Below are 576,716 nucleotides of genomic sequence, written 5' to 3' on the forward strand. Positions count from 1 at the left end.
TTAACTTCCATGAATTTATGTAGTTCTCTTTTAAACCCTGTTATAGTTCTAGCCTTCAAAACCTCCTCAGGCAAGGAGTTCCACAGGTTGACTGTGCACTGAGTGAAGAAGAACTTCCTTTTATTTGTTTTAAACCTGCTGCCCATTCATTTCATTTGGTGGCCCCTAGTTCTTATATTATGGGAACAAGTAAATAACTTTTCCTTATTCATTTTCTCCACAGCACTCATGATTTTATATACCTCTATCATATCCCCCTTAGTCTCCTCTTTTCCAACTTATAATTGTGCCTGGTGAATTATTTGGTTTCAAAACATATTAACATAAACCAGTATCTGTATAAATGATGAAGTATGGCTATACACCTGTGTTTGCGTGGAGCCTCACTGATGTCAGTGGGTCTCAGCGGAGACACAGAAGTCCACCAAATCAGAACAAGTTGTGAGACAACTCTTTACATCAGTGCCTAGACAACAGCAGAAAGAGAAGGGTTCTCTAATTCACTGAGACTGCAAGGCAGTGGCCCCAAACTGTGGGGGACGCCCCTTAGGGAGGCACAAAGGAACGTTCAGGGGGCGTGGCAGGGCTCGGGCCAGCCCCCATGGGGATTGGGGAGGGAGTACTACCCAGCCCTGCCCTGCTCACAGCTCTGCTCCGGCCCTTGCTTCAGCTGTGCCTCTGGCTCCTGGCCGTGCCTCCAGCCTCGGCTCCACACCCGGCCATGGCCTGGCCATGTCTCCGCTCTCAGCCCTTGCCCTACCTGAGCCCCTGACTCCAGCCTTGGATCCCAGCCATGGATCCCAGCCATGGCTCTGCTCCTGCCCCCACTCCCACACCCAGCTCCGTTCTCAGTCCCAGCCTCGGCTCCGTTTCCGGCCCTGCCCAGCTCCCAGACCCAGAACCACGCCCAGCTGTGGCCACAGCCCCAGCCCCCTTAACCCTGTCTGTGTCTCCCGCCACGGGAGCTGCGGCTTTGCTCTTGGACTTGGCTTCCAGGGGGATGTGGACAAAGGTAAAGGGGGCGCAACCCTGAAAAGTTTGGGGACCACTGCTATAAGGTATATAAGCATACAGAGATCTATGTTTCTTTTAGTACATGTCTAATTTCCATTTACAGTAATTGGGGCTCATGAATGCCTATGGAAAAATTGACACCATATATAATTATCTATTAAACATATTCTGGCATCTTTTTATATTACATAAAGAAAGTGTTTACCTTTTTTATACTACTTTCCCCTTGTCAACCAGGCTTAATAATAAATGAATCATGTTCGCTTTTAATCAAAGGTTTACTATCTTCAGATGTAAATAACTATTGTTGGCTGCCACTGGCATTACTTCTGATTTTTAAGCCAGTTTAGTAATTTATACATTTGAGTGCATGAGCTGTTTGTGACTTTCATATAATTTAATAATAACCATTATTTACCTGTCCAAGATTTTAAGCGTTAAATAATATTTTAATGCAAGAAGATAATTTGATGATTTAAAATCATCAGTGTCTAAGGCATATTCCGATGAGTGTAGGGTTTAGGGTTGAGGTGGGCAAACTACGGCTGGTGGGACCGTCCTGCTCAGCCCCTGAGCTCCTGGCCCAGGAGGCTCACTCCTGGCCCCTCCCCCGCAGCCATGCTGCTGCGTGGCGCAATACTCTGGGCGGCTAGGCTGCAGAGACCGGCCTGACACAGTGCTCTATGCTGTGCGGCACGGTGCAGCTGTCTTTCCTGGTGCAGCCGCGCTGTCAGCCACTGGTGCTCCAGGCAGCGCAGTCAGGGAGCAGGGTGAGGGGGTTGGATAGAGGGCAGGGGAGTTTGGGGGCGTGGATAGGGGTTGGGGTGGTCAGAGGGCGGGGAACGGGGGTTGAATGGGGGCAGGGATCTCAGGGGGGCAGTCAGGAAGGAGGGGGGGTTGAATGGGGTGGTGGGGGGAAGTTAGGAGCAGGGGGCAGTTAAGGGCAAGGGGTTTGGGGGCAGTAAGGGAGAAGGGGTGGTTGGATGGGGCAGGGGTCCTGGGGAGCAGTTAGGAAGGAGGGGGGATGGATGGGGCAGCGGGGGGGTCTGGGGGTGGTCAGAGGACGGAGAGCGGGGTGGTGGATGGGGCAGGGGTCCCCGGGGGGCCGTCAGGGAACAGGGGGGTTGGATGGGGCAGGAGGGGCGGTCAGGGGGCGAGAAGCAGGGGAGTTGGATGGGGGTAGGGGCGGGCCATGCCTGGCTGTTTGGGGAGGCACAGCCTCTCCTAACTGGCCCTCCATACAATTTCAGAAACGTGATGCGGCCCTCAGGCCAAGAAGTTTGCCTGCCCCTGGTTTAGGAGGACAAATTCGGTGAGATACAAATGTATGCTGAATCGCTTTCCAGAATTGGCAGTTTCTGGTGGAAAAACTATTTACTCAAAAAATTCCTGACCTGCACTACCCATAAACCAACAAGTCAAATAAAAAACCTGAAATTGATTATTCTTTGAAAATGCATGATTTTTAGTCAATCTAATGATTTTTAAGGCCCTGACTCATGTTTTTTGAATAGTTGCATCTGGCAATATTGAATTCCACACAAATGATTTATTTATATTGTTGTGCCAGCTGCTACACAATAAGGACCTTGGCTGGGGGCTTTTGATCAGTGCCACAATAAAATAAAATAATAAAAAGTAAATAATAAACATAAATAATATTTTTAGAAATTGCATATTCTCCATCTATGAGTGTGTTGCCTTTCAGGCTTATGATGAAAAAAGGGGTTAACAGCTCTGTGACTGAGGCATTCTGGGAGCTGTAGTGCTTAGCAAGAATCCTGGGAGTGGTAGTTCTTTTTCAGCCTTTCTCTTCCTCTCTGTAATGGCTGCATGTTATAAGGTAGTGTCTCCGTCTGTTCTTCTCTGGGCAAGTTTATTTTAAAATTCTGTGCTACCATTTTTTGTTGGTAAAATACCCCTCGAGGAGGGCCCTTGGTTCCGAAGGTATCATCACCTCTAGCAGTGCTGGGATGTTAGCCCTGGGAAGAGAGCTGCTGTATGGAAGGTGGCATGGAGAATAAAGAGCAAAGGGGTTAACTGGAAAATTAACTGTAACTGCATCTGGGATTTCATAACTGCATAGTGATTTTAACTTAACAAATATATTTTTCAGCTTTACAAATATCATATATTCCTATAATGATGAAGGGGTGGAAGGGAGTAGCTAGCTGGCTGAATTCCTGCTGAACTGATCACTTTAATGCTGATGAGATTTAATTGTATTGTTAGTTGTGTGTTAGGGCACCTAAAGCCTTGGATAGGTGTGTTTTAAATTGTTGTTATTCAAGTTGAAATAAATGAACCTTAACTGAAACCATCAAGTTAAAACTATTTTTAAGAATTACATTTTTCTGTTACTAATAGTGCCTTTAATTATTAAAACTGAAAGACATTTTAAAAATTAATTTACTTATTGCTTTGTTTTTTATTAGCTCTCTGATTGACTAGTATATATTCACTGTCCAATCTCAATTTTTTCACCATCAGTTTCATTTTCTGGTTCTGATGCACTACCTACAAGCCTGCAGTGTTTTGATTGCAAACATTGCAGGAGAATGCTTAATTGAAATTTTTTAAAAATTAATAGAAACAAATGTTTTGGCCATAAGTTTTGTAAAAGTTTGGTTTCAAAATACTTACATTTTGGGACAAATTTAATCTGACAACATCTATTTAAGAGAAAGATAATTATTTGTGTGTAATTATTTCTAGGCAATGCACCTGCCCAGTTTGTCTGAACCACACAGTAGTTTAAGTATCATGAAATAACCGTTTTTGTTTGTTTTTAATTTCCGAAGAGCTCAGGTGAGGCTGTATTAAAAACAATTATTGAATACTTCTGCTTTTCAGAACATCAGGTACTCTGACTCTCTTAGTGGTGTTTCATATTGTTTTTATAATGCGGTTAATTGAGTCAACATAGAAAATTGTGGACCAAATTGACCTGGCATAAGCAGCTGAAACTCTATTGACATCAATGAATCGCATCTTTTTAAGTGAAGTCTAAATTTGGGGCTGTGCAATTAAGTCCAGGGCTGTAGATGACTGACCTGATTGTGCATTGTTCCAACAGAAGCATGTCAAGATATGGGCAAGGAAAAAGATGTGTAGAACAACCCCTTGGGGCTATCAGCAGCCAAGTGTCAATTAGAGCAGCCCTCAGGTTGCTATAATTTGTACCAGGGGCTAGGCGCGACCTAGCCAGCTTGTGAATAGTGGGAGGTGCAAAGGAATTCTTCCTGATTCCGTCAATGCCTGTGACACTTGACAGTTAGGTCAACAATTTGAAATACTCCGCTTCTTGCCATGATAGGCTCGCTGACACAGTGGATGGAATTAGAGAGTTAAAGTGGTGTGTTAATAAAAGGCCTGAAGGTGAACAAAAAATATCTGCTACTGACCTGAAAGAAACCATGATATCAAGAAATTAAAACTGGCATACTGTGACATATATGGCATATACCTACTTGCCCACATCTGTGTCTAAGGTGTTAAAAGAAAATGACCCTGAATTTTATTTAATTGTAAAAATATTTCTGTCTCCATGAGTTTAAAAAATAGAAGATGAGACAAAGAACTCCCACTGAGATTAATATAAATAACATGGAATTTATTTAAAACAAATCTCTTGGTCTTCTGTAACTGTCTTGAGAATTTTGACTGTTGCGGGGGAAGGTTCCTTCCCTCATTCTCTGAGCCTTGCACTTTATATCAATCACACCTCTGAGAAGTAGGTGTAAAATGTTACCGTAGCAGAATAATAGCATTTTTCACAGATGTAAATATTGACGCAAGGTGCTAAAGAATCAGGCCTTCAGAAATAAATACGAGGACTTTATCCTTCATGGTTATTCTGTAGTGAGATGGTGACTATTTCTTCTTCCTACTTTCTTGAGACAAGGTGGGAGAGGGAGTTCCTTGTTTGCTCTCCAAACCCTGTCACTTCAGGTAGTGCAATTCTTCAGATTTCTTTCTCTGAAAAGTCCTAGCATGTGGTTATCTGAGAGGGGATCTCTTCCCCTATAATCCACTGCAGTGGTTAAAATTATCTGGGATGCTCTTTATGTTGGTTTCCAGGCAGTGTCTCCTACTTCCTCCACAAACTCCAAACCTCTCCTTGTTGTGGAAGAGATGCAGAGGAAACTCTGCAGGGAACTTCATGGAATTTCCACTTGACTTAATCCATTCCTACATAGTATTTTGTTTTCTTTCTGCAAGAAACCCTAAAACTTTTTCAAACAAGTTAGTAGAAGCTTGAGTTTTCCCCTCCTAAAATGGAATTACCTGCATCTTTTGAAACAGGTCACCCAAAAACACATACACTTTTTACTTTAATTGTGTTGCAGTTCAGGATCAAGACACTTAAAAATAATGACCTCTCTTGAACCAATGCCTTGAAAAAAAGTTTTGTTAGTTGAATGAATGGCGGATTGCCAACCAAAATTAGGTGGCCTGTTTCCCCTCAAATTGACACAGGAAGGAGGAGAAAATATGGACAAAGACAAAAGGACTCGCAGTATTGGCAGAGGCGGTAGGAACCCTTAGTTCCATAACGAATCCTTTCTTGTGTCACAGTCTCACTGAAGTCAATAGGACTACTTGTCAGAGTAAGGACTATTCATGTGAATATGGAATGCAGGTTTAGGCACCTTGATAGGCCACAACATTAGGACTTCCTGTTACAAACTGGAAAAGATTCTGTGATGTGAAATGTACAAACTGGTGAAGAAATAAAGACCTTTCCCTGAACAATGGCCATAATTTCCAAAAGGAATAAGTACTATGTTACTGTTCTTGCATCACGGTAGAATAGTTCAGACAAATTAGTTGTACTTAAGACTGCTTTTTTTTTATTTATTGAAATTATTGTAAGACTTTTTTTTAACTGAAATTATTTTAATTAATTAAATTATTTGTAAATTTAATTTGGAAATATATGCACAATAGGCTATGTAGCATTGTTGCAATGACACCAATCCTGCAAACACTGATGCATGTCAGTAGTCTTGCCAATTAACCTGTTGCAAGATCAGGACCAGTGTTACTAATACACTCATGGCCATGCTCTGCTCTCAGTTACACTAGTGTAAGATTTTCTACACTAGAAAAGATTTGCTGGTATAGATATACTGGCAGAGCTATGCCAGCAACCTCCCCAACTGTAGATGCAGCTTATACCAGCAAGAAAGTTCTTTTGCCAGTATAATAGCTTAAACCAGTTCCCCAAATCAAATAAACTATACTGGCAAACTGACTCTTTTGCCAGCATAACTGTGTCTATGCTTCGGCTTTTGCCGGCATAGCTATGTTAATTGGGATGTGACTTTCTTCACACTGCTAACCAACATAGCTATGCCAGTAAAAGTTTCTAGTGTGGTCCAGACCTAAATCTGGGATGGTTCCATCTAAGGTGGAATGGCATTACTACATTTATATTGATGCAACTAAGAGCAGGATTAGACCCCTATTTAGCATTTTAAAATACATTTTTTTTTAAAAGCCAATGAAAAAGTGGCCCATATTGTATCTGCTTTAAATTTCAGGTGGTGAACAGTAAAAGCTGAGATGAAACCTCACGGTGGCGTTGGGCTTTTTAGAAGTCTGCTTGCTAATTGTTTTCATCGCTATCACCATCACTGCTCTCCTCTTGTTAAAAGGATAGGTCACATGATGGAACTATCTATCTTTAGGCGCAATTATTTATTAAAAATAGTTAAACCTACTCTGTCACTTAATGATTGGTCAAGGAGATATCACCAGGATTTTAGAGCACTGTGGAAGCATGAAGCTGTGGAAAAATATCTAGAGACCTTAAACAGAGAATACCAGCGGGTTGGCCAGTTGTTAAATAGTGGCTCAATGAATGAGTATGATCGAAGCACTCTGAGCAGAAGACATAATCATTTATCCACCCTTGTAGCTGCATTTCAAGAAATACAAGAGGCAGAAAGAGAAGTTCAAGAGATAGAATCCATGTGTACAAGTAAGTAAAATGCATCTGTTTACGCAAAGCAGCTTTTTTTATGATGCAATATGCCTTATTACCCAGAATTTGAAACAAGTCACTCAGGGAGCAGTACACTAGGCACATACATTTTCCTGAGGGTCCTCCGTGTCCCTATTAAAGCCTTCTAGATCCTCCCATTTCGTTTTGCTTTAGCCCCACCACACCTACTCTTGAGGCCTCAGAGTGACCAATTTTGCAGAGCAGGCCAGTGTCATGTACATTACACATTCAAAGTCACGTGAATGCTGTCTTTAGCTGAAATATTCTAGAAAGCTTTGTTTTTAAGACTACTGTAGCCCTTGTTTCATAGGGCTAATGACAGTTTTCTTCCTAGGGACATATTTTAGGTAAGGCTAATTTATTTGGGCTGGGGGGGGTGATTTATACTACATCAGACTTGACATCGTAATTTAAATTTGGATTTTGGTGTTTGGTTCATTGATATCTATTAAATTATGGGCTTTGCACATCTCTTCGAGATGCTCAATCCCAAACCCTGAATTGTCAGGCTTCAGTTTAACCTTATGTGAAATACTAGTTCCTTGAAGATATTTGAGAACTCTCATGTGGAGTGAAATAAACAAATAGTTATCCCACAATCAAAACTATGCCCAGTGGTTTTCAACATATTGACTCATGATGTGGAAGATGTGGGTGGCGGGGGAGAAAGCAAGGTAGCAGAAATTGCTGATGATACCATTATTAATATTAGGACTAGGAAGAAATGCAAAGAATGGAACTTACACATTTGGTAATTGTGCAACACTGGCAAGTGAAATTTCGAGTATGTGGTGTAAGGTAATGCACACACTAAATAAGGAAAGTAGCCACTGAGAGTACTACATACACTAATGGGTAGTAAATTAGTAGCAAGAGACAACAGAACGTAGAGCAGGGAGAACTTCGAATGGCAGCCAAAAGCCAGTGTAAGGGATGCAGTGTCTACACAGACACTACATCGCCCTAACTACACCGACATAAGCCCTGCACCTCTCGTGGAGGTGGAGTTATTATGTCAGTGTAATAGGGCACTTACATTGGCGGGAGCAAGGCTGTAGCGTGTACACTGACATAATTAGGTTGAGGTAAAATCCTTAAGTCGACCTAATTTTGTAGTGTAGACTAGGCCTTAGTGGTGCCGCTAGATCAAGGACGAGATAAATTGGTAGAAAAGCTTCGACTGCCACTGCCCTTGCTTTTCCTCTTCCTTTGGTAAAATAGAGGATGTTTGTCTCCAGGGTTGTTGATCCACCATAAATTTACTTTTAAAAACAAACACACAGATAAAAATCCTGATGTATTGGGACCCCACTCATTCTCAGTAAGGGGATAGTTCAGGATCCCTGCCCATTCAGTCCATAGTCTCACTGTTGAGGCTGCCAACAAGTTTGCCAATTACTGTAAATAGTTATTAGTTTTAGTAGGAATTAGATTATCAGTTTGTTTCATATGTGCCAGTGAAGAGCTGTGGCATAGGGAATGACTTTTAGCTGCTACTGACTTTGGCTAGGTTTGAACTGGAGATATAGAGGTAAAATCCTGTGTTCCCCATTTCTAGTCTCCCGAGCCATCCAGGGCTCCTGAAGATCTGAACATTTAATTAGTAATGTACATCATCTTATGCTTCTGTCGTTATTTGGTATTTCATGCTGAGAATAAGCAATTCCCTGCAATGGAAACGATTATCTATTGTAATAGGTGTAATTTGGCATTTGTATTACAATTTGCTCTAAACTAAATAGATTGGTTAACATTTATTTCTATCATTGGAATTTAGAGCTAGACAGCAGAGTTGAGAAACAGATGCTAGAACTTGCCTTGGAAGAGAAGGAAATCATTAACCAAAAAATCAACACATTTTGCAAAAAGGTGAGCTAGAGGTGAAGGTACAGAGTCTTTAAGATGAACATCTCTTGACATCTTCATTTACAAGTCTTCATACAGCCACGCAATTTTATTGTACCAGACAAGATTTTTTTAACAACAGACTATAACACTTGTCGTTAATGAAACGGGTCTAGCTTCTGTTTTCTCATTGGAAAAGACCTGGAAATGTTTACTGTTAGAAAGTCTCACTACTGCCAAATGCACCTTAGAAGCTCTTTCTTTTAGACACTTTTTGTATGTGTGCTTGTTTGTTTGCTGTCATTGAAAAGTCTGTAACACAGTGAACTACTATGCTACGAAGACATGGCATGGGGTTCCGCCAGTTGTTCATGGCAGCAGAGAGGGTGCAGAGATGTCTTGAAAGGCTTTATCCTCATGGAACTTTCAATCCTTTATCATTTTCTTCAGTTGAATGAGACCAGTGTGTGAAAATAATTGTAGTAAGAGAAGCTGAAAGAAATCCAGTGGAAGGCTTTATGTTGTGAATCAAGTGTTTGTATTTTAGAAAATTAAGATAATCTGATTATATGAAATAGAATCTTTGGAAAAATAAGGTCAGTGTCAGTGTAAACTGACTTTCCTGGCTAGTATCATTATATTCACAAAGGAGGCTGCAGTGGTTGATTTGGTGGTCTCATGCTTGGCATTGTGGAGTTAAATTTTTAATTAGCCTCCATTAACACACCAAAATTTCAAAGTCTGGGGTTTGTGCATGTTCAGACTGATGCAACCATGAGAGCTGGCTGTAAATTTGATCGGGAAGGGAAATACTGATATTTTTTTTTCTTTCTTTTCAGCTTTTCCAGAATATAGTGCCAAGGGAGAAACATGATGAAAGTGATGTTATATTAGAGGTGACATCGGGCAGAACCACTGGAGGTCAGCAAAGTCATCACAAGTAAAGGTTACTCCAAACCTCCATCCAGGTTTACAAGGCTTCATTAAATTAGGCTTGAATAAAGACTGGGAGTGGATGAGTCATTACACAAACTAAAAACTATTTCCCCTTACCAATTTTTCCCCTACTGTTACTCACACCTTCTTGTCAATTGTTTGAAATGGGCCATCCTGATTATCACTACAAAAGTTTTTTTTTTTTCCTCCTGCTGATAATAGCCCACATTAATTGATGAGTCTTGTTAGACTTGCTATGGCAACACCCATTTTTTCATGTTCTCTGTGTGTATATATATCTTCCTACTGTATTTTCTACTGCATGCATCCGATGAAGTGGGTTTTAGCCCATGAAAGCTTATGCCCTAATAAATTCCTTAGTCTCTAAGGTGCCACAAGTACTCCTCGTTCTTTCTGCTGATACAGACTAACATGGCTACCACGCTAAAGGCTTCAATTGTTTCTCTTACATTTTAATAATGTAAAATGGCACTTTGTAGAGATGAGCATTAATTTATCTGCATAAAGCACTATCTCCAACGACAATGATCTTTACAGTTACTGCTAATGCTAAAAATTGGTAATTTTGAGGGAAGAGTCTATAAACTTATATTTCATGTTGTGCTGTCTAAATATTTAATTTTGTAGGTGACATTTGCCAACAGTTCACCAAAGAAATGTTTGAGATGTACCAGAATTATGCAGATTACAAATGTTGGATCTTTGACATTCTGAACTACACACCAGCTGAGATTGGTATGATAATGTTCTGTTCTTTCTGCCAACAAGACTAAGTTAAAGCCGTGTCTTTGGACTGTACCTCTTATGCAATATTTGTCTTTCAAGGTGGATTGCATCATGCAGCTGCTCATATTTCGGGAGATTGTGTCTACAGGTATTTAAAATATGAGGGAGGGACTCACAGAGTTCAGCGAATTCCTGAGACTGGCCTCTCGTCAAGAATGCAGCGTATTCACACTGGGACAATGTCAGTTGTTGTCCTACCTCAGCCAGAGGAGGTAAACTAACCTTTAATCAGAATAAAATTGAAGTGTCTTCCTGGCTTTTCTTTTTGGCATTTGAGTGTGTTATATTTAAAACAACAAACCCCAAAGGCTAAGCCAAGTTACTGCTATTATTTTATGGGTGCCAACTTATATTGTCAAGTCCAGACAAAGGATACACAAGCTTTTCTTCTGTGCCAGGCTGTAACTCTTGGCTCAGCACCTGGCTAAATGATTCCCTACCAACTTTACTGGATCCTCAAAAGCAACTTTTTAGAAATCCACTACTGCCTGAGATACAGTGCAATTCAAGGGCATAAGGATACAGACCAGTCAGCTTAACTTCAGTACCCAGAAAGATAATGGAGCAAATAACCAACCAATAATTTTGCAAACACTTAGAAGATAATAAGGTGATAAGTAACAGTCAGCATGGATTTGTCAAGAACAAACCAACCTAAGAGCTTTTTTTCAGAGGGTAACAAGCCTTATGGATGGGGGGAAATGGTAGATGTGGTATATCTTGACTTTAATAAGGCTTTTGCTACTCATATGACCTTCTCATAAACAAACTAGGGAGATACAGCTTATATGGAGTTACTATACCGTGGTGCATAACTGGGTGGAAAACCATTCCCCGAGAGTAGTTATCAGTGTTTCACAGTCAAGCTGGAAGGCATATCGAGTGGGGTCCCACAGGGATTGGTCCTGGGCCCAGTTTTGATCAATATCTTCTTCCATTATTTAGATAATGGCATAGAGAGTACACTTATAAAGTTTGCAGGTGATGTCAAGCTGGGAGGGATTGCAAATGCTTTGGAGGTTAGGATTAAAATTCAAAATGGTCTGGACAAACTGGAGAAATGTCTGAAGTAAACAGGATGGAATTCAATAAGGACAAATGCAAAGTACTCCACTTAGGAAGAAACAATCAATTGCACACATACAAAATAGGAAATGCTGCCTAGGAAGGAGTACTGCGGAAAGGGATCTGGTGGTCATAGTGGATCACAAGGTAAATAGGAGTGAACAGTGTAACGTTGCAAAAAAAGCAACATTATTCTGGGATGTATTAGCAGGAGTGTTGTAAGCAAGATACGAGAAGTAATTCTTCCACTCTACTCCGCTGATTAGACCTCAACTGGAGTATTGTCTTCAATTCTGTGAGCCACATTTCAGGAAAGATGTGGACAAATTGGAGAAAGTCCAGATGATAGCAACAAAAATGATTAAAGATGACCTATGAGGAAAGACTGAAAAAATTGGGTTTGTGAGGGGGGACATAACGGTTTTCAAGTACATAAAAGGTTGTTACAAGGAAGGGCAAAAAATTGTTCTTGTTCACCTCTGAGGATAGGACAAGCAGCAATGGGCTTAAATTGTAGCAAGGGAGGTTTAGTTTGGACATTAGGAAAAACTTTCTAACTGTCAGGGTAGTTGAGCCTTGGAATAAATTGCCTAGGGAGGTTGTGAAATATTTGGCATTGGAAGTTTTTAAGAACAGGTTAGACAAATACCTGTCAGGTATCGTCTAGTACATCATCCTGCCTTGAGTGCAGGAGACTGGTCTAGATGGCATCTTGAGGTCCATTCCAATCTTACACTTCTATGATTCTATGGAAGTTAATGTTGTTAAGCTCTCCAGCTCCTGGCATTCACAAAACTGACTCACTAGGAGTAAAACCAATTCTAAATTAAATAATGTATTGAGGCTTGGGAGTACATCTAGACAAAAGTTTGGTATGACACAATCAACCTTTCGGAATATTCTTTTTTCTTTTCAATCACATATCTTATTTTTGGTACTTTCCTCTGCTTAGATACACTCTAAATCTAGGTATCACCTTCAGCTCAGCCCTTTACCACACATCTAAATTGTGTCTGAATTTTGCCACTCATTTCTGTACATTTCCAAGAGCCAGCCTTTCTTCTCAGTCCATTCAGCTGAAGCTGATCCAGGCCTTCGTTGTCTCGCATCTCCATGGCTGCAAACTCCCTTTTGGTCTTGTTTCACTTAGATCCATTAAAAACATTGCAGCAAAAATCATCTAGGCTTGTAACTTTGACCAAGTCACTTCCCTCTTTGGATCCCTCCATTCGCTCCCCCTTATTCACCATATCAAGTATGAACTACTTGTCTTAGCTTTTAAGGCCCTTCGTGGCCTATCTCTAACCCTGTCCTGTCATAGACCTCAGCCAAAATCTTCAAACCTGGTGCTTAAAATTAAACTTGTACCTAAGCTGTAACTTTCAAAAATGTCAAGACAGTTTAGTAACCTAAGAACCATTAACTTGATAGAGTTTGTACATGTTTGTAGAGTGCCTTGAACAATGGAGTCCATGGGCTCCAGGCAGGCCCACTGACGGAGTGGGGGCAAAGGGGGCAATTGCCCAGGGGCTGGGGCAATAAAAAAGGGCCCCAGGGGCTGCTGCTGCGGGAGCTGGGAGCCCCGGGCCCTTTTAAATTGCCTGGGCTCCAGGGCTCTTAGGCGCGTGCTCCCGAGTCCCAGCACCCACCACGGGCTGCAGAACAGGGGAGGCAGGGACGGCTCAGGGGAAGGAGCTGGGCATAGGACCGCTGGGGGGCAGACTTGAGATTGGACTCAGGATCCAGCAGCCGCTGGTCCAACATCTGTAGCAAAGGCACTGGCAGCACCCCACTGGGCACTGGTCGGGCTTTGTCTGGGGTCCGCCAGGGAGGAGAAGGGCAGGGTGGGTCTGGGAAACGGGATGGGAGGGTGTTTTAGTGACAGCGCTAGGCTGGTGGTGGGGGTGGTGTTTAAGGCTATTTTGATTTGGGCTGGTGGCTGTTCTTTCGGGTTATGTGGCTGATCTCATTTGGGGATTATCACTGGTATTTGGGAGTGATGGGATGATTGGAGATGGGGCTGGTAGTTGGGGGTGAGGATGTGTTGCTGTTAGGACTCTTGTAGAGTCTCACCAGAGGATTTATTTATGTTCACTAATAATAATCCTGGTGGATACTCCATCACTGACCATTTTAAAATCAAGATCTAAAAGATCTGCTGTGGGAATTATTTTGGGGAAATTCCGTGGCCTCTGTTATGCAGGAGATCAGACTCACTAGATGATCACAATGGTCTCTTCTGGCCTTGCAATCTATGAATAAGAGTGTAACGCTCCAAAAAGAGTTTCAACTGGTGAATGAGTAATATGTCAAAGAGAGACATACAAGCATTGGGAGATTATTGTGAGAATTTTCATACTTCCACAGCTTTAGGTTTATAAAGCCCATTAGTGCACAGTAGGTAAATTTAATCATTATTTAGGTCACTGGTTAATGGTGGGACCCTCCCTCTCCCATATAGTACTACTCTGTTTGTTTCAGACAGACTTTTAGTTGAGATTTTCCTTCATGTGCTGGGTAGGAAATTGGCAGAGGGATGAGGATTAGCTGGAACACAATGCCACGATGAATTTGGCTCAGGGAGATTAAATGACTTGCCTAAGGAAACCCAATGAATCAGTGGCACAGACAGAGATAACCCAGTGTCCTGCTCTAACCTTTAAGGCAATATTATATTAAGTATTCCCTAAATTTAGGCATAAAGGGCCTCATTTTTAAAGAAACCTCAGTTTGGCCTCCTTTGCAGATTGTTGCATAGGCATGCAGTGCCCATGAGAGGGGGATTCTCTGGCTGCTTGTGGGCTGGTTCTGGTTCAGGGAAGGGGGGAATAGAATGCCACCTTGGGTAAATCACTTAATCTCTCTGGGCCTCAATTTCCTATCTGTAAAATGGTGCTAGCAATCCTGCCTTTGTTTGTCTTGTCTGTTTAGACTGTAGTCGCTGTAGGGCAGGGAACTGTCTCCATGAGTGTGTACAGCACCCTGCACAATAGAGCCCTGATCTCAGTTGGGACCCAGAGGTGCTACTGTAATACAAATGCATAAATAATAACAGCTGTAATGGTTTCCCACTTGGATCTGAGTTATGGCATTTGCATGCTCAAGTACCTTTGGATACGTTCCTAGTTTTTGGACCGGTTCTCTGGAAACACCTTTTAAAAAAAAAAAAAAAAAGGCAGATCTAGGCTGGTTACTAGAGCATCAGGTTACCCCTGGCCTGGGGAAGGAAGGGGAGAGGGAATTCTTCAGTGTTGAGACATTGCACTGCAAGTTCCAGACGCAACGCCTTCAGGTAGTGACACAATTACAAAAACTGCAGTTTATTCTGCCTCATCCTCCCAAAGGCCAATGAGAAGAAACTGCTTTGGTGATATAATGGGGAAGGGGCTGGGTGGTATCTGAGAAACAAACAAATTCTGAAGCAGCTCTGGAGCTTGCAGCAGTCCCAGGTGGATGAGAAAGGCAGCTGGATGGATACCCATGGGGAAGAGCTGAAAGTTAGAATCTCTGTGGTTGGTAAATGTGTATTAGAGAAAATGATCCACAGAAACACAGACAGTAGGAGACTGGAAAGAAGCGAAGGTTCCCCTGGGCCCCACTGTAGGAGAGGCTGTGCCCATCCTTTCTAGGGGGCCTGTTGACTGTTCTGCCCTGGGGCCCAGAATTGCTGTCGAAGGGCCTGCCTCTAGGTGTGGCCACCACACAGATAATAAATAGTAACCTTTCTCTGTTCTTCAGCAGTTTTAGGATCTTAGCCTGCAAACACTTACACATGTGCTTAAATCAATGGGACTACACGGGGAATTTAAATTAGGCACATTCATAAGTGTTTGTAGGATTGGGGCCTTTTGGTGTAGCACAGATCCACACTGGTGTGTAAGTGTGGGAAAGAAGTCAAAAGTAGTCTCTTGTACTACATCTGCTTCTGAGTCTCCCTGCCAATTGTTGTGGTTTTACAATAACATTTTCCTATTCTTTAAAGATTTTTCTCTCCCCTGTTGCTATGTGAAAGCTTTTGCACAAATAGGGGAACTGACCGATTACACAGGGGAAACCGTGAAATTGACTACACACAAATAATTATCAAAGGCACAGAGTAAACAAACTGAAAAGAACAGAAATGTTGTTTGTTTACTAATTTCTTTCAGTTACAGTCACCTAGGTGTTACTGGTAACAATGGGAGGCAAGCAAATTTTGGACAGAAGTGGTGTTTTTAAACTGATAGTATCTCTTTAAAATGGTTATAAGCAGATGGTAACTTAATTTTCTTTGACTCTAGGTAGATGTTAAAGTGTATCCTAAGGATTTGCGTATCGATACTTTTAGGGCCAAAGGTGCAGGAGGGCAACATGTTAACACAACGGACAGTGCTGTGAGAATAGTTCATATTCCCACTGGTAAGTGTCTTGGATTTTGTATTTTTAAACCTTTGCCTTTTAGTGCATAGATGCACATAACCTAGATCCCAAAATCAAAGGCTCTGATCCTGCATGCTGCGTCACTTTAGGCACTAGGGTCTGTCTGCACGGAACAGCTGGCAGGACTGCAGCCAGTACAGAGAAAATCAGGTGGCCCTTCTCATTTTTTGCAGGGGAGTGTGTTTGTTTATGTCAAAAATTGCATGGTCAATTTTATCTTTACAATGTGACAAACTTAATAAATGGACCACATTTTGGGGTGAGACAGGAACATCGTGGAAGACGTAAATAACTTCTGTAAACTGAGGACCCTTAACCCTCATTAAAGTTAATGACAATTGAGGGTACAGTTTGCAGCATCAGGTCCTATGTAAACAAAGGACTGAGATAAGTACCTCCTTATGTAAAGTGCTTTGAGATCTGTTGATGAAAAGTGCTATATAATTATTATATAACTGTATACACCTCTACCCCAATATAACGCTGTCCTCGGGAGCCAAAAAATCTTACCGCGTTATAGGTGAAACCGTGTTGTATTGAACTTGCTTTGATCCACCGGAGCACGCAGCCCTGCCCCCTCCCCCCAGAGCATGGCTTTACCATGTTATATCCGAATTTGTGTTATATCAGGTTGCGTATATCGGGGTAGAGGTGTATATATGTACAAACACACACACACAATGTAACCCTATATTATTATTTTAAACATCCTAATGTAGAAAGGGCAAATTATATTTGAACACGTTAGCGCCATGGTTCTCAAACTTTTGTACTGGTGACCCCTTTCAACTAACAAGCCTCAGTGCGACCCCCACTCCCCCCTTATAAAGTAAAAACACTTTTTAATATATTTAACACCATTATAAATGCTGGATGTAAAGCAGGGTTTGGGGTGGAGGCTGACAGCTCGCGACCCCCTACGTAATAACCTCGTGACCTCCTGAGGCAGAGGTGGGCAAACTACGGCCCGTGGGCCACATCTGGCCCACAGGACTGTCCTGCCCAGTCCTTGAGCTCCTGGCTGGGGAGACTAGCCCCCGGCCCCTCCCCGCTGTCCCCCCTTAGCCACGCCACTGCGCGGGCAGCACTCTGGGTGGCGGGGCTGTGAGCTCCTGCCAAGCAGAGCGGCAGCGTGTCTACCTCTGGCTGGGCGGCGTGGCTGCCAGACATGCTGCTCTGAGTGGCAGGGTAAGGGGGCCGGGGCGTTGGATAAGGGGCGGGGTGTCCTGGGGGACAGTCAGGGGACAGGGAGCAAGAGGCGGTTGGATGATTCTGTAGGGGAGGTGGTCAGGGGACAGGGAATATGGGGGGTTGGATAGGCGTGGGGTCCCGGGGGGCCTGTCAGGTGGCGGGGGTGTGGATAGGGGTCAGCAGATGGGAGCAGGGGGGTTGGATAGGGGTGGGGTCCCAGGGCCCGGTTAGGGGCATGGGGTCCCGGGAAGGGGCAGTTAGGGGACAAGGAGCAGGGGGGATTGGATGGGTCAGGGGTTCTGAGGGGGGCAGTAAGGGGGCGGGAAGTGGGAGGGGGTGGATATGGGGTGGGGGTCAGGCTGTTTGGGGAGGCACAGCCTTCCCTACCCAGCCCTCCATACAGTTTTGCAACCCCAATGTGGCCCTGGGGCCAAAAAGTTTGCTCACCTCTGCCCTGAGGGGTCCCGACCCCCAGTTTGAGAACCCCTGCGTTAGCTGGTTTAGATGAACCCTGGACTCCCAGATGCAGCACCATAATTAAAAGTGACCCAATGAACCTCAATAAAAAACCCCTCAAGTTCACCTCTACCAGCTGTGTTAAAACTTGTCCCATTTACACTACAGTTCTAAAATATACTAAACTAAAATGTTTTAAAAAAACACCTTTTATCCTAGTATGAACAGGCCCTTAGAGTAAGAGCAGGAGGTCTGAAAGGTTTCATTTGACTAATGTTTTAGGATTAATCCTGTTTGTTGTTTGTTATAATGGGTCTTTTTCAGTGTTCTTTTGAATTCTACACAGGATTAACAGTAGAGTGTCAGCAGGAGCGATCTCAGCAAATGAACAAGGAACTAGCTTTGCGGACACTGAGAGCTAGGTTGTATCAGCAAATCATTGAGAAAGACTTCAGCAAAAGGCAGAATGCTAGAAAACTGCAGGTGAGAACAGGTTTTCCTTATTGAAACTTGGAGATGACATTATGCCATAGCTTTGAGCTTTCAGGATTAGCAACAATAATTTCCCCCTTTTTTTGTGTGTGTGGGCAGTAGGGGAGGTGCGTACAGACGGATGTAGGTAAAAAGGACAGCATGTGCTTGTAAATGTATATAAGAATCAGGCACTTAATTACCACCAAGGCCAGTTTACACTGGTTTGGCAATGTACGGGGGGCCTTAATGTGGATATAATTAACCAAATTTAACTTCATAACTGCATGTAACTTACACCCACTTTAACGCTCTTTTACACTAACAAGCGATTAAAGGAGCTTTTGTGTAAATGAGAATCTGGTCCAGTGAGTTTTGGTAGTCACATTCTGAAATACAATAATTGCTAGGATCCTGCAGAGTGGAGGGAAAAATAACAACGTTCTTGATACCAAAAATCTTGCCACTTTAGAGCCATACGATAATTTATTATGTCTTTGGAAGTTTAGCCAAACTATTGAGAAAGAAATAATTTAGACTGATTAACTTTTAAGTAACTGAAGTTAGTTTAAGTTAACCTTACAGATGAAGTTAAGTTGTAAGGTTCCCCCCCCTCCACCCGGCTGTACACTACCGTTCTTCTCTCTTGCTCTGAGCATCTTGCTCTTTACAACATGAACTTCAGTGGGCAGAAGCAATTAAAAAAAAAGAAAAAAGCTTCAGTACTTACAAGCTTCCAAGTGAGTTATTTAACCACTAATTGCAGATTGAATTTAAATTAACTCAGTCACTACAGCTGATGAAACCTTTATCTCTTGTTTGGAATTTAGGCTGAGATTTTTCAAAGCTACCTAAGGGATTTGGATGTGCACTTCCGATTAAAATTAATGGGAATTGGACATCCAAAGTGAAACTCCCACCCTTAATGTTTCACAATGCATTAAATCAATTTCTTGTTTGGAAATATAAACGTGGCTGCAAGTGAGATTTTCAAAATCTCCTAGGTGAGTTAGGCACCTAATTTCTGTTGATTTTAAATGGAAGTTGTGCACCTATTTCCCTATGCACTTTTCAATATCTCACCCTCCATTTTAAAAAAATAAACAAACTACTTGAAATTCAGTTTTGAAACTTTCAGATTTGTTTGTAACTCCATCTTGTCACCACTAGAAGACACCCTATATCACAAATACTCTGTTTATTCCTTTGCTTGTGTTCATTTTTCTGAGCCATACTCTAGTATGGCTCCTTCACCATCCCTCTGTTATAGGGAGTACATTTTGAGTTTGCTGATTACGTAATTAGAAGTGCCACTTTAATTATCATTAGTGGGAACTGCAGCCCTACAGATTCATCTGGCTAGGACTGTGAGAGTCCCAAGCAAAGTTACTTGCCTTGTAAAGATAGTAGCCATTCAGAATGGGAGACTTAAACTGAGCTGGCACCAGCTGGTGGCTTCTCACTTTTAAAATGGGAAGCTATTTTCACAGTCTTGTGATACTGAAGAACAGCTCTACACCATTCTTCTCAAATTGCCCCCAAATGCATCTTTGAGCTGAAATCAACTGTGGAACATTTCAGCTGAAAAAATGTTTATTCAGAAAGTTTGAGTGTTCTTTAGAAATGGATGGTTATAATGGAAACTGCTCGACTAGTTCAACCATCGCTTTCTTTGCCAGCAAGTTATAAGTAATTATATTTTCTTTAGTGACCGAGGGCCAGAATTTGAAAGGTATTTAGGCACTTAAAGATGCAGATAAGTGGGATTTTAAAAAGTTTGTTTAGGTGATGAGGCACCTATTAGAATTTTCAGGATTCCTAAGCACCTAAATACCTTTCAAATTCTGGCCCTCCAGGCCTATCAAGTGCCCATCAAAGTCAATGGATGCTAAGTGAAGCCCACTGCTTTAAACACTTATGCACGTGAGCAACTATGCAAGGTATATGAGGCTATTTACATGTGAAATTACTCACCTGCATAAATTTTGGCTTCTTAAACTGTTTAACAACTCCTGTTATCACTACAGAGCCAATGCAGAAATAGGGAGGAGGGATGTCATAAACCTTGGCAAAATTTATATTTATACAGTAGACCAAAATGTGTAAGAGGCAGTTATCAGATTAATAATCTGTGTGTTTTAAGTACTGTATTCGCAAAAAGAAAGGGAGGACTTGGGGCACCTTAGAGACTAACCCATTTATTTGAGCATAAGCTTTTGTGAGCTACAGCTCACTTCATCGGATGCATTCAGTACTGTATGTATCTACAGAACAAGTTGATCTATTTCAATCTAGTTTAAGGGTGCTCATGTGCTGCTTTTGAGGGTTTTTGTTATTAAAACTCAAAAAAATAATAGAAGTTGTTGTTGTACAGATAGGGACAAGAGCCCAGTCAGAGAGAATTCGTACCTATAACTTCACCCAGGACAGAGTCACTGACCACAGGATCTCATATGATGTCCGCAATATCAAGGTAGTTATGTTATGATAATACATGTAAAATCTGTTCAAGAGAGACAGTGTGTGTGTACCTATATACATTCTTATTATATCACTAGCCAGAGTTAATCTTGTGAAAGTAATTACTAAATTTGTCAGGAAGCTAAGAGTGGACAAAAATTGTGAAGTACCATTAAATGCCACTAACTACTGAACATCATTATAGGTTGGGAAAGCCTATATCTTTCTTTCCATCCTTTGTGATATATTATTAAAGGTGAGATACAAAAGAAAATCACTAGCCCCATTCTTTTGTTTTTTGTTTCTCTATTGTATAAAGAAGGCCTGATAAAGCACACAGTACTCACCTGAGACATTTAGTGAGTCCTTCACCAAACCAGGGAGGACTAGACTTGACATTCTTGATATATGTAACGTAAAAAAGCAAGAAGTTGTTTGTTTAAAAATTGAAAAACAAATGGACTGCTCCAACCTACAACTTCCAGTCTGTCTTTATATGGTATAGAGGCAAAAACCACACCCTTTAAAACTTTTTGTTTTGTTTTTCTTTGCAGGTCACCTTTAAAGGAAACAGAAAAGTTTCTTTTTAAGGTTATCTGACATTATATTTCTTGGTAAAATTCTATATATGGTTATATTTTTTTCACTTGAATGTGCCAAACAAATACATGATATGCTAGTATTCTGTGTGAGTTCAATTTATGGGTAGATTTTGGAATAGTTTTAGCTTTTGGGCTAGTCTGTGTTGGATTGATTTTTAACTCTTAGGATGGGTTTCAAGATTGAGTTTGTTCTATGATTTGGATTTACATTTTAGGATTAGATTTAAATTTTATTGCTCAGGTTTAAGATTTAATATTATTGCAGTCACAGAGCAAATAGCATGTACTTAATTGTGCCAAACAATGAGCTAGACCCCTTAGAGAACACAGATCCCTGCCCTTGAATATTTACAATATGTTAAGATGTGACATACAAGTGAGGATCATTACAAAAATAACAGTGTGGGGGAGAATTAGACAAGGTTCAATAAATAAGATCTCATGACAATTTAGATTATTTACTTGTTCATCTTATTTTTTAGGATCCTGTTCTGATACCTTTACTCACATTGAATAGTCCCGTACTCCAGAAATTGTCCAATTGAAGTCAATGGAAATTTTTGTGAGTAAGGTGCAACTCAGCATGAGTAAAAGTACCAGAATTTGGTCATTATTCATTACAATATCCTACATCCCATCCATTCTTGCTAGATTAATTAACTTCTTTTAGGCAATGGGGTTTGACAGATACAAGATGTTGCCAGTATTTCCTTTTGTTATTGCCAAGAAGATGCTTTGTAACCGTACGCTGTTCTTCAGCAGCATGCCTTCGACTGACTCATTTACACCACCCAAAACTGATGTCACACCAGGGGAGTAATGCAAAATTGATGGGTTGATGCATAAAGATCAGGATTCATGCAAATATTATTCCAGGAATTTTTCTTGATTGATCAGCATTCAAAAAATGCTGGTCTGTACTAATCATTAATGCTTCTCTCTTTCATTTTATAGGAATTTCTCTGTGGTGAGGGGGCACTGGATGAGCTAATCAACAGGTTGTTGGAATCTGCAGAGATGGAAGCCCTAATTGAACATTTAGAAAACTTTAAATCTTTAGAAGGAGGAGGCTAATATAGGTCTTGTACTAAATACAACACCAGTCCTTGTAATTCTGTAGAACAATAAAATGGAAGTATTTGTTAGATGGCAGATGTTGATAAAATCTGTCTTTCTTTCCCATATTCTGTGGTCAAATATGAAGTTGTATTTTTTTTTTAAATGGTGCAACCTGGCTTTTGAAAATATTCACATATCAGCTTTGTTTTTGTTATTTTTGTGTAGAATTTAGTACTAGTGAAAGGTGCCAGCCTAAGAGCAAACTGAAATCTTCAGTTTATCCACAGAACAGGGCAGGATCCTCTGGGAGGCTAATATGATGGGGAAAGTAGTTCAGGAGTGCTGGTTGTATTTTAAGAAGCCTTAATGAGGGCGCAGGAACAAACCATCCCGATGTGCAGAAAGTATAGCAAATATGGCAGGCGAGCAGCTTGGCTTAACAGAGAAATCTTCGGTGGGCTTAAACACAAAAAGGAAGCTTACAAGAAGTGGAAACTTGGAAAGATGACTAGGGAGGAGTATAAAAATATTGTTCGAGCATGCAAGGGTGTAATCAGGAAGGCCAAAGCACAACTGGGGTTGCAGCTAGCAAGGGATGTGAAGGGTAACAAGAAGGATTTCTACAGGTATGTTAGCAACAAGAAGGTGGTCAGGGAAAGTTGGGGACCCTTACTGAATGGGGGAGGCAACCTAATGACAAATTATGTGAAAAAAGCTGAAGCACTCAATGCTTTTTTTGCCGCGGTCTTCACAGACAAGGTCAGCTCCCAAACTGCTGCTCTGGGCAGCACAGTATGGGGAGGAGGTGAGCAGCTCTCACTGGTGAAAGAACAGGTTAAGGACTATTTAGAAAAGCTGGACATGCACAAGTCCATGGGGCCAGATCTAATGCATCCGAGGGTACTGAGGGAGTTGGCTGATGTGATTGCAGAGCTATTGGCCATTATCTGTGAAAACTCATGGTGATCGGGGGAGGCCCCGGATGATTGGAAAAAGGCAAGTATAGTGCCCATCTTTAAAAAAGGAAAGAAGGTGAATCCGGGGAACTACAAACTGGTCAGCCTCACCTCAGTCCCTGGAAAAATCATGGAGCTGGTCCTCAAGGAATCAATTCTGAAGCACTTAGAGGACAGGAAAGTGATCAGGAACAGTTAGCATGGATTCACCAAGGGCAAGTCATGCCTGACTAATCTAATTGCCTTCTATGATGAGATAACTGGCTCTGTGGATGAAGGGAAAGCAGTGGACGTGTTGTTCCTTGACTTTAGCAAAGCTTTTGACACAGTCTCCCACAGAATTCTTGCCAGCAAGTTAAAGAAGTATGGGCTGGATGAATGGACTATAAAGTGGATAGAAAGCTGGCTAGATCATTGGTCTCAATGGGTAGTGATCAATGGCTCAATGTCTAGTTGGTAGCCAGTATCACGTGGAGTGCCCCAGGGGTCTGTCCTGGGGCCGGTTTTGTTCAATATCTTCATTAATGATCTGGATGATGGGAAGGATTGCACCCTCAGCAAGTTCACGGATGACACTAAGCTGGGGGGAGAGGGAGATAAACTGGAGGGTAGGGACAGGGTCTGGAGTGACCTAGACAAATTGGAGGATTGGACTAAAAGAAATCTGATGAGGTTCAACAAGGACAAGTACAGAGTCCTGCACTTAGGATGGAAGAATCCCATGCACAGGTTACAGGGGACCAACTGGCTAAGTGGCAGTTCTGCAGAAAAGGACCTGGGGATTACAGTGGATGAGAAGCTGGATATGAGTCAACAGTGTTTTGCCAAGAAGGATAACGGCATATTTGGCTGCATTAGTTGGAGCATTGCCAGCAGATGGAGGGAAGTGATTATTCCCCTCTATTCAACACTGGTGAGGCCACATCTGGAGTACTGCGCCAATATTGGGCCCCTCGCTACAGAAGGGATGTGGACAAATTTGGAGGGAGTCCAGTGGAGGGCAACAAAAATGATTAGGGAGCTGGGGCACATGACTTACAAGGAGAGGCTGAGGGAACTGGGCTTAAGGACTAGATAACCTCCTGAAGTGTCTTCCAACCCTAATCTTCTATGCTAGGCAATGCAGGTTTCCTCTCAGGGTGTCTCGAACCTTGATGAAGAAGGAGTCAGAGTGCAGGTTCGTTTCTATGCCTGTTCAGTCCTGGGCCCCTTTGCTCTGTAATTCCATTTGTGGAGGTGGCTTTGCAATCTAGAAGTGTCCCAAGAGAATAGGGCTGAGACCACCACCAACTTCCAGTCACTACTGACTGGGGTTAAACCAGTAATAAACAGCTCATCTACGCATGCCATGACAGCCAGCCTCCCAGGCCGACTGACAGATTTGGGCTTGCAGTAGTGCTCTACAGATAGCTTTGTAGACAAGGCTTTGAAGTCGCAGCTTGGCCTGGAGCTCAGGCTCTGAAGCGCACCCTCCTCCCTCGGCTTCTGACCTGAGCTCCAGCCCAAGCTGCAACTTCAAAGCACTGACTACACAGCTATTTTTAGAGCGCTAGAGAGAGCCCTGGAAGCCTGAGTCTGTAAACCTGGCATGGGAGGCTCACTCCCGTGGGCTGTGTAGACCTATACCCGAAGGCTCTGATCCAGCCCGTTCCCCTAAATTCATTCTATAGTAAATTCAATACTTCTTAACATGGGCCCAGATCATCCCCTCTCAAATTAAACCCCCTGGCAGGAGCTGTAGGAATGGAAACCTCTGCAAGCTCTCCCCGCCTCCTAAGATATCCACACATCATCCCATCAAGGGGTGGGGCAGGGCACTCACTCTGCCCCCCCCAAAATACCCAAAACCTGGAAGATTGCTAGGAAGCCATGGAAGGCCAAGGCTACCAGTGTGGCAGACCTTGTCTCTGACCATCAGTTGGGCCCTCTTCCTCGGTATTTTGGCGATGTGGCTTTCTACACAATTCATAACCTATCTGGAAACAGTATTCAAAGAGAATAAAGGAAAATCCAACAAATTCACAAATAATTTGATCAGCTCTAGTATGTGTGTGTCAGCTCAGGTGGGAATAAGAGGTTTTAAAAAAAATAACACAAATTACTTCACCAATTAATTACACAGCTTCAGCAACATACAAGGTTTTCTTAGAAGGTGGGTATTTCATCATATTACATTCCAGTTCCAGAATTAATTAGTTAAACCTTATAAAGTACTCAAAGATGATAAGCTCTATCAGAGTGCTAAAAAACAATAACCCGAAGCCTCACTTCTAGTGTGTACATGCACGAGAGATTTACTCCGCAGTGTTTCAACTGCAGCACCTTAGGGATACTTGCGACTAAGTTGGTTAATTTTCTTAAGCCCTTCCTTGTTGTTGATCGTTTTGTGCACGGTGATGAGAAAAGGGAAAGCAGAAGGGAGTTCCACTCTGCTGCTTAACTTCTGATGTCCCCAGTGCAGGCACTGAAGTTTATCAGCCAGGTCCTTTCTTCCAGCCTGCTCCAGGGCATCCTGAAGGATCTTTGTCTTGTTAAGTTTATTCCATGATCGTTCATACCTGCATTTGTCACATCAAACATTACAGCATCGTGATCAGTCAATATAAGATATACGTCATCCCCATTTGTACTTGAAGTGCACCAACTGCTATGCCAGGTTTCAGAGTAGCAGCCGTGTTCGTCCGTATTTGCAAAAAGAAAAGGAGGACTTGTGGCACCTTAGAGACTAACAAATTTATTTGAGCATAAGCATGAGCATCCGATGAAGTGAGCTGTAGCTCACGAAAGCTTATGCTCAAATAAATTTGTTAGTCTCTAAGGTGCCACAAGTCCTCCTTTTCTAACTGCTATGCCATATTTTATAAAAATGTATTTATTTACCGCCCCTCAACAGAAAAGATACTGTTTGAGGCCTTATTTTCCTTCTAACATCTACTGCCATCCTAGGATTGCAATGGAGATAAGAGCAGGGACACTGTAGCAGAAAGTAGTCTAAGCTCCTGGGTCTGCACTTCCAGTAAGAAAATCAACACTGGTGGAGCTATACCCGTTGTGAATTACTGGTCCTAATTTCCCATGGCCAACATTTGCAAAACTGGGTACCCTAAATTTAAGGTCTTTGGTCCACATTTAAGTACTTAAAACAGGGCGTGATTGTCCATAGTGCTGAGCAACCAGCAACTCCCATTGACTTTAACAGAAGCTGCTGGATGCTCAGCACTTGCAAAAATCATCACTACCAAGAAATAGTCCTCAGATGGATGTTATTCTAAACCTACTTATGGGAGTGGTATTAATGACAAACCACAATGTTAAAAGGGAAAGAAAAGTGCCTTTTATAATGGGAGGAAATACACCCCAGAGAGAATACAGTTGCTCATTGTATCCCTGTAGAACAAAGCAGGTACAGATTAAACCAAAGTACTATACTGTACAGTAATCCTTATTGCCTTATAGTTTGAAGTTTGCCTGTAAAATAAAAATTGTAACAAACAAATCAAATACCTGCTTTACCTCTCACTTTCTTCCATACTCATGACTGTGTATAATCCCGACCTGGTACTTTGGTATAACAATGGTAATCATTATTAGGCAATACTTTTTCAGAGATTCCAAGTCCAGAAGGGACCATTGTGATCATGACCTTCTGTATAACACAGGCCACAGAACTCTCCCCCCAAAATTTTTAGAGCTTCTTTTTAGAAAAACATCCAACCTTGATTTGAAAATTGTTAGTGATAGAAAATCCACCATGACCTCTGGTAAATTGTTCCAATGGTCAGTTACTCTCACTGTCAAAATTTATGCCTGATTTCCAGTCTGAATTTGTCTAGCCTCAACTTCCAGCCATTGGACTGTGTTATAACTCACTCTGTTGAAGAGGCCATTATTAAATATTTGTTTCTCATATAGATACTTCTGGACTGCAATCAAGTCACTCCTTAACCATCTCTTTGTTAAGCTAAATAGATTGAGCTCTTTGGGTATGTTTACACTGCAATAAAACACCCATGGCTAGCCCAGGTCAGTTGACAAAGGCTCTCAAGGTTTGGGCTGTGGAGCTATAAAACTGCAGCACAGAAGTTTGGGTGGGCTGGATCTTGGGCTCTGCAGGGTCCCAGAGCTTGGGCTCCAGCCCAAGCCCAAACAGCTGACACGGGCCAGCCATGGGTGTTTTATCCAGAGTAGACATACTCTTGGATTCTATCATAAGGCATGTTTTCTAATCCTTTACTCATTCTTGTGGCTCTTCTCCAAACCCTCTTCAATTTATCAACACCTATCTTGAATTGTGGCATGAACTGGGGACAGTATTCCAGCACCACTCGCACCATTAACAGATACAGAGATAAAATAACCTATCTACTCTTACTGGAGATTCCCATTTATGCATCACATGATCGCAGTAGCTTTTTCGGCCACCGTATGACATTCAGAGCTCATGTTCAGCTCATTATCCTCCATGACCCCCAAATTTTTTTTCAGAGTCACTGTTCCCCAAGACAGAGTCCCCCATTCTGTATGTATGGCCTACATTCTTTGTTCCTAGATGTATTCATTTACATTTAGCCATATTAAAATGCATATTGTTTGCCCCCCAACTTACCAAGTGATTCAGATCACTTTAAAACAGTGACTTGTCCTCTTCATTATTTACCACTCCCCCAATTTTTGTGCCATCTGCAAACTTTATCAGTTATGATATTATGTTTTCTTCCAGGTCATGGACAAAAATATTAATAGCATAGGGCCAAGAACCAAACCCTGCAGAACCACACTGAAAACAGAACCCCTTGATGATGATTCCTTGTTTAGAGTTACATTTTGAGACTTATTAGTTTTTAATCCATTTAATGTGTGCCATGGTAATTTTATATCATTCTAGTTTTTTAATCAAAATGCCATGTGTTACTAAGTCAACCACATTACCGAAGTCTGAGTATATTTCATCAATACTATTAACTTTATCAACCAAACTTGTAATCTCACCAAAAAAAAGTATCAAGTTTTTGACAGGATCTATTTTCCATAAACCCATATTGCATTAATTACATTACCCTCCTCTAATTCTTTATTAATTGAGTCCCATATCAGTCGCACCACTATCTTGCCTGGGGCTGATATCAGGCTAATAGTCCTATAATTATCTTCCCACTTTCACTCCTGTTGATTCACAGATCTTCACTCTCTCTTGTGAATCTAAAAGCAAAATACCTATTTCTGAAGTCTCTGGTTCTGGTCTTTGGGTTATTCAGTCTGCTGTTGTATTTCAGTCCCAGTGAAATGCACCATAACAAAGCTAATCAAATTCTAAATATCCATCCAAAACTTCTATTTGTTCACTTTTTATTTCCTATCCCTCTCTTTTCCTTTCTGCCTCTTTCTCTTTCCGCCACTCTTCTCTCCTAGATATCTGAAAGTTAGTACGATGATGCACTGCTATGGTGAACATACTAGACCAGATTAAGTGCCACTGAGACAGAGACCTATGTTGGGTTTATAGTCAGCTGTGTGTTCTCTTCCCCAGCTAGAAGCTCTGTTGGCTGTTGTGCAGATGGGGACTATAGACCTGTCTTGTCACCATCTTTTCTTACCTGTTTTGGAGCAGGTGGGGTTGTGTCTAGTTATGGGCAGTAGCAGGGAGCAGTTCTTGCACCCAGGATTTCAGAGACTGCCTGGGGGAAGGAATTGTTGGTGCAACAGGAGACACTTGCAGCCTCAAGCAAGGGCCAGACACAAACTGCCTCATTTGAGATTGTTTGAATTAACATACAATATAAAAGGGGTCATAGCACTCAATATTACAGAGGGATCCAGGAAGGTGGCCTTAGCAATAAGGATTATTTCAGTGATTGCAAAAATCTAATATATTGAAAATATCCACCAAATTGCTTTGTGTGGCTAGTTGATTGGACAGGGATTAGAGGTCATCTCAACAGTTTGCTTAATATCTGATTCATCCATGGGTGTGTAAGAATACAAAGCTAGCGATATTGTATTTGTACATGGTTATGCTTTAACCTCTTTTGGGCAGGCACCCTGTTATTTGTCTGGCACAGTTTACCTCCTATTCAGCAATAAGCACATTTAGGTTGCTACAGAAACAATAATAAAGGTGGAGAAATGAATAATAAATAACTTTAAAGAGAGGAATTTGTTCATGCTGCACACAACTCAACTGTCTCATCTGTACGCTGAGAACATTTCTATCTCCTCTTGGACATGCCGAAGTTTTGCTGCTACAATTCTAACAAACTTTAATGAATATTTTGACATTGTGTCTGTATCAAAGTATGAACTCCACTTTGTATTATGTATTGAACATATCTATACTTTTTGGTGGGCAGCCTATTTACTGCATACCATACAGCTGCCCTACCTGGAAAAGGTAGTGGATGCCTCATTGAAGAACTATCACTGAGAAGCTATCAAGGCTGCTGTCTAAGGTGACTGAATTTTATTATATCAACTACTGGTCCTACCCAGGGTTCAAGTTTTTTCTACACAGGCGGGGCAAGCATGACTGGGGGAGGGAGCTGGATCTTCCCCGTGGAACATATGGCACAGGAGCGACTTACTTAAGAGCAATGTTCGCTCTGTGCTGGAGGACTGACCATTGCCACATGTAAGAAGGACGTGAAGGAGAAAGAATGCAGGAGGAACTCTACCCAGCCTCAAACACTGCTGACAAACCTGGGACTCACAGATGCTGTAAGATCAAACCGGGGGAGGGTGTGTTTCGGCAGTTATCTTGTTTTCAAAAATCTGTAAGTCTTGAGTAGGTTAAGTGTAAAGTGACTCTGATTAAGAAATTCCTTTGCTAAGTCTGTGTTTCTAGCGTTCTTGCCAATCTGTCCCAGCAAATGGATTAAAATAGAAGCTCAGAGTGACCACAGCATAGGTGGGATTCTGGGGGAGCATGTGTGGGTAGGGGACTGAGAGGTCTGACGCTGGTTTCAGGATTTAGGGCAGCTGGGCGTCAGTCTGCCACATGCTGAAGAAGGGTGCCAGATGAGATCTGAACCTGAGTGTGTGCTCTTTAGTCCCAGAACTAGAAACAGTGACGAGACTCTACCCAGACAGAGTTAGCTTGGAAGCACATGGGACCCAACAAGTGGGTTTACTTGCAACAGACTGCTGACCATACAGAAGAATAGTGGGTCAGGTTGTGACAAGTATCATATAAACATTTCTTTTGAATGAGATAAAAAAAATAGGAATAAGCTAAAAGTAGCCCCATAGGTCAGGGCTATCTTAACTGTAGGATGTGGATGAAAGTATAAAATGATTAATACAAACTATTTATTTGAAAGAATGAGGGACTTTGCACTCCTCTCTCAGCTTGAGCTACTTACCAGCATTCCAGCATTTTCTGTGCTTGAGTCTTCTTCTCTGAGCTAGCTGAGTGAAACTGGGTTATTTCTGCTCTGCTGAATCCCAGCTCATTAGCAACAATTGTCCACTCAAAACCCAGCTGCTTACCCAGTTCTTGTACTGATTTCAGGTTAATCACAGCATCCTAGTAGTCAAACAAATTCACATTGTTTAACGTATTGAACGCAAAACTAAAAATTGAGGAAAACTAGCTAGTGGGTAGTACTGCTGAAAATGATTTGGGGGGTATATGAGTCAACAATGTGATGCAGTTGGGAAAAAAGCCAATATCATTCTAGCGTATATTAACAGGAGTGTCATATGGAAGACATGTGAGGTAACTGTCCCACTCTACTTGGCAGTGGTGAGGCCTCAGCTGGAGTACTGTGTCCAATTCTGAGTGCCACACTTTAAAAAAGATGTGGACATTCTGGAGACAGTCTGGAGGAGAGGAACAAAAACTATAAAAGGTTTAGGAAACCTGATCTATAAGGGAAGGTTAATGAAACTGGGCAGGTTTAGTCTTGAGAAAAGAAGACTGAGGGGGGACCTAATAACAGTCTTCAAATATATTAAAGGCTATTATAAAGAGGATGGTGATCAATTGTTTTTCATGTCCACTGAAAACGGGCAAGAAATAATCAAATTTGCAGCAAGGGAGATTTAGGTTAAACATTAGAAAAAACTTTCCAACTGTCAGGGTAGTTAAGTACTGGAATAGGCCTCCAAAAGGGGCTGTGGAATCTCCATCATTGGAGGTTTTCAAGAACAATGCGATGGACTAGATGGTCTCGATATCCTTTCCTGCATTACATTTCTATGATCCTATGACATATACGTATTGAAGTAAAGAATGGATCATCTTTTTGTTATGTGTATGGTGCCTAGCACAGTGGGGTCCTGGTCCGTGACTAGTGTTCCTATGTGTAACCACACAAATAACAGTAATAAAAAGCCTGGAGGGATTTATATACACATAATATATCGGCAAATAGATGTGCACAAATACTACATATTTGGTGGTGGTACATATTTGATAAAAGGTGGAATCATGCAGTAAAATGCATTTACAATGCAGCTTTGGATATGTCTACACTGGAGCTGGAGGCATAATTTTGGCTTCTTTGAAACACTTCCGGAGAATATGCCATGCGACAAAAACAAAGAAATAAAACCACCCCTTTATCTGAAGATTAAGTGTACATTTTGTTTACCTCTTGGGCTTTATTTGGCATTTTTAATGTAGATTCCACTTGAACATCTGGCAAAACTTCTTTACTTTCTATGTAGCAGCTATCATTGGGATGGCAATAAGAAAGATAAGTATTTTCAACTAGATATAATGCAATAGTATTTTTCACAGAAATTATATTTCACAAATTACTTTCCAAAAGTATCAATACTAATAGTTCTTACATGCCTATGGCATTTACTGTTTAAACAGCATCAGCTCCTCTAACTGCCCTGGAAAAGCCAAGAGATGCAAATGAGCAGTAGATTATACTCCACAGGTCCTGTCACAGAGGGGTGTCAATTCTTCTGGGCTCTCTTTATTGCTGTTGAAATCCAGGTCTGTCCTGAACTGTGATGGGGAAAATCAAGGGGAATGCATTGTGGAGGAGGCCGTGATGTCAAAACCTAAGGGTGCCTTCATGCAGGCTACTGGCCCATCTGATGGCTCAGGGATACTTCTCAGGTGAAAGCTGATCAGCTGTTCACCCCATCAGATCTGGGCAGGAAATAAGAGACGGCAGAGTCCTTTTCTTGTGCCCACGTTTCCTGACCTTGCTGTTCCACCACCTCTTTACAGCTCTAATGGAACACTGTGATTTTCCGAGCCAGGTCCCCCAACATTTCATTGATACTAAATGCTTGAGATGATACATGAAAATTAAAACCAAAACAAACGCTGCTGTCCACATACTTATGCATGTGCAAATTAGAGCCCAGTACGAAATCAACGTGAACATGTAATACGACTATACATTCGTTTTTATGCACATTCCCTATTTTTGGTTGTGTGCGAACAGGCACTTTCCCACACTGCTCTGCGCGCTATATGGAGTCCAAACTGACCTTTCCTGGGGTTTGGCTTTACTGACAGAAATCAATTAACAATAAGATCACAGAAAATCCTGCTTAAGCTGTCTCCCCTCAGCCCACTCCCTGGAACCTCTGTTCCACAGAGTCACTCCCATTTCCTTTGTATCTATGTTGGAATAATGAGGCATACGCCTCAATGACTCAGCTTTCTCAGCAGGGTCAACACATGCTAACAGGTTGAGGATGTTTTAGGCAAATGCTGCCAGTTTATTACTGTGTGCATATCGGGAGCATAGTTTTGAAAATGTAGCTCCTCGTACACAGCTTTTCTCTGTGGTTTACACCCCAGCAGGCAGAGGCAGAACACTTCTTTCAGTAGGCTGAGAATTCATAAAGGGAATCTTTCATGAGGATACGTTGTCCAGAGCCTCTGGCTGCTGTGTCGGGTATTCCCATGTCCATATTTTAATGAAACATGAATTTTAATCATTCTGATCCTATTTCCTTCTTCCCCTGACTTCTAGAACAGGACAATATTCCTTTTGTAGCCTAGCAACATATTCCTAAATGAATCAGCAGGAATCGCTGTAAGATGTGCTAAAGTCTATGACTTCTCATGTGTCTAAGTATGACAGTACTTTCACAGCATTGCTAAATTATATATACATTTCTGATGTGCATGGGTTAAACATAAGTTTAGGAAGAAATACTAGAAAAACCAGTAAGCATAACAGAGTGACGGGCAAGACAGTGGAAATACAGATTTTTTTTCTAGACCAGTATAAAAATATCACTCTTAATAAAAATTCAGCCTTCATTTAGTCACTTGTAAAATATATCAGCAAAGTTCTCAGTGATCCTGCAGCTATGAATGAATTCAGTCACTTGGAAAACCAACAAGTTATTCTTATTAACCATATTACAAAAATGAAGCTTGTTTCTTTGACTTAAGTCTCTGTTAATCAGTGTCTTTAGTATTTTTAGGATTATGAATGTTTCCTGAAGTAGAAATAAATACAGTTAATTCCCAGAAATAGCCTCCCCCCTCCCCAATCATGATAAACCAAATTTCATAACCAGCAAAACTGTTCGCTTGGCCATTACCTTATTTTTTCTGTCCTCCTTATGCAGCTGAACAGTGGCTCTGCTTTCTGGAAAAGAAATTCCCAAACAAGTTTACAACAGGATTTTCTTGTTCAAAGAAACTTGATAAAAATATTTGCTTGTATTACCCACCTTTTTAAAAATCTTAACCTTAATGTTTCTAAGTTGTTTCTCACCCAGATCAATAACTGTGAAGACCACTTTATGATAATCTGTTAAATGAAAAACAGCCTTTCCGATATATACTTTGGATGTTGCTAAGTAGTAACTACAACAAACCCCAACTGCATTCTGTTAAAAATTTAAAAATTAACAATTTTAACCCAAGGTCATTTGTTACTTGTGACTGTTGCACTGGGTAAAGCAATTTCTATTAATTGCTGAACGCACTACTGGAAGACGCTCAGATACTATGGTGATGAACATGGTATAAGAACTTAGATAGAACAGAATTTCATATAAACAGTTCTGTAGTAACACACTTCTTTTAGTTTATATTTACCATTATCCTCAGATTTAATGGAAGATGTGTGTCTAAATCTCTTATGCTGCCTTAAAAATCTTTAACAATATGAATAAGAGTATCAGCAATTGCTTACCTCTTAATCTTTATTCAGCATTTTCAGGTCTGCTCCACTTCAGCAGCTGGCAATTTCTGTACTTGGAATGGAGGAGTTATAAAATGAGAATGGTCAGTTGGCCTGGCAAATAATGAATTTTAAAAAAAACAAACACGTAATTTCTAACAGTTCTATTGTTCCCCACTGTGTATCCATTTAAACACTTGACTGCAAATAAACTGTAAAGCTGGCATGTATAATTTTGGCACATACAAAAAACATTATTATAGAGACTATTTCTACACTGACAAGTACAAATTTGATACCGGTTTGATTTGATACAAGTTTCATACCATTTTCTGGAAATTGTGATTGGCAACTACATGTGTCAACTCCAATTTGTTGAGGTTACTACTTTATTTACAATACAATATTACTTTATTTTGTACAGCAACTTTCATACAAACTATATCCCAAAATGTTTTACACAGCTAGGTTATATAATCACAGAAAGAAATAATACAATTCAAACATTGAAGAGCAGGTAGAGGGAAAGAGGAATTATGAGGTAGATACAAGGGAGCAGACAAAGAGTTTGAGATAGAAACACAGGAAGGCAGATGGCAGGAGCTATAAAGGTGAAGGCTCTTTACCAACTGTAATGAGACTGTGTGAAAGGACACAGGGGCAGTGAGTCTAATGGAAGAAATGGGTATGGGAGCAGATGTGCTAAGACAGACCAAGTCCATGTCAGGTTTTAAACATAAGGAGTCACATTGTGGGGTAAATCCATAGTAACGCCTTTGATTTTAGTGAACTTCAAAGATTAACTGCAATTAAGTTATTCTGGATTTATACCAGCGTAACTAACTGAGTTAAATTTGTCTCAAGGAGGGAAAATTGTGAACTGGATCAAAGAGTACCTTGAAATCAATCCTGAAATGACTAGAAAGTTGTTTGTAAATACATGTAATTTGGTTGTGCTTCTTGTATTCATGAGGCAGGCCTGGCAGGAGCATACTGCATCTGCTGGAGTCTGAAGAGCTGGGAACTAACACAGTCAAGCTGAGAGGAAATGAAGGCATCAGTGGGTATTTTCCAGTAGTAAGGGTTAGGGTAAAGATGTACATTGGTATTGTGGCATATTTGGTGGTGCATATATTTGCACAAATGGGAGACACTGGAGAAGACAGTTCTAGGTCAAGGGTGACACCGATTATTTGAATAATGGTAGCAAAGGGCAGGTGCTTAGTTGAAAGAGGAAATAAAGGAGATTCTCCCTTTCTTAGAAGCCAAATAATATTAAAATGTGGTCCCTCAAAATTACTTTTACAGAATAAAACGGAGACTTGTAGACTCATGGGGTTAGTGAGAATTTAAAAAATTAAAATTAATTAAAATTTTAAAAAATTTTAATCAGTTTGAATCTAACTCAGGTTGCGACCAGAGGTAGATTTGACCAAACCCCTAAATCTGAACAGTATAATTGGATTTGAGTTTGCAGGGCCATAATGTGTCAAATACAAACAGTGAACACAACTACTGCTCAAAATGGAAAAGTGTGGATTTCAAACAAATTGAGGTGTTCAGACCTCAGGGTGTAGACTCAAACTCCTGTCAGGTAGTCGCAAAGTGAAAAGTCGGTGGTCTCAGTGCAGTTCCTGGCAGACAGGTTTCCACATAAAGCCAAACCACAAATAAATAGTGTTATGTTAACATCTAAAGACCCCAACCAAGATCAGGCCCTATTGTGCTAGGCACTGTATAAATATATAGTAAGAGACAGTCCTAGTCCGAAAAGCTTATTGTCTAACTAGACTAAGCAGACAAAAGGTGGAAAGGGAAATAAAAATATAGTAGTGAATGGTCTTTCTTAAGGTCACAGAGCCAGACAGTAGCAAAACCTGGGTCTGAAATCAGATCTCCTGAGTCCCATTCCAGTGCTGTGGATATTGGATCACAGCACCTTTCTCTTTCTACAATAATCATTGCTGCACAATAGTGCTAATAGAGTGCATGACTCTGTACAAACCAAGGAAGATATGGTTCCTGCCCCAAGGAGCTTACAATCTAGGCAGATAAACAATACAATTCAGATACAAAATGTACTGGGAGATGAGAAAACTGACTGATCAGAAAACACCGCAGGTTTCTTTTTAAACATAAAACATTTCTTTGACAAATTAACATTAATAGGACTTGCTAAAGAAGTGCAATTTAAAAAAGGATTAGAACATACAGAGCATAACTAGTTACCATAAAATCCCCTCGGGTGCTGAGTGCCAAAGGCATGAGAGTTTGGGAAGAGAGGTGATCAGCGCATATGTAGTAAATATGCCCTGGAGTATCAGTATCCCTAGCTAATTCTTAGATGAGGTAAAACTTCTGTATGTGATCAGAAAATATTTAGTTTAGGTATGCAACAGGAAATAGCTGCCAAAATGCTGGAGCATGGTCCAAAGGCAACAATGCCTATTTAAATATGAAGCTTCTCATGCTTCGCCAGAAGCTGGGAATGGGCGACAGGGGATGGATCACTTTCTGATTTCCTGTTCTGTTAATTTCCTTTGGGGCACCTGGCATTGGTCACTGTCGGAAGACAGGATACTGGGTTATATGGACCTTTGGTCTGACCCAGTATGGCCATTCTGATGTTCTTAGAGCCCAGATTACACTTTAAAAAGACACAATACCGACAATAATTATGAATGTGCTTTTTGGGAAGGAACTTAAATGATGCATTTCAGATGAAGTAGAAAGTAAGTTTTAGAAACCACACTTACTATCATACAAATGTGCCTAATGAAAGTGGCCATACTGATCCTAATCCAACTTTACCGTGACTCTCACCTCATGTTGGCTTAGTTTGTAAATTTTACTTCTCATGGAACAATTTGTGAATTTTTAATAAGTTATGGGGTAGAGGCTTTTCAACTTGTCTTCTTTAGTAGCCATTACATACAAAATCAGAAGAACCACCAGGCAGAAAAGAGACTGTCAGTGGTGAATAAAGAAAACCTCTGATCCTTTTTCACACTAAAAAAAACAAGTGTTTGGATTTTTTAAAAGATTTATCTATTAAACTCAGCATATTGAAATGTCTTTGATTTTTGGTTGCCTTTTTTCAGGAGCAAGGAACAAAAGTTCTAACCATTTTAACTTCTCATTTTAAGATTTTTTTGTTTAAACAACATACAGCTATAGTTAGACATTTTCTACATAATCACACCAATTCAGGTGTTCTAGGCCACTACCTCCATAGTACTTTTCCTTATTGGTCATGTGAGCGATGAATAAATGTAACCATTACTTGACCTATGACCACAAGACCATTCAGAGCATCCTGAAAAGTTGCTCCTATGTGGGCTGGTCTCTGAGTGGACACTAAACAGCTCCTTGAAATTTCTCACAGCGTGGCAGGTACCACAATAAACAAACACAAGCAGCACACAAGGGGCTGAATCTGTAATCATTTAATTCCTCTCTGCATCCACAGAAAATATCACAGAGCTCAAAAAAAAAAAATCACACTCCCTATTGTAATTTACAGTCAAGGTCCCCAATCCTGCACTCTTTGGGTTTGTCTACACATCCCTGCCGTACAGACTTGTTTGAAAGAGGCTAAGTTAACGTGAGCTGGGTATCTCCTAATTCATGCCAGCAGAATTCACACAGGGAAGTGACAGCACAACACGCTACTGCATGCTGCAATTCATACCCCCTGTAGGCTGAACTGCAGGGCCACAAAGACATTGCCATTCCTCAAGTAAAATGCCCATTGAATCAATGGGTGTTTTGCCAGAGTAAAGAAATGCAGGGGGCAAGAACTTATAAAGTACATCACATTGTATCTGGGCCCAGAAATACTTCATAGCTTGTACGCTTGCTCTATAATTGTCTGAGACTCTCTCTAGTGAGGTACTCATGATTTTAAAAGTGGCATCACTACACATTATGAACCCACAGTAACTCTTCATTAGAAAGTCCATGAGCACCCAGTGGATCACAGCCAACAATCTGGGAAGCACGATGTATAGCCATCTTCTTTTGCAGTCTGTGGACCTTTGAAGATGCTAAACACAGACCACGCTATCATCTGAAAAAATAGAAATCAACTCCATTTGTGAATTTTAGAACACTAACCTTAAGAAAGTGTTTAATCATTTACGTCATGGACTCCAAGCTGCAGCTTTCTGTGACAGTCCTGCAATCAATTATGTCCATCATCCTTCTGTTTTACTCTCCCAACATACGTCCACATGTTGGGATCACTATATACTTGGTCCCTTCCGGATTCTATGATCAGTAATCTGGCACTGTGTAGCTAGGCAGTGCACTCATCTGAACAATTCACACAAGCAACAGCCACTAAAATAGTGTCGTGCATTGGAGCATGACTCCAACTTTGAAGGACTTGTTCATGAAACTAGTGTGTGACCATTCCTGACTTGCAAGGAAACAGACAAAGAAAACATGGAGAGAAGAAAGAAAATAAATGTTCCTCCAAGTAACTGGAGAAAAAATCATGGACACACAAATATATAGTAAAAAACACAATGGGGAAGATACCATAGAAAGAGGTGTGACACAGAGATGGGACTTACCATGGTATCATGAAAAACAGATTAATCAGAACAAGGTTTGACTCTCTGTATACTTGCAATATATTTATCATGTATGTACTTGCTTTCCATGAATCCAAGTTAGAAAACTTGACTGAGATTTTCAAAAGTTTTTAAACTCGCTTTTGAAATAAATGGCATCTGTGTGGCTCACTCCCCTACCCTTCTTTTGAAAATCTCAAGCTATGCTTGCAGTGGGTTGCACTTGCATCACCTTCAATTTTGTAACCATTAAATCAAAGCATATTTGCTGGAAGGCCACTCTGCTTATACCATATTGGGTCTTAATTCTACTTTCTAGTACATGGGTACTAGTGGACTGCCACTTATCCACTCCTTGTGTTCACTCACATGCTCTGTACCATATTTCTCCAAGTTATGCATGAATGTATTCCTATATATCTAGGAGAGGAATCAAAATCTTATATATTATATTGTATTTTAAGTAGCACACACTGAGCAAATTGAATTCAGATAACAGGGTTAAATAAAAAATAAATGCATTTACACCACTGCATAAATTGTGCAATTATCCGTTCAGAAAACAAAATATAATCATATTAACATAAAAATAAAAAATTTATTACAATCCATGGTCAATACATTTTTGAATACCATAAATTCTTAATTTCTAACCAACATTTTCTCAAAAAAAGCTTGTTTAAAATAGTAACTTTTGACCCTCGCTAGTTTAAACAGCATCTACAATGCTTTGTTAAATTATTACTGATCAGTTGGTCTTTGTCGTAAATTTCTTGATTTTCCATTTTCAAATTTTCTCTTTTTGAAGATCGGCACCTCTTCTGTCAGGTCTCCAAGGGAGGTGACTGTTTTTTCTTTAAATATCATTTTTGCATCCTCTGGAACCTGGAGCACTGGCAGAGGGAGATAGTCACTCTCTGTACTGGGAAGCTCTAAGTCCACTTTTTCACTAGGAGAGGAGATAAAAAAAATAATGGCTAGATGACAGAACAAGAATGGCACCACAGATGGCAGACAGCACTTTTATTTTCATAGCGGCCTGACAAAATTGTTAGGAAATTTTATAATCTTGGCACAAGTTTACTTGCCCATCCTCATCATGACCATGATAATCTGGCATTAAAATAAATATTGTATTTTCCCTGGGTGAGCTGGCAAATAGCAAACTAAAGCCCCAATCCTGCAAACACTCAAGCATGTAAGTATTTTGCTCATGTAATTCCTAGAACAGTCAACATTGTTATTCATGTTGAAAGTTAAGCAGGTGCTTAAGTGTTTGCAGGATCAACATCAAAGGGCACAATCTTTTGGTACATGATTAGGGAGTTTTGCCAATGTACACAGGATCAGGTCACATGAGCTTGACTTTGAACAGTGGACAAGCAGCTACACCCACCATTGAAGTCAACCAGAGCTGCAGGTAACCAGCAGTCCTCAGGATAAGACCTTAAACCTAACAACTAAGAAATATAAAGGTTTGAGTTGCAATCATCAGCTGCCACTGTTTCTGTATTGTTCCACACAGTTCCAGCTTTCCCCACTAAACTGCAAGCCCTTGGAGACAAAAAAACTGTAATTAGTTTGGTACAGCTTTCCTGCTGCACAGCCTCAAAGATGTTATATCCATAATAAATAAGGCTACAATTTAGTCCCAGGTATTTTTAGTAAGAGTCATGGACAGGTCATGGGCAATAAACAAAAAACCACAGCCCGTGACCTGTCCATGACTTGTGCTATATACCCCTGACTAAATCTTAGCTAGCGGGTGAGGAGGGGGGTGCTTCTCTGGTAGGTAGGGGTGGGCCGCTGCTCTAGGGAGATGGGGGGATGCTGCTCTGGTGATGGGGGACTGGGGGCCAGCAGCACCAACTGCTGGGGGCCACCGAGCAGCTGCTGCTTTGGCTGCCCCCAGGGCCTCCCACCTGCCACTGCTTCTGTTGTCCCTGGGGCCAGCTGCCTGGGGCCGCCCAAGCAGCAGTCAGTGCTGCTGGCTCTGGGGGCCACTCCAGCAGTGCCGGTGCAGCTGGCTACGGAGCCGCTCCAGCACCAGCAGGTGTGGCTGTCCCCAGGACCACCTGAGCAGCTGGCCCCCAGGCCACTGCAGAAGTCACAGAGAATGCATGCATAAATAAATGTCATTACACTAAAAAAAAAAAAAAAAAAAAAAAAAAATCAGAAGAGTCACTTTATTCCATGGGCTCTGTCATAACAGGATTAAAAAGAACCCAGTAGTCTTGACTCCCAGTTGCCTTGCTCTAAGTACCAAATTCCCATATGTTTGAGGATGACACAAGCAATTTGTAGCAACTAGTAAATCTGTTTACTACTAATATTGAAAGATATTTTTGTACTAATAATAAGTGACTATTTTTACTCTAGTAAAATGCACTATTTTAATTCATTTATAAAAAGATCATATGGGAAACTCAAACAACAACAGCTATCTGAAAAGCTCAAGCTCCATTTCTAGCTGCCTGTGGAGAAGCAACATGGGAAGGCTCGACCATGTCCTCCAATACATGAGTCCACATGGTCATGTTTTAGCTAATGAATGTGTAAGCAAGCAGAATAACTGATTTTACTAGTTATGTAGCAATCCGTGTAGCAGGATTTAACCTATAATTTACAGAGAGAGAGAGAGACAGAGAGTTCAACAAGCATCATCTGCTTCTCTTATCAAATATTACTCAATTTTAGGAAATATATACACAGAGCCAAATTTTTAAAGGTGAAAAAATTGTATGCATGCCAATTTGCATTCACACCCAGAATGCGACCTACAAAACTACACTTAAAAATCTGGCCCATGGCATCTGAATGCTAAATCCATTGAAAACCACCATCACCAGCAATTTGGTAAATTTACCCTGTGATTATAATGAACTTCAGCATTAAAAAAGAATGAAAATTACTTTTTAAATACTCACCATGGGTAAAATCCTTAAATCTTTACTCAGGCTCAACTCCCATTGACTTGAGTGTTAATATTGCCCGAGTGAGGAATTCAGGTTTTGGCCCTATAGATAGGGCTCTGGAACAGCAAGGTGACAGACATCTGATAAATACTTATGGTAAATGGGCACTTACTATGGGTCTTCCTTTTCTGTAACTTCCTCCCAGTTACCATAAGGGTTTGTCTTTTTAGATACATTGTGGGAGGTAGCTTGTGGAACTGACGGGGCCTCATCCTGAGCAACATCAGTTTCTTGTTTAACTTCCTGCCACTCTCCATAAGGGCTTATCTTTTTAACTTTTGGGGGTTTCTCTTCCTCTGTTTCGTCATCGCTGTCTCTTTTCATCTAAGGAGGAAAACACCCCACTTTCAGCAAAAATGCCGAAATGAAACAACAGAATATTGCTCTTTCACACATCTATTATTTATACTTCTCAACCAAGGAAAACCAAAAGCAATAAAGAAACAATATTTTAGTAGAATTTTAATATTTTTTGCCACAAGCGTCTTACTTCATTCAGAAAGAGACAGTCATTCAATACACACACAAGAAAAACAATCATTAGAACAAGCTATAGTTAAAAGTTCCCATCTCACACAGCTGAAAATGAGTGGAGTACCACATAGAAATTTGTTTTGTAAATGTGTATCATATATATATATATATATGCTTTTAATTTTTTTTTTAATTAAATGTTCTTTGCATACTTTCTTATGGATAACATTTGGTAGAACTTTGACTAGTTTTGCACACAGTGGGGAAGAAAATTGGAATAATACCATAAAGCATTTGTATCTGGGTATTTTCACATTTTAAATGAAAACAGTATCTTGGGAAGCCCAAGTTGCTGTTTCTGGACTCAAAATAAAAGGCACTGGAAAAATTTTATCTACCCACACCTAAAATTACAGCCCTCATTGTGAACTTTAGTATGAAGACATAACATCTAGTTTTGACACTACCTTTATCCTACTGTTGGTCTTGACAGACAATTAATGGGAAAGCCTGTAAGTGTCAAATTTTCAGACAACAGCCATGATCTTGTAGTGTCCCACTGTAAGCAGATACCTTTGAAGAATATGGGCCAAAAATTATAGCCCTATATTGAAGTCAATATCAATCTGAGGATCATCTACTTGGGAGGCCAATGCCCTTCCTTGGAAACCATGAGCACCTCTAGCTACATCCAAGTCACCTACATTGAAGAGTCTACCTTCCATGGTGTAACAGGGCTGCTGATGTGCCAATAGATGACCAGTTATTTATTTTGCTTTTCAAGCACTATGAAGTGCTAATTCTTACCAACGTCAATAAGGTTTAACCTAACTACAATAAATATAGACACCCAAAAAGATGAAATCACTTTATTCCGGAACATTAATATTGTACATAAAGTAAATCTGATGGGGAAAAAAACCAAACAACTTACCTTTAAGTGTGTTTTTGGCTTTTGTACCTCACTTTTATTACCACCCATCTCAGCATCTGATTCAGATCTCTTTGAATCTGCTGTGGTATGTTCTTCAGGATGATTGTCATCTTTATTGCTCTCATACGAAGGTGAAACAAAACCATCAGGCTTCTTCCACGTTGATACTGTTCAACATATTTGGACAGTCACATTATTCATGTTTTAATTCTGACCTTACACGAGCTCCACTTTGACAACATTAGCCTTAAGCAGTACCATATGCTCGATGTGAAAAATGCAGTAAAGAATTTAGCATATGCCCTTCCACTTTTCTTTTTTTCTCGTGTTTTCTTTCTAGACTTCTCAAAATTACTTTTTCAATGTTTTATTTTTAAACACAAGTTTCATGACAGTTCCACTCAACTTATGACAAGACTTGCTGTATACTGTCCTCTACTATGCATTTGTTCTTTTCCTTAAAGTAGAAATACTTCAATTAAACCTGTCCAACCTACTATACATTATTTACTTTTCATAACATTATTTCTCCTTTCAGATTGGATAATTTAACTATAACAACCCTAATAATGGGTTAGGATTCTTTGGCATGTAACTGTGAACATAATGAACACAGCTATAACACACTGTTCCCCAATACAAAAATACCTTTGACCATGCATTCGCCATCTCTTGCATTCATTACTGTAACATAGTCAGATATGGTGTCCCAGCCCTCCCCACAGATTTTAAAGCCAGCATCCCTATCTGCAGACTGAAAGTCTGTTGGTTTCCTCAGTGCTAGCTGACTCAATAGAATACAGTAGAACTAAGGCTCTTTAATTAAACAGCAGTGTTTACATATCCAAACCTGGTTTATTGGAAGTCCCTCAAACAGCTGAGGGACATGACCTTATTTTCAATTAAACAATGATGTTCCAGTAAACTTCTTGACTGAGGTGGTGTGATGGATGTATCCATCATATTGAAAATCCCAATGTCATCACTTAATTGCTTTAAATGCACTGCTTTTAATAAAATGTTCCACTATTAAGTTAAAAACCAAGTAATTTCCAGCATTCATTTGAAGAGTTGGCAATTAGCTGAAGAGTTTGCATAGACAGATTCTATTTGACTAGCCAAATCAGTTTTATAACATTGGAAAGCACACTGACTCTCAAAAAATTATTTGAAAGGAACACTCAAATTAATAAAAACTATCATACTTTTGACATTTTCATATTTTAGACATATTAATTAAAAACAGTTAACAAATGCACTTCTAAGATTTATTATCTTCAAAGAGCAAAAGCTTTCTTATTTAGATGTGTTGTAATGACATCTGGTGGCCTTCAAAGCTCTTAACAACAAAACAGAGCTTTTGTTGACAATGTCCCTTCTTTAGAACACAGGGTTAACTAAGAGGACATGTACTCCAAGAGAGTTAAATTGCACTGAAAATTAAAATCACAAATATTTGTCTGATGGTCACAGTGAATGGTAACTCAAAATCCGACAGGTATAAAATAAGACCAAGCAAAATAGTTACAAAGAAGTTGTTCAAGGTTACACATCTATGTAGAACTGTCAAAAGCAACAAAACACAAATGATAAAATACAAACTGGAATTTAAAAGAGAACACTGACAAATGACCTGCAAACAAACCTACAAAACCCCCAAACCAAAACCCATCTTTTTGCATATTTATGTCACATAAAGGCTTGGGAAGAGTTATTTTTCTGCTTCCTTAGAAATATCAAGACTGCCAAGTCTGATTTTCCCTGTTTTTTCTGGAGAACGTCAGTAGTCTCAGATGTTGTCTTTTCTATGCTCTGAAGATTTAAGTGAAGGGCAGGTTCTTTAATCATTTGGAAAGAATTTATTTCTCCAAAATGTTGATTAGTTATCACAGTTAAATAGGTGTTAACAACAAACAAATAAAAAGTGAAGAGTTTTTACAAGAAATGGACTAAAATCACTAAAATCACTTTCCTTAACTTTCATTCTTTTGGCATTATTTCACTAGTTCTCCATCCTAGAATTTTTTCAAGCCTAGACTAGTGCTGAATTTCTAATATGAAGGAAAAACAACAACAAAAGAAGAAACAAAGCCATCCTTTCAAATCTTCTTAATACATCATAATGAATGAAAAGAAGGATGCAGCTCCATTTTTTTTGCAGGTGAAGAAGGGTTTTTAAGTTAGATTGCTTAAACCTCTTTATTTCCACGTATTTAACTCAAAATTCTGACATGCAAGGAAAAAAGTTCTCTGTTAAAGATTCAAACTAGCATAGGCGCAGACTCCGTGGGTGCTCCAGGGCTGGAGCACTCACAGAGAAAAAATGGTGGCTTCTGAGCACGCACCGGCAGCCCCCTGATCAGCTCCCCCCCCGCCGCAGACTGCCTCCTGCCTGCAGGCCCCATGGATCAGTGTCTCCCCCTCCCCCAGTGCCTCCCACCTGCCACGAACAGCTGTTTCGCGGTATGCAGGCAGGAGGCTCTGGGAGGAAGAGTGAGAACACGGCACGCTTGGGTGGAGCAGGGGTGAGAAAAGGTGGGGCAGGGGTCGGGCTTTGGAAGAAGGGATGGAATTTAGGCGGAGTCTGGGGCAGAGCCGGGGCTTGAGCACCCCCTGGCACTTTGGAAATTTGGCACCTGTGCAAACTAGCGCTGTCAATTAATCACAGTTAACGCCTGTGGTTAATTGAAAGCAAAATTCACGAGTTAATTTTTTTAACGTGTTAATCACATGCCTGTTGGCGGGGCAGAAGGCATCAGCAGCGGGGAGGGCGGGGGTGCTGAAGCCTCCGCCCGCAGCTCCATGGGCAGTGGAGGGGCTGAAGCAGCTCTAGCCTGCAGCTTCCCCGGCAGCAAGGGGGCTGGAGCCCTACGCCCCGAACCCTGAGAACAGCTGAAGTTCCAAGCCCCGAACTGGGCTGAAGCCCTGCGCCATGCCCCGAGAAGGGCTGAAGCTCTGAGACCTGTGGGAGTAGAAACCCTGAGCCCTGAGCCCCAAGGGGAGCTAAAGCCCTGAGCTGGGCTGAAGCCCAGAGCCCACAGCCCTAACCATATATTTGAAAGTATAGAAAACCCCAAAAATTTAAATAAATGGTATTTTAATATTGTTTAACAGTGTAATTAAAACTGTGATTGGTGTATTGTGGCACTAAGGAATTAGAGAGTTTTCAGAAGATGGGGTGTTTTTTGATTAGGCCCTGTTGCGAAGTGATGACTCACCAGCACGGCACCTCCTGCTGGTCATCCAGGGAATTAGCTCTTTTCCAGCATACGGAGCGCCCTCCGTAGGCCGGTGTCTCGTCTGCCGCTGGCCCCGTGTCCCTCCTGGACCCCGGTGCCCTTTGCTCTAGACTTCTGCCCACCACAGTACCCCACACTCTGGGTCTCCCCAGGGTCTTGCCTCAGTGGCTACTGCCAGTCATCATCTAGCCCCCACTCACTGGGGCAGACTGCAGTCTGTCATGGCCACTCATCATTGGCAAGGAGCTGTCTCTGCCTATTCCCAGGCTGTACCTCTGCAGACCCAGTACCTTTGTAGGCCTTCACCAAGGCTTGCAGCCTGGAGGTTTACCAGGCTGAAGCTCCCCAGATCTCTTTGCCCTTTTCCCCAGCACTGCTCTGCTTCAGATACCTTGCTCCCAGGCAGCTAGCCCTTCCCACTCCAGGACTAAAGTAAGACTCCTTCAGCTCCTGGCCCCCAGCCCTCTTATCAGGGCCAGCTGACCCTTAATTGAGCTGGCCACACCTGTGGTCAGCTACTCACTCAGGTGCTTTCACTCCTTTTCTGAGCTACAGCCCTCTCCAAGGCTGCTTTCAACCCCTGTCCTCCAGGAGTGGGGCAGCCGCCCCACTACCGGCCCCTTGCCCTCTTGGTAGTATTCCCCTTTTGGGATAGGGTATTGGCTGTCCCATTTCTGATTCCCGGGTGATAGGTGATAATGAAATCGATCTGAGAGAAAGATAATGCCCACCTGAGCTATCTTTGGTTCAAGGCTTGAGCCTTCCACAGATATTCAAGGTTCTTAAGGTCAGAAAAGACTTGTACTGGGTGTCGGGCTCCCTCGAGGTGATGGTGCCAGTATTCCAAGACTAATTTAATTGTGAGTAGTTCCTTAACTATTATCTTATAATTCCATTCTTCAGGGGTGAGTTTTCAGGAGTAGTTAGTACAGGGGTGCAACACGTGCTGTGAGCCTCTGAGACAGTATGGCCCTGATGGTTACATTGGAGGCATGGCTTCCACTATGAATGCCTGGGCTGAGTCTGGGTGTGCAAGTAGCAGAGAAGTGGTGAAAGCAGCCTTGAGCTGTTTGAAAGCATGGCAAGCTTCACGTGTCCAAACAAATTTGATGGCCTTGCAGAGTAGGTTGGTTATGGGGGCTATTTACCTTCAGAAACCTGTAATGAACAGTTGGCAAAATTTGCAAAGCCCAGAAGAACTGTAACTCCCGGAGAGAATAGGGCACTGCCCAATTGCGGATGTCCTTTACCTTTTGGGGGTCCATCTTGACTCCTTCTGGGGAAATGATTCTGTGGAGGGCTGGTCAAAGGTACATTTTTCCAATGTCACAAAAAGGCCAGGCTTCTGCAGTCTTTTCAGGATGGAATGAATGTGCTAACAAATCTGCTCAGGGTTATCTGAAAACACAAGTATGTCATTGAGATGGATGATTACATACTGGTCCAGGATGTCTCAAAATACGTTGTTCATGAAGTGTTGAAAGGTTGCAGGAGCATCTGTCAGCCTGAATGGCATTACTAAATATTTGAAGTACCCATAGCAGGGTCTGAAAGGCAATCTTCCATTAAACTCCTGCCCTGATGCACACTAGGTTGTAAGCACCCCAGAAGTCCAGTTTGGTGAAAATTCTGGCAGACCACACATGACCTAGTAACTCTGATATTAAGGGCAGGGAATACTAGTTTTGGACCACCTCCTGGTTTAGGGCCCAATAGTCTACAGAAAGGCTTAGCATTCCGTCTTTTTTCTTAATGAAAAGGACCGAAGCCCTTGCTGGGAAGGTGAAGTGCTGGATGAAGCCGTTGGCCAGGTTTTCCTGGAAGCACACACAAAAGGCTGCCAGTTCTAGTTTGGACGTCACATAAATATGTCCATAAGGGACCTTTGCCCCAGGCTGCAGGTCTATGGGGCAGTTGTTGTCCTGGTGCACAGGTAGCGTGTCTGCATTTTTCTTTTCAAAAATATCTGCATAATCCCAATACTCTTCAGAGAGATGGGAATTCAGGCTTGGAAGTCACTCCTGGTTAGCCGCCACCATCTTGCATTCCCCCACAGGTGCTGTCGTTTCCAATTGGCTACAGGAAATGGGGACTGGAGGCTTGAAGCCAGCTGCACGCAGGCAGACTCTTCCGCAGTATTCCCAGGGAAAGCTGACCCTTTTTTCTCGCCAGGAGATGCAAGAGTCGTGCTGCTCCAACCAGGTGATGCCAAGAATTAGGAGGCAGTGCAGAGATGAAAGGTTGCAGAGTTGAAAGGTTCACACTGAACTGTAGCACTTCCCAATGGGCCAGGATTACTGCCTCTAGGGGTTCTGTTTTCTGCGTTACTGGTCCTGGGGACAGGATGGATCCATCTATTGCCTCTACAAGGACTGATGTAGGCTTTAAACAGAGAGGGATTTGTAGTGTTCAAGCAGCTTTATCGTCTACGATGTTACTGGTAGCCCTGGAGTCAATCAGGGCCCACTAAGGGGGAATCACTTTGGCCGCATTCATGGTATGTAACTTTACTCATACTTGGAAGTGTGGGGAGGACTTGCATGTCCTGGATCAAGTTTCTCTTGAGGACTGGGGAGCAGTTCCAGAGCCCTGATGGTGCCCAGGCCGCATCTTCCCAACCATAGGGCCTGGGCTTGCTCATTTCCCAATCCCTTGTTGGTTGAGGTCCATAATGGACAAGAGGCAATGGCATGTCCTCATGCTTCGCAATAAATGCATAGGTTTCTGTGTGGTCATTGTTTCTTTTCTTCCAGGGTCAAGCATCGGTGACCTAGATCAACCTGCATCAGTTCACAGTTGGACCCTGGGGTTTCTGGTGTGGGGTGTGAACAAAGTGGCGGCAGAGTACACCTCCTGTCTTCCTTTCTCTCACACAGTTGGTTGCTGATGCAGAGAAAGAGGTCAATAAAAGCATCCAAGTGGGTTGGGGTCTCAACTTAGGTTAGCTTATCCTTTACCTCCTCACCTAGGCTACACCAAAAAGGCTGAATTTGGGCTGCCTCATTCTACTCAATGTCAGCCATGAGGTGACGGAATGGGGCAGCATACGAGGCAGTTGACCCTTGCTCTTGCTGGAGCCTTCATAGTGTGGCTTCTACTGGGCGAGTCTGACAAGGGTCATCAAAACATGCAGAAAATGCTCGCAGGAAGGTGTTCCTGTCTGTTAGCACCCGGCCGTCCTGTTCCAGCACCGGGGAAGCCCAATCCAGTGCTTTTCCAGCAAGCAAACTGATCACTAGTCCCACCCTGGCCTGACCGGTGGAAAAAAAGAGAGGAAATTGGTTCAGGAACCCCCTGAACTTCTGGCGGTTTCCATCAAAACATTTGGGTACTGGTACCGCAGGACCCTGTTCAGAGGGCAGTGACCCAACCCAAGCCTGGAGCACAGACCTCTGTATCTATGCTGCATTATCTTTCCACTCTATCCTTCCCTCTGGACTTGGGGATTGCCTTTTAAGGTGGAGTTTTAAGAACAGCTTAATGGCTCAGGAGTCCCTGGCAATATGGCTTGATTGTAGTTATATTGCCTGGGAGCACAAAGGGACCCCACAGTTGGGACAAAAGCAGAGAATCTGCACATGGCCAGTCCTATCCTACTATGGGTCACAAAGATCAGTAGGGTTTAGAGACAGAACAGTTGCCTGTTCTGAGGGGGTGTGCAGAAAGCTGCATTATATTATGCAAGAAAAGAGTTTAAGAAAAACTCTTAGAGGATCTCTGCAATATCTCTCCCACTGGCATTTCTGTAGGAGGAAACAATCCAGGCTATTGTTATTTGATCCTACACTCATGTCAGATAATTATACATGTATGATCAATAATAAAATAACTGGTCAAATATAAAATTCAATCCACTACTGAAGTAATGGGGAAATTGGTTCACCTTCACTGGCTGGATTATTTTCAAATCTAAATCTTACTCTATAATTTCCCAAGTTGTATATATTCTATTTTAGGAAATTTAAGCTTGCTAGAGAGAGTATATAAAGTGTATCAGTGAAGATAGCCCACTCTCATTCCCCCCTTATTTTTTTCTTAACCGCTAACTCTCCTCTGGCTCTTTCCCCTCAGAGTACAAACATGCTTCAGTCTCTTCTATCTTAAAAAAAACCATAATTGACCAGACTTGCCTCTCCAACTAATGCCCCATCTCCGTTCTTTAATCTCTAAGCTCATTAATAGGGCCCTACCAAATTCACGGTCCATTTTGGTCAATTTCATGGTCACAGGATTTTAAAAATCGGAAATTTTGATTAATTTCTGACCCAAAGAGGAGTTATGGAGGGGTCACAAGGTTATTGTAGGGGGAGTTGTGGTACTGCTCCCCTTAGTTCTGCACTGCTGCCTGCAGAGCTGGACCCGCAGTCAGCAGCCGCCGCTCTCCAACTGCCCAGCTCTGAAGGCAGCAGTGCAGAAGTAAGGGTGGTATGGTATGGGTATTGCCACCCTTACTTCTGAGAGGCTGCTGGCAGGGCGCTGCCTTCGTAGCTGGGCATCCAGCCAAGGAGCTGCTGTTCTTCAGCCGCCCAGCTCTAAAGGCAGCGTAGAAGTAAGGGTGGCAATACCACAACCCCCCTGCAACTCTCTTTTGGGTCAGGATCCCCAATTTGAGAAACGCTGGTCTCCTCCCTGAAATCTGTACAGTATAGGGTAAAAGCATACAAAAGATCAGATTTCACAGGGGAAGACCAGATTTCACAGTCTGTGATGCGTTTCTCATGCCAAATTCTCATGTGAATTTGGTAGAGCCCTACTCACTGAACATGTTATCTGCAATCACTGTCTCAAGCTTCTCTTCTCCAATTCCATCCTCGACCCTGACCAATCTGGCTTCCACTCCTTGACCTTTTGCTCTCGCCTCTTCCTAGCCAAATCTCAGAACCATACTCCATCCTCATCCTCCTTGACCTCTCAGCCACCTTTAACACAGTTTACCATGATCATCTTCTTGAAACCTTGTTCTCCGTTGGCTTCCATGACTCTGTCCTCTCCTGGTTTTCCTCCTACCTCTCTAATAATTCTTTTAGTGTGCTCTTTGGAGGAGCCTCCTCATCTGCCCTCCAACTGTCTGTGGGGGTTCCAAAGGCTCTGTCTTTGCTTTCCTTCTCTTCTCTATCTATACCTTATCTCTCGGTAATCTCATCCATACACACAAGTTCAGTACCATCTCTGTGTGGAAGATTCACAGATCCACCTCTCTACTCCAGATCTGTCCCTTTTGTCCAGACTAATATCGCAGCCAATCTCTCTGACATCTACTGGTGGAGGTTTAGCCCAGGCTCAGCATGTCTAAAATAGAGCTCTTAATCTTCACCTGCAAGCTCTTCCCCCGACTCCTTTCTCAATCATTGTGGACAACATCAACATCCTACCTGTCACTTAGGCCCATAACCTAGGCATCATCTTCAGCTGGGACCTCTCTCTAGGTCCTCACACGAGGGCTACGTCTAAGATTCTTTCTGCATAACATCGCTAAAATATGGCCTTTCCTATCCTTCCACACAGCTAACGCACTTGGCCTGGCTCTCATGATCTTGTGTCTCATCAATTGCTCCATCATTATCTTTTCTGGCCTTGACAAACACAATCTTGCCTCACTGATATCTATTCAGAATGCTGCTGCAAAGATCATTTCCCTAGCCTGTTGCTTTGACCATGTCACCCCTCTCTTTTCATCCCTCTATTGTCTTCTCCTTCTCTATCAAATCAAACATTAGCTACTTGTCTTCACTTCTGAGACCCTTCACAACTTATCCCCGCCCTTCCTATCATTTCTCGTTCAGTATCAAATGATTGACTCTTTCCTCCGATCGGCTGAAGATGCCAGCAGCCATTGCCCACTTGTTACATTTTCAAAATAAGCACCAGCATGCTTTCTCCCATGCTTGGGAGAATCTCCCCGCAAAAACCACAGAATTAAATCCCCTTTCAAACTCTTTTGCCAGGAAGCCTGCAAAAAAATTGACAACTAGGTTGCTGGCATCCTGAGACAACAGCCTATCATACTGACCAATACTGTCTCAGTGTATCCTTATACTCCACCATCGGTTTGTCTGTATCCATCTGTTGTCTCTTGTCCTACACTTAGATTGTAAGCTCTTGGGACAGGGACTGTTTTTTGTACAGCATCTAGCACAATGAGGTACTGGGACTCCTAGGCACTACTATAATATTAATAATAACAAACAACAACAACAGCAGCACTAAAGTTACAGCAAAAAAAAACACACAAAAAAACCACAAGCGCTTGTTCCTCTTTGGTTTCCAAACAAAGATTTTTTAAAATAACATTATGTATATGGACTACCCATACTTCACAGTTACAAACTGAATGTGTAGACGTATATGAAATTATTATGTTTCCATGCCATCAGGATGGTGAAGAAACCATTCATCTGTATGCAACAGTTTGTCTGTAGGCCAGCAAAACTAGGAGTGGTTTAACAAAGCATACAGCATCAGATGATTCTCAGCTGAGGGAAACACTCAGTTAAACAACAGGCATAATTTAGCCATTACTACATTTTCAAAAGATTCAAACGTTTGAAATAGTTCTAACAAAGTTTTACTACAAAAAAACAAAACAAAACAAACCATCTCTTTCCAGACAGAGCTTAATTGTGAAAACGATGTTGCTTACCTCCTGTTTCTATATTATAATAGTAGGTCTGACCATCTTCACTGACTCCTTCCACCCATGCTCCTGTCTAATGAAAACACACAGAAATTGAATTAGTGGAATGAATTTTAATGACTAACCAAATAATTGCTGACAAACTATAAAGATATTCAGCCCTCCAGTACTTTCCTGTCATGGTAATTATGATGTTTTTAGGGCCTGCTCTAACTCATATTAAAGTTTTTGGAAAAATTCCCCATTGACTCTGCTGGGAGTTAGGTAGGGACCTTATAACTTAAAGTAATACTCGTGCAAGAATGCACACAGACACTCTACAGGTACACATATTTCACACATATATACAAATAGTTAGTTTTTAAAAAGCGGCTGCTCAGTAGCAATCACTGTAGTTAAGGTTGCCAAACAGTTGAAATTACAACTTAACCCATTATTATTTTCACATGCTTGTGGCTTTCCAAAACATTCACTGCTTGAGTTGACATTTTCCATAGTTGGTTTCTGACCTAAAGTTAACAGAAAAGTTCTCAGAAAGTCTGAGAAAAATCCATCCAGCAGATTTAAAGTTTTGTGAGGGTTGGAGAAAAACAACTTGAAGAAACCCTACTCCAAACTGAAAACAAAACTAAGCCAACACTTGTCTTCCTTCCTTCCAACACAGGGCTTAGCAACAATGGCTGAAGACTGAAACTTGACATGGACATAGTCCTCACTGAGGACTAAGGCATTTGCTTATTTGGAAAATATATTAATTTTCACACTAGATTAATAACAAAGTCATGACTGTTTAAGAAGTGCATACTGGACATGAACCTTTGAAATTTCCCTTAAGCTGCACACTGATCTAGCCCACAATGTTATTTTTACATTAATGTATATGGGATTATAATTAATCACATATGCAATAGTCTTGACTTCATGCAATGCTAGACTGCATTTTTTTTAAAAGTCAAGAAAATAAAAAATTAAGATTCTCTTCGTAACATTTTTGCACAAACTATATAGCAGGGGTCGGCAACCATCGGCACGCAGCCCATCAGGGTAATCCACTGGTGGGCCGCAAGACATTTTGTTTACGTTGACCGTCCGCAGGCACGGCTCCCCGCAGCTCCTAATGGCCGCAGTTGGCCATTCCCGGCCACTGGGAGCTGCGGGAAGCAGCCAGGAACCCTGCCGATCCCTGCTATATAGAAATCTTCGTTTATATGCTGGTGAAATGAAATCAGTTGATTCAGAGAAGAAAAACAGCCCCTAGTGAACACGCTTCCTCAAGGTTTTATTCTTGTGGTTTTACAGTACATTAGTTTAAATAAGAGGAAACAAAAGAAAAATTGCTTTGCATAACTAGAAAGAAGACAACAAAAAACAGCCTGTGGCATAACTTGGCCCCTTCTATTACAGCACAGATCTATTAAAGCTATGCAATGCATTCTACCCATGATCCAGCAGAGCACTTAAGCGGATGCTTAACTTTAAGCATGTTATGACCCAAGAACCCCTTAAGGCCAACTGTCAAGATATTCTCTCTGTACGTCTATCAGCATTTATATTACGCTTACCACTGTAGTAGCTAAACTTCAGTATACAACACTGGTTTATTACGCCACCCGGTATGTTTATGTGAGGTCTAAGCAGAAAGTTAACTTTCTGAAGTTTAGCTACTACAGTGGTAAGAGTTATATAAATGCTGATGGACATACAGAGAGACAAAGTAGGTGAGGTAATATCTTTTATTGGACCAACTTCTGTTGGTGAAAGAGAGACAAGCTTTCGAGCTACACAGAGCTCTTCTTTCTTCAGGAAGTTAACTTTCTGCTGCCTGTAAAGCAAGGAGAATCTCTGAACCTAATTACACCTCTACCCTGATATAAAGCGACCCGATATAACATGAATTTGGATATAACATGGTTAAGCAGAGCTCTGGGGGGCGGGGCTACGCGCTCCGGCAGATCAGTGCGTCAGCGTGTCTGGCTCCGACACGCTGCTCTGAGTGGCGTGTTAAGGGCGCCGGGCCGGGGCCGAGGGGTTGAATAAGGGGCAGAGGGTCTCGGGGGGCGGTCAGGGGACAGGGCGGGTTGGATGGTTCGGAGGTTCTGGGAGCAGGGCAGTCAGGAGATGGGGGCATTAGATAGGGTGTGGGAGTCCCGGGGGCCTGTCAGGGGGCGGTGGTGTGGAAAGGGGTCAGGGCAGTCAGGGGATAGGGAGCAGGGGGGTTGGGTAGGGGGTGGAGTCCTGGGGGTGATTAGGGACTGGGGGGCCTCTGGAGGGGGCGGATAGGGGACAAAGAGCAGGGGGGCTTAGAACGGGGGTGGGGTCTTGGGAGGGGTGGTTGGGGCGGGGGGGTCTCTGGAGGGGGTAGTCAGGGGACAAGGAGTGGGGGGTTTGGATGGGTTGGGAGTTCTGAGGAGTCAGTCAGGGGGCGGGAAGTGACTATTAATAATGGAAATGCTCGAGGCCAAAGCAAGTTCAATATAATACAGTTTCACCTATAATGCGCTAAGATTTTTTGGCTCCCAAGGACCGCATTATATCAGGGTAGAGGTGTAGTAATCCAGCATACATACACCATGGGGAAGGCACCATTGCTTTTAGTATTTCCTACTTCTTTTGCTTATGTTTGCAATCTTAACACATATTATTTATTATTAGTTTTTCCATTTAATTTCCTCAGTGTAGTTTAAACAAGAAAATAACAACTCTGCAGCGTTTTGCACAACTCCATAAACTGCAACACTACATTAGATATGCTAAAACCTTAACCCTAAAATCAGGGAGCTGAATTAAAAACACAACTTTGCAACTGTATAGCTGCAAGAAACACAAATATGCAGCACTATGGAGTTCCACAAATACTGCACGACATAGCTGCATAGCATTTACTGCAATTAATGTTTCAAAAAACGAATAGAAGTTATTTAATGTGCATAAAAGAAACAAGCAAAATTTTAAATTGCTTAGGGCTGGAATTGCTCAGGCAAACTTAATTCTGGCATTTCTTAACTTTTGAGTACTTGACTTTGCAACATTAACATTCTTTTAACATAGTTTTTAGGTGCATGTGTGTATATATATATGTACATATACACACATATACATATACATATACATACACACACACACACTGCATGTATATCCTCCAAATAATGTTTCCTAAAGGAGAACTAGCCACATGCAAAAAGTTTAAAACATTAGCCATTTCCAAGCAAAGGAATCTTATGAATTATTTTAAAATATGAACACATATTTTTTTTCCTGTGTTGATTAATTTTCAAAAGGCGGAACAGGATTTGCTTGATTTTTTCCAGAAAGATTCAGCTTTTTTTGGCTGAAACAAAGCATCAAAAGTTTGACTCCAAAAGAATAATTTTTAAAAAGTTATCTGCAACTGAAAACAGGAATTGGTAATGAAAGTTGAGTTTTAACCTTAACCGTAGGTTTCACAGCTCTATTCAAGCTACAATATATTTTTCTAAGATCCACAATATATAGGTTGTTTGAATTCAATATTGTGAATAATACATGAGAGATAAGCCAAGTAGGCAGCAAAAAGTTTTGTAAAGAAAGCCATAAGAACAAAGAAGTAGTACAAATAACATTTGATTACCGTTCGTGAGTTTCGAGAGTTGTCTTGAAATCCTTCAGGTTTCTCCCACTGTGATTCTTTAAACAGAAACATATTTCATTTATTATTTATAAAACCATTTCAATGTTTACTATCAATCATTATGACAAATAGTCGACTAGAACATATTGCAGATGTGTATGCATACGCATGCATGAGTAATATATGTATTACTCATCTAAAAAGAAATCACACTGGGTCAGATTGTGATCCCCTTACTCCTCTGAACAGTAACCCAAGAGTAGTCCCACTGAAGTAACTGAGACTAAATGTGGAGTAAGAATATGATAATCTGGCCTACTATGACTTGTAAATTTCTATTGCATTATAGCTGATATATAATTATAGTACATTTTAAATATCTTCTTATAGGACAATCAGCCAGGAGAGACTGAGAAACACAAGATTTTTACGGTTTCGAAATTAGGAAGGACTGAGAATTACACCAATGTCAGTGCCTGCAAGAAACGGTGTGTAATATACCCATCTAATCATAATATAGGACCCTTCAGTGCTCCACAGCAAACACATTCATTAAGGCCCTATCAACACAGTGTGTTCCTGACCCCAAATAAGGTGATCAGTTTAATCCTGTGCAGGTAAACAAGAAACCCAGTAATCGTAGTCTAATCTCATTATCCTTGAGATACTATTGGTACTCAAATAATTACTCATTTTATACCTGAGTCCTGATAAAGTGGATTCTGATTGCCTTTCTTTGGGTTGGGGGTGGAAATGGGATTGCCCTTTTGTGCATTTAAATATAAACTTTGTAGGGTGTCAAGAACTTTTAGGAATGTCCATGAGTTCTCCTGTTATTTATTGATTAATAAAATATCAACAGGGCCCATCTTAAGCTCTGGGCACTCTCACATAATTATAAAAGTCATGAATTTATAATAATATGTGGACTCTATATAATTGTCCACACACTAAGAATTAATCTAATAACACAGATAACGGAAGGCTAGCAAAGTGTACGGCGCCCTGCTTTGGTTAGAGGGAATAATTAGATCAATATTTGTTCCTTGCTATTATTTACCTCCGGTTACAGTATTGTAGTAATACATGTAACCCTCAGGGGAAAGTCCCTGCACCCATTCCTTTGTTTCATCTGATGGTGCTTCTGAGGTGTCTTTTCTCTTTTTTTTCTTTTCCTTCTTTTCTTTCTTTTCCTCCTGTTTACTTTGTGTTGAACTGGGACCTATAGAATCTTAAAGAAAATAACACCCATTTTTTCAGTGTTATAATCAGAATTTACTTATTGGGCATTCCTCATATAGGCAACAGCAAATATCAACTTAGTCCAAAGTAGTTTCTTCTTTCATGATATACTAAATACCAAAAGCTTTTCAGTGTAAGGCTATACTATTACGAATCAGTCTAAGAATCACCAGGAGAAACAACAAGCTGAAAAATCTAAATTCAAGGATTACCTCAGGGCTATTGAGCATGGAGTCAACAGAAGCTAGAAACCGGAGGAGACAGTCTCCATGGAGGGTTCAAACTAACAGGACTAAATTACAAAAAATGGTAGTTTACCCTCATGCTAACAGACCAAAAGCACCTGCTCAGCTTTAAAATGGGAGGAGATTAAAAGAAGAAAAAAGGACTCAGTTAAGTGATAGGTGAAAGCTCAACTATTAGCTATGCACTTGTCTCCATTGGGAAAATTGGGACCCATAATTAATGACTGGTGCAGCTCCACCAGTAAATGTAATAATAGAAACTGTACAGTAGATAATGCTTAGGCACTTTTTCTACCATGATGTTTAACCTCAACTCCCACCTGAACTGTCCTGAGAGTTAGAAGACATGATGATAAAAACCCTGCTTACACAACTTAACAGCTTCCACTATTGCTAACACTGTGGTAAATTATATGTCCCATTTTTGCCAATGTAAACACAATCCTGGAGTTTCTACAAAACTAATACAAAAAGAAAGTCCTGTTCAATATTCTCTTTACTGCTGCCTTTAAGCCTTTTCTGGCAGCTATAGGAACTACCTGACTTAACTCCAAGCCTTTTCAGATCCTCTTGATATGCTTTCAGTGCAGCTTCCTCCATTGCTGCAAATTCCTTTGACATTTTTTCTTCTTCTTTTGCCTTTTCCATACTTTTCTTTTTAATCTACAATTTTTTTTAGAAAAAAGGGGAGGGAGGGGAGAAGAAATAGACGAAAGTCATAAATAAAAGGGAAAAAGTTAAATGTTTAGAGAAAAAAGGAAAAATTCAATTTACCTCACTAATTTTCTTTGCCACATTTTCCTTATGGTTCTTTCCCCTTTCATGAAATTCAATGCTCTTAAAGAGGAAAAAAGTAAATTAAAATACAGTGAAAAAATAATTTGCAGGAAATTTATTTCCTTTGGTAAACTACAAATATATACCCAGACAAGAAGAAAAACTTAGCTGGACTTAAAACTGAATGTACTTAACAATAACATAGGTAAAAATTGTTATGGAAAAATCCAACCATTAGAAACTTAGGAAATACAAAGTAAAGTTTAACATAAAAGAAACCCAGCAGTAGAAAGAATGGAAATGCAGTTATATTCTGAAAAATGGCATGGTGAAGTTTTATATTGACTGGATCTCAATGACATCAGATGGTTTGTATGCGGTTTTAGTTTAAAAAAAATGTATTAAACAAATTAAAGAGCAGGCAGCCCTGTGTAGATGGGGGTTTTTGCATGGTCCATGGTTCTCGAGCTTCCTTCTATGCCCCCAGGATTCATATCTCAATTTCCACTCCCCTTTACCTTCCAAGTCTATAGGACTTATCATAGACCTTACTGGATCAGTAGGAACTTATGGGCCTCATGAAGATCATATTAAGATCTACTGAGCTCTTCCAGACTTTAAAAACTCTGCAGTTAAGCAAATCTGAGACTGGGAGCAGAAATCCAGGTATGTAACCTAGGAGATCAAGCAGACTGGGAGTAGGATGTGGATAATTTAGGAAGACAATTGGAGAGCCTTTAAACCAAAAAGGCTGCCAGATAGAGTAGGGAAAACAGAAGCCTGAAGAGCTTAGGAGTCCTGCAGGAGCACTGAGGGAGGTGTGGTGGGAAAGTGGTGGGGAGTTTAGGAGCTCTTAGAGTTGTAGGAATCACCTCCTAATCCAGGTGCTAGTGCACTTGCCAACAAACAAGGCTCAAAAGTACTTCTGGAGGCCTGGCGTACCAACATGGCAAATGGTGCGTCCTCAAAGTGACAATTTGGTCTTAAGTGCTTAGAGCACCAACTTTAGAAGGCCTGCAGGAAGGAGGCAACGCTACTGTGCGCTTGTGGATCCTATTGACATTCTAAGGTCCACAGCAGGTCCTGTAGACCAGTGTTTCTCAAACTGTTGTACTGGTGACCCCTTTCACATAGCAAACCTCTGTGTGCGACACCCCCCCCATAAATTAAAAACACTTTTGTTTATATATTTAACACCATTATAAATGCTGGAGGGAAAGCGGGGTTTGGGTTGGAGGCTGGCAGCTCGCGACTCCCATGTAATAACCTGGCGACCCCCCTGAGGGGTCCCAACCCCCAGTTTGAGAACCCCTGCTGTTGACATTAGAAGATCTGCACAGAGGCTTAGCTTCAAGACAATGATGGGCATGGTATTTACCTGGGTGGTTTTTACTAGGTAAAATCATAGTTTTACTGCACCAGAAAAAACTAGTTAGTTCCAATTCAAGACATTTTCTGTTTTAAAAACTGTTTCATTAATGCATACCACATCACATTTCACTTTAGTTACATATTCAAATTATCAAATTAAATAAGGAAGTAGATTTGGAGCTTAATTTAGGGTTGTAAAAATAAAAAGTAGAACTGCAGTAGGCGCAATACTAATATCTGTAATATAATTCTGAACTTTGGAATGTCTGTATACATATTGGTTCAGTATTTTCTCAAGGAAATTATACATGTCAACTCATATTTCAGTTTTCAGTATTATATACATATTATATATACTGCAAAGCTATTATCATATTGCGAAATATTTTTCAGTAATTTTCATTAGTATTTTCTAATAATTATTTTATTTTTCCGGTATTTACCAGTGTCCTGTCCAGGCTAGTGTTTCCCAGGAAATGGCCAACCTTGCTTCAAGGTGGAGCAAAATTCAAATTATGGAGCCTGAGAAAATGGAACTTGATTCTTCAGACCTTTTACACATGGATGAGGAATGCAGAATCAAGTCCTAGGGCTCCAGTCTTGCATTGAGGTCCATGGAAGTACAAGAGATTTTTAATGCAGGATCCAGGTCTTAATTTGCAAGTCTTTTTTCCCCTAGTTTTATAGCTAACATGGCTTACAAAGGCATATTTAAAACAAACAAATAAACACTAGGTAAACATTAGTTTACATGTCAGTAAGCAATACTGAAAAAAATATTCAAATATAACATTTAATATATTATATATACAATTCAAATTCTAGTACTTCAGAATCCGTAATATCACACTAACTAGACCAACATACAGGCTTGTTGTCTGCTATCCAGCACTTGCAGTAACCACAAAATTTCTTTGGCTGGGATTTCCAGTAATCAGCCCTAAACATAAACAAACAAATAAATAAATTAGAAAAAAATTTAGGTAGATTTATGCACAATCAGAAACAAAATAACCAAAGCAAAAAGTTCTGAAACAGAGAGCATTAGAAACCAAGTCCAGCCTTACCATGGTGCTTGGTTGTGCTGTCAAGGTTTTCTTCTGCACAAGTTTTTGTGGACAGGTTAGAGAGGCTATTCTAGGTCCAAAACAAGATTTATTAATGAGTTCGACTGCAGTGTTTGATAAAATAGATCAGGCTGTTACCTGTGGCTTTGCAAAAATTTCTACAGACCCAAAGCCTTCACTTACAACAGAAATTATGTTTTTGGTGCTTTTGTAGTCAGCTAACCTTCCAAATTATTAACAGCTGCAGTAGTTAGGCTTATTGAATATATAATACTGGGGAATGCACAATTCATAATATCTGCAATAAAAATATACACTTTGATAGTTTTCAAACTATCAACATAACATAAATACATACCTTGGCTATACAACACAATGAATTTAAATAAAAAATGTAGTGCTATACTATTTTGGGGAAAGGGAAAGGTATATTTTTGGATAACTCAAAACTGTGCAAAGGATTCTGGAACAGATCTGGAATAGACTCTAGGTTATGTCCCAAAATGTATTGGGCCAAAGACTGGAAAATTTGAAATAGGCAATTAGAGAGCAGGTCCACAGCACCTCTTGGACCTTCTCTCTTAGTTGAGAAGTTGTTCCTAAGCCATCTCTAACTTTTTTAACAAATGGAAAGTGAATCCCCATGGTAATCCCTGGTTAACTTTTGAGAGGTACAGAACATCAGGGTTGGAAGGGACCTCAGGAGGTCATCTAGTACAACCCCCTGCTCAAAACAGGACCAATCCCCAATTTTTGCCCCAGATCCCTAAATGGCCCCCTCAAGGATTGAACTCACAACCCTGGGTTTAGCAGGCCAATACTCAAACCACTGAGCTATCCCTTCCCCCGCAAAGCCCTTTGCACAGGTAGAGGAACAGTTTCACTTTTAAGGCTGTATTCTTTGAAGTGAACAAGTATTAATAGCACTGTTAAAGGATTACACATCCATAAAACTTCAAGTAGTATATCATGTGGGACTCTCTATCTTCTAAAAAAGAAAATACATAAAAATCCAAAAAAGTGCTAAAGTCACCAAAAGTCAAGAAATGAAAGAGGTGAGATTCCTAAGCTGTTAACTCTGCTACATTACATGTATGTATATTTTATTCTTGTTTTCCTTAATAAATGCATCATTTAGTAGGTTACCGGACATGACTCCATTCTGCCATTACATCCCGTAGGAGTCAATGGGGCTCTGCACAGGCACTGGAGTCTGAGCTAGCAAATTTAAGGGTGGGATTTACAGCTGAAATCTTGGCTTCGCTGAAGTCAAACACAAAATTCCTATTGTCCTCAATAGAGCCAAGATTTCACCCCATGTTGTTAAATGTATAACAAACATAAAGGATGTGGCTGTGCAATGCTGCAGACTTTAATACTATTTCATTTCATGTGTGATTTTAACTGTGAAAACTATGGCCCTAACTCTCCGAAGACTTATACACATGCTCAATTTCATGCACTGAGTAGTCCCACTAGGGGACTACTAAAAGGGGCAGATTCCCTGATCCACCAAGCTAATTTCATGCCGCTTAAAGCAAACTGAGACTGTCACCAGAGAGTATCCCCCATGTAAGGAGAATCTCCACCATCTTAAAGATGGTGGAGCAGTGGAACACGGGAACCCTTCCCGCATTTGGAATAACAGCAAGAAGGGGTGTGTCAGAGTCCTGCGAGTGACACGGCAGGGATGCTGAAGTGGGGCTCCAGTATGATCAACTCTCCACTGGCAAAAGGTTGTTTAAGCCTGATCTACTGTGATTATTTTCATCGATATACTACACTGATACATGCACTAGTATGGATGCAGTTATATTGGTGAAGAGCACCTTTACACAGATATAACTGTGTCCACACTAGTGGGATCATGCCACTGTAACTATACTGGGATAGTTAAAGCAGTACAAATTTCTAGTGTAGACTAGGCCTAAGGAACCTCATGTCAGTGGAATAAGTTAAGGCTGGCCCCAGCTTGCACTTGAGCCAGGCACCAGAACCAGGGAACTATGAGCAGCTCCCTGAGAACCACGCCTCTCCACTGTACCTGAGCTATGCTCGGTACAAGCCCATGGTGGATAAAGTTAAGCACATGCTTAGCTGTTTGTGGGATTGGGGCATAAATTTGTTAAGCACTGTGCACATTTGCCAAGTGTTAAGTTGTTTACATGAAGGCAAGTTTATTCTCTTTTTAAAACATGCCACATTAAAAAATTATCATATATCAAAGATAATTGGATATATGTTAAAATAATACTTGAAACAGAAATGGTCAATATGGTAAGAGAAAGATGTAAATCAGGCAGATCTGTTCTGGGATAAGCTCCCACAGTTCTTTGATATAACAGATGGACTAGCATGACAAACATGTGAAGACTTAGCTTTCTCACTGCCAAATGAAAGTACGCATTGCTAAACTGCTGATAGCATACTGAGTTTTCCAGGCCCCAAATCCTTGGGTTCTCACCAAAAAAAGTGTTGGTGGCCTCAGAGTGTGGCCACCAACTCTTGCTGGTGGCCGCTCTGACCATTTTCCCTAAAATACTTAATTAACTTTAGGAAAATCAAATAAATATGCACATATTCATGTCCAAATCATTGTAATTTATTTATGTAGGGTTTTTTGCACACTCAAGAATAAAAATAACATGCAGTTATCTCCTTACTGGATCTAAACAGAACAGAAACACAAATAAGGTGCTTTGCACATTCTCACATTCTTGTCTTTTTTCTTATTGTTTCTTTTGCTTTTTTGGGTGGGGGGTTGCTTTTCTTTTTTTAAAACTTGCTTGCTAGTAAGTCTGCTGTGGAATGTGATATTAACAAACATATAAATATCACTTTTCACAGCAGACTCACTCAGTCCCAGCAAGCCCAGGGACAAATTAAGCCCTGGATGGGGAAGTGGTTACGGAGGCAGCAAGGTGATGGGGCACTGGGGGAGGCAGCATGGGCCAGGGATGATTGGGGAGGGTGAGCTCGGGGACAGAACCCATCACCACACAGCCCGGGAATGGAACCCAAAGCCCTTTGTACAGGGGATGGGGCTCAGGGATGGAGCCCAAAGCCCCATGGGTGGAACCTTCCACCCACCACCCCAGGGCTGAAGCCCAACCCCACCACCCCTGGGAAGGTGGGGAACACACACTGGCTGTCCGCTCCTCCAGCTTTTCTGTCTCCAGAGGTGGCCAGGACCCAACCACTGCTGGCAGCCCCAGGGAAGTGGTCGCTGCTTTGCCCCTCCCCTCACCACCACCCAGGAGTCTTTGGCCACAAGAAAAGCCCCTTTTGGCCGCATGCAGTCATGGTGGCCGCATTTGAAAAACACTGCTTTAAACAATTCAACAGAGTGGGATATGTCTGCACCAAACTGTATACTCCATTTTGTCACGTAACTTCCATTTTGTATTATAAGCGTCATTCTTTGCTATGTGCTAAACAGGCTTGATCTTGCCCAAGGCAAGTCTATTATTATGAATTCCTGACAGCCACTCTGCACAGGAAAGGTGTTTGATGCCTTGTTGAAGAACTATAACTGAGAAGCCAACATAGAGCTACCTAGGGCCATGAACTGTCTCTCAATTGCCCAGCCCCAATGAACAATGTTTTTTGTACATGGCTTGTAGATCTGCACTTTCTCCAGCTGGGCACATGACATGAGAGACTGTATTTGGGGGGGTGGCATTTCTCAGAGGTGGGCTCAACCCCAGGAAGCGGGATGTGCAGGATAGAAAAGACAGGAGGGGGGTCTCTGGCCAGCCGGAAACACTGAGTAACCTCAGACTCATAGAAGGGGTAAGAGTAAGACCAAACCAGCGGAGGGTTTGTCTCAGAACTTTTGTTATTTAGCAGAGATCTATAACTCTCTGTGTCTTTTAAGATTAAAGTGACTGTGGTTAAGAAATTCCTTTGCTAAACCTGTGTTCCTTACTTTCCTGTCACGTCACCTCCGAAGGGGCTGAACTAGAAGCCCGAGTGACCCCAGCCAAGATGGAACTCCGTGTAAGTGACTGGATAGAGCCAAGAGAGGTAAGAGGCACTGCTTTCAGAGTCTGCTGTGGTTGGACGGTACATAAGATAGTTTGTGATCATGTAATTAAAAGCTGTATCATAATGCACACATAAAATGGCGAGTTAAAGTTGCACAAGCAATCATTATTTCAGCATTTCCTAACTTTTGAGCACTTGACTTTGTAATCTTAATGTTCTTTTATTATTTTGGGGGGGATTATACAGTGTCAAATTACTGCTTTGCAATCCTGTTTAAAGACAAGTTTCTTGCCCCAAATGCCTGTACAATCTAAGGCTCCAATTCTTCAAAGATTTATGCACGTGTTTATCTTTAAGCATGTGAGTACTTCTATTGAACTGAATAGTTATTCTGGAATAGCTCCCCATGTGGACACTCTATTTAGAAAAAAAGTTATTTTAATTGCATAATAATCAGTGTGCTTCTGAAGTGAAGTAATTACTCTGCAATTAAAATCACTTTTCTTCTGGAATAGAGTGTCCACATGGGGAGCTATTGCAGAATAAACTATTAGCTATATCAGGGGCCAGCAACCTTTCAGAAGTGGCGTGCTGAGTCTTCATTTATTCACTCTAATTTAAGGTTTCGCGTGCCAGTAATACATTTTAATGTTTTTAGAAGGTCTCTTTCTATAAGTCTATAATATATAACTAAACTATTGTATGTAAAGTAAATAAAGTTTTTTAAATGTTTAAGAAGCTTCATTTAAAATTAAATTAAAATGCAGAGCCCCCCGGACCAGTGGCCAGGATCCGGGCAGTGTGAGTGCCACTGAAAATCAGCTTGTGGGCTGCCTTTGGCACGCGTGCCATAGGTTGCCTACCCCTGAGCTATATAGATATTCCTATATATATATATATAGCTATTCTGGTCAATTTCTCTGCATAGACAAGCCCTAAGTTTTTGCAGGATTGGGAGAGGAAGCCAGTAGAGGCTTGCAAGTGTCTGCTTCAGGTTGGATTGGGTATAAAAAGAACTTGACACTCTTGAGCTCAGGTCAGGGTGAATTTGGACCACCAGGGGGCTAGGTTTGTACTAGGATGGAGGGAGCAAGGAAAGGATCTGGCTCTCTGTCCTCAGAGCCCAGTGGAGGTGGTGGCAGCGGGCTGGAGGAGTCAGCAGTGGGACAGCGGGCTGGCTGTGCTGAGAATGGGCCTTTGTCTTCCTGAAAAGGAAGTGCAGCAGCACCAGGATACAGAGAAAGCTTGGAGCAGGCAGGTAACCCCCACTGCCCTGCCCTGCAGGGGGTAAGAGTGGAACACCCACACACACATACTGCAGCATGGCAGGCACAGCATGATGCAGACCCAGCTGACTGGGCATGTGGGCTTGATACCTCCCCACTGCCTGCCCACAGAAAGCCCTGTAGGGAGAGGTGCTGGGCTTCCTAGAGCCGCTGCCTGGTGGCCAATCTCCCTGGAGGGGCACATCTAGGACAGGCCATCCCAGTCCTGCAAGAAGGAGCCCTGGTGGAGTCTGAAATGTCTGTGCCCAGCAGTGGCATTGATGGAGCCTCCTGCAGGGTACAGCAGAGTGTAGGACTACAGACAGGACAGGGGGTGCAGGGCTCCCAGGCCTAGAGTTTGGCACAGTTGCTGTGGGGAGCCGTGGGCTGGAGTGAGGGCAGAGAGTGAAGTAGAGGCTTGCAATCCAGCCAAGACCCGACGGGACCACCCAACTACAAGGTTCGGGTTGGGTCGGGTATAAAAACAACTTGATGAGCCCAGATTTGGACTGGCTGTGGTCTAGTCAAGATTGGATTGGGCTTTAAAATTAGGGCTGACCAGACCTCTAGAAGCCAGCAGGGAACAAGTTCTCCTGGTACTGTGAACAGAGGTTCAGGTCAATGGCCACAACTGCCCGCCCCCAGGGAAGGCTTTCACAGCATCTTCACTCAATAACTGCTCCTCAAAATGGCAGAAGAAGCATAGTCTTGGGACCTGCAAGCAAGGACATGGGGTGAAAAATCACTGAGTCAATGGAAACATTGACACTGACTTCCAGGGGGTCAGGATTTCACCTATTGTGTACTAGTCTCACCTTGAAATCCTTCTCTCATTTCAATGCAAATAGATGTATGTATCCTGAATTTACAGCTGAGGTGAGAACACAGGCTTACCTGCTCAGGATGCTAAAACTAGGAGGCACCAATGGAGCTTTATGTGATATCTATCCCAACTTGCCTCATTTCTTTAACAGAAATAATTCTAAATTCACAGTGCTATTTGACTAAAGATTACCCAGCCTTTTCCCTGGGAAAAGACATGAACACTGTATCACTTACTAAAAACCTGAAGACAGTCCTACAACTGGATATCCCTTGATTTAAAAGAGAGGGGGGCTGATGGTCGAGCCTTTTCCATATACAACAGCTTAGGAACAAGCTCCCAGTTCCCACCCCTGTCCAAAATGACCCTGGATCTGTTGGCCTTCAGGCATGCTGCAAGATGCATCAATTTCTGTGGGCTGTGGCAGAGGGTGGGATTTGATTATGGTTATAACTGCATAGGAAAGGGGAGTTTTGTGTTTTGCTGCAGGCTGATTGGGATAAGATACTATTTAATTTTATTTCTTAGCTGTAATTTGTTTCCATTCAACATTCCCCCCGCCCCTTTTTTTATTACTATATAATTCCAAAGAAATAAAATAACACAGGCTCCTACCCTGCAAGACAATTTCCATAGGCTGATGCATGTGCCCATACAATGGGTCTGGACTGGTGCAGGGTCTATCTGTGTGGATTAGGGCCTTGGATTGTAAATTATTAAAAAAAATCAGTTTTTCTATTTTGTAAAGCAATATAAACATCTACAGCAGTACATAAGATGAAATTCACAACTGAATCAGTGCGGTCGTATCCTTGTACACACACGTGGAGCTCCACTGAAGTCACTAGATCTCTGTGGGAGTACAGGGATTCCACTGAGTAACAGGATCTGGCCTGCTTCTCAAACAAAAAATAAACCAGTGCACAATGGTTGGGGAACTGTGCAATAACAATGGTAGCAATAATTAGTTAGGGCTTGTCTGCACTAAAGCTGTAAGTTGACCTACGTTATGCTACTTCAGTTACGTTATGTAATGGAAGTCAACACAACTTAGGTCCACTTACAGAGGTGTCTAAACGGTGCTGTGTCGATGGGAGATGCTTCTCAGGGAGCTGGAGTACACAAGTCAATGGAGAGTACTCTGCCATCAACTTAGCAGGTCTTCACTAGACCAGCTAAATCGACACCGCTGCATCGATTGCAGCAGTGTCAATTTAGCCATAGGTATAGACATGCCATTAATCACAGTTGTAGCTAGCATGGTTGATACTAATGAAGACAGGGCCCAGGTTACAACCTACACCATCTAATACTCATTTCCTGCGATACGCAATTGAATTAAATTTAAGTACCTTTGGAGTCCATTACATTAAATGCAAAGATTATGAATTATTGCGGGTCTCTGTGATCAAAGGACTGAACTATCGGATTGGATTGGCTGAACTGTGTGTGAACCTTACCTTTTGAAGCTATACCCTGAGGAAAAAAACACTGTATGCTGATTACCCGTTCATCAAGACTGTAGGTGAAAGGCCCAACCTGTATAAAGACATAGGCTGATTTACCCAGTCTGTGCGTGCGAAGGATTGACTCCTTCCTGCCTGAGCACTTGTGTATCTGGGGTAGAGTGATTTTGGTAAGCTTATTAGCATGCATGTAGGTTATTTTATTGTTTTTAATATGTTTTCTCTGTAATGCTATCACTTTAAGAATAAATGAGCTTGTTTAGAATGAGATGTGTGGTAATTTATAACTAGGCAATTACACTTTTAATAGCCTCTGAGCAAAGCACAGATTCTGACCTGTTTAGCCATTCAGGTTTGCTGGGAATAACACAGTGTTAGCAGGGAACCATGCAGCTTGCAAAAACTCCAATTTCAAGGGAGAGAGATGCAAGTTTCTGCGCGAGTGAAGTGATGACTGAGGAGCTGGAAGCCAAGCATGGCTTCGCTTGCTGGACCATGGAGCAGGAATACAGGTTTAGTTGCTCTGAACTGTGGCAACCTTATCATACAGTAACAGGGAAGGAAAAAAACTCTAAACCAAGTACTGGTCTGTTTCAGGTTGCGTGAACAATTAATTTGTGAAATCCTAACAGGTTGTGGAAACCATACAAAAGCATTGCTACTGCCGACTGAAATAAATAGCACTGCATTTAAGTATATTTAGCAAATAATGCAAATTGCAGAAACATAAAGGAAGGAGATTAAAGGGACACTAGAACAAATCTTATTCACCTGATGTACGATGACTATTTAACTCATTATTGTGAAGTCGATTAAGGCCAAAACTTAAATACTGTAAGACAAAATGTAACAGCTAAAATTAAATATTACTGTTTCCAATCATTTAAAAGAGTATTAAAATTATGTATCTATATTGATTTCTTCAACACCAACTCTATCTAGAGCCACAGGCACTCAAGGAGTCCTGTTTTAGGGAATGAAATGTAAACGCTCCTCTGCAGCGTTTACCACCCAAAGATTGCAGCACTTTGCAGCACAAAAAAGTGAAGTTCAAGAGAAACAGAAAGTGAAGCTGCCCAGGTTGCTTCCCACAGACTAAGACCAGAGTCACAGACACAAAACAAACAGCACCAAGTGGGGGAGACGTGAATCAAGTTTGTCAAATCCTCGTCGGTCATCACCGTGGGTGTTATTAGTGGCACAGGTGAGGGATTTATTTGGAAACACTGACGGTTTTAGGCAGCCAGGGTGCTCTGCTACCCCGGGGTAAGGAGGGGGCTGCACCGTGGAGATCCCTGCTGGGAGCGAGCTGCTCCCCAGGGGGGCACGTGCACCGCCGGGAAACCCCCAGCAGCGCGTACGCTGGGGCCGGCAGCCCCCTACCCTGCATTACGGGGTTGCTGGCTGCGGCACGGGGAGGAGGATCCGTTCCACGCACACGGCGGGGGGGGGGGGGGAGAGGCTCCCTGCTCTCCCCCACGCACGCACACACACACACACACACGGGCAGGGGGGGGTTGGGATGGCCCCTCACAGACACTCACATCGCCGCCGCCCTGCTCCGGCTGCCGCCGCCCTGCTCCCAGCCCCGCGCGCCGGGCCCCTTCGAACGGCCCGAGCTGCTGCACTCAGCAGAGGCACAGTCTGGCCCGTCACACGGCCTGGAGCTACGGGCGCCGAGAAGGCTCAAGCCGCGCTCCCCGCCCCCCCCCCAAGAGTCAGTCATCAGCGCTCTGCGGGGAGGCGCTGAGCAAGGGAGCCACGGCGACTCGGTGAGTGACTCGCACGCGCTACAGGTTGCTCCTGACGCCCCTTCCCCTCGTGCCAACACTCCCTGCGCACCTGGGGGGAGGCGCGGGGCCCGCCTCGTCGGAACTACAGGGCGGGGGGCGCTGCCCCCCAGGGGCTGGCCGGGCGGGGGCCGGGAGCTGCGCTCGCCCCGTGACGCGGGGAGTCCCGCTGCGGGGCGGGGAATCCCCCCCCGGGACTCGGCCCGCGGCGCGGGGGTGGGGTGGGGCGAATGACACTGGGGACACGGACGGGAGCGCCTGGCTCCGGCTCGTCCCGGCTGTACGCGAGGCGCCCGCAGCCCGGCCGGGGCGCGGCGCGGCGCAGCGACCCACGCGGCTGCGCCAACTTTCCGTGGAGTTTGAGCCTCGTGCAGTCGGTAACTGATACTGCTTGTCGCCCCCCCCCCCCGCCCCGGTGCCTTCTCTCCGGCCCCCTCCGCACCGGGCTGCCCCTGACCCCGCAGCTCCCCTGTGCTGCCTTTCACCTGATCCCCTCGCTCCCTGTCACCAGACCCCGCTCTGTGTGTGCTCCCCACATCCCGCACCAGGAACCCCCCCTTTCCCCGTTCTTCCCCTCTCACCGGCTCCCCCCACGCTCCCACTCGGCAGACCTCGCTCCCCGTACTGCCCCGCACCGCTGCTCCTCCCCTGGGCTTCACCTCCCCAGATCCTGTCCTCCGGCTCTCTCGCTCTTCACCAGACCCCCCACTGCACACTTCCCTTCATCAGAACCTGAGCTCCCCCCCCCCCATCACCAGACCCAACCCCCTCGGCTCCCCCATGCGCCTGCTCACCAGAACCGCTCACTCGACCCCCTGGGTCGTTCTGCCCCCCCTCACCAGACCCTCTGTGACCCCACCCCGGGGCTCTGCCACCCCCACCCGATCCTCTGTGCCCCTTCCCCCGTGACTGTCCCCTCCCCCAATCCTCTGTGCCCTCCCCCGGGGCACTCTCCTCCCCCATCACCTGATCTGTGCCCCCCCACCCCAGGCTCTCCCTTACCTCTCACGGATTCTCTCTGCCACCCCCCCCGACTCTCCCTTCCCCCTCACTCGATCCTCTGTGCCCCCCGCCCGGGACTCTCCCCGCCAATCCTCTCCCCCTATGTTGCCCCTTACCAGGATCACTTTCTCTAACCCCCCATGGCAGCTGTCCTGGTTCAGGCAGGCTTTCTGAACTGGCATTGGTGTTAGAGGGACTGGGGGAGTTTCAGGTAGCTGCTCTGCCTGTGTGGTGTGTGCAGCTCTGCAGAGTTACATACACTCGCACCTGTGCACTCAACACTATTTGGTCTTGTCCTGTAATGAAGGGCTCCGGGCTGGGCTCAGAGAAATACAAGGTGTGCATGCGCCATGTGATTGCTAGTGTGTGTGTACGTACTCACTGCAGCAGCAGCTTGTTGCTGCCTCTTTCTAAATGCAGCTACATGTCAGCCCCAGATTGGCTGTTTCTGCATCTGGAGGTGATGATGTTTATCACTTAGCTATGACTCTTAGGCACTAAGTTGGCTGGAAATCATCTTAAACATGGAGCAGACAATCATCATTATTTGTATATTGGAGAAGTAGCTCAGAGTAAGTTTAAAGGTCTTAACACTCCCCTCCTTGTGGCCCCCATACTATTGGAACCTGGTCCCCGGAGTTTATTGGTTTTCTTTCTTTCTACACAATCCAAGTGTTTGCATAAGGGGGGTAATCACAACTGACAGCTTTTGCTATAGTCATCCAGGGGAGGAGGAAGAAGTCTGATGACTCATTTCAGACTTTCATTGAATACAGAGGCCATTATTGTTTGTTACCCAAAAAAAAGAAAAGAAAAAAAAAGTGAATTGTAAATGGAACAAAAACGTTATCTTACATTCACAACAAAAATAGAAAACAAAGATAGCAACAAACTTTTTTACTCTTAGGCTTCCTAAAGAACGTACTACAAAAAGAAAGTAATTTTGCTTTTTTTCTGAAGGAGGCTGTGTGGTCCGAATGTCATAGCTAACTGCAGTAGTTATACATCTGTCAGCGTTTCCATTATAAGCCCCCATTTTTGTGTACTTTACAACTTAGTTATCAGATGTTCACTGGCTTGAAACTTGGTCTACATACTCTCCTTTGGAAATAGTTGTTAAAATAAACCATTAAATGAATCTGCTAAGATGACTTAATGAGAATGTGGTGGAAAAAGCATACTGGTTTTATTATACTTCCTTTGTATTCCTCTAAACTTAAAACTTATATTTACAAAGGAATATTGTTGACTATTAGACCAACATTTCTTTTAATATTTTCCTTAAAGTGAAATAGTCAAAAGACTAATGTCTAAAAGTTTCTCCTTTGTATGTAAAATAATTGATCTTCATAACTATTATGCATTCAGCTTTAGAAATCCCAAATTGAATTCCACCATAACCTCTCTGAAGAAGCTGTTACGGTATTGCTATGAATTAGTATTAAGAAACTTGGCTAAATCTTTGCATGTTCAGTGAAATGATGCAAAGTCTTACAGAGCTATAGACCTCCTGCAGAGTGTTAAGTGCAAACAGCGCAGCGTGTTAAAATCCATAGTAGCACAAACCAGAAGCCAAAGTGAAGATATTAAAACGGGGAGCAAGCTAAGTGATATATGTACCGAAGCCCAGTGGGATGGTTTTATTGTTCCTTTTAACTGCTGTTTTTTGTTTCCAGACATGTAATAGGCATAATATTTTTGATGCTTAATTTGTGTGTATGTATGTGTTTTGGCTCAGTGAAACATGACTGGTTTCAGAATAGCAGCCGTGTTAGCCTGTATCTGCAAACATAACTTATGCTCAAATAAATTTGTTAGTCTCTAAGGTGCCACAAGTACTCCTTTTCTTTTTTTGAAACATGACTGCCACCCAATGGACAAATTTCAATACTATACAAACATTTATTTTTATTTACATTGAAACATTAATGCAGTTTAATAACAATTTAATTTGGTTTAGAGAATTTTTAACATGTAGAATAAGTCAATTCAGAACTGTTTTTATTTAATTATAAGAGTTTTTAGTTTGCACTATTTAGTTCACAGGTTTCAGAGTAACAGCCATGTTAGTCTGTATTCGCAAAAAGAAAAGGAGTACTTGTGGCACCTTAGAGACTAACCAATTTATTTGAGCATAAGCTTTCGTGAGCTACAGCTCACTTCATCGGATGCATACTGTGGAAAGTATAGAAGATCTTTTTATACACACAAAGCATGAAGAAATGGGTGTTCACCACTACAAAAGGTTTTCTCTCCCCCCACCCCACTTTTATTTAGTTCACAGTATTTAATTTACTAGTGAGGAGAACATTAAAGTGGACCCTCTGAAATAAATAAAAGCAGTGGTTTACATGTTCCTGATCTGTCTCAAGATGCCTTAACAATTGCTGAGAACTGATTTATAGAGGAGCTGCAGAAAATTGCTTCCCAAAGTTGTGAGTTCTAGAAACCCATACCTTCCAAGCTCATAAACTGTTAATAAATTATACTGTTAGGGTAGACTCACCATATTGTGTGTCTCAGAAACCTATTAATCCTGCAGTGAAGTGCGTGCCTAAAACAATTGTGCCATAGAGCCAGCATAGACTAAGTACCACAAAAGCTGGCAGAGCTGCTTCATAAGTCTGTCTAATGGTCTTTGGCATAAGTTTTTTCCACATTTGGGCCAAGATATATATATATATTTTTAAAAGTTATGCATCAAAAGTGAACTGATTTTTCAAAAGTGCTGAGTACTCAAAAGGTCCTATAGATGTCAGAGGGAGATGTTGGGTGCTCAGCACTTCTGAAAATCTGGCTGCTTATTTAGAATCCTAAATATGAACACAGGAGCCTAACTTTAGGCAGCCATTTAAAAAAAAAAAAATCTTTCTTGAGGTCTTTTTATTTTGTATCAGGTAGGTAAACCAGACTGTAGTTGAGCAGGGACTGTATTGCTTTCTTATCAGCAGCCTTGGGGCTGCACCTAAACTGCATAAACTGGAACAGACTTCCAGCTGGCTGTCTGCTCAGATCAAATTAAAGCATTGGGCACAAAGACTTGTAGTCTCCTTGAGAATGCTTCCATATTAAAGGTGAACGTTTCATATGGCTTGGGAGCTGCACTTGAGTCATAGATATTTATGAAATCATGTTTATAGTTCCATACTTTCTTCATTTTTTTACTAAAAAAAAAAAAAAGAGGAGTACTTAGTCGCTACGGTGCCACAAGTACTCCTTTTCTTTTTGCGGATACAGAGTAACATGGCTGCTACTCTGAAACCTGTCATTTTTTTACTGTAACACAAATCTATTTCTATACCATAGTTGAGCAAAAAAAAAAATTAAAGTTAAGGAAGGACACTCCATCCTTAAATCATTCTTTTGTGCCTATTGTGTTGTAGTATAAATAGTAAGTGATATGTATGCCCTGAGCTGATGCCTCTGATATCTTGCACCATTTCTCCAGTTAACGGCTTTACCTTTGGACTTCTTGGTTCACACTTTTAATACAGTACTAGTTTTTAACATGTGGATTTTTAAATAAGTGGTATTTCAGTAGACAGTGAAGTTACCAGTTGCTTTCCCATTTCCCCCCTCATTTAGAGAGCACTGGAGAAGTCAAATTAGGTGATGATAAACAAGATAGATCTTTACAATGAAACAGACTATCTCTAAACTGGGAATGCTTTACCAGTATGGGAATGCCAGTGTGCTGTACTGGCAAAGTTTCCCTAGTGTGGACATAGCTAAACTGGCAAAGATGCTTTGTTCCAATACAATAAAATCACCAGCTATGAACAAAACAAACTGCATCTGTAAAAGCAGTTTTGCTGTTATAACTGCGCTGGGGGTACCAGATAGGGATCCCACCTCCTAATACCCTTGACCAATATAGCCATGCTGGCAGAAGTTCAGCTCTGATCCTGCAGACGTACATATGTACACTTCCATTGAAAGCGTGTAAGTAGTCTCACTGTTAAGTATTTGCAAGATTTGGGGCTTCACTCATGTTAGCAGCCCTGTCAACTCCCGGGTGTGTAGGGGCTATCCCAGTGAGTAAAAGTTTGTAGGATTCAGCCCATATGGCCTAATTCTATATACAATGAAATGGATGATACTGTGCTATCCATTGGGTAAGGATCTAGCACATTATAAAAATTAAGGTTGTCAGAAATTTTCAGTGTAACAGGAGCTTTAAACCTCTGTTTTGTAAAAATCTCATTTGACATGGCAAAAAGTGAAACAGAAAATAAACTTTGAGTACTATTTGAATCTTTTATGGTGATTTGGTGAAAATTGGGTTGATATTGACAGGATTATAAGAGTTTCAACGTGATCCCTGTTTTGAAATTTTTCCATGCATTGCAGTTTTGCCAACTGTTGTGATTTTTATCATGAGTCTCACAATATTTGGTGTGTTCTTGTGATGTCCCAGCTCAGAGACTTGAACACAGGAACTTTTTTTTTTTTTTTGAAAACAAGGAAGTTTCTAGCCCTTATCATTGCCGACAAAAGCTTGAAAACATGAACCTAAAGGCTCAAAACCCAAGAAGGCAAAGAAGAACCCTAACTTAATTATTTTTTAATCTCATGTTTTTTTAATGTTGTAACTCATGATTTTTGAGCACTTGCGGTTGGCAATATCAGTTTCATAGGTTTATTTGGGACACCCTTTGCAAGAAATCTCAAAAACTTGAGACTAACTCTCCCATAACTTAGGAGAAAGTTGAACTGGGAAACAGGAGATGAGTTCAAATTTCATGTCTATTTAGGCTATGTCTACACTAGCACTGTTGTCGGTGAAACTTTTGTTGATCAGGGGTGTGGAAAAAAGCACACTCCTGACTGACATAAGTTTCACCTAGAAAAGCACTCGTGTGGATAGTGCTATGTCAGCAGGAGATGCTCTCCTGCCAACATAGCTACTGCTGCTCAGTGTGGGTTGTTTAATTATGCCAATGGGAGAGCTCTCTCCTGCCTGCATAGAGTGGCTACACCAGAGATCTTTCAGTGGCGCAGCTGCAGTGACACAGCTGTGCCACTGTAAGGTCTGTAGTGTGGACATAGCTTGAGTGTGGTTTATATTCCCATGCACCGCCTCCCACTTATTAGGGACCAATGCCATGAATCCCAACCTGAGAAGGTAGTTAAGTATGAGTTGCTAACTCATTTTACAAGTTAGTTAACAGAGCTTTCTGGGGGAATCATGTGATTCTCCCACTCTCAGGCCAGTTCCTGGGTGGCAGTCCTTTGGTACTAACTGTGATTGCCTCAGCAGCTCTGATTTAGGCTTTCTGATTTAGACATTTTTGAATGAACTCCAAAATATTTTTATTTACTTATAGTTATTGTTGGGTTTTTCATTCTTCTCTTTGGAGCCTGGACATTGACTATATCTTGACCAAGACATTTGGACTTTGACAAAAAATAATTGATTACCCTTGTCTTCGACCATGCAGTTATGTTCCCTCTGGGGCACTGACAGTGGTAATCAGTGACCAAATAGTCTCATTAAAACCATGTATCATTTATTTCAAATAAAAGCATTTGAGAAAACAGAACTTGAAACAATAAAAAAACAGTGTATGCATGTCTAGGTTACCAGGTGTTTAACCATATTCTACATGGGGACCATAGTAGGCCTAGCTCCCTACAGTCTCTTCCACAGAGCCTGTTTTTCTGTCTGTTGCCCTTTCAGAACTCACTGATGCTCCCTGGACAGCCCCTGGCAACTCATTCCACTTTGTAGGAATCATAACACTTTTTAACTGTTTGTAGCCTTTTAATCTAGTAATCCCATCTTTGGCAAAACAAAGTTTGCAACTTGGTGGAGACAGGCTCCTTAAAGTTAACAGCTGCCCCCATTGTCTTCCAAATATGTGCTTAGGACTACTTGTGTTGCTTCCCTGTTTTCTCTCCCACAGCCCCCCATTAAGATAGATTCAATGCATTTATAGAGGAAAGTTTTACAATCCAAATATACAATAACTTCCCTGCATTGACCAAGTTGCATACAATGTTCAAACAGTTGTTAGACCTTAGTGTCACAGTTCAGGACAACTGCAGCTGTTTCCCGTCAGTGGCTCAGTAAGGATGCCCACTCTTAAGTTTCTGGCTCCCTCGTCGTTGCCTCTCTTGCGTGAAGTCTCTCATCTCTCTCCCTTCTGTCCAGGGTGTTTCCAGGCTAAACAGTTCCCTGCTTTAATTGTGTTGTTTGCAGTCAAAGACAGTCTTCTTGAGCAGACCTGCTTTGCTTCTCTTCTCAGACAGTACACAGTGTAATTGCTACAGTTATAAGTTACCACACAGTTCTTTCTAAGCAAGCATATTTTAATCTTAAGGTAAAAGTACTACAGAGTGAATGTTTAAAAGCAGTAAAATACATGCGTGCTTATAGTCTTGACAGAGATCAGCCCCCCCTCCAGTCTCCACAAGGGCTCTGATTGGTGGTAGTTGTTCCAACTGTTAGTCTTTCAAACCCTTCCCTAAGGATTGTGAACCAGAGGTCTGGTCCATTTGTGGGATCAGAACAAAAGCCCTGAGCCTGTTTAGGACCAGGCTATTTATCTAAAAATCCTTTTTTGTCTATTGGCCCCTGGAGAATCCAGACTGGGTCTTTGAATTGTCCTCCCATCACAAGCGATCTGCAGACAAAAGGTCTTCCTCCCTCCCCCACCCCCAGCAAAGCTTCAAAGGCTGAATTGTAGGTAGGGGCTTGTAATCTCTTCCTACCCAGTATTTTCTAAGAATTCTACTTCACACACATTGTCCCAAAAGATCAACTGTCTTCTATATTGATCAGCATAGTTTTTGAAGGTCATGTTATCTTCCAGAGATTGCATTAATCCTTCTTCCTCCTAGAGAAGTTCCATACAATCTCCCAATAGTACACAAACATTCACATTTTCAATACAATGGACCTCAAAGGTATTAAATGTAATTCAATAAGGTTTAACTTAATTCCATAAGGTTTGCTGAGAATCTTGTCATATCTGTCACACTGTGTTCATAACATTACGTAGCAGCCTCAAGTCTCTCTCACAGAGTCACTGCAGGCTTAGTCAGGAAGGGCCTAGTCCAGCGCGGTAGGCCCAAATCTTAACTTCTTAGCCATGCTTCCTTTCATATTGAGCATGCTTCGGTTAGATCAGTGGTTCTTAACCAGGGATAATAGAAGTCTTCCAAGGGTTCTGGAACATCAACTTATCTAGATATTTGCCTGGTTTTACAATAGGCTACATAAAAAGCAGTAGTAAAATCAGTACAAACTAAAATTTCACACAGACAATTATTTGTTTTGTACTGCTCTACATACTATATCAGCGGTTCTCAAACTGTGGGCAAGTTCGTTTTAAGGGGTCGCCAGGGCCAGTGTTGGGCTTTCAGGGGCCCAGGGCAGAAAGTCCAAGCCCTGCTGCGTGGGGCTGAAACCAAATCCCGAGTTTTTAAGTGAGGTGAAACTTGGGGTATGCAAGACAAATTAGACTCCTGAAAGGGGTCCAGTAGTCTGGAAAAGTTGAGAGCTGGATTAGATGAGCTCTGACCACTAAATAACACACTTCTCCCAAAATCAGGGACATAACTGTCTCCTGTATGTGACTGCTATCCAGTTAAGTTAAGTCTCATCTATTGGTGAACTAAATAGAGACTTGCAAATACTCCTATACCTCAAGTAATAGAGATCGGATCTGGGGGTCTGAAGGGCCATTGTTTAAATCTTTGTCATTGACCCATGTAAACGGATGTTATGGTTGTGAGTGACACATCTTATTTTTGACATTTTCGTTTTTAAAACAAATTACACAATGAGAGGACATCTTGTAACACACAACAATTATTATAATCTATATATTATAACATGACACTAAAATACAGGAGTTAAACATTTCAGTCATTTGTCATCTCACCCTCTCTCCTTCCTGATCCATGGAACCTACTCACTGATACATGAAAACCGTGGTTTTTTTTAAAAAAAAAACAAAAAAAACAAGGAAATAAACACACAGATTTCAATTAGTGACCATAAAAGTTGCATCAGGACACACCAATTTAAAACCTGAAAAGCACAGAAATAACAGGTTACGGGAAAAGTCTCTTGCCTTCCATTTCACATTGCCTACTCACTATCAATAATACACTAGAATCATAGAACAACAGAGTTGGAAGGGACCTCTGGAGGCCATCTAGTCCAACCCCCTGCCCAGAGCAGGACCAATCCCAATTAAATCATCCCAGCCAGGGCTTTGTGAAACCTGACCTTAAAAACTTCTAAGGAAGGGGATTCCACCACCTCCCTAGGTAACGCATTCCAGTGTTTCACCACCCTCCTAGTGAAAAAGTTTTTCCTAATATCCCACCTAAACCTCCCTCACTGCAACTTGAGACCATTACTCCTTGTCCTGTCATCTGCTATCACTGAGAATAGTCTAGATCCATCCTCTTCGGATCCACCTTTCAGGTAGTTAAAAACAGCTCTCAAATCCCCCCTCATTCTTCTCTTCCGTAGACTAAACAATCCCAGTTCCCTCAGCCTCTCCTCATAAGTCATGTGTTCCAGACCCCTAATCATTTTTGTTGCCCTTCGCTGGACTCTTTCCAATTTCTCCACATCCTTCTTGTAGTGTGGAGCCCAAAACTGGACACAATACTCCAGATGAGGCCTCACCAATGTCGAATAGAGGGGAACAATCACATCCCTCGATCTGCTGGCAGTGCCCCTACTTATACATCCCAAAAGGCCATTGGCCTTCTTGGCAACAAGGGCACACTACTGACTCGTATCCAGCTTCTTGTCCACTGTCACCCCTTGGTCCTTCTCTGCAGAACTGCTGCCTAGCCATTTGGTCCCTAGTCTGTAGCGGTGCATTGGATTCTTCCGTCCTAAGTGCAGGACTCTGCACTTGTCCTTGTTGAACCCCATCAGATTTCTTTCGGCCCAATCCTCCAATTTGTCTAGGTCCCTCTGTATCCTATCCCTACCCTTCAGCATATCTACCTCTCCTCCCAGTTTAGTGTCATCCACAAACTTGCTGAGGGTGCAATCCACACCATCCTCCAGATCATTAATGAAGATATTGAACAAAACCGGCCCCAGGACCGACCCTTGGGGCACTCCGCTAGATACTGGCTGCCAACTAGACATGGAGCCATTGATCACTACCCCCCGTTGAGCCCGACAATCTAGCCAACTTTCTACCCACCTTGTAGTGCATCCATCCAGCCCATACTTCTTTAACTTGCTGACAAGAATACTGCGGGAGACCGTGTCAAAAGCTTTGCTAAAGTCGAAGAATAACACATCCACTGCTTTCCCTTCATCCACAGAACCAGTTATCTCATCATAGAAGGCAATTAGATTAGTCAGGCATGACTTGCCCTTGGTGAATCCATGCTGACTGTTCCTGATCACTTTCCTCTCCTCTAAGTGCTTCAGAATTGATTCCTTGAGGACCTGCTCCATGATTTTTCCAGGGACTGAGGTGAGGCTGACTGGCCGGTAGTTCCCAGGATCCTCCTCCTTCCCTTTCTTAAAGATTGGCTCTACATTAGCCTTTTTCCAGTCTTCCAGGACTTCCCCCGATGGCCATGAGTTTTCAAAGATAATGGCCAATGGCTCTGCAATCACATCCGTCAATTCCTTTAGCACTCTTGGATGCAACGCGTCCGGCCCCATGGACTTGTGCACGTCCAGTTTTTCTAAATAGTCCTGAACCACTTCTTCCTTCATAGAGGGCTGGCCACCTCCTCCCCATGCTGTGCTGCCCAGTGCAGTAGTCTGGGAGTTGACCTTGTTCGTGAAGACAGAGGCAAAAAAAGCATTGAGTACACTAGCTTTTTCCACATCCTCCGTCACTAGGTTGCCTCCCTCATTCAGTAAGGGGCCCACACTTTCCTTGACTTTCTTCCTGATGCTAACATACCTGAAGAAACCCTTCTTGTTACTCTTAACATCCCTCGCTAGCTGTAACTCCAGGTGTGATTTAGCCTTCCTGATTTCATTCCTACATGCCCGAGCAATATTTATATACTCATCCCTGGTCATTTGTCCAATCTTCCACTTCTTGTAAGCACCTTTTTTGTGTTTAAGATCAGCAAGGATTTCACTGTTAAGCCAAGCTGTCTACAACACTACAACACCCCATACAATTTTCAGTTTCCCCCTGTAGGGGGATCAGCTGTCTCCCAGGCTCCCTCCCCTTCAGGGGTGACTGCAGTGTACTACTAACAATTTCTCCCTTCAAGGCTCTCCATTACGTTCCCATTGAAAGCTCTACATGTATGGGGTCGTGTGGAGTACAGACACTGCACGCTCAGCACAGGTATAAATAGGAGTGCAGACTTGAAACCCTTGGCTCTGAACCCTGGCTACAGACTTGGACTTGATCCCTCATGCTTGACCACCTATGGCTCTAACCACTGGACATGACTGCCCACACCCTGGTTCTTGACAGAGACAAGGCCTGAGGCTCTGTCTTCAGAAGCATCTCTTCCACAGCTATTTGTCAGACCCAGCAACTTATGCCCCCCTGTCACTTCCTGCTGCTTCTATAGTGAAACCACCGTATCCAATCCAGCTGTGGCTCCTTCCTATTCAGGGTTGGCTAATGCTAGACTAGGGGTAGTCAATAGGTGGACCATGGGCCAAATCCAGACCACCAGATGCTTTTGAACAGACCCTGAAATCTTTTTATTTACTTATCGTTATTGTTTATTGCGGTGTGAAAAATGTTTTTCTGGAGTCTGGACCTTGACCAAGAAATTTGGACCTTGACAAAAAATAATTGACTACCTCTGCCATAGGCCCTCCAGCCCCTATGGGCAAGCCACTATGTTACACCTCTCCAACAGATAGTGAAAAGCAATATGTACCTCAACTTCATCAGACTTGTACTCTAGCGCAAAACCTTCACAGTAACCTCAGATGCTCTTGTCATCAACAGACTGGCATATCTGACTTGTCATACATTCCATACATATTCTGCCTGAATGTTGCTAAGGTTTTACACTAGAGTCAGTTCATTAAACCAAAAATTTATAGCCCTTATGATTGCTAACTGATGTCACGCAGTTTTAGCCTAAGACAACGGTTCATAGAGGTGTAAAATGACCCCCATTATCTTAATGGACTATCAAATCCTAAGGCTAATGGTGACATTTTAAGAGCCAGATTTTCAGATAACCCAGACACACAATGCATCCCTAATTTGAGCACCTAATAGCTCAATTTTGACTTCCCATTAACATCAGGGCCACTTCTTTAACGTGATCCACAGAATAAATGTAGCCATGGACCGTACTTGAAAATGTAATCCGGCCCATTCCACGGAATGAGTTTGCTATTGCTGATTTATTTATATTCGAATGTGGCAACTCCTTCCCCCCTGCCGTAAGTATGCTGGTTACATCCACATGTGCAGTTTAAACGCGGCAAAGTTCCAGAAAGGTTCTGTTGTAGATTTTGTTTTGTACATACACATAGAGACTCTTCCTCCTCCCTCCTCTCCCCTCCCCTTCCCCCCCATGTTCTTGCATTAAGCAATTAGAATGCCTGAAGTACATGGCTGTGCACCAGCATCTAAGTGAAGTTTAGCAAGCTGCTTCTTTCAGCAAACCCTACTTTTTTCTTTTAATGTCATTACTGGAACTGCAGTTGTGAAATTTTTGCTTGACCTTGTTTAATGACTTGTTTATGAATAGTGTATTCAAGCTGGAAACTGAACACATTGGGTCCCAATAGAAGAAAGTTGTTCACATGGTATCTGCTGCAGCAGCTTCTGTTTCAACATCTGTCGCTGCCCTGGGAGAAGCTGTTGCCTTGATATCCTCACTAGCTTGTGCCACTAAGCATGCATGGGATATGTTAGGGGGCCCCTTGGGCTCATCAGAAGGATGACAGGTGTGATGGGTTAGGTCACAGAAACCCCCTTGGAGGCTGCCACTTCATGTGCCAAGACTACTTCTGCTTCTGCTTTCCTGCACTGTCAGCTTAGGACTTCAGTGCCCTGCCTGGTTTGAGCCGGACCCACTAGCCTGCTGCAAACCCAGACCCAGGTCTGAACTATGTCCCCTAACAGCTGTAGGCTTAACTGAAAGCAGCTTACAGAAGTGTTCCTGTCTTCCAACACTCAGATGCCCAACTCCAAACCCTAAATAAATCCGTTTTACCCTGTATAAAGCTTATACAGGGTAAACTGATAAATTGTTCACCCTCTATAACACTGACAGAGAGATGTGCACAGCTGTTCTCACCCCCCCCCCACCCCCCAGGTATTAATACATACTCTGGGTTAATTAATAAGTAAAAGGTGATTTTATTAAATACAGAAAGTAAGATCTAAGTGATTCCAAGTAGTAACAGACAGAACAAAGTGAATTACCAATCAAGATAAAATAAAACACACAAGTCTATGTCTAGTACGGTAATAAAACTGAATACAGCTAAAAACCTCACCAGTTCCAGTAAGCTTTCTTTTACAGACTAATCTTCTTCTAGTCTGGGTCCAGCAATCACTCTCACCCCCTGTAGTTACTGTCCTTTTTTCTGGTTTCTTTCAGGTATCTTTAGTGGTGGAGAGGCTCTCTCTTTAGCTAGCTGAAGTCAAAATGGAGGGGTCTCCCAGAGGTTTAAATAGACTTTCTCTTGTGGGTAGAGACCCCCTCCTCTCTCCTATGCAAAGCCCAGCTACAAAATGGAGTTTTGGACTCATCTGGGCAAGTCACCATGTCCATGCTTGACTGAGTTCCTTACCAGCCAAGCCACATTCCTGGGAAAGCCCAGGTGTGGATTGGCATCTCCAAGTTCATTGTTGGCTTATAGGCTTCTTGATTAGGCACTTATTGAGAATAGTCTTTTCTCAGGAAGCTGACCAACTGCTTCATGAAAACCCACTTAGAATCAGACAAGTATACAGCCAATATTCATACCTGTGAATACAAAAATGATATATGCATACAAATAGGATTAATAGATTCAATAGATCATAACCTTTACAGAGATATGTTACATGGTATACGTAGCATAAAACATATTCTAGTTATGTCATATATACATTCATAAGTATATTTTCATAAAGCTTTATGGGGGGCACCGTCACAACACGAAAGCCTGATTTTCTACCTCAAAATACAGAACTGCTGGCACAGAAAGTTGTAGAATTCTACATCCTGATGTGGATCATGGAAGATCTCCTGCAGAGAAGATATGGGTATTGAATGGGATCCCGAACTCTGTTCTTTCCTTTTTCCTTTTTGTAAGAGATGCTGTATAAGAGAGGTTGGGGAAATTCAGACAGAAATTGAGAGATTTCTGGGTGTTAGTCAAGAGAATGGAGAGGGTAAAACTTGTTTTGAAAGGAATTGGAGGAGTCTGTCTCATACATTTAAGCAGGCTTTTTTAAGCTGTGGAAGAAGAAAGGGTATTTATGTTATTTGCTGATGCAGGAATTGCAATTATGTAAAATACATGATAGTGAATACTGCTGTCACATAGCAGGAAGTACAGCAATACTTCCAGCTAGAAATCAGATACAGAATAGCATACACAAGGATCTGGATGACCTTACTGAAGTAATAGAAATGGGATGAAAATTAATAGTGCGAGGTCATGCAGTTAGGGACTAACATCAATTTTTGCTGTAAGCTGGGGGTATCAATTGGAAGTGGCTGAGGAGGCGAAAGACATGGGTGTATTGGTCGATCACAGGATGACTGAGCTGCCAAACTTGCTCCAGGGGGAATTCTGCGACACTGTGCATGAGAAGAATTTGTGCCCCCGCAGATTTATTTGCTTCCCCACAGAAAAAATGACTTTCTGATGGGAAGCAAAGGGAAGCCACAAGTGGTCATGTGACTCTCCCCCGCAGTATGTATCGGGTGCCCAGGGCAGCCAGCAGAGAGGTAAATCACTGTGTGGCAGGGAACAGGACTGCTAGTAGCAAGTATTTCTAATGGCCAGAGAAAGGAAACTGAGTGGAGAGGGCTCCAAGTTACTGCAGAGAATTCTTTCCTAGGTGTCTGGCTGGTGTGTCTTGACAACATGCTCAGGGACTAACTGATCACCAGATTTGGGGTCGGGAAGGAATTTTCCCTCAGGTCAGATTGACAGAGACCCTGGAAGTTTTTCGCCTTCCTCTGCACCATGGGGCATGGATCACTTGCATGTTTAAATTAGTGTAAATGTTGGATTCTCTGTAACTTGAAGTCTTTAGCTCATGACTTGAGAACTTCAGTAACTCAGCCAGAGGTTACGGAGTGGGAGGGTGAGGTACTGTGGCTTGCAGTGTGCAGGCAGGCAGACTAGATGCTCTTGATGACCCCTCCTGGCTTTAAAATTTATGAGTCTGGTTAGCATTTATGTACCACCATTTATTAATCCAACATGAAATGAAAACAATATGCTATAGAAAGCAGAATAGATACTAGAAGGAGAGCACAGCCCAAAGCAGTTTCAGAAGGACTTTGATTTTTGTGGGCAGTGACTTGTTTAAGCATTAAAATGTGTAAATCATAGTTACCAAATACAGATGACTGTGTAAACATGTGCATCAAAATCATTTTTCTCAAAGCTATTTTATTTAGTTTCCCCAAATCAAAGAGCATTCCTTGCGTCCATGCAACCGTTTGGAGTGAATATAAATGACATCAGGAAACTCAGCTCCAACACCTTGGCACCACTCTTGGAGCTCCTCCCTTCCCTCCTCTTTTTCCTTTACTGTCCATGAACACAATACAAATGAGGCAGCTGCCAGATTCCAGAAAAAAGTACAGTGCTCAAACGCTTTTGGCAATAATTATTCCAAACAAGTACATACCTCAGAAAGGTTTCAGAGTAACAGCCGTGTTAGTCTGTACTCAGAAAAATTACTTTAGTCAAATAATATAGTCCTTCTATCAGACGCCCTGTATAGTGCTTTCCCTGGTTTGTTTTTTGTGCACGTATATGCTAGGACCATCTGCAAGCCACACATAACCACCAGGGCTAATGGCTAGTGTTTGATTGATATGGCTCCAAAGAAACAGGAAATCTCCTTTCCCCAAGTTAAGCGTTGTTAGACTAAGTGTTGGAGACACAATTACAGTAAGAGGCAGGAACTTTCCATTGTGAACACTGTGTTACAGGAGTGGCCATACAGGAGATTTCACTGGATTGGTGGATTTGCACGTGAGTGCTTAGGTATGGTGGAGCCTGGACAGAGAATGGATTCTTAGCTTGAGTAAGAAGTGTGGAATGTAGCATTAACACATCTCCAACCTCAAATTTGCTTCAGCATTTACTTCTTTATACCAATCTATGTAGCCACTTGGGAATATAGGAAAGAAGATGTTGTTCCTCCATTCGTAGACCTGGATGATATTTTGAATCCAGGACCCAGGATTATAAATGCAGAAAGAGCTGTATGTGTACTGATATTCAGCAGCTCTGTAGCAATATAAACAATTGCATGAAGAATCATCTATGTGTTGTTTTATATTCAAGTAATTCACTACTCTTAATAATAATTTGTTGCTAAAAGAAAAGGAGTACTTGTGGCACTTTAGAGACTAACCAATTTATTTGAGCATAAGATACATCCGATGAAGTGAGCTGTAGCTCACGAAAGCTTATGCTCAAATAAATTGGTTGGAGTACTTGTGGCACCTTAGAGACTAACCAATTTATTTATTATTATAGACTCCTTTTCTTTTTGCGAATACAGACTAACACAGCTGTTACTCTGAAATTTGTTGCTAGTAACTTAACAACAGTCTTTATTAGATACATAGTTAACATATATAAAGAGCATCTCTCAGTCTAACCCAAAACAAAACAGCTTCCTCCCACTGTCAGCTCCCAGATTCCGAAGGTTATATTCATTCTCTTAAAGCCACAGTAACACCACAAAAAGAAAAGGAGTACTTGTGGCACCTTAGAGACTAACAAATTTATTTGAGTGTAGGTCTCAGAGCATCAGTTTACTCATCTTGAACATCCTCTTGACTTTCTTTCTATTATTAAAGCTTTTTTTTTTTTTACATTACTAGTATATTTTCACTAATAGTGAATTGGCTTTTCAGTTCTGACCATAAATAGATCTCACATGGGGTGGAGAAAGCCATAAATGCATTCTTCTGTCTTTGGTAGGGACTTTGCTTTGTTTAGACTTGCCAGGATATATCAGTGCATGCTAAATAAACCATTTTTATTTTCTTATTACTAAGTTTGGATTTTCCTTGCTACTGATATACAGTACTTTTCAGGGATTGTTTATGTCCTCTGTGGTGAACATCATGTTAAGTAAATTATTGAAAATATATGACAAATATAACCCACATTCTCATTTCACCTCTGGGAGTAGTTTCTCTGGCATTCTGAAAATGAGGGCCGATAGCTAAACAGTAGCAAAGTTTATATAGGCTGTTGCCTGCTTAAGAGGTCTCAGCGTATTTCTCCTGTGAAAGAACCCTTAAATTAACCTATTCTAGAATAAGCGTTCACTCTGTAATCTGAGTTGTGGGCTTCATCTTGCAGTCCTTATATCCCTTTGAAATCCATGGAAATCTCTCTCTTCCATCAGGACTGCGAGACCAGACCCATAATTTGGAGTTTCTCTATTGTCATTCTTATATATTCACTTACATATTAATTGAATTACTGTAGCACCTAAGACCAGTAGTCGTGGGCCAGAACCCTGTTGTGCTAAGTGCTGTACAAACCTCTTCTATATTAGTTGTTAATGTACACATAGGGTTAGTGCAGGAATGGAAGTTGCTTCTTGTTTTTTTGGGGGGAAAAAGCCAGCTACACAGCTGATAGACTGTATTATTAATGTTTGTTTGCTCACACACCTGAATGTACAAAAAGTATTTTCTAGGTTTTAAGTCGGTGAATCAATCATGTTTGGGTCGAGTGGTACTTCATTTTATTCTTCTGAGTTCTCTAACCCTCTAAAGGTAATGCTCACACATTCTCCCTTAGGGTATCAGAATGGTATCCTGATGCTTGGCAAAGTAAAGTGTCATTTGAAAATATAAAGTTCATTTAAGTTCTAGGTGTAGGAAAAGAATGTTTGGCAGAACAAAACGCTATCACAAATCACTTTCAACTTCAGTTTTCTTTTTTCCATCACATAAATGTTCAGGCATAAGAAAATATGTAATATCAAGAGTGTTTACAGGTACTGGAACAAAAATGTCTATTTGCAGGAAGTTAAAGGAGCATGTCACTGAAAGCTTTGAATGTAATTTGGTATTGCTAAAATTGATCTTCATTCACATATATTTGAATCATTGTGCATATTTTTTCCTTTGGGTTTTGAATAAGGGGCACATAATTCAGTTTATCTGTTGACTATAGATTGCTAAAGATGGACAGTTATTCAGACCCAAAGAAGCGGTCTGTGTAAGCTCAAAAGCAGGTCTTTTTCACCGACAGAATTTGGTCCAATAAAAGATATTACCTCATCCACCTTGTTTCTCCATTATTCAGTAATGTATTATGGGCATGTCTGGCTTAAAGAGAGAAAATATATGACTTTATTCTTCTCTCTAGAAGACTATTTTAGTACTTAGAGTTTCATCTCCTACATATAGACATACTGCCATTTCAAGATCAAGTGGGAAGCGTTGGTGGGGCTGGGAGAGGGGAAATTTAGCAACTTATTGTGTTAAAGAAATCCGGAGGAGTGAAGTGAAAGGGAGGCTTCCATGGGTACGCTACTTGTCTCCTTCTTTTGTCCCTTTATTTCTCACTTGGCCTTTGTTTTCTAAAACATATTTTTCAGAGGGATTTTTTGTTTGTTTTTCATTTGTTTACACCAAAGATGTGTACAGACAGAAATCGCAAGCAATTGGTTCATCATTCTGGGACAACTCTTATTAATGGCGATGTCCCATTGCTTCTTCCAGGAAATGTAACTTTACTTCTTATTAGCTTGAGGAACATCAAAAATGAAGATGTATGGATTATTACCAAGCATGCAGATGCTGATTCAAACAGCTTCAAACTGAAAAAGCACTTTGCTTTCTCTCTGTGTAGAGCCATAGCAATATCAAACTGCTTAAGCCTCAGTGTTCTGATCAGTATCTTGTTTGTTTGGTGCATCTGATGGATGAAAAATATTCATTGTGGCACAGTGTATGGAGTCAGGAAATACTAAAAAAAGGAGAAATAAAAATGGGGAAAAGAAACTAGAACAGGGAAGAAGGAGATAGAAATGGAGGAAGATTTGAGAGAGATAAATATTGTTAACACAGACTAAGAAAAATGGGCTCTGCAAGTCTAGCAGATATGTGAAATGAAAAAGCGATTGACAGGTAAAACTAGATACCAGAACAGACACAAAATGTAAAACAAAGTGGGAGCTGGTTCTGTTCTGAGTGGGAGGGGAGGAATACCTGTCCTCTAGAGGCAGCAAAATTCTAGATTGGCATGTTCTGCAGTCAACTCGGGTGGTTTTCTCCCTGTGACTGGGGAAAGGGAATATTGCTTCATTCTCTGTAAAAATACATCGGCTTATTTAAACCCCCAAATAACTTTTCCGCCTCAGTATGTCCCACTGCAGGCTCATATTTATTTTGCTGTCTAGTATCATTCCAAGATCTCTCTTGGCATGACTGCATTCCGGGTACCTCTTTAACAAAATATCTGTGTTTCAGATTATTTTTTCTACGTGTTAGCTTCCATTTTTCTAGGCTTTCAGATTTCTACCATCCCTTTGTATATTTACCATATTCTTTGATGACGATCAAGATATTTTAGTGTCTTTGAAAAGCCGTTGATTTGCAGAAATAACAGTATCTAAGATAAACTACAGATGCTGACTATACTCCCAAAAGTGTCTTGTTAACATTTTCCCCTACAGCATGCACACTAGTGGGTGTGTATCATCACATGTTCTGTATGCCTTTAATAGGCTGAATATACATAAAATACCTGTTTGTATATTTGTGACTTGGGTCTGTTTCGACGAGCATGAAAGTGCAAACAAACACAAGCTGTAATTTTTTTGTAAAATTTCCCTAATGTAGTGGCTATTTTGATTTTTAAAAAATGAATAAATTGACAGGATTGGAATAGGCTGAAATTAATTTTCCCTCAAGTACCCTAGAAAATTTTATCTTGAGGATGGATTAATAAAGTAAAAATTACTATTTATTTTAATAAAAGTACAAACATTTGATTGGCTGAGCATTTTTATTGGAAAACCTAAATTTTTGGATAAGTTTCCCCCCCCCACCCCACAACCTTTTTCTAGCCTGTACTAAACTTCCTTTAAGGACAAGCTATTCCATAATTGCGTATTATGATGTTTCTTGTACTTTTATTTGAAGCATCTTCTACTGATTACAGTTGGAAACAGAAGACTAGACCATTGATCTGATCAAGTAAGGCTGTTCCTCTACAAAATCAGTAGGGCTTCACACAGGCACATGTCCACCTGCATGAATTTGATTACAAGATCTTGACATGCATGTTCAGCCTCAGAATAGGAGGGCAACAACACCCAAACATATCTTTGTCTCATCAGTGTTTTAAAGACTTATACTTGCCTTCCTTCTCTGCTATTTTCCTCCTCCTCTATTTAGCATTTAACTTTTTTTTTTTTTAAACGTTCCTTCTGCCCATCTCTCTGTCGCCTTCAGTTCTTCTTTCCAGCCATTTTCCTTTTCCTTACCTCTTAGGTGAAATCCTGCCCCTACTGAAGTCAATGGGAATTTTGCCCCAGGCTTCCATGGTGGCCAGGATTTCACCCTTACAGCTTGATCCTGCACGCCTTACTTATGTAATATTCACTGATGTCAAGAGGAGTTTTGCATGAATACTAAATTTTAGAATCCACTTCACAGTCTTTATCCTCTCTCCATTACTGTCCCTTATACCTCTTGTTTTCTTTAAATAAAAGTTTGTAAAAAACAGTCTTGGCCAGTAGTCCATTTCAGCTGGCCTGCAAGAAGAAGCCTTCTACGTACCAAGATTGTTTGCATTTTGAATGTTATAGGACCTGGCTTTTCTGGTGGAGATATTTTTGGAGATGCTAATTCATATACGGGGAAAGGACAAGCAGAACCTTGGCATAAGGTAGGATGAACATTGTGGGCCAGTAGTGGGTTGCTATTACAGAATTTGGCTGTACTTTGGTAAGAGAAGCTCCAGGTTCCCATTGTTGGTTGGGACTGTTTGGTTCTAATAGTGCTGTAGTTAAATTGAACCATTGTGAAAATGTTAATTTCCATCTTCTTTGCTCCATATTTTATTTATTGGAGATGTAATCAAGCATCTGGCTTGTATTTTTACTCTTAAGGTAAAAACAGTCTAATTTCTTTATTTCTATAATGACTCGTCTGTCTCCATCAGTATGCTGTTGGCTTCATTCATTTTCTGGTACTGTGGTCCCATGTTGTACATGGCTGCATATTGTGCATCTTATTGTTGGAAAATCTTGATTTCTGGAGTCAAAAGGTTAACTAACTTCCATTTGTGTTTGCGTCTCAATTGACTATTCTGTGCTTACTTATCTGTCTTTAAACCGATCTACTTTCTAATTACCACACTTACATTATTCTGATTATGCTCTTATTCAAAATTGTTTTTGTTTCACTCTCCTTTGCCTCCTGTTCTAGTAACAGTTGGTTGTATTTGTACAAAATAATGTTTTTTCACTCTATTTCATCAGGAAAAAGGAAGGGAGTTTTTATTTATTTACATTTCTAATATACAAAAAGGCACCTAGCAGTTACTCTAGGAACCTGTCAAATGTTTTGTAAGTTATGTCAGGCTAAGGCCTTGTCTACACTGCCACTTTACAGCGCTGCAGCTTTCTCGCTCAGGAGTGTGAAAAAACACACCCCTGAGTGCTGCAAGTTTCAGCACTGTAAATTGGCAGTGTAGACAGTGCACCAGCGCTGGTAGCTACTTCCCTCGTGGCGGTGGGTTTTTTTTAGAGCGCTGGGAGAGCAGACCCCAGCAAAACTGAACCTCACCCACAAATATCAGCTCCCGAAAAGCTGAAGTACAGTAGAATTACAAATACCAGAGATACGAACTGACCAGTCAACCACACACTGCACTTCGAACCGGAAGTACACAATAAGGCAGCAGCAGAGACCAAAAAAAAAGGCAAATATAGTACAATACTGTGTTAAATGTAAATTACTACTACTAAAAAAAAGGGGGGGGAAGCAGCATTTTTCTTCTTCATAGTAAAGTTTCAAAGCTGTATTAAGTCAGTGTTCAATTATAAACTTTTGAAAGAACAACCATAACATTTTGTTCAGAGTAATGAACAAGCTCGTATCTCTGAGGTTCTCCTTTAAATCGGTTTTGCAGCATCTTCTAAACATCAAAAAACCCTGGGTTAATTTGGATTTAGGGGATCCAAAGCTGAGGGCCTTTCATGGAGAATGCTCTGCTACAGGGGTTCTCAGACTTCATTGCACCACAACCCCCTTTTGACAACAAAAATTACTACACGGCCCCAGGAGGGGGGACCAAAGCCTGAGCCTGCCCGAGCCCCGCCTCCCTGGGGTGTGGGGTAGAGCGAAAGTGCTTCATCCCCAGATGAGGGGCCTGTAACCTGAGCCACACTGCCCAGAGGTGAAACTGAAGCCTTTGACTTCAGCCCTGCACCCCAGCCAGTTTAATGCCAGCCCTGGTGACTCTATTAAAATGGGGTTGCAACCCACTTTGGAGTCCTGACCTACAGTTTGAGAACTGCTGCTCTACTGTCAACCTCTGTTAAATGAAAGATTTTAGCACAAGTGCTTTCACTGATTCTAAGTGTGGCAATATTTCTCTGGGAGAAAGGCAGTCTTGTTGAAGTGGGTGTCATAGTAGGGGGAGGAGGTAGAAAAGGAGGAAGACTGGCTAAAATTAAAAAGAAAAAGATATGGGGCCAGGAAGGAGGTGGCCATCTTACATTCTCTAGTATCAGTACAAATTCCAAAGAATATAGTAAAACTAGGGTGTAGTAAGACCTATGTCAAAAGTAGCTGCTCAGTCTTTTGCTTTCATGTTGTTTCTGTTAGCCTTAACCTTTAGTTTATCTGCTTAGGTTGCAAGCTCTTCAACTGTGTACTCTTAGGGCTCCAAAACTCTCTTTGTGCTTTATACTTTCTGTAAATAAAAACACTGCTTGCAAAAAGGGTTGCATTCTTATCCTTTGGAGTGAGTGTGTATCAAAATTGGCTGCAGTGGTTTATATTTTTTCAGTTTGTACATACTCTGGCTGTGGAATTTTTGTTGTTTTGTTGTTCAGAATGTGTGTTCATGTGAAGCAATCTTGGTTAAATGTTGGCCACATTGCTTGCATTTTGATACACAATCTCCACACCTGTGGGCATGAGTCCTGCTATTCACTTCATGCTGTGAAGATGTGCAATACTGTACTCTCATGCAGCTTTGAAAAAGCACTTAGAAGGACGTGTCCATGGATGGGTAGAGGGGCTAAGATCAGTTTTCAAGGAGGTTGAGAGAAGAGAATTTGTCCTACCCTGTGGGCATTGCTGAGAGGCAGGGTCTAACAGCTGAAACCAACTGGGATCTCTTAGGAAAGAAAGCAGTCTGCAGAGAACAATTAAGGATCAGAGATAAAAGGAAATAGAGAATGGTTGCTGGAGGTTTTTGGGTGTATCCTGGAACAGAGCAGACATGTAACTGGTGAGATAGGACAGATGAATGAAAACAAGAAGCTATGTTTGTTTTGCTTACTGTTCTGAGAAAGGGGGGAATTATTTATCTGAAATTCTCATTTCCCCCTTCCACAGAAAGGGAGAGTGTTTACTGGATACTGTATCAAGAAAAGGAATTGACCCACTGTTACTCTTGTCTAAAGAGGCTTGACAGGAAAAGATTTCTTTGACCATAGATGATGGTGATGGTGTACCTGTGCTGGGCATATGAAACTGGCTACATATCTGAGGTGCTCAACGCCAAAGAGGAAAGTTGAAAATAAAACTTCAGGAAATAAAAACCTTTTGGTTAGCAGCAGAGTAAAAATTCTCTAGAGGAAGTGGTACCACCCTGGGGTGAGAGCACCTTCACCCACCCTGGATAGCTTGAGGGGGTGACATCTATGTTCTGGGGAGTTATTTCTCACTTAGCCAGAGGGACAGTTGCCACAGCACAGAGGCCTCTGAAGCTGAAGGACTCTTCAAGGATGGATAAACTTGGAGGAGAACAGGGAACAGGACTAAATGTCTATTCTGTAATAGTCAAACTTGTAGTACATACTAATGTGATCTATTAATGAATGTGTATGGAGTGGCTGGAATAAAGCACTAGCAGTGCTTAGTACTATTATATGCATCATGTAGCTCACAAAAGCTTATGCTCAAATAAATGGGTTAGTCTCTAAGGTGCCACAAGTCCTCCTTTTCTTTTTGCGAATACAGACTAACACGGCTGCTACTCTGAAATCTATAAAATGAGTGAGTTCAGTCAATGGGAAGTGGGAGAAAAATCACATGTGCAAAATTATGCCTACCTTAATATTCTTTCTCACTCTTAACATCTGCTTCATGATATTGTTCACCCTGCCCCCAGAGAAGTCTTCCATTGCAATAAAAATTATACTCTTGGACAGCTTTAGGCAAACAAATTGAGGGTGGTTGCTTCCTCCACAATCTTAGGATTGCATGTGTCAAGATATCTTTTAGGGTATGCCTCTTTTGCTTCATTCTTATGGGCAGATAACATAGTAGAGGTGAAGAATCTATTTCATAGACTGTATCACAGAACTGGAATCTTGTACGTACTAATCTTCCTGTTTTCCATAACACAAGAGATGCATTTGCAAATGTCCAACTTGAACTACAGCTGATAGGTCAAAATTTTGTCATTCAAGCCTACAGTATCCTTAACTTCAACCCCCAAACTCCCTACTTTCTCTTTTATTTTCCCCCTAATCTTTATTTTATTCCCCCATCCCATCTCTGACCTCTTCTTCACCATTTCTATTATAAGGATACTAATACAGAAAGAAAACAAATGAAAATAGCCTGAATTAATGCTCCTCAATGGACTAATTAATTTAGCTTATACTTGTACCGGTGTTTCCTTATACTGAAAACATTCTAAATATTTCCTATGCTGTTTAAGCAAGCATTACATGTGACAAGCTAACTTTCTACAGATGCGGTTTGTTCATGGTCTGTTCTCAAACGGAATTGCAATATGTGCATTATGAAAGTTTTTCTCTCTATTGTAGACCAGTTTACTTTTCCACATGCTTTTTCTTTCTTGTTCCTCTTTTTATATTGTGCTTATATCTACTGTCAGTAATCAAAGCAGTTGTAAGACCAATTACCATGTATACTCGTTCATAAGCTGAATATTTTTGGTAAAAAAGTGATGCATCAAAGAGCGGGGGTCGGCTTATAAACGGGTCTACACCGAAATGTGATGATTTTAAACTCCTATGAAATCATTGAATTGAATATCTAATACATTGTCATTTTGTTTACCTGGAGCATCTGCAGGCATGGAGCCCCTCAGTTCTCTGTGGCCGCGGTTCACCTTTCCCAGCCAATGGGAGCTGCGGGAAGTGGTGCGCCACTTCCCGCAGCTCCCATTGGCTGGGAATGGCAAACCACAGCCACTGGGAGCTGAGGGGCTCCGTGCCTGTGAACGCTCCAGGTAAACAAAATGTCCCTACCCACCAGCGGCTTACCCTGACGGGCCAGGAGCCAAAGTTTGCCAACCCTGAAATATAGGGTCAACTTATGAAAAGGGTCATACAGTTTTTACTATTTTTACCTATCCATCTTGGTGGGTCAGCTTATAAACGAATAGGCTAATGAACGAGTATATATGGTATAAGTACACTTCTCTCTCTCCCTTTGTGTTTACATCGTGAATAGTACAGGAAGATTTTTGTATCAATTCATTGCTCTCTCAGAAACATCTAAACATATTTATTAAAACTGCCTTCAGTGTTGTAAAAAATTATGTTTTTAACTGGATTTCCTTTCATTCTAAGCATTATACTTACTTATTCATATATACAATAGATGCTAATGATCATTCTCTGGTCTGGTCTACACTACAGAGAAATGTGAAATAATAGCAGCTATAAAATTGACAAAAATGTCTATTTGACTGCTGGTAGGCTCCCTGCTGTGAAATTGAGCCCCAAGCCTGGCTCACAGCTGGTGCTATCAGCCCTGGGGGGAGGTGTCCAGCTGTGAGCCCTGCACAGCTGTCGGTACCCCACAATGCTCCCCTTCAGTCGGTTTAAATGCTCATGATGAAGACACGCACCACCGACAGAAGGAGGGTAGTGTGAACACCAACAGCTGATTTAATTACTGCGGTGGCTGTAGGTTGACCTAACTTAAGTCGACCTAATTTTGTAGCGTAGACAAGCCCTCTAAAACAAGTGTCAATATAAATCATTGCTGTTATTGTGTATCAGCACCTATCTCCTGCAATGTGGCCTACTTTCTGGAGTGTTGGATCTTCCACATCCTGGCCTGTCTAAATAAAAAAGGACTAAGCTGCAAAAGGCTTTTTTTTTTTTTTTTTTCCAACTTTGGATCCAGACTTTCTTAGTTGTGGTCGAGTCTTACTGTTCTCCCTTAGGAGAGAGTTTGACAGGGAACATTCTGATCCTTTCCCCCTTCCCCCACCCCCTTTTAAAAGGCCTAATAGTAATATTAACATTGCCATGCAGTAACTTCAGTGCATATCTGTATGTTTGTCTCAGACTGTACCAAATATTTCTTCCATGAATAATCGCATTCCTTGCATATGAACTTTGACAAACATAAGCTTCATTCTTGATTTGATTTTTATACTGACAAATCTAATTGTGAAGAATTCTTCTGTGGACACTTGATTTTGATTGCAGGAAGTGTTTATTATTTGTTAATGTCTTTCAACATCCAAAAATGTACTGGACACCTTGTGGTACCGATGTGTGCAACGTAAAATGGAAGCAACTTAATTGGGACAGATTGATTGCAATACAGTACGTTCTGGTTAAGCAACAATTCTGTTTTAAACAAAATGTATCCAAATATTACTTAATGTAATCACCTGTATATGTAACATGGTTTCATTTTGTACACTTCTTTAGTAATGCTTTCGCTTGACTTGTTTTCCTTCATTTTTCTAGTGATTATAAAATTATAAAATACCAGTATTTTAAAAATTAATAAGACATTTCTAAATATTTCCAGGTTGCAATTGTGTGAGACAGGCAGAGTGTGAATGCTGAGAGCCATGAGTGAACTTTAACTGCCATGTTAATAACTCTAACTATAATTGACAAGGCATGAATACTGAATATCGTTCCAGCAAAGCATCTTGAGCAAATATGAATGTATATTTATGTATAGGATATAAAGCAACAGAACATTTGTTTGATCTCATAGAAAATTTGCTCCCTAAAACTTGTCCTGCTAGAGACTATCCTCATATCAGTGTTGTGTTTAAAGGGTTACCATCTAACTCGCATCTTTCTAAAAAATTTTACTACTATTGTCACAATGTAGGATTTTTCACTTTCATTCTGTTTACAAGGTACACTTGACAGTACTCTGTGAAAAGTCAGGTTCACTTCCACACTTATTTCCCCTATGATTTATATGGGCCTTTTGCACTACAGGGAAAAGAACACTTAAAAATATGGGCAGGGCATCTAGTAGTTTTAACTAGTCTTTTAAACTGACATTACAACTTTATTGGATCCCTTTAAAAGGCAACAAACATAACAAAATCCACTTACTGTGTATTGGATCACAGTTGCAAAGATAATGAAGTAGGACACAGAACATACAAGTAAAGCACATTTTGTATCGTTTTCAGTGCAGGCTGCTCCTCTTATCCTTACCACCTGAGAATTCAGCACAAAAATGTACCATTACTGTAGAGCCTCACTAATTTCCCAGAATGCCTAATAATTCTAACAAAAATATCAGGTCACTTTGTACCATTTATCAGCAAATATGTAATAGTGATGTCTCCTGTTAATAAAGCATCAATACTATACTACCATGTAATGGTAGTATAGTATTAACTAGAATAATGCATTTATTAATTCAATTACAGTAGTACCTAAAATGAGAGGGAAAGCAAATTACCTGTTTGTCTTCTTATATTGTAAGCTTCTTCAGACGAGAAGTAGGGGAAGGATATAAAATACAAGTAACGTGGTCAAGGTGGTGATTACCTATCTCTTGATATTGAATTCTTATTTTTTAGATATCTATCTTTATTTGTTCCTCAACCTTCCCATTAGTTGACTAACCTCTTGCAGAGTGTCATGGTTGAAGCTGGCCTAGAGGAAAGATTTGAGTGTGCAAGGGGGTGTGGTCTTGCAGATCAGGTTAGTGTTTCATGTGTGAGGAGCACCAGGAAGCATTACATTAAAACTAAAGGTTTCAGAATAGCAGCCGTGTTAGTCTGTATTCGCAAAAAGAAAAGGAGTACTTGTGGCACCTTAGAGACTAACCAATTTATTTGAACATAAGCTTTCGTGAGCTACAGCTCACTTCATCGGATGCATACTGTGGAAAGTGTAGAAGATCTTTTTATACACACAAAGCATGAAAAAATGGGTGTTTACCACTGCAAAAGGTTTTCTCTCCCCCCACCCTACTCTCCTGCTGGTAATAGCTTATCTAAAGTGGGGGGAGAAATCCAAACTTGGGGGGGGGGAGAAAACCTGGATTTGTGCTGGAAATGGCCCACCTTGATTATCATACACATTGTAAGGAGAGTGATCACTTTAGATAAGCTATTACCAGCAGGAGAGTGAGGTGGGGGGAGAGAAAACCCTTTGTAGTGGTAAACACCCATTTTTTCATGCTTTGTGTGTATAAAAAGATCTTCTACACTTTCCACAGTATGCATCCAATGAAGTGAGCTGTAGCTCACAAAAGCTTATGCTCAGATAAATTGGTTAGTCTCTAAGGTGCCACAAGTACTCCTTTTCTTTCTGAACTAGTCAGGGTCTTTGCTCTCAGCTTCTCAAGCTTGGACCTTGCTGCCCAAAATAAGTTTGAGAACAGGGGTGAAAGTAATGTTAAATTCTTACCGGTATGAGGGCCCAGCTGAGGGTCAGCCTCCCGCAGCCAGCCCATCCGTGCTGCCTGGTCCGTGCCGCTCGGAGCTCCAGCGGCTATTTAAGCCGTGAGCCCTGGGCCCTTTTAAATCGCGAGCCCTGGGGCAGCTGCCCCTTTTGCCCCCCACTGTCGGCAGCCCGGGCAGGCGCAAACGGGGCAATGACGTTAAAGCGCTGCCGGCAGGGCCACCGACAGGAGGGAAGGGGCAGCGACATTAAAGGAGGCTTCAAGGAGGGTCCTTTGCCGCTGTGGTGCTTTAACATTGGCTGAGTACAGGCCAGTACTGGCTCCTTACTGGTACACTGTACTGGCCCGTACCAGCCCTCTTTCACCCCTGTTTGAGGGAGACAGGGAAGTAAAATCTTTTATTGGACCAACTTCTGTTGGTGAAAGGGATAATCTTGGGAAATCATTGTGTCATAGCTAAATACAAGGTGGAACAGATTAAGGCTAAGGAGTTAACACATGTTGAAAGAGGCCATTCAAGGTGAAGTGGGCAGTTAACACCGCTGCAGTCATAGGACAAAGGAGAGCTAGTGGGTTACAGATTGTTGTAATGAGACATAAAACCACTGTGTATATTGAGTCCATGGTTTTTAGCATCTAGCAAAGTTAGGAATTTAAACTCCCAGGCTCATCTTTTGAAAGCCTTGTGCTGGTTTTCTTTGAGGACAAGAACTGAGAGGTCAGGTGTAGAATGATAGCTTTGTGAGAAGTTACGGATGCAGACTAACACACTCTGAAACCTGTCATTTGTGAGAAGTGTTCATCCACAGATGATATAGTTTTGTCTTTTATCATTTTTTCTAGGTGAGTTTATTCAAGAACTTAGTGATTGTTTGGTTTCACCCATACAGTTCTTGGGGCATTTGATGCAGTCGATGAGATATAACACATGTTGTGATAGACATGTATAGTACCAATGGATCTTGAAAGGGGTCTTGGGGGAGGCGGGGGGAGATGGGAGGGTGTAATGATCATCATAGCAGTAGCAACATACCTGCAAGTTTTGCATCTGTTGTTATGGCGGGGTCTGGTGCCACTTTCCCAGACCTGACAAAGAGCTCTGTGCAGCTTGAAAGCTTGTTTTTCACCAACAGAAGTTGATCAAGTAAAAGATACTACCTCACCCACCTTGTCTCTCTCATATATCCTGAGACCAACACCGGTACAACAACAATGCAAACAAAAGAGTTTTGTGAGCTCTGTAGGGGGTTGGAGATAGATCGTCAAAGCAAAAGGCCCTTGTATTGTCTCCGAAGTGCTGATGGATGGGTAGGTATCTGGAGTCATTGTCCTTTTTCCTGCATGTTTTTTTCACAATCTGCTACTGAACTAAACCAACATAGTCCTACAGTAAATGCCCCAGCTACCAGGTCCCAATACATTATTCATAAATTATTGCAGAGTAGCCCCACTTCCACCACACTGAGCACTTTGAAAATCCCACTTGTTTCTTTAAAGCAATTTCATGGGATATGAATGCTTAGGGATACTTTTCAGAGAATTGGGAATTGTACAACTAAAACCACATCCGCAACTTAGGGAAAAATATCCTTTAATTTAGGGTTTCTCAGCTAATGGGTTGGGATCCAGAATTGGGTCACCAGAACGTTTCAAAGGGTCGCATGGCACCTCCTCCTGTGGTTCCTGTCCTGCAGGGCTGGTTGGGCACGCATCCTTGCTCCTGGCACTGCAACCTCTGGGGTCTCAGCGCCACTCAGGTTTGGCCCAGATGTCATGATCACGGGAGTTTGGGTAGGCCAAATTTGAGTGAGTGGCACTGCAACCCCATGAGCCAGGACACAAGTCCATTCACACAAATTTGGTTCAATCAGGGAAGCGGGGCCAAACCTGAGCGGCGCTGCAACCCTGGAGGTTGCAACGCACAGAGCCAAGCCCCACAGCACAGAAGCTTCAGGAGCTGCCACTGTGGGGTGAGTGCTGGGCAGGACCCAACCTCCCAGGGGAGCAGAACCTGAGCAAAACCATCTCAGGGCCTCCAACCCTACACTAATTACTGGGTAGTGACAGGCCATGAATATTTACAAATAGCTCCTGAGGCCAAAAAGGTTGAAAACCACTGCTTTAATGTGTCTTCCCTTTTTCCTCCTCCCCCCATAGGCATATAGTTTATGTTGTCTTAAAATATTCCCTAACATAAAGTGGCATTGACTTACTTGGAAATTGAATTTTACAAATACTGCTATATTTTAGTTTGGGAATTTGGTTTGAGATTTTCATGTGTGGGTTCCTAAAATTAAGCAGCCTTGTTTTCAGAAATGCTGAGGAACCATATCATCCATTAAAGTAAATGGATTTGTCTGCACTGGTGAAACTTTACTGAAACAATTAACACTGCTTCAGCTGAACTGCTGTTAAAATTGGTGAGAAGCATGGAGTACAGTTAGAAACATTTTTGCCGCAGTTTTGATTTTAAACTTTTTTTAGAAGGTTTTACTAAAATGGTAATGAAAACAGTTCCAGCCTCTGGAGTCTTGTCTACCCTATGGCTTTCCCCAGTTTTAACATAGTTCAACTGAATCAGTGGGAATATTTTGGTAAAGCTGCTGAGTGTTGACAAGACAATGGGAATTTAGTACTTGGCACTCTTTGAAAATTAGGACATTTATTTAGGTATGTAATTTTAGGATTGCACATTCAAAAATTTTTGGCCTTGGTGTGCATATGTGTACATGAGAGCAAATCAGCTGTAATATGACTTTGAAAAATGAAGTGTAAATCCTTTAGCTCCAATCAAGAGAGATTTTCCCAAAATGTTCTGTACTGTGCAAGGCTGTACAAAGTAATGATTAGGACTATATGGGAGGCTGATCTATGAAAGTCAACTGCAAAGCAAATCCTTGTGCAGAAGAAGTTTTAGAAATACACAAAACCAACTTGAATGTATAGACAGGATGAACTTTTCTCTCTAGTTTAGTCCTCAGTTGTCAATTTATGTCAGTTTAAACATCTGCCTCACCCCACCACCACTACTTACAGACATACAATTAATTTGTAAGGGCTATAAGTTGCTTAACTGTAGACTTGTGAAATAACTTTTTTGCATTGTTTTCTAAACGGAAACACTCTTACTCATCTTCTAAAGAAGGGGTCGGCAACCTTTCAGAAGTGGTGTGCCGAGTCTTCATTTATTCACTTTAATTTAAGGTTTCACATGCCGGTAATACATTTTAATGTTTTTTTTAGAAGGTCTCTCTCTATATAAGTCTATATATTATATAACTAAACTATTGTTGTATTGTAAAATAAACAAGGTTTTCAAAATGTTTAAGAAGCTTCATTTAAAATTAAATTAAAATGTTGATCTTATGCCGCTGGCCCGCTTAGCCCGCTGCTGGTCTGGGATTCCATTCACCTAGGTCGGCAGTAGGCTGAGCAGGGCCTGCGGCTAGGACCCCGGCTGGCAAGGGGCTGGCAGCAGGAACCCCAGACCGGCAGCAGGCTGAGCCGCTCAGCCTGCTGCCGCTCAGGGGTTCCATCCCGCCGGCTCCTGCCAGCCGGGATCCCGGCTGCCAGACCCGCTCAGCCCACTGCCGGTCTGGGGTCCCGGCCCTGCCCACATACAGTGGGTACCTACCTTCTCCCTGGTTCTGGCCATTCTCTTCCTCTCTCTCTCTCTCTCTCTGCACTGAGCTGAGGGTGGGAGTGCACTGAGCACAGGACTGGGGGTTGGGGTGTAGGGTCTGGCCAGGAGCTAGAATGAGGGAGGGGGAAGGAGGTTTGGGTGTGGAGCACTTACCTGGGCAGCTCCCATTTGGTGGGAGGGGTGCAGGTGGGAATCTGGGGGGGGGGGCAGAGATGCAGGAGCTCCCGTTTGGTGCTCAGGGTGGGGGTGTGGGGGGTGCATGGGGTGTGGGGGGTGCAAGAGTCAGGGCAGAGGGCTGGGGGCATATGAGGGGGTGCAGGTGTCAGGCATAGGGTGTGGGGGGCCTGGGTATGTATGGGGGTGCCAGAGTCAGGGCTGGGGTCGTGTTGGGGGGGTGAAGGAGTCAAGCAGAGGGCTGGGGGTGTATGGGGGGGGTACAGGGCTCAGGGAAGGGGCCTTGGGGGTGTGCGGGGCTGCAGGGCTCAGGGCAGAGGGCTGGGGGTGTGGGCTGGGGTCGTTGGGTGCTCACAGCAGGGGGCTGGAGGGGATATGCCCCGCTTCCCCAAGGCCTTGCCCCCGCTTCCTCTCTACCCCCTTCCTTGCAAGGGCTGGCAGGGAAGGAGGGTCGAAGAGGAGGAGGGGGAGGAGGGGCAGGAACCCAGCACACTGTGGGAAGAGGCAGGGGAGCCGGCAGGACCAAACTTCTGTCCCCTCCGCTCCCCGCCCCCTCCCGCGGGGGCAGAAGAGTGGGCCGGGCTGGATTTTTAATGGCACACTGCTGCCTGCCAGGACCCCAGCAGGCAGCAGCGTGCCATTAAAAATGGGCTCGCGTGCTGTCTTTGGCAGAACCCCAAATTCCATGATCTATGTATTAGATCCTGTTGTACTAAAATCTTTGGAAGTGAGGGGAAGAAGAGGCTCTATAAATACTTGAAACTACCTTAAAAGTAAGAGTGGGGTGTGGTCTAAGTACAGGATTATGTGCTAGGATACTATGATGATGAGATCTATAGAAGAATCTAGATGCATAGGATGTCCTGAGTTCTAATTTAGGCTCTGACATGGATTTTGTGGCTTACAACTTGTGGTCACTTACAATTTGTGTCTCCATTTTCCCATCTGTAAAAAATGGGATAATTATTTAACTGACATGAATGTTCAGGATCAGATAGTTAATACATGTAAAGCACTTCAAAAGGACCATCTTTTTATTTTGTGTTTTTACAGTACTTAGCACATTGGGCTCCTGGTCCATGACTGGGGCTCCTAGGTGCTACCCTTATACAAACAAATAATAGTGTTTTAGCAGTTTTAAATATTATTTTTTATTAAGTACAGAAAAGAAGGATGGGCCAGTGGTTAAGGTACTAGCCTAGGTCTTGGGAGAGCTGGGTTCAAGTCCCTGATCCATCACAGACATCTGGTGTGACCTTGGGCAAGTCATTTAATTTCTCTGTGCCTTGTGTAAAATAGGGATAATAGAACTTCCCTACCTTACGGCAGTGTTATGACGTGCTCAGATACTACAGTAATGGGAGCCATGTAAGTACCATAGATTTTTGAGACCAGGGCAGGCAGCAGTTATCCCAGGGATGGGCAAACTTTTTGGCCCAAGGGCCACATTGGGGAAAAGAAATTGTATGGTGGGCCATGAATGCTCACAAAATTTGACTTTGGGTATGGGAGGGGGGTGAAGGCTCTGACTGGGGGTGCGGGCTCTGGGGTATGAGAGGTTTGGGGTGCAGGAGGGTGCTCCGTGCTGGGATCAAGGGGTTTGGAGAGCGGTAGGGCGATCAGGGCTGGGGCAGGGGGTTGGAGCATGGGAAGAGGCTCAGGGGGTGCAGCCTCCGAGCGGCGCTTACCTCAAGCGGCTCCCGGAAGCAGTGGCACGTCCCTTCTCCAGCTCCTAAGTGTGGAGAGGCCCGCAACCCTCAGAGTGGGGCCGAGCTGCGGGGTGCGGCCCCTGACCTGGCGCCCTGGCTGGAGCACCAGAGCAGGGCCAAGCTGCGTGGTGCGGCCTCCGATACGGCTCTCCAGCAGGAGCTTGCGGGCTGGCTTAAAATGGCTCACGGGCCGGATCTGGCCTGTGGGCCATAGTTTGCCCATATCTGAGTTAACCTGTCCATTGGACGGGCTTCATGCCCTTGGTTGGTTGTATTTTTTATTTTATTTTTTTCAGTACTAAATATTGGGGTTTCAGCCTCTAATTGATGGGAAAAGCAAATACAAATATATGGCATTTTCCCTAGTGATGGCAAGAAAAGGTCCATATCCCAGCTAAGGAAGAACCTTTCCCTCTGGGTTTTATGCCTTCTGAGGGACTCTGAAACAATTATCAAGTGCCTGGTGATCATACACAGCAATTGGATTAGGCACAGCCAAGGATTTAATTTGAAAGAGGTGAGGATCATTGTGTAATGTAACAGTCCAGAGATGCCAAAGAGGGGAGCTGCTTTACAATTATATTTAAATGGCAGAACCCAGGAGCTTCTTCCTGTTGCATCCTGTCCCAGGACCAGTTTTTATAGTTATCAGTCTGTCATGAGTGGACCCAGTCTGCTAGGGTTCCACACAGGGTTCTCTCTAATTTTTCCCACCCATGTGCGGAATGAATTTTGTTATGTGCACCAATATGGTGGAGATGTGTGATTCGGAGTGTGGGACGGGGCTCAGGGCTGGGGCAGAGGGTTGGAGTGGGGAGGGGTGAGGGCTCTGGCTGGGGGTGCGGGCTCTGGGGTGGGGATGGGGATGAGGGGTTTGGGGTGCAGTAGGGCTCTCTGGGGCTACAGTGGGGAGAAAGGACTCTCCTCCTCCCCCCTCCCTCCAGCTCTCTCTCCCTGCAGCAGCACCAGGGCTGGGAGGGAGAGGTGTCTCTTGCCCGGCTGCGGCAGGTCCAGGCTGGGCGAGGGGCGCCTGTCCCCAAGCCAGGTCGGGGGAGGGGCACCACACCAGGTCAAGGGCTTGGGGAGAGGCATCTCTCCCTGCTGCAGCCCTGAGCTCCGGTGCGGCGCTTAATAGGCAGCCGTGCAGCTTAGAGGGAACTAGGTTCCATGTGCTTCTAAGATAACTGGGTCTGGGCAGAGAGTAGTGTCAGGTATTTACAAGATCTATGTTAAGCTCCAGTCTTTAAGCAGTCCCTTGGGAGGATGTGTTCAGTGTGACAGAGCCCCACTTGGCCTCTCCATGTAGCAAAGTGTCCTAAATGCCTCCTAGTCTGAGCCTTGGGTTCCAGAACTCATGTTATTCATAGTGAAATCTGTCCTGTGAGTCCCACTGTTGTGGACTTCTGTACAGAGACTTGTACTCCTTTCAGGGATCAATGCACTTCAGCAAGTATCTGAAGTCATTCCATGTAGCCCTTGCAAATCCAAGTAGGCTTTAGTAGTTGATTGGAATACAGCATCAAGAAGTCCCTAAATTACCATAGAGAAGCAGAGGTTAAGACATAGCCCACATTGGCTAAAGCCAGGGCTGTTATAAGTAAGGGTCCGTGTTTTTCATGGAGGTCTTGGAAGTCATGGATTCCAGGACTTTCCGTGATCTCCAGGACTTCTGCAGTGGCTGGTGTATCTGGCCCAGGAGCTGCCTGAGCAGCTCAGGCAGAACCCTGGGCCAGACGCACCAGGAGTTGGCGGGGGCTCGGGGCTAGGTATTGGGGTGCGGGGTGGTGCTTATCTGGAGGGGGGGACTCCCCTCCCTCAGCTCCTAGCTCCATGTGCTGCCTCTGCTGGCAGGCACGGCCCCCGCAGCTCTCAATGCCAATGGTAGGTGCAGAACTGGGGCTTGGGAACTGGGGCTTGAGCGGAGACAGCACGTGGAGCTCAGGAGCTGGTAGGGAGCCTGCCCCAGCACTGCCAACCCTCCCCCCCAGCATTCGTGGTGCACCCCCCCGGAGTATGTGTGGCGTCCCACCCCAGACATGCCCCCCGAGCATCCACAGCGCCCCCACTACAAGCACCTGCGGCGCCCCCCCGGACCGTCTCCCCCCCCACCCCCCCAAGTTTTAGTCAGTGGTATATAATAAAAGTCATGAATAGGTCATAGGCCATCTCTTTTTGTTTATTTTTTCCCGTGACCTATATCCGTGACTTTTACTAAAAATACCTGTGACTAAAACGTAGTCTTAGTCATGAGCCATGGTTCTGTAAAATCCATCTTCATTTCCTTTCGCTGTCTCAAGTTATGTCTACATGGTTCCACTGTTCAGACAATGGGTGTGTGAACTGCAGTGCACACAAGCATGCTTTAGCTCCCTCATGTGAACACTGCTGGCGCAAACTGAAAGGTACTTCATTCGCATCAGCATAGAGCTGTTTGAAAGACTACTTTAACACAAACTCCCTACCATTTAGTTTGTGCCACCAGCATCCACAGAGAGGAGTTATGGCACAGCCCATCAGTGCATGCTGCAGCTCGAACCCGCCATAGTTGAAATGTGGGGCCGTGTAGATGAGCCCTATTGTAAGAGCCTGTGGAACTAGAACCTGGTTTGCAGTGGGGTTCTGGGTTGCTGGGTTTCTGCTGGAGGACCCTGTGAAGCTAGACGCTGCAGGAAGTACTGCCCAGCAGCACCTGACTAGTGCCCACCCCTCCCCCCCCACAGCCCACTGATTGGTTCATGCTGGTATATAAACTAGGAAGTCTTTATAGGGAGCTGTCTGAGCAATGATGCAGAGTGTCTGCTTGCTTCGGCTCCAGACCTTGCTTTGCTGTGGACCCTAGACTCTGTCTTCTGACCCCAGTTCATCCCTGAGTTTTCTACTTGCCTTGTGTCTGTAACCTGGTGCCTGACTCTGACTCCCTGGCATCCTGACCCGGCTTGAACTCCACCCCGCTACTTCTCTCCTGACATCAACTTGGTATCTGACCAGTGTACATAGACCACCCACAGCCTGGCCCTGTCACCCCTGTTCCTTTTTGTCTTAGGCCGTGCCTACATTAGCGAGCTTACAGTGGCACAGCTGTACTGATGTAGCTGTGCTAGTGTAATATCATTCGTGTAACTGCTCTATGCCAATGGGAGAGAGCTTTCCTGTTAACATAATAAAACCACCTCCAGGAACAGTGGTAGCTATGTTGGCAGGAGAAGCTTTCCCGCCAACATAGCACTGTGCACACTATCACATATGCTCGCAAAACTTACGTCACTCAGGGTTTTTTTCCTCTTTTTTCTGCATGATATAAGTTTTGCCGACATAAGTGGTAGTGTAGATATAGCCTACGTCTTAGGTTGGAGACCGGTGTCTCTGTGAGCCCAATTGTAATCACCACCTCCTGTCACCTCCGCCCATTTTCTCATCCTGTGAAGCTATCCTGAGTTCACATGTTTAGCTTGCTGGGAGCCTGTCCTTGATGAGTGTCAGTTGCCCAGTCCTTGGGATTTCCAATGTCTTTGTAGGGTCTTCCACTCATGTCTTCTGCTTATACCAACATGATAAGATAGAGTTATAAAGATAGTTCATAAAAATAGGAGAGACAGTTCCTACTTCCATCACAACTAGTCACTGTTTCTAGCTCTGGATGTATAGGGCTCTCTCTCCCAGACTGACCTCTTGTCCAACACCCTTCCTTAAAACACGGAACTCTGTATTCCAGTCACCCTAGATTCTAAAACCATTGCTTCAAATCTCCTGAGCTGTCCCCCCAAGTCACTGAAAGATGATCCTTCGGAGTCTCACCTAGCCTGTAGGTTTTAGTTTAACCCTTCAGCGACAATGTGTCTGGAAAGCAAAGAATACTGGCTTAACAAATGATAGCTAACCACAACCACTTTACTCTTAAAAACTTTGGGAGTTACAGAGCCTTGTACAATAACAAAAGTCCTGAGACACACCCTTCCCTAGTCTGATCTCACCCCTTCTGTGAGTCCAAGGTTTGTCAGCATTTCAGGTTTGGCAATGGTTGCTTAGAGCAGCATCCTCTCTGACTCTCTCTCTCTTTGCCCTGTGCATCCCCTGACTCCTGCAATGCTCCAGGCTCCTCCCCTGAATCATCCTCTCCCCCACCCTGTGTCAAAAGTCCATCGTTCCAGATTGGTCAGTTCTTGACAGACAATCAGTCAATGGCTGTAGATCGGGGTAGTCAATTATTTTTTCTCAAGGTCCAAATTTCTTGGTCAAGGTCCAGACTCCAGAGAAAATGATGATAATAATAATTAATAAATGATAATAAGTCCATTCAGAAGTGTCTGGCAGTCTGAATTTGGCCCATAGTCTGCCTACTCTAGATTCATGGTTTCTCAGAGATTGTGCTTCAGTGAGGTCTCATGTATCTGGCCTTGACAGGTACTGCCTGCAATTCAATACAGTACACTAAGCTGCCTTGTGCAATTATAGACAAAATGTTCAGTACATAGTAATAATTATACCTTGCTCTTATATAGAGCTTTTCACAAGTGTATTTTAACATCCTTTACAAAGCTGGTCATTATCCCCATTTTGATGGAGAAACTGAGGCACAGAGCAGTGAAATGATTTACCCAAGGTCACCCATCAGGCCAGTGGTAGAGCTGGAACTGGACCCCAGGTCTGCTGAGTGTCAGTCCAGTGCTCTAGCAATAGCATACACTGCCTTTCTAATACAAAATAGAGTTCACAATTTGATATAGAAATATACCAGTCTGTCACATCCTCATCTGAACAACTGCAAAAGCTAATTATTATCGAATTGAGCCCAAAATTATCATTAGTAATTGGGAAGAAAACGAATGCAGCAGTAATGGTGAATATGCATCTGCTTAACCTCACATGAAATACGAATGCATTTTATATATGCTTTTTAAAAAACATGGCCAACACAACTAAATTAGAGGCACTGAGAAAATTGGGCATAGTTTATGATCATGGTTGACTGCAAAGTCATTTCTGACCATAGTTGAATAACAATAAGAGAGAGGGTTTGTCCGATAAAATATATTTATATATACAGATATGTTACAGTTACTGTAATAAATGTTAAATTCCCTGTTAGGATTGCATATGGTTTAAAATTGATTCTCCTCCATGATGTCTTGGAGCAAAACTTTTCTTTGGAAGGGAAAATGATGTAACTTCAGTTGCAGAATTAACTATCCACCTCATAGAAAAAAGACTTAAAATGCCATGTAGATTCTCTGTATATCCAAAATACTGAAATCTAATTTATAGGACAATATTTCTAAAAGAAACAGACCCAGGTGCATCGGAGTCAAATTTATCAGGGTTTTCACTCTGCACAGGAGTCTGCAGTGCAGGAACAAAATGCATTTTCTGGTTATCTGGGCACATGAAGGGTAGTATTAGAATTATGTGGATGAAGTGAGAGAGAATACAATATACCTCCCCCAGGAGCTGGATAATATGCCCTGACTAAAATGACATCATAATGTTACCCCTACTGTGGCCTTTTTCAGCTAAGAAATGAAAATGAATGTATAGTTTGGTATGGAACTAGAGGGAAATGACTTTGGTGACCTTTACTTGGTGAGTGGTAAACCAACTACTGTTGATCAGCTTGTTGTTTCACATCCTTTCCTAATGTAGGCTGGAAAATACCTTGATAAAATATAGCTGATAAAATCATCTGGATAATTGCACTAGTAATTGTAAATTGAGAGCCAACTTCAGCCCAGTCTTGCATCCGCTGTGATCCCACTGAAATCATAGGGGTGCAAGTAAAAATAAAACTTTAATCTTAATTATTAAATATAACTATAACTAGTAATCAAGTGGAGATAGTAACTTCCATAAAAATAATCCATTTTGTTTAGTGGCTATTTGTTCAACTATTCTTTAATTGCCTGTCGATGTTGTTTAATTACTACTAGCTATAATTGTATTTGGACTGTTTCCATTCAGCTACTGAATTAAGTTTAAAGAATAACAAATTTATCTCAGCATAAGCTTTCGTGAGCTACAGCTTGCTTCATCAGATGCATGCAGTGGAAAATACAGTGGGGAGATTTATATACACAGAGAACATGAAACAATGGGTGTTACCATACACACTGTAATGAGAGTGATTTGGTAAGGTGAGCTATTACAGCAGGAGAGCGGGGAGAACCCTTTTGTAGTGATAATCAAGGTGGGCCATTTCCAGCAGTTGACAGGAACGTGTGAGGAACAGTAGGGGGGGAAATAAACATGGGGAAATAGTTTTACTTTGTGTAATGACACATCCACTCCCAGTCTTTCTTCAAGCCGAAGTTAATTGTTTCCAGTTTGCAAATTAATTCCAATTCAGCAGTATCTAGCTGGAGTCTGTTTTTGCAGTTTTTTTGTTGAAGAATTGCCACTTTTAGGTCTGTAATCGAGTGACCAAAGAGATTGAAGTGTTCTCCGACTGGTTTTTGAATGTTATAATTCTTGACATCTGATTTGTGTCCATTTATTCTTTTACGTAGAGACTGTCCAGTTTGGCCAATGTACATGGCAGAGGGGCATTGCTGGCGCATGGTGGCATATATCACATTGGTAGATGCTGCCAACATGTGACAGCAATCATAGAATCCTAGAATATCAGGGTTGGAAGGGACCTCAGGAGGTCATCTAGTCCAACCCCCTGCTCAAAGCAGGACCAATCCCCAACTAAATTATCCCAGCCAGGGCTTTGTCAAGCCTGTCCTTAAAAACTTCTAAGGAAGGAGATTCCACCATCTCCCTAAGTAACGCATTCCAGTGTTTCACCACCCTCCTAGTGAAAAGTTTTTCCTAATATCCCACCTAAACCTCCCTCACTGCAACTTGAGACCATTACTCCTCATTCTGTCATCTGCTACCACTGAGAACAGTCTAGATCCATCCTCTTTGGAACCCCCTTTCAGGTAGTTGAAAGCACCGATCAAATCCTCCCTCATTCTTCTCTTCCGCAGACTAAACAATCCCAGTTCCCTCAGCCTCTCCTCAGAAGTCATGTGTTCCAGTCCGCTAATCATTTTTGTTGCCCTCCACTGGATGTTTTCCAATTTTTCCACATCCTTCTTGTAGTGTGGGGACGAAAACTGGACACAGTACTCCAGTAGAGGCCTCACCAATGTCGAATAGAGGGGAACGATTACGTCCCTCGATCTGCTGGCAGTGCCCCTATTTATACAGCCCAAAATGCCATTGGTCTTCTTGGCAACAAGGGCACACTGTTGACTCATATCCAGCTTCTCATCCATTGTAAACCCTAGGTCCTTTTCTGCAGAACTGCTGCCGAGCCATTCCATCCCTAGTCTGTAGCGGTGCATGGGATTCTTCCATCCTAAGTGCAGGACTCTGCACTTGTCCTTGTTGAACCTCATCAGATTTCCTTTGGCCCAATCCTCTAATTTGTCTAGGTCCCTGTGCATCCTATCCCTACCCTTCAGCATATCTACCTCTCCTCCCAGTTTAGTGTCATCTGCAAACTTGCTGAGGGTGCAATCCATACCATCATCCAGATCATTAATGAAGATATTGAACAAAACTGGCCCCAGGACCGACCCTTGGGGCACTCCACTTGATAGCGGCTGCCAACTAGACATGGAGCCATTGATCACTACCCGTTGAGCCCGACAATCTAGCCAACTTTCTATCCACCTTATAGTCCATTCATCCAGCCCATACTTCTTTAACTTGCTGGCAAGAATACTGTGGGAGACCGTGTCAAAAGCTTTGCTAAAGTCAAGGAACAACACGTCCACCTCTTTCCCCTCGTCCACAGAGCCAGTTATCTCATCATAGAAGGTAGTTAGATTAGTCAGGCATGACTTTCCCTTGGTGAATCCATGCTGACTGTTCCCGATCACTTTCCTCTCCTCTAAGTGCTTCAGAATTGATTCCTTGAGGTCCTGCTCCATGATTTTTCCAGGGACTGAGGTGAGGCTGACTGGCCTGCAGTTCCCAGGATCCTCCTCCTTCCCTTTTTTAAAGATGGGCAGTACATTAGACTTTTTCCAATCGTCCGGGACCTCCCCCGATGGCCATGAGTTTTTAAAGATAATGGCCAATGGCTCTTGAATCACATCCGCCAACTCCTTTAGCGCTCTTGGACACAGCGCATCCGGCCCCATGGACTTGTGCTCGTCCAGCTTTTCTAAATAGTCCCGAACCACTTCTTTCTCCACAGAGGACTGGTCATCTCTTCCCCATGCTGTGCTACCCAGTGCAGTAGTCTGGGAGCTGACCTTGTTCGTGAAGACAGAGGCAAAAAAAGCATTGAGTACATTAGCTTTTTCCACATCCTCCGTCACTAGGTTGCCTCCCTCATTCAGTAAGGGGCTCACACTTTCCTTGACTTTCTTCCTGATGCTAACATACCTGAAGAAACCCTTCTTGTTACTCTTAACATCTCTTGCTAGCTGCAACTCCAAGTGTGATTTGGCCTTCCTGTTTTCACTCCTGCATGCGAGAGCAATATTTTTATACTCTTCCCTGGTCATTTGTCCAATCTTCCACTTCTTGCAAGCTTCTTTTCTGTGTTGAAGATCAGCAAGGATTTCACTGTTAAGCCAAGCTGGTCGCCTGCCATATTTACTATTCTTTCTACACATCGGGATGGTTTGTCCCTGTAACCTCAATCAGGATTCTTTAAAATACAGCCAGCTCTCCTGGACTCCTTTCCCCCTCATGTTATTTTCCCAGGGGATCCTGCCCATCGGTTCCCTGAGGTTGTCGAAGTCTGCTTTTCTGAAGTCCAGGGTCCATATTCTGCTGCTCTCCTTTCTTCCTTGTGTCAGGATCCTGAACTCGACCATCTCATAGTCACTGACTTCCAGGTTCCCATCCACTTTTGCTTCCCCTACTAATTCTTTCCGGTTTGTGAGCAGCAGGTCAAAAAGAGCTCTGCCCCTAGTTGGTTCCTCCAGCACTTGCACCACGAAATTGTCCCCTACAATTTCCAATAACTTCCTGGATTGTCTGTGCACCGCTGTATTGCTCTCCCAGCAGATATCAGCAATGCCCCTCTGCCATGTACATTGGCCAAACTGGACAGTCTCTACGTAAAAGAATAAATGGACACAAATCAGACGTCAAGAATTATAACATTCAAAAACCAGTCGGAGAACACTTCAATCTCTTTGGTCACTCAATTACACACCTAAAAGTGGCAAAAAAACTTCAAAAACAGACTCCAACGAGAGATTGCTGAATTGGAATTAATTTGCAAACTGGATACAATTAACTTCGGCTTGAAGAAAGACTGGGAGTGGATGTGTCATTACACAAAGTAAAACTATTTCCCCATGTTTATTTCCCCCCCTACTGTTCCTCACACGTTCTTGTCAACTGCTGGAAATGGCCCACCTTGATTATCACTACAAAAGGTTCCTCTTCTCCCCCCCCCCCCCCCGCTCTCCTGCTGGTAATAGCTCACCTTACCTAATCACTCTTGTTACAGTGTGTATGATAACACCCACTGTTTCATGTTCTCTGTGTATTTAAATCTCCCCACTGTATTTTCCACTGCATGCATCCGATGAAGTGAGCTGTAGCTCACGAAAGCTTATGCTTTTTTACAAATAAATTTGTTAGTCTCTAAGGTGCCACAAGTACTCCTTTTCTTTTTGCAGATAGAGACTAACACGGCTGCTACTCTGAAACCTGAATTAAGTTTAAGTTTCTCATCCTTGTTGTATTGTGCAAGCATTAAAGACATCTGCCTACTTTTCTGCTCTTGTCTTCTGTTGTGCCTGTGGTCTTTGTGCCTTTCCTGTGCCTTTCTGTATGCTTGCAATGATCTCCATATCCAGTGCACTGGACTCCATCCCTCTTGAATTGATTCTTTATCCTCAAAGGTACAAATTCTAGTCCACTATCAAGCCTACACTAACATCTTCCCAATTAAAAAAAACAACCCTTGCTTCCCTATTTTTTTGTTCTGATTAAAATTTTGTCAGTCCTTTGTGTCTGTGTGTTTATATAATCATAGCCCCCGTCACAAAGTTCTCTACAGTGTCCTTATCTGTGTCTTGTACAGCTCTAAGAAAACCCACACTGTTCAACAAAGAGTAGATAGTAATATTTAGTTGTCAAGGCTGATTCCCAACTCTGGCACTTCGAGTGCAGAAGGTAGGAGCCCACAGGGATTTTAAAAGTTAATACTTGGCACTCCAGGCTTGTATTAAACCCCCAAGGTTACAGCTTTTCTCTGACCTTGGCTTGGTAAATGCTGCCACCACCCAAGTGAAAAACTGCCTCTTTCAAATCCTGGAATAACTCACTTGGGAAGTTTTCCCTGAGGCCCCTTGGCTTTTCCACCCCTCCCTCGGGGAAGCTGAGAAGAAAACAAACAAAAGGGAAACCCAGCTGTTGACATCAGCTAATTGAAAAACATATGCACAGACCTTTTAAGACACAAAATCCAATCAGGTTCTTAAAAAGGGTAAATTTTATTAAAAACAAAAAGAAAGAAAATACATCTGGAACTTAGACTTTTGCTAAATCTTAAAAAAAAAAAAAAATTCCAAAAATTAAGCACCCAAAATAGCTTTCTTGGGGGTTCAGCTTAAAGGTTACAAGCAAACAAGAGCATCTGGGATTAGCACAGAGCAATCCACAAGCCTTACAGAAAAGAAAATAAGTAACCCTAATGCATCTATCTAAACATTCCCTGTCCCAATGAATTCTTCTAGGTATGGATGATGAATTTTCATACCTGGTTCAAACTTTACACAGCATTTCAGCTTCCCCCATCTCTACAGCCCAGATAACACAACAGAGAGACAAAGGGAAAGGTTTTTTTCCCATTTTAAAAAGTTCTAGCCTTCCCATTGGCTCTTTTAGTCAGGTGTTTACCTGGGGGACTTTTTAACCCTTTACAGGTAGTGCAAGCAGCCACCAAGAGAGACTTTATAGCTAACTGGCTGGCTGGGTGTCCATAAAAGGGAGCTTCCCCTTACCCCCCCCCCCCTGTCATTTATCACATTAGTTTAATCACATAAATAGCACATTGAAAATTGAGAATTTCAAAGGCCATATTTTTTCCTTTGGTATACATATATGTTCCAGTTGACTTCAGTAGGAATTACACATGTATATGATAGGGCAGATTTTGGTCCTAAGAATTTAAATATTTCTCCCATTGTTTAGGGCAGGTGGTACAACTTTGAAAATAACTTCTGAGGGCCAAATGATATTTTATTTCAACTAGAAAAATAGGAGAAAACTATCAAAGTTCAGGCAACTTCACCTGAATTCCCCTCTCCCGGGTCCACCATTGGCACCCAGTCTTAGGCTTCTGTCTCCTCAGCCATCACTTTTCTTGGGCAGAGACACACGGCTCCCTCCTGACTGGGATATTTCCAGGCTGCACAGTTCCCTCCCTCCACTGAGTTCCCCAGCAAGTCAGACTGCCTAAACAGGCCTGCCTTGAGTTCCCCTCAGAGAATATAAACAGTGTAATTGCCCACTGTTAAAAGTTACCACATAGTCCTTTATAAGCAAGCACATTTATTCTTAGGGTAAAAGCATTACAGAGAAAACATATTAATAACAATAAAAGAATCTACATCCCTACTTATAAACTTATCAGAGATCACCCCCAATTCCAACAAGAGCTCTGGTAGGATTCAGTCCTTCAAACTCCGTCAAGGTGTTTTTCTGTCTTCACAAATTCTTAACAGCTCTTACTTTAGAACAAGAACACCCATTAATCTGTGAGTCATTCTTTTATACAGTTTTGGTCTAAAGGTCCCCTCCTCAGGTTGAAACTTAAAAAGGCTGAGTTCTTGCATAACCAGAAGAGGTATATTTGAATACATGTCCCCCTGGGAAACCCATCTCACTTTGTCCCATAAATTCATTCTTGTCTGGCAGAATAACACTTCCTAGGGCTACATGCCATTCCACAATAATACATAAACTTTACATTTTTTAATAAAATGCACTGCAAAGCTACTTATACTTAATTCATTCGGATTTTTCAAGGATATTGCAGGAAATTGCCATATCTGTCACTAGAACATAGTAAGATGTAATTGTATATTTTATGTATCCCCAACTATTGTCTTCTAAAGAGTAGAATGTTAGATAATGCAATCTGAAGACAGAATCATTTTTGAATTTTTTATTAATATTTTAGTGTTTTAAATTCTTTATAATGTTACATTAAAATGTTTTACATTAAAAGGCTAATTAGTTTATTGTCTCTTTGCACATACAAAGATTAGGTTTAATTCAGTCAAGAAGTAGCACAGAAAGACATATCTAATATCACTATGTAAATTGTTCCAACCCTTCTTTGTCCATTGTTTTCCAAACATAACAAGCTTTAATGCACCTGTTTGATTTTTTTTTTTTTTTTTTAAACAACTTCAATCGACAGCACCGGTGACTTTTCTATTCTCTGCTGTTAGGGAAAAAGCATGAAACATTATTTGTTTGTTTCGTTAGCATTTGACAAATTAAGTGCTTTCTTACAAAGTGAATGCCTTTCAGTTGCTTTCTAAAATGTGGTTTTAAACAACCAGTAGTGCATGTTGCACTAACTCTGCATTCTAGTTTGTTGCAAAGATTATTTGGCCTTTGCTCTTGCTAGCTAAGGTGGGGCTGGGTGATTCAGGTTGTTCTCTTTTCCCTTCTTACCTGCAGATTTGCATGTTTGACCTAGCAGAGTAATTGGGCCCACAGCAACATGGGCGTGCCTCCCTGAGAAACACTTAGTTTCATGTATGACTCATAAGCTGAAGCACAGACACTACTTCCCCAATCTACAGTAGCCATTTTAACTGCATAAAACTGCTGGATTTGTTTTTTACTTTCTGGCTCTTGGGACTATGCAAACACCTTAAAACAAATTAAGGTAACGTTTCTGTCTTGCTGTGGTACAGTATCTAAATAGGAGTGATAATTCTAATAGCACAGTAGGTGTACCTGTTGAAGAAACATGGCTGTATGTTCTTTACCTCTGTTAATGTATGAACTCAGTCACATGCTTGATTGCACTTAACTACCAGGGGAAAACAAAGAATGTCAGTTCTTGTAGGTTTTGGCCTTGAGGGCAAAGCATCTTTTAAAATCTAAAAATCTTTTGTATACCAGAAATTCCTCAGACGTATCATGAGAGTAAGACTGAAAAAAAGAAAACTTGCTGTTATAGTTTACTAAATAGTCAGTTCTGTTGCACTTCACGTAAAAATGATTATTTAATATTTAAGTGCCGTGTAAAGTAGTTTTTTGCTGTGTGTTTTTCAAAATGTTAAGTGGACTATATTGTTTCTATGTTCCTGAAAACAATACACCTGAAGTAAGCCTTAAAAATTGACAATGTTTTAAATGTTGTTGCATTTCAGCTGTATGCTTATTCTTAAAATGTGTTAATATTTAATGCTTCAGATGTGCTGCTGGTTTCACTGCTTTAAACATGGCTCAGTTGATTGTAGGATATATTAGTCTTTTCTAGAGCTGGGTACACGTTTCTGATGATGTGTTTGTCATGTAGTAGAGAATTTCTGAAGGATATTCGGGCAAAGTATTAGTTAATAGCACTCTGGTTGCATTTGCTTTGTTATACTTGCTAAGGTTTGATTCTGAGCTGCTGTAAATATGGTGGATTTGTAATTCAAAGAATTGATGGCCTGAGAGTCTGTTTCTACTGAAATATCCTGTAAAAAGCCACTGTCACACTGTGTAATTTAAAATGGAACAAGAGTTTAACTGCTTTCATGGAATAAAAAATGGATATATAGTCATCCTCATACTTCTGGTCCTCAGAGTTTAGGATTTTGTATGTGACAATGAGAAAGACATAGTGTAAAAGGGACTAGGTTTAGTGCCATTTGCACAAGAAAGGTTGTGGGGAAATATGCAGTGTTCAAAGGCTGTTTTTAAATGTTCAGTGGGGAAAAATACACTTGCTACTAAAATAAGTGTAACTCACGATGACCTGTGTGTGTGGGCGCGCGCGAGCGCACATGCACACACACACACTTTGAATTGGTGTTAAGTATGTTCCTGGTCCTGTAGTTCCTATTTGAACACAATTAACTTTGATTTCAGTTGGAATCTTGTCTGAATGAGGACAGTAGCCTTCAACTCTGTATTTTAATTTTTCAATTAAAAACAAAACTCTCTTAAAAATAAAATTGAATTTCTTCTAAATTGAAAATCTCACACACTAGGAGAATGAAATTATTTGTAATATTGTACATAGGGGATACTTTTCAGTGTAATTTACTGTTCACTATAGTATAATACCTACCTCACAAGGGTGTTGTAGAGTCTTGCTTAATATAGTAATAATCTACAGTGGAGGGAGGGAGGGAGGGAGGGAAGAAATTATTAGGCTAATAGTGCACACTTCGGGTGCAACAGCCTTTTGCTTTTAGCCATCTGTAGTGTTTGCCAATAGCTACCTTGTGTATCCTGGCATGTCGTCGTCGTCTTCTTCTTATTTGTTATTATTATTGTCTCTTAATTTTAGGTTTCATTTTTAACACATTTTAAATCCCAGGTTTTTCAAGAAGGTATGCAATGTATCCTTCCCCTGAGAAAAATTATCTTTAGTAGAAGCATAAGATAAGTAATAGGGAACAGATTGAAAACACAATTTTGAATGTGTTGTGGAAGATTTTTGTTTGTTTAAAAATATTTATGATTTGCTGGACTATTTGAATTCCTTTTCTCTCCTCCTACTTTCCCATGAGCATTGATGTCCTTTTAGCTATAGTTTTGGTCTGTGGTAGCCACCTTAAACTCACTGTCTAGTGTTAAACTTGAACTAACAGAGGAGACCCCTGGTTTCTCTCCATTCCCTCCCCTCCTTTACTTTTCTTGCGAGGTAGCTAAAGGTTTTTAAAGAGTTAATCTTATAAAGTTGACTTAGCAGTCCCAAAACAGCTCCCAAATTGCTGGATGCTTCTGTAGTGCTGTTGTAGGGCTGGAGAGTAAGCGGCTGTTGCTAGTTCTTTTTCATGCCCCTCTTTAAGGAGAAATCTCTCTTTGTCCTACAGCAAAGCTCTTGTGTGTCCAGGCTCGTGGATACCATGGCGAGGCTGTGGTACAGGAACCTAAAGAGAGCAGAACCAGATGCTATAACTAAACTAGAATGAGTTGAGTAACTGGTTTAGGACTCCCAGTTGCTCCTTTTAAAGGTTAACGTCAAAGACCTCCCACTGAGAAGCAGCGAAATAGCTGGACCGGAAGAGAAAAGGTGGTGGTTATAGGCTCTGACTGATTTTTCCAGCCGAAGTGTAGGTGTGGTATGATATGTGTCTCAAAAAAAGTAAAGGTGATTTTTCTATACATCCATTAGTCCTGATCAGTGCAGTGCTCTCTCTCGACATATTTTTTTATTGCCAAGGTCCCAATTCTGATTGCTGGGAGTTTGATGCGTGTCAGTGACAACATCCTGTAGGCCAACCAGCCAGTCAGGAACACAAGACTTTGGACAATGTGCCTGCAGCCATACTTTGCAAACATTTTGCACTTCTAGAGCTCCTTTTCATCTGAGGTTCTCCAAGTATTATTTTCTTCTCTGTTGTTAGTTTTGGTGAGTCCCCACACTTGTCACTGATACAAGATAGAGGGAGAAATAAATGTGTATGTTATGTAGTTGGTCAGGTACTGTAATTGCCTCTGATGTCTGTGGAAACTGTTAGTTCAGTGGTGCATTACTCTTCTCAAGCTTCTTGGGATGAAGAATTACCTGGCTTCACTTCTGTCTGGAATAGCTGAATTTGTATGTGGGGAGATACAGTAGAGCCAAATCAGGTGAACTGATCCAAATGCCTTTGAAAGTGTTTGTTTGTATCAAAAATGTGGGATTTCCCTTTATACCAGAGGGAAGACTTTGATCTCCAAAGTAGCTTTCACTTTTTGATCGTTAAGTAAAGGTTTATAGGCTTTCATTTGGCAACTTTCACTGATAATTTTAATACTGTACTTTCTACTTGAACTTTGTTGGATATGAGAAAAGCACAGACTTCCTTTCTGAGAGGTGATTAAATATAGGGGAGGGGGAATAGATGTACAGTCTTGTTTGTGATCCACTCTGTAAGCAGCATGACTTTCCTAAAAGTAAACTTACACTTTACTCATTACATTTATGCTTTTGATACCATTGATACACTTTAGAGCTAACTCACTTTGTTAAATCTGACTGTGTCTGGGGAGGGACATTTAAATATTTGTTCTTAAGAGACTATATGCACTGAAATTTGAAGTCTTTTACTTATCAGTAGTCTGCAGCTGTAGTGTGAAATCCTCTAGATACTCCCACTCTCCTGACATAAAGGGACTCATCTGTTCAAATAATCTATTCCTCAATATCATTCTGTCTAAGGGCCTGTCCTAAGGCAAAGCTACCAACTGTGCTCAATCTTTGTGCTGATGGGATACCATGAGATAAGGACTAAAGTTTATGCATTCTTACCCTGATGTTTGTTAGGATTTAACTACCCAATAACTAACTTTAGTGATGATAGGAATTGTATCACTAACTCTCGGTACATTTAATTGAGAATTTGCCCTTAAAGAGATCAGCCATCTCATGTCATACTGGATTAGAACTCTAATCTGAAAAGTGCATTCATTTTGGTAGCCTCAAAATGAGACTTCGAAGTCCTCAAGTTTTTATGTGAAATTCTTCCTTACATTGGACAAATATAAGTTGTTCTCTTCACTTGTCAGGAATAGAAATGCCAAACCTATAGGTTGACAATTTGGAAGGAATGTTTTCGGATGGCTTGAATAGTATTTTCTCTGTGTTTTCTGTATTTCGAGATTTAAGTCTAAATTACTTTTAAAAACCTTGTTTAACCAGGAGTCAGCTTGGCATCTGATCTTAATTAGCAGGCGTAATTTTTTTGCATCCTTCATCCCTTTACCTGTTTTGTACCTGTTCAGCAGGTGAACTAACTGCTGTCATGACTTACTCTTCTCCTGTTTGTCTAATTTACCTAATGATAAGTAGTGAGATGACTACTAAGTTGTGTTGGTTCTCCCTTCGGATGGGGAGAAAGGAGTGAGAGCTTGAGTGATTCAAACTGCTCTTGACAGTTTCAAGGAAATTGGTAAGGATGTTACATGTATTTTGTGGTTTATACATATTATTTCATCACTAAAAGTTTTCTCTCTAGATCTCCCCTATGTTCTTAATTGGCTGCTTGGCAGATAAATAGTAATATAACTGAAAGAGATTAAAGGAAAAATAATTTTCGCTCTTTTTAAAAAATTGTTAACTTTGTGATTTGAAAACACTTTGTCTATGTCTGTTTCACTGTTGTTCCGGTGCCTACTTATCTTTTTGTTTGTGTGGATCTTTCACACTGCAACAAGGGAAAGAAATGTTTAAAAACATAGTAAAACGGGACTGTGAAAACACAATTACTGCTTGTGCTAACCAGGGATGGTGTATATCAGAAAATGCTGATCGTGTCGTTTTAAATTTTCTATTAAGTTTTCCCTACTTGTGGACATTATGTGTGGAAGAATTGATGCTCTGGAGTTAACATCTCTAATCTTTCAAATATGTGCTAGCATGATTTATTGTAATCTGGGTGCAGCAGGCCATCTTTCCAACACAAAGTGGCTCCTCTTTAAAAAGTAAGCTTGAAAATAGTGCCTTTGAAGTAATTAGGAGTCGTGCATATGTATTTAAGGGGAAAATACAGCCTAAAGCTTTTAGAGGAGCCTGTTCTCTTGTCCAGTGCCATGCTACCTGTGTATTTGCTGTTCATGAAAAGATTTTCTACATTGCTCCTATGAACCTTATGCCTATAACTATAATGATTCAAACTTAAAGTATAGGCGGTTTAACTGTTGAGAGACACAGGGTGGATGAGAGTAGCAGCTGTGTTAGTCTGTATTCACATAAAGAAAAGGAGTACTTGTGGCACCTTAGAGACTAACCAATTTATTTGAGCATAAGCTTTCGTGAGCTACAGCTCACTTCATCTTTTATTGAACCAATTTCTGTTGGTGAAAGAGAAGCTTTTGAGATACACTGAGCTCTTTCCTATGTTGCTCAGCAGAAGTTTGGTCCAATAAAAGGCAGTACCTCACCCACCTCGTCTCTCTTTTATCCTGGGATTAACACGGCTACAATACCGCAAACAACTATGTGGTATCATCCATTTAGAGATATAGTGTGGCCAATAATGTTCAATGTTGATGTGATTAGCTAGAAAGAGAAAAATAGTTAATTTTGCCAAAATTTGCAAGCTGTCCTGTGGAAAGAATGGTCAGTTAATACAAATTGTAAGAATTCATGCTATGGATTCTTAGAGGCCTTGAACCAACACAAAAATAAAAGGAGTACTTGTGGCACCTTAGAGACTAACCAATTTATTTGAGCATAAGCTTTCGTGAGCTACAGCTCACTTCATCGAATGCATACTGTGGAAACTGCAGAAGACATTATATACACAGAGACCATGAAACAATACCTCCTCCCACCCCACTCTCCTGCTGGTAATAGCTTAAGTAAAGTGATCACTCTCCTTACAATGTGTATGATAATCAAGTTGGGCCATTTCCAGCACAAATCCAGGTTTTCTCACCCTCCGCCTCCCCCCCTCCACAAACTCAGGAGTGAGTTTGTGTGTGGGGAGGGGGGCGGAGGGTGAGAAAACCTGGATTTGTGCTGGAAATGGCCCAACTTGATTATCATACACATTATAAGGAGAGTGATCACTTTACTTAAGCTATTACCAGCAGGAGAGTGGGGTGGGAGGAGGTATTGTTTCATGGTCTCTGTGTATATAATGTCTTCTGCAGTTTCCACAGTATGCATTCGATGAAGTGAGCTGTAGCTCACGAAAGCTTATGCTCAAATAAATTGGTTAGTCTCTAAGGTGCCACAAGTACTCCTTTTCTTTTTGCGAATACAGACTAACACGGCTGTTACTCTGAAACCAACACAAAAATGAATTCTGAGAACCTATGCAGGATCTTGTATGATGCAGTTTGGAGTGCAGCACTTTCCAACTCATGTTATTGACTAAATGAATGCTATTCTTTTTTTTCTTTAAATGTACATTTTTTTCAAAAGGAGAAAATAAGGAACTATAGAACCATAGAAGTTTCTGTATCATGTGTGTGGTGTTGGGGGTTTTTTCCTGCCTGTTTGGACTTACAGTACAAACGAAAATGAAACACTTTTGTATTGAGAGGCAACTCCATGGCACTATTTGTTTGACTATAAGAGAATGCTTATGGAGTTCTCACTAATTCTAAACTATGTCTATCCAAAAAGTGTATTTATTCTGGTTACCAGCCAAAGCCAACATTGAAATAATTATGTTTTTAAAAATCCAGACACCAAGAAGTGAAATTTTAGTTTGTCTAACATAGCCATAATTTAGGAAGCAGCTACTTAATAACACGTTTAAAATGTAAAACCCTTCATAGAACATTCTAGCTAGCAAGAAAAATCCTTATTGTTATAATTTCCCCTAAATATTTACTTCTAGAAGATGTGTGTATGCTACTGTAACTGTCTTCCTCTAAAATCAAGTGTTTATATATTGGATTAAATACAAGCCAAGTGGACCTTTAATATTATGCTCTGATTAGCTTGTATTTAATATAATTATAGCAATAATGGGTTGGAATTAATTTCTCTTATACTTGCCAATGTTAAGGCTGGCAGCCAAATGACACAATAAGAGTCCAAACTTGTAAGTGCTCAGATAAAATAGGGGAATCTTGAGGTTTGCAGGAGAGATTTAGTAATATAAGGTTGTGTGATGACAGAGACTATTTGTTTAACAATGTATTGCTTATATGAATTCTGATGCCTGCTTGTATCTCAGTACTCTAGGCATCCAACATTTGGCCTACATCCAGCAGTACTGGAAAGTCTTTGTTTTAATTAGCACTGCCAAGAATCCCTATAGTGTGCACAAGACTATGCCGTCATTATGTTAATATGGTCATGTTAGAAAATACGTGTATCCATGGGAGGAGAAAATACTAAGGTAATAACTAAATTGTTATTATTTGTATTATCGTAGTGCCTAGAAGCCCCAGTCATGCACCAGCGCCCCATTATATGAGGCGCTGTACAAACACCGAATGAAAAGACAGTCCCTGTCTGATTAGGGAATAGCCATTTCACTTTTTGAGAACTGTCCATGGAATCATCACTATGGATAGGATCCCGTGCTGGTGAAACTACTGCACTGGTTCTATATATATTGTACTAGATTTCAATAAAATATGAATGGAAGTCTTCATGAGTCAGGAAATGTGCAGACTCCTTTTTTGTTGCTGCAAACAAGTATCTGTAGAATATTTGGGACTCAGAAACAGAGAAGTGAATTAAATCCTATATGCATTGTACTGAGACGTTTGCCAGCTTGCTTGCAGTGTATTCTTCTAAGGTCTAACATAGCCTAGAATATATACAGAACTCAGATTATAATATCTATCCAAAAGAAATTTGGCATTTGTATTTATGGACTGGAGGGGTAATAACACTAGATCCAGGTTTCAGAGTAACAGCCGTGTTAGTCTGTATTCGCAAAAAGAAAAGGAGTACTTGTGGCACCTTAGAGACTAACCAATTTATTTGAGCATGAGCTTTCGTGAGCTACAGCTCACTTCATCGGATGCATGCCGTGGAAACTGCAGCAGACTTTATTTATACACAGAGAATATGAAAAAATACCTCCTCCCACCCCACTGTCCTGCTGGTAATAGCTTATCTAAAGTGATCATCAGGTGGGCCATTTCCAGCACAAATCCAGGTTGGAAATGGCCCACCTGATGATCACTTTAGATAAGCTATTACCAGCAGGACAGTGGGGTGGGAGGAGGTATTTTTTCATATTCTCTGTGTATAAATAAAGTCTGCTGCAGTTTCCACGGCATGCATCCGATGAAGTGAGCTGTAGCTCACGAAAGCTCATGCTCAAATAAATTGGTTAGTCTCTAAGGTGCCACAAGTACTCCTTTTCTTTTTAGATCCAGGTTCTATCTAGACTGTTCCACACATCTTTTTATCTGAATCCCGCTGTTAAATTCTCATGCTGTCCCAGCTGCAGGTCTCCCTATGGTCTGGTCTAAAAGCAGGCCTTGTCTACACTACAAAAGTTTCGCTCACATAGCTAGAGCGGCAGACTTTTCCAGTATTGATGCAATTTGCACTGGCATAAAAGTGCCTTTTCTTGGTATAGCTTACACCAGTTCCCCAAGAAACATAAACTATACCGGCAAAAACACTTTTAAGCCAGCAGAAGTGCATCTACACTAGGCCTTATACTTGCATAGCTATATCGCTAAGGTGTGGTGTGTCTTTTGTTTTTGGGGGTTTTTAACTGACATAATTATGATGGAATAAGCCTTAAATTTAGACTAGGCCTGTTTGCACCAATTTAACTAAAGGCGTGATATAAACTGATTTAATTAAACTGTTAGAGCTTTGTACATGGCCACTCTTACATCTGTTTAGATCACAGGTTCTTAACCTTTTTTTGAATCATACCCCCAATATTTTTTCTACACCCTTTTACAACACGGGACTTTTCAATGTAATCTAGATGGAACTGGGACCATTAATAGTCTGATTACAATAAGGACTGGTTTAAATAAACATGATAACAGAAAACTTGGGAAGGTAATGGGTTTTTTGGGTGGGGAAGCAGGTGCAAACAAAGTCCTAAAAGTGCAGAAACAAAAATAATAATTTCTTTTTTTGAGGAGTATGGGAAGGAGACATAAGGACAAGATATGGGTTGCTATCACTTTTTAAAATGTTTACTTTTTGCTACAATAAAAATATACTAGCTATTCCCATCTGCTAATGCAGGGTATTCAAATGAACTGATGACCTTCGAGCTCAATCTGAAGAGACAAATGAGTGAAGCAGACTTTAGGGGACATTAAGCCTCTTAAAATTTCTTCTAACTGAGAAGAAAGGTAGAGGAACTCTAAAGAATGTTTTATTGTTCATAAGATGAAAAATATAAGAACTAAAAAGAATTTTAAAAGTTGATTGCTAGCGATTGCCTGCACAAATTCTGTGATAAAATATTAAGTCATTGCACTGTACTGCCTCTTACTGCAAACAGAATAGTTAGTTATTGTGATCTGCTTGTTAAGTAAACATTGTAAAAAAAAACAAAAAAAACCAACCCCAAACAAAAAAACCCCCTCCCTGGTTATCTAGAAAATGCCTTGTTCAGGATGTTTGTTAAAGGAACACTGTAGGGTTAAAAATCATAATCCTTACCTATTAAAACAGATTAAAATACACCAAATCCATTAATGCAGTTTATTTCGTGCCCTACATTGTTCATTTGAACAATGGACACAGACTAAGTCAGTTTTCACTTTTGTTTCTGGTTTTACATGGAATTTCATACACTAGTATAGTGCTGCAATGTGTAGGTTTCCCTGCTGAGGCACTAAGGTGCATTTTTTCTAAAATGCCCTGATAAAATTATTCAGGTATGTTGGTAGGCTTGGATACACCAAATAAGTTGATTTGTTTTGTAGAAAAAAGCTGCTGCGTGGAGACCACTCAGTCCTGCTTGTCTTCACTTTCAAGGCTCTTCATGGCCAATTCCTGCCCTGCCTATCATCTCTCACTTGCTATTGAGCGGTTGATACTTGCCTCTGATTGGCCAGTCATGCCAGTCTCCATTGCCCCCTTATTAAATTTTCAGATAAGCACCTTTGTTCTTTCTCCTGTGCTGCCCCTCACACTTGGGAGAAGCTTCCCATAAACATCCACAAAACTACCTCGATATCTACCTTCAGGATACTCCTTTGCCTTGATGCCTACAAAGAATGTGATAACAGCGAGGGTGCTGGTGTGCAGAGGCCACTGCCTATCATGCTGACCAATATTGTCTCATTGTTTCCTTGTACTCCCCTTTCTATCTGTATCCATCTGTTGTTTCTTGTCTTATACTTAGAGTGTAAACTCCTTGGAACAGGGACAATCGTTTTGTTTTATGTTTATACAGCACCTAGCACAATGGGTCCCTGATAGCAAATAACAACAACAACAATAATAGTTTTAACCAGATCAGTTGAGTGATACAGACTGGCTACTAAAAATATAACGGCGCATCACTGTAGTGACACAGTAATTAGTTTCAGGGATAAATCTTCAGTTTTAATAGAATTTAAAGATCAGAGTGAATGGTTTTTTTTATTTTAAATCAGTAACAGTCTCAGTAGAATATCATGACATTTCATTTTTAATTTTTGGGAAAATATTCATCTTTAGAAAGATGCCAAATTCTTGATTGTATCAAAAAATCTCATTTATTCACAGCTTTATTTCTGTGTCAAGTTAAATATTTTGCTTGTTCTAGTTTGATTGCCTAATTTTGTAACATACAAGTGTACTAGAAACTATTATGCTTGTAAACATTCCTTTTTGTATCATGTGGCAGTCAGGAAATCTTAGTAATACATTGTGAAAATATGTAGTTATGATCTGAAAGCTTTTGCTGTAATAAAATGTTCACTCTGTAAGTGGAACAGAGTTGAACTTCCAGGGTTAAAAAGAATATCTGAGTCCCATGTAAACCAATTCTGGCTCAATGTCAACATCTCTGCCATCCCAGTTTTCCTCGGAAAACGTTGAATGCTGCCAATGTATGTTGCAAGAGATATGACCAATGTGACTTACAAAGTAAGAGGCAAAACTATAAAATGTTGTTGCCTGTGTAATATTGTTGTAGGAATCTGAGATGGAAAAAACGTTTTCAGTCATCTTCTACCTCTCTGCCAATTCAGCAAAATTTAGTAAGCTTTCAGAGCATGCTGCATGGCTTTTTTAATAAACGTTGTTTTGTATTTTTTTGATTTGTTTTAATGTTACGAGTTAGTTGAGTGTGAAGGGTGTGTTCCTGAACCATGTTTCTTTGATACTGTACAGTGACTAGCTACTTTTCTCATAGGTGCTGAGACGCTGTAGAGATGAGCCTGTGCTTAAGTTCCTCCGCTGGCTCCCAGTCAATTTTCTATGCCATTTGAAGGCCTTGCTCCTAATTTTCAAAGCCCTGGATTTTTATCTATGAAACACCATGACAGCTGTGCTTCTCTGGGTCAATGCAAATTGCAAAGCCCAGGACTAAGCATGTAAGAACTGGGGACAAAGCATTATCTGTTATGGAGATCTGGCTGCAGAACAATTTTGAGAGGTGATCAGACAAATCCAGAGTCTGGCCATCTTTAGGAAACATTGCAAAAACTTTCTTCTTGAAGAAAGCCTTTACACCAAAGACTTTAAGTCCAAAAGAGTGATAATTTAGTCTGACCTCCTGCACAATGCAGACCACAGAAGCTCACCCACGCTTTCCTGTAATAGACCCACAACCTCTGTCTGAGTTACTGAATCCTCAAATCATGATTTAAAGACTTCAAGTTACGGAGAATCTGCCATTTATTCTTGTTAAACCAGCAAGTGACCCGAGTCCAGTGCTGTGGAGGAAGTGACACTCACAAGTTGAACACCCTTTTTATTCCCAACCGCCTTTCAATCAGCAACCCCTCTTGCCTCCCTTCTCTCCCAAAAAAACTCCCTTTATGGGGTGAAAACTCTGCTTGGGGTAGAAGTGCCAGAGACACCATGAAGTACACCAGGCACTTTGCTGTTGCTATTGATTTTACATGGACGGAGCTCAGATGCTACAGTGAGGGCAGCAGTGTAAAACTCTAAGATAGATGCCATTTATTATTTCCAGTAGCTTTGTTCTGTTTAATTTAAAGCAATTAAATAATGTAACTTCCAATACTTTCCTGGAGACTGTTAGTGAACCTTCCAGATATCCAGCCTAAAATTTGTTTCCCTCTCTTTTGTATCATTAAATCAAGACAACTGGCCACTGACAGAAGTAGGATAATCGAGAAGATCCTGTATGGCATTTCTTATACACCCCTAGTTGCACTTCTTAGGACCACCTTAAACAATTTCTCTCCGTTCCTCCTCTTTCCTTAAAAACAATGTGGTCAACTTTTTTAGGTTGCTGGCTGACTAAGAAAATGAAACTTTCTGATGGCCTAGATTTTGGCGGGGAGTCTGGAAGCAAGTGGATGACTTTACCTCACAGAGATCTTCAGGTATAACATACTAGGGGGATCAAAGGGGCTTTTTGAATATATAGTCATTAGAACCTGAGGACCCTGGTTACAGCTGTAACAGAGTTGTGCCTCTTTTTTTAATGAAAATTTGCTTTGTCTGTCCCCTGATCCTTTGCTTGCCAACTCTATAGTAGTTCTTACTGTGCCTTTTTTTTTCCCCCCGTAGTGAACTAAATACACCTTCATTATTTTATGGTGGAATCCTAGAAACTACAGTTAAAAAAACCTGTTCGGTCATCTAATCTAATCCCATGCCAGTAGAAAATTGTTACATTCAGCATATATTTTTAATGTTTTAATGTCTGGACGACTACTGAAAGTTCTGAGCAATGTGGCTTCCACCATTGGCTGCTGTATATTTAAGGTTAACCTCTGTTTCTCTCTGTTTATCTGATACGGAGTGTTTGACATACTAGGATGCTCTGCTGTCTAGTAGCTGCTTTACAGAAGGCCACACACTAAAACTTACGTAGTACTGATGTGTGTAGTACTGGGATACAGTTGAAGAGTTGATATGATCACAGTTTTAATATTATGGTTTGTGATCCTCATGAAACCATGTTCCAATAAACTTGGACTAGTTATGTCATATCAAATTGACTATATTTCTGTGTGGGAATAACTTTTTGCCCTCCTTTTTTGAAAAAAATATTTGTCCTAAGTTTTAGGAGAAATTCATCTCGCTATGTATGCTGCTACTTGTATCTTTGCCTGTCACACTTAAGGACCAGTGGATTATTTTATGACAAGTAAAAAAGAAAGATGTAGCTGTGAAGGCAGGAAACACTTGTCATTCAGACTCCATATCTTTGTTTCTGCTTCCTGTCAGTTAAACCACTAGCAGAGGAACAGATGTACTAAGAGATGACTCTACTCTAGTTTCCGTCACGGACAGCAATTGTGTAACAAGCAGCCTCCTGAAGCAAATTTTATTAAATATATTTGGTTTCCATTTATCAGTCTGTCCTTATATTTTTAGACATCTAAGATTAAAGATCAGAATTTGGCCAGTAATTGGAGAGAGAGGAACGATTGCAGAATAACTGTAAAACAGTAATTTCAGGAGTTGTCAGTAAAGTAATAACAGAACTAAAGTATGATATTTATTTGCTCTACTGTATTAACACAGTAGTTCTTTTAAATCTAGACAGAAACTTGTGATGAGTTAGCAAGTAAGCTGTTCCTAGAGGATATTAAAAAATATGCAAAGGGCTATTTCCATTTGAGGGTAACTTGAAATCTCAGGATCTGTGAATTTTCGTCTATGTTAAAGAATTGCAGTGTTGCCAAATCTTGTGATTTTCATCTCCAGGTCCAGTGATATTTGATGAGGTGTTTTCTTAAAGCCCAGCTCTTGTGTTCAGTTGCTTCTATGAGAATCTCAGCTTCAATTTAAAAAAAAAAAAAAAAAAGCTCTCATGGTAGTGGAGAAAAGTTGGAAAATCATAACATAAATACATCCTAAAGGCTCAAAAACCAGCAGACAAATAAAAAGCACCTAAAACTTACTATTTTTAATAAGACTCATGATTTTTAAGCAAATCTCATATTTTGAGGGCCTGATTTATGATTTTTGAACACTGCAGTTGGCTGGAATTGTTAATTTACATATATTATTATTGCATGGTTTATCAAAATTGTAGCTTGGATATTGAGTATGATCTCCACTTCTCTATGTATTAACTATGCATTAATAAAACAAGTTATTCTGTCTTTAATTGGAGTAGTCCCTTATGCAAATTTACTTAAATTATTTGAGTGGTAGGATTTCATGCTGGAAGGGGTACTTCCAATAATTTTTTTTAAGTGATGTTCATTTGGAGCTATTTTATTCAAGACACTGTTTCATCCTGTCTGGATATGTGAATTGTGGTTTAAGATGCTGTAAAATAGTCTGAAATTTCTTGAGGACAACCTCTCATGCTGAATAAAAGATAATAATTAGCAGGTTCAAACTGGGGAAACTATGGATTCTACATCCACAAGTACTCCTTTTCTTTTTACATCCTCCTAGTCATTCGAAACTATTTGGATGAACCTGGATTAGCACACCTGAAGGAGAGTTCTGTGTAAGGTTGATTGTTGTCTCTCACCAGCAAAAGCTGTCCTGTAAAAGATATTACTTCACCTACCGTCTCTAATATTCTAGGACCAACACTGCTACAACAACACTGCATACATGGATTAATCTGTCAGTTGATTTTGCTACTCCCCCCCGCCCCAGTGCAGACAGTGTGAATCCCCTAAAGATCTTTTAGCAGTTCAGAATTGGCTAATCAACTATGTTAGATGCTCCTTTTGCTTGGGTGATCAACAGGTTATCTGTACCATCCATAAACTCTTATCAGAAAAGGTTATAAAGCCTTTGCCTCTACTCCCTCCCACTTCACCCCAGAAAATTAATTTCAAACTTATATTGTGGCTGTGATCTTATTAAACCACAATCTGTTGGAAACTGATGCTTTGAATATTCAGATCAAATCTTAAGTCTAAAAGAGATGGAAAAGTGATGTATGTTTGTTTGAACTAGATTAGAATTAAAAATATCCTCCCAGTTTTTTTTACAATTTGGACTGGGAAAAATGTTAAGGTTGCAATTCACCTTCCAGTTTAAACTCCAGTTTTCACTTGTCATCCCATTCTGACTGTGTGTGAGCTGACTCTCTTGCTGAGAGAAGCATGGGTGTGATAGATCTAGTGGGACTGTTGACCTAGACACAGTACTAATTTAATCTCTGCTTTTTGATGTAGTTTAAAGGCTCGCCCAACCATGGAGGAGAGAGACTAGTAGTAGCCCTCTGGTGTTTCTCCCTGCCTCCCAATCTCTTGAGGACTCAGTGTTCACGACCACAACCCAGACAGGCAGAACTTTCCTCTCTCAATACAATAGCTTGTATGTTTAAGGTTGTGTATGAATTTTTGTGAGCACATAATCCTAACTTAACTAAGTGTGATCAGCTCCATTGAAGGTTGTGGAAAAATAATACCTGAATGGGCCAAATTGGCATGGGAAAACCCCTAGTTAGAAAATTCCTTCTTGAAGTAGGAAGTAGCTAAAGCGATTCTCATGTGTTCCAAACTCATCCTTATCTGGGCTTTATAATGTATCTGTCACTAAGGGCTTCTCTGTTTAGAGGTATGGGTGAGTTTATGCTTGATGGCTGCATTTCTAAGGACTAACTCTTGGCCCATGATTGTATTGTTGTTGTTTGTATTCTCATACCGCTAAGGCATGGGGAAAAAGCGATGCTTTTGTGACTATGGGGCAATGGGGATTTCATCTAAATGAGTTGTACTTGCAGAGATTGCTAATGCCTGAGAGTCAGGTGTGACAGGTTCAGTCACAGAGACCCCCTTGGGACGGTCACCTGACGTGCTGGAATTACCTCTAAGCCCGTTTTCCCTGCCAGCTTGGGACTCCAGAACCCTGCCTTGTTGAGCGAGACACGCTAGCCTGCTGCGACACCAACCCAGGTCTGGTCCACGCACCCAAAGCTGCAGACTTTAACCAAAAACTGCTCAGCAGGTCACCTATCTCTAGCATCCAGACACCCAGTTCCCAATGGGATCCAAACCCCAAATAAATCCATTTTACTCTGTCTAAAGCTTATACAGGGTAAACTCATAAATTGTCTGTCCTCTATAACACTGATAGAGATATATGCACAGCTGTTTGCTCCCCCAGGTATTAATCACTTACTCTGGGTTTACTAATAAACAACACTGATTTTATTAGGGATAAAAAGTAGGATTTAAGTTGTTTCAAGTAATAACAGACAGAACAAAGTAAGTTACTAAGCAAACTAAAGCAAAAATACACAAGTCTAAGCCTAGTACATTAAAAAACTGATACAGGTAATATCTCACCCTCAGAGATGTTCCAATAAGCTTCTTTCACAGACTCCTTCCTAGTCTGGGCCCAATCCTTTCCCCGGTACAGTCCTTGTTAGTTCCAGCTCAGGTGGTAAGCAGGGGTTTTCTGGCAGCCCCCTTTGTTCTCTTCCAGCTTTGGCACAAGGGGGAATCTTTTGTCTCTCTGGATGCCCACCCATCCTTCTAAATGGAAAAGCACCAGGTTTAAGAAGAGCCAGAAGAGTTCCCAGAAGTTACCTACTACAGGACAGGCCTAACAAAGAAAAACAGACTATGCTGACAGGTTTAAGATGGATTCCTTCCACCATTCTTCCTGGGCTGGCTTACACAAACATAGGAAGGCTTGAAAGTAAACAGAGCCATTTACAACCAATTATCCTAGTCAATGGGAGCCATCAAGATTCTAAACCATCATCAATGGCCCACACTTTGCATAATTACAGTAGGACCTCAGAGTTATACTTTATATTTCTAGCTTCAGATACGAGAATGGTACATACATTCAAATAGAAAGCAAAAAGAAAAGGAGTACTTGTGGCACCTTAGAGACTAACCAATTTATTTGAGCATGAGCTTTCGTGAGCTACAGCTCACTTCATCGGATGCATACCGTGGAAACTGCAGCAGACTTTATATACACACAGAGAATATGAAACAATACCTCCTCCCACCCCACTGTCCTACTGGTAATAGCTTATCTAAAGTGATTATCAAGTTGGGCCATTTCCAGCACAAATCCAGGTTTTCTCACCTTCTACCCCCCCACACACAAATTCACTCTCCCGCTGGTGATTGCCCATCCAAAGTGACAACTCTCTACACAATGTGCATGATAATCAAGCTGGGCCATTTCCTGCACAATCCAGGTTCTCTCACCCCCTCACCCCCCTCTCAAAAACCACACACACAAACTCACTATCCTGCTGGTAATAGCTCATCCAAAGTGACCACTCTCCCTGCAATGTGCATGATAATCAAGGTGGGCCATTTCCAGCACAAACCCAGGTTTTCTCACCCCCCCCCACCCCCATACACACACAAACTCACTCTCCTGCTGGTAATAGCTCATCCAAACTGACCACTCTCCAAGTTTAAATCCAAGTTAAACCAGAACATCTGGGGGGGGCGGGGTAGGAAAAAACAAGGGGAAATAGGCTACCTTGCATAATGACTTAGCCACTCCCAGTCTCTATTTAAGCCCAAATTAATAGTATCCAATTTGCAAATGAATTCCAATTCAGCAGTTTCTCGCTGGAGTCTGGATTTGAAGTTTTTTTGTTTTAAGGTAGCGACCTTCATGTCTGTGATTGCGTGACCAGAGATTGCCTACAGATAGCCCTGCAACCTGAAGCAAATACTTACCAACAACCACATACCACACAACAGAACCACTAACCCAGGAACTTATCCTTGCAACAAAGCCCGTTGCCAACTGTGCCCACATATCTATTCAGGGGACACCATCACAGGGCCTAATAACATCAGCCACACTATCAGAGGCTCGTTCACCTGCACATCCACCAATGTGATATATGCCATCATGTGCCAGCAATGCCCCTCTGCCATTTACATTGGTCAAACTGGACAGTCTCTACGTAAAAGAATAAATGGACACAAATCAGATGTCAAGAATTATAACATTCATACACCAGTCGGAGAACACTTCAATCTCTCTGGTCACGCAGGACAGTGGGGTAGGAGGAGGTATTGTTTCATATTCTCTGTGTGTATATAAAGTCTGCTGCAGTTTCCACGGTATGCATCCGATGAAGTGAGCTGTAGCTCACGAAAGCTCATGCTCAAATAAATTGGTTAGTCTCTAAGGTGCCACAAGTACTCCTTTTCTTTTTGCGAATACAGACTAACACGGCTGTCACTCTGAAACCTGTCAATAGAAAGAACACACTCAGTAGATTATAAGCTTTGTAATAATACCTTACAAGAGACCTTTTGCATGAAGCATATTCCAGTTACATCATATTTACACTCATAAGCATATTTCCATAAAACATTATGGAGTGCAGCGTCACACTAGGAGTAAGCCCATTGGTGAGAGAGGCAAAATGAGGACCACCAATCGCTGGGATCCCTAACATATTGATTATATTTAAATCATTATAATTATTTATTTACTCTAGGTCTCACTGTGTGCTTGGTGCTTCCCCAAGGACTCAAGAAGGATGGTCTCTGCTCCAAGGAGCTAATGGTCATTGCCATTGGGGAAGGGGTCTCTGAGTTGCATTCCTTCTCCTATCATCCTGAAAAAAAAATTCTATAATATCAGAATATTCTGGAAGGATTTAATGCATTATTCATAGCCAAGCCCATTAAATTAGTTCAGCTCAAATTCTCCATCTTTGACTTTCTCTGTGGCCTATCTCTTAGCTGAAAGGTGATCACTCTGCACAAACCTGCTTCTGCTATATCTAGCATTCTTATTTACTGGAAATTGCAGATGCTTGTCCTGTCCATATGTCAAGTGATTCATCCCTGACCCTCACAAGTTAGAGTGACCTGCAAATTTAACCTTGTAAAGAATGCTTTAATAAACCTCAATTTTAGCCATACGTTCAGAGTGGCACTACTTATCTCCACAAATCTCAGAGCCAGGAGTTTTGTCAATGGGATTTTACTCAATATTGTATCTTTCACTCCACTTATGTCTCCGTTGCCCCACAGTTCGGACTGCAGGGTGTGAATAGCAGTATGCACCACAGAGGTGCACTGTAGCTCCCTCATGTGGACAATGGGGTGCAAACTTAAAGGGTTCCTAGTTCAAATTAATGTAGCTCTGTTTGAAGAGGACTAAGTTAACATGAACTAGGAACCTTTTACTTTGTGCCTGCAGCTCCCACAGGGGGGAGTTAAAGCTCAGCACTTGGGTGCACACTGCTGTTCACACCCTGTAGTCCAAACTGTGAGGCTGTGTAGACAAGCCCTCAGATAGAGTAGTGCTTCACCAAGACTTGGCCTTCATCCTCAAATTGTCGTCCACTGTTCAGAAGGTTACACTTTCATTCCACTTCCCTGGCACTCTTCATCTGGAGGGATAGTTATGGCACACAGTGGATGTGCAAGGAGTTCTCTGAATTTACCTCAAAAAGACAAAAGCTTTCAGGAGGTCTATGGATTAGACCAAAACTCTTCATTGCTAGGAGGCTAAAATTCTGTGTCAGGGAATCTTATAAATCTAAAGGTTTCAGCCTTCCTAAATCAGTTTCAAACAAGCTTCAAACTGGGAAAGAAGACTTGTTTCCTGAGTAGACTTGTAAACCAGCTACTTGGGCTGCAGTTCATACATTTCCCCAGACATCACAAAATGAGACATACAGACGCTACTTTCACTATATTTTATTGCTTATTCATATATCTCATGAGTCTAAATATTTGCTTAGTTATAACAACTTTATTGGTCCCTGACTTATATTTCACTATGGGTTTTTTAGAGCATTTAGAAAAATCGTCTATTTTAAACAAGAAGATAGTCTTAACCTTAATTGTGGTTGAACTAATATTCCCCCACAGTACAGCTCTAGAAGCACTCTCAAGTCTTATCTAAACTAGTATTTAAAGGTATGATGTTAGATTGCGTTACCTACGTTTAAACTATTAACATCTTAAACTGTAGTCAAGGCATGTTAAGCATGTGCTAAACTGCTTGGATTGACCTGGGTAATTTGATCTAATATCACACCCCAGTTTCTAGACAAGGAATAAAATTCTCAAAAGCACTGAAGTCCCATTGACTCACAGACTTGGAGCCTATGGGTATTACTACGCTGCAGCAGCACTGCTACCGCATTGCAACTGTGCCACTGTAGTGGTGTTATGTAGATCGTTGATGGGCTTGGCTTAACTTGCGAGTTAGAGCGCATTAAAGCAGCCCCGGGCGCCTGTCCACACTGGCAAGGTACGTAGAGCACTCTGATTCCATGGCTAGAGCGCTCCTGGTACTCCACCTCGGCAAGAAGATTAACGCTTGTTGCGCCTTGGCTGAAACGTCAGTGTGAACGAGGTGTTGCATTACTGCACTCTGATCAGCCTCCGGAAATGTCCCATAATCTCCTTAAGTCAAGTGGCCACTCTTCTCATTGTTTTGAACTCGCTGTAGGAATATGGATATGCCCTTTGAAAGCGCCGTTTCTGACAGCCGGCATGCTTATCTGCTCCAAGACAAAGCAACCATTACTGTGGAATGCTGTGTGTGTGTGAGAGAGAGAGGCGGGAGGGGAGGGAGGGGTCTGCTGTCTGAACTTACAAGACAACATGTTGACATGCTCTCAACCCCCCAAAAAAACACACGCTCTCTCCCCCCACATACACACAACACACTCCCTGTCACACTCCACCCACCCACCTCCATTTGAAAAGCACGTTGCAGCCACTTGCATGCTGGGATAGCTACCACAATGCACTGCTCTCTGTGGCCATGCTAGTGTGCTTGTAGCTGTCAGTGTGGACAGATTGCAGCGCTTTCCCTACTGCGCTCTACGAAGGCTGGTTTAACTCAAAGCGCTCTACATGTGCAAGTGTAGCTATGCCCTTAGCTGCATGTACAGTGGGAGTTAGGTCAACCTGACTGTATTGCACAAGGTATGAAATTTTTCAGAGCCCTGAGCTAACTTTTAGGTGTAGATCAGGCCTAAGTCCCATTGACTTTCAAAGAGACTTCAGCCTGTTTTACGCTTAAAAAATTTTAATAGAATAACTATGTTGATTTAAAATTGCACCCTTGACCAACATAGCTATGCTGGTTAAAGCCATAGTGTAGATTCAGGTATACTGATATAAGGTGCTTTATACCGTGCAGCCTTATTTTGTTTCACCAAAATGAAATAATCTATACCTGCATAACTGTATTGAGAGACGAGGGGGTGTTGCCTCTTTCGCTATGCTGGCATAGTTAAAGTGACATGACTTTTAAGACAGGCCTTAGCTGCCTAAGTCACTTTTGAAAATTTTACTTAAAGTTTAAATCTGCACAGCAGAGGGAAAAACACCTATAGTGGGAACAGTGAACCTGACTATTCAAAGGAGAAGCATATGGTTTCTTTTAACCAAAAATGTATCTCTTTCACTTAGGGATTCCTGAGAATGTTTTACTCCAATTAAAGTGTCCTACGATCTTGTCTAGGCCAGGATTTGGACACGGTTAGCAAACATTAATAGTGTAGACAAAGCCCAGTATAGACAAAGTAGTGTACCTTCCACATGTTTAATCTTGTCAGGTTCAACAAATAATAGCTAACAACTTCCAAATCCTAGTCTAAACAAGACCTAAATTCAAATTCAGTTCATGTTAATTAAAAAGCAGGTTGATTTGAAAGAAAAAAGAAAGAAAAGGGAAGAAGAAGATGGAAAAATAGTGTCTGATAGGGTGGTCAAAAGATTTTTAAAAAATCGCAATTAATCACAAGATTAAAAGAAGTTGCAATTAATCACAGTTTTAATCACACTGGTAAACAATAATAGAATACCAATTTAAATTTATTTACATTTACAGCTCTAGAGTCTGAACATAGGAATGATAAAGAGCAAGGTTCTTTACAGACAGTTTTAATAAGACTCTTCTGTATCTGTTTCTAGATCAGGGGTTCCCAAACTTGGTTCGCAGCTTGTTCAGGGTAAGCCCCTGGCGGGCTGTGAGACACTTTGTTTATCTGAGCATCCGCAAGTACGGCTGCTCGCAGCTCCCATTGGCCATGGTTCGCCGGTTTCTGGCCAATGGGAGATGTGGGAAGCGGCGAACCAAGTTTGGGAACCCCTGTCCTAGATACTATGGTGACAGGAGCATTATAATTGCCTAAAATAGACAGGATTAGTAGAATAGCTTATCTACAAAGTTCTTTCTCTGCCATCCCTCAGTTTGGTAAAGTTTGGCTGTCCTGCTAGAAAGCAATCTCTGTACTACCTGCAAGTTGTAGCAAGACCCATTTATTTATAAAGTCTCTCTGGATGTGTGGTGCTTACCTTTCTTAACCAGGACTACACCTGTCTTTTTTTATTGTTTTCTAAGTTCAGTTTCCAGTTTCAAGTTCAGGTTCCAATTAACATTTGAGAAACATTCCCTCAATTAAGAACAAACCTGTTTGGTGAGTGAATCTGCTTTCTTCCCCCAACACCCAAGGACGGATTGTTAACCTAATCCACATCTACCTGAGCAAGTCTGATCTATTTTCTTATTCCTTACCCTCTCCCTGAATGAGGAGGAACACAAGTACAAGTTATCCATGCAGAAGATACATAAAAGTTCAGAATAATTTTACACAAAATTATAACTGAAATGTACAGATATAGCCACCTGTCAAGTCCAACTTTCCTGCTATATCATTTTCATAAAAAATAATTGTGGGAGGGTGAGAAAACCTGGATTTGTGCTGTAAATGGCCCACCTGATGATCACTTTAGATAAGCTATTACCAGCAGGACAGTGGGGTGGGAGGAGGTATTTTTTCATATTCTCTGTGTATAAATAAAGTCTGCTGCAGTTTCCACGGCATGCATCCGATGAAGTGAGCTGTAGCTCACGAAAGCTCATGCTCAAATAAATTGGTTAGTCTCTAAGGTGCCACAAGTACTCCTTTTCTTTTTGCGAATACAGACTAACACGGCTGTTACTCTGAAATCTTTCAAATAATGTAACCATCGCTAATTCAAGAAAGATGATAAGCTTTGTGGTCTAATAACCAGGTCTTGGAACCAGTAATAAAACTCGGTTTATAAACTTACAAAGTTATGAATTTAGGCCCTGATTCAGGAAAGCAACCTGAAATAGGAAAACACTTCATGTGCTTGGGGCCTGAGTGACAACAAGGAATAAGATTATCCCAAAAAACAAAAATGAACACAGCCATTTCAAATTTCTTTGTATTAAAAAAGCAGGTGGGGTGGGAACAATGATTAAAGGGTGTGTATAGGGGGCAGACGCGTGCGGGGGAGGCAAGGTTGTCGCAACTATCGCGGACCTGGCAAAAAAATAAAAAATTGATCTGGGTAGCTGAGGAGAGTACTCAAAGCTGCTGCTCCCAGATTATGATAGGCACCCCACTTTTTTCAGATCACTTTACACACTGGGTGGGGGTGGGAGACGGACAGTAAACACCACCTTAGAGCAAAAAGATGACTGATTCATTCTCTTCTGTTTTACTTTTTTTCTACTGTTTTACATTTTCTTTATGTCCTCTGAAATACCTATAATTTCAAAGAAACTAGTATTTCTGTTTTAGGTAATAAAAGAAGGAGTTCTATGTATTTTGTTTAAAATATGCATCATTAAACATCTTTATTTTACACTAAATTAAAGTTAATGAATGTCTTCAGAAGTCATTGCTAAATATTTTCCCAAAAGGAGGACATTCATGAAGTTAGACTGAAATCTCCCACTCCCTTCCTTATCTACCAATGTTTCGTATCAACCTATATTGTTGCTGGTACTGTTCAGTACTCTGCGCCTCTCCCTATATTACCTTTCATTCTTGTTTCTACAGGCTTTTGTAGTTCAAGTATTTCTACTCATGAAAGTTAATGAGCTTATCCCATTGTTATTTTGAAGCAGTATAAATGTTTTCTGTATAATCCTGGTGAATTTCATATGGTATGTTGTTTGATCATCTTTTCGAAAGAGATTGCTGGTTCAGCCTTTCATGTCTCTTCCTGGCCTGCCCTCATTATAAACCCTTGCAGGAATGGTATGATGCTGGATCTTTAAAACCCTAAAAAATATTTGGATTCCACAGTACAATATATCTAGCATAGTCCACTCATCTACATAGGTCACCTTTCAAAAATCTTTCAAAAGAATGTGACCCCAAATATTTAATTCCAATGGAGACTCATGATATCTGAAAATAGTTAGGCAAAACTGAGGCACATAAGCATGTTAAGAACCTTGTTTACAAGAGCAGCAAATAGAGATCCTACTATATTTGTTTCAAAACAGGGAAGGCAAATCCTTTCCTGCTTATTTTGAGGAGCTTCCAGTTTTGAATTCCAGTGGTAAAATAAGAGGACCAATGTACATGCAAGAATATTGAGTACTTCAGTCACAACCTATATGAAAAAACTTAAGTGGGACTTGTTAGCACAAATAAGATTAAATGAATAAAGCTTCAGATACATCTGTGAAAAGACAGGAGTTTTAGCTAAGTAATAGATTAGAAGAGGAAACATGTATTATTCCCACCAAATTACTGGACAGCCCTGTTTAATATGTTCAAGGAAAAAATCAGCTGTCTCTCATTGTTAACTACAGTGTTAATTTAAAGTTAAACACATGTTTAGGTGCTTTGCTGGATCAGGGCCAGAGTGCTCAGCTCATGGCAGAATCAAATGCCTGTTAAGCCAAAGCCACTTAATATGGACACTGATAGGTGTTGAAGCTGTCCTTTTTCATGGTTAAACTTGTGATACTTCTTAAAGCAAAAACAGCAAATACTTTCTAAAAGAAAAGCAATTTGATTGGTCTGTGATTCTTGTCTGAAGGGTTGCATTAGTGAACTCAGCTTAAAGAAACAAATGAATAGAACTTTCCCCCTGTGCATTTCATTTGTGCTGTTTGAGTTGGCCCAGTTGAATGATGATAAATGGCAGGGGTCAAGGTGGGTGATGTAAAAGGTATTACTTCGCCTACTCTATCTAGTATCCTGGGACCAACACAGCTACATGTAAACAGCAGGGTCATATTTATCGTATATTGTCCATTTCACTGAAGTTAATCCATTCACTGAAGCTAGAAGCACACTGTACAGATCTGATTCATAAGAATTAATGTATTTATACATATCTTTCACATTCTTTCATTTCTGAGGCACATCATAGACATATAACATGGGACCTCTAATATAGGAATGCACAAACTGCCTTGCCTTGGCCAAAAAGCGCAGAGTCGCAGTTGAAGTTTCACATGTGTGGCATGTATAATGCCTAGGCCACATCATGGTGTCTGAATGAGAAATTACCTGGTTTTATATTTTTTGTTTATTGGTTTGTTTTTAACATGTCACTTCATATTTAATGGAAGTAAATATGTAAGACAGACTCTGGATGAAACAGAATTAATGGAGTCCTCTCCAGAAAGGAAAGGTGGGATAAGAATTATCACAAGCAGGCAAGCAAGAGACAAGCCTAAGGCAGTCCCATATGTTCAAGGCAGAGGAACAGCCTTGAAACAGTTGTGGGTCAGAAATTCCATCTGTAATAACCGTGCCAGTCACGTGTTTAAAAAGATTTGGCTAGCTCCTTCTCTAACTTGGCAGCAGTGGAGTCAGAGGGAAGACGTGGGGTTGCATATTTAAACTGTAGAGCTGATCATCTTAAATTCCAAATGCTGTATTTTAAGTTTCTATGAAGGTTATTTTCTGAGATGCTAAAAATAAAAAATAGCAGGGTAAAGGTGTTTGTATAAAATAATCCTTGTTTTGCTGTACAGTAAGCCTTGTTGCTTCTTACAGTCTGAATAAATTCACTGTTATGGGCATTTCAGCATCTTTGTCTGTGACATACATTGCCATACAGGGGAGGTTCATAAAATTAAATGACAGGATTATAAAATTATTTGAAGTTATGTTAACAATTGTCCGTATCACTTTTTGGAGGTATTTGGGCACACTCTTTCAGCTGACAGGCAAGAGAAAAAATATCTCCTGAGGCCAGTTTTTTTTAAATAACAAATTTGAGCATATAACAGTTTGCTTTAGTGCTAAAAAGGGTTAAATATGAGGGCAACAGGTATAGGCAGATGTAGGTATGTGATATGTATGACTGTTTTGCAAGGTGCTATAAATATTGGCTCTGTGTAATCTGATACCGGGGTAGAACTGGCAAAGTAATGAAGGAAAGTAGATAGCAATGTAAAAGAACTGGAATTTCAGGTCTAGCTGAGTAATAGCAGTCTGTTCCAGAGTAAGGTTGAGACTATTCATATTGCTCACAGATGACAGCAAATGAGAGGCAAACAAGAGGAATATTCCATAGATTACACTATTATCGTATCAATCCCTTAGGGTCTCAATAAAGGTAAGATCATTTACCGAAGGCAAGGTCTCATTTCTGAGACCTTCAGAGGTCTCTTTGGGAACTCCATGGTGGATGAAAGTATGCCAGAGGCCTACAAAATATCAAGATGTGAATAGAATGGTGGGGAGTGGGGGACGAGGGGGGCAAAGAGGGAAGGGTTTTGTTAATGTTGAAACTACACAACTTTTGCTCAGAATAGTTTGTACCTATTTTTTTTAACTGGTGTACGTAAGTGAAACCAAAAGCTTGAATGCATGACACTATATTTACAGTGAATCTGCATACATAATATTAATATGAATATACATTGCAGAATAAAATGCTTAACTCCGAAGAATATTTTATTTTGTTCAACAGCATGCTCTTTGTAATCGGTTAGAATGCATCAGCAAAACAATAAGGGGGGGGGAAATTGAGATAGCAGGAAGCAAAGGCCATTAAGATGCAAAACAATCAAATAAGTTGATGTTTTTTACGGGCCTGTCTTTCTTCATACATAGAATGGATGAGCTTGGAAGTATGGCACCTAGGCTTAGTTCCAGTTTTAAATAAATATTTCCCCTTCTGTTAAGCTGTGGCTGTTCTAGAATTACCTAGGCCTGAGCAACAAAGATTGCCCTGAATGAGAAACTTTTGATTTGACCACTGGAGGTAGATTTCTATAGCTGCCTACAGGTGGTAAAAATTTGCGTTACGAGTTTGTGTGCCTGGTAATTTTATGGGGCAGTTGGCAGTTTTACCAGAATTTGGTGGAGGCTGGCTACCAGTAACTTGTGAAGTTTTTCACCTGACCAGAATAACTAACACTGTCCTATCCCAACTCTTGATTCTGATCTACGATTTACTCCCTTTTAAGTTTAAAATATAACCCTCTATTCAGAAAGGATCGCAGTTTTATGTATCTTGTTATTTTAGTAAACAAGATTTCCCCTGAACTCTATTTATCAGATGATACTTTTTACCAATGAGTTAGTTATCTCAGGCTCCAGTTCTTCAAACCCCACTGGCATACTCCTTCCCATTGAACACAGTGTGATTTGACATGGCTCCAAGCATCTGCCTGCATGTTGCTTCTTGCAGCATGAGGACCTGATTTCTTAACAGCATATCAGTATTTAATCTTCCTAATTAAAATGGGCCATTAGACACCAAAACTATTTGCAAGTGCCTTTACTGTATTAAACAAATGAGAATGTATTTACTCCTTTTGTATTCCAAAAAATTAAAGCATTTGGTTTACATGAATTCTTAAACTAGTTCTGGGATTTTAACAATTTACATTCAATAAATCAATCCTTGTCACTAGATTTTGTTTAGCCAGATTTTAAAAGGCAATTAAATCTTAATATTAAGAACTCTTGCAAATGTACTTCCTTTATTTGTGTTATGCTGACAGTATGCTCAACATTTTACTCACTATAGTACAATACACAAAGATAGTCCCTGTCTCAAAAGTTTACAATATAAAAGATAAGGTACATTGGATATTCTAGAGGAGGGAATAATTCAGTGGTCTCTATTTTCCTCTCTTTAAAGACTTGCTTAGGCGAAGGATTTGAACGCAAAATCTTGTGGCTTGATGAACTGTAATAGGCATTTTATCTCATGTAATTGGAAAAATTGCCATTCCAGATCAGATTCCATCTGTCCTACCTTGGCAGTAGGCAGCACCAACTGTTTCAGAGGAAAATGCAAGAGTCCCAAAGTGGGCAATTATTGGGGGGGTGGGGGGGGCAGGAAATCCTGCCTGTCTGAGACGCTTGTTTGAAATTCACATCTATGAGAGTTTGGCTTGTGCTGTGAAGCATGATGGTTTATATCCACTCCAAACTTGTTTTCTTTTTAAAATCATATCTACTGTAACTTTGGACCAGGGTCGCCCAATGAAATTAATAGGCAGCATGTTTAAAATAAACAAAAGGAAGTACTTCTTCACATAACGCATAGTCAACCTGTGGAACTCCTTGCCAGGGAATGTTGTGAAGGCCAAAACTATAACTTGGTTCAAAAAACAATTAGGTAAGTTAATGGAATAGGTCCATCAATAGCTATTAGCCAAGTTGGTCAAGGATGCAACCCCATGGGTGTCCCTAAGCCTTTGGCTGCCAGATGCTGGGACTGGACAACGGGAGATGGATAATTTGTGATGACCGCCCTGTTCTGTTCATTTCCTGGCATTGGCCACTGTCGGAAGACAGGATGTTGGGCTAGATGGACCTTTGGTCTGACCCAGTATGGCTATTCTTAAGCTCCAGTTACCCATGTCCATGTCACTAACTTTCCTAAGCTCTTGGCCTCTACTGTGTCTGTGCCAATGAGTTCCTCCAGTTCCTTATAGGCTGAATTTTTAATTTTTTTTGGTCAGTTTTAAATTTGCTGATTTTCAATTCAATTCTGTATCTGTCTGTTCTTGTATTATAAGAAGGGGTAAATAGGAGGATCTTATTTTCCTTCTGTGTACCATATATATATAATAAAATGGAGGCAAGCTCCGGTGAAGCATAGTCTAAGAACGGTTTCAGAGTAGCAGCCGTGTTAGTCTGTATCTGCAAAAAGAAATAAATTTGTTAGTCTCTAAGGTATCACAAGTACTCCTTTTCTTTGTATAGTCTAAGAATGATGAAGATTCAGTGGTTATGAGGATGAGAGGAGAGACCAGGATAAATCCAGAGATAGTCTGAGAGGGACTGAGTACTTGTCAGTGACCCCTGAAACAGAGAATCGTATGGAGAGGTCAGGAAAACCAGTGGAGACAGCTTAGTTGTGGGGTAAATTTTCAAAAGTGCCTAAGGCCTGAATCACACACAGAATTGGTACCGTTATAATTATGCTGGTGAGCAGTGTGATTTTGTTTATTTGTTAATTAAATAATTTTACTGGTATCACTTATTCCCTGCCCCATATGGAATAAGCACTTTTATATTGGCATAAATGTGTACGTGTGTGTGTGTGCGGCTTTAACTATATTGGTTTCATTAAAGTGGTACAAATTTCATGGATAGACAAGGACTTAGGAGCTCAAGTCCCATTTTCAAAAGTGGCTTGGGAATGTATGTTCCTAAGTCATGGGACTTTGAAAATTTGCCCCTTCTGTTTCATACTTTTAATTCACAAATTTCAGACTAGGTCATCTGGCCCATAATTGCCATCTGAACAACTCTATGAAAGTATTTTGCAAAGTCAGATAACCATTTATCTTGTAAACCAACACTTCTGTGTTGTTTTGAGGTTACCTCAACCCCTTTACCCGCCACCCCTCAGCCTTTTCAACAGATTGCAGCAAAAGGGAGTGAAGGAATTAAAGTCAGAAAAAGGTTATAGCATAAACAAGGTTTAATTCCTTATTTTTAATACTCTGGAAGGGAATCCTGCCTAATATTAAATATTCAGATTAACAAAGACTGCTATTAATGGAAGGTTTGATTACCTGGTGCCACCAGGAACTTTTTATGACCTGTGTCCATGCTGCCTGGAATCCAGTTTAGAGTATGTAGTTGTTAGCCGAATGTTATGCCAAGAGATTCAGTCAATTTTTTTATCAAGTTTTAAATAAAAATGTTACTTTTTTGATAAAACAGAATAACCTGACTGATTTCTGTCCTCCTTTCTGCACTAAAGTGAGCCTATAGTCCCTGGCAATGCAGCCTGGTTTCAAACCAGGCTGTGGAACAGATACGATTGATGTTAGTGGTGTTTAAGCTTCTTTAGTTATGAACAAAGAAAAGGCTACTCAGGTTACAGCTGTCAGATCTGCTGCTATTGTCACTATTTATCATGAAGTAACTCAGAAATCTTGTGAGGGTGAGCACAGTGTCTCAAGTTGGTTCCCCTTTTCCTCACTGCTAAACACTGAAAATAGTTGAGGGCATTTGCTTGTTCTTCTTGCATGTGAGTTTCTATAGTCTTCCACATGGAGCAGGTGCTAACAGGATGGACAGTGCCTAAACACACTTGGAGAGATCATAAAGCATTTTGGGTTGCTTTGTCTCTCAACTCTGTGTTTCCTTTTCATCACACTCAGCTATTACATTCCCACTACTTTTTCTGTTTGAGATATGGTTCTGAATGCAGTGAACTGGATCTGGCTCAGTCCTGGTAAGACAGAAGTGATGCCTATTGGCAGAAGAAAACATTGAAAAGGCCTGGAGAGTGGTGTCATTACCATCTGTGTGTTTGCCTGACTTCAGCCAGGATGGTTTGTGGCCTCTTGTTTCCTAAATTCCCAGGTAACAATGCCCAATAGCGTCTTTTCCCCCTTCTCACTCCAAGGAGAAGATAAAGGCGGTCAAGAGGTGAAAGCCTTTTGTTTCTATTGTCTTTTGACAATTTTGTTATCTCCAGACTAGATCAAAATAATGTGCTCTATTTAAGACTACATTTGAAAACCACTTGGAAACTTTAGGTAATACATAATGCAGCTGTCCCTGTTCTAAGTGGGTTGAGCCATTTTTAGAACATAACACCTGAGCTCAGTTCCACACCAGAAAAATTATGCATGTGCTTAACTTTAAACACAAGTATTCCCATTGAAATCAATGGGATTACTTATGTGTTTTAACGTTAAGCACATATTTAAATGTTTTGCTAGATTGGGCCTAGATGGCTATATTTTTCTAGGGTCATTTCATGGTGTTTGTGATGCTCTGTAAAGCCCTGCCTGGGATGGGAACCAGCAGCCTGAGAGAGATGTCCTCTCTCGTCTTGTATTTTACCACAAGTTTCAACTGGGCTGCTCTTGCTGTTAGTCCCAAGAATTGAATTCCCCAAGACTGGTGGCAGAGCTTTCTAAGAAGATGGCCCATGCCTTTGGCACATTTTGCCCTGGGTGTTTTGACAGTGTCTTTTAATAGCCCTCAGAGCACAGTGTTAAGGGTAGTTATTTTCTTAAGTTTTGGTTTTGCTCAATTTGATGGGTGATAACTACCGCTGTGAGCAGCATTGATGCACTCTCTGCTTCCTATTGTTGGTAGCAAGTTGATGTTTTGCATCAGTACTTGAATGACAAAGCCATAAGGGCTATATAAGATAATAATCATGAACTTGTTAGTATATGTAATTGACATTTGGAGCTTTAGCCCTGTGCAGGAGAGCACTGTATGGCAACGGTGCAGCATCTCCATAGAAACCAGGAGTGCCAGTTCTGAAGGGATCTCTTACGAGCTTTACTGAACTGACCAAATTTTTATAAGCAGAGAGGTTATGCTGCCAGTCAGTGGGGTGGGATTTCATGTGGAGGAAGTTGGAGGGCCTAGTAGGACTCTAGCAAAGGTGTGGAGTCCCAGGTTGCTCAGGTCTTCCTGCAGGGTCACCAGTGAAAATATATTTCTAGGGTGTAAATTGGCTAAGCAAATCTTCTGGAAGGCTCATCAAGGAGTTTCAGGGTTATTGAGACATAGCAGAAGAAGTAGAAGAGGATTTCCAGGGGGACTGAGAAAGTGTTTATTCATGTATTGTTCAATTTTAGATAAGAATTAGTAAGTGGTTATTCATTTTTCATTAGTTTACTGTATATAAAGTTCTGTTTTTACTTGCTACCCTGGTAAGTTAGCCTGTAGTTTTGAGTGTTAGAAATAAGTTTATTTACATCATGTTTTTCTCCCTTTTCTTGGGACTAATTGCATGTGGTTGGTCTTATAAAGTGGGAATTGCTGTGTGTGTTAATACAAATTTCATGTTTTGTTACGGTTGTAACTGATTCATATACATCCTTGAGCTTTAGGAACCATCTGTTTTCCACCCAGTATCACAAAAGAAGCAATAGTGAAACATTTTTCCATGATGGTTCACGAAGCGCTCAATGTTTATAACAGCAAAAGAGGCCAAAAGACCATTGAAATAAAAACAAAAGCCATGTCCACACTGCAAACTTATGTCAACCTAAGCTACACTGACATTCAACTGCCATGGTTAATTCATTACTTGTGCGTGTGTATACTTGGCTCCTTGTGTCGGCAGTGTGCATACTCACCAGGAGTGCTTGTATTGATGCAGAGTGCAATGCACCGTGGGTAGGTATCCCACTGTGCAATTCACCACTATCCATCCGAGTGTCTCTTGGGAAGACTTTGCAATGTCAGATAGGGCTGATGCAAGTCGCACAGGGGTGACTGGGAGCATGGGGTCAACTTCCCACAATGCAGTGTCTTCCATCTCATAATTTCATCTGCATCCCATAATGTTCATGTCTTCTTTTCAAAATCCCACAAACCCACGTGGCCCCCCTCACTGTCCACCATCTCTGACAGAAGCATAGAGCCTGCACAGCTCTCCATTAATTGTTTGCTTTCAGAACTGCTCAGCACCAGCCAGCATATGTTGTGGACTAATAAAGATGACTTATGTTCCAAAAAATAGAATTTTGTTCTGTGACATGAACCAGGCAATTTATAAAAAACATGTAAAACTTAATCAAATGTAATAAATTAAGCGAACAGAACTTATGAAGGAGAAAGAACAATCATGTTCATTTCAGGTTACGCATATACGAACCGTGACTTTACAGGTCAGTGTATGTGAAGCTGTACTTGTCTTTAATGTCCCCTGGGGTGGAGTGGTAAGGGCAGTACACTGACACCTGATGCTACTTGAAATGTTAGGGGAGTGCAGGGGCGGCTATAGGGAGGTCCTGATATTGAGTTCTCAATGGGCTCTAGAGGGAGATGAGCATGGGATTGTTGAACCTACATGTCCACCAGAGTCTGCATCAAGGGGTTTGCTGCCTGAGAAGTGCAAACATCTTCTACAGTATGTCACTCTCTTTTTCCTGCACCTTTCTCCTCTCCACTCTGTCTTTCTCCAGTGTCTACAGTGGTGATCCTCTAGGCCCTGTGCTCATTCTCTGATGGAGCACTGGTTTGCAGAATCTCGTGGAACATGTTATCCTGAGTCCTCTTCTTTCTCCTCCGTATTTGGCTCAGGCATTCCACATGTGTAGAGGGGGAGACCCTGTAGGCCACAATGGCAGCAGATGCAGATATAACACACAGAAGTACCATTGTCGGTGTATTCACGATGGAAGTCGAAACTTAAGATGCTGAGTGAATTCACTCCCCTTGCTCCACACAAGTTATAAGTACTACATTCTTACTTTTTGCTTGGGATCGATGGACTATGGCACCAGTCACAGCACCAGCTATGGTGAGTGTAGCCCTCCCAGGGCTGAGGAAATGAGGAGGAAGTAGTTCGGTTTCATGTTTCGAGTTGTAGAAGGCAACGGAACTGAATACTGGCACAGTTTTCTACAAGCAGTAGTGATTTTAGCTGATATTTCACTCCTGAGGGTAACAGAGGCATTGAGAGCACAACCTGTACTGGCATCCCAATGCTGCCCTGGGTCTGTATGCTGCTGGCCTGTGGACTGCAGTGGAGCCTGCTGAAGTTATTGCTGAATGGCATGGGAAAGTGTCCTACTGTGGCAGGAGAAATAAGGCAGCCCTCCCCAGAAACTTTCAGCAGAGGATTGCAGACTACCTCCTCGAAAGTTTCATCGAGATCTCTATGGAGGATGCACAGGACATCCCAGTATACATACGTAAACTGGTTCCTGTGGCTTCCACTGTCTAACATTGGAGGAGACTAAAAAGCAGATAGCAGCTCTATATCTCTTGGTTGTTCTACTACCTCTTCTAGCACAAGTCAAGATGAGTAAATCAACATACGTATCCTTCTGCTTTGGGGTGCCATCCCTGTAATTTCAAAATAAACTCCATACTTACTGGAGGTTCTGGCCCCTGCATTGGGCTCTCCTGTGCTCAACTTGCAGTACTGACTGGACTGAGGTGGAGTCAGAAACAGATCTTGGCTCGTTGCACAGCTGGATTGCCTGTTTCTCATACTCCTCCTCACTGATTATGGCAAGGGCGTCTGACTTGAGCTCCTTGGTACTATCCATGATGCTATTGGGGGTGGTGATAGGGTCTCCACTGAGGATGGCATGCAGCTCTTTGTAAAAGTCACAGGTCTGTGACTGTGGATCAGTTGTTGGCTTCCTTGGCGTTCTTGTGCCGCTGCAGTTCCTTTGCTTTCATGTGGCACTGCTGCTGGTCCCTGTCATAGCCCTTCTCCTGCATCGCCTGAGCAATCTGCTTGTAGAGATGTCCATGTTTCTATGTCTGGTTCAGAGCTGAGCCTATGCAGCATCTTCTCCTCACAGGCCCTGGAGATCCAATATCTCCTGTGTACTCTAGGCAGGAGTGCGTCTGGAGGGTGTAGTTGGCATGGTCAGCTGAGCAGTTGCACTCAACAATGGACTGGAGAGCTGCTAGGTGTGATCACCAAGCTGGGAAATCAGGAAAAGCAATTTAAAAAACTTGCAGGGCTTTAAAGGGGAGGAGGACTTCTAGTCTATATGACCCCTGGGCAGCAGAGGTCACAGTGGTGAACAGAGAGCTCAGTGTAGGGTATTGTGGTACAGCTGCTGGAGGCCAGTAATGGTCGATGTAGGTAACGCAGTGTCTACACTTCCACTGCATTGACCTAACTACATCGACCATGACTGTACGCCACTCGGGGAGGTTGTGTTATTAAGTTGGCGCAGCGAGGCACTTACATCGGCAGAGGCCAAATTTAAGTGAGACTCGCGCACAGTTAAGTAGATGTAAGCTGCCTTGTGTTGACCTAACTTTGTAGTGAAGACCAGACTGAAGTCTCATGGACTTCGGTGGTTTTTGGATTAGGCTCATAGTGTTTTGGTTATGTGACTGTTTCCTGTAGTACAGGGGTTCCCAAACTTGGTTCGGGGCTGCCCCTGGTGGGCTGCGAGACGCTTTGTTTACATGAGCATCCGCAGGTACGGCCGCTCACAGGTCCCAGTGGCTGTGGTTCACTGTTCCCGGCCAGTGGGAGCTGCGGGAAGCGGTGCGAGCCAGGACACCAGTCCTCGCAGCTCCCACTGGCCAGGAACAGTGAACCGCGGCCACTGGGAGCTGCGAGCAGCCGTACCTGCGGACGCTCAGGTAAACAAAAAGTGTCTCATGGCCTGCCAGGGGCTTACCTTGAACAAGCCACGAACCAAGATTGGGAACCCCTGCTCTAATATGAACAAAAAAATCAGTTTGTTTGATATCTACATTCTGTTTCTCATTTTATAACAATCTGTCATAAAACTGTGTACCATTGTAGTCTGATAGATGTAATATCTAAAAACCTATTTCAAACATATATTAAAGCTTGTTTCTTATATGTGTAATTTCATGTCCCACTAATGTCAGTGGTTCTCTGATCAGTTGTAAGAGTCCACCTCTATTAATCCCTTTGGAGGATCAGGGCATAATTTGATAAACATTTTACTACTGTTGCAGCCATAAGTCTATAATTCATATCAAATGCATAACAACGTAGACTGTGACAATTCTAGTTATATAATCCAGCTATCATGTTTACCAAATGCCCTTGTGCAGAGTTCTGTTGGGGTTGAGGAAAAGCAATATTATTTTCAACTTCTTTCCAAAGTATAGATATAGGTCCATATTCTGGATTGATGCAGGAAAAAGTTCTATTTAAATATTTCTGAGACATAGAAGCACAATTCTACATCTGCAAAGATGTTTCTGTCTTTTACTATTCTTATGCCAACTTGATGGAGACTGCACAGATTCTCTTTCAAACTTAGTTTCTTTATTAAACGCGTTCAGGCTGAGACACTTAGCAATGACTTGGTCATTGGTCTTGGTCTTGGTCAGTTTTTACTTTTATGATTAAACTCTCAACTCCCTAAAAAAAGTTGTGTAGTGGAAACACTGGTATAACATTTTAAATGGTGTAATAAATACAAAACTTAATTTTGACCCAGCTACTTTATTTCATTAGTTCAAATGTATTTAATCGTTTGTTGCTACAGCATATGCTTTTGGGTATCGGGTCTATGTTGTTTGCCTACACAGTATGATATCTACCATAAAAAATGTGTTTATAGCTAATGAAAAATATAAGGAGTAAAGTAATTTGTTTTTAAAACTCATTTTCTCTTGTTTTTAAAAATATGCAGCATATTTATGTTCAGTCTCTTTGGAAACATATATTTCTTTGTTTGTCCTTGAGAATGTTGATGATGATGGGGCTCTGGAAGACAGATGCCCATAGTAGGTAGAGAAGGTCCTTTCCTAGGTACAAACACCTGATCCTTCCATGTAAAAAAAGGGATATGATTCTTTAATGTGTGTGTAATATTGATGTATCCATGTTTTACATTTTTTTAGAGCACTCTTCTTTATGCCTTATCACAATCTTTCTGAGGCCTAAATACAGGTCACCATTTTTGATTTAATAAAGATTTTTGAAACTAAAAGATAAACTCTGATAAATGTATTTTTAATGATCAAGTAAAAACTCAAGTAAAAGTTGAAACTTATAAGCACCTTGTTATTCATCAATGGTCACAGGTAATTTTGCTCTTCATGTTATGGGGAATTATGCTCTATCATCAACGGAAGAATAAATCTCTTATGCTAGCTTTCTAAGGAATGTGTCTAGTGCAGTGGTTCTCAAACTTATTTGATCAGGCCGCCTTTCTTTGTGTCTGTAGTCGTTTATGTGCTCCCTCTCACCCCCAGTATATATACCACTATGCACCTCTGAAGGCAGAGCAGAGAGAAGTAACTGCCGACCGGGCGCCTAGCTCTGAAAGCAGCGCCACGCCAGCAGCAGCACAGAAGTAAGGGAGGCAATGTGAGAAGCTATATTTGTCATCACTTTTCGCAGTAGACTTAGCGCCCCATTGCTGCCCTTACTTCTGCGCTGCTGCTGCCACCCCAGGGCTGACAGCCAGAGCCCCACCGTCTCCAGGTGAGGGGATGGGGGAAGGAGTGCCCAAGCCCAGGTGACGGGGCTCTGGCTGTCCCCTTTGTCCCCGCCTCCCGTGTGATGTCAGCCCTTCTGCATGAGCCCCAGCCAGGCTCTGCCTCCAGTTCTCTTTGTGACTTTGAGTGACTTACTTAACAACTCTGCCCTTCCATATCCCAATTTGTAAAAATGGAGTCAGTATTATTTGCCGTACAGTACTGTGCAGCTTTAAATGTTTGCAGAATGCTTTATCATTGGATGAAAGGAAGTTTCAGAAGTGCTAAGTATTGTTAAAGTACTGAAGTATCTTACGCACTCCACAGGTCAGGATGTGTCTGAGTTTGTTCATTTACCCTAATTTAGAACGGCTGCTGTTAATATATCTACTTTTTTTCATTGATAGAAAAATTCAAGTCTGTAGGCTCATAGTGTTTGGACTGTGATGCTTGGAAATTGGTATTGCTGTTCCTTGGTTAGAGAAAATGCAAACAAATTATTTCATCTTAATGAAAATGTATTAATTTATCTATTGGGGAAAGTTTAAACTACTTTACTTTTGCTCTTGTATCCTTCATTTTGAATATCAGCAAACAGGCTGCTAGGTGGCCACGTGAAATGAGATTAGTGAGCATACTGGCACTCCCATTTTCTCAAAAGAGAGGCCAAGAAATAAATGGTAAGGGAGGTTAGAAGTGGTCCCTCAAGATTAAAGATTAGAAACATTGAGAGGCAACCTAGAGTCGTTGCACTGCTGCAACCTGTATGTGTATTCTGAGGATACATGGAGAACCTCACAAATACTATAGGTGCTTTACAAAATAAATAGTTTTAAGCTTGAAAAATTAAACAAATATTTTTAAAAATATATTCATGCATGTGGCTTCCATTAAGAAAACTCGGATGAATATATGCCCTTTATTTAGAGCTGTGATTATTCTCATGGGGAATTTAACTTGGAAGTTGGGGAGGTTCTCATGTTTGTACAATCTTGGGTTTCCTGATTTTGGAAGAGGAGGATTAAGTGCTTTATACTAAACCCTTTTTTAGCATGTAATTGTAATTCATTAATTAGGGAATACTACAAAAGACAGTGTGTCCCCTGAGAAAAGAAGACCCAGCTGTTGGATTTCCTGAAGGTATAGTACATGTCATCTCCTCCCTAATTAGGTTTCTTGATGCTAGGGAAATAGAGGGGCAGTTCCATTCTCCCTGTCTTATTCCACTGTAAAAACAAACCAAAGAATCTGTATCCCCTCCCTTTAACAAAGTCAGTTTTGTATATAAACACAGTTGTTAATAATCAGAAATGACCAAATCCTGTTCCCTTTCAAGTCATTTTGAAATTTTGCCTTTGACTTTAATGAGCACAGGATCTGGCTGGCTCAAACTGTATATTTCACAGTTGATTGCTATATGACTAATATATAACTTGTGTCTTAGGACAGTGGTTCTTAACCTTTCCAGACTTCTGTACCCCTTTCAGGAGTCTGATTTGTCTTGTGTGCCGCAAGTTTCACCGCACTTAAAAACTCTCTGGCTGCCCAGCTCTGAAGGCAGTGCTGCTGCCAGCCGTAGTGCAGAAGTAAGAATGGCAATACCATACTGTGACACCCTTACTTCTGCACTACTGCTGGTGGCAACGCTGCCTTCAGAGCTGGGCGTCTGGAAATTGGGGGCTACTAGCTGGGGCATTCATGCTGTTTGCCATGTGGGAGGACTATTTTTTTAATCCTGCTCCTGTCTCGCCCCGCAATACCCACTCCACCCGCTCTGACATGGTTTGTTGAATTTTTATCCCTCTTCCTCTGTTATCGCAGCGGTACATGGGGGATCCCTGTCCTGCTTCAGGGTTCTAGAGCCTGTTGTAAAACTAGGCAAATAAGATGAGTTGGCATACCGCTTGGAAGGTTTCTGCGTACCCCCAGGGGTACAGGTACCCTGATAGAAAACTGCCTTAGGAGATCTGAATTTAATGCAATGTGGGGAACCAAGGGCTATTTTCAAAAATAGGTGCTTAAAGTTAGGTCCTAAATCCATATGTAATCACCTAAATGTGGACTTAGGCATCTAGCTTTAGACACCTATTCCTTGAAAATATTGGCTGATATTTTAAAAAAGTTTCTCAGCTTTTTCTTACCAGTTTACTGAATATATGAGTCATACAAACAAGATCACATTTTATTTCCCATTTGAAAAAATGTGTGATACAGCTTATCACTTTGAGTCCATTTCAGCTGCCTTTACCTTTTATTGCTGCTGAATAAATTAGAATGTGGGAGTTGTAAGCGCACATCCCTCCAGTGAAGCTGTTTACATTCCTAAGTTGCATTTCGGGTTTTTTTGCTATTGTAGCGTGCAGTTCTTTGCATGTTCTAATTTGCCATGACGTGGTCAGTGCAGTTTCCTTCCTGTAGCTTGCAAGCCTGTGCTAGAGATAAGGATACATTTACAGTACATTTTAAAAAGAGAGGCTGCTTAGTGTGAGAACTCAAGGGCTTTCTGGATTTTAGAAGGATTAATTAAAAAAGAGTATGTATTTGTTTTATCTAGTTTATGCTTTAGGAGTTAACCAAGATACAGTGAATCATCCATTTAACTGGCAAAATAACAACTTTTCAAAATTGGACTAGCAAATGAGGAGGAGAAAACAATAGTACCTGATGTATTCAATAACTTATTAGATCGCTCTAGGCTTGTATATTTGCCTTGAATTTTCTCTTAGATACATGGGTTCATTAACAAGTATGGGAGCTGAATGCTGTGTATCAAGTGAAAAATAAAATGTCAGTAGCTATTGTATTTAAATCTTTTTTGTTTTTACTTCTCAGTATACTACTCTTATTTTTATTTTAATCTGATACACTTTGAAATTAATGTCCAACTTGGTGAAGCAAACTGAACGATTTATGAAGCACACTAAATTAAACATGTTCTTATCTGTAAAAATAAGATCTCTAAAGATATGGGAGTGTCTGACTTTATGTGATGTAGATTTGGATCTCTTTATCACTCTGAACAAACTTTTATGGCTGTGCTGTACAGTTAACGCAACTGCTTATTCATTGTAATATTTTTGTTTTTCAGGGGTGAAAGGTTATCTATCTGAGGACACATTTCAGGAAAAGTTTCCCCGGGTTTGTTTATTTTTGAGCAGGGAAGAACCCAAGAAGATTGGCTGTCCAGGAATTATTGTCCCAGACACTTGATTCATTTCATAATCTTGTTTTCCTGCCTGACTGGATCTTGGAAACCGTCTCCATTCCTTTACATTTAAGAGCATTTTTTTTCTTTTGTGGAACTGAGACCTGGGAATGCTTTATTATGGCAGCAGTTGTACAACAGAATGAGCTCGTGTTTGAATTTGCCAGCAACGTCATGGAGGATGAGCAACAGGTATGAGATAAAAAAAAAAAAAAAAGAAGCTATGTTAGTTTGTCAGTGATGCACGTATTCTAAAAATATCAAAAAACGTCGCTTTTTTTTTTTTTAAACTAAGCATTGAGATCATTATTACCACAGAAAATGTTTGCACTGTTTTGAAAGTTCACTGTTGCTTCATGCAGTGTGTGTGTGTGAACAAAGCAGAAAATAGCTCAAGCGCTCGGTGGTCATCGCCTTGTGACTTCTGTGATATTGAAGAGACCATTTCTTCATTGTTAACAGATCTGTGCCAGTAGATCCCACTGGTCGATGCAGAATTCCAAAGCCCTAGTATTTAGCAGTCTTTTTAACCCTTCCAATACACTTGGGTAAGATGATAAATATGGGGAGTCTGCTACTCCACAGATGGCCAGAAACACTACCAGGAGGTTATCTTGGATACCGTATGTTCTTGACGGGTTGTTTTCTGAACTGTATCATTAAAGGGTTTTGTCAGCTACTCAAAAATGCAACTAGCGATTTAAACTCCAATAATTTATTTAGGCTAGTGTCTGTCACATTACCAAAAAAAACCCCTCCATCCCCTTCAAACCATTCTCTCAATTAGTTATTTAAGCCAGGCCCTGTGTCTAAATGATGTAAAATGTGCCTTGACACTATAGTGAAGGATTCCTTAAATGCAAATGATAATAATCCATGCTTATGGAGGGATGAGGGCAACTGCTCTGAAGAGATTTCAAATGCCTGTTAAAGGTAAGCTTTATATTTGTTAGTAAGAAATTTAGCAATGCAGTATTACAGGGAGGCAGTTTTCAAAATGCTGCTGAACACAGTAACTGTCTGTCCAGGTCATAATATCTTTTAAAATTTTTGTGTGAAAAGCACCTACCTATCCCTTCTCCTTCTACAATACTTCTGGTTTTGTAATCATGCTTCTGGCTTTTTTTTTTTTTTTTATTAACATGACCTACCTAAAGGGCTGTGATTGGCTAACATCTGCTGTCACTTACTATCACATGCTTCCAATGAAACTGAATGTGAATTGCTTACTCAATTTTGGGTGGAAGTTCTGGCAATGTAACTTCCTTCCCTGTATTTTTTCAGAGTTCATGACAGCCCAGGGATTCAAATATTGGAATTCCATAAACTTAGTGGAAAGCAAGCCTTATTTATTAGCATTATATATTGTTGTTCTCACTTTCCCAGCCAATGGGAGAGGAGAATGCTGAGAAAGTAAAGGATGCTTCATTCCAAATTCATAGAGAAGAAATTAATCTAACATGTTTTTGCTCTGTTTAGATATGTTTTTATTTAGACAAATGGCAATAGGCATAAAATATAAAGAACACGATCAACTATTTCAAGAGGGCAGTATAAACCTCCCGTAAGAGTTCTTCAGCCTCAGAACAAATGCCTCCCTGGCATTCATTTTGGAAGCCCAATAAATCCTACTCTAGAAAAAGCCTAGGAAAACAGTCTTATCGCATGCCCTAAAAGTAACCCAATTAAGGCTGTGACAGACTAATGGGAAAAAGTGAACTCTATAACGCCAAGGACCACTCAGTTAGAATATCTTGCTGCAAGTTCTTTCCAAACCTGGGGGATCTTAGCTCAATTGCAAGAGTTGAGGATAAATCTAGAGGTGGCTGATTTATGAGAATGAATCTTATAAAAAGGGACATTCTTCTTCGGAAAAATGTCTGAGTGGTTAAAGTAGAAATTGAATATGGGCGTGTCATATTATTTTTGTTACCAAAAAAAAAAATGCTGTATTAGAATGTATAAATCAGAGGGATCATGTGGTAGGACCAGGGAGGTAGTTAATTTTATACAGAGTTGTTAAGGGTTTTGATTTCTGTGATGGATAAAATTGATATTTCTCTTTATTTGTCCAGAACTGACAACTAGAAAGTTGTAGCCCTGAAAATATTTTTACTGGTCTAACAAAGATCTTTTTTTCTAGCTGAGCTTTGAGTATTGGTTTCACCCAATTTAATTTTTTTAAAATTATTTTTGCTGTGTTTTTGAAAATTAGAATTTAGGATTGAAACAATATAAGGAACTTTCCTGTTTTAATAGCTCTTAACATGTAGTTTAGAGACCATTTTCTTTCTGGAATTTAAAGAGGGAGACTGTTTCAGAGAAAGTTTCAGTATCTAGATTCTGGCTGTTTTCAGTACTTTTGGGAAGTCCTAACTCATTCTTCTTTTCTTTCTTTTGTTATTGTCTTACTTCAGCTCTTAAAATCAACTTATGAGTCATCTATTTGCAAATTTAATCCAGCTCAGCCAGTGTCAGATGGTGCTAGAGGTGGGATTTGAATTACTCCACATGAACAGGAAATATGATTTCTTCCCTTACCAGCTTTGTCCATTTCTGTTTAAGAAATACTGATATATATATTTTGCTTTCTCAGTGGCCCTTTTTGGAGTGTGCAAGTGTGACCATGCACAAATAACATAAAAACTTCTTCTGTGCTTACTCTACTAATAGGATTACAGACTCTGTTGCTACACAGAACAGATCCTGCTTAAATAGGGATGATTCTGTTTTTGCATGGAGTACCATCAGTCTGAAACTAGGCTGCACCTTCTAGAGCAGGCGTGGGCAAACTTTTTGGCCCAAGGGCCACATCTGGGTATGGAAATTGTATGGTGGGCCTTGAATGCTCACAAAATTGGGGTTGGGGTGCGGGAGGGGGTGAGGGCTCCAGCTGGGATTGTGGGCTCTGGGATGGGGCTGGGGATGAGGGGTTGAGGGTGCAGGAGGGTGCTCTGGGCTGGGACTGAGGGGTTTGAGGGCAGGAGGGGGATCAGGGCTGGGGCAGGGGACTGGGGCACAGGAGGGGGTCAGAGGTGCAGGCTCCAGGTGGCACTTACCTCAGGCAGCTCCCAGAAGCAGCGGCATGTCCCTCATTCTACACAGAGGTGCAGCCAGGCAGCTCTGCACACTGCCCCGTCCACAGGCGCTGCCCCTGCAGCTCCCATTGTGAGCATTCCCAGCCAATGTGAGCTGTGAGGGTGACACTTGGGGTGGGGTTGCTGTGTGGAGCCCCCTGGCTACCCCTATGTGTAGGAGCCGGAGGGGGGACATGCTACTACTTCCACGGCACATACAGAGCGGGGCAAGCCCCCAACTCCGCTCCCCTGGCGAGAGCTTGAGGGCCGGATTAAAACATCTGGAGGGCCGGATGTGGCTTCTGGGCCGTAGTTTGCCCACCCCCATCCTAGAGGCTCCAATTCTGGCAGATATGCTCCCTAGCACAGTTCCTGCCTGTGGCACATAATAGTCAGGTCTCCCAGGGGCTGTGATACTTTGGTCTAATTTCGGTTGTTGGGTCATGGTGATGTCTTTCTGTATGGCACAGACCATGCTAGATGACATGTTGGTCTCTTCTGGTTTTACTCTATGAATCCTCTCTCTCTCTCTGTCTCTCTCTCAATTCCTCCCTCCCCCCATTCCTTCACTGCCTTTCAATTGGTTAGGAAGTTCCATCCTTGAAACAGTTGCATTTTGGCAGCCACAGTACTTTCCCAAGGGTATATAGGTCTGGCAGTGATTGGGGATCAGACCTGGTGCTATCCCTGACAGGGTCTTTATGCCCTGACTGCCACTTTTGGCCCTTCACACTCCTCCAAGAGGAAGGGAAGACCTCAGAGGGTTGGCCTGTCAATTGTTTTGAGATGCCATGGCACAGATTCACAGAACAGTGCAGTCAAGTTTGTGGGGACTGATTTTCTCCACCTTTTGGCCCAATTCCAGTCTGCCTTCAGTAGTCTCCTTTGCTTTGTGGATGGCCACTTCCTCTCTCCCCTCTCAACTCCAGAGTCAGAGGGCCTCTGGATCGGGCAATAAATGTTACTCTCTATCTCCATGCAGAGTATCTTTCAGACAGATTCTCAGTCCCCTTCCCACATTCCTGATCTGGCTGTGGGTCAGTTTAGAAGGATGGATTGTCTTTGACAGGGCTGATGGAACTGAAGTCAGTTTCTGAATGAGGAGGACTCCCATATTCAGAAAGCTCCTAGGAAGTCTCCTAAGAGACCTTTTTATCTCTCATGTGCTGAGGTGTGGTGGACACCTTGTCAGAAGCTCACTCTTCTGATTTCACAGGCAGTCTCCATCAAGGAAGGAGAGGATCTCTGACTTAGTAATTCTATCAGACTTCTTCTGCCATTCATAATTTGTACAAGATTGCTCTTGTGACTAAAATAACACAACTACTAGTAGTCTCAATTTTCTATTCTATTGGGATTCAAGTACTTTTCCTCCAGTTATATTATTGAGACAGGTATGTAAAATCTGAAATAAAATTGCCTCTTTCTCTTGTCACTTACATATCAGTTTATTTCAGTAGAAGCTTCGTTGGGTGTGGGGTGGACGAAATTTTATTGATGAAATTTGCAAGTGCAGTCAATGTAAAAAAGTAGTTTTGGCAATAACAAAAGACTCTTTTTACAAAGTTTCATTTTTCACTTAAAGCCTACAAGTGTACATATATTTTCTGTGAGTAATTACAGAATATTTGCTGTGGGCTTTCTATTCTTAATATTGCAGGAAAGAAAACCTTTACTTTGCATCTTATGAGTATGCAAACCCAAAAAGTGGTGATCGTGTTTTTTTTTTAAATGCCACTAAAACTGTTGATTTTTGCTCCTACTCTTCTAGGACTATAATTTATTTAAGTCAGCTTCGCTTACTATATGACAGCATGGCTATTACTAATAATTTTCTGTATTCTCCAGGTCACTTTTTCATTATGTTCACCTTTTCCTCCCTGAATCGTATGTCACTAAGCTCCTCAAATAGTTATTTAAGCATAGGGCAAAACTAAGAATTATCCTAATAGTGTCTTTTGGCACTGTATAAATTACTGTGATGGGATATGCACTGTAGTTGTAACCATATCGATCCCAAGATATTTGAGAGAGGTGGGTGAGGTAATATCTTCTATTGGAGCAACTTCTATAGGTGACAGAGATGTTGGGGATATTTAGTTAAACTACCATGGTGGGTGTATTCAGGACAGTAGTCCCCAGGCATGGTCAGAACACAATTGTAGGTTGTGCTAAACCACGTTCCTGAGCAATCCTACAGATTGATAAAATTCAAGGCTGCAGTACAGTTCAGTAACACTGTCAAAATATGATTCAGTCGTGTTGGTAGTGCAAGACTGAAGATGTTTTAAAAATGAACAGATTACTGACCTATTGTATCTAGTTCCACAGCACTTTTACTTCTGCTGTGCAGTGTAGATGGGACCTTAGAAAGCTCTGGACAAGAATTTCATTTACACTAAACTTGTTTCTAAATTGTAAACGCTCTTCCTTGTTTTTAGTAAAAAGTGTTTATTTGGATTTATTCTTCTGAAGCGAAGTAATTATTTAAAACCTACTCCCTTGAAGAATGACAATATAGTTCACTTGCTTTCTTTGTTCAGGGGTTCTCAAACTGGGGGTGGTGAACTCTCAGGGGGTTGCGAGGTTATTACATGGGGGGGTCACAAACTGTCAGCCTCCACCCCTAACCCCGCTTCTCCTCCAGCATTTATAATAGTGTTAAATATTTTTAAAGTGTTTTTAATTTATAAGGGGGGGTTAAACTCACAGGCTTACTGTGTGAAACGGGTCACCAATACAAAAGTTTGAGAACTGATGCCTTAGTTCCTGTTTCTGAGGAGGCTGAGGTAGTGGCACAAAATTAGGTCGTTAGAGAGAGAGCATGTTGAGCCAGAACCATTTTTATAGAGAAAGGTGCTAATGAGAAGGGCTGGCTTTATGGGCAAATAAAGTAAGCAACATTTTCAGCTACCAAGCTAGTGCAACAGCAGAACCCTAAGGGAATGAACACCTCACTAGCAAAGAATCTGTTTCTAACAGGACTGGAAGAGGAGACTGACTGTTTAAGGCTTTTTTTCCTCCTCACCCTCTTGCCATCCCCGTTCCAGCATCTTGAGCTTCCCCCTTGTTTGGTTTGGGGGTTGCAACATTCATAAGGCCTACTCAGCAATGTTGAAAACATATAAGCTCTACTCTGGGAAGAACGTTTAGAAGCTATTCTAGCTAACATAGTTTCCCTTGAATGTAGGTGGCACTTCATAATTTAGGGATTCATGCATTACTTTTCAAAATTGTAATCCAAGACTTTCATTCAAATCGAGAGAAAATATTTTTCCTTTGTAAACATGGCATGACCTTCAAATCCTGATAATTTAGGAGGAGTTTACGTTTAACCATTGAAATGTTCAGAATTAGCAAATGATATGAGAGGATGTGGCATATTGCACTATATATATTATAGGTGGGACTGGTAGCACTGTCTATTATTAAGGTTGCGCCACACTTCTCACTACAAAGCTCTGTTTTCAGCTGCTTATAGCTAGGCTTGGAAGGATTAGATTTTTGTTGGTAGCTGTCGATTTCACTTTACACACACAGATCGATGAAAAAATATTTCCATTTTTAATAATTGAAATTTACAGATCGGCAAAGTAAGAAAAATGCTGCTTGAGAACCTGCTTGGTTTAAGGATATTTACTTTGTATATTTTGACATGTGATATTGAAATTTTTGTTTTTAAAGGCTATAAAAGTTTAACTTTTTTTATCTCAGTGCCTGCTGTCATTAAATAATTATCTGACTCCCTATTTTTTGATCCCCGCCATAATTTCTCGCAACTTGGAAAATTTAAATAGATAAATATATGGAAAAATGCTTAAAAATAAACATTGATATTATCCATCAAAACTATATAAAAAAAATTTTGAATTCTGCCAAGCTAACTTATAACTTTTCCAAACATTACGTTTTTGGGCTCAAATTTTCCATGCTGGGTGTCTGCCTTGGACTCATTTTTTAATTTCAGCCAAATGATTCAACCATTTCCGAGAACGAGGTGAAGGAAAAATAAGTTGGTTTGCTCATGTTAAAAAGTTTTCATGGCCTTTGCTTTAAAAAGCTCTGATACCTCACGCTTTGGGTCACAGACTTGAAATGTGGGAGGGGGATGCCTTTGTGTCAGGCAACCTTATTCTGGCATTTTAAATGTTTTGAGTGCTTGACTTTTCAACCTTAATACTCTTAACATTTTTTTCACCATTTTTTCACAATACGTTTCTGTCTTGGTATTGGTTATATTGGGGAATCTCAAACTTTTTCATATCCTAGACCACATCTTAATAGTGTGATTGTCTCTTGGAGATCATTTACCCTCTGGTTCATGATCACATAACACCCTGGGGCAAATAAAGCAATTTCAAACTCATAGAAAGAATTGGACTTTACCTCTTTTTCATATGTTATTTTGTCCCTTTGTCTTTTTTGCTTTTCATTTCAACTCCCCTCATCTCTGTTGTGGAAACAAATAGACCCAAAACCATGTGACCAGCCAGATCTCTGAAGACCAACAGTGGTTTATGGGCCAAAGTTTGAGAACCTGCAGGGTAGATTACTGGTTAGTTTCTATATAGTCTTGTGCAATTAAGAAAATTAGTTGACTTGGTTCTTAAATGGGATAATAGTTTTGTGAGCCATTTTGATATAATATTAATAATGCAGACTGATTCTGATTGACTCACATGAGAGCACACCTTTGGGGTTCATTAATAAGTCTTAGTGAAGCTCATTATTCTACTGAACTGTTTAGCAGCAGTCATCTTTTCTGATGCTATGACTTTGTGCCCTTTCTCTCTTGGAGTCACTCTTGTTCAGACTTGCCTCTCCTCAGCTCTAACCTGTTCACTTCCTAATTTTTGCAGAACTGCCAGAGGGGCCTTACCTAGGTCTCCTTTTTGACTATTTTATTGGTCTTTTAGAAGTTATTTTATTTTGATTCCTGTATTTTGAGGAACTTACTTGCTGAACTTCCATAATGGGCTTTTGTGTATACTGAACTCTTAACTCACTGTAGAAGCCCACTGAAATATATTAGGCATTTTATTTAATTTGAGCCTTATTACCCATTTACAACAATTGTTGTTGGAACATGTTTTTAAAAACTACTGAATGACTTAAAATACTAATTCCTGCCTTTCAAAACTTTTAATGGCACCTGGTGCTACCAATAATTCCCTTCTTGGATTTTTGCTGAGAGGTACTTGACCTTATAGCCATCATCTGTATTGAACCATTGGCTTGGAATATATTTTATTTTTCTTGCACTTGAACTGTGTCCAGTGATCAGATTATGACCTCAATCATAAGATTTTTTTCTTGAATGGTTAAAAAAATGGCTTGAACTAGGTACAAATCTACATACTCTACTCTTCTGAAGTGTATGTTAGCCCTAAGTCCACCCACACTGTTTTGTTTACAGAAGGACCCACTCACAGAACCTTTCTTTTAATTTGTCAAATTAATAGTGTTCTATGTTTTTTGTAGTATGGAGATTGCTGAAAAAAATCTTGGCGTAATTGTAACAAACTGTGCTACCATCAGCTAGTGAATCTCTTCCTGCAGATGACCTTTTAGAAGATTAGCTGTAGAAAACTTTTCTCTGTTGTAACATTCACTTTCTGAAAACCTCTTCCTGTTGGGGGACAGCCTTTTGAAAGAATGTTTGTCTTCTAATTATTGTTGCTTGGCTTGATATGTTTCTGATTCTCCAGCTGCTTCATTTCTTTTATTTCTGACACGATAAAAATGTAGAGGGTGGGGTGATGACAGAGTGGATACTGCAGTGGAGAGGGAGGGACAGAGCAGCTTCAAATTAATAGAACCATAGGAATTAATTGGAAAACATCTCCCTCCCTTCTCCTCCTCCAGCCAGTGCAGTTATACCCTACAATGTTTTCTAATCCTCTGCCCTGATCATTTTTTTAAGTACAGTTTTACTCTGAAAAGTAAAGGAGTACTTGTGGCACCTTAGAGACTAACCAATTTATTTGAGCATAAGCTTTCGTGAGCTACAGCTCACTTCATCGGATGCGACTCTGTAAAAATGTTTTCATGGGGATATACATTAATTGTTTTCAATTATGTCTGTAATAAATATGCTTGCTCAGTACAAAGTAATCCTTTTAGAAATTCTAATGATTATTTTGCTATGTGACCACCTTCTGCAGCTGTGCGAGTTAGCATGTTAAAGGATTGCTGGTTGATTGATATTTGTTCCTGACAACCTAATGTTCTAGTAACACTTTATAGATGTGTTAAGATTGAAATATTCCAGATAGACAAACATTTAGTTCTGAAACAATCTAAACAGTTTTCTTTTAATACTCCTTTTTCATAGCTTGGTGATCCATCCATTTTCCCTGCTGTCATTGTGGAACATATTCCTAGTGCAGACCTCCTACACAATTATTCTGGCTTAGCTTGCGTTGATGAATCCAGTGACATGATTACTGAGAGTTCCCTGGATGTTGCAGAAGAGCAAATAATAGAAGATGATGACATCACCCTTACAGGTTTGTTACAGAAATATTTCTGTATAGTGTGGCAGAGGCTTACGGTGACAAACGTTTTCATGACAAAGAGCAAAATCAGCCAAAGTTCTGCCCATACCAAGTAAGGAAGAAATGTATAGGACTATACTATGTTCTTTGTTATAAAGTAAACAATGTTCTGTCTAAATTGTATTTTGACAAAAAAATGGGTTATCAATTTAAGGAAAATGTGTCTGCTCTCTGTGGAAAATTTTGGACTTTCTGCTTAAATTTCTGCTTAAATGTTTTTTAATCAGTTCTGTTTGCCACATTACTGAGAAGAAAGCACTTTTGACTTGCAATTTAGCAGTATATTCAGTGTCTTTTACTTTCTGATATTAAAGGTTGATTAAAGTTTATTTGTCCTGCGTTAAATGAACAATAGTACAAATACAAGCCCCAGAAATGTGGTTTCAAACTCCAGTGAAAGTATTCTAAAAATGACAGTGATTTTATTTTATTTGAAATATATGAATTGCAAAAAGTTGTTTATACCCAATTTTAAAATTGCAGTGAGCCATGTTAGAGTAAGGAAATTAAAAAGTTTAAGGTTCTAGCAACAGGGGTAACCCCACATTGTTTGTTACACATTGTTGTGTGTCTTATGGTTTGCATTTTACAGATGGATGCTACACATTTTACCAGGAAAACAACAACAGAGAGCACGGGATGTACTCAGTGTGGCAAAGTTATGATGCTGTTGGAAAAATAAGCAGCAAAGCTCCCCCGCACCCTCCCCTCACCCCCAACCATTTAATACTGTTAACTCTGGTTCCCCAAAATGCATCAAGAAAACATGAGATGGAGCAAGTAGAAAAGATTTTCTTAAACTAGAATACTGTTTTATTGAGTGCTATTAATGCTGTACAGTATAAAGAAGACAACACAGATACCACCCCCTAAGGTATATCTACGCTGCAAAAAAAATCTCTGTTTGTAACACAGATTAGCTAATCCTGGTTAAAGTGGCAATGAAGACATGGTAACTCAACTTCTACCTCAGTTTAGTAGCTGTAGTTCTAGCTCAGGCTGCTCTTTAGGCTTGAATTTGAGCTGTTGAGCTGAGTTGCTGTGTCTTGACTGCTATTTTAACCCAAGTTAAGAACACATCTTCTTTGAGTGCTTGCTCAGGTCAATTCCAAGTAGGTGTGTGCACACAGTGTGCACAGTCACTGGAAGGTTTTTCCCCTAGCAGTACCGTCGGCTCGGCTCAGGCGCCCCCTGGATTTTCCCCGCATATAGGGTGCTACCAACCTGCCGCAACTCCAGTTCCATCTTACTGCCAGTGATGGTCGTTGGAGCATTCTCTTTTCTCTTGTTTTCGAATGATCCCCTAGTGTACTCGTCGTTCCTACCTGAAAATAGTTTCAACGGTTAGTTAATGGTTTTTAGTAGAGTGTAGTGTAGTGTTTGAACCTCATCCCCTTGTTAGCCGGGGTTCTCTTCTCCGTTCCCTTCTCCTGCCTGGGGCGGGGCATGCCTCAGTTCCAGAACTTTAAGCCATGTAGGGTCTGCCAAGAGCTGATGCCAAAGGGCGACCCACACAGGTCCTGCTTAAAGTGCCTGGGGGAATCCCACCAGACAGACAGATGCAAGATTTGCAGAGGATTCTGCCTCCACACTAAGAAGGAAAAGGACCACAGGCCCTGCGGCCGCAGTCAAAGTCGGCCTCATGGACCTGGCACTGGGTACTTCAGCATCAGTGTGTAGCGCACTGGCTTCAACCAGGAGTCCTTTTCATGGCGATCTCTCTGTCGCCTCAGATGGACGAGCCTGTTCAGGGCCAGAGAGCTCTATCGCAGTGTGGACGTCACACTCTCGCTGCAGGTGCTCAAGTCTCTTTAGTGGTGGCTCAATCCGCGAGTGGTGTGTGCAGGGATCCTCATCTCCAAACCGTATCCCTCGCTGTGTCTGGTTACCAACATGTCGGTGATGGGGTGAGGAGTGCACCTGCGAGAGCTCAGAACTCAGGGCCTCTGGTCCCAAGTGGAGCTATCGCTTCACATCAACGTCAGGGAGCTGAGAGCAATTCATCTGGCGTGCCAGACCTTCCAAGCTCATTTGAAAGGGAGATGCATATCAATCCTGACAGACAATACGGCACAACAGCAATGTTTTATATAAACAGACAGGGTGGAGCATGCTCCTCTCCCCTATGTCAGGAAGCTCTAAAGCTCTGGGATTTCTGCATAGCTCACTCAATACTCCCAGATCTCAAAATGAGCTGGCAGACCATCTCAACAGATTCTTCCACAAGCACAAGTGGTCCATTCGCCCGGACACGGTGAACAACATTTTCCAACTGTGGGGAGTTCCCCAGATCGACTTGTTCGCCACAAAGAGCAACAGGAAGTGCCTGCAGTTCTGCTCCTTCCTGAATCACAGTCTGGGCTCACGTGCAGGCACGTTCCTCCTTCCCTGGAAGGACCACCTGTTCTATGTGTTCCCACCTATCCCACTTGTCCAGAAGATTCTTCTCAAGATCCAGAGGGAAGGAGCCTCAGTGATACTCATAACACCAGCCTGGCCCTGCCAGCACTGGTACACCATGCTTCTGGAGCTGTCAATGGACACCCTCATCACCCTGCCTTTATTTCCAGACCTGATCACCCAGCACCACAGCCGGCTCCAGCATCCCAATCTCGAGTCTCTCCACCTCATGGCTTGGAAGCTGCATAAACCTGGTAGAGCTCACATGCTCAGATCCTGTTAGGGAGGTTCTCCTTGGCAGTAGGAAACCATCCATGACGTCGACCTACTTGGTCAAGTGGAAGAGATTCTTGATCTGGTGTTCGCAGAGTTGTACCTCTCCAATGCAATCATCAATTCCCTTTATCTTGGACTAACTGCTACATTTAAAGCAGCTTGTAACCCTGCCACCATTTCAGCATTCCACCCAAAAGTGGCAGACCGCTCAGTCTTTGCTAATCCGATGGTGGGTTGTTTTCTTAAAAGGACTGGACAGGTTTTACCCGCAAGTTCAGCAACCAACCCCAGCTTGGGACCTTAATCTGGTGCTTTCGAGGCTGATGGGGCTTCCATTCAAGCCCTTAGCAACATGCTCATTACTCTATCTGTCATGGAAGGTGGCTTTCCTTGTCACAATAACTTCAGTTAGAAGGGTGTCTGAGCTCAAGTCCTTCACATCCGACCTTCCTTATACCATCTTTTACAAAGACAAAGTGCAGCTTTGGCTGCATCCAGCCTTTCTCCCTAAAGTCATCTCTCAATTTCATGCCAATCAAGACATTTTTCTTCCAGTCATTTTCTCTGAGCCTCAGGCTAACTGCTGGGAGCAGAGGCTCCACTCCCTGTACATTCGGTGGGCATTGACCTTTTATATCAAGCAAACAAAGCCGTTTTGTAAATTGAACCAGCTGTTTGTCACGGTAGCGGACAGGATGAAGGGCCTTCAGCTGTCCTCTCAAAGGATATCATCGTGGATCACGTCCTGTGTCTGAGCATATCATGATTTAGTAAAGATCCCTTCCCCTGCGCTGATGCACATTCTATTAGAGCACAGGCCTCCTTGGCAGCATTCCTGGCCTAGGTCCCAATTCTGGAGATCTGTGGAGTGGCGATGTGGTCCTCAGTCTACACTTTTACTTCTCATTATACCATTACCCAGCATGCCAGGGATGATGCAGCATTCAGCAGAGTGGTGCTTCAATCAGTGAGTCCATGAATTCCAACCCCACCTCCTAGGTAAGGCTTGGGAGTCACCTACTTGGAATCAACATGAGCAAGCACTCGAAAAAAAAACGGTTACCTACCTCTCGTAACTGTTGTTTTTCTAAATGTGTTGCTCATGTCCATTCCAAGATCTACCTGCCTTCCCCTCTGTCAGAGTAATCTGGCAAGAAGGAACTGGAGAGGTGGGAGGGCCCATGAAGGTGCGACTCCAGGGGTGCCTGAGCTGACCCAACAGGTACCTCTAGGGGAAAAACCTTTCTGCGACTGTGCATGCGGTGCGCAAAAAACTATTTGGAATGGACATGAGCAACACATCTTGAAAACCAAACAGGCAGGTAGGTAACGTTTACACACACACACACACACACACACACACACAAGTCTGTGGATATCCACTTTGTATCTATGCATATCTGCATCCGCAGATGAGGCTATCCGTGGACCATGTGTGCGGCTCTTATATTGGATATATATACACTTTTTGTATCTGCATAGGGCTCTAGTTGGAAGGTTTCACTCAAAGCAGCGTTGAAATTTTTCTTCGTGCTTTTTATTTTTGTAAAGTTTTTGTTCCTTCTTACGGCTGGGTTCTTGGGCTTTGTTTGGAAGTTTTTAGATAAAAGCAATAGTCTGTGGCATGATGTGAATGATTAGACTTTTGGCATATATATACTTCTGAATGCCTTTATCCACCTGAGAATGCACTAATAGCCTTGAAATGCTTAAGCCAGTGTGGCTTACTGGTATAAGTATATGCTTAGAAATCTACGAAGTCAGTCTGGAGCACTAACAATACCTCACTTTGAAAACACAGAGGTTCTATATAGAATTATGCCAGAAAAGAATAGCTCAGAAAGCAACAGAGAAAACAAATGTCGGTCTTTTAAGCGAAAGGGTTATTTGCAACAGGACAGGTAGCTCAAATCTTACAGGAAGATATTGAGTATACCAGTCATGCAAAGTAATCCTTCAGCATGTATCTGTGAGGCACAGAGGGGGTGGATGTCTTGCTGGAATTTAGATTAAGGTATGAGTAGTGCCTGTTTCTTTTTCTTCTTTCAGTGGTGAGGTTCCAGACATGTATCTTGAGGACTTGGTGAATGCCAGTAACATCACTTTAAAAGCCTAATCTACCAATCGGAACATGGTTTTGAACCTTGTTTCTATAGTCATAGTCTAATATTGCTAAATACTGAAGACCTGTCCTAAAATATTTTAGGTTACAAGTGAAATGAGTTTGTTCTTCGTTCTGCCATCAAACTGTTTGTAGGGGATGTATGTGCTGTGACAGATTCGAAGAATATAAGAGTGCTGGAAGGCAGGTATATCAACCTTCAGAATGAGCAGGCCCTTGTTCCCTGGATAGCCAAACAAAGGGTACTCCAGGCCAATTAAGACACCTGACCCCAATTAACCAGTTAAGGCTGTTAGGCTAATAGAGACAGCTGGAACCAATCAAGGTCCCACTTATACTGTTTAAAAGCTCTCCTTCCAGTGCCCTCGAGGAGGCTGAGGTGAAAGGAGCTGGAGGAGAAGAAGCATTGTTGAATCCTGAGATAAGGGTGAAGCTAGGAAAAAGGAACCATGGGGGAAGTGGCCCAGGGAATCAAAGCAGTGTCCGTGGTGAAGGGAAAGCCACCAACAGCTGCTACCATTAGGGTCCCTGGGCTGAAACCCAGAGTAGAGGGCAGTACTGTTGCTTTAAGTCCTTGCTATTTGTATGAGTTATTCACACTGTGTAATTGGTCATCTAGTGGTTTTCTTCCTAAATGGTTGACTCCTAAACTCACAAAGAGCATTTAAAATGGCTGTGAATGTTTGTGTGGATCCATACTTAATTAATATTTGTGTGTGAATATGTATCTGCACTAATATTCATGAAACTGTTTATGTGAACATTTATGTAAACATTTATTGCTCATTCAATTATTAATGAGAGGTAATAAATACTATATGAGGCTATGATAGTGCCTCCCCAGACTGAGCAAAAACAGGCAGTCCATTTAACTGATAGAATGGGAGAAGTTCTAGCATAGTTGTTAATACCATTCATTGTATTTCAAGTACTCTTGTCTGCCTTAAAGGCAAAGCACTGAGTGAATTAGTAGTATGATGCTGAGCAGATTATTGAATTTAAGTAGAGGTTAGCTAACTTGTTATTTCTCTGTTCACAAGACACTAGCTACTACACAAATTGTTTATTTGGCTCAGTGGAAATGACTACAGTACTTGAGTTTTGTTTGTAATGCAGAGGGTACAAAGCTCAGAATTCCCTCAAAAAAAATCTCCTTTTGGATTTGTTGTACGTTTGCTAGTTTTACTCCTAGAATAAATGACTCTATTTGCAATTTGATAACTGTCTTACCAGATTGTGTTCTGTGCAACACCGGTCCTCAGGACACAATGATCAAACAGGGATCTTTGGGGTATGACATGTGGGGCAGGTCAGGAGGGGGGAAAAAAATCCTGCTCCTTCTTGATCCTGAATTAGGGAGTTTCTTTCCCAGCAATATGACTGTGTCTGACGGCGTGAGAATGTTATATAAGATTCAGCAACCTTACCAGCTCCAAACTCTGTTCACTCTTGTCAGCGGTAGTGCCTTCCTGGCCCGTTACTGCTTCCGGGGGGGACGACCCAGGAAGCGGGGGTTTTCGGGCTAAGTAGTGAGGATTGCGGGGGTGGAAGTGCTCTTGGGACCCCTGCAGCAGTCCCAACAGGAAAGGCGGTGGAGGAGGGCTGAGACTGGGCTCACCTTGGGAGTTGGTTTCATACTTTTCCCTTCCTCGCAGGAGGACAGAACTGCAAACTATTCCTCATGCCCCAGCTCCTGGGACTAGTGAGCTCTGCAGCGCCGGGCGGGAGCTTCCCTGCTCCTACCTCCTTCCCTCTTGCGGTACTGGAGGGAGGTTACCCCTTGCCTCCACCCGCCCTTACAGGCTATACTAGCTCTGTGCTTAGCTGCAGCCAGGTCCCCTGCCCCAGGGTAGTGCTGGGACAGGGCTTGGCCGAGGAAGCGGCCATAGCCTTCCCCACTGGATTGGTTAGTTACAGCAGATACCAGGCTTCAAGGAACACTGACCTGGGCGGGGGAATTCTTGCTCTGTCCTGCTCTGGGGTCAGCGTGTGTGTGTGTGTGTGTGTCCCTGCTCCCTCCTGACCCTGCATTATCCTTCATTGCTGTGTTTTCCACACTAGCAATAATCTACCTATTGCTGACAGGTGTCAGCAACGGGAGCAGCTGTATTGGTGCCCAGCACCGTGTAACTGCAAGTGTTAAGAAGGACAAACCATGTTCCGCACGTTTCAGTAGCCTGGGTGTGAAATGCAAGCATCTAATTGAGTGGTTCTCAAACTTTTGCTTTCATGACTCCTTTCACACAGCAAACCTCTGAGTGTGATGTCCTTATAAATTAAAAACACATTTTTTTATATTTAACACTATTCTAAAAGCTGGAGGCGAAGGATGGTTTGGGGGTTGAGATAGATGGCTCGCAACCCCCCATGTAATAACCTTGTGACCCCTTGAGGGGACACGACCCCCAGTTTCAGAACTCCTGATCTCATTTAAGTAACAACTTGGTCTGTTTTTCAGTTGCTTTTTACTTTCCCTGACATATTCCTCTGGGTTTTAACTTCATATGTTCGGTGTTAACACAGAAGCATATTATTTTACTTTGAAAGTTTGTGCATATTCTATTTAGCCATCTTTTTGTATTAGGCAGTTGTGGTCAATGCTCCCATTTTAAAAACTAGACTTCTCCCTAAGACTTTTTTGATCATAAAAACAACAAAGCTTGAACCCTTAAGTACTAAACATCACATGTGGCTAGTCCTTACTGAGGAATAGTTTCAAGAAAAGTCTGAAATATATTTTAAGTTACAGGTGATTTAAAATTCACTTTTATACCTATGCAGTATATTAGTATTCTCCTTTAACTTACACTAAAGTAAATCAACAGTAACTCCACTAAAATGAGAGTAGCTAGTTTTTTAGAAGTATGACAGTTCCTATAACTCTATGGGTAGGCTTTTCTGTCTACAGAGTGATCTAGTGTAAAGCCTCTAGAGTAAACAATTGTTTTATTCTTCAGTTTCATAAATTTTATGATGTACCACTACACAGAAAACACAGCTATGACCTTTCTGCCTTTTGGAGGTCCTAACAGAGAATTCACCTTACTAGGATTCAAGATTAAAATGTTCAGTTAGTAGGAGACATCAATATACTTTCTGCTATGACTGTTGCTTCGATGCACAAGAATAAACTATTATCCAGGAAGAAATAAATCTTTCCTCCTCAGAATGTATTGATAAGAATATATGAATCATAGGTATAAATTGTTGTGGCTCCACTGAACTCAAAGGAGCTTTGACCATTTTACACCAGCTGGGGATCTGACCCTTAAAATGGAGACCACGTTCTTCCAACACAAGTCCCTTTCCCACTGAGTTGCAGCACACTCACTGTGCTTAAGGACTGTTTCCATGTGAACCCTGTCAGGTAAGCTGGCAAAAGCTGCTTTTTGGAACTTATGTTCATGGTAGTTATAATATTTAGGATGACTCTATCACTGTGGAGTGTTTTTTTTTTTCAATATAGTGGTAGCTAAAAATTGAAAACTCAATTAAAATATATTTTAAGAACTGAAGAGCAAGTGATTACATCAGTATTTTTGAGTGATCTGTGTTGCAATAGTATTGCCACTTGGATTGTAAACATTTTGAGTAAGGATCATCTTTTTTTGTTATGTGATTGTACAGTGCCTAGCACAATGGAACTAGGGCCATTTGGTGCTACTGCAATACAAATAATAGTATAAATGCCACTACTTTCAAATACTTTCAGATATTTTGCTTTTATGGAAGAAAAGAGTTTTTCTTGTACTTATGTATTGTGTTGTCTATTTTCCCCCTTCTTTTAGTGATATTTACTGATTACCGCATCCAAGTAAAAGTGGAGGAAAAGTGTGAATGAGGTTAATTACAGAACTGAAAAAGTAAGGGCTGTTTGGGGCCCTGGGGAGGGAAATACTAATGCAAATATTTTATCACTTTGACAAATCCTGGAAGTGGGAAGAGAATTCCCCAGTACAGGTCTGAGTTTGGAAGTAGAGGATTAATTAAGCCTTTGCTATAGACCCCATCCAATAGGCAGTAGTTCCTAAAAGATAACATTAAATTATCCAAATTATTCCAGTTGAGAGTTGCAAAATTGTTATGAAATTTTATCAGATCAAGCACCAAATGAGCTTTCTACCACAATGATCATTAAAACACTATTGATAATATACTTGACTGTCAAAATAAATTATATTCCTGGGCAGGTACTGTCTTGCAAAGCTGCTTTCATTAATGATCTGTAAGCAGCTGAGTTATTTTTCCAATCCCTTGGTTTGCAGTGTAAGAGGGCAAAATTGCAATAAACTTTGCATTATGGGTTTAGTCAGACCCTCAAATTAATTGTTTCTTCCTACTTTTTCCCCTGCTAGTTAGATTTATCTTACTTTTTAAACGTCTGTTTATTTCCTCACTACTTATTAGTATTTTTCTTGTTCAAGTGATGCAGTCAAACTTTTTGTTTTTACATTAGATTGAATACTAGTGCTCTGCTCAGGCTTCCTGTGAACATCGTGGTTGAGGGCCTGCAATTTCAAATTCTCTTTCATTGACTTCAGTGAATTGTGTGAGGTGGGCCCACCAGATCAGAGCCTGAACTTCATGGAGCCCAAAACTGTTTCAGGTGGCAAAGCTCTTATTGATTTGTGATTTCAAGACCCGTGGAGAGGTTAGACAATTATCTGTGTGCGCGGTCACACATATGTGTGTAAACATTCAGCCCCTTTATTTTTCAATTGGTGACTGAAGTCTATGATGGCCATGCTTACAAGAACTAGTTCCTGCCAAGTCACTGGTCAGTAGTAGTAGATATGCCATTAACCAAATTTGTTTAAAAATCTGTTTTGGCATTGCGTATTTAATTCTATGTTGCACTGGTTCACACCCTGCTCCTGAGGCATACAAATCAAGGTGTGGTTATAATTTCAAAAGCTCCGAATGGTCTAGGATTAAACTATGTCTCAAGACTACCTATGCTCTCTTTTGGAAGCTGTGACTGGGTGGAACGTCTTGCTGTCTGCCCTTAGTGGAGGTAAACTTAGTGGAGGTGGATAGCAGGGTAATTTTGTGACCCTAAGCACTCCTATATTTACACCCTATGCACTATTGTAATAATCTTTGTACAAAATTTGTCTTCTGATGTATATTTAAAAACTACTATCTCACTGATCATTAATATTCTTGCGTGATGTATGTATGTGATGTGCATTAATGAGTAATGGATATAAGATGGAATTATGATTAAAGTGTATTTAAACCAGGGGGAGTTGGGAGTTGTCTGCTTTAGACAAAGAAACATATATTTGATTCTCTAACCAGCCCAGTCTTCAGGCAAAGGAAATAAAGGTCCATTTTTACATAATAGATAATCAAAGCTAGTAAGATAACAAGGGGGGGAAGAAAGAGTGTAGAGCTTCCTTCACCACCAAACTCTAGGTTGCCTTTCTCACAGCTTGAATAAACGTTACTTTGGAGGGGGTGGATAACCATCAGCAGAATTCATTTAAAAGATGTACTGGTCTGTAAAGACGGGGGCTGAACCTCAAGTGATAAGCAATTGAATCAACTGACTGTATACAATTTTACTTTATTATTAAAGTGTATAGAGTGAAGTCTCTTCTAAAATGTCATTAACACTATATGTGGAAATATGGATATTTAATGATGATATGCTTTAAAGTCTTTGGCTAAACAGGGAAAAACATCTTCTCTCCCGCTGAGAGAAGGCAGCTATTTACCTGTCTCCTATGTAAATTAAAGCATGGTGGAATCAAAACAATGGCAACTCATTTACATACAGGGGGATGGGAAACCCACAGAAAGGGAAGAACAGAATGAGGTCATCCTGCCTCATGGAATAAAGTCATTGAACTTTGGAAGATATAAGAAAAGACAGAAGCCATGGAAACTTTTTTTAAGACACCATAATAGAGGTTCAACTTAAATGTATACCCCAAATTAAAAAACATAATAAGAGAGCCAAAGAAGTGCCACCGTGGCTAAACAACCAAGTAAAAGAAGCAGTAAGAGGCAAAAAGGTATCCTTTTAAAAGTGGAAGTTAAATCCTACTGAGGAAAATAGAAAAGAGCATAAAATCTGGCAAGTGAAGTGTAAAAATATAATCCTCAGCTGTGAAGACAGATGCAAAGAATTCATTTAGTTTCTTCGCAATGGCCTTATCATCCTTGAGTGCTCCTTTAGCATCTCGATCATCTATCTAGCCAAAGACTCAAAAAGTAATAACAAAATGTTTTAAAAGTACATCAGAAGCAGGAAGTCTGCTAAACAACCAGTGGGGCTGCTGGATGATCGAGATGCGAAAGGAGCACTCAAGGACGATAAGGCCATTGCAGAGAAACTAAATGAGTTCTTTGCGTTGGTCTTCACAGCTGAGGATGTGAGGGAGATTCTCAAACCTGAGCCATTATTTTTAAGTGACAAATCTGAGGAACTGTCCCAGATTCAGGTGTAATTAGAGGAAGATTTGGAACAAAGTGATAAATTAAACAGTAATAAGTCACTAGAACAAGATGATGATCTTCGAGCGGTGTCCATTTAAAGGAGATTCTTATGGAGAAATCCCTCCAACCTGATTTGGAGACAGGCAGAACAAAACCCTCTCCTAGCTGCTCTCCAACCAGGTCGGAACCGACCAAGAGCACGGCTCCACCTTCCCACAAGAAGAGAAAGAGAGCCTTGACCTCCCCACACAGGGAAACGGGCAAAAAGAAACAGTCCCCAGCGAGGGCCTTGCCAGCGGTGCCAACTGCCTTAAGGATCAGCACCTGCGATGTTCCTGGCACCGGGCATATAGTGCAGAAAAGTAAGGAGTTAAGACCATGTAACGGCCAGCACCAAAGGCCCTGGCATCCACACTGGCTTCGGTGCCATCTGCGCACATAGGCCCAGCAACAACAATGCTGTTGCCACTGGCGACTCCACCAGTACTGACACACCATCCAGCACTGGCTGACAGTGCCACCATTGGACCACCGGCCCCAGCCAAGACCAAAGACAAACTGCTTAAACCTATGGCTTCTGACTCTAAATTCTCGGTGCCGCACCCTCTGGCACAGACACAATTTCTAACACATTAAGACATCTCAGTGGCCCTGGTGCCAGATTCGCCTCTGCTCAGTACGGAGGGCTCACTCTTGATCCAGCCACCCTCTCCTGCTGAATGCTTTGTCTTCACAGACAGCAATGACGATGACCACAGAGACACAGTCTTTTCTCCACTCGACCCTCCTCCATCACAACAAAGACCACCTCACAGGAATGTGCATCACAGGGACCAACCCCAATTCCCATGGTTTGTTCCCCCATGGATGGGACCTCAACTACCATACCCCATGCAATGGGCGTCTTGGGACCCATGGGCACCCTGGAAGGCCCACTACTCCTGCACCTCCTCACCCCATAGAGCACAGATCCTCTCTCCACCTGGATCGCCAATGCCATCCGCAGCTAGAGCCCTTGAGCAGTCACATGAGGAAGTGGCGGAAGAGTCAGCACCTGACATGGAGTCGCCCAAACGCAACTCCTCTTCTTCGCCTGATGAAGCTGTCATGTTACCTCCACCAACTATGACAGATGACTTCAAGCAATTTCAGGAATTATTTAAGAGGGTTGCAATCAGCCAGGACATTCCATTGGAGGAAGTACAGGAGAATCAACATAAACTCTTGAAGAGTCTCCAACCTTCGGCATCCTCAAAAATTGCACTCCCCATAAACGATGCCATATCAGAACCGACTGACACTATCTGGCAGACACCAACCTCCATCCTGCCAACCTGTAAAAGGGCTGACTGGAAATATTATGTCCCAGCCAAGGGCATGGACTTTTTATTCTCACACCCGCAGCCCAACTCCCTCGTGGTTGAAGCAGCTAACCAAAGGGCTAAAAAACCTCATTACCGGTCCACACCCAAGGAAAAAGACCTCAAACGCCTTGACCTCTTAGGTCGCAAGGTTTACACATCCTCTCCTTTCCAATTTAGAATTGCCAACTATACCACTCTTCTCGCTAGCTATGACTTTGATAATTACAACAAACTTTTTGAATTTACCTCCGACATCCAAGAGGACCGAAGAGCGGATTTTAAATCAGTCCTTGTAGAGGGACAGCTAGTATCCAGAATAGTACTTCAAGCATCTCTGGACATGGCTGACACCGAAGCTCACATCACAGCTACTGCGGTGGTAGTACGTATGGCCTGGCTCTCCTCATCTGGCATCCCTAAAAAGCTGCAGACCAAAGTGGAGGATTTACTGTTTGACAAAGACAAACTTTTTTCTGGGAAAACCAATGAAGTCCTCCACATGATGAAAGATTCCAGGGCTACCCTCCCAACACTAGGGATCTACACCCCTCCTTCCAAGAGATAAAGATACCAGCCTTACCAGAGCTATTGCCTGAAGCAATACAACTGCACAGTCCAAGCAGTATGATACTGGGAGGTCCCGTGGCAAGCTTAACAGATGTCGAAAAACCCAGTCGGAACAACCTGTGTCCCACCCGTCAGGCAACAAACCACAATTTTGAAGTCTTGGTCGAAGGTCTGAGTGACCACTCCTTACCACCAGCACCTACTTGCCCTTTTGGCCATGGCCTCCACTGCTTCCACCACGCTTGGCGAAACATCACACAGGATCGCTGGATCCTGGAAATAGTGCAGTTGGGCTATTCCATCCCATTTACTTTATGGCCCCCTACTCTTCACCCTTCCCCGTCACTCTTCAGCGACCCCTCTCACAAACACCTGCTTCGGGAAGAAGTAACTCACCTACTCCTCTTAGGTGCAGTGGAATGAGTTCCAAGACAACACAGAGGGAAGGGATTTTACTCCGACTATTTCTTGATCCAGAAGAAAAGCAGAGGATGGCGATCCATTCTAGACCTGCGACAACCCAACAAATTCACCTGCTCCCAAAAATTCAGAATAGTCACGTTGGGCATGATAATACCGGCGCTGGAATGAGGGTACTGGTTCTCAGCCCTCGACCTACAAGATGCATATTTCCATATCTCAATACACCGAGCACACAGATGATTCCTACAGTTCACTTCCAATACAGAGTGCTCCCATTCGGTCTCTCCACTGCACTGCAAGTGTTTTCCAAGACTCTTGTGGTGGTGGCGGCCCACCTGCGCAAACAAGAGACCATATTTTTCCCATACCTGGATGACTGCCTCATCAAGGGCCGATCATACGAAGAAACGCAAATGGCCACGCAGTCAACCGTCACTCTTTTCTAAAGGCTTGGACTGCGAATAAACTTCCAAAAGTCCACTGTGATGCCTACACAGCAAATAGAATTCATTGGGGCTTACCTGGACTCGACCCTTGCCAGAGCCTTCCTCCCGCAAGCCAGGTTCCTCAAGATCAAACACCTCATACACATGGTGTCCATTTACCCAAGGATCAAAACCAGAACATGCCTGCAACTTCTGGGCCACATGGCAGCTACCACGTTCGTGATGAAACATGCCAGACTACAAATGAGGTGCTCACAGTGCTGGCTGTTTCGGTATACAAACCCGTTAAGCACAGCCTCCACATGATGGTAACTCTACCTGCAAACATGCTGAACTCCCTGTACAGGTGGATGGAAAGGGAGAATATATGCGTAGGAGTTCCCTTTTGCTAAAATCCCCCAGTGCTCATGCTCACCACAGATACCTCCCTGATAGGCTGGGGTGCACACCTGCAACACCACACCACACAAGGCAGGTGGTCTGCACCCGAGGCCCATCTGCATATAAACCTCCTAGAACTCAGAGCAGTCTGGTACGCCTGCCTTCACTTCCTCCCATTGATTCTAAACAAATCTATTAGAGTACTCACGGACAACGTTGCATGCATGTTCTACATCAACAGACAAGGGGGAGCAGGATCACACTCCCTGTGCAAAGAAGCCATCAAACTTTGAAACTGATGCATACGACATTGCATAGACATCACGGCCTCATACCTGCCCGGGTGTCAGAACACCACCACCGACACCCTCAGCAGACACTTTTTACAGGAACACGAATGGGAATTAAATCCTTGAATTGCATCCCACTTATTCTCCCTTTAGGGAGTCTCCTTCAATAGATCTGTTCGCCACAGCAAGGAACCGCAAATGCCAATTATTTTGCTCCAGAATGGGACTCAGGACCAGCTCCCTGGGAGATGAATTCCTAATCCCATGGAACAGGACACTCATGTGTGCATTCCCTCTGATTCCTCCTCAAATACACAGAGTCCTCTGCAAGATCAGGGACGACAAGGCTAAGGTGATACTTATCGCCCCAACTTGAGCCAGGCAGACCTGGTATCCTTACCTGCTTTGTACATCGATCTGCCCTCCGAGAACTCTCCTGATGAGACTGGACCTCCTCTCCCAGAGCGACAGTTGCATCCTCCATCCACAACTGGAGAAACTTCATCTGATGGCCTGGCTCCTCCTTGGTTCCAACTGCAAAAACTAGCCTGTTCAGAGCTAGTCAGACACATGTTATTACACAGCAGACACAACTCCACTTGCTGTACTTGCTTCAAAAGTGGAAACAATTTTTGATGTGGTGCTTACAGAAAACCCTCACACCCTGCACCTCACCCCTTCCCGATGTTCTAGATTACATTTTAGAACTCAAAAAAAAAGGTCTATCACTCAGCTCCATCAGAGTTCATCTCACGGCAATCAATGCCTTCCACCAGAAACTGGACGGCTCCTCTGTCTTCACACACCCTACTACAAAATGCTTCCTTACCAGACTCCAAAACCTCTACTCTGAAGTCCACCCACTCCCCACACCCACCTGGAATTTGAACCTAGTCCTCAGAGGCCTCATGAGACCTCCCTTTGAACAGATAGCCACCTCTTCCTTACTCTACATGTCCAGGAAGTTTGCATTCCTCATGGCCATCGCGTCAGCCAGACGGGGCGGAGAAATAAGTGCACTTGTGGCCAACCCCCCTTCTCCTCCCCTCCCATACACTAATTTCTTTAAGGACAAGATCACATTGTGACCCCATCCTAAATTTCTGCCAAAGTTGGTATCCTCTTTCCATCTTAACCAGCTGATATACCTCCCCACTTTTTACCCCAAACCCCACAAAAACCCACAGGAAGTGGCACTTCATAGCCTCTACATTAGAAGGGCGATTGCCTTCGACTTGGACAGAACAAAATCATTTCATAAATCACCTAGACTCTTTGTATCTACTGCAGAATGCTCCAAAGGAACTGCTATTTTGAAACAGCAGCTCTCCAAGTGGATCTCTGACTATATTAAGTCCTGCTACCAGATCCACAATGTTGAAACTCCTGACGGCATCAGAACTTATTCCACTCGAGCAATGTCAACATCAGTAGCATTCCTACACAGTGTACCCATTATTGACATACGCAAAGTTGCTACGTGGTCATCGGACCATACGTTTGCCAAACACTACGCCATCATACAAGACACCAGAGCGGACGCTATAGTAGGTTATACAGTACTGTCTGCCACTGCCAAACCTGCAACTCCAAAATCCACCCAACCATAACGGGTACTGCTCTACATTCACCGGAAGTGGAGCACCCACAGGGACACCACTCGAAGAAGAAGAGAAGGTTACTCACCCTGAGTAGTAACTGAGGTTCTTTGAAATGTGCACCCCTGTGAGTGCTCCAATGTTGATAAATGCAAGAAATGCACATTGGAAAACATAATCCCAACTATACATATAAAATGATGGGGTCTAAATTATCTATTACCACTCAAGAAAGAGATCTTGGAGTCACTGTGGATAGTTCTCTGAAAACATCCACTCAATGTGCAGCAGCAGTCAAAAAAGTGAACAGAATGTTGGGAGTCATTAGGGAAGGGATAGATAATAAGACAGAAAATATCATATTGCCTCTATATAAATCCATGATACACCTACACCTTGAATAGTGCATGCAGATGTGGTTGCCCCAACTCAAAAAAGATATATTGGAATTGGAAAAGGTTCAGAAAAGGTCAACATAAATGATTAGGGGTATGGAATGGCGTCAGTATGAGGAGAGATTAATAAGATTGGGACTTTTCAGCCTGGAAAAGAGATGACTGCAGGGCGGGGGAGGATATGGTAGAGGTCTATCAAATCATGACTCATGTGGAGAAAGTAAATAAGGACATGTTATTTACTCATAACACAAGAACTAGGGGTCACAATATCAAATTAATAGGCAACAGGTTTAAAACAAACAAAAGGAAGTCTTTCTTCACACAACATACAGTCAACCTGTGGATCTCTTTGCCAGAGGATGTTGTGAAGGCCAAGACTATAACAGGGTTCAAAAAAAGGACTAGATAAATTCATGTTGGATAGGTCCATCTATGGCTGTTAGCCAGGATGGGCAGGGATGGTGTCCCTAACCTCTGTTTTCCAGAAGCTTGAAATAGGCAAAATGGGATGAATCACTTGATGATTACCTGTACTGTTCATTCCCTCTGGGGCACCTGGCATTGGCCACTCTGAGCTAGATGGACCTTTGATCTGACCCCAGAATGACTGTTCTTATGTCCATCTTTGGCATCCCTCACTAAACAGACACAAGGGAACAGAGTTCTCGCAATTTGTGAAGGATAGGTCCTTCAACAAAAGGGGGCAGTTTGAAGTCTCTGGAAACTGCTTATAGGCGAGAAACCATCTTGAGCAAAGCCTGCAACTTTCTGGATTGAATTTTAGACTTTTAGGTGCATGTCTTCACTTTTAATTGCTTGTAACCCTTTCTTTCTTTATTCCTTTTACTTGGCAATTGTTAACCGATGTTCTATTGTTAGTAAACACAGTGCTGTGTTTAAATGGAAGGGTGTATTTACCTCAGTTAAGTTAATAAGATGTGAGGTGTTTTTGCTTCTTTACAGGGACAAACAAACCCTATTATTTTTCTGAACTGTCCAGGGAAAGGGCTGGACATAGCAGAGCACAGTTTTGGGGAAATCAGGGACTGGGAGTGTGTAGGGGTCATCTTGCTGGTTGTAACCAAGGCTGGTAGAAGTCTATGTGGGGCTGTAGACAGACTGCTGGGGTCAGAGCTGCTGAACCAGGGTTGTTTAGCACACACACACTTCACAGTGTGACCTGCAAGCTTGTGGGCTGCTTGTGAGCATCCTAGGCTGGAAGCTAGAGCAGGAAAACATTAAGACACCCAGGATTGGAGAGCAAGTGGTGGCACAACCCTCACTGGTCTGGATTGCACCCTGAACCCCATGGCACCTTGGCACTGTTTTTTCTGTTCTGGAATTTGCTCCCTTTGGTCCACCAGAGAAAGAAGTTGGCAGTTTACGTATATGGTGCAGAATACACTGTGTGCTCTAGTTCAGTGGTTTTCAAACTGCAGGTTGCGACCTGGTACCAAGTCGTGGAATGTAAAGCACTGGGTTGCAGCGGCTCTGGTCAGTACCGCCGACCAGGCCATTAAAAGTCCCATTGGCGGTGCTGCCCAGCTATGGCAGGCTAGTCCATGCCTGTTCTTACACCATGCTGCACCCCGGAAGTACCGGCTTCACACTCCCATTGACCGGTTCCTGGCCAATGGGAACTGGGGGGCGGGGAGGTACCTGCGGGCAAGAGCTGCGCGGAGCTGCTGGTGGGCCTCCACCTAGGAGCCGAACCTGCTGCTGGCCGCTTCCGGGGCGCAGCGTGGTCCGCGGTGCCAGGATAGGCAGGAAGTCTGCCTTAGCACCCCCATTGTGCCGCTGACCGGGAATCGCCCAAGGTAAGCCCACATCCCAACCCCATGCCCCAGTCCCCAGCCCTGAGCCCCCCCAAACCTGGATCCCCTTCCTGTACACCAAACCCCTCATCCCTGACCCCATCCTCGAGCCTTGACCCCCTCCAGCACCCCTGCCCCAGCCCAGAGCCCCCTCCCACACCCCAAACCCTTCATCCCCAGCTCCATTGGGTCACGGGCATCAACAATTTTCTTCAACTGGATCACCAGAAAAAAAGTTTGAAAACCACGGCTCTAGTTGTTTTCAGAGCTGATAGCCAGGGGAGTACTTATTGCACATACTTCATCAGTGGGTGAAGATGGTATAGACAAAGCTGGAGCGGAATATATCATAATTTATAAAAACTGTTTTTAAAAGTGTAGTTCTTTAACTATATGAAGATACTTCTAATGTGTATTTCCTCCCCAATGATTATGTCCCTTGTAAATAGTGTGTAGTAGCTAAATGTGGATATGACATACTGGTTAAAAAAAAATGCATTGGAACAAATGTCTAGTAAAGCTTCAGACCAGGCTTCACCTTGTTACAAATTATTTGTTTTGTCTTGCTTTCAGTTGAAGCATCTTGTCATAATGGAGACGAAACCATGGAAACTATTGAAGCTGCTGAGGCACTTCTCAATATGGACTCCCCTGGTCCTATGTTGGATGAAAAAAGAATAAGTGAGTTTAACAGTAGTAAATCAAATTTATATTGAAGACTATAAGTCAAATTTGAAGAAATTCAATATAATGTGGATTTTCCTATATGTATAAAAATAATATAAAAAGGTGTGGGTAGGTGAGACTTGCTGGCTTTGTTGGTAGCTTCAACATGCAACATGTCAGCTTAGGGACTCACATAAGCATAGGCTGATCAGTCTCAGAGTTGGACATTGGAGGTCATGAAAGAAAGGGAAATAAAATAGGATGTGTGTGTGAGGTTTTAAATCTAATATCATGCTGAAATGCTACAGTTTATGTGGTTATTGGGTATTGTATTTCACGTTGGTAAAGTAACTGAATGAATGCAGGTTACCTTAGATATGAATGAAAATGTCATGTTCTGTTGTGATCACAACCTTCGCTTCTGTTCCAAGTATTAAATTATTCTACACTATTTTATGATGTGTGCTCATGTACAAACCACATGAACAGACTTGTTCATTTGTGGGCTGACCTATTCTGCTGTGAAGACCTTAATTATAATAATAAATTTTATGTACATTATTATGGCTGTACTTGACCTACTGAAATTTTCCCTTATAATTGGAAGTGTTTTTTAAAAGTTTATTTAATTCTGTAAAAAGCATTGATAATGTAGTCTTCTTTTTCCCTAAGCAAATATGTTTGGTACATCTGAAGATGAAATTATTGTTGCTCCTGTTACTCATGTATCTGTCACACTTGATGGGATCCCTGAGGTTGTAGAGGTTCACCAAGTTCAAGACTCTTATGTTGAATCATCAGACACTCCAGAACTTGAGCAGCCTAAGAAGAAGAAAGGTAAGATGTTCACAGGATATGCGAGTTTGGAATAGAAAGTGCTTAGAGGTATGCTTTCTTCTCCTTGTGTGTATATATAGCAGCTCTTTAACATTAGTAGGAGCTACATATGGGCATCAAGACAACATAAACTAAGCTTACTCAGCTAGCTGTACGGGAAAAGTACTTTTTATTTGTTGTGACAAAGTGAGAATTATCTAGTATTTTTATGAAGCCTCAGTTTCCCTTTGTATGTTGCATTGTTCCTCGGTTGACAATGCTTCTGGAACAGCACAGGAGGCAGGAGGTGTGTGTATGTGTGTGGCCTTGCTGTCTGGGGGGAATAAATACAGTCATGCAAGAGCTGGCTTAGACTGACTCAAATCCAGCAAGATAGAGATGATGTCCCAAGAAATGAACAAACACCTGCCAGCAGGCAGGACTTGAGAACTGAGATCGAGAACAAAGTGTCAGGTGACTGGAAGAAGGGTGGGCTCAGGAGGTTGTACCGGGGAAGACAAAGCAAAGAGAAAGAGAGAGCCAGAGATTGAGTACATCAAAGATTGGCTGTCTGATTGTGGCACTGGTTTGACCAAGATGGACTATGGCTTAACTTCTGTCTCTCTGTGCTAACCTAACAACTTTCAGATTCAGTGTGCCATAGTAATAAATGGTTACCGTGTTTTGAAAAGGTCGCCTGTGTCACTGTAAGTGCTCACTGAGAGCATTGGGCCCTGGGTAGAGTATAGCCTCCCATAGGACTATTGGTTGGCTGGATTCTATACAGGGCTCCACACAGAGAGACTGGGATTGTGGGTGCCAAAGGCCCAGTCTGGAAGTCGTGGAGGCCACAGGCCTGCCACTGTGAAACTGTGTGAGTCCTTAAGCGCTGGTATACTAAAGAGGCCACTTTCAGGAGACTGGTAACAGGCTGGGTTATAGACCAGACCCTGTGACTCCAGGACACTTATAAACTGAGCAAATGTGCTCAGATTCTAAAAGTACTTGGGATAGATAATATGGAATCATCATACCCCACAAAATGTGGATCTTTGTTATGCCATCTTTATAGAGACACTCTTCAAAGCAGAACCACACTGTAAGTTGTAAGGCCTTTGTCATTTAAGTGTTATAGTAGTTGCTTCTTCAGTAGCTCAAGCATTATACTATTAATTTAGTTCATTTACCTAAGGGCATGGCTACACTTGCAGATGTAGAGCGCTTTGAGTTAAACCAGCCTTCGGAGAGCGCAGTAGGGAAAGCGCTGCAGTGTGTCCACACTGACAGCAACAAGTGCACTGGCATGGCCACATTGCGGCACTTGCAGCGGCACTGGGAGCGGTGCATTTTGGGCAGCTATCCCACAGAGCACCTTTCCCATTCTGGCGGTGTGGCTTGTGGGAAGAGGGTGGGGGTTACGGGGCATTCTGGGTCCTGTTCCAACGCCCTGTGATGCATCGGTTCGCATTCCAGCAATCCCTGTGCTTCCGTCCACACTTGGTGTCATCTTTCAACGTTTTTTTATACTGCGCGGTCTGTCTTCCCTTTTGGTCTGTGGGAATGGAGACTGAACTGCTGAGGAATATGCTGACGAGTCTCGCCAGCCCGTCACGTTTGGCAGTTGAGTTACTCCTTAAGATCCAAACTGACAGTGAGGACTCTGACGATGATATCAACTCGAGTAACGCATATGACATGAGATTGCTTGTGGCATTCACGGTCATGCTCACCACCATGGAACACCACTTTTGGGCTCGGGAAACAACCACCGAGTGGTGGGATCACATCCCATCAAGTCTGGGATCATGAGCAGTGGCTGCAGAACTTTCGGATGAGAAAAGCCACTTTCATGGGACTGTGTGATGAGCTCGCCCCCACCCTGCAGCACAAGGACACGAGATTGAGAGCTGCCCTGATGGTGGAAAAACGGGTGGCTATTGCTGTCTGGAAGCTGGCAACTCCAGACAGCTACCAATCAGTCACTAACCAGTTTGGAGTGGGAAAATCGACAGTTGGAATCGTGTTGATGCAAGTTTGCAGGGCTGTTAATCACATCCTGCTCAGAAGAACCATGACTCGGGGTAACGTGCATGAGGGGCAATAGATGGGATGCATATTCCAATTCTTGCACCAGCCCACCTAGCCTCCAAGTACGTTAATCAGAAGAGGTATTTCTCTATGGTTCTCCAGGCGCTTGTGGATCACCATGCGCGTTTCATTGACATTAACGCAGGCTGGCCTGGAAAGGTTCATGACACATGCATCTTTCAGAACACTGTCGTGTTCAGGAAGCTGCAAGCCAGGACTTTTTTCCCAGACCAGAAGATCACCATACGGGAAGTCGAAATGCCCATTGTGATCCTTGAAGACCCTGCTTACCCTTTAATGCCATGGCTCATGAAACCCTACACAGGGAACCTTGACAGCAGCAAGGAGCGGTTCAGCAACAGGCTGAGCCGATGCAGAATTACTGTGGAGTTTGCTTTTGGCCATTTAAAGGGCCGCTGGCACTCTCTGTATGGGAAGCGGGACCTGGTGGATGACAGCATCCCTGCGGTTATGTCCGCGTGCTGTACCCTCCATAACATTTGTGAAGGGAAGGGTGAAAGATTCACTCAAGCATGGATTGGAACAGCTAGAGAGCAGGGCTATTAGAGGGGCCCAGCATGGGGCTGCAAGGATTAGGGATGCCTTGAGAGAGCAATTTGAGGCTGTAAGCCACCAGTAATGTTTGGTGCCCTGCACGGGAGTGAAGTGCAGTGGTTCCAATGTTAGTAGGAATCTGTGTTTGCTACACTGACTTGCAGTGCCTGTTTCTTTCCTGGGCTAAGGTATCATTTACTTTATGCAATAAACCATAAAGAATGTTTTCAAAGCCAAAAAATCCATTTATTGAAAAGAAACACAACTGCTTGGGAAACAGAAAGGGCAAGGGGGTGGGGTGGGGAATGGTACAATCACAGATTTGCATATGTCCTGTTATCATACTCAGCCTTCATGTCTGGAGTGCTGTACAATGAGTGTTGCACTTCGGGATGGCTATAATGCATGGTGATGGGGTTGAGTGCAGCGGGTAAGGGTCGTAGTTTTCAGTGCTGGGTGGTGAAGCTACAGGTGTTGGAGGCAGCTGGTGGCGATAAGAACCTGGATGTTGGGGATAGTGGATTGGATGTGACATGGGGGCACAAGGGAAAGAGTTTTGGGACAAGGGCTGCACGGGGGGGTAGGCACGGGAGTGCTCCGCCTGTATGGCTACGAGTGCCTGGCTCGAGTCCACTTGGCGCTTCATGATGCTTATCAGCCGCTCCATGCTTTGCGGCTGGAGCTCCACGCTTTTGTGCCGGTGTTCCTCATTCTGCTGGCGGATCCTCCTTTCACTCTCCCTCCACTCCTGCAATTTTTGATTCTCGTTAAGGGACTGCTGCATGACTTCATGTAGCATGTCTTCTTTGCTTTTTCATGACCTCTTCCTAATTCATTGGAGTCTTTCAGCCGGTGATAACACGGACGGCTGAGATCTCAAGGTTACATCTGTAAAGGCAAAATGCAACACTTAATAGAGGCAGCATTGTTCACACCAGACAGAGCAATGATTCCCCTGTACTTAAGGGCAAGCACAGTCTACACAATAGCATAATTTGCCTGCCCCAAAGCGAGCGCACATAACCCACGGGAGCCCCAAAATGGTGAGTAAGTACTGCGTCAAGGGAGGCTGATTGTTTCACAGCCATACCGTCCTCTAGGTTTCTGTGCGTTGGGGAGAGCCAGCAGCTGCAGGGAGCCCCTATACTGAATACTCTCCCCACATTTTCCACAAGAGTTCATCCTGGAAGATATCTCGTTCCTGAGGGTGACCTGGAAACCAAGGGAGGGTCTTCTAATACAATGCGGCTTCCGCCCTGGCTCATATGCAGCTTGCCTGTGTGCAGCAATGGTCCCCCCGCCCCTCACAGCACAGTGGCGCAGACATATTAATCTGACTGGGACAAGGACCACAGTGGCTCTCCCAAGAAATCTGCGCAAGCGCATTGCCCAGGTTCTGGATGAGACATTGAAGAGATCACTGAGGCCGATTACCGCGATGTGAGAGAGCACATCAGTGCCCTATTTCACATGTAAGCATGCATGCCCTAAACCTCCTCACCCCAAGAGCCCGCACCGAATAACTTCATTCTCAAAATAAAAGCCACTTACAGGGAACCTCCTCTGGTGTTTGTCCTTCCACAAGCATCTGCCACGGCAACTGGCTACCTTCCTTCTGGCTTGAGAACAGCTCCTGGCTGCATGCATCTAGGGATGCTGGGGTGTCTCCCTCCTCCTCAGCACCCTCTCTTCCACTTGCCTCCTCCTCGTCCTCCTCCCTTGTTGAACTGGGCTCTGAAGTGTCCATGGTGGTACTTGGAATGGTGGTGGGGTCGCCCCCCAGTATTGCGTCTAGCTCTTTGTAGAAACAGCAGGTCGCAGGGGCAGCACCAGAGCGGCTGTTTGCCTCACGGGCTTTGCGGTAGGCATTCTGCAGCTCCTTCACTTTAACCCTGCACTGCAGTGCATCCCGGTCATGGCCCCTTTCCATCATGTCCCGTAATATCTGCCCGTAGGTATCGTAATTCCTATGGCTGGAGTGCAGCTGGGACTGGACAGCTTCCTCCCCCCAAACACTGATGAGGTCCAGCACCTCGCCATTGCTCCACACTGGGGATCGCCTGGCACGTGGAGGCATAGTCACCTGGAAAGATTTGCTGAGAGCACTCCACGCCTGACTGAGATAACAGGAAGGGGATTTTCAAAATTCCCAGAGAATTTAAAGGGCAGGTCACCTGAGGGCAGGATACTAGAGTTCAAAGTGATGACGAGAGTGGCTAGAACAGGCATTGTGGGACACTTCTGGAGGTTCATCAGAGCGCACTAACAGGCCAGGGCGTCCACACTGGTGCTGCGCCGCTCCAGCGGGGGCGCATCAAACGTTATTCCACTCGCCAAGGTGGAGTACCAGGAGCACTCTAGCCGCGGAGTCAGTGCGCTCTACATGCCTTGCCAGTGTGGATGCGTCATGAGATAGGGCACCAGGGGCTGCTTTAATGCGCTCTAACTCGCAAGTATAGCCAAGCCCTAAGACAGATTTGAAAAAAGTACTCTGTTTTATTTAGCATTAGATTACAAATACCCTGCACTCTTTGCTGGAAGCTATTGGAGAAGTGTTTGCCTTGAAGAATGTTTCTGTTAAGAAAATGAGAAAAGAGCTTAGTTTCTGTCTTCTTTGTGAAAGCCTGATTGTCACAGCAGTTTTAATAGTCTCAATTTCCGATAGTTGTGTGTTTTTGTGTATTTATCACAACATGGTTTGCAGTAGATAGCAGGCTGCTTAGCAGACTCTGTAAGCTATCTGTCCAGCTAAATAAACATCTAAATGGGGAAAGCAGCATGCTTCACTGGGCTATCTGTTGTTAAAACTGATTGAATGGAATTTGTAGTTTAATTTGTTTTAAATTTCTTATTAATTTGCTGGATCTAGGTGCTTGTACAGCTGTTAAAATAGAGTTACAAAAATAAAAATAACACATATATACTGAACTGCCTATACAGAAACACAGTAATATCAATTACCCAACATCTGATCAAGCTTTGTAGTATACCTTGAAGACTTACAAATTCAGACTGTTGAACTAGAGGGGCATATGCTCCAGAGCTGAGGATGCATTAGGAAACTGACCAGGGGAATGATGGCTTGAGTGTCTTCACTGATTGCAATGTTGATGATGTCAGACATCAATTTTGGAGTAATGTGGTTCAGAAAACTAGTAATTTATAGGTTAAAACCAGCATCTTAAACTCCACCTGGCTGGATTACAGAGTACCAGTGTTATGTGTGCTGTGTGATATATCATTCACTAAGCAAGGACCCGTGTCCTGTACTAAGTTCAGTTTCCAGATGGTCTTGTGATATAGTCACGTCCAAGTAGAATGCCTTGCAATAGTCTAGGCTTGAGATGAGACAGGCATGGATTATTTTAGCAGCAAGGTTTGTTTCCAAAATTCAAGGCCGCAGCCTTCCTGTCATCAGTAGATGTGGGGAACAGGACATAGCACAGCAGGGAGCACTCTTGGCTAAAACTGTTAGGGCAATCAAGGATCTGAGACCCCCTAAATTGCTAACCTGTTTAAACAAATTGTAGATTTGCCCTCTATCAGAGGTGCTATGATATGATACGGTCAGCTCTTCTGGTTGTTTCATTAAACTACCAGACATTACCTCAACCACCTAGTTCTCACTCAAGCCCTAATTTAATTAATTCCTGGCAAAGTCAGACCACTGTTGATGTGGAACTGGCATTCTCAGCTTATTAAAGGCACTGCAGTCTATGTCTCCTCGCTCTCCTTCTCAATGTGCTTGCATGCATTTCGTACAGGCAGGGACACAAGATGGAATCCTTCAGCACCCCATCTGACTGAGCCCTCAGGGCAGAAGAGCCTTCACCCAAAACAATCTTATAGGACTTCTTGCACAAAAGTAGCTGAGCTATTCAAGATGACTCCATCTAACCCTGGTAGGCACCACAGACATTTCAGCAATCCCTCATGGTCAGTTAAATTAAAGATCTAAACAAAAGGGTCTCTACCTTTGTTATATACTGACCGCATGTGACAACAGAAATATTTCAGGACTTCACCCCCCTCCGCATCTAGCCATAAAGAAATGAAGGGTGGTTGTGACCCCAAGGTCAAGAACCCATGACTGAAAGAGTTACCTTTGTTGATAGCTATGATGACGTCCTTGGCCAACATGATCAGTACGGTTTCTGCCCCATAACCAGCCCTGAATCCTAAGTGAATGGGGGGAAGAAAACAAACATTGCCAGAGTTGCCTCACCACAGTTGCTTCAACAAAGCTTTTTCCAGAAGGAAGATCATGCAGATATAGATACTTAGAAAGATTGTCAGTGTCAAAAGATGGCTGCCTGAGCAGAGGCCTTGCAGTGCCTTCCAAAAAACCCCAGCTGGTATCCTGCCTACCCACGCTGCCAAAGGGGATATTGACTTTTCAGGCCAACAGAAGGCCAAGATGGCCTTCACCAACCACTAAAGGATGGGGTTCTATTTCATAGGCTAAAACTCATAGTTCCTCAGCTCCTACAAAACCTCTGTGAGCAGCATTTGCTGAATTGCAGAGCATGTGAACCCTGAAGATATTGCTCTGGTACTATAAAACTGACAGGTCAGTCCAGAAGTGAGTAGGTTTAATGACGAAGTAATATGAAAATTCCTCACAATGAGAAAATCTTGACTCTGTAACGGAGTTATTTTATTATTTGTATTATGGTAGCACTTAGAGGCCAAACCAAGAATGGACCCTGTTGTGCTAGGCAATGTGCAGATGATTGCTTGCATGCTACACAGGCAAGACCAACTCTTTTTGGGAAAGGGTCAGAGGGTAAATAGAGGGACCATGAAATGACTTGCCCAAGGTCATGCATGTTGTCAGTAGTAGAGCTGGACTACTCTACTAGTAGTAGAGTAGTCCACTGGACTATGCTGCTTCTCAACAGAGCAGAGATAATATGTAAAATAAAATCCTCATTGTGTCTAGACATTGCCAAAGTGCCAAAGGGTAACTAGGATACCTGATTTGCTTAGTATTTGTCAGAAAACTCAGTCTTGAGGGTTCAGGACCAAAACACAATGCTATAAAAACTGACATCTAAATGAATGGGGAGCAATAGAGAAACAGATTCTGGATTTTGTTAAGAAATACATATGCGAGATTTTCATTTTTGATCCTACTCGAATAGCTGATCTCTAATTTTTTCAAAGGAATGCTCTTCATTCTTGTCAGGAGCTGTAATTATTCCCTCCCTCCCTCCCTCCCACTCTTCAATGGGGCCTTGAAACACAGCCACCACATTTCTGGCTAAAAAAGGATGTGATGCTTTTTCAGAACCTATTAATGTCACTCCCTGTTTGATGGCAGCAAGGCAATGAAAGGGAGCTGCTTCTACCCTCCTTTTTTGTATTTCTAGCCACTGCAGGCCAAATGTGTGAGAATTTAGGATTGAAAATGAATGTTTCCCTCACATTGGCTATCAATGGAGCTTTCTTCTCGTATATTAAAGAGCTAAAGAATCTTGTTTTGTCTCTAAATTAAGTTTCGATGCTAGCTAGACAAGACAGTGCTGTGTATTTTATCTAGCTTTTTAATTAAAAAAAATACAGTTAAAAAGATGAATTAAACTACTATTAATTGCCTTTAGGTGCCCTAGAATGAACAAAAAAATATACAGATTTCAAAGCAGAAGTATATAATTTATGTATCTAGCTTTGGAAAAATAGGTAAAATCTTTGAAGCAAGAACAGTTACATTGCTCAGCGCTATGCGGAGTGCCCTCAATACCTATTAGCGTCAATGAGCATTGACTGTGCTCAGCACTTTACAGGAATGGGCCATTAAGAAGAAATGTAAGTGTTGAGATGGGGAGGAAATATAAAAAAACAAAGATTTTAATGAGTTAATGTTCTTTTCCAGATCACATTTTTATGTTGAAATTTATGTAATAGTGGTTTCATTTCAGGGAAAAAGTCCAAATCTTCTCGTCCTGAATCCCCTACAACAACTCCAAACATATCAGTGAAAAAGAAAAACAAAGATGGAAAGGGTAAGTGTGATGGTTTGAGTAGAATGTTTGTCTTCAGTGTTTTAAATTGAAAACTGAATCTGGGTAACATAAGAATGAAGCCTACCAGCTTTCTCAGTATGCAAAAATAAATCTTGTGTTGCCACGCACTCAGAAGACATGGTTGCCACCTTCTATGAAAGCAGGGAGGAGGCAGGGAGAGGGTGGAAAAGTGCAGAAAATCCCTTTGGAAGATACTCAGTTCCTGGGAGGAATAATCCATTCTTCAGCTTATTAACAGGATCTTGGGAGATCTTCAACCCCCCACAAACGCTTCTCTGTTTCAGGTCAAGTCTAGAGGGATGCTTTGCATTGTAGTAGTGTTTCTTGGGATGCTGTTGCTTCAACAGCTGATATTTGGAAACATTTTTCATCTGCCTGTTTCTAAATCTGCATAAGGAGATAATCAAAGCTTACAGTTGGGTGGCAGGAAGAGCAGTCCTCTTGTTTAAGAAAAAAGTGAAGCCACCAGAAGAAAGGTGTCACAGAAAGTTCCCTGATAATCCCTCTTCTGCTATCTCAACTCTTGCCCACCTCCCATTAATAAAATCAAAACCAACAGCTAACAGAGAATATAATTTGATAGCATGAATCATTTTATTTTATAGCAAACTATTCATCAGAATCATCCTGTTTTTGCCAATGGATCCTAATATTCTTCAATTGTTTTCTTGTTTGGCATGGCATAAGCTATTATTTACTGCACATCTTATATGTAATTGTTAAAACATGAAAGTAAGGATATCTTGAACCTGTGAAGAATCATCCTGCGGGCCCCAATTCAGCAAAGTACTTAAGCACCTGCTTAATTCCCAGTCAGTAGAGTGGTACTGTAGTGTATATTTAACTGCTTTGCTGAACAGGACTGGACTTGAGTTCTTTGCTGATTCAGAGCCAAAGATGGCAAAATAATAATGTTCTGTTAAGAAATAATTCAGTTGGAATGGAAGAATAGTCACATGTAGGAATTCTCAACCCAAAATTACAGTCTGTTCAGAAAGTAACAGGCACTCAGTTCCTGGAGCTTTGTTGTATTTGTGACTTAAATAAAAGTTAAGAAATTAATATAACTGTGCATTTGGGGGAGTTTATATCTCCTGAAAGGCTTTATTTCTTTCTTTTAGGAAATACAATTTATCTTTGGGAGTTTCTCTTAGCACTGCTCCAGGACAAAGCTACGTGTCCCAAATATATCAAATGGACTCAGAGAGAAAAGGGCATTTTTAAACTGGTAGATTCCAAGGCTGTGTCCAGATTGTGGGGAAAGCACAAAAACAAACCTGATATGAATTATGAAACAATGGGCAGAGCTCTCAGGTATGTGAGTGTTTAATAGTTGATTATTTTTGTCACAACATTTTCATATATTGAAAGCTCGCTGTAATCTGTTTAACATCTGTGAAGGGCTTTTTTCTAAGATGAGCTCCAGTTTTTGAAATATGAAGCTGTTTTTTTTGAGGGCAGGGGCGCAGGGGAAGGAGGGAGAGGTGGTGGGGAGGACTAAAGAAATCTAAAAGTTAAAAGCATAATTTGAAGTTTCTACAGAGCAAACTATACAGTAGAAGATTAAAAAAAGATTAGGATATATACTGATGTCCAATGACAAATCTGCTTTATTGGCAGAAATTTGTTTTGTGGGGTTAACAAAGTGCTTAAAGTGCAAGTATATGTAATTCTGTAGAAATCCTGCAAATTCAGAGCTTTCTTTTTTATTGGGTCTAGATTTTTTTACACTTCTTTAATATGGATAATATTGGATTGATTGTTTTAAATGAATGCAACTTTACTGAAGAGGCAAAATATCTGATTTATGTATAGTAAGCTGTACAACTTGCATGGAGTGTGGTTTTTTATGCTTTGCACATTTAAAGAAATAGAGGTAAATCATCCCTAACCTAAAAAAATTAGTGACGCCCATTGCAAATGAAGCACCTTCACTTCTATTGTAAAAACTATTGTAAAACTAATAAATTCAATACAATCATTTCCATGGTCAGTTACCCAAAGCATTACTGGTAACTGATATATCTCCCACAGTAGTTAATAATGTAGGATGATTTGAGAAGCCAATACTTCCTCAAGACCAAGCACAGGCAGTTTCAGGAGACTGAAAAGTCTGAGTGACAAGCCTTTACAACAAACTTCCGTAAACTAAACTTAAAGATGACCATCAAATTATTTGGACTAATTATATTAACTTTAATATGTGCCAAATGACCCAGTTTCAAATCCAAGCTATGAGGGTGTTCCGCCCCAGCAGAATTCAGGTCTGTGCATACTTCCCCAATTTGCATGTACAGATGACTAGAAAAGGATTTAATCATATATGAGTACTTGTGCAAACTGGAAACTTGCTCATACAGAAAAGTTTGTGCAAAGTAGGTGAGCAATTGCACAACCATATATGGATGCAAGCCTAATTTTAAAACATTTTCCCTATTGTTTGGAGATTCTAAGCACTACTGTAATAAAAAATAAAAATTTGCTTAAAGCACTCTCCACACCCCAACCCTCTATATTTTTGCACCTTTATTGTAAGTCAATTTGTAAACACAATGGAAAGTAATGTTTCCCTATCCCCTCCCCTTTGCTCTACAAGAACCTTATAGTGATATGTAATTTAGTTCTTTATATAGTCTATATATTATGCACTTTATATAGTAAAGAAAGAATTTGAATATTTGACAGAGATGGGAGATTTGAGGCAAGATATTGCCATTTTACCAGGATTATCAAAGTGTCATTTAACACTAGGCATTGTGATAAAACAAATAATAATATTGGTATCATGAAGTGCAAGTTGCTTTGAGTGATATATAATATGTCTCCCTCCTTGAGCATAAAGAAGGGTAACAGAAAATGTCAGTAGGCAATGATTGTTATTTAGATTTATAAACAAAAACCCCTCCACTTCATTGCTGATGATGATTTGTCTTTTTTCATAGCCAATTATGCTATATAACTTGTTGATGTATGTGCCTGCTTTGAACAGATACTATTACCAAAGAGGTATACTGGCTAAAGTAGAAGGTCAGCGTTTGGTGTATCAGTTTAAAGAAATGCCGAAAGATCTTATCTACATAGATGATGAGGATCCGAGTCCCAGTACCGAGTCTTCAGATTCCTCTTTATTGTCAACAACTGTGACTAATAGAAACCAATCAGGCAGATCTAGAGCATCTTCTAACACAGGAACAAGAGGAGGATCCACCACAGTTCTAAAAACAACAGGGAACTCTAAGTCTACTAAACTTAAGGACCCCGTGGAAGTTGTACAACAGCAGATACCTGGTTTTACAACTGATGTTTTGAGGACAATGCAATCTGCACAGCCAATACATCCAACTCAGCTTTTTCGGACAGTTCATGTAATGCAGCCAGTGCAATCCATCGCAGAAGGACATGCAACTGTAGCTAGTAACATGCAGGATGAAACATTACATTCCTCTGTTCAGAATATAAGGTAAGAAAATGTAAAGGAAGTTGATTTATGAACATTTTCACGATCCAATGTGGCTGATTTCTATTTTGCCACATTGCTCTCCTCTTAATTCAGTTATTGTGATATGAAGACAGTGTGAATGATCAATAAATTGGTCTGGTTTTTTTGTTACATTGTAAAATGGGTACTCTGCTAAGACACTATATTTAGGAAAGGGAAGAAAATTGCAAATCTTAATTCTGCAGCATTACAGTAGCAAAGAATCTTTAGGACTTTGAGAAGAAAGCAGAAAAAAGTTAACATTCTTGACAACACTGATTTCTCTTTATTTGGTTCCTGTGCCACTGTTATGTTTATTAATTCTGCTTTTACTCAGCATTTTCAACATTAACCCAAACAATGTGTGTTTTACATTAATGCTTTTTAAAAAGAATTTTCTTGGGATTTAATTTCATTCTTGACATACCCATCGCCTTATAAATTGTAGTGTGTCGTCTCTTTCCTCTTTTTGTGTATTCCACCTATTAACAGAGGTAACAGGGCAAAGCACTAAAGTGGCACCCCACTGTCATTGTTGGAACAGCACCCAGTATGCTTCCATACCTCTTCTGTTTATAAAAGATAGTTATCAGTATGGCCTTCTGAGACTTTTACGTGTTTACTAATGTTGGGGGAGACAGTCACATTTCAGTGCAGCCCTTAACTGGTAAGTTAGACACTAATCAAGTACCTTTATGTTACTGTTTTGCACCTTCAAGTCATTGGTGGTGTATTGACTAGAGATGCCTCAAGAACAATCACTTAGAGCTATACCACCACTGAAAGATTATTTTGTAATTCTGGAGTTGCAAGGAAGGAACCGTCTTACTTAAAATCTTTAAAAGAACAATATTGAGTTGGGTGTATATTTTTTTTCTTGTTTAAAATTCGATATTATGAAATGTCCCCAGCACTTTAGTCCACATTTTACCATTAAGTGACACTAGTGCTATTTCCCTCTCTTTTTTTCTTCTCTCCCCCTTAAAAACATTATTCAGAAGCATCTTATCAAATTCTGATTTGCGTGAATAGACCCACATGATTCTCTGCGACTAAAGCATGGAACTCTGACAAATTTAAATCAGTAACATTAATCTGATCACAACTCCATTTCTCAGTTTCAAGAAGATGATTTTATTCTTTCATCTCTCTGTGCTGAGAGAAGGATTTTTTAAAGGTAAACAATAATGAAATCACCACTGATCTAAAAGGAGGAGAGACTGCATCTTGAGTGGCAGAGTAGCCAGGTTTTTAAGCACTGATGTCTACAGCTGGGCTGTTCAGCCCCCACAAACTAATAGAATATAAAGGAGTCAATAAGAAGTTTTAAGGAGACACAGAGAATAGTCAGAAAACTGTGGATTTTCCATATATGTATATATGAAGTGGCAGACCACGACTATAGTCTCAAACCAGAAAAATGATTTTATGTTACTTATTGTTTGCTTGGAATAAATGTAGTTTTAGGTAATACACATGATCCATAATCTCGCTGCTAATTGTTCTAAAAGAAATGTAATTATAAAATGTTTTCTCTCCCATGTTGCTATATGAAAACCCCACATAAATCAGGGGAAATTCACTAGCCAATGGACTATGTAGGGGAAACAGCAATTAGTGAAACTATCTCCAAAGGGTTGTCAAATGAACAAAGTAAACAAATCTAAAAAACATTTTTCTCTGATATTTCAGTTATATTAATAAGTTATCTTTAAAATTAGTGAATAAAAACAGAATTATGATTTTCAAGTTGATGCTATCCATTTTAACACTCTTTTTCATTCTTAATTTCAGTGAAGCTTGTATGTTAGGACCATTTCAAAATGTACTTAAGGGAGAGAAAAGGTACATGTGATCCAGAAGTTTAGATAAATGTAATCATGGAGAATTTGGCAGGATTTAAAAAAGAAAGTTGATGAAAGTAGATTTAAAAAAAAGTAGATGGCTGCTTGCTTTCCACAAGACAAAGCAACTTCTGAGGGAAGTTTATTTATACCATATAAGATGAAGTTTTGAACTGAATTAAACACTAACATTTAGCATAAAAGTGAGAGACAATTTAAAGTTAGTCTCTTTTAGTGCTGTGTTTTTAATATTCCTTCATACACCAAAGAGCTTTAAAGCCTAATTGCAAAGCCATTAAATGCTGTATAACAATATGACTTCAGAGATAATTAAGGATTTAATTATTCCTCAGTCTCAAAAAGTGACTCAGATAATATAGAGGAAGCAAATGGATGAAGAAATAAATGACTGAGGTCATGCAGTGACATCTAAGTCAGGAGAACAATGCTATGAAACATTAATAGGGAAACAGTACAGCGATTTGTAGAGTAAGAAGGATACCCATACTGAGCCATTTCAGGATTACCTAGCAAAAACTTCCTGAACAATCTGCAAGATTTAATCAAGAGGGCAGGGAAGCAAAGACAATAATGCATCCAAAAGTTGCAAAACTACATGTTGCTATTTCAACATCCTCTTGTGTTTAAAATATTTCACAACTGGACTGTGGGCAGTAGTTTTAAAGGAGAAAAGGAGGAAGTAGCAGTAACACTAGCATGAAGCTCAAATGAAACAACAGAGCCCTTAAACACTGTCTTAGACTCCCATATTACAATGATGGGCAGCTGTTTTTATTTTTTTTACGCATAATGTAGAAACATTTCTGTGGTTTATGCTTTGCTAGATATAATGACAAATCCAAGACACTCAGATTAAAGGGAAAAATGATCTGGTCTAGTCAATATAATACATAATTAATTGTAACAGGTTTAGTAATTGATAACCAAAAAAAAAAGCAAGTATTCTAGCTGCAGAGGTGCATGGGGGATCAACACTAGAAATACATTTTAAAAGTTTCCATCTGACAATGGTGGACTAGGTAAGCTGTAAATTGAGGGGCTGATGAGTAAGGCTATGTTTTAGTCACGGATATTTTTAGTAAAAGTCATGGACAGGTCACAGGCAATAAACAAAAATTCACAGCCCATGACCTGTACATGACTTGTACTATATACCCCTGACTAAATCTTGGGGCAGGGGGCTGGGGCAGGGGGGGATCCCAGGGGGCACCAAGCGTGCTGGGGGGTGGTGGCCCGGGGACGCTGCAGGACTCCCACTGGTTCTGGGGTGGGGGCGGATGATGGTGTGTGGCCCAGGACCCCACCTGGTGCTGGGGGGGGGGCAGGGAAGAGCATTGGTGGGGCTGGCTAGGGCTCCCAACCTGGCTACCTGCCTCCCCAGAAGTGGCAACATCCCCCTCCCTCAGCTCCTAGGCGGAGGCATGGCCAAGGAGCTCTGCGCGCTACCTCCACCCCAAGTGCTGGCCCTGCAGCTGCCATTGGCCAGGAACTGCGTGCAAAGCTGCCTGGCCATGGCTCTGCCTAGGACCTAAGGGAGGGGGATGTCGCCGCTTCTGGGGAGCCCTGGAGTTAAGTGCTGCCCAGAGCCCTCACCCCATCTCCTGCCCCAATTGCCTTCCCCCGCCCCCTTCCACACCCAAACTCCTGCTGTTACGGAGGGGAGGGGGAGCTCAGTGGCTTGAGACTGCCCTAGCAGCAGCTGGTGCGATTGGCCCAGGGGCTGCCTGAACTGCTCAGGCAGCCCCCGGGCCAGGTGCACCAGCCACTGCAGAAGTCACGGAGATCCCGGAAAGTCACGGAATTCGTGACTTCAGTGACCAACGTGACAAACTCGCAGCCTTACTGATGGGCCATACAAATTCACTGGATGTTCCTGGCTGGTTACAGTTGATCTAGGATATATCTCAGGTCCAAATTCAAAAAAACTAAATGTCCTTGTAAAGTTTTACCAGGGCAGTCTTGGGAGTTTTGATGAGATTGAAAACATTTAATTTTTTTCTGAAATGTACATTTTAGGGTCTCTCTCTAGTAAGGTTCAAAACAGTTTTTTTCAGATACATTTATAGCTATATCAGTTTGTACCCATACTCATCATTTCCTTGTAGGAACCTCCATAAAGGATCAGATCTACAGGTAGTCTAGTGTCATGCCACATACAACAGACAGTAAGAGGAAGGTGCCAGGAATCCCATAATGAACACAACCTACTCTGTGGAAGTTTTTCTGAGCCCTACATTTTAGTGGTTGGCCTATACCTTGAAGCATGAGGGGTTTTATTCTTTTTAATTTCTTTATCCTGTCTAATGTAACTTTTGGATTGTGTTATCCATATAAATGTCTCATCCTCTTTAGAATCCTGCTAAGCACTTAGCTTTAGTAATATTTTTGGCAAGAATTCTATGTGGTTATCTACCTGTTGTGTAGAAAAGTTTTTTTTCTTTTTTAAAGTTTAAATTAGTGGCCTCTTTAATAAAAAGAAAAGGAGTACTAGTGGCACCTTAGAGACTAACCAATTTATTTGAGCATAAGCTTTCATGAGCTACAACTTACTTCATCAGATGCATGATGAAGTGAGCTGTAGCTCACGAAAGCTTATGCTCAAATAAATTGGTTAGTCTCTAAGGTGCCACTAGTACTCCTTTTTCTTTTTGCGAACACAGACTAACACGGCTGCTACTCTGAAACCTGGCCTCTTTAATATTTTCCAGCTGCCTTCTGAGCAGTAGTCTGTAGCATGCAGCGTTTCTGCTAATGGGCTTATTTTAAGAAAAGAAAACTGCCTACACTTGACATGATAGTTATATTAGCTACAATCATGTTTGAAAACTATTGTCAAACTAGATTTGTGCCTGACTGACCTTTTTTTAAATGTGGCTGTAGCTAGTCCGTTCTTTTCCCAGCTGAGGACAGAACTTTTCAGGGACAGGATTGCAGCTCTTCTGTCATGACCTTTTCCATTTTCTCCAAGAAAAGTAGATACTACAAACTGAAGTGCAGTTAAAAACATAAGGCTTAATTCTTCCAAAGGTGTAAGACAATATTGTTGTTTGTACTTGTAGAAAATGGGTATAAAATGTGTAAATGAGTTTTCAGATTTGATAGCATTCTACACCTGCGCATAGGTGCTGGTCCTGGGGGTGCTACCGCACCCCCTGGTTTGAAGTGGTTTCCATTATATACAGGGTTTACAGTTGGGTTCAATGGCTCTCAGCACTCCCGCTATAAAAATTGTTCCAGCACCCCTGCACCCACGTTGCATAGGTGTAAATGACTGCACCAGCTGCAAGGCAGACTAAGTCAACTTCACATTCTCTATCATCATTTATAGCTCCTTTTTGTTACATTAGTGTTCAGTAATAAACTAGCAACAGCATAGAATGATGCCCTAGGGAATTCTTAGCATCTCATAAACAGCTTTTTGCAAGACTGACAATACACGGTCTTGCCCACAGAAATCTAACAGAGCAGTGAGGAAAGAGTTAGGTGTGGAAGCTTTTGGAGGGAAAAAATTGTTAAAGTGCACCAAAATCTTATCTAATTTAGCCTATGCCTAAAGAGAATAGAGCTTTTTCTGACTAGTTCAAGCTGTTTGAACTGCTGCTTTACCTATTTTACTTTTCTCTTAATGAAAGGACTTCCTATGTGATTTTAATGCCTAAACCCCATGGGCCAAGTTCTTCTCTGATACAATGGAAGTAAGTAATCGTGAACAGAATTTGGCACGAGCTGTTTGCAATGACTAAACACAAATATAAATGTTCCTGTGGATCAGCATTCTAATTAGAAATCTTTTTCAATAAAATATTGGTCACTTAAGAAAAATCTGTTTTCACATGAATCTCTGTTTAACACTTGTAAAATAGTTATGTTCATTTTCAACTGGAATAATTTACTGTAATCCTTGTGTATCTGTGTACAAAGGCACTTGAAGGAATAATTGGGGACCTGTAATGGTAAAAGTAGACAGTCATAGACCCAGACACATACAATGATTTCAGTTTACTTTTAATCTTTAAGCAGTAGTGATTTCAGACATAACATTTCAGACACGGAGGAGAGATGTTCTGATGTTACTAATGTACAAAGAATGGAATCATGAGCATATTGCGAACCGCAGCCACTGGGAGCTGCGGGGGGCCATGCCTTCGGACAGTCAAGGTAAACAAAATGTCTCGCAGCCCACCAGTGGATTACCCTGATGGGCCACATGCCAAAGGTTGCTGACCCCCTGAGTTATTAGGTGGGCTGATAAAAGCTGAAGCTGATTCATCATGCAGCTTGACCTTTGTGGGTAACCCCATGGTAGAGCATGTTGCAGTAGTCCAGCTTGGAGCTGACATGAACATGATCACTTTGATGCTTCTTGGGGGTGCCCAGAGTTGTGAAGTACCTCGCTACCACCTGCCCTTAGTGTGAGGAAGTCTTGTCTGTGCCGGCTGACTGAGTCCTGACTGAGCACTCTGACTCCACCAGCCATGGGCAATACAAGCACTCCCCTCTAGGCCTTGCAGGCCGCGCTGTCACTGTACAAGTTAGCAATTGGCACACCCCAACCCTCAAGGCCTCTGGGGGTCTCCCTGGAGAGTCCAGTGCCTGCTCCACTGGACAATCACAATGCTCACAGATTCGCTGCTTCCAAAGCACCCCAGCTTACCAGTTTCACCTCAGATCACCACTCTTCTTGACACACAGCACTTAGAGATATATTTATAGAGAAAAAAACCGAAATGTTTGTTTAACAAGGTATAAAGATTTAAGTGATAGCAAGTAGAAGTATTGGAAAGAAATGGTTACATATAAAAATCATAACACCAATTCTGAGACTTTTAGAAGAGAAATGATCACCCAAAGTTCTTCAAGTGTTTTACAGCCAGGCTTGGCTGTGATCTTCATTCATGAGACAAATCGTGCTGTCAGCTTGCCTCCTCAGTGAAAGATCCAGGGTTTCTGTACCCCCAGATATATCAAAACAATCCATTGTCCTTATTCATAAGCAGGATTCCCCCGATGATTGTTTTTTTTTCCTGTATACTGCTTTCTTGTAGATTTCGCAATCTCTTAATCAGCATCTGGCTCAGCACGCAAATAGGCCTGCATTGTGGGGCACACAATGATAAGACAGAGAGATATGCGTCGCCACCCTCTGCCTGAAAGGAACCTGTTACCTGCCTTAGTAATATAATTTTCAGTTTGGAGACATAACTCCTTAAATATTATCTCTACATAAGTTTCACCATGATGACTAGTGGGCTACTGGTTCTCAGACCACACATGCCACCCTTTTGTAAATTATTAGGCACATATCCGACCCAGGGGATCCCTGTAAAATCTTATGCACCCCATAGCACTCTGCCAGTTAGCCTCAAGAAGTCACTGAGTCATAATCACCATGGCTAGGTCCTCATTCTCGAGACAAGGGCACAGTTTCCTGCTAGCCAAAGATGAAAGATGTTGTTTCTAGCCACTCTTTCAAGGAGTTCAGGAGCAGTGAATAATTGAACAGGACCTAAGACAGTGCACTGCCTTGACCTGAAGAGGGCAGGAACCTTTCAAATGTCTACACTACCCAAACTTTGTAGGCCTTTTTCATTATAAAATGACATGGTGATAAAAATGCCAGTGCCCAGTCTACAGTACACCTTAACTGCTGGTAGCATGAGTGCAGTTACAGTGATGCTGAAAAACAGGTGCAGGTTTGCCTGTTGTAGACTTACCTATAGAGGGTTATAATTCATCAAAATATTTTGCACATCATGCTTATTGTACCATGTGCAGTCATTAATAGTTGTGCAAAGTGGAAATGCTACGAATCTGATTTGGTAGCATTTTGAACCCACTTTATACTCACTTTGCTCAGGTGTAAATGACTATCCAAGGTGAGGGCAATGAAAAACCTGGCACTGTCCTGCCCAGATTTAGTGTGAGCCAGCTGCTTTCCATACAGGTTCCTGTTTCTTTTGGATGCTAAGCTAGCTGGGAAACAGCCCTGGCTATGATGAATATGAAAGAGCTGCAGACCTGGATGAAGTCAGCACACTGAGGTCATTGTAGACCATGGCATTTCACATCAGCCCCTTTCATTGTCACATAAATGTTGAGTAAGAGTGGTGACAGGTGAGTATCCTCAGGGAAGAGGAGCAGCTGCCCATCAGGGCCCTCTGGGACATGTGAGAAGAAATGAACAATGCAAATTTAATATGATTTAGACCACCTTTGCTGATGTCTTGAAGGTGGTCAACAGCACCTGCTGATTGATGTGACAAGCCATTGTTAGATCAACTGGCCTCTGCATAGGTACTTTGCTTCTGTTCCTGGCCTAAGGAAATCCTCCATAATTGCAATCAGTGGTGTCTCTGACCTATCCCAAACAGAAACTTAGCTAGGAGTCTAAAATACTGGTGATCAAATAGCCACTGATATAATGCTCCCCAAAAAAGAGAGATTAAAGGTAGGCAACAGATTAGTAGTTGCGAAGAGTGGCTATGTCAGGTGGTTTTTGTTTGTTTGTTAAATACATGCTGGACTATGTCCCATGTTTAAAGGTGGCAGAGAAAACCCCTTCTTGAGGAAGGCATTGGTCAACAGTGGGCTGATGTGATCTCTGCAGGCTTTCACCAAAAAGGTCATAAATTCTTTTTGCTGGTGATACCACAGGTTTTTCTTAATGCATTTATGATTGGGCTAAATGCCATCAGGAAGGGTGCTATGATCATCGCTTTCCACTCTGACTGATTTTCCTGGAGCTGGGAAAAGACTGTCTCAGACTCTTCTGCTGTTTGTTTTCATTTCTTCTGCAAGTAGGATCAGAGCTCTTTGCAGTGGGAGATACCTGAGTCTTTGGTTGTGCAGAAGCAGTCTGGATTTATCTAGTTGCCTTTCTTTCCAGGACAGCTCTGCTGGCCATGTTAGCAGGTACTATAGGGTAGGAGGAGGCTTTCTTAGATATACCACTTAGCTACAGCACAAGTTATTGGGTTCACAAAGTCTTCTGTCATCTGAACTCAAACTTCTTGACTTCATGTGTCAAGGTTACTTGTGGCAACAAAGCATGGGAAAGGATGGTACATCTGAAGAGCGTGATGGATATAGCACTAAATAGGGAGTCAGGAAAATTGGGTTCTCTATGGGCTTGTCTGTCAGAGCAGTTAGTGCTCGGCAAGCTATAGTGTAAATCTGCCTCGCACTAGCCTGCTGCGCACTAACTCTCTGTGTGCACCCTGTGACCGCACACTAAAAGTTCCCTAGCAGTCTTTGATTTACTCTATTTTGAAATGAGAGTAGATCAAAGGACTCTAACAAATTTTTAATGTGTGGTAGCAGGGCCAGCATGGACAGGGAGTGTGTGCTGGGTACTGTGAGATAGATTTACACCCCAGCTTTCTGTGCACTAGCTGTTTTATATAGACAAGCCTTGTGGCTCTACCATTTACTTAATACATGACCTTAGCTGCTAGAGAAGAAAGGGGAAGGTTCTGACCTTTCTTTGGAGGAGGGGATGTTAAGGCCCAGTATAAGGGTATCCCGTGCCCCTTTCCCCCGCCCTTATCTGTGTACCTAGGCAGATCAGCAGCTCCAGTGTGTCTGGCTGTGTGTTCAGGGGTCTGGTGACCACCAGAGAGAATCCCGTGGATGTGAGGTCTTAGGCCAGTCTATTAGAGGCACTGGTGTGGGATGCACTACATGCCAGCAAGATTTTCCCATTAGATATGACTTGTACAAGTGGATTTACTCCAGTGAATCTATCTTAACTCTTGCACCTGAAGTTGGCTCTAAATTGCATGTCATGTGCATTCCACCTCCCTAGTCCTCCTGGATTTACATTGTATCAATCAATTAGATGAGTGGGGGAAATCTTTTCCCTCTTAAACTATCTGTTCTTACATCTGTATGTTGAGTAACTTTTATGCTAGGGAATGAATTCTCCTCAGTTCGTCTCTCTCTCTCTCTCTCTCTCTCTCTCTCTCTGTTTTTCTTTATCTTGCATTATTTAATTTGTTTAGTATATTGTTAAACACTGCTTAACTTGGTTTGTAGCTTCAAGACCTTTGTAGGATTTTTCTCCCCTTTTTGCGTTTTCGAAGTTTCAGAAGTAAATCGCTATGAATAAACTTGTTTCTGTCACCTGTCAGCTAGTGTTTGCAACATCACTATTCATCTCCAGATCAGTGACTGTGATGTTGCACAACACTAGATTATAACCACACCCAATGAACCAGTAAATAGATTTTTATCATTTCCCTGCCAGCAGGCTGAAATTAGTGGGGAACATGTCTCATCTTTTCCTCAGTAGTAATCAGAACCTGTATTTTTTCAGCAGTATTTCCTCTTAGCCAATATTGCTCAATAGTCTTGTTTTTTAAAAGTAGTAGCTTCAGAAAGACTCTTGATAGGGCACCACTCACAGACTTGTGCAGTAGCACAAGAAGTATAGTAGAAATGGCAAAATTATTAATAGAGCAAAACATAACAGAAAACAGAGCAGTCTAGAAAAATTCTAGCTGCCTGGGTTTTGGCTGAGTAGTTTGGGAGGTGGGGTTTGTTGAATGAGTAAAATGTCATTATCTTTTCAGTACTATTTGCAGTAAAGGTGGTCAAATAAATTTTTAGTCAGGGCTGGTAGACTTCTGTGTCTAAATCAGCCTTGTTAAATTGGCTGGTTCCCTGGCCAGGAACAAAATCTACTTGCCCATCTTTACTGTAAACATCAACACATGCAATTCCATACAAAACACACTGCATGAACATGCACACCTACCTCACTCACTACTTGGTTGGCTCCCTCCCTCCCAGCATCCCACATTCCATCTTTCTCTTCAGGTTCTCACAGTGCCCAGTGTAATATCTCAGCACTCCAGAAGGGCATTAAGCAATGAGGCTTTTGCAGTGTGGTTCTTTCTCCCTTTTGTGACTTAGTCAAATACACCCCAATTCACTGTCATTCATTCCTCTCCCCACTCTGTTACTGCTCATCATCCTGACTTGATCACCGCTCCATTAACTCATAATTGGTCATCTCCATCCTTTAAACTTCCCTTCTTTCTTCCATTCATGGATTATTTTCTGCCTCAACAAATCTATTAACCAAGGGTCAGTTTGGGGAAAAAAGATGATGGAATTCTTTCAAGTTCTGCCCATAAAATATGCTCTGCCTATGTATGTCACTAAAATGGATGCTGCTCACAGTAGATTGTGTAGATATGCAAAATGTAATCATGTGGCACTTAGAGCCTCTTGATTGGGGAAGAATATAAGTCATGGTGTCTCCCAAGGGCTACCCACTTTTAGTATCAAAATGAGCTGTTACAGTGCACATATGTACCCTCCTTGTTTCTTGAGGAATGTAATTTAACAACATTAGCGTTTTAAATTATCATTGCTGCGTGTTATGGTTAACATCTCACTGAAATGAACAGAATAGTTCGTTCTTCAAAGATATTGTTCCAGGCTCTCTGTGGTCTTATCTTTGTATGGGTAACACTCAGCTGAGTTTTTCTTTGCAAGCATAACAACTAGGAGATTTATTATTTTATTTTAAACGGAAGCTGAAATTCTGGAGAATAAAGTAGTAGCTTCAGAGAAGAGCTAGTATGATGTATAAGAACATAAGAGCAGCCATATTGAGTCAGACCAAAGATCCATCAAGCCCAGTATTCTTTCTTCCATCAGTGGCCAATGCCAGGTGCCCCAAAGGGAATGAACCTAAAAGGTGACCATCAAGTGATCCATCCCCTGTCACACATTCCCACCTCCTGGCAAATAGAGGCTAGGGACACCATCCCTGCCCATCCTGGCTAATAGCCATTGATGGACCTATCCTCCATGAACTTATCTAGTTCTTATTTGAACCCTGTTATAGTCTAGGCCTTCACAACATCCTCTGACAAGGAGTTCCACAGGTTGACTGTGCCTTTGTGGGGAAAAAAAAATAGTTCTGTTTGTTTTAAATCTGCTGCCTATTAATTTCATTTGGTGGCTCCTAATTCTTGTGTTATGATAAGGAGTAAATAACACTTCCTTATTTACTTTCTCCACATCAGTCATGATTTTATAGACGTCTATCATATCTCTCCTTAGTCATCTCTTTTCCAAGTTGAAAAATCCCAATCTTATTAATCTCTTCTCATATGGAAGCCGTTCCACACCCGTAATAATTTTTGTTGCCCTTTTCTGAACCTTTTGCAATTCCAGTATATCTTTTTTTGAGATGGGGTGACCACATCTGCACACAGTATTCAAGATGTGAGCATACCACAGATTTATATAGAGGCAATATGATATTTTCTGTGTTATCTATCCCTTTCTTAATGATTCCCAACATTCTGTTTGCTTTTTTGACTACTGCTGCCCATTGAGTGGATGTTTTTCAGAGAATTATCCACGACTCCAAGATCTCTTTCCTAAGTAGGAACAGCTAATTTAGACCCCATTATTTTATACGTATTATTGGGATTATGTTTTTCAATGTGCATTACTTTGCATTTATGGCCACAGATTGGATGTTTTGGAGCCCAGATGTTAACTTCAACAGCTTTCAAAGCTGCAGTGACTGCCGTAACCCTTCCATCCCAGTGGGGTCTCCTACCCCTGAGGGAATTCTGTGCCAAAAAATAATAATTCTGCACACAGTATTTGAAAATTCTGCATTTTGTTGTCAAAATAACACAATATAATGATGCTGGTTTCAATTATTTTGCTAATTTATTTCAAAATATCTGTCAGCAAGTACATCATCTGTAACAATACAGCCCCAAAAAGAAAAAAAGATTCTGGTAAATTTTTTTTTTGACAAATAGATTCCTTAGTAGGCATATTAATACAGAACTTTGTGTAATTCATTTTAATTACAGTACAGAATTGTATTTCCTGCATATGTCAGAAGCAGTGCAAAGTTAGGGGAAGTTAGGGGTAACGGAGGAGCTGCAGGAGAGGGAAGGAGCCTAGAAGTGAACCTGGAGGGTGTTGGGTGTGAGAAGGTTTTTTGCAGGGCAGGAATTGTTAGAGAGTTGGGAAGCCTCCCTCATGCGGACCCTGTCTGACCCCAAGCCTCTCCCATTCAGTCAGGCACGTCTGCCCTGTCCCTGCACTCCCCATCCCTGTGGATCTCTGCAAACCCCCTCCCCAGGCTCAACGCTCTCACCCCACTAGCTCCTGAGTCCATGCCGTCTGTTCCCCCCACTAGCCATTCTGAACCCCAGTCTGTGACCCCCACAGCAGCCCTGTACGTCCCACTCTGTCCTAACCTGGATCCGCAGGTAGGGTTCTGTGATGAACTTCTATTCCTTGGGAAATTCTGCAGCACTGGGCAAAGAATTTTGTATTTTCTCACATAAAATACAGAGGCAAAAGCAAAAACTGCAGCATTCCTTAGGCAAAATATTTTTTGTGCAGGAAAATACAAAATTATGCAAGACAGAGGAATTCTGCATGTTCGCAGATGTGCAGAATTCCCCCAGGAGTAGTCTCCTCAGGGTGGTAGCAGCTGCCTCAGTGCCTTACCCTCTGTCAGATTTTAAGTCTTTTCCTGATGGCATGTGCCAGCACCTTTCCTCTGAGCTGTTCCATTTGCAGTGCCACATCCCTCATCTCCATGGAGGTGCTTGCTGGGGGCTCTTGAAATGTGGTCACTAGAGTTTACCTTGAGTTAGCTGGCATGAACTGTAGCATTTTCACTTCGTGAAAGATAGTGAGGGTGCATCCCCAAATGTTCCTTCCAAGACACATCACTTTGTGGTTTTCTGTACAAATGGTAAAGGTTTACAAAAAAGTGTGTAGGCAAGTCCATAGGGAAGGAGCCACTGGCACTGCTTCCCTCCCTCAAAGGAGAGAAGGCTATGTCGAGGGGTGGAACTGCTTGAGTGGAGACTGGCTGCAATGGCCTGAGGCAGGGCTTGCCCAGAGAATCTTCTGGGCTCAGCCACCTAAGCCTGACACAGAGTGATTGAGTTGAGAGGGTTCAACAAGGGCCGTTGTAGATGCTTGCTCACTTGCTTTGTTTCTGAATGGAGAAAAAGTGAGTAGAACTCTGTCTACTGGCAAAGAATGCAGTAGCAGTAGCTGCTCCCACAGTGCTGGCCCAACAGCTGCAGTGTCAGTTAAATTAAGTTCACATTTTGGATGGATTTAAATTTATTTTACTTACTATGTATGTATGAGGAGAGAAGGTAGGTGCTGATGGGTTTCAACTGGAGTCAAGTCCAGTTTTCTGTGCTGGAAGGACAGTAGTCCTCCTTGCCTTTCCCCTCCAAATTAATAATTTAAGTACCCTGTGTTGCAAAACACTCATTCAGTAATAGATCTGGGAACATTCTAACATTTTCCTGTTTTCTAATTTTAATAGGACTTTACAGACCCCAGCCCAAGTTCCAGTGGTTGTTTCACCTGGAAACCAGCAGTTGCATACTGTAACACTCCAGACAGTGCCTCTTACAACAGTGATAGCCAGCACAGATCCAGCATCAGCAACAACATCCCAAAAATTTATTCTCCAAGCCATTCCTACTTCGCAGCCAATGACAGTACTTAAAGAAAATGTCATGCTGCAGTCTCAGAAGCCAGTCTCCTCTTCTTCATCTATTGTCTTTAGCCCAGCCCAAGTTCAACAGGTTCTCACCAGCAATGTGCAGACCATTTGTAATGGAACAGTCAACATGGCTTCATCTTCATCCTTCAGTGCTACTACTCCTGTGGTAACTTTTTCACCGAGCAGTTCACAGATGGTTGCTCATCCATCTGGCACAGTGATCACTTCAGTTATCAAAGCACCAGAAACCAAACAGACTGTTATACAAGAAATGATGAAAGAGGAGGTAGAAGAGGACACAACAGATGATACTGAGCAGTCAGAGCAGAGGTTCCAGCAGCAGCCTTTTGTGATGGTGGTATCCAATTCAAATGGATTTCCATCTAACATGCAAGTGAAACAGGAAAGTGAACAGTTGGAATCCAATTTATATTAATAAACAAAAAAATCCCTGTGGATGATTGTTTTCATAAATGTGATGGGACCTTTACAGTTGTGTGTATATATATGATTTGATTCTGAAGCAGATGTTACAAAGCTACTTAATTTCTACAGTTAATTGTTAGAAGTCATGCATTAGAATGAGTTTTGATTTTCTGTTAATTGCTAAATGTTATAAAAATATAAAATTATGTAGTGCTCATTTTTCAAAACACAAGCATGAAGGAACATGCATTTTATACTATGAAGACTTTGCTGATTTTTTGTCAAAAGTTCCAAATTTCTTACATATTATGCATTTTCAGTTTTGCTAATTTACATTGCAATACCATATTATAACATTTTCTATTTAATCTGTAAATTTGTCATTTAACTTTTAAAACAACCGTTACTTTCTACAGAACAGCATTTTCATTCCATGTGTGTGAATCTTACCAAGTTTACCAAATACTTATTGCATACCAATGAACTATGTCAGATTTTACTTTGAATAATGGATAGTGGCAACCAAGCTTCCTCTTGTTGCATTTTTGCAGCACAGTCGTTTGGGTGCGCAAAATAAAAATACACTCCCATTAAGAGAATACATAAAGCATTTACATATACCAATAATGGACAATGCCAGATCTATATGTTTTTATATACACACATCAAATATACTTAATTACAGAAACTAGTGGCATTGCTACGGGTGCAATTATTTCATACTATTTTGTGGCTATGAAGTTAAACAATCTTGCTTTCTATTTCAGATTATTTTGTATGGGGGAAAAGTGAAATGTATACAATTTATGCAAGTGTGGTGAGATAAATACTTTTGAGACTCTTTTTCAATTGTAAATAATGTACATTTAATTTCACAAAAAAGTTTTTCAGCTAATTTGTTTCCATAGAGCAATTTTTGATAGATACAAATAAGATCACTATGTTTAGAGATCTAATGTTATATGTATTCATATTACAGAGTGAATTTGTATTTAAAGACAAATTTTTAAATGACGGAACCCTGCTGAACCTGGGTTCTTTGTCTTTTGTATTTTTAATTGGTTTATTATGAAAATAAATCAAGTGGAAATTTTTTTCTGTATTTACTTTAGAGTTTTCTTACCAATACATGAATATAGTGTTTCTGGCAATCTGAACTGTATTGAGAAATAGAGCAATATGATTAATTAGTGATGGTCTGTGATTTGGAACACATTAGCAGATGAGCAGTTTACGAAACAGTTCAGGAGAACTCAGGATGAGAAACTGATTCTCAAGCTGTTTGTCTGAGGATGTGACAGCACTATGCAGTACTGCTGTAGGAAAAGGTGAACTTCAGCAGTTAAGGTGAAGAATGAGCTAAGTTCAGAAATATGTGCTAAACAGGTCCATTGATGTGGCATTGGGCACAGATGGTTTAAACTTTGTCCCCTTACACTCACCTGTGAAAGCCTCTGTCAATCCACAAATGCATAATTCTGGGACATCACTGATACTACAGATTGCATAGGACTTCTGGGATCAGTGATACCACAACATGTTTCATTCTGGATTGTCTTAATAGAACACAGAAGTACTGGATGATTTCGCAAAGTATATGGGGAGGAGAAAGGGTGCTTAAAAACACATTATCCTAATATCTCTTCTTGGGAACTTCAAAGAAACATTTTCTAGGCTTAATTCAGTTTTAATTTTAGTTCGCAGTTCTTTAAAATTCAATTGGTTTCCATAGCAAACCCCTTTACCAAGGAGGTATAGCTCTTGGCCATTTTAATTTACATCAGAGTGAAAGTTTGACAGAATTTGTATACTATTTGAATTTTAATTATCTTGTGTTAAACAAATCCGAAGTATTTTGAGAAGTTTTGTGTATTTTTGCAAAAAAGTTCATAACATGGAGTATTGCAAGTTCTTTCAGGGAGGGAAATACTTAAAATTAATAAAATTCTACTAATTATATTATGCATAATGTGAAAACCAGGTAAAAAGCTCATGGATTCAGAACTGAATATTCAGGATTGTTAATGGTTTGGTTCAAAAAATTAAAATCCATCCTCTCATTGGATTTAGTACTCGATAGAATAATTCTAATACTTAACTGCTCCCATCAATCTATGTGGTTAAAAAGCACTTGTACATAAAATAAATCTTAGGAAAACATTGCTATTATAACTGAAACCTCTATGAATTATAGTATTAGCATAAATTTCATTTTTTTTTATAACGAAGTAGCAGCAGAAATGTGGTAGGCACTGTAACCGCACACACAATAGTCCCCATCCTGAAATCCTTACAGTGAAGGTGGACTAGGCACCTTACTGAAAATGGGGCTTTGATTGCTGATTGGGCCTGTATGCCACCATATAAATATTTAGTAATACAAGAAAAACTGAGGTGATATTTAAAAAACATTCCCTTCTGTGACTCAGTCACCTTGTTATCTCCTGCCTCCAGCAAGAGGAAGGTTTGTTTGTGCTTGACTGGATGTCGGCTTCCTGATACAGTACTCCCAGTCTGTTAGCTACCCAAACGATCTCCTCAGGGCCTGCCAGTCCAAACTTTCATGGATTCCAAGGCCAGAAGGGACTATTGTGCTCATCTACCTGATCTCTTGTATAACACAGGCCACAGAACTTCCCCAAAATAATTCCCAGAGCAGATCTTTTAGAAATGCATCCAATCTTGATTATAAAAAGGTTAATGATTGAAAATCCACCAAAATCCTGGATAAATTGTTCTAATGGTGAATTAACATGTCAAAAATTTAGTTTATTTCCAGTTGAAATTAATCTAGCTACAACTTTCAGCCACTGCATTGTTATACCTTTATCTCCTAGATTGAAGCGCTGATTATTAAATATTTGTTCTCCATGTAGATACTTCTAATCAAATCACCCCTTAACCTTCGCTTTGTTAAGATACATAGACTGAGCTGCTTCACTGTAAGGAATGTTTTCTAATCCTTTAATCATTCTGTGACTCTTCTCTGAACCCTCTCCAATTTATCGATATCCTTTTTGAATTGAGGGCACCAGAACTGGACACAATATTCCAGTGGTGATCATATCAGTGCTAAATACAGAGGTAAAATAACCTAATTCCTATTAGAGATTCACCTTTTTATGCTTCCAGGATTGCATTAGCTCTTTTGGCCACAGTGTGATATTGGAAGCTCATATTCAGCTGATTATTTACCACAACTCCCAAATCTTTTTCAGCTTCCCAGGAGAGAGTCCCCCATTCTGTAAGTATGACCTACTTTCTTTGTTTCTAGATGTATACATTTAACCATATTAAAATGCATATTGTTTACTTCCACCCAGTTTACCAATGGAGCCAGATTGCTCTGAATCAGAGACCTGTCCTCTTCATTATTTCTCTTTCCCCAATTTTTGTGTCATCTGCAAACTTTATCTGTGATATTTTTGTTTTGCCTTCGCCTTGCAGGTTAACAGTAGGTATACCACAGCCCCCAAGCTCCTCTGAAAGCATCCCCCTGTAGTATCTAGCACCAGTCACTGGACGTTCTCAGAAATTACACACACCTTGACTCGTACAACTCAGGATGAGGTCCTTTATAACATCTTAGCACTGATATATATTTATAGAACAAATTTATTATCAAAGATTTAAGAGATACTGAGTTAAGCAAAATGATGGAAACAAACGGTTACATATAAAACAGAGTATAACACACTTCTTAGAGTGCAAACTTTAACAGGCTAAAATCCTTGTCTAAAGTAGTTTCTCATGTAAGGCAATCTCCAAGCTTCACTAACCAAGATGCTTGGGATCCACTTTTCATGAATGCAAAAAGTTTTGTCCTTTTTGCTCTCTCAGTGATGGATAAGAAAATATCATTTTGCTGCTTCTTGTATTTCCCAAAACTCATGGTTTTGTCCCTAGAGTCAGGATGACCCCCATGGTTCCTGCCCTAGTGTTCTTGCTCTAAGTTGTCTTCACATACTTGCACTGACTCCATATGCAAAATGAGCTCCCACTGTGTCTGCTTACAATGATTGACACATGAACCTATGCAGACAGGTACATACCTTTGGCAAAACTTGTTTGTCAACCCTGCCTCGGACGCAGATTCTAAAATATATTTTCAGTACATACACACAACTCCTTAAATATCATCTGTATATACATCACACAACGATTGAGGATCAGTGTGATGCTGCCTTTCATTTAAGATCTCACATAGCATACGGTTTTCATAGTATTTATCTATAATGTCAGGTGCTGTTACACAGAACAATGAACCTTTTCCAAGCGGATACCCACGGGCCTTTGTGTCACACCCTCCCACTTCCCATATATATCCTAGTGCCCCAATCTGCTTGTTCCCCTATTCTGCTCACTCTTTTGCTTCAGTACACTGAACTCTTCTTGCCCCTGCAGTGATAGACAGGAAAATCACACAGCAGGCCTTGAATTGTGACTGACTAGGGCCAGATGTTGAACTCTCTCTTTTCCCCCCGCCCACTACCATCTTGCTGCAGCCTTCCTTAGTTGCGTCCATGGCACTGGCAATCAGAATGAATGATGCCAACTTCAAGCTGTAATCAGGTGATAAAACCAAGCAACCACTGATGCGGCAGCATTATTCTTCCAAGAGGGTTAACACCTTTGTAATTGCTGGTAACTGCACCCTTTAGGCCCTGTGTCTTACCCACAAAGGCCCTACCCTGTTGCTCCTTCCTTCCCCCCTCACTGGATTGTCTCAAGGCGCCTGCCTGCCTGCAGGTAGGAGGCAGTCTCAGCTGAGTAGAGGCTGGCATGGGTTAATGACACCATGCCTCCCCCTGGTAACTGGACTTTCGGTTCCGCTGCCATTTAGGGTTCCCAGCTCCCCTTTTTGAGCAGATTTTCCAGTTGAAAACCGAGCACCTGGCAACCCTAAATGGCACCAGGACCAAGGTGCCACAAGTCCTCCTTTTCTTTTTGCAAATACAGACTAACACGGCTGTTACTCAAAAACCAGCTGGGTGCCAACCCTGTGTTCCCCACATGCCAGGGGAACAGCCAGGAAAGGAGGCCTCCCCCCCCCCCCCCCCGCAGTGGCGGTCTGGGCCTCTCTGCTGTTGCTGCCTGGGGAAGACCCAAAGCGCTGGGGAGGAATGGGGATGGTCTGAATTACCGCGGCTCTGACAGGTGGGGGTGGGGGGAAGGAGCAGTATGAACAGCAGCAGCCACCCACCCCGCGGGCGGGCCCGCCTGCTGCTGCTGAAGAAGAGGGGCTGGTTATTTCACAACCGCAGCTGCTCCTGGCTAAATTCACAGGAGCGCACCCTTCCGCCCAGCAGGAGAAAGAGCAGCTGGCTCCGCTCCCGGGGAGGAACCCCGCCCGGGGGGGCAGCCTCTCCAGCCCGGACCGAGTCTGGAGCAGCAGACCCCAGGCAGCGCCCCTTTGCCGGCGGGAACCCGGCCTAGGCCGCAGGAAGAAGAGAAGGGGGGGGCAGAGTTTGGGGGTGCGGAGGTGCTAGCAGCGACGACAGCCCTGGGCGGGAGCTGAGGGGCGGGGAGCCCCTGCACACAAGCGCCTCTTTCCCCAGGGTTAAATCTGCGGCCTTCCCGTGCCAGGCCCGCTCCCGCCCGCCTCCCACGCTGCAGCGGACGGACAGGTTGCAGCAGCCGGAGGCCTGGCTGGCCAGGGGCTGCGGTCCCGCTGCCGAGCCGGGAGCCAGCAGGGCCCGGGAGCGGGGCGGGCGGGACGTCTGCCCCCAGCCCCGCGGAGGCTCGGTGAGCGTTGCCATGCCAGCCCCAACGGGGCGGGGCGGGGCAGGAGCCGGCTGCGCGCGCCACGCTCCCAGTCCTCCCGCGCTAGGGGGCACGAGGGAGGATCCTGCCCGCAGGGGCGTTCGCCTCGCTCGCTAGCAACCAACGAGCGGCAGCGACGGGGGGGGGCGCCGACCGCCTCGGCCTCCCTTCGTCACGTGGGGCTGGCCCGCGGCGGTTACTGGACGCAGGAGAGTGACGTCACTCCACCCCCTTCGGTCCCCTCAGTCGCTGTGCGCGCGCGCGTGCGCCGCGGGACTGCGGGCGGGTTCGTGGCTCCGCTCTCACAGCGGCCAGCATCATGGCGGCGGCCCTGGACCCGGCCCGTCCGCGGTGAGTCTCCCCTTTCCCCCGCCTCGCGGCCCCGGCCGGAGCCGCCGCCGCCGCGGCCCCCCTCTAACCGCGCGCCGCTGTGTTGTTCTCTCGCCAGGTTCCCGGACGGTGACGTCGAGCAGGACCCCGGGGCGGCGGCGCAGGTGAGAGGCCGGGCGCGGCGATGGGCGGGAGGGCGACTGACAGGGGCCCGCGGGGCGGGGCAGCGGCCTGGGCATCTCCTGTGCCCTGAGCCTCGCCCGCGCTGCCCTAGTAGGGACCACCCCTGTCCTCAGCGGGAGTTGGACCCGCGTGTTGGCTTGTCCCGAGCTAGGGCCTCGGCTGGTCGCTCGGCCACGTGTGTCACACCTGCAGACACACGTGGCCGAGCCACCAGCCGAGGCCCTAGCTCGGGGGGCGCCTGATGCAGCTCAGGGCTTGTCTACACTACCGTGGCGGGGTCGCTCTAGGAGACGCAGCTACCTGAATAGCGCAGCTGAAGTCGATGCGCTTAGGTCTACTTACTGCGGTCAGTCGACAGCTGGCGCTCTCCTGGTGACTCTGCTGGCGCTTCTCGTTCGGGTGGAGTACCGGAGTCGATGGGCGAGCGTTCAGCGACAAATCGACCCCCCGCTGGATCGATTGCTGCCCGCCGATCCGGTGGGTAGTGTAGACAAGGCCTCAGTAGTTAAGGCTATGTCCAATTTCTCTACTTAAAACACGTTAACATTAGCGTATGGTTAGCGTTTTTGTTGTGGCTCCTGTGAGAGCACCTCTGAGCCCTTTAGGAGCTAACAAACTGAGCCTCAAAGTCTCTGTAAGTATAACGCCCACAGACCCTGGTCGTCAGTGGGTGGGATTGAATGTGGGACTTCTGGAGCTTAGTGCATGAGCTAAAAGTCAACTGGCTGTGAGCTAAGGCTGTAGAGCAGACTCATTTTATTTCTCTCTCTCACTAGTCTCGTGGCCACTAGATGGGACACAACACCACACTCAGAAGGTGTGTGGGTTACACAAGGTAGAAAAGTGTCATAGAGCTGTGAAAATGGAGACACAGTCCTGAAGTGATTTTCCAGCAGCCTGGCTGAGTTGGTGTTAGGGCTGGAATAAGAATCCAGATTTCTTGACCTCATTTTCTCTCTAATACTAGACCATAATATCTCTCCATGGGACTGTTTGTTATTATGGAGGCTGCCTCAAGTAGCTAGTTTCAGCACTAGCATTTTTGTAATGTGCTAACTAAGTGTGCTAAGAGCATTATGGGCAACAATAAAAACAGGATCCCAGCTCTGAGTAGATTACAGTTTAAATAACATACAGATGAAGCATGTTTTGCAAGGAAAGATGCAGATTGACTGAGCAGAAAAGTTTTATGCATGACTTTAATCGTTTTTGTTTTCTCTTAGTCTACACCATAACTGTTTCTTTCAAAGGAGATACTTGGGTTAGGAATAAATTATTTTTGAAGAGAGGGTAGAACCATATCAGGCAGCAAAGGAATAGATTTCAGGTATAGTACTCCTGGGGGAATTCTGCGCCACTGCGCAATGCAGAATTTTGCAGAAATTAATGTTTTTTGCACAGAATTTCCTTTCCCCCACAGAAATGGGCTGCAGTGCTTCTTGCCGCTACTAGGAGCCACTGGACCCGGCAGAGCCTAGTTTGTGATAGAAGACACTGTCCTGGGGGAGGCGGGGAAGAGCTAGAAAGTTCCTGGCAGCTGCAGTTCCCAGCACACCATCAGGAAGGAGAGGTTTGGCGCACAGGAAACTCCACACAAGTGCCAAACTAGTTGAAACTGGTGTGATTATGTAGTTTATTTTGACAAACAAAATTTGCAGAATTTTAAAATATTGTGTGCAGAATTTTTAGTTTTTTGGCCCAGAATTCCCTCAGGAGTAGTATAGGGAGCAAAAGAGAAGATGAAAAACAAGTACTTAGGATACTGATATGAAATTGTACAATAATTTGAGGGCAAAGACGAAGGTTTTCAAGTGGGTGTCGAGGTAAGGAAGAACGACTGAAGGATTTGGAGAGGGGCTAGATGTAACTGGAATTGTGGGCCAAGATAAATGATGCTCTGGCAATCATTTCATTGAAAGGAATAAGTTTAGAGATTTGGGGCCCATGCAAAGATCTTAATAGTAAGAATGGAGTGGAAAAGATGAATTGTGGAGATGATTTCCACTTTTAAACTAAAGATGATCTATGGAAATATCACAAAATAGCCACACACATATCTGCAGCCTTTTCTGTGTGTGAGCCCAAGTTCTAAGTGTTTGTTACAGGTGAGTGCAATTATTAAGTATCATTTTGTTTCAAAGAAATTGTCAGTAGAATCTGATCTGATATTATACAAATGCCTTAGGTCAGGTTTCATTAATGTAGGACTAGAAGAGGCTATCTTACCTAAGCAAGTCTTTGTTAAAAGCCACTGCATTTTTTTTCAAGGTACACTGTTGTATCAAGACTGCATATTTGAAGTGGTGCTCTTAAATAGTCTGCAGTGGACTACTTAAATTAAAGTAAGAGCATACTTCAATGCCAAGATTTTAAAAAAAACAGCTACTATGTTCATTTTTAGACACTTCAGCTTGGGTCCAATATATTTGAAGGATCACATGTAAATATAGACTCAGGAACCTAACTTTAGGAACTTGGTTCTTAAAACCTTGGCCTAAAGTTATATGAAGAGATCATTCCTTTATTTTGAAGTTTTTAAATAGTTATCTCCTATCTGTGTGTTCCTAAATTGTGGAATTAGATGAGAATTCTTGTGGTGCACAGCCTATATTTTTTTCCTTAAAATTTACCAAATGCTTTGCAAATGTAAGTTGTGAAGATTTGATACAGCACCAAATCTGTTTGAGCTAAAATTATAACGGTTAGTAAAACAATATGCAAGTGTTCTTCATTTTAACTCTGGCAGCTAATCATGTATTTCCTTCGTTGTCACATGGCTGCCTTTTTAAAGCTAAGTACTTGTATAGCAAAGGGGGCCATATTATCTGAATACCTGCCTCTAAAGCATTTGAAAACAAATAGCTATCTTTCTTACGAGCCTCCTGGAGAAAAGGCTTAATTAGTTAATTTCTTTATATTTATGCAGATGGTTTGTATGTGATGGTTTGTCATTTGTGAGGAACATACTGAAGAGAGAGCCATGTCAATTAAATAGATTTTGCATTTAGTTTTTGAAAATCTTGTGGTCGCTCTTCTGGGTTTGAGCTCTGTAGTGCACGTCTTTTTTTTTTTCTTTCTGTGAAAGACTTGCAGTGCTTGCAAGCCTCCAACTTCTGATCTATACTTTCAGTATTATGGTGGAATGTAGCAGCTATGGGAAGTCCATGTAGGTGGAGGGAGAGGCAGTTTCTCAAGAGACCAGAGCCAGTCCCATGGAGGGCTTTGACAGTCAGGACACACACACTGAATTGTAATTTCTGTTGGCTCTCCACTGAGTACAGGGAACGAAGCACCAGGGTGTTCTGTTCAGAATCATGTAGCTAACCAATCTGGCTGTTGCATTTTGTACTAGCTGGAGTTTTTTCCATGTATGCCTTCATTCTATCCTATCCCGGAAGGGCAGGAGGATGCCTCTTATCGTTATAAATGCTTTCATGACTGCTACTTTTGAATCTACTGAATTCTTAGAAGGGCATTCATGTAAGCAGATCAAATTCTGCTTTTTTTTGTGTAACATGCTTGGTCTGTCCTTCTTTCTCCTAGCTCTCTTTGTTGAGGTACACCAGAGTTCACTGCCACCTGTGCTGCCAGGTGTGCATGTCCTCTGGACACTATTCCCTCCTGAGGCACTGTAGATAGTTCTTTAGAATTCATTTGTTCATTTAAATGCAGGTAGTCCATAGCAGAACGCACAACATAATCAGTAAAGAGCTAGTCTATTCTATGCATGGTACTGGATTCCATCCTCAGATCCATGGTTGGGCTACTGGCTGTTTTAAGCCTGCGAAAGGAGCCTTGATCCACCTTTTGTTTATCAGTTTTCTGTTTTTTATTACAAGAGAAACGTGAGCAATTGGGCCCTCTCTGGCTGAAACTTCTAATACTTAATTTGTAGTTCTCTTTCACCCTCTTGTTTCTTCAGTTATATGGCTTGTCTAAACCTTAAATTGTAAGCTCTTTTGCACAAGGGCTACATCTTCCTCTGTGTTTGTCAGCACCTAGCATGATGAGGCCCTGATCCTAATTGTGTTCTTTGAGCACTGCAACAACACAAATACAGAAAAAACGTCGTTTCTGTTGGCGTGTATAGCATATGTTGTACTATTCTGCCATCTTCTTAATTTTCACATAGGAGAAATCTGGGTAATCAGTTTAAAAATGGAAGTTTATAACTGTACTCACCTGAGCAGCAACTGTTCAAGACTTAAATCTCCATCTCTATGCATTAGCTGAAAACAGTTGTCTGCCTCAAATTGTGATCTCTCTGTAGTTGCACTTCAAGTGGGTCTCTGGAGGGGAGAAAAAAAAAAAGAAAGAAATTGAAGGGATGGATGGTGGCTGACCCTGAGCAGGTGGGCAAGGTGAGACAGTGAGATGCAGTGCAGAGGTGTCAGGCACAGAGTGGCTGAGGAGTGCAAGCACTGTGCATTTCTAGTGCAGTAGTGGCTCTGTCCTCAAAGGACAGAGAGGTGGCATTACGGTGGGGCTGTTCCCCTACATCAAAGTGCACTGGCCAGAAGAGTTAGCTTGGTTCTGGAGGGTAGTGCATACCTCAATCTTTCCCAGGTTGGCAGAGCTGCTGTATTCCTTGGAAGCCCAGGAAGAATTCTTGTTAGCCAGGACGCATTTTAGCTGGGGACTCCTACTGCATCTGATCTTGGTACAATCTCTATAGACCACTGACTGAACAGTTCTTAAATACAGGTTTTAATATGGCATCACGTAATAACATAACAATGGCCATGCTGGGTCACACCAATGGTCCATTTAGCCCAGTGTCCTGTCTTCTGACAGTGGCAAGTGTCAGATGCTTCAGAGGGAATGAACAGAACAGGGCTATTTCTGAGTGATCCATTCCCTGTTGTCCACTTCTAGCAATCAGAGGTTTAGGGACACTCGGATCATGGGGTTGTGTCCCTGACCACCTTGGGTAATAGCCATTGATGGACCTGTCTTCCATCTACTTATCCAATGCTTTTTGAACCCAGGTATAGTTTTGGCTTTCACAACATCTCCTGGCAACAAGTTCCACAGGTTGTCTGTGTGCTGCATGAAGAAGTATTTCCTTATGTTTGGTTTAAACCTGCTGCCTGTTAATGTTCGATAGTGCCTCTGGTCATTTAAGAGCTGGCTTTTTAAACCCTTCTTGTCCCTGGGTTAGCCCTGCCCTATTGTCAAGAGATCTCAAAAGGGTTAGGAATCAAAGGAAAGCAGGCTAAAACCTCGTTAGTAAGATCTCAGCCTACCCAAAACAGACCACACTTTAACTTTCAAGCAAGCAAGCACACAAACTAACTCACCCCAAGGATCTCATTATCTCTCCTTCACCTGGAGAATTCCCTTGCAAAACTCCCGTTTACTACTCCTGTTTGCTATCTCCCTGCTCCTGTTTGCTAGTTCATGTTTTGCACCAGTAGGAAGGAAATACTCGTACCAGTGTAAATGCTACTAAAGATACCATATTGACAGGATTCCTACTCTTCAAAGAGTGTTTAGTGTGCATGGATACTGGTCTTTCTGTTCCTCAAGACTGAAGAACTTTGAGGGCTTTGAAAGCTTCTGCGTATTAATGTGCTAAGTAGCTGAGATGTGAGAGTAGGAATCCACTGAGGTAACTCAGGAAGTAGAATTACTGAGAATAACTATCCCTTATTTTAATAGTTTCAGAAAGCAGTACAAGACTTACCTTCTTTAGCCAAATGTCTACCTGGTAAGGTGTAAACCAGAGGCACCTATTTCGAAGTGCATATCTAGCATGGGGAGCAATTATTGCTGCTCATTTTGGGGATTTATAAATTGGTCTGTGCTGAGCACACATCGTGGAAATGGGTGTACTATAACTTATTTAAAACATGTTTGCTTTCTTTTTCACAAGTCATTTGAATAAACATATAAGGGTCAGGTTTCAGAGTAGCAGCTGTGTTAGTCTGTATTTGCAAAAAGAAAAGGAGTACTTGTGGCACCTTAGAGACTCACCAATTTATTTGATAAATCTCCTCACTGTATTTTCCACTGAATGCATCCGATGAAGTGAGCTGTAGCTCACGAAAGCTTATGCTCAAATAAATTGGTTAGTCTCTAAGGTGCCACAAGTCCTCCTTTTCTTTTTTGCATATAAGGATCAGTCAATCATATTTTGGACTTTGTTAGCTCTAAGGTAAAGGCTTTGGGGATCAAAATAGCCAGGCATTCCCGTGAGCTCAGGATATTTAGTTCTGGTGTAATTTCACTTAAAGCAAAATTGTGCTAATTGGTGGTTGGTTGATTATTTTTTTTTTTTTATTTTTTATTTTTTTTTTTTTCAGCAACACATTTCACTGTGGGCTACTCACTGGGTTCTATTGTTAGAGGGATTTACAGAAACTGTCATGTTAAATTTTTGTATTTGGATTTGCAGAAGCTGACAGTGGCCTTGGAACAGAAGCCAGATGATGCAGAGTATTACTGTCAAAGAGCTTATGCTCATATTCTTCTACAGAACTACTGGGGTAACATCTCTTAAACTATACTGTGTATCCCTTTAAGACCACATTATGACATTCCTTACAGAAAGATGTCTTAAATCAAGCAAAGGATAATGATAGTTTTAGAAATTTGTCATTTTTAAGCAAAGCAACCCACATTTGACACTAATATAGCTCTTCCGGTATCTGATTACTTCTGGTCTCTCATGGAAGCTTTCCAGTTCTAACTTTCCATTTAGTGTGTTGAGTACACTAATGAAAGAATAACCCATTCTGTCAATTTATTGTTTAGTTACTTTAGTTACTATATTTAGATTTCAGATAGGCCTTAAACCCTCTCCTTATTTTATTAAAAGTGACGTAACACTTCAAATACGTTCTGTTTTGAGAAAAGTTTCACTTTCTAAATGGTTCCTTGTGTCTGATCCAGTTCTTAAAAAAATAAAAATAAACCTTAAATTTTGAATAGAATTGGCCTTGGAACAAACAGCTTAAGCCCAAACTGACTGACTGACTGAAGGTCACAGTCCATTGCACTTAGGGGGCAGAGCTGCAGAATGAAGGATAGACTAGCTGTATGCTTCTGCGGAATTCTGCGTCAAAAAATTAAAAATTCTGAGCAAAAAAATTAAAATTCTGCACACATTTAAAATTCTGCAAAATTTATTTGTCAAGATAGCACTCTATATTCACACCAGTTTCAATTATTTTGGTAATTTATTTCAGGGTACCTGTCAGCAAGTATGTCTGTAACAATACAGACACACACAAAATTTCCCCCAGGAGTAGAAAGTTTAAAGAAATTCTTGTGACAACCCAGTTCCTGCTTCTCTGCCCCTCTCCCCTCCCAGCCCAGACACTCACACCCCTTTCCCCTCCCGCCCCTCAGAGCCCAGCCATGGGCCCCCTCCCCGACCCAGACACTCTCACCGCCCCCCAAGAGGCCAGCTGCGCCCCCTCCCCTCCCCACCCCTCCGGTCCGGACATTCACAGACCCTACGCCCCCCAGATCTTCGGGATCCAGAGGGAGAAACAGCCAGTGCCACCACTTCCTTCCTTCAGGTCATGCTGGGAACTGCAGCTGCTAGGAACCCTCCTTTCCTTCCCCCTGGCCTTATCTTCTATTTGTGAACTGGGATCTGCTGGTTCCTGTGGCCCCTAATGGCGGCCAACATCTCTGCAGCCCATTTCTGTAGGGCAGTGTTTCCCAAAGTGTGGTATGCGTCCCCTGGTGGTACGTGAAAGGGTTTCAAGGGGTACACGGCAGAATTTTTTATTTTACTTTATCATAGGTTTTTTTTAGCAGCAGAAAACAGTTCACTAAAATTTAATATATAAGAATGGTATACATTTGTATAGTAGAAATGCACACCGGTTTACATTGTAATTATTATGATAACACGTTCAGTAACATCTAATAGCACAGCAGAGCCGACGCAAACCACGTGTGCGCATTACCGCGGCTCGGGCAATACACTTGAATTTGTCGCATGCGCAGAAGTCATACTGACGGATAAAAGATAAAAGTGAATAACTACTCGTAGTAATCTAAAGATCGTAGCAAGTACATACTTGGTGTGTATTAATATACAAAATTTCTGTTTTTGTTAAACCCATTTACAATGGATAGCTGGCTAAAAATGGGAAGTTTGAAGCGTACAAAAGAAAATTATGAAGGAAATATGAATGTTAGTGATAATTATACTGGAAAATGCAGTGATAATGCTACATCAGACAATTGTGACAACAAAATTAGTGAACCATGTGAACCGTCTGTAAGTTTATTGAAGGTATCAGCTGTAAATAAAATGAAAAAAGCCTGCAAATATGTTGAAGAATATCTTAAACTGGGATTTTCGTGGACTGGTGATGAGGTAGAGCCTGTTCCACTATGTGTGATTTGTTACTAGACTCTCACAAATGAAAGTATGAAACCATTCAATTTAAAACGCCATTTTGATAGCAAACAAAGAATACGAGGGAAAACCTGTAGAATTCTTCGAAAATAGGCGCAAAGATCTCCAAAAGTCCCAGAAAACAATTTGTAATGTGATGGGAGGTGAAAATATGAAAGCTTTGGCAGCTTTATATCGTGTGGCTTACTTAATTGCAAAGTCCGGAGCTGCTGAAGTGATTGGCGAGACATTAGTAAAACCTGCAGCCAAATTAATGGTGCAAGTGATGATTGGAGACAAGGCTAGCAAAGCTATAGGTTGTGTCCCCCTCTCAAGTAACCCTGTTCATCCTAGAATCACAGATATGGTCGAAAACATAAATTATTTTCAAAAGTACAAAAGAGTCGCTACTATGCACTGCAAGTGGATGAATCCACTGATATTGTGAATTTAGCTAATCTTTTGTTGTTGTTTGTCGGATACGAACTGAATAATGAAGTCCATGATGTTTTGTGCTGCCAACCTATGCCAACACATATAACTGGAGAAGCTATTTTTAAAGTTATTGATGACTTTATCAAAAACAGTGACTTGAATTGGAGTCGTTGTGTTGGAATAAGCACGGATGGCACCAGAGCCATGATTGGTTCGAAAAAAGGAGCTGTTGCACGTGTTCGAGGTGTTGCGTCAGAAGCAAAATCGACTCATTACATTCACAGGGAAGCACTCGCCACCCAGAACATGCAGGCAGATCTAAAGCAAGTACTGGATGAAGCTGTGAAAATAATCAATTTTGTGAAAGTCTGCCCTCTGAACACCTGGCTGTTTTCTCAGCTTTTTGATGAGATGGGCAGTGATTACACACAACTCCTATTTCACACTGAAGTGCACTGGCTTTCGTGTGGAAAAGTTCTGAATCGCCTGCTTGAGCTGCGAGAAGAACTGCAAGTTTTTTAGATGAAACGTTTAACCTGCGAAACCGTATACCCGACTGGAAATGGCTATGCAAACTAGCATATATTGCAGATATCTTTGCTCATTTAAACAACCTCAATCTATCTTTGCAAGGGAAACTCATGTCCATATTCCATGTTCAAGACAAAGTGAATGCCATGGTCACAAAATTGAAATTGTGGCATAAATGTCTTAGTCGTCATGAACTGGATTCCTTTCTATCTCTTCATGATTTAGTAATAAACTCGACTAACGAACTTGATAACGATGTGTTGCAAATCATGAAGCAGCATTTGGAAAGCTTGCAGACAGATCTTTGTAAGTATTTCCTTGAACAGGATGGCATCTTTGAATGGATAAGGAACCCTTTTATCATCAATGTTCAAACATTGCCAAATAACCTCTCTGCTTCAGAAGAACAGCTCTTGGAGCTGGCTTCAGATAGCTTCCTGAAAACAAAATTTGAGCAAAATACACTGACGTCATTTTGGTTGGGGGTTAGCTCTGAATATCCAGCTCTATCGGACAAAGCTGTCAAGTATCTTCTGCCTTTTCCGACCTCGTATTTGTGCGAGATTGGATTCTGTGCGCTGGTGGGCATCAAAACAAAAAAACAAAATTGTCTTTATTGACATGGAGCCCCATCTTTGTCTTAAGATCACAAACATCGACCCAGATATCGCTGCAATAGTGTCTGGTCAAAAGCAGTTCCATCCCTCACACTGATTAGTTTGGTTTGTACTGAAAATTTTTCATTACTTAAAGAGTAAGTATTAAAACTAGTGCTTTCTTGACTAACCTAACCAAACCAACTTATTTTAATTTCAGAATGACACACATTCACTTTTTTATAAATATATATATATACACACACACACACACACACGCGCTGTTCTGCCAGACTGTTGATTCGCTTCTATTGTTTTAATTATTTATAGTACTTTCTATATGTAATTATTATTTCTATTAAAATCTTTTGTTTCAACTGCATGTAATATAATTTTGTATTTATTTCTAATATTCATTTAATCCAGAATGAAACGAATTAGGGGTGTGTTATAAAAATGTGGCTACCAAACCCCTCACCCCAATTATCTTCACCGGAGAAGGCGTATGCCAGTAAGACAAGTGTCTCAAAAGGGGTACACAACTGCTGTAAATTTAGGAAACACTACTTAGGGAAAAAGGGAAATTCTGTGTGCCCAACATTAATTTCTCAAAATTTTGCATTGCACAGTAGTGCAGAATTCCCCCGTGAGTAGCTGTAGCAGATCTGAGTGGTGAAAATATTGTAAGATAATTTCTGTACTTCAATAGCATGACTTTCTGCATAAACTGAGAAAACTAATACTAAACACTCTTCATTTAAGATGTGAAAACGGAGCTCAGGAATCTAACTGTAGCGTTAAGCCCAAGCTACTTGTTCACTTAGGCAATGCCTTTAGTGTTTCTAGAATAGAGTAATGTACTTTACATTAAAAAAACATGACTGCTTATTTGTAGGATCTCTGCCATACTTTTGAAGGTGTGAGATTATGGCTGAATGTTTAGCTGGGACTGAATTGTCACTTTGCCTTTTAAATCTTTAGTTTAAGATACGTAACTGGAATAATGCAATTCTTAAGAGACTAACATGCAAAATTGACTTCCTACAGATGCTGTTGTAGATGCAAAGAAGTCCCTAGAACTCAATCCCAATAATGCCACAGCTTTTCTCAGGAAAGGGTATGTAACCATTTAAGAAGCCACAGGCAGAAAGTTTCCATTTTCCATTTTTGAAATATATTGTACTCGTTCTAGCACTACTACAGTTTGCATCAGATTGCGGTCTCAATTGCCCTTTTATAGAAGGCAGACTAAATAAATTAATGTGGTGAGGGTCAGTCTCGAGGAGTGGGTGGGGGGAGCATTCATCGCTTTAATCATTTGGATCTTTATAAGAGGGCTGTTGGACAATGGCATTTTAAACAGTTTTAATCGAAGATTCTGGTGATTCACTGTGAAGTATCTGTAATAGAGCTCTTGTATTATTAGACAATGTGCCAAATTCCCCCACATTTCTACCTTTACAATGTTATTCTGTTCTTAGCATCCCAGTTAATTGTAACTTATAAATTACAGTTGTGGCAAATTTGTAGCTTTTGTTTATTAACAGCGAATTTAATAAGTCATGTACTACTTTTCCATCCAGATACAGTGTAAAGTAAAATATACTATGCTTAGAGGAAGTGTGAATTCGATTGGAAACATAACTACTGTGCCCTTGTTTTTCCTGTGTGCATGTCAGGATAAGTGAATACCATAGCAAAAACTATGCTTCTGCTCTAGAGTCTTTCAAAGAAGGACAGAAATTGGACAGTAAGTATTGAAACTACACTTCTTTTTGCACACTAATCAGTAAATATTTAAAAGGTTTTATATGAGGCTCAGGTTAAATTGAAGAACAAGATTTTCAGAAGTGACTTAGGTGCTGCAACTTTTGTATACCCAGCTAGACTCGTGTGAAACAGGCGTAACTTTTGGGAAGCACAGAGCACCCCCTCACTTAAAAATCAAGCCCTTTTAAAGCATCTAGAATTGGCCACAAAATATCAGTAGTCACTTCTAAAAATGTAAGCCCATGTGTTTCAGTTCCCTATGGGTTAAATGAGGATATTTCCCTGCTTCAGACATACATTGCGGATAAATTCAGGTGTTTGAGGTGATCTGGTATTATGGTGATGAGCATCATGGAAAAGCCTACAAATAGACTGAATTCCTCTTATACAAGGTGAAGTTGTAAACTAAGTAAAACACAACTTTGTTTGCACAGTTTCTTGGAATTTACACAACTCTAGATATATGTCTGAGCTCATAAACTATGCTTGTGACTCTCTTACCTTAGATTATACTGAAAACTACAGAAGAGTGTTTAATATCCCCTGTTTTTTTCATCTCTTAACTTACTTTTTGGTTGGGCTAAGGGCCTAGTTTTCTGTCATATGGAGTTACTAATACATTAATCTCTGGATTCCTGAACTCTTAAATCGGTGAAGTATGGAGCTTTTGAAAAACTGGCCTTTTCTCCAACTTTTTTTTTTTTTGCATCTTGCTAAATTTTCAGCCTCCAATGACTTTCTGTGGCAAGGAATTCCATAATCTAATTATGCACTGGGAGAAAAAATGTTTTCTTTGTCAGTTTTGACTTTTCTACCTTTCAGTTTCATTCAGTGTTTCCTTGTTTTATGAGATAGGGAGAACAGAAATTCCCAATTTACTTTCTGTGTGCCATTCATTATTTTTATAGACTTTCATTGTGTCCCCTCTTATTTATCTTCTCTGTACAGTAACCCATTCCAATCTTTGCAATCTCTCTTCTTATGAGAGTTTTTCCATGTCCTTGATTTTTCCTGTTGCCCTTCTCTGAACTCCTTCTACTTAATTGTGCAATATTCTTTTTGAGATGGGTGATCATTACTGTACACAGCCTTCCCGATAGCATTGCAGCATATAAAGGTATTATATTCTCCATTCCATTCTTATGAATTCAAACTTTTTGACTGCAGTGGCATATTGAGCAGGGGTCTTCATTGATCTGGTCACAATAATGCCCAGGTCCCTTTCCTGATCAGATTGTTAATTTAGAACCCCCTAAGGTGTATGAGTAGTTTAAATTTTTTTCTCCGGCATGCGTTACTTTGAATTTACAGATATTTAATTTAATTTGCCATCATGTTGCCTAGCTTCACCTGGCTTGTTTAGGTGTCTCTGAAGTTCCCTCAGTCTTCTCTGATCCTTGCTAATCTAAATAGCAAAATTTGCAGATGTCAGTTATCTCACTAGTCCCCTCCTTCCCCCCCCCCCCTTCTCTCACCCTGTAACGGCTTAACTTTTTTTTTAGTTTATTCATGTGAGACTAGGGACCTTGTCAAAGGCCTTTTGGAAACCAGTCTAAAATAAACTGTAAACCTGTTCTCCTTTACTCTCTACTTTATTGACTAGTGAGATGCTATTTTCTGTTGCAGAAATTATGCTGGTTAGGTCTTGTCTCATATAACACCTTCCAGGTATGTTGTATTTTGGATAATAGTTTTAACCAGTTTGACTGGTACAGATGTAAGGCTTACTGGTCTGTAATTCTCCAGTTTACCCCTTAAGACTTTTTTAAAATAGAGGTACAGCATTTATATCACTCTTGTTCCAGAGGGCTGGTTTATAGTTAAATTTCATACTTTTGTTAGCACAGCTCTTTCAGAACTTTAATGTGTATAGCATCTGGGTGTAGTGACTTATTTCTCTCTTAAATTATCAGTTTCTTCTAGCATCTCTTTTTAATCTTTGATAATACCTCATTTATTTCAAGAGAAGAGCAGGGCCAAGATTGGAATCTCCCCAACACCCTTTGAAGTGAAGACTGATGCAAAACAGTCATTTAGCTTCTCAGCAATGACCTTATCTTCCTTAATTGCTTCCTTTAATCCCCTGTAATATAGCAGATCCTCCAGTTCTTTCACAGGCTTCCTGCTTATGATGTACTTGCTGATATACTTACAGAATCTCTTTATTCCTTACACCTTTTGCAAATATGATTTACTTTGTAAGCATATGTATTATTCAAACACAAAATGTGCACATTGTCCTAAAAGAATACACTTGAGTCCCTGGCTTACTAGGTAGGTCTGCCAGTCTTTTGGATTTTCCCTTAAATGATGATTTTCTTTTCATTCTCTATAGAGTTTCTTCAAAACCAATCAGGTTATGCTAAGATCACACTTGATATTAATCTGACTGGAAGTGAGTGCAAGTCCCTTTTAAAATTGATGAGATTTTGAATTTAGCTGTCTTGGCTTCTGTGATTTTTGTATTTGCACCATTTTCAACCTTTTTCATGCAGCTAACTGATACAACCTCCTTTGCAAACAGACTTGTTTTAGAAATCTGGATCTTCAATTTTAAATGTGAGAAAAGAAAGAAGAAACTCAGTATTATGGTCCATCCACTTCTGATCTGAATGATGTTTCAAAATGAAAGATTATAATCATGAAGCTCAATGGCTCAACCTGCAGGCGTTACTGAACGTTTCAGTGGTGTCATGAAAATGTCTTGCTTGTAGGCTCCACGTTATGTTGTTTCATCTCAACAGACAAAGTTTTGTTTAACTGTGGACTTGATTTTCAATTAATTGGTTTTTTTCAGCCTTTGGTGAGATGATCATAAATTCTGTTCTGTTGTCGCTATCAACTCTTGACAGTATTTGTTTTACTTAATTATGATCTTTATTCTATTGAGTTACTTATATTCCAACCACTTCAACTCTAGGCAAGTGGTCTTACAGTAGTAACATAAATTAATCACCTGTTTGCAAATTTCACCTTTACTAAAATCATAAAGACTAATCATGTAGTATATTCAACCATGTAAAGACAGAAAAATATTAGCCAGCTTTATATAGAATTGTGTCATAGGATGCCCTGCCACCTTCAAGATGTTGCTAGATTCTAGCAAACAAAGCCCCATTAAGATCTTGAATATGCTAGAAAAGGTTTGCCAGTGTAGCTATGCTGGCAAACACTCCTAGAAGAGACACATCTTATACCAGCAAAACCCAGTTTCCTGAATAAGATAAGCTCTGTCTATGCTAGGGCTTTTGCTGGTATAACTATGTCAATTACGGTTGTGATTTTGTTTTTTTACGCTCCTAAGTGACCTAGCTATGCTGGCAAAACTGTTAAGTGAAGACCAGGCCTAGTAATCCACAGCTGCACCCCAGTCCCTACTTGCTAATCACCAGTGACTTCACCCAGTAATTTGGGGCTTCTAGCAAATTCTCTCCCTATCTTATTGTTGCTTAATAGAGAGCTAGAATCTTGATTTCTCTTCCCTCTTAACTTTCTAATACAACTAGAAACCCCTAGAAAAACACATTATTTGAGGGTACTCCAAAATTGTGAAGAAAAGTTTACAGATGACCCACAATTTAGAGTGGCTTTTCTGTACTTGTTCAAGTGGAATGCATGTGGATGAGTATTTGAGGAGATCATTCTAAGAACAGAGGAGAGATGTTTACCATCTTTGGGAACAGTTAAATGGAAGTGGTGAAGAAGCCTGAGAGCTGAATACTAGATTTGGGTCAGTTCAAACTTAATTTAACTTGCTAACTGAACTACTAGTTAGTTCTAAGTGTATTAACATCCAGCCCAACAAAGCTGGGGAGTTAGTTATGTAATTAAACACTAATATCAAACATAGTATAATTGGTTTGAAGGAGTCCTGACACTTAATATCTAGCCTCCTATATTTAAGAATCAAAACAAAACAGTTCCATTGTTGCAAGTCTGCCCTTTATGCATCCTCATGACAAGTAATAGTACCCATTTTTAGAGTAGTAGATTTGAGATAGTGAAATGTTGTATATTCAATCTCTTCTAGATGTGGATACTACTTTTACTATTTGGATTAAAAGATGCGAAGAAACACTAAACAGTAAGAGTGGCTTCATTTATTTTGTACTTGTTTTGATATTTGCCATGCTTTTAAACATTTTTTTTCAAAATCTGAAATCTTTATAGCACTTGTCTTTGTTTACAATAAACTACTAGGTGCTCCAATTGTTTCTGTGAGGACTTTTTTTGCTTAACTTTTATAAATGTTTCTTTAGATTTTTGAAGGAAAAAATCCATGTGAGAATTAGTCATGAAGATGGGAAAAGTACCTATTTCAAGTTCAGACTTCAAGAACAAAAATCCAGATATTTCAGAAACTTTCATAGTTTTAATACAAATCCTGTGTTGGTAAATCTGCCAATGAACATAATCTTAAATAAATCCAATTTATATTAGGAGCCACACAGTTTTGACTCCTGTTGCCCTTGTGTAGAAGTACATGGAGACGAACTTAATGTAAGAGCTCTGTAGTGATGTTGGAGCATGTCTTGCGCTCTGTACCCCAAAATAGAAGCTTGCAAGATTGATAAGTGCGGCACTGGAAAAAAACAATGGAGAGTTAGAGATTTGGGCCTCCAGTTCTCTGAAGGCTGTTTCCTTCATCAAAAGAACCATTCTCATCCATCTAGCTGTGACACCATGATAAAGTAGCAATAGCTTTGATCTGGAGTAGTAATGTAGTGTTCAGTGTGAGAGCACTGTCTGAAGCAGTGGTCAACTTTTTACTAATTCTTCGTGTGGGTTGACCAGTCTAACAGAGCATGCAACTTAGTGCAGCTTTTCCCGCACTTTGGCACAGCTTACTTTTCCTAAGTTGCCCAGGGGCTTCATATATGTGTTGCCTGTGGATATGAAGGAGTAGCTCATAAGTCTACTTTCTCCTCCACTGTGACTTTATCTGCAGACTTACTCCCTTCATGGTGTGCACTGGGAAAGAAAGATCAGTGGGGGCAGTATAAGTTGATATTAATTTAACAACAAACAGCAGAGGAACATAACTCTTTTTGTCGGTCTGGTACTTATCCTTTATAGGGCCCTACCAAATTCACGGTCCATTTTGGTCATTTTCCTGGTCATAGGATTTTAAAAATCGTAAATTTTATGATTTCAGCTATTTAAATCTGAAATTTCACTGTGTTGTAATTCTAGCGGTCCTGACCCAAAAAGGAGTTGTGGGGTGGCCACAAGGTAGGTGAGATTGCGGTACTGCTACTCTTACTTCTGCACTGTTGCTGGTGGTGGTGCTGTCTTCAGAGCTGGGCAGCTGCAGAGTGGCAGCTGCTGGCTGGGAACCTAGCTCTGAAGGCAGAGCCACCGCCAGCAGCAACGCAGAAGTAAGGATGGCATGCTATGGTATTGCCACCCTTACTTCTGCACTTCTGCTGACAGGTGCTGCCTTCTGAGCTGGGCGCCTGGCCAATAGCTGCTGCTCTCCAGCTGCCCAGCTTTGAAGTCAGCGCAGAAATAAGGGTGGCAATACGGCAACTTCCCTAAAATAATTCTGTGGACACCCCCCCACCCCCCGCAACTCCCTTTTGGGTCAGGACCCCCAATTTGAGAAATGCTGGTCTCCTCCTTGAAATCTGTATAGTATAGGTAAAAGCTCACACAAAAGACCAGATTTCATGGAGGGGAGACCACCTTTAACGGTTCATGATGCGTTTTTCATAGGCATGAATTTGGTAGGGCCCTATTTATATCATATAAAGATGGCCTCAAGATTTTTCAGTGGTTTCTTTCTTTTGCTGAAGAAATAACAAGAATATCAAGTCTTGGCTGTCTTGATTTTGCTGGAGGAACACTTTGGACTGTGGTTGGAGTTTTTTTCCATTCTCGAAGGGGAGAGGATGTCATGTCATATACCACACCAAGCTTTTCTTCCAAGTATTGAGCTTGTTCTTGTCCCTGTTTTACTCAATCTGCTTAAACACCTTTCTCCCCTCTCAGCTGTTCATGTTTTAGTCATCTTGTGATATCATTTTACCGATTCTCCAGAGGATTTTCTAGCAAAATTAGAATTCAAAACATGGTATTTTTAATGTTAGTAAAGCAGAGTTCTTTAAAACAATCTTTGAGGCACCCTCGTGCATTATAAAGAAGCAAAAAGCAGTGATTTTTTTGCTTTGCTATTCACTTCTTGAAAGAGGGACTAACCTTAAATATCTCTAAATTAGAATTTCTGGCAAAAAAAAATTTGTAAGGTTTGTATGGAAAAAATTCTCATAGTATGGTATTGCACAGTTAAGGTTGCCCAAATAATTTTAACTCTTCGTTGGTTAAACGTCATCACTCTCTTCTGTGAAACTAGAGTCCTTATCAGAATTATCTTACAAACTTGAGCATGAATGTCTAGGGTATGGATAACAAGGTACCAACTATTGTAAAAGATCTTAAACCAAAGCTTTATGTGCTGATTTGCCAAAGCCGTCATGTCATAACAGAAGTTTGTTACATCTTCACTTGTTAGGAACTACTGATCAGAAGATGCAATCATTCTGTTAATCAGAACATACTTTTTGTTGCAGTTGTCCTTTCGCATGACTTTTGAAATTGAACACTTGAAATTAAATCCGTAGATACAAATAGTGTTATGATACAAATACAGAATCTTTCTGAATAATTGAAGAAAGTTGAAAGAAGCAAATCTACCTTGTAAATTAAACATGTTGCTCTTTTCTGAAAAATGCAACTTGTTTTTGTCCCTACAGAAGGATCACAGACTGAAATGGTAAGGCTTTTTCTTAACATACTTGCGGCTTACTCTTAATTGTGGCACTAAACAAGAGCATGTTTTGAGACTTTTCTTAGTTGCTTCATATTAACAGGCTCTAAAACTAACTAACTTAAGCCTTCCTACTGTATAGCATTTTTTGTGGGGGGGTTAACTTTAGCCTAAAGTCCTGCTCTTTGTTGATGTCAGGCTTATGGAGGCTCTTACAAAGGATTAAACGAGCACACAGTTCTAGCAGTTATATCAATGTGCATACGTTTTATAATAAAGCAAGTCTAATTTTTTCCTTTGGACAATGGATGATTAATCTTGCAAGTTTAATCAATTCCACTTAAGCATTCTAATTGCTTTTAATTGTAATTTATTAAGTGCCTTAAAAGTGCATGAACTGTTACTTAAGCAGATTTTTATTCTGCTGATGCTCTAGTTCATTTTTCAGTTGCCTCTTCCTACTGTGCACCATGGTAAAACCTTTGAACTTGTGTCTCTAGAAACAGTATCAATAGTATCTGGCATTGGAAACTTATGTTGGTCCTTGAGACTGTTGCTCTCAAACTACTCCCAACTTATGCATATTGAAAACAGGTACTATGTGGAAAGTCTGACAAGAGTAGTGTTATACACAAGGACGGTGGCCTTGTGGTTAAAAGGAAAAGATTGGAAGTAAAGAACTCTGGGTTACATTCCCAGCTCTACTGTAGATTTCCTTTTTGATTTTAGGTTACCCATTTAACCATTGTCTCTTTCGTTAGCTGCAAAATGGATGTAATACTTACTGCCTGAGAAGATGGCTGAACTGAGAAGTTGAATTACTATTTATAAAGCACTTTGACTTCAGCACATTCCAGTTGTTTGTTTTCTGCTGGTTCCTACATAAATGGTTATGGGACTAATCAGGAGATTTGTTTTCAAAATGTTTGTTTAACTTAGTTAATCCACTGTGCATCAAGAGGAGAAAAAGGCAATTTAGTTGTTAATGTACAATGTGTGTATATAATGTTATGAATGTTTCTTTGAAAAGTACATCATGATACAGTGACTATACTAATTTAACTTTTTAATGTCTTTCAAATGTCATATGCCACAATCAGACTACACAACAGCAAACTCAGCCATCAAAAATCAAGTAAGTCTTTTTTAGCTTTATTACACTTTACATAATTTAACAATCATTTTATATAGCATATGTATTTGTATTAAGCCGTTATTCCAAATTGTAAATTTAGACTGTTCTGTAATGCACGTGTTAAAACTAAATTCTGTACACTGGATCAGATATGTTTGCTGATTGTGTTTATGGTTTGGATATGGGTAAATACCAAATCTTCTCTGAAGCGGTAAGGAGCCCTAATGTATCATAAACTTCAAACTGTTTAACCTGGTATTATTACATTATTAATGTATTAATATATTAATTTATTTAGCTATGCTTAGTGTGCCTGTCCTCCGAGTATAAGCTTCAGAATCTTCGGAAGCAATGACTTTATTTAGCATGTCAACACTAAACTCCCCAACCCGTCCTCTCAGAAAATGTATTGTAGATCAGCTTTTCAGTATGTCCTAAAAAGTCCATGTACACAGGCTTTTGTCAAGCCAAGAACTCTCCACTGAAGATGATCAGCTCACAGAACATATCTAGGGATTTGGGATTAGGTATCCCAACTGATGTTCAACTGGGGCAAAACATAGTGCCTCTCAGTTGTACCTACCTTAGGTATTGCTTAGGCATCAGAACAGAGAGATTCTCATATATGCTTCATACAATATAAATTGATGAAAAAGTGAACTTTGTAGTAATAGTTGACAGATACTTGTTCCCTGATATTAAGTATAGGGTGAAACTAGTACCACTGTGGTAATTGATGACTGACTGCTATATGTTGCTTGTAATAAAATGGTTTTGGGTCATTCTCTTTGCATTTTAAGGTTTAAAGACCACATGTTATGGGTGTTATAGGCTGGGGGAGGCTGTGCCTCCCCAAACAGCTTGGCGTGGCCCTGGCCCCAGGCTGCCTCCTGCAGTTTCCAGAACTCTCCCATGGCCCAGGCTGGCTCTGTCTGGGGCTGAGGAGAGCCGGTCTGTTGCCAACTCGGGGCAGTACCACCCGGGACTGGGGGTGCTGGGACCACGCTGCCTGGCACTCTGGGGCTAGGGGCTGCAGTGAGGGTGCTCTGGGCTCCTGCAGTGGATGGGGGCGGAGAGGACAGGGTGGAAGGGGAGGGACCGGGGGCTTTCTCCCCCCCCCCCCCCCACTCCCGCCAATGGCTAGTTCAGTAGCTGCCCATGTTCATGACTTATTGTCTCAAAAGTGACTTCAGTTCTGAAGAGGCTAAATAGGAAGTCTAATGGTGAAAGAACACAGAGCACTAGAAGTCTAAGAACTGCAGTTTTAAAGGGATGCTGTCCATTTGTCTAAGCCTCCAAATTTTACCTTAATTTGCCCTCCTCTGGAGTTAGTTCTCTGCAGACAGTTGCAGTCAGTCCTCTGTCCCTTTTGTTTTACGTTCCACCATCAAGCCACCCAGCCTGCTCTCTTGCTGCATAAGACTGTTCTTCCTCTAAATAAATCGATTTTTTTGAAGACTTAAGTGTCTAAACTAGTTATTTAGATTTTTGCTTCTTGGTAGAGCAGTTGTACATTTTTTCTGTTCCACCAGCAGTTCTTGTTTGCTCAAGTGCATTGAACTAACTATTGGGGAAGAAGGGAAAATCTACTCATAACTTCATTCTGCTTGCTAAACCTCAGACTTTTGTGCTGTGTAAATTCAAAACAATTAACACAAAACCCTGTAATGTTACTGTGGTCTGCAGTACTTGTATTTTCTCGCACTGTGAGAATTTTTCACTTACATGTTTTTGAACGACGTGCAAGAAAACTTAGTTTTGATGTCCTTCTCTTTTTAAAGGTATGACTGGTACCAAACAGAATCTCAAATAATTGTAACTCTCATGATCAAGAACGCACAGAAGGATGACATCAGTGTACAATTTTCTGAGAAAGAGGTGATTACATTATGAGTTCACTGAAAAATAACTTCTTAGTTGATATGCATCTCTATCTTTCAGGACATCTATTTGCTGATACAGACATTCTGTATCGCATCATTCAGTCCATTCAATTGCCATGAAAAAGGCAGAATAAAATGTTAACATTCTTGTAGGAAGTTGTAGAGAACATGGTGTAAAGTGCATATTGGTGTTTTACTTCCCATGCTTTTGGTATCCTCAGATCTATTCTGACAATCATGACATGAGGTAACCAGTTTAAATGAAGCATTGCAATCTAGCATCAGTATATTTGTGTTCAGTATATTACTGGCACCATATTAATCTAGGTTTCTCTTATTCTGACACCAGACATGGGTTTGTGTTGCTTAACTGTTAATTCTTGGTGAACAAAACCATACATGTTCAGGTAGTATCTACTTTAATGACAGGTTTCAGAGTAGCAGCCATGTTAGTCTGTATTCACAAAAAGAAAAGGAGGACTTGTGGCATTTTAGAGACTAATCAATTTATTTGAGCATAAGCTTTCGTGAGCTACAGCTCACTTCAGTCCAGATTACATGCACACATCTCACTTCATAAGTAAATGTTTGAAGTATGTGGGAAGAGGGAAGTTGCATAATCTTTGTGTTCCATTGTTAATGTTTTGCTATCTTCTTATTGTCATGCAACACTTTCCTAAAGAATGCAGATCAAACTGATGAGATAACAGCCTTTTTGAGTAGCTAGTTGGAGGCTAGGAACAACAATCTCCTATTTATTTTCTAGTGCACTTTGAAATCATTGTTGAATAATGCAGTAAGAAATAGTGCAGTTTGAAATTCCTGTCTTGTGCTTGACATTTCATTAAAACATTCCAAGTGAAGAGTCATTCATTTAATCGCTGAAAGTTGTCAGTGGAGGATTAAAATTAATGCTAAGATCGAAAATTGCAGCTAGTGTACTCTGTGGTCATCACAAAGAGATGTTTATCTGTTAACAGCTAAATGCATTGGTGAGACTTCCATCCGGAGAAGACTACAACTTGAAGCTTGTTCTTCTGCATTCCATAGTACCAGAGCAAAGTACATTTAAAGTGCTTTCAACAAAGGTAAGCTTTTAAAGTGTAAATTATTTCTTTGAATATTTCTGGTGTTGAAAACATTTCTGCTCTTTTGTCTTGTGTTCCTACTGACAGTCATAATGATTAGTTTTTTTCATACAGAATTGTTTTTTTTCAAGGTGCCCTTCAGCCAACAGAAGACTTTCTAAACAGACATGTAAATATCAGAAGCTAACAAAATCTAAGATAGCTTTTACTTAAGTGCAAATGACTTCATTTATAAAGTGTGGATGTTTTTACCTACCACTAGCACTGTGGTGCTCATCTCTTTATACGTTTATAAACTTCTTACAAAACCTTTCCTAAACTTTTAGGAGTTAAAGGTTGCTTGTCATTCGAGGCAACTTTATGTAGATACAGGAAACAAGACTTGACTTAAAACCTAAGTGTTGCAGTAATTTAGGCATTCTTAATGTAGGCTTTCTTCAGATGACTGCTTGCAAAAAATTGCCATGTAGTTAACTCTTGAATGCTTTTCATGAATCCATGCTATACTTGAAACAGTGTTTAAGCACTTGAAGGCAGCATGATTTCAGCATCTTTGATAAATCTCAGTATAAGAGACAAGGAGGTAGTCTATGCAGTAGCATAGTTTGTGTATAACTGAGGCTCTTCATTTCCTGGGAATTTATCAGTGTTTATCAATTTTTGTAATACACTCATAAATTCCCAGGAAATGAAGGGCCTTCTCAGCTCCGTAGACAAGCTAGAGTTGGAGGGGTGGCTCTGTCTGGCAGGGAGAGCGGATGAGTGTCCCTGACTCCAGCACTCTGGATGGGATGGAAGAAGGTGCCCGGTACTCATGGTGCGGAGAGGGGGGAAGAGGAGGTACTGTGGATGGGAGGAGGAGGAAGGTGTGTCCAGTATTCTCAATGGACAGAAGACATGGGGTACCTAGTACTCTTGGGGGAGGCAGCGGAAGAGGTGCCTGACACTTGTGGCAGACGGGAAAGCAAACGGGGCTCTGTTCCCTTGGGCCATGCTGAAGGGCAGGGGAAGCAATTGGGGGGCCAGTACTCACTGGGTGCAGCCTTGTGCTCTGCTCCCTGCAGTCCTGTTGCTATCAGGACCAGGTTCCCTACCTGTCTTGCTTCCCCAACTGGCCAGCAGCAACAGCCACCGGTCAGCAGTTCCCCTCTTTGTTCCCTCTCTGTACAGGTACGCTGAACCATCCGGCAGAGACTCTTGAGAGTGCGTGTGGGGGGGGGCAAGTCTGTGGAGATCCAGGACATGAAAAATTGGGGTTTAAATAGATAAAAACCCAAATACTTGCTTTTGAAAAATGTTTTCAGGAATTTTTTGAAGGTTTTCAGTGATCAGTATAGGTCGTCAGTATGACTGTTAGTATCTTAGCCCCTTTTCATTAATACAAGCAGAGTTTTACTCATAGGGCTAAGCCTGAACCTTTACCTTAATACACGCAGAGATTTATCTATGGATGTGTCTATGCTGCAGTTGGACGCCTGTACCAGCTGGCTCGGGCTAAGGGGCTGTTTAATTGTGGTGTAACTGTTCAGGCTCAGGTTGGAGTCCAGGCTCTTGGACCCCTCCACCTCACAGGATCCCGAATGCAGGCTGCAGCCTGTGCTTCAGTGTCTACTCTGTAATTAAACAGCCCGAGCCCGGCCAGCCAGGGGTTTTTAATTGCCACGTAGACATGCCCTGTAGGTCCAAAGCCTGAAGGGCCTTATGTAGGAAAGAGGGGTGTGTTGGCCTTTTACTTCTACTTACACTGGTTCCACAGTGTTCGGAGCAATTCTGTGGGTGGCCAAGCTGTTGTGAAAGGGTGCATGGAGGAACTAAGCAGTACTCTGCATTAGAGCTGTTTTGGCATGGGAGATGAGAGACGGGGAACACCAGGATAAACTTGCAGCTCTAGAGCTGTCATAACACCTGTGTCGGGGGGGGGGGGCAGGTAGGCCCAAGGAGAGGAGTGAGAGGGAGACCCCCTTGTCCTTTCTGACCTTACTGTTAGTATTATACTCATTGTATCATGTCTGAAGTTATATGGTAAGCTCTTTGAGGCAGGAACTGTGTCACTGTATCTGTTCTGCAAAGCACCTCACATGCTCTTGAGCACTATAAAAATAACAGTAACTTTTTAAAAGATAAAGTGGGCATCTACAGCCCCATGTGGAGGCATTTCATCTGAGTTGGCTGGTTTGGAGTTGAGCAATCCATAATCTCTTTGGTTGACTTTAAAGCCATTCTAGGTTTTGGTTTAGGTATCTTGCAATTCCTTTTCTTCTCCACTTGAGTACGCTGAGACTGTACAACCTTGATTCTTATCCACATTATGGCAGAAATTCTTATTCTGCTCAGCTATATTCTGGTAGTTAGTTGCTCGAATCTTTCATTGTGGAGATAATAGTTGAAGTGTGCCCTCTTGAAGTGTGACGAAACTCTAAGTTAAGTTGAAGTTTGTGATAACTGAAATCAGTGCTATAAGTTTTGACCAGCTGGTGGAGCCTAACTGGAATGAATTGAGCGGTCTTAAACACAGTAAGGTAGCTTAGTCTCAAATGTAGTTGCTTTAATAAAAAAAAAAAACCCTCTTACAAAATCTTTCAAAAACTAAGGCAGAGTATTTTATTTTGTCTCCTAAAATATTAGATGTTTTTAGGAAGACGGGTGTGTTTTGAGTTTTTTGTTGAAACACCTGAAACTCTGATGTCTCAGTTAACCTTTCAGCACTGCTTTAACACTGACTCCTGCTGATAACCACTCACACTAACTATATGAAGCACAAACTGCTGCTCCCACTGTTATTTTACATGCTGACTCAGCAAGTCAACCACCACTTAGACTGAAGTGTTCATACTTGCTACAGACCACAGCCTACAACATCTTGCATCTTAGAATCATAGAATATCAGGGTTGGCAGGGACCTCAGGAGGTCATCTAGTTCAACCCCCTGCTCAAAGCAGGGCCAATCCCCAATTTTTGCCCCAGATCCCTAAATGGCCCCCTCAAGGATTGAACTCACAACCCTGGGTTTAGCAGGCCAAAGCTCAAACCACTGAGCTATCCCTCCCCCCCAAGAACACAACCACCTCCAGTATGGGCTGGAGAGCCCAATTTACCTTATCACATCCTTTATGGGCTGAAAGCATCAATTTCCCTGATTAGATATGTAAAAGCGGCAAAGAGTCCTGTGGCACCTTATAGACTAACAGACATATTGGAGCATAAGCTTTCATGGGTGAATACCCACTTCGTCAACATGTACTCAATGGCAAGCTTGAATTTTGTAGTTTTTGTAGTGCTCTTTGCAGCAAACTGGAGGTTCTGTGGCAATTTCATATATGCTAAGAAATGAGGCTTTGTATTCATTCTCATTTAATTCAATAAATCATTGTAGCATATTCTGTTAAAATGAATATAATATGAAATGTTTCTGTGCCCCTAAATTTTTAACTTTGAGGCTGATTCAGAATCTTCTAGGAATATGCATAACTGTCAAAAGTTATACAGGGGGATGAATGGAGAAGCTAGAGGTTCTGGCAGTTAAAGGAGATTTGGGGCATTTTGAGATTAGGGATGGTGTCAGGTGAGAGTCTGAAATTTTGGGATAAGTAAATAAACTGGATGTCAATATGATCAACAGTGAAATAGTCAACATTGGTATTGTTGGAATTCATATATTTAAGAGGGCAGAATTAATTTTTGTTTGTCACTGGTGAAGGTTTTCAGATAATCCGTGGGTATAGGTGCAGAGTGAAGACCATTTCTGAAACTACATTGAATTTTTCTGAGTTGGTACCACTGAATTTTAAAAGGTAATGCATTCTTAGTCTTAAGTGGTTCTGTCATTAGATTTTTTTTAATGTTGACTATTAGAGCAACCTTTCAAAAACATTGGCCTGATATAACCTGACTATTTTTAAATTCCATTAAAAAAATGTAATCGGAAGTATTCTTCCCTGCTTTATTTTTAAAAATCTTACAGCAGTCCTAAGAACATACCCAGTACTACCACCTCTCTCACCACTTTTGTTTATATTTTTACTTGCTGCCATTTAAGTTTTTCAGCTCAGCTATAGCTGTTTACTGATAAACAGTGTTTTGGAAGGCCTAAAGTGTGTGCACCATGAATAAAACTATTTGTACACAAAATGCTGACAAATGCAAAGTAAACAAACTTACTGAAATTTTTACTAATCTAATAGCTATTCTAAGTGTTACTTGAAACAATGGCAGATACAAAATTTTAGATGGAATTGTGAACTCCTTTCAAGTTGGTAGGCTCTTTTTAACTCCATCTAAATAAAGCTTTTTTCAGTCTTGGAATTACATCTCTCACAGTGCAAAATGTATTCATGCTTATCCTCAAATTGGAAAGACTAAGCGAACTTTACATTTAATTATAAAACCTCTGTTTGTGAGTTACAAGCTATGCAGCTTGAATTGAGAACTGATTCTCAGGATGGAGTTAAGAAAGATGGGGAGAGGTGCATGTTGCAAGCTTGCATTATGAACAAAACCAAGTTCGTGATTTCAGTGAAAGTTATAAGCTTTGATAGCACAGTATATGGAATTTACAATGGTTGTGAGGCACACATTTCGGGCCTTATTAAAGTGAAGCTGTACTCAGATAACACTTGAAGTTTACAGTGATTGCAAGTTCCACTTTCATGGTTCTCTGGTTTTAGCTTGTTAGTCAAGTTTAAAACCACCCCCAAAACTTAAATCCTATAGAGCTAAAGAAAATCTGAGGCTAAGATTTTGTAATATACTGATTAATGCTTGATAGCTTACTCCTGGCTTTTCCTAGTTTTTTCTAAAATGATGTCTTGCCTCCCAGTGGATTTTATTTTTAGCTAGAAATGCACTTTTTGTTTTTTAATTCTTTTAATAACCATATTCAAGACCTTTCCTAGATGGATTTCCTGATTTAGGTGAGTTTGTTTGAAGGTAGTGTTTTAACCATTGTGGGCAATTAAGAAGCATCAGGTTGGCTTTTTTAATATTCAAAACCAGAGCCGACTTCTTCCAATAGGGTGATATTGTACACTTAGCTTAAGTGTTAGACGCACACTAATATAAATATTTGATTTTGTGGAAAGGTCAGAATGTGGTTTGGATGACGCTACCTTCCTGTGTGGTGCCAACATCTGACTGGCACTTACAATTGTTTTAATATTGCATGATAAGAGAGGAAATACAACTTCTGTAATTTATTTTTGCTGTTTTAAAAAGGTGAAAACAAATGTAGTCTATGTATCTCATGACAACTGTGTAGAACGTGGGTCACATGCTAACTGGAATAGCCTTCCGAGGGAAGTAGTGGGGGCAAAAGATCTATCTTGCTTTAAGATTAAACTCGATAAGTTTATGGAGGAGATGGTATGATGGGATAACATAGTTTTGGTAATTAAATATTCATGGTAAATAGGCCCAATGGCCTGTGATGGGTTTTTAGATGGGGTAAGATCCAAGTTACCCGGGAAAGAATTTTCTGTAGTATCTGGCTGATGAATCTTGCCCATATGCTCAGGGTTTAGCTGATCGCCATATTTGGGGTCGGGAAGGAATTTTCCTCCAGGGCAGATTGGAAGGCCCTGGAGGTTTTTCGCCTTCCTCTGTAGCATGGGGCACGGGTCACTTGCTGGAGGATTCTCTGCTCCTTGAGGTCTTCAAACTACAATTTGAGGACTTCAATAGCACAGATATAGGTGTGAGGTCTTTTTTAGGAGTGGTGGGTGAAATTCTGTGGCCTGCATTGTGCAGGAGGTCAGACTAGATGATCATAATGGTCCCTTCTGACCTAAATATCTATGAAACTATGCAGGTACCACTGCAGCAAGTAAAACATGAGCTGTGTAACTTTCTTCAGTAGTAGTTAAATTACTGATCTTAGTGTCTGAGAGTCTAGAACACCTCTGTCTTTTATCCAAGAGGTTCATATTTGTAATGCTCTATCTTGAGAAACTTCCTAATTCATGCTGCTTGAGAACTGTCTTAAAAGAACAAAGCAGAGCTATCTTACGTAGATTTAACTTTTAACACCCTAAAGCTGGGATTTCTGGTATGTGTCCTTTTGGTAATGGAGCCGACAGTATAATATGTCTAATTTATACAAATATCTCGGACATAGTGCAAGAATAGAGAACATGTACTGGGAGTGTATTACTTGTATATAGCTCATTTTTGAGTAGGGAAAAAAAATCTTGAAGTTTGGTATGAAGTTTTTTTAGTTCTGTGAATATTGTCTAGACGCAACAAAAGTGTGATGAAAACATAAAAAAATCTCTTAAACAGTTTCAACACTAATATGGATCCCAACCGATCGCCTTTGGGCAGGCTTCAAAGTACATATCTGATAACAATTCTGAATATAGGAATACTTTTTCCAGCTACCATTTTCCTTGATGGCTACAGCAGTTCAGACTCTTTAACCTCAGTCAGACTCTCCCACAATCTATGTCCTGCAGAAAATCCAGGCCACCAAAATTTGGGAGACTAAGTCCCAGATTTAATAAAACAGCAGCACACTCACAATTGGAGCAAAACTCTGGCTGGGTGCCACGCATTTCTGAAAACTCCCACTGTTCTCATAATCTGGCTATAAGTAGTTACGGCATTTTCTCAACCAAATAATAACTTCAAGTCATTGCCAGTACTGCTTCCTTATTAGTGAGCTATAGGTTTTTCTGAAGGTAGCAATGCTGACCTTCTGTCCTTTCCACATCTCTGAGGAAAGAAAACTCATCTGTATCCTACTGTCCTTTACTAATCTAATTTTCTGGCCGTTTGACATTCTCTCTTGGTGTGGAGCTGACCTCTTGGAAGGTTGGGTAACCATATACAAATAGTTTTCAGGGTATGTAACACTTACTTGTGCCCACAGTGTTTGGTACCCATCTCTTCTTGTGGCATCTACCTCCTAGAACTTAAACTGTTACCTACTTCTTACTCCTCCAAGGTCAGAATTTCTCTCCTGTTGTCCTTCAAACTATCCTAATATTTCTGACTTGATCCAGGTTGTTTTAAAATATTACTTGTAACTTTATAGCAATACAGGAAAACCTAAATCTCTAGGTGACTATTAGAGAGAGCTGTGTTTGGTATTAAATTTGTTTCAGACATATTTATCTGTCTTACATGAAAGAAAATTCTCTACACCATTTGCTGCAAAATTGTCTTCTCTTAAACAGCTTCCTTGTCCCATGTGTGCTTGTAACCAGAATTCTTGTCTTATGTAGCCTGATCTGGCTTGGGCAAGTGTACTCAGTCTGCTAGATCTGCAAAGGGTACCTGGGATCTGAAAGTGAAACTATCTTCTGGCTTGTTCACAGCCAGCAATAAAGGTTCTGCAATCAAAATTAAACAATTTTGGTACTGGATTCAGAAAAGAATATAGTTTTTTTTTTCTAGAATTGTGTTGGCTCTGCTGTGATAATGATGAAATATCAAAACAATTTTTTGGAAGAACTCATCTGACTGAATATACACAGAACAGATCTGCTGAGGAAGGTACCATTTCTGCATAATCATTCTTGGGAGCAGAACCACAATTTGGTCTCTAGCTTTTGCCATTACAATATCCTCCAATACCTGTATATCAATAGGTTCTCCTTTTGCAAAGAGCATTTGTGTAAACTATGTAATCTGAAGCTATCCACTTGCCTCCTCCTCCATTTAGCATACCTGTAATGAGAAACTACTGTTTCCCTAATAGCCCTCAGCTTGTTTATTTGAACACGTTATTGTGGGCCACCATACAGATACAGTAGAACCTTAGAGTTACAAACACCTTAGGAATTGGGGTTGTTCATAACTCTGAACAAAACATTATGGTTGTTCTTTCAAAAGTTTACAACTGAACATTGACTTATACAGCTTTGAAACTTTACTATGTGGAAGAAAAATGCTGCTTTCCCTTTATTTTTAGTAGTTTGTTTAACACAGTACTGTACTGCTTGCTGTTTTTATTTTTGTCTCTGCTGCTGCCTGATTGTGTGCTTCTGGTTCCAAACGAGGTGAGTGATTAACTGGTCAGTTCGTTGCTCTGGGGTCCGTAACTCTGAGGTTCTACTGTGTGTGTATATGGCATCAGTACATAGACATCAGACCAGCTCATATTTCTAATACAAAATTTTTGAATCAGGTATCTGAGAAATGCATAGGTAGGTGCTGTGTATGTTACAGATTACCACTTTAACTGTTAATTGTAGTAACATAGGTCATGCATCTTTGGTGGCTAGAGCCACAAACTTAGTTACTCACTCCTTACTTTTGTGGGAGAATTGTGAAGGAGAGTTAACTGCATTAATAGCATCAGTTGTTTTAAAGACTTATTTCCAGCAGGGGGAGCCAAAATGCAGTGCTTATGTCTAGATCACTTGTATTACTTGGACAGTTCCACTTTATATGGTTCTCTCAAATTTCATGGGCAAAAAGTAATCTTATTCACCATTCTTTCTCCAGGAAAGAGTAAAGAAATACTTAATATTCTTTGTGCTGAGTATATTAATTGGATGTTAGTCAAGATTCTTGATTCTTCTTTGTCAAACAAATGTGGTGGGAAGAGACTAAGAATTTACCAACTTGCATATAAGAAACTGTTAAAAGAAATTTTATTTAAATTATGGAATGCATGAAAGGAAAAAGGTTAAAAAAAATTCTGTTTTTGTGCAATTGTCATCAGGCCCCATCCTGCCTGCATCATTATCAGGGCTTGCATCCTGAATTTTCTGCCACCTGAGCTATAGAAATAACTATATTAGCTGGTGGCAGGAGAAGGTTTTAATCTGAGTTGTATAAAAATCAAATGAAAAAAAAAGGGATTTTTTATTTAAAATTAGATTTTTTTTATTTGAAATATAATTTCTGTTAATGTTTTATATTCTGATTTAATTTTAATATGCTTAGACCTAAACTTATCTCTTAAAACATTTAAGTAAAAAATAAATACTGTTTTGTCTGTTTAATTAAATTCCAGTTACCTTTCAAATGCAGTATGACACAAAACCATGGACAAAAAGTTAATTATCTAGTAAAAAAAAAAGAATGTATCATTCACCATTTTCTAACATACTAAAAACGTACAATTAATAGGAATTTGAAAATATTAAGTTGTATCATTGCTTAAATAAATGTATATAGTTATAACGTATCCTCCTAGGTAGCAAAAATATGTACCAAATCTAGGGTAACGACTCTATTTAGTTGTAAATCAACATGTTTTAATGGTTGTCTCAACCAATGACTGTACCTTTCTTTAGAAAATAACTGATGCACAAATGGAAAAGTTGTTTAAAATCAGTGAATTAAATTGAGGCTTTCCACTTGATGATTTAAATTGTTGATTTAAATTCCCTTGATTGAGGTGGATCAACCCGCCCTGCTGAATCCTCCTTGAACCAGCCACTGGAGGATTATATACAATGCACTGAAACAGTGGATTACCTATGCATGACTATCCCAGTTTTACACATACAATAGAAAAGAACAAGGACACCGAGGCAGTGTGGCTAAGTGTATGGGATTTGGGTATGCCAAATCAGACCTAGATTGTATTCGGAACTTCTGTGTGATATAAGGCATTTCTTAATAGCTGTGAAGGGTAGAGAATGAATGAGTCAGCAGAAGTGATTTTAGAATTCATTTTTCTCCTGGTTCTTACTACTTCCATTTTCAGGGATTCTCTTCTGCCTCCAGAAGAGGGGTGCTCTTGCCCCAGGTGGTGCTCACTGATGGGGAGGATGGGTCACTGAGGCCATGTGCTGCAGGTCCCCATGTTTTGGACAGGGGGCCAGCTTAATGCATGCTTTCTTCCTTCCATCCTGCTGTTATGTCGGTTTTGGCAGCAGCCAGGCTGAGTTTATTCTCCTGGTGGTTCTCAGTGCAGTGTATACTGCAGCTGGTAGGCCCTAGCCTTAGAACGTTAGGGAGTTTTGGAATGCTGTCAAAATCAATGAGCAATTGATTCAAACTGTAGCGTAAACTGATGAAAGTCATCAGTTCTCTAACTCTAACAAATCTGAATGGAATTCCATGGCACCAGCAAAAGGCACTTGGTTGATGACAGGGCCTTTCCCTAGCCAAAAATCAAAGCCATGCTTGCAAACAGTTGATATTTACTGTATAAATAGAATACACTGATGTGGAATATTTTAATTTAGGTTATTACGTTATTTGTTTAACAGACACCTTATCCAGGTGACTTACAGTATGTACAAAGTATTACAGTTAAGTGCAAGTACAAAAAATGTTTACAAGTGAGATCAGGAGGTTGTGTTTGTGGTCATGGTTGAGGTTTTATTCTTAAAACATAAAAATAAAACTCAATATTTTTATATCATTAAATCAGTTAATACCGCTGTTTTGATACAATATGGTGGTAGGCTACAAATGCCTAACAGAGCATGTGTTTAAAATGTACAGTATGTATACTAATATATTACTGTAGGAATAATAAACATACATGGTATTGTTACAACTATAGATTGTTAGCATGTACTGTAGCTGTTTTACTGATCAGAAAAAGCAGGCTGCCTTTGGTCAGATGACTATCCCTGTAACAGCAACAGCCACTCAGACACAACATAGCAAAACGGCACCTGTCATAAATATAAAAGGAAGTGTAAACATCTTTAAAATCCCTCCTGGCCAGAGGAAAAACCCTTTCATCTGTAAAGGGTTAAGAAGCTAGGATAACCTCGCTGGCACCTGACCAAAATGACCAATAAGGAGACAAGATACTTTCAAAAGCTGTGGGGAGGGAGAAACAAAGCCTCTCTCTCTCTCTCTGTCTGTGTGATGGTTTTGCCAGGAACAGAACAGGAATGGAGTCTTAGAAATTAGTAAGTAATCTAGCTAGATATGCATTAGATTCTGTTTTCTTTAAATGGCTGAGAAAATAAGCTGTGCTGAATGGAATGTAGATACCTGTTTTTGTGTCTTTTTGTAACTTAAGGTTTTGCTTAGAGGGATTCTCTATGTTTTGAAACTAATTACCCTGTAAGGTATTTACCATCCTGATTTTACAGAGGTGATTCTTTTACTTTTTCTTTTATTAAAATTCTTCTTTTAAGAATCTGTTTTTTCATTGTTCTTAAGATCCAGGGGTATGGGTGTGTGTTCACCTCTGCAAATTGGTGAAGATTTTTCTCAAACCTTCCCCAGGAAAGGGGGTATAGGGTTTGGGAGGATTTTGGGGGGAAAGATGTTTCCAAACGGGCTCTTTCCCAGTTACATATCTGTTAGACGTTTGGTGGTGGCAGCGATCAAGTACAAGGGCAAAAGGTAAAATAGTTTGTACCTCGGGGAAGTTTTAACCTAAGCTGGTAAAAGTAAGTTTAGGAGGTTTTCATGCAGGTCCCCACATCTGTACCCTAGAGTTCAGAGTGGGGAAGGAACCTTGACAGCACCAATATGTTGCTACTAACAGTTGTCTACTGTAGTAGCATGTAGGGCATTGTGCTCTGGATGGCCTGCGGAGAGATGAGGAGGAATACAGGACAACCTGGGTACACAGATGTGGTCAGGTGATCCTGTTTACTCAGAAAAATAGGTTTTAGCCTGATTACAAGGGGATAACTATGGGCTGACTTAAACTGCCAATAATGGTAAGGGAGCTGAGAATTGAGATTGTGGAGGCTCAGGCGAAAGGTTTCTGAAAGTGTCAAATGTATGTATTAATTCCTAAATGAGTCCCAAAAGAGAGGAAAGTAGAACCCAACTGCAGAGTTGGTTTTGGCTTCCTTCTAATGAAATAGAGATTTTAGATTAGGGCTGTCAATTAATTGCAGTTAACTCATGCAATTAACTCAAATATTAATCACAGTTAATTGCACTGTTAAGCATTAGAATACCAATTGAAATGTATTAAATATTTGTGGATTTTTTTCTACATTTTGAACTATTTTGATTTCAATTACAACACAATACAACGTGTACAGTGCTCACTGTATATTATTTTTTATTACAAATATTTGCACTGTAAAAATGAGTAACAAAAGATGTTAGTTTTCAGTTCACCTCAGACAAGTACTGTAGTGCAGTCTCTTTATCATGAAAGTGCAACTTACAAATGTAAATGTTAAAATGTAGATTTTTGTTTGTTTTGTTACATAACTGAACTCTGAAACAAAACAATGTAAAACTGTAGAGCCTACGAGTCCACTCAGTCCTACTTCTTGTTCAGCCATGCTAAGAGAAACAAGTTTCTTTACATTTACGGGAGATACTGCTTCCCCCTTCTTATTTTCAGTGTCACCTGAAAGTGAGTACAGGCATTCGCATGGCTCTTTTGTAGCTGGCGTTGCAAGGTATTTACGTGCCAGATATGCTAAACAGGGGGTTCATATGCCCCTTCATGCTTCAGCCACCATTCCAGAGGACGTACTTCCATAATGATGATTGTCAAGGTTCCTTCCCCACTCTGAACTCTGGGGTACAGAGGTCTTAGAAGAGCAACACTCAGATGTAGAAACTACAGAACCCAAACCACCAAAAAAGAAAATCAACCTTCTGCTGATGGCATCTGACTCAGATGATGAAAATGAACATGTATTGGTCCGCTCTGCTTTGGATCATTATCGAGCAACACCTGTCATCAGCATGGATGCATATCCTCTGGAATGGTGGTTGAAGCATGAAGGGACATACGAATCTTTAGTGCATCTGGCACGTAAATATCTTGCAACGCCGGTTACAAAAGTGCCATGCAAACGCTTATGCTCACTTTCAGGTGACATTGTGAACAAGAAGCGTGCAATATTATCTCCTGCAAATGTAACCAAAATTGTTTGTCTGAGAGATTGGCTGACATAGGACTGGGTGGACTAGTAGGCTCTAAAGTTTTACATTCTTTTATTTTTGAATGCAGTTATTTTTTTGTACATGATTCCACATTTGTAAGTTCAATTTTCATGATCGAGATTGTACTAGAGTACTTCTATTAGGTGAATTGAAAATATTATTTCTTTTGTTTTTTATAGTGCAAATAGTTGTAATGAAAAATAAATATAAAGTGAGCACTGTACAGTTTGTATTCTGTATTGTAATTGAAATCAGTATATTTGAAAATGTTAGAAAACATCCAAAAATATTTAAATAAATGATATTCTATTGTTTAACAACACAATTAATCGTGATTAATTTTTTTAATCGCTTGACAGCCCTAAATTAGACTATAAACTTTCTGATAATATGTGATTTCTTTTGGTACTGGAAGATGCTGCATGTTTGCTATTGAGCGTCTTCATTTTCAGTGAGGTGCACTGAGTTGATTGGTCAGAACTTGTTAGGAAGGCGCTCGCTCCAGTTTAGGAGCTCAGGCTAATCAGAAGCCTGCTCCAGCTGTAATGAGCTTTCCAGTTTAGGGGTTTAGCATCACTCAGAAATATACGTTAGTCAGGAATGTGTCATAGCCTAGAAGCTCACTCTGGTTGGAAGTTTGGTGTATCAAGGAAGTTTGCTTCAGCCTGGGAGTTCAGCTTAGCTCAGAAATGTGTTCTAGCTATAGATGCTGTCAAGGTTCCTCCCCCACTCTGAACGCTAGGGTGCAGATGTGGGGACCTGCATGAAAAACATCCTAAGCTTATCTTTACCAGCTTAGGTCAAAACTTCCCCAAGGTACAAAATATTCCACCCTTTGCCCTTGGATTGGCCGCTACCACCACCAAACAAATACTGGTTACTGGGGAAGAGCTGTTTGGAAACGTCTTTCCCCCCCAAATACTTCCCAAAACCTTGCACCCCACTTCCTGGACAAGGTTTGGTAAAAAGCCTCACCAATTTGCCTAGGTGACTACAGACCCAGACCCTTGGATCTTAAAAACAATGAACAATCCTGCCAACACTTGCACCCCCCCTTTCCTGGGAAATGTTGGATAAAAAGCCTCACCAATTTGCATAGGTGACCACAGACCCAAACCCTTGGATCTGAGAACAATGAAAAAGCATTCAGTTTTCTTACAAGAAGACTTTTAATAGAAATAGGAGTAAATAGAAGTAAAGAAATCCCCTCTGTAAAATCAGGATAGTAGATACCTTACAGGGTAATTAGATTCAAAACATAGAGATTCCCTCTAGGCAAAACCTTAAGTTACAAAAAAGATACACAGACAGAAATAGTTATTCTATTCAGCACAATTCTTTTCTCAGCCGTTTAAAGAAATCCTAATCTAACACGTACCTAGCTAGATTACTTACTAAAAGTTCTAAGACTCCATTCCTGGTCTATCCCCGGCAAAGGCAGCATTAAGACAGACCCACAGACCCTTTGTTTCTCTCCCTCCTCCCAGCTTTTGAAAGTATCTTGTCTCCTCATTGCTCATTTTGTTCAGGTGCCAGCGAGGTTACCTTTAGCTTCTTAACCCTTTACAGGTGAGAGGAGTTTTCCTCTGGCCAGGAGGGGTTTTGAAGGGGTTTACCCTTCCCTTTATATTTATGACAGATGCTTATTCCAGTCCAGAGGGCCTATCCCTCTTTGAGAAATTTAATGTAGATTAGTTCAGCCCAGAATAGGACCTAGAGCTTCTAGATTTCAGTTAGGAGTTCCAGGTGAAACCTTTTTGCCTTAAAAAAGGGCCTTTAACGGGAAGCGGGGGGGCGGTTTACTTCTAAGGAAGTTAATTGAATTTTTAGCTGAACAAAGTGAGGCGCTAGACTCAACATGATGGTTTCTGTCTGTAACATAACTTTTGGATGGCCATCTAATCAATTTCCATATGTAGGGACTGTTACAGATATCAATAGGCAAAACCCTATTCATTTTTGTGAAAAATGCAAACTGGAATGGAAAAAATGGTACCCTTGGAGCCCCTGACATCTGGTTAGAAGACCATCAGCTTCAATCAGACCTCTTATTGTCTATAGAATAAAGGTGGCATCCACGAATGAATTCCAGCATAACACCCCACCATCTTGGCTTTGCCCATTGTCCTAATAGAGTTTAAAATATTGACATCCTGAATGAAATGTGTCTCAGACATAGAGGGGAGGGGCAAAACAGGAGGAAGGGCCTGGGGGTGGGGGAACAGAGAGCCCCTGGAATGGAGGTGAGTGGGTTTGTAGGGAATCCCTGAAATAGAGGGAGGTAGGAGTGTGGCAGACAAAGAGTTTGGGGGAAGTCCCTGCTGTAGGGTAACCTTGACCTACAGAAGTGTGTATACATCTAGTATAGGTTAAACATTTCTTGAAATTCCACTTTCTCTATTTTTGTTAAACTCCCGATTTATTCTCTTTCCCTCCCTTCACTGCACGTGAATCTGACCTATAGATCAAATGCTGTGACTATGGACAGTAATATGTAATTAGCTGCTGCACTTATTAACCAAGGAGTAACCATGGTAGGTTGGGGGCCTAAATGATATTGAGAGCTACTCATATTGCTAATGGGCTACAAACTGGATTTAGTTATACTGTAATCAGCACTTAAAGTTAACCTGTCAAGAAACTACTCTTGTGCTCTTAAGTTATGAATATGTGTCGAAACAAAAATAAATTGATCTTTAATATATTGCAGTCCTACTGAAACAAAATGTGAGGTACAAGTACTTTCTCTCAAGTGTCTAACTTTTAAGCAAAATAGAAAACCAGTTAATTAGAATAAATATTAATATTTAGATAATGTTTAATATTGATAAAGTAAGATCCATAACATCCTCTGTTACAAACACAAAATTAGAACTTCACAGCAGAAGTTGGTATGAGTGCACAAACATAAATTTTATCAGCTATAAATGTGAAATCAGAAAATAACTGGGAAGTAGGTTTGTTTCCAGTAGGATCCTATATGGATCTGTTCTTGGCCCTTTGCTCTTTAACATTTTTATCAGTGACCTGTAAGAAAACATAAAATCATCATGGATAATATTTGTGACACACAAATAACAAAGGACAGGTCATGGGTTCGGTGTAATCTGGTTCATTTGGCAAACTGGACGTAAGAAAACTATGATTTTAATATGGCTAAATGTAAAGGTATACATCTAGGAACAGAGAATGTAAGCCATACACAGAGGATGGGGGACTCTGTTTTGGGAAGCTGTAACACTGAAAAAGATTTGGGGGTCGTTGTAGCTAGTGAGATGAACATGAGCTCCCAATGTGATGCTGATGCAATCATGGGATGCATAAACGGGAGTTTCGAGTAGGAGTAGAAAGGTTTATTTTACCTCTGTATTTGACACTGGTGTGACCGCTTCTGGAATGCTGTGTGCAGTTCTGATGCCCACAATTCAAAAAGGATGTTGACAAATTGGAGACGGTTCAGAGAAGAGTCATGAGAATGATTGAAGAATTAGAATGCCTTATAGTGATGGGCTGAAGGAGGTGAATTTGTTTAGCTTAACAGAGATGGGTAAGGGGTGACTTGATTACAGTCCACAAGTTTCTACATTGGGAACAAATATCTAATGATGGGCTCCTCTGTCTAGCAGAGAAAAGTATAACGATCCAGTGGATGGAAGTTGAAGCTAGACAAATTCAGACTGGAAATATGGTGTAAATTTTGTACAGTGAGGGTAATGAGTCATTGGAACAATTTACCAAGGGTTGTGGTGGAGTCTCCATCACTGACCATATATATGCAGTAACTCCTCACTTAACGTTTTAATTATGTTCCTAAAAAATGCTACTTTAAGCGAAACAATGTTAAGCAAATCCATTTTCTCCATAAGAATTAATGTAAATGGGGGGGAGGTTAGATTCCAGGGAAAGCCACACACACAGTATAAGTTTTGAACAAACAGTTTAATATTGTACACAGCAATGATGATTGTGAAGCTTGGTTGAGATGGTGAAGTCAGTCTGGGATATTTCCCAGGGAATGCCTTATTGCTAAATGATGAACTAGCACTCAGCTGAGCCTTCGAGGGTTAACAGGTTGTTAATGTAGCCTCTCACTCTACAAGGCAGCACGAATGGAGGGAGGGGAGACAGAGAGAGGCGCGCATTGCCCCTCTAAGGACACTGATCCCACTCTAAGTACATTGTTTTTTAAGTAGATCAGCAAATTGAGACAGCAGCTGTTGTTAGCAAGCTCCCTCTGTCCTGAGCCCTGGGGTGTGTGTGTGTGTGTCTGTCCATGTCCCCTGCTCTGTGGAGATGGGGTAACGGGGAGGGGGGACACCCTGACATTAGCACCCCTCTGCCTCCTCCTCTTCCCCCCCCCCCCCCCCGCCCAGCAAACAGGAGGCTCCCAGGAACAGCTCCAAAATAGAGAGCAGGAGCAGAACAGGGCAGTGATGGGAGGGACAGCTGAACTGCCTGGCAATTGATAGCCTGCTGGGTGGCTGCCGCACAGGAAACTTAGGGGAGCTGATAGTGGGGCTGCTGGTCCGCCCTAGTTCCAAGCCCCCACCAGCTGGCTCCAATGGGCTGCTCTCCCTGCAAGCAGTGGACAAAGCAGGCGGCTGCCAAACAACATTATAAGGGACCATTGTACAATTTTAAACGAGCATGTTCCCTAATTGATCAGCAACGTAACAATGTTAACTGGGATGACTTTAAGTGAGGAGTTACTGTATCAAGACTGGATGTTTATCTAAAAGATAGGACGTAGGGATTATTTGGGGGGGAAGGTCTGTGGCTGTGTTATGCAGGAGGTCAGACTAGATGATCACAGTGATCCCTTTTGGCCTTGGAATCTATGAAAATAAATTGTAAAATGTGTTCACCTTTGTCCAGGCAGTGAAAATCCAGACTGACATGGTGTTTGTCAGAAACCAAGACTCTAGTCTGTAATCTGTCAGTCAGCAGCATTCATTTCAAAAATGCTTGTTTTAAACACATTTAAATCCTATTTATATAAATAGTGATGTGTTGTTCACAAGAGTGTTTATCAGATCAACTCTCAAGCTCTCAAGAAATTCTTTCCCAAGTTCATAGGTTTCTATTTTTAGAAAGTGTGGTTGTATGGTGATAGTGTGCACGTTTCCCTCCTTTCTGTTCCTGCCTGCTGCTTTAGCTAATGAGTTATTCCAATGGAAGGAGACTTGAGTCGAGGTCTAACCATGTTATCACTACTCTCGCTCAAATGTTTTCATCTTTCTTTCTTTTAGTCAGCTGCTGTTATTGAAATGATTTAAAGATTAAGAAGGCTGCATCTTATGTGTTAGGTATTGTTTTGTAAACCACCTTTCAGGGATAATTGTCATATAATAAGACCCTGGCTCAGGGCCATTTGCAGTAGAGGGAAGTGTAATAAGAATTAGCTACAACATTACAAACAAATACCGGTATCAGTGGAGCAGAAACAACAGTAAAGCTTGATTTGCATTTTCCTGAAGCATGGAGAGAGTACTGTGATGGGCAGGCAAGACCTTCAGAAGGAATCCATGAGGTCGAGGTATGCTGGAAAGGGAAAGCATTTCGGTTTCAAAAATAATAATTAGAAGAAAGCGTATGTACCTAATTTAAAAGGTGTTCTACTCTTGAGTGTAAACATAACAGTTGTTAGAAGTAAAGTTTTAGCTCAAATTAATTGCCTAGTGTACAAATATCTAATTAGGTAATTCTGCACAATGGAACTAAATAGGCAAAAGTACAATACTTAGGTTGTACAAATAGTAGTGGTGATTGGCCGTACATTAGTCACTTACTCTGTTACTGGCTGAATCAGATCTCATAAATAAGAACTAAAGTTAAACTCTAAAGGCCTACAATAAAAATTTAAGAATATGGATCTAAATCTGCCAGACAGCCAAAGCAAACTAACAGGCCGCAGGCTAACGTGAGTTAATGGAATGGTGTTATACAATATCAATTGTATAGTGGCATAGTCATGCGTAACACTTGACAAGTAAAGGAAGACACAGTACCTGTACCTGAGGAGCTCAAGGTGATCTTATTTTCTACACTAGAAAATTAGACTGACCCAGTTATGTCACTCAGAGGTGTGAAAAATCCACACCCCTGAGCAACATAGTTAAGCTAACCTAAATCCGCATATAGATAGTGCTAGGAATTCTTCTGTCGACCTAGCTACCACCTCTTGGGGAGGTGGATTTACTACATTGATGGGAAGGCTTTTCCTGCTGTGCCCCTGCAGCCTTTTAAATGTAGACTTCGTCTCGGTAAATTAAAGCATAAACCAACATTGACAAACTGTGGCAGGGAATGTGAAATATAAAGGAAGATGAAGACAGTGAAGGGTTCAGTTAAATAGGTTTCTTGTCTCTCCCACCCTCCGGTCCCCATTCGTATCAGAAGAGGCTGCAACCATCAAGGTGAAATGCTTAGGGCACGGACAGAGGTTTAGCAGTAAGGATGGAGAGTCATTATTTATAGTGTGAGAGGAAGGGCCACTGTCTTTTCACAGTCTGTGCAGAAGGGTGTAATAGAAAAGGGAAGGATGTAGAATGATGTTGTAATCAAGTTCTGCACAGCTGAAGAAGCAGGGAGTTAAATGACTGGTTTAGTCTGTTCTAATATCACTAGAGGGGAAACTTTTTACTCACTTTACCCAGTCCAGCATTATGAAAGCTTAGAAGGTAAGGAGCACTTCAAATTTATTAATTGACATTTGAGCCATTCTTTGAGGTGGTGTGACTTGCCACACCTAGCAGCATAGAAGCCTTTTTATCTCTCCATGACTTACATGGAGCTCTACAGACCTTACAATTATCTTAAAACTAATCACAGAACTATAGATTAGTGAGTTTTAATGTCTGAAAACTGAAAAGTGTGGTGATTGTCTGTTTTTAGCGACACTCCTCTTACCTGCTTTCCAAATCTTACTTAGAACTATTGTAGACTTTTACTGAAGGCTAGTCATATTGGCATAGATCATGGATGTTCCCTGACTGCCCCCGTTCCTCCATTCTTCCATAACTTTTTAAATTTGACATTTCCCCCATGAATTTCACTATTGGTTCTTCATGATCAGGTTAGACTCAAGTACAGACTTCTCTTCCTGAATGACAGGTTAAGCAGCTGGAAGGGTGACTGTTAGGGGGCTTATTCCTTCACCCACTTACTTCCCTGGTCCTTCTCGCATGAACAGAGAGCAACAATACCCAAAGTCCAAAGGTGCAAACAATTCGATGTTTATTGGGGTGAACTTCCAGCAAGCATGATTCCAGTTTCCTTCCTTAGTGTCCCCCTTCCCAGCTCTGACACCACAGAGCCTTACATCTGTGTCCTTGTTCCCATTCCTGCCCTTAGCCAAACATGATTCCAATTTCCCCACCCCCATTCCCTGTTCCCATTTCCCCTCCCCACACCCCCTCACTCACTCCCTGATTGACCGCAGACTATATAGTAAAACTTGAGTTCTGCTTAGCTATACCTTAACCAATCATTTTCCTGAAATTTAACTAACCAATCCTAACATACTGTAACATGATTATGTAACCAATTATATCCCACCACCTTAATTAGTTTACACCCAGCAAAATTAATTATACAGCAGACAGAAACAATCACAGAATCAGACAGATTATACAGACAAACAATAGCAAAGTGAAAAGGAGTACTTGTGGCACCTTAGAGACTAACCAATTTATTTGAGCATAAGCTTTCGTGAGCTACAGCTCACTTCATCGGATGCATACTGTGGGAAATATGCATCCGATGAAGTGAGCTGTAGCTCACGAAAGCTTATGCTCAGATAAATTGGTTAGTCTCTAAGGTGCCACAAGTACTCCTTTTCTTTTTGCGAATACAGACTAACACGGCTGTTACTCTGAAATAGCAAAGTGGGAACTATAATGACAAAACAATACAGAAGTGAGATTTCACATCCCAGCTATTGATAAGTGAGTTCTTGCCAGACAGGATGCTATCAAACTAAGTTTCCTTTTCCATCTTCTAGGCACTTCCCTTTCTCTGGAGGTGATAGGCACTATCAGGACAGGATTGTATTCCGAAGAGCCCAGTAGCACCTTATTTCAATGTGACTAGTTTGGAATGTGTGGATGTGACCGGTCCTTCCCAGCTTATGGCTGCCTCTGCTGCTTAGCCAAAGGCCTTAGCCTAAGAACAGGGCCTCAGACTGTCACAGTAAGAGAAGGACCTTACACCAGCAGACAGTGATTTTGATTCTTTAATATCTCTGTAACTAGCCAAGTGATAAGAATACACCTAAATTCTTAAAATACAGGCCTTTGCAGACAGGCCTGAATATCTATATGCTAACAGTTTCTGACTATTCTTAGTTCTGTAACTGAGGCACCCTTAGGTATTAAAGAGGATCAGTTGATGCGCTGTAAAACACTTAGTGATTTCGTTCTGATTTGTAACCTTGTCAGACTCTTTGGAAATCCTAATTTAGAAGAATGGAAGAAGTAAAATACATATAGGTGCTGGGGAGAAAAGACTTTCTAAGAGCAGAAGGTAAAGATTGCCATAAAACTCCATGTTTTATAGAGTATACCCGTGGTCTATATTTTGTGGGGGAAGGAGGAAGTAGGGGAACTTCATTCTGACACCTCAAGTATTTGGACATGGTCTGGGAAACATCTTCAATGTGTAGTTCCTAAATTTGGTAGCAGAACAAATGAACAGTGCATCCAAGTTCAAAAGGACTTGCATCACGTAGGTAATTGGGCCAGCAGAGAGCAAATGTAGTTTAATGTTAAAGCGGGGAAACAGTTTGGGACTAAGATTTATGTAGAATATTAGTTTGTACTACTCTTGAGCATCACACACACCAACAAGCTTCTAGAATCGAAGTTTAGTTCTACCCCCTTTTCAGAAAGTAGAATTCAGTTGTGACAGATGTACCAAAATTCTTTGCTGGGGCCTGCAATGCTTAAAAAAAGGTGCTGATTCACCTAAGTGCTTCACCTAAGACTTCTAGTTTTTCTGTGGCATGCTCCTTTCTCTCCTCTTCTGTCTCTTCAAAACTGAAGATTGGTTTCTGTGTAAGGTGGTGCAGAAGCAGGAATCGCAAGGCCACCAGTATTCTTCAGTTTGTTCTGATCAGGAGTGACACCAGCTAAGTTTCAAATAACCTTGTTTGATTACTAATACTAATGTTACTTACTAAATAGCATTTTCTAGATAGTTTCATTTTGTAGGCTTTACTGCTAGAAATGCAGACCGCAGCAATAGCAAGTGACTTCATTTTTAGAAAAGAAAGTTTCAAAAGAAACTGAATTAAATATTTTTCAGAAACTGCTGCAGTAAGGTGCTGCACACTCCCAAATAACAAGAATAGAGGGGGATAATGTACTAAGTTTTCTGAATATTGACTTGGTGGGAGGAGGTGACATCATAAGAAGCTGTTGAGGCAATGTGTTCCTGCGCTTAGGAACAGCAGTTGAGATCACAGTATATGGTGGAGGAGGAAGCATTGTTTTGCTTTGGGCTTGTCATAAATATAAAGGGAAGGGTAAACCCCTTTGAAATCCCTCCTGGCCAGGGGAAAGCTCCTCTCACCTGTAAAGGGTTAAGAAGCTAAAGGTAACCTCGCTGGCACCTGACCAAAATGACCAATGAGGAGACAAGATACTTTCAAAAGCTGGGAGGAGGGAGAGAAACAAAGAGTCTATGTGTCTGTCTATATGCTGGTCTTTACCGGGGATAGACCAGGAATGGAGTCTTAGAACTTTTAGTAAGTAATCTAGCTAGGTATGTGTTAGATTATGATTTCTTTAAATGGCTGAGAAAAGAATTGTGCTGAATAGAATAACTATTTCTGTCTGTGTATCTTTTTTGTAACTTAAGGTTTTGCCTAGAGGGGTTCTCTGTTTTTGAATCTAATTACCCTGTAAGATATCTACCATCCTGATTTTACAGGGGGGATTTCTTTATTTCTATTTACTTCTATTTTTTATTAAAAGTCTTCTTGTAAAAAACTGAATGCTTTTTCATTGTTCTCAGATCCAAGGGTTTGGGTCTGTGGTCACCTATGCAAATTGGTGAGGCTTTTTATCCAACATTTCCCAGGAAAGGGGGGGTGCAAGTGTTGGGAGGATTGTTCATTGTTCTTAAGATCCAAGGGTCTGGGTCTGTAGTCACCTAGGCAAATTGGTGAGGCTTTTTACCAAACCTTGTCCAGGAAGTGGGGTGCAGGGTTTTGGGAAGTATTTTGGGGGGAAAGACGCGTCCAAACAGCTCTTCCCCAGTAACCAGTATTAGTTTGGTGGTGGTAGCGGCCAGTCCAAGGACAACGGCCTTGGAATATTTTGTACCTTGGGGAAGTTTTGACCTAAGCTGGTAAAGATAAGCTTAGGAGGTTTTTCATGCAGGGCCCCACATCTGTACCCTAGAGTTCAGAGTGGGGGAAGAACCTTGACAGGGCTGATCTTCTTAGACCAGAGAGTATGTTAAAACACATCTGTTGAAGTCCTTGCCTCTTTTGGGGGTGTTCTCATCACTTACCACTAAAGTTCCGTGTTTTTTCACTTTTCCAGGTTGTTGGTAAACAAAGTAAATCTCTATGTAAACTTATGTAGGAAAGGGAAATGATGGTGTGCAGCCCACCCAAAGAAAATGCAGGGATAATTGAATGTTTCATGCATTTTAAAACCCAACATACAGCTTTGAATATGCTGGACTTCAAAGCAGAAACCTAGGGATTGAACAAATGACTGTGAGTTTACTTCCTGTTTTAAAAACCATCTAAATTATTGCTTACCTGCAGATGATTTGATGAATGGATGAGGTAGAAGTTCAAATTTCTGATCAGCATGATGGTGTTTAAGCAGCTTGTTGCTAGGAGCTTTGGGGCTAGCATTTTATAAAGGTCTCTTTGTTCTTAGGTCTGCAGGGATCCCCAGGTTATAGTGGCTTTAGGTAAAACTATGTATTCTGATCAGACAAAATACGGAATTTTTAATAATTAAGACACAATTTAAGGTACTGTAGCATTGTACTAACTGCATTCTTGTAAGTGAACAGTATAATTCTGTTTTGAGGTGAAGTTTGTCTTAAATGTAAATACTGACTTCTGTAGCATTTAGGAAAATTGTATCTGTTTTGGATTTTTGAAGTTTGAGGTAAGCTACTGAATTCTGATCGATGTAAAAGTTGCATTTCGTTCTTCTGAATAACTTGTATTGCTATAGTGCTCAAAGGCTCTAAGAATGGGGATTCATTTTGCTAGATACTGTACTGACATGCAGAAAGACACAGTCCCTGCCCGAGAGTTCACAATCTTAATTTGAAACAAGACTCAAGTGAATAATAAACAATAGGGAGTAAAAAGGGAGGAGAATCAGTGTAATAAAATTATGCAGAGGTTAACTTTTGTGTAACTGAATGACATAAATTTGAGATTTTTTACTCATAAATTAGTATCTGCGACCTCTGACTGTTCTGCAACCTAGCCTACTTTAATCTGCAAAACTATTTATTGTGATCTGGAATTACAGGTTTTGGTCTTTATACATCTTGTATGTTCTATAGATTGAGATAAAAATGAAGAAGCCTGAGGCTATAAGATGGGAGAAGCTGGAGGGGCAAGGAGATTCTCCTAAGCTAAAACAATACACATCAGGTAGGTTTGTTTTTTGACCTCATTTAGCATTTAATGTAAATATACATATTGTCCTATTAACATTCTTTCCAATTACACAGAACATCTTATACATATGATATATTGTAGTAATAGGTTTCAGAGTAGCAGCCGTGTTAGTCTGTATTCGCAAAAAGAAAAGGAGTACTAGTGGCACCTTAGAGACTAACAAATTTATTTGAGCATAATGCGTCCGATATAGTGAACTGTAGCTCACGAAAGCTTATGCTCAAATAAATTGGTTAGTCTCTAAGGTGCCACTAGTACTCCTTTTCTTTTTGTAGTAATAGGTTTACCTATAGTAAATGTAAACATGTAATTCTGATACTCTAATTTCATGAACTTCATGGGTAGTGGGAATGGATTCTGATTGGTAGTAAAGCCCTAAGAATTCAGCTGTTCACTCTGCTCGTGGCTTTCATCCACCTGAGGGGATTATTCAGGATGCGTGCTTGTCATCTGGGTTTCTCTGGGAGCTTATCGTTTTACTGGGCTGCCTAGTTAAACTGTATTCTCCTTTGTTGCATTGAGAGGAGCTTGCATCTTTTGGAGAAAATTTTAGTTTAATAGCGCTCACATACATCAAAAGATTTTCGTGATACTTGGCTTAATTTTCCTTTAATTTCAGCTCATTACTTATACCCCTTGTACCATCTAAAATGACTCTCCCCTTTCATTTTCACATTTGTCATTTCTACATGTCTGGTATGCTCTGCGCTCCTCCACTCCCATCATTGCTTAGCCAAGCTACATATTGCGCTCATTAATATTTCCTTATAAATAAGTCTCTATAGCTGCCTAATCCCAGGTGTCATGTTCATCTTCTTCCTTCTGATTTACCTCCATATTTTTGTTGTTGAGGCATCCAAACCTGAAAGAATTATTCTGTTTGCAGTCTCAGATTTGTAGAGTATTGGATGTCACTTCCCTGTGATGGTTCTGCATATGTAGCCCAAAATTGCATTAGCTTTTTTTGCTGCCACACTCAGTGCAAGCTCAGCTTCTCTGTTTATATCATATAGGGCTTTTCAGCATTACTGCGTTCCTGGTTTCTGCCTCCCACTGTATTTTGCTTCAGATAACTTTTCAAGATGATCCTCATTTCTCCCCTTGTTTTCAGCCTTGCTTAGGTTCCTTTTTTGCCTGCCCTCCCTGATGTTTGCAATGCCTCCTGATTTTTAGTATGAACTGCAAGATATTTTAATGTGACCATTACTTAGCCTTCCAGAGATCATTAAGGCTGTGATCCAACCAGGGCTTTGGGGTAGAGCCTGCAGAGCAGCAGGTTTTTGCCTGGAGCTGGAGCGGAGCCAGAGCACAGCTCCAAAGCCCTGGATCCAACACCCATTGAATGGAAGAACTCCCAATGACTTCACTGGTCATTGGATCAGGTCCTAAGATCTTGAATAACACCAGCTCTGACAATTACCTTGTGACATATGGATACATTGCCAGTTCATGATTTTTCATGATGTTCAGCCCATTTTAATCCTTAAACTTGGCTCCTATTCTACCCAATCAGACTGAATTTTACAAGATAGGATATTGTGCTGTATCAGATGATCCACCAGAAAATCCACCTCCTACAATTCCCTTCATTTGTTAGCTTTAAAATTCCGTCCAAAAAAGCAATCAGGCTTGTCTGGCAAGATCTGTACTTACAGATCCATGGTACTTTTTGTTCAATTCTGGGTGGGGTTATTTATTTCATGCTCTAAATGTTGCCAAAAATGCCGATTTAACTTACTGCAGCTGTTCTTTCCAGACTCCAAACACCTATATCCGTCATCCTCTCATTATACAAGGAACTGGGATAAGTTGGTGGTTGAGATCAAAGAAGAAGAAAAGAATGAAAAATTAGAGGGGGACGCTGCTTTAAATAAACTCTTTCAGCAAATCTATTCAGATGGCACAGATGAAGTGAAACGTGCCATGAACAAGTCCTTCGTAAGACTTCAGTCTATCCTTACATTTTTGTGAATGCTATAAATACCTTGAGGCCAGATCTTGTGGGCCAAGTCATTTGCATATACAAATGCGGTAATCGAAGGCAAATAAATATTTAGACATCTCTCTGTTTGCACCTGCAATTGTGGTAAAATGCATAAATGCACAAGAACTTATATATGAGAGTCTCTAGCATTTGGAAACTCAGCCCCTACTGAGTATGAAAACAAATGATCCAGTGATGTTGCTATGATAGCATTTTTATGTACTGGCAATCGGAAGAGTTGCATTTCTCCGTATTGTTAATTCTGAGTGGTGAGCTTAGACTTGGAGCACAAAGATTGCACTCCATCCTTGCTCATTTTTTGTTTGAGTCTATACTAATGTCAGTGGGAGCAACTTGCCACTTCCTGGTTGGTCATAAGAGGAGAGAACCTAACTCCTCCTCATTTTTCTGTCAATTGCTAATTTTCAAATAGGAGTTTGAGTGCACAAGAATGCATGATTGGACCATTAGAGGCTACTGTATATTGAAGCAGTGTCACTACTAATTTGCCTTAATCATATCAAAAGTGGACATATGACAACAGAAACTATTGCTTTATTAAATTTTAATGTCAGAAGTCTTATGTGCAAAATATGCGAAGATTGATACAAAGATCATGTGCACATCCTATGTCTAGATCAAGTCATCTTCGTTTAATATAATCATAATTGCACATAGTATATAGGGAAGGGTTTGAGAAGGTCTGGAGAATTTCAAGGGAATCTGCGTTAGAGTCTGTAGGAAACAGTGCACTAGTCTTGCAGAACTTAATCTGCTATAAAAACTGTGGATTATTTTAAATGACTGGCTATAACTAACTTTGGCAGACTAAACAGATGTTTTTCCATATTGCAGATGGAGTCTGGAGGGACTGTTCTGAGCACCAACTGGTCTGATGTGGGGAAAAGAAAGGTAGATGTAAATCCTCCTGATGACATGGAATGGAAAAAATTCTAATCTGTTCATTTGGCATCTTTGTGTTGCCCATATTCACATACTGACCATTGTGTATGGACATAGCATTCTTGGATTTAAGACACTGAATGTTCCCTTGAAGATCGGAATTATCGTCTTTACATCTTGCGTGCTTTAGTAATTCCTTTGACTGCAGGTGTTAAGGTTTAATCAGGAATGGAAGCCTATTTTTCATCCCTCCTGTCCATGAGGAGTTTTCAGAAACAGATTGAACTAAGTCATAAATACACATTTTCTACTAGCTTTATCAGTTCTGTACTTTGGGGGATGAGGAGACCTTTAATGGGCTGTTTAGGATTATTGCCTTATTTTTAATTCACAGTATTTCTGTTGAATAATTTATTAGCTCTGGCAACTTTGGGTAAACACACTTTTCAACTACAGTGTTAATTGTTTGCTCTCTAACTCTGCTTAAGAATAAAACTGTAAAATATACATTTTTCCATAAAGAAGTTTGGTTCATTTTATTTTTTAAGTCTGAAAACTCAGCTATGGAAGAAAAAACATAGTCAAAATTTACATTTGGAGAAGTCATAGCTAAGTAGTACAGATATTGGGAATCAAACTTGCAAGTACATAGGAGCAAGACTCCTGCTCTGCTAAAAGAAGAATGAGCTCCCTGTTCTCCTCTTCTTGGAGGGAGAGGAATCACCAGAGAAGGAAATCTGAAGTAGAAGCAGCACGATTGAGGAATTGCTAGGGCTCCCATCCTTCCTACCTGTGGGTGGATCTGCAGCACCGGATGGGTGGGAGGGTGGGGTGGGAAGAGGATTCCTAGATCTGGAAAAGCTCTATCTGCCTCTTCTATAGGCAGATGTGTCCTTTGCCAGTCCTCTGTTTCTACTCACGAGGAAAGGGCGTAGAAAAACAATAATGCACAGATTTGCTTACCATCTCTTTCTGATTGTATTGATCTTCTAAAATGCAGGACATTGCATTGTGTTTCAGTATTTTTAGAGACGAGCCCCAGCATCCTTCACTTTTGGTCTATACCAATACAGGTCTTCCATCCTGATAAAGTTTTAAAAGGCGATATTTATAGAAATGGGGGTCAGAATCCTCTGGGATGAGCCCCCATCCTATCTCTGCATGCACACTTTGGTTGGCTGGCTGTGCGCCTTCAAAGGGATATAAATGTGTTCTCTTATCCCTCTTTTCATGCCTTATTCCATCACTGCAACATTGAGACCTGTGCCAGCAGCTACCAAAATTGGTGAGGTGTCCTTCTTTTGATCTGTTAACTATTTGTTGCAAGCACAGTTCACCAAAATAGTAGAAGTTTCATGTAGTCTGGGTGGGAAGGGGAAACTGATCAGAATGGTGGTGGGGAAAAATGAATTTTCCTAATGAAACATATCCGTAAAATAAAGCTTTTATAATGTGTGTAATAGAATCATAGACGTGTAGGGCTGGAAGGGACTTCAAGAGGTCATCTAGTGTAGCCCCCTGGGCTGAGGCATGACCAGGTAAACCTAGATCATCCCTAACATATTTGTCCAACCTGTTCTCAAAAACCTCCAGTGATGGGGATTCCACACTGTCCCTTGGAAGCCTATTCCAAAGTTTAAGTACCCTTATAGTTAGAAAGTGTTCTATAATACCTAACATAAATCTCCCTTGCTGCAGAGTAAGACCATTACTACATGTTCTACAGTTGACCATCCTTGTATTCATAAACAGCCCTTAACACAGGGGTGGTCAATTATTATTTGTGAAGGTCCAAATTTCTTGGTCAAGGTATAGACTCCAGAGAAACATTTTTCACACCACAATAACAAGAGTGATAATAGGTAAGTAAAAAGATTTCACTGTCCATTCAAAAACGTCTGGTAGTCTGGATTTGGCCCATGGTCCACCTATTGACTTACTCCTGTCTTAACCCCTGTTATCAGGTCTCCCCTCCAGTCGTCTTTTCTCAAGACTAAACATGCCCAGTTTGTTTAACCTTTCTTCCTAGGTGAGGTTTTTCTAAATCTTTTGTCATTTTTGTTACTCTTCTCTGGACTCTCCAATTTGTCCATCTTTCCTAAAGTGTTTAGACCCTTTACTCAACAGAATTACACACACTACTCCAGCTGAGGCCTTACCAGCGCTGAGTAGAGCAGGACAGTTACCTCCCATGTGTTACATATGACACTCCAGTAAATACACCCCAGAATGATGATAGCCTTTTTAGTAACTGCATAACATTGTTGAATTACAAACTGAATATGAATCACTATAACCCCCAATCCTTTTCATCATTACTACCACTTAGCCAGTTATTCTGCATTTTGTAGTTGTGCTTTTGATTTTTTTCCCCTTCCTACGGTAGTAATTGCACTCCTTATTGAATTGCATCTTGTGGATTTGAGACTAAAACTCCAATTTGTCAAGGTCATTTTGATTTCTAATTCTAACCTTCAAGGGGCTTGCAGACTCCTTCCAGCTTGGCGTCACGTGCAAATTTTGTAAGCACTCATAATCCAGTCATTAATGAAAATATTGTATAGTATTGGCCCTTGTGGGATGCCTCTAGATATGTTCTCCCAGTTTGACAGCAACCCATTGATAACTACTCTTTGAGTACAGTCATTCAAACAGTTGTGCATCCACCTACACCACGCTAATTTGCTTATTAATGTAATGCGGGACTGTCAAAAGCCTTACTTACCATATATCACATCTACTGCTTCCCTCCCATCCACTGAGCCAGCAAATGTGCCAAAAATTAAACTATGATACACTATGTAAATGCATGCTTTCTCTGAAGGTTATGGAGAACAGAACTGCTGCTCACCTGCCATTCTAAATTAGCAAGATATCTTCAAGACACCTGCGTGAAAGGAGATGGGCATACAATAAAAAAAAAAGCCAAAGCAGTAAAATTGCACATGAATTTTCTTCTACTTTTGTCTTATGGAGGCATGTTTCATCAGTACTTTCCTCCATATAAAATTTAGTTCCAAATGAAACTAAGCATCTGGAGGGAAACTTACAAAACCCATATACGATACACGTACATTGAATTTCCATTATTGGGGCTTGGTCAACAGCTTGCTCCAGGGAGTATTTTATGCTACCACGCAGAAGATGTCAATTTGATCCTTTATTATTTGACCAGACAATAATGATGCCACTTACAAAATAAGGAAGAAACATGTCCTACTGCTCTTTAGCTCTTGCATGAAGCACTATTGACAAGCTCTGAAGGGGGATAGGCTTTGATGGTGGACCGTTGAATGAGTGAAGAAAACAGAATATCACCATGTTCCAAAATATCCCTCCATGTCAGTGTTGGAGTATTAAATCTCCCATTGTACATAAATTACTGCATTTAACTCAACTCCAGGATTGCTTACTGGGCAATTACAAATTGTCTTGGGTGTTGTCTACAAAAGTTTGAAAACAGAATAACTATTTTAGTGTTCTGGCTATAGTCTAAAATTAAATTAAATTCCACTTTTATACAGTAAGAGGGACATAATTTGAAATGGTGTCTGCTTTACCAATCTAAAATGACAGATGTTAAATCATGACTACCACAGACAAATGGGTAAGAGACATTTCCAAAGGTCCACCATAGCATTCAAAAGGATCCATACTTCAAATTTTCCCTTTCTCCCTCAGTCCCTCCAAGAGGAAGACCATGTTCAGGCAAATCAATCATCAAGTCAGGGCTGTGTAACCTATCCCAAACCAGGAATGATGTCAGAGCTTATGCTCCCTGGTTTTTCTGATTCACAAGAAATTGGGAGGACAGGGTGTTGCTGGATTTCAAGACTCCAATAAATCAATCCACTCCCACAAGTTAAAAATGGAGACTGCTCAGACCACCATGGTGGCTATCACCCAGGGGGATTTCCTAATCCCAGTGGACCTGAAGGAGGAACATCTCCACATTCCCACCATTCCAGTCCACCGACTATACCGGAGGTTTGCACTTGGCACATGCAGTATGAAGCCCTTTTGGCGGTGCCACTACCCCACGGCTATTCACAAAGATCTTGGCAGCAATAGTGACATTCCAGTGTTAGAAAGGGGTACAGCTGTACCCTTTTCTCAACAACATCCTGATAAGTCCCCTCCCTACGGAAGTCAGTCAGGAACAGGCAATGGACGGTCCCCGTCCCCCCCAAGCCGCAACCTAAGTTTATACTCAATCAGGAGAAAAGATAGCTCAGCTCTACACAGACAATAGGACACCTGGGGATTTGTCTTCAAACCACACTCCTCGGTGCTTTCCTTTCCAGAGACAGACAGGCATGAATTCTGCATCCATATGCTTCACAGTCCACGTTCCCATGTGAAGGACTGACTGTGTACTTAGACATGTTAGTTTCATGCGTATACCTACTCGCATGGGTGAAGTTTCATCTCAGGTGTCTACAGTACTACCTGCTGAGCTTCCCTGCTTGCAATCACAATTCAGTCTCTCGCTGTAAGACTTCCCTTCTTTGGATGGCGATGACCTCTGACAAGATTCATGAGCAGTATTCATTTGATATCACAGAGACATACCATGAAGACAGATGCTAGCTTAGAGGGCTGGGAAGCTCACGCAGCTTGGCACGTAGTACAATTTCTGTGGTTGCAGATGGAATCTCACTGCTGTATAAACTGTTAGGAACTGTGGGTGATATGCCTAGCCTAGCCCTTCAGGCACTCCTCCCTACCTTTAAACTCCAGATGGATACTTGGATTCACAGAGAACACTACTGTCGTGGCATACGTAGACAAACAAAGGGGCACCAGGTCAAGCTTGTTACAAGCAGAAGCCACAGCTGCCTTCAGGTGGGTTGAGAGAGATGTCCTGCCAGTCTGAGCCATGCATGTCAAAGAACAATGCTATGGTAGACTGGCTCAGCTGCAAAATCACAGACCCGGGGAACAGTGTCTCCATCAGAGGGAGTTCAATTGCATAGTCTAGTGTTTTGGGAAATCAGCATGCAATCTCTTTGCATCCAGCTCCAATGCCAAAACAAAAAACTTTTATGCCAAAAGGAGAAACCATGGGGTCAGGGGAATCAATGCCTTCTCACAGGTATGGCCCAAGGCTTTGCTATATGCATTTCTTCCTTTTCCTATGATAACACCTAGGGCTTTGGAGCGGAGCCCAGAGCTGGAGCATGGAGCAGCTCCGGAGCAGTGGAGCTACAGGTTTTTGCCTGGAGCGGAGCCGGAGCACATCTCGAAAGCCCTGATAACACCATCCAACCTGTACTGAGACAACTGGCTACCGTGATTCTGATTGCACCACACTGGCCCAGACATCCCCGATTTTCAGACTTCGTGGAGTTGTCCACGGCGCCCCCACTACCACTATGATCTACTTTATCTCAGGGCTGTCTGTTTCATCACAACCTGGCATCCCTGAACTTGATTGCCTTGATTTTGAGATATAACCTAGGATACTCGAAGGCTGTGATCTCAACCCTACTGATGTCCAGAAATTTTTCTAACTATTCTCATTATACAGTATCATGGAGAAGTTATGATTCTTCGTGCACATTAAGAGGATATATGGCAGGATCAACTTCAATCAAATTGGTTCTAGAATTTTTACAAGTAGGTCTGTCTCTGGGGCTGCAGTACAACACACTTAGAACGCAAGCGGTGGTTCTTTATATTCAGTTCTGGCAGCTGAGGGTTGATCTCCCTTATCCCATCACCCTCACATCAAAAAATTCCTCAGAACTAATCAGACCATCTCCTATTCTTAGGGTAGCCCCATGGGCTCTTTTCCTAGTATTGAATAAGTTCTCAAGTTCACTTTTCGAACCCCTGTCCAAAGTTTGTGTGTATTTTGTGACAATTAAAGTTACTTTGTTAGTGGTCAGAATATCCCCATGAAGGTTCTCAGAGTTGGGAGCCCTCTCTGTCGTCCCTCAGAATCATATTTTCCATAATGACAGACCCATCATTCACCCCAAAGATAAATTCTTTTTTTCCCTGGTCCCAGGAGATTTTGCTCCCCTTCTTTTGCCCAAATCTAGCCCACCTGAAAGAAAGGGTATGGCACACCTTAGATGTCAGGAGGGCAAATTTATATCTATAGTAGAACAAAGACCTACAGAAAAACATTCGCTTGATTTGTTCTAATACACCACAGAGGGAAGGGACAGAGAGCCTTCAGGGCCTTCATATCGAGATACATTAGGTGGGGAATTTTAGAGGCATATAAAGCCAAGGGGAAAACTCCTCAGTTCACGATAAAAACCTCTTCCGCAAGGGTAACAGCAAATTCAGGGGGTGGCAGGTCCCCTACACCAGATGAACAAATGTGCAGGGCAGCAACTTGGCGAGAGGTCCCTGCATTCATTCACAAAAGTCTCTCAGATTGATAAGACTTCAGTCAGGCGAGGCAGCCTTTGGCAGTTCTCTCTTAGCCCACCCAATAATTGATAGTAACAGGGGAAGGGAGGAGTACTGCTCCAAAAGTCCCATCACTGCTGAACGTATGGACCCATGAAAATGAGGAAATGTGCATCAGCTGACATTGTTTAGTTCTAGCAGGGGGTTGGGTCCATAAATTCTTCCCATATTTTTCATTTCCTTCTTAGGGGGGTTAATTTTCAAAAGTGTTGTGTATTTTTCCTTCTTTTTAGGGAGAGCTGATGGAAAAACTATCTTATATTTAATCAGTGCCCCTTGGGATCATCCCATTGTATATGTTGTTTTTTCCCCTCAGGTTGGACAGTTATTACTACTTAATGATGGGCAGTTTTATCTGTTAGTGCATTTTGAAAGAATGTTTTATTCAGCTACAACAATTATTATCTTTAGAAGTGACTCTCTGGAGGGTTTCTCCAGTGGGAGGAGTTACCTGGAGAGTCAGCCCAGCCAATCAAAAACATATGACGCTGCCCGCTACAGTGTGGGGACTGAAGAACCCATCACTGCTGAATTTATGTACCCAGGCCGCTACAGTTTTGGGGTGAGGGAGACCGATTTTCTCATATCCAGCTAATAATGCCAAAACGCAGTCTAGTTTCTTTTTGCTACATCTGTGAAGTTTCAATATTGCAACTTTTATAAGATCTAGATTGTTGGAACTTCAGAATAAACATGCTTCTTAAAGAAGAAATTCTTAGGAACTTGCTCAAGAAGCAAACTCTTAACATTGATATTCTCTCCAATTATCGCCCAGTCTCTAATCTTCCTCTTGTGGGGAAAGGTCTAAAGAAGGTGATTTTTTTTTTAAAAAAAAATCCCCACTCAAAACCTATGTGTCTGATTTTCTTGACCCTGGTCAGTCCAGTTAGAGGGCTGGCTATGGTACGGAGCCTGTACTGGTTTAACTGGTGGATCTGTTACAGATGAATGGACAAATGTTTGTTCCATGCTGCTAGAGGCATTTGGCGGACGGTGATGGGTGTGGTATGCCAATTTTCGTTCTAAGCTGTAGGACTGTATTCCTCATTTTTCACAAGTGCAGCACCCATTGCTTCAACTGAAGATGTAATTAAGGGCAGAACTGGCTTATACATATGGGAGAGACTTCACCCATCACAGCAATGCTGCAGCTGCTTCAGTCGGACACAGCTGCTGTCTTTCTCAGTGCTTGACAACACTCTATAATCCAAGGCATATGAGGATTTTTGTTTGTTTGAATCAGTGGCACATCAGTGCGCACTAGGGAACTTTTAGTGCACATCAGCAGGGTTCACCCATTTAGTGCCCGGCACGCTGAATATGTAAATACTTACATTGCACAGAGGTGAAGGGCAGCTCTTAAGAGTGCCTTGTTAATTGAGCTGCCCCATTGTATCCAATGAAGGGAAGTCTCAGCTATCATTTACAACTTCTTTCTAAGGAATCGGGTGAGGGAAAAGATTGCCGGAATTTAAAGGAACAAACACCTGGGCTTTTCATCCACAGCAGAAGCAGATTTAAAAATTCCCCTGCCTTGTAGAAAATGAGTCTACCATTATGTATGGGACATTTCGTAACCCGTCCAACCCTCTTCAGAATCCTCAGGCAAGCCGGGTGCATTGTGGCGTGAGGATAGTGAGTAGGAAACGGTTCTATTTGGGGATTCCAGGCTTTTGAAAGCCTTCCCTAGAATGCTGTGGCAGGCTCTGCTTTTTCAGAGTTTTCAGCCCTAATGGGCTGAGCCATCAGTTTGTGAATTCAAGCAGCTGCTGCACCCCACAGGTGTACCCATTATTGCTACTGCAATGGGAACAACTTCTTTGAACGACAGTCCCTCTGTGAATTCCAGTTGTGGGAGCGCATGTGCGCCATGAGCCAGAACTGTTCATGGTAGTGTCTGTTGACCCGCATGTATGTCAGAACTAGTACCAATAATACAGCTGCTGTACCAGGGCCAAGCCATTATTTGGAGAAAAGGCTCAAATATTTCTACCACCGTGCCATGAAAACTTGCTGTTAGTAAGTAGGGAGCTCTCCCGTGACTGCTCTATAAAATCACACGTACAGAAGTGTATGTGGTGCAGCTACCAAGGGCTGGTCAAAAATTTTCCATCAAAACTTTGTGCTGGATGGGAAATTAGGTTTCTGGTTAAACAAAATTTTTTTTGCAAAAGTCGTGTTTTCTGTGGACAACTTTTTGTGTTGAAATATTTTGGCCAAAATGTTGTTTTTGTCTAAAAAATCAAACTTTTTTGAATGGAAAATGTAGACAAAAATTAAAAGGTTTTGCTTTTATCAAAAATTTCCACAGTGGGGAAAAAAATCAAGATCAGCTTTGTTTCTGGTTTGTTTTTTGTTTTTTTCCCCACTGCATGCATCTGATGAAGTGGGCTGTAGCTCACGAAAGCTTATGCTCAAATAAATCGGTTCGTCTCTAAGGTGCCACAAGTCCTCCTTTTCTTTTTGCGAATACAGACAAACACGGCTGCTACTCTGAAACCTTTGCCTTTTGTACATTTTCAGGGTCGACATTTTAGCCATATGCAGAAGAGAAGTCTTGCCTCTGAAAGGAGCTGATACAATCTTCTTGCCAAGTCGGGCAACAGCTATTTCCTGGTTGTTCAGAAGCATCCAGGGAGCCAAAAAGACCTTGCGTTGCAATCCTTAGCAACCAACTCAAAGCACCCCCAACCCCTTTAAGCATGGGGTGCTGATAAAATGTTGCTATTTTATTTTGCTTTCTTCCCTGAGTTTTATAAGCTTTATCACAGCCTTATCTAGGTTGAGTCTCAACCAATTTGCCCTTCCTTCAGGGGCATGCATGGGGAGTGGGGGCACGGCCTCTCCCAAATATCTAAAAAATGTATTTCTGTTCCAGCCCTTAACTCAGCCCCAGCCGCTGCTCCACCCCCGGCAGCTGACCGCTGTTCGCTGCCCCAGCTGCTGTGCTGACCCCAGACCCAGCCATGGCCACTGACCCAGTCCCCAGCCACTGCTCTAATGTACCCCTCCAAGAGCGGTCATATTTAAATGCCTGTGCACGCCCTACCTTAATCCATAACCCATTCTCATACTGGGTAAACTGTCCCATTGCACAAGCAGGATTGGAAGCAATGATACACATTGAAGAGAAGCAATGTAATAGGCATCTTAACAGAAAAAAATGTTCAGGAGTCCAATACTGACATAGCAATTGACTCTAATGACATAGATCATGGAACCCGTAACTCTCAGCCATGTGTACATTAGGAAATAAGGTGTGGGTGGTTTTTGTTTGTTTGGGGGGTTTCTGCAATTTACGATGGTGTTAGTGTTCGCTAATATGTTGTAAAAACACGTTTTTTCCTACTATCGATCTGGCCTTAGTGACAGTGCACAGAGGCAGTAACGTTTCTTAAAGTTATGCGGAGAACTTTATTTGGAATATGGCAAATATTGTGTGGGAATGAACTGAAGTTGGCTTACATGTCTTACCACAGATGTAAGTGAGGTGGTCTTGATGTACCATCTTATAACAATAGATTTGACAGCAGGGTGATCTCAGAGTGGTCCTTGGCTTTGGAATTCACTCATCCACTTAAATCTCCCAGATCCTGGATGTGGTGACCTTCAGGGCCCACCGTAACGGTCACCTGTTCTCCTAGTCTATCTGGTGATGGGAGATTGGTTAGGCAGGACAATGGAGGAAGGTCTTGTAGGAGGTTTATTATATTTGAATGTCTTCTTAATGTGTATTACATATGGGCTGTTTATAACCCTTGTAAATGCATTTAGAGAATCTGGTAGGTGCTGTTAAGAAAAAAGCTAAATAAATTATATCCGCTCTTAAAAATTGAGGCAAAAAAGGTAATTTAGGGATTTTTCCTACAAGTCAAGTTGTCCTTTTCCAGTGCTCAGTTTCAAGACATTTCTGGTTTTGTCTGATAAAAACCTCCCTGTAGGCTTTCATTAAATGAAAGTAGCGACAGGAGCCTCTAAGTTGTTCTCTGCATTAGCCAAGTACGATTTCACCACTTTAGGATTTAATTCACTTTCTTAGCTTAGGGCAAAAAAAGAAATATGCATTGGTGCTTATACACCCTTGACTCATGCAAGTATAATGGTTTAGCCTCAGGGTAAAACTTGTAACTGATCAAGGTATAACGCTCCCATCCAGCTCAATTCTGTGAGCTAGGATTGTAGAGCTAAAGATACTACATGCGTGTGGCTTGGAGTACAGACAAATGAACCCTCTGTAAGTGTCTTCGGTCGTTTTGTTCCATAAGAATATAGCAACACCGGCAACCCCCATTGCATCAGGCTAGCAGATTGCTACTTTTGCCCTATATGACGCCTGGTCTTTAAAAAAAAAAAAAAAAAAAGCGCCCAAATACCATTTGTATCTTTCTAAAGTGAGAAAATGGATTATAGATTTTTCCCAGTTTACTTGATTGGCAGGACAATAGGAGGGTATCCAATCCAGACAGCAGCTCTCCAGAATCTGCCTTTATTTGTGCATAAGGAATTGACAATTGCATTCCTCCCTAGTAGAAAGTCCACTGATCAGATCAGGTACCACAAACAGGCTCAGTCTTCTAATTTGTATGGGTTTCTCTCTTTTGTTGCAACACCAGCTGAATGACAGACACCCCTGCTGCACATCTTATATGTATGGTAGCACCAGTGGGAGGAGCTTTGCAGGAGTGTATAAGGGTATGTCTGCTCTGAATCTGGGAGTGAGCCTCCTAGCCCAGGTCCGCAAACTCATGGTAGCAGAGTTAGCACACTATACATAGTTGTGTAGATGTTGCAAATCAGGCTGGAGCTTGGGCTCTGAAGCCCAGCGTACCATATGATCCAGATCACTAAGTATCCGTGACCTGTCCTCTTCAATATTTACCACTCTCTCTCCCAGTTGGTGTCATCTGCAAATGTTTTCAGTGATGAATTTAGGTTTTCTTCCAAGTCATTAATAAAAATGTTAAATATCATAGGGCTAAGAACCAGGACCCCACTAGAAACACACCCCTGATTCCCTGTTTACAATTACATTTTGAGACCATCAGTTAGCCAGCTTTTAACCTATTTAATGTGTGACATGTTAATTGTATATTCTAGTTTGTTAATCAAAATGTTGTGCGGTACCAAGTCAAATGCCATACAGAAGTCTAAATATATTATATCAACACTATTACCTTTATCAACCAAACTAGCTATCTCATTTAAAAAAAAAAGATAATCAAGTTCTTTTGACAGGATCTATTTTCCATAAACCCATGTTGATTGGCATTGATTTTATTGCCTTCCTTTAATTCTTTATTAGTCAAGTCCTGCATCAGCCACTCCATTATCTTGCCTGGGATTGATGTCAGACAAGGCTGTAGCTACCTGGGTCATCCTGTTTACCCTTTTTAAAATATTGGCACAATGTTAGCTTTCTTCCAGTCTTTTAGAACTTCCCCAGTGTCCTAAGACTTATTAAAAATGAACACTAATTAGTCCAGTTTGCTCCTCAGCCAGCTGTTTTAAAACTCTTGGATGGAAGTTATGTGGACCTGCTGATTTAGAAAATGTTTAACTTTGGTAGCTTCTGTTTAACATCCCCCAGAGATTCAAGTAGAGTGGAGAGTGCTGTCCTATAAAATTACTACATCATGTGTGTTTATTCCCAAAATATAGAACAGAAATATGTATTGAACACTTGTCCTTTTCTGCATTATGATTGATAATTCTACCATTTCCATCTCATAATAGGCCTGTGCCATTGCTAGGATTCCTTTTGTTCCTAATAGACATTAAAAACTCCTTATTGTCTTTAACTCTGCTGGCCACAGATTTCTCCTTTTGCCCCTTTGCTTTTCTTATCAGTTTTCTACAGTTTTCTAGCTTCTTGTTTATATTCATTACTGTCAACTTCCCCTTTCTTCCATTTCTTATATATTATTTTTAGAGCTATCTTCACTTGCCCCCTAAACAAAGTTTTCTTAAAGAATTCCCAATTATTCACATTTCTCTGATTAAATTCTTCCTCCCTGCTGAACTGGCTCATAATCATTTTCATCTTTGTGAAACTGTCCTTTTAAAGCACCAAGTACATACATCACTGGTCTGGACTGTAGCCCATAGGGCTAGCTTGCCTTTACTGTATTCACTGCCCTGCCTTCATTATATTTAGCTGCTTTCATTATATTCAGCCATAACGTGAGAAACCTACAGGCCTGTATTCTGTAAGATATTAGTTGAAGCATAAATTATCATAAGTATGGTTAAGTAGGGCATAACCTTGGCATAAATTAACGGTTACCTTTAGATTTTGGGAACTAAGGTGAACTTGCTCAATGGTAGGAGGTAGAATATTCCATTAAGTGCTACTGCAAGGAACATGAAAATCCATTGAAGTAAGAGGTGACAGGTATGATCGTGAGCTGAAATGATAGTTACATGTACCAGTATACTAAACTATAGAAGGACACCTCAACATAGTAGATTGAGGAAATACAAATAAGGAAGAGGGGAAATACTCCTACTGAATATACATTAGACATATTGTAAAAGTTGTATCCCAGCCTGTGAACAGTATGAGAGAGAGATGTAGCCCTTGGGAGGTGCCAAAATGGTGGCCACTGGTGGTGCTGAGGAAGACAATGGCTAACATTTCAGGTTGTTCTACAGGATGGTGTGAGTAAATGGATGTTCAGATAGACATTCTGTAGTTCTCTGTTTACCTCACTGAGTTAGAGTGTTTGTGACTTTGCTAAATGTATTAATAAACTATTTGTAAATATAGAGGAGGTTCTATAGTGTGTGTGTTGCAGCTAGGCATATCAGGGTTCCCAACTATATAGTAATTTTTAATTAATTTTTAAGTAATTCTGATCTTGAGACAAGAACCTGTCAACCCTCAAAGTAATAAATATAATGAATACATAAGCTATAAATCAGGCTACAGGACTTTATTCTGTTTTCACATTATAAATGACAGGTTTCAGAGTAACAGCCGTGTTAGTCTGTATTCGCAAAAAGAAAAAAGAAAAGGAGTACTTGTGGCACCTTAGAGACTAGCCACAAGTACTCCTTTTGTTTTTTCTTTTCACATTATAAATGTGATCAAGGCATGATCATTTGTCTCTAAGTTACCGTTAATTTTTAGTTCTATGGTCAGTTCCTCTTTATCAAGACAAGGTCTAATATAGAATTCCCCTGTGTTGGATACAACAATTTTTGAATTAGGAAATTGTCATCTATAATATTTAGAAATTTAAGGATGTTTTTGTACTGGCAGCAAGACCTCCAACATATGTCACTCAAATTGAAGTCCCCCATGAGCACTCGGGTTTTATTCTTACACTTCGGTGTGTAAGGAGCAAGTCATCCTGTCCCTAGTGTGATTTGGTGGTGTGTAGCAGACACCAACTAATAGCCCATCTTTTGCTTTATCTGTTAGGAGATTGGACTGTGAGCATTCAAAATCATTTTCTTCCTAGTTATCAGTGCCTCAGAAACAGGTAATTCCATTTTTGACAGAGTGCTGCTCTCCCTCCCCTTTTGCCCACTCAGTTCTTCATAAATAGATTTTAACCATCAATTTTAACATTCCAGTCATGGGAATCATCCCACCAGGTTGCAGTAATACCAACTAAATAAAATTTATTCTCATAAATGAGCAATCCCCATTCATATTCCCTAACCAAGCTCCTAGCATTGGTCTCGTCATGTCCTTTGGTTCCTTGATTAATTTTGTTCTCAACTGCTCGCTGTTGTGCTGAGTATTCATATCTTCCTTCTTTTTACCCTTCCCTTTTGTTATTAGCTTAACACCCTCCTGACTACTCTAACCAGTCTGTTCCTGAGAAGACTGGCCCCCTTCTACTGAGGTGGAGGCCATCCAAACTATATAGCTTGCTCTCCTCATAGAAAGTGGATCAGTGTCCCACAAAACCACTGACATTATACCACTTACCTACCCAGTGGTAGGTTTTTCACTTTCAAAATCTTCTGTCCTGCTCGTGGGACTGGGGAAGGATTTCAGAGACGATTGTTCTTCAGCACCCTTCTGAGCCCCCTGAAGCCATCTACTATCTGTAAGATATCCCGCAACGCAGTGTCATTGGTGTTGATATGAACCATCACCAAAGAATCCTTTCCCATTGTCTCCAAAAGCCTATCTAAACTTAGCATGACGTCTTGGATCCAGGAAGGCAGCATACTATCGTGTTGTCTGCCTGTCCCTTGCAGAATGTTCTTTTGATGCTTCTGATTATTGAATCCCCAACGAGGATCATCTGTCTTCCTTGGATGGCTGGAGAACTCTTTAAGAAAATCAAGTTTTCCCACACACGCTGGGCCAAGTTCTCATCCACAGTTGTTTCCTGTACATCTCTCCATTGCCTTGGAACAGCTGTATCTTGAGGGGGTATCTGTGATGGGGTCCTTGCGGTGCAACCTGGACTGTGGGACCGCAGAGCCCTCCAAAACCCACCAGCCTGGTGTATCCCTCACACTGTGATGCTAAAGTCAAGCTATGAGCCTCTGACAGGCACTGCACTTAGACAGGGACACACCCAACTGAGTTACGTGAATGGTCTGCCAAACACTCATGAACCAACATGAGAGGCTCTAGCCAATTCCCCCAGTTCCCCAGTCTTGCACCTCAGAACTGTACTATCTTGCACTGGTCAGAAGCATGACCAGTGTAAATTCATTACTTAGTTTGCCACTTCTTCATAGGAAAGTGGACATGTACCAGCCTTTGTAACCTGAGCAGATTTCCCAACCACTTTAAACAAACTGGTAAGGATAAAACATTAAAATAAGCTTATTAACTACAGAAAGATAGATTTGAAGTGATAAGTGGTGGGCATAAAGATCAGAGAGAGTTACCTTAAGAAAATAAAAAGTAAACACGCTTTCTAAATCCTAAACTTTTAGTCTAAGCAAGAGTTGAATCGGACAGCTTTTCTCACTTGACAGATGGTACAAGCAGGTTACAGTTCTTCAATACATGCTTCCCCAGTTAAGTCTTTTTCCTCCAGACGTTCCTCCAGGTATTGAGATATGCGGGGGGGAGAAGGAGAGGCCAAGTGATGATGTCAATTCCTCTCTCTTTATACCTTCTTCCAGCTGCTGGAAAGATCTTTGTTGTGACATGGGGGTCCCCATTAGTCAAGCAGTCTCCATTGTGTATGAGTATTCTCCAAGAAGCCTCTGGGATAGTGGATTGTGTGTTGATGAGCCATTAATGAACATCTGGATATTGATGGCTACTCCTTTGTTGTAACTGAAAGGCTGGTTGTAGGTGTTCCTAACCTCACAACATATCTCAGTAACACACATAGCAATACTTCATAATGTCACATACAATGATAGTACATACAATCCAACAGGTTATTGTTGTTCAACAGGTCAAGACTTACAAAATGACACCTTACAAGTCATACTTTGTACAAAAAAAAAAAATCAGTACTATCACAGTGGTGAATATGGGAGTCCATGGTGCTCTTTGAGATACAGAGTGTCACAGTATCTTCCACAGTTTCCATGTTGAGGCCCTGGTGTCAACTGGAAACTTTTAGCTTTGTGGAATTCCTCCTGGTCCTCTTCTCTCTGGTGGCTGCAGCCTGCCCATCCTTGTCTCTCTGAAGCCATGTAAAACACCACAGTGACCTCTTGCCTCTGATGGTTACAACTGCCAAGTCTCCTGTCTGACTTCCTCTCTCTCTCTCTCTCTGATTCCTACCTTTTTTCTTCCTTGAATCTGGGGTACGGGTGTTTCCTGAACCTGGTTGTCTAGGAATGCCTCTGCTTTTCTGATTTTCAACAGCATCTCTACTTGTCCCTCCAATCTAACATAAGAACGGCCATAGTAGGTCAGACCAAAGGTCCAGCTAGCCCAGTATCCACTAGCCCACTGTCTTCCGACAGTGGCCAGTGCCAGGTGCTTCAGAGGGAATGGACAGAACAGGTAATCATCAAGTGATCCATCCCATCCCTCATTCCCAGCTTCTGGCAAACAGAGGCTAGGGACACCATCCCTGCCCAGTCTTCTAAGATTCTTCTCTAGCACAGCTACCAACTTGCACTTCATACACAGTATGTGCCTTCTGCTCTTCCCCTCCGGTGCTCAGTTTGCTGCTTCCCCGTCCTATATTTTTTGACCACACATTTGGCGGTAACTGCTCAGTACACTACATTTAAACAAGCACAGAAAACAGAGGAACATTTTTTACACATTTCTTTAATCTGCAATAAAAATTATTTATTTGGGGGGGGAAACCACCTTTCCTTTATGCCTCAGCGTACAAGTGCTGTGCTTTTAAAACACACACAATGATCAGGGTTAGATCTTGATTTAAAAGCCAATCTCAAGTTTAACAGACCTTAAAATTCCATCAAAGAATCTTCAGTTACATCTTTAAAGCAGAATTTGTTTTAAAAAGTTCTATTTTCCCCATACTAAGGCAGGGGAGGGGAGTTAATGTAAAAAGTGATCATATGAATAGCCAATAAGATATAAAATTTATTCTGCACTCATTCTACCTTCCTCATTTAACATTTTGCTTTTTAGATTGGCTGCTTATTTTTCATGCAATGTTTTTTTTTAACCATCAGTATGTCAAATTATTCCTCCTCTTCTGATCCTGGCAAGCAGTGTTAGGAGCAGGTTAGCTACGTGTCAGAATAGGTGCATTTGCAACCACAACCACTTCAGCCTCCAAATTCAAGGCAAGATTGTGCCCCCCTTCTTCGTGATAGGGAGTACTTTGTGATTTTGATAGGACTGTTCAAGTCCTACCCAGTGTAAGGAAGGCATAATTTGACCTGTTATTTAAAGGTAAAAATCATAAATCACTAGCCATCCTGCAAATGTCTCAGCTCCCAGTAACTTCAATAGGGAGATGCTTAGCACCATGCAGGAGCAAGCCCCATCACTGCCTACTGCCTACTCAAACACCGAGGGCTAGACAGTGAGTCCTTTATTTCCAGTGGCGAGCAGTTACTCACATGAGTAGTCCCACTGAAGCCAATGGAACTACTTGTGTGAGAAACTGCTCCCCTGGGGATAAAGGGCTCACAGCGTGGCCCTGAATGTTTATAGTTTGAGGATGTATACGTATAGTGGCTGTTGTGGGTTCTGATTATACTGTGCCTTGAGGCTATTTGGTCCACAGCTATGTGTAATTATGTTATAGTCTTAGAGAGCTGACACTTGTTAGACAGTACCAGCACTACAAGACTTTTGACACTAAGGCTACTCTGAAGTGCTGATGCACAAAGCATTTTGATTTCCTCACCATGCACATTCCATTCAGCAGCCCCTTTTCCTTGCCATTTGTTTTTGGTTCTGACATAATGTGCATATTCCTCCATCCCCCAGGGCAGCTTTGTGAGAAAGGTATGCTGTAATTGGTCTATAACTGTTCATAATGATCTGGGAACACTGCATGAACAACAGGGAGCAACTTCACTTGTGATTTATTTAAGTGCGCTACATGGTTGAAAGGTTCTCCCAAGAGCACAAGTTTAGCTAGTCACCTAATTGGATGTAAATTTTCACACTTATTTCAGAACAGAGGGCTATGTCATGAGATGGTGAATTTGAATTTATAAGCAAGTGTCTATACTGCTCAACTAAATCATAAGCACAGTTACTATAATCTGTTTTGGGGAGTCTTAAATTCCACATTTCAATAGGTTTTAGTGTACAGTTTTCCAGAAGAATGCAAATTATGCTCAGCATTTGTAAAGCTAATGAAATATTAATTAAAGGTTTTATTTATTTACATCTAGAATGACTGACCTCATTTTGATACATTAACATACACTTAGTGTTTTAAAAGCTGAGATTGGTAATGCGGCTTTGGCTGTAGTCTTTTATCATTTATCAGTTTGTCGGACTCCTGCTTATTTCATCAATGATCTGAATACTCCATCTCACACGACACCCAAGATACGGGCAACCCACCAGCTGCAGGGCATAATAATTCGGCAGGCAGAACGACATCCTTGGTAGTTATAGGGCCATGGGTAATAGCCCATGAGAGGTTCACAAATTCTCTGGCATTGTGTGTAACTTCGTCTACATTCAATACAGCACACACCTTCGTGGTCCAGCATTGGGTCAAAAGTCATCCCTTCGCCTTCAAGTTGCTGAAATGTAAAATACAAAATGAGAGAAGATGAAGTTCCCTGCATTCATATTATCTCCGTAAAAGATAACAGGTCAAATACCGGTCCCACTGAAGTCAATGGCAAAACTCCTGTTGACTTCAAAAGGGCCAGGCTTTTAGTGGCCTGATTCGCCACTGCATTACTCCACATCTACACTGGACTCTCCGTTATAAAACTAGAGGAACACAATGGGGAATCAGGCTGTCTGAGTTTCATCATTATTTTACTTTCCCAACTTTTTGTGAAAGCTCTAATTATGGAGAGTTTAATAACAGTAAAATTTAAGAATCGGAAAAAACCTGGGTTATCCAGTCCATCTGCCTGTATCTGCAGGACTGTGCCCTACTTTGCATTGTCTAATGTTCTATCCCAGGGGTGGGCAAACTTTTTGGCCCAAGGACCACATCGGAGTTGCGAAACTGTATGGAGGGCTGGGTAGGGAAGGCTGTGCCTCCCCAAACAGCCTGGCCCTGCCCCCTATCCGCCTCCTCCCCCTGACTGCCCCCCTCAAAACCCCTGACCCATCCAGCCCGCCCTCCTCCTTGTCCCCTGACTGTCCCCTCCCAGGACCCACCTCCCCAGCCACCCACCTGGGATCCCACCCCCTATTCAACCCCCCCGCTCTCTATCCCCTGACTGCCTTGACCCTTATCCACACCCCTGCCCCTGCCAGGCCACCCAGGACCCCACCCCTATCCCCTGACTGCACCCTGGGACCCCCTGCCCCTTATCCAACCCCCCTGCTCCCCGCCCCCTTACCATGCTGCTCGGCCGGAGCCAGCCGCACTGCCCGCGGGGTGGCGTGGCTGTGGGGGATGGGGGACAGCAGGGGAGGGGCCAGGGGGTTAGCCTCCCCAGCTGGGAGCTCAAGGGCCAGGCAGGATGGTCCCATGGGCTGGATGTGGCTCATGGGCCGTAGTTTGCCCACCTCTGTTCCATCCAGTCTAATTTTAAGTAAGTCCCAGGTGATGGACCTTCCACCTCTTTCCCAAGAGGACTGTTCCACAGCCTATTACTGTTGGCTTTCCGGATATTCAGATTAAATTTACCTTTCCTTTAACCACCTCTTTTCCTATTGTGTGATGGATTCTAGACAACTAGCATTGTAGCACCATCTGACTAGGAAGCAGTTACCACACAGTGGATGGCAGAGGATATCTAAAGGCAGACTAGCCTCTCAAAATTCTTTGCCTCCTCTCCTGAAAACATGGAGCTGAGTTCTCAGTTCTTTGAATCCAGTTCTTTCTTTCTCTCTAGTGCTTTCTCAATAGGATTAGAGGAGAAGAACAAGGGCAAATCAAACAAGAATACCTCACTCTTGCATTGCTCTTTTCATCCACAGTTCTCAAAGTACTTCATGAAGGGGGTAAATAGCATTTCCCTCATTTTAGAGATTGAAAAACTGAGGCCCAGGGAGGTGGAGTAACTTGCTCAAGGTTGCCCACCATGCACTGTGCCAAACTTCCCTATCAGAGGGAAGAAGGGGGGAGTGGGGAATGAAAATGGCTCAGCTAAGGCTAAGACTACACATCTATCTGGTAAACCAGTGGTGTAGATTCCCAGTGCCTAAAGAAAATTTTGGAGACCATCTTCCAGGGGATCCTACACCAAATGAGCAGATGATACAGGAGATCTTGAGTGACTCTATTTTGTTTCCTTGCCTCCATCTTGTGTTGGGCAAGTACATCACTGAGGTACCACTTCACCACCATTAGCTGAAAACTGGAGCTCGTGGCACTAAAAAATTAGCAGTGAAAGCAGTGGTGAGGCAGTTGTTGAGGATGAGTTTGGGTACATTAGAAACAATGGTGCTGTGTGGTATGCAGTCTGCAGTACTCTGACAGGAAAATATTAGCAAAAGTAAGCAAAACAACTGTCAATCAAGCCTATCAGCAAAGTATGTAAAGAGTGTCCGAGACACAGACAGCTGAGGAGAAGGTGCGAGAAGTGTAGAGACTGACACGCAGGGGGAGAGAGAGAGAGAGAGAGAGAGAGAAGAAGCAGAGACCAGAGAAAGATGAGACCTGTCAGCTGCAGCAACCTGTGCAAGACTGGCCATCTGAAGTGGGGCACAGCCACTTAGGATCACGTTAACTTTATGTTCCTGTGGGTTGGGATGCTTAGCCTGTGGTGTCGGGGATTTGTGCTACTGTGTTAAGGATTTGTGTTTGCACCAATAAAGGGGTGCCTTGTTTTGGAAAGAATACTGCTTGTGACAATCATTTATCAAAAGGCTGTATCCGTGTCCTCCAGTTATTTCCTTAGCCACCCGGGAGACCCAGACCTGGTGAGAAAAGATTGGTTAACAGGTGAGCTGTTTTGAGGGAGCCTTTGGTAAATCCAGAAGGAGGCACTAGGTGAGCTACTCTGGGGAGCACCTAAAATCTGTTTTTGGGGTAACACAGGTTCCCACTGGCAGGAAGACTGTCAGAGAGAGCTCTGCAGGGGATCCTATACCAACTGTACTGCTCCCACTCTCCAGAGGGATAATGGCTCTACCTCTCAGGCCCCATTGTCTCATCTCTATGGCTCTTATCCCAGATAGTTCCTCCCCTTCAGTGGCAGGGTTTAGTTCTGATGCTGCTTTTGGGGCCAATGCTGCTTCTACTTAACTGAATTCATAAGAAATAAAGTCAATTTAGTTCTTCTTTGGAGTGATTAGCTTAAGCCTAATAAAGAGATGTCAACTGAGTAGAACACTGTCACGGGATAACGATCTCCTGCTGTTACATAAATGTCAGGACAAAGCTGTGACTTATTTTCAAAGCAGGAGACATTGATCTTGTGACAACATTCTATTAAAATAACTTTATCCCTGCTGTACCAAACAGTCCTGTAAATTGTCTGATGTTGGTGCAGTAGAGTGGAAGTGGCTTGCTGTACAGTTAATTGTTTTGCAGTACTGTGATGGGCTTAGGGAAACGGGACTCTTCACATTTTCATTCTGTTGATCTCTTCATATGAGAGAGAAAATAAGATTCTGTCCTGGACCCATCTTTCTCCAAGTTCTTTCACTGCATTATTTTAAAAGGATTCCATTCTGCAGATTGCCAGAAAGGGCTCTGTGAACTGTCTGACAGCCACAGTTTAGCCTGATCCTGATTTCTGAAGAATCAGTGGCAAAATTTCCATTGACTTCAATGGCAACAGTACTTGTCCCATTGCAGGTGTGGCTAGTCACAATGCATTTTATCCAAAAAGTTGTATGCACATTCTCTTTCTCTCACACTCGCTCTCACACACACATACTCTTACATGTTTCATGAATAAGCTAGTTTCTAACTAGCTGACTCTGCATTTTTATTGTTTTCTTTTTATCAGTTAATGATCAGTGTCAACTATCTGCCTGAGGCAGATTAAATTTGCTGTCGTTATGGTAATGCATTATCTGTATCAGATGTATCTAGTTTTCTGTATTAAACTGGACTCACTACAGCAGTCTTGCAAAATTATCTTAAATTCACCAGCCTAAGCACAGTATCTACTTCTTCACCATACTTTGGGGACTAATGATAACAAAAACTATATTAGTTACTTCTGGTGAATGGAATTTATAAATAACTGCACTATCGAATGAAAGTTTGAATCGACAAATTGGTGTTATAATTTTTTTTAAGTCCATTTGAAATGGATCGATATCTAGAAATGAGTACTTAATAAAGTTACATACCTACCTGCAAAATCAAATGCTCTGAAGGGGATTCTAAGGCAAATAGATATGTACTCACATGATACGGATTTTCTGGATTAAAGTTTGAACTAGAATCTTGCTCACTGGGACCAGTAGCGTTAGATTGGCGTTCTGGTTTTTGAACTGTCTGGGTAGTAGGTGACCTGGTATTTACTATGCCAGCAGTAGCTTCAATTTGGTCCAGATCAAAGTTTGATTGAGCTTGACGTATTTTTCTCTTGATTTCTCGCTTCTTTCTCTGGCTATCTGCAGAAACAGTCATAGGAGTACATAGGTGTTTTAAAACATGTTCTTCCACTAATTCAAGGACCATATTTTGTTACCCATTCATGAGAGTGTGATTGCATAGCTGTACTGCAAAGATTAATCGGCTTCAAACGGGAGCTACTTGTCTTTCCACCTATTCCATACACAGTCTATATCATTCTGTCTATATGGGTGAGAGATTTGTCTTTTTTCCCCCAAACAAATGGATGGCTGACCCAAAGAACAGGATGGGGGAAGGGCCTCTGGACGCAGTGAGTGGCCAGAGATGCTAAGAGAATGAATAGCTATGCCAGCAGTCAACCAGAGCAACTATCTTCATGTCATTACTGTGCATTTTTGATAGAAAGAAACATTTGGAAGGAGACAGACTTGTGTCCAGCTCCAAATGACCTGATTGTAAACATTGTTTAAAATACTCCTGGCCAACTTTGACAATACTCTTTTGATGCATAATGGCCATGTGCAAGGCCACAGGAAAACAGTGGAAAATTTTAATAAGCAAATTTGGCTCCCATTAGTCATGAAAAAATATTAGCAACTCTCATCCCCAAAATATTCAACGTTGCCACTTATTTCATTTTTCTAGCCTGTATTTTGTATATCAGTATTAAATCTCTGGGTACGGCTACACAGCAGCCAGGAGGTGTAATTCCCAACTTGGATAGACGAACATACGCGAGCTCTGCTCAAGCTATCATGCTAAAAATAGCAGTGTGGCCACAACATCTTGGGTTAGCCACCTGAGTCCAGTCCTGCCCCACCCCTTGGCTACATATTCATGCAGCTAGCCTGAGCTGCTGCCCATGCTGCAGTGGCCACACTGCCATTTTTAGGCAGCAGCTTGAGCAGAGGTAGTGCACAGATGGCTACCCAAGCTAAGAAGTACAGCTCACAGCACCTGTGTAGATATACCCTTAGAGCACCAAGGAGGAGCAAACTCTTCTCTGGTTCCTTTCATCCTCTTCCTCCAACCCCTGGGGAGGAATCCCTTCCTCCTGCTCCCTCCCCTGGACTAAATGAGGACCCTCTTGCTAATCTCCCTGGCAAGTGCCTGAACACCACCCCTTGCCTCCTGTATAGCAGCACATTCCCTGCCCACCTCCTCTTATGCTGCTGGCCCTGCCTCGCGAATCTCACAAGGTCTCCCTAGCAAAGTATATGCCCTCAATCCCCCACAGGCCACCTACAAATCCTAGGAAGTTAGAAGTCAGAGTTTAGGGCCAGAAAGGACCACTAATTCATCTAGCCTGATCTCCTTTGTACCACAGGCCACCAACACCACCCACACACTTCACCCACCAACCCAAATGAGACCAAAATATTACAGCCCACAGGAGATTAGGCTACAGTGGAACCCCGGTTATCAGTTCTCATTGGGAAAAGGGTCAGATTGGATAACCAAAAATCTGGATAAACCGGAGAATTGGTTGGGTTCTAGCTGTCAGCCCCACGTATGGCAGGGCTCGGGCTGTTGCCATGCCCAGGGCTGACAGCCCAAACCCCAGTTGTCTGGGGTTGAGAGCCTGAGCTCCACCACTGTCAGCCCTGGGCAGCTGGTGGTTTGGTTAATACGGAGAGCCGGATAATGGAGGCTCAGATAAATGGGGTCCTACTGTATTAGGTGCCACAGATGTAACCAGTGCCCAAGGCCCCCATGATGCGAAATGATTAAGTGAGATATACCCAGATAATCCTGGCAATTGACCAGCACCCACACACAGTGGAGGAAAGTTAAAGCACCCCGCCCCCCACGCAAGGTCATTGCCAATGTGCCCTGGGGGAAAATTCCTTCCCAACTTCACATACGGGTGAGCAAGAACCAACCACCTGAGAGAGAGAATGTGCAGTGCCACCTCAGCGCTCTGTCCAATGTCCCATCTCCAGCCTTGGCCATCCCTGAGGTGTTAAACCCTTTAGCCCTCCCCTCCAATGAAGTTGTGTGGTGGGTCTGTTTGAGGGGGGGAGCCCAGGCTGAGCAGCTCCACATGGAGACCTTAGCATTCTCTGTGTACTGGGTAGGGGGTTTCAGCACCAGCCTACATGGGAGAAGAGCAATGAGGGCCACAACTGTGCAGCTCTACTAGCTAGACACCCTGCTGGTGTACGTTTATTGGGGGAGAGAGGGGAGGAAGGGAGGGTAGTGTTTAAGTGAAAGAAAAATTACCTTTTGGGTATGTTGGTCGAAGCCAGAAAATAGGAAGATCTCCACAAAGCTCTAAAATTTTGGGACTTAGGAAGCTGTTATCCTTAACCGGCTGATCTACAGCCACCCAGATAAGGGAATTTTCATCAAATTTAACTGGCATGATTTCATCTTCCTGTAAGTAGGCAGCATAAAATCCATTGTTAGTTCAATGAACAGGGGTTCTGTGTATTCTGTAGATGCAGCTTTCTGTTAATAGCCAAATGGCCAAACAAAGAAGCTTCGCTTGGAACTGATCTGAAATGTTGTTTTATGTACTATACGCACACAGCCAAATCTTGTTCCAATTGAAATCAATGGAAAGACTCCTGGGGTGAAATTTTGTCACCACTGAAATCAATTGCAAAACTACCAGGATTTCACTTCCTTTGTCTTTAATGGGGCTAATAGTCAGCCCATAGGACCGGATTCTAAGCTGGTGTACATTGGTGTAGATCCACTGACTTCAGAACGACTATCTTGATTTATACCAGCTAAGAATCTGGCCCATAATTTTTTAGGTGTGTTTGCTTGCATTGTTCTGAATTCATAGAAATGTTAGGGCACTTCCATAATAGACATATTCCTGAGAGTTACTGAAAGTTTTAGTTTGCATACAGCTACAATTTTAAGTTAATATGATGGGTCTGACTAAAGGTCTTGTTCAATAACAGCAATTCAGTTCCCAAAAGCTAGAAGTTAAAGGAGCCTTCATTTTGAAGTGTACCCTGCAGGTTTTGGTTTCATATCTTCAAAGTAATGTAGGAAAATGCCAGTGATTTATTCTTTATAGTTTTTAGTTCAAAGTATTATTTTACATAAAACATGTTAGCTATTTCTTAGCAGCAGTGAAACATCCTCAAAAAGTCTTGTTCATCAAGAAAATCAATATGATTTTGAAGTAAAACTTCTGAATTCCCTCCATATAAGTATCTGATATTTGGATTGATAATCCACTAGATCAATTTATTTTGCCAAGTTATTCCTTTAATGTATTTATTGTTTTTTGTAGGATGTCTTGCGTCATCTAAATTCACTATCCAGTGAGAGCAGCACATCATTTATATTCTCCCACTTGGGCTTTTGTCAGCATCTGAAATAACTTAACTGGAGCTAACATTTGAAGATAAAAAGAATCCAATTGTTTATCTTAAATGAAATTATCTCAGATTTGTGGGCAAATGTACTTTAAGTAGCAATAAACTTACTTTAATTTACCATTTTGTATTCAGTGTTGGTCATGATCAAATATGTATTAGACCAGAAACAAGTTAATTTTTAATTTATTTATAGTAAAAAAAAATAAATGTAAAGACTAACTCAACATTTCGGTTGCACACTTGATCAGAAAAATTAGGCAGCAAAGGAAGTTTAATGTTCTAACAGTAGCATTAAGTTGCGTTGGATTGCCCATCCCATCTATTTGATGCATATGTTTTATCACAGAAACAGCAAAATTCATATAATACATCTTTTAAACAGTACACAGAAAGCAGGAACAAAACACTCTACACATCTGTAATGTGACCAAGTTAATACTGAATTGGAACCTTAACTTTGCAAACCTGACATTTTTTCAACAGTGGAAATTTAATACTGGATGAATGTAACGTCCTTTTATTTTTTAATAAAAAGAAAAATTGCCTGTGCTTAATTATGTTAAATTATTCCAATTAGGCCATGAAGTCCATACATCCTTAAAATAACAAGGGAGGGTAGAGGCGATCTCGGTACCTACCTCTGGGGGCTGATCCAAAGCCTGCTGAAGTCACTGGAAATATTCCCACTGACTTCAGTGGACTTTGGATCTGACTCATGGCACTTTCTTGTTGGTTTTAGAGAGAGTTTTCTCTTTCTTTTTTAAGTAAATGAGTATGTATTACTGCATATTCTAGATTACAACAAATAGGCAGAGTTGGGACATCCTCATTTTGGAAGTTCTGCAATTTTTGTACACCACGATTTTCTCCTGTCCTGATGATGAGGCAGGAGTTTTGGTGGGGGGATGATTTTTCTGTGAGTCTCTGTTAGACATTTAGTCTCTCTCATGCAACCCATCCCAGCAACAGTAGAAGCAGTGCCCGTCAGTGCCTGCCAGAAGCGCTCACTCCTCCCTTCCAGGACCCCAAAAGACCTACTAGATCATTTGATATGTATATTTAAATGACCTTTAAAATCATTATTTATATAAAGTTAAGAAATTTTTTTAAATTGCTCCCTACCAGATCAAACGAGAGGCTTTCTTTAGTCATAGTATTGACATCGGGGATGTGAGCTTTAGCTTGTGCTTTAATGTAGCATTTCTCTCCTCCAGCAAAACGGATTCCAGTGATGCCCTACAAAATAGACCTTTTGTGGTTACATGCATGGACATGTCACCCAATTGCTTAAAACAAAACAATATAAACTCTGTTCATATAACATTAAGGTATTCACTGAATTTGGGGACTTCAGAGTTCCTGGTTTTTTTAAAAAAAAACAACAAAAAACTGACAATAAAACATGTTTTTTGATTTTTTAAAAACAAAAGTCCACTCTGAAATTGACCCAAATTCTGTTGTATCACTATTTTAGCTGTAAACATTTAAACAAACCAGGTGAAAGCACCTAATTTAGGTACCCAAAGAAGTGGCTAAAGTTTCAGAGGTGCTGAGCATCTGCAATTTCTATTGGAGAGGGCCTGTCTAGACTAGGGAAAAAGGAGTTAGCTAACAAGATTTGACACATCACTTAGCACCTAATATTGACGCAGTTTAACATCCTTAAAATCATGTTAGCCATTTGTATTATAACCTAGTAACTTTTTCCCAGTCTAGACAGACCTCTGCACTTATCTGAGGCACTTACTATTAAAGATATGAAAATCAGGTCATAGGTATGGATGTAGGTGCCTAAGTTTAGACATACAACTTTGATTTTTTTTTTCTATACCATGATGCTTTTTATGCACAGAAGTTCATAATGAAATGATAAACAAGACAGAATTCCAGTGTTGTTGTAATGTATTTCTAATCCTAAATAAATGTATAAATAAATAAATAAATAAATGTGGTTTCTAATCCTAAATAAATGACACAAAAAGTCCCTGTATTTCAAACATATTGACATTAGAGACCATTCATTGATATATGGTAACTACAGGGTAGCCTTTCTTAAGTCTTCTCCCTCCAATTCAAATGTAGCATTTTCTGTGCTGCCATGTGGGTTTGATTCTCCCTACAGGACACAGAGAGCCTACCCTTGTAATTTCAGCAATTGTCTTGTCTATCCACCATTTTGTTCTATTTTGCTTCAGAGGAAATAGGTGAACAGATCTTTATGTACAAGCTACAGCATGACAAGAGCCCTTCTGCTGACTTTTGATGGATATATACAATGTCACTGGGGTCATTCTTTTCTTCAGAGGCTGAGAAAAAGTAGGCCCCCCAGGATGTAGCTCTGCCACTTTGAGATAGTCAAGATATGTTTCTGTGATACCTTCCTGTCACCCAGGATGCAGGCTGTTTTCCTAAAATGGTCACCCTGGCCTTGTTCAATGATCCTGCTCCAGTGATCAAAGCATCACTTAACACATGGGGACTTTCTTGACCTTAGTGATATACATAACCTAGCCATCTCCATGTCACAGCTCTGCCTAGCTTAGAACTCTATTGCTCCAAATGTGTAAATAGGTTCACATGCCAACTTATCCTAGAGTTCCTAGTATATGGCATTTGCAACAGGTACTTCTCTATCTCCTTGGTATTCTTTCCAGCTTACACTTCAAGTTGTTTCCACTCCTTGCAGGGTCAAAACCTAACTGGCTTGGTCCATTTGCTTTCCTGGAGCTTGACCCTTGGCACTCAATAACTGAAGGCAGGTATTTTTTGGCGCCAGTTTTTCCACCACCCTCATCAACCTAAATGCACAACACATTGTCACAACCGCTCTGGGGTGGGTATTTTTGGCTGCACTTACCCAGCAGCTCATATTTGTCATGAGGGTCCAAGGATGGAAGAATTCATGGACTCTCCACTGAGCTGGGACTGCTGTGCAGATGTGGAATAGTGAAGGTAAATGACAAGAGGCTTATCATCAGCATTTTAATTCAGTTGCCAACAAAGTTGTAAGGTTGATGTTACCACAAGTTTCACAAGGGGCTGAAGAGCAGCTTTCAGATGATGTGGGGGTTATGCATCCCACGTGTATGTGCATGGATCTCCCTGGGCCTGCGCAAAAGCAGGGAGGCCCAGTTATCTCCGCCTCGTTCATGGAACCAACAGATGGGGAGGGGCAGGGCCAGAAAGACCCACATTGCTTCCCTCACCAACCCTACCTGGAACTAATGGTTTCTTTTGTTCTAGATGCTGCATTTACCTCATTTAGGGCTCAACCTTTCTCCCTTTGAAGTCAGTGGTAGTTTTGCCATTGACTTCAATAGGTGTAGGACTGGGCCCCTTCTTAGGCTATGTCTGCACTGCAATTAAAAACCCATGGCTGGCCCGTGACAGCTGACATGGGCCCAGGCTAAGGAGCTGCTTAATTGCGGTGTAGATGTTCGGGCGTGGGCTGCAGCCTGAGGTCTGGGACACTCCCACCTCACAGGGCTCCTAGAGCCTGGGCTCCAGCCCGAGCCTGAACGTCTACATCACAATTAAACAGCCCCTCTGCCCAAGCCCGAATCAGCTCGTACAGGCCAGCCACGGGTTTTTAATTGCATTGTAGACATGTCTTTAGAATCCAACACTGGAGAATGTCTTATCTGCAAGATCTGTCAAATGTACTTACTATCTGGAAATCATGAACTTCTATAGCCTCTTCATTTCCACTTCCAGTTTTAAAGGTCTCTAGGTTGTTCCCAGAATCTATTTCCATTGATCCCTCTTGTACTTTTCCATTAATACTCATAGTATAATGGACATTGTAAATCTGTAATTGAATAAAGAACATTAGCACGCATTGTTGTATCTTCCTAGCTTTTATCAAGAACAAGTGTGGTGCCAATCTGATTGTCATGTCCCTCTTCAGGTTACTGGCTTTTATCCATACTTACACTTTTATTACAGAATCCTCAGCAGTCAAGACCATACTAATAAAACAGACGTTGATGGTTTCAGGCAATATCAATCCTGCCAGCTTTACATCCATATGCACTGAATGTAGAACAATTTGGTTCCAAGGTTACATGGGTGTTTAGGAACTGGTCTAAATCGTATTGTATGGGAGGATCAGAAGAAGCTGATTTCCCCCAGAGGTCATCCCCACTGTACTCCTTAGTTTGATCTGTTGGGACTCTTGCTTGGAGAAGTTAGATACTGTTTAGGTACTTAGAAAGAGAGTCTCTTGAATGTAGCAAGCTGCATGTAGCTGTCTCTGAGTGGGGTGAGCGTTGTTTAAATATCAATACTTCCATAAGTACCAACAGAAGGAGTTTACTTTTATTCTTAAAAAGTCTGTATATAAACAAAGTTTCAATAAAGTTCACAGTATTAGTCTAGAAATCAATTTTTTCTGCTTGCAACTCTTTGTTAGGGAAAAAATTAAGGTGCTAAACGTAATTGATTGTCTTTTACAAATAGAGACTCAATCCTGTATTATTCATACATCCAAGACTTCCACTGAATTCTTGCATGAGAAATGCAAGACTGGGTCTATATAGATAGTACTTAATTCCATATCCAAAGTATATAGACTGAGCTGGTATAAGATGATAACTCTTTTTTGTGAGCCCCATTCGTTGCAGTAGAATTCGAGTTTATTTTTATTTTAAAAAAATCATAAGTCTTATGGTTGCAAAGAAAACCTTCCAAATGTGAATCAACAAAGCGTTGGCTTCCTGAGTCTGAGGGAAGTCTGAAACAATAGCTTAGTGTTGGGTGTTGACTCTGCAGCTTAAGGTTTACATTTTATCTATTTCTGTACCACTCAGAATACACTCTACTCTTTTTTAAAAAAAGATTCAGTTCTTAATTGATGGCATTACTACCAGCTTCCTGAGATGGGACAAGAGCCTTAGGTAAGGGAAAAGAAACCCACTTACTAAAAAGATATTTTTAATGCATCTGTTTGAACAAAAAGCAGAAATACGCTAAAATAATGCAAGTGTTGCGAAACTAAACAGACCAAAAAATGAGACTCTGTCCTATAATTGATCTGCTATCTATTTATCAAAACCATTAGTGCAAACTGGACTATTAACACCTTACACATTCTCTGGCCCATCTCCCATTCAGGCCCCTCTTACACTGAGTCCTGAAGCAGCCTGTCTTCTTACTATGAAGGAAAAGCTTTGTTATATGGCCTGTTAAGGGAATGGGGGGGTGCCGATAAGTCAAAAATTCCAGTTAACGAAGAGTTATACTTACCAATGGAGAGAGGGAGTTTAGGTGTGGGAGGGGGCTCAGGGCTGGGGGCACTGGCTCTGGGAGGGAGTTTGGGTGTGGGAGGGGGCTCGGGGCAGGGGGTTGGGGCACTGGAGCAGTTTTGGGGTGCTGGATCTGGGCAGCACTCACCTTGGGCCGCTCCCCGCAAGTGGCAACATGTCCCTGCTGCTCCTAGGCGGAGGCACAGCCAAGTGGCTCTGTGTGCTGCCTCAGCATGCAGGCGCTGCCCATGCAGCCTCTATTGGCCTCGGTTCCCAGCCAATTGGAGCCGTGGAGCCAGCGATCAGGGTGGGGCGGGGGAGGGACAGTGGACAGAGCCCCTGTGGCTGTTCCTCCTCCTAGGAACAGCAGGGACATGTCACCGCTTCCAGAGAGCCACGCGGAGTCAGGTAGGGAGCTGCCCGCTCCAAGCCAACTGGATACCTGGCAACTCTATTGAAGATTTGTATTAGGAGACATCAGAAATGCCAGTTTCTAGAGCTTTACGGTTGGTAAAGTGCTGGATAACACAGCTTTTACTGTAACTTTTTTCTTTTCTCTCTGGATTTTGGGTTTGCTATAAATTGTCTTTAAAAAAATATTAAATGTCAAGCAGTTGTACCCTACAGGCTAAAATGTATATCATATTGAAACACTTTCCCTACAAATTAAGGGACCGATTCTGCACTCCTTACTCAGACAAGGCTCCTGCTGAAGTAAATAGGAGTCTTGCCTGAGCATGGAGTGCAGAAAAGGCTCCTTGGTAAATTCAATGAGACTCATTCTCCTTGTCACTGATCACAGAATATCAGGGTTGAAAGGGACCTCAGGAGGTCATCTAGTCCAACCCCCTGCTCAAAGCAGGGACAATCCCCAATTTTTGCCCCAGATCCCTAAATGGCCCCCTCAAGGATTGAACTCATAACCCTGGGTATAGCAGGCCAATGCTCAAACCACTGAGCTATCCCTCCCCCCCAATGATGAGCAAATGAAAATCAAATTCACATATCTGGCATTTCATATTTTAAAAATCTTTGAAAACATAAAGGAAAGATAATATTTAGAATTATTCTGATGATCACTATTCCTTGAAAGTTTGCTTCTTTAAACTAACCCCTGAGTTTTCATCTCTGTCCCTTTTGACACAGGATTTTGTCATGTAACCTAAATTGAGAAAAGTTCTCTCCACCCAAATATAAATTATCAAGATTTTTAAAATCATTTTGCAACTAATATACTATGAGCTTTTGTGTCCATGTTCAGCACACATTTAAACTACTAGGTACATAGTGAAATAATTTTGGTCCTTAATCAAACCTATGAGTAGACTAAATACAGTCTGGTGCACCATATATTTAAGTGTCAAAGTATGATGTGCAATCAGCATTTGGATGACGTGGCATTTCTTTCACCACCATTTTGTCCTGATGCTTGAAATTTGCTTATTATGTGAATCTCCTGGGAAAGGATGGGGGGAAACAGTGAATGCTTTGAAGATTTATGAGCAAAAGTAGATGTAGCTTTTGTCTGTGATCCCAAGGATACATTTTATGTTTATTCCTGAAATCAGTTTCCATCATGCTACACCAAATGGACAGGAAAGAAAAGAATTTTTATACTGAGGTATGGGGGAGAGAGGTATGCTACTTACAGAACTTGGCAACCAGTCAAGTAATGTTTCCAGTGTGGTTGTGATTCTTATTAAATTCAAGCAGTTAATTTAAAATTTGGTTTAATAGAAAAATGTCTGTTTCCAAAATGTAAATACTTGGGTTCATAATTCTTGTCTTTGTTTCACTCAGATTTAAATCAGATTTAAAAACTTCAGTGCAATACCTTCCTACAAGACTATCACTATCCAGCTTGGTAAACAGATGGGTTTACTGTTGGAATTGACACCTCCTGCCCACCTTTGTTTAATTATTGCCTGTCCCAGTTAGCAATACTCTAAGTACAGTCGGTGACCCAGTTTCCACTACTCCAAGATTGATCTTTCTGATTGTTGTTCCCCTATATTTTCTGTGCTCCAACCACTTCGGAATATTTACCAAGCATTCTGGATGGGAGGCGGGGGAAGAAAGGCTTGTTTAGAATTCGGATCATGTTTTGTAGCTGAAAGTGCTGGCTCTTAACTCTCAAACTGAGCAAGCGTCTAGCCCAGCCGCTGGCGCACGTCTTAAGCTAGCCACAGATGCGCTAGACCAGTGTTTCGCAACCTTTCTGGTAACAGGGACCAACTTGCTGCCTTCCTACAGGGTGCCAGGGAGATCTCAGGGACCAGCGCTTGACTTTCCCCACAAGCTCCTCAACAGGGTGCCACCCAGCGACCCCCCTTGCTGGCGTTGCGCGGGCGCTTGTCCCGCCCACTCCCGCTGCGGTGCCTGGGCGCCTGGGGTAGCTTTTCACAGCCAGAGGAACCACTCAGCCCCGCCGGACCCTCAGCCAAGGAACCTGCGGCCGGCTCTCCACCAGGTCCGCTCGGCCGGCCCGCCCCCGCCCCGCGCCCGCCACTCACGTGCCGGTCGCTCCCCTTCCAGAAGTAGAAGGCTCCGATGGCTCCGCACAGGAGCAGCAGGGCTCCGGCGATGAGCACCACGGCCCCGATCTTCAGCAGCCGCCCCGGGCTGGCGGGTGTCACCGGCACCGCCGTGTAGGCCTGCAGCAAAGGGGGACAGGCAGCCCAGGAGCCCGCTCGCCTCACAGCCCAGCTCTCCCGGGAGCTCAGCCCCGAGCCGGGCGGGCGAGGGAAGCAGCAGCGCTGCCGCTTGGCGAGGCCAGCCCCTGCCGGACCCCCGCCGCCGCCGCCGCCCGCCACTTTCCCGCCCTCACCAGAGCGGTGACCCGCCCCGCGAGGCAGCTGGGGCCGAGCGCCGGGACTCCCTCTCTCTGCCCCGGTACTTACAGGCGGCAGGCTCCGCTCCACGTCCTCCGGCCCCGCCAGGGCGATGGGCACTTTCTCCGCGCTCTCGGCCATGGCTGCCCGCGCACGTCTGGACCCGGAGCTCCTGTGGCCCCGGGGGGAGAGGCACGGCCGGGCTCGGCTGCACACAGAGGCGTGGAGCCCGCAGCCCCTCCCCGCCCCCAGGCGCGCCTCCCCGCCCCAGCCGGAGCGCCAGGCTCGGGATACAATGGCCCCCTTTGAACGCTGCTGCCCCGCGGGGCCGGAGCGACCGGCCTCAGCCCGAGCAGGGTGTCAGTCACCTCCCGGGCCCCCCGGCTGCTGCCGTCCGCCCGCCGGGCAGTAACTCTCCGCCGCTCTTGCCTTCCGCGCGGAGGAGGGAGCCGCCAAAGCGTGGGTGTGTTGGCCGGCACGGCCAGGTGCTATGGGGAGCCCTCTGACAGCTGGCCCAGGCCCGCCTCCCAGTGCCCAGCCCATTGGGGGCGCTAAGCAGGAATACGTTAGACCCCCGCCTGCCCCACAACACATACTAATAATTAGCAGGGGGCCCCTGGAGCTGCTTGGAGTCCTAAGCAATTGCTTAGTCTGCTTGTGCCTGGCGCCCGCTCTGCCACCTGCGGGTGCTTGGCGAGCCTCAGCAGTGGAGACACCTTAGGGTTTCACACCTTTGGGGGGCTCCTTGAGCAGCTGCCCGGAGCCCGAGGTAGGATGACTCTGCCCAGGCGGTGCCTGTCCTCTCAGCTCCTCCATTAGGTGAGGTGGAAATGGGGAAGAGGAATCAGGGGGGAGAAATGATCAAAAGGAAAGAGGTGGGTGAAAGCTCCTCAAGATCTTGGGGAGCCTCATGGGTGAAGGGAAGCTGAGCCCTCTTCCCCTCTCTGGAAGAGGATGGTTATTGGTAAGGGTAAGATTTTGTCACGGTTATTTTTAGTAAAAGTCTGGGATAGGTCAAGGGCAACAAGCAAAAAGTCATGGAAGCCAGTGACCTGTCCCAGACTTTTATTAAAAAAATAACTGACAAAATGGGTCTGATGGGGAGATGAGAGCCCAAGTCCTGCTGCCGGAGGGGAGTGGGGCGTGGTCCAGCACCCACCGACTCTGTGGCTGACAGCTCTGCAGTTCCTCTGGAGCTGCGGGTGCCCCCAACCGTGGCTCAGAGCTTCGGTAACCCCGCTGCCCGCATCAGCTGAGAGCTGAGGTCTCTGGAAGTCCTGGAATCCGTGTCCTCCATGGCATAGTCTTAGTTATTGGTAAATAAGTTACGAAGAATGAGAAGCAGAGTTTGGAAGAAAATGGAAACTAGTGCAGAGATTCAAGCTGAATGTGACATGACTGTGGTCAGCCCTTCCATGCCTGTGGTTTGGATGGAGTGGTGTAGGGTGGGGAGAGAGGAGTTTTTATATCAGTCTGACAGACAATAGGGTTGCAAAGTAAATGCTAATGAACCAGATCCTCAGATGGTGTAAATCAATGTGGCTCCATTAATTCCAGAAAATGGTTTGTGCGAGACCAACCTGATCTCTTTCTTCGAGAAAATAACTGATTTTTTAATCTACCTAGATTTCAGTAAGGCACTGGATATAGTTCCACATGGAAAATTATTAGTTAAATTGGAGAAGATCAGGATTAAAATGAGAATGGAAAGGTGGACAAAGAACTAGTTAAAAGGTAAAAAGAAAAGGAGTACTTGTGGCACCTTAGAGACTAACCAATTTATTTGAGCATGAGCTTTCGTGAGCTACAGCTCACTTCATCGGATGCATACCGTGGAAACTGCAGCAAACTTTATATACACACAGAGATCATGAAACAATACCTCCTCCCACCCAACTGTCCTGCTGGTAATGGCTTATCTAAAGTGATCATCAAGTTGGGCCATTTCCAGCACAAATCCAGGTTTTCTCACCCTCCACCCCCCCCCCCCCACAAACTCACTCTCCTGCTGGTAATAGCCCATCCAAAGTGACAACTCTCTACACAATGTGCATGATAATCAAGGTGGGCCATTTCTTGCACAAATCCAGGCTCTCTCACCCCCTCACCCCCCTCCAAAAACCACACACACAAACTCACTATCCTGCTGGTAATAGCTCATCCAAAGTAAGCTATTACCAGCAGGACAGTGGGGTGGGAGGAGGTATTGTTTCATGATCTCTGTGTGTATATAAAGTCTGCTGCAGTTTCCACGGTATGCATCCGATGAAGTGAGCTGTAGCTCACGAAAGCTCATGCTCAAATAAATTGGTTAGTCTCTAAGCTGCCACAAGTACTCCTTTTCTTTTTGCGAATACAGACTAACACGGCTGTTACTCTGAAACTAGTTAAAAGGTAGACTACACCAAGTTATACTGCAAGGTGAACTGTCAGGCTGGAGGGAGGTTACTAGTGGAGTTCCTCAGGGATCAATCTTGGGACCACTTATTTAACATTTAACATTTTCATTAATGACATTGGCACAAACAGTGCGAGTGTCCTAAAGTCTTGGCTTCTGAACTTCTACACAGCAATGAAATAGCCCCTGAGACCCAGCCCCGTGAGCCCAAGTCAGCTGGCACAGGCCAGCTGCGGGTGTCTAGTTGCTGTGTAGACATACCCCATATCATTTCTCTCTCTCTTCCCGCCCCCATTCTGTTGAATCTGGAAAAATAAATTATATATGACAACTTTGATATTATTATCATTAAACACAAGCCCATGGCCAGTGCAAAGTGTCCCTCACAGAGCCAGAAACAAACAAAACCAATTTCAGGAGGAGCCAGATTTAAAAGAGATCACAAATGGGAAACTCTGGAAGCTTCTTCTCAACAGGTCCCGCTTGGGTCCGCGTGCATCTTCCAACTTGTTTTTTTGACTATATACCACTCTGTTATTCTCAGTTTATTTTAATCTCTCCCATCCTTTTCCTTCCTACTCATAGAACATGTATGAACATGCATTCTCCTTTGATTAGTTCTTATCTCTAACCTCCTCAGCAGTGGCGATATTGAACATTATTATAATCCCCCTGATCAAGAAGATTCCATTATGTACTGGTCCTTAGACCACCAACAGCACTGTAATATCTGAGCGCCTTCCAGTAGTGCATTAAGTGATATGACTAAGATCTGTCTTGTGTGGTTCATTCTTTCACTCTATTTCATCCTCTCCCAAGGAGAAAAATAGTGGGTGCAGGATGGGCTTTTATTATGGTATGAACACTGTGCGATGTGTTTATACGACAAAAGGCAAGGTAAAAAAGAATTCACTTTGCAGTAGGAATGAAAGCTGGTGAGGTCTCTGGTGGCTCTTAGTTCCACAGTTAAAGATGAGCCCCCTCATCCCGCCATCTCCTATAGAAGCTCCATGACATGCACAATCAACCTCCTGTCAAACAACACTGCAGCATCCTAACCTTCTAAGCTCTTAGCCAATCAAAACACCCGAGGCCAGACCCTTCCATGCCTGTAAATCCCATTGTAGCCTGCAGTTCTGTATGTAAAAGGACAGCAGGATCTGGCCCCCCAAAATTAACCTCTCTTTCTTCTGAATCTTGCTCCATAAATACACAAATCTTTGTCTTTTCTCATTTCTTCAGAACCCATCACTGCCATGACCAGTAGCTTAAAAAATATCAAGTTGTCCAAAATTAGAATAAACTCAAGAGCTATTCACAAAAAGAAAAGGAGTACTTGTGGCACCTTAGAGAGGTGCCACAAGTACTCCTTTTTTTTTTTTTTTTTTTTTTTGGCGAATACAGACTAACACGGCTGCTACTCTGAAACCTGTCAAGAGCTATTGGGCATTATGCCACCATATTGTTAAGAAATGAATCTTAGAGACTAGATCAGAATTTTCCCTTTCCTTAAATACAGGCTGATCCTTGCTGTCAATTTCTGTCATTAACAATCAGATTAAAAAAATATTAAGAAGACTAGATGGTGCTGAAAATAAACATAATCAGAGCTCATTAGATCAAAAGCAAAGTATGATGTATGATTTTAAAACTAGGGCATAGTCTGGCCTTCTCTTGGATGATATACTGTTGCAGGTCAGTTCTGATAATAAGCATAATGATCTTCATTAGCAAGCATTTTGTTACTCCAAAATCTTGTGTACTGATATCTTGGCAAAATGTGAGAATTCCAGGCTTTGATCTTGAACTTCTATTAGACTCTGGTTTAAACTGACAGATTTATTTTAAGGACCATATGTTCATCTCCTGTGTAAAAATGTTTGGGGAATGAGAACTTCACTTGGAAGATCAGTGGTTCCTTCTGAGTGAATTAATTTGTGCCTGATTCCCTGTGGCAGATGGGACCAGCAGCATTGTGGAAGGAGCAGAGTGTTTGGCCAGAACAGCATAGGTAGGCTCTAGATTCAAAGTTACAGACAAGGCAACAGCCCTTCGCAATGATCTATTGCTAGGGGCAGGAATAATCTGCCCAGGGAAATGAAGGATACTTGATGTCACTGCTAGCTCAGAAAGTGAATGTACATAAATGTGCAGGCCACATCTCCTGACCCTGACTGGGAATGCCCTTCTTCAGCTCCAACAATGGAAGGCCTATAGATAGCCCTTCTAAAGGGATTTTCATTTTCTGGAGGAACCAGAGTTGGGGAGAAAAACTTGTGGCCAGGACTCTCTCTGTGCCCTCAGGTTTCCTTCCATACTCCAAAATCTCCTTCCCTTGGGAGTGCTGCAAGTTTGCATTCTGCAGGTGTGTGAACCCCTTCCTCCCTGATGGAGCAATGTAACGACAACTCTTGGAGGGGAACCTTGCAGAGTTTCTAATTCTCTGCACACATTTTCCTCACATTGAGGAACAATTTGGGGTCTTTTTTTTTTTTTTTTTTTTTTAAATAATGTAAGCATCACTGACTTGTTTGGTTGTTTCCTTCAGTTTCCCTCCCACCTCCAGACTCACACACATCAAAATTAGCAACATCTTTCAAGCAGATAAAGGAATATAACTGTAGGTCCCAATGTCTACCATCCCTAGTCAAGCCTTATAACGATGGCTCTGAAATGCTAAGTCTTTTGTGTGTGCGTTTGCATGTGCTCATGCATGGAGCGGTAAAGGGAACACATTTTTTGCCATTTGACTGATTAGGTGACAACAGATAAAACAGGATTTTGCACAGATATAAAAGCAGTACAAATGGCTTACCATTCAGCAACACCAAATGATTTCTGTGGAATATAAAGACTAGTGTAACAGGCAGTGTTTGCAGGGGTTAGGACAAAAATGTGACTTGCCTTCACTGGTGAATCCTTCACTTGAAATAAAGAAGGTAATGACACTGATGTTTGAAAGTAGTCTTCTCTCTAAATCGTGTGTATGCTCAGCTGGATTAAACCAACTGTCTCAGACTAACAGTTGTAATAATAGTCTTTTATGAGACATTTGATAGCCTAACACCATTATCCCCTGGCTTGAAAAGCATTCCAGAGTATTTAGAATGTAACAATGAATGTGATGTTGCTCATTTGAAAGTACTTGACTTGTCTCAAGGAAACATATTTTCCTATTTTCTTCAGATCTATAAAAAGTTTAGAGGAAGAAGAAGGGTAACACATGAGAAATATATGGTGACAAGTGTCCTGCAAGTTGGATGAGATAAATCTTTCAATATTTCTGTTGTAGCTTCATTTATATTACTGCTGATTTTCTAAGTGCCAAATGTATGCTTAAAATCTACATTAGATAATAAAAATTTCCCGGAGATAACAACACTGACTGTGTGATTCATCACTCTGTTACCCAGTGGTTTTGTAACAGCATAAATATGGAGTAACTCAATGCTGATGTAGGCCCTATATTTTACCAAAGAAGATAAACAAATTTAATCTTCTCAGGAGTGTTGTGATTCTCAACGACAGTTTTATTGCAATAGGCCAGAGTTCCTTATCTGCTCTAGGTGCTTAGCAAATTGGGTAATTCAAGAACCAACCTTGAAATGACTGGCAAGATTCAAAAAGCTATGACCTTATAATGATTTCCTCAGGTATTTGAGGGACATAAAATATGCTTCAGGAAGCTTTGTCAATAGCCAAGCAAGCCACGTGTATGAAAATATCCATTTGATGGGGAGAACTGACCACATTTACTGCGGGACTTGTGTCATCTACAAATATTACTTCAAAAATAAACTATTTAGTTTCATTAGGGAAAATAAGAAAATAAGAAAAGTTATAAGAAAATTCTGGCTTGAGCATCTCTCCATGTTTTTATCTTTCCTGTGCCTAGACAGTACAGTACAAAGGATTTTAAGGAAAGTTTAAGATTGCCGCATGCAGCAAAACCCGGTGAGAAAGGATACATAAATTGCAATGTCTAGAGATGCAGAGAGTAACTCTCTTTTATTATCATTCTTTCTTTCTTTTTGAAAAGCAGCATCTCCCTTCTTCCTCTTCTCTATTAACCTCAGTTTCTCCTGTTCACCCCTTTACTAATTCCCATATTAGGTTATGTCTTCCCCTTTGCTGCCCTTCCTTTATTCTACCATTGTTCCCAGTGTTCTCATGCCCCCTTTTGCTCTGATTGTATTCCTTTGTCTCTCTTTCTGTAAGCTTCATGTACTATAAGTGTAAAGGTGCAAGTGGAGCATACAATTATAATGCACTTTGCTCGGATCAGGATTATGGTGGTGAAACCTGAGCAAACCTAGCCTGGCTGTCAGATCTCAAGCTGTGTTGGCAGGGCTGGCAGTTAGAAAAAAACCCATATTTTTTAACTTATAAGCTGAGAAAAATTGATGTGGAGGGTACTGAGAGATCCACAAAATGTTATTGTTACTGTTGCTCTTCTGAGTAGAACTGCTCTCTAAGGTTCAGTCTCTGGAGGTACAATAGATCCAAATATTCTCCAGCAAAAGCTGCAATATATTGTAGTAATAACATTCTAAAGTACTGGCTAAGTAAGAGATGCCTAGATATTGGTTCAGGACAGTTAGAAACCTGAAAACTTGTTCTCATCTCATGGAACAGGATAAGGACATATGGTCCATCAAAGTATGCTCTTCATAACCCTGAGACACTGAAGATTAATTTGTTTTTCCCCAAGGTTGAATCAAAGCAACCCATATGTCATCTTATGTCCCCAAATTTAGCTAGTAGCTGTGCCTTCTGTTTTCCTTGAACCAAAGATATAAAATAAAATAACTGATTGACATTGCATGCTTCTATTCTTGCCTTTGACAATATGCAATGTGTTCTGTTTGCTAGCCATTCTGTATAAATTGCTTGTAGGCTAGTCTCCTCCTTAACCTCAAACCTTGTTTTTGTTCTTGGGAGGTAGTTATTATCTCAAACAACTTAGTGGTATCAATCTGCTCATTTCCCGGAGGCTTCTTATACTTTGAGGAGAACTTTTTAAGTTTCTTTTTTTCTCTGTAGCACAGGCCAAGTCTGGCTATTTTTCTCATTAGAAGGCACCTATGAATCAGTTCTGTTCCCCTTTTTGATTTCTGCACTATTCTTCTAATAATTTGATGACCAGACTCAAAACAATATTTCAAATGAGCCATTTGCAATGCCAGAATATCTTTCACAAATGCAGTCTCCTGAAATGTATATTGTACTTGCAATTCTGAACACCAATGAAGTATTTTTTGCCTCTGTGACACATTGTGCCATTGATTTCAGTATATTATTCTCTCTTTTCTCCTTCTCTCAGCTCTTTCACACAGCTCCTTTAACCAGGCTCTCACTGCCATTCCTCCATCCCTTTGTCCTTCATGTCTCTCCTTAAAATACATGGTTTTCCAGAATAACTTCCTTCAGATGGGAATTAAGACACTAGACAATTGAGAAAAAAAGAAACCAGTGAAAAATCACAGAGGTACTGTGTGCTAAACGTCCCAGCTCAGTCCCCAGTTTTTGTCATTTCACATCCCTTCTTTTGTGTTTGTATGGGTCCTGGTTTTCAAAGATGGCTGTCCCAAGTACTCCTTTTCTTTTTGTTAAGTTTGTGTGATTACATTTCTAGACAGCTAGGGCCTGGTTTTCAGATGATGCTAGGCATCTACAACTCCAGTTGAAGTCAATGAGAGCTTCAGAACTTCTCGAAATCAGGCCCTAGGCAGTGAAATTAAGTCACACAGAATTAGAGGCCACATGTCTGAAAGGACTCAGCACAGTGCTGATGTTACCTATGTGTCCCTTCTATGCCCAATCCATAGAGGATATTAGTATATGACAGCCCTGCTTCTACTACAAAGCCAGGCTCTTTAGCTCAGGCTATATCAACTTAAACTTTTTAGGTCTGAAGGTCCCTAGTTCAATCCCTGCAGCATTGGTCAGGATGGCTGCTCTCCAACTAGCACTATATAAATAAGAATTATTATTTATTATCTACATGACTGTATGCCTAAGAGCCATTGTTAGGGACCAGGACTCCACTGTGCTAGGCACTGTACAAACAGAACAAAAAGATTGTCTCTGCCCCCAAAGAGTTTACAATCTAAGTATCAGACAAAAGACAACAGATGGAAATAGACAGACAGACAAGGAAACTATGAGGCACTGGTCAGTGTGCTAGGCAGTGGTCTGAGTGCACCAGCCACTATCAAGCTTTTTGTAGGCATCATGGTAAATATTACTTCAGGAGGCTAATTACTTTAAGGAGGCTAATGAGTTCGTTTTGCAGATGTTTACAGGGAGCTTTTCCCAAGTATGTGGGGTTGCATGGGAGAAAGCACGAAGGTGCCCATTTGAAAATGTAACAAATGTGTGATTGAGGCTGATTGGAGGTGAGCATCAACAGCTTGATAGTGAATGAGAGATGATGGTGAAGGGGGGGGGGGCGCGACAGGCTGTGATTAATCATTATTCCAAATCGTGTCACTTCTCACTCCAAGTCTGTTCTCTGTTTTGCACTCTCAGTTAATCCCTCCAAAATCAGCTTTAACACCCAGCTTTTCCAGACCCCACTCTCTATTACCTCAGAACCTATAGCTTATTCTTTATCTCTCAATGGCCAGCTTCTGAGAGGCAAGGGATGAGAGGAGGACACAGCGATATAATTCTTCCTTGCTATCTCCTCTCTAACTGTAATAACCCAGCAGTTATCAGTACATTGTCTTGGTCTTGCAAGAAAAAAACATTGAGCTATTGGGTGTTGAATATGGCTCCTTTTCTGTGGAAGCAGGTGGTCCTAGTTAAACAGAACCATATGGTTCCATTGCAGGGGCCGGGAGGAGGTGGGCAGTACAGAGGCCACATGGAGGAATCTGCACCCCTCCAGCTTGGGGAACAGCAGGGAGGATTTTTGGGCACAGAGGAGGAGGATAGTGGGGAAAGGGCCAATGATTTCACAACAATGTGGAATCGCTGGCCTAAACTCTTGCAAAGGGGGTGAAAGGAAGGGCCCATAGTGGGTTACTACTGCAGCCCACGAGCTAAAGTAGCAGCTGACCTGGTGCTCCTTTCCCTGGGGAGGATTCCATCACCTCAGCTTCCCGGGAGATCTGCTGCACAGGCCTACCTTCCTGGACTTTTTCCAGGGCTTTTTGATAAGTTTGTAGTTCCAGGACATTCTTGGATCATTCAAGGGAGATTGTCAAATACTTTAAGCAGTGGTCAAAAAGGCTAACAGTATGTTAGGAACTATAAGGAAAGGAATAGAAAATATGATAGCAAATATCATAATGCCACTATATAACTCCATGGTGTGCCCACACCTTGAATACTGTGTCCAATTTAGTTGCCCCATCTCAAAAACGATATAGCGGAACTGGAAAAAGTTCAGGGAAGGGCAACAAAGACAATCAAGGGTATGGAACGGCTTCCATACAAGGGGAGACTAAAAAGATTAGGGCTGTTCAGCTTAGAAAAGAGGTGACTAAGGGGGGATATGATAGAGGTCTATACAATCATGAATGGTGTGGAGAAAGTGAATAGAAAAGTGATATTTACCCTTTCCCACAACACAAGAACCAGGGGTCACCTGATGAAACAGGCAGCAGGTTTAATACAAACAAAAAGTACTAAACTATGGAACTCATTGCCATGGGATGTTGTGAAGGCCAAAAGTATAACTGGGTTAAAAAAATAACTGGATAAGTTAATTGAGGACAAGTCTATCAATGGCTGTTAGCCAAGATGCTTAGGGATGCAACCCACACTCAGGATGACCCTAAACCTCTAATTGCCAGAAGTCAGGAGTGGAAGACGGGTAAATCACTCCATAATCACTCCTCTGCAGCATGGGGCACAGGTACTTGCTGGTTTGAATGTGAGTAAATGGTGGATTTTCTGTAACTTTAAGTCCGTTCATCAAGATTTGAGGACTTCAGTAACTCAGCCAGAAGTTACAGGAGTGGGTGAGTGAGGTTCTGTGGCCTGCTATGTGCAGGAGCTCAGACTAAATGATCATGATGGTCCCTTCTGGCCTTAAAGTCTATTACACTATAATTGCCCTGTTCTGTACACTCCCCCTGAAGCTCTGGTACAAGCCACTGCCGCAGACAGGATACTGGGAAAGCTGAACCATGGTCTGACCTAGTATGGCAGCTCTTACATTCTTATCACATTTTATAAATGCCTTTAGAACTGGCTATTTAGGGCCCTGGCATGGCATGGAAAGGGAGCAAAGGAGTGGAAAACATGCCGACATGCGGCCAAACTAACTGCAGCAGGGGGAGCAGTGGCTATCCTGCATGGTTTCCCCTTTGCTGGAGTACTGGAAGCTCAAATGAGCAAACACCAGGTGACTGGACCTCAGTGAGATTTTAGGGGTGCTGTGGCCGGCCAGACAATGGGGGAATTAATTCTGGATTTGACCGTAAAGCACAACAGCCCCCCTGTAGCTGTTCCAGACACTAACTGGAGATGTTGTCTCAAGTGGCTCATGCTCTTCTTTCTAGAGGCTGTCTGAACAGAGACAAGTGAAGTTCTATATTTGGGTAGCTTTGGGAGTTGCTTTGGAAAAGAACCTGATAAATCAGTGACCATATTGAGCTCTCTGGATTGGGCCTTATAGAACTGCTCCCCCAGCTTCTTTATGGTCTTCCTTGTAGTCTTACACTGAATATTGCATCTACAGCAGAGACAGCAGTAGCTTAAGGTTGTCGAGTTCCCCATTTACAAGAATCCCAGAGAGCTAAATTCAGTCTTTTGGAAGGAACCACACTTGATTACCTCAGGGCTGCGTTTGGTCCTTAAATGGACTAAGTGAAACCTACCCTTTGCCTAAAAGCAGAATGAGCCCCTGTGTGAATGAATTGCCCTTTACAAAACCAGCTCCGTTTAATGAAAAGGGCTTTGTTTCCTTCTCTGCATTCCCTTGTTTACTCTGAAGGAACCTGGCCCCCAGCTGTGGTAATACTGGTTGGAGAGATTGATGTAACTGGTTTCTTCTTCATCCGATGGTTCTGGGATACAGCAGGGTGGTCCCTTTCCTTTATGTAATTCATTAGTTAATGTCAGTATGGGGCACAGAAAGTGGAAAGTGCTGAGCAGTAGAAAGAATTTTCTCAGCTCCTTCAGATAATGCATTTTAAAGATCAGATTGAGTTTTTCATGTTATACGATTTGTTTAATTATTTAAACTTTGATAAAATATTTTCCTTGAGGGAGGGTAAAGCTACTGCAGAAGGATCCTTACAGCAGAAATAGAGTTCTCTGTTATGTGGCAAGGGACTTAGTTTGCACACGAGCACTGAACACTGATCCTTTTTCATTCCAGGCTGAAAAATCAGGGCAAACACTAAGCTTTCCAACTCCAAAGGATGCATATGGGACATAGCCCTGCCTGTTTTTTTTCTAATCCCTCCTCAAGACCCACTTTCTCTGTGATGCCTAAATGTTCTCAGTGAATAAGTTGGGTGTAATTGGTATGTGCATGCTATGGAGGAGGTTTATTAAAATAGAGAACTTACTCACACCACCTCAAAACCCAACCCAACTAATACTAGACTATGACAAAGCACTAGAGAATGGATTGTAGGGAACAATCCAGTGTTGGCAGGCAGATGAGCTAACATGTCTGTTTCATCTGACTGTCATTGTTCTGTCAATAATATTTTGTGAAGTATTACTCACTGGTGCGACTTGCTCATATGCTCAGGGTCTAACTGATCACCATATGTGGGGTCAGCAAGGAATTTTGCCCACATCAGATTGGCAGTGAGCTTTGAGTGTTTTCAGCTTCCTCTGCAGCAGGGGGTGTGGGGTCACTTGCTTGGACCAGCTGGGTGTATCTCATTTAGTCAATTCCCTGCCATTGCAGGGGCCTTGGGCACTTGTGTACCTTGGTCCCTCTTGTTCTCTGCCTGTGGCGCACAATAGTTTAGTCTCCTGAAGGCAGTAATACTTTGATCTAATTCTGGTTTCTGGGCTTGGTTTTGGGGGGGTTGAGCTGGATGATGTTTAGTGGCTTATGATATACAGAAGGTGAAACTAGGTGATCTGGTGGTCCCTTCTGGCCTTAAGTTTGATGACTTCCAGAACAAAAATGTAAAAACAAACAAGACAGCTGTTTGAAATAAGGATTGATCCTGCACCGACTGAAGTCAATAACCCATTGACTTCCACGGGTGTAGAATCAGATGCATGCTGAACTGTCTCTGCTTTCTTGAACAGTAGAGGGGCCAGATTCTCAACTGCTGTCAATCGGCTGATATACAGCAGATCAAGATCTGGCCCATGATGTTTAACAAGTTTTTTACTTTGAGGGGAAAAAAATCCTGATCTGGAGTCTGGAGTGGGCAGGTGTTGGACCCTTCTTGCCTGATGGCTTGTTCACTTTCTCTGCCAGCAACCCTAGAAGGTGTTAAATAGGAAGCAAGCTGTACCAGAGAACTAGCTGCCTGTTCACATCTGTTAAGGAGCAACACGTGCTAACCAGGGGCACAGACCGCTGACTGTATTTAATAAATATGCCCTAGGTACTGAAAGAGAATGATTACTGTTCTCTAAACAGATGTGTTCTTTAAGCACACATAGCCCTGATGGCTGTCTAACAGGTTGGCCATTATAGGGAAGTGGCCTACGCAGATGGCAAAGGGGCCCCCGGAGAGGTTTAAAAATTACAGTATTAATCAGTTCTGCATTGAGCTGTTTTGTGACCCTGTGCAATTAACATGGAGCTCACTTCTTTACTGCTTTGGTTTGATACAAGGCTGGGCTGATGGACTGCAATGGAGTGAATACATCTCTCCTGCTATCACTGCTGTTGCCACCCACCTCCAGGAAAGGACAGAATCTGGGCAGTCACCAACACTGAAGCTGCAGATACTGATCAGCAATGAGCTATGGCTAGTAAGAGACGCTCTCTCCATGTGCCAGGTAAATAAACTTGGGAATAATCTTAAGCATAAGCAAAGTAGATGGGCACTGGCATGACCCACATCCCATGCCATTTGCCCAATCATTATCTCTGGCAGGACGACAAAAGGCAGAAGAATTATCTCACTGCCAGACACACCCAGCTCTGGCAGCTGAACCACATAGGAGGCAATCCATGGCCTGATCCAAATCCCTGGCAGCTCTGGGGCCTCACTCTTGCTTGGGGCCCACAAAGTTGTAACTCTGGCCTTAATGCAACTGCCCTTCTGGGACCTACCCTTGAATCCTGAAGAAAAGGATGTTGCGTAATATTGCAGGGAAATGCACCACCCAGTGACAAAGTCAGACCCTCTCATGGCAGCAACTTACTGTTAGGAACTGGGGCGTAGGCAGTCTGGCCCAATAGAAGGGCTGGGATAAGGGCTCGGGAGTCAAGTTGGAGTCAGTAGCCAGAAGACGAACCAGGATCAGAGCCGGGATTGGTAGCCAATGGTCAGGAGTGGAGCACAGGGGCGGGAGCCAGAGATGAGGCAAGGATCAGGAATGGAGCAGGAGCAAGGCAGAAACCAGGGGTTGGATGCAGATCACAGGAGACCAGTAAGAGCAATGAAGTGAGGCAGCAAAGTATGCCCCTGAGCTTCTACCCCAGGCTCACTTTGAGGGATCTTTTCCCCCAGCTGTTGGGATTCATGCCATCTTTGCTCCTCATCTCTGCATTGGCCAGGGTAGGACTCAGAATCATAGAATCATAGAATATCAGGGTTGGAAGGGACCCCAGAAGGTCATCTAGTCCAACCCCCTGCTCGAAGCAGGACCAATTCCCAGTTAAATCATCCCAGCCAGGGCTTTGTCAAGCCTGACCTTAAAAACCTCTAAGGAAGGAGATTCTACCACCTCCCTAGGTAACGCATTCCAGTGTTTCATCACCCTCTTAGTGAAAAAGTTTTTCCTAATATCCAATCTAAACCTCCCCCACTGCAACTTGAGACCATTACTCCTCGTTCTGTCATCTGCTACCATTGAGAACAGGCTAGAGCCATCCTCTTTGGAACCCCCTTTCAGGTAGTTGAAAGCAGCTATCAAATCCCCCCTCATTCTTCTCTTCTGCAGGCTAAACAATCCCAGCTCCCTCAGCCTCTCCTCATAAGTCATGTGTTCCAGACCCCTAATCATTTTTGTTGCCCTTCGCTGGACTCTCTCCAATTTATCCACATCCTTCTTGTAGTGTGGGGCCCAAAACTGGACACAGTACTCCAGATGAGGCCTCACCAATGTCGAATAGAGGGGAACGATCACGTCCCTCGATCTGCTCGCTATGCCCCTACTTATACATCCCAAAATGCCATTGGCCTTCTTGGCAACAAGGGCACACTGCTGACTCATATTGAGCTTCTCGTCCACTGTCACCCCTAGGTCCTTTTCCGCAGAACTGCTACCTAGCCATTCGGTCCCTAGTCTGTAGCGGTGCATTGGGTTCTTCCGTCCTAAGTGCAGGACCCTGCACTTATCCTTATTGAACCTCATCAGATTTCTTTTGGCCCAATCCTCCAATTTGTCTAGGTCCTTCTGTATCCTATCCCTCCCCTCCAGCGTATCTACCACTCCTCCCAGTTTAGTATCATCCGCAAATTTGCTGAGAGTGCAATCCACACCATCCTCCAGATCATTTATGAAGATATTGAACAAAACCGGCCCCAGGACAGACCCTTGGGGCACTCCACTTGATACCGGCTGCCAACTAGACATGGAGCCATTGATCACTACCCATTGAGCCCGACAATTTAGCCAGCTTTCTACCCACCTTATAGTGCATTCATCCAGCCCATACTTCCTTAACTTGCTGACAAGAATACTGTGGGAGACCATGTCAAAAGCTTTGCTAAAGTCAAGAAACAATACATCCACTGCTTTTCCTTCATCCACAGAACCAGTAATCTCATCATAAAAGGCGATTAGATTAGTCAGGCATGACCTTCCCTTGGTGAATCCATGCTGGCTGTTCCTGATCACTTTCCTCTCATGCAAGTGCTTCAGGATTGATTCTTTGAGGACCTGCTCCATGATTTTTCCAGGGACTGAGGTGAGGCTGACTGGCCTGTAGTTCCCAGGATCCTCCTTCTTCCCTTTTTTAAAGATTGGCACTACATTAGCCTTTTTCCAGTCATCCGGGACTTCCCCGGTTCGCCACGAGTTTTCAAAGATAATGGCCAATGGCTCTGCAATCACAGCCGCCAATTCCTTCAGCACTCTCAGCTCTGCCTGTGCTGAAATGCCGAGGCACACGAGTGCCTAAGCTCAGGGTGCTGTGTGGCCTTCCTTGTACAGTTTTATGTGACATTATTTTTACTCTAATATAGCTTTCTCTGACAGCATGTAATTTTATTTTGACATTGAAACGGGGGCCCCCGAGAGACTGTCACTGAAATGGCAAAAGCTGACATTATAATGACATTGTATCAGGGTCGCTACAGACTTAAAAAAGAAAAATCAACAATTTTAATCTATTTACCCACAAAAACTCAACTTCAGGCTCAACTGAGATGCAGCATCTGGTTTCCATGAGGTCGATCCTTTAACCAGTTTTAAAGCAGAGTTGACTGTGGTACAAAGAGGTCAAGTGCCTGAGGTCTAATACATTGACCAGGAGACTCATTAAGATTTGAACTCAGGACGCTTGTTCCCAAACCTTTGCTCTAATCACTAGACTTTGACATCAGAGGGCTTCATGGGGCTAATGCTGGTGAAAGAAGAATGCAGAGTCAAAAGATTTATCTTGCAACTTCATCAGCAAAATCAAGTAGAGTCAGTGTGCTGACTATTCTGTATAACCAGTAATAGCACCACACTCACATCCCAGACTTTCCACTAAATTTAGCTAGAAGGCACAATGACTAAAATATGTTAGGTTCACCTTCCAAAATGGATATGCAAAAGTATAAGGTAAGCCTCTTAATTGGAGAACTTTCAGCAAGATTCTTACCCCAGGGGACTGTCCCTTGGAATTAATGAATTAATGACATCTAGGCTCTGGCACCACCTCATTGCCCTGGGTTCCCACAAGAGATGATCGCAGAAAGCCAAAGAAAAATCCTAAAGCTCTTATAACATGGAAGATGAGGATTTTCTGCTGTCATTGGCAGGGCCTTTGGGAGAAAGCAAGTGGCAGTTTGCATCAGGAGGAAACAATCTCAGCTTCTTTTCACTTGTGGAATCATAGAAATGGAAAAACTAGCAAACAACCTATTAGACCATTGCTCTGCCAGCGTGGGCTTGTCCCCACAACACATCCTCTGGTGCCTCATCCAATCTAGTTTTAAAAGTCCCAAGGGATGATGCTTACTCCACTTCTTTGGTATGACTCTGATAGCTGAATGCAAACATTTCACTCGCATGTGACTTTTTCATGGTATCCTGTTTTTCTTTTCTTAATTTAACCCAATTACTTCTAATTCTATTCCCATGTAGCACTCTAAATAACTCTTCTACATCCTTGGGGCTAGACTGTAGCTTCACATAGCCCTGTGCAAAGGGTGGTGTGGAAGCTGCACTAGGATGCACTGTGCTTCAGACACACTTCAGCATCACAACTCCTCTCCTGCTTCTTTCTTTTTCCCAGGGAAGATACCTAGGACATACATCAATAGTAAGTTACTATCCCCTTACAGATTGACTCAAACTGCCCTGGCCACCAGATAGAGGGTGGAGCCAAGACTTCACTCATTCCCCACTCACTTCTGCACCTCCCAACCTAGCTGCTCCGGGAAGAGAGTAATTGGGTGTAGCCAGACAGCCAGCCCCCCCCCCCCCCTTCAGACCAGCATTGCTGGAAACACAGGAGGAAGCTGGAACAGGGCACTTAACATATATTCCAGCACAGCCTTTGAAGCTGTGAAAGCACAGGTGTGCTGCTACAATGTGCCTCTGGGAACAGATACAAGGATTAAGCTCACAGCAGGCAGAGGCCCTGTGACAGACATGGCTCTTAGCCCCAACTAAATAGCGTGATGCACACACACCAACATCCGAGGTGGGAAAATATTTACCCTGATAAAAGAAATGTCCAGTAGTCGAAACTTATTGTTTCTCTCCCTTGCAAGTGTAAACTACTCTTGTGAAAGCTGGCGTCACCCCGACAGACCAGCCTCAATTTGGCATAAGAAAGGAGAAAGAGAATAAAGGAGTACAGAGGTATAAGTAGGGGACCTACAGCACCATGATTTTTGAGTGCTTTTCACTATCTATCTGCTGGTCAGATAAGTGACAGCCTCCCAAGGCTTCTGCAGCTAAGAGGGTCCCTACGCCTTGTCCCTTATTCGTCTTTCCGCGGAATTGAGTGACCGATCCTGGCTTGGCACCGCTGGAATCGAGAGATGCAAGGAGGGTAAGAAGCACCCACACCTGATCTCCTATCTTTAGTGTACACATATTTTGAAATAGAGCTCTATATTTTGTTTTCTTTCTTTGGGATTGTGGCTTCAGTTTTGTAACTTGTTTGTGTGTGTAACATCTCTACATTTAAATAAGTAGGCACTAGCAATTTTGTAACCACATGATTAGAATCTAGCTTAATAAATTTTGGTAACCATTTATGCATAAGCCTGACTTGTTTTCTCTGGTTTACTGTAAAGCAGCCAACACAATTAAAGAACCTCAGCCGTTTTGGCTCTAAAGCCTGGCCATTAGGTGAGAGTACTAAGAGCCTAGCGTTGAGTTGTGCCGCCTCCACGGGGCAAACTCTTGGGGCACCTGTCAGTCAATCCTGGCTGCCCGCTGCGAAGGAGCTCTGAGCTCTAGCAGTTAAAGTCACGGGTGGTTAGGACCTTGGGGCATCCGTCAGCCTAGCCCGGGCTGCCCGCCGCAAAGGGACAGAGCGTCCTAGCAGTTAAAGTCACGGATGGTATAAACGGGCATAGCTGGCACCTCACCAAACATCCTTGGCCGTTGGCTAACAGAAATTGGCATCACGAACAGGATTGTGATATAGGCTGCACTACAGTAACACAATGAAACCAGTCATGATAAACACCACAGAATTCCCTGAGCTAGAGAAAAGTTTGACCCAAGAAGGATGGGGAAATCCCCTGTGGAGCAAAGAACTGCTGGAGAAATATTGGGGAAAACCAGCAGAGATCTGGCAGCATTTCTGTAACTGGAGAACTGCCTGCAAGATGAAGAAAGGGAAAGGAAAAGGTGCTTGTATATGGCTGCTTACTAACATTTGGCAAGCTGCCTGTAAGGATTATCATAGTCTGGCAATAGAATTTAATAGGCTGCAACAGGAAAGGGACACACTGCGCCAGGAATGCCAGAATTTAGATACCAGAGTAAGAACACTGAATAGGGATATGGAACATCTTCAGAAAAGATTACTTCCCTTAATTGAGAAAGAAGGGATAGAACGAAGGGAAAAGCTGGAGACTAAAACACGCAGTATCAACCGGGCTAAAGTTGAGACTGCTCTCTGGCTAGACCCTGAGGAATGGGATGGAGACATTTGGGATTCAGCAGATGAGTCCCCCTCCTCTGAGGAGGAAGGTCCCTCTGTAAAATTAAGACCAGCTATCACACATCACAAATCAGAAGAACATGAGGAAAATTTGAGTGGGGCAGAGCTAGATGAAGAAGGGGATGACAATTATCCATCCACCTCTTCAAAAACAAAGAAGGGAGGTAAAAAGGGAAAAGGGAGTAAAGCTCCAACACACTTTACCAAAATTACCACCCGCCAATATACTCCCATGGAGTTAAAAACAATCCAGGGAGATTTTGCTAAAAAGCCTGAGGAAGGTATAATAGAGTGGCTGGTCCGCCTCTGGGACACTGGGGGTGGATATATACGCCTGACAGCCCAAGAAACTGAGCGCCTTAACTTAGGTGCAGGAATATTCCTGGAACACTCAGAGGGGAACACCCCTAAAACACTTTGGTCTCTGGCTTGTCAATGGGCAAGAGGAATTTACCCAGCAGACCGAGATGAACCCACAGTAATGCACTGGACCAACATAGATGAGGTAAAAACAGCTCTATTATCTGTGGCTGTCATTAGCATGCTTGGCCAAAACCCTCAAGAGTTAGCCTATGAAAGTCCATGGGAGGGTCAGGTAGATGTAGATGATCTCAGACCCCTGCTTAAGGGAGTTCCGAGTAACCACAGGGCTATGGCACTGTCCCTTAGATCAGAAGCTGCAGCACATAACAGTACCTTTCGGGCACTGCTAAACCTTCTGGTGTCATACTTTAGAGAATTTGGAGACATCAGAGCACTGACAGGCAAAGCTAAGATGCGTTCCCTTCAGGGAAACAAGGGGGCACCATCTAAAGGACATAAAAACAAGCGAGAGCCAACCCAGGAGGAAAAGGAGCTTAGAGCCAAGTTGTGGAGACAATGTCTGGCTTTAGGTTATCCCAGAGATGTGATAAATGGACTGCCCACAGAGCGGCTAAAGTTATTCACCACCTTTAAAAGAGCTGACTGGGAGACAACTAATGCTACTCCCAGTGCACCTCTGCAGCTCTCTCCTCTTTCCCCACCTGCAGACACCCGGTATACTCCATTGCTGCAGCAACTGCAAGAGTTACCAGAGCAGGGAAACTAGCTTGCGCGGGTCAATCTCCTCTCCTAATAAACCAGCTTAAATCCAAAGAGGAGAAAACAACAGCAAAAGACCCCCGGATACATGTAACTGTAAATGACAAACACATTATTCCTTTCTTAATGGACACATTTCAGAGTAGCAGCCAGGAAGTGAGCTGTAGCTCACGAAAGCTTATGCTCTAATAAATTGGCTAGTCTCTAAGGTGCCACAAGTCCTCCTTTTCTTAATGGACACAGGGGCTCAAAGGTCCATGATTAAGCGAGAAAGTTTTCAGGGCTCGCCACCTACTGGCGGAAAGCAGGTACTTGTTACAGGGGTAAATGGCAGTACCATAACTTACCCATTAGTTAAGATAAAACTGGATATCCCCTTGCAACCCCACCATAAGCCCCGAAAATATGAGGTGATTTTGGGCAATGCCAACATACTGGGCATGGACGTTTTAAGAGGAAATAAGGGAAGGATTAATGGGGAAAGATGGGCTTTTGGAGTCAGTTCTGTTCCTCATGCCACCCACCTGGAAGAGGAAAGCCCTCCCCACTATTCTGTAAACTTACTTAGCAGCGCGCCTGCTCTCCCGCCCTCAACAGTAACAAACACAAAGCAGTATAATGTCCCAGCTGAGGCCATAAGCCCTGTTACTGACCTGATCAAAGATTTGGAACAGCGAGGAATTTTAATTCGTACCCACTCTCGCTTTAATTCTCCTGTGTGGCCCATCAAGAAACCAAATGGCAAATGGAGACTCACTATAGACTATAGGAAGCTAAACAGTAACACTGGACCATTAACTGCAGCAGTCCCTAGCATAACAGATATTGTAAACCCCATACAAACCTGGGATAAACCCTGGCTAGCAGTATTAGATGTAAAGGACATGTTCTTCATGGTCCCTTTGCAACCAGCTGACCAGGAAAGATTTGCTTTTACTTGGAAAGGTGTACAATACACTTTTACCCGAATGCCACAAGGGTTTAAACACTCACCCACTATTTGCCATGGGGCACTGGCAAAGGTCCTAGATGACCTTATCCTGCCACCCAATGTACAAACTGTGCAATACATTGATGACATCTTAATAGGTGGGAAAACCTCAGAAGAGGTACAGGAGGCTATGAATCAAATCAAAGGAGCACTAGAAGCCCTTAATTTAGAGTTACCAGCTGAGAAATGCCAAGGTCCCTCCCAAGAGATAAAATTCTTAGGTACTGTATGGATGGGAGGTAGGAGGTCTGTGCCTAATGACACTGTGCAAGAGCTAAATCAGGCACCCTCCCCTGAAAGTAAAGATCAATTGAGACAGATTTTGGGAACCCTGGGGTTTTGGAGAAAACATGTACCTGGCTTTGCCATTATAGCCAGACCATTGTACAATTTGTTAAAGAAAAGTGCTGCCTGGGAATGGGCTCCTGCCCATGAGGAAGCCCTCAGGCAACTGATAGGGGAGATACACACCTATCAGGCTCTGGGTCCCATACATCCTGAAGCCCCATTCCATTTGTACCTAACTGTGGGAGCCACTGGAATGTCTTATGCTCTCTGGCAAGAAAGTGACACTGCTCCCAGACGACCAATTCAGTTTGGTTCCAAGTCATGGCAAGGGTCACAGGCTAACTACACGCCTTATGAGAAGGTGCTTCTGGCAGCTTACACAGCCTTGAGAGAAACTGAGGAATTAACTCAGGATAAGGACATCACAATTCACACTCCTCTTCCAATCATTAAACCTATATTGGAAGGGAAAGAGTTACCACCTGGTGTAGCACAAAAGATGACTATCCAAAGATGGGCACTTTACATACACCACAGGGTAGGGAGTGCAGACACTGCACAAAACCCCACTATGATTCAGGAATCCCTATGGAAAGTAGGAATGCCTGATGAATACCGCCTACCTCCACAGCAGTCTCCCATTAAGGATGCTGCCCCATTTGATCCTTCTAAGCCTGAGGGAGTATGGTTCACTGATGGCAGTGCCAGGCTGGTAAAAGGCAAATGGAAGGGAAAAGCTGCAGCAGTGCCTGCAGACACCTCTGCAGCACCCCTAACTGCTGAAATTGATGGGTCAGCACAACTTGCAGAATTAGCTGCAATTAAACTGGCCTGTGAAGCAGGAGCCACCGCAGTATATACGGACTCCTATGCGGTATGGGCAGGTGCCACTCAGTGGATCACTAACTGGAAAAATAACCACTGGGAAATAGGAGGTAAACCAGTCTGGGGACTGGAATACTGGACGTGGTTATATCAGCATGCCCTGCAACAACCCCTGTCTATAGGACATGTCTCAGCTCATCAGAGGAATAATACCCCAGCTGCACAGTTAAACGATTTAGCCGATGCAGCTGCCCAGCTCTTTACCACACAAGTAGAATGGGAACGCTTATATTCATGGTTACATGATAATTTAGGACACACAGGAAGTGATGAGTTAGTGCGGCAAGCACATATCAGGGGGTGGCCTATCACCCACAGACAGGCTAGAGACCTGGTGCAAGCCTGCACTATTTGTGCTGAGACTAGAAAACATATAGAAGGACAAAGGTTTGCCAGGCTAAGAGATGGAAAAACACTATGGGCAACCTGGCAGGTCGACTATGTCGGACCACTGCCCACTACAAGGCAGAGGTGGAACACCTTCTACACCTTGACTGGGGTAGAAATTGTTTCAGGGATTGGTTTTGCATATCCAACCCGATTGGCAACAGGGTTGTCCACAGTTATGGGACTAAACCGCTTAACAGCAATTGTCCCAATGCCTCAAGAAATCCAATCAGATAATGGTTCGCATTTTAAGAATAAACTTGTAAGGGAATGGACCCTTAACCATGGAGTCCAATGGACCTTCCACCTTCCATATCGACCTCAATCTAATGGCATGGTCGAGCGCTGGAATGGGTTGCTAAAGAATCACTTGAAGCCTACTGATGGCACATTGGGAGACAGACTGGACGAAGTGGTGCAGAGATTAAACAACAGACAGACTCCTACAGGAAGTCCAATCAGCAGGGGATTCTTCCATACAGGGAAAACTATCTCCCCTGCCAGAACACCACTGCACAGTTCCAAGTATGCTCCCGGAGACACTGTTGTGATTAAACACCCAGCCCTGGGAACCTTTATCTGTGTTTTGCACACCTATAAAGAGAAAGGTGTATGGAGTGCCTTAAATGCTGATAAAAGGCTAATAACCATTACAGAGGCTTGGATCGCATCCAAGACCGGCTGACCATGTGATTTATTGCAGGAATGGTCCCATGGTTCCGAGCAACCTGCCAGCTAACCTGTCAGCAAAATGGATCATGCAGTTGACCTGTTTGATCACTAGAGACTACTATGGACTGTTGATATATTTGCCATTACTTATAATAGCAGGTGTCATTTTTGCTTTTGGTTTTAAAATAAGTTTTTTAGCTAGAAGACGACCCACCAGAGATATGTTCCTGCAAGACCTCATGATCCTTCTGTTGGCTCCAGTCACCTTGGCAATACCAGAACATCCTCTTCGGGGAGCAATCCAAACCATCGCCTCAGCTGCTGGTGCTACAAATTGCTGGATGTGCACCTTGCTAGATTCAACCAATGGACTGGGAATTGAATTTGTACCACTACATGCAGTGGCTGAGAATGGACAAACCTCATGGATGCAATGGTTAGCTCAACACTTGGGATTCTCCCTCTCCCCGTTTTTACATTCGGTTGTGAATACTGTTTTAACCATTTTAATTATTGTAATTCTTTTTTGTGTAACTTTATGTATTATGAAGTGTTTGATTCAAACTGCTCTTTCCTCCACGCAAATCAGATACCTAGAGCTAAAAAGGGATCCTAACCAATTCTGCGAACCCTCATCCTCTAATTTGGTTGTTGGGTATTTCTAGATTTCCCCAAGGAGGGCAAGAGGTGCTGGCATCACCGCCACCTTGCAATCTGGGATGTAGTGTGGTGCATCAGGGGGTGGAATGTAGCCAGACAGACAGCCCCCCCCCCTCAGACCAGCATTGCTGGAAACACAGGAGGAAGCCGGAACAGGGCACTTAACATATATTCCAGCACAGCCTTTGAAGCTGTGAAAGCACAGGTGTGCTGCTACAATGTGCCTCTGGGAGCAGATACCACGATTAAGCTCCCAGCAGGCAGAGGCCCTGTGACAGACATGGCTCTTAGCCCCTACTAAATAGTGTGATGCACACACACCAACATCCTAGGTGGGAAAATATTTACCCTGATAAAAGAAATGTCCAGTAGTCGAAACTTATTGTTTCTCTCCCTTGCAAGTGTAAACTACTCTTGTGAAAGCTGGCGTCACCCCGACAGACCAGCCTCAATTTGGCATAAGAAAGGAGAAAGAGAATAAAGGAGTACAGAGGTATAAGTAGGGGACCTACAGCACCATGATTTTTGAGTGCTTTTCACTATCTATCTGCTGGTCAGATAAGTGACAGCCTCCCAAGGCTTCTGCAGCTAAGAGGGTCCCTACGCCTTGTCCCTTATTCGTCTTTCCGCGGAATTGAGTGACCGATCCTGGCTTGGCACCGCTGGATTCGAGAGATGCAAGGAGGGTAAGAAGCACCCACACCTGATCTCCTATCTTTAGTGTACACATATTTTGAAATAGAGCTCTATATTTTGTTTTCTTTCTTTGGGATTGTGGCTTCAGTTTTGTAACTTGTTTGTGTGTGTAACATCTCTACATTTAAATAAGTAGGCACTAGCAATTTTGTAACCACATGATTAGAATCTAGCTTAATAAATTTTGGTAACCATTTATGCATAAGCCTGACTTGTTTTCTCTGGTTTACTGTAAAGCAGCCAACACAATTAAAGAACCTCAGCCGTTTTGGCTCTAAAGCCTGGCCATTAGGTGAGAGTACTAAGAGCCTAGCATTGAGTTGTGCCGCCTCCACGGGGCAAACTCTTGGGGCACCTGTCAGTCAATCCTGGCTGCCCGCTGCGAAGGAGCTCTGAGCTCTAGCAGTTAAAGTCACGGGTGTGGAGAGGCTCTTAGTGCTGCCATTGGGGCACCTGTCAGTCAGTATTGACTGCCCGCTGCGAAGGAGCTCTGAGCTCTAGCAGTTAAAGTCACGGGTGGTTAGGACCTTGGGGCATCCGTCAGCCTAGCCCGGGCTGCCCACCGCGAAGGGACAGTGCGTCCTAGCGGTTAAAGTCACGGATGGTATAAACGGGCATAGCTGGCACCTCACCAAACATCCTTGGCCGTCGGCTAACATTGGGGAAGTGGGTTGAGGCCAACAGACCTAAAACCAGATTCTGGGTAGCCTGTGTAGAGACATAAAGAAAGAGGTTCTTATTCCTTTTAACAGGTGCATAGTTGGAGTCAGAACTGAGCCCTTGGTTAACTAGTTGTAGTCTGTTATCCTGAACTCACACTCAGTTGCTCCATCGGTGGTCTGTTAGGAGTACACTTAAAAATAGCCACTTCTACCATTCCCGACTTTCCTCCTTGCCTTGCCCTTTGTGATTAAAACTTCTTTTGATTTGCTTTTTTCACAACTCATTATTTCTACACACGGACAGAACTGCAACGTGTGAAAGGAGTGACCCAAAATAAACTCAAATACATAATAACAAATGTTAATGCTTGTCATGTACCTAGTGCCTTTCACCCATAGATCTCAAAGCTCTTTGTATGGGTATGTAAGTAACATCAGCCCCATTTTACAGATGGGGGACCTGAGACACAGGCCACATGTTTAAAAAATGGCCTCAGTTTTTGGGTGTTCAACTTGAGACATCAAATTGGGCCACTTTTGAAAATATAGGCCTAAGGTTCTTGAGTTGGGCATCCCAAAATTGGGCACGCAAAATCAGTGGCTACACACTGAACCAGGGGCAGAGTCTACAATAGAATGTAGGTCTTTTGACTCCTGAGACTGGCTAATCTACCAACTAAACTATCCTAGCTCCCTTGACATTCACCCACGAGACTTAGTTTTTAAAAAGTCAGTAAGAAAATGGCAAATGAATCCTTCTTTTTAAAGGCTGAGTTGGTTTCTTGTCATTTTCTGCACAACTCAAGATATGATAGGAGGTTTTTTTGCATAAATACAGATTGTTTCTTTTCATAACTTCCCTTTCATCAGACTGCGATGAAGGCCCGGAGGTTATTAAAAATGTGAAAGAAACTTGATACCCAATTATGGTCGATCTCTTTTATCAGAGTCTTTGCATATAAACTTCACTTTCAGAAGGATTTTTATAAACTCCGTCAATGTCTCTTACAAATTGGGAGATATCCAAATCTCAGTAGGAATCACCAGAGTGGCTGATTTTTTCCCCAAACTCACAGCACAAAGAGTGGATCTGATCTGTCATAATGACTGAGAACATGTCACAGCAATCTGTTTGCATTCTTCAAGAAATAAAAACATCTTTATTTCCTCGAGCAGTAGCTAATTTAGAGATTTTGCAAGCTGACATGCAACCTGATTAAAATGACCCCAGGCCACCATTTCTTTTTAGACATCTCCACAATCAAAGTCTAGACCTTCTGCAGCCCACTCATCTCCCCAACTCCCTTTTAGGAAAGAAAGAGTTTTGTATTTTATTTTTAAATCTACATATTTGGTACATACTGTACCAGAATGAACTAATGGGATTTTTTTTTCACAGTCTCAGCAGATGAAACTTGTATACAGAATGCATCCAATGAAGTGAGCTGTAGCTCACGAAAGCTTATTCTCAAATAAATTTGTTAGTCTCTAAGGTGCCACAAGTACTCCTTTTCTTTTTGTATTCAGAAGTCTCAATTTCTTGCCTGCTGGAAAGATATACTGAATATCTACACTAAGGAAACAATAAATGAATAAACCTGAATGCGCTAAGAAATACCTAAGGCCTTTTGTGGCCTAGATAAAGCTGCCCTTTGAGTATCCTAGGAAAAAGTCTGTACCCTCAGTTTCCAAACTCAGCTGATATTTTTGTAATGACCATCTTACCAACTTGAATGAATTTTTGCTGTTCCCAGTTGGCAATTAGTTAAGCAGAGGGATCAGCTTGTTAATCTGCTTAGTTTTTGTAAAAGCAGTGATTTATGAAGCAGAAAGAAACCAAAAATAAATGGAGAGTTGCTGGCAGAATATTTGTCAGATCATAAGCCGACCCTGAGTTTAATCCTGCAGTTTGGGTAGCTTCAGTAGTTAGTATCTGAATATTTAAGATGTCTGTTTAAAACAAACAAGCAAACCCAACAATCTAGTGTGTGATCATTCAACTAACTTAAAGCCAGGAAAGATTTATTTGGTTCTCCTTCTCTGAGGACTAATTCAGCATGCATCAGTCACTGCATTGACTGGTTTCTAGTTCATTGTCACCTGACTAAATAGATCAACAACTTGCATTTTGATAGTGCTCTTTGCAACATAATTAGATTTCCTAAAGGGCTTTACTTATTAATTTTGATTATTCACCTTTTAATAATGTGCTAAACTTGAGTGACTATGCAGGCAAATTCAACAAGTTTTATGCAGCACCAAAATACTACAATTATTTACATCAGTGCCAGTCTATTTGTGGCTTTATATTGTAGGAGAAAGAGAGAGTATGAATGAATGATGCTGGTCAAAACCATTATCTTTCCTATAAAAGGAAGGCTGGATTGTTTGCTTCCACTTGTCTGACTATCTCGGTTTAATATTTTATTGGAAAAATAGCATCTCATAGTTGGTTGTTTGATCATTCTTTTTTTTGGTGTCATTCTGTTGCTATGGCTGCATAATATTGCATGGTCTATGTTTGTAAAACTGAATAAAAATAGTAAATGGGATAGAAAATCAGAAAATGAGATCGTCAGCAAAACAGCACCCCAAATCCTCTTTTGCATTTCTCTCTCTTTCTGCAGGTTTAATTCCATGGTATTTTCACACTGCTCTGATGTCTAATAAATCACACATAAGATCTCTATTGACTTTTAGCAAGATTTTCTCACCTCTGTACACCTACCCCTCTCTGCATGGGAAAGCTGATAAATGACACTATTCTTTCTATTTACACTGCTATGGCTTGAAGTTGGTCCAATGGAACATTACAGTGTAAGATCTAAATCACCCTCTCCTGCAGAAATTTCATGAGGAAGGAGCTCTTGAGGACTCTCTTGCTGACTTCCTCCAATGTAGGGGGTGGAGGAGATTCCTGCTTTTACGGAATAGGACATGGGGCCTGCCCACACGCCTGGTAGATAGTACATGTGAGGTCAGAGCCCCCCACACATCAACTTTGGTTCCTTGCACCTGCTTCTTCTCCAGCTCCCTGGTAGTTTGGCTCCATTAGACCCCCCTGGCTGAATAGGCAGGCTCAGCAGACTCTCAGACCATGTTATTATAGCTGTGCTAAGGAAGCCATGCTTTGGTTCAGATCTGGGTCCTGTTTTATCCAATCCAACCAAGGTTCTAGTTTGGCCTCTCTCTCTAGTTGTTACCATTTGATGGTTGTTTGATAGCCGTGTGAAAGCAGTCGATGGATTTAATAACCTGGTGTCCAAATCACACACAGAAAAAATAATCACATTTCTCAACAGTCTCATAGGAAAGACCAAGGACTTAACAGAGACTGCAATAGCTCTCATATCTCCAGGATTCAAGGCACACTCGCGGGGCAGTGAAAGAAAGCTTACACCTGTTCTGTGGGCTTAAAGAAGGGTTCTGATTTCACTACAGGCAGCCTAGCATCTCACACAAATTCAATCAAGGGCAGAAATGTAATAAAATTAAAAGGAACTCAAGTTAATTTTAAAGCTTTGTAATATCGTATTTTCTTCTTTCTTACAGCATAACCTATGGTTTTGCTTTTCAGCTTTCATGTAGCAGGATTTGCAGAAGTATCATGATGCTGCCTCAATTCATTTTTTAAATTATCTTTATTACTATTTTTGTAAGTTAAAAATCCACTGACTTCCTTTGTGTCCTGGACTGTCCCTGTCAAACAGGTCAAAGATTGCAAGAACTACAGCGCCACCTAGTGGCTTCCCTGTCCCGGAAAGGAGGGAGAGGGGCATTTATACTGGAGTTTTTCCATCAGTCCAAAGGCAACATTATTCATCACAGGCAACCCACAGCACTGGGATGTTGTTCTCTTGCGCTTCTTATCTCATTGGGATTTACATCTATCAAATTATCCCTAGGGGAATTTTTGGTGGTTAAAGGGTTTTAAAATAAAGCACACTTATTGCATGAGATCTCCTCAAGAAATTGTCCCCATAGGGAGCAGAAGTAGGGTAGATGGGGTGAAGGTAAGAGATCACAGAATGAAAACATGCTTTGGACTCACACACATTATTTGATTAATTTCTGTATAATCTCTTAATGACAATGCCGCCTGACAGAGCTTAGTTTAGCTACAGAACTGGCACCTGCTGCAGGCTCCAGAGCAGCCAGTGAAGAAGGAAAATTCCTTTACTATCTCATTTATCACCATTGCTTCCAATCCAATTTCATTCACGCCTAATGTTTTTGATGGTCTTGGATTAAACATGACCAGAAGAAATAATACTAATGGCTTTCATGGTGCAAAAACCAACTTCTAAGGCATTTCCTATGGAAAGGATTATAATACATTAAATGCTTAGACTAGCACCGTGCAAGCATTTTTGTCTGGGATCAAAATGTTTGCACTGGCTGTTTAAACATTTAATTTAGTGTAATGAGAAATATCATTGTAAAATAAGCCTGTTAATTAAACTTGCGTTTTGCAAATGTGAGTCATCCCATGTGTTCATAGTATAATGAATATAGACAGGTAGATTCTGTGTGTGCCCCCTCTCCTTTTTTTCTCATTAAGAAAATGAACATTTACATCTTTAAACCCTGAAGCTATTAGTTATTTTTAATGAAGTGTATTGCCATTTCAAAGTTAAGCTCTTCCATGATGCAATCAGATATTGCTAGGTCAGGGAAGAATGTTGCTAATTAACTTGCATAGAAGTTCTTTGCCACAGATAATTGATTAAAGTTGTTACATGGATAATCAGTTGTGCAGTTAAATAAAATATAAAAAAATAAACAACCTCCAATAAAAATCAGGTCATGTGGAGGTAATAAGAGCTAACAAAGCCTTAACCATAGTGGGATCCAGAGCAGAATTTATAAACCTGTTTGAATGTCTAGACTAAACCGTTAGCATCTGATGGGAAAGCCAAGGGCCAGAAGGAGAAGCAGAGAGGAAAGGCCTCTTGGCTGGGGTGGACCATGCTATGGGGAATGGTCTTTTCTTCCTTCATATTAAGAGGTGGAAGCCCCTTTGCTACTGTTTCATGTTGTAATTCTCTGCGGGACCCAGCTGTCTCTATCCTTGGTTGTGGCTGTATTGTGGTCCAGTAGACTTTGTGTTGGCCTGTAAGTGATGAGACCTTGGTTCTAGTCACAGACCTACTGTAGGATCTTGGGCAAATCAGTTCATCTTGTGTTCCCCCCATGTAAAGTGAGGCTAACAATATTAACCCAAAATGGTCTGAGATCTATGGATGAAAAGTGCTATGTAAGACGAAGGTGTTATTAATTAATGTGTTTCAATTTAGCATGCTGCCATGCTCTGCATTATGCGGTGTATCAGATTTCATCTCATCATGCATAACTCAGCAGCATGCTGAATTCATCCACAGAAGTCAACAGAAGGTAGCTGGCATCAACCCCAGCAGAATCCTACTTCCCATGTCACCTGGCCCCACATTTTCCCCAGTGATTGGCCTCCCTGATAGATCCGTGGGTTCTGTTGAGGCTGTGTCCTTGCACAATCAAGTCTTAAATCCACAGATCAAATGGAACTGTGCTCCATGTGCCACATCTTGGAGGGATCTTTGGAGTCTCTGGACAATCTCACTGTAGGCCAGTTGGAAAATGCTGACTGCACAGTTGTTCCAGAAGTAGAAATTGAGATGAAACCAGTGGGAGATTCACATGCAAAAAGATTTCAGGACCAGGCCTCTGGACAAGCACCAGTGTTTGTTACTGCTTTTTGATGTTGTCCTTTAGTCAGTTGTTAAGCAAAGCTGCTTTTAAGGTGTGTCAGAGGGTTTTTGGAAGGGTCAGATTGAGGATTTTCTGACTTCCCCAAATGTAACTGACTCATTTTGAATAAAAAGGAAGAAGGATCTTTGTTGCAGGAGAAATGGAGCCTCACTGCCTTTGCTGGCGTTCATGTGAAGTTGACAACATTTGAGGGTTATTTTTAGGGGACAGTTCTACCAAATAATATTGGTGGCTGGGGGCCTTTAGGCCATCAGCTCCTGGAGTGGAATTGTGTATATTCTGCTGAATATCAGGCCATTTTTTCTGGGTTTTGCCTCCAGTTTTTTAAACTATAGAATCTAGAGTAGGCAGCAATAGTGATTGTCAGAATAGTTACCAATCCCTTTTATCTCATCTTAAAGGAGGTCTGCCAGGGAGAGGTAACATACATCAACACAAATAAATTCAAGTCTGCCTAGTGAGCTACATGTCGTGTCTTGTTTCTTGCTCTGTTCTCTTCTTCCATTTCCTAATCCCAGTGATTCCTGGTCTTTTCTTGTTGACATCTACCTGTGATGCTCCCCAGGTTTTCAGGCACCTCACCACCTCCTGTTCTTAGCATGAAGAAGTCTTGTCTGTGCCTGCTGTGGCTTGGCTCCCTAAAACCACCAGCCTCTGGCAGCACACGCACTGCATCCAGATCTCTGCAGGCCTTGCTTCCTGTGTGCAGTTCAATGAATGGCACACACCAACCCCTGAACCCATTCTGAATGTTTCCTGTAGTGTCCAGCCCCTTATCGACTCAACACTCACAGAAATACAGGCCTGCTTTCCCAGAGGAATAGTGTTAGGGTGACCAGACAGCAAGTGTAAAAAATCGGAACGGGCTGGGGGGTAATAGGTGCCTATATAAGAAAAAGCCCCCAAAATTGGAACTGTCCCTATAAAATCGGGACATCTGGTCACCCTAAATAGTATACACACCAGGTTGTAAGATTCATCTCAGGACTAGCGCTTTGCTTAACACCACAGAGCTGGGGTATATTTATAGTGACAATGAGAATAAATGACTGATCAAAGACTGGAGATTCAGGAGATAGTGAGTAAGAACATTGGAAACAAATAGTTACCTATCAGATAAAATCATAACATGCTTTCTGGAGACTAAACTTAACTAGAGGGTGTAACCATGCCTCAGTGGGTCACAACTGAGAATGCCAAATTCAGGACAAACTGCTGAGAAATAGGGCAGATACACCCCAAAACTGGTAGTTAATTTCCCATAGGATATATCAAACCAGCAACAAAAGTAAACTTCTCTCTCACCACACTGGCTAACAAGAAGTCAGAAAAGCAATTTCCTTAGCTATTCCAGTCCTTGTATCACCATCAAAACACTAGACTTACAGATGAATGCTTCCTTAAAACCAGTTTCATCAAACAAAGGGTTCTTCTGATCCCAAAGGACCAACCACACACCCAGGTCAATATACCACTCCAATCTTACCCAATAATCATGGTGTTGCCAATATTTAGTATCTAAAATCCAAAGGTTTGTTTATAAAAAAGAAAGAAAGAAAGGTGACAGTTAAAATTGGTTAAAGGAATCAAATACATACAACAATTGCAAAGTTCTTGGATCAGGCTTGAATCAACTGCTGGCTTAAGTCAAGGCTCTGGTTGCTTCCAAATCATTGGAAGGTCTTAAATCCCTTGGTTAGAATGCTCCCATTAGTATAAGTCCATAGTCCAGAGACTGTAGCAGGAAAGAGGCAAAATGGAGGTGTTTCCAGGGCCTTTTATAGCTTCTGCCATGTGGAGGGAAACCCATTGTTTCAAATGAAGCCCTCAGCACAGCCAGTGGAAAATCACAGGTGACAAGATGGTGTTTGGAGTCACATGGTCAAGTCACATGTCTATGCATGATTCTGCTTAGTCACAGTAGAAGTCGTTACCTATACTTCAACCAGCAAGTTCACAGGAAAGTCCATTCAGGGTAGGTGGGTGTCTTCCATTGTAAGTTAAATGTTCTTTTGATAGGCCACTCAATTTGAATAGTACCTCCAAGATGTGCTGGCTAACTACCTTGTGGGTGCTACCCAGGAGCAAACATTTTGAAATACAGGTATAGAGCCAACAGTCATAACTTCAAATACCAAAATGGTACATGCATGCAAATAGCATAATCATAACCAGCAAATCATACCCTTTCTATTGACGCCTTACTTGACACACTTTGATTAAGATTCGTTGCACTTATATAACAGAGGTATCAACAATGATCTATATGGTCATATTTTAATCAGATAATGTCACAGTGGGTTAACCTCCTGACTAAAGAAAGTCCTCACTCAAAATCCTCTTCAGTGTTTCCAAAAAAGGTTGGCTGAGATTCCATTTTCATGCATGCAAATGAGCTATCTGCTTTCTTCCTAGGTGCAGGATGAAGGTAGGTCTTCTTTGCCTTCTGGATATTCCCCCAAAGTTAATTGCTTTTGCTCATCTGAAACCCTGCAAGGGGACTGGGTCTCAAAGCCCAGGGTCCAGCCTGAGTCCGAATGTCTACACTGCTATTTTTAATCCTGGAGCCCAAGCCCTGTGAGCCTGAGTCAAGTGACCCGGGATCTGAGATTCAATGCCACAGGTTTTTTTATTGCAGGGTGGATGCACCTCAGTGACTTGCTCAAAGTCACATGGAAGAGTCTGTGGCAGAGCCAGAAATAAACTACTGCTTGGTGTTTGCCTCCACCATGCTGTGGTTAACTTACTCCTCAGTGTAAATTTTCCTACTTCTGCAATATATTGGCATGGACATCAGGCTGAGAGTTTGCTGCTTTCTAGTGGCCTGGCCCGGTGCTATTCAATATTGTCTTGATGAGTTGGGCACTAGTTTTAGTGAGAAACCTTTGTATGCATTGTCAGTATACTCAGTTCAATATACTGTGTCAGTATACATTGTCAGTATACTCAGTGTACTCAGTGAGGTTACTAACAGTAACCTAGGCATGATTTTCAAAAATGTTCAATGCCTCCACTGGAGTGAATGGAAGTTTTACCACTGATTTCAATTGGAGCAGAATTAGATCTATGTAGAGCTCTTTTGAAAATCCCACCCACTGTAAATCATTTCAGCCAGTGGAATTAATGTCCACCGTGTGTCTAAGAGCATTGGACCCTTCCTTGCCCAGCACTGCAGACCTATATTCTAAAATATATCACTTCCTACATATATGCTACTGAGAGATTCCCTTGTAAGGGAGATGGGTTTCCTAAAGAATGTTCCTAAAAGCAGTTATTACTCAGAGCTTACTTGGTGGAAAAACCGCTGTGAGCCCCCTGATCTTGCCATGAATTAATGGTCTGTTTTGAATGTGCTTCACAAAGATGCCATTTTACACACAAATGTTTCTGGGAAATCGTTCACATCATAGGTGGCTGGTGAAGGTATTCATTGAGGGGCTGAACCCACCCCACACTCAGAAGTGAATTAACGTTTCCTGGGACCCTGGGCCAGAACAAGTGAGGTGCCCTCCCCACCCCTTCCGCCTGAGGTTCTGCCCACAGCTCCACCCCTTTCTGCCCCTTTTCTGGGGCCTGCCCCTGTTCCACTCATGGTCTCCCCCCATTCTACCCTCCACTGCAACCCCACAACCCCTTTTGCTCCTTTCTGCCCCCTGCCCCCACTGCGGCCCCAAGACCTGAGAAGCTCTGTCCCTGCACCACAGGCCTGGAGGCTGCAGCGGGGAGTGAGAGCTCCTCCAGTCTCAGGGCTGCAGCGGGGGTCCGGGTGCTGGGGCTTCCCCAACCACCCCCTGTGCTTCTTCTGGGGACAGGGTCTGCTCGGGGTGGAGGTGGGGGGAGGGGAACACCTTGTCCTGCCACCTTGCGACTTCTGCTGGGGAGGAGGTGTTAACTGGAAAAAACTACAAGAACAGTAGCTTAACCTGGGGAAGCAATATTTATAAAGGACCCCACCCTGCCACAGGTCTTTCCTCCACTGTATCTATCACCAGTGGTGATGCCTTTATCCCAATAATGCAGTGGAAAGGCAGGTATAGTACAAACAACCAAGTATGTTATTAAACAAACCACCACAAACTATAAAACCACTCAGTAATTAACATCCTAATACTGGCATTAAGACAGGACCCCAGAACAAATAAGTGGGTACAGAGAAAACCAAATAATCAAGTACATCGCCATCTCCGCAGAAACACACTGGGACCGGAAACACCCCAGATCACTGACCATGACTGGAACACAGACAACCCCTGGGAAACAACAGCACCAAGGACCATTTGGAACACCACACAGAATCAGGAGGGACACCACACAGGGTCAGGATCAACAGAGGCAGGAACAGGATGGTAGCAGGGCAGGTCAGTGAAGTCTTCTTCTCCTCTTCTCTCTTGATGATACTGCAAGCACGGGGGCAGACAGCCCTTGATACTGGGTGCAGTGTCCCTTTATAATCTCCTGTTGCCGGGTAGATTACCCATATCACGTGACTCTTTCCTGGCACTATTATCCCCGCCTTAGCTCAAAAAGAGCATCAACTAATGAACAAGAGCAGGGGACCAAAATGGAGGGAAACAGCAACTGTGAAAACAAAAATGACGAACTGGCCCAACAGAGCCGGGGGGCTTCCCCTAACCTGCGACTTCCGCTGGGGATGGGGTCTGGGGCCTCTGGGGAGGGGAGGCTTCCCTCGCCCAGCACTGATGCCACAGAGCCGGATCAGGGCGCAAGGGTTTCCCCCACCCCACCCGCCTGGTGGCTGGGGCTCCAGGCTTCCGCCGCTGGTGGGGGATTTTTTCTGGGGGCCCCCGTTTGGCCAGGGTCCCTGGGCACAGGCTCTGTGGACCTTGTAGCTAATCTTCCACTGCCCACAGTAACTGCACAACGGGGCTCCTGTCCTGCGGGGCTGGGCCCAGCTTCCCACTCTGGCCCATTGACTCATTGTTCACAGATTTGGAGGAGCATGCCACAGTGTCACGTGATGTGTGGGTCAGCGTGGAGGCCCTGCCCTGCTGCACCCCCCTTTCTGGCCCTGTCCCCCCTCCCCTGGAACACCCCTTCTCTGCTCCGTACCCTCAGGATCCCCTCCTTCCTACAGGACCCACTCTCTCTCCCCCACTTTCTCAGGATCCCTCCCTCCTACAAGACACCCCATCTCCCCTACCCCCATTCCCTCAGGATCCTCCCTCTGCCAGGACCTGCCTTCTCCCCTCCAACATCCTCAGGATCCCCTTTCCTCCAAGACCCTCCTTTCCCCCCCAATCACCTCAGGATCCCGCTTCTCTGGGACCCCCTTCTCCCACCTCAGTTACCTCAGGATCTCCCCTTGCCTCAGGACTCCCACTTTACCTCAATCAGCTCAGGATCCCCCTCCCAGTGACCGCTTTCTCTCCCTAATCACCTCAGGATTCTCCCCTCCAAATAGGTCCTCTCCCATACAGGCAGGGCCCCTCCTTCCCATGGTGTCCTACCCAATTCCTCCCCGCCTTCTTCCTGGCCCTGGTGCTGCCAGACACAGGGCTTTGCCTGCTCGAGTTGGGCATGCCCACTGGTGGTAGCGTGGCTTAGAAAATGACAAAAGAGAGATTGAGAAAGGGGGTGGCTGAGTCCCCTCCAACCCTAGCCACATGCCCCCTGTGCTTCACACACCCCTCTCTTGAGTGGTTTTTATTCCTGTGGGTAGAAATCCAGAGATGACAGCACTGTAAACAAGCCCACCCTTTGCCTTACAGCTAAACCTCTTTATGAGAACTTGTAATGTGTACCATCAAATCAGTCCTTCCTCTGGCCATATTTGTGCCTCATCTAACTTATGGACGGACCATCTCCAGGGTGTTTAAACTCATTGCCCATTCAGTCTTTGTCCTCTCTGATGGGACTGCCACAAAAATGCCAACTCTGCTGCTAGTTTGGGGGAGCTGAACAGCTGTTTGCTAAGAACTAGACTGAGCCCACCAACTCATATAGGTCACTGAATAGGTATTGGGACTTTTGGTCACTACTAACTGTGGCCCACGTTGCTATCATTATGTGTAATGCCATAAATAAGCACTGCTCTTAGTAGACAAATACAAATACAGAAGTGAAAGCCTGTCCCAACTGAAGTCAGTGGCAAAAGTCTCATTGCTTTCCAGGATTTCACCCAGGGTCTGTGATCTGAAGAATTCACATCTTGCAAATGTTTACTCATGTGACTAGTTCTCATGCTAGTAAGCCCACTGAAGTCCATGGCAGAATTTGGTTTCTTTGAGACTCCTAGGTTGAGTAAGAGTTTGCAGGATAGGGGCCTGATGAAGACGTAATGTGACAAGTGGTGATTACAAACACTGGGAAAGCAAGGTTGGAGGACAATTGTTACAAAAATATGGGTATGTCTTGTGGATGATGCATGTGTCAGAGATGTGATATTAGTGGGTTTTGTTCCTTTCATAGATAACCATATAGAAGGTAGATATAGACATCCAGAGAGGTGCATTTTTTTTCTGGGCTTCAGGGCTGTTGATAGAACTGAACAACCACAGCCAAGACTGCTTCTTGTCACATAAGGCCAAGATCCCTGGGAATAACTGAGCCTAGCCTTTCCCCTTGTAACACCTCCTGTATCAATGGCAGCCTAGCGTTAATCCCTGCTGTGTGACCGTTGGCTGGCCCCATAACTTCAGCCACTGCTACCCTCTCTGTGATCTGTTCTAAGAGAGGTACAACTTTATAAAGAGGACTGAAGTAACTTATGATAACATTTGCATCACAAGTTCCTGTGCGCTGAAAAGGGACGTGTTCTGCAGAGCAGCTGGTCCTCTGACTCCAGTTCCTCTTCTGGGTCAATCCCTTAGTCATGTAGAGATGAACTCCCATGTAGAAGTCATATATCAGAGTAAGGCAGTTGTACGGTAGCCATCTTTTCTGTATGTGTAGCATAATATACTACAGTGAAATGGACCAGATGTGAGCTAGTCCATCCCCATCCCCATGGGACATCCAGTCCTCCATTCTTGAACATGGTGATAGACTTGTTGGGACCAATTCTCTGCTGGCAATACTTTATTGCCGTGAGTGGAGTTATGCCAGCAGAGAATCTGACACACAGAATCAGACTTTTAAGTAACTTATAGGGTTAGCTTGTCTAGGAGTTTATTATTGGGTTATTAGTGCAGCACAAAGCTAATATATGGTGAAAATGTGTAGTCTGTTAACAAAGTTAAGAGCACATATTAGCAACATATACAGTGAAACTGTATGGAAATATGAGTTAAGGAAGTCACATCAATATAATCTAGTTTCTTTCCTTTAAGGACTCCTGTTTTAGGACTGCATTCCAATTTTAACAAAGAGATTAATATTCAATATCCACCAGAATTAATTACACTACATTCAGAATTACTGTTTTGAGTTATGGAAAATTAGTCAATAAAATTATTTAGTTCCACCCTGCTTAGTGACCAACATGCAGCCTTAACGTCCACTCTAAATATAATGTAATACAAATTTCAGTTCTGTAATTGCTACATAATTATTACTACCAAATTTAGAATACTTGCCAATGACACATATCACCCATTCACATAAATTTCCCCAAACACTACAGAAAATCATGCAGCACACTCACCATTTACAATCTAGTGCTGAACCAGTCAATGGAAAGATTCCAGTTGACTTCAGTGAGCTGTGGATCAGACCTTCTGCTACTGCACCTCACTGACTTACACACAATGATGCAAAATCACAGGCAATGTAATTCATTAAACCTACATACAACGTAATTCATGAAACCTATATTACTTCTCAAAACACACACATTTATATGGTCAGCATATAACAGATTGTTTGTTCAGAATGACGGTGGAGAGATGATCACTGTGGGACTGGAAGGGAACTGGGTGAGGTTGAGAAGGGAAATTGATGACTTAAATTTTGATGAGATATGACTTTTCATTCGCATTCATGGGTCATAGAGTCTAGTATCTTTAACTCAAAGGTCATTACGTTTTCTGTGTGAGACAGTATGAATATAGCCATTAATATTACACTTTTCTCACTGAAGAATTGCAGATAAAACCAACATGCATTGCCTTTTGCCAATGTTCTAGCACAAAATGTTACTGTTTGATGTAAAACATGTGTACATGTATAACTTAACTCAGAGTATGCAACTGTCCTTTGCAAAAGTTAACACTGGTATTAAAAGCTATTAGGTCATTTTTGAACCACTGGCTAGGGAAAAAAAAAATCTTGTTCTACACCCCTGGTATTTCTTAAATGTCATTCCATTTAAGATTCAAGAATGTCTGTTTATTTGAGAATACAAATCATGAGAGTAGCGTTGAAAGTGAAATATAATTTTTTTCAAACGTTTCTTTCTCTTGATTATCACACATGTATATTGGGCCATCTTGCCTTCTTAATCTAGTGTGTACATATTAATGTTCTGTAACAATGATCCAAGCCTACAAACACACACACTGTACTCAGATGAGTAAACCCAATGATTTCAGTGGAGTTACACACTTGAGTAAAACTACTTTTGTGGATAAGTGTTTGCAGGATCAAATCCTAAACCATTTTAAGGGAGACTAAGGGCTAGACTAAGAGCTAGATCTTCAGCTGGTGTAAATCAGCATGTCTTCACTGGTTTCAATGGAACTACCTTGATTTACACCAGCTAAGGATCTGGCTGTAGGCCACTGAGATGGCACAGATTCCACGAACACTAAGTTACTACCAGATTCTACCGTTCTTGATCTTGTTGAGTAGCATCTTCATCCATCAGTGGTGCTATTGAAATCAATGGGGCTAAATGTGGAGTAAGGTGCCACTAAACACAAGTAAAGGGTAACCCTGGAAGTGTAACAGTAATTCTCATTAAGGTATAATTCTTTATACAAATGGATTTTGTTTACCTGTTGAGGGCTGTAATCTTTGAAGGATGAAATCCACAAGCAGACCCCTCAAACACATCACAAAACCTTTATTAGTGTGTTTATTGGTGACACGGATTACAGAAACCAAATGGAATTAAATAACATTTAACTTGAAATTGACCACAGACTCAAGAAATACAGGTCACAGTTGGCAAGGCAAACTTCTCAATACACTGGGTTGCTTAAGTTATTATTACGCTGTGAAGGAGGAATTTCCCTTATTTGATTCTAAATAATTCAGGATATCATTATTTTGTGTCTTTCAGACAATTCCTTTGGCAATAATTTCAATTTGTTTAGCTTTTATTATATAAAAATATAACAAATTTTCCTTATATACAAACATTACATTACACAATATACAGGTTAAAAACACTACAAAAATAGCAGGCCATAGGTGAACTAAAAGCAAAAGAACAGGATAGGGGAAAAGTTAAATACTGCACATTTCATAAAAATTACATTAACTACATACAGTTTTTTGTTTGCAAATACCAAACAGTATTGATGTGATTGGCAATCTTTCCCAACAGCTTCATTTTTAAGGCACGTCTTGCATATTTATATGTACAACACTGAATCTGGCCAATAACTTAAGGGCTCTTGAGAGTGACCTAGTAGTGTATGTGTATGCGTGTGCTTGGATGGGGAGCGTGCAGCATTAAACCTTTTCACTAGTGTCAGTCTGGGGGGCTAGGTGTCTAGTTGAAGGGGCTTGGTATAGGGGCACCCCAATCTCCTGAAGTTCTGGAAGCCTCCCAGAGCGAGGAGGGGACAGCAATGTGATTGTCCTGTCAAAGTCTCTGTGTAACACTTTCTCATAGACACTCTGCAGTCCCACTGTCTTGGGCAGCTGGGCCTGGTAGTAGTTGTCCCTGCGAAGGGGGTCCCTGGGCAAGGAGGTGCTTTTGCAGAAGGTGGACAGCTGAGCTGAGGGATGAGGAGACGAGTGAGGGTTGGATCGGCCACAGGATGGGCTCCAGCAGCGGTCCGAATGGCCCAGGATTTTGCATTCAGCAGTACAAGCCCATAATCCTAAAAATACAAACAAAAACCTTAGACCTGTAATCGCTGGAGAAACAGCCACATAATTCTGAGCTCATCAGAGAGTTATTGCCCAGATCATCAAAAGCTTAGAACGATGGGGGAGGTGGAGGAACAATACTTCAGGACACTGCTACAAAGCATACTCTGCAAGCTATTATTATTCCATGTAGCTAGCAAGCCCTAACTCACAATGTATGTCAGCAGGAAGAGCTTTTCGAAAATGAATTTTATAATAGGCTGGCTGCTTCTAATTTGCACTATGTGCTCGACATGCACGCAGATACTTAAGTTGCATGCTGTGAAAATGCTGGCAGGGCTACTCCTGCAGTGAGTGCTGCCTTGGAAAGATGTAAAAGGTGTGACTGCTATAAAACTGGTCCAGTCAACTCAGTGTACCTTAGATAGATAGATAGATAGATAGATCCTTTTACTCCTGGGCCAGTTTTTATTTTCATTGCAGCCAGTCTGTGCTGTGAAATGGACCGAACCCTTACCATTCTGCATGTGAGTGATGAGATCCTTCTTCAGGGCATCCCCACTGATGTCAGAGTCACTGTCGTTAAAGTCGCTGTCGCCTTTGCCACTATCTTTGCCACTGAACTTTTCCGCTTCTCGGGCCGATATGGTGTTGAAAGAATGACCCTTCCAGATGGCCACGGGTTGGGTGGATTCTTTGCTATAATTAGGAGCAGGGACATAGGACTGGAGGGGATTGGAAGGGAGTGCGGGAGAAATAAGCATATGTCAACATCACTACCTTATCAAGATTCCCCTCATCCAAACCGCCCATACCTCCTTCCAGTCCCCCAGATGAGTGCAGTACGACCTTACCTCCCCGTTAGTTGCCCTAAGTCGTTTCTGACTCTCGTAGAGACAGGCATTCACAGTGCTGGTCTCAGAAGAGGAGACCTCTTCTGCAGGTGGAGAAGGGGCTGGGCTGGTGAAAGAAGCTTTGCTGGGAAAGGATCGCGCTTCAAACACATTCCCTCTGGGGCTGCTATCCTCCTGCCTCCCCTTCTCTAGGTGGGAGATGTCGATCTGCTCTGTCAGGGGCCCGTTGTTCTTGATCTCGGTCTCCTTCTTGCGCTTGTTGCAGGTGGTTGCAATGGTGATGATGGCCACCAGCAGCAGGGTGCAGCTCCCAGCGAGGATGATGATGACAATCAGGGGAATGTCCCACTCCAAAGCCTTCCCCTCCCAGGAGCTTGGCTTGGCCACCTCTTGGCTGCTGGAGGGTGCCATGGCAGTCACCAGGAAGTTGACTGTGGCTGTGGTGACAAGAGGGGGCCTGCCATTGTCAGTCACGGTGAGGATGACTTTGAACACCTGTCCCAGCTCTTTGGACAGGTCCCCCCTGAGCACAATCTCGCCTGTCTTCTTGTTGATGGCAAAGAGCTCTGGCTGCTGCGGCTCCTCCACAAAGGAGAAGGTGAGCTCCGCATTGACCCCATCGTCCGCGTCTCTGGCTTTGATCTGAGCCACCAGGGAATCTGGGGGTGCCTGGCTGGAGACCCCGATCTCCACGGAGCCGTTGGCGAGCACGGGGTGGGTGATGACCGGGGCGTTGTCGTTCTGGTCCACCATCCTCACCTTGATCAGGGCGCTGCTGGACAGCTGAGGGGAGCCCCCATCACTCGCCTGGATCCTCAGGTCCAGCTGCTTGAGGATCTCATAGTTGAATGTCCTGAGGGCGTAGATGGCCCCGGTGGCCGGATCCACAGAGACGTAGGTGGAGATGGGGGCGCCCAGGACCTGCGTCTCCAGCAGCCGGTAAAGCACCTTCCCGTTGCGGCCCAGGTCGGGGTCGCGGGCCACCACGGTGGCGAGGTAGGCGCCCGGCGGGTTGTTCTCCAGCACCGCCACCTCGTAGACGGGCTTGGAGAAGAGCGGCGCGTTGTCGTTCTCGTCGCTCACGCGCACCGTGTACTGCCGGACGGTCTTGAAGGGCGGCGAGCCCAGGTCCTCGGCCACCAGGGTCAGGTTGTACTCGGCCACGCGCTCGCGGTCCAGCGGCGCGGCGGTGACGAGCACGTAGCTGTCGGCGTAGGCGCGCTGCAGCGCGAAGTGCTCGTGCCCGTAGAGGGCGCAGCGCACCTGCCCGTTGGGGCCCGAGTCCCTGTCCGAGGTGCTGACCAGCGCCACGAAGCTGTCGCGCGCCGCCGCCTCGCTGACGTAGGCCACCCCGGCGCCGGCGGGGGCGCCGCTCAGGGGGCTGACGCTGATGCCCGGCGCGTTGTCGTTCACGTCGGCCAGGCGCACGATGACTTTGCACGTGGCCGCCAGGGGGCTGGCGCCCCGGTCCTGCGCCTGCACGTCCAGCTCGTAGGTCCGCTGCCGCTCGTAATCCACCGGCCCCTCCAGCGTCAGGCGGCCCGAGAGCGGGTCCAGCCGGAAGAGCTGCCGCGCCTCGGCCGGCACCTGGCTGCCGAAGCCGTAGACGACCTCGCCGTTGGGCCCCTCGTCGGCGTCGGCCGCCTCCAGGTCCAGCAGCAGGGCGCCCCGCGGCGCGTCCTCGCCCAGCTCCACCGTGACCGAGCCCTGCGGGAAGGCCGGGCTGTTGTCGTTGGCGTCCAGCACCCGGACGCTCACCGTGGCCGTGCCCGAGCGGGCCGGGCTGCCGCCGTCCTGGGCCACCAGCTCCAGCGTGTAGGCGGCCTGGGTCTCGCGGTCCAGCTCCTGCAGCAGCACCAGCTCGGCGCTTTTCCCGCCGTCCGCCCGCGTCTGCGCCTCGATGCCGAAGTGGCTGTTGCGCGAGAGCCGGAAGCTCTGGATGGAGTTGGAGCCCACGTCCGGGTCCAGGGCGATCTCCAGCGGCAGGCGGGTGCCGGGCGCGGCGCTCTCGGACACCTCGAGCGGGATGTGCGCCTGGGGGAAGCGCGGCGCGTTGTCGTTGATGTCCCGCACCTCCAGCTCCACGTGCACCAGCCGGTACTGCTCCTGCCACAGGCTCACCACGTCGAAAGCCAGGACGCACTGGAGGGACGGGCCGCACAGCCGCTCCCGGTCGATCCCTGCCTCGCCGATGCTCAGCTGCCCGTCCCCCTCCCGCACCCGCACCAGCGAGCTGTTGCTGAACTGCTCCATCAGGCGGAAACTTATCTCTCCGGGCGCTTTCACGTGCATCTCTTCTGCCAAAGTGCCGATGACCGTGCCTGGCGCGTCCTCCTCGTAAGTGCGGTATCTCACCGTCTTGCAGAGGGTGACCGAGAGCAGCCAGCAGAGGTAGAGGAGGCGCGGCGGAGAGGAGAGGCTGCGCCCGTCCCTAGCAAGACCCATGTCACCTGCACAGAATTGCTAACCTGAAAGGGGCTGAGGATGCGGAGAAACGGCTGTCCAGTTGTTAGGGCGTGTGTCGGCCCCTAAAGCAAGAGGAGAGGGGAGGGTAACTCTCCTGCTCCCAGGCGCAGGTCATGCATGCTCTGCTCTGCAAGGCAAATGAGCCGATTGCTTACAGTTGCCCTAACCCGAGAGGTGCCAGCGATGCCGGTGCGCCAGGCTCAGTTTATCCAGCTTCTAAGGCGGACTGCATCTCCTGAGGCTCTTTAATAGACGCAGATATGCAAATTTTACGGAGCCAAGCAGCCAATGGCAGGCGCTCTTTTCACACTGCTCTCCTGAAAGCCTCGCAGAAAATCCCTTTAATGTGGAAAAGGCTTAGAGAGGAAAACAAGAAAGGAAAATTAGGGAATCTCTTCTTTGTTTTCTTTAACTCTTTTTTTTTTTGAAGGCGAGCTGCAAATGAGTTGGCACAGGGAGCGTGGAGTAAAATGCGCGGAGTGTTTTGTTAATTGTACCACTTCAGCACCCTGCTGTTGAACAGGTGCCTTGTATGCGAATATCTGCTCTTCTGAGCTACTCACTTAAAAACGCAGAGAAATAGCTTGCTTGGGCTGTGTACGCGCGCGTGAATGTGTATTTATTATGTGTGTCTGCCTATGATTATCGATTAATAAAGTGCTGCGCAATGCATATATAGCGGGGGTTGATTTTCTTTCCGTTGATTTCTGTATTGATCATCAGAGCAAGCCCCTAAACCAGATTGAAGGATTAACTGAAAATTGATTTTATTCAGATTTGTGCACATAATTGTGCTTTACTCGCGTGAGATCCTGTGATCAGACCTGTAATTTGCCTTTCAGAAGATATTCTTAGAATGCTTTAGTATGCATGTCACTGACCAAGTGGCTTTCTTAAGCCTTGCGCACTAGCAAGCAAAAAAAAAAAAAAAAAAAAAAAAAGTTCCAAATAGGATTTAGCATAAGCTTGTGGAGATTTGGAAAGGTTTCAAAGATCAGACTGTATCAAAGGCTTATGAAGCTCTCGTTAGCTGTAGCAATATAATAGCATGGCAGGCTATCCCATTTGAGGCACCAATGTCTGTATTATTTCACTATGACAAGCTAAAGGGAAAGAAAGTTGAACAGTTTCCACAGAGGACTTGGGCTAAGTTGAATATAATGAGCAAACGCCACATGTATCCATTATGTCCCTCTATTCATTCCCAATCACTGCCATAACTCTTTGACTAAACGATGATGGGCGCTGAATTACACACAATGCCCAGCTCATATTAAAATACATTTAAGATCTATCCCTCCTGATGCCCTGTTACGCCTATTTAGAGGATTTTCTTTTTGTCCTAATAGGGCCTCTCTGGGAAGCAACACTAGTCTCGTTCTAGAAGAACAAAATAACAGCATGAGGTTGAAACCTGGCACGAACCGTGGGGAACTAAACCATCTGCCTTGAAAAGTATGAAGACATAGCAGTGAGTCACCAAGTTTTACTAGTCCTGCAGTCCAGGGGGATACTGAGACAGCGCATGCACGTGCATTCATTGGGGTCCCCCCCGCTTTATGTTAGGTCTAAGCACTGTGGGGGAATAGCGGGCTAAGAGAATTCGTACCTGATCCCAGATACCGTCCTGGTGAAAGAGACCATTCAAATAAACTCAGTGGGAGAAGAGAGAACATTGTACCAATAGTCTCTCCTGAGGGGCCGGCCCTTAAATGGATCCCACGTTTTAGGTCACATTCCGAAACAGAAATACACGTTGCAACTGGTACACCATGACTTTGTGTACCGCGATGGTGAAAGAAAAAGACAATATGCACTTCAAATTGAACTGAGTACTGTTTTGCTCTGTAAACTTTTGTATAAAAGGTATCCGCTCTGTTGAGCGCTTCAAGCGGTTACCGTGCCAGTAAGAAAGAGCAGAATCGGGCTGCAAGACTGGGGGGGGGGTAAGGGGGGGGGGAGAAGGAGGCATGCTTGAAGCTTCCTACAATGTGCAAGAAAGAGCCCTTACTCGAGTATATCTATAAATGTAAAGACATCTACAGACACGAGGCTGCATGAGTTAATGCTGCCCAGAAGCGCTCTGCCTTCTGGTGCTCTTCCCCTTATTTGTATCCCTTCGCTGTGTATTTCAAGGATGAAAAAGAGCAATTGCCGTAGCAGCTGCGGCAGGCATTGTGTATGGGAAATACAAAGCATCTACCGCAACACCACACTGGTCTCCTGGCATCCTCTCTAGTAACCTTCCCCTCACGCTGATTGCGATAGTTCTCCCCCTTTGCTCGCGTTCCACACATCGATCCCCTCAGCCCGTCTGACGAGAATGTCCCATTCTAGTAGCTGGAGTCCTCCCTAATCCCTCTGTCACCAGAAGCTTCCCCCTTGGGGCTGATCATGCCTTAGTGGGACCCCTGCAGGACAACGAACTTGTCACTGGCCAGTACTTACATGTACAGCTGTATACAGCCCTAGTCACAACAGGCATCCTACGAGCTTTTAAGGGCTGGTTACTAATGCAGCCAAAGCTGACTTGTATTAGTACTTTACAGTGAATAGAAACATCTGTCCATTTGTTCCAGCTGTGCGCATGAGCCAGTCCCCGGGCCCGTTCGGATCCCCCCTGAAGTCAATGGCAAGTCTCCCATTGATTTCAAATGAAGTTGGATCGGGCTCCACGTGAACAACAAAGGCCCTCTCCTGACATCCAGATCTGATCGCCAAGTTAAATTACCAGTTTGCCTTAATACTACCGACTTCTCAGTGTTCACAGCCTTTGCGTAACCTCAACCGAGGACACAAAGGACCTCACTGGAGCAAAAAAGACCAGAGGGAAATTGAACAAAGTTGGCGTATTTTTAAGGGAATTGAAGACAACGGTCCAAAATCTGTTCCCGCTAGTACGGATTCTGATTTCAATTACACAGCTACCAATCCGGAGTAATTATTGGGCAAATTCTGATATGTCTGGTGTAAATCCGAAGTAATTTCTTTGAAATCAGTGGGGCTTTGGAGGTGTAAATGAGAGGGTAATTTGGCCCCACATCTGACAATCACAGCGATCCGGAATTCGGGATGTGCTTGGCCAATGAATGACATTTGCTTTAGTCTCATATCTGGTCGTAGCTGCAGTAGTCCTAATTCTTAGTGGCACAAACTACCAAGAAATCATTAGGGCACGGATCATTCAGGCATCTGACTCAAAGCTGTGGCGAACCGTTAGATCTAAAACGAGTGGAAGCAGCGCTAGGAAGGCGCTTTGCTGCCTTTCAGCAGCAGGGCGTGCCAAGCGTCCCAAAACCCAGCTTCCTAATTACTGCCGAGGAGCTGTGTTAAGAGTAATTACCCCGAGTGGTGTGATGGCACGCGAGTGAAGTGAGCTCGGGTGTCTGCGGATTGCCAGCATTCTCCAGCCTGGCGGGCAGCAACCAGATTATGGAAATGGGATTTAAAACAGCGCATCAGCGCCTCACTCAAATCCCCACTGGCGGGGGAGGGGGGGAATTCGCGCAGCGCTGATCTGGTCCAACAAAAGCGCCCCAAATCGCCTTGTTATCATACCAAAAGGCTTTGGCTGTCTCAAAGGAGCCCCTTTCTCTTTATCTTAGCAACTTAGCAGACAACTGTCTCGCGATCATGAGAACAAACATGGCCACAATGGTTGGCATTTTCTCGGAATGCAAATGTGGTGGGCTCAGAAAAGCTGGATTTCTCTGACTCTGCCTAATACCAGCATTGTGAAACTCGCGTGCAGACAGCAAGATTGACATGGCCGTCACGTGATGGATTAGATCTATAGGAAAGTTTTCAAAGAGTTTACAATGAGTGGCTCAGCTTGATCTGATATCTCCCACAGTTTAGAGGGAAAGAGAAGCAGGATATATTCTCATATGTAATAGGATTATCTTTTCCATTTCAAGTTCTATACAGCATGTAATTTATTTTTAATTAGGATTAGCTCTGCCAGGAAAGGAAACTAGACTTTGCTGAGAAGGCAGCGCTATTCTAAGGGAAGGAGAGGCGTTCTTATTCTTTACAAATAAATAAATCAGTCAATAAAACAGAACCATGTTTTGCCTCCCACGCACTTCACAAGAGAAACGGCGGAAAGAAGTGTATTTTAAATGCATAATCAAGAATAAATCAGAAGAGGCTTTGAGAGGCATTATTTTTATGTCTAATACAGAATTCGATCGTTTTTCAGAGAGTTCCAATGGGGTGTTTTGTTCCACTGCCATTTAGAAGTAGAGCGAGGCAGAATATCCTTTCTGTCTGTATGTCTTTCTGTCTGTTCGTACCAGTTTTGATTTTGGGCAATATATATCAATCACTCTATTGTAGAAACCTTCCCAGAAAACGTACTGTATTGTAGTTTGGAGATAATCCATTCACAAGGTTCTAAAAGACTACAGCAGAATTATGTGTACAGCTAAAAAATTAAACATACGGAAACTCTGTTTTAAAAACCCGTCTCTGAAATATTAGTTAAACAGCCCAGACCGGTTGATTGCTTCACGTGGGGATATATGTTCTTGCAAATTGTTCGTATTGTTACTAGTAGAGATTCTCACACCGCATAATTTATTTGAAGCAGGCAACTGGAGGTTTTTCCATAGCTGTGCAAGATATTAAGAAAGAAAGATACTGGCTTTCTTGCATAAAGTCATTATTTTGGAGTCGCAGAGCACTCTAGAAGCAGACATTTCTTCATGTCCGATGGCTTGAGCTTTCTGCTTCCAAACCTTTCCCGATCCACTTTTGATATGGAAATCAAGCCTGCTGTCTGTGGTGGTTTCTATGCCACAACACTTTAGGACCTGGATTCCACCCAGTGCAAACTGAAGACTGGTGTTAGAAATTTTTCCGAAAAAGTGAAAACATTTTTATACCATTAATTTCGTGTCACCAACAATCAAGGTGGATTGATGGCCGGTAAATTGCCCAGTGACTGTCTGCGGTTAAATATCTGTGTGTCTAGATATAGATAGATCTCTTCAAAAAGAACGCTAACTCGGGTTGGTCGGTGAAACCCTCATTCTCTGTTCACACCGTTACCCTGTTTGTCACAGATCCCTGAATCTAGAAACTGCGGAAGAAACTCAGGTCTTAAATAAACCCCAGTTTTTGATCCAGACCCGCTAAATCAACGTTTGTTTGTCGGAGATGAAAAAAGGAGAGGACTCCTGGCATAGGCTGAACAAACCACCCCACTTTACCGGTCCTATGAATACAACAAAAGCGCTTTCCTCACCCTGGCCTGAATGTGAAACTCACAAGCTCACGCTACCTGGTTCATCAGCGATATACACCTCCAAGTGAAAGACACGGTGGTCAGGGTTCCTAGAGCATGCGCGGGCTTTCTGCTCCGCTGGCGGCTTGGCTCACAGAGCACTATAGAAACTGGGGGGCATGCCCCCCGAAGGCTCATAGCGCACAGTGGGGCGAGGGCGCCCACGGGGGGGCAGGCTGCCGACTGCTTAGGATAGCCTCGGGTCACTTACGCGGAGGAGAAACTCCCGTGAGAATCCTGCCTGTACAATTTAAGTTTTCACTGCAGGAAGGTTCGCTTGGATCACTCTGGTTACAGTGTGTATGGTAACACCCCTTGTTTCATGTTCTCTATGTATATAAATCTCCCCACAGCATTTTCCACTGAATGCATCCGATGAAATGAGTTGTAGCTCAGGAAAGCTTATGCTCAAATAAATTGGTTAGTCTCTAAGATGCCGCAAGTACTCCTTTTCTTTTTGCTGATACAGACTAACACGGCTGCTACTCTGAAACCTTGGAAAGAAGGTAAATCTCCGCTGGACTCCGGCCCCCACAATCGCTACAGGGTCCAGGCTGTAACTCTCATTTTCCATAGGGCTCGCTAGAAGCGGATTTGAGTAGATTCACCCCACACCTCTTCAACCCTATGATGATCCCAATGGAGGGAAAATGGGTTAGTTTGTCAGAAGGGAATATTGTGAGCAGTGAGCCATTGACAAAGTCTGTTTTGAGTTAACCAGACCCTGTGGCTTCACTGGGAACACTATGCCGCCAGTGTGAAGGCAGATTGGGACTCCGTAGGGGTTTAGACCAGGGAGTCTTTCCCTAACTGCAGGCAACACGTAAACAATGCATTGCTGCCATGCCCCGAAAGAATTGGTCTAATTTCTTTAGAGGGGGGCTCAGAGCAGAACCACCTGACTTCGACTGCGAGCTGGCTGAAAGGCGTGGGTAGGGAGCACATTGTTTATACATCCCCGAGCTGCGCACGCATCTCCCCAACACAGAATTCAGAAGCAACCCCAACCCGGATTTCGTAGTCTGGGGAGGACTGGAATGCCCTCTCCCTCTACTGAAATGCTGCTTTCATCTCCATGGGTCCCTCTTTCCTCGGCAGCTTCGTGGAGGGTTCTGATCTTGCTTCAGTGATCTCCAAAAACAAAAGACTTCCTTACGCTTTGCGGACTAAACAATCGCCCTGTTTAATCATTTCGATCACAACCGAGGATGTGTGGGGTTAACCTGTCAAACCCCACAAGGCTAGGCTGATCAAAAGCCGATGAAAACAAAGACTGGAACTAATAGGAGGAACGTTTTCGTTGTTCTATCAGTGTTTGCACTGGAGGATTGTGTACAGTGTTTTGCTTCTGCCTTTAGCCATGTACTCTATAGACAGCAGAGGCTGCAGACCTTCATGTGAATTGCAATTTTGGATCAGGATTATAAATCACCCTTATTATTGGGCTGTTATTCTTTGCTACATGAACTGTAGACTATGCAAAATGAGTTTATAGTCTGGAATAAATAAATCACATAAACGTCAGCAAGCAGTTTTGATTCCACAAGGAATGATTTTTATTGGATTAATTTCTAGCCCCTGTTGGAGTGGCAGCTGGGGCTGTGATTCAAGAGGAGAAAACAAAAGGAGAACAAAACCACATTACAATTAATAAAATGCTAAACAAAGTACATGCATCATGCCCTGAAGGGATCACTCCATCAGGTCCAGAGTGAGGACATTCCAAAGGTGGGCCCCAGACATGAGTCAGAGCTGCTAGCAGACCTGGGAGCTGACAGAGGTTCTCAGTTTCCCCGTTCATCTCGGCTCCCCAGTGCGAAGTGGGCGGTACTAAATGCTAATAAGATTTGACTGGATCCCAGGCACAAACCAAAAGTGAACTGATTAGAAGTCAACGATGTTTGAGTTTCGCTCCCATCCCACATTCTATCCCTGGCCCCTCACTCATAAAATCTCCTCTTAAATCTTGCCACTCACTCTCTCTGTTGACTGTCCTTCTCCTCTCCCACACTGTACGCTCCCCCCCCCCCAAGGGCAGGGAGGCAATCATTTCTCTAAAAAGAAAAGGAGGACTTGTGGCACCTTAGAGATGAACAAATTTATTTGAGCATAAGCTTTCGTGAGCTACAGCTCACTTCATCGGCATCCGATGAAGTGGGCTGTAGCTCACAAAAGCTTATGCTCAAATAAATTTGTTCATCTCTAAAGTACCACAAGTCCTCCTTTTCGTTTTGCGAATACAGATTAACACGGCTGCTACTCTGTAACCAATCATTTCTCTGTTTTTCTCTCTCATCTCTAGCCCTCTCCCATGCCTTGCTCACTATTCCCCCTCCTCTCCTCTGCCCCCTTTTATCATCTCCAACTCTTCTCTTTACTGTCCACTTTTTTTTTCACAGAGGAGCAGAGAGTAGGGATGGTCCAGCATTACAGGACTAGCTGGGATCCCAAGTTTAATTCCCTGCTCTGCTGCAGACTTTTTGTGTGACCGTGGGCAAGTCACTTAGTGTCTCTCTGCCTCAGTTTCCCATCTGCATAATGTGGATAATAGGACCACCCTACCTCAAAGGAGTGTTGTGAGGTTAAATACATTATAGACTGTGAGTACCTTAGATAGATGCGTGCCCCAGTCCTATCACGTTTGTTGCTGGAGATGGCTGGATCAGAGGCATCCATCAGGGATAAGTGCTTTTAAAGCAGCCTATTCTAAGCTTCTTTGTCTTACTACCTAGGGTTTGGGGAGCGCACACAATAGGTTGATCAGTCACTCACACCAGTCCCTGATGCAGGAAAAGAAATACAAGCCAACTTGTAGCCAACTTACTACCATCCAGTAGCCAAACATATGAGCTAGGACCTGATACAATAGCTTGTTGGTGAAGGCCCAGCAATGTCCAGGGAATGTGCCCTGGTGAAGTGTCCTGCACTACTTTGCAGCCTGGCTGCAGGGAATGGAGCAGAGGGGGAGTCACTGGGTATTCCATTACAATGATGTTCCTGAAGACTGCTTGAGGGTGTGCTTTATATTTTGCACTGAGCCTTGTGTGTTAATGTCTGGTATATTTGGAGTTCCCCCACCAGTTTCTTGGCTTGTGGGATAACATTGCATTCTCTCCTCCCTCTCTGTGGTCTTGTCTACAGTCTCTTCCTCTCTGAAGGAGAGTTTAGAATTTAAGACATATAAACAAGAGAAGGAAAGGACTTCTCAGGTCCAGGCATCTCCTGCCACTATTTGCTAGTGCATTGCCTTGTATACTTATAAACGCCCATTGTAATGGGCCTTCCATCATTCGCCTTGGGAGATTATTCCACCGACTAGTAAATCTCACCAGGATATTCACTACGCACTTTCCCCTTTTTAATTTAATTTAATGTACTGCTAATTATAGTAGCACTTAGCACCACTCTGCCTGCCAGTCCTTGGTGGTTCTAAGCTCATATAGAGTTGGATGTAATCTATTTAAATGTAATGATAGTGTCTACACACAAATATATTGTGATTAGTCCAATCATAATGTCACTCCACCTCTGTCTCCCCTCAGCCTATCCTACTTTCACACACGCTCTCCCACAGCTAAATTTGAGTCTGCCATTGCTCCCAGTATTTTAGGTGAGGGGCATCAGTAGAAATCCCTAAGATAGAATCCTATGGGCAGCAGAGGCAAGTGCTCAGTCTAATACTTCTAGTGAAGAGGAGTCTCTTCCTCCATCTCTTCTTTCCTTCCCCCGTACGTTTCTTCTTGCAGAGTGCCTCCAGCTCTGAAGGACTGAGTCCCTACCACGCATAGCCTCCCAGGCAGCTGTAGAGTCAGAACAGAGTCTGGCTCTGGTGCATGTCATTGCTGCTCAGGAGGCTGCGAGAGCAATGGAACTGACCAGACAGGCCGCTGCTGCACTTGCCAGAGAATGTATGTTATTCCTTACTGACGAGTGGGCAAGAGTTTTTTTCCCTCTCTAAACCTTGCTGTTATGGGCTAAACAGAAGATTCTGCATGCACTATAGGGCAGGACTGATGAAGTTCTGAGCACTAAAGGAAGTCTAACACAGGCTGAGTGGCTCAACCCTGAAGATCCCATGCTCAGTTTTCTCACAATTTGGTCTTGTTGACAGTTGTCTCCTGCATAATAGGGGTGTCGTCCTGCTCCCAGGCAGTGGGATGTCCTAATACTTGTAGCAAGTTCTCTTCATTCTACTTATTGGAAGGTATGTTCCAGGATGAGCAGCAGCAATTTAACAATGACTGGGCTTCTCCTACGGCCTGGTATTCAGGGATCCAAGTGCCCATGGTCACAGCATGCCTTCTTTTTGGCTATCTTTGTGTGGGAGATGATCACACACACTGGCACCCAGGCTCATCCAGGCCTTCTGGAATCTGGCAATTGCAGACTCTTGCCGGTGAGTGCTGAGGAGGGCTGGATGAAGGCAAAATCCATTGACCCCCAAAGTTTGCATTCAAGGATTCCTTGGTGGGGCACCCACATAAAGTGTTGGGGTTCTGCACGGAGACTGTAGAACAGGGAGTAGCATTGGCAGAGATCGCGGAGTGCCAGAAGCACTTTGATTTGTTATGGAGGGTAGTTTGATTGACCTGGGTATGGGTCCCATTAAGCTTAATACACCAGGAGTGCTGAGTTCCATTTGGAACTTTCCAAACTAATTCTGGCTGAGGTCCCTGGTTCCCTAGGAAGGAGTAGGAATCCATGGGTTTGTTTGGGGTTGCTGGCCTCCTGATTCTTCACAGGGCCGGGAAGCCTGCATTACTAGCTCTTTATAATCTTTCCCTCCTCGCTCCATTTCTGCAGCTTACACCAGAAGGAGTTTGGCACCTGTTCTTTATGGCTCGGGGCAGCCACATCTGCCTCACAAGCTGGGCTTCCTGAGACAGGCAATCAGGGAAACTGGGAGATGACAGTCTTTCTGTTTCAAGTACTAAGTAAGGGCCTGATCATAAGCATGCCTCTTCCAAGGAACAGCTTGTAGCTTTGGACCCTGAAGGACCAAGGGCTGGTCTCTCCAATTACATCATTAACCTGTTTTTCTTGGCTACCATAGTTCTGCTTTCTCGGTAGCCTCCTCTTGCTTCAAGGTCAGATGAAGTGTGCATCTGTGCCTACAGCATTATAGAGCTGATCCAAAGCCCACTGATGTCAACTGAAGTTTTCTCATTGACTTCAATGGACTTTGGATCAGGTCCCCAGTTATTATTGTTGTCAGAATTTAATTTCTGGCTTGTTTTATACTACAGAACTGGATTGGCTGGGCCCAGGGTCTAATTCCTGCATGGCTAAGGGCTCCCCTGGGTCTGGTAAGAAAGGAGTGTCCTCAGGTTCAGTGAGGCCTCTCTCCTGTTTAACACCTGATTCTGCCTCTCTTTTCCATCCACATGCTGGATTGCCATGTAGAACCATTCTTACTAATTCAGTCTTTAATGTGCAAGAGTTCCATATATGTTGTCCATCTGCTGTTTGATTTTGATGTCCTATTTAACACTTATGTAGTGTCTTTCTTCCCAAGTGATCACAAAGTGCTTCATAACCTACCTGCATGCAACTCCCTGACATGGAGGCAGAGTAGGGGAGGCCACAGGCACATAGTAGTGAAAGAAGGGGAAATTTTGGCTAAAAGAGAAAACATCGCTTTTAATAGTCATGCAGGTAGGCAAGGGGTAACATTTTCAAAAGCACCTAAGTGACTTAAGGGGTCAGGAGGACTTCAATTCCTAAATTATTTAGGTACTTTTGAAAATGTTACCCAAGACCTTTATTTTAAGGGCTCACATACTGTACTGTGTTTCATGAATTTAGCATAACATGCTCAGATTGCCATAATGGGCCAAGGAAAGAATTGGTACCCCCTTGTGACTTTTTGACTTGCTATCTCTATCTTGGTCTATCCTTGGTGATCCAGAGACTCTAAACACTCACATATACATTGCTAACCTTTCACATTTGGACTTCACTTGTTCTCAGTTATAATGTGGCAAATGGCCCTATTAGATACAGTAACTCCTCACTTAAAGCCGCCTGCTTTGTCCACTGCTTGCAGGAAGAGCAACCCGTTGGAGCCAGCTGGTGGGGGCTTGGAACCAGGGTGGATCGGCAGCCCCTCATCAGCTCCCCTCTCCCATAAGTTCCCTGTGCGGCAGCCGACCAGCAGGCTACCAGCAGGCTACCAATTGCCGGCAGTTCAGCTGTCCCTCCCGCCACTGCCCTGTGCTGCTCCTGCCCTCTGCCTTGGAGCTGCTCGCGGGAACCTCCTGTTTGCTGTGCAGCAGAGGGGGGAAGAAGGGGGCTAATGTCAGGGTGTCCGCTGCTCCTCTACTCCTGCCCCCCCGCTTACTCCTTCTCCATATAGAGCAGGGTGGGGAAAGGACAGGTCTCAGGACGGAGGGAGCTTGCTGGCCGCAGCTGCTGTCTCAACTTCCTGATCTACTTAAAAAGGCAATATACTTAGAGTGGGGTTAGTGTACTTAAAGGGGCAATGCGCATCTCTCTCTCACACAGGGTGTGTGTCTCTGTCTCTGTCTGCCATGCTGCCTCCCCCCTCCATTCATGCTGCCTTGTAGAGTGTGAGGCTACATTAACAACAATGTGTTAACCCTTGAGGGCTCAGCCAAATGCTAGTTCATCATTTAGCAGTAAGGCATTCCCTGGGAAATATCCCCACCTTCTGGCTTCACCTCAAGTACACTTCAACCAAGCTTCACAATCATCATTGCTGTGTACCAGTATTAAATTGTTTGTTTTAAACTTATACTCTGTGTGTGTGTGTGTATATATATATATATAGTTTTTTTTTGGTGAAAAAAATTTCCCTAGAACCTAACCCCCACATTTACATTAATTCTTATGGGGAAACTGGATTCGCTTAACATAATTTCACTTAAAGTCACATTTTTCAGGAACATACCTACAACACTAAGTGAGGAGTTACTGTAAAGCAGGATCCAGGGAAGAAGCTGTCCTCCAACCCATGCATGTGCAGGGACGGGACTTGGAACTAGTAGCAGCATGGGTAAGAGCTTGCTATTGTCAGTTTCATAGAGTTTACTGCCAGATGGGACTATTAGACCTTCTAGTCTGTCCTCCTGCATAACACAGGCCATGACATTCCCCCCAGATACCCCTATGTTGAGACCACAACGACTTCAGTTAAACCAAGCATTTTAGTCCGAAGCAGACTAAACTCTTGCGTGCTACAGGCAGAGACCAGAACAGACAGAGGCACCACCAGTGCCTGCAATATCAGGGAATTGATTATGGAAGACATGGCCAGATGATCCTAGCTGGCGAACCATGCCCCATGCTGCAGAGGAAACTCAAAGTCAGTGCCAATCAGACCTGGGGAAAAATTATTTCTGAAACCTAGATCTGATGATCAGTTAGACCCTGAACATATGAGCAAGACACACAAGCCAGCCATGGGCGGTGGGTGAACCCCCACTTTTGGGAGGCTAGCCTGCCGTCCCCGCCCCTTCTGCCTGCAGCCCCCCCCACCAGCAGAGGAGCCCCAAGGGGCACCCCTGGTCACCGGAGGAGCCCTGGTCCACCCATCCCAGCTGCCCCAAGCCACTGACTGGCCCACCCCAGCCAGCCCAAGCTGCTGGCCTGAGCTGCTGTCCTGAGCTACTGGCTTGACCCCTGGGCTGGCCCGAGTGCCACCCCAGGCTGCTGGCCCAACTCCTGGTAGCCTGCTGGGCCAGCCTAAGCCACTCAGGGTAGCCCCAGCTCCTGGCCACTGGTGGGCCTGAGCTCCAGGCCCCCGGCTGAAGCTGAGCCCCCTCTGCCTTAAGGGAGAGGGAAAGGGAGGCGGGGCCTCAGGTGGAACATGGGTGGGGCCACAGCCTGGGTTAGGGGAGGCTTAGTCTGCTCTGGCCTTTAATACCTGCTGCCCATGCAGCCAGGCATCTATGACAAAGGATTCTCTGTGCCACCTCGAAACACTGATCCACCCCAAGAAAGCAACTAGCTAAAGACACAAAAACTAACAGCACATCAGAAGCAGGATGCCTGCCAAATGATCAGTGGGTCCATTGGATAATCGAGGTCCTAAAGGAGCAATTAAAGAAGACAAGGCCATTGCAGAAAACCTCATACAGGAGCCATTCTTTTTAGGAGACAAATCTGAGGAACTGTCCCATATTGATATGTCAATACAGGAGGTTTTGGAACAAATAGATAAACTAAACAGTAATAAGTCACCAGGACCAGATGGTATTCACCCAAGAGTTCTGAAGGAACTCAAATATGAAATTGCAAGAACTACTAACTGTGTTGTGTAACCTATCGTGTAAATCACCCTCTGTACTAGATCAGTGTTTTTCAAAGTTTGGGTTGCGACCCAATACTGGGTCACAGCATGTAAGGCACTGGGTCACCTTGCTCTGCACCCAGGGACCGTAGCAGCTCTGGTCAGCACCGCTGACTGGGATGTTAAAAGTCCCATCAGCGGTGCTGCCCAGCTAAGGCAAGCTAGTGCCTACCTGTTCCAACACCACGCTGCGCCCTGGAAGCAGCCAGCAGCAGGTCTGGCTTCTAGGCTGGGGAGCCACAGGGCTCTGCCCCCACCCCAAGCACCGGCTCTGCACTCCCATTGGCTGGTTCCCGGCCAATGGGAGCTGCGGGGGGTGCCTGTGGGAGAGAGTCATGCAGAGCTGCTTGCGCACCTCCACCTAGCAGCCGGACCTGCTGCTGGCTTCTTCCGTGGCGCAGCATGGTCTGAGGTGCCAGGACAGGCGGGAAGCCTGCCTCTGCACCCCAGCTGTGCTGCTGACTAGGCACCACTGGAGGCAAGTCCACATCCCAACCCCACGCCCCAATCCCCTGTCCCACCCTCACCCCCCCCAGACCTGGAGCCCCTTTCTGCACTCAAACCCCCTCATCCCTGGCCCCACCGCAGAGCCTGCACCCCCAGCACAGAGCCCTGACCCCCTTTCTCACCCCAACCCTCTGCCCCAGCCCATAGCCCCTCTCACACCCCAAACCCCTCATCCCCAGCGCCATTGGGGGCATCAACAGTTTTCTTCAGCTGGGTCCCCAGAAAAAAAGTTTGAAAACCACTGTACTAGATGACAGGAGGGTAGCTAATGTAATGGCAATTTAAAAAAAAAAGGGTCCAGTGGTGATCCTGGCAATTACAGGCCGATAAGGTTAACTTCATTATCAGGCAAATTGGTTGAAACTATCGTAAAGAACAGAATTTTTAGATACATAGGTAAACACAATATGCTGGGGAAGAGTCAACGTGGCTTTTGTAAAGGGAAATCATGCCTCACCAACCTATTAGAATTCTTTGAGAGTGTTAACAAGCATGTGGACAAGTGTGAGCTCATGGATATAGTGCACTTGGATTTTCAGAAAGCCTTTGACTAGGTCCCTCACCAAAGGCTCTTAAGCAAACTAAGCAGTCATGGGATGAGAGCAAATATCCTCTCATGGGTCAGTAACTGGTAACAAAATAGTAAACAAAGGGTAAGAATTAATTATCAGTTTTCGTAATAGAGAGAGGTAAATAGCAGGGTCCCCCAGCATGTTCATAAATGATCTGGTAATGGGGGTGAACAGTGAGGTGGCAAAATTTGCAGATGATACAAAATTACACAAGACAGTTAAGTCCAAAGCTGATGGGAAAAAGTTACAAAGAAATCTCACTAAACCAGGTGACTGTGCAACAAAATGGCCGATGAAATTCACTGTTGCTAAGTGCAAAGTAATAGACGTTGGAAAACATAATCCCAACTATACACGCAAAATAATGGGGTCGAAATGAGCTGTTACCACTCAAGAAAGAGATCTTGGAATCACTGTACATATTTCTCTGAAAACATCTGCTCAGTATGCAGCAGGAGTTAAAAAAGCTAATAGAATATTAGGAACCATAAGGAAAGAGATAGATAATAAAAACAAAAAAAACTTCACAATGCCACTATATCAATTCGTGGTATGCCCACACCTTGAATACTGTGTGCTGTTCTGGTTGCCCTGTCTCACAATAGATATATTAGAATTGGAAAAGCTACAGGGAAGGCCAACAAAAATTATTAGAGATATGGAACAGCTTCCATATGAGAAGAGCTTAAAAAGACTGGGACTGTTCATCTTAGAAAAGAGAGGACTAAGGGGAATATGTTAGAAGCCTATAAAATCATGAATGGTATGGAGAGAGTGAATAGGCCAATGCTATTTACCCTTTCACATAACACAAGAATTATGCGTCACCCAAACCTGGCAGCAGGTTTAAAACAAACAAAAGGAATTACTGCTTCGCACAAGGCACAGTCAACCTGTGGAACTTGTTGCCAGGGGATTTTGTGAAGGCCAAAAGTATAACGAGGTTCAAAAAAGAATTAGATAAATTCATGGAGGGTAGGTCCATCAATGGCACTAGCCAAGATCATCAGGGATGCAGTCTCATGCTCCGGGTATCCCTTAATCTCCAACTGCCAGAACCTGGTACTGGACAACAGGGGATGGATGACTTGAAATTGCCCTGTTCAGTTAATTCCTTCTGAAGCATCTGGCACCGGCCACTGTTAGAAGACAGGATACTGGACTAGATGGATCATTGGTCTTGCCAATTATAGCAGTTCTTCTGATAACTGGTATCCTGTCTCCAATTGTGGCAACTCTCTGATGCTTCAGAGGAAGGAAAAAAATGCCCCCCAGATTATAGATTATGCATTGGGTGAAACAGTTCCTTCCTGACTCTTGCAGGCAACTGGATGAAGTCCTGAAGCATGATATTAGATTGTATCATTACCAAATACAGAGCCACAAGTGTTATGAGCATGTTGGGAAATGAGCAGTGATTGTGGGACACATCTATACAAAGGCCCAGCATAATATGTTGGGCCATTTTTAGGCTATAGTCAATGAGCTCCAAGGTGGGACACCTGTGGCACCTGTTTACTTTGAAAATACATAAGAGATCACACCAGTGGGGCTATGCTGTGGCATAGATATGGGCTTGAAACCACCCACAGCTTTTATGATGATGTGGCCATCAAGTGTGGCAGGAATTGCCTGTTGGTTTTTAGGTTTGGTCAGTTGGCTCATTTATTTATTCTAAATGCTTCTAAAAGCTGTGGCCAATTTGACTCCTAACCTGTGTTTCTGTCTTTTTTGAGGCCTATGATTCTGTAAATGACAAGCAGGGAAAGTGAAGTCTTGTAAGTTTACATTCACTGGATGGCAAATATAAAGCTTTCCAGATCACTGGAAAAAACATTTAGCCACAATGTCCACCGAATTCCACTTTGAGAAAAATATTATAACATTTTATATGCAGTAATAAATGCATGGAGTGACTTAGCAGAAGGACCTAAGGTTTAGAGGGAGGCCTCCTCAAGAAACACATTGGCTTTTAGAGGAAAGACTGGCATAATATCTGTATTAGCCAAGAAAATGAGGGCTGATGGCTCAAGTGACTTTCATGTCTGCTTCTGTACTAAGCACTGAATACATGTTGCTGTCTAAACAAATACTTGTCTGCAGCAAGCTGATCTGAAAAGCTACTGTGATGGTAAAGATGCTGAGGGTTGAGGGGTGGAGAATAGTGCTGTCAGACATAGCTCTTAAGAGAAAGGTGATTTATGGGTAAAACCACAAAAGTTAAAACCAAAAAAATATATAACAATTTGAAGTTTCCCTGAACACCTACATTTACAGAGACATTAGCTAGCATAGCTGCTCCACGACATAGTTTTTCTTTCTAGCACCGCCTATTATTAGGATTGCCAGACACTTCCCATTATAAGACCTTGTTTTCAATATCTTATAACTTTGTCAAACTTTAACTGTTTGGGTTGAAATTGGCCATGCTGGGTGTCTGCCTCAAGCTGAAGTTTTAGAAAGTTCTATCCAAAACACTTCAGCCATTTCCAAGAACAAGGCTAGGAAAAAGACATTGATTTGCCCAGGTTAAAAAACTCTGGTGATCTTTTCTTTGAAAAGCCCTAGAGCCTCTATGCTGTGAAGCAGGGTTTTGAAATTTGCTAGGGAGGAGGTGGCATTTGGATCTCGGATGTGCCTTTTGCCATCAGTGAAAATCCATCCAAATTTGGCCAAGTTAGCAGCCTTTGAAAAAGCACAGTTTGCACATGCTCAGTAAAGACAGATTTTAACAGCTAAATTTCTGGAAGATTCTGTATGCACTGGGCATGCTCCAGCCCAGTGTTGAGCAGGACTTTCCTTGCAATTGCGGCTCTGGGCTACTGCACTTCATGTTCGGTTCAGGCATCTGAACTGAGAGCAGGGAGTTCGTCTCTCCTGTGCTGTCAGTGACCCTCCATGCTGGGCCCAGGCAGTGTGAAAACTAAATTGTCTGATTCGAATGCAGAAGGAACAAGTGCCAGAAGTGCAAAGGTGGTGGGAAGAATAGAATGGGACAAGGAGCCTGGGAGGGAGGGTGGAAATTGGGATGGGAAGCTGGCAGTGGGGGAAGAGGGAAACTGGGACTGGGAGCTGGGGGAGAGACTGGGACCAGCTGGGCAAGGAGACTGGGACTAGGAGCTGGGGATGGAAATGGAGGGGGCTATGAAGAATCTGGGGTGGGGAGTAGAGAGGAATGGGGCAGGGAGAGGTTCGGGGGGACAGGCCAGAATGGGTCATGCTTGGGGGAATGGGCAGAAGAGACAGTTACCACTAGAGCACACTTTCCTCCAGAGCCCAGAATGGAACCTACTTTCACCACTCCTCTGCTGTCAGCAAATATTTGTGAAACCCACTAGCAAAATAGCCCAGCCCCTTCTAATGCTAGTCCATTTTGAGGATGACAACCCACTACTGTTATCAGTTACTCCATCAACCCAAGTGGCAGAAGTTTGTGCAGTGGATCCAGCCCTGCTAATGAACCATGTAGGAGTCAATATGATGCCACATGATGGCATTTCTGTTTTTTCAGTTTCCTTTATAAAAACCTAGGAAATGACACACACAAATAAGTTAAAGGGACATTATTAAGGTGGAACAGTCAAGCATTCAAAATGTAGGAAAGGCCAGAAATAAGGTTGCCTGTATTCACTGCGTATACTCTTCTCCAGTGACCTCCTTTCCCTCTCTTTCCTTATAGCCAGAAACCTTCTCCCCCAGGGGTGGCGAGTTATATGGGCCTGTGGTGCCCGTGCTCCAGGAATATTCAGGACCTGGGGGCCCGGCTCCCCCAGTGTTCAGGGACAGGTCTCTCCCCCGGCCCCGACTGCTGCCACCACGCTCCACCCCCGGAGCATCTCCCGGCCCCGTTTGCTGCCCTCGGGAGATTTAAAAGGGCCCGGTGCCCCCCAGCCACCACCACCAGCAGCACAGTGGGGCTAAGGCAGCTTCCTACCTGGCCTCGCTCCGTGCCACTCCTGGAAGCGGCTGGCACAGCTCTATGGCCCTGGGGTGTGGGTGTGGGTGTGTGTCTCCACACGCTGCCCCCACCCTGAACACTGACTCCACAGCTCCCATTGTCCAGGAACTGCGGCCAATGGGAGCTGTAGGGGCAGTCCCTGAGGGCAGCGGCACGCGGAGACCCCCTGACTTCCCCGCCTAGGAGCCACTGCCAGAGGGGCGTGCGGGTCACTTTTGGGAGCTGCCCAAGATAAGTGTCACACCCCTCACCCTCTCTCACATCCCAACCCCCTGCCCCAGCCCAGAGCCCAAATCCCACACCCACACTCCCTCCCAGAGCCCGACCCCTCACCCCTCCCACACCCCAACCCCCTGCTGCAGCCCAGAGCCCGCATCCCAAACCCCATCCCACGGCCATAGGCAGGTGTGTGTGTGTGTGAGGGAGAAGGGGCGGGGGGGGGGCGGGATTTGGACCTGTTCTGGGCACCAACAAAAATTATACAAATCTGCTGCCCCCATTCTCCCATCTTCCGTCAGTGATGACTGAACCTCTGTGCTGGGCTCCATTGTGTTGTTGTGTCAGCAGGGAGGTGTTTGAAAACATCACAGCTCAGAAATCTCCTTGATCTGCTCTTAAACCCAGTTAAAAGGGTTACAGCAGCTTCCCTTAACAAACAAACAAAACACCCCCACCCACCTTCTAAAATATTCAAACATTGAAGACTCAGATTGGCCCTGAGGCAAAGCTGAGCTCAGCTTTATAGTAGTCAAGCCAGGGGGCCACCCAAGGCAACCCAAAGTGATCCTCAGTCACAGCTCAGTTAAAATTTGCCTTTGCTGGATGGTCTTAGCATCAAAGCGTGGGGCTGGTAGCTAGGAGATGTAAGGTCTTTTCCCAGCTCTGTTCCAGATTTCCCAAACTGTCCTGGGCAAGATGCATTAATCTCATTCTCTCTCTCTTTCCCCTTAAGTGAAATGGGAATGATGAGAATAGTCACAGGGGATCAAGAGGATTCATGTCTACAGAGTGCTCATGTCCCATAGGTAAAGGGGGCTATGGCTGTGCAGAGCTTCATTTACTAAGAGTGTTTTACAAATATTGATTTTACAACATATTTTCCCAGTTACCAGCTTCTTTCCCAGTTACCAGCTTCTTCTTCCTCCTAGAAACCTCAAGGTCTGACAACAAGAAGGGGATGGGGAGGAAGGTTCTTCCTACAGGGGTTCCTCCTGAATTGCCCTTTCAGGTGGATGAGGGTAGAAGGAGGAGTATTAGGGTCTCACCTGGTGGGACAGGGCATTAGGCTGGCCTCTAAACCTCACGGACCTCTTGGGATTACGCATGGATCCCAGGGACAACTGCAGGTGGACGTCTACTGTAGCTGCATTGTCAGGGCTTCCCTGGTTGGTAATTGCCCCAGCAACTCCTTTTAAAAGGGAATCTCCACCATAGAATGGAGCCATGGGAAATCAAAAGGTGAGACAGCATGGCTCAATAGATCGTGTCTATGCCCAGCTCTGTCATGGACAGAGCTTGGGCTGAATGGCAAATGCTATAGAAGCATGAAGTATCGTATTATGTATCATAATTACTATAGCCCTAGTCTCTATTACTTTTCTACCCCAGTCCCCATGGGGACAATAAGAGGACAAAGAGCTCCCTGCCTGCCTGCCTGCTTCTTCTCTGGCTCAGTGCCTTTACCATCCCTGTGTCCTCAGAGAGTCCTCTGAGGAAGGGGGAAAACTGTCACAGCGGTGGCTGGAGCCTACCTTCTCCATGGGAGGGGTGAGATCAGTGTAGAGATACTCCTCTCTGTGCCTGGATGAAGAAGGTGCAATTGGGCTCCCCTTTCCTCTGCCACCTACACAAATCAATTCAATGAAGTAGACAGCAGAGCCATCAAGAGGTGCACGTGCCTACGGTGAATATCTTATTATTGTAGCTCTTGCCTTATTTCCCCACCCCCCAACATTGTTGTATTATCCTCACTTTTTGTGTTCTGATTCAGATCCAGATCATGAACTGTTTGGGGCAAGGATGCTGTCTTTCACTTGCTTTGTAATATGTCTGACTCACTTTTGAATGGTGTGAAATAATATGGAAAACACGATAGATACTCTTACAGTCAAAAGAATAATATTGTACACAGTGTTTAATGCAGGGCCTATCAGTACCACACATTGTATTGTTTGGGACACTGATAACATATGGGTAATGGCAGCAGAATGGTTCTCTAACATGGCTATAACACCACGTGGCAAGATCAAATAGTGTATCAACATATTGACAGCCCCACCTTGTTAATCACAGGGCATCATTCAATAACATTTGTAATGTAAGCAGGCCCTTAGCCTGTCCATTTCAATTTCAGTGCTTTTCTCATAAAACCCTTTTTATTCATAAACATAGAGGAAATTGCTTATTGCAGAGTGCCATAGGTGTACATGGTACTTTACAAACATATAGGGAGACAGATCACTGCCCTGAAGAGCTTACAATTGAATTCAGACAAATACAAGAAGAAGGAAAAAGGGATTCGGGTCGAAACTTGGAGCAGACAAATAAATGCCTGAATGCAAATGCATCAGTCACAGTGCATGGAAATATGCTCCTTTTTTATTCAAGTGCTCAGCTGTGTCACATCTATTGCTGAGGTTGACAAATTGTTACTTCCTTAGGTAGAAAATGCTTATATTTTAATGCTTGTTATGCCATGAATTATTAAACCAATTTAACTTTAAAGAGCAACTGAAAGGACAAACTTATGTTTAAGGATTACCTACAGTATCCTAAAAAATCAGGAACGTTGACCAGACTAGTAGAAGCAAAGACAGATTTTGTTTAGTTCATACAATTTCTGCCAAAAATAAAGTGCTAATGCAATGTACCTTGCATTGAGTGCTGTATTTCCTAAGAAATGTCCTGTGAACACAGATAATATGTATGATGAAAATTATTATATTTAACAAAATTTTTATAGATTACATTTGTCAGTAATATATGCTGATCTTATGATCCTTTGGTGGGTCTTTTCTGTGGAAAACAACCAAGCATTTGGATTTGCATGTTTGCATTCTTTATGTCAATAAGTATGTCCTGCTTATTACATTTTTGCTTGTTTGTTTTTTTGTATTTTTCTTCAAAAAATAATATAGGAATTAATTTTTAAAAATTAAAGTTGTTCTATTTTAGTGCAGGTCAGCTATAAATTATTCCTGTTCATGGGTTGTGTAAAAGTGCAGTACAAGTGTTTCCTATACTATGTGGTGAATGGTCCTTACAGATAATATGTAGATTTATACACACCTGCAGCACAAATACAACATCATTGTGTTTTAGAAGGGATCATCGTAAGAGAACTCCTTTAAAAAAACATTGTGCAAAAACTTATTTTCAGTCAGATAACGGATTCCTCAGATTCAAGGTGAATCAAAGGAAAATTATGTCCAGGAGGACAAAGATGTTCAGCCAGTACCACTATAGCGTGACCACATGACATACCCAGAGGCAACTACAGGGCTGTTAGTACAGCTGCCTGCAGAGACTGCCAAGGAGCCAGATGATGCTGGAAGAATATCTTTCACAGCTCTGGATCTGGCTATTCTTGGCTTGTTCTCTGGCTATGGGAGCTGGAACTCATTTCTCGGCAGATAAACAAAGAGACTAACAAAGAGGATGAGGAGCAGTTGATAATTTTGATAAAGCAGAGCCACACCATTAAGTTAAGGTTATATTAGTACCTCTTTGAAAAACCCCAGCCCTTAAAATGGGATCCAAGATGCAACTCAGCATATGGCTCGAGGAACAATTCCATCCTGCCTCCCCACTGAAAATGGAAAAATGTCAAGTCCTGTGTGGAGTTACAACAGTGCAAAAATATGCCCATCCTTTTTGGACTCTGATTTTGTACTCTCTATTACTGGGCAGAAGGGGAAGCTTTGATTTTCACATTGGAAATGTACAGGGACTTTGTGGGCTGGGCCTTATTTTAAAAGATTGAAACAATTCCAGAGGAGACATTCTGTTCTATCACGTTGGGTAGATTTTAATATTAGTGGTGTGTTTGTTTTGTTTTTTAAAGCTCTCTTCTCTGGGGGAAATAATACATAGTTTAAAATATTTTATCCAGAGTAGTTTTTCATGGTTTTTAAAGAGAAAATCCAGCATTTAAAGAAGGCTGAGGTTGTCAAGCAACAGTCAGGACATTAATCATTATTACTTATTACTGCGAGTCATCAGTTTGCTTGCTGCTGTATAAGTCAAACTACCATTCAGAAGGGAGAAACACTTGGCAATGAGACTCCTGTTTTAGTTACGCGTAAGATGCTGAGATACCTTATTGATGAGCATGGTGTGTATATGCAGATAAACAGACACAGGAAGATGTGGATCCTACCCACAAAATTAGATAGCCAGTCTGGTCTAAAGATGCTTAGGGCCTGGCCTGAAGGCCACTGAAATCAATGGGTAACTTTCCACTGACTTCACTGGGCTCTGAATAAAACCCATAAGGTATTTGATTATCAGAAGATGGAGCTATTCTCAGGCAGGTTCAGATATTATTTGAACCACCCTCGCTGCCTTGTTTGATGGATTAACATTGCTGCGTTTCCTTGGAGAGGTTTGAATGAAGAGAGGGTGGCATGAGGAGGAATGAGTGACGTGGAAGAAGAATGAAAACAAACACATTAGGAGTTACCTAAGCAGCTGCAGGCAAAGGGAGTAGGAAGAAATAGGGACTGAGATGTAAGCAGGGGCAGAACTTTTAAAGTGCGGACAAGAAGCTCAAGAGGAAGACAGAGGAGGGATTCAAGGAGGGGAGTGACGTGGCCAGAGCTTAAGATGTAACCCCAGGTTTCCAGGGGTAAATGGGTATAGTGGATAGGTGCTGAAAACTTTTACCCACACAGACCTCAGACATATGCAGTTCAGAGTCCCAGATTACATGCAGGGCCAGATTAACCCATCACTGGGCATTAGGCAAACACATACTTCTGGATCCCTCTCCTGGGCAGTTAAACTAGATGCTCTCATTATATGGATGCATTTATATTATAGTAACCCTCTCCTGGCCAGCACAGCTGCACTAGTGATCTGTTACCCCAAGCACATCCAGCTTCTGCTGCACGGATGTTGTTTAGTTAACCCTCTCCTTTCTGCAGCTCCCATTGGTGGGAAACGGCAAACTGTGGCCACTGGGAGCTGCGGGCGGCCATGCCTGCAGATGGTCGATGTAAGCCAACTGTCTCGCAGCCCGCCAGCGGATTATCCTGACGGGCCGCAGGTTGCCCACCACTGATATAGCAGGTCCTGATGCTGTCTCTGAGTGAGTCCCATGGGCAGACCAAAGGGGACATGGGCGGCTAGAAGGAGGACAAGGCCAGGCAAGCTCCTGGGGGAAGCTCTGGTGCAGGAGCTTGATCCATGGCAGTGGTGAGGAGGAGCTGTGCTGGCCACCCCACTGCCCACGCAGGTATGTCTCGGCTGCTCCTGTCATGACGGTGGGGTGGCCAGGCCAAATCTGAGAGAGTGGTATGACCTGGCACACAGGGTCACTGCATTGCTTTGATTGATCCCCCACTGCCCCACTCCCATGGATTTTGGCCCGAGGCAAGTGCCAAGCTTGCCTGTGCATTAATCTGTCCCTGGTTACCCCTCCTCCTGATGTCAGTGATGGGTCCCCATGCCTACAGAACCATCTGCAGGCAGGCAGGTGGGGAAAGGTTGTGGTAGCCGAGAGGGCCACTGCGGCCTGAAGAGTGAGTGGAGCTGGCTGCGGCATTGGTATGGCCAGAGCACTCAAGGACTGTACTGTGCAAATGTATCCTCACTGCAGCGTTTGTCAGCAAGAGCCTATGGATATTATTGCTAGGGCGAGAGAATAGGATTGCCAACTTTCTACTCACACAAAACCAAACACCTTTGCCCCACCCCCTGCCCTGCCCCTCCTCTGCTCACTCCATTCCCCCCTCCTTCTGTCCCTCGCTCTCCCCATCCTCAATCACTAGCTCATTTTCACCAGGCTGGCTCAGCGGGTTTGGGTGTGGGAGTGGGTGAGGACTCTGGCTGAGGGTGTGGGCTCTGGGGTGGGGCCAGAAATGAGGAGTTCAGGGTGCAGGAGGAGGCTCCAGGCTGAGGCAGTGGGTTGGGATGTGAGAGCTCTGGCTGGGGTGTGGGCTCTGGGGTGCGGCCAGGGATGAGGGGTTTGGAGTGCAGGAGGGGGCTCTGGGCTGTGGGGAGGAGACGAGGGGGTCAGAGTATGGGAGGGCAGGAGAGGGAACAGGGCTGGGTCAGGGGATTGGGGCATGGGAGGGGGTCAGGGGTGAAGGCTCTGGGCAGCGCTTACCTCAAGCAACTCCTGGAAGCAGCAGCATGTCCCTCCTCCGGCTCCTATGTGGAGGCATGGCCAAGTGGCTGTGTGTGCTGCCCCATCCACAAGTGCCACCCCACAGCTCCCACTCCCTGCAGTTCCTGGCCAATGGGAACTGCAGAGCCGGTGCTCGGGGAGCGGGCAGAATGTGGAGCCCCCTAGGTGCCCCTAAGCATAGGAGCTGGAGCGGGGACCTGCCACTGCTTACAGGAGTCATGTGGAGCCATGGCAGGCAGGAAGCCTGCCTTAGCCCCGCTGCGCTACCAACAGGACTTTTAACGGCAGTGACTGGAGCCGCCAGGGTCCCTTTTCAACTGGGTGTTCTGGTCGAAAACCAGACACCTAGCAACCCTATGAGAGAAGCCTGCAGTGGCAGGGGAGCCAGGTTAGGCAGAGCCCTTAGAAGATAGAGTCATGTGCCTGCTCCTTATCAAGGCTTGAGAAATCTAACCACTTACTCAGGGCAAGTCGACATTGCACGGGGGGTGGGGGAGGGGGAAAGAGAAGTGAGGGGACTGAGCTTAGTGGGACCAGGGAGCTGCTGGTTCTGGTGGAGGGGAGAGGGAGAAAAGCACTGGAGTGATGTAAGTGCCACCATTAGCTGCCCAGGAGGACTGTGGAAAGAAGGTACAGCCTGCGAGCTGCTTCTTCTTTAAGAGTGGAAGAGCAAAGAACAGAGGGCTCAGGTGCAGGCGGAGAAGCAAGGAGTCAAAGAGCCTTCTGCACTCCAGGAGTGGGGCTGGAACAGGAGCACGGAGCCCCGCAAAGAGACAGGGGATCGAACAGATGGAGTCGGGGAAGTGGATTTTGTGGCATTGTCAGTATTTTTCACTTGGGGTAGCAGGGTCAGTGCTTGGGTGAGTAGTTGATGGGGAAACGTTTTAAGACATTGCTTTTCACTCTGCTGTCAGATCACAGAAACAGTGACAGGCTAAGCTGTATCCAGTGAACTCTGAGGAGAACTCACCCCTGACTATCCCCAAGGCCCCACTCCTGCTGGGAAAGAGGTGAGGGCAAGGGGGAGAGGGGCTTTGCTGTTTGGGCTGAGGGGTGGTCAGGGTTTTTCCCTCTCTAGCTGATTTGCCTGCAGGTAGTTTTCTCGGTTTCAGGGGTCCAGCTGCTGTGGCTTGGATGATGCAGCTGCTGCCCATGACTGAGGCTGTACTACGGCCCCATGGCCACTGTGGGGATGTTGCTTACTTCCTCTCCTTGCCTATGGATCCCTTCTTTCCCCCTCCATTCCCACCCTGGTCAATTGCTGCTCCTGCAGCCCCTCTAACAATTATAATTCTAATCAGGGCTTGTAGAAGATGAGTTAGAGCCCAGGAGTGTGGGGCCAGAAGGCTGCTCTTCGCCACTCCCCAGTACAAGCTGTTACAGGAGTGAGTACATGGGAAGGAAGCCCCAGATGGAAAGGGTCAGTAGGAGGCCCTAGATTTGGTTGAATGAGCTCTGACTACAGCTGTGTGCCCGCTGGTGGAACTCTTGAGGGAGGGTGGCGGTGGAGACAACTGCCCTCCCACTGGGTGTATCTTGCCTGGAGCACAGCCTGCCTAGCTGGTGCGAGGAGGTGCAGTTTGCCTGCTGGGATGACTAGCCCAAGGACAGACTCTCCTGTCTTGTTAGATTGTGTCATTATTAGCAGCATTTAAACATGTGTTTTCATGTATAATGTAGTACATTCCATCCTCAGTTATCCAGGCTTCAGTTATCTGAAATAAGGGCCTGTCTCCTGGTGTCTATTAATTCCTCTGAAAAGTTCCTAGGTTATCCAAATGTATCCATGATGTCTGGATAATCGCGGTTGTACCTTTGTTTATTTTATTTGACCAGTGTGGCAATTTTAAACAATAGGATCGTCTTTCGTAAAGGTTTACAAATGAGGAAAATAAAAAATCTTCTCTGGGTTCTGTGATTTTGTATGTGTGTGTGTTTCAGAATATTTGTGTGAATGCTGTGCTCATGAAACTTCCACAGCATGGGCTACAGCACAAATGCACAATAAAGGAGATGCTTAAATAATTCTTTGCTAATTGAACTAAACTCTAGCTCTCTGCTTGGCCTGGGTCTTTCTTGTGTAAGCACAAAGCTATGTCTATTGTGTGATCTGTGGCTGCAGAATTTGCTGGAGATGCTGCCAGACTTGGGCTCCAGAATCTCAAGTTTTCATTTAAAAACAAGTTCCTACTCCTACTGCTGTGAAGATAATAATAATAAAAAAAAATGAACTGAATTTAAACTGGTGAAGTCAGCTCTTCCTGAGTCTGCAAACAGCCTAAAACAATAGTTTGGAAAGGTATGAACTGCCCCATTCATCCAATGGGTTTACACTATTAACTAACTAACTGTTAATTAACTAATGCACTGCTGATCATTTCAGCAGAAACATCCAGTCAGGGGGTTTATTCCGCTGTTCCAATCTCTCTCTTCTTGGATGCCAAAACCTCTTGTCTTCCCCGGCAACATTTATGATATAATTATGCATTATCAATATATAAATATGTGGGACACTGAAAATGCAGGGGCTGGTACAACATAAATGAAATGTAAATATCCATATAAATGACACAGGGATGTACTGTATGTTTGCATTTTTGATGCTCACTTAATTCAACAAACCTCCATTTTGTAATAAATATTAAGCTGCCACACATTTTTCAGACTACTGTACCTCAGTGCTTCAGAAGCCAGAGCCTTACCACTGAATTAAAGTCCAGCTTCTTACAGACTTCACAGGTCCTTAAATATGCTAACAAGTGGCAGTTGTATCATGAGGATCCTTGGGACTGAGGTGAGAGAGCCACTACATTATGTCTCTTGTGGCCTGATCGAAGATGTGACCCTGGCTTTCCAGAGGTGAAAAGCTATTGGGTTCCCAGATCCTGAAAACCTTTATTTATGCGACTCCATTGAAGTCAGTTGAGCTATTTTTATGAGTAAAGACCACACATGGGTAAAGTTTTGCAGGACTGGGCCCTGCAACCTTAAGCTACTGCCTCACTTTGCGTAGCCTCATGTTTCTTCAATTCATTCATTCTACCATCTAAGGCATCATTGCATTTCCCTAGTGTAGTCAGGCAGTTTTTCCAATCATGACTGAAAGGCAGCTTGAGATAGTACTGTCATACCAGGCAGCTTGTGATGGACTCGTTCTTACACCTTACTGTTAGTAAGTTTATTTGCTGAGATGTAAGGCAGGTAAATGAATGGCGAGAAAGTTGCTGTGGTGGAAACATTCCTCTTGATTCTGGCTACAGGATGGTTCTTGATTTTTGGGGACCAAAAAAACCCACCTCTGGAGATTTGTGGCAAAGTGACTCCCCAGCTGGTGCACTACCTTGTGGCTAGGTGTGGGGTTGCCAGTTTCTTTCTCTGTACTCCTTCTGACCAGGTCTGCTGGTGGTACCCTTTTTGCCTTGTGACTTGGCCCTCTGGCTGGGTCATCTTTGACCTCAGCCATTTTGGGTTAACCAAGAGTTTTTACCCATTAGTCCCAGGACCTCATACCAGGCCCAGACCCAATAGTCCTTCTGGCCCCTTGTGTATGGGATCTTCCCACTGAGGCTGCAGGGGAACCCCAGCTCCCCTCTACCTGGGTTCCAGCAAATGGTTAAGGTCCGTCTGGTCAGATATCTTGCTTCCTCCCTGGGCTACTTCCTACATTGACCTTCTTCTCAGGGGCCTTGTATTCTTAACGGCACATGTGTCTATGTGTGTGTGTGAGCGTGAGTCCCAGGGTCAAGCCCCAATTCATTCTGTGCTTCCAGACAACTGTGCTTCTTGGCTTTCAGCTGTGCTCCTTTGTAGGAGCTGAGGATGAGAGGTCTGTCCACATCCCCAGGCTGGGGCCTTCTGAACTGAGCTTCTTCCTTTTAAAGGCTCTGCCTCTAAGAGTGGCATGCCATCCAGTTGCAGTCAGGGCTCTTTAACCCCTTCTCTAGTGTGGGGTTTGCACATTTCATCACAAGGTCGTATCTCTTTCGCTTGTAAAAATAAAGGCCTTAGAAAAAGGAGAGCATTTTGTCTCGACATTTTTCTGTTTCTTTTTGGGCCGGGTAGATCAGAAGTACAGTTTGGCTCCATGTTTTAAGTGAACAGGGATGCGGTTTTAAAATGCCTGTCGACCATTACCAGTAAACTGAACCAAAATATTAGCTGGTAAAAGAAGGCTACGAGATCTTAATAGTAGGGAATGGCAGTGGAAGTCCGGATACTAGGCTGTGATGAATGCATTAATCCTGCTTATCCTAAGAAAGATTCATCAGGAAAGTGGCGTAAAAGGGCAAACCTGAGTTGATGCATTACAATGAAATATTGAAAAGATAACTCTTAGCCTTACTATGTGCATAGACTTGGTGGTGCACAGGAGCAGACCAAACACAAACACACAAAGCAATGCTTAGACAGGAATATGTTTGTGTGTTTTATAAGTCTGGATTTGTTTTTCAGCCTTTGAATTAATTAGCTATCATGTTGAATTCTAAATCTGATAATTAAGCAAATTAATGCTGCAGTGAAGTTATTAATGAGGCAAAATATGCTAATATGCTTTCGATAAAGAGCTCTTCTGTCTCACCAAGAAACTGGCAAACATCTTTTATTTTGGGCCAGACAGCTTAACTCAAGTGATAAAGGGAAAGTTCACGGCCATATGCTGGTGAACTAATGTTATGAGCCAAGGTTAATATCTAAATTGTAGATATGTGTAAAACATTGCAGCAGCATTGCAGTAACAATGAAGCTATTAGCATGGTTTCTAGCAGCGTCAGCGCTGAGGAAAGTAAAAGGTTTTATAACCTTTAGTTTCACTATGGGAGATGATAATGTACAATAATGGATTGCTATTTTTATAGTAATATTTTAAATATTCAATCATTTCAAGCAGTGAATGCAATTCGACCTAGATATAATTAACATATGTTTCCCTGTTCAGTATACCACTATGTTTTTTGATTGTTAAGAAATGTTCAGCATAGAAGCATTAGGATAACGACATAGTGGTTTGGCAATGACACATGTAGGTAACAATAATAATAATAATACTTAATAATTGGTTTTTATAAAGCCTGTCCATTCATTTGGAACACTGTACATAATCATAAAACACCCTGAAAATATTACAATTCCAGATTATTCTCTTAAATGTTAACAAAATATCAACGGCCAAGTTAACCACTGGCATAATTTATGCTGCTCTAACTCCCACTGCCTGCACTGGCCCCTTAATTACTCCCTTCAACCCCTGGTGAGCCAGCGACTCTATCGATTCTTTCACAGGTTTCCTGATCCTTAAGTATCCTTGTTGTTTGCGTTCTACCTTTAGCTATTTGTTCTTTGAGATCAATTTTGGCTCTTCTAATTTCCCTCTTATGTATTGCCTGTTGTAATTTGTGCTCTTGTTTATTGGGTTCGCTAGGGTCAGATTTCAAAACTTTGAAGGATTTCTGTGTGGCTCAAATAGCCTCTCAAATCTTGACATGTAGCCATGTTTGTCTACTCCTTTCCTTTCTAGTTCCCTTTTTGTTCAGAGGTATGCATGCCTTCTGATACCCTGTTATTGTGGTCTTAAGTATCATCCATGCCACCACCTTTAAGTATTTTACCTCCTTTACTTTAAATGTTAAGGCCTTTTTGACAAACTTCATTTTACTGAAATCTCCTTTTCTAAAGTTCAGGGTCACAGTCACTTTTTGGATGTTGAACCCAAATATATTGTGATTGCTATTACTTAGTGGCTCAGCCAATGTCACTTCTTTAATTAGCTCCAGTGTGTTACTTAAAAGTAAGTCAGGAATAGCTTCCCCTTTTGTGTGCTCTAGAACTAGCTGTTCCGAGAACCAATCATGTGTTGAGTGTTGAGAAATTATTTCTCTAGGCTTTGTCCCGCTGGGCTATTTGACCAGTTTATATAGGAATAGGCGAAGTACCCCATTAGCATAATTTTGTTGGATTTTGCTGCCTCTTTGGTCTCTCTCCACACTGTGTACTCCATTTCCTTTTCTTGATCCAAAAGCTGTTAGTATGGTCCTACTAATATATTTACATTCTTACAGCTTGGGTTTTTTATCCATATACATTCAACTTTGTGGTCCTCTCCAGTCAGAATTTTTCTCTCACTAGATTCTACAGAATCCTTCAGACACAGTGCTCCTCTCCCACCTCTTCAGTGTACTCTGTCTTTCCCGTGTAATCTGTAACCAGATATTACAGTTAACACCATTGTGTTTTGTCATTCCACCGAGTTTCCACAATGCTTATTATATCAAGTTTTTCATCCCAGTAATCATCTCACAGCTCCTTTCTCTTCGAAGAGTGAAGGAAGACAGAGGGCAGAAGATACTGGAAGTGAACTGGTGGTAGGTGGTGTTGGGTGTTTGGGTATTGTGGAACATTCATCCACCTTCTATGTAGAGAGGGGGCTATATAGTTTGGATGGTCTCCACTTCAGAAGAAGAGGAATCAATCTTCTCAGGGACAGACTGGCTGACGTAGTTAGGAGAGTGTTAAACTCATAGTAAAAGGGGAGGGTAAAAAGAAGGAAGAATTGAGCACTTATTTAGCACAAAAGTGAGATGCTGAGAACAAAATTAATCAAGGAAAAAAGGACACAAAGAAAATAAATTCTTGAATTGCCTGTACACCAATGCTAGGAGCCTGGGTAGCAAAGAAGAGGAACTGGAATTGCTAATTTATGAGAATAAATGAGACCTAGTTGGTATTATGGAAACCTGATGGGATGATTCCCACTATACAAATGACAAAATCAATGGTTATAACTTATTTAGGAAGGATCAAGTGGGCAAAAGGGATGAGGGAATAGCACTGTATGTCAAATATGGCATTAACTGTTTCGGAGTCACTGACAACTCAGAAGAAAATGATCTTAAATGCTTCTGGATCAATGTTCTAATAGATAAAGCAAAAGATGGGGTATTAGTTGGCGTCTGCTACAGAGCACCAATTCACACTACAGAATAGGATGATCATCTCTTTATGCATCTATCTATAACGTGTAGGGAAAAAAACCTGCATGATATGGGAGAACAGTTTGAGTGACATACGCTGGAAGTTTCAGGTTGCCAGTATGAAAATATTCTTGGAATTATATATATATATATACACACACACACAAATATAAGAAAGGGGGTATTGCTAGTAAGTAATGAATGTAATCATAAGTTAGGCCTTGTAGAAAATTGATAAGGGAAGCAAAGAGAGAACTGTCTAGCCATCAGACTTAAGGACAATATGAAGGAGTTTTTAAAATATATTGGGAACAAAAAGACTCTTAACACTGATATTGGTCAGAATAAAAGGCAGAAGGGTCCAATAAATATTTCTGTTCTATATTTGGGGAAAACCAGACAATACAGTCTCATTGTATAGTGATGATAACACTCTTTCCATTCCAGTAGTATCTCTGGAGGATGTTAAAAAGAAGCTACTAAAGCCAGACTTTTTAAAATCAGTCGGTCCAGATAACTTGCATCCAAGAGACAAAAGAGCTAGCAGAGGTGCTTGCTAGACCATTAATGTTGATTTTCAATAAACCTTTGAGTACTGGAGAAGTTCTGGAAGAATGGAAGAAAACTGATGTTGTGCCAGTTTTTAAAAAGGGGCGTTGGAATGACCTGAGCCTGACATGATTCCTGGGCAAGATAATAGAATGGCTGACAGGGGACTCGATTAATGAAGAATAAAAGGAAAGTAATATAATTAATGCCAATCAACATGGGTTTATGGAAAATAGATCCTGTCAAACTGACTTGATATCTTGATATCGTTTTGTTGATTAAGGTAATAGTGCTGATGTAATATATTTATACTTCTGTATGGCATTTGACTTGGTAACGCATGACATTTTGATTAACAAACTAGAATATAAAATTAAAATGGCACACACATTAACTAGATTAAAAAGCTGGCTGACTAGTAGGTTTCAAAATGTAATTGTAAATAGGTAATTATCATCAAATGGGTGTGTTTCTAGTGGGATCCTGCAGGAACTGGTTCTTAGCCATCCAATATTTAACATTTTTATTAATGATTTGGAAGCAGACATAGACCGCATCCAGAGTGTACTGGAAGTGTGGCATTTCTACTCTTCCTGGAGAACTTACACTATAGCCCAGTCTCCCTTTTTTAGACCCCATTGTTGAACTAAAACACTATTAAACAAAAATAAGAAACTATAACAAATACAATTCTTCAGGTTTCTTTAGCTCAAATTAACTGTTTTGATCAGTTTCTTAGGGCATTGCAGCCATCTTCCCAATCTGCTGTACTGCAAACCCTCATTAGGCAAGTCCTTGTCTGTAACAGACTGTTTAGTCTCTTGGTCAATAACAGGGTCAGTTTGTGACTTGTTTTCACCTTCTATGTCTGCTCACAATTCGTCTGGCTTGGAAAAGTTTTCAGGTATCTTGAGCAGATGCTTATGATTCCATTGTAAGATTTTGCCTTCATCTGTGATCACTGAGTATGAGTGAGGTGACCCTTCTTTGATCACTGTAGCTTTGACTGGCCAGTGCTCATCCTGCCAGATTCTCACCGAGTCTTTGTTTTTTAATTGCGAAAAAGATCTTGCTCCTTTATTGTAATATTGTGTCTGACTGGACTTTTTTCAGTCTTTCCCTTATTTACATAGACTCCTTAGTCATTTTTTGTTTTTTCTCCATATCTGGTAATGAAGTATTTACACATCTGTTGTAGAAATTCAGCTGGTGACTCTCCATTGCAGCAGTGTGGCTCTATAGTTGAGTACTCTTGCATCTATTGCTTTTTTGAACAAGTTTTTCACTATATGTACTCCACATTCCACTAATACATTGGCTTGAGGCTATCTGGCACTAGATGTCTCAAAGGTGTACTGTAGCAGGACAGTCTGGTTTAGTGGTCAGAAAATAGACTTACAGTGTCTGACGGCCTAGTCATCCCAGACGGAGACCCCAGCCAAGTTGTAAGCAGCAGGCCTCAATCCCTCCTGAGTGCTTCTGTGCTCCCCTTGGGGTTCTGCTGCTACAGAAGAGCAGCGACAAGGTAGGCAGACCCGGGACCCCCCCCACTCGACTGAGTCCTGACCCAAAGCCATAGGAGGTTTGTCAAAGTGTCCAGACCAGTTTTTGATCTACCCCAAGTTACACTTTCCCCTGAGTCACTTCCTACCCCACTGGAACTTTTCTGTTTGGGGTGTGGTCACTGTTTTAGAAGACTCCTCTTGCTCTCTTAATGTCCTGTTCAAAGAAGAACAGCTCAAAATCTTGAAACAGAAGTTGGTCCAATAAAAAAATATTTCCTCACCCATCGTTGGCTCTGTAATATCCAGGGACCAACAGGACTACCATAACACTGCAACAACTGTTGAAATCAGTCTCCTAAAGGTGTTTGTGTGTGGGCAAATCCAGATCCCTGCTGCTGGAGCAGCCTTAACAAAGCGGTAGCCACTCCTAGCACCGCACCTGGCATCAGCCTTGCTTCCTGGTGCAGCCTGCAACTCTTTCCCTGCTTTTTCTGGGCTACCAGTGTCCTTTTAAGCTATTCCTCCACTGGGAACATGCCTTGGACCCGTTGAAGGCTGAGGCCATCCTAGCCCGGTATTGCTCTATTCCTTGCCCAGGTTCAGTGTGGGATCTGTAGACCCCATCATACAGATATTCTGACATAGTCCAGAAATTCCCTAGTTCTGAACTATGATGTGTCTTTTATTACTGTTCTTGGAATTTCCTGGTGTGCAACTACAGATTTAATGTGCCTAACAACTCTTGTGCCTAACAACTGTGGTATCTTCAGATGTGAGTGCTCCTGGGAAATTGGTAAAGTAGTCTATTATAACCAGGTGATCATGTCCTCTCAGCCTGAATGTGTCAATTCTGATTTTGTCCTGTGGAATTGTTATTTGTTTGTGCAGTATTATTAGTTCCTTCTGCTGGGAATCTCAGTACTTCTGATGCCTGCTGACACTTCCAAACCTGCTCATCATTTCTTCAATGTCACTGTACATCTGTGGCCATAATACAACGTCTCTACCGCTCTGTTTTGATTTCGTCATCCCCACGTACGTATTCTTCCAATATTTTCTTTCTCCTTGCTGTAGGAACTACAATCTGTGTCCCTTTTACAACTTCTCCTTAGATCACCCACAACTTATTTTTATTGTGGGAATACACAGTTGGGAAGTGCTGACTTTTTCCTCCTTATTGCTTCTGTCACTGATTGCAGCATTTCATCCTGAGTTGATTCTGTCTCCAGTTCATCCCATATGCCTGGAGATACAGCATAGGGTGCTTTTATCATGTTCACATGTTTGTTTACTGCTTGTTCCAGATCATCAGGCTGTGTATTATCAGATGGAGCATATGCTCTTGAGAGTGTGCCTGTCATTACTAAGTGACATACAAGTTGGAAATCTAGGTTCACAGCATATTTCTGTGGTTTCAAAAGTTGCTGTTGTGAACTTGGTGGTGGTTCTCCAAGTCAATTTTTGTGTATTGCAATCAGTAATTTGCGATCCATTTCTGCTTTAAAGCTACGACTAGAGAGAAAGTAACGAAATCTTATGCATCCATGCACCGGACCTAGTGTCTGTTTTTCAGTTTGTGAGTACATCTTCTCTGTGGCTGTCATAACCCTAGAAGAATCAGTTGGTCACTCTTTTGTTACAGTGTGTATGGTAACACCCATTGTTTCATGTTCTCTATGTATATAAATCTCCCCACTGTATTTTCCACTGAATGCATCCGATGAAGTGAGCGTAGCTCATGAAAGCTTATGCTCAAATAGATTTGTTAGTCTCTAAGGTGCCACAAGTCCTCCTTTTCTTTTTGCGAATACAGACTAACACGGCTGCTACTCTGAAACCGTCCATGACACTGTAACAGTACAACTCTTAGCCCACCTTGTGATGCATCTGTGGAGAATTTGAAGTCTTTCAAAGGGTCAAAAAATTGCAGCATCGGAACCGATGTCAGAATGTGCTTTAAATCGGTGAACTCCCTTTCATGTTCTGCTTCCATGCCTATTCCATGACCGTGAGGTGATGCCTTAGGTGAGTTGTGTGAGCTGTATAATTAGGTATAAATTTGCTGACATAATTCAACATAATTCTACCAGCCTTTGAATTCCCTTTTATCTTCAGGTTCAGTATTGCCGGAAGCTTTGATTCATTGGGCAAGATTCCTTTTGAGGTCAGATTCTCTCCCAAATATGTTATTTCTGTCTGAAATTGACATTTGGCCTTATTCAGTTTAGGATTATTAGCTATCGCAATTTCCAGTACCCTCCTCAGTTCTTCTGGATGTTCAGTGGTAGCACTGTCTCAAATGATTATGTCATCAATGTACATTTTCACGCCTGCTAGATCCTCTAGCATCTGGCTCATTGTACAGTCATATGCTTTTGGAGCTGGGCATATGCTGAAATGTGGTTTTAGGACACACTATCTGTGTCCTAAATGGTGTGGTGAAAGTGTAGATCTTGGAGCTCTTGGTGTCCAAGGGGAGCTGTCAAAATACAGCCGATGCATCTAACTTGCTGACCAATTTGGCTCCTGCCATCTCAGACAACAGTTCGTGACTAGTGTTTACGTTTCACTTTTCAGTATTTTTCAGTTCACTTTTCTGTTTTTGGTCAGTTCCCCAGGTTCATAGACGGCCCTCGCGCCCCCTGCCCCCTTCTTTTTTTCTCTAAAATGACTAAGGAGTGAACCCAATCTGCTCATTCTTCTGGTCTTTAAAAGACACCATTTGCTATCAAGTTTTGATGCTCTTCTTCTAGCCTCTTCCTTTAGGGCCTGTGGAACTTTTCATGTAGCATGTATTACAAGTTCTGCATCTTCTCTCAACCATTTCTTGCATGTTATCGGGAGGCTACCATCTTCTGTGAGTGCATCTTCATATGATGCTATTAATGCTTTCATACTGGTTCTGTGTTGTCCTTCTGTGGCTCCTTGGCGTACATGTTCTTAGTGAGACCAAGCACCTCACATGTGTGGAGGCCCAAAACTGGCTGCTTGCCAGTCTGTGTACCATCACGAACTCTTGTTTTATCATTTCCCCTTTGTATTTAAGTATCAATGTGCACTCTCCCAACACTGGGATTGTACCTCCGCTGTACACTTTCAAAGGCACTTTTGACCCTTCCACGTCTATGTCCTCTGTATCCCTCTATTTCAGTTTCTATTATTACATTTACTTGTGCCTCAGTGTCTGTCTTGTATGTCACACATGTACCATCTGTGCACATTTTAATTAATCAATTTTTTGCATCAGCCTCCTCCATTATTGTATTTAAAAACAGCTCTTCCTCTTCACTTTAGGATCTATTTTTGCACTTAATCGAGGCATTCTCTACACATTTAGCATAATGGTTAGGTTTATTACATATTTACATATTTTACATATTTGCCTGAATGTTGGGCATGTTATATACTGGCACTGTTTCCTACTTTCCATTTGTCTGTCCTGGCCAATTTAATTTCTATGAACTTTTCTCTTACTGGTTTAACTACATATGCTCTGTGCCTTTCTTTAGGCTTTTTATTTGTGTTTCTGTTTGTTCTGCTGCTTGGAATATGTGAGATATGCCAGAACCTCTAAGTGCCCATAGGCCAGGGACACCGAGGGGGTGCATAAGTAGCACAGAAAGCTCCTGAGTCTTGCATTTACATTCTAACTCACCAAAAGCATGTCATGTGAGGTCTCTGATAACAGTCTGTGCCATTCTGGTCATCAATAGCATTGTGAAATATATGTATATTGTGAAATATATGTAAGGAGTTATGTACATATACTGAAAATAGGTTTATAAGGTCTGTTCAGCATTATGCCATACCCTTCTGCCCACTCTCCACTCGTGTAGGAGACACATCAGTGATCAAGAAGGTGAGGCTGGAGTGCTCCATGTTCCCGTGGTTCCCCAGCTGGCATAAGAACCACTAGACGGATGTCTGCTGAGTGCAGGGGAGGAGGCTGTGGTTGTGGTGCATGTTGGTACCAATGACATAGTAGGAGGTGTAGGAGAGAGGTCCTGGAAGCTAAATTTAAACTACTGGGTAGAAGGCTGAGGTTCTCAGGTTCTCTGAAATACTTCCAGTTCCATGAGCAGGTCCTCACAGGCAGAGGGCATGCTTTTGAGTATGTGTTTCAGGACAGGTAGAGATACCACACTTCCTGCACACTCTGGATGCCATCTTTGGTTTCTCTGTGACACTTCTTGCTGGGGCGGACACAAAGAAGCCCAGGACAGGGCACTCACAGGCTGTAGCTACTCAGAGCAGTAGAAAGTTTGTTACCTCATTTCTGTACAGAGTTCTGATCACAGTAAAGGGTTTCTCTTGACACCCGTCTGCTAGTCAGCAAGATACAACGTGGTACCAGGAGTGGAAGGCACAGCATGCTGGAAGACATGGTGAGAGAGGTAACATTGCAATAGCTGCTACAGAGCCTGTGCATCTGCGAGTTACTCTCCCACCAGCCCTGAACCTCCAGGGAAAAGCTGAATATGCCTGGAAAAGGTTCAAACAGCAATTTGAGCTGTATAGGAAAGCCACTGGGCAAATAATGTGGAGGATGAGCAAAGATTGCTCTGCTCTTTAGAGTGGCAGGGCCAGAAGCCCTAGCTGTATTCAATGTATTCCATACAGATGATGGTGTGGAGAGAGAAGAAAACTCTTCACAAATTATAAAAATGTTTGAGGATCATTGTGTCCCTTGAAAAAATGCTACTCATGAGACTTGTGTGTTCCAGATGAGAACACAGAATGAAGGGAAAACGCAGAGAAGAGTTTGTCACAGACTTAAAACTAAGAAGTTCAGCTCTGTGAACATGGAATATTAAAAGACTAGCTCATTAAAGACCAGATTGTCCTAAGGTGTAACAATAAAAAAAATCCATGAACTGTTATTAAGGGGGATAGATTTGACCTTAGAAAGGGCAATATGTACATCCTGGGCCCCTTCCCAGGGATACCCAGGTTGGTGTGACACCTGCTTACCACCCGTCATTAGTGTTAAGCAGTCTTGACTATGTCTGATGTGGATCAGCTCTCTGAAACCACCAGCCTCCGGCAACATAAGCACTACCTTTCAGGCCCCTGCGGGCCTTGCTCCCTCTGTGCATGTTAGAGATAGATACACACCAACCAACAAGCCCGCCAAACATTCCCTGTAGTGTTCAGCCCCTTGTCCACTGAACACTCACAGAATTGCCAGGCTTGCTGTTCCCAAAGGAACTGTACACACCAGCTTGTAAGATTCAGCTCAGGACCACCACTTTGCTTAACACCACAGCACCTAGATATATGTATAGTGAACACAAGGGTGTTTATTATCAGAGAGTAGAGATTCAAGTGACAATGAGTAAGAACACTGGAAACAAATGGTTACAGATGAAATAAAATCATTACATGCTTTCTAGAGACCAAACTTAACTAACAGGTTTGCCTCCTGTCTAAAGAAGTTCTCTCATCTGAGGTTCGCTCCAGCATTTTCAGCCAAGCCTGGCTGAAATCCTGCTTTCATGAAGCAAACTCGCTATTTACTTCCTCATTGAAGGGTGGTAGGGTGTCCTCTTTGCTCCCCAAGTACAGTAGAGCAAACAGTTGATGTGCCCTTCAAAATAAGTTTCTCCCCACATACATACTCTGTTTTCTTCTTCCTGGTACTTTTCTCCCTTGGAAGTTTTACAATCCTTCATTAACATTCAGTTAGGACTGGTGAGAGGGGACCTATTGTGAACTATGCAATACTGAATTTACATGTAAAGTGACAGCTAGATAAACATTTCTCATCTGACAGAAAGTTTTTCACCTTTGCTAGTGACCAATCTCTAGACAGGCTGGTTCGAGGGAAGTGGAGGTTCTGTCATGCTTGAGCAGTGCAAACGGGTTGGAGCTTAGGTCAGCCCTCTATATAATTTTGAAATTAAAAACTGAAGTTGGTCCAATAAAAGATATTACCTCAGCCACCGTCTCTCACATTTAAAATGCGACATTCAGGATCCTCCCAAAGCCTAATTTATTCCCAGTTCTGCAGTCCTTTTGCACATAAGTCTGTAATGGGTGTTTTCCTGCGTAATGGAGTTGTGTGATTAACCTTTCTCCCCTGGCAAGTTGTAACATTATTGTGGAGCCGGCAGTGAGGGAGTCAACACTATTACATAACAGCCTGATTATGATACCCTTACTCACACTGAGTAGTATCTTAGTCCACATCTAGTCCTACTGGGACTTCTTGTGGGGTAAGAGGCTCTTTAACATGAGCCAGGGTATCTGAGTTTGGCCCTCTGTCATTCTGTAAAGGACAAAACTCTTTTTTTTAAAAACAAGAAACAGCTGTTCATTTCCATGCCACAGAGCAATGCTATGATACTGTTATCAGGCTCACCTAATCCATTCTTTTTCATTAAGTGGTAGAGAGCTGTAGGTAAGTGAAAAGCTGTGCTTAAGAAAGGAGGGGAGAGAGGCACTGGTGCATTGGACAACTAATAAATAAATCACATTTAAAAGTATACCTATATACATACATATATGCACAACAGGGACGAGTGATATAGGGTATGTCTACACTACGAAATTAGGTCGAATTTATAGAAGTCGGTTTTTTAGAAATCGGTTTTATATATTCGAGTGTGTGTGTCCCCACAGAAAATGCTCTAAGTGCATTAAGTGCATTAACTCGGCGGAGCGCTTCCACAGTACCGAGGCAAGCGTCGACTTCCGGAGCGTTGCACTGTGGGTAGCTATCCCACAGTTCCCGCAGTCTCCGCTGCCCATTGGAATTCTGGGTTGAGATCCCAATGCCTGATGGGGCTAAAACATTGTCGCGGGTGGTTCTGGGTACATATCGTCAGGCCCCCGTTCCCTCCCTCCCCCCGTGAAAGCAAGGGCAGACAATCATTTCGCGCCTTTTTTCCTGAGTTACCTGTGCAGACGCCATACCACGGCAAGCATGGAGCCCGCTCAGGTAACCGTCACCCTATGTCTCCTGGGTGCTGGCAGACGTGGTACGGCATTGCTACACAGTAGCAGCAACCCCTTGCCTTGTGGCAGCAGACGGTACAGTACGACTGGTAGCCGTCATCATCATGTCTGAGGTGCTCCTGGTCGCCTCTGTGAGGTCAATCAGGAGCGCCTGGGCAGACATGGGCGCAGGGACTAAATTTGGAGTGACTTGAGCAGGTCATTCTCTTTAGTCCTGCAGTCAGTCCTATTGAACTGTCTTATGGTGAGCGGGCAGGCGATACGGACTGCTAGCAGTCGTACTGTACCATCTTCTGCCGAGCAGCCATGAGATGTGGATGGCATGCAGTCCTTCTGCACCGTCTGCTGCCAGCCAAAGATGTAAAAGATAGATGGAGTGGATCAAAACAAGAAATAGACCAGATTTGTTTTGTACTCATTTGCCTCCTTCCCTGTCTAGATCACACTGCAGTCACTCACAGAGAAGGTGCAGCGAGGTAAATCTAGCCATGTATCAATCAGAGGCCAGGCTAACCTCCTTGTTCCAATAAGAACAATAACTTAGGTGCACCATTTCTTATTGGAACCCTCCGTGCAGTCCTGCCTGAAATACTCCTTGATGTACAGGCACACCCTTTGTTGATTTTAGCTCCCTGAAGCCAACCCTGTAAGCTGTGTCATCAGTCGCCCCTCCCTCCGTTAGAGCAACGGCAGACAATCGTTCTGCGCCTTTTTTCTGTGCGGACGCCATACCAAGGCAAGCATGGAGGCCGCTCAGCTCACTTTGGCAATTAGGAGCACATTAACCACCACACGCATTATCCAGCAGTATATGCAGCACCAGAACATGGCAAAGCGATACCGGGTGAGGAGGCGACGTCAGCGCGGTCCCGTGAGTGATCAGGACATGGACACAGATTTCTCTGAAAGCATGGGCCCTGACAATGCATGCATCATGGTGCTAATGGGGCAGGTTCATGCTGTGGAACGCCGATTCTGGGCTCGGGAAACAAGCACAGACTGGTGGGACAGCATAGTGTTGCAGGTCTGGGACGATTCCCAGTGGCTGCCAAACTTTCGCCTGCGTAGGGGCACTTTCATGGAACTTTGTGACTTGCTTTCCCCTGCCCTGAAGCGCATGAATACCAAGATGAGAGCAGCCCTCACAGTTGAGAAGCGAGTGGCGATAGCCCTGTGGAAGCTTGCAACGCCAGACAGCTACCGGTCAGTTGGGAATCAATTTGGAGTGGGCAAATCTACTGTGGGGGCTGCTGTGATGCAAGTAGCTCACGCAATCAAAGATCTGCTGATATCAAGGGTAGTGACCCTGGGAAATGTGCAGGTCATAGTGGATGGCTTTGCTGCAATGGGATTCCCTAACTGTGGTGGGGCTATAGACGGAACCCATATCCCTATCTTGGCACCGGAGCACCAAGCCGCCGAGTACATAAACCGCAAGGGGTACTTTTCGATAGTGCTGCAAGCTCTGGTGGATCACAAGGGATGTTTCACCAACATCAACGTGGGATGGCCGGGAAAGGTGCATGATGCTCGCATCTTCAGGAACTCTGGTCTGTTTCAAAAGCTGCAGGAAGGGACTTTATTCCCAGACCAGAAAATAACTGTTGGGGATGTTGAAATGCCTATATGTATCCTTGGGGACCCAGCCTACTCCTTAATGCCATGGCTCATGAAGCCGTACACAGGCAGCCTGGACAGTAGTCAGGAGCTGTTCAACTACAGGCTGAGCAAGTGCAGAATGGTGGTAGAATGTGCATTTGGACGTTTAAAGGCACGCTGGCGCAGTTTACTGACTCGCTTAGACCTCAGCGAAACCAATATTCCCACTGTTATTACTGCTTGCTGTGTGCTCCACAATATCTGTGAGAGTAAGGGGGAGACGTTTATGGCGGGGTGGGAGGTTGAGGCAAATCGCCTAGCTGCTGGTTATGCGCAGCCAGACACCAGGGCGGTTAGAAGAGCACAGGAGGGCGCGGTACGCATCAGAGAAGCTTTGAAAACCAGTTTCATGACTGGCCAGGCTACGGTGTGAAAGTTCTCTTTGTTTCTCCTTGATGAAACCCCCCGCCCCTTGGTTCACTCTACTTCCCTGTAAGCTAACCACCCTTCTCTCCTCGCTTTAATCATTGCTTGCAGAGGCAATAAAGTCATTGCTGCTTCACAGTCATGCATTCGTTATTCATTCATCACACAAATAGGGAGATGACTACCAAGGTAGCCCAGGAAGGGTGGTGGAGGAGGGAAGGAAAATGCCACACAGCACTTTAAGCACAGCACTTTAAAAGTTTACAACTTTAAAATTTATTGAATGACAGCCTTCTTTTTTTTGGGCAATCCTCTGTGGTGGAGTGGCTGGTTGGCCGGAGGCCCCCCCACCGCGTTCTTGGGCGTCTGGGTGTGGAGGCTATGGAACTTGGGGAGGAGGGCGGTTGGTTACAGAGGGGCAGCAATGGCAGTCTGTGCTCCAGCTGCCTTTGCTGCAGCTCAACCATACACTGGAGCATACTGGTTTGGTCCTCCAGCAGCCTCAGCATTGAATCCTGCCTCCTCTCATCACGCTGCCGCCACATTTGAGCTTCAGCCCTGTCTTCAGCCTGCCACTTACTCTCTTCAGTCCGCCACTTACTCTCTTCAGCCCTCCACCTCTCCTCCCGGTCATTTTGTGCTTTCCTGCACTCTGACATTATTTGCCTCCACGCATTCGTCTGTGCTCTGTCAGTGTGGGAGGACAGCATGAGCTCGGAGAACATTTCATCGCGAGTGCGTTTTTTTTTCTTTCTAAGCTTCACTAGCCTCTGGGAAGGAGAAGATCCTGTGATCATTGAAACACATGCAGCTGGTGGAGAAAAAAAAAGGGACAGCGGTATTTAAAAAGACACATTTTATAAAACAGTGGCTACACTCTTTCAGGGTAAACCTTGCTGTTAACATTACATACATAGCACATGTGCTTTCGTTACAAGGTCGCATTTTGCCTCCTCCCACCGCGTGACTACCCCCTCAACCTTCCCCCCTCCCTGTGGCTAACAGCGGGGAACATTTCTGTTTAGCCACAGGCAAACAGCCCAGCAGGAATGGGCTCCTCTGAGTGTCCCCTGAAGAAAAGCACTCTATTTCAACCAGGTGACCATGAATTATATCTCACTCTCCTGAGGATAACACAGAGAGATAAAGAACGGATTTTGGTTGAATGCCAGCAAACATACACTGCAATGCTTTGTTCTACAGTGATTCCCGAGTACGTGTTACTGGCCTGGAGTGGTAAAGTGTCCTACCATGAAGGACGAAATAAGGCTGCCCTCCCCAGAAACCTTTTGCAAAGGCTTTAGGACTACATCTAGGAGAACCGCAAATGCCAGGGCAAAGTAATCCTTTCACATGCTTGCTTTTAAACCATGTATAGCATTTTAAAAGGTACACTCACCAGAGGTCCCTTCTCCGCCTGCTGGGTCCAGGAGGCAGCCTTGGGTGGGTTCGGGGGGTACTGGCTCCAGGTCCAGGGTGAGAAACAGTCCTGGCTGTCAGGAAAACCGGTTTCTCCGCTTGCTTGCTGTGAGCTATCTACAACCTCATCATCATCATCATCATCATCATCATCTTCTTCGTCCCCCAAACCTGCTTCCGTGTTGCCTCCATCCCCATTGAAGGAGTCAAACAACACGGCTGGGGTAGTGGTGGCTGAACCCCCTAAAATGGCATGCAGCTCATCATAGAAGCGGCATGTTTGGGGCTCTGACCCAGAGCGGCTGTTCGCCTCTCTGGTTTTCTGGTAGGCTTGCCTCAGCTCCTTCAGTTTCACGCGGCACTGCTTCGGGTCCCTGTTATGGCCTCTGTCCTTCATGCCCTGGGAGATTTTCACAAAGGTTTTGGCATTTCGAAAACTGGAACGGAGTTCTGATAGCACGGATTCCTCTCCCCATACAGCGATCAGATCCCGTACCTCCCGTTCGGTCCATGCTGGAGCTCTTTTGTGATTCTGGGACTCCATCATGGTCACCTGTGCTGATGAGCTCTGCATGGTCACCTGCAGCTTGCCACGCTGGCCAAACAGGAAATGAGATTCAAAAGTTCGCGGTTCTTTTCCTGTCTACCTGGCCAGTGCATCTGAGTTGAGAGTGCTGTCCAGAGCAGTCAGAATGGAGCACTCTGGGATAGCTCCCGGAGGCCAATACCATCGAATTGTGTCCACAGTACCCCAAATTCGAGCCGGCAACGTCGATTTAAGCGCTAATCCACTTGTCAGGGGTGGAGTAAGGAAATCGATTTTAAGAGCCCTTTAAGTCGAAATAAAGGGCTTCATTGTGTGGACGGGTGCAGGTTTAAATCGATTTAACACTGCTAAATTCGACCTAAAGTCCTAGTGTAGACCAGGGCATAGTCTCCTAATTAAAAACGAAACTCCTGGAGATAATTTCAACATGTTGTGTTTCAGCACACTCGGATGCCTGGGGCTTTGAGAGGGTGGCCAGGTGGATCTGTGAGACACAAGTCGTGGGGGCATGTTAGGGAGCTAAAAAAAGCACAGGATGGAGGAATCTGAGACACAGAGCTTGAGGAGTCAAGAAACACAGCCAGAAGGGCAACAAGACATAGTGGGAATGGCTCACAAAAAGAACAGATGCATGGAAAATCAGCACTGTATCTACACTAATTCTAGTTTTCCCGGTATAGATGTACCCTCACTTGTTTGGCGATGACTTATCAGAGCACATCTATAAATCACAGTCTAATAAATTTACCTTGATAGAGCACCTTTCACTTGAAAGGGTCCCAGAACTTTATTTCTGACATCATCTAAGTGAGGGATCACTTCCCTCACCCATGAAATGCAGCCACCATTAGGGTGAAATGTGGCAGCTTTTTATCAGCACATCATAACTCTATGTAGCCCACAGTGCAGTGTTTTTATACAGCCTCCTCTGTGCTGGAGCCACAAAGGATATGACTCTAGTAAGGTTCCCAGCTAGGATGCTTAGCTGTACAAGCGCCTTCTTTTAGCCATGGAGGTTCAGTCCCTAGTGATAACTAAGATGACGTTCATTACAGCTATACAACAGGTTAGGAGAAGAAGTGAAGAGTAATGCTATATTTAGTAGAAAGTACCCAGTGAATATTTCTTTATATAGGTGGAATGTAATTACCCAAGTTGGAAATTAACCAGGTCACTGGGACGAACAGTCATAACTTGCTTAAAGTACCAAGGGATTTTTGATAACCACAAGTGGTCAGGACTTTGGTTTTACATCTCATCTGAAAGGCATGCTCACCCTCCAACAGATAATTGTCCACGTTAAGAACAAATCCAGCCCTTCCTTCTCCACTCTTGTGGATGCAGCCTGATGAAGAAGAAAACAAGCTGATGGTATGGTGGAGGCTTTGATTCAGGAGGCTATCAAAATATGTAGCCACTGCAACTACAGTGGAGTCCTGGAAGCCCTGATAAGCATTGGATTACAATTAAATGAGATAGCAGCTTGCCATAGCAGTTCAGTTCAAGTATCGCACCCAGTCAGAGTGCACTGCAGCTGTCGCCTAATCAGAGGAATTACACTAGGGTTAAATTTGGTCCATTAAGTGGAGCTGAGGTTTGGACCGAAAAAACCCAAACAAACTCAACTACTATTGTCCTATTGGTTAAAATGACTGATGGTGATCTACACTAGTGTCAAACACTGAGGGTATTTCAATCCAAAGGGCAATAGTTTTCACAGTAAAGTAAAACTTCCTGGATACAAAGAAGGGTCCAGTGATTTCAAAGGAGTGATACCAGGAATTAACGTAGCCCCATGTATTTTAGTGTATGTTCCATACAAGTTTTTTGCCCTAAATGTGTTGTTGCCTCATTTACTGCTGAGATTACATGGGACTTTCTCAGTCAACAGCAGAACTCCCATCAGTAATTCATTAGTCAGCGCTTGTACACACGTAAAGCGCTGTATAAGTGCTCTTCTTCTCATTTATTTTGGGCCTGATCCTGCAAACCCTACTCCCACGGACAGTCCCACGGAAGGCAGCAAGATGACTAATGTGAATGAGGAGTGCATCTGTGAATTTAAATGTGCACAAGAAAGCTTTTTGTTATTACCAGTAATTGCAGCAACCATTGTTTTATTAAGGTAAGGAAACATTCTCCTTGATTTTTACAGCTTCTGTCATTCAACTTAATGTAGAAAAATTATTTTTACTCAGACCATTTTTTGGCACAACTTCTGATGTCTGATAGAAGTGTTTAAAATATACAATTTATTTTCAATTCTGTCTCATTTTTACTTCATTTGTCCACCCCACTCCCCTTATTTTCCCCCAGAAAAACATGCCCTCATGTCCTACAACAATCATCCAATACCCACTGCATCAGTTACAGCCTACCGCTCTCCTGTAGCGCTTTAAGCCAGAACAGTAGATTACAGTAGCATTTTCATAAGCTTTGCTTCCCCATTGTGTGGCTGTCAAATCTAAAAAAGCAGCCAAATAGCAAAGAAATGTGCTTCAAACCAAATGTTGTAATATGGGGGGGAGGGAGGACAGACAGGGAGGAAAGCCACTTTCAATCTGCAGAGTGAATCTATGGTTGATGGCAGAAATGGTGATTTATCTCCAAATTAGAGGTGCAACTGATCAGACACTGGTCCGAAAGGAATTGCACTAGGGTGAGGGCAGGGGAAGATGGGAATCACGATCCCACTGAAGTCCAAGTTTTGGCACCATGAACAGAGGGATCAGGATTTGGTCCTGAGTGCATACCAGAGCCATGTTAGACACAAAGGTTCTGCAGTGAGGGCATGCCTTGGCCAAAAAGGAATTTTTTGTGTGCCTTCAAACTCCCAGCACCCCCCAGTCACAAGTCCACGACCTCTGTTTTATGCCAGTTGGTGTAACAGAGAGGGTGAATCAGGATCTAATTTCTGAATACTGCTATCTCAGAACTGCCTGAATAGAAGGCTTTGTCAATCACAACAAATATCTCATTTCTAGGGTATATCTCCAGTGCAGCTGGGCATGTGCTTCCCAGTCCCGGAGACAGATAGGCACCCAGTCTGCTCAAGCTAGTGTGCTAAAAATACCGGTGTAGCCAGGGTAGCATGGCCAGCAGCTTTGGCTAGCTGCCTGAGTAGAAATCTGCCCACACCCCCTGGGTGGCTAGCCCGAGCTGCCGCCTGCACTGCCCTGGCTACCCTGCTATTTTTAGTATGCTAGCTTGAGCGACACGAACGCCTGTCTGTGTACAGTGCTGGAACGCACACTCCCTGCTACAGTGTAGGCATATCCTAAGGAGAAACAACGAGTGTGCAACCACTATGACAGAGTGAGTCCCATTAAGGTTATGGACAAACATTCAGTCTGGGTTTCATATGTCTCCTAAAATCGGATGAAAAGAGACCCAGGACTCCAAGTTCGCATGCGCCCACGTTTCTCACATGCGCATGCTGGGAAAAATCGTCTGTCTGCATGAAGACAGTGAGAAACACAGAGGAAAAGTGACTCGTGTCAGCTCTTGGTAATGCACATCTTGCTGAGGAATCATTTGAGAAACGTGGTCTGTGTATCTTCACTGAGTACAGTCGGTGTGACTCATATAAAATGACACTTTTCCATCCCAAGCATCAGATACTCCTTTCCCATCTGGAGCACAGTATGTTACTACATTGTTAAACTTATGGCCACTGAAGGCATTGTCAGTGAGTGATGAATGTCTGTCCTTGGATCACTATTCCACCTTGTTCTGTAATGGTTTTTTACTTTGGCGATTAATCCAGTAAAAAGTGGTAATCATAATCCTTTGTATTGATGAAGCAGCACAATATGTGTGGACTGCAGATTACTCTGACCTTTTTTCATGTGGATACATTATAAGAACATAAGAACGGCCATACTGGGTCAGACCAATGGCCCATCTAGCCCAGTATCCTTTCTTCTGACAGTGGCCAGTGCCAGATGCTTCAGAGGGAGTGAACAGAACAGGGCAATTCTGAGTGACCCATCCCTTGTTATCCAGTCCCATTTTCTGGCAGTCAGAGGTTTAGGGTCATCTGGAGTATGGGTTTGTGACCTTGACCATCTTGGCTAATAGACATGGATGGATCTATCTGCTATGAACTTATCTAATTCTTTTTTGAATACGGTTATCCTGTTAGCTATACTTTCACAAAATCCCCTGCCAACAAGTTCCACAGGTTGACTGTGCATTATATGAAGAAGTACTTCCTTTTATTTGTTTTAATCCTGGTGCCTATTAATGTCATTGGGTGACCCCTAGTTCCTGTGTTATGTGAAGGGGTATTTATATTGCATGGGTGTTTACACGTTGGTGTTGGTTTTTATTTTGGAACAGTCTGGGTTGCCAGGACTATTGTGTTTGTCTCTCTGCCCATCTCCAGGACCTTCCTGGAGCTATCAGGAGGATATTCTTTCTGTGTTCCAGCCTGACTGAGGCTTCAACTTGCATTCTGTGTGCTCCTTTTAGATTGTCACCTTTTGGTCATGCAGAATATGAACTGATGGAGCCAACAGGCCACCTGGTATATAATAATTAGAGCTGAACAAATAGTACAAAAGATGTTTTGCAAGTATTACCTTGATTTTTAAAATCAATTCACTTTGGTCAGACTCATCCCTTTCTTGTTTATCTATTTACATGAATATTTGAGTGGTTGAGTCTAACGCACACGAATACCCAGCGAAAGTGAATGGTAAGTTTGTACAATCCGGTACTCTTGGCTATTTTACAGGGTAAGAGGCAGTACTTGATACATCAGAGTGATGGGGGTGGGGGGCAGGAGGGAGGTCTCCAACCTCCTCTTTAGAGTCCTAGCAGAGAGGCACTGAAAGAAGCCAGATAAGCATCTGACTTCACCTCTCAAAACTAGGACCACACACACACTCACACACAACCATTGTGTTTTGGTTTGAGGAAAGAAAATTAGATTTAAACTTTGCACCCAGGCAATAAATCTTGTAATAGCTTAACTTTTATAGGAATGATGCCTCAGGCAAGGACTGTGTGGCCCAGAAAGTAGGAACTTTAATATTTAATGAAATTTCCTAATGATGCTTAACTGCTACCTCTCCCTGAGAGATTCAAAGTCCCACTGGCTTGTTCAGGCCCTCCCTCTGATTATAAGCTTTATCTCTGTCCAATCACGGGACAGAAATAACTACATATGATTGATGTGACCAATCACAACTGACCAACACTGCCCAAAATTAAAACATTTGAAAAAAAATTGTTGAGTAAAGCAGAATAATGGACCCATCTGAGGAAAGTACAATCTGCTTGCGGGAGCAGTAAAATAGACTACATGCTGTGTGTAAATTATTTGCTGAAAATTAGTGACTCATATCTAATAGTATCAGGGTTGTGAGTTCTTGGTTAGGTAAACATTTCCTGTAGAGATAGATGGACCTGAATGGGAACCCTAAATCCAACAGTTTGAATTTGGATGCATGACTGGGACTCATTTCTCAGGCAGTGTTACTGTGGAACAATCAAGCGAATGACTTAATGGTACCCTCTGTTTGTGACTGTCACATCACTGGGATTCATACTGTTCTTTTAACATTTTGAAACTGACATTGACACACAGCAAACTTAGGGGAAGGCAGCTGGCTTTGTTGTGTTGAGGCACTTTGTTAGACACAGAAAGTGGTATGTAACTTCCTTGGCAAGTATATAGTCCACTTCGATGACCTCTACTCAAATAGTTCTAGTCAGAGTAGCCAGGTAGAGCTGGGAATATTATTATTGTTTAATAAACATTTGTATTGTGGTAGTGCCTAAGGCTACCACCAGGCTGGGTCCCATTGTGCTCGACACGCTACATGCATAATAGAAGGCGGTCCCTGCCCCAGAGGGCATAAACCAAGAACTCACATGTAAGTATGCCACTCTTGTGGACAGGGAACACCGCACGCTGACTGGGTAGGGATTCCCCAAGGAATAGAGATCTCCAATTCCCCCTTCCCCCCCGACAGATTTGCAATATCCAAGTTTGAGGGTCAAGCAAAAGAAAATTCTAACAAAGGGCAGGTCTACACTTTGAGTGGAAGTGAAAATTCCAGCTCAAGGAGACATATCCACACTACTGGATTGAGTTAGTGCACTAACTTTAGTTTAGCCATGGCAGTGCGAGCCATGGGAGCGGCTAGCAACACCAGGTATGAGCTTATCTGAGACACTAGGAAAGTACTCTGGTGGTTAGCCCCTCCTGCTGCTTGGGCTGCTGTGTGTACACTGTCTTTTTAGTGGTCTAGCTCAATCAGAGCTCCTCAAGTGTAGACATACTCTAAGAATAGGTGGGGTGCAGAGATCCCCAGAAAACTGTGAATTCTCTGTGTTGAAACTTTCCTATTCTAACTGACAGCTTTGCCTCTGCTCTGCCCATGATGTCAGCCTCTATCACCAACCTGGTAAGGTTTCAAACAAGCACCTTTGTGCTTTCTCCCTAACGCTAGGGAGGTGTTCTCTGTAAACATCTGCAAAGCTACTTCATTATACACCTGTTCACAAATTGGAGAGGGTTCAGAGAAGAGCCACGAGAATGATTAAAGGATTAGAAAACATGCCTTATAGTGATAGACTCAAAGAGCTCAATCTATTTAGCTTAACAAAGAGATGGTTAAGGGGTTACTTGATTACAGTCTATACATATCTGCCTGGGGAACAAATATTTAATAATGGGTTCTTCAATCTAGCAGAGAGAGGTATAACACATTCCAGGGACTGGAAGTTGAAGCCAGACAAATTCAGACTGGGAATAAGGAGTAAATTTTTAACGGTGAGAGTAAATAACCATTGCAATAACTTACCAAGGGTCAGAGTGAATTCTTCATCACTGACAATTATTAAATTGAGATTGGATGTTTGTCTAAAAGATATGCTCTAGAAATTATTTTGGGGAAGTTTTATGGTGTGTGTTATACAGGAATTCAGACTAGATAATTATAATGGTCCTTCTGTCCTTGGAATCTATGAATCTATGAATACGAATCTATAAACCTTCAGATATCTCCTCAAACTTCTCCTTTGCCGTGATGCAAACAAAAAACTTAATAGTGGTTAGGCTACTGGTGTATTGTGACCACTGCCTATCATGTTGACCAATAATGTCTCACTGTCTTCTTGACCGCCTCTGTTCAGCTGTTTGTATCCATCTGTTGCCTCTTGGCTTAAACTTAGATTGTAAGCTCCTTAGGGCAAGGACCGTCTTTTTGTTCTGTGTTTGTACAGCCCTACCACAGTGGGCTCCTGGTCCATATGTGAGGCTCTTATGTGCTACAGTATTACAAATGTTACTACCACCACCACCACCACCACTGCTACTATAATCTTGACTTTGTCTCAACCAGTTTCCATCTGATCAACCGTTGCTGAGATCAGAGTTCAAAAAGTTCTAACGTTACATGTCCCTTTGGGCCAGACCTTAGTGGAACTAGGTGAGTGTACATTGACCAAGAATGCAGCCCCAGTGCAGGGCTGAGTCTGGCAATATGCAATTGTACTAAATATGTATGTCTAATACAAGTTCTACAGATGCCTTAGCCTATTTCTATTAAAAAAATGAAGACAACCTTGATACAAGTAGACCAGAAACCATATTCTGAAGAGCCTAATATTACATAAATGTGGTTTAGGCTTCGAGATGTTTGGAAAGAGTGTCCAAATAGAGAATGGCAAGATTTTTCTATCCAACATTTTAAAAACAAAATTAACCCTGGGAGATGGAAGCAACTTTCCATCTGAGAGACAAGACAAAATGATTTTTGAGATTTGCCTTAGCCAATGGAGTTGACTTGAGGCCATGAACAGAAATTAAAATTTTGTTGAGGCTTGAGGCAAGCTGACAAATCTATATGTCAGTCTCCATGGAGGTTGACCAACATTGTGTTTACTGGAAGATTTTTAAGTGATTATTTTGACTGGAGTCATCGTTTAGAATTTATCTGCTGGAGTGTTCCAAATGGAATGATCAGAACAATGTTTTCAGAATGCATGGCGTGAAATGAAGGCCTCATGGGATTTCCCATCATAATAAAACCTCATTCCTTTATTTCAGTACTGAAGTGGTAGCCTCAGGTGGCAGAGGCCCCCACAGTTCATAATCCCACCACAAAACCATATAGCAGCCTTTCTGCCAAGTGGCGCCTTACTGCAACTACACACTGTTTGAGGAGTACCACACTGTTTGAGGAGTACTTCCTCCTCAGGTAGCTGGTGCTGTCAGATGACATAAGTGCATCAAGTACTACATGTCCTAAAAGTTATCCATGATGTTGTCTCCTTGCATTGACTATTGACAAGGAGAACCTTTTGGAGTCTGATCCTGCAAACGTTATTAGGTGTAATGCTTTCTATCTACCATGAGTAGATAGAACTAAACTTCCATTTAGTTCAAAGGGACTACTCCAGGCAATAAGCACTAGGGTTAGAATTGTCAAAAAAGCTCAGCTATATTGAAGCCATTATAGTCAGAAGAATTCAGCATGTTGGGTGTTGTGCTCTCTTGAAAATCTGTCCTTTATATGTGTGTTCATATGGGGGCTCATCTCTTTTGACAGTCTGGCCCCATGATTCGTAGTGTTTGCAGGGTTGAACCCTCATTGATAGTCCTTTAGCAGGGGCTTGGCTTTAGCAGGAGCCGAGCTGAGGATTACAGCTCAGTGGGCAAATAAACTGGGGTGTGGGCAATGGCTGCAATGACATGTTACTTAGGAGAAGTGGGTGGGAACTATAGAGGCATTGGAAATCAGAAGCAGTGGGCTAGAAGACAGGAGCAGAATACTGTGGTGGAGATGGTGGAGCATGACTGGATGAGAGGATGCAAGCAGCCTGAGCAATATTTTCTGAACAGCTCCCAAATTCTGAGCCCCTTCAGTTTGCCAGTATCAGTGGACCCTGGGCCAACAGCTACAGAGTTGGTTTATAGTTGTTGAGTGAGCTGTTGACTCTCTACCATGGCATCTGTATGGTGAGTGTCAGGACACAGCAGGGTGTGCCTCTGTCTCCACATTGCATTTACAGTTCCTGGGGTAGGACAGAAGCAAATGAGGCAGGTGGTCAAGCAAACCAAAAGAAGTTTATACATGCAAATAGCCATTATGTGCCATAGGTATCCTGTAACTGCTTCAGGAATCTGTGCTGGGCATTCTGAGAAAGATGCAAAAATGCACATAATCTAGAACACTTGCTGTGAGGGGACTCTGTGCACTGCGTGTGTACCCAAACCAGAATGCCCAGGGTAGGTACTCTGCACCATTGCAGAATGCACCGCTCTAGTCCCACTTGCTAACCTAGTGAGGAGGGCTTTAAACTAGGTTTGCCAGGGGATGGTGACCTAAGCCTGGTGGTAAGTGGGGAAGTGGGATACTGGGAGGAAAAACAAGGAGGAGGGTGCAAAAGGGGAGGCCTCCTAATTCATCCTGAGAAAGTAGGCAACCAGCTAGTTATCTTAGGTGTCTGTACTCGAACGCAAGAAGCCTGTGAAACAAGCAGGGAGAACTGGAAGTCCTGGCACAGTTAAGGAACTATGATATGATTGGGGTAACTCACATGACCGGAGCACTGTCATGGATGGGTATAAACTGTTCAGGAAGGACAGGCAAGGGAGAAAAGGTGGAGGAGTTGCACTGTCTGTACGAGAAGCACTATGATTGCTCAGAGCTCCAGTATGAAACTGGAGAAAAGCCTGTTGAGAGTCTTTGGGTTAAGTTTAGACGTGAGAGCAACAAGGGTAATGTCGTGGTGGGTGTCTGCTATAGACCACCAGACCAGGAGGATGAGGTAGACGAGGCTTTCTTCGGACAACTAACAGAAGTTTCCAGGTCACAGGCCCTGGTTCTCATAAGGGACTTCAATCACCCTGACATCTGCTGGGAAAGCAATATAGCAGTACACAGGCAATCCAGGAAGTTTTTGGAGAGTGTTGGGGACAACTTCATGGTGCAAGTGCTGGAAGAACTAGGGGCTGTGCTTCTCTTGACCTGCTGCTCACAAACAGGAAGAATTGGTAGGGGAAGTAGAAGTGGGTGGCAACCTGGGCAGCAGTGACCATGAGATGGTCAAGTTCAGGATCCTGACAAAAGGAAGAAAGGAGAGCAGCAGAATACAGACCCTGGACTTCAGAAAGCAGACTTTGACTCCCTCGGGGAACTGATGGGCAGGATCCCCTGGGAGGCTAATATAAAGAGTCCAGGAGAGCTGGCTGTATTTTAAAAAAGCCTTATTGAAGGTTCAGGAACAAACTATCCCGATGTGCAGAAAGAATAGCAAATATGGCAGGCGAGCAGCTTGGCTTAACTGAAATCTTCAGTGGGCTTAAACACAAAAAGGAAGTTTACAAAAAGTGGAAACTTGGACAGATGACTAGGGAGGAGTATAAAGATATTGCTCAAGCATGCAGGAGTGTAATCAGGTTGGCCAAAGCACAATTGGAGTTGCAGCTAGCAGGAATGTGAAGGGTAACAAGAAGGGTTTTTACAGGTATGTTACCAACAAGAAGAAGGTCAGGGAAAGTGTGGGACCCTTACTGAATGGGGGAGGTAACCTTGTGACAGATGATGTGGGAAAAGCTGAAGTACTCAATGCTTTTTTTGCCTCCGTCTTCACAGACAAGGTCAGCTCCCAGACTGCTGCTCAGGACAGCACTGTATGGGGAGGAGATGAGCAGCCCTCAGTGGTGAAAGAACAGGATAAGGACTATTTAAAAAAGCTAGACATGCATAATTCCATGGGGCTGTATCTAATGCATCTGAGAGTGCTGAGAGATTTTACTGATGTGATTGCAGGGACATTACCTCTGAAAACTCTTGGGGATTGGGGGAGGCCCTGGATAATTGGAAAAAGGCAAATATAGTGCCAATCCTTAAAAATGGAAGAAGGAGAATCTGGGGAACTAAAGACTGGTCAGCCTCACTTCAGTCCCTGGAAAAAACATGGAGCAGGTCCTCAAGGAATCCATTTTGAAGCACTTGGAGGAGAGGAAGGTGATCAGAAACAGTCAACATGGATTCACCAAGGGCAAATCATGCCTGAACAACCTGATTGCCTTCTATGATGAGATAACTGGCTCTGTGGATATGGGGAAAGCAGTGGACATGGTATTTCTTGACTTTAGCAAAGCTTTTGATACTGTCTCCCACAATATTCTTGCCAGCAAGTTAAAAAAGTATGGATTGGATGAATGGACTATAAGGCCGATAGAAAGCTGGCTAGATCATTGGGCTCAACAGCTAGTGATCCATGTCTAGTTGGCAGCCGGTATCAAGCGGAGTGCCGCAGGGGTCTTTCCTGGGGCTGGTTTTGTTCAACATCTTCTTTAATCATCTGGATGATGGGATGGATTGTACCCTCAGCAAGTTTGTGGATGACCCTAAGATGGGGGGAGAGGTAGATACACTGGAGGGTAGGGATAGGGTCCAGAGTGACCTAGACAAATGGGAGGATTGGGCCAAAAGAAATCTGATGAGGTTCAGCAAGGACAAGTGTAGAGTCCTGCACTTAGGATGGAAGAATCCAACGCACTACTACTGGGGGCTGGGGACTGACTGGCTAAGCAGCAGTTCTGCAGAAAAGGACCTGGGGATTACAGTGGATGAGAAGCTGGATATGAGTCAACAGTGTACCCTTGTTGCCAAGAAGGCTAACAGCATGTTGGGCTGCATTAGTAGGAGCATTGCCAACAGATCGAGGGAAGTGATTATTCCCCTCTATTTGACACTGGTGCGACCACATCTGGAGTACTGTGTCCAGTTTTGGGCCCCACACTACAGAAAGTATGTGGACAATTTAGAGAGAGTCCAGCGGAGGGCACCAAAAATGATCAGGGGGCTGGGGAACATTACTTATGAGGAGAGGCTGAGGGAACTGGGATTGTTTAGTCTGCAGAAGAGAAGAGTGAGGAGGGCTTTGATTGCAGCCTTCAACTACCTGAAGGGGGGTTCCAAAGAGGATGAGCTAGGCTGTTCTCAGTGGTGGCAGATGACAGAACAGGGAGCAATGGTCTCAAGTTGCAGTGGGGGAGATCTAGGTTGGATATTAGGAAAAACTATTTCGCTAGGAGGGTGGTGAAGCACGGGAATGGGTTACCTAGGGAGATTGTGAAGTCTCCATCCATGGAGGTTTTTAAGGCCTGGCTTGACAAAACCCTGTCTAGGATGATTTAGTTGGTGTTGGTCCTGCTTTGAGCAGGGGGTTGGACTAGATGTCCTCCTGAGGTCTCTTTCAACCCTAACCTTCTATGATTCTATGGTACAATTTGCAGTGGGGCAGTGTAGACAAATCCAGTGTAGACAAATCTTTTGATTTCCAAAGGGATTGAGGCTGCTCAACACCAGTCAGGAGGCTCTCCATATGTAGCTCCATCGATCTTCTATCTAGCTAGTAAACTAGTGCCATAGAATATAATTCATTGACTAAAATCTTGCCATAGGCATAGACCAAAGTGGCCAAAGCTTATTTATATAGGTCCTGATTCAGCATAGCACAAAAGCACATGCTTAACTTTATGCACATGTGTAGTCCCATTTAAGTCAATGAGATCACTTATGTGCTTAAAGTCAAGCATGTGCTTAAATTCTTTGCTGAACTGGGGTCATACAATATCTATAAAGCCACTAAAGATAAGCGATTGAAGAATATTGCTATCATCACAAGATGTGAGTTCCACTCAGAGTGCCCTATTTTTAAGTATAAACTAACTCATGACTGAGAGCCAGTGCTCTCATTTGCATACTTTCATCACTTCAGATTTTTTCACAAGGAATATTTTGGCCATTTTCAATGAGACCCAAATTACAGTGGAATAAAATGAATTAAGTTACAGGGTATATTTTGCATCAAGGAAAATCTAAATATTATTACATACAAGATGTGAAATGTAGCTTCACACTTCCTCCTGACTTTACCAAATAATGTAGTAACTGTCAGTAAATAGAAGAGTGAAGTGATATTTCATTTATTCATCGAAGCAGTCATTTCCCTGAACTTCATGGACTAGATCTCAAACACTAATGGCAAAGGGAAAAAAAGGGAATAATCTCTTGGGCAATGTTTCATACTGCATTCTCATGTTCAGAACCTTTTACAGGAGTCTGGGCTAGGGCAGCTTTGGAAAGTCTAGCCCTCTTTTGCTATACAGTATGTGGACCAGATGGTGTCAGATGACACTATAGGCTTATTGGCTGAACAGGGTGTTAAAAGTTATATAGCTTTCTTCCCTTCCACACGCTGTTCACATTTGTATTTTCATACAGGTGCACATGATCAGCCTGGTTATTGTAATCTCTGATCCTCCCCTGCCCACCTCCCCTCCATTTCTGCAATTGCCCCTCTCACTCCCTGTCACTTGGTGTTGTTTTGCTTCTCTCATGTGTTCATATCTTTGCAATTGAAATGGAGACCTGAGGGTCTGAACGTGAAAGGGCTTCCTTCCTGGAGAGCTGGCTGTGTGCAAATAGCGCTGACTGGGGGTTTGCTGACAGCAGCGGAGAAAAGGCTGTAACTCTTGAAAATTAAAAAAAAAAAAAAAAAGAAGCCAAACCTGGAGCTCTCTGCAGAGCTGTGCTTGGCATGTTGATGGCTGGCCAGTGTGTGAGCAAACAGGCTGGGTCTGGGTCTGCATTTAGGGGGTTTTCTTTAGTGCCATCTGCCATCGTGAAAATTAAAGCAGGGAAAGGTCATTGGAATAAACCGATTTGCTAAACAAAATGGTTAACAACTCATGAATAAAACCTACAAAAAACCCCCAGCACCCTGAAGGAAGGGGCAAACTTTGTCACCAACTCCCCCTCGCATAGCCCCCTCCCCCCAGGCCTGCCGGCCTTGTGCTCCAATCCATCCCCTTGCCAGTTCATTTCCATCATTATGTGGGACGGAAAGCCTCCACTCCATGCAGCTGTGTGTGTGTGTGGAGGAAGGGGGGTTGCAATCTGTGCCGGGGACATGCCAGACAGATTCCTAATGGCTTTTCAATGGTAATGTCTGGCGTGGGGGGCTCTTAGGTAGCAGCAGAGCCACTTTTGTCCCCCGCTCGCTTCAGCGGCGCCTCCTCCCCCTCCCTCTTTCTGAGCTCCTGCAGGTCACACACAGGAGCAGCAAGCTGGCCCCTCCGGAGCCGAGGGAGAAGAAACAACTTTACACAGACACACAGCACAAAATCCCACCGCCTCTTTTTCAGTTCTGAGGATAATCAGGATTAGAGAAGAGGCTTGGTGCTGAAATATGTCAGGGAGGCAGTGCCTGCCAGCAGTACCCTACCACTCACCGGTAGCAGGCCAGAGAAATGAGCGGGGCACTTGCGAGGAATAGGAGGTGAAGCAGGCTTTCTAGCCACACACACAGCCCTGCATTTTATTTCTCTCTTCAAGGCTAAATTCTCTGCATTCCCTGCTGGGGCCTGAAAATAGAAAGACAGTGATTGGTTTCAGTGTTTGCTTACAGGTCTATGGGGCTTGCCCTCGGCATCGTGTTCTCGAGGGCTTGATGGAAGAAAGGCTTCAAAAGTTCTCATAACCAGCTGGAGGGTGTGGGGCCCTTCTTTGAGATGATTGTACAGGGCCCCATAAAATCTGTGGCCAGACCTGAGTAATTTTCTGATGCTCTTGGAGATCCTCCAACGAAAAGTGCTATGGTCTTGAACCTGAAAGTCTTCCCATGGCAGGGAGTGTGAGGTTTCTGCCCTCCAGTGCAAGAATGATTAGAGGCCCCATGTGGGCACAAGGAAGGTAAGCATTAGGCACGGTCCTTCGAACTGAGTGGTAGGAACTATGAATCCCTCTGCATGCCTCACAAGAGTGCAGCATAAAAAGGGGACAGGGAATGGACATGTCTGAAGAGAGATGGGATTAAGTGTGAGCCAGTCTCTTAGCTATGTGCTCCCCTCTTTGGCTGCACTTTTGCTGCCAAACAGGAACAGATGAGGGCCACTTAGAAGTGCTCTCATTAAAGTCGGGTCATTTCCTCAGCACTCCTTGTCCAGCTTCTTCATTTACCTTGTTCTTATCCGTGCAGCACCCTGCAGCTGCACTGTTCAAGATCAAGTCCTAAATAAGTACAAAATGTTATTATTAGTCCAGCGCAGCATCCTGGGAATGGTGGGCATTGTTGTTAACCCTAAAGAGCTGTTGTTGATTCATGGAAAGCTTTAAAATATCTTGTGGGAAACATTCTGCCCTCATGCTGTGGGTCTGGGTCTGCAGTTTGGTGTGAGTAGGGATCTGTTTTGGTTTCCTTCACACATTTTGTTTTGATTACAAAAGGACTTCTGTTGCTGAGGAGTTCCTCTGCTCTTCAGGGTCCACGCTGCAAAGTCTTACTCATAGGAGTAGCCCTGCTCACCCATTCAGTGGGATTACTCACGTGTGGGGAAAACAGGCATATACGTGTTTTAGGCTGGAGCTCCTGCTACTACCTTCTGTACCTGAAATTAGACACTATGACAGCATGGTTAGCTGTGTGAAAATGAGAGATTGTGGGCTCAGGAAATGAGGCCACTGGGCCCTATCCAGCTACCATTGAAGTAATGGAGTTTTACCATTGACCTCAATGATTGGCCCCATGACTTCTGGTAAGGAATACGCAGTAGCATCAGCTTCCACCTTCCACAAGTACAAAGCACCAGTTTCCATGCAAATAACCTTAGTAATAAAGAGCAGGATCTATGAATTATAGAAAGTATGTGGTGTATAAGTGGGATTCTCTAAAAAAGGATGCTACTGTACCTCTAGATATGCTTTACAGTGCTTTTCACCCTCCTGACCTTGTGCAGGCTGAAGTTCCATTGAAATCAAATGGGAGTTTTGCTGTGAGTAAAGACTACAGGATCAGGGTCCATACTTGCACCCACGGGAACAGCTAACATGTAAAGTGCTACCGGAGGTAGAGCTGCTAAAGGAAACTCATGTAGGAATGTTATGTAAGCTCTTAAACATGACATCTTTTTGGAGCAGTATATTTTAAGAACTGATATAATTTTTCATTTGGGGCCTAATCCAAAGTACATTTAAGTCTCTGGGAAGATTTCCATTCAGTGCGCTCTTCTATAATTGTTTTGCTGTGCACTCTTTGGTTGTTGTCTTCTTTACTCTTAGAATGATTAAAAAGAACAATACTAAGGGAAAATGGAAACCATGGCTGCAAAGACTTAATGGGTGCTGAGTGTTATTGCCATGTATCTCTCAATTGTTCTAATCAGTGAAAGCAACACATTGTAGCTATATTGCAAAAGGACCCCCCTGACCATGCTATTGGCCTTATCAAACTTGTGTGGGCAAAAAGGCGTATTCCACGTTTACATTTCATTTTCTTGTGTAAATGAAGCTGGCCTACATTGCTGGTATGCACCCATCTCAAACTTATATTTGACTTTATGAATAGTTTATAGATTTCACACTATGAATTTTGCATAAAATAGTTGCAGAAGAGATATGACTGGACTGCATTTGCTTTTTCATGAAAAGGAGGGTGAGAACCTAATGTTTAATTGATTAATAGTGCTAGGTTGTCCACCTTATTTGCTTTCTGAAATATACAGTATAAAAACAAGAGACTTTAACATTTACCTTCAAAATACCTTCAGGAAAAGTACTGCAGGACAGTTACACTTATTAGAAGTAAACTTCAAACAAATGAGTCAACAAAAAACTAAAGGACTAAATATTATTATTATAATTCACCTTCACCAATTTCTATACAAGGGCGCATAACCTCTTGAAGCTGTTTACATGCTGGAGAATCATTTTTCCTTTGGAACTAAAAATTGCTCTGAGTTTCTCAGAATATGTTATTTACTTGCTCAGATCACTTATAATCACTAATGTGTGCAACAATTTCAGTTCTTGGACTTCCTTGATTATATTTAGGTGTATTAACCCGGAAACATCATTCTTCTTTGGGGAGATGATTGTTTCTGACTTGATCTATTTAGAGTTAGAAAGAATCAAAGAGCCCTACAGGGTTGTGGCAAAGCACTTGAGATAAGTGTTTTTCCCCCCACTGTATTACTTATTTATTAAAGCTGGTGGAGCATAACTAAAAGGAAGAAAAAAGACCAAAGAAACATAGAATACAATGGCCTTCAGATTTTAATGGGAGATATGGCTGGAAGCTATTTTTAAATTATTAAATAAATCAATTTTATCCTTGCAGGCACCCCCCAAGGTGTATTTGTCAGCCTTATTATATTTGTCTTTGGTGCTATTCAAAACCACTTACAGAGAAACATGGTTTCTTCTGGCCACAATTCTTCAGTTATTCTAATTAAACATGAATTTTACATTATGGATGCAGCATTTTTATCTTTTTTCTTCTAATTCTATCAATGTTTGGCTTGCAGACCCAAATACATGTAAAAAGATTAGGTCAGTTGTCAGACTGAGGTAGCTAGAGGTAGCCTTATTCCCATTTCAAATGCAAGACCTGTTGGTTATAGACAAATTCTAAGGTAATCTGTTCACACACAGCCCTACATTTCAGCTGCTAGAGTCATACACAATGTGTTAAACAGCATATTTGTGACACAGGCATGGTGGGTAAAAACCTCATCACATGAAGAAACTACAGGGCTTTTTAAAGGGTTGGCTCATCATTTAAGTGATGTATCTCCCTCTCTTTCTGTACACACACATGCACTCACACAAAAGCCATTTTCTCAAGTTTTCCCATGAGTAATGCAGTGCTAGAATATTGGGACAAACATTTTAAAAAGCAATTAAAAAACCCCTCCAACAAAAACCCAGTCTAAAAAAATAAGCTATTAATAAACCACAGCTTGTAACCAAATCCATTGCGGCACTGAAAACGTAAGAGGAAGGTAGTAAAGTATTTATTTTCCAAAGAATGACTTTACAATCTCTAGCAATTAAAAATTGATGAAGTAGACACATCTATTTTTCCGTAATTTTCAATAGAACTTGGGCCTGTCCTCAGTGCATCGAAGCATAAAAAGAAATTGGGAGCAATTTTTACGGCTTCCTTTATGGAGGAGTGGGACCAAATTCTGCCAGGGATGAACACTTTAAAGCCAGAGTGCAGTGCTTGGTTTCTTTGGACCACTGCCTTAGCTGGAATCTGTGCTTGAGTACAGGGCTGGAAGAGGTCAGTAAATCTATGAAGATGTAGTGATCAGAAGCTAAGTGAACTTCACTACGCAAGCACATAGGCCTAGGACTGTAATTGTAAACCTACGTGGTCAAAGGAGCTCTGCCTATGTTTGCAAAGGATCTCCCAATATTCTGCTATCTGTATGAGTGTCATTATGTAACGGAGCACAACGGTACTTAAAATAAATTAATACCTCCCTAGAAAAATACCCACACACTGAAGAGTGTTCTTGAAGATGACTTTTGCTCATTGTTTTTGCCAAGATATGTAATTTTTATTAATACACATTAGACTCATAAATAATATACAACTGGAGACATTCCCAGGCTCAATTAAACAGCTTATTATATCAAGGCTAGAACTATTGCCAAGTGCATAATGGCTGTTGCATTTTACTACCACAGTCACTTTATTGTCAGAGCCTCACTCATTCCTTTGGGCTACTGTGTATCTGTAGACACCACCCTGAGAAAACGGGGGTGATGAGTAGCTGCATCCCCCCCAGGATATCCATGGGACACATTGTGCCTCCGTGACATGCTTCCTTGCTTCATCCTTGCTCCTGGGGACAGTAATTAACTGTTAACCTATGGTGGCAGCGAATTACAGCATGCCCTGGTCCATCTCAGCTGTGCTGATCAAGGTGTTTGGGAGCAGAGCCAAAACTCTCTCTATTCTCCACCCCTCTTTGTCCACTCCCTGACCACCTGTTTTGGGGGCAGATGGCGGGTGCAGTGCCTGCTTATGCCTCTGGGATCAGACCTGAGGACTGGGTAATCCACACAGGGGCAAAAGGGTGGATGGGATTCTTATTCTCCTTTATGCCACTGCACAGGCATTTAGTCTAAGTCACAATCTAGCTCTTCATAAAGATCTAGAGTTATGGAAAGAGCTATATGGAACCAAATTCTATTCTATTCGCTTCTCATCCCTCTTATAACTTCTTCTGAATAATACTTTTGCTAACTGCCCTGGCGGTGGGTAGTATGGAGACTACTGTAGATCGGGGTCAGAATCAGGAGGTGGGGAGGTAGGGTGACTAGATAGCAAGTGTGAAAAATCAGCGCGGGGGTGGGGAGTAATAGGCATCTATCTACGACAAAGCCCTGAATATCAGGACTGTCCCTATAAAATTGGGACATATGGTTACCCTGTGGGAGGAAGCAGTGGTACTTTTCGTAATCTCCACTCACAGCCCCATCAAATCACGTTTCTGCTGAAACATTCAACAGTGAAATGGCTAAGAATGCTGATATTTAACATTTTCATAAGGCTTCATCTTTAATATCCCATTGGTTTGAATGGGGTGGATCATCTCTCTTTTAAATCTATAAGACAAGGTCCAATTGTCAGTTATGTAGGTGAAAAGCCAGACTAACTCAAATGAACTCTGAAGTTGCTTTGTAAGTGAAGCCTTCTCTGAGTGAGTAACTTGCACTAGTGTAACTTGGCTTGGTTTTTAATCTATTTAAGTTAAACGGGTGCAAATTCCTCTGTGGACACTTTTATTTTGGTTTAAGAGCAGTTTATTTTGTTTTAGCTTCAGCTAATTTCTAACCTAATTCCTTAGTTCCAGCACCCCTGGATAAGAAGCCCTTTAAGCAAGAGAAGAAACAGCTAGTTTATTCAGGTCATAGTGACTACAAACACTCAGAGGCAGTAGTGGTCATAGTGACAGATTTTGGAGAGAAATTACTCATCAACTGGGAACCTATTAATCAATGAATTGTATACACCCTACTTGAAACCAGATCCCTAAAGATATCAATCATACAGTGCCGTGCTCTGACACAGGAACATAGCAATGAGGATAAAGATGAGTTCTACAACTGGCTCCAAAGTATGATTGACAGAACACCAAAACATGACTTACTCCTTGTGATGGGTGACTTTAATGCTTTAGTGACAACTAAAGAATGGAAAGAGCAATGGGGAAGCATGGATAGGGAATCATCAACCAAAATAGCGAGAGATTCCTTGAATTGTGCTTGATGTCTAGCCTAGTTCTTGCAAACACTCTGTTCCCTCACAAAGACATACACAAAGAATCATGGAATTTGCCAGATGGCAAAATGAAAAACCAGATCAACCACATCTGCATAGGCTTGAGATTCAGGTCATCCTTCCAAGACACAAGGGCATATTGGCCAGCAGATGTCAGCAGTGACCATAATCTCTGCATTGCTAAACTGAAATTAAAATTGAGAAAGATCAAATTTAAACAGAAACCGGTAAAGAAAAACAACAGTACAGAACTGAAAACAAAATAGTATTGTGAGAAGTTGCAACTTGAACTAAGAAACAGATTTGAGGCACTGCCAGAGGCAGAGGAAGGTGAGACACAGACTGGACCTGAAGAAAAATGGGCAAGGTCCAAAGAAAATGCGGTTCAAGCTGCAACAGTCACAGCTGGAAGGCATCATAGACAGAGTAAGAACTGGATGCGAAGTTACATGGACTCTCACTGAGGAAAGAAAAGTACTGAAAGGAAAACTCCTGAATGCTATGACCAGCACAATATTGGAAAAAGAAACAGAGGGACGCAAGACTGCAGACAAAGCAGTGGCAAGCAATACAAATGGAAATATGTTGAAGACCTAGCAACTGGAGATGAAGCTGCTGCTATGAGAGGAAACCATGGAGCTGTTTACCCAATGACTAAAACTCTGTATGGAAATTTCAAAACAGGAAACGGGCCAATAAAAAGCAAAGATGGAAAAATGTTTGCAACAGTCTCAGCCCCACTTCAGTACCAGATTTTGATGAAACATCCGAACCCAATCAGCTTGACATTAACATTGGTCCAGTTGAGATAATCTTTTCATCAATTTGTATTGATTTTCAAAAGGCATTTGACAGCCTCCTCAGACATATGTAGTGGAATGTTCATCAGTCCTACCAAATCCCAGCTAAAGTTATCAACATCATCAAGGCCAAGTAGAGAGGTATAAAGTTCTCCGTAAAGGTGAACAACCGGACAATGTAGACCGGGGTGGGCAAACTTTTTGGCCCGAGGGCCCATCGGGGTGCGAAACTGTATGGAGGGCCAGGTAGGGAAGGCCGTGCCCCCCAAACAGCCTGGCCCCCGCCCGCTATTCACCCCCACCCATTTCCCGCCCCCTGACTGCCCCCCTCAGAACCCCCAACCCATCCAACCCCCCTGCTCCTTGTCCCCTGACCTCCCCCTCCTGGCACCCCCGTCCCTAACCACCCCACCTGGAACCCCACCCCCATCTAACCTCCCCTGCTCTCTGTCCCCTGACTGTCCCGACCCCTATCCACACCCCTGTCCCCTGACAGGCCCCCCGGACTCCTACGCCCTATCCAACCCACCCTGTTCCCTGACTGCCCCCCCACAGAACCTCTGCCCCATCCAACTGCCCCCTGCTCCCTGTTCCCTGACTGCCCCCCAGGACCCCTACCCAACCTCCCTCGCCGCCGCGCTCGTGCGCCGCCTCCCCCTTACCATGCCGCTCAGAGCGGCAGGAGCTCGCAGCCCTGCTGCCCAGACAGAGCCAGCTGTGCTGCCCGTGTGGTGGTGTGACTGTGGGGGAGGGGGGACAGCAGGGGAGGGCCCGGCGGCTAGCTTCCCTGGCCAGGAGCTCAAGGGCTGGGCAGGAGGGTCCCGCGGGCCGGATGTGGCCTGCAGGCCAGAGTTTGCCCACTTCTGATGTAGACACTAGTGTGAAACATGGCTGTATTTTACCTCCCCTGTTATTTGTCCTTGCCATAGACAGGATAATGAAGAAGTGTATTTTCAGCACAAATACTTGTATAGCATGGGTAAATGGAAAATGCCTTGAAGACCTAGACTTTGCTGATGATATTGTGCTACTGTGTAACACCCGTGAATAAACACAAACACACACAGACAACTTGGCAAAAACAGCAGGACAAGCAGAACTCAACATTCTTTATACTATAACAAATATCCTTGAAACCCAGACATCAAGCGGTAACATCACATTAGAAGGCAAAAATACTACACAAGTAGAACAGTTCACCAATTTCGGCAGCAGCATATTAGCCAATGAAGACCACAAGAACGAAGTGACATCAAGGTAGGAAAGGTATCCACAGCATTCACTAAACTCAGCAACATATGGAAATCAACAATACACAGCCCCAGAACAAAACAGATAATTTTCAATTCAAACGTAACCTTAGAGCTAACATATGGCTGCGAGAGCTGGAGATCTACTAAAATATTACACAGAAAACTAGACACCTTTGAAAATAAATGCCGATGAAAGATTTCGGGCATTGGTTGGAAAGACTTCATCACCAACTAAGAGATCCAAGAAATCACCAACAAACAGCTTGTTCAGAATCAGAAGGATGCACTGGACATATTTGGAGCAGGTACTCCAGATGCCAGCACACAGACTCCCACGTGAAGCTGTCAAGTGGAAACCACATGGTGTGAAGAAATTAGTACCTCCAAGAGAAACCCTGGAGAAGAACTCTTAGCAGAACAGTGCATCTCAGCATCACAGAGCAGACAGAAGCAGCAGCAAATGACAGAAAGGAATGGAAGAGATAGTTTCCATCCTCTGCTCTGAGACTGGTGCAGGAAGAATGTAATGTAAGAAAGGCAAAATTGCAAAGGTTTTACAGACGGCCACTGTATATGCATTTTATGCATTTTGACTGAGATTTTTCACAGCCACGTCGGCAATCCAATTTTCATTAATTTTAAAGCCACCAGAGGAGATTTTAAAAATCTCAGCTTTTACATGCTACCCAAGAAGAGGGAGTGATTTTTACATTGAGGAAACTTTTAGTAAAGTACTATTAACAGATTATAATAATTTCCATAATATCACACAGAAAGATCAACCTCTTATTAGAGGTACTGTGTATGAATTTCTCTTCTTATTGACCTAACATGAATATCAAAGCAGTTGAAGGTTATAGTTGACTGAGTGGTCAACATTACATTAGGATTAAGATTCTTGAATGCCTGTCTTCCCTTCTCTTTCCCTCCTAGGCTCACAAGGTTGACTGGGTTGTCTTTAGTCATCACAACACGCTTTCATCTAGATTGGATAGGAGAAGGGCCTCCTAGGTTCAAGACCTCATCTAGAAAATTCCTTCCTTCAGGATGACCTTCATTGTCCTTTTGTACCTCTCTTCAAGTTTTGGTGAAAGGACTTTCTATTCACATCAGTTCAGCGTTGATCATTTTTGTCCTCTCTTTTCACTACTATTCCTTTCTGGCATTAATTTTTCTTTGCTCTTCTTTTGACAGAGTAGAGTTGGGCAAATCATTTGTAATGAATAATTTATTCAATGGATTTTGCCCTTTTTTCTGTAGGTGAATTATCCTCAAATAGACTGGAGTTTTTATGAATTGCTTTGAATTATTAGATGAATATTTGGTGTGAATATATTTTAGTCTTTGGATAGCTCATGAACTGTTTTCTGGCAGTATCACTTCAGGTATTTGATGTAAAGAATATGCTATTTGAGTTGCTTTGACTGTACATAGAGGCTGAAATCCTGGCATTTATAACTCTCAGCACTGCCATATCTGAGCGCCTACTGCCACTTTACATTTATAAGGCTTTTTATCTATAGAACTCAAAGTGCTTTATAATAGGGGGTAGCATTTTATCCCCATTATATGTATGAGTAAATTGAGGCACAGAGAGGGTAAGTGGCTAACCCAAGGTCAGCAGCAGGTCATTTTAAGAGTTGGCACTAGAATTCAGGTCTGTTGACTCTCAGCCCTGTGCTTTTGTCATTACATCAGATCTAAGGGTTTTCTGCATGGATTGTGGCATGAAAGCAGAAAGCAACAGAAAGCAACAGTTATTAACATTTATATTTTGGTAACACCTACAGACCTCAAACAGCTTTGGTCCACATTGTGCTGGGAACTGTACTGATATATGGTAAGTGACAGTCCATAAGATTTGGAAGACAGAAGCAGTGCAGATACAAAAGGTCTAGAGAGAAGGTTAACTGAGAATGTACTGCATGTTACTGTAAGTAAAGAAGTGCCCAGACCAAAATTGGATATCCAGAAAACCTCTTCTTCTTGGAGAAGTTTGGACTGGAATTGAAATGTGACTTGTGTGGCACAGGTCTGTCTGTGGCTTGCTGAAGAATATATCTCTTGCTTAAAAGTAAACTTATTCCTCAGAATACCTAACAGTAAACGTTGTGAATGAGACTCATCCCTGTTGTAAGTCCAGTGAGTTACACTTGGGATGAATTTGGCCCAGAATTTTCTAGGGAGGGGAATAACATAATGCAATAATTATTTAATACTTTGTTTTCAAAAAGAGAATATGTAATTCAATGTGTATGTTACAGTAGTTTAGGCTTTTGCCTACATTTCCAAAGCACTTAATGTCTGATAAAATCCCTTCAGAACTCCTTGTGATTAATACATAACTTGAGAAAGAGTTAAGGCGACAGTGTTAGAATCTAAATGAAGCAATAAGCTATGCACTTGTGGTCCCCACATTACCCACCATCTAAAGTAGGCTAAAGCTGAAGTAAACAGACTTCCTTAAAATGATTATTAATGCGTGCTAGACTAGTGCTCCTGGGGGAACCCCTGTGAAACAATTGAATTTTGGAACATTTTGTTTTGTCAAAAACCTGAAGGCATTTTCCCTGTAGAATTACATCTTTCGTTAGGTTTTTTTTTTAAGTTACTTATTCTGTATGTTTAACTAAGTGCTTTTACTGAGCTATTATTACATTTCGTTCATTAAGTATTGCACTGTGTCACATCCTATGGAGGAATCAGAAAACTCTTGCACTGTCCTGGAGAATCAAAAATGTAAATAGTGGTGTTATTCCCAAGGGAAGAGCTTTGTTAATTGTGGAGCATTGCATCAGAAATCCTGGAAACTGTATGTCCTCATTGTTTAGTTAGAGAAGAGTGCTTACTGTGGGATTTAAACCATATGTCATTTGAATTCCAAAATTAGTCTTTTCAGTCAGCTGGGCTCTATCGTCTGCTATTGATCATGGATAATATGCTTTGCAAATTAGGGGTGGCTACAGTGCTTTTGTTCATAATAGATGTTGTCATTCATTTACAACCGCCTGAATGTAAAGAACATTTTAAATGGGGCTTAGAATCTCTATAGTCATCATTAATGAAGTTTAGAAGGCTTTCTGGATTCCATAATCTTGCGAAGATCAGTAGTTATTACAGTATAATATAAATAAACAGAGAAGCCATTAGAAATGGAAAGATTGTGCTGAAACAGTTTACTTCTCTCCTTCTGTAACAGCACATTAGCTATTACCAGTGCAAAATTGACTAATCGAGTGTACAAAATATAGTCTGAATGAGAGGGTGTTTGGTGAAAGTGAGGCTATTGCTGAAAGAAGTACCTTTTGTAAGTGAAATTAATTTGAACAAATTTAGCTTCAATAAGAGAATTCCATTTCTATAATGCTATGCTGCGTAGGAATAATTATATCCTAGGCATTCACAGAATAGTGAAATCACAAAGGGAGAAATGGTGCTAGCTTTGTTATTATTGTTATTTATCATTTATATTGAGGTAGCACTTGGAGACCTCAACCCATTGTGTCAGGCATATATAGAACATATAATAAATGACAGCCCCTGCTCAAAAAAATGTACAGTCTAAATCACAAGGCATACTAGTTGGAAGAGTACAAAAATGTGAGGGAGTGGGGGAAGAGAGACTGGAATGACGAGGATAATAGGGGGCCAGAGCTTCAGCTGTGTAAAGCCCCACGCACCCAGGATGTCTTAGCATGGATTGGCTGGGTGAACAGCTCAGAGCCATTTGATGGTGGTGAATACAGCAATCATACCTTTAATACATCATTTAATTGTTGAATTGATTCATAGATTCATAGATTCATAGATATTTAGGTCAGAAGGGACCATTATGATCATCTAGTCTGACCTCCTGCACAACGCAGGCCACAGAATTTCACCCACTCTCCTGCGAAAAACCTCTCACCTATGTCTGTGCTATTGAAGTCCTCAAATCGTGGTTTAAAGACTTCAAGGAGCAGAGAATCCTCCAGCAAGTGACCCGTGCCCCATGCTACAGAGGAAGGCGAAAAACCTCCAGGGCCTCTTCCAATCTGCCCTGGAGGAAAATTCCTTCCCGACCCCAAATATGGCGATCAGCTAAACCCTGAGCATATGGGCAAGGTTCATCAGCCAGGTACTACAGAAAATTCTTTCCTGGGTAACTCAGATCCCACCCCATCTAATATCCCATCACAGGCCATTGGGCCTATTTACCATGAATATTTAATTATGTGCAGTCTCTTGGAAAATAGATGTATGTTGTACTCCTGAGTCTTTCAGCAGAAATCTCCAGGATGCTGGCAGATTGAATGCTTGTAAGTTGCTGCCTGCATTAATCTCACTTATAACATCTATATCGCATATAGTAAGATCATATCTGAGCATTTGCATTGTAAACTTCTATAGCTGTGTAAATCACCAGACAGGTGAGAGACAACAATTAGTGTGAAACGCTGGCCTACAACAAAAAGTGTTATGTCCTGCCCCACAGAGAAGGCCCATCAACACGAGACGAACTACTGTGGAACATCAAAGAGGACAAAAGACTTTGTTAATTGCTCCCTATCCCCCATGATCAGGAGACATGCCAGTGAATTCCTCCCATCAGCTGAGCTGGCAGAGAAGGGTGAAAGGGAATAAAAATCCCTGACATGGGGAAAATTATATGCTGCTTGGACTCTTGAGGGCAAGATTGCTAGGCATAAGCAAGGGATCCTCAACTGCTTAGTCTTAAAGGACAGATAGAGCTTCCTTATTATGGAAGCTTCTATTCTCTTTTGAAACTTACGACTGTAACTCATTTGTGTTTCTATGTTTACCTGCTTTAACCTTGTAAATAACTCTCTGATTTTCTTTTCCTCATTAATAAATCTTTAGATAGTTTATTATAGGATTGGCTACAAGTGTTGCCTTTGGTATGAGATCTAAGATGCAACTGACCTGGGGTAAGTGACTGGTTTTTGCAACTAGGAGTAACCTGAGTATCGTTATGATTTTTGGTCTAAGGGACCATCCATCTCAAGGACAAGCTTGCCTAGACGACAGGATTGCTCGCAGTACATAAGGGCACACTGTCTGTGATTCCCTGATTAGGTTGTTATTCCATGATCAGGCTGAGGATTTTACACTTGATGCTTGGTTGGTGACATGTAAGTATAAAGCTCACAGCCAATTTGGGGTTTGTGCTTTGCTTCTTAACAGTCTGCCTTGATACTGGTACTCAAGATTTTGAACCACTGCAGCACAACTTGACATTGGGCACCGGACAATGACAGTTTAAAAAAAATAATCTTTGATATTGTGTCCCAGGTGCAATTTCTTAATTTCTTACCAACACCAATAATTCAATGATTCTATTAAAAAAAGAGCTGTCCATCAGAAAGAAAATACCCAACCCACTGGGTATCTGGCCCAGTGAAAAGATGACCACTGTTATGTTTTCCCATACACAAAGGGCAAGCCATGTGCTTTTGCATCCAGCTGACCTCAATTTCACATTTAAAACATTATCAAGGAGAGTGTCAATATCAAGCCTTCACGTGAGGGACAACTCATTCTGTAAGATTCTGCATCTCAAATAAAACATAATTCAGCAGTGGCTTGACATCGGCCCTGCAGAAGGCAGGGAGTTCCTCTATATCTAAAGTTGTATGACACAGAAACACAGAAGCTGTGCTCACGCTAGACTCTATTTTCCTTTACATTTCTCACTGGCGGTACCTTCGGTAGAGCTCTACCAGTGATAGCAATGCCGAGAGAGACAGTGTAGAACAGCTGCTGCATTTTTAACCACTGTTTCACCCAACCCTGCTCAGGGCAGGTCTGGACAACATGGTGGTTAGAGCAGTGTTGATGCCATGTCTGCACTAAAGCTCTCACTATTGCTCCAACCAGTGGAACTGCAGTAGTGGTAGCAAACATGGGAAATTTGAGGCAGACAAGGCCACAATGACACCAGGGGAGATTTTCAAAGGCTCCAGGGGCAGTTAGACACCTAGTTCCCACTGAATGCAGGATTTGGGTACTTAACTGGCATTTGCACCTTTGCAGATCTGCCCCACACCTCCTTTCAGTTACATAGCTAGAGCGATGAACTCACACATAAGGAAATAAATGGAATTAGGAATACCTGAAAGGCCAGATGGAGTGGAGCCCATCTAGCGGTGGGAGGAGCGTTCTGTGGAGGTGCCTCTCCCTCCTTTCTGTGAAGTTGGAGACCTTTCCACTCCAACTGGCATTCCTTTGCTTCTGTCTGCATGGTATGGCAGAGGAGAACATTTAGCTTAAACTTCACTGGACCCAGATCACAATTTCCAGCATCTCCCCACATTACACAATGGATAGCTTATGGTAACACAGGCCAGATTAGGCACATTCCTGGCACCCTGGTAACACACCCACATTAGAGTACTGTTAGGCTGTTCCCAGATCTCTGCAGTGTGGAGAACATGGGAGCGGATGTCCTTCAGATCACTATCTAAACAATCGTGGGGTTGAACCCGGTGGTCCTTACACTCAGGCAGAGTTCTCAGTGGCTTCAATGTTCAGTGTTCTGAAATCTTCAATTCTTTTTTGACGGAATAAAGATTTGCAGAATTGGCCCCCAAACATTTATTTTTCCTGACATTCAAAGCCTGGATTCTCCTTCTGTTTAAATCAGGAGTAATTTCACTGATGGCAATGAATTACACCAGTGTAAAAGTGGTGCAAGAGGAAAATTAGGCCCAAAGCTTCCTACTTCCGCTGCTTTCAATGACTAAGAACCTGATCCATCAATTCTTCTGTAACTGTTGTGGCTTCTTCACCTATCCTGTTGCCCCTTCATTATGTCATGTGTCATTTGGACTATAAACTCTTTGGGGCAGGGACTGTAGATTTTATATCTGTCTCTATCATGATCATAATACACATGTTGTCCTTTGTCAGATTACACCGCTGATTTCAAAGGGACTAAAGGGACTACTGCCTTTAATAAAGATTACTCTGTGGAAGTAAGATTTGGAGCTCTTATTTTGAACCCACTTTGGGCTGGTGGTCAGATGATTGTAGGACCCACAAATATCCAATAGTCACTATTACATTTCGTGGCTATTTTCTGTTTTATAATATTTGCTAGCTATTAGTTTCACTGTTTGTAAATGTGGGTTTTAAATATTAACGGGCTGGGGTCTGGGTAGGGACAACCTTCACTACCAAATAGAGTCCATCGTGTGAGTTCAGTTTCTCTGGGAATGGCGCAAGGATAATCAGTACTTTATGAATATTTACTGAAGTGTAAACAGGCACATTGCTCACACGCCTTTCTGAATTCTAATTTGCCCAGTAATGCAAATTGGTGCTATTTGAAATAGAGAGCACTGCTCCTAAGATAACGCCTAATTTGAAAGATGTTTGTACACTGTGTCTGGTAGTTAGTGAACAGAGCCACAAATTCAGAAGTCCTTCTGCAGAGATCTTGAAAAAAGGATAAACCCTTATTTTCTGGAGTGTGCAGAAATAACTTATTACATGAGAGAGGCATCACTGAGCAGAATTAGTTTTCAGATTACATCAAGGTCTTTCATAATGTGATCTTCTTAAAACCTCAAATCGAGGCCTTTAAAAGTGTTTCTTGTACTTCAGCCACAGATATGCAGTAGCTGGATCAATAGATCTACTGGATAGACCCAGGGTTAGAGAGATACTTTGGAAAACACCTTCATCTTTCTTTTAAACTGGCAGATGGTTTCAATCGTCTGTACCACCTGCTGTTGTTTTCAGTGAAGGAGTGCTACCTTTCTGGATTCATGAAAGCCTCTCAATCAAAGCTAAAATGGCAGGCTGGTGGGGTGAATCAATAAAATCTCTACTTTCAGCTGGAGTGTCGGATAGTAATTCTTCTCATGTCACTGCCTGGTTAAACAGTCATACTTCTGCTAAAAGCCCTATAACACATAATAGATTCATGTGGTGTTGGTCTATTGTACCGCATTTACCCAGTAAAAGGGAGAGAGGTTACTGTTTCACACTAAAACAAACCAGACACTGATGCATTGTGCATCAAAATGTATTCACCCATTTCGATCTGCCTCATTAGAGCAGAGGGGACTTCTTTTCTTACCTCTTGTGGAGCAATGTTCAGACATCTGACATGTCCAGTGTAAATCCTAGTTTAAGGATGATTCAAACATCAAATCCCAAATGATTTTCTATGCTGGTTTCTGGTTTTCCATTACAACAGTTATGCACATGCTTTCTCTTTGTTAAACTGTATAAAGATGCACAAACTAACTGCACTAGGATTTTTTCCTCAAGGGACTTTAGAAAACATGAACAAATGTCTCAGAACATTGCAGGCTGCTTTATTACCATAGTGGAAAATTAGCCTGATGCATCTGATTTCAATCCTTCTAAACATTTAATGTTTTAGTTGAAAATGTACATTGGGCAAAGGTGTGTCATTCAAAATGGATTTGAAATTTCCTGTGTGTTAAATATTAAGGCACAGACCCTGGAATGTGGTGTGGCCACCCTGTGCCACCCTGTGGGAGGATTCAGCTGGTTTATTCAGCTGCAGGCAAATCACCCCAGCACCTCCTCTACTACACTCTCCTGAGCGCTGAGTTTGCACCAGGGAGCTGACTGAATGGGCACAGCCTAGGAATGGTGCTGTGTGTGTGAGAAATGTAGCTGGAATCCTTTTTGCCAGCCCCCTACTCGTTTGAGCTTCATTATGTATTTCTCAACCACAGATATGAGTATGGACCAGTATATTCAGAGAGGCTCACTGTAAGGGCATAGGACCAGAGCCTACTTCCACGGAGGCCAATGGCAGAACATTCACTGGAAGTTCAGTGAGGAAAGTTTCATTTCACAAATCCTGCTCACTTTACTCATGCAAGACGGCCATGCACTTCAACAGAAGTTTTGCTTGAGTAAGGTCAGCAGGATTTTGCTTTAATTATTCAAGACGACTGACCCCTAGTTAAACATATATGCATGCTTGCACATACACATGAAAACAGACTACAGGTGGCAGCCAATGAGTATATCAAATAAAATCCTGGGGTCTCTTTCTAACTCAAGGGGGATGTGCAGGCTCTTTTTATGTGGCGAGACCCACATACTGCATTATCTCGCCACTTGGACAGATCAAGAAATGATGGTGTAAAGTATTTCCCATGCATTTGTAATAACATCCACCATGCCCTCAGATCACAGTGAGGTGCCACCATGGAAATGTTTCTTCCACCATGTACGTTATTCAGGGATAATCTGCTGAACTTGCTCATATTGTACAACCTTAAATATGAACTTGCTCATATTGTACAACCTTAAATATGCCTCTGTGTTGTTAGGTCAAATATGACACTTGCTACGAAAAAAGGGCAGATTGCAGAACAGAGAAAACATTGAGGGTTCCCTGCTCCCCCCTTTCAAGGCACCCCGAAGCAGATGTAGACAAGATTTTAATAGCTACATGAAGAGAAATGCATGACAACCTCATTAGGAGAACTAAAATAGCCTGTCAGAATATCTCCAAGAGGACAATATATCAATGCCTATTTGTTACAGCGCTGCTATCTATGGTAGTTTGCCCTTCTCATAATCTTTCATTCAACTTCTATTGGCCTGCTTTCCAATAATACTTCACCATCACATGCATCCAGTCTCCCTTTCAGCCGCTTCACAATTACTGACATAACTCTTTTAAGTACAGAAGAATTGGAGCTGGTAAGTGACAGTAATAAAAAAGCAGTTAGTGGTCCACCCCACTGCTAGCCCTGATACGGTATGTTAGGAGGGTTTTCTTTCTTTTTTTCCATGATCCTAAGGACCATTTTGTCCCATCCCCACATCTGCAGGAGGTCAAAGCACAGGGAGCGTGGGGATTTCAAACCATCTGCCACAAAAAAAGAGGGAAAGGAAGGACCTAAATGGTGCTCTAAAGAGCTACTGAAAGTTATTTATCACTGTAATGGCAAACCAATCATTATTAATTGCACCTACCTATTGTCTTTCATGTACTTTGAAAGGCCTGTGGACATTATTAAAATAGATTTAAACCACTGCAGCTGGAGGCCCCTCCCCCCCCCGGACGTTAAAATGGTTTTAAGTGACCCTCTTTAATTTCTTTGATACTGAACCCAGCACACCCATACTGCTGAAAAATTCAACATTCCTCTAAACCATAGTGGTCTGTAAAGCTCACAAGCCCGCTAATATGAAACAGGCTCTGGAGCTTGCTGCAGCAGCCGTAACTGCTCTGGGAGCCAGTCCGAATGCGTAGTGAGAGGAACAGGGGAGAGGCTCCTTCAGATTGTTTTCTACTGCATATTTAAAGAGTTGTGTTCCACCTGACTTGGAAACATCAGTCCCCATTGAAAGGCAAGAAAGAGGCTGTGGATTTCTAGCCCTTTCTGTTCATTTATGTGTGTAAATAGCATTTCTGTTGAGCCCAATATTGCAGCCAGGGGTACAATAATGTATCCTAAATGAAAACTGCCATTTGGAGGAAATCATCAACATTTCAGACAGCCCCGGAGGCAAGGTTGGGGGGGAAAAAAAGAAGTGTTCCTAAGGATTTGTATAGTAAAAACCAGTCTGAAGCAAACCTGAAATAATTATAGTGACAGAGTCCAATTCTGCTCCTGTTGAAGTCAATGGCAAAACTCCCTCTGACTTCAGTAAGCTCAGGATCCAGCCCTATGAGATGATAGACCTAGGGTGTCTGTTATAAATGGTGATCTTCACAGCTGGTCCGAGTTGTATTGTTACATGTGGCATGCCCTGCACTCTGGCTGCCAAAGCACTGGGCATCGATGTGGCAGTGATAAAGTTTTCTTTGTTTTAAACACAGGAAGCTGTGAAAGGCAGGAATACTGGGGAAGGAGTAAGTGAGAGGACCCTCACTGAGGCTGCCAGAGGAGGGCTGAAGAAACTAATGTCCCAGTACAACTCAGACTTCCTCTACAACCATGTAAGCTTGACCCTGCTGATCAGTGAGGAATGTTTGATCCTCAAGTTCCTGTTCAGTTCAAATGGCTTGCCTGCCACTGCTGAAATACACAGCCAGAGCACTAAAAACCATGCAGAGAAGTTACTTAACACAGATTCATTGAACATGTGCACAAAAGTCTATTCATATGGCTCTATTGCATTTATGTCTAATTTTTGGTAGGGGTTGAAATGGAGTTTGTTTTAGTGCCGAGCAATTGGTGTGATTTGCTGTTTCAGCACTTGGTGGCTTTATTTCTTAAGAAACTTTAACTAGGTGGTGTATTTTGAATAGTTTGTGCACCTACAGAGCATTAAATTGGCCTTTGCCCTCATTTGAGTGAGGTTTCATCAATATATTTTAACACAAAACGTTCACAAAGTGTTTTGTAAACATTAATTAATCATCACAACGAGGTAGGAAAGAAAGCACTGTTATTTCCATTTTATAGACAGAGAAAGGGAACCAGAGATTAAGGGTGTGGGAACAACGATTTGCAGAAGTGCTGAGCAACCACAACTCTCACTGAAGTTAAACCAGTAACTTCTATTTTGGTGACCCATTGCTATGTGGGGCACTTAACACAGTGATTCTCAAACCTTGCCCAGCTGGGCATGAACTGGCATGTGCACCATTAATCAAATGAGATGCACCAGAAGAGATGATCACGCTCTTAGCAAATGGCATTGAGTACAGACAAGTAAATGATGAGTAGGAGAATGGCAGATGAATAAGATTGTGACACAAAATGGAGCCTAGTGTTTTCAACCAATGCAATTGGCTGAAATAGTGTGCATTGTGAATGTGATGGGGGGGGGGGAATATACAGCAGTGTCTCAAAAACCCATGGCCAGAATTCTGGCATTCAGGCAATTAGATAAGCTGGACAAAGATCTGGCCCCAGCATTTTTGATCACACACACGTGCCACACATAGTTCCTTTTGAATGTGGTAAAAGAAGTTAGAATGAAAAGTCCGATAGATATAGGGTTGGACTTAATCCTGGAGATTTAATCACGTGACATAATCTTTAATTAAAGATTAGTTTCTAATTCCTGGAGACTCCAGGCCAGTCCTGGAGGGTTGGCAACCCTAGAGACCTAGCCAGCCAGTAAATCTGGCCTTTATGTTTGCCTTTCCTTTATTCTATTTTAAAATCTTGAATCCACTCAAGTAGCCTGTCATAAATATAAAGGGAAGGGTAAACCCTTTAAAATCCCTCCTGGCCAGAGGAAAACTCCTCTCACCTGTAAAGGGTTAAGAAGCTAAAGGTAACCTTGCTGGCACCTGACCAAAATGACCAATGAGGAGACAAGATACTTTCAAAAGCTGGGAGGAGGGAGAGAAACTAAGGGTATGTCTACACTACGGAATAAGGTCGAATTTATAGAAGTCGTTTTTTTAGAAATCGGTTTTATATATTCGAGTGAGTGTATCCCCACAGAAAATGCTCTAAGTGCATTAAGTGCATTAACTCGGCGGAGCGCTTCCACAGTACCGAGGCTAGAGTCGACTTCCGGAGCGTTGCACTGTGGGTAGCTATCCCACAGTTCCTGCAGTCTCCGCTGCCCATTGGAATTCTGGGTTGAGATCCCAATGCCTGATGGGGCTAAAACATTGTCGCGGGGGGTTCTGGGTACATATCGTCAGGCCCCCTTCCCTCCCTCCCTTCGTGAAAGCAAGAGCAGACAATCGTTTCGCGCCTTTTTTCCTGAGTTACCTGTGCAGACGCCATACCACGGCAAGCAAGGAGCCCGCTCAGGTAACTGTCACTGTATGTCTCCTGGGTGCTGGCAGACGCGGTACTGCATTGCTACACAGTAGTAGCAACCCATTGCCTTCTGGCAGCAGACGGTACAGTATGACTGGTAGCCGTCATCGTCATGTCTGAGGTGCTCCTGGCCACGTCGGCCACGAGCACCTGGGCAGACATGGGCGCAGGGACTAAATTTGGAGTGACTTGAGCAGGTCATTCTCTTTAGTCCTGCAGTCAGTCCTATTGAACCGTCTTATGGTGAGCAGGCAGGCGATACGGATTGCTAGCAGTCCTATTGCACCATCTTCTGCCGAGCAGCCATGAGATGTGGATGGCATGCAGTCCTTCTGCACTGTCTGCTGCCAGCCAAAGATGTAAAAGATAGATGGAGTGGATCAAAACAAGAAATAGACCCGATTTGTTTTGTACTCATTTGCCTCCTCCCCCGTCTAGGGGACTCATTCCTCTAGGTCACACTGCAGTCACTCACAGGGAAGGTGCAGTGAGGTAAATCTAGCCATGTATCAATCAGAGGCCAGACTAACCTCCTTGTTCCAATAAGAACAATAACTTAGGTGCACCATTTCTTATTGGAACCCTCCGTGAAGTCCTGCCTGAAATACTCCTTGATGTAAAGACACCCCCTTTGTTGATTTTAGCTCCCTGAAGCAAACCCTGTAAGCCATGTCGTCAGTCGCCCCTCCCTCTGTCAGAGCAATGCCAGACAATCGTTCTGTGCCTTTTTTCTGTGCGGACACCATACCAAGGCAAGCATGGAGGCCGCTCAGCTCACTTTGGCAATTAGGAGCACATTAAACACCAAATGCATTATCCAGCAGTATATGCAGCACCAGAACCTGGCAAAGCAATACCGGGCGAGGAGGCGACGTCAGCGCGGTCCCGTGAGTGATCAGGACATGGACACAGATTTCTCTGAAAGCATGGGCCCTGCCAATGCATGCATCATGGTGCTAATGGGGCAGGTTCATGCTGTGGAACGCCGATTCTGGGCTCGGGAAACAAGCACAGACTGGTGGGACCGCATAGTGTTGCAGGTCTGGGACAATTCCCAGTGGCTGCGAAACTTTTGCATGCGTAAGGGCACTTTCATGGAACTTTGTGACTTGCTTTCCCCTGCCCTGAAGCGCATGAATACCAAGATGAGAGCAGCCCTCACAGTTGAGAAGCGAGTGGCGATAGCTTTGTGGAAGCTTGCAATGCCAGACAGCTACCGGTCAGTTGGGAATCAATTTGGAGTGGGCAAATCTACTGTTGGGGCTGCTGTGATGCAAGTAGCCCACGCAATCAAAGATCTGCTGATATCAAGGGTAGTGACCCTCGGAAATGTGCAGGTCATAGTGGATGGCTTTGCTGCAATGGGATTCCCTAACTGTGGTGGGGCCATAGACGGAACCCATACCCCTATCTTGGCACCGGAGCACCAAGCCGCCGAGTACATAAACCGCAAGGGGTACTTTTCAATAGTGCTGCAAGCTCTGGTGGATCACAAGGGACGTTTCACCAACATCAACGTGGGATGGCCGGGAAAGGTACATGACGCTCGCATCTTCAGGAACTCTGGTCTGTTTCAAAAGCTGCAGGAAGGGACTTTATTCCCAGACCAGAAAATAACTGTTGGGGATGTTGAAATGCCTGTATGTATCCTTGGGGACCCAGCTTACCCCTTAATGCCATGGCTCATGAAGCCGTACACAGGCAGCCTGGACAGTAGTCAGGAGCTGTTCAACTACTGGCTGAGCAAGTGCAGAATGGTGGTAGAATGTGCATTTGGACATTTAAAGGCGCACTGGCGCAGTTTACTGACTCGCTTAGACCTCAGCGAAACCAATATTCCCACTGTTATTACTGCTTGCTGTGTGCTCCACAATATCTGTGAGAGTAAGGGGGAGACGTTTATGGCGGGGTGGGAGGTTGAGGCAAATCGCCTAGCTGCTGGTTACGCGCAGCCAGACACCAGGGCGGTTAGAAGAGCACAGGAGGGCGCGGTACGCATCAGAGAAGCTTTGAAAACCAGTTTCATGACTGGCCAGGCTACGGTGTGAAAGTTCTCTTTGTTTCTCCTTGATGAAACCCCCCGCCCCTTGGTTCACTCTACTTCCCTGTAAGCTAATCACCCTCCCCTCCTCCCTTCGATCACCACTTGCAGAGGCAATAAAATCATTGTTGCTTCATATTCATGCATTCTTTATTCATTCATCGCACAAATAGGGGGATGACTACCAAGGTAGCCCAGGAGGGGTGGTGGAGGAGGGAAGGAAAATGCCACACAGCACTTTAAAAGTTTAAAACTTTAAAATTTATTGAATGCCAGCCTTCTTTTTTTTGGGCAATCCTCTGTGGCGGAGTGGCTGGTTGGCCGGTGGCCCCCCACCGCGTTCTTGGGCCTCTGGGTGAGGAGGCTATGGAACTTGGGGAGGAGGGCGGTTGGTTACACAGGGGCTGTAGAGGCAGTCTGTGCTCCAGCTGCCTTTGCTGCAGCTCAACCATACACTGGAGCATACTGGTTTGGTCCTCCAGCAGCCTCAGCATTGAATCCTGCCTCCTCTCATCACGCTGCCTCCACATTTGAGCCTCAGCCCTGTCTTCAGCCCGCCACTTACTCTCTTCAGCCCGCCACTTACTCTCTTCAGCCCGCCACCTCTCCTCCCAGTCATTTTGTGCTTTCCTGCACTCTGTCATTATTTGCCTCCACGCATTCGTCTGTGCTCTGTCAGTGTGGGAGGACAGCATGAGCTCGGAGAACATTTCATCTCGAGTGCATTTTTTTTTCTTTCTAATCTTCACTAGCCTCTGGGAAGGAGAAGATCCTGTGATCATTGAAACACATGCAGCTGGTAGAGAAAAAAAAAGGGACAGCGGTATTTAAAAAGACACATTTTATAAAACAGTGGCTACACTCTTTCAGGATAAACCTTGCTGTTAACATTACATACATAGCACATGTGCTTTCGTTACAAGGTTGCATTTTGCCTCCCCCCACCGCGTGGCTACCCCCTCAACCCTCCCCCCTCCCCGTGGCTAACAGCGGGGAACATTTCTGTTTAGCCACAGGCAAACAGCCCAGCAGGAACGGGCTCCTCTGAGTGTCCCCTGAAGAAAAGCACTCTATTTCAACCAGGTGACCATGAATTATATCTCACTCTCCTGAGGATAACACAGAGAGATAAAGAACGGATGTTGTTTGAACGCCAGCAAACATACACTGCAATGCTTTGTTGTACAATGATTCCCGAGTACATGTTACTGGCCTGGAGTGGTAAAGTGTCCTACCATGAAGGACGCAATAAGGCTGCCCTCCCCAGAAACCTTTTGCAAAGGCTTTGGGAGTACATCCAGGAGAGTCGTGAATGCCAGGGCAAAGTAATCCTTTCACATGCTTGCTTTTAAACCATGTATAGTATTTTAAAAGCTACACTCACCGGAGGTCCCTTCTCCGCCTGCCGGGTCAAGGAAGCAGCCTTGGGTGGGTTCAGGGGGTACTGGCTCCAGGTCCAGGGTGAGAAACAGTCCTGGCTGTCAGGAAAACCGGTTTCTCCGCTTGCTTGCTGTGAGCTATCTACAACCTCATCATCATCATCATCATCATCTTCTTCGTCCCCCAAACCTGCTTCCGTGTTGCCTCCATCCCCATTGAAGGAGTCAAACAACACGGCTGGGGTAGTGGTGACTGAAGCCCCTAAAATGGCATGCAGCTCATCATAGAAGCAGGATGTTTGGGGCTCTGACCCGGAGCGGCCGTTCGCCTCTCTGGTTTTCTGGTAGGCTTGCCTCAGCTCCTTAAGTTTCACGCGGCACTGCTTCGGGTCCCTGTTATGGCCTCTGTCCTTCATGCCCTGGGAGATTTTGACAAAGGTTTTGGCATTTCGAAAACTGGAAGGGAGTTCTGATAGCACGGATTCCTCTCCCCAAACAGCGATCAGATCCTGACCTCCCGTTCGGTCCATGCTGGAGCTCTTTTGCGATTCTGGGACTCCATCATGGTCACCTCTGCTGATGACCTCTGCTGATGAGCTCTGCATGGTCACCTGCAGCTTGCCACGCTGGCCAAACAGGAAATGAGATTCAAAAGTTCGCAGTTCTTTTCCTGTCTACCTGGCCAGTGCATCTGAGTTGAGAGTGCTGTCCAGAGCGGTCACAATGGAGCACTCTGGGATAACTCCCGGAGGCCAATACCGTCGAATTGTGTCCACAGTACCCCAAATTCAAGCCGGCAAGGCCGATTTAAGCACTAATCCACTTGTCAGGGGTAGAGTAAGGAAATCGATTTTAAGAGCCCTTTAAGTCGAAATAAAGGGCTTCATCGTGTGGACGGGTGCAGGTTTACATCGATTTAACGCTGCTAAATTCGACCTAAAGTCCTAGTGTAGACCAGGGCAAAGGGTCTTGGTCTGTCTATATGCTGCTTTTGTCGGGGATAGAACAGGAATGGAGTCTTAGAACTTTTAGTAAGTAATCTAGCTAGGTATTTGTTAGATTATGATTTCTTTAAATGGCTGAGAAAAGAATTGTGCTGAATAGAATAACTATTTCTGTCTGTGTATCTTTTTTGTAACTTAAGGTTTTACCTAGAGGGATTCTCTATGTTTTGAATCTAATTACCCTGTAAGGTATCTACCATCCTGATTTTACAGAGGGGATTTCTTTACTTCTATTTACTCCTATTTCTATTAAAAGTCTTCTTGTAAGAAAACTGAATGCTTTTTCATTGTTCTCAGATCCAAGGGTTTGGGTCTGTGGTCACCTATGCAAATTGGTGAGGCTTTTTACCAAACCTTGTCCAGGAAGTGGGGTGCAAGGTTTTGGGAAGTATTTGGGGGGAAAGACGTTTCCAAACAGCTCTTCCCCAGTAACCAGTATTTATTTGGTGGTGGTAGCGGCCAATCCAAGGACAAAGGGTGGAATATTTTGTACCTTGGGGAAGTTTTGACCTAAGCTGGTAAAGATAAGCTTAGGAGGTTTTCATGCAGGTCCCCACATCTGTACCCTAGCGTTCAGAGTGGGGGAGGAACCTTGACATAGCCAAATATCATGTCTTTGTTTTTGCAAAAAGAGACAAGAAACGATCTTCAATGTCTTAAAATTTCCTAGATCTCTCTCTCTCTCTCATTCAGTCCCTCGTGATTTTTTCAGACAATCTTCTTATTTATATAATGTAGGTCATCCACAGAAGGTGAGTAAGGCTTTGTTTACACTAGCACTTTTGTTGGCAAAACTTTTGTCGGTCAGGGTGTGAAAAAACACGCCCCTGACCGACATAAGTTTCACCGACAAAAGTGTTGGTGTGGACAGCACTATGTCGGCAGGCGAGGTGTTGCTGCCAACATAGCTAACGCTGCTCCTTCGGGGTGGTTTAAATTATGCCGGCAGGAGACAGCTCTCCTGCCGGAAAGGGCGGCTACACGGGAGACCTTACAGTGGTGCGGCTGCAGTGGTAGAACTGTGCCACTGTAGGGTCCGTACTGTAGACATAACTTTAGGTGACTGCCCACAAATTGGATTAGGAATATTGAATAACCTGAGGCAGTAACAGTACAATGCCCCTCTGCACTGAGTAAAAGGGCCAGAGTGGCATGAAGGGGCCCTGGTGAAGGAGCTGGGGAAGGAGTCCCCCCAGTGCAGGCATTGAGGGTGGCACAGACTGCCTGCCAAGGACCTCTGCCTGCCAAGGTTGTGAGAGCAGGAAGGGATGTCTGGAGGGGGGCTGCCACATGCAGTGCTGGAGAGATTCCCAGCTGTGCTGTGTCTCATAGGGCAGCCTAGGGAGTCTGCTATAATGGATACAGGCACTCAGGGCTCTCCAAATTATGCTGAGGGCCTCTGCAGCCTCTAAAACAATCCGGGATTGGATGGTCAACAAAAGTGTCTTAAAGACCCCATAGTTTCCTCTGCCTCTGGGCCTACTAGAAGCACAGCACAGAATCTGACCCAGTATTATTTTAAAGGCTATATTAATGATTTTTTAAATCATTTCATCCGACGTAACCCATCTTCCCTCAACTAGTTCAGTTGCTGATCTAATATAGGGAACAAGCTGTTCCATTTCTGTTCATTCTTTTGTTCTCGTCGACCTCCTTTCTATAGCTGGCACTTGTTTCTGCAACCACAGTGCTGCTGGAGTTACGAGCCTTCTGAATTCTATTGCATACAAACGTACTAACACTTTGCAGCCTAAAGATTGTAAGCACCAGGATATGGTGGGGTTAATAAGAATATTTGCTGACACTGTAAAAGATACACTGTAACAAAGAAACCTGTTTTCTACAGATACTCATTAGACAGGTACATAATTAAGTATCCTAAATAATGAAATATATACTCTGTACATGGCTAAAAATATCAATCTGTAAATTAGTCATTGAAAGCTCTATTAATAAATAAACTCTCGATGTCAGCTCACAAAGATTTCAGCTCTACTTTGGACCATCAGTAAGTTAATGACAAACATATAAAAGTACAAATGCCTGCTGTTATGGTAGCGGCATTATTCACTTGCAGGCTTCTTGCTTTTCTTTATGCATATAGGAAACTGCGCCTATGAATGTTAATGGGATCAGTGTGGACTTGGACTTGATCTTGTATTTGTTGGGCTTCAACTCAAGTCAAGAAATGAAGGATTAGGTCCATGCTCCTTGGCATTCTGGAGTCGAGTATATGACATGGCTTAGGTGGACATATCACTCTTTACTGAACTGAAGTGGGAGGGGTACTCCTCAGTATACATCCTGGGGCAGGAGGGGATTATTCTCAGTGTACAGTTAGGAATGTGTATGTATGTCTGCAAAATTCTATTTAAATCCCCTTAGAAAAATGATTGAACTAATATCTTGACAATATTAGCTGAAATATCAATTACTTGTCTTGAAAGGTGGCACTTAAGTAAAATGAACCAATTTTTAGTGGGATAGACTCTCTAAATTATCTCATTATAAGGAGCGTGGTCTGGAGTATCAGACTGGGGGTCATGAGATGAAAATGCAGTCAATCGGACTTTTGCCACTGAGGCCAGGTTTACACTACACACTTTTGCCAGTACAGCTTTGTTGGTCAGTCATGTGATGAGATGTGATTTGTGGCTGACATAACTGTGCCGGCTAAGTCCCTAGTGTTGATGCAATTATACTTGCAAAACTATGCTTTAGCTTGTATACCTTATTTTGCTTGGAGTGGCTGGAATAAGCTGTGCTGAAGTTTTGCTGGTGTAAGCTATGTCCACATGAGGAGTATTTTGCTGGTACAGCACAGTGGTATAGTTATCCTAGCAATACCTTCCAAGTGTAAACATGGCTTCACTTCAGGAGGGGCCAGGATTTCATCCCTGGAGGCTGAGGTCTAATCCCAGCACCACCCTGTTACGGATGTGTTATACGCTCTTGGGTAAGTCACCTCTCTGCTTCATTTTCCTGATTTGTAAACAGGGGATAACACCTACGCTCCTAGGGTATTGTGAGGCTTGTCTAATTAATATTCGTACCCTACCTTGACGAGGTAAAGTGCCACATAAGTGTAAGTAGTAGTATTATGATTTGTTTAGGTTTAAATGATAGAAATAGGCAAATTGATTTGGGAAGAAAAAAGACACCCCTTTCATCCAGTGCTTCCTTTGCTCATTTCCAGAGCATAATCCCAACCAATATTCCCGAAGGTTCTGAAATGCTCAGATAACATCCTTTTTTTTTTGTTTTCCATAAGCCTCTGCACTTCTGCATTGTGGCCAGTATAGGAAATAGATAGCTGAATGCAGAGATTAAAAAAAAAAAAAAAAAAAAAAAAAGCTGTTCTCACAGTACTTCCTTCCCAACCGAAAGCTAGAAGTGCAGTAAATCTCATGAGACAGCCTGCTCTTGAAACCTTGAAACTTGCTGATTGTGCACCTAGCTAGTTTATGCAGCCACGTACATCCTCTTTCTGTTATCCCACTTCTTCTGTCTCCTTCAAAAGCTTGTTACATCCAGTGTTGCATCTTGTTTTACTTTGGATTGGGGTAGTGACTGCCTCTTCTCGGTGTTTGTCCAGAACCCTGATCCTGAGCGGGGTCTCTGGGGACTATCAGAATACAAATAATAATGCTATTAATGCTCTTGCAAGATTTCCAGTGAAGACTTGAAATGTTTTATATAAATGTAGATAGGGTGTATAAGCTCGGAAAGGCATCCAGATTTTAGATCTGAACTGAACCTCAGTTCCCTAAACCATTTGGAGTTGGCCCATCATTAACATAAATCAGCATGTCCATTTGTTCATCTAGTTAATTAGAAATAAATTAGTTACTAAGGGGTGCAAGTTGAATCCAACCAAGAATGTAAGAAAAGATTCATGTTCTGAATTTTCAGGCGACTGGATAGGTAGCACCCCATGATGCCTGACTGTGCAAAACTTATTCACACTGGTGAGCATTTACTCATGTGAGTATCTCCTTTGATTTCATTAACAATACCCTAGTAAGGTAAGTATTATCATCTCTGTGGAATGCATAACCGCCATACTGTTCGGAAGGGTACTGAGCAGTACCAGATGCATGTTTCTGGGGAAGAATTTGTGGATGTTGCCCAGTATGTAGTTCATGAGTGACTGGTCAGAGTGCTCACGTATTTAGCTGGGAGTAAATTTGCATGCTGCGGGCTGCGTGAGCAGGCCGGGAGTGGATGTTCTGGCAGCAAAACAGTGTATCGGGCACCGCAGGCTAGAGAATTAAGGGGACACAGCTGTTCAGCAGTCCAGATTGTACCCTGGGGGATGTCACAGTCTACAATATAAGCGAGGGTTGTGAGTGCCCAGCTTGCGTACCCATACTTGAGGAAGTTTGATGACATGGCTCTGTCGTGCCTCTGCTGCCACTCTCCACGCTACTGCAGCGACATTGCTATTTATGCTCATGCTAGCTCCCTGGGGGGTTAGTGGGAGTATGTGTGCACAAGCAGGGGACTCACACCCCGAGCTGGTAGTGTAGATGTAGACGAAGGGGTATGGAAGATTAAGCCTGAGGTGGGCAGAAGTTTGTTTAGGTTTGTACTCTCGATTTAGGATTTACTGGGGGGATTTGAGGGGAGAGCCCTGTGCGTCCTGGCCCTGAAAGAAAGGCTGTGGAAGAGGCCTGCTGACAGGCTGTGGTAGGAAGAAGTCCAGGGAGGCAGCGACAAGAAACCTTAAGGAGTAGATTTTGTCTGCTCGTCCATGGGTTGGAGCCCATTATAGAGGGCAGGCCTGGGTTCCCCCACCAGCCTCTGGTAATGGGGAGTGAGGCCCTGAGTAGGGTACAGGGATGGCGGAGAGCCCTGGGAGAGGTGTGTGATGACCATGGGGTGCAGAGTTAGGGCTAGACCTTTTGGAAGGACATTTGAACTTTTAATTGTTGGACTTTGTTACCCCAAAAGGCCTGGGACTAACCATGAGCTGGCTGGAGGGCCAAGTCATGAGACGAGGCTGCCCACTGGGGCCTGGAGCAACTGTGGACGGACTGTTAGAGAGGAGACAGCCTGTTATGCCACATGCAGCCACAAGGGAGCACTCCAGCAGAGAGTCTATTCTTCTGTAAGGGGTATGTGCAGGAGCAACTACTCACCAACATAAAGGTTGCACAATTGGGCTCATAATTAAGCATAAAAAGTGTCACAAATTGCAAAGAAACACTCCCAGACACAGCAAGAGCAGCATGTTTATGGTGTATGAAGATTAACAGAGAGAGAAGGTATGACTGTTCAAGTACTTTCACTTAGTTCATTCATCAAAAATCTGGGGCTCAGTTGTGCAAACCTTACTTATCTTGGTGAGCACTCAGTCACACAAGTAGTCCTATTGAAGTCAAGACACCCATGTGAATAAGTGTCACAGAACTGGGCCCTGTATGCCTTGTCTATGTCTATTGTCCTTTGTATGTCTGTTAAGCATTCAATATGTCAGTGATGGGCAACCTTGGGCCACATGTGACCCATCAGGGTAATCTGCTGGTGGGCTTCCAGACAGTTTGTTTACATTTGCATGGCTGCCCGCAGATCCCTGTGGCCGCGGTTCGCTGTTCCCGGCCAATGGGAGCTGCACGAAGCGGTGGCCAGCATGTCCCTGTGGCCTGCGCCACTTCCCGCAGCTCCCATTGGCCAAGAACGGTGAACCACAGTCACTGGGAACTGTGGGCGGGTGGGCAAATGTAAACAAACTGTCTTGTAGCCCACCAGCGGATTACCCTGATGGGCCACATGCAGCCCATGGGCCACAAGTTGCTCACCACTGCAATATGTTGTTCTATTATTTATTTTTATTAGGGTTCTAAGTCAGACTGAGGCCCCATTGTGATAGGCACTGTACAACCACATAATTCCTGCCCTGAAGAGTTTACAGTCTAACAAGCAAAGAGTGGGATTAGGAAGTACTACTCTCTCCATTTCACAGAGGAGAACTGGGGTATAGAAAGAGATTAGATGACTTTCCCAGGGAGTCTGAGTCCTAGTTCAGTGCCTTAGCCACAAGAGCATCCTTCCTCTCAAGTATGTGAATGCATTTATTAGTTTGTTTACCATCACGACACAGGTTGTGTTTGGTTCAATGAGTTAATATGCCAAAGGGGAATAGGATGCATAATTAATTTTTGCTTGTGAAACGAGTATATGAGCCATACGATATGCATATTACCCCATCATTCCTGACCACAAAGCAGAATTGCATCTTTCCTGCCAAACAAAGATGATTGCATGCTAGTTGCTGTACTAAACTTTTAATTGAAAAGTAACTCTATGCTTTTAAAAGATCTGGGGTAATAATTAGGATCTGATTTTTTTCATGCCTGACTCAGTCAAAATTCCCAGTTGTTCCATTAACTTCAAGGGGAATTTTGCCTGAATCAGTGTGAAGGATCAGTCCCATAATGTTTATGATTCCTTTTAACAAGTTTTTGCAATCATTCTTTGAACCTAAAATGACAGTGAAGTTTGCAGCTCTCTATTGCCTATCTCTAAGCTTTTAGAGCAAAAACATTCCGGGGGAAGTACAAGACAGTGGATGTTTTCTTCATACCATAATCCTCAGAAGCTGGAAAACAGCACTTTTGCAACAGATCCCTCAGATTTTCACTTCATTTCAACAAGTGAGTCACATAAGACTCAACCATTTCAGTTACGCAAAATCAATATGTTACCACACATGAATATGAGGACATTTCAAGGACAGTTTGTTACGTGGAGGGGGCAAGTGTGCGTGGGAAATGCATACACCGGGTTGGCACTAACCCTAAAGAGCCAGTTGTACATACAGATAGCACAAAACCACCCAGTGGGTGCATGGTTTATATAGGGATAATCAAATCCAGAAGAAGTAGGGGTTTACCAACTAATCTTGATCGCCATGAAACTTCATGCAGTGGAATCTTTTTCACACAACCTCATTGCTATAGGTGGAAGTCCACAATACACAGAACTGATATGAGCATATTGTGATGCATGGAAATAGTTCAGGATTTTCCTTCTCCTTTGCTACAGCGTGGCACTGCATTTGAGTTCACTATCGGCATGTTATATTGCAAATGTGAATGCAAAATATTGAATTGTGTTCCAGATACCTGGATGTGTTGTTCAAAACGTCAGGATACATTCAGATGAACAGTAGGCCATAGGGAATCAAGTAGCTCGGTGCTCGCTTGTTAACTAAATCAGCAATTTCCTTGGACTGCTACTTCAAGATTTTGTGACTGGTGATCTAGGCTCCTCCTCTGTGTAAATGGTGGATCATTACAGACTGCCATGCATAAAATGGTACACACTCTAGCAATGCTGGAGCTTGGGTGATGCCAGTAGTTCGTTTTCCCTGGGATGTTTCAAAAGCACAGTGTGCCCTAGCACTGTAGTCGGGCCACTGGTTCAAAATTGACTCAGAAGGATGAGGGCCACCTACTGTATTGCCAGCACCTGCATTTTCATGGGGAGGTTTTCCATCCAAGCACTGACCTGGCTCACCCCATTACCTCAAAAGTGAAAGAAATCTGTGTTTTCACAAACAGCCTTGTTTCTTCTCTTTTTATTTGTAAAGGGAAAAAAACCTTTGCTTGAAAGTCTAAGGCAATGTCTACACTATGGACCCGATAGGGGCACAGCTCTACCACTGCAGCTGTGCGGTCAAGGGGGTGTTTTTTTCACACTTCGACCGACAAAAGTTTGACCGACAAAAGCGGCAGTGTAGACAAAGCCTTCATGGCACCAGCTGTCCTGGCTGGAAATAAGAAAGAATCAGTTGCAGGTGGGAGCTCTCAGGTTTTGTTCAAATCCAATCTGGTCTTTTCTTCGGACACAGCACGACAAATGCACGCAAAGGATGAGGGAGAAAAGAATAGGAAAAGGAAGGAAAATGCAGCTTCTGTCTCAGATGCTCCAGCTTGGTTTTTGGAAGACCACAGGCATAGGACAGAGCAGATGATCCAGGTGTCCTCTGTTGGACCCCAGCTTTACTCTCCTGGCTTGGGAAGCATTTGGTGAGGCCACTTTTATTTCCCTTGGCCGGTCTGATGTTTTCTTTTAGTGAGGCTTAGTGGCTTGGAACCACTTTTATGCTGTCGCAACACGGGATTGCAAAATGAGATTGCCATACTCTTATTAGACAGGGTAAAAAGAGAGTAGGAAGGAAACAGCAGGAATTAGGTGCAGACAGAAATTGGCACACTCGAGTGGCTGGTTGGGTGGGGATAATAGGAGCCTTGGGTCCATATGTCGGGAGTTACAGCCATGGGGATGGTGATGGGGTCTGATTCCCTCTTCTAATTTGGTCAGAACATCTTTAGAGAGCAGGAAAAAGAAGACTTGACATGTGATGGTAAATCCTGGAGTTCCAGCACACCTGGGAAGGGATTGTGATAGGGACAGAGTTGCTAGTCGATGTGGTGAGGACACTGCTGCCCAGAGCTCCCTGCCAGGCTGAACTAATTGCTAAATTGTTGGCTTTTGTTGCTGAAGATTAGTTAGATTACAAGTGCTCACCAGAAATGCCGAAAAGGGGCTGGCAACATTCTCCCATCAAAATTGCCCCATCACAACGAATGTCCAATAGTCTGTATGTTGACACTTCCTTCCATTTTAGAAGATTCCAGCTGGTTGCTATAACAACCTCACTAGAAGCCTTGAAAAAACGTATTTATCAATGTCTTTACTCTGGACTCAGTTTACACTGTTTGTTTCTTTCGTCCATTTTGTACTTTCTTTCAGCAGCACTGTTGCGTGCTATGCTAATAGGTTACAATCACCTTCCTGCCACCTTTCCCCTAGTTTGGACAAAAAGATTTCCACCAAGGCCAGGGTGCAAAACCACAGTTCCCAATTCATACACACTGCCTGACTGCCTAAAAGTTAAAGCTTCCTCAGCGAGTTTTAAGTTACATTCTCCTTACCCTGCTCATGCAGTCAGAAGGAATGTATGTTACGGTGGCTTGACCCCTGGCTTTGTTCCCTTCCCTAGGGGCCCTGTCTGTGCACCACACAGAGAGCCCTGCTATAGTACAGGGATGTGCATATTCTAGTGTGCAGCATACTAGCCCACTTGTTCAATTCACTTTACATATCTTTGCTCCATATGCTGTTTTCCTCCACTGAATTGTGCAAAGTTGAGGGAATGTTCAGATCTGTGGTGCATTTTGAGAGAGCCACATAACTGATGTCTGGCCAGTTACAGAGAAGGCTTAATGAACCACTAACAGAAGCTCAGAGTTCGAAAGCTAGCTGGTTCACTAAATCTGCAGGCTCTGGAAAATCCACTGTGCATTCAAATCCTGAATAAGACACAAACAAAAATGAACATGGGTTGTCTTTCCTCAAACTGTGTTCCCTGCATGTTCATCATGAAACCACCACATAATTTGCCAAGACTAGCAGAACCAGAGGAACTGCCAGACCAGTGGCCCATCTTGTCTAGCATTCTGCATTTGGCAGTGGCTGGTACCAGGTTCTCCAGCACAAGGTTCAGGAAACCCCATGCTACCCGCTTATGAAACCTGCCCACAGGAGACGTTTCTTCCTAACCCCCATCTGGCCTAAGCCCTGAAACATAAAGGCTTTTAAAAAAATCCTTTTTAGTATAATTGTCAAACCCTTTTAAAAATCCTACTAAGCTGTTACCCTCAGTGATGCCTTGTAGCAGTGAGTCCCAAGCGTTAGTTATACACTGTGTAAAAAAGTATTTCCTTTTACCAGGTTTAAATTTGTTGCCTTTCATATTCATTGGCTGATCCCTTGTTTTTATGCTACGAGGAAGGATTAATGCCCAGTTTAGATTATTCTAAATCAGTTATTTTGTATACCTTTATAAAGTCACTTCTTATTCACCTCCCCTCTCAACTAAACCATGCCCATCGTTTCATATCTCTTCATTAAAGAGTTTTTCCATGTCCCAAATCATTCTTGTGCCAGGTCGCAGAACCTCTTCTATTTTTCATCTATACTCTTTGAGACAGAGTGACTGGCACTGCATGCAATATTTCAGCAGAGACTGCACTGTTCATTTATGTAATGGCATAATAATATTTTCAACATCATTCTTTCTGCATGCCAACAGTTTATTTGCTTTTTTGACTGTACATTGAGCTGTCTGCAATGTGCCTAGGTCCTTTTTCACAGTTTTATAGGAGAAGCCCAGGATCTGAATGTCTGGGAATTATAGGTCAGATTGAGGTGTATTGGCACAGTGATTTGGGTAAGCTTACACATCGCTTGCTAGATCTATTCCTGGCTCAGGCCTATGCTATTAGGGCCTGATCCAATGCCTTGATCCAGTTTTGAATGTTCCAAAAACAAAGCAAATTCAAATAACATTTTAACTTCCCTTTCCAAATACAGTAAACACACTTGTATTATGTATATTCTGCCTGAAAATCCAAAGCTTAAGGCTCTGATTCCTCCTCTGGTTTGTACTAATGTTCCAAGCAGAGTAAACTGGGACTTTTAAGACTTACTGCAATGGATCCTAATGACACCAGTTAGTTTTTTCTTTGCCCAGAAGAAGTCACTTTTTAATGTAGGACAAGAGAGAACTTTAAGGAAGGGCAAACAGCACCAAAAGGTAGAGGACTGGTTTGCTGCAGGATCCTGGTTGCCAACCATTATTAATTTGCACATTTCAGGATTTGTCTTTGGGGCTCTCCTCGTGCTGTGACGTTAAAAGTCTTGGCAGATGTGAAAAGTAAACACATTTCGCAGCATTTGTGGCCTCTCCGTAGGGGAGGAAGGTGTGACTGATCTCCGCTTTGCAACCCCTGGATAAAAACAATCAGCATTACCAAGGCACACGGAGAAAAACCAGGCCAGACTGTTAGGAGGTATCTTGGGGGAGCAGGAAAAGAGAGAGAGAGAAGATTTAAGAAGGAACAAGAGATTATGCAAATAGAGGCTGTGAATAGTATGTTGGCAAGACAGCCTCTCCAGAGATATCTTAGCACCTGCATTCTCCAGCAGGCACCTCCAACTCAGTGAGAATTTGGAGCAGCTTTTGAAGAAAAGGGACGGGGGAGAGGAAATCAGACTCAGAAAGTGCTCTCTAATTCCAGCCACGTTAAACTATAAACACTGCCAAAAAGCAGGTAATAAAATCTAATTCTTTCCGAGGACATGATGATCACTCATCTGACCGGGAATCAGAGCCTCCTGGGAATGTTTCTTCCTTTGTGGGGCTCCACAAAGACTTGACCTTGCAGCACTTCATATTTCATAATTGAACTCGATGCCCCCCCCACGCTTTTAACATCTTCCTAGATTAAAAAAAGGACATTAATCACCCGAGCCTCAAAGCGATGCTGAAAAGAAGTGAGAGGACACAACTCACAGATTCTCGGAGGCCTAGCTGCACTAGGTGATAAAGTGCATAGAAGGAGGGGCGGGGGGTGGGGAAGGGAAGGGAACAACCTGCAGGCACCAGTGTTCAAACATTGCAGAAATGTGTATGGTCTCCTATTGCCTCATTAAAACAGGCAGAGAGATTGTGGAAGGTACCCGAGTACCTCACTCTTGCAATTTATCTCTAGAGACAGGAAATCAGCTGCTGTTTAGCGGGGTGCTTGCTTGCTTATTATTTATGCATGTTTGTCTTGCTTTACTGACTAGAAAGGTTTCCATATTTTTGGATACAGCATCGTGGAATGAATGATAAACACAAGAAGCAGCCAAGAGATGGCAAAAATAGGTGACATAAACATGTCACTTGATACTTATGTATTTATGTATGCACTTACGGTTTGGTAGTCGCTATTGTGCATTAAACCTTTGTATTTATTGTAATGATAGCAAAATGTAGGAATGGAAAAAAATGCACCAGAAGAAGCAATAACATCAAGGAGGAGAGAAATGGCCCCTGGTTTTCAAGTGATTGTGTGTACGTTTTTAAAGACAACTGCGTTGAGGAGTTCAAGATGTTCCAGATGTGAGTGCTTATTAATTTCCTCATTAGCACCTATGTGATAGCAGGGCCTTCCCACCTTTGATCACCTATGGGAGTGGGAGTCGGGGTGGAAGGTAGGGACTCCCAGTTACAGCATGGCAGTTCTCATCCCTGGGTCTAACCTCCTCACTGGGGCAATATTGGGGCTAGGAGGGAGCAGCAACCTGAGACCCCAGCCCTTGGATTTCCTGCCTGGAGACAGTGGTGGGATGAAGCCTGAGGATGGGGGTGGCCCATAAGGAGAGGGAGTCAAACAGGATCCACCTGCCCATCCTTGGCCTGCTCTCCCTGCTTGGGCAGGGGTGGGGTATGAGGAAGAAGGAAGCGGTGAGCCGGGATCCTGAGGAGTGGAAGGGCGATCCTTTCCCCCCACGCCTGTCTCCTTTTCCTGGGTGTGGGGGGAAAGAAACAGGGGCCAGTGAGGCCCTTCCCTTCACTGGGACTGTGAGGCAAGGAGCCAGGCACCCAGCAGCAGCGGGTGAGATAAAGGCAGCCCTTTCTGAAGAGCCCTGTGGAGAAATGCCCTATCCCCATGGAGAAAGATCATCTACGCAGCTTTAAGTTGAAAGCAAAGCACCCCCTCCCCATTATATCCCCCTTGGGGGCGGGGGCATGGCAGCAGGAGAAGAGCCTGGTCAGAGGAGACAAACCACCACTCATGATCAGCAGGTACCTGGTCCTGGGGTTGCCCACTGGAGTTGGGCAGTTCCCCTCTCGTGTTCAGCTAGCACGAGTGCCATGGAAAAGGGCCACTGCACAAGCTTGGCCACCCTATACACTGTACCGCGAGGCAGCCCACCCCTGGCCCTTTCTCTGTCCAGCCACCCTTGATTGGGTAGCCTGGCTCTACCGACCCTGGAGACCTGGGATTATTGCGACCAATGTAAAATGATTCCTGCCAGAGCTTCCCAGGGTGTCTCTGGGGTTTTAGAGAGGGCCAGCCACTGGCTACCATCTCAAGGGTACACTCTTAGCCTTTCCAGATACTTTTCTGAGGCTCTGGGATATAAGGTTTAACAGTGTAATTCCATCTGGAAAAGACTTTGGATTAATTCCTCCCCCTCTTTTTTTTTTTACACGCTTCCAGGAAAAGAAATCAACCCCAACCACAAAACTCCTTTGTTGTAGGCTGGCTTCCTGCATCAGAGAGGAGACAGGCCTGTTCTCGGGTAGCTGACAAAGTATTAAACATTAGGCTGATCCCCTAGGATAGTGACAGTGACCCCCAGCTGGCTGTGTCTTTGGGGGAACTTAGTTCATTCCTGAACCTAAGGCTCTGTGGGGCCTGTTGAGGGAAGAACCCTTTGTGCAAGCAATGGTGCATTATGAAAGGGCTATTAATGCCGGGGCAGTGATGATCAGTTATTTCTAGATGGTTCACGGCTGATGGCACGATTAGCTGGTGTAACTGCAATGCCTCAAGAAATGGGGCCATGTGAAACCAGCCTCTCCTTCCAGAGACTGAGGTGAAACTCTGTTGTTCAGTGCAAGCTTTGGCAGCAGTGAGCAGCATCCTGAGGGGGTGATGGAAATAGACTAAATCCTCCATTTCCCTGCTAAAGAACACAGGAAGCAAATGCACGTTTCTCTGAGCACATGGTTAGCAAGACTCTTTTTGCTGCAGGTGCAGGGGGAGATCTGAACATTGGCTCTGAAGTATTTATAGTGCTGAAAGGGGGATAAAATGGATGCTAGGTGAAGGGCCAGAAAAGCAATCCATTTGCCGCGGACAATGCAGTTGTTGTTATTTTGATAGTGATCATTTTATGTTTCCGTGTCTCATTTGTGAAACTCACCTTGACCTCTCTGGGCCAGATCCTGCAGGTCTCACTCAGGCAAAACTGGAAGTAAAGTCAAGGTACTGAACAAAATCTTCCAGATTCGTCCCTAACACTAACAGTGATGGGATGACTAAAGCAACAGCGTGAGCCCCCAGAAGGATCAGAGAGACGCTGGGTATTTTGAAGGGCACAGCAGACAATGCATTGCATGAGCTGGGAGGGAACTAGAATCTAGCACCTAGGGAATGATTGATATGAACCAGAAAAGTTTTTTCTCCCTCAGTTCTGCAGTTCATCTCTCAGGCTGTCTCTGGCTCTGCTCTGCTCCTGCCCCAGGGCTCAGCTGCAGGCATCTCTTCAGGCTCCCATTTCCCCTCCCACAGCCTGGGGTTCCCTCACCATCCACACTGCTGTGCTCCCTAGGGAGTTGAAGGGGCGTGAAGGAGATTTCAGGCCAGGTTAGCGCAAATCTTAGTGTGTGATGACTGATAGGCAAAGGGGCGGGGGGTGGGGGGGGGGAGGGCACAACATTTTCAGTTCCGGTTCCTTGCAGGGTTATTGTGAGTTTCATTTAGGTGGTGGGGTGGTCCTGCCACCAACATGGCTACAAATTGCCATGAATCCTATTCCGATGTAAACCACTGAGGTTTCAGGGGTTTCTCTTTCCGCTAGGTTGATCCAGTGACCTTCAACAGAATTGTGCAGCAGAGAGAGCGCTGAAGCGAAAATGGGACAAAAGTGGTCAATGCTAATGCTGCTGTTGGGAGATTGTGTGTGTGCATCTCCCTGGGTTTGTATGTGAGGAGGGGGCAGAGCTGAAATCCTTTACAACTTCAAGACACAGACCCTCTTAAATCATCATTGAAAAGTCATTAGAAATCTGCCGGAGGAGCAGGGCACAGATTGCCAAGGGATGACTCAAACCTCCCTTTGCTTTCGACAATACCTGTAATGAACTGGAAGGGATGGGGTGGAGCTGGGAAACAGATTTCCTGCCATAACTAAAGTGCCCTTTCAGTCTGCTTTGCAACAGTTTTATGATGTGTTAGAATTTACATTCCCATGTTGTTAACCATTCTTCAGCTCAATGAAACGTTTTATCTGTCTGACCTCCACCTTTGCCATATGGTGGTGTAAACTGTTCAGTTTAAGCCCAGGCAAGTAAAAAAGGAGGGTCCAAGAAGCTCATTTCTCTGCTCTCACTGCTGATGGCTGCCTCCTTGTGTACCTTCCATGGAGACATTTGGAAAGCCAATTAAAAAAAGATCCAAATAGATAACCTAATAGCAGCTCAGAACATGCATCTTTTCCACTGCTTAGCCAATTTGCATATGCTGCTACACAGCTGCCATTTCCTTTTATGGTGTGCAGCGGTACTGATGAAACTCCATTATACGTTAGGGCTAAGAGTATAGAATGTTTTTAATATTGATCAAAATCTATTTTATATTGTCATTATGGCTTTATCCTAATTCCCCTAACCTTGATAACTTTTCCAGCCAGGATCACTTGAAAAAAGAGGATTAGTAAATCACTGCTCTAATATTGTAAAATAACCCGGTAATTCAGAATATAAAAAATGCCATTCTGCTCTGTTGAAGATATGCCTTGTTAACTTGCAAATGTCACTAAATCTCTCCTAGTGACGTGGGCCATGGAATTGACGCATGTTGCTGCTATATGATTTCCCTGAAAGGATAGTTGTGGATCTGGCAGTTGGTGCGGTTTATAGATCTTATCTCTGCCAAATGTGGTTACTGTTTAACCCATGCCAATGTCAATATATGGTGTGTGTTTAAGTATTATTCTATCCAACTTCTGCTTTGCTGTTGCTGTCCAATCCAGAGCAGACTTCCAAATCATTAGAACCCTACCAAATTCCTAATCCATTTTGGTCAATTTCAGAGTCATAGGATTTTAAAAATTGTAAATTTCATGCTTTCAGCAATTTAAATCTGAAATTTCACAGTGTTGTAATTGTAGGGGTCCTGACCCAAAAAGGAGTTGTGGGGTAGTCACAAGGTTTGTGTGTGTGTGTGTGTGTTTGTGTGTGTGTATGCACACACGCGGGGGGAGGGGTTGGGGTACTGCTACCCTTTCTTCTGCGCTGCTGCTGGTGGCGGCGCTGCCTTCAGAGCTGGGCAGCTGGAGAGTGGCAGCTGCTGGCTGGGAGCCCAGCTCTGAAGGCAGAGCCACCATTAGCAGCAGCACAGAAGTAAGGGGGGCATGGTATGGTATTGCCACCCTTACTTCTGCACTACGGCTGGCAGGTGCTGCCTTCAGAGCTGGGCACCTGGCCAACAGCTGCTGCTTTCCGCCACCCAGCTCTGAAGGCAGCGCAGAAGTGAGGGTTGCAATACTGTGACTCCCCACAATAAGCCCCCCTGAAACTCCCTTTTGGGTCAGGACCCCGAATTTGAGAAACACTGGTCTCCCCTGTGAAATCTGTATAGTACAGGGTAAAAGCACACAAAAGACCAGCTTTCACAGTCTGTGACACATTTTTCCTGGCCATGAATTTGGTAGGGTTGCAAGTGCTTTGGAGGACAGGATTAAAATTCAAAATGAACTGGAGAAACTGGAGAAATGGTCTGAAGCAAATAGGATGAAATTGAATAAGGACAAATGCAAAGTACTCCACTTGGGCAGGTATAATCAGTTGCACACATACAAAATGAGAAATGGCAGCTTAGGAAGGAGTGCTTCAGAAGGAGTGCTGGGGGTCATAGTGGATTGTAAGCTAAATACGAGTCAACAGTGTAACACTGTTGCAAAAAAACCAAACATCATTCTGGTATGTATTAGCAGGAATGTTGTAAGTAAGACACAAGTAGTAATTCTTCCACTCTACTCCGTGCTGATTAGGCTTCAGCTGGAGTATTGTATCCAGTTCTGGGCATCACATTTCAGGAAAGATGTAGGCAAATTGGAGAAAGTCCAGAGAAGAGCAACAAAAACGATTAAAGATCTAGAAAACATGACCTATGAGGGAAGATTGAAAAAACTGGGTTTGTTTAGGCTAGAGAAGAGAAGACTGAGGGGGGCCAACGGTTTTCAAGAACATAAAAGGTTGTTATAAGGACGAGGGAGGTAGATGGTTCTCCTTAACCTCTAAGGATAGGACAAGAAGCAATGGGTTTCAATTGCAGCAAGAGCTGTTTAGGTTGGACATTAGGAAAAACTTTCTGACTGTCAGGGTGGTTAAGCACTGGAATAAATTGCCTAGGGACGTTGTGGAATCTCCATCATTATATATGTAGTTTAGTTGCTCTTAAAAATCTCCAAAGTGCCCACAAGAATAACCTGCATTTGTGTGAGTGTGTTAATCCTTCATTTGAAAATGCCTCAGCCTAATTTTTAAAATACAAAGTCTCTGAAAGACAAAGTAAGGGGAAAGGTTAGGGAAGGTAGTGATAGGTCAGAAGTAAAAAATAGACAAAGGAATCTTTGACATTTTTGTCTGTAATGTGACGTAGCAAGTGTCAAAATGCTTTTTTACCGTAAAATTTTCAAAAGCCCCTCAGAGACTTAGAAATCTAAATCCCATTGAAAGTCAATGGGATTTAGGTGCTTTTGAAAACTGTAACTAGGTCACTAGGATAATGGCAGAAAGGTGTATGGGGCTCTTCCATGTAGAGATGGGCAAAAACTAACGTTTTGCAGCTAAAACCTACTGATTCACTTAGCTGTTTTTTCTGACTCCTTTCATTCACTTATTTATAAGAATATTCACAAAAAAACAAAAGAATACTAGTGCAAATATTTTGCCACAGTATTTGCATTGGAAGCACTTCCATGGCCATTTTGTGAAAGCTCTTTTTATTATTTGCACTTAGATTTACTGACCAATTCAGAATGTTCATCATAAAAAGGATGTCTCCTGTTTATTAAATGTAGGGCATCCAATGAGGGAACAGAAACAATATCATATGGCTCAGGTGACCAATTATATGTTGTGAAGCACAAATGATACATAGCAAATGGTGAGCATGATCGGTTTGTGAACAAATTACAAAGTAACATTTGTTCGCACCTACTAGTTCTTGAACAATTACAAATAAAGAACAAATCTGTAAAAACAACAATCTGCCTAGGGATAATTTATAACCAGAAGAACTAAATTCCTCAGATTTTGAGGAACAATGAACAATTTGACCAGCTCTGTGTGAATCAGTCATAACAGACAGACCCTTTTGACTTCTCCTGTACAGCTTTCACATGAATAGGCCCAGATCCTGCAAACATTTAATATGTGGATAATTTAACTCAAGTTACTAGCCTCTGAGGCCTTGGACCCACTGAAGTCAATGGAAGTTTTGCCATTGACTTCAATGTGTTCAGGATTTCAACCACACACATGGGGACTACTTACATGAATAAACTTATGCACACTGTTAAATGTTTGCAGGAGCTGGGCTATAGTTATTTCTATGGCTAGTTCTGGCTCTATTCAATGAAAGCTTCTGTTGACTTTGACTAACCTATTAAGATCCCAACTCCAGCATATTTAAATCTTTAATTTATTCTCTTGTTTACTAGATGGGTTTTGTAGCTCAAGAATATTGCTGCCTTACCGTATTTCTTGGCGTGCTGCTTATTGCATCCATTGGAAACAAAAAGGTAAAAAATAGTTGCAAACATAGAAAATAATGAATTTTCTGGATAATTTCAGTGGAGTGGATAGAGAGGGATGTGATTTGACTTCAGATAAGAGCCCACAAAAGTGTTTGGCACAGTGCAAAATGAAATGCTTTCCCTTTCTTCTGTGAAATGAAATTAAAAGGAAATATAGAAGCACTTTTGAACTATTTACTTTGCTTCCATCACTGTCCCTTTAGTGGACGGTAGCAGAATGCAAAGCAAAAAAGAAATCATTTCAAGATTTCTCAGTCTGGAGGCACTCAATAACTGTAGTGTTTTCTCCCTTCTCTTGCGTCTCATTCACCTTCTATTGAAATGCTTCAGGGAGTGCAGTGAAATTAACCCATTCACGGTGTGTCAGCTCATAATTAGAATTCCTATTCAGCCTTATTAGCCATTGATATTAGTCATAGGCCTGATTTTCAGGTCCACTGCATAGTGCACTGGAGAGGAAAAGAGTTTAAGTTGTATAAAATGCTATGCAAAACCGTAAAAAGTCAGCTGAATGAGAGTGTTATGCTCCTTTTGAGAGCAGGGATGAGTACTCCCTGCTACACATGGCATGCACTGATGCTTTGTGCCCTCATGGGAAGTTGGGCATGGTTATGAAAAACAGAGGCATAGTGAAGGGGAGAGGGGCTGTCGTGCATTTCGCTCTCTTAGGGCTGGTCTAACTAAAACTGGATTTAGTTAAATGTTGGTGCCACCCTGCATGGACACACTTAAATTGGTTTACAACTGGCTTATATCAATTCAGTTAGCTATGAGAGGAAGCTAAATTGATGTAAGTCACTTGTAAAGTGACGTAAGGCTGCACAATCACAGAGCTAAATTAACTTAAAAACCAATGTTAATTATGTCACATGCTGCTGGGGATACTCAGAATTGAGAGTCACTGAGTTACCTTTGCCTTAGCAAGGGTGAGGGTTGATGGAGATTCAACTGTGTGTCAGTTCCCGGCCATGCCAGTTTGCCTTCCTCACCAGAAAACTGTGAGATTCTATTAGTGATCCGCATCCTCCGAGCTCCTCAGAGATGTTTCTCTGCAATACACAGCACTTATCACAGGAGAGACTAAGTTTGTTGCTCTTTTAAAAACTCAGCACATTACAGCCTATTTACTTAACTGGAGTAAACACACCCTTCCCTTCAAACCGATCCCTGAGTGCTTTACAGTAACAATAAAGCCAGTTTATTAACAAAAGGACATAGGATAAGTGATACCAAGTAGAAGGAAGAAAGATAGAAATGGTTACAAACACACAAAAATATAAATATGCTTTCTAATGGCTAAGACCTAACTTAACAAGCTACTGTCTTTGTTCAATGGTAGCTTCCTCACCAATCTTCCTTTCCCAGCATTAGCTGGCTAACTTTTAGCCAGAATCCCCACAAAGTTCAAGGCAAACTGGTTTTCCTTGTCTCCTCAAGTGAAGGATCATACAAAGTCTGTGTGTGTGTCCTTCTATCTCAAGTCTACCATTGTTTCAAGGTAGAAATTGAACCTCTGGCTTCAGTCTCCTGTGTCCTTTTGGGGAGAGGAAGGGGTTGGAGGGGACTGACTCCCTCTTGATTAAATACTCCAATGTGTACTTCAATGTGATGCTTCCTGCCTCAATTTTATAATTTAAATGATAGAATCATAGAATATCAGGGTTAGAAGGGACCTCAGGAGGTCATCTAGTCCAACCCCCTGCTCAAAGCAGGGCCAATCCCCAACTAAATCATCCCACCCAAGGCTTTGTCAAGCCTGACCTTAAAAACTTCTGAGGAAGGAGATTCCACCACCTCCCTAGGTAACACATTCCAGTGTTTCACCAACCTCCTAATGAAAAAGTTTTTCCTAATATCCAACCTAAACCTCCCCCACTGCAACTTGAGACCATTACTCCTTGTTCTGTCATCTGCTACCACTGAGAACAGTCTAGATCCATCCTCTTTGGAACCCCCTTTCAGGTAATTGAAAGCAGCTATCAAATCCCCCCTAATTCTTCTCTTCTGCAGACTAAACAATCCCAGTTCCCTCAGCCTCTCCTCATAAGTCATGTGTTCCAGTCCCCTAATCATTTTTGTTGCCCTTCGCTAGATGCTTTCCAATTTTTCCACATCCTTCTTGTAGCGTGGGGCCCAAAACTGGACACAGTACTCCAGATGAGGCCTCACCAATGTCGAATAGAAGGGAACGATCACATCCCTCGATCTGCTGGCAATGCCCCTACTTATACATCCCAAAATGCCATTGGCTTTTTGGCAACAAGGGCACACTGTTGACTCATATCCAGCTTCTCGTCCACTGTCACCCCTAGGTCCTTTTCCGCAGACCTGCTGCCTAGCCATTCGGTCCCTAGTCTGTAGCGGTGCATGGGATTCTTCCATCCTAAGTGCAGGACTCTGCACTTGTCTTTGTTGAACCTCAGATTTCTTTTGGCCAAATCCTGTAATTTGTCTAGGTCCCTCTGTATCCTATCCCTACCCTCCAGCGTATCTACCTCTCCTCCCAGTTTAGTGTCATCTGCAAACTTGCTGGGGGTGCAATTCACAACATGCTCCAGATCATTTATGAAGATATTGAACAAAACCAGCCCCAGGACCGACGCTTGGGGCGCTCCACTTGATACCGGCTGCCAACTAGACGTGGAGCCATTGATCACTACCCGTTGAGCCCGACAATCTAGCCAACTTTCTATCCACCTTATAGTCCATTCATCCAGCCCATACTTCTTTAACTTGCTGGCAAGAATACTGTGGGAGACAGTGTCAAAAGCTTTGCTAAAGTCAAGGAACAACATGTCCACTGCTTTCCCCTCATCCACAGAGCCAGTTATCTCGTCATAGAAGGCAATTAGATTAGTCAGGCATGACTTGCCCTTGGTGAATCCATGCTAACTGCTCCTGATCACTTTCCTCTCCTCTAAGTGCTTCAGAATTGATTCCTTGAGGACCTGCTCCATGATTTTTCCAGGGACTGAGGTGAGGCTGACTGGCCTGTAGTTCCTAGGATCCTCCTTCTTCCCTTTTTAAAAAATGGGCACTACATTAGCCTTTTTCCAGTCATCCGGGATTTCCCCCGATCACATCTGCCTACTCCTTTAACACTCTCGGATGCAGCGCATCCAGCCCCACGGACTTGTGCTCGTCCAGCTTTTCTAAATAGTCCCGAACCACTTCTTTCTCCACAGAGGGCTGGTCACCTCCTCCCCATGCTGTGCTGCCCAGTGCAGTAGTCTGGGAGCTGACCTTGTTCATGAAGACAGAGGCAAAAAAAGCATTGAGTACATTAGCTTTTTCCACGTCCTCTGTCACTAGGTTGCCTCCCTCATTCAGTAAGGGGCCCACGCTTTCCTTGACTTTCTTCTTGTTGCTAACATACCTGAAGAAACTCTTCTTGTTACTCTTAACATCTCTTGGTAGCTGCAACTCCAGGTGTGATTTGGCCTTCCTGATTTCACTCCTGCATGCCCGAGCAATATTTTTATACTCTTCCCGGGTCATTTGTCCAATCTTCCACTTCTTGTAAGCTTCTTTTTTGTGTTTAAGATCAGCAAAGATTTCACTGTTAAGCCAAGCTGGTCGCCTGCCATATTTACTATTCTTTCTACACATCGGGATGGTTTTTCCCTGTAACCTCAATAAGGATTCTTTAAAATACAGCCAGCTCTCCTGTGTTGTTCTCTTCCTGCAGCCTCCAATACCAATGAATATCCCATTGAATTTGGCCCCATCTGGTTTGAGGTGTTGGCCTCTTTCTTCAGTCTTGAGAAAACCCGTTTGCCATTCCTCTTTGATATGCCTGGTTTAAACACCTTTTGGTTATAGGCTTTAAAGCATATCATTGAGTATCCATATTGGCATACACAGCATTGTCACATACATTTCACAATGATATTATTGACCAGTGTGTTATTAGTTTTCAGATGAAGTCTTACAAGGCATATTTTGTACAGTGATGTATAAAGAACTGCCTTTGGTAGAGCACAAACCTTTTGAAGGATGTTTGTAAGTGCATCTTTTCTGGTCCAAACCAGCACACAATGAGCAAACAAGAGCGGAGATTCAAAGCCAGTCAGCCAGCATTATACTGTGGTGGCACATGCAAGACTGCTCATGGCTGATGAGACTGATTGGTATTGGTGGGGTCATGACATGATTCAACTTCCGGAGGCAGACCTTAATGACATAGGGTACAATAGCTCCACAGTGGTTGGATGGCGGTCAACCTGCTAGATCCTAAGCCAGCATTTCGCAAATGCGGCCACCGTGGCCGCATGCAGCCACCAGAGACTTTTTTTGTGGCCACAGCCTCCTGGGCTGGGGGAGGGGGAACAAAGTAGCAGCCCCTCCCTCTCCCTGTTGCTCCCGAATGCCCTGCCTTGGTGTTGGTTGCTGGGACCACCAGCAGGGGGTTGGGCCCTGTCCCTGTTTGGAGACACCTGGGGCACAATGCTGGAGGAGCAGGCACCTAGTGAGTTCCCTATCTTCTCAGAGGTGGTGGGGCTTAGGCTTTGGGGTTCATCTCTGGAGTAGAGGGGTGGCAGACTCTGGCCACGGGGCTTCGGGCTCCAGTCCCGGCCTCCAGCTGCATGGTAACAGGACCCAGGCTCTGGGGCTTCAGGCTCTAGCCCCCCAGATGCCTCCCCTGCCCCCCATCCAGGGCTTAATTTGTCCCCAGGCTTGGCAGGGCTGAGTAGGTCTGCTTTGAAAAGTGATATTTGTATGTTTGTGTCATAAATATCAAGGGAAGGGTAAACACTTTTAAATCCCTCCTGGCCAGAGAAAAAATACTTTCACCTGTAAAGGGTTAAGAAGCTAAGACAACCTTGCTGGCACCTGACCAAAATGACCAATGAGGAGACAAGATACTTTCAAAGCTGGAGGGGGCAGAAACAAAGGGTCTCTCTGTGTTGTCTTTTGGCAGGACCAGAGCAGGAATGCAGGTCAGAACTCCGGTAAAGGGTTAATAAGCAATCTAGTTAGATTGTGTTAGAGTCTGTTTTGTTTAAATGGCTGATAAAATAAGCTGTGCTGAATGGAATGTATATTCCTGGTTTTGTGTCTTTTTCTAACTTAAGGTTTTGCCTAGAGGGATTCTCTATGTTTTGAATCTGATTACCTAGTAAGGTATTTACCATCTTGATTTTACAGAGGTGATTCTTTTACTTTCCTTTAATTATAATCCTTCTTTTAAGAACCTGATTGTTTTTTCCTTGTTCTTAAGATCCAAGGGTTTGGGTCTGTGTTCACCTATGCAAATTGGTGAAGATTTTTATCAAGCCTTCCCCAGGAAAGGGGGTGTAGGACTTGGGGGAATTTTGGGGGGAAAAGTATTTCCAAGTGGGCTCTTTCCCTGTTATTTTTGTTAGATGCTTGGTGGTGGCAGCAATAAGGTCCAAGGCCAAAAGGTAAAATAGTTTGTACCTTGGGGAAGTTTTAACCTAAGCTGGTAAAAATAAGCTTAGGGGGTTTTCATGCAGGTCCCCACATCTGTACCCTAGAGTTCAGAGTGGGGAAGGAACCTTGACATGGTGGCAGAGCAGTGGGATTAACTTGAAATCATTTTGAGATCAATTTGAGACTTTTTGAACCAGAAGCAGATTTTAAAAAAGGACATTTTTTCCCCTTTGGGCTGCTGGAAAGCAGATTTTAAGCTGAAAGCAGTTAGAGGTTTTTTTTTTTCTCTGCTTGGGGGCCCGAGCATAGACAAAAGGGAATTGTCTTTTGTGAGCTGGAGTTTTCTCTACCTAAAGGCAGGGTAGTTAACCTCCTGCAGGGAAATTCACAAGTCTTCACAGACCTGAAGATGTGTTTTTTTTTTAACCTAAGAACAACTGGTGGGGGGGAAGGGCGGGGTTCTGTCTATTTGCCTGGAGACAAAGGTGTTAGTGATTGTCAGCCTACAGAAAAATCCTTAAAAAAAACCAAAACAACCTATCAGAGAACATAGGTATCCAGTTACAGCACAACCTGTTTTTTTTGACAAGCCAAGTTTTTTTGTTTGTGCTGTTTTGTTGTTTTCTTTCTAACACTCGGGTGTAAAGTTAGTTAAAAACAGAGAGGCAAACATGACAGAGCCCAAGGCAGAAACAGCTAGAGAGGCTGCCCACTGGAGAGAACTGGAGGCAGCGAAAGAGGCAGAAAAAAACCCCAAGAGCCTGCTCACAGGAGAGCTATAGAGGCAAAGGAAAAAGAGAGGAAGCATGCACTGGAGATGGAGAAGGTAAGGGCTGAGCAGAATCTACTGGATAACCCTAACCATCCTTCCCCAACAATCCACAAATGGGAGCGACTATGTCCACAGAATGATGAATCCAGTGATATTGCTGAATATTTTCCTCACCTTTGAAAGACTGCACTCTCCATAAAATTCCTGAAGCTCACAAGATGACCACATTGGTCGCAAAATTAACTGGAAGAGCTCTGGACATATTCAATAAAATGCCTATTGATGAGGCTTCTGACTATAATAAGTTCAAGGATTTGGTTTTAAAGAAATTTCAAATTACATCTGAAATGTACAGAGTAAAATTTCGAACCCCTAAGAGAGGGCCTGGACTAAATAATGTGGCTTATCTAAACCAGATGAAGGATCTGTTAGATAAATGGGTCCAAGGAAGGGGTGTCACTAGCTTTGATGGAATGTGTGATTTGATAGCTATTCCTGAATATGTGCAAGGAGGAAATAAAACAGTGTTTATGGGATAAGGAAATGAACTCAGCAGAAAGTCTTGCTTCTTATGCTGATTGATATGAGCAGTCTCAGACTGCCAGAGAGGCGGGGCAAGGAGGAACAAAACGGGTGGAGGGAGGAGAGAGGAACAATCCGCAGTTGGAGTGGATTCCAGAAGGAACACCCTCAGACCACACCCTACTACCGGGGGCAGCCCCAGACCCCAACTACACACCAAGGAATACTCCAGATACCTTATCGTCCGGACACACTGTTCTCCAGCAACCCACCTCGCCCCAGTGACCTGTCAGCTGGACGACGTTTTACATGTAATGAGCCAGGGCATGTGAAGGCCAACTGCCCCAAGAACCCCAACAGATTACAGTTCATTGCACCGGAATCACACCAGACGTCCTCAGGCCCAGATACCCTCAGAGTGGAGGGAAACTGTGAGTGTGGGCGGGAATAAGGTCACCACATGGAGGAACACTGGAGCGCAAGTGTTGGCTATCCATACTTCCTTAGTGGACCCCAATTTAAATTGACCCAGAGATCCAAGTGAAAATTCAACCCTTCAAGTCCAACTCTTTCAATTTGCCTACAGCCAAGTTGCCTGTCCAGTACAAGGGCTGGTCAGGAACGTGGACTTTTGCAGTATATGATGATTATCCCATCCCCATGCTGTTGGGGGGAAAACTTGGCCAATCATGTGAAGCTAGTCAAGAGGGTGGGAATGGTCACCCGCAACCAGGCTAAGCAAGCCGTCACGCCTAGCTCTGTTCCGGAAACTTCTACCAGGACCTGGTCAGAGGTGATGGACCTGGACCCCATGCCAATCTCTGCCACAGCAGTAGTGGATCCAGTCCCAGAGACCCAGACAGAGCCAGAACCAGCAGAATAACCAGCACCAGATCCATTGCCAGCACTGAATCCAGTACTTGCAACCCCAACACCAGAGGGCCCCACCGAACCTGAACCGGCAGCAGCCGATAACCCAACACAAGAGGCTCAGCCGAAGCCTGAAACCCAACATAGTGCACCAGCAGAGAGCGGTTCACAGTCAACGGAAACAACCCCATCCCCTACATCGCTTCCAGAGGGACCAAGCCTAGGTCCACAATCCAGTGAGGAACTGATGTCTCCAGCATCAAGGGAACGGTTCCAGACCAAACAGGAAGTAGATGAACACCTCCAGAGAGCTTGGATGGCGGTACGGAGCAACACACCACCTCTCAGCTCTTCTAATCGATCCAGAGAATTAAAGGTTTGTCAGTTTACAGCCCAGGGAGATGACGACGCTGAGTGGCCTGAAGGTGTCTCCTACGAAGGGAAAAGTGCTGGTGGCGTGGAAGAGGTGAACCTCTCCATGACCCTTGGGCGTATGCAGCGACAGCAGATCAAGGAGCTGTGCACTAGCTACGTGCCGACGTTCTCAGCCATCCCAGGACTGACTGAATGGGCATACCACTCCACTGACACAGGTAATGCTCACCCAATTAAAGTCCAACCTTACTGGGTGTCGTCTCAAGCTAAAACTGCTATAGAACGGGAGATCCAGGACATGCTACAGATGGGTGTAATCTGCCCCTCTGGCAGTGCATGGGCATCTCCAGTGGTTCTAGTTCCCAAACCAGATGGGGAAATACGTCTTTGCGTGGACTACTGTAAACTAAATGCTGTAACTTGCCCAGACAACTATCCAATGCCATGCACAGATGAACTATTAGAGAAACTGGGATGGGCCCAGTTCATCTCTACCTTGGACTTAACCAAGGGGTACTGGCAGGTACCGCTAGATGAATCCGCCAAGGAAAGATCAGCCTTCACCACACATGTCGGGCTGTATGAATTTAATGTACTCCCTTTCGGGCTGCAGAATGCACCCGCCACCTTCCAAAGACTTGTAGATGGTCTCCTAGCGGGATTAGGAGAACATGCAGTCGCCGACGTTGACGATGTGGCCCTATTTTCGGATTCCTGGGCAGAACACCTGGAATATCTACAAAAAGTCTTTGAGTGCATAAGGGAGGAAGGACTAACTGTTAAGGCTAAGAAGTGTCAGATAGGCCTAAACAGAGTGACTTAGCTTGGACACCAGGTGGGTCAAGGAACTATCCACCCCCTACAGGCCAAAGTGGATGCTATCCAAAAGTGGCCTGTCCCAAAGTCAAAGAAACAGGTCCAATCCTTCTTAGGCTTGGCCGGTTATTACAGACGATTTGTACCGCAATACAGCCAAATCACTGCCCCACTGACAGACCTAACCAAAAAGAAACAGCCAAAAGCTGTTCAGTGGACTGAAGAGTGTCAGAAGGCCTTTAACCAGCTTAAAGCGACACTCATGTCTGACCCTGCGCTAAGAGACCCAGACTTTGACAAACGGTTTCTAGTAACCACAGATGTGTCTGAGTGTGGTGTGGGAGCAATTTTAATGCAGGAAGGATCGGATCAAGAATTCTACCCTGTAGTGTTTCTCAGCAAGAAGCTGACTGAGAGGGAAAGCAACTGGTCAGTCAATGCGGGGATTCTGGGGGGAAAGATGTTTCCAAGTGGGCTTTTTCCCTGTTATTTTTGTTAGACACTTGGTGGTGGCAGCAATAAAGTCCAGGGGCAAAAGGTAAAATAGTTTGTACCTTGGGGAAGTTTTAAGGTAAGCTGGTAAAAATAAGTTTAGGGGGTTTTTCATTCATGTCCCCACATCTGTATCCTAGAGTTCAGAGTGGGGAAAGAACCTTGACAGTTTGTTAATATCACTTTTCACAACAGACTTATTAGCTAGCAATAAATAAATTACAATGATTTGGATTTGTATATGTGAATATTTATTTGTTTTTCCTAAAGCTTATTAAGTGTTTTAGGAAAAAGTGTGAGAGCCCCCACCAGCAAGAGTTGGTGGCCGCACTCTGAGGCCATCAAAACATTTGTCCTAAGAACCCCTGCCCTAAGCTGTCTCATTCTGTTCAGTAACACTCTGCATACAGTGCAACAAGTGTCACTGGTGGTAGGATGGCCACACGCTGATGCACCTCCTATTTCAGAGCAGTATCAGCGCTGTGGTTGACCCCTGCAGCCAGAGATCAGGTTGGTAGCCATTAAGGGTGAACCCCCACCAGCATAAAGTTCCTGCATTGCTGCTTCTAATTATCCTGGGAGCCGCCATCAGTTGATTTGGCAACGCTGACACTTGCCTTCACTCTTTTCAGGCCATAGAGACTTGCACTTAAACATGCCCAAGGCCGCCTTCATATATAGTGTAAGAAGCATAGTTTGGGGGAAATAGTCAGCAGCAAGGAGCATTACTCTCTTTCAATGTGTTCTTATGGGTTTCCTTTCCTTTGCGGGTATTTTTTTGGCTAAGGGGACTATCTGGCCCTATAAATGCACACCTTCTCATGAGGAAAGCAAGAGCCAAAGCTTCTTTGTTTGTGTGTTGATGTCAAACATACATACATTTGGCCAGCCTGCAATTTGGAGTCCCATTGTTAGGTCCTGGCTCCCAGCTTGGTTATAAAGTCCTCCCTTAACATTCAATTTCACAAACCAATGCTCACATCAGAAACAGTCAAATAATAAATCTGAAGTCTAAACCCCATATTTACTAAGGCTGTGATCCTACAAAACCCACTTAAACACAAGTAGTCCAATTGACTAAATAGGATCACACATGAAAACAAAGCTAAGCATGTATGCCTGTTTGCAGGATCAGGTCATAAAATAGTAAATATTTTCTGCAAATCAGAAGTCCTTTGAAATGCTTTTACTTCTTATTTTCTGCAATTCTTGTTAGTTTAATCAATCACCATGCTCTTTTAAAATTAAAGAGTCCAAAATATTCTGCTTGAACTCTAGGGTGGAGGAAAATAAATGCAAGCAGTGAATTTGTTCCTTGTGATCTGAATTTGGAAGAAGTAGAGTCAAATTATGCACACGTATTTATGCGGAATAAATCAGTATATTAAAACCAGCAATATTTGTACAGTGATTACTTGTGGATGCATATAACATTGTAATGTCCTGATAATAGAAACTATTTATTTTAGAAACAGTCCAGAGGTTGCTAATTTCCAAATAATAGGAAATGGTTTGCTTGTTAGGTTTTCTTTTTTTAGTACTTCTACTGCATATAGAGTGGAAATATACAAAGGATCAGAGGAAAAAGCAGTGTGAAAAGTTCAGGATCTCCAACAGCTATGGCGACCCCTACTGTACAACTGCAAGAGCAGATTCTATAGCAAAATGGTAAGGACTGTGTTCTTCAGGTTTTCAGATAGATTTCTCTCACTGTGCAGGAGTCAGAAATGTTTAAAAATGAATGTATGTGTGGGCAAACAAGCATGCATGCTGAAAAGCAGGGCCTTTATTATTTTCCTATGATTATACTGTCTGAACACATATTTGAAAAAAATATATTTGCAATGACTAATTTAGGCGATCTAGTGGACATTCTTTTACCAGTTTATTTCTTCCTCCTTCTACTTCACTCCATGGCCAGGGCATATGAGACAATGGTGAAGGGGGTGATTATTATTATTAATCCTGTATGGTGTGTGTATGGCACTTTCTACACAAAGCCAACCAGGTTCCAACCCTGGATGCACTGAGAGTTGAAAGTTATCACCTCACAGGACTTCATAAGCTAGGACAGTAAGCAAAAGCTTGGTGAGATGGGATGGGCAGATGAGGGCTAGCAGTAGAGAGCATGAGCTATGCTTGTACATATACATCTGGTTAGTTGCTCTTAGAGGTTTTGTTAAAATTAGTTTAATGCATTAAAATGCTGTGAGTGTCTAGGATGAAAAGCAGAGTGGGCCCCTTTTACCAATGGAATTTGATTATGCAGATGAAAGGATTAGCCTAGGTCTTACCTAGCTCTTGGAGGAGTCGGATGTGGGACAGGCAGATATCCCTGCAGGCTAACAAGGCTGAAGGAGAACATTTTTTCTGGGACTCTTTGCCATCTTATACTCCCCTAGAACAGGGCATAAGGAAGAAATGTGTTTCCTCTAGTACTTGATGAAATTAAGTTACATAATCAGTAGGTCACGTCTGTGGAAAAACCCTATGGAATTTAATAGATGAACCAATCTATGTAATTTACTAGAGAACGATAGCCATTTTATAGGTCTTTTGAACCATCCCATCAAATTTGATAGCAATGATATAATTCCTGATTAAATTACATAGGATGCTTCAAATCCCTATGCAAGGGTATCATCTTTTCTTAAATCCTGTAGGCTTTTAGAATGTCTATAGACACTTCTAAAACTTTATAGGCTCTTGGTTTTATCCCCCTATGGGAGTTTTTGATATGGGAGAGCTACGTAGGCATGGAAAAAAAGGAGGAGGTATCCACAGGTCCACAGCTCCTGGACTGCAGCAAGGAGGGGAACGGAGAACCTACCCCAGCAGCAAGCAGGCTTGCATTTACTTAACTTACATTAGGCTAAACAAAGGGAAAATAGCTAAACAGCCAAGGAAAACTATCAAGAGTTAAAGAACAGTCAAAAGACACATTTAAATAATTGGAGGAGTACTTGTGGCATCCGATGAAGTGAGCTGTAGCCCACGAAAGCTTATGCTCACATAAATTTGTTAGTCTCTAAGGTGCCACAAGTCCTCCTTTTCTTTTTGCGGATACAGACTAACACGGCTGCTACTCTGAAACCTGTGATTTAAATAATTGAAGAAGATGAGAGCAAACTAGAAGAGAACTCACCACAGACATGCCTCTTGTGGCTGGGCATGGAGTAGCTGCACTCTCCCTCTAGAGCCTCCTGCTGAGAGCTGCTCAGTCCTGCAGTGATCTGCCTCTTCTCATGTCTCAGCCCCCTGGCCAGGTCCCATTTTAATCCCTCACCCTCCAGGGTAAGAGCCAGTGTCAAATACCCTTACAAAGGGCCTTTGGCCTCAACTTGCTTCTCTGAGGGGCTCTCAATCATCCTTATCCCCTTCTCAGGGGCTGTCAAGGTTCCTTTCCCACTCTGAACTCTAGGGTACAGATGTGGGGACCTGCATGAAAAACCCCCAAACCTATTTTTACCAGCTTAGGTTAAAACTTCCCCAAGGTACAAACTATTTTACCTTTTGCCCCTGGACTTTATTGCTGCCACCACCAAGCGTCTAACAAATATATAACAGGGAAAGAGCCCGCTTAGAAACATCTTTCCCCCCAAACCCTACACCCCCTTTCCTGGGGAAGGCTTGATAAAAATCCTCACCAATTTGCATAGGTGAACACAGACCCAAACCCTTGGATCTTAAGAACAAGTAAAAAGCAATCAGGTTCTTAAAAGAAGAATTTTAATTGAAGAAAAAGTAAAAGAATCACCTCTGTAAAATCAGGATGGTAAATACCTTACAGGGTAATCAGATTCAAAACATAGAGAATCCCTCTAGGCAAAACCTTAAGTTAGAAAAAGACACAAAAACAGGAATATACATTCCAGTCAGCACAACTTATTTTATCAGCCATTTAAACAAAACAGAATCTAACTAGATTGCTTATTAGCCCTTTACAGGAGTTCAGACCTGCATTCCTGCTCTGGTCCTGGCAAAAGGAAAAAAAAGCATACAGACCGAGAGAACCCTTTGTTTCTCCCCCCCTCCAGCTTTGAAAGTATCTTGTCTCCTCATTGGTCATGTGCCAGCAAGGTTATCCTAGCTTCTTATCCCTTTACAGGTGAAAGTGTTTTTCCTCTGGCCAGGAGGGATTTAAAGGTGTTTACCCACATTTATGACAGGGGCCTTCTGCCACCTTCCTCAGGGGCTGGTAGGGGAACCCAGGCCCTTCCACTACACAGTCCAGGGACCCTATAACTGGCACCCAATGTCTGCTCTGTCAGACTCCTTGCTGCTCCTTCCCCAGATTTCTTTCTACCATAACCTCTTTTTCAGGCCTTCTTCCTACAACCTCTCTAGGTCCACCCTTCTTTCAGGGATAGGACTTGAAGGGCTCTCTCCTGGAAATCCCCCCAACAAAATCCCAAATTAAAAGTACAATCAAACCCACTGCTGCCCTCCTCAGAACTGACCTTTCACCCCTCTCTGTCTCTCAGTTGATCCCCTTCCCACAACTCTCTCTCTCTTTGGAAGTCCAGAGCCTGCTCTGTCACCTGGGTTCATCACCAGAGCTTGTTCCACCTTGGTGGCTGCACTCAGTGTGCTGTGTCTCTCCTGGCATCCTGCCAGACTTAGCTACTCAGGAGAGGATCCCAGGGCCAACTGTCCCCCAGGGCTTCCTCTTTGACCCTGCTGGACTCTCAACTCTTTAACACCAAAACAAAGACTGCAGCATTCTTTCCATCTCTCCCTGCAGCCCCCTTCAAATCTGAGCTTCCTTTCTTTATAGTTAACACCCCCCCACCCCCGAGTTCTTCCCCAGCTCGGCTTCATCTTTCATAAAGCCTCACCCACCCTCCAGGTGCAGTCAGTTGGGTTAATTGGCCTCTCAGGCCCACATTAACCCTTTCCTAGTGAGGCTGAGGTATAAACCCCATCATGGCCCATAAGTAAAGGTTACAAATTGTACATGAGAAAAAGAAAAGAAATTAAAAATATCTTATCATGTGATATCGTCTCTTTCTCTCCCACCTTAGTAACTGCCCTTTGCCTTGTTGTCTCTTGAGACTGTAAACTCTTTGGGGGGGGGGGGGAAGCATTTGTCAACTTACATGCCTGAAGTGCTTTGCACACTTCTGAGTGACTAACAATCATTCTTCAATGTGTCCTAGATGGGACCAAATGAGAGGGAAATAAAAATTTGTCTGGGTTTTAGCCAAACAGATACTTAGAAAGTGTTTGCACCAGGGGGACTCTTCAAGTGCCTGGTCATTTTCCTGGCCCTCCCTCTGGGAAAATCATATCACTGTGTCAGCTCCTTTGGCTTCCTAAGCAATGTAAAGAGCAGGCACAGCCTAGCAACAATCCAGCCCCAGGAGGGAAGCAATTTGCAACCTCTTCCCCTTCTTGCCACTAATATAATAATATACCTTGGAAACACTGTCAGGATAATCTGAAAACATTAATGCTGATGGATCTGATAATGCACACAGCTTATCTGTGCTCTTGGAATGAGTATTCATCACATTTTCACATCTAGCTGATGCACTGCTAGACTGATGTGCAGTGAAATGGGGTCCCTGTGTATACACCGTATAGCTTGTGTATTATCTATTGTATTTTTTTGCAAAGAGCTCCTTTGTGTTATAAATCTTGTCACTAGTGCAGCCCAGCTGGGATTTGCTGGAAATGTATGTGGTCTGGCAACACCTCTTACTGAGTGGTTGAGTCCCTAAAAGCTTTGTTTCAAATGATGAAATGAAAACAGAGGAGACATAATTAGCTGGTGTGTAATAACAGAAATGCTTGTACCCAGCTACTACAGAAGTTATTTAATGAAGGATAATCTGGATGGAAGCGTGCACACAACAGCTGTAAAATATTCAAGTCTTTAAATGAGAGAAGAGATATCCAGAGGAGGGTTTGCTAAAGTGATTAAGAGAAATGCCTTTCATAACTGTTTTATGTAGGGTTCATGATTCCTAAACTTGTAGCTTTCTTGAAGCCATAGTAGCAATACAACTTTTATACACCACTGATACTTAAAAGCTAAATACAGCACATTAATTTTATATGTCTGAGTGAGACCATAAATGTACTGTTTTTGATGTTCAGAAAACCCTATATTTGCTTTTGAGAAGCATCTCCAGCTTTTTCCATTGTGGTAGATTGTTGAGGGTCTATGGGTGAGCAGTTATTAATCTTAAACAACAGTAAATTTATTTCTAGGGCTTGCCTTTCCTTCCTCCCTCCCAAATGAGCATAGACAATTATTTGAGTTCATCCACAAGTGACTGGGCTTGAAGGAGGAATCACTTGGTGAAATTCTATGGCCTGTGTTACACAGGAGATGAGACTAGGTGATCATAGTGGTCCCATCTGGCCTTAAACATCTACATTTATCCTTTTTTGCAAAAATTCTGGCCAAATGCTGAGAACATCAGGCACGTGTGGGTAGAGGCTTCCCCACAGACTCTGTACCTCCCCAGTAATGCATCATGGTTTTTCTGATGAGCTGTCGTTCAGCCTGATTCAGCTATTCTGCTTTTCATATTTGATATCCTTCTCTTTTCAAAACCTCATGAATTGTGCACATTGCAAATATAGCAGGTTAGTATGATTTTTTATTACTATTCTCATAGGTGCGGGACCTAGGAGTATGAGGGGGTGCTGCAGCATCCCCAGCTTTTACCCGGGTCCTGGCTGCCAGCCCTGCGCCGGGGTCCCGGCTGCCAGCCCCAGCCTTGGCCCCCTTACCCCTGTCTGGGTCCCCCCCTCCCGGAGACACTGCTCTGCTCCCAGCCCCCACTTGGGGGAGGGGGAATGCAGACAAGAGTAAGGGGGCTGGCTTTCAGCACCCCCACTATTAAAAATGTTCCAGCACCACTGATTATTTCTGTGTCCTCTCATTGAAATGATTCCTCACTACTTGGAAATCGGGACAATATTAACTATACTATCGAATTTAACTCAAAGATGTTCATTATCTATCTAATCTAATCTAATCTATCTATCTATCTATTTCTTTCAAATTCTACAATGTGAAAGGTGGAAATGATAAATATTAATGTATTTCTCAGAAAAAGGAATCTGAACTTGATACGTTAATTCTTGCGATGATGGCAATCAAGAAGCAGCTAAAGAGATTACTCCTGTGACACTGGTGGGCCAGGTGTCTGTGCATGCCAAGGTCCCCATGCCTCAGCTGAATCCTGACAAACACATAGCTGAAATCAGTCTGGCTCACTTGTGTGTTAATATTGTAAACATAGGTATTAGAGTTATAAGAATGTGTTTAGTGTTTAGACTCTATGGAATGCTTGTGAGTTGCTGCCTGCATTAATCTCACCTATAACATCCGTATGCTGTATTGTAAGATATATCTGAATATTTGCATTGTAAGCCTTTATTATTAGTAAATCACTAGACAGGAGAAAGATATTAACCAGTGTGAAATGCTGGTCTCCAACAGAAGGTATTCTGTCCTGCTTGACAAGCAAGGCCCATTGACAACAGACAGGCTAGAGTGGAATGTTAAACAGGACAAAAGACTTTATTGTTTATTCTCCCCTCCACCCACAAAGGTGAGTCTTGCAAGTGAATTCCTCCCATCAGCTGAGTTTGCAGCTCAAAGCCAAGTGGGGAAGAGAATAAAAAACCCTAAAAAGGAGGAATTGTTTCTCTATGCTGCTTGGACTCTGAGGATATATCTACACTTGAATAAAAGACCCTCAGCATGGCTGCTGCAGGCCCAGGTCAGCTGATTCAGGCTTGTGGGGATCAGGTTGTGGGGCTAAAAATTGCTGTATAGATGTTCAGACTTGGGCTGAACCTGGGCTCTGGTGCCTTCCCTCCTTGCAGGGTCCCAGAACTTGGCTTCAGCTTCAGCCTGAGCCCCAAAGTCTACACAGCAATTGTATAGCCCTGCAACCCTAGCCTGGCTAGCCTGAGCCCGCTGACCCAGGCCAGCTGCAGGTGTCTAACTACTGTGTAGATATATCCTATGGGGCAAGGTTTTCTAGGCATAAGTAAGAGAACCGCAGTGCTTAGCCTGGGTTAGCCCCAAAGGACATATAGAGTTTGTTTATTCTAGAAGCTTCTATTACCTTTTGAAACTTAAGATTGGAACTCATATGTGTGAGTATGTTTACTCTGAAACCTGTGTTAACCTTGTAAGTAACTCTCATTTCCTTTTCCTATTTAATAAATCTGTAGATAGTTTATTATAGGATTGGATACAAGCATTATCTTTGGTGTGAGATCTAAGGTGCAATTGACCTGGGATAAGTGACTGATCCTTTGGGACTGGGAGCAACCTGAATATTGCTGTGATTTGTGGTGTAAGGGACCATCCATCACAAAGATATGCTCACCTGGGTGGCAAGGCAGGGTGTATCCAAGGGGACCATCTGTGACTCCATGCTAAGGCTGTTATAGTACCAGTGGCGTTTACACTTGATACTTGTTTTAGTGAAATCTAAATATAGAACTCACAGCCAATCTGGGGTTTGAGCCTTGTTCTTAACAGTCAGCCCTGAGGCTGGCATTCATGCTCTTGAGCCACTGCAGGACAGCTTGACACCTCTATTCTCATATTAGTTATGAATCAGGCAGTAATATATTGTGCAGGTATGTGTCATAACTTTAGTTACGGACAACTTAGGGTACCATGCACCCATGAGATTTACCATGCTAACTAACTTCCATTTAAAGGGGTCAAACATCTTGTTGCAGCCATTTCATATCACATCAGGCTGGAACTTGATAATAAACCTGGATGCAAATTTCTGTTGGAAAAAATGGCATAAAGTAGTAGCAAGCATGTTTAAACTGGAGAGTTTCAAGTATGCTTGGACATGTAGAACAATGGGATTAATTTTAATAAAAATCAATTTCTCAGGGCATCAGCCCTTGAATATTTGAGTGATTTTCATTTTCTTTTCAATTTTTAACAGTTTTAAAATGGCCGTTTTTAATTTGTGAATCAGGTTTCTCCCATTGGTAGCTATTTTCTTTTTAGAATTTTTTTTACTATTGATAATGTCAATTTTTATTGTGAAGATGTTGCAATAAGGAAATTGCTATCCTATTGCTATTAAAACATCCCCAAAGAAGTCAATAGGATGTTGATGCTATAATAATCTATGTTAGTTACACTGTAATAACAGGAATAAAATACTACGATAAAAAGGGTACAATATTACCCAGGGTTCCATTTAGTGTGATCAAAGCAAGGACATGCAAAATAAAGACTTTCATTCTATCCTTAACATCCTCTTCAGTGCTTTGTTTAGGTTGTCCTATCTCATGTGGCTTTTGATAAAGAACCAGTGTAACAAATGAAAATTTTGCCACTGGTTTCAGTACAACCAGGTTAAGGTCTGTGTGATTACAGTACCTAAGTATGGCAGAGTGGATTATAGATCAAATGGGTATACATAGTCTAACATACTTGAAATTGTTTCTGCATACATGATCTTATTTAGAGCCACACCATGCCATTCACCTGCCTGGGACTCCCCACTGGAATCAGAGGAAGATCGATGGCAAGATGTCATTTTAAGCTAAAAGACCAGGGACCTTACTCTATCAACACTTACACATCTGTTTAACTTTACTACAGTGAGGAGTCTCACTGATTTCAATGAGTTAGTTAAGTACATGCTAAGTGTTATCGAGGCTTTGTTTCATGTTCAGCTGAATTATAAGGGCACGTCTACATGGGCAAAGTTACAGCACCGGCAGTTACAGCACTGCTCAGAGAGCGCTGAAGGGAAACTGATGACTGTCAGCTGCCTGCACAATAGCGTGTTCATAGTTGTGGCACATGCAGCTGTATTCAGAGTGGTGCACTCTGGACAGCTATCCCACAGAGCCTCTCTTTCTCTTTTGCCACTAAGAATTGTGGGAAGGCAGAGGGGGTCGCAGGGCATCCTGACTCCTGTCCCAATGCCCCTTGATGCATTGCTTCGCATCCCAGCAATCCCTGTGCTTCCATCCACATTTCGCGCCATTTTTCAACGGTTTGTGTACTGCGCGCCCTGCCTCTTCGGGCTGCAGGAATGGATCCCGAACTGCTGACCAGTATGCTGCTCGCTCTGACCAACATGTCACGAGTGGCAGTGGAGTTCTTCCTTAAACTACAAAGGCAAAAGGAGTGCGACACTGATCTCGCCACGCGTAGTAGCTACGACATGAGATTGCTTGTGGCATTCATGGAGGTGCTGATCACAGTGGAACGCTGCTTTTGGGCTCAGGAAACAAGCACTGAGTGGGGAGATTCCATCGTCATGCACATCTGGGATGACGAGCAGTGGCTGCAGAACTTTCGCATGAGTAAGTTTACTCTGGATTAAGTTTAGAAGTGTGAGCAGCAAGAGTGATGTAGTGGTGGGAGTCTGCTATAGACCACCGGACCAGGGGGATGAGGTGGATGAGGCTTTCTTCTGGCAGCTCGCGGAAGCTACTAGATCGCACGCCCTGGTTCTCATGGATGACTTTAATTTTCCTGATATCTGCTGGGAGAGCACTACAGCGGTGCATAGACAATCCAGGAAGTTTTTGGAAAGCGTAGGGGACAATTTCCTGGTGCAAGTGCTAGAGGAGCCAACTAGGGGGGGAGCTTTTCTTGACCTGCTGCTCACAAACCGGGAAGAATTAGTGGGAGAAGCAAAAGTGGATGGGAATCTGGGAGGCAGTGACCATGAGTTGGTTGAGTTCAGGATCCTGACGCAGGGAAGAAAGGTAAGCAGCAGGATACGGACCCTGGACTTCAGGAAAGCAGACTTCGACTCCCTCAGGGAACGGATGGGTAGGATCCCCTGGGGGACTAACATGAAGGGGAAAGGAGTCCAGGAGAGCTGGCTGTATTTCAAGGAATCCCTGTTGAGGTTACAGTGACAAACCATCCCGATGTGTCGAAAGAATAGTAAATATGGCAGGCGACCAGCTTGGCTTAACGGTGAAATCCTAGCGGATCTTAAACATAAAAAAGAAGCTTACAAGAAGTGGAAGGTTGGACATATGACCAGGGAAGAGTATAAAAATATTGCTCGGGCATGTAGGAATGAAATCAGGAGGGCCAAATCGCACCTGGAGCTGCAGCTAGCGAGAGATGTTAAGAGTAACAAGAAAGGTTTCTTCAGGTATGTTGGCAACAAGAAGAAAGCCAAGGAAAGTGTGGGCCCCTTAATGAATGAGGGAGGCAACCTAGTGACAGAGGATGTGGAAAAAGCTAATGTACTCAATGCTTTTTTTGCCTCGGTCTTCACTAACAAGGTCAGCTCCCAGACTGCTGCGCTGGGCAACACAACATGGGGAATAGATGGCCAGCCCTCTGTGGAGAAAGAGGTGGTTAGGGACTATTTAGAAAAGCTGGACATGCACAAGTCCATGGGGCCGGACGAGTTGCATCCGAGAGTGCTAAAGGAACTGGCGGCTGTGATTGCAGAGCCATTGGCCATTATCTTTGAAAACTCGTGGTGAATGGGGGAAGTCCCGGATGACTGGAAAAAGTCTAATGTAGTGCCAATCTTTAAAAAAGGGAAGAAGGAAGATCCTGGGAACTACAGGCCAGTCAGCCTCACTTCAGTCCCTGGAAAAATCATGGAGCAGGTCCTCAAAGAATCAATTCTGAAGCACTTACATGAGAGGAAAGTGATCAGAAACAGTCAGCATGGATTCACCAAGGGAAGGTCATGCCTGACTAATCGCCTTCTATGATGAGATTACTGGTTCTGTGGATGAAGGGAAAGCAGTGGATGTATTGTTTCTTGACTTTAGCAAAGCTTTTGACACGGTCTCCCATAGTATTCTTGTCAGCAAGTTAAAGAAGTAGAGGCTGGATGAATGCACTATAAGGCGGGTAGAAAGTTGGCTAGATTGCTGGGCTCAACGGGTAGTGATCAATGGCTCCATGTCAAGTTGGCAGCCGGTGTCAAGTGGAGTGCCCCAGGGGTCGGTCCTGGGGCCGGTTTTGTTCAATATCTTCATAAATGATCTGGAGGATGGTGTGGATTGCACTCTCAGCAAATTTGCGGATGATACTAAACTGGGAGGAGTGGTAGATACACTGGAGGGCAGGGATAGGATACAGAGGGACCTGGATAAATTGGAGGATTGGGCCAAAAGAAATCTGATGAGGTTCAATAAGGATAAGTGCAGGGTCCTGCACTTAGGACGGAAGAACCCAATGCACAGCTACAGACTAGGGACCGAATGGCTAGGCAGCAGTTCTGCGGAAAAGGACCTAGTGGTGACAGTGGACGAGAAGCTGGATATGAGTCAGCAGTGTGCCCTTGTTGTCAAGAAGGCCAATGGCATTTTGGGATGTATAAGTAGGGGCATAGCGAGCAGATCGAGGGACGTGATCGTCCCCCTCTATTCGACATTGGTGAGGCCTCATCTGGAGTACTGTGTCCAGTTTTGGGCCCCACACTACAAGAAAGATGTGGATAAATTGGAAAGAGTCCAGAGAAGGGCAACAAAAATGATTAGGGGTCTGGAACACATGAGTTATGAGGAGAGGCTGAGGGAACTGGGATTGTTTAGTCTGCAGAAGAGAAGAATGAGGGGGGATTCGATAGCTGCTTTCAACTACCTGAGAGGTGGTTCCAGAGAGGATGGTTCTAGACTATTCTCAGTGGTAGAAGAGGACAGGACAAGGAGTAATGGTCTCAAGTTGCAGTGGGGGAGGTTTAGGTTGGATATTAGGAAAAACTTTTTCACTAGGAGGGTGGTGAAACACTGGAATGTGTTGCCTAGGGAGGTGGTGGAATCTCCTTCCTTAGAAGTTTTTAAGGTCAGGCTTGACAAAGCCCTGGCTGGGATGATTTAATTGGGGATTGGTCCTGCTTTTGAGCAGGGGGTTGGACTAGATGACCTCCTGAGGTCCCTTCCAACCCTGATACTCTATGATTCTAAAGCCACATTCATGGGACTGTGTGATGAGCTCGCCCCAGCCCTGCAGCACAAGGATTCGAGAAGGAGAACTGCCCTGTCGTTGGAGAAGCCCGTGGCGATTGCACTGTGGAAGCTGGCTACTCCAGACTGCTACTGATTGGTTGCTAACCAGTTTGGAGTGGGAAAGTTGACCGTTGGACTCATGTTGATGGAAGTGTGCAGGGCCATTAACTGCATCCTGCTTCAAAAGACAGTGGGCAAAGTGCGTGGATGGCTTTGCACAAATGGGCTTCCCTAACTGCGGAGGGGCGATAGATGGCACACACATTCCAATTCTGGCACCAGACCACCTAGCCACCGAGTACATTAATTGCAAGGGGTATTTCTCAATGGTTCTCCAGGCACTTGTGGATCACTATGGGTGTTTCACAGACATTAACGCAGGCTGGGCTAGAAAGGTGAATGACGCACGCATCTTTCGGAACACTGGCCTGTTCAAGAAGCTGCAAGCAGGGACTTTCTTCCTGGACCAGGAGATCACTGTAGGGGAAGTTAAATGCCCATTGTGATCCTGAGAGACCCCGCCAACCCCTTAATGCCGGGGCGTATGAAGCCGTACATGGGCAACTTTACAGCAGCAAGGAGCGGTTCAACAACAGGCTGAGCAAGTGCAGAATGACAGTGGAGTGTGCATTTGGCCATTTAAAAGCCCACTGGCGATACCTCTATGGCAGTGGTTCCCAAACTTGTTCTGCCGCTTGTGCAGGGAAAGCCCCTGGTGGGCCGCACCGGTTTGTTTACCTGCCGTGTCTGCAGGTTTGGTCGATCACGGCTCCCAGTGGCCGCGGTTCGCTGCTCCAGGCCAATGGGAGTTGCTGGAAGCGGCGGCCAGTATGTCCGTTGGACTGCACCGCTTCCAGCAGCTCCTATTGGCCTGGAGCAGCGAACCGCGGCCAATGGGAGCCGCAATCGGCTGAACCTGCGGACGCAGCAGGTAAATAAACTGGCCTGGCCTGCCAGAAGCTTTTCCTGTACAAGTGGTGGAATAAGTTTGGGAACCACTGCTCTATGGGAAGCTGGACCTGGCCGATGACAATATTCCTATGCTTATAGCTGTGTGTTGTATGCTCCATAATATTTGTGATGGGAAGGGTGAAAGCTTCACTCAGGGCTGGACCGCAGAGTCTCAGTGCCTGGAGGCTGAGTTTGAACAGCAAGAGACCAGGGCTATTAGAGGGGCACAGCGAGGGGCCATAAGGATCAGGGATGCCTTGAGGCAGCAATTTGAAGCTGAAAGCCACTAATATTTGTTGTTATGCTTGGGATTGCAGTGCTTGTAACGCTAGGAGGTGATTGGTGCACATGATGCAAGAAGGGGGCTTAACATAATTGTATGTTGCTTTGCAGTGCTCTTTTTGCTTTCACTTAATAGAATAAAGATTGCTTTCAAACCAGCACAATTCTTTTATTAAAAGACAACAACCGGAGGAGAGAGTCAAACGAATAAATACATCAGCAGGGAGGGGGAATGAGGAAGGGAAGGTCCAAGGAGGAGGAGGGGTCCTGCGACGGCTAAATATTTGTGTATGTCCAGGGATCAGACCCAACCTTCTCCTTTGGAGTACAAAGCAGTGGGTGCTGTACTTCGGCAGGGCCAAACTGCAGAGGGATGGGTTTTGAGTGCAGTGGGTAGTGGGAGTCTGCAGTGCTGGACTATGATGGGGCAGGAGTGGAATGCAGTGGGTACAGGCTGGAGCCTGGAGGTTGATCAGAGTGTGTTGGTGGTGTCTGGGGGACTGTCATAAATATAAAGGGAAGGGTAAACCCCTTTGAAATCCCTCCTGGCCAGGGGAAAGCTCCTCTCACCTGTAAAGGGTTAAGAAGCTAAAGGTAACCTCGCTGGCACCTGACCAAAATGACCAATGAGGAGACAAGATACTTTCAAAAGCTGGGAGGAGGGAGAGAAACAAAGGGTCTGAGTCTGTCTATATGCTGGTTTCTGCCGGGGATAGACCAGGAATGGAGTCTTAGAACTTTTAGTAAGTAATCTAGCTAGGTATGTGTTAGATTATGATTTCTTTAAATGGCTGAGAAAAGAATTGTGCTGAATAGAATAACTATTTCTGTCTGTGTATCTTTTTTGTAACTTAAGGTTTTGCCTAGAGGGGTTCTCTATGTTTTTGAATCTAAATTACCCTGTAAGATATCTACCATCCTGATTTTACAGGGGGGATTTCTTCATTTCTATTTACTTCTATTTTTATTAAAAGTCTTCTTGTAAGAAACTGAATGCTTTTTCATTGTTCTCAGATCCAAGGGTTTGGGTCTGTGGTCACCTATGCAAATTGGTGAGGCTTTTTACCCAACATTTCCCAGGAAAGGGGGGGTGCAAGTGTTGGGAGGATTGTTCATTGTTCTTAAGATCCAAGGGTCTGGGTCTGTAGTCACCTAGGCAAATTGGTGAGGCTTTTTACCAAACCTTGTCCAGGAAGTGGGGTGCAGGGTTTTGGGAAGTATTTTGGGGGGTAAGGACGCGTCCAAACAGCTCTTCCCCAGTAACCAGTATTAGTTTGGTGGTGGTAGCGGCCAGTCCAAGGGGTAATATTTTGTACCTTGGGGAAGTTTTGACCTAAGCTGGTGAAGATAAGCTTAGGAGGTTCTTCATGCAGGTCCCCACATCTGTACCCTAGAGTTCAGAGTGTGTTGGCGGGGTCTGGGGGGCACATGGGAAGGAGTTTTGTGACAGCGGCTGCAGGGGAGGGCGGGCGTGGAGCTGCTCAGTTTGCAGTGCTAGTAGTGCCTAGAGTGTGTTTGCCTGGCGCTCCATAACGTTTAAGAGCCGCTCCGTGGCTTCTTTCTGGCGCGCCGCGTTCTCCTTTCGGTCCCTCTTCTCGCCGTCCGGCCACTCCTTCCACTCCTGTTTTTCGGCCGCAGAGTGCGTCATAACCTCACGCAGAAAGTCCCCAGCCCTTCTTGGCTGCTTTCTGATTCTGTGCAGCCATTCTGCCGCCGATAACAGGGAGGGAGGCTGGCCTCCCAATGTCATCTTTGTGAAGTTTAAATGCAACATTTTACAGAATCAGTATTGTTTGTAACACAGACAACTCTGATTCAATGCTTTAAAACACAGCTGGTATTCACACATCTGTCACTAACTGGCTGATCCCAGGCAAGCACACATGAGCCACAAGACCCCCAAAATGGTGAGTAGCTGCAGAGGCAGGGTAAATCACTCCTCTCGGACCCTGCTGTACACTGGGCATGTGGCTCTTGGGGAAAGCCAGCACTGTAGGCGGGGGGGCTGATAATAATTCCTGTTCCCACATAATGGAAGATATCTCACTGCTGAGGGTGAGCAGGGAATCAAGAGAAGGTCTTCTCCAAGCCTGCGGCTTCTGCCCTGGCCTCTATGCAGCTCGCCTGTGTGCAGCAATAGTCCCTGCCTCCCCCACATATGTTCCCCTTTCATAAGCTTTCTGTAGACACCTTACTTGACATACGTTGTACAAGATTTGTTGCAATTATATACCAGTGGTAGCAACAATGTTCTACATGGTCATATTTTAATCAGATAACGTCACACCATTTAAGTGGAAGAACATGTTTATTGTTTCAAGGATAGCTAGAGTGGCAACTTCGAGGAATTTTGGATTAGGGGAATTTTGGATACTGGAAATTTGCAGCTGGTCCCTAGCATGAGCATAGGGCCAACCAAAATCACAGAACCAGATTCCACTGAATTTTGGGAAATTTGGATCTGGGTCTGAACTTTCAGACGTGGGCTCCTCTCTGCACAGAACGTTCATATAAAATTTGGTATAACTATATAAAACTGGGAATTTTGGTCCAGGAAAGCATAATGTTTAGACTGAAAGAAAGGTTCATAATTTCCAGTACAGCCAAGAAGATATTTAAGAGCAGCACAGCTATATACCTTACCAGAGTGACATTAGGTGTTGCTGATTTTTTTTCTTTTTAACATGTAAAAAATATTTGTGGATAATTTGTGTCTATCAAAGCAAAGGTCTGATAAAATAGTCTAGAACGGAGACAGGAATAGTAAAGGCAGGCTCTGTGTAGGTTTCTCCAGACCCATCTGCCAATACATCTCAATCTTGATATTGCAACACCTGTACTATGAAAAGTTTGAATGTATTCCAAAGAATCAAAGAAAACCCCTCACTGTCTTCAAAGGGAGCAGGTTTGGATTCCAAGAGTGAAATCCTGGCCCCATTTAACAAAATGAGAGCTTTAAAATTGATTTCAATGGGACCAGGATTTCACCCAAGGTCTGTATCTTCTGAGTAGAGATTACCAATTGTGTCCAAGCGTGTGATGGTTTTGTGTCCCGAACATATTCCCGCTTGGGAATAGGGTGAAGATTCATTTCAGTCCAGAGTATTATTATCATTGCACTTGTGTCCTAACTGACTTTGGACAGAGCTCTCCAGATCAGTGGTTCCCAAACTTGTTCCGCCGCTTGTGCAGGGAAAGCCCCTGGAGGGCCAGGCCGGTTTGTTTACCTGACGCGTCCGCAGATTCGGCCGATTGCGGCTCCCAGTGGCAGCGGTTCGCCAGACGCCGCTTCCAGCAGCTCCCATTGGCTACTGGGAGCCATGATCGACCGAATCTGCAGACGCGGCAGGTAAACAAACTAGCCCGGCCCGCCAGGGGCTTTCCCTGCACAAGCGGCGGAACAAGTTTGGGAACCACTGCTCTAGATGAAAATACTAGTGAACCACCTTGTCATAGTTTATAAAAGGAAGTATTTTATGCCAGCGGTGAATGCAAAGTAAGTACAGAAGCAAAGATGTAAACATAACTTCTCTATTGTCCATGAAGCAATTGCTGAAAAAAAGCAATTTTCAGAAAATGTCACAAGCCATTAACCAGATTCTGCTCTCATATAGTCCAGTGCTGTTCCTGTAGTGGGAGATGAACCGATGTAACAGAGCAAAATTGGCCCTATGTTTTTTTAAGCACATTAGTTTCCTGGTCCAGCACCAGCTTAATGAATCGTGGCCAGATCTGGTGAATTAAACCAGCGGAAGATCTGACCTTAGGTGCTTTGCTATTGATATCAGTGGGAGCAAGATCATGCCACAATTATCAATTACTGGTTTTAGAATCAATGTATTTGTCCAATGGTGGTATATTTTGTAATGTCTTTTATTTTTAAATAGTCTTAACTCAGAAAGCAAAAATCAACATGACAAAGATGACACTCCTGTTACCTCTACAACCTAACTGAATTCCAAAATAATAAGAGCATCAACCAAAAGAAAACACCGATTCCTGCCTCCAAAAGAAAACTCAAACAAAACAAAGACATGGTATAAGACTGGATGAGCCACATGCATTGTAATATGTAGCTGGAATCACTTATCATACTGCTCATTAGCCATAAGAAGCATCATACAAATGGTTGTTGGAATTATTCTTATTTTTATTCTACATTATCCACATAAAACTGTAAGTACTGGGAGTGATCCTAAAACACGGTAGTAGATTTCCATATGACAACCTGACTCCTGGTCCTAACAAGTACGAAAATGAATGAAGCTTGACCTTCTACAAGATCAAATGACCTTTGAGTGTAAGGGGGTTAAAAAGACCAGATGCTCAGAACTGACTTCATTGTAGTTTCAAAGTACTTAGAGCTCAAAACTGAAAGAATAAGCTTTGACTTTTCTTATTTGAAGTTGCAGGTCACTGAGGTTACATGCTCTAACTATGCAAGGGCCATATGAATGTAGAATATGAAGACCTCTTCTCTTTCATCCTACTGCTTGATGGTGGAATCCCCCATTGTTGCCATAAATTTGCAATTTTGTTTTCAAAAGGCTGAAAAGTCAAGAATAACTAAATATAAAACACTGATTTCAAAAACGCAGTTTCAAGCCCACAGATATAAGAACCCCTGGCATTGTATTTATCTGATGTTAGATGGCACTCAATATCAATTTGGGTAGTGAACTTGACACTCACCAGATTTAAGCATAAAATATAAGTATGCCTTTCATTCTGTTTCCCTGTCAGCCACTGAAATAAGTTCAGAAAGGGTGTTCACTCTTAGAGGTGGTCAAAAATATTGCCTGTTTCAACAATCACAAAATTAGAGCAGTTTGTCAACATTTGTAAGACTTTCAACACAATTTCATGTGATTTTTGTTGTTGTTGATTGCGTTAAGATGACGGGAAAAATATCACTGCAATTTTTTTTATTTCCCTTTTCCAGTTTTGAGATGGGTTGTTGTTTGATTGGTTTAGTCACACAGAAGTGGTTCTTGTCATATAATCCACAAGGGATTGATTCTGATTCGCTGATTGGCAGAGCCAGCTCAAGATGGTTAGTAGAAGCTATCTTGAATAATATTTCCACAGGATGTGGATGTGTTTTGTATCCTTTCTCTGAGACAGTCCAAAAAGTAGGTGTTAGTACCAGCAGGAGAGAGTGACTCTGGTTGTTATATGGTGCAATGGTGGGGGGAAGGCCGCTTACGATTCCTCACCAAATACCATCTAGAGTTTGAAGGGTCAGTGGTCCTAACTGATGATGCCCCGAATACACTGGAAAGGGAGAACAGGCTATCTACCAAAGATGCCTGAGAGAGAAAACAGATCACTGATCCTTCCTAGCAAGAAGACAACACAAGGTAGGTGTTGACATCTCATGATGAGTGGTTGTCAGGGAGTAATTGGCGTGATTAGTTAATTTTGTTGATGAGGAGATGTTGTGTATCAAGAATAGAATCCAGCTCCTCTCCCAGAACTGTTCTGTCATACAGCTTGTTGGAGGGAATTGAACTGTATAAAAACAGAGGGATGTTTGACATGGAGGGGTCCTCCACTGATTCAGATATTTTAGATAAGCATCTAATCTCTGAACCTTCTAAGGTTCCCTTATAAGTTGATTTGTGTGTTGTACTGCTGTGAGGAATCTGCTTCACAGATGTTTACATGTAGTTTTACTACAGAGAGGTGAGCTTACTGTGTGATCTTATATGTAGATCTGTTGTATTAATGCTGGAGTTTGTGTGTTTATTTTATTGCCCCTGTAGTTAAAGTGTACAGATCATAAGAATGAGAGATGCCTTTCAAATGTTGTGGGAGCTTATCTGCTGCTAAATCTGTGGCTCAGTAACCTCTTAGTGCCAATTGGCAAGGGGCACCAAGGGGAATGCATATGAGTTACAGGGATCTTCTGGGTGTGGGTATGTACATTCTAGTTCACCAAAGAGTGTTGTGTGAAGTCTCAAATAAATGTCGGTGTCACAATGGCCATCAATATCATTGCAAAACACATGTAAAGATGTTGTGTAAGGAGTTATGTCTATACACTGAAAATTATATTCTTAAGGTCTGTATTTAGGGACTGGTCACTAGCAAAGGTGAAAAACAGGTTTTCTGTCAGACAAGACATGTTTATATACTGTGACGGGGCAAGGCCAGCTGGCTATAGAAAAGCAGTGGGAGATAGATATATTAGCTCCAGGTTAAACAAATCCCTGGTACTAGGTTAAGTGAAATGGAAGCTGCTCCTGGTCAATTAAGACACCTGGGGCCAATTAAGAACTTTCCAGATGGCAGGGAGAAGGCTAGGTTGATTGGGACACTTGAAGCCAGTCAGGGGCTGGCTGAAACTAGTTAAAAGCCTCCCAGCCAGTCAGGTGGGTGTGCATGTCAGGAGCTGTGGGAGGAAGTTGTGCTGTTGGAGAGGCTGAGTAGTACACACCATATCAGGCACAAGGAAGGAGGCCCTGAGGTAAGGGTGAAGTGGAGCTTGAGGAAGTGAGGGCTGCTGTGGGGGAAGTAGCCCAGGGAATTGTACATGTTATGTTTCTAAAAGGTCAGCTACCATAGCTGATACTATTAGGGTCCCTGGGCTGGAGCCTGGAGTAGAGGGTGGGCCTGGGCTCCCCCCCACCTTTGCCCCCTGATTAATCACTGAGACTGGGAGACAACAGAGACTGTGCAAGGAAGGATAACTTCTCCTCACCTCCCTTGCTGGCTTATGATGAAAATGGCTCAGTAGACTGTGACCCTTGTCTCTAGAGAGAGAAGGGTTACGTGGAGGGTCACAGTGAGCCTCTGAGGCTAGTGAAATCTGCCAGGAAATGTGGGACCCATGGAGGCAAGGACAGAGCTTTGTCACAATATCTGGATGTTTACATGTAAATTAAGTATTGTATGATTCACAGTGGGTCTTCTCTCACCAGTCTGAACTGAATACTAATGAAGGATTGTGAAAACTTTAAAGAGAGAAAAGTACCAGGAGAAAGCAAGTTGTGGGGTTGGGGGCACATGAAAGATTTGCTCTAATCTATTTGGGTAACAAAGAAGACACCCTGTCATCCTTCACCTCGGAAGTAAATGGACAGCAAGTTTGTTTCATGAAAGAGGGGTCTGAGCCAGGCTTGGCTGAAAACACTGAAGAGAACTTTGGGTGAAATAAGATTCCTTAGACAAGAGGTTAACCTCTTAGTTGAGTTTAGTCTCTAGAAAGCACGTTATGATTTTGTTGTACACGTAAACATTTGTTTTCAATATTCTTACTCACAATCTACATAACTGTGTATTTTCATTATAAATGTATTGGAGGGTATATCTACACTGCAATAAAAAACCCACAGAACTGAGTCTCAGAGCCCAGGTTGGAGTCTTGTTGGGTTTCAGAGTCTGAGCTTCAGCCCAACTCCAAACATCTACACTACAATTTTATAGCCCCAGCCAACTGGGTCAGCTGTGACCATGCTGCGAGTCTTTTATTGTAGTATAGATGCACTCTAAGTACTATGGTGGTCCTGAGCTGAATCTTCTAAGCTGATGTGTACTGTTCCTTTTGGAAAGGCAGGCCTGGTAATGCTGTGAGTGTTCAGTGGATAAGGGGCTGGGCAGTACAGGGAACACTTGAAGGAATTGGGGTTGGTGTATGCCTAGCTCTAATCTGCGAGAGCAAGACCTGTGAAAGTCTAGAAGGTAGAGTTCATGTTGCCAGAGACTGGTGCTTTGAGGGAGCTGATCCACAGCAGTCCCAGACAACACTTCCTCATGCTAAGGGCAGGTAGTGAGGGAGATGCCTGACAAACCTGGGTACCCTTGGGGAACATCACAATACTATAACAACCACCATTATGGCCGTCACCTCAAATGCACCTCTCTTACCCTGGCTTTCCCAAACTCCAGTTGAAGTCATATCTTCTTGATTGACCTCCCTTTTTTGGGAGCCTGCTACATACTCATGGACTGAAGAGGCAGGAAGGGAAGAAGACCAGTTGTAGGGTTCTGGGAGGGTGAGATAGCATGGAGATGCCCATATCAGCTGCCTCCACATCATGTGAACTCCAGCCAGCTTCATCTCCACTTTCGGAACATCATCTAGATCCTGATGGTCTAGAGTTGATCCAGTACCCATAGACTCAGCTCATCTAGGACCTGTTCAAGTACCTAGTCATGTTAATGAGAGCAGCCTCAATGCAATACAAGTTGGCTCCCCTCTGGGCCATTGTTGCTCCCACATAGGGTACATCTACACTGCAATAAAACACCCACAGCTGGCCCATGTCAGCTGACTCGGGCTTGTGAGGCAGCATAGACATTCAAGATGGAGCCTCAGCCCAATCCTGAATGTCTACGTTGGAATTTTATAGCCCCACACCCGGAGCCCTGAGAGCCTGAGTCAGCGGACACAGGCCAGCTGTGTTTCAGAGTAGCAGCCATGTTAGTCTGTATTTTCAAAAAGAAAAGGAGTACTTGTGGCACCTTAGAGACTAACAAATTTATTTGAGCATAAGCTTTCGTGAGCTGCAGCTCACTTCATCGGATGCATTCAGCTGTGGGTGTTTTACTGCAATGTAGACATACTGTTAAGGTTCCTTCCCCACTCTGAACTCTAGGGTACAGATTTGGGGACCAGCATGAAAGACCCCCTAAACTTATTCTTACCAGATTAGGTTAAAAATTTCCCCAAGGTACAAACTTTGCCTTGTCCTTGAACCCTATGCTGCCACCAACAAGCATGTTAAACAAAGAACAGGGAAAGAGCTCACTTGGAGACGTCTTTCCCCCAAAATATCCCCCCAAGCCCTACACCCTCTTTCCTGGGGATAAAAGGTCTTGCTTTTATCCTGGGGAGGATAAAAATCCTCATCAATTTGCACAGGTGAACACAGACCCAAACTCTTGGATCTTAAGAACAATGAAAATACAATCAGGTTCTTAAAAGAAGAATTTTAATTAAAGAAAAGGTAAAAGAATCACCTCTGTAAAATCAGAATGGTAAATACCTTGCAGGGTAATCAGATTCAAAACATAGAGAATCCCTCTAGGCAAAACCTTAAGTTACAAAAAGACACAAACAGGAATATACATTCCATTCAGCACAGCTATTTTACCAGCCATTTAAACAAAAGAAAATCTAACGCATTTCTAGCTAGACTACTTAGTAACTTTTTACAGGAGTTCTGAGCTGCACACTTACTTTCTATTGTTTAAATGGAGCTACATTTGTGGGGTTAAAGTACTTACCATATGCTGCCATCAGTACTGCATTCCTGGGAAGCTTGTTTTAAACACAAGTCGGTACTATTGCTTCCACGCTGCAGTTGCATTCATCCTAGGCACAAAGAGAATGGTGTCTCTGTAATATTTTAATGATGGCTTTTTTCTTGGAGGACACAGATGACTGTTTTATTGAGGAACAGCCTTGCATGTTGGTGTCCATCTTCCTCTTTGCAAAATGTGCTGTTATTAGGCAGCTATTTCTCAAAGGCACCTACCATAACCTTTGCAGCATCTCACTAAACTTGATCAATAGCTTTCCATTAGTGCTATTAGATCCTGAGGGAGAAGAATGGATTGCGCGTGTCGAGTGGGATGCCAGATACAGAAGGTGGCACAGCAGGGAACGCAACTGGTCATTTACTACAGAATGTTAAAGGAGAGGGATTCAACATGAATTTATGAATTGCTAAACAGTATTTATTAAGTTGAAATGACTTACTTTCTCAGGGGCTGTATCCTGCTTCTGCTGAATTCAGTGGAAGTTTTGTTGGTGATTTCAGTCGGAGTAGGAAAAAGGAGTTTGTAAAATGGGTGTGCCTCATGTTAGGTGTCTAAATCGGTATTTAGGCACTTAAATCAATGGCTGGGCAGCAGAGCTTCCTTTGAAGTCAATTGTTGTTCTAGTGTGATCAGTACCTTTGAATGTCAAGCCACTGATTGCAGTATCTATCTAACTTTAAGCACTTTAAACCAGAACATTTTGGCTGGTGTGCTCATATCTGATTATAGGGCCACAAGGGTTATCTTCCTTCCTTTCAGAGGGTAAAAGAGAAAAAAATCTCTTTTAGAAAGATCTCCATTGGAGAAACACAAAGAGCAACTCAGTGTGAGTAACTTGTGTTTTAACATCCGTTCTAGTCTTTAATATATTTAGGATGTAAAGAACTGCCAGAGAAAAAGAAGAAAAGAAGGAAGACTATTTTCTAGACTTGATGCAGGTTGCTAGACACTAACTATTGGAAGTATATAATGCTACACAAAAAAGGATAATACATTTTTTAGGATTGAGTTCAGAAGAAAATGTGCAAAAGCCACTGTGGATTTGGCTTCCGAATCTGGGTAAGCTGTTCGGCAGCAAACACAGCTGGGCCATGACATCTCATTTGCCCTAGTGGTGATGGAGAAAAGGACCAAGATTTAGAAAGACATAAATCTGACCCCACATACCAATAGATTCCATTTTACAAGGCCAGCAGTTAATCCAGCAATAGATTTAATTAGTTTTCCCCGGTACCCCCTGATAGCCAGCTGGGCTCCTGAGTGCTATATATTTTTAACATCCCTTTTACGGAAGTCAAGGTCTTTGTTCTATGGTGATACAGCCTATCATTCAACTTTTTCAATTCTCTTTCTTTTCTTTTTCAAAGTAGAGCCTTTTTCTTTCTTGCCTGCTTATCTAGAAAGCACCATATCTTTTTTCTTGCCTTTAAAGCCCCAGGCACACCAACAGAACTATGTAAATAATAAATGATAATATGGTTCATCATCTACATTGCTGCTGCTTAGAAACCTTCTCTCTTGTTTTTCTACCACAAATCTATCCAAGCCTCCCTCATGATACTTTTAGACCAACATTTTCAAAGCTGGATGCCTAAAGTTAGAGATCTAAATCTATATTTAGGAATGAAATAAAATTACCTGAGAGGTTCTAGTCACTTATTTTGGTGCATAAATAGGGATTTAAGTGCTTCCGGGGATGCTCAAATTTGAAAATGTGAACAATTTTTTTCTGTGCATAACTTGGCCACCACATTGCCCGGGGAATGGAATTACCAATGAATTGTGATGACAGTAAATTTATCAGTTTATTCTGCTTACATGATGGGGTGTGATTATTTCATGCACAAGCTGTGCGATGGAGTCTGATTTATACAGAAAAATGTATGTGTTTTTTCCCATTTCACATCAACACAATGGTCAGGTTCTCAGAACATGCAATCTAGAGACATTTAGATCTTTTAAGAAACAAAACCCAGTTTGGGGTTCTTGCATTTAAGTAAGAGTGGCAGAATCTAGGCTTAAAAATGGTATCAGATCTGTTCCACCATCTATTTGTACATAGAACTCCTACTGAGATCAGAGTTCCACACAAAGAATGGGAGGCGGAGTACCACTTGACACTGAGGATCCACTGGTAAGGTTTCAGTATCTTAAAAGGACTGGTTTTAGCATAAATAATGCACATTGTTTTGGACAGACTGAGCATTCGAGGCCTTTCATTGATCACATGAAGCTTTTTTCAGAGGAAGGACTCCATGAAACAGCGTTGTATCAGAAGAAACATTAACTGTCTCAGCAATCAGTCAGAAATCCCAACCAACATTAGAGCTGCTCCCCTAGATCTAGGGCGTGATCCCACTCCCACTGAAGTTCTTGTGTTATGAGAAGGTGTAAATAACATTTCCTTATTTACTTTCTCCACAACAGTCACGATTTTATAGTTCTCTATTATAAAACGATTTTATAGTTCTCTGTTATATATAAGATCTACACATACATGGAATTTGTACTGAAAGAGTCCTTCAGGATTACAGTTGACCAGAAGTGGGTTGAATCAGCCTCATGCAACACCACATGGGATTGTGTCAACAGAAGAAGGTGAATCTGGGGGGAAATTTCTGAGTATAAGTTAATGCTGACTTTAGCTGGATAAAACATGCTCTCTTCAACATCAGCAGCTGTATAGTCACTAGGGAGCTGTCTGGTTACATGTGTTTTTATCACATCTGTCAGCTTAACTAAATCAGAGATCCAAATGAAAAATGTAGCACACAGGAACGTTATGTGGATTTATGACAGTTGAAATACATAGTCCCTGGCAGACTTGAGGTCCATGAAGCAATGAACGACATGATTTTAATCTGTGGTAGATATAATCTTGCTCCATTGTTCTTCAAGTTGTGTACAGAAAAACTGTACCCATGTACAGCTGAGTGAATAATTATATTTTTTGGTTTGGCGGCCAAACCAGAAAGTATGAAAAAAATAAAATCCAAACCCAACCTGGTTTGTTTTGAATCAAAACTGAATTATTTTGGCTTTTCTTGCCCAAACAAAAAATAGAAAAAATTGTTTGGGTCAAATGAAGCCATTTGAATGTCATTTGGAAACAAAAAATTGTTTTGAAGCGAAATGTTGAAATAAAATATTGAACAGTCTTGTTTCAAAATGTCATTTCTAGTCATCTGGAAATGAAGTGTTGAAATGGTTCATTTAGAAAAGATCAAAATGAAACATTTCAAATAAAAAAAAATCCTATTTGCCAAATTCAACCTGAATTTGTGAATAATTTCAGTAAATGCAAAACTGCATTTTTTTTGGTGAAGTTTCTATTTAGTTAAAATTTTTCCCAGCTCTATACCCATGGTCTTCAGATAAATCTTTCAAAATGTCAGAAAGAGAAAAAAGGAATTGGAGAAATATATACATATATAATAACTATATTGACTTTTGAAAGCCATATTTCTGAGATGAGCAAAACAGGAACAGTAATTCTTTTAATTAGTTGATAATAACAGGCATGAGCAAACACAACAGAAGGGAAGCTGTTTCTATCAACTATATGGTAGAGTAAAACATTTGGTGTCAAGTGTATCATAGAAATGGGAGCCATATCATACAGAATGCTTTTTCACTTGTGGTATGACACCCAGGTTGTGCTGTGCGGCAACGTGCAGGGTTATGATGGCACAGTCTGGGTGATTTACTAGCTTTCATGATAACTGACATGAATGCCATACGGATTCCACAAGATACAAAATGGACCTGATCCTACAAATGCTCCTTATGTGGAACTGCTACTCCTGGGGGAATTCTGCACCACTGTGCATATGCAGAATATATGCCCCCATAGAGTTCTTTGCTTCCCCACAGAAAAATGACTTTCTGACAGGGAAGCAAAGGGAAGCCACAAGAGTGGTCATGCGACCCTCCCAAGCAGTATGTTTTGGGTGTTCAGGGCATCTGGTAGAGAGGTAAATTACTATGGGGCTGGGGTCAGACTGGGGAAGACCCTGCTGGTGGCTCCTGCACTGGGCTCAGCTGCTAGTCCTTGCTGGGCTGGGGACAACGGAACTTCCTCTTCCCCTGCACGGCATCTGGGGTCGTGTCAGACCCACCCCCAGATTTCTCCCCCTGGCTGTAGAAAGCTCTGCAAACTCCCCGCCCTCGTGCTTCCTGCACCCATTGATGCTCAGCTGCAGGAGAGGAGGGATCCCTGTGTAGGGAGCTGCTCCCCCATCTGCCCAACTCCTGTGCATCCAGACCTCCTCATACTCAGACCCTCCCACCGAATCTCACCTGCCCCTGCACCCAGAACCTCCCGATGAGCCCCACTACCCCTGTACTTAGACCACCCTGACAAGCCACCCGCATCTGGATGCCCACCCTACTGAGCCCCAACCAGCTGCACATGGATCCCCATCCCACTGAGACCCACTATCCCAGCATCTGGAGCCTCCCCACTGAGTCCCCCACACCCAGACCCTCCCGCTGAGCCCCAACCACCTTCACCTGCTTCCCCCTGCAGAATCCCATTACTGTTGCACCCAGAACTCCCCAACAAGCCCCTGTGCATCCAGATGTCCGCTGCACCCGGATCCCACACTGAGTCGCCTGCACCCAGATTGCCCCACACAGAACCCTTTCAACCCACACCTGGATCCTCCCACACTAAGCCCCTTCACACTTGGATCCTACCTTGCTGAGCCTGCCTGCCCACACCTGGTACACCTGGCATGGAAGGGCAGGGCCCTAGGATGTTTGTGGGGCAGGCCTGGTCCTTGCATTATATCAGGATTGGGTGCAGCCTCACCGCTGAGTCTGTGTCCCGGGGGGTGGGGGGATGGGGAGCTACACAGTGATTTTTGAAATAGTGTGTGCAGAATTTTTATTTTTTTGGTGCAGAATTTTTAATTTTTTGGCGCAGAATTCCTTGAGGAGTAAACTGCCACTGAAATCATTGGGTCTGGCTGAACTCACAATTTCAATTGGGTTTGGTCCCCAGTGGAACTTAGAACACCATCAGGACTGCTCCAATTTGTACCAGGAATCACTGGAACACGGCAGAATTCCAGCTATTCCCCCTTCCTAAGACGTGTATCTGAATACACGCCTTACATTATGTGGCTCAGGAGGTAGTGGCATAGAGCAAGGTAGATTACCTTTACAGTTTGGATCACTCCCTGCCCCAGGCCACAAGAACCTTCAGCTGTTCACTTAGGACAACTTAATACCTCAGTTGTGTCTCCTTTACAACTCTGAAGCAGCACAAAGGGGCTAGAGTGGGGCCATGGTCAGGCTCCTAGTGTTCATACATGACAGGTCTTGTTAGGTTGCTGTCAGAAGTTAGGTCGGTGAGCTATATAATTCACTGTTTGGAATCATCCTAATTATCTGATGTTGAAAAGACTGAATGAGCACTCAATTGCTTTTAGGAAAAAAAGTCTGTGCAAGTCTGTGACAGTCTGAGGTATACAACATCATGATGTCCATAGTATTTTGCTGCCACAGGCTTTTCCATTACATATTTTTGGCCCATATGTGTGATATGTGACATATTTGCTAAATTCTGTCAGATCCATCATGGAACAATCTTTCACATTTTCAGTCAGGAATCTAGTCTTTCAGCATAAACACAAATGCACTTTAGTAAATGCTATTCTCTATTAGGAAGATGACCAGTCTACCCTCTGGTAAGAAAATTGCTAGACAGCCCAGTCACTTAAATCTAAATAAACGAGTTTAAAAACAAGCTAGTGTGTTGGAATTAAAGTTTAAATCTAGTATACAGATACCGGGGGGAGTGATAGCTCAGTGGTTTGAGCATTGGACTGCTAAACCCACAGCTGTGAGTTCAATCTTTGAGGGGGTCATTTAGGGATTTGGGGCAAAAATTGGGGATTGGTCCTGCTTTGAGCAGGGGGTTGGACTAAGTGACCTCCTGAGCTCCTTCCAACCCTGATATTCTATTATTGTGATGATGAGTACATTGAATGGCTAGACAGATATCTAATTATTAGATGAAAAATGATCATGCGTTTCTGAAATGCAGCTGTGTGATCACCTTCTTTTGATTCCTAACTAGAGGTACAAACCGAGATCTGTATTTATGAAAGGGTCAAAGCTGATAGAAGATCTGATGCTCTTATAGGGCTTAGACCAATGCAGTGAGAGACTTTGGGGAAAAAGGGCATGCAGAGACTGAGGTCACGTCCACACTAGCACTTATGTCGGCAAAACTTTTGCTGCTCAGGGATATGAAAAAACCACCTCCGTGAGCGACATAAGTTTTGTTGGCATAAGCGCCCGTGTGCACAGAGTTATGTCGCTGGGAGACGCTTTCCCGCTTGTTGAGCTGGTTTAATTACGTTGAAGGGAGAGCTCTCTCACATCCGCGTAACGCAGCTCCACGAGTGCTCTTACAGTAGCAGCGGTACAGCTGTGCTGCTGTAAGTTTGTAAGTAAAGATAGGGCCTGAGCAATAGTGTGCAGCAATCCACTGACTTGTTTAGTTTAAGAGTGCTAGTCTTCCAGCAGCTGGTCCTGAAACTGCACAAAGTTTGGTTACAGAATAAGCAACACACCGTGTACAGTTGGCACTAGAGTAAATACCTGCTAAACATATAAACCTCTTAAAAGATTACAATCTGGGTACAACTGCATTTGTTAGTTACTAGGATGAATAGAGGGACATGTAAATAGACACTGAGTAGAACAGTGCTGCCTTAGAACAGCACTATTTGTATTTCTAAAAATGACTTATTGTGTTCCATGTTGCAGATAGATTCTCACTCACACCAAATTTACACTAGTTTAATTCCATTGTCCTACTTGGAATTACTCTGATATAGACTGGTATAAGTGAGAGGAGAGTCTGGTCTGGCAAGGTACTAAATAAAAGGTGTCAAGCAAAGGGTTCATCCCCTTTGTTAGCTGACCCAGGGCCCAAACTTTCTCCCATTGAAGTCAGAACTCACGACTCAAAACTTGCATTGTCTTTTAATGGGAACAGGAACAAGCCCTAAGCTTTCATTGTGATTTATATAACATAATAAGTTAGAGAGGGGACTTTATTATTTGAAGAGAGAATTAAAAAGAAATATTAGATGGGGCGGGAAGGGAGAGATCATATTTGACTAGAATGGCAATGCACCAATATTAAAAGTACCAGTAAAGCTTAATAAAACCAGTAGAACAATGCATGATTATTATAAATGAATGTGTTGAATCAATCTCTGCAATGGTTTTATTCATTTCTTTGTAAGAAAACGAGATGAAGCTGATTGTTCCTATCTAGTGAATTTGTTTGGGAACAAGTTTTGTTTTAATGTAAACATTAAATTTGTTCCCTTAAAACAGTGTCTGCGGAGGTGTTTTAACCAAAGAGGATTATTTGTTAATGATGTGGAGACAAAAATGGGCTCCTGTGTCAAGTTCATAATTGGCACTCTTCAGTGTCTGCGGAGGTGTTTTAACCAAAGAGGATTATTTGTTAATGATGTGGAGACAAAAATGGGCTCCTGTGTCAAGTTCATAATTGGCACTCTTCAATATTAAATATATAGAACTGTGTTTATATAAGAATGAGATTGTGATGTAACAGACAAGAAAAACAATAGGTTCTGCAGGTAGGATTCATGGCAAAACATACATTTATTGAGCTGTTAGTTGAGATTTTGCACAAAACCAGGTAAGAAAGCCAATGCAGAGTTATTAGCAAAAGGCACACATGACAATTCAAGTGCTTCTATGTTCATGTTTTCTTCCTGTATACCTTTGTTTTGGGCTGTTTGCTGTGGTTGCGTGAAAAGCACAGTCCATACCCAATTATTCATCTTAAATCAATTTTAAAGACTTATTGAGACATTTTTAAGGACAAGACATCACCCTCTTAATCAAGCATAAAGCATAAATAAAGCAAATAGAGCAGGATAGGATCATGATCAGTTCCCAAGTCATTGAGCATAGGCAGCGGTGCTGGAACAATTTTTATAGTGGGGGTTCTGAGAGCCATTGAACCAAACTGTAATCCCTGTATATAATGGAAACCACTTCAAGTCAGGGAGTGCTGCACCACCTCCCCTCACCCTTAGTTCCAGCACCTATGGGCACAGGTAGGCTGTGCCGGTAATTATCAGATCCATACTGGTTTGGCTGTGTAGATCTTGTGTTGCTCTCCCTAGGGTTTGTAGCTAGCCCTCTTTTATACACTTATATAACCCGTACATCTTGCATACACCATCCTTGCTCTTGCCTGCGTTACCTAACTGATCACTCATCACTCTTATCCCTATTTAGTATATTCCATGCTATATACATCCTATATTTTTCACACAATGCTTTTTTCCTGAATGGCTGTGTGACGGGGTGTATCAGCTCTGCACTGGGCCAATGGGGGTTGACCAATTACTGTGGGCACACCCCTGCTGCACATGCTCCAGGTGGAGGAGACAGATAAAAGGATGCAGCCCAGCTCAGCTGGGGCTGGCAGAGGAGGAGGAAGGATGTGTGCTGCAGTCTTCTGTAGAGAAACTGTTGACTCTCCAGGCTGTAGGGACCGTGGGTCCGAACTGTGCTGTGGACGACCAGCTGACCATGGAGACTGACTGGGATCCTGAGCTGCGGCCAGCTGAGGAGATGCCTGAGATGGACTTTTTTATATGAAGTGACCAAGGGGATGTGTTAGGAGCCAATGCCTGGATCCTTGATAGGGAGTTTACTGGCTCCATAGGGCCCTGGGTCGGAAACTGGTGAAGTAGGGTGGGCCTGGGTTCTTCTACCTCCCCACCCCTTCACTTGCCTCTAGGTGTGGCTACCAGGGGCTTCAGCTATAGACTGATCGTTTGCTCTGCCCTGCCCAGAGGGTCAGAGCCCCTTAACTGCTATTGTCTCCTCCAGCCAGGAGGATGAGGGGCTATAGACTGAGTGTTTTCTCTGCCCCACTCCAGGGGCTACAGACTGCTTGGTGGCTCTGCCGCATTGGAGTTCTGGGTCCCCTGATTGTGATTGCTTGACTCAACAGGGAATCTTGACAACCATGCTACAGGATGTATCAACCCCGCACTGGGTAAAGAAGGGCGACTCCACTCTACACGTTGAGAGCCAGTGACAGGGTCAGACTTTTAGCATGCCTTTTCATTCTTCCCCCTCTCATATTGTTATCTCCATGTCTTTCTTCTTTGGCCTAGGTGTTTTCCAGTTTTTCTCTATTTTCTCTGTCTTTGTGGCCTTATTCATTTGACCTGTCACCCCAACTCACTTGTTTTTCCATACTGTTATCTATACATTGCCGGCTACTCACACAGTTTCTGTTTACCCGGTTTCTTATGTGGGATTCCAATACTTTGATTTTCTTAACACTTTGTTGGCAACTTCTTACCTGTATTCAGTCTGGTTTTCTAGAGATTGCTCAGTAAATGACCACATGTTTTTAAATAACTTTCCATGCGGTTGTTATATTAGACAAGCATATAGATTTGTCAGGGTTTTGCTGAGAAGCAATGTGGCTAAGAGGCTAAGACTTTGTTCTGTCATACTGGTGACCTGGGTTTTATTTATAGTATAGTTCATCCTTAAATAATAAGTCGGAGTGCATTTATATCCTGTGTCTGGTGATTTTTACTTTTTAATCCTATTTAATATAACAGTAATCGTTGCTAAATGTAAGAGATTTAAGAAGCCCAATCTCTTTTTTTATAAAAGAAAAGGCTAAGAGGTGACTTGATCATAGTCTATAAGTACTTACACAGGGCGAAGATTTATGACAGTAGAGGGCTGTTTAATCTAGCAGACAAAGGTATAGCAAGGGCCAACAGCAGGAAGCTAGACAAATTCAAACTGCAAATAAGGTGCATATTTTTATCAGTGAGGTTAAGTAACTAATGGAGTAATTTCCTGGGGAAGGGGTGGATTTGAAGTATTTCAAAAATCAAGATTAGATGTCTTTTGAAAAGATATGCTCTAGTTCAACCAGAAGCTACTGGACTTTACACAGGGAGTACTGGGTGAAATTCTATGCCCTGTGCTCTACAGGAGATCTTAATGTTCCATTCTGGCCTTAAAAGCTATGAATCTAGCATCTGAGCATCAGGCAGCAGAAACTGTTTCTAAATGAATAATTCCTGGCATCGAGGACCTAGCTACCAAAAAGAACCCTAGCAACCACAGACTGTAGTATATAATATACTTAACATTGCTAAGCTGTTTAACCAAATACAAACAAAATGTAATAAAATTAATTGCAGTACATAATATGAAGGCAAGAGGACAATTGTGTTGGTAGAGAAATGTGTACTATATATGGGAGTTGTGTAAAGTACTATAACCAATTCATTAGGGGATATTAAAAAGGGAAAATAGCCTAACCTTACTAGCAATGAATATTTAGCTAAGAAGTGTATAACAAAAACAGTGGTAAACTGGAAAAGTGTTAAATTGTGTAGATAGATCCCCTTTTGGTACCATTCATAATCTGGGGTCAGTGGCACTTTATCCTAATCAAGGCAAATTATTCAAAACAATCTTGCTCAGTGTTTGGTTCCATATATACCAATATTTGATCCTGACACCACAATATTTAACAAGTTAGCTAATGTCCATTCAGTAGGTTATCCAGAAGACATCATCTACAAGAACCAGATGGATCTACCTCAGCTACTGGTGTATCATGCAGCAATGCAAATCTAAAGAGCTCTGCATTTGGCTTGTTGTGCCGGAAACATTTCTAACATTATAACTTCAGTGGCCACAATGATTAGTTCCAGTACAATATGACAGAGAAGCTAGCTGCTCCTGTCTCCTTCCTTGTGAAGCTTACCACGTGGCGACAGCCAGCAGTAAGGGTAACCTATAATATGAGTAGACAGTACTGTGTAGTAACTAATTACAAGAAATTTACATGTGGAGATCTCATTTGTAATGTCAGTACTCCAATTTTCTGTTTTCCTCCTCATGTACATAGGACTGTAGGATACACTATAATTAATGCCTATCCCAGTGTTTCTACATGAATCTATTGTCCAAAGAGAGTCCCAATGTCAGGGTGAAGTTGAAACTTACTTACCAGGTTTTAACGTACGTATTAATCCACTTACTTTAAATTTAAAAACATTACTAGATGGGAAAGATACACGTTTTAGTCAAATCAGCAATGACTCACAGAAGGCAAAACTAGCCTTGAATGAACTGATCCACGATGGGGAACTTTAAATACAGGTTTTCCACACCTGGATAGAAGTTGCATTTAAAGCTTTGCTTGTGTTACAAGGTGCATTAATTTTAGCTGTGTTAATTACATAGCGCTGCTCATGCAGTTTGGCAAAACACTTTAAATTACATATAAAGGTTCTGTCACCAGGGCCACTGCTGCTCCCCAGCTCCAAGTATTCGCTGCCAAGTATGCTCAGTCTCAGCCAAGGAGATTTATTCTTTTATGACAAACGTTAAAGAAACGGAATGCAGTCTTTAGTCAATACCTGGCCCCCAGACTTCAGGACCACTCTTACTAGGAGTCTCTGGCACACCAGGTCCTGGCAGCTTCCTTGCCTCTGCCAGCTCTGCTCCACCCTTGGAGCTGCAGTCATGGGGTTGCTTCTTTGAGCCTCTGGCCCCCTTGCTCCTGTGACCCACCACAGGAATTAGCTCCACTCCAGTGTGGCCGTTGCTGTCCAGGGTTCAGCCTATCTCAGTTCTTCCTCTTCAGCTGCCTACTAGCTGTCCTTTATAGGCCCAGGTGTAGCTCAGCCCTGTTTAATTGGCTGGATTAGGTTCACCTCACCTGCTCCAGTCCGGGGAGCTGGGCTCAGTCTATTCACAGAGACCAGTTCCCTGTGACAGGCCCTCACCACTGCTCCATATATTAGTCTGGCAAAGGTGTCACTTTAGTATAATAATTATCAAGGTGACAAGGTGGGGGCCTGTTGACTAATATATGTTGGTTATCATATATACATATCACATTAATACTATGTATTATCTGCACCATATTTATATTAGCATGCATTAAGCACAAATATTATAGCACAACAAATAGCCTATATTGGCCTATGACTTTTATATAACCCAACTCACTTATGCTAAGTAGCCCATAACCCCTTGCATTCACTGAAGAAAGTTTTGGCCTGAGCAAAAAGGGAAGCTGTCAAGGTCAGGAGAGATGAATGCTTTACCATAGAAATAGAAAGGGAGTTACTCTCACAGCCCTGTATAAAAGTGTCCCAAAGGAAGAGAACAAGATATATAATTGTCCTACCATACTATAAACCTAGGAGGTGCCTTCATGCCCTTTGGCACCTGAAATGCATATGTTCAGATCAAGGAGATAACGTGTACCCCAAGGTACCAGAAAAACAAGGTAGAAAGCTGGCTGGTTAAATCTAGTGTCAGATGATTCACTCAGTACTTTTTACTTGTAAACAGGTAGGGTATAAAATTATGGTTTTAGGAGTACACCTTCTGTGTAAGGTGAAGGTAACAATGCTGCATAATATGGCTTCCCAGAGATTGGTATCACATAAAACCTTTTCCCCCGTACTATATTATTGCATTATAACAAGAAACCTGATGGACTGTACACTCAATATAACAATATGACAAATATACTCAAGAGACCAAATAACCAAAGTGTAACCAAGCAATTGACTATACAGTTATCAACAATCTGCATATTAGAAACTTGACTTCTGTTTCTCAGCTCTGCAAAACTGACCTTGTGTAATGCTTCAGATATTTCTTCTTCTGTAAAATTTAAGCTTATAACTTGGCTAAATCTGACTCTATCATCTTGGAGACAGCATAAGATACCGGTCTGACCCCAGGACTCTGCCTCTACCACATTTCAAGTTACTCCTCCTACCTACTGAGCTTGTCTCAAATCTGCCAGAAAAAAATTAACAATGGGAAAACTACCTATTTTCCCCTAATCTTATTCTCAAAAATGGTTGTTCTGTTTTTGCTGAATCTTTAAAAAATGAAATTAACCTCAGCAAGAAACATTTCATTCCAGATGGTTAAAGTTTGGCAAAATTACAAGCACTTGAAAATAAGGCCTCTGTAATGGGAAGTGCTTGGTAGCCTTATCAGTGCCTCCTATGTCATAGGGTTAAATTCCTCCTTGGTGTAACTTCACTGAAATTAAGGTTGAATTAGGTTCATAAGATCTGGAGACTATAGAATTGGGCTCATAATGAGCTGTAACCATAACATTTCCTTGGGGAGCTAGTGAAAATTCAATTTATTTGAGCATAAGCTTTCGTGAGCTACAGCTCACTTCATCGGATGCATAAAGTAGAAAATACAGAAGATGTTTTTATACACACAAACCATGAAAAAATGGGTATTTATCACTACCAAAAGGTTTTCTCTCCCCCCACCCCACTCTCCTGCTGGTAATAGCTCATCTAAAGTGATCACTCTCCTTACAATGTGTATGATAATCATGGTGGGCCATTTCCAGCACAAATGAAGGATGACCCCACACTCTCACAAATCTTGGGAGACAAGCCAGTCCTTGCCTACAGACAGCCCCCCAACCTGAAGCGAATACTCACCAGCAACCACATACCACTCAACAGAACCACTAACCCAGGAACCTATCCTTGCAACAAAGCCCGTTGCCAACTGTGCCCACATATCTATTCAGGGGACACCATCACAGGGCCTAATAACATCAGCCACGCTATCAGAGGCTCGTTCACCTGCACATCTACCATGATGTGATTTATGCCATCATGTGCCAGCAATGCCCCTCTGCCATGTACATTGGTCAAACTGGACAGTCTCTACGTAAGAGAATAAATGGACACAAATCAGATGTCAAGAATTATAACATTCATAAACCAGTCGGAGAACACTTCAATCTCTCTGGTCATGCGATTACAGACATGAAAGTTGCGATATTACAACAGAAAAACTTCAAAATCAGAGTCCAGCGAGAGACTGCTGAATTGGAATTCATTTGCAAATTGGACACAATTAACTTAGGCTTGAATAGAGACTGGGAGTGGCTAAGTCATTATGCAAGGCAACCTATTTCCCCTTGTTTTTTCCTACCCCCTCCCCCATTCCTCAGACGTTCTTGTTAAACCCTGGATTTGTGCTGGAAATGGCCCACCTTGATTATCATACACATTGTAAGGAGAGTGATCACTTTACATAAGCTATTACCAGCAGGAGAGTGGGGTGGGGGGAGAGAAAACCTTTTGTAGTGATAAACACTCATTTTTTCATCGTTTGTGTATATAAAAACATCTTCTGTATTTTCCACAGTATGCATCCGATGAAGTCAGCTGTAGCTCACGAAAGCTTATGCTCAAATAAATTGGTTAGTCTCTAAGGTGCCACAAGTACTCCTTTTCTTTTTGAGAATACAGACTAACACGGCTGTTACTCGGAAACCAGTGAAAATTCAGGTTGTAATGTGGGTACTATTCTAAGAGAAGTTTCTTTTCTCAAGAGCCTCCTGCTGCTGCTGGGCCACTCTGTTTTCTTTTGACTTTATTGCTTCAGTTGTCACAAGGTTTGAAAACTGGCCTGGAAATTCATTCTGAACAGTAACATGATTTGCATAATGGCAACTGCGGGGGACATTGAGCAGCCTGTTCTACTGGAATTCTGCATACCACAGGGTGACGTTCAGCCTATCCCCTACCAGATTCTGAAGAACCTGACTGCTGCTCCAGTAACAACTCAAATACATCAGAAAAAAAAATTCACAGTCCCACTGACCATGCCGCCATTCTACTTTGATTATATGTCTCCCTGTTGTATGCATAATTCCAGTAGAATAGGCTAGTTCAGTGTCACCTGCAGGTGCCATTATGCAAAACACATTCCGGTCAGAATGGATCATCATGCTCGTTATTTGTCTGGAAGCACATATATTCCACGGTCTACAGGTGTCAAGGTTCCTCCCCCACTCTGAACTCTAGGGTACAGATGTGGGGACCTGCATGAAAAACCTCCTAAGCTTATCTTTACCAGCTTAGGTCAAAACTTCCCCAAGGTACAAAATATTCCACCCGTTGTCCTTGGATTGGCCGCTACCACCACCAACTAATACTGGTTACTGGGGAAGAGCTGTTTGAACGCGTCTTTCCCCCCAAAATACTTCCCAAAACCTTGCACCCCACTTCCTGGACAAGGTTTGGTAAAAAGCCTCACTAATTTGCCTAGGTGACTACAGACCCAGACCCTTGGATCTGAGAACAATGAAAAAGCATTCAGTTTTCTTACAAGAAGACTTTTAATAAAAATAGAAGTAAATAGAAATAAAGAAATCCCCCCTGTAAAATCAGGATGGTAGATATCTTACAGGGTAATTAGATTCAAAAACATAGAGAACCCCTCTAGGCAAAACCTTAAGTTACAAAAAAGATACACAGACAGAAATAGTTATTCTATTCAGCACAATTCTTTTCTCAGCCTTTTAAAGAAATCATAATCTAACACATACCTAGCTAGATTACTTACTAAAAGTTCTAAGACTCCATTCCTGGTCTATCCCCGGCAGAAACCAGCATATAGACAGACACACAGACCCTTTGTTTCTCTCCCTCCTCCCGCTTTTGAAAGTATCTTGTCTCCTTATTGGTCATTTTGGTCAGGTGCCAGCGAGGTTACCTTTAGCTTCTTAACCCTTTACAGGTGAGAGGAGCTTTCCCCTGGCCAGGAGGGATTTCCCCTTCCCTTTATATTTATGACAACAGGTAAACCAAAACCCTGCACAATCTAAGAACAATAATGTACTTTGTAGCCGAATAGTTTGGTTTTTTTTAAAGGGTGGGGGATTTCTTCATTTAGCTTAAATAGTGGGGGGATGGAAAGGAGGGAGGCAGGGAGCTGGGAGCTTTCTTTTCACCAATTTCTTCTATGACCTCTTCAGCAATGACTGAAACTGAGGATGAAGTCAGTGAGATTACTCATGTGAGTAGCTGTTCACTTATTCTAATCTATTCTGGTTCTTAGACAGCCCTCCTCACTGTAGTATCGGAATGCTTTCTGGTAGTGCATTAAGTGACGTGATTAATGTCTGTCACATGGGGTTCATTCTTTTCCCCTGTACTCTCCAGAGGGAAATTGTGGGGACGGAGGGGTTTTAAATGTCTTCTTTTAACAAAATGATTTAGTATGTTATATGTACACTGTACTATGTGTTTATATTGGAAAGGCTGAAGGAATGCACTTTGCATTTGGAGTAGAAGGTAGTCAAGTCTGTGATGGTTCCTGTGAGAGTTTGTTTTACATTCTCTGACTGCCTCTAAGAACTGCCTCTGTTTCCTGCACAGATGAGCATTAACCTTGTTGTAGAAAAATCAGAGTAAGGGATTCACAATCTGATCCTTTGATCTTTGTGGTGTTAGGGATGTTGTGAAATGTCTGTTTGGTATATTCATTTCTGAGATACAGAGTAGTGGGTTTAGTTCCATGCATGTCACTGGGTCACATCCCTTACCCAGCTGAGCTGTTTCAATTTCCTTTTTCTTGTGGTAGCTTGTTGAAGACGATCTGTAAGATGACCTATTTCCCTTCATGCCAACTTCAGGAAGAGGGAATGCATAGCTTGGGAAGAGAATACCACGGGCAAGAGGTCACTAATGCTTCTTGTGCCAATGAACTCATTGTACTTTAGGTTGCCTACCCAATGCATACTGGAGAAGAACCTTTTTCTAGCCAGAAGGTCAGAACTTGTGTGGCTGCTGTTACAACTGCTTCTCTAGATTCCACTTCTGGATCATCAAGATAGCCTTGTGGATGGTGCTCAAAGCAAGTGGAAATACTGAGAATCGTGGAACTGAGGTGAAACATTAGGGTGAACATTAGGGTGAAACTCGTACCACTCCACAAGGGACAGCAAGATGATAAAGGTAGCAGTTTGATGGCTATATGAAATGATACAAGCAGCCTGGAGGCTTCAGTGTGATCAAGGTAGGTATTTACATTCACAAGTGATAGGCAAACCTGTAAGGGTGACAGGTCTTTCTCAAGCATCATTATCATCACCACCATTATTATTATCTTACACTTTAAACTGTTTGTATTGCAACTCCCTTGTGAGATAAGTCATGTCCCCATTTTACAAATGTAGAAAAGGAAGCACAGAGATGCTAACGGTGTTATCCAAAGCCATACAGTGAGTCAATGGAAGAGACCGAAAATGAAACTAGGAATCCTGACAGCCTGAACATAGCACTATACCACGCTGCTAAACAAACTGTGGCTAATATATGTAGATGGCCATTAGCTTATGCTCACTGTTTCCTAATTGTTCCCTGACTATTATCCTTGCAAGTAGACTTATCTCTATAATGTAATACCCCTAATGCCTTGTTAACTCCATCCTGGTTCCTTTTCCAAGATGGTTTGTGTACCATATCCATTATGCACCTTACCCCTAGTATGCCATCTGCCTTTGCTATGTCCCAAGTTATTGATGAGCAGTTTATTCTTCCTTCTTTGAAGGCATTTTCATTTTTGCTTCTCACCTCCTTATGCACTTGCCTAGTCCTGCATGCTGTATGTAGCATATTCCTTTTACACATTTATTTGTTTTCTAGCAACGTAGAGTCCTTTTTATTCTCATGTTGTCAGATTTGTCTTCTGCCTTTCTTTGTCCTGCTGGACAAAGGGATTTCGCTCCCTGCTTTCACTCCCGCTTCTTTTAACTAGCTAGTTATTTCTTTTTCTTAAGTGTCCTCTCAGTTGGAATTAATTCTCACACTCCTAGCATGTTTCATTATAGCCGGTGACATTATTGTCATTGTTCCATGCATGCACTTACAGTTCCTCTCTTAATGCTCTTCATGCATTTTAATGCCATCTAACAAAGTGTACCAGTTATCTTCCATGCTGTCTTTCCTGATCTTCATATAGCTCTCCTGCCTAGTGTCTTCATCTCTCTGTGGGTAATCTGTTTTCCTTTGGCTTTGACGCTGTTAACAGATCAAGGCTGGTTCCAATGGATGGATCCAATGCTCTCCAGTTTGCTTAATTTTAACAGATAGCAAGTTATTTTGCTAAGTGCTTGAATCACTTCTCTTTGCTCTGCCCGATGCCTGTGTATCAACCCCTCTCTTTCCTGATAATTAGAGCCCTACCAAATTCAGAGTCATGAAAAATGAGTCATGGACCATGAAATCTGGTCTCCCCCGCGAAATCTGGTCTTTTGTCTACTTTTACCCTAAACTATACAGATTTCACAAGGGAAACCAGTGTTTCTCAAACTGGGGGTCCCAACCCAAAAAGGGGTCCCAAGATTATTGTAGGAGTGGTCTCGGTATTGCCACTCTTACTTCTGTGCTGCCTTCAGAGCTGGGCGGCCAGAGAGCAGTGGCTGCTGGCTGGGCATCCAGCTCTGAAGGCAGCACCCCACCATACCATGCCACCCTTACTTCCAGCCTTCAGAGCTGGCCGGCCGGAGAGTGGTGGCTGCTGGCCAATGGCCCAGCTCTGAAGGCAACAGCTCAGAAGTTAGGATAGCAGTACCAGACCATGCCATCCTTATTTCTGCACTGCTACTGGCAGTGGTGCTGCCTTCAGACCTGGGCTCCTGGCCCGCAGCCGCCACTCTCCAGCCGCCCAGCTCTGAAGGCAGTGCCGCCGCCAGCAGCAGTATAGAAGCAAGGGTGGAAATACCATGACCCCCCCTACAATAACCTTGCAACCTCCTCTGCCACAAGCCTCTTTTGGGTCAAGACCCCTACAGTTCCAACAGCATATCCAAAATGAAATTTACAGTTTTTAAAATCCTATGACTATGAAATTGACCAACATGGACTCTGATTTTGGTAGGGCCCTACCTAGGATGATCATTTAGTGTAAACACCCTGGACCAATTTTTCCTTTTGGTCATGGCAGTTCAATCCATTACATTGTTGGGGTTACATTGTTAAGGATGAGAAGAGAGTTGTGCCCTCTTTACAAATACAATGGTGTCCTCTGTGCTCAGTTTCAGCTCATTCTGCCTGCATTAGGCCCCTACTATTGTAAAAACTCCCTGCTTCCCACAGTCTCTGGAACCTAAATCCTTCTTTGCTGGACCAGTTATTTTGTTGGGCACTAATATTTCTGCTCTCTCTCATCCTGGGCCTGGCAACATTATAGTGACAAAGGGATTGAGCAAAAGCATTAGCTGAACTTTTTTTTCCTCTGAAATTTTCTTTTTCAAAAGACTGGCTTAATGGTAATTGACACCGCAGTGCATTTCACAAGCATTTGAATCACTTGGTGGGGGAAAAAGAGAAGTAACTAAGTAGACACAAGGTGGGTGGGGTAAGATGTTTTACTGGACCAATTTCTGTTGGTGAAAGAGAGAACCTTTTGAGCTTACACAAAGGGAAAGGTATTTGGGGTCAGTTGGTGTGCATGTGTGAGTGTGTTCTCTCTGCCGTCCCAGCTCTGAGCAGAAAACTGGTTCAGCAGACCTCAATAGTACATCCCAGAAAGCCTACCAACTCGGTGGCAAAGGCACTTGTCTAGGTTTATTCCTGATGAACCATGGTTCTACTACCCTGGTTCTGTGGTTACAGGTACACTAACACGCATACCTGCGACAATGGACTTGGCTCACTCAGCAGCGGGACTTTCTGCTGCCCCCTAAGCTGGACAAAGTTGCCCCTCCTAGGATTTCTCTTTTATCCATTGATACAAACAACTTACATATAACACTCCTGACATGCTTAGTTACCATCCCTAGAGCTTCTACCCGATGGTTTGAACAAATAGCTCCATCCATCATCCTGTCCTCCTATCCTTGTCTTACTCGGGGTCGGTGTGGTCCTGTACCATCTCCCAGAATTGTGTTTATGCCAGAACTCTATGTTGGGGTGTAGTTGTACTGACCTTCTGGCCATAGGCACCGACTCTGTGGGTGCTCCGGGACTGGAGCACCCACTGGCAGCCCCCTATCAGCTAACCCTGTCTCCCCTTTGCCCCCAGCATCTCCTGCCCACCAGTGGGCCCCACCGATCAGCACCTTCCTCTCCCTCCCCGCCCCTCCCACCCGCCACAGCTGTTTCGTGGTCTGCAGGAGGCTCTGGGGGAGAGTGGGGAGGAGTGAGGATGTAGCGCACTTGTGGGAGGGGGCAAGAAGGGGTGGGGTGTGTGTGGCCTTGGGGGAGGGGGTGGAGTGGGGGCGGGGCCTGAGGTAGAGCCAGGGGTTGAGTAGCCCCGGCACACTGGAAAGTTGGCACCTGTGCTTCTGGCATTTGTTTACATGAATACCTAGTACCCACTAAAAAGAGCAGGAGTACTTGTGGCACCTTAGTGACTAATAATTTACTAGAGCATAAGCTTTCGTGGGCTACAGCTCACTTCATCGGATGCATAGAATGGAACATATAGCAAGAAGATATATATACATACAGACGTGCTGTGTTTTAGCAATTCCAGCCATGCTTTTGCCAAGTTCATGTACCAGACAGTGAACTTGTAAGCAAGCTTCTGCTTTCTGACAGGGCCTGACTGTTGCTCATAGCCTGGCTTTTGCTGACTTTGGTTGAGGCCTCAGGCCTTGCTCCACCCAGTGCTCCAGGCTCTGTACTAGAGTACTCAGAGAGTAACTAAATAACCAAATAAGCAGATAACCTAGCAGAACAATGTGCCTCCTGTAATACATGTTGTGAAATACTGTAATAACTCTGGTGTGAATTCTTGACTAATGTCTTAACGAGGATATCCTGCCTACTGGAAATTTCTTATTTTGCAATACATGGATCCTTGTTATACGCAGATTCTACATGAAAAGAAGCTGACCTGATTAGCTTCAAAAGAAACATTTTGAAATCATGTTGGATAAGAAAATGTCCTTGCCAAAACCTTGATATAATTTTTAGTCCATATGACTTAGGAATAATGTTTGCTCATTCTTTTTTTGGCTTTGGGTCAAAAATACATATTTTTTGAGGGCGTATTTCACAAGCTTTGTTAAATAACAGTATACAGCGTACTGGACAAAATGCATTGGATGGCTGAATTTATAAGTTTCTGAGGCTTCTCTCTTCTGCAGGCAAAACAGCAGACCCTCTTTTACATTAGGCTTGCAAAATGTTAAGTACAATGCAACGTATTCTCTCGCTGAACTATTCTGTCAGGGTAGCACAATTAAATATTACATCCTGGTTTGGGGATATGTATTTAAAAAAAAGTCAGGTCGTAACCCTGAGCTGCAGCTGGACTGTGAACACTTCACAAACAATTTGGAAATCTCAGATCAAATAGATTACATGTGTCATTTGACATTGTCTAGTAGGTAGAGCCAAGGCTTAGGAATTATGGGACCTACATTCTCAGGTCTTAAATTCTCCCACAGTACTTCCTGGAGCCTCGGGGCTTCTGCCTCTGGGGTATGCTGGGGCTCAGGGGTGGAAGTAAAATGCAGCTCTTACCAGTCCAGGGCCGCTGTGGCCCTCCCCAGAAGGGGCGGGAGGGGGTCAGTGTCCCCCAGCGAGTCCATCTGCTCTCCCTGGCCTGTGCCTCCTGGGGCTCCAGCAGCATTTTAAAGGGCCCGGGGCTCCGGCCGCTGCTGCCACGGTAGCAGCAGTGGTAGCTGGAGCCCCACGCCCTTTTAAATCACTGTCCCAGGGCAGCTACTTCTTTCCCTGCCCCCCACTGTCGGTGGCCAGGGGGAAAAACGGGCAGCGACATTAAAGCGCTTTAAGCTGTGGAACTCCATGCCAGAAGATGTTGTGAAGGCCAAGACCATAACAGGGTTCAAAAAAGGAACTAGATAAATTCATGGAGGATAGGTTCATCAATGGCTATTAGCCAGGATGGGCAGGAATGGTATCCCTAGCCTCTGTTTGCCAGAAGCTAGGAATAAGCAACAGGGGATGAATCACTTGATTACCTGTTCTGTTCATTCCCTTTGGGACACCTGGCACTGGTCACTGTTGGAAGACAGGATACTGGGCTAAATGGACGTTTGGTCTGACCCAGTAGGGCCGTTCTTATGTTCCCTAGGCAAATTGTTCCAGTGCTTAATCACTCTGACAGTTAGGAAGTTTTTCCTAATGTTCAACCTAAACCGCCCTTGCTGCAATTTTAGCCCATTGCTTCTCGTCCTATCCTCAGAGGTTAAGAAAAGCAATTTTTCTCTCGCCTCCATGTAACAATCTTTTATGTACTTGAAAACTGTTATCATGTCTCCTCTCAGTCTTCTCTTCTCCAGACTAAACAAACCCAATTTTTAAAATCTTCCCTCATAGGTCATGTTTTCTAGACCTTTAATAATTATTGTTGCTCTTCTCTGGACTTTCTCCAATTTGTCCACATCTTTCCTGAAATATGGTACCCAGAATTGGACACAATACTCCAGTTGAGGCTAATCAGCACGGAGTAGAGTGGAAGAATTACTTCTCCTGTCTTGCTTACAATACTCCTGCTAATACATCCCAAAATATTTGCTTTTTTTTTTTTGCAACAGCATTACACTGACTCATATTTAGCTTGTGATCCACTATGACCCTCAGATCCCTTTCCACAGTACTCCTTCCTAGGCAGTCATTTCCCATTTTGTATGTGTGCAACTGATTGTTCCTTCCTAAGTGAAGTACTTTGCATTTGTCCTTATTGAATTTCATCCTATTTACTTCAGACCATTTCTCCAGTTTGTCCAGATCATTTTGAATTTTAATCCTATCCTCCAAAGGACTTGCAACTCCTCCCAGATTGGTATCGTCAACCAACATTATAAGTGTATTCTCTATGCCATTATCTAAATCAGGGATCGGCAACCTTTGGCACGTGGCCCGTCAGGGAAATCAGCTGGCAGGCCGGGACGGTTTGTTTACCTGCAGTGTCTGCAGGTTCGGCCGATCACAGCTCCCCCTGGCTGCGGTTCGCCGTTTCAGGCCAATGGGGGCTGTGGGAAGTGGCAGCCAGCACATCTCTCGGCCCACACCACTTCCCGCAGCCCCCATTGACCTGGAACGGCGAACCACGGCCAGTGAGAGCTGCGATCGGCCAAACCTGTGGACCCGGCAGGTAAACAAACCGTCCTGGCCTGCCAGCTGATTTCCCTGACGGGCCACATGCTAAAGGTTGCCGATCACTGATCTAAATCATTGATGAAGATATGGAACAGAACTGGACCCAGAACTGATCCCCATGGGACCCCACTCATTATGTCCTTCTAGCATGACTGTGAACCACTGATAGCTACTCTCTGGGAACAATTTTCCAACCACTGTATGTTATGCATCCACCGTATAGTAGCTCCATCTAGGTTGTATTTCCCTAGTTTGTTTATAAGAAGGTCATGAGAGACAGTATCAAAAGCCTTACTAAAGTCAAGATATACCACATCTACTACTTCTCCCCTATTCACAAGGCTTGTTACCCTGTGAAAGAAAGCTATCAGGTTGGTTTGACATGATTTGTTCTTGACAAATCCATGCTGACTGTTGCTTAACACCTCATTATCTTCTAGGTGTTTGCAAATTGATTTCTTAATTATTTGCTCCATTATCTTTCTGAGTACAGAAGTTAAGCTGACTGGTCTGTAATTCCCCAGGTTGTCCTTATTTCCCTTTTTATAGATGAGCACTATATTTGCCCTTTTCCAATCTTCCATGACTTTTCAAAGATAATTGCTAATGGCTCAGATATCGCCTCAGTCAGCTCCTTGAGTATTCTAGGATGCATTTAACCAGGCCCTGGTGATCTGAAGATATCTAACTTGTTTAAGTAATTTTTGACTTGTTCTTTCCCTATTTTAGCCTGTGATCCTACCTCATTTTCACTGGCATTCACTATGTTAGACATCCAATCGCCACCAACCTTCTTGGTGAAAACCAAAACAAAGAAGTCATTAAGCACCTCTGCTATTTCCACATTTTCTGTTATTGTCTTCCCCCCCCCATTGAGTAATGGGCCTGTTCTGTCCGTGGTCTTCCTCTTGCTTCTAATGTATTTGTAGAATGTTTTCTTGTTACCGTTTATGTCCCTAGCTAGTTTGATCTCATTTTGTGCCTGGGCTTTTCTAATTTTATCCCTACATACTTGTGTTATTTGTTTATATTTATCCTTTGTAATTTGACCGAGTTTCCACTTTTTGTAGGATTCTTTTTTGAGTTTTAGATCATTGAAGATCTCCTGGTTAAGCCAGGGTGCTCTCTTGTCATACTTTCTATCTTTCCTATGCAGTGGGATAGTTTGCTCTTGTGCCCTTAATAATGTCTCTTTGAAAAACTGTGAGCTGTCTTCAGTTGTTTTTCCCCTTAGACTTGCTTCCCATGGGATTTTACCTACAAAATCCCTGAGTTTGCTAAAGTCTGCCTTCTTGAAATCCATTGTCTTTATTTTGCTATTCTCCCTCCTATCATTCCTTAGAATCATGAGCTCTACAATTTCAGGATCACTTTTACTCAAGCTGCCTTCTACTTTCAAATTCTCAACCAGTTCCTCCTTATTTGTCAAAATCAAATCTAGAACAGCCTCCCCCCAGTAGCTTTCTCCACCTTCTGAAATAAAAATGGTCTCCAATACATTCCAAGAACTCGTTGGATAATCTGTGCCCTGCTGTGTTATTTCCCCAACAGGTGTCTGGGTAGTTGAAGTCTCCCATCACCACCAAGTCCTGTGCTTTGGATGATATTGTTAGTTGTTTAAAAAAAAAGCCTTGTCCACCTCTTTTCCCTCATTTGGTGGTCTGTAGTAGACCCCTACCATGACATCACCCTTGTTTTTTTCCCCCTTTTAACCTTACCCAGAAACTTTCAACAAGTCTGTCTCTTATTTCTATCTCAACCTCAATCCAAGTGTATACAATTTTTAATATATAAGGCAACACCTCCTCCCTTTTTCCCCTGCCTGTCCTTCCTGAGCAAGCTGTACCCTTCTATACCAATATTCCAGTCATGCGTATTATCCCACCAAGTCTCTGTGATGCCAACTATATCATAATTGTGTTTATTAGCATTTTGAGTTCTTCCTGCTTATTCCTCATACTTCTCACATTAGTATACAGACATCTAAGATACTGATTTGATTCCCCCGCTCCCAGTTCTGTCTTGTCTCTCCCTTATTTCTGCTACAACACCCCATGCTCCCCTTCTCCTGGTCTCCATGTGAGCCTCTGAAGGCCCTTATTTTTAGGTTTCTAATGAGGTCACTGGGATCCTAGTTTTGGAAAATCCATTAGTATGTGCTTAGGACCATCCCTATTCAGTGTAAAAATGTTGGCTGTTGTGGAATGTATTAATAATATAAATATTATGTCTCTCCATTTTTCAATATTTGGCAATGAGAGCGCTGAGGCTTGAAGAACCCATCACACTAACTTAGCCAACAATCTGTAGCAGGAAACTGTACTTACAGTAAAGGACAGCTCTCAAACACAGAAAGATTCTGAGGGTTTAAAGTAGGACTGTAAAGCAATTAAAAAATTATTCACGATTAATCACGTGATTAAAAATAATCGCAATTAAAGAATAATAGAATACCATTTATTTAAATATTTTTGGATATTTTCTACATTTTTAAATATATTGATTTCAATTACCACACAGAATACAAAGTGTACAGTGCTAATTTTATATTATCTTTTATTACAAATATTTGCATGGTAAAAAACAAAAGAAATAGTATTTTTCAATTCACCTAATACAAATACTGTAGTGCAATCTCTTTATCGTAAAAGTGCAACTTACAAATGTAGGATTATCTATGAAAAAATAAATGCACTCAAAAATAAAAATGTACTACAAATCCCCTCAGTCCGACTTCTTGTTCATAAAATCACTCAGACAAACAAGTTTGTTTACATTTTCAGGAGATAATGCTGCCCTCTTCTTGTTTACAGTGTCACTTGAAAGTGACAACAGGTGTTTGCATGGCACCCTTGTAGCCAGCATCGCAAGATATTTACGTGCCAGATGTGCTAAAGATTCATATGTCCCTTCATGCTTAAACTACCATTCCAGAGGACATGTGTCCATGCCAATGACGGGTTCTTCTTGATAATGACCCAAACCAGTGTGGACCAACGCATATTCATTTTCATCATCTGAGTCAGATGCCACCAGCCAGAAGGTTGATTTTCTTTTTTGGTTGTTTGGGTTCTGTAGTTTCCGCATCAGAGTGTTGCTCTTTTAAGACTTCTGAAAGCATGCTCTACACCTCGTCCCTCTCAGATTTTGGAAGGTACTTCAGATTCTTAAACCTTGGCTTGAGTGCTGTAGTTATCTTTAAAAATCTCACACTGGTACCTTCTTTGCGTTTTGTCAAATCTGCAGTGAAAGTGTTCTTAAAATGAAGAAAATGTTGGGCCATCATTCGAGATTACTATAACATGAAATATATGGCAGAATGCGGATAAAACAGAGCAGGAGACATACAATTCTCCCTCAAAGAGTTCAGTCACAAATTTAATTAACACATTTTTTTTTAATGAGTGTCATCACATGGAACCATGTTCTCTGGAATGGTGGCTGAAGCATGAAGGGGCATTTGAATGTTTCGTATATCTGGCACATAAATACCTTGCAATGCCAGCTACAAAAGTGCCATGCAAATACTTCCTTTCAGGTGACATTGTAAATAAGAAGCAGGTAGCATTATGTTCCGTAAATGTAAACAAACTTGTTTGTCTGAGTGATTTTCTGAACAAGAAGTAGGACTGAGTGGACTTGTAGGCTCTAAAGTTTTACATTGTTTTGTTTTTTGAGTGCAGTTACGTAACAAAAACCCCTACATTTGAAAGTTGCACTCTTACGACAAAGAGATTTCACTACTTGTTTGAGGTGAATTGAAAAATACTATTTATCATTTTCACAGTGCAAATATTTGTAATAAAAATATAAAGTGAGCACTGTACACTTTGTATTCTATGTTGTAACTGAAATCAATATATTTGAAAATGTAGAAAAACATCCAAAATATTTAATAAATTTCAATTACTATTCTATTGTTTAACAGTGCAATTAAAAGTGCAATTAATTGTGATTTTTTTTAGCTGCGATTAATTTTTTTTAGTTAATCGCGTGAGTTAACGGCAATTAATTGACAGCCCTAGTTTAAAGCAAACAGCCTAAGAGTGACATACTTTGTGGTCACAAAAAAGTGACAGCATTCCATCTTAGAGAAGGTGGAGCTTGAACTGATCTTTAAGCTAGAGACTTTGGCTAGATTTTCAAAAGCACCTAAGTCACTGGGAGTTTGGCATCTAACTCATCGGTATTTTTGAAAATTCCCCCTCTTACCACTGTTTAAATCATTGCTTGTATACTATATTTGGGGATTTAATGCACAGTAATATTGTGTGTGAGAGAGTGTGAAGGTCTTAGCTATGTGTATTACCTTTGGAAGGATGATTTTGAACAGAATTGACATTTTTAGTAATTAGTTAACTGACTAAATTCCTAAGCTTTAACTTTAGCATTACACTAGTTGAACTGTTATGGATGTTCCCATAATATAATTGGCAAATAAACTTAATTGGTAAATCAACAAGGGTCTGGGAATCTAAGGGAATCCCTAATTTTTGGGACAAAAATTGCCAGCCCAGATTTATACAGAATAGGATAGTTTCTTTATGTAACAAGACTGTCAGACTTTGAGTAACTGATTTGGTCTATTGCCTATTGACAAATTTTAACTTTCCTTGTCAAATTCATTCTTTTTAATTTTGTAAAAAGACCCTACCAAATAACCTTCTTTATTTTGTTTTCTGTAATTCTCTCAAACTATTGTTGCTAATGAAACCTGTACATTTACAATCCTCCTCCAGTCTGTGCTTTAGCTAAGGAACAGAGGCACAAGAACTGTGAGAAAGGTAACTGCTTAATTAAAATTACTTAACTAATGTGTGTTTTATACCTTTATTGTTCTTTCTGATTTGGCATCTGAAAGATCTTCTAAAGACAAATTTCTGAGGTAGAGACACAATAATGGTAATAACAGAAAGGTCTCTGTTTTGCCAGAAAAACTAGGAAAGAAATTAGCTCTGAGAAAATAGTTAGCATGGCCATTGACTTATTCACAGATCATAAATTATAATGAAAGACCTGGGAAATGCTACCCAGAATCTAGAATCCGAAAACCAAGCCCTATGAAATTAATTGAAATGTCAGAATCCCCAGAGGCTGAGCAATACATAAACTCAAAAGAAGTCCAGGAGGTTGACTCTCTGGTCTCTAGTTGAAGGGAATTGTCTCTTGATGCCAACAAATTGAAGCAGTATGAACACACCCAAAAGAGGGCAGTGGTCCAGGAACTTATAATACTGACCCTGGGTAAAAATGTCACTCTCAAACATAGCTGAAGAGATTAATAAGACATAACAGGAATTATTCATACACAATTTATATATGATATATATATATATATGGATATAAATGATTTTATAGGCCTTAATTTTTCGGTAGACTTTGAGCAGAGTAAGAATACTGAACTATAGAACATGTCTTACCGTAGAAAGCAGTCGTAATGATGACCATACTATTCTGGGGCAGTTAGACCTTGAGGAACTGTCTCTTTAAGGGTTAAAACAGAACATGATAACTCTGAGAGAATTCCCCTGAATAAAATCATTATCCTCATGCAGAAAGCAAGCCATATCCTGCAAAGGGGATAGAAAGGTCCAAGAGACCTGCTAAATAAAATGGGGCCCTGAATCCTGAGACTGACAAAATATGTTTCAACCGCCTTTACCTTAAGCCAGGAAATTCTCAGGATCCGCCAATAACACTTAATTGGCAGGAGTGGCTAGATAGGGAAGGGGGCTGAAATTGCGACTTTAATGAATACCTTCCCACAGCTCTCGAGAGGGTCCAGCAGAAGGATGTTACATGCCGTGGATGGGTTGGGTCTGTTACTACCTTTGTGACTCACCAGTGTGACTTGACTCACTCAAATTCTAGATGCCAGGTGAAGCTTCGGGGACATTACTTATCCTTACACAGAAAGATTAAGATTTTACGTATTAAAAATAATGAAGTATAATGAATCCAATTGGCACAGGTCATCTTTCCTTCAACCGATCCTTCTCAATGTGTTTTCCACCCCTTTCCTCCTCCTTTATCATCTTCCCTTTGTCAGACCTGTACAGGCCTCCTACAGGAAATCACTTAAGCTTGTACTAAATTTAAGCATGTGCTTAAGTCCCATTTAAGTCACTCTGCTTTTAATTACTTTGTTTCCTTGAGCTCATAACTTTGAGACTTCTCCTGCTGGGCTGTCAATTTTAAACTCAGGGCTGCTTGGTAGTTTGTGGTATGTATTTATGGCTATCTTATAGGGGCTTTGGTCTTCTTTTTGGTAACTACAGTGTATATCACAGCCTTCTGGTCCAAGGGAAGCTGGCAACAAAGCTGTTTATTGTAATTCATTTAATTTAAGTGGGGTTATATATATGAGCTGTAATGTCTTGCACCTTCAAATAAAAATATGCTTTTTTGTCAGGGTTTTCCTCCACCTGCTGGTGGCAGCAGGGGTGGTGGAACTGGCGGTGGCGGTGGGAGGGGGCAGGCTGGTGTCCCTGCAATGGAAACATTATGGGGGCTCTGCCCCCAGGTAAACTTACATGTCTGTGGGGGGAGAGGGACAGAGGTGAGAGCAGGACACAGAGTGGCTGGAGTGGCTGCCGTGGGGCCAGGCACCAGGGACCCAGAGGGGCTGGAATGGGCCCAGGAGCAGGTGGGAACATCTGAAACCCTCCTTTCCAGCGTGGAGCCGCCTGCCTCTCCCTTCCCCCGATGAGCCTCAGCACCGCTCCTCACTCCCCCTCCTATCCCTTTGCCCCATCCCATTCACAGGGAGCTTCTACCTCCTCTAGATGCAGATTCCCTTGGGGACATTCCACAGTCTAAAGAGGGTGCACGCACAAGTTCATACTCACTAGGAGCCTGATTCAAGGTCTGCTGAAGTCAACGAGAGTGTTTGGATGAGGGTTTGGATCAGGCCATAGGTCAATATTCACCTAGGTGAGGATTCTCCTTAGTGCTGGTGTGGGGGATGATGCATAGACAGCATGATTTTCCCACCCTTCCCCCAGCCCTGCTCCCTTATGCCTACCCCTGAAAGAGCATGGATCCACTTACTTGTGGAGGGACTACCACGGAGGTTGGGAGAAGGGACGCTACCAGGCCACAGAGGAAGCACTACACTGTTCTGCTCTTCTCAGCAAGAGATCCACCAAGTTTTCATCCCTTCCACCCACAAAGACAGATGGGACAATAGGGCCCATAATTTTCTCAATTAAAACAGAATCCCGCATATTAAGCAGAACATTTGGAACACCTTGGGTGGCCTGTTTGTGATTAGAAATGAACCAGAGAAGCAAATATTTTAGTTACCTTGTCCTCCCAATTCCCACACTGCCAGTTTGTTTGTGTTCTAACTGCTGTCACTCGTCGGATGTTTAGACTGCGTAATATTTTGCACACGAAGTTAACAGTGTAGCTCTAAATTTGCTCTATTGCAAATTTATACAAAATAAATCTGTGTGCTTATTCAAAGTCAACAATAGAAGGTAAACATAGAAATCTGACATACTGAGAACTATATGTCCCAAGAATTGATGAGAAACAATTTGTGCTGTCCACAGAATATAGCATGTTTTGGGACTATCTACACAACACTTCTGCCCTAGTGAAAAGTGCAGTCAAGTGGTGATAGGGCCAGATCCAAAGCTCATTGATATCAGTGGGAGTCTTTCCATTAACTTCAGTGGGCCTAGGATCATACCTATGATGCAGAGGCTGGAACTTTGGAGATTTGGATTCTATTCCTGACTTTGTCACACTGGCTTCCTCTCTCAGTCTATGCTACGGCAGAAAAAGGTTTGTTGATATAGCTATACAGGTCTAGTTATACTAAACCCTTCTAGTGTACATTCAGCATCTACCAGCAAAAATGTGCTTTTGCTGGTGTAGCTTATACCAGTTCCCCAAACAAAATAAAGACTTATGCTGGTACAAAAGGACTTTTATGCACCTACACTAGGACTTTTACCAGTATAGATGTATTGTTAAAAAAAAAAAATCACATCCCTAATCAACATTATAATACCTGCAAAAGTTTCTAGTGTAGAACTGGTCTAAGTCTTAGTTGTCCCCTCTGTAAATTGGAGATGATAATATTAATCCACTGCTGAAAAGCTCTTTACATTCTTCAGAAGGAAGATGTGGTACATGTGAAGTGCTGTTATTACTCAGAGGAATTGGAATAACCTCATATCTGGAGGGACATAAAGTTTCTAACTTGTTTTGTAAGTCCGGAAATAGGTGGGGTAGAATATTATGTTCCGATATGGGGCCCCTTTGCTTTGCGCCACCAGCACAAACAGGTGAGAAACCTGATAGAACTGGCCAGATGGGATTTCTCCTGTGTAAGGGAAATCCCCAAAGGGCCTACAGCTGCCATAGTGGCTTCCTTCAGCCTGTGCCACCTCTGCCTCACCTGCATGCTGGGGGAGCTCGTGTGGAACGCAGCTCTGCGGCACTCAGGCGTTGCGTACCCTCTGTGTAAGGTCTCAGAATCCTCCCCCTCCCTTATTTTCTTACACTTAAAGAAGCAGTACTCAGAAAACAGAACCAAGCTCCATTCTCCACAATAAGTATGTATTGTTTAAAAATACAACTGCAGACACTAATTAAAGGTAGGAGAACTGACCTGAACTTCCACCCAAACTCACACCTAGCCTTCCTGCCAGTTCAGAAATGTCTGGATAGCCATTTTCATCCTTGCTTGCCTCTACGCCTGGCTCCAGTGAGCACTGGAAGTGGAAGTGCCTAAATGCCATGAGACCAGCTCATCGATTGCCTGAATGTCTTGAAATCTGCTGGCAAACCATGTAGATCTTCGTGCTCCCACGCAAAGGGCCATTCCACAGTGTGCTGTTCCCTGATCTCCTCTGCTTCAGGAGCCATGGTACCAAAGCTATAGGATGGGCATTAACGCGGACTGTCTTAGCATTATCTTTCAGGTTTGCTGGGGCTGTTCTTTAGCTCATCCCCCTCCCCTCTCCAATAGTTGGCCTTTAGCCCAAATTTGTGGAGCCCTATGTGCTCATGTTAAAAGGCATCCAGGGGCTTAGAGAAAGGGAAGGATGCTCCTTTGACATTGTATGTGAAATGACCTAACTTGAGGTGCTTTCACCCCATCTGAGTTTAGAAGCAGGGTTAGGAAGATGATGTGGTCCAGGTTGTCTATGTGCTCCTGAAAGGATTTACAATAAAAATACGGATAAAAGTCCAGTAAAAGAAAGCAGCTATTCCCCCCCCCCCCCCCAAAACCACCAAGAATGCATTTTAATCACTGCAGTCCTATCAAATTAATTGTTCTGTCCATTGTGTACTTATTCCTTTGTGGCTCTCAGAGAACAAGATTAGATACTGGGAATGAGGAAGGGCTTTGCGGTACAAAAGGGCAGGGTGGTTAATTTTTTACAGCAGGCAATGAAAAAGTTATCTTTGTATAATAGTAGTTCAGTCACTTTCTGTGCTGAGATTCACTCACCTTTATGAGAAGTGTCAATAACTATTAAACAAGTTCCTCTTTCTAAGCACAAAACTCCTGCTGGGGGAATTCCCAGAGCACACTATAAAAGGGCTCTGTCTGTCCTTTCTCCATCATACCTGTTTGCTGAGAAGATGAAGTGTGCAAACTTGGCTGTGCTGCTGGTCTTTCTACAAAATGCCATTGCACTCCATAATGTGGTAAGATGCGTATTATAATTTTCACAGGCTCTAATGTATTCTTTTTTCCTCTTACTACTCAGGTTGCTAGGAACATCTTTTAAAATTATTTGAGGCAAGTTTTCAGATCTCCACTTGTTCTGTGGGCTCTCTGCAGGTAGCAAGTGTAAAATACTGCCTTTAACAAATGTGCTGGGATTTAATTATAAATCCGAAAACAGATTACACTGTTTTAAAAAGCCAAAATTCTGCCTTCAGTTAGGCAAATGCAACTCCCATCGAGAATCTGAATAGAGTTTAAATGCAAAATGCAGGTCATATTTAATTAAATATGGTTTGTACTTGAGACAAACTCAATCCAAAACCACACATGCAAACACCCCTCAGCCTTTTGGAGTGTTGAAGATCTGGATCTAGATCTCCGTGTCTCAGGTTCATTTGTCCAGCACTTTGAAAACATAATGCACTATATGAGTTCTAGGTGATACTATTAATGCAGTCTAGTAGGCCTTGAAAGTGCTGTGGACTCACGTAGGGAACTCAGCATCTAAGGGGAGGGAATGTTTTTTCACTGCAGCATGAATAAGCAGTGGCAATTCCTGGCAGTAAGAATCAAGGCTGAAGTGTAAATACATAATGATAAGCTGAGGACGGGGGAATTTAGTATGTCAGAGATTTCTCCTCATTATGCTCACTCTTGGGTAAACCATAATTCATGCAGACATTTGTAAAATTTATGATGCTCCTTGTAACTCTGCTATTAATCACCATCAGCCCCCCTGTACAACACTATCAGGGGGCCAGACAAATGGTTGGGTACATTATCTTTTTGACAAGCTGGCACAAAAAAATCCTGTTTTCTCTGAATCAGTTTAAACAAGTAGCCCTTTTCCTGTCATCTTCCAGTTCCACAGCTGTCCAGCTGGCTGTTTTAGGGGCTCCTTAGGAGTGGGACTGTCTGACTGGTTTGGGGAATGAGGGAGCAGGTGATGGGGATGCAGCAGCATGAGGAGCTGAACAGGTTCTTGGATGAAGTAGTGGGAGGCCTTCAGGGGAAGCTGGCTAAAACTGGAGCTCCAGAGCTCTGTCAGAATGGAGTTCTGCTTCAGCGTGGCTTTGAAGTTGTGCAGCTGGGGAGGACACCTGCCATGCGGAGCTCCTGCAGGAATGGCACATTGCTCTTGTACGGCTGGCTAGCAGCTGCCTCCTTGTGCAAGCCCCTTCCTGCCCCACACTCCTCTAGTTTAATCACATAATTTGATGCATAGTTTATCAAATGGTTTTGTAAGCATTGGAGATTGCCACGGTTCCCATTCGGTGGAGCTCAGCTGCGTACGGTGGTTGGCTGCGTCCCTGCGGTATAGTATTTTGTGCAGTACACAGGCCCTTGATTACTGTAGACTCCCAGGGATGCATGTTAAGGTTCAAGAGTGACATCCAATCTTGCCAGTGCTACGGAGGGGTAGGACCTGACACCTTATTCCATAAGATGGCAGTGAGAGGGTATATATTACTTTAGCATAAATAATGCACATTGTTTTGCACAGACTGAGCATTCGAGGCCTTTCATTGATCACATGAAGCTTTTTTCAAAGGAAGGATTCCACAAAACAGCGTTGTATCAGAAGAAACATTAACTGTCTCAGCAGTCAGTCAGAAATCCCAATCAACGTTAGAGCTGCTGGAGATGGCTCCCTTAACAAAATCAAAGTGTTTCAGAATACTGATGAATCTGGAATGCTGATTGTCTGTCGGGAGAGGGGGGTCATGGTTTAAATAGGGATGGGACACGTAGTGTGTTGCATTGTAACAGGTGTTTTTGTTTCCTTTCCAGACTACACCTCTTCCTACCTTGGTGGAATATCTGACCGAACCTCAGGCCACACTCAACAAACCTCAGTTTATGACAGAGGTATACCATTATTTACTGTTCTTGGAAAGCTATAGTAAACATCATCATTAAGATAAGAGAGATGTGTGGTCTAGTAAATTAAGCGCAAATCAGGTTGTTTAGAGGTCTAATCCTGGCTGTCACAGGACTCTGTGTCCTCTGTGCCAAATTGCTTAAGCTGAAACTTGAGCTCAGGATTTTCAAAATTAATTCCCTAAATTTAGGTTCCTAAATCCATATATAGTCACTGTAACCAGGCGCAGACTCACCGGCAGCACCTCCTGCTGGTCATCTCAGGGAATTAGCGTTCCAGCCTCCGGAGCGCCCTCTTCAGGCCGGTGTCTCGCCTTACTGCTGACTCCTGTGTCCCTCCCAGGACCCCGGTGCCCCTTTCACTGGGTGCTGCCCCCTGGCAGTGCCCCACAGTTCTAGGTCTCCCCCTCCCAGGGGAACCCCCCACCCACTATCCCTACCTCGCCTCAGTCGTAGGCTCCTGCCAGTCACCAACTAGCCCCCATACCCTGGCGCAGACTGCAGTATGAGCCACTCATCACCGGCAAGGTTGGGTTTGGACTGCTGCTTCTGCCTACCCGTGGCTGCCCCTGCAAACCCCGTGCCTAATAGGCCTTCCCAGGCCTGCAGCCTGGGGCTTTCCTAGGCCAGAGCTCCCAGGCTCCTTTGGCCTTTCCCCAGCCCTGCTCCAAACTGGGTCCTCTATTCAGGTCTCTGCAGCCAGATCCCTCCTTCTCAGAGCTAGAGAGAGTGCTCTTCTGCTCCTGGCCCGCTGGGTCTGTTTGGAGCATGGCCCCCAGCTGTGGCTACTCTGCCAATCAGCCCAGCTCTTCCCCTGCCCCAGCCCTCTCCCAGGGCTATCTTAAACCCCTCTGGGCCCGAGCAGAGTGTCCACTCCGCTACATCACCCAAATAAATGGCCTGGTTTTCAGAAATGCTCAGCACCCAGCAGCTCTCATTTACTTTATTAAGCTACAAATATTTGGACCAGGCTGAATAATATTTCTTTTAGACTCAGATACCTTTATGTAATACATGATTTAATTTTACAAACCGAACTTTTGCAGTCAAGTCCTTGCTACAGGCTAGGACAGTTTGCTCTCTGTTAAATACTAAATGAAGCCTATTTAGCTTTTAAAAATACACACACCAACCAACCAACCAACCAAAAAGAGCCAAACTTCAGCATATTTTTAGGTAGGACTTGGAAAGATGTTATGACCAAAATTAATAATTCTATTGACATTGCACTGTGATCAAAGGACTCAGGGACCCAGGAAGATCTTAATAAATAATAATAATAATAATTAATAATAATACTGCTTATGGTTTCATCAGTATCATGAACCCAGCATACTATAATGTCAATGGAAGAAATGAAACAATTCTGTCAACATCATATTAAGTCTGAGGAAGCTATGAACTTGATGTGATGTTAATGTGCAAAGGCCTTGAAATCTGCAACCATTGTTCATGCTGAATAGTTCTACTGAAACCTGTCCCTCTAAATTCCTGCTAAACTTCATCAACCTTTAATTCTTAGTTCTTATAGGAGTTCAGTGATTCAACCTATTGATGCCATTTATTTTTTTGGAGGAAGGATAGTCTTATGGTTAAGGCACTAGCCCGGGGCTCAGGGAATTTGGAATGGTCCAGTGGTTGGGGCTTTGGAGAGCTGGATTCAGATCACTGCTCTGCCACAGACTTCTTGTGTGATCTCGGGCAAGTCATTAACTTCTCTGTGCCTCAGTTCCCCGTCTGTACAATGGGGATAATAGCACTTCCCTACCTCACAGAGGTGTTGTAAGACAAATACATTAAAGATTCTGAGGTGCTCAGATAGTAGGGAAATGGGTGCCATAAAAGACAGAATTCTTGCCCCTGCCACATGTCATGTGTGATCTTGGCCAAGTTACTTAAACTTTCTGGGTCAAATGCTGGCTCCCGTTGAAGTCAACAGCAAAATTCCCATTGCCTTCAACGGGGTTCCTCATTGGTAAAACAGGGATAACAATATTTCTTCCTCCCACCCTTTAGCTATCTTGTCTATTTAGACTTTAACCTCTTTAAGGCAGGGGCTGTCTTTTAGTATGTATATGTACATCTTCTAGCATAATGAGGCCAAACCTCAGAGGGGGTAACTAGGCACTCCTACAATACAAATAATAATTTTTTAAAAAGTAGTTGAATTCATCCATTGACGTCTGGTGGGTTTTTGATAGTTTAAATCCACTTTTAAAAGAGTTATTTAATTTATTAAATAAACATAGATAAAGGGCAGTTTGTAATCTGTCTGAGGGATAAAATAATGCCCCCTCCCTACAGGCTAGCACAGATGGGGGCCTTATCAAAGGTAAGTACAATAACCGTATTTGACTGTTAATTGGATGTTTTCCTCTCTGCTACTTTTTTCACCATTCCTGCTGAGCAGAATTCAAATCCAGTAAAGTGAGGAGTCTGAGGGTGACAATTCCAAAAGCACCTAAGGGAGTTACGAGCCCAAGGCCCATTTTTAATAATGACTGAGGCCCAGATTTTTAAAAGCTATTTAAGCGTTCCTGCACTCAGTGTTGCAATGTCTAACCAATTTAGGTGTCTCAATTTCATTTTTAAAAGGGATTTAGGAGCCCAAATTTAGGGATTGTGTTAATCAATAAAGGAAGCACTGAATGTGGAACAGAAGCCTGTTTATCTCACTTTATTGGAAGTGGACAAATTTAGTCATGGTACAAAACTACTCATAAAAGCGATATTCAACAGCCAATATTTTATTATTTTTTAACTCTAACTGCCCCAATTTAAAAACTTGTTTATACCTCTGTGCACTGATGGAGCAGTGATAAATGTCCCTTACTCCACTCAGTACCCTTCAGTAGCTGGCATAGCAGCTCTCATGTGAATGTGGTTGAGTATACAACCTGTTTACCAGGGCTAGCTGAAAAATATCAAATGAATCATATTCCCAATGGGGAAAATAGGGTTTAGTCAAAATCAAAATTTTCCATGAAAATAGATAAATTTCTATGGATTCTTCCATCAGTAAAATCCAAACAAACTTTGTAAAGTGCTTTGAAATTAATGGACTAAAAGCACTAACTGGATCTGATGCAAAGACCATTAAAAACAATGGAAAGACTGCCAATAAGATTTAATATTATTATTTCCTGCTCTGCCATTGACTGTCTGATCTTAGAAAAATCACTTAACTTTCCTGTACCTCAGTTTTGCCAGTGTTAAAATGGTTATAATAGAATTTAACTACCTCTATAGAGGTGGGGTGAAGCTTAATGAATTAATATAGGAAAATACTTTGAGTTTATTGGAAGAAAGTTGTAATGAATAAATGCTTTCAAGGTCAGTATTATTATAGCTCAACTTTTCCCTGCCTGGGGACGGTTGTCAGTCCTTTGCTGTTGTTTCCTAGTAGCATATTGACAATTTTTTATTTGCTTTCTGAAACAAACTTGTTCTTACAGCCATTTGCCAATGTAACCGGCTCTTTGAATGAAAATGGAGTGTGCCAATGCTCAGTGTACCTGCCAGACACCACGTTTCCTGTGCAGAAGGTCGAGATGCTGGAAATCACAGCCCAAGTGCTTTCTGAGAAATTTGAAATAGAACTTACTAAAGTAAGGATTTTTGGTTTTTCTTTAAAAAAAAAAATTTACCAGTCCTATTGTTAGTGAATGTGAAACACTCTAGCAGTCAGAACTTTGCAGGGCCTGCCTTCCAAGCAATGGCAGCAAGGGGCTTGTAAAAATTGCAAGGAAAAGGGTGACTAAACATAAAATGTTCAATATTGTAGCATGCAAGCAGGGCCTTATAATAACATAAGTTTCAAATATCCTCAGGCCTCATTCCTGGGCCTATATAGGCAGTCCCTAGGGAGGTGCGGGGTCCGGGACGGAAGTGATGGATTCATCTCTTCCAGGACCGACTGCGCTGGCCAATCGCACTGGCCTGTGGGGCCCCCCAAAGCATGGGGCCTGGAGCGGTCGCCCCAATTCGCCCTACCCAAGGGACATGGTGTTCTTGGAAGGGTGGAGGAAGGGCTATGCTACTCTTTATTAACCATGGAACAATCTTGTTGGCTTGTAATTGCTATATACAGTCACAGAGGAAGCCATGATTCCTGCTCCCTCCTGTGTTATTACTTGTATGTAACCAGCTTAAGGGAGGGAATGAGAGAAAAGAGAGCAAATGTCAGCTCAGCCCAGGGTGAAGCATGGGCAAAAATCCACCCCCTCACCTCCTCCATTCCCTTAACAGTTGAAAAAAAATCTGTTATTTTCTCTGTCAACATCTGATGCTCTGGCAATGACTACTGAATTATGCATTCTAGTTAAAGACAAACTCCTTATCCTTACACTACTTTGCTTGTTTGTTACAAGGATTCAGATCTCATTTTTCTTGCAAAAATCAGGCAAAACTAGGGGACTACAGTGGTTTCTTGAGAGAAGGAGAACCTGCATTTGATTTTTGCTGGTAGATGAATATTCAGGGTTTACATTAGGTGTCCATGAGAAAGTGTTTGACTTTTCCAGGAGCCAGACATCTTAAAAAATGAAGTGTCCTTGAATTAATCAGTAGAAAAGACACAGCAGTAAATTATAAATTCTAACCATAAATATTCATAACTCTCTTCTAGTATAATCAAGAATAGATAAGAAGTTATGCATAAAAACACAACAATGGGGGGCATAATCCTATAGAAAGTCTTTTCAGTTAAAATAATTTGCTTTGAAATAACTAGCGCAAACGATGACATACATTCAGTTGTCAGTGGAGATATGAAGGGCAATTTGACAAATCTCAGTGCCTCTCAGCACAAGAGTTACCTGATAGCTTTAAGAGGAAAATGGAACTTGACATTAATGATCCATGAAAACACTAGGTATTTAAGGGCCCCAAAGTGCTCCCATTGTGGTCAGTGGCAAAATTTCAATAGCTTGCAACAGGACAGGATCAGGTCTATAATTCTCATCCTGAAACTTGGACTAATTTTGCAAGGCCCTCCCGAATCCGAGAGGATTGAAATAAGACTCAACTGAAGCCAATCTCCTGTTGAAGTGAAACTCTGCATTGGGAGTTTGCCTGAGTAAGGACCAAGTATGGATGGCAGGAATTGGCTGATTTTTTGAAACCCTGTAGCTGTTCTCTATTAAAAAAATGGCTGGACTCTAGTGACCTCAGCTGATGTTGTTTTCTCGAAGTCAATGGAGCTCTGGCAGTGTATACCAGTTCAGGAGTTGGCCCTCACTTTTCAACTCCAGTGGTAGATACCAAAAAAAATCTTGACCTAGTCTGAGTTTCACTGCACTTTATCATGTTGTGTCTGATCAGCCAAACAGTGTTGCAATGCATCGAGTTAGATATAGTGTGACAGATCCTCCAATGTGATCCAGGCAAAGAGATATCAGGTCAGAAATGAAAACAAACAAACTGTATTTTTGTTTAACTATGGGGGTGTTACAATTTCATAGATAATTATTATGTTGCTTGACTATAGAACGAAAAAGATACCAGGCATTGACCTGTTCATCTCTGAGCTCAAGTAAAATTGAAATGTCTGGAGAGGGGCAGAAGATGCTTGAATCTATGTGCATATTTGTACTTGTCTTATGTAAACATATTTCTCAGGCTCTCTTTAAAATGAGTTTTTCACCTTTCTAGTTGTACAGTTACTCCTCAGTGTGTAACCCAATGTACTGCTTGTTTCCTGAAAATACGTATGGACAAAATGAAACAATAAAACCAAAAGATCTCCCAACTCATCCTAGCGTTAGAGGGGTCTGAACCAAAACTCTGGGTTCCAAGCACCCCCAAACTATGGGGATGTTCAGATCCCCATCCAATTTTGCAACCCAGACTCATCTTTACACATTATGGAGTGGAAGCGACCACTGAACTACTGTGAAAGTTGAAACAACTAGGCAAATCATAAACACTTGGATTTGGGTTTTGAATCTGAGAACCACTTTACAAAGAGGGTTGGAATAACAAACAGATCCTCAAATAATTTAAATGGATGAAGCACCACGGAAGTTAGTTTACAACTTGCTAATTTACACCAGCTGAGGATGTGTCCCAAATGCCATAACTACATTTCACCATCCCATTGTGGTTGGGTTCAATCTTGCCTTACTTGCTTAGTCAAAACTCCATTTTGAAGCTAAGGGGAGTTTTTCCTGAGTAAGACTTGCAGGATCCAGCCCTTTAAGAGGTGCTATACATGCATTAGAAGTCCTAGATATACAACCTGATTGAATCCCTAAGCTTTTGTCTGATTGTAGGCTGCTACTTCAACAAGCAAAGGAGGCCCTTTTATAAAATCAGCAGGCAGTGAATTTCACAGACAAAGAGATACTCCGATATTCCAAAGCAGTAAAAAACTGTAGCCTGAAAATGTTGGACTAATTTTCTCATCTGTAATTTGAAACTTTGCTAGCATAATTATCATGATGAAAAAATTAACCTGTTAGACTAATGCGGGAATCAACTTTTGTTCGCAACAGTGAAGAGGAGTATGGCTCTCTTTGTGCACCTCATTAAAAGGGAAGAATAGCAACATGAACCCCATGGGAGAATTTGCCTTTCAGTGCTTTGACTACAATGCCCAGAACATGCTCGGGCAATAAAAACAGGAAGAGCAAACACACCTGCCCAACAGAGATGAAAAATACATTCAAAACAGATTATTCTGTTGGAAATATTCCTCTTGATCTGAGCTGGGTTATATGACATGCGGGTGGCATGCTCACCATGTGATCACGGAGATCAGACTTGCCTGCGGCCAATGCACTTGCACGTGAATTGCTTGCTGATGTCATTTCTATCCCCCTTTCCCTCCCTCTCCATTCTTTTTCATTTTATGTCTTCCTTCTGCTTCCTCATTCCTCCACTCCCACCCTCCACCTGCATGCTGGAGGAGTGTCTGCTTGCATGCTGAGTAACCTGTGTTGATAAATACCAGTTTTGGGTAACTGACACAATAAATGAACATTACAGATTTTCTCCCTGCCCTTTTCAGGCCCTTAGTGTGACAATGCTTGCAAAGCAGGAAAAACTAGATAGGAATTATTCTTACGCATGCCTAAAATAGATGAATTTTATATTTCTTTAATGGTGAAATTCACCCCCTGCAGAGGTCCACCACAAGGCCTATGCACTGCTCAAACCCCACTGCAAAGCTCTGTGATGAATGCGAGATGCATGCGAGGTGAATATTGATCTGTACCCCAAAATGTGGTTTATGTACTAGATTTCTGAGATGGTATGTTGGCCTGTTTTAGAGGGAGCAGATGGTTTCAACACAATCCCCCACAGGTAGATACAGTCACAAGCTATTAAGGCAAAATGGGTCTAACTGCCAAGCAATAGAGCAGCCATCATGGGAGGCATTCTCCTAGATGGCCCAGCTGGGCAACTGGGAAAAAACAGTCTGAGTCAGAAGGAAGACAGGGCTGTGTAACACACTCCAAATAGGGCTTACGTAGTGCCTCTGCCTTGTGCTGGCCCTCTGCATTTTGCCCAAATTGAAAAAAAAACAGATCAATACATCTGAGAAAACCAAAACTCCTGGGCTCAGGCCTGAAGCTCTTACTTATGAGAGTAGCCCTTACTTAGGCTGGTAGTCCACTGAGTTCAGTGGATTGCAGATTTGGCATATTTTTGGTGACTAGCTTTTCTTTTAAAACATTTGTTTTCTTTGAATATTTTAATATTATTAGCATCGGGATAGATACCCACATTTCTGAATGTTTGTGCCTGTGATATAGGCAATTGCACACATCAGTATGCATTTTCTCCACATGGTTGCCACTTTGTGCTCACTGGTTTGTAAACACAAATGCATTTTTGTGCATGCGGTGGGGTCATGTGCAAATTTTACAGGCACAGTTTAGACACCAACTTTTAAACATCTTCCCCACAGAGATTACTGGGGAAATCTCCCAGCTCTCACTGGATTTTTGTGAGTAGCAAGGTAGTCAAAATCCATCTAAATCCTCTATTCAAACAACATGAGGGTGGTGAAACACTGGAATGCGTTACCTAGGGAGGTGGTGGAATCTCCTTCCCTAGAAGTTTTTAAGGTCAGGCTTGACAAAGCCCTGGCTGGGATGATTTAGTCAGAGATCAGTCCTGCTTTGAGCAGGAGTTGGACTAGATGACCTCCTGAGGTCCCTTCCAACCCTGATATTCTATGATTCTATGACTCTATGAACATGGATCTTGCTCTATGGACTGGCTCATGTGAGGGTGGAGGTAGGGAAATTTAGACACACCTATGGTGAACGTCCAGTCAATTAGCTCCATATATGGAGATAAATTTAAACAGACACTATTTGTTTTGATTGCCAAGTACAACACCTTTAATCATTCCTAAGCTTGAATTTACACAGGACTAAAACTATGAGAGCCAGATCCTCAGTTAGTGTAAATAAGGGACTCAGCTGGTGTAACCAGGAGATATTCAAAGACCTGAAACTCAAAAAAGAGTCATACAAAAGTGGAAACTAGGTGAAATTACAGAGGATGAATATTAAAAAAACCCAACAGAAGCACGAAGGGACAAAATTAGAAAGGCCAAGGCAAAAAACCCCAAGATTAGAATAATAGAATATCAGGGTTGGAAGGGACCTCAGGAGGTCATCTAGTCCAACCCCCTGCTCAAAGCAGGGCCAATCCCCAATTTTTGCCCCAGATCCCTAAATGGCCCCCTCAAGGATTGAACTCACAACCCTGGGTTTAGCAGGCCAATGCTCAAACCACTGAGCTAGCTTGAGACATAAAAAGTAAGAAGAAAACATTTTACCAATATATGAGAAGCAAGAAGATGACCAAGGACAGGAGAGGCCCATTACTCAATGAGCAGGGAAAGACAATAACAGAAAACACAGCAATATCTGAAGTGTTAATTGCCTTTTTTGTTAATATTTTCACCAAAAAAATTAGCACTGATTGGATGACTAATATAGTGAACATCAGTGCAAATGGAGTAGGATCTGAGGCTAAAATAAGGAAAGGACAAGTAAAGAATTACTTAGACAAATTAAATGTCTTCAAGCTGGCAGGGCCTGATGAAATACATCATAGAATACTTCAGGAAAATATTGAAAATATTGCTGAGCTATTAGCAATGATCTTTGAGAACGCATGGAGGATGGCAGAGATCCCAGAGGCCTGGAAAGGGGCAAATATAGCACCTGTCTATAAAAAGGGCATGAGGACAACCCAGGGAATTATAGACCAGTCATCTTAACTTTGGTATCCGGAAAGATAATGGAGCAAATAATTAAACAATTTGCAAGCACCTAGAAAAAGTGAAAAGTAGCAGTCAATCTGAATTTGTGAAGAAAAAATTATTTCAACCGAATATCCTTCTTTGACAAGGTAACAACCCTTGTGGATAGTGTGGACACAGCAGCTGTGATATATCTTGATTTTAGTAAGGCTTTTGATACTCTCTCACATGACCTGCTCATAAGAAAACTAGAGAAATATAGCCTAGATGAACCTACTATAAGGTTGGTGCACAACTGGTTGGAAAAGTATATACAGAGAGTATTTATCAATAGTTCACATTTGAGCTGGAAGGGCATATTGAATGGGGTCCTGCAGGAATCTGTCCTGGGTCTGGTTTTATTCAATATCTTCATAAACGATTTAGATAATGGCATAGAGAGTACACTTTTAAAATTTGTTGACAATACCAAGCTGGGAGGGATTGCAAGTGCTGTGGAGGACAGGATTAGAATTCAAAATGATCTTGACAAACTGGAGAAATAGTCTGAAATAAACAGGATGAAATTCAATAAAGACATATGCAAAGTACTGCCTTTAGGAAGGAATAATCAATTGCACAAATACAAAATGGATATGACTGCATAGGAACACGTATTGCAGAAAAGGATCTGGGGTTATGTGGCATCAAAAATGAAATATGAGTGAACAATGTAATATTGTTGCAAAAAACCTGAACATCTTGCTGGGATGTATTAGCAGAAGTGTTGTAAGCAAGATACGAGAAGTAATTCTTCCATTCTACTCAGCACTGATAAGGCCTCAACTGGACTATGGTGTCCAGTTCTGGGCACGACACTGAAAAGTTGTGGACAAATTGGAGGAAGTCCAGAGGAGAGTAACAAAAATGATTAAAGGTCTAGAGAACATGACCTATGAAGAAAGATTGAAAAGATTGGGTTTGTTTAGTCAGGAGAGGAGTAGACTGAGGGGGGAGGTGAAAACAGTTTTCAGGTACCTAAAAGGTTGTTAGTGGTTAAGGAGAACAATTTTTCACCGAGGGACGTACTGGCCGCTGCTTCCAGCAGCTCCCATTGGCCTGGAGCAGCGAACCGTGGCCACTGGGAGCTGCGATCAGCCGAACCTATGAACACGGCAGGTAAACAAACCGGCCCGGCCCGCCAGGGGCTTTCCCTGCACAAGCGGCGGAACAAGTTTGGGAACCACTGCTGTAGGCAATATCACCAGGACAGTAGAATAGCAAAGCTCTAGTCTTAATGAAAAACTGTACCCATGTCAAATTTTTTAAAGTCCATTTTGGAGCTGTCCTCTTGATTAAAATAGATCTGAAAAAAATTGTGACCGGTGCAAAACACTCTTAATTCATGTTAAGATAATGCAAAAGTTGCCAAATTGATTTTTAATCCAACAAATTAATTTTAAGTCTGAGAATATGCATGAGCAATTTCAATCCAGAAGGTAATATTTAGGGAAGTGATAAGCACCTGAAAATTAGGGCTTATAATGGAAATGCGTTCTGAGTCCGTAATTTCAGAGTTGCTAATTTGACACAATAATATAATTCTATTTATTCCTGTTGAGAGATACTTCTTATCTTTTGGAATGCCATTAAGGAAAAATGGGTACAGTTTTAAATCATGTGGGAAGAAGATTATATCTTTTCCAAGTTGTTCCATTTGTAAGCGCCAAATCCACATAGTGTTCTTCACATTCTTCTTCACAATGTTTGCACCGTGACCTTTACATTAGTAGATACATGTGCAAACGTATATTTCTCCAGCCATCTGTTTAGTGGTTCCATGTCTGAAGAGGCAGCTGGGCAACAGTTATTCGACCTAAAGGCTAAAATAACTATTTCATCTCAACTGGCCTTCATGTAAATCAGTTTCAGGATGGATGGATCGGATTTGTAATAGTTCACTCTGCTAAAATATCCCCTTCTTCAGGGGACTCAGTTAGTTCTAATGCAGAAAAGGTTGGGTACTATTTGCAGAGTGGTGGCCTGACCAGTGCCCACTGAAGTCAACAGAAAGTCATCTTTGGGAAATTGCTGGATCTCTCGTTACCTTTTCCAGCCCCAGAGAGTACATCTACACAGCAAGGGCAGGCCGCAGCCGTGAATCTGAGCCCCAGGCAACAGACTCAGGTTTGCACTGCGTGCTAAAAATAGCTGTATAAGTGGTGTGGCTCAGGCTGGAGTGCAGGCTCTGAGGCCTAGGGAGGGGTTTATTTTTTAGCACTGCTGCTTTTAGCCTGGCAGTAAGAGCCCCCCGTCTGTCGACAGGCTCGGAGACATACCCCAACATTCTTCACGTACATCACTTATTAGAAATAGTCACTGCAGATTCCTTGGTGGACTCTGGCCCCTGAAATTCTATATAATCCTGGATAAAGTTAGCTCCTAGAGGGAACATTAGTGAGTGTAAGTGGGTGGCTTGCCCTGTACAGGCCGGAGGGCCTGGGGCTCAGGGCCGGATTAACTTTTTGTGGGCCTGGTGCCAAACATATTTATGGGACCCCTTGGGGACAGTGGAGCATGGCGTGGGGAGGTTGGTCCCCAGAGCGAGGGGCTGGCCAGGGGCAATGGGGCATGGCACAGCGGGGGTGGCCCCACTCCGCCCAGCCCACTGCAAGGACACAGTTTACAAACCGGCAGTAGCCAGACGCACAATGGCTTGTCTGGCCCTGTGCTGCCAGCATGCCACTTCCCTTTGGGGGTGGACCTGGACTGTGCCCCACAGCTCCCTGCCCAACTTCCCCCTACTCCCTATGCCCAATGTCCCCTGGATCTGCTATGCCATTTGTGGTGCCCCTCCACATATCCCCCACCACCAATGCACAGTGCCCTGCACACCACCACCCTGCCTAGTGCCCCCCCAACAACCCCCCCACAACTGTCCAGCACCCCCCAGCCCGACCACAACTGTTCAGCACCCACACAAAACTCCCACTCCCTAGCACCCTAACACACACAGATCTCCCCCTCCTGCCACTGCCCAGTGCCTTTCCCCACAGCCCTATCACCACAACTACACAGCACCCCAAAGACCCTCCACTGCTCAGCACCCGAACACACACAGACCTCCTCCACCACCCAGAGCCCCCCACAGACCCCCCACTGCTTAGCACCCCAAAACGCATAAACTTCCCCCACTGCCCAGCACCCCTGCCCCCTCACAGCCCAGCACCCTGCACTGGCCCCCCCAGAGATCCACTCCCCTCGTGCCCTGCCCCCCTGGCTGAACTCACTGCTGCTGGGAGGTGACTGTGTCTGCTGGGCTGAGCCAGCAGCATGGCTGGGGCTGGTCCCATTCCTGGGGCAGGGAATTACTCTCGCCCCTTGGGAGCAGCATGATCACCCAGGCAAGGGCCTGCCCCTGCCACGGACAGACTCTCAGGACCCTCTTGCCTAGAGGGGCCCAGCCAAGCACCCCACACTGCCTCTTCCCCCCTACACTGGCTGAGAGTGGCCAGAGCCGGAGCTGCACTGGGGTCTGGCCAGGGGGCAGAGAAGAGCCAGCGGGCTGGTGGGGCCTCAGGGCACAGTGCAAATGGAGAAGGCTGGGCTGGGGCGCCTTCTGAGTGTGGGCCCAGCACCTTGGCACCATTGAAAACCTGGTGTTGCTGGGGCAGCCAACCCCGATTGCTGAAAGAGGGATCAGGAGATTCCCCTATAAAAAGTAGCTGGAAGCTGAAATGGGGAAAACTCAGGGAGACCAAAGACTGCTGGGAGTGAGGAGGCTCCAGCAGAGTCCTGGGATTTGTGACTATGGTTTGTCTATACCAGTGGTACCCAACCTTATTACACAGGAGTGCCACATAAACCTTATGTGGGCTAAACAGATTCTACATATTTTAATAAGATTTAAAGTCACATGTATTGATTTATATTTGAAGTTTAACTTGTGTTGTGTGTCTTTAGATAGGTTGTTTCTATGTACAGTATTGTCTATTTACACACTTGTGTAAACTAAAATGATGTAAGCGTGATGACCAAACGCTAATGAATCGGCCACTAGTATATTGTGTTGAAGCAGGCCTCAGGCTTTATGAAATACTCTGGTGGGCTGTGTATGGCCCACAGGCCATAGGTTGGGCACTCCTGATCTACACTGTCCAGCAGTTTGGATCACGGGTGTGTGAATAACAGTGCAGCATCTTGGTGCACATTGCAACTCACTTGTGTGGATGTTGTGGGTGCAACCCATAAGTTTCCTAGTTTGCCTTCATGGAATCCTCTTCAAACAGGACTACATTAATGGGAAGAAGGAACCTTTTAGTTTGCACCCCAGGCATCCACACAGGGAAGTTACAGAGCAGCACTTTGGTGCGCCCTGCAGTCTGAACCACAGGGCAGTACAAATGTAGCCTAAGATTTCAGCTAGGAAGTACTGGCAGTAGCCTGCTAAGGCAGGGGAGACTCTGCGAGAGAGCAGGGGAAAGACAGCCAAAGCTCTCCAAGCAGGGAGGCTTGGGAACAGGAAGCGAAACGTTTGCTTGTTGGACTTTAATTTGGGACTCTTGAGATTTATTTTGAGTTTGTTTTGTGAATCAACCTAGGTCCCAACAAGGGGTATTTTGACCCCAGAAAAAGAGTATGGAGTCTGCATAAGGGGCCCCGGACGCAGGTGCTGCAGGGTGACCTCTGGTCAAAAGGGGTTGCTCACAGTGGGGTTGCTCGTGTTACAGTAAGGAATAAAAAAGTGAAGATTATGAATGAAATTCTGCCCTCAGTAATGCATAGGTGTAAATGAAGGCACTTTTTGACAAATTTATAATTTAAATGCGTGTAATAAAGATGTCAAACATGCCTGTTATATTTGCTAAACTGAACTTGAAAACGTGCTTATTTTTTTTTAGGTTAGCCAATATACCAAAGCAATTGAAATATATGAACAGAAAATCCGAAACCTCACCATCAAGGTGGAACATATGGAGTCGACCACTGTTTCTTATACTAAGCTGGACTTTCAGTTACTGAAACTGGAAATCAATGAAATGGAGAGACTGGTCACTCAGCTGAAATCCACACTTGTTGGAAGCAATGTGATTGTTGAACAACTATACGTGGAGGTAGAGTATGAGGGTTATTCTGCCATTCAGAAACATTCCGTTCTGTGTTACACCAGTGACATTTGGAATGTCTCTACTATTGTCAGTGCAGTCACTCTGGATTTAAATCGGTGTTAATTAAAGCAAATCTTGGCCTGAAGCATGTTTCTTCATATATGACAGAAAATGGCAATTTTTATCATTTGTGTGACTGAAAGCTAAAGTTCTTGGATGCTGCTATATTAAATAAATATGCTGTCTAAATTATTATAATATTAATTTATGGGCACCGATGCCTGAAAGCTCCTGTGCTCTACAAATATAATTTAAAAATTTTACTTATTAGGGTAGTAACCCAATCAATATAAAATCAAGAACTGGAAAAGACTCACACCTTCCCAATATTCAATAAATCAAATTTTCAAAGTTATCACTCACTCACCTGGAGTGAATAATTGCTTTTGATGGTAAGTAAAATATCATTAGTTTCTTCACTGTCCTCTTCAACATTAAATGAGCATGTGAGTAGATTATTCATCTGGGCAGGTAAAATTTCAAGACACATTTGCAAGGTTGAAATAATGTATAGGTAACAATTAATAATCGAGTAAGCCTTATTGGACATGTTTGGGTGATCTTTAGCATTATGGAATATGATTAGGTGCTAAAATCACAAACATTTTCTTGTGGTTACACACATCCACATGATGTTTATGCTAAACCTGATGTTTATGCTTAAACATATTCTTGGGAACATTTCCTAAAACTTGTTCTGCAGCACCTGTTGTGAAATGATAAATCCAGCCTAAAATGTTTGTGAAATAAAGTTGACTGTAATTTAAAGTCATGCTGAATTTTTATTTCTCCAGATTAGGAATTTGACTCTCATGGTAAATGATCTGGAATCACTGGACAAAACCAATATCCTTGCAATCCGTCGAGAAATTGTGACTCTGCAGAATCGATTGAAGGAATGTGAAAAAGAAAGAAATCAAACCACTCCGCCCCCCTATTTCCCACCAGGTAAGCATTTCATGTATAGATCACACGAGAAGGGATGGGAGAAGTAGGAAGAAGACTGAGTTAAATGAAATGACAATAAAGCACAGGTCCTGGAAAATTTGCCAAACATGTACTAACCTTTCAGCAACAGACTGGTATGAAAGATGAGAGCAGGAAACAAACACTTTCACATACTCTTATACTGTTTTTAAAGTGGAAAAAGTTGGAAAACAGTACAAATGCAATGTTTTCCCCTTCTTCCAAACTCTCTTTTTGTGGTAAAATATAAGAACATAAGAACGGCCATATTGGGTCAGACCAAAGGTCCATCCAGTATCCTGTCTTCCAACAGTGGCCAGTGCAAAGTGTCCCAGAGGGAATGAACAGAACAGGTAAACATCAAGTGATCCCTCCACTATTGTCCATTCCCAGCTTCTGGCAAACAGAGGCTAGGGATACCATCCCTGCCCATCCTGGCTAATAGCCATTGATGGACCTATCCTCTGTGAATTTATCTAGTTCTATTTTGAACCCTGTTATAGTCTTGGCCTTCACAACACCCTCTGGCAAGGAGTTCCACAGACTGACTGTTCGTTGTATGAAAAATACTTCTTTTTGTTTGTTTGAAATCTGCTGCCTATTAACACAAGAACTAGGGGTCACCAAATGAAATTATGAGAAGAAATAAATATAATTTCCTTATTTACTTTCTCCACACCAGTCATGATTTTATAGTTCTCTATCATATCCCTCCTTAGTTGTCTTTTTTTCCAAGATGAAAAGTCCCAGTCTTATTAAACTCTCCTCATATGGCAGACGCTCTTTACCCCTAATCATTTTTGTTGCTTTTTTCTAAACCTTTTCCAATTCCAGTATATCTTTTGTTGAGATGGGGTGACCACATCTGCACACAGTATTCAAGATGTGGGAGTACCATAGATTTATATAGAGGAAATATGATATTTTCTGTCTTATTATCTATCCCTTTCTTAATGATTGCCAACATTCTATTCGTTTTTTTGACGGCCGCTGCACATTGAGTGGATGTTTTCAGAGAACTATCCACAATCACTCCAAGATCTCTTTCTTGAGTGGTAACAGCTAATTTAGACCCCATCATTTTATCTGTATAGTTGGGTTTATGTTTTAAATGTGCATTACTTTGCATTTATCAACATTGAATTTCATCTGCCATTTTGTTGTCCAGTTAACCAGATTTGAGAGAGATATTTTTTCTGACTAGCTCTGATCACGGATAACTTCTGTGAAAGTGATCTGTGTCTTGTCAATGTTACTCTACTGCTGCTTGGGAAATTTGAGAAGCAGCTGATGCACTGGAGGAGTTTGTATGCAGACTCAAGAAGACAATATTGCATAGTTTACATTTTTCATTAATATGCAGAAATTTATTTTGAGCCATAAAGTCTAGAATCTTAGGGTGAAATCCTAGTTCCATTGAACTCAGTGGGAGTTTTGCCATTGTCTTTAATGGAGCCAGGATTTCACTCGGTTTTTTTTTTAAAGAAAGTTTAAATTCTGTAGCAATTGATAGCTTTCCTTAAGGGAAAGCTTCCCAGTCACCAATGAGTAGGCAAGAGGATTTTTTAAGCACTGTAACTCCCTTGTATGCATTTTTATGACTTCTTTTTGCCAAATTATTCTAAAGCAGAAGATATTGAAATGTTCATAATACAATTGGGGAAGAAGACTGTTTTTTCACCTGTACCTAACAATTTGGCTAGCAAATCAGAGGTGAACCAGATGAATAACAAAAAGTTTGGAGAAACCTTTGAACAAAGCAGAGCACTTTCCACTATACAGATAGTGCACATATATTACCTGCCAGCACTTGCCTCCTACCATCTTCAGGTCAGTTATTTCAAGCTTCCCATTAGCAGGAAAGAGGAACTGGTGGAAGTAAGTGTTTTCCCTCTGCGGCCTCTTCAGGGTTTGCCAGCATTGCAGGCAGCCAGCACAGTTTGTCTCTGATAGGAAAAATGAACAGCACCTTCTCGGTTAGGTCAGATGATGCGGGGGGATGGAGGAGGGGCTTATTTCAGGGTTGGTGGATCTCTTTCTGGTTGACTTGAATGTGACATGCCCGCAGGGCACCGCAGCTTTCTTAGCACCAGGAATGGCATGGAAGGCCAGATCCTCAGCTGACATAAGTTGCCATAGCTCCATTGACTTTGGTTGGACTATGACAGTTTATACCAGTTAGGGACTTAGCTGATGACTTTTTTGATGGTTTCTGGGTGCAATTCCCCCATTGGCACAGAGGCTTCAGAAGGCTCCTACTGCAGTGGAACCTCAGTGGTTCTCTTGTTTGAGGGGTGTGTGAAGCTGTGGAGAGACCATAGAGAGGGACTCTGCATGTCTTGTGCATGGTAGAGGTAAGTTGCCATCAACTTCAAATAGCTCAAAACAAGGTTTGCTGGGAGTTTGGGAGCAGAGAGTGATTGTGATTTCTGGGTGTGCCATTACGGAGATCAAATGATAGTAAACCATGCTGAAGGGGAGTATATCAGTGCCATGGTTCGTACTTCAGCCCAAGACTGGAATAGCAACTGTGGAGAGCCTGGGAATTCGCCTGTCTGTTAGGAAGTGGAGCTGCTCAGCTACTACTGTGTAAATATCTAGATAGAGACAAAGATTCAGATCCCTAACCTGCTGTATAATTGACCACACAAAGCCTGCTTAGCCTGACATTGTTTGCATGGTGGGGAGGAAGGTGAGCAGATGAATTGCACTCTCTTTACAGTGGGTGCAATCTTTCATTTCATGCCCTATTGTTCAAAACTTTCTACAGCGATTGCACACAGTATAGTCCAGGGGTGGGCAACCTACGGCCTGGATCTGGCCCCTCAGGGCTTTGGATCCGGCCTGTGGGATTGCCCCCGTGGTGCCGCAGAACTGGCTGGCACCATGTCCCTGGGGCCCCGGGGCAGGGGGGGCAGGGAGAGGGCTCTGTGCATTGCCCTTGCCTCCAGGCACCGCCCCCTGCAGCTCCCATTGGCCGGGAACGGGGAACTGCGGCCAATGGGAGCTTCGGGGGACATACCTGGAGGCTCAGCAAGGGCAGCGCGTGGAGCCCTGTGCTCCCCCACCCCAGGGGCCACACAGGGACGTGGTGACAGCCGCTTCCCAGAGCGGTGTGGCGTGGGGCCAGGGCAGGCATGCAGGCAGCCTACTCTGGCCCCGGTGTGCGCTGCTGCTTTAGGTAAGCGGCACCGGGCCGGAGCCTGAACCCCTCCTGCAACCCGCCCCCCAACTCTCTGCCCTAAGCCCCCTGCCTGCACCTCGCACCCCTCCTACACTCCAACTCCCTTCCCTGAGCCCCCTGCTGCACCCTGCACCCCCGTGTACCCCAACTCCCTGCCCTGAGCCCCCTGCCGCACCCCACACTCCTCCTGCATCAACCCCCTTCCCTGAGCCTCCTCATACACTCTGCACCCCTCCTCTGCCACAATCCCTTGCCCTGAGCCCATTCATGCACACCGCACCCCCTCCCACACCTCGCACTCCCTCCTGCACCCCAACCCCCTGCCCAGGCCCTGCATACTATTTCCCCACCCAGATGTGGCCCTCAGCCCAAAAAGTTTGCCCACCCCTGGTATAGTCCATTTCCTTAACAGAGAGAATGTGAGAGGGAGAGGTTGTTGTTTGGGAACAGGGGGCAAATAAGTGACTTTGTTGGATTTCCTGGATGGGTCCCTTTGGAGGATGCAAACGGTTGCTCACACTAGACTGTCAAAACTCCCTAACATGCCTTTAAGCAGTTACACACAGATTTCCAGACATTTCCTCCACAACCTTGATTCCTGTCAAACAACTTCCTCTGCTTTTGGCTCATACTATATTTATAATATTTGTATTACACTGACCCTTTGTCCTGTTTTCAGATCTGTTCCCCCCCCCTTCATATTTTGGTTGGGTAAAGCGGACTTGGGAGACTCTGAAAAATCCTTAACTTGTCTAAGGCGAGTTTAATTAAAGTTACTTGTTCTTGCAGTACTTTGGAATACAGCCCCTCAAACACTGCATCCCAAGGTGCTGCTCACTGGCACGCTGTGTAGAGAGAGCAGGCCTATTCTCAAGCAACCTGTCAGAAAGAAAGTACTGTTCTCCATCTAGCCTGCTCTCTGACTGCAATTTTCTAGTGCATGGCCCAGTCCACGATAGGATTCAGTAAATGTGCTGATAATAAAAACTCATTACTTTTACCATGCCTGCAGCAGTTTCCAGCACCTCTGTCACTATTTACTGCCCCAAATTAGCAGAAACTTATCCAACCTTTTCCCATCCCTTTGACAAACTAAGGACTTGTCTCCACGGGCACTTTACAGCGCTGGAACTTTCTCGCTCAGGGGTGTGAAAAAACATCCCCTTGAGTGCTGCAGGTTTCAGCGCTGTAACGTGCCAGTGGAAACGGTGCGCCAGGGCTGGGAGCCGCGCTTCCAGCCCTGGTTGCTATTCCCCGTGTGGAGGTGGATTTTTAGAGCTCTCCCAGAGCTGGCCGCAGCAGCCCTTTAACGTTGCCAGTGAAGATGTGCCATGAATGCCTGTCTCTCTTGTGTGTTGATTTCAACTGATTGCATCAGGCAGGAGTACAGAGATAAATGTTCAGTGAGGGCTCAGCAACAGGCTCATTGTCACACTGGACTAAAATGATCTGGTAGTCAGCAGACAGTCATGAGCCAAATGAGACTCTAACAGGCAAATGAAAAGGCAAAGCTGGTTTTCCCCCGCATTGTGCCTTCATGGACTAATATACCAGACTGCAGGTTATTGGCAAACAGCTCTCACCAGGGTGGGGACATGGAATCAGCCTCCGTGGAAGCTCAGGCATCTCGGTCTGAGGGTTACACTGATTTCATGCACCCCGCCATCTAAATAAGGCTGGGGTGTAAGAAAATAAATGCCTATAGCTTGGTTGTCTTTTGGGGTAATGTAGTGGCACCAATTATCACTTGAAATGTTAATGCTTTAGTTATGGATATGTTAATTTAGAGCTGGACATTTCCATGGTGTTTGTACAAACACAGGTCCACTCCAGCAATCTGATCCAGGTGGGTGGATCTCTGTGCCTCTGATATCAATGGGAATCAATGTGGGTGTAAGGATCTGCCTGCATGGGCCAGATTAGAGAAGTAGGACTAAAATGTAATATGTTCCCTTCCTCAGGGAGCGTACTATTTCTGGGTTGGATGGTGTCCCAAGCCTTTGGAAGAGGTGGCGCATTGCCGGGCTGCCCCAGGAGCAACACAGGAAAAATTGTGGTTCAAGGAGCCACACTTTCCCGTTCTGCCTTGTTCTTCAGGGGGCACAGGCAATGTTCCCTCTAATTTTTTCCATCCATGTGTGGAATGAATTTTGTTATGTGCACCAAATTATTGAGGTAATGTGTGGATGTATGCTCCCAGTAGAAACAAAAAACCTACATATAAGAATATTTTTAAAAAGTTACCATAGGGATAATTACTCCAGCCATTTTAGAACTCACTACTCAAAGAATTAAATGTAAGCGTAAGAGAGGAATAAAAATTATGAAATCAGTAAAAAAACTCAAATAACAGCACTTTGAAAGAATAAAATTACAGAGCCTATATGTGCATTGTAGGAGGTATTCAGAAGCAACAACAAGAACACCACAAGTATGTTTTGGGAGGTGTGTGTGTGTTTGTGAGAGAGAGAGAGAGACACACACACACGTACTGCCCCTTTAAGTAGATCGGCACTCACCAGTCTGAACAGTCTGTGCTTGTTCAGACACAGCAGCAGCTGCCAGCAAGCTCTGTCCCACTTCTGAGCTCTGTCGTGTCACCCCCACCCCGCTCTGCAGAGATGGGATACAGGCAGGGGTGAAAGTAAGTCGAGTGACTTACTGGTACGCTGGGGCCAGCTCTGGCCCCCAGAAGGGGCGGGGCCTAGGGTGGAAGGGGCAGGGCTGAGAGGGTCAGAGCCAGCCCCAGCCCACCCTGATAGGTAAGTGCCCCGCCCCTCCTTCTCCTCACCCCTCCTTCTCCTCCTCCTCCCCTTCCCCCCCAACCAGGGTAGCAGCAGCAGCCCGGGGCTCTGGGGGCTATTTAAAGGGCCCGGAGCTCCCCTCTTCTACTGCTCCGGTCCTTTAATTAGCCGCCGGAGCCCTGGGGAAGTGGCGGGGCTCCAGGGGCTATTTAAAGGGTCGGAGCTCCAGCTGCCTCTGCTGCCCCAATCCTTTAAATAGCCCCCAGAGTCCTGGAGTAGCAGGGGCAGGGCTCCAGCAGCTATTTAAAAGGCCAGGGCAGTAGAAGCAGGGGAGCCCCGGGCCCTTTAAATAGCTGCCGGAGCACCGCTGCCGCTACCCCAGGGCTCCAGCAGTGGGGCTCTGGAGGCAATTTAAAGGGCCTGGGGCTCCAGCCACTGCTGGGAGCCCAAGGCCCTTTAAATTGCCCCCTGGGGAAGCCGGGCTGCCCCAGTACGGTGCACCGGCTCTAGCTGGTATGCCGTACTGGCGCGTACCAGCTTACTTTCACCTCTGGATACAGGGGTGGTGGGGACGGGGACACCCTGACATCCTCCTCCTATCCCTCCCACTGCTCTGCACAGCAAGCAAGAGGCTCCCGGGAGCAGCTGGCCAGGGGCTCCAAGGCAGAGGGTAGGAGCAGCGCTGCAGTGGGGGGAAGGGGGCACCTGAAGTGCGCGGAACTTGACAGACTGCTGGGCGGCTGCCTGGCTGTGCAGCTTAGAGGGAACTATGGGCACAAGGATATCAATTCACTGCTGTCACAACCCCCAACCTGCCAGCTTAGCTGTGGTGACTGGCACACTGGGGCTATGGGGCCATGGCTTCCCGCCTCTCCATGCTCACTCCTCTGCCCCTCAGAAGTGGGTTAGCAAGTAGACATGCAGCACCACTCCCCCCTGGGCATCCTGACCCAAAGTCTGGGTAGCCTGTGTGGGGGAATAAAGCGTATGTGTTTTCTTAGCTCCCTCTACCTTATTTCCCCACATGAACATGCAGCCCACCTCTGAAAAAGAGACAAGACAGAGCTTTAGCCCTGGGACTTCAATGATCAGAGGCCTAACACAGTAAAAAAGGAGTTAAAAATGCTAAAGTCTGAATAATTCATATGGATTTATTTCAAGTGCCGCCCAATATTTACAAAATGACATGACACTTTGTTTCTTTTGTGTATCTTTTTCCATAAGATCCAAACAGGAAGGCAGGTTAAGATTAAACAAACAACAATGAGTTCCTCTGAACCTGTGCAGAAGACAGATAACCCACCCTGACTACCACAGAGCTGGTTTTTTAAACTGTTTCTGGGAGAATTTTCAAAAATCAAATATCCACTGTATGGAACCTCACACAATTTCTCATGTCATTAAACTGAACATGCTTCTAACCTTATTTTAATAATTCATGCATGGTTTCATAAATAAGAAACAAACAAGTGTTCAGCAGAGAGATCTCTTTAAGGGAAGAAATAATAATTTATTATTTCTTTTGTAAGAAAAGGTCTCTCTGCTGAACACGTTTTTTTATTTATGAAACTGCATATGAATTATTAAAATAAAGCTGGATTGGGTTCAGTTTAATGACATGAAAACTTATTTGAGGTTGCATATATATGAGTTTAGTAGTACCTCAGTACCAGCAATATTATTTGGAACAAATCACAGATTTATAGAGGCACTTAATAACCATTTAAAAATAAGATTGCTGTGAGTTAAGTTCAGTAATAGATTCAATATGTCAACAGTTAAGAACAAACCATAATGCCGGAGGCAGCGATACACAATAGAGATATAAGGCAAATGGCTCAAATTGATTTATGGCGTTGGCAGGCTGCAAGCCACTGTGCATCATCGTCCGCGTTATCTTTCTTGCACTGCGTTAGCTGAGGTATGAGCACCTCCAAACATCAGTATGTGTGCCAAGTACTGAGGCCATGTTATTAGCCATGCTAATTGTCGTTTGTAGAGCTACAGCCTGCCTGGCTATACGTGCCTGCATTGTGTGCTATATCTGGAAATGAGGTCTCCGGTCTCAGCGGTCCATTCCCAGTCAGTAAAGCACTTAAGCACGTGTTTAACTTCTTTGCCGAATCTGAGCCTAGAATGCTGATTTGCTGTAATTGGAGCGTTATTTGGTAGTGTTTTTCAACAAGGGAGCAAAACCCTGGGCTACATCATCTTCTAGCAGTGTGTCCTCAGAGCAGAAGATTGATCGGGGGAAGTTACAGTGGCACAGAATGGCTGTAATCTCTAGCCAACCATGCCCCACAAATGGCCGGTGCTGACCAATAAGGGGCATGACCCAGGTGGCCAGGGGAGGCAGCAATTCAGCACAGTCTCTCTGTAGCTTCCATCAGCAGGGCTCCACAGAAGCCCCGGGAAGAAATGAAATCTGCTTCCCACCCCCAGCAGTGAGGGCAGTGAGTGAATTCCTGATCCCCACATGCTTTGGCACCAGGGATCAGGCTGGGGTAGGGAGGTGTGAGAAAAGATGTACAACAGAAGAAAGGAGACAGTGGAGCTTAGGAAAGGTGGAAAGTCAAAAGCAAGTGAGACATGGTGAGTTTCACTGAAAAACCATATTTCATAGACTGCCACAAATGTTACAATTACAGTTAAATGCACATTAACATTGGATTCTGCAGATGTTACCAATAGTTAAACTGAAAGGCCACAAAGATACAGTCCTGCCTCTATGGTGGTGCATCCTTCTAGCTAGATGCTGATAAATCATCCCTGCCAGGGATGACTTTGATCCCTCTATTTCTGAACAAGAAATGTTTTGCATTTGCAAGTGTAAAGCCGACAGACCCCGGTCATTGGTGGACAGGATCGAACCTGGGACCTCTGGAGCTTAGTGCATGAACCTCTACAGCATACGCTAAAAGCCAACAGGCTGTTAGCTCAGGCTGTAGAGCAGACTAATTTTATTTCTCGCTCTAAGTGGTCTCAGTGCCACTGGATGGGACAGAACACCACACCCAGAAGGTGTGTGGGTTACATACTTCCCCTAGCTGAGGAAGCACGTCCCAAGCTTCAGAGTCTTTCCAGTTGAAATCCTGGACAAGCCCCAACTTGTAACGTGGACAGACCCCAATCATCAGGAGGCAGGATCGAACTGGGGATCTCTGGAGCTCAGTGCATGAGCCTCTACCGTATGATCTAAATGCCAACTGCTTGTTAGCTAAGGTTGTAGAGCAGACTCATTTAACTCTCTCTCTACGTGGTCTCGGGTGCCACTAGATGAGATGGAACACCATACCCAGGAGGTGTGTGGGTTACACAAGCACCAGTTTTCTCCAAGTGGCAGGTGTGTTCCAATCATTTCCCAGGGAGAGCATCTTCAGACTGACCACAAGGGGTTCTCCCTCCTCTGCACATTGCTTTGTATATTGTGGACTGTTCAGAAGATGTTTCTGGCCAAAGGAACCTGCTCGTCTGAGCCTGTCAGTGTTCCCTATTCTGCTCCACAGGTGCTCTTCAAACCTCCTTAAAGGGGACCAGCTTTAGGTATGAGAGCATAGTTCTGTCTTTGTTATCTCTGTTCTCAGTGCTAATAAGGGGGTGATGGTGTTATTTGTGCTGTGGCCTCTTCTCTATTTGGAATAGACTAAGACCAGCAACTCTTTTCACACAGGCTTGCAAACAGCCATCAAATGATATTCACTAAAAAGATAAAATATAAGTGACTTGTGTTAAAAACACCCCCTCCACCAGAGCACGTGCAGCCTCTGCCCTGATCTAGGTGTTTATGATGTCATTAGCTGTTGCCGTGAATTGATCAATTAATAGAAACATGAAACTTGGCAGATAAAATTTCCTTCACCTCTAAGAGGAAGGGAGCATTATCTAGCGGTGAAAGCACCCGAGTTAGGAAATGTTTGTTCCATTCCTGGCATTGCCACTCACTTGTTGTGTGACCTTATATAAGTCACTTGGCATCTGTGTCTCAGATGACCATATTTTTAAAGGAAAAAGAAACCTGGCACATGTACATGCTGACATCTTTTAGGGCTGCAAAGAGTCAGACAAAAGGATACTTTTATTTTAAAGTGTGCTGGTGTCACCACTGCCAGCTTCTGACTCAGAGAGACATGCATATTTTGGAGTGGAGGATTTTTTCAATTTTTAAATCAGCTTCTGTACCAAATGGCTGGAGGATAGCTAATGTGACGCAATTTTAAAAAAGGGTGCCAGAGGTGACCCTGGCAATTACAGACCAGTAAGCCTGACTTCAGTACCAGGCAAACTGGTTGAAACTATAGTAAAGAACAAAATTGTCAGACACAGATTAACATAATTTGTTGGGGAATAGTCAACATGGTTTTTGTAAAGGGAAATCATGCCTCACCAATCTACAAGAATTCTTTGAGGGGGTTGTCAAGGTTCCTTCCCCACTCTGAAGTCTAGGGTACAGCTGTGGGGACCTGCATGAAAACCTCCAAAGCTTACTTTTACCAGCTTAGGTTAAAACTTCCCCAAGGTACAAACTATTTTACCCTTTGCCCCTGGACTTCCACTGCCACCACCAAACTTTATCTGGGTTCCTGAGAAAACATAGTTTGGACATGTCTTTCCCCCCAAAATCCTCCCAACCCTGGCACCCCACTTCCTGGGGAAGGTTTGGTAAAAATCCTCACCAATTTGCATAGATGACCACAGACCCAAACCCTTGGATCTTAGGGCAATGAAAAAGCATTCAGTTTCCTTAGAAGAAGACTTTTAATAGAAGTAAAAAAGAATCACCTCTGTAAAATCAGGATGGTGAATACCTTACAGGGTAATTAGATTCAAAACATAGAGAATCCCTCTAGGCAAAACCTTAAGTTACAAAAAAGACACACAGACAGAAATATTCATTCTATTCAGCACAGCTATTTTCTCAGGCATTTAAAGAAATCATAATCTAACACATACCTAGCTAGATTACTTACTAAGTTCTAAGACTCCATTCCTGTTCTGTCCCCAGCAAAAGCATCACACAGACAGACACAGACCCTTTGTTTTTCTCCCTCCTCCCAGCTTTTGAAAGTATCTTGTCTCCTCATTGGTCATTTTGGTCAGATGCCAGCGAGGTTACCTTTAGCTTCTTAACCCTTTACAGGTGAGAGGATTTTTCCTCTGGCCAGGAGGGATTTTAAAGGGGTTTACTCTTCCCTTTATATTTATGACAGGGGTCAACAAGCATGTGGATAAGGGGGATCCAGTGGATATAGTATATTTAGATTTTCAGAAAGCCTTTGACAAGGTCCCTCCTCAAAGCCTCTTGAGCAAAGTAAGCAGTCATGGGATAAGAGGGAAGGTTCTCTCATGTATTGGTAACTGGTTAAAAGATAGGAAACAAGGGGTAGGAATAAATGGTCAGTTTTCAGAATGGGGAGAGGTAAATTGTGGTGTCCCCCAGGGGTCTGTACTGGGCCCAGTTCTATTGAACATATTGATAAATGAGCTGGTAAAAAGGGTAAACAGTGAGGTGGCAAAATTTGCAGATGATATAAAACTACTCAGGATAGTTAAGTCCCAGGCAGACTGCGAAGAGCTACAGAAGGATCTCTCAAAACTGGATGACTGGGCAACAAAATGGCAGATGAAATTCAGTGTTGATAAATGCAAAGTAATACACATTGGAAAACATAAACCCAACTATACATATAAAATGTTGGGGTCTAAATTAGCAGTTACCATTCAAGAAAGAGATCTTGGAGTTGTTGTGGAGAGTTCTCTGAAAACAACCACTCAATGTGAAGCGGCAGTCAAAAAAGTGAACAGAATGCTGGCAATCATTAAGAAAGGTATAGATAATAAGACAGAAAATATCATATTGCCTCTATATGCATCTATGGTATGCCCACATCTTGAATACTGCATGCAGATGTGGTCGCCACATCTCAAAAAAGATATATTGGAATTGGAAAAGGTTCAGAAAAGAGCAACAAAAATGATTAGGGGTATGGAGCGTCTGCCATATGAGGAGAGATTAATAAGACGAGGACTTTTCAACTTGGAAACAAGATGACTAAGGGGGGAATATAATAGAGAACTATAAAATCATGACTGTTGTGGAGAAAGTAAATAAGGAAATGTTATTTACACCTTCTCATAACACAAGAACTAGGGGTTACCAAACGAAATTAATTTTAAGGCAGCAGGTTTCAAACAAACAAAAGGAAGTATTTGTCACACAACGAACAGTCATTCTGTGGAACTCCTTGCCAGAGGGTGTTGTGAAGGCCAAGACTATAACAGCGTTCAAAAAAGAACTAGATAAATTCATGGCTATTAGCCAGGATGGGCAGGGATGGTGTCCCTAGCCTCTGTTTGCCAGAAGCTGGGAATGGGCTATAGTGGAGGGATCAGTTGATGATTACCTGTTCTGTTCATTCCCTCTGGGGCACCTGGCATTGGTCACTGTCGGAAGACAGGATACTGGGCTAGATGGACTTTTGGTCTGACCCCATATGGCTGTTCTTATGTTCTTATGTTCCAATAATGTCGTGGTCTGCGTTCATTGTGAAACATTGAACAAAGTGTCACCAACAGTCGCTTTGAGCAAAAGAGTGGCTTTGAGCAAAGGAATAGCTTTGATAGCGTTCATTCAAGTTCTCTTCATTCCAGACATTGTTCATTCCACTGAATGCTCATTCCACTGGGCTGTTTGTTCTAGGTAAATAGTGCAAATTCTACTCAGCATAGCAATACATCTTGAACAAGCATTGTGTAGCTATAAAAAAAACAAACATTTTGGCTGATGAAATGAAAAACACTGGCTATTTCAAGCTCCTGAAGCTCCTGGGTCATCGTAAAAAACACCAGGACTGTTACCTCACATGTAAACTGGGGATATTTAACACCAGCTCACAGAGCTGTTGTAAGGCTGTGCTCATTAATGTCTGAATTGCTTTGAGAGCCTCAGGTGGAAGGCACTGTGATGTATTGTTTTTAAGTGGTGATTTTGACAGCAGCATGCTAATCTGAAATGAGCCTCTAGAACTAGTGCTGCTATTTCTCCCTCCAACTTCTAAAATTCATTGTTGTATAGTGAGACAAGATGTCCCATTTTCTTGTTTCCTATATTCCCAGAACTATGCTCTACTAAAGGAGCAAAGGACCTAAAATGCTTCTGAAATTGTATTTTCTATGTGATTTCCCAGCCCATCGGGTTGGAAAGCATAGAATAGGTGGAAACAGAAAACTGATCACTTATCTAAGCTGATCACTTATTTACTGCAAGTGAGTACTGACTGAAAACAGAGGTCCCTATAATTTGTTGCTGGATTGTTGGCTATTTTTTCAGTATGACCCCCATTCTAGTGGTATGGGGCTTTGACCTCTGTATCTCAGTCAGACTGGAACAGCTACAGTAATGACATCCATGCGCTATTTCCACGGTGCAAAGCAAATCTTTGACAAAGATATGTATGTATTTCTGTTCTTGCAACAAAGCTGATTCTTATAAAGCACACACTGTAATCTTCTCCTCTAATCATGCCATTTGAAAAGCCTCCATTTTCTTTTTGCTTACAGGTAGCTGTGGTCATGGTGGAATTGTGAATATCAGCCAGCCCTATATTGTACAGCTGAACTGGAGAGGATTTTCCTTCAAATACGGTGCCTGGGGTCGGGATTACTCTCTTCAGACCCCAGAGAAGGACCTGTACTGGGTTGCACCTTTGAACACAGAAGGGAGAGTCTTGGAATATTACAGACTTCATGATTCCTATGATGATTTGCTGCTATTCAAAAATGCTAGAGATAAAAGAATTACCTACGGGGAAGGCAGTGGCACTGCAGTTTACAATAATTTCATGTACTATAATATATATAATTCAAGAGATATGGGCAAGCTTGATTTAAACACAAACACATTAACTGTGAGGAAAACTCTGCCCAATGCTGCTTATGGTAACCGTTTCTCTTATGCTGGTGTTAGGTGGCAAGATATGGACTTTGCTGTGGATGAAAGTGGATTATGGGTAATTTATTCAACTGAAGAAAGCACAGGTAACATTGTGATTAGCAAACTCAATGAGACCACACTGGATGTGCTCCATACTTGGAAAACAAGGCAGTACAAGCCATCTGTTTCCAACACTTTCATCATATGTGGTGTACTATATGCCACACGACCTCTCAACACTAGGGAAGAGGAAATATTTTACACGTATGACACCAACACCAAACAGGAAGGTAAAATTAACATCATTATGGACAAAATGTTAGAAACAGTTCAGAGTATCAACTATAACCCCTCAGACCATATCTTGTATGTTTACAATAATGGCTACCTTGTTAAATACAATCTGATTTTTCAACCTGTGTTACACTGATATGAATAAACTTAACAGCTAGAGATCATAGAAAGTCCCATTTTATATCCCTGTGGAAAATGTTAATGTTAGATTAGGATCTAATCCTACCAAGAATAGCTACTGGGCATAGGTTTCAGAGTAACAGCCGTGTTAGTCTGTATTTGCAAAAAGAAAAGGAGGACTTGTGGCACCTTAGAGACTAACCAATTTATTTGATAGGGTTTATTACCATGAGCTTTCCCATTGAAGGGATTACTTACACTATAACCTCTATGCCTGGTAATAACTAATTGCAAAACTGGGTTCTTAGTTTTTTAATTGGTGTTTAGCTACCATGGTGACAGGTGTACTAGAAATGCCTCTGCTATAAAGATAAATAGATGACTTACTGATGGACAGAACATGCATAGCAATAGGTTCACACACTGATGTGCATTTGGAGGAATGTCTGTATTTGAATAAAACATGGAAACTGAACTGCTGTTTTGTCATCATTGCTCAAAGTATGGAAGGCCATAATATATTAAACACTGGCCTCAAATAATTACTAAAAGATTAAAATTAGAGGAGAATTAAGACTTGATCTTTAAAGAGCAGACCATTGGTTAAGATGAAGCTATGGAAACGGTTGCCATGGCGCCTTCCTTGCAACCCATCAATATATTTTAGATGGCAGGGCTCCAATGCACTACTTTCCTAAAGTTGCACTCCAGGGAATAAAAATCATACCCATTTTTGGATGGTTGCATTTTCTTAGCACTGAGTCCTGGGCGCCTGAGCCGTAGCCCACTAAAAGCAACAGAAAGAGTTCCATTGACTTGAATAGTCTCTGGCAGTTCCTTGGTGTAGGCCATATGCTGCAGTAGAACAGAAACTATGCCACCCTGCATACTTCCATTTAGCCATTTGGCAGTCTGCAATTTACTATGACCTCCATTAGCATTTTTCAAAAACACTCTGAAAACAAGGAGCCAAAATTCATTTCCAGTATAACTCAATTGGCTTCAATTATTTTATATTGGGGGGTGAATCTGGCACATGATCTGTCAGTTACAGAATACTGAAGTTAGGACAAAATCAGTCATATGATCTTTATTTTTAAAATGCCACAAAATATTTTTTATCAATATTTGTACTGTAATCATGTCAGAAATACTGACATGTTCAATCGTGAAAATGCAGTGAATGTTTGCTGGTTTTATTTTATTAATCCTATTTTTGTTTTCTTATAATCTGGATCAGTAGATGGGAGTGATTAATTTTTGTTTAATAAAGTGTTCTAAAAAATCTAAACCCTACAGTTATTTCAGTCATTGTGCGACAGCTGGGAAACTTTTGGGATGTAGCAAAAAGCCAGCTTGATCAAACAATATTGGAAACAGAGATCATCACACTCCTTTGGGTTTAGAGTGTTTAAATACTCCTGGAACAACACAAAGGTGTGAATCAATATGTCAGTAACTAGATGAGGGACTTTATTTCCACCCATTGAAATATGTTCATCGGTTAGATTAACATTCTCCACCAAACTGAGATGTTACTTGAGAGGTCTGAGGCTGATGACCCATCTTTAAGTCAGGTGTTGCTATTTACCAGGTATCTGCATCTGTTTCCCAAAAATGTGTGAAATAAATTTGAAAGCCAGCCATCACCGGCACAGTAATCTGATCTATGAGCATGGGCCTATAAGGAATTCACAATATCCCAACCGAGGGTTTGTTTAAAAATAAAAAAGCTAATAGAGAACAGAATATTTCTTGCTTCACATTTTTTGGGGTGGCGAACCAATAATTCCCAAGGGTTGCCCTATTCAAAGGCATAAAAGGTATCTCTATATGGCATCACATTTTAAGGAGCAATTTGGGGCTAGATCCACAAAGAGGACTTAGGTTCAGTGTTGCAACACCTAACTTTAGGTCCCCTGCCACTTACTGGAATCTTCAGCCCTGACTCAGGTACACAGGCTCCCCATAAATGTATGCGGAGATTTAGGCACCTAACAATGAGATTCACAGAAGCTGAGTGGGATGCTGCTTAAGATAGCCAGTAGCAAATGCTGAGTAGAGGGTTGGCCTCAAGTCCACTTAATGCTACTTGGGATTCACAGCTGTGAACCCTCTCCTGGAATTAGGTGTTTAACTCAGGTCAGCCCTGTGTGAAGGGGGGAAATTGGAGGTCGTGATGCCCTTTTTATACACAGTATTTAAAGCATTCAGCTTGGATATGGGAGATCAGGGTTCAAATCCCCACTCTTCTTGTGTCAGAGTAAGCACTTGAACCCCCAGGTCTTTCACTGCCCAAGTGAGTATGCTAAGTACTGGGCTACAGGGAACTCTGAAGTGGGTCAGGGGAGGGGCTTTCTCAATCTCACCTGCTGAAGCTGCTTCGCTTTGTATGAAATACTTAAATAGTCAGTGGGCCAAAGAGTAGTCAGAATGACTATAGCAGAGGGATTACAGTATCTAGTTTACAGACCCAAGTTCTAGTCCTGCACCAATGACTGTTTAAACCTGGAACATTACTCAGTTCTAAGCTGTTACAGTGTCTTGTTATTGTCACTGTGAGAAATCTTGTGATTAGCAACAAGCTTGCTAGTAGCCAGCAGGGCCAAACCCGTCAACTTTCTTTTGTAGGAGCTTCCTATTTACCAAATAGGCTGTGCAATGTCAGCTCATTCTGTATCTAATATCAGAAAGACTAAAGCAAAGGGCAGGTCTAGCTGATTCTGTGCGTTTCCCACTTGCAATTTTTGAGTGTCACATCAGCTGGACAGCTCCATGCCTTTCTGTACTGTCCAAAGAGAGAGTGCCTCTTCAATCATGTAGGTGCCTAGTGTGGGGTAGGCCCCAAATGGCCTCATACTGTAAATGAGTTTCTGATATGGTACTCTCCAGTTTACAAAGAGGAGTACAGTGTCGCCAGTCCCTGCACGGGCTTGCCAAATTGAACAGCAAAGCAACGGGAAAACAAACGCCTTCCATTGAAGCAAATGACAAAACTTCCTTTTTCTTCAATGGGAGTGAGACTACAATGAACCGAAACCGGAACATAAATTCACAAATTCGGTTGTTTGGAGATCCATTCCTGACCTGATTCCTCTCCACAGTTTTGCATCTTGGCCTGTCTCTCTGTCATCTCCTTGTGGCTATTTTGCTATCTATTTCATTGTAACTTGGTTAAAATTGAGCTCCTTTCATTCCTCTCAAGATCTCCATTGCATTCTCAGTCACCACTGACACTACTACCATCCTTCCTGTCACTCAGACTCATCATGAGAATCATCTTTGACTCTTCACCCTCTTTAGAGCCATGCATCCAAGCTGTATCCAAGGCTTGCCACTTCTTCCTCCCTAGCACTTCCACTCTTGGGCCTATTCCCTCAGTCTACATGACTAAAACTCTCCCTGGTGCTTATCTGCATCTTCTCTGACCTTCCTGTCATTCACCTCACTCTCCTATCTAGGCAAAATGATGTTGCAAAGTTACCTTTTTGACCTGTCACAGTGACAATGTCAGTCCCCTTCTCGAGTCCAATAGAACATGTCATATGGAAGTTTTTTGTTCCTCCTTTATGGTCTTTCACAACCTAACCCTTCCCCACTTGTCTACTCTTTTATCAACCCTTCCTCTTCTGTTTTGACAATGCTATTAGCCCCTATTTATTAGTTCACCTGTCATCCAAGCACTTTCCCATTTACTTCCACTCTGACTCTTATGCATGTGCACTCCCCCTAAACTAATCCATAAATCCATTACACTGTGCTCCTCCAAATAGCTCCTTAAGACCGACTTCTTCCAGATGCCTATGGTTAGTTGCCAGCTGATTACAGCTAAGCAGATGTTTCCAGTAGGAACTTCTGATATTTATCGTATTTAAAATAATTAAAGACATGAACCAACTCAGGACCATCTATTCGTGCACATAGCTGGTCTCTGCAAACTCATGATCTTGTTACTTTTACCCTTACTGTTTATCCCTCATTCTTTTCAATTGTTGTTACAATTACTTGTTGCGTCTTAGCTTACATTTTGTTGTATGTTCTTCTAGAGAGGAACTGCCTTTTTGCTCTGTGTTAGAACAGCATCAAACACCAATTGTGGCCTCTAGGTACTTCTGGGATACAAACAATAAATAATAGCATGCCTGGGATTTTTTGTGCATCTGTGTTTTTGTCCGAAATTTCATGCATGGCTATGTGGATTGAATTTAAATTGGCTTTGAAAAGTAGGCAAACAATATGCTTCCAGACAACTGTGTAAACATTCTGTTGGAAACAGTGTTTCAATAGTTATGTGCACATAATGACATTTAAATTTCATGAATTCATCTCTAAATTTATAAGGTGTAAGAGATGGGGATCTCTTTCTCCTGTAGATATTACATTGTTTTTTGTGATTGAATATTAGTGCACCTGAAAGTTAGAGACTAACAACACTAGTCTGAGGCAATCACAGAGCACAAAGTCAATGGGTAGTCTTTTGCACACTGCACTATTGGTGGGACTCTGCCCTAAAAACAACATTTGGCATGTCTCTTGAGAATAGATTGAAAAATCATGACTTGCAGTCTCTGCTGAAGATTCTTGAGGAATTCTGTTCCTATTTGTTCTTAGTCTGTTTTCAAACTCTAACAAACAGTTCTAGTGTTAATTACTTAACACTCTTTAGTTAAGTATTTGCCAGTGTAATGCCCTTGGAGTTCAGGGAGCATGGCCCCTTTAAAACCTTGTTCTGAGGCAGAAGTGCATGTTGTTTCAGGCCTGGGGAGTGGGAGAGTGACAGGGCAGGTGTAGCTCCAGACAAGAGGGCTACACTGAGCAGGCCCTCACGTAATGAAGCAGCAGAGAACGAGCCCAGAGCCTGGGAGGGACAAAGTGACTGACTGGGCCACCCCACGACTGGAGCTAGGAGGAGCACAGTGCCAGGGAGGAATCACCCGAGAAGGACAAACCAGAGCCTGATCCAGAGCTCTGTGGGGCTGTGAGTACTGGGGCTTGTGATCTTGCATTGGGAATAAAGAGGGAGGCTGTAGCTACTTAAGTGGGGAGGTTGTTGCTCTGTGTGGCTTTGTAGAGAGTGGCAGAAGAGGGCACTGGAGGGGTTTGTGGGGAAAGTTTACGGGTGCTGAAGACGACTGGGTACCAAAGACTCACTGCCAGACTGGAACTTTTTTCAGGAGTCTGAAAAAGTCTGAGTGTAGATGCATTGCTCAGTGTCTGCCCCTTTCAGTCTGTGGTACCACTGGGGCCTTGTGTTGGATATAATCCTGTTTTACTGCTCCCTTATCTTCCCCCCTGTTGTTTTTCTCCATTCATCCCTCTGTGATGACGTAAAAAGAAAAGGAGTACTTGTGGCACCTTAGAGACTAACCAATTTATTTGAGCATAAGATTTTGTAGTGATAAACACCCATTTTTTCATGGTCTGTGTGTATAAAAACATCTTCTGTATTTTCCACAGTATGCATCCGATGAAGTGAGCTGTAGCTCACGAAAGCTCATGCTCAAATAAATTGGTTAGTCTCTAAGGTGCCACGAGTCCTCCTTTTCTTTTTGCGAATACAGGCTAACACGGCGGTTACTCTGAAACCTGTGATGAAGTATTTCCCTTTCCTATATTCCTTGTACTATTCTGGTGCGTGTGTGTTTACTCCAGGGGATGTGGAACAGGTACTCCTGGGTTGGAAGGGAGTTTCTCTGCTGAATTACTGCACTTGCCTTTTCTTGGCCAGAGCTCCCTGCAAAGCAAACTCCTTCTTGGCCACAAGGGCATTAAAGTTACACTAGCAAGTTAAAATCGTTTCCTCCATTATACATTCTTTTGGCTTTATCTCCACCTTCAGTTTTTGGTTCCGATTGAGCTAGTCTTGTCATTGTACTGGTAATGACTTACATCCTTACACGGACCATGATATTGAGCTTTATCTCCAGAAAGATCCTAAAGAACCATACAAGCCACATTTGTGTATGTACGTGTAACTCATGGTGAATGTGTGTTACAGGTCCTCCACTGTAGCTGATCTGCTCTATCCACTAATCAATCTTTCCAAAAAGTAAGGATTTGTTCACACAAGGAAGCTATATCACTGTAACTACACTGGTACAGTTAAAGTGGTACAACTGGTAGTAAGGGATCATCATCTAGTACCATCATCATGTTCCTATTGCGCCTCTGGCATTTAGGGCAGTGATGAAGCTCCTCCACTCCTGTTTGTTTCTGGCAAGTCTTTCAATGGTTCCCCAGCTGTGCCCCCGGTTTTTCAGCTCAGCTTCCACAGCTCTTCGCCATGTTGTTTTCGGGCAGCCTCGTTTTCACTTGCCTTCAGGTGTCCATCTTATTGCTACTCTGGTGATGGAATCAGTTTCCATCAGAAGCACATGGCGGATCCATCTCCAACGCCTCCTGGCAATGAAGGTGCTCAGAGCCTCTTGGCTGCACTGTGTCAATAGGTCTTGGTTTGAGATTGTTCTGGGCCAAAAGAGACAGAGGCTTTTTCTGAGGCAGGTTGTATGGAATGAAGACAGTTTGGACATGTCATACTTCCTCATTCCCCAGCATTCTCCACTATAAAGTAGTGTTGAAAGTACGCAGCTCTGATAAATCTTGAATTTGGTTTTGGTGTTGTATTTTGATGATTTCCAGACTGTATTTAAGCTCCTGAAGGTGTTCCTGGCTTTATTGATTTAGTTCCAGATGTTCTGGCTTGTTCTACCGTCTTGGCTGATAGTGCTGCCCAACTATGTGAATGTTTCTACATTGGTGAGAACATGATCCTCTATCTGTACTTGTGATGGTGAGGCAATATTAAGGGTCATGATATCTGTCTTATTGCGGTTGATTTTCAGTCCAATTTGCTGGCTGAATGTGTTGAGTCAAGTTGTTTTTTCTTGTATATGGTGTTAGGTATGTGAAAGGAGAGCAACATCATCTGCAGAGTCCAGGTCTTCAAGGGATGAGAAGAGTGTCCATTTAATGCCTCTTGGCAGGTCTTCTCTTGTACGCCGCATTACCCTGTCGATGGCAATGTTGAAGAGGATTGCAGGCATGACACACCCTGATGTACTCCTGTTTTGACTTCGGAACTGAGCTCACTGTGATCAACACTGCATGTAAAGTTGAAATAGAAGCTTTTGATGACGTTGATTATACGGAAAGGAATTCCATATGCCCACAGCCTGCCATAGGCTGGTCCTGTGAATGCTATCAAAAGCCTTCTCAAAGTCTGAAAATTTATGTAGAGTTGCCGTAGCCATTCTAAGCACTGTTCTATTATGTTTTGTAGAGTGAAGATCTGGTCTATGCATCCATGCCCTTTCCGAAAACCAACTTGCTCTTTTCTGAGAATGCTACCATCTGCCTCTGATATATGCTGGACTATGATCTTACACAATACTTTGCTTGGCACAGATACAAGTGTGATACTATGCCAGTTATTACAATCACAGAGTCCCTTTATCTGGTATCTTCACTATAACCCCATTGGTCCACTCATCGGGCACTTTTTCCCTTTCCCAGACTGATGTAAATAGCGGGGGCCAGGATAGATGCTGCTAATTTAGGATTTACCTTGAACAATTCTGCATTCAAGTTATCCTTGCCAGGAGCTATCCCATTTTTTAAAGGATTTGATGGCTTGAATGATCTCTTCCTTAGCTGGGGTGTCTGTGTTGATATCAAGATCTTTTTCTGCCTCCTGGATGTTTGCTTCCTCTTTAGGTGGCTCCCTGTTCAGCAATTCTTTGAACTGCTCTGTCCGGTGCATTTCTTGTCCTTTTTCGGTTGTTAGTTGGTGTCCTTGTTTGTTCCTGAGAGTGTTTGTTGGTGTCTGCCGTTTACCACTGATTAGCTGTGTCATTTTGTAGGTGGTTCCTTGTTCACCACGAGCAGCTGCAGCCTCTGCTTGTGTTGCCAGATTATCAATATAATGCCGTTTGTCCGCTCTCACAAGGTGTTTGATCTCCTGGTGTGCCTTGCTATATTGCTCGTCACAGGCGCCAACTTTTGTTGGCGCTGGTGGGTGCTCATGACCCCCCTGTCCCCATCCCAACTCTGTCCCCTCCCTGCCCCATTGGACCCATCCCCAAATTCCCGCCCCGGCCCTGTCTCTTCCCTGAGCACGCCGCATTCCTCCTCCTCCCCCCTCCCAGCGCTTGCCACACGAAACAGCTGTTTCGCAGTACAAACGCTGGGAGGGAAGGGGGAGAAGCAGGATGTGGTGGCGTGCTCAGGGGAGGAGGCGGAGCAGAGGCGGAGGTGAGCTGGGGCGGGGGGTGCGGGTCGGGGAGCTGCTGGTGGGTGCAGAGCACCCACCAATTTTTCCCCGGGGGGTGCTCCAGCCCCGGAGCACCCACGGAGTCTGCACCTATGCTGCTTGTGGTATCTGTCCTTTAGCTTCTGGGATTTTGTGTTAAAAACTTTTTTCTTCAGGGCTCATCTGGTTTCTGTGGCATTCCATGTGCTGGGTGTAATCCACTCCTTCCTTCTCTTTTGTCTGTAGCCTAGACTGGCTTCACTGCTCTGTTTATAAAGCTGGGAATTAATATTTAATCTCACTGAGGAGCTGGGAATCTCCTCTTTCCAAGGGGTTCTAACATTGGTTCCTTGCCTATCCAGGTTTTGAGATATCAGACTTTAAAAAAAAAAATCACATTATGATTGGTCAAAAAGAGAGTGAGTGTGTAGCAAGAAGTCCCTCTCCTCCCCTCTGGAGTACAGACAGTAAGCAAGCTGTTTGTCATGCACAGGGCTGCAAATTGAATGAGTAAGAATGAATGGGCAACCATTCTTAGGAACTCTATGGGGAGAGCTACAGCCATTGGCCTGGTTTCTCTGGACTAGCTGAGTTGTGCTTGGCTCAGGTCCAGCATGTGGAGGAGTCAAAGGTGACTTGCAGCCATCATCCCAGTAATGAGGCTGGAGGGTGCTGGCCTTGGCGAAAGTAAGGGCAGCTTTAAGTCTCTTTTATCTTATGCAGGCTGCTAATGGCCCCCAGGAGTCATTCCAGAAGCTGGGAATCAGCTGGATGTGGCAATATCCTGACCTCACGCCTTTCTTCCTGCCCCATCTCCTGTGCTAGTATTTGAGCTGGGATACAGCTTCTTGGTGCAGCTGGAGTGGTGCAAAGCAGCCAGAAGTCACTGGAAAACTGGGCCCACCATTTGGTTCTTAGGGATCAATCCTGCTCCCACAGAACTGATTGGCAAAACTTCCATTGACCTTAGGCCTCAAATCGCATTCATGGTTTTCATGAAGCAAACAGTGAAGGAGTTTGAGAGGGAAATGTGATAGAGGTCCAGATTTAAAGGAGAAAGTGAACTATTTGTGTGCTATTTGCAAACACAAGTGTCAGAACTGAGTTTCTTTTTTACTGTACTGAATTTGAAAATAGGTGGGAAAAAGGGAGTGGAAGCTTACTGGTAACCCATATCATTATCTATCTAATCTATTAACTTTTCTAAAAGAACCAAACTGAGGGGGTACCAAAATGTATTCATGCAGAAAAACATTTAAAAGATGAGGGGATTCATCTTTCCCTTAGTGTAAATAACTTTTTATAATCTAACAGAAGTAAGAGGACACTAGATTGTGTGGAATGTAAGTGATTCTGGGAATAAAATGCATGCAGTCCCTTGAAATGAGAGGCATTTTGGAATCTTAAGTCATAGTTTTGGTGCTTTGGTTCTCAGCTCATTTTATGTCTTCAGGAGAATTCCAATTTCCAGTTAATCAGAGTAGTGCCTTGCTTCTGATTTGGAATCAGGGCTGATAGGCTCTTTTTTTTTTTCTTCATGATTCTTATTTTGATCAATCATTGTGCAAGAGCATATCAGTCGACAGCAGTGTTAAAGACTGAGATTTAAGACTCAAGTCTCCCTAGGAATGTTGAAAATGCATATTTAAGCAGCACAGATTGTTACCATCCACGTTTTGAACAGAACCCAGAGCCTTAAACTGTTCTATTTGTTGTATACATATGGAAATACTGTTTACAGCAGAAAAGTAGAGGTGCAAATCCTTTTTATGCATGATGCGGGACATTTAATACATTCAATAGTAAAGCAATTTTATACATTTTGAATGGAAGCATTGTTTGCTTATTCGTCTTACTGTGACAACCCCCCTCCTCCCTTCCACGGAAGATATAGCAGAATTAAAGGCTCAGACTTTTTGGAACTCAATAAAAAGTCTTGAGTGATACAACTGCACTCTGATTTAAGAGTTTCTGATTCTCCCCTATGGTAATAGTCTACAGAGCAGGTAGACTATTCCACCATCGCAGGGTCCCAGAGCTCAAGCTCCAGCCCAAAATCTCTATACAACAATTTTTCAGCCCCACAAGGTCAAATCAGTTGACCCAGGCCAGCCTGGGCTTTTTAATTCCCGGGTAGATATATCTAGAGGGAGATGGGAAACAGTGAATCTACTACTGTCTTACTCTTCTGTCTCCCTCTTTAATAGGAGGGAACAAAGCGACACAGAGGGATTTGGAGACATGCCCAAGGGCAGAGAGGAGACAGCCAGTCACTGGAAGACCCAGGAATCAATCCCAGGAATTACTTCAAACATTTCTTTTAGTTCTGATCTCTTTGACCGAATGTTCATTCAGATTCAATAATAATCGCCACAGTGTACAAACCTAGAAAGACAGAGTGCCACTTTGTGTTGATTTTTAATTTTATTCAGTGTTAAATCATTACATTTCCATCGGGAGAGATCAGTAGCATAATTTGGTTTTTAAGTAGATACAGTCCCCAACCAGCATTGGAACTATGTTATGATTCACAAGCAGTTAATGAATATTTTCTTTGCATCTCTGAGACATTCATCCGGAGGATAAGAGATGAGTTTTCCATATTTCTCACAGTTAGCATGTAGGCAGGTGAAGTGGAAGGGAGTTTGGATCCGTGGATCATATGTGATTGAAGGGAGGCAGTTGAAGATTGGTATTGTTATAAGCTGGGTGAAACGTTGTTATGGGGTGAGCCAAGAGATTGAAGGTGAGTTCACACCCATCAATTAACATAAATGTAAGCAAAAACACCACCTAAGACAAAAGAGGTGTGTGCACCTACCCAGGAGCTTTTGGCTGAGTACTGTTTTTTGGTAGGTGTGCGTGGGAAAAGAGATCTCACAGAAAATGAGGTCAGATAAGAACATTTGGAAAGAGAAAGGCAGTCTGAAGGAGCAGCTAAATGTATGTGGCTGACCCTGGAAGAAACCAAGGAAGAGCTTTTGGGTTGGACTGCAGGCTGATAAGAGTGCTCTTGACGTTGTGATCCAAAGAGGTCATTTCCTATTATCTGATTCCTTTTGCATTTGCTGGATGCTGGACTTTGTACATTCTTTGTAAATAAAATTGTATCAAAGAAATACTTGAGTACCACTAATATCTGTTCCCCACAGGGTCCCAAACTGACTAGCTGCTCAGGTTGAAAAGAGGCAACAATATTTACAGTATGGAGGAGAAGGTTTGTGGCCTCCATTACTGTACAAGAGGTACAATGACACAGAGTTATGGTGGTTAGATTTCAAGGGATCGTTGGTGGGTAGATAAGGAGGATAGGGCAGAGTTTAGGATGTTTGTGGAATCTTAATCTGCAAGTTGGGCAATTCTAAGTTAAGAGAAAATAGGCTTGTGAGACTTCAATTTTTTAAATATAATTTTGATGGATATCAATGTTTATTTTAAAGCATTTTTAAAGATTTTTTTATTAAGTTAAATTTTCAGTCATGGGAAATTATAGGGGTGTCAGACAACAGGAAAGGGGTGAGGTCAGATTATTTAATGACCATAGATGTTGAGAATCAAAAAGTTAGCTTTATACTATTAAAACAAATTGTCATCACCACATGTCAACATAGGCAAAATAAATATCCTTAAATCAAACTCCAATAAGTTCTCAAGCAGCATTTTTCTTACTTATCGGTAAATTTTGATGATTGTGGATGGAAATACTTTTTCATCGGTTTGTGTGTGTATGGTGAAATTGATTTTTATCAACTGTTACAGATAAACTAAATTCTTCCATGCCTATCTATAGATGCCACACTTTAGCACATTTTTCTTCATTAAATGATACATGTTTACAGCTATAAAAATCTTGAGTATTTTTGTTCTGAAATTGTGCATTTCTAAAGTCACATACTCTTATTCTACACAGCAAAAAATAATAATATTTTAAAACTGAACAGTGCATTGAATAGACTTCGAGGACTAAATCTCTAAAGCATTCCAAGGATTTAATCTTGTATGTGTCTTGGTGAGAGAATGCTAACAGTCTGTGATAGGATCAGAGCAAATGCATCAACACAGATAGTGCTGGGAAACGTACCTGGTACGTGGGACAAACACAGATTTGGTCTATCAGGTACGTCATAGTGTTGTCAGTGATATTCTGACACTTCACAGAGCACAGTCTCTGCACAGAAATTGCAGATGAAACCAGCAACAAAGAGGTTAAAGTGCTGAGAACTGGAAAGCAGACTATGGCTAAATCGAGCAAATATTGCCATTTTGTACCTGACTCTTCACAATCCATCATTCATTTGCAGCTATATTGTGCTATCAATCCATGTGCATTCCATGGGGTTTCAGCAGCACAACTCCCATTAACTTTAATAGGAGTCAGGAGAATAAAGTGCTGAGCTAAGCACTTTGAAAACGTACCCTTTCATTCTTAAAAATATATTACTCTGCTTTATGCAGTGGGGAATCTGCAGGAAATAGAGCTGAATGCTTCATAATGTCAGTGTGCTTTGTGCCTAATGTTTACCGTGTGGTTCATAGGCTGCTTTATATTGCAGTGGACAATAGATTTCATTACTCAAGATGTGTGACTTTAGAATCTATCGACACGAAGCACACAAAAATCTCTCAGTGAGATAACAATTATGTGCGTGTGTGTACGTGTAGGTTATGCAGGAAAGACAGACCATTTCGGAAAATTCACTGCTACTGCCTCTTTTACAAAAGCCAGTTGCCAGGATACGGTCAAGACCAACCGCTGGGGCAGTTCTGGTGTTAAATGAACCTCCCACCCCACCCCAACAGCAACCAAATGAGACTCAGAGCCAAATATTTAACCCTAGGCCAGAGGACCAGTGCTTAATTTGGGCCAGAGTTTGCCAGGGCTGAGCCGCGGCACCCCAAGGCTTGGCAGTTCATAGCCCCGGCACCTCTGGGCTTGCTGCATCATTTATGCATGTAAAAAAAATTGCTCAAGCCCCAGCACCTTTTTCCATTACAAATTAAGCATTGCAGAGGACCATGTGCAAGGAGGGCAAGTGCATCCATGCCCCCATCTTTTCGTGAACAATTATAGTAAATGTGTGCGCAGATCAGAAGATTGCACATACCAACAGCTGCTGAGATACCTCAAAGCCAGGTCCTGCAAGTCATCATCTCTCATTAACTTCCCTGAATGGGAGTTGTGGGTGCTCGGCACCTCACAGGGTTGGGTTTAACTACCCAGTCATCTACTTTGCTTCCTAGTTTCTATGCACAATTGCAATGAATCTGACAAAAATTAGCCATTCGTACATACGGATCTACATTCGAAGTCATTTCTTGAACACACGTCAGCTTCGATCTTTGACGCCCCGTAAAGTGCGCAACAAATACAATAGTCATAAATGCCTGAAAGAGGGATGCAAACTATCCTTTTAGTTGCATACACAGCCATATTTCTTGTTCAGGAAGACAGTTTTTGCACAGATCTCAAGTTTTGCTGCTCTAGGAATGTGAAAAAGGGCACAGAGTTTTAACTGCATTGAGATCAGTAGGCACGATCAGCTCTCAAGACTATTCTCCTTACCCAGATAAACAGTAGTTCTTCACAATGATTTCTGAAGTGTACCATGTTCCCATTTACTTAGACGTGCAGTGCATAGAGTGGGAACCATTGAAAAGTCTTGTCCTGCATTATCTAAGGGATTCCGAAGGAAATTGAGGAAATCTGCATTACAATACATTCTTCCAGAGCAGAGTGATCTCACAAAGCATAGCCTGCACAACAGAGGCAGCTTTTCAGGTTAATATACATTATAATTGGGTTATTCCTTCCCAAATATGGTGCACCCCTCAAGGGCCTCCACGGTCATAGCAGGGGGATTGTTCAGCCCAGACGAGGGAGATGCAATGGTGGGTGGAAGTCTCCAAATCCAAAAACATGAATATATTTTTCCATTTTCAAAATTAACAATTACCCTCTTCCATTGCCAGCAAAAACGAATCTCAGTCAGACCTAATGTTGGGTTCCCAGGGATTCGCTGCCAGGCCCAGATCAAGGTGAACTGGTAGATCCTCCTGCTCCCCTACAAATTACAAGCTCAGCCCTAAAGGTGTTCCTTGCAGGTCAAGGGTAAAAATGCATTGCTGGGGGATTATGGAGGAAGCTTGCACTGCTATGGATTATAACCTTCATGTCCTGTGTATGAATAGAAGGGGTCCGGTTTCCCTGCTGTCAAACTGGCATCTTTTCCAAGCATTAAACTAAAGTGAACCTGAAAGCAGAAGGCATAATTGTTTCCAGTCCCTGCACAGGTTTGTGGGGCACAAGGGTCTTTCTCTTTGTATCCCTGGGCGTGGGCTAGGCATAATCATAGTCCTTCATCAGCTTGAGGGTAAATGTTACTCAAGCCTAGTGCCACTAGACTCCCTAGAGGAGTCAAGAAAGGGCAGGGCAAAGTGGAGTTGGTCCTTCCCATGTAAAAAGCATGCATTTCACCAGTACAGCTGAGGTGCTCTCCCTCTGCCCCGGTGCGGTTATGCTTGCCTGAGTTGCCCCAACACAGCATTGGCCAACAGAGCCCAGTCAGGATAAGGCCATCAGCATCTTTTTCTAACACTAAGTTCACTTAGGGCCTGAACCATTTCCGTTGACTTCCCTGGGGGTGCGTGGTGGGGAACATAAAATAGGACATGAAGTCTATTAAAATAGTATTTTTATTTTAGCTGAGCTGTGAATAATTTGTAGATTTTCACACTTCCCCCCCATTTGTGAAATTATTGCATTTATTCATTGGTAGTCCTTCATATGTTTTTCGCCTATGACTAGTTTGCGGTGAATATTTAAGCTTCGCACTTTGCACTGTGTTGGTTCATTATGAGTTACAAATATTATAAATTAGATATACCCGACCGTCGCTAGAACATGTGTCTATATAGCGCGAATTTGCATGTAACGTAGTTGCGGCTATGGATCCCAAATTTTATTACTTTAATTGGAATTCATTTTAACACGATCCCCGCGTTAACGCGGTACCGTGCATGGATCCCAAATCCTGTGTTCTAGCGAGGGTCTGGTGTATTATCGTAAATTCACTTTCAGTGTCTATTTCCGCCTTCATATTTAAAATCCGCTTTCCACAAGTATGCATGCTACAGAAGACTGATCACCCAAGTACCCCCTGAAAGCAAACACAAGAATGGTTGTGAATATTGGTGAACAGAATTTTCAATTGAAAATACATAGTGGTGGAACATTTTTCCTACTCTTTGTTCTAGTTTTTAATAAAAAATGTATCGAAAACAAGAAGTAACTTAGCCCTGGTCTACACTACAAGTTTAGGTCGAATTTAGCAGCGTTAGATCGATTTAACCCTGCACTCGTCCACACGATGAAGCCATTTTTATCGACTTAAAGGGCTCTTAAAATCGATTTCTGTACACCTCTCCAATGAGGGGATTAGCGCTGAAATCGACACCGCCGGGTCGAATTTGGGGTAGTGTGGATGCAATTTGATGGTGTTGGCCTCCAGGAGCTATCCCAGAGTGCTCCATAGTGACCTCTCTGGACAGCACTTTCAACTCAGATGCACTAGTCAGGTACATAGGAAAAGCCCCAGGAACTTTTGAATTTCATTTCCTGTTTGGCCAGCGTGGCGAGCTCATCAGCACAGGTGACCATGCAGTCCCAGAATCACAAAAGAGCTCCATCATGGCCCGAACGGGAGGTACTGGATCTCATTGCTGTATGGGGAGACGAATCCGTGCAATCAGAACTCCGTTCCAAAAGATGAAATGCCAATATATTTGCCAAAATCTCCAAGGGCATGATGGACAGAGGCTGCAACAGGGACCCACAGCAGTGCTGTGTGAAAATTAAGGAGCTCAGGCAAGCCTACCAAAAAACCAAAGAGGCAAACGGCTGCTTTGGATCAGAGTCCCAGACATGCTGCTTCTATGATGAGCTGCTTGCCGTTCTAGGGAGTGCCCCTGCTACTACCCCACCCCGTCCGTGAATACCTACAAGGGGGAGTCTCACACAACAGACATGAGGATTTTGGGGACGAGGAAGATGAGGAGGATGAGGATGAGGATAGTGCACAACAGGCAAACGGAGAAACCGTTCTCCCCGACAGCCAGGAACTGTTTATCACCTTGGAGCCAATACCCTCTCAACCCTCCCAAGGCAGGCTCCCAGATCATGAAGCCAGAGAAGGCACCTCTGGTGAGTGTACCTTTGTAAATATAATACATGGTTTAAAAGCAAGCATGTTTCATGATTAATTTGCCCTGAAGACTTGGGATGCATTCGCGGCCAGTACAGCCCCTCCTTTTAAATAGCCAACCCAACAGGTGCTTGGTATGGGAAAGGAGGGCGTTGCTGTTTGAAACCATTCCTACATGTTATGAAGGTTGAAGAAGCTGAAAAACTGTGGCTTACCACGGCTGCCTGCAAGCCGAATTCTGTTGCCCGGCCCTGCATATGTGATCTCTCACACCAAACCGGCAGGCCCTCAATATAAGAGGCAAAATGCGACCTTGTACTTAAAGCACATGTGCTATGTAATGTTAACAGCTTAGTTCACCATGGAAAAGTCTACCCATTGTTCTCTAAAGTGTGTCTTTTTAAATACTACTCTCCCTTTTTTTTCCTCCTGCAACTGCAAATGTTTCAACGCTCCCCCTATCATCTCCATCCCAGCAGCTAGCGCAGATAAGAAGGCGAAAAAAACTGCACTCATGACTAAATGTTCTCTGAGCTCATGCAGTCCTCCTGCACTGAAAGAGCTCAGCAGAATGCATGGAGGCAAACAATGTCAGAGTCCAGGAAAACAGAAAATGAACGCTAGGACAGGAGGGACGAGCAAGATGAGAGGTTGCAGGAGCAAGAGGAGAGGTGGCGGCAGGGTGATGAGAGGAGGCAGGACGCAATGCTGAAGCTACTGGGGGATCAAACTGATATGCTCTGGTGTCTGGTGGAGCTGCAGGAAAGGCAGCAGGAGCAGAGACTGCCACTGCAGCCCCTGTGTAACCGCCTGCCCTCCTCCCCAAGTTCCATAGCCTCCTCACCCAGAGGCCCAAGAATGCGGGGGGGGGCCCCCTCCGGGCACCCAACCACTCCACCCCAGAGGACTGCCCAAGCAACAGAAGGCTGGCATTCAATAAGTTTTGAAGTGCAGTGTGGCCTTGTCCTTCCCTCCTCCCCTCATCCAATACCCCACCCGGTGCTTCCCTCCTCCCTCACCTCTCCTGGGCTACCTTGGCAGTTATTCCCCTATTTGTGTGATGAATTAATAAAGAATGCATGATTTTGAAACAACACTGGCTTTATTGCCTCTGCAAGCGGTGATCGAATGCGGGAGGGCGGTTGGCTTACAGGGAAGTTGAATGAACCAAGGGGGCGGGTTTTCATCAAGGAGAAACAAACAAAACTGTCACACCATAGCCTGGCCAGTCATGAAACTGGTTTTCAAAGCTTCTCTGATGTATAGCGCGCCCTGCTGTGCTCTTCTAATCGCCCTGGTGTCTGGTTGTGTGAAATCAGTGTCCAGGCAATTTGCCTCAACCTCCCACCCAACCATAAACATCTCCCCCTTACTCTCACAGATATTGTGGAGCACACAGCAAGCAGCAATAACAATGGGAATATTGGTTTTGTGAAGTCTAACTGAGTCAGTAAACTGTGCCAGCGTGCTTTTAAACATCCAAATGTACATTCTACCACCATTCTTCACTTGCTCAGCCTATAGTTGAACAGCTCCTGACTACTGTCCAGGGTGCCTGTGCATGGCTTCATGAGCCAGGGCATTAAGGGGTAGGCTGGGTCCCCAAGGATAACTATAGGCATTTCAACAACCCCAACAGTTTTTTTATGGTCTGGAAAGTAAGTCCCTTCCTGCAGCTGTTCAAACAGACCAGAGCTCCTGAAGATGCGAGCGTCATGTACCTTTCCCGGCCATCCCATGTTGATGTCAGTGAAACATCCCTTGTGATCCACCAGTGCTTGCAGCACCATTGAAAAGTACCCCTTGCGGTTTATTTACTGGCTGCCTTGGTGGTCTGGTCCCAAGATAGGGATATGCATTCTGTCTATCGCCCCACCACAGTTAGGGAATCCCATTGCAGCAAAGCCATCCACTATGACCTCTGCATCTCCCAGACTCACTAACCTTGATAGCAGCAGCTCAGTGATTGCGTTGGCTACTTGCATCACAGCAGCCCCCACAGTAGATTTGCCCACTCCAAATTGATTCCCGACTGACCGGTAACTGTCTGGCGTTGCAAGCTTCCAGAGCGCTATTGCCACTCTCTTCTGAACTGTGAGGGCTGTTCTCATCCTGGTATTCTTGCACTTCAGGGCAGGGGAAAGCAAGTCACAAAGTTCCATGCAAGTGTCCTTACTCATGCGAAAGTTTTGCAGCCACTGGGAATCATCCCAGACCTGCAACACTATGTGGCCCACAGGTCTGTGCTTGTTTCCCGGGCCCAGAATCTGTGTTTCATGGCATGAGCCTGCCCCATTGCCACCAGGATGTCCAAATTGCCGGGGCCTGTGCTTTGAGAGAAGTCTGTGTCCATATCCTCATCACTCTCGTCACCATGCTGCCATCATCTCCTTGCCTGCTTTTGTGAGTTCTGGTTCTGCACATACTGCAGGATAATGCGCCAGGTGTTTACAATGCTCATAACTGCTGTGGTGATCTGAGTGGGCTCCATGCTTGCTGTGGTATGGCATCTGCAAGAGAACAGAGTTGCAGCAGAAGCGGTGGCTAAAAATGGATGCCACGAGAATAGATATTTATAGAGAACGACGAGAGGACCTGAGAGGTGGATTCATGAGACCAGAAGAGCAGAGTTGCAGCGGAAGCGGTGGAGGGTGACAGTTAGCACCGCACATATTTCCCAAGGAAGAACACACATACCCGGGAGCCCAGGACAGACAACATGGAGAAATTCGCAATTGAGACAATAGCAGCAGAGCAGAATTGCAGCGGAAGCGGTGGATGATGATGGTTAGCAGACCTACTGCATCGTCTGCTGCCAGCAGCACCCAGGGCACAACAGCGGCGGTGTTGGTGAGCTGAGCTGAGCTGGCTGCACTCTTGTCGTGGTATGGCGTCTGCACAGAAAAAAGGTGCAAAATGATTGTCTGTCATTGCTTTCACGGAGGGAGGAGTGACTGACGACACGTACCCAAAACCACCCGCAACAATGTTTTTGCCCCATCAGGCATTGGGAGCTTAACCCAGAATTCCAGTGGGTGGTGGAGACTGTGGGATAGCTACCCACAGTGCATTGCTCCGTAAGTTGATGCTAGCCAGGGTAATGAGGATGCACTCCGCCAACTTAATGCGCTTAGTGTGGACATACACAATCGACTATATAAGATCAATTTCTAAAAATCGACTTCTACAATATCGATCTAATTTTGTAGTGTAGACATACCCTAAAAGCTGTCTTAGCATACATTGATGCTACCACATTGATCAATGCTAGAAATGGAAAAATATCAATATGAATATGTAAATAAGAATACATTTTCATATCTGTAATTGATTCTTCCATGACATTTCCTCCCCACATCATACTCTGCCACGCATTTAGGGGTTCTTGGTCTGGAGGTTGTCACCAGGTTTACAGGGTACAGGCCAACTGTTGTACAACCATGGGACATTGTCAGGATGTAGGAGGCAAGTTGAATTTAAGTAAAAAGTTGCTATTGACATATACAATATTTTCTCCATCTTTGTCAGAAACTTCTGCAAGGGAAGTGAGTTGTAGTTAAAGCACAGGACTTGGGAAGAAGGCACCAGGATTTTATTCAATTTTCGGTATGACTTTTGGTAAGTTATTGTTGGGCCACTGTTTCCCCATCTGTAGAGTGGGGACAATAGTGCAGGGGTGATGCAAGTCTAGATGTGGACACACCCACATCTTGAATAGTGTGTGCAGATTGGGTCACCACATCTCAAAAAATTATATTGGAATTGGAAAAGGTACAGAGAAGGGCAACAAAAATGATTAGCGGTATGGGGCAGCTTCTGTATGAGGAGAGATTAAATGGACTGGGACTTTTCAGCATGGAAAAGTTACAACTAAGGGGAGACATGATGGAGGTCTATAAAAATCTTGACTGGTGTGGAGAAAGTGAATAAGGAAGTGTTATTTATTCCTTCACATAACACAAGAACCAGGGGTCACCCAATGAAATTAATAGGCAGCAAGTTTAATACAAACAAGAGGAAGTATTTCTTCACACAATGCAGAGTCAACCTGTGGAACTCATTGCCAGCAGATGTTGTGAAGGCCAAAACTATAACTGCATTAAAAAAAGAACTAGATAAGTTCTTGGAGGATAAGTCCATTAATGGCTATTAGTCAGGCTGGCAGGAATGCTATACCATGCTCTGAGTGTCCCTAGCCTCTGTTTGCCAGAAGCTGGGAGTGGACAATAGGGGATGGATCACTTGATTGTCTGTGTTGTTCATTCCTTCTGAAGAACTTGGCATTGGCCACTGACAGAAAACAGGATACTGGGCTAGATGGACCATTGGTATGACCCAGTATGGCTGTTCTTACGTTCTAAATTCACTAATAATTGCAAAGTGTGTTGAGATCCGCAGATGGAAGGCAGGCACAATAGAAGTGCAAATAAATCATCATTACTGTATCATTATTCATTCATTGCAGTTTCGTTATTCACTACAAACCACAGTCTGTGGAGCTCAGAGTTGATACAATAGACTGGAAAATAAGTTTGTTTTCAAAAATAAAAATGTGCGTTAAGAAAGAGGGAGGAAAGAGATAAGGAATTGGACTGTAGCATCCCTAGTATTAAATAAGGGCATTGTGTATCCTTATTTGTTATTGTGGCTTGTAATATTAGTGGTGATTCTCTGAAGGAGAACAAGAGGTGGAGAAGAGAATAAGAAGGAATCATTGTGTACTCTTGTGCAGACTGAATCGATCTAGAGACTGTGATATAGAACTTTCATAAATGCCATCACTTTGAATGTGACCCCTAAGGGTGATCCCTCCAGGTCACAGCTGAGTCACATCATGGGGTGGAGTGTCCCTTTTGCTGTTCCTGCCCATGCTGTATAATTTCTGTGGCTAAGCAGAGGACTTAAGTTTCCAGGTCTTGCCCTCTGGCACTTTTTGTAAGTGGTAAATTCCCTTTAAAAATAGAGAGGATACAGAGCCAAAACCCCCAGCTCTGGACACTCCTCAACTCTGGGGGAGGAACGTGCATGGCATTGAACCTGGACCTGTAATTTTGCAGCTGCTTTTATAACAGGCCAAAACAAAACCCCAGAGATGAACCCCCCTCAACCTCTGGTGCTGAAAACTTGGATTCACATCTGAATTTGGTGCCTTGAGCCATCTCTGCTTAAAACACAAACATATAGAGGCCAACCCTCATCTGCAGTAAGCTGTAATAGCTCCCTTGAAGTCAGTGGAGTCATGACAATTGGATCTGTACCGTGTTTTGTGCTGTTTCCTGTAGCAAATGAATGCTACAGGGAAGAAGCCATGGAAAAAAGAAAGACAATGTGGAGGGGTGAAGTGGGGGAAAGAATTAAATAAATAGCAAAAGGAAGCCTTAGAGCCTACCTCAAGGCTTTAGACAAAGCACTGCCATACTTGTGAGCCCTCTGCACCCTCTGTGCGGTTGAAAAAGGCAGGGGGAAGAAATGGCATCATGTTAGCTACAAAAATACAGGACTTAATTATTTTCAATAGTCGAGTGTTGCTTGGAGTCAGTGTTCCTTTTGACACTCAGAGTTCTAGCCCTCACTAAAAAGCAACCCCTGCAACAAAAGAGATTGCTAAGAAAATTTAAAACAGACTCCTAACAATGGAGGCTTCAGTTCTACTGCACAAGTGTTGGGAAAGCATGTCTTGGGACTTCCATAGGGCTGCTCTGAATACATCTGAAAAGCAGTTAAGGCTGGCAAATAGCTACTAAAGTTTTGCATCACCAGTCCTGAGAGTGCCTTGGTAATGGCGTGACTTACTTAATTCAATGTAGGCTTGGAAAGGGACCCCTACGGCTCAAAAATGCTGTTGTGTAGATCACTCATGTGCCTCAAGGGGATTGTCACAACATATCCATGGCAATTGATCTAGTGAGCTGAGGGACTTTCAGGGAGCTGGCACATTATAAAGACTGCATGGTATGTACTGGTGTGTGATACACACACACACACACACACACAGAGTGAGTGAGACTGCCCTCTAGTGGAAGATACATCAGACCTACTGAGGTATCTGAACTAGTGGAGGTGTTGTTTTAATGCTTGAAGTGGATACATTTGCAGAAATCAGGTCTGGTTTGTGAATTATTTGTCAGTAGAAAAAAATGGCTAAATGGATCAGATAAAACATTCAGTGAATAATTTGACTATTTGATACTGACTATTTAAGCCATCAGCATAAGCTCGATGTAGACAAAACAGAGCTCTTAATATTTCCCCCTAGCCCCTGACTTCTTTCTCATTAACTATGAATGACACAATAGGGCCTTTCCTCTCAGTCCACACCGCTAAAACTCTCATCGAGGCCCTCATCATTGCATAGCTTGAGCACTGCAACCTGCTCCTTTCTGGCCTTGACAAATGCCATCAGGTGCCATTATATCCATTCAAAATGCTGTCGCAAAGATTTTTATTTTAGCTTGCTTCTTTGACATGACCACCTCCCTCTTTGCATCCCTCCACTGGCTGTCCCTTCTCCATCACAGCGCAAACAAGCTATTTGTCTTCACTCTTTTAAGACGTATCCTGACTCTCCTCTAACAAATTAGAAGAGGTTAACTCTCTTCTCTGCCAGTCATGCTAGCCTTCATTGTCCATGTGTCACATTTTTTTGCAACATGTGCTATCCCACCTTCTCCGATGCTACGCCTGATGCATGGAAAGCGCCTCTCAAATATCTGCCAAGCTGTCCCATTGTCTACTTTCAAATCTATCCTTAAATCTCTCCTCTCATGTGATGTCTACAACACACTCGACAACTGTGATGCAGCTGGTGTGCTGTGTCCCATGCTGATCAGAGCCTTCTCATTATTACCTTTTGCTTCCCAAATTGACCTGTTGTATTCACATGTTGTCTCTCATCTTATAGTTAGACTGAAAACTCCTTAGGGCAGGGACGCTTTATGTTATGAATATGGTGCCAAGCACAATGGGGGCTATGGTTTGTAAAGGCTACCACAATACAAATAATTATAATAATTATAAACCAACTTCAGTCTCAGGTTCCATAGGCCTTCTTGTAGAGTTAGCCTCTGCATTCAGTCTCCTCTTTCTAGAGACTAGCTATTTTCTTGGCCCTGCAGTTGGCACACCTTCCAGAGCTGTTCATGGGCATGCCTTGGATACTGAATGCAATGGGGCAAACCTCAGCAGAGGCCACAGCTGGGCATGAACTAATTGGAGAGGTGTTTGGAGTCAGCCAGCACTGCTTCACTGAGTGGTTTTTTTTTTGGTTGTGCTGGATGTCTTTTTGGATGTCTGAGAAGTGACTTTATCTTATGGCAGGCAGTGAGATTACTCTACATCACAGCATTGGGATGAGGGATAGCTCAGTGGTTTGAGCATTGGCCTGCTAAACCCAGGGTTGTGAGTTCAATCCTTGAGGGGGCCATTTAGGGAACTGGGGCAAAAACTGGGGATTGGTCCTGCTTTGAGCAGGGGGTTGGACTAGATGACCTCCTGAGGTCCCTTCCAACCCTGATATTCTATGATTGACTTAGGTGCCCTTATCACTGCCATTTTTACCTCACTTACCTTCCTTTTGGCCACTAATTTGTGGCTATGAAAGCTATTTAGCCTATTTTACATCACCACAAGTTTGTGGGGCTTCTCTGTTCACATTTTCCATCCAGTTACACCACCTGAGGGTGTACGTTGCACCAGCCTAACTGGTTAAGATACCTTTTCTCATCTTTCTCCACTGTGACTCACTTTTAAACTTCCCTTCTCTAGTCTGTAGAACCATTCAGTTCTGGATTCATTTGGTGTTTTTGGATTTGTTTAATCTCCACTGTCATATCCAAAGCACTTTCAGAACCAGCAGGTAGTTTCCTCCTTTTAGGAGCTGACACAGAGCTTTCCCCACTGTATCAGGAACCTTACTATTATATCCAGTGGATTTTTACAGTTAATTTCTTTTCATATTTCAGATTCTAATATAGTCTGAAAATCCCAATGACTCTCAAAGGCTTTCTGGAGGTCTATTATCTCACTATCTTTTATGCTGTATATGGGGAGTACAGCTACCAGTACTGCTGAGAGAACATTTATAGGCTTTCCAATTCCCACTACTGCCTTAAAGAATGAAAAGTGTGCAGGCATGTTTATGTGTGGATTTTTTTGTTACACTTCCAACCAATCTCTCCCTCTAAAGGAACCAAGACACTATAAGAAATGAAAATCTTGTACGACAAGTGCTCAATTGCCAATAATGAACATAGAGTGCAAAAGCAAATTAAAAAATCCTATGCCAGGAGAGACCATTAAGAGCAATTTGACATTTATTGAACAACAGATGGGGATTAAAAGCATAAAACCAAAATTGGCTTGCTTAAAAAAAGGGCAGCCCTTCTTAAAAAAAAGAAGCCCTTCTGACGATCAACCTCAGAAGGGCTTCTATCTGCATTATAATCAATAATGCAGTTCAAAATCGGCCATCTAAAAGCCCCAGTTTTTAGCTTGACAATTTGCCTAAGAGATTATCCAAAGCTTGAAGGAATCTTCCCCTACCAGGCAGAGCTCAGTTTGTAAACACTGAACAAGGAGAACTGTCATTTATATTAAACAAGGAGAATTGATTGCTCTTCCCTTTTCCCTCTCCTCACCCTATTCTCCTAATCTAGCCTGGTTTTCAGGGGGTCAAATCATGATCTACTTCTCTGCAGCATGGAGCCTGAACTGGGATTGTCCGATTGTGCTAGAAACTGTACAAACGCATAGTGAGAAACAGTCCCAGTCCTGAAGAGCTTACTTTCTAAATAGATAAGACAGGCAAAAGTTGGGAAAGGAAACAAGGCACAGAAATGTTAAGTGACTTGCCCCAGATCACGGGCAGAGCTTGGAATAGAACCAAATTCTTCATATTGACTCCCAGTCCAATGCTCTAGACCAGGGGTTGGCAACCTTTGGCACCCAGTCAGTTAGGGTAAAGCCACTGGCGGGCTGGGCCGGTTTGTTTATCTGGAGCGTCCGCAGGCACAGAACCCCGCAGCTCCCACTGGCCGCAGTTTACTGTTCCCAGCCAATGGGAAATGCGGGAAGCACTGCCTAGCATGTCCCTCGGCCCACGCTGCTTCCTGCAGCTCCCATTGGCTGGGAACAGTGAAGTGCGGCTAGTGGGAGCTGCGGGGTTCCGTGCCTGCGGACGCTCCAGATAAACAAACTGGCCTGGCCCACCAGCGGCTTTACCTTGACGGGCCGGGTGCCAAAGGTTGCCGACCCCTGCTCTAGGCACTGGGCCACACTGCCTTTCATTTGCATTCTTTTCTGGGTTCTTATATGGTCTCCAGCTCTCTGAGGATGTCTGTAACCCACCTGGGTTCAGTGGCTGTGGAGGCAAAACGGAATCCTGGAGGAGGCCACGTGGCCAGTCAGCCAAATGCATGCTTTTATGCCTTCACTAATATCAATAGCATCTAAGGCATTGGGGAGTGACATCAGGCAAAGCAGTATGGGTTGGGCATGACAAGTGACAGCAGTGCCCCAGAGCTGGCAGTCTGAGACAGAAATATCAGCCAAGTCAGACAGGCCCGTTAGGATAAGCCCCCTCCATGCCAACGACAATAATAGCTCCTTGTTACTGTTCCAGCCTGTTACAAATGTATCTACATACAATTCTAAAAAGCCCAGTGTTGAGTTTTGCCTCATCCCTTCCCCACAATCCTTTGTGCTGAACAACTATCTTTGTATTTTGGAAAAAAAAACAAACACAATGAGGATCCTGAGGGAGACCTCTAGGAGCTACAGAATAATGAAAGTGTAGGATAACTCTACTTAACTGTGTTTTATTTTCTGCTTCCCCAGTCCCTATCTCATGGCCCAATCATAACCTGTAAGCCATCAGCTATTTAGCATATCCTCCATGCACGCCCATTAGAAACTTGGCTCAATCATGGTTTGCCTTTATTCTTCCTTTTCTCTCATACTAACACCTCTCCTCTTCATTAGCATCTCCTTTCTTCTGCTCTGTCCCTTTCACTTTCCCCACCTTCTGTATTTTGTCCTTGCTTCTACTTTCCCCTCGTATTGCACCCACCTTAGTGAACGAATTTTGAATTAGTAATCACAGGCATTTGCACTGAAAACCTGATTAAATAGTTATATTCACTCAATCAGTGAGCAGAAACATGCAGTGATATCCTATTGAAAGGTCACTGCAGCTCCTGTTATGGTAGCAACTGTGGAAACTCTTGTGTATATAAAGGTGTTGGTCGCTGCTGACATTTTAACCACCGGGCTGTCTAGACCCGTCTGAGGAGGGTTGGTCAACATGGTGCTGGCTGCCTGGCACTGGTGTCCCTACTATTGCTACTATCAGTGGAGTTGCATTTACGGTAGAGTCAGAAATTTCTGGAAAAGGAGCCTAAAATAGGCCCAGCCAGTCTGCAGCCAAAACTTGAATTCTGAATACGTGAAGCAAACAGCTTCTGACCAGGATAGAGATGAAGCATTATTCTCTAAAGTTATGCAGTGAATAACTCAGAATAATGAATACAAGAGAAAAATCACAATCTGCTCACAACGCTTGCAAACAGAGGGGGAAAAAATCAATTATTCATGCAGTTTTCACTCCGCTCTAAGAAAGAACAATGACATGCTCTTTGCTGGCTTTCTATACTCAACTCTGGCCTCCCGCAAATAATCATAAAATACGAAATGAGAGGATTGCACTGGGCAATGAAGTTGCTCATTACATTTTGCAAAAGGGTGAAAAAACTACCAAAAAAAAAAAAAGTTCAAAACTGGGTAACACATTAAAGCTGGTAACAAGATGGGAAAACAATTACGAGGTGGTGATGCACCATGTGAGATGTAGTATCAGAGGGGTAGCCATGTTAGTCTGGATCTGTAAAAGTGGCAAAGAGTCCTGTGGCACCTGATAGACTAACAGACATATTGGAGCATAAGCTTTCGTGGGTAAATACCCACTTCGTCAGATGCATATAGTTGAAATTTCCAGAGGCAGGTATAAATATGCAAGCATGAATCAGGGTAGGGATAACGAGGTTAGTTCAATCAGGGAGGTTGAGGCCCTCTTCTAGCAGCTGAGGTGTGAACACCAAGGGAAGAGAAACTGCTCTTGTAGTTGGCTAGCCATTCACAGTCTTTGTTTAACCCTCAGCTGATGGTGTCAAATTTGCAAATGAACTGAAGCTCAGCAGTTTCTCTTTGAAGTCTGGTCCTGAAGTTTTTTTGCTGCAGGATGGCTACCTTTAAATCTGCTATTGTGTGTCCAGGGAGGTTGAAGTGTTCTCCTACAGGTTTTTGTATATTGCCATTCCTAATATCTGATTTGTGTCCATTTATCCTTTTACATAGGGACTGTCCAGTTTGGCTGATGTACATAGCAGAGGGGCATTGCTGGCACTTAATGGCGTAGATTACATTGGTGGACATGCAGATGAATGAACCAGTGATGGTGTGGCTGATCTGGTTAGGTCCTATGTTGGTGTTGCTGGTGTAGATATGTGGGCTGAGTTGGCGTTGAGGTTTGTTGCATGGATTGGTTCCTGAGTTAGAGTGACTATGGTGCGGTGTGTCGTTGCTG

The 576,716-nt window shown here is 42.9% G+C and overlaps 8 protein-coding genes across 15 annotated transcripts; 4 read left to right on the top strand and 4 right to left on the bottom strand.

Annotated features, from left to right (window-relative positions):
* The first annotated feature begins 2,781 nt into the window (after positions 1-2,781).
* MTRF1 (mitochondrial translation release factor 1) lies at positions 2,782-22,428 on the top strand. 2 transcript variants are annotated; one of them, XM_084639655.1, is made up of 10 exons: positions 2,782-2,857; positions 6,561-7,000; positions 8,802-8,893; positions 9,709-9,790; positions 10,454-10,561; positions 10,652-10,824; positions 15,958-16,075; positions 18,090-18,226; positions 20,589-20,687; positions 22,231-22,428. In XM_084639655.1, exons 2-10 carry the CDS (start codon positions 6,583-6,585, stop codon positions 22,348-22,350), a joined length of 1,347 nt encoding a protein of 448 aa, XP_084495781.1. In that variant the 5' UTR covers positions 2,782-2,857; positions 6,561-6,582; the 3' UTR covers positions 22,351-22,428. The 2 variants fall into 2 exon arrangements, with proteins under 2 accessions (XP_084495781.1, XP_084495782.1); XM_084639656.1 differs by lacking the exon at positions 20,589-20,687.
* A 2,889-nt stretch (positions 22,429-25,317) lies between these two features.
* Positions 25,318-34,068, bottom strand: LOC311526528 (uncharacterized protein). The gene is made up of 5 exons (XM_084639678.1): positions 33,945-34,068; positions 33,813-33,859; positions 31,880-31,958; positions 30,647-30,810; positions 25,318-25,849 (listed from the first exon to the last, which is right to left on the bottom strand). Exons 3-5 carry the CDS (start codon positions 31,898-31,900, stop codon positions 25,615-25,617), a joined length of 420 nt encoding a protein of 139 aa, XP_084495804.1. The 5' UTR covers positions 31,901-31,958; positions 33,813-33,859; positions 33,945-34,068; the 3' UTR covers positions 25,318-25,614.
* A 5,530-nt stretch (positions 34,069-39,598) lies between these two features.
* On the bottom strand, positions 39,599-70,823 carry WBP4 (WW domain binding protein 4). The gene is made up of 10 exons (XM_084624293.1): positions 70,627-70,823; positions 61,342-61,414; positions 59,101-59,163; positions 58,866-58,989; positions 57,900-58,070; positions 56,840-56,895; positions 53,239-53,305; positions 43,360-43,526; positions 42,064-42,275; positions 39,599-39,925 (listed from the first exon to the last, which is right to left on the bottom strand). Exons 1-10 carry the CDS (start codon positions 70,806-70,808, stop codon positions 39,718-39,720), a joined length of 1,323 nt encoding a protein of 440 aa, XP_084480419.1. The 5' UTR covers positions 70,809-70,823; the 3' UTR covers positions 39,599-39,717.
* ELF1 (E74 like ETS transcription factor 1) lies at positions 70,767-215,104 on the top strand. 7 transcript variants are annotated; one of them, XM_084624231.1, is made up of 10 exons: positions 70,767-70,854; positions 158,239-158,547; positions 167,767-167,941; positions 187,086-187,193; positions 187,851-188,015; positions 194,402-194,539; positions 196,559-196,642; positions 197,785-197,977; positions 199,653-200,123; positions 214,344-215,104. In XM_084624231.1, exons 2-10 carry the CDS (start codon positions 158,476-158,478, stop codon positions 214,960-214,962), a joined length of 2,025 nt encoding a protein of 674 aa, XP_084480357.1. In that variant the 5' UTR covers positions 70,767-70,854; positions 158,239-158,475; the 3' UTR covers positions 214,963-215,104. The 7 variants fall into 7 exon arrangements, with proteins under 7 accessions (XP_084480357.1, XP_084480363.1, XP_084480358.1 ...); XM_084624232.1 differs by lacking the exon at positions 70,767-70,854 and adding an exon at positions 71,118-71,249; XM_084624233.1 differs by lacking the exon at positions 70,767-70,854 and adding an exon at positions 118,155-118,249.
* A 5,756-nt stretch (positions 215,105-220,860) lies between these two features.
* On the top strand, positions 220,861-271,615 carry SUGT1 (SGT1 homolog, MIS12 kinetochore complex assembly cochaperone). The gene is made up of 13 exons (XM_084632843.1): positions 220,861-221,066; positions 221,164-221,209; positions 227,626-227,716; positions 232,197-232,266; positions 232,829-232,899; positions 236,950-237,003; positions 239,672-239,691; positions 240,786-240,820; positions 242,602-242,698; positions 243,684-243,791; positions 268,113-268,203; positions 269,987-270,168; positions 271,070-271,615. Exons 1-13 carry the CDS (start codon positions 221,035-221,037, stop codon positions 271,169-271,171), a joined length of 999 nt encoding a protein of 332 aa, XP_084488969.1. The 5' UTR covers positions 220,861-221,034; the 3' UTR covers positions 271,172-271,615.
* Positions 271,616-287,738: 16,123 nt separating this feature from the next.
* CNMD (chondromodulin) lies at positions 287,739-305,247 on the bottom strand. The gene is made up of 7 exons (XM_084647159.1): positions 305,074-305,247; positions 304,687-304,827; positions 300,598-300,738; positions 298,053-298,166; positions 295,813-295,966; positions 293,419-293,627; positions 287,739-289,669 (listed from the first exon to the last, which is right to left on the bottom strand). The coding sequence occupies exons 1-7, from the start codon at positions 305,143-305,145 to the stop codon at positions 289,454-289,456; spliced, it is 1,047 nt and encodes a 348-aa protein (XP_084503285.1). The 5' UTR covers positions 305,146-305,247; the 3' UTR covers positions 287,739-289,453.
* Positions 305,248-344,869: 39,622 nt separating this feature from the next.
* PCDH8 (protocadherin 8) lies at positions 344,870-349,824 on the bottom strand. Its single transcript, XM_084650503.1, has 3 exons — positions 346,709-349,824; positions 346,372-346,579; positions 344,870-345,865 (listed from the first exon to the last, which is right to left on the bottom strand). Exons 1-3 carry the CDS (start codon positions 349,151-349,153, stop codon positions 345,492-345,494), a joined length of 3,027 nt encoding a protein of 1,008 aa, XP_084506629.1. The 5' UTR covers positions 349,154-349,824; the 3' UTR covers positions 344,870-345,491.
* A 167,171-nt stretch (positions 349,825-516,995) lies between these two features.
* On the top strand, positions 516,996-549,164 carry OLFM4 (olfactomedin 4). Its single transcript, XM_084635281.1, has 6 exons — positions 516,996-517,178; positions 518,992-519,069; positions 522,537-522,689; positions 533,185-533,397; positions 534,246-534,399; positions 547,903-549,164. The coding sequence occupies exons 1-6, from the start codon at positions 517,113-517,115 to the stop codon at positions 548,703-548,705; spliced, it is 1,467 nt and encodes a 488-aa protein (XP_084491407.1). The 5' UTR covers positions 516,996-517,112; the 3' UTR covers positions 548,706-549,164.
* Positions 549,165-576,716: the final 27,552 nt, after the last annotated feature.

Source organism: Lepidochelys olivacea (genome assembly GCF_965140295.1).
Source record: "Lepidochelys olivacea isolate rLepOli2 genome assembly, chromosome: 1".
Lineage (NCBI taxonomy): Eukaryota > Metazoa > Chordata > Testudines > Cheloniidae > Lepidochelys > Lepidochelys olivacea.

Bases quoted from the DNA above. Each gene is read 5' to 3' on its own strand.
- MTRF1 (XM_084639655.1), top strand. From the start codon at position 6,583: ATGAAACCTCACGGTGGCGTTGGGCTTTTTAGAAGTCTGCTTGCTAAT. The intron at 8,894-9,708 runs GTGAGCTAGAGG...CTTTCTTTTCAG, and splicing joins TCAACACATTTTGCAAAAAG to CTTTTCCAGAATATAGTGCC. The intron at 10,825-15,957 runs GTAAACTAACCT...CTTTGACTCTAG, and splicing joins TCCTACCTCAGCCAGAGGAG to GTAGATGTTAAAGTGTATCC.
- LOC311526528 (XM_084639678.1), bottom strand. From the start codon at position 31,900: ATGCCAAATAAAGCCCAAGAG. The intron at 30,811-31,879 runs GTAAACAAAATG...TTTGACTACTAG, and splicing joins TGCCAAATAAAGCCCAAGAG to GATGCTGTGATTAACCTGAA. The intron at 25,850-30,646 runs GTAAGTAGCTCA...TGACAAATGCAG, and splicing joins CAGAAAATGCTGGAATGCTG to GTATGAACGATCATGGAATA.
- WBP4 (XM_084624293.1), bottom strand. From the start codon at position 70,808: ATGACTGACTCTTGGGGGGGGGGCGGGGAGCGCGGCTTGAGCCTTCTC. The intron at 58,071-58,865 runs GTAGTTCCTATA...ATTTTCTTTAAG, and splicing joins AAGGCTTGGAGTTAAGTCAG to ATTCTATAGGTCCCAGTTCA. The intron at 53,306-56,839 runs GTAATCAAATGT...TGTTTTCATTAG, and splicing joins ACTCTCGAAACTCACGAACG to ACAGGAGCATGGGTGGAAGG.
- ELF1 (XM_084624231.1), top strand. From the start codon at position 158,476: ATGGCAGCAGTTGTACAACAGAATGAGCTCGTGTTTGAATTTGCCAGC. The intron at 167,942-187,085 runs GTTTGTTACAGA...TCTTGCTTTCAG, and splicing joins TGATGACATCACCCTTACAG to TTGAAGCATCTTGTCATAAT. The intron at 194,540-196,558 runs GTAGGCACCACA...GTTTCATTTCAG, and splicing joins GATGACTCCATCTAACCCTG to GGAAAAAGTCCAAATCTTCT.
- SUGT1 (XM_084632843.1), top strand. From the start codon at position 221,035: ATGGCGGCGGCCCTGGACCCGGCCCGTCCGCG. The intron at 227,717-232,196 runs GTAACATCTCTT...GACTTCCTACAG, and splicing joins TCTTCTACAGAACTACTGGG to ATGCTGTTGTAGATGCAAAG. The intron at 239,692-240,785 runs GTAAGGCTTTTT...TGCCACAATCAG, and splicing joins AAGGATCACAGACTGAAATG to ACTACACAACAGCAAACTCA.
- CNMD (XM_084647159.1), bottom strand. From the start codon at position 305,145: ATGGCCGAGAGCGCGGAGAAAGTGCCCATCGCCCTGGCGGGGCCGGAG. The intron at 300,739-304,686 runs GTGAGTGGCGGG...ATTCAATTACAG, and splicing joins GGAAGGGGAGCGACCGGCAC to ATTTACAATGTCCATTATAC. The intron at 289,670-293,418 runs GTGAGTACATAT...TTTACATTTCAG, and splicing joins ATCCAGAAAATCCGTATCAT to CAACTTGAAGGCGAAGGGAT.
- PCDH8 (XM_084650503.1), bottom strand. From the start codon at position 349,153: ATGGGTCTTGCTAGGGACGGGCGCAGCCTCTCCTCTCCGCCGCGCCTC. The intron at 346,580-346,708 runs GTAAGGTCGTAC...AATCCCCTCCAG, and splicing joins TTAGGGCAACTAACGGGGAG to TCCTATGTCCCTGCTCCTAA. The intron at 345,866-346,371 runs GTAAGGGTTCGG...TTGTATTTTTAG, and splicing joins CATCACTCACATGCAGAATG to GATTATGGGCTTGTACTGCT.
- OLFM4 (XM_084635281.1), top strand. From the start codon at position 517,113: ATGAAGTGTGCAAACTTGGCTGTGCTGCTGGTCTTTCTACAAAATGCC. The intron at 519,070-522,536 runs GTATACCATTAT...TTGTTCTTACAG, and splicing joins AACCTCAGTTTATGACAGAG to CCATTTGCCAATGTAACCGG. The intron at 522,690-533,184 runs GTAAGGATTTTT...ATTTTTTTTTAG, and splicing joins TTGAAATAGAACTTACTAAA to GTTAGCCAATATACCAAAGC.